The sequence below is a fragment of the Desmodus rotundus genome, chromosome 11 (assembly GCF_022682495.2).
Source record: "Desmodus rotundus isolate HL8 chromosome 11, HLdesRot8A.1, whole genome shotgun sequence".
Classification (NCBI taxonomy): Eukaryota; Metazoa; Chordata; class Mammalia; order Chiroptera; family Phyllostomidae; genus Desmodus; species Desmodus rotundus.
Window position 1 is genome coordinate 30,634,172 of NC_071397.1, and position 576,716 is coordinate 31,210,887.

Genomic DNA, 576,716 nt, shown 5'->3' on the forward strand with positions numbered 1-576,716 from the left:
ACAATAATATATCAAATGATACAAAACAGTTTTAAAACTACCTTTTCTCAGGTGAAGAACATTGCCTCAGGGTGGTTAAGTTCTACTACTTGCTTTGCTAAGTGATTTTGTAGCAAACATGTTTCCTCTCAGATAAACTGGACAGGGATTTTTAACTTTAATTTAAAAAATGATTTTTGAAATTTCACAAGTAGTTTTTCAATCAGGTGACCTTTCAAAAATAGCATCTTGAATGGTACTCATTATAAAGTCTTATTGATTTTCACAATCAGAGCCATATTAGACAATAAACATAACTGAAGATTAGCTTTACTCTGAAGTCCTCTACAAATAAGGGAAGGCAATTTAGCATCAACACTACTTCAAGACCTAGGAGATCTTCCTGTACTGAGATTTCTCCCCATGCCTAATTTATGGAAACCATCTTTTAAGTCTTTTTCTGTAGTTCTCAGAAAACTTCCCTTTGAGTCATTTCTTTCTGAGAACTCACTTTTCTTTATACAATACATGCATAACCTTTTCAGGAAGGAAGAAAAGTAGCTCCCTTTTCTAATGGCCATAATCAATCATTTCTTTCTTGTTTAAGTTTTTATTTTGGTAAAATATAGATACATAAATTGGTAAATTCAACCATTTTAAATATGCCATTCAGTGGTTTTTAAGTACATTCACAATGCTGTAAAAACTGTTGCTATTATCTATCTTGAAACATTTTTATCACCATGCGTTGAACTCTGTAACCATTAAGCAAAAATTTCCTTTGCTCCCAGCCCCTGGTAACCTCTGATCTACTTTCCATTTTAATGTATTTGCTTATTTTAAATATTTCATATAAGTGGAATCATACAATACATGCCCTATTGTTACTGGCTTATTTCACTTAGCAACATTTCAAGGTTTATCCATGTTGTAACATGTATCTAAACTTCATTCCTTGTTATAGTTAAATAATATCCCATTGTATATACACCAAAAGTTGTTTATCCACTTTTTCTGTTGATGGACACTGGGGTTATTTCTATCTTTTGACTATTGTGAATAACACTGCAATGAATATTGATGTCAAAGTATCTGTTTGAGTCCCTGTTCTTCACTCTTTGAGAGATGCACCCAGAAAAGGAATAGCTTGATCATTAGCTAGGTCTATGTTAAATTTTTGGAGGAACTGTCAAACTACTTTCTACAGTATCTGCACCATTTTACATTCCCATCAGTAAAGCCCAAGGATTCTAATTTCTTCACATCCTCACCAACACTTATTTCCCACTTTTTTTGGTTTTATTTATTTTTATTAAGGCCATCTTAGTAGGTGTGAAGTGGCGTCTCATGTTTTTATTTGCATTTCTCTAGTGACTAATGATATTGAACAGGTTTTCATGTGCCTGTTAGATAATCATATATCTTCTTTGGACAAATGTCTACTCAGGTCCTTTGCCAATTTTTTTAAAAAAATAGACTTTATTATTTAGAAGTGTTAGTTGCAGAGAAAAATGGAGAAGTGGGTACAAAAATTTCTCTTATACCCCCTACTCCCACCTATACACAGCCTCCCCCACTACTGAAATTTCACATCAGGGTGGTACATTTGCTACAATGATCCTACATTAATGCATCATTATAGCCCAGAGTTAATAGTTTACGTTAGGGTTCACACTTGGTGTTGTACATTCTATGGGTTTTGATAAAAGTATAATGACATTTATCCACCATTACAATATCATACACAATAGTTTCACTGCCTTAAAAGTCCTCTGTGTCCTGCCTACGCATCTCTCCCTTCTCCCTACCAACCACAGATATCTTCACTGTCTCTATAGTTTTGCCTTTTCCAGAATGTAATTTTTTAGTTGGAATCATATAGTATGAGCCTTTTCTGATTGGCTTCTTTCACTTAGTAATATGTATGTGAGATTCCTCCCTGTCTTTTTATGGGTTGGTGGCTCATTTTGTCTTAATGCTAGATATTTGATTGTTTGGATATACATGATGTAGTTATTCATTTGCCTACAGAAGGGCATTTTCCTTGCTTCCAAGAGTTAGCAATTATGAACAAAATTACTGTACAGATTTCTCCCACTCTCTGAAAGTAGAGAGTTCCTATGAAACTTTTTATAAGTCAAAATGGTGCAAAGCACAGAGTACCTCCCACTTTCCAAAGGTTTGCCAAAGACCTGCATTAGTATAGTAATGGCTTTTTTTGTAAAAGTGAAAATCCTCTTCAGATTTGGTCCGTGAAAACAGGTACTGAGGTAAGCCTTTGGTAAAAGCAAAGTGGGGTAGTGAGAACTTTCAGAAAGCGTGGGGAAAGGAGGGCACCTGTAAACATTAGTGCACTTGTTTTGTGAAAACATAAGTTTTCAACGCCTTTTGGTAGATACCAAGAAGCACTGTTACCGGATCATATGATAGGCATGTATTTAGTGTTCAAAACTGGCTGTACCATTTTGCATTCCCGCAAGTAGGGGATGAATTTTCCCCACACAGAGTTTATTCATATTTTGTTAGATTTCTACATGTGTTTCATTTTGGCGAGTACTAATGTAAATGGCATTGTGTCTTTAATGTCAAATTCCACTTGTTCATGGATAGTATACAAGAAAGCGATTGACTTCTGTGTATTAAGTTTGCATCCTGCAACTTTGGTGTGATTCCTTATCATATCAGTTCTACCTTTTAGTTCCAGGTTTTGCTATGATTGCTTATTAGTTCTAGAGGTTTTTTGTCAATTCTTTCAGACTTTCTACATAGGCAATCATGTCATCTGCAAACAAAGATAGTTTTATATCTTTTTTCACAATCCATATAACTTTTCCTCTCTCTTTTTACTGCACCAACTAGGACTAACAGTGTGATGTTGAAAGGGAGTGATGAGATGGGACGTTCTTGCTGTGTTCCTGATTCTCGTGGGAAAGCTTCTAGTTTCGCAGATCAAGTATCGTGCAAGCTGTAGGTTTTTTGTGGATGTTTTCATTAGATAGCTGAAATTATTTATCTCAATCTTTAAAAATAAAGCCAGTTTGTTTTTTGCATAGTAATTCTTATCCTGTGACTATTTTTGCCTGATCAGTAGTACTACAAGGGACTTTGAAGTGTGGTTTGCTATTAAAGAGCCAGATTCATCCCATCCCTGCCCATGCCTTCCTCTTCTCTCCTCACTGCCCCACAGAAGCATATCAGGGCTTCTCCTGCAACAAGTATCTCCTGACCTCCTAGTTCTTATAAATGACTCACCCCTACTTCCATAAGAATGAATTGTCACACTAATGCTTCATTAGAATATCCCACTTCTTAAATCTTACAAGCTCGCAGCAGGCTAACACAGTGATTCCTCATAGATAGGATCACCCCACGTAAACAGCAACACTTAGCCTGTATTAGTAGCGGCGTACTGATCGGAAAGTAAGCTGAGTGCAGATGTCAGACTTATTTGACATCTGTCAGGCCCAGTTCGGAATTTGAAGCAGTGCTGCACAATACCTGCTCACGTTCCCACGTGGCAATTTTGTGATAGTAGGTATGTTTTTAGCCAGCGTGACTGCATTCTGTGTATTGCTGGAACGTAAGAAATAAATGGCTAACATGCAAAGGAGGAAACAGCTGTAATGTAAGACATGGTCTTAGGGTCTTTCCACTTCTTTTCTGTTTTAAAAGTGTGATTTACATCTGCTCATTTTATACATATAGCTTGTAAAAAACAGAGATCATAATTGAGATTAGGAATTCAAATAAGAATGGAATGTGAGAATTATTTTAATACATTTAATTCCCTGATGATACAATTCATGCTAAATGGTTTGGCAGCAGAGCAATTCTGAGTTGGTGTCTTAAAACAACTAACCTCTCAACTAGCACGACGGGGTGTGTGTTTAGACATTTGACTCATGGGACTGGTTCTCCTGAGAATATTGCCTCTCCAGGCCTTCCCTAAGGAGTCCCCTCTCCCACCTCCACCTTCTCCTAAGCTGGTGATGGCTGGAGTCCCAGGGGCCTTCTGTTTTGCTTCCAAGGTTGTGTGACTCTCCCTGCCTCTGTGAGGAGACTCCCTGAGGAGCTCACACTTACCTTCAGCAGCACAGATCTTAGAACTGTGCTGTGCTGGAGTTGTGCCATCTCTTTAAGAACTAGGCCTCCCTCTTGCCTTGACATTTGGTTACTTTTGCTGTGACTATAAGATATAATGGAATAAATCAAGGTAAAGCATGCTAATAAACATGAACTTTAAAAAAAAACTGTAATAATATAATCGTTACTAAACTGTTGTTTAAATTATTCCCACTTTAAATACAAAAATGATGGCAGTTAACTCTAAGGCATAATAATTTCCACTTTCTTCTGAAAAGGAGCATATTCAAGCTGTCATTATATGCTAAGGACCATTTCCCTAAAAATGGAGGGAATGTTGTGCTATCTATCTGTAATTATGCTGCTTCCACAAAACATTTCTCCATAGATCCAAGAAGTAGTACACCATCTGGAAACCTAGTCACTGCAGATTCAGTGTATCTGCTAATTATTATGGTATAGGCCTTCCAGATATAATTTTAGGGATTCGAAAAGCACTTGCTAATGATTAACTGTGAACATTTCTGTTTATTATGTGTTACTGAATCATGCCATTTCTGTCTTTTAATTTTATAATTACTTGGAGAAATACATAACTTAAAAATACAGGTAGGTCTTAATTTAAGCAAACATAAAACTAAAGACATATATAAGAATAAATCAGAGTATGACCACTTATTTTACAGAAAAGAAATAAACAAAACCTTAGTTCAGATCAAGGGTTGATATACGATCACCTGTAGACTAAATGCAGCCCAACACCTGTTTTTGTAAATCGAGTTCTATTGGAACATAGCCATGTCCACTCATTAATATTTTGGCCAAGGCTGCTTTCCTGATACAAGGGAAGAGTTAAGTAGTCGCAGCAGAGACCATATGGCCTGCAAAGCCTAAAGTTTTTACTATGTTGGTCTTTACAGAAAACATTTGCTGACCTGTGGCTTAGATATTCCAATAGGAATGTCTTCAACAGTAGGCATTTCTGATAAATTAGCAGGTTTTCTTGATAAAACTTAAGCTTGCTCATGATTTTTTGAGAATGCATGTATTATTTATGAGGACACCCACATGCACAATAATTTTAAAAGGCTCTGTCATTTCCTTTCAGTGCAGGAGGTCACTGGTTAATGTTCTATTAAATGATGAGAGAAGGTGGATCATTCTTGTTTCCATCCTTGTATTTTTCCCTCTATACATTAAAGATAGCATTGTTTATCCATAACCAGAAATCTGTGTTTATATTTCATGCCAATGGATTGGCAAGGGTGAAGAGAGTGCGAAGAATAAATTGGCCTTTGGTTTTTAATGCTTGTCAATATCCACTACTTTCTTGTCCCTCACTGCTACAGGGTACAGACCCACTACACTGATGTAGAACACCTTGGCCTGGGGTCAGCCATCCTCTATCTTTTCTGCTCCTGTTCCCAGGCTGCTCTGTAGCATTGGAGCGCCAGACAACCATGACTTTCCTGTAACTTTGGCCAGGTTTTCCTAGAACCTTGTCCATATCTCTCCAGTCATTTTCATTTCTCATTTCCATAAGAGCTACTGTACAACTTCACAACTTTTCTCCTCTCAGGAATCACTTTTAAAGGATGATCCTCACCTCCTCTGTTTTCCAACAGGAACTTCCTCAGTGTTCACCTCCAACATGCACTAATCTCTAAAAGTAATCAGTATCTGCTTCTCCTCAATTCTGAGATGAAAAGATCACATTGTCAAATCGGACTCACATAAATCAGAGCTCCTATCCATTATGAAACTCACTATTATTTTTTTTAATTAATTAATTTATTTTTATTCAGTTACAATTGTAGGCATTTTCTCCCCTTCCCTCTACCACACCCCAACCAGTCCCACCTCCCTCCCCCACCTCTACCCTCCCCCTTGATTTTGTCCTTGTGTCCTTTATAGTAGCTCCTATAGACCCTCTCCCCACTATTCCCTCCCCACTCCCCTGTGGCTATTGTTACAATGTTCTTAATTTCAATGTCTCTGGGAAACTCACTATTATTTTTAAGTATACAAGTATTCAGCAGGCACAGATGAAGTAGAGAGAGGTCCAAGACCACCACCATAGATCCTCATACTCAGCACTTTATGCCTAAAACTTCTGCCCCTAGACATTGTCCTTGATTTCACCCTAACCTTCCTCAATAGCCACTTCCCTTTAGGTCAGATGATAACTCCTCATTTGCCAAAACTCAACTCAGATGCTTCTTTTGATAAACTTTCCCTGCATTCCTGTTTGGAAGGAGATGCTCAACTTACATGCTCCCATATGCCCAATGTTCTACTATGTCATGGCCACTTCTGGTTGTATTGTAACTGTTTTCCCATCTCTGTTCTGGATGGTAAGCATCTTATAAGTGGAGGCTTTTTCTCTTTCTGTATCTCTAGCCATTATCATGGTGCCTGCACCAGAATGGTGTTTAATAAATGTTTATTAAGGGATAAAAATACTAAGGATCTATGTCCTCTGATACATTATAGCCTTAAAGGGAAGAAGTCAACATAGGAAGAAGTGATGAAACTATAGTGTAATAAGAGTTATTATAGATGCAAAAAGTTGTAGGAACATCAGAGGGAATTACTTCCAGGGAGTCATAGAGAATCTCATAAAGGCAGAGGAGGAGTAAAGCTGCATTTTGAAGAGAGAACAGATTTTTGTCAGGCAAAGACGAAGGAGAAGGATATGTTGGACAGAGAAAATAGTAGATCTGAAGTCATCATTATCATTCTGCAATACTCAAAATAACTATGAAAATTAGGTAGCTCATGTGATAAATTATTCAAGTTTTATGCTTTTGTTTAGTTATAGAAAGCATCTGGCATTTCAGTATTTACAAAGGAAATGAATTTAGCCTAACATTTGTATTATTGGATGATGAAAGTATTTTTCAAACCAGTGCATAACTTGAAGACAGATTTTTTTGTGGATCATTATGCAATGATTAATATGGATATACTATGAATTATTGATTTAGCAAGCAATTGAGTTTTAAAACTACTAAAACTAAATTTATAAGCATTTTATTTTTTAATGATTCATGCATGTAAGTATACAAGCCAGTTATTTATATTTGAAAGAACAACAAATATTGTTATTAATCAAATGTTCAAGTAACAAAGGAAAGTTCATCAATTGCCCTAAAGTTCATGATGCTGTCTGAACCATATGGTAAAATTTTTACTATGAAAAAGGATCAGAAAGACAATTAATGTAAAAGGAGCCAATGACATGTGAAGTAATTTTCAGGGTAGTACTGCTATGACCTGAATGTGTGTGTCCCCCCCAAATTCATATGTTGAAATCCTAACTACAAGTTGATGATGGATTAGGGGGTGGGGCCTTTGGGGGGTGATTAGGTCACAAGGGTTTTCCCGTCATGAACGAGATTAGTGCTTGTATAAAAGGCTTGAGAGGGCTTCCTCGACCAGTCTACCATGTAGGACACAGCAAGAAGGCACCCTCTGTCCCCCTGTGCCTTGATCTTGGACTTGCCAGCCTCCAGAGCCATGAGAAACAAATTTCTGTTGTTTATAAGTTATCCAGTTTATGGTAATTTTTTATAGCAGCCCAAACCAACTACTGTATAGTACTTGTTATTCAAATGTACTGTACACAGCAGCTGATATATGTATCAAAAATTCACAGTTATATGTAGTGAATTATAATTTGCAACAAGAATCACACTACTTGCTGAATGTTGACATTATCAATATGATTTAATACTCATCACTGGCCAAGTGTGGCAAATAAATGGTCTGGGAGAAGGCACAGGAGACACTTAAGAGGTTATAAATGTTTCCTGTGCTCTCAGTATTTACCCATATGTTTGCAGGTTCCTAGGCTTCTGGAGTGACACAGAATGGGGTCCATAGGAACACTTAATACCACAGACCCTGGGACCTGCCCAGAGGATTCCACTTCCTACATCTATGCGGAAACTAAAGCAACAAAGACATACAAAGGAAATAGTGTAGAAGGGTCACAGAAGAAACGACACGAACAGTGGTTCTCAACCAGAGGTGATTTTGTCCCCTGTCCCCCTCCTGCCCCCAGGAATATTTGGCAATGTCTGGAGATATTTCTAACTGTCACAAGTGAAGGATGCTACTGGCATTTAGTGAGCAGAGTCCAGAGATGCTGCTAAACACCCCATAGTGCACAGGACAACCCCCCAAACAAAAAATTTTATCCAGCCCTAAATTTCAATAGTGCTGAGATCAAGAAACTCTGCGTTAGAACATTATTAACTGCAGATTTCTTTTGAATGTTAAAAAGCAAAAGTATGGGTAAGAAATGAATTGGTATTACCATGTATATTATGTATAAATACAAAACCTAATTTTAGAAGTTGTGCATTTTAGGAAATTTATTTGGCACATGCAAACCAGTATAAAGAAAACAATATAAAGAAAAAAATAAAATTATAAAAAAAAGAGAACAATAAAACTCACTTTTAGACCTAACATCCAGAGGTAACCACTATTAAAATTTTTAATTTAATTAAATTACTAGAAAGTAATTTTGAGGCAAATAGGTTCAGAAGGCATTATTAATCAGATGGACAATCTGCTGCATAGAAGTAGAGTAAGCTATCAGGATTAATTGGCAAAAAAACATGAGAGAAGTTAGCAAATTTAAAGCAGAAATGTACAGGTTAATGAGAACTTTTGAAGAGACTGATAGGAGCCCAAGATCATACTTTAAATGATGTGAGTAAAGTGTCTGTAGTGAGTAAAACATGCATGTCCCACTGCCTATGGTTCTAGCAATGGAGCTAGCATCATACAAAAGTGTTTAATGAGAAAATAAGAACAAAACAAAATATGCACGAATGCCATTTATTAATGGCAAAGGCAGGCAACATTGTGGCCGGCAGAGGAGAGTCTGTGCTCCAGTCGCAGGGTGAGATCTGCAGGGGAAGAGACTGCACTACATGGATGTTGGTTTAACTAGACCTGCGTGCAAGAGAACGTCTGAATATGGCGTGCGCTTGCTTCTCCCAGTGGTTTGCCTCAGCCAGTGCCAATAACCCTAGCAATTAAAAATGGACATATTCTCATCCATTCTAGTCACCGCCATTGCTTCGTAGGAGACTTTGTACTAGAAAATGGCAGGATGTTTTTTTCTTGGTAGCCTATGCCAGTTCATGGAGAATTAGGGTAATTTTAACAGTTTCTACAACATACTCTTTCTATCGTCCAGATCAGAGGCATCATGGGAGTAATCCAAGGAGTTAATAACACACACTGTGTGAGTAGTAAGTACACGTGTTATAATTGTCATTTAAACATTTGGGGTCATAAAGCGTAGAGATTTTGGTATCTTTTTTTAATGTGAAAATATGCCATGAGATTTTTCTTAGTAGTTTTGTAAACATGATTTTATAATCTTTGACCCACAGAATTCATCACATAGCTCTATCACAACTTAACTAATCCCTATTGTAGAACATACAGTTACTTATTATTCTTCTCTATCATAAAATACATCACACCAAGCATCACTATACAGTAGGGATTTTTTTTTTTGGTGAAATATATTTAGAAATAAATGTTGAGTAGAGCAGTAACATACTGGACCTTTCATGGTGTTAACATCTTTATTGCGGTGTAATTAATATAGTATAAGATTCACCCAGTGTAAATAAACAATTCAATGATTTTCAGTATATCTACACATCTGGGCAACCATCACCACAATCTAATTTAAGAACATTTCCATCACCCCAGAAAGAATTCCTGTGCCCATTCACAGTCATTCTGCATTCCTACCCCTAGCCTTAAGCAAACACTAATCTACCTTCTATCTCTAGAGATTTGGCTTTTTCTTGATGTTTCATATAAGTATAATCATATAGTATGTGTTCTTGTGTGCCTGGCTTCTTTTACTAAGCATATTGCTTCTGAGGTTCATCCATGTTGTTACTTCGTTTCACACTGGGCTTTTAAAGTTTTTAAATTCCACAATTGGACATTTATCTGTCAAGAATATGCACATGTTTTCACATAATTTTTCTGAGAAGCTTCTAATGTGTCTCATTATACAGCATGCATCGTTGATACTGCATTTTGGCTGAGTGCCCACATGCCTCTTATATTTCAGGATGTGTGGTCAGTGACCTTTATTTTAATACATAGATCCAGTTTAGTGCCGAAGAATTTCTCTGTTCTTCCCAGTTAGAATGCACACAGTTTCTTCCTGCATTTCTTTTTTCTACATGAGAATTTCAGTGATAATATGGCTGTGGTAGACCTAAAAATTGTTGATCAAAGGATAAAATGTATTTGTTTGACTTGTAATTTTAACCTAACTACAGGCACTTTGCTGGTGATTAGCCATGATTTTAATTTTCCAAGGTAATACATCAAGAGACATACATGCTTTTTAAAAAGAAGTCATCTTTAGAAGAGCCGTTAGTCAAAAGCACTTAAATACAAACTTATTGAAGTTCAGTTGACTAAAACCTCATAACCAAACAGTAGGAAGCCCAGGATGTGTCTAAGATGTTTGAGGGGGAAGGAATGGTTTTGTAAATATTAGCAAATGTCAAATAGAATGTTAAATGTTTCCAAAAACAATAATGGCCCCCTAAGGTGTGTAAATCTTGATACCCAGAATCTGTAAATATTATCTTTTTTTTAAACCTATCCGAATTGGTGAATTTTTTAAAAAGATCTTATTTATTTAGTTTCAGAGATGGGGAAGGGAAGGAGAAAGAGAGAGAGAAAGAAATGTCAATGTATGGTCACCTCTCACACACCACCTACTGGGGACCTGGCCCACAGCCCAGGAATGTGCCCTGACTGGGAATCGAACCAGCGATCCTTGGGTTTGCAGGCCAGTGCTCCACTAAGCCACACCAGCTGGGCTATGAATGTTATCTTTATGGCAGAAGGCATTTGGCAGATGTGATTGAATTAAGACTCTTCAGATGAGATTATTCTGGATTATCTGGGTAAACCTGATGCTATCACAAAGGTCCTTATAATGGAAAGAGTGAAGTGGGAGAGTGAGAGATGTGACAATAAAAGCAAATGTCAGAGTCATGTGGAACAATGGACCAAGGAATGCAGGGGGCCTCCAGAAGCTGAAGAAGTAAGGACATAATTCTCACCTAGTGCCTCCACTAGGAACACGGACTGCTGACAATGATTTTAACCAAGTGCAACCTCTTGGATTTCTGACCTCCAGCACTATAAGCCACAAAGATTTTGGGAATTTCTTACAACAGCAGTAAGGAACTAATATATAGAGACTTACCATAATGGGAGAGGGAAAGGAGTTTGGCCTACTGTCAAGCAGGGAAATGGGAGGAAAGGGCGACCCTGAGCTGAGCAGCTTCTGAAAGAAACCCTAGGAAAGTCCCCTGTGGATGAACCTGAGTCAGGGCCTGACTTGTCCTGGCACAGCTCTGAATCTTGAACATTCCACATCTCCCTGCTCTTTCTTTCCCCATCCCCAAAACAGTTAATTCCCCTTTACCTGCAAGACAGGGCATACCTAACATGAATTATGCACCCCCTTGGTCCTATAAGTATGTTTTTACTTTGCCTTCCATCGTGTGATTGAAATTGGTGCTTCCAGATGGAATGAGTTTTGCATGCTGTGTTGACTCTTTTGCAACTGTCATGGTAGGCATAGAACATAGCATATTTAAATTTTAGTGTCTTCATCTGAAAAATGAGGAAATGTTGCTGCCTACCTCGTGAAGTTGCTAAGCAGATCAATGAAGCATAATGTGTGGTTCTTAGCCTGTCGTCTAAAGAGTAGCCATTATTGTTGTCACTCCCACTGCCACCATCATCCTCATCGCCAAAAATTGCTTACTGCCTGGCCCACAGTAAATGCTGCTAAGTGTTTTTTATGTAAATAAACACAAATGAGAAATCAGGCAGGGCCTGGAAGTAGGCAACTCTGAAGACAAAATCCGTGGATGTCACAGGCTTGCTGATGGTTGGAGATGTGTGTGAAGATTAGCTGTGACAAATAAAACACATGGAGCACTGCGCCCTCCCTTTCTGTGCAACCACTGACTGTACCAGCTTTAAATAAAGTGTGATTATTCCAAATAGCACTTCTAGAGTTTATTTAACGGGATTAACAATAATTGGGTGCTTTTTCTCTTCCTGTATGATCAGATCATTGTAACTACAGAAACATTTTAAGAAATAGTTTATTATTTGCTCCATAAACAAACAAAAATCTATCTGTGAATAGCTTTTTTCTACTAAAATATCTCTGCATTTCCCCATGTCACTTATATTGTCTGTCTTACTATTACACATTGTCTTATAATATATTGCGCACTTAGACTTTATTTAACTCATTTGCTACAGTGGTGCCTGTCTTTAACATCAACTATTCAATAGCAAATAATCTCTGCTCAGGGCAATGGCAATGCACTTTCCAGAATAAACGTATTGGTATAATCATTTGCATCAACTTGCGTCCAAGTGGCTGGTTGATCTCCTCAGAAGATGGTGCTATATTAGGGTCTCAGCCCTTGTCTCTGTTTCTGGTAGCTTGGATATTTGGCAGCAAGAGAATGAGATCAGGGTTGTTGAGTGGGAACTAAACTACTGATGGGTTTAATGCATACTGGTGACCTAAACCCCATGATTACTCTGTTCATGAGCTTGTTATACCAGCCTTGGGATGATCAGTGACAGAGGGTGACAGACCTTAACAGGCTGTTTAGCACATTTTACCTGGTGGATGCTCTCTGGAGGGACATTAACATGTGATACAAACACCTTTATACCTTGTGCCCATTTCCATTGTCCCATCTACACACCTCTTATCCAGATTTCCTTGTCCCAAATTTTCCAATATTTCTCCTTTCAAACAAATTAACCAAAAAGTAAAGGCATTCACCTGCCCATGAGATTCTACGTATTCTTACCTTAGGCCAGCCTTCTTTCATGCAAAGTAATGGACCAATCGCACTGCCCAAATCTCTGCCTATAGAGAGGATTTCCCTACACTCCTGTCTCTCAGAGGCACCCTCGAGACCCATCCATGTGCAAGGATGACCTACGCATGAGCCATGTTAAGTCTTTTTTTCTCCTTAGTCAGGTGGACATAAGGACTTCTCATGCAGCCATGGTTGTGCTGATAGAGAATGTGGGATTTGGGCCATCTGTCCACACTGCACATTTATGCCCTCCGGCCCTGCTTATGCCTAATAACAGATAGAAAACATCTTAGCACCATTACTTCTGTACCTATAACCTATGACATAATAGAGCTGGCATAACTCAGATTGTGATGGGCAGTTTTGGCCTCATGGTCACTAGGTGTCCCACAGTCAGCGTGCTCCATCCCCACCAGGGCCCGATGTCATGCTAAGAGATGTTTTCTTCAGTGTCTAATTTCTTGCTCCAGATAGCATGGCCTTGACTGAGAACCACAGAGGTCAATATTGTGATTCTCCCATTGGAGGATGACACATGGTATCCTTTCCCTCTGCATATATCTGTATTTACCTTGTTTCTGATGGCTACACACCACCTGATCTTTATAATTTTGGGATTCTATTATACTCATTTCTGTCAGGAAGCCCATTCCTATAATAGCAACTCCTACTGTTAGCTCTGACCTAGAGAGGACAACCACCATTGAACTTTTAAGAGATGCTAGTGCTCTTTTCATCAGCTTGGCTGTTATTCCTTTGATAAATGAAGTGTCCTATAGGCTTTTGTTCAGCTATTTGGCTGTTGGTTTTTATAACTTTACATGATATATTCATGCCAACATGCTCCTTTTTCTGAATTTCTTGGTCTGTTCTTCCACTGTTCCCAGCAGTTCCGGTCTTTCTAATTCATTTATTGTGGTCTTTCACTTTCTCCATGTTTCCAAAAGCCATCACAGAAATACTGTCTCCCTAAATCTTATATTCATGTCAATACAATCCCTGTAATCTAACTTTGTTTCCAGGCCTGTTTGATCCAGCACAGTCAGGAGCCAGTCCATATGTGTATTATACTTCCTCAGCTCCTGCTGGTGCATGTTGCTAGTTCCTACAGACCCTTCAGGGTATAGACATTATCCTGTCTTAGCAGGCCCAGCATGATCTTGGCTGGGTTATACTGTGATCCTACTTACTATTAGTCCGGTGGCCAATAAGGGAAGCAAAGTATCTGATGGGAGATACCGCATCTCTCTTGAAGTGAGGGGAGGCCTCAGCATTTAACACAAAGGCGTGGACTACTTTGTCTGGCTCTGAGTTCAAAGTCCTCTGGGGATTCAGTCTTTTTCGAGTGCGTAGACCCAGATGTTCTCATCTCATGTCGTGGGCTTCACACCTTCCAGAGTCAGGCTCTGATCTTGGTATAGCAGGCTTGCAGAAATTGAGAATTCTGCCATCTATGAATTTCTACTACTCTTATAATTAACCTCTGATTCTGAATATCATTTTGTTCTGTCCTCCAGCTACAGGAGATGAGACTCTACCTATGCTCCCAAGGAGGACCTTTGACTGTTATACCTAGACTTTAATTGATGGTTAATTGCCCTCCGTCTTTTAATGCCTTTATCCAATGAATCAAGCACACCCAGTAGCAGCCCTCCAATTCCATAGTCTTTATGATTATACTTCTGCCATATCTCTGAAATGCCTGGGATATTGCAGTCATTAGAGTAATCCTGTCTATTGGTGTCCCATCCCAGCTCACTGCCAGTAAAACTTTTAACACTTGTATTATTTTTGAGTAATAAGACCTATACGTATTCTTTCTGCCATTGATAAGCTCTTTATTGCCAGCTGGCCAGCAAGTGATTCAGGTCCAAAATCCCATTTTTGAATCTACTTCTTTGGACCACTCTTGAGAGCAAATGTTGTGAATCAGGTTCCAAAGGAAATAGATTCAAAAACTTTATGATTAACATGCAAGAAGTTTACTGGGATATACTTTTGAGAACACCTGTGAGGGAGAAAGGAAGGGAGAAAATTTGAATCACCACACAGTTGCAACAGTGAATGCCACCAATTGCACAGAGATCTCTAAAGTGAAAATGCCCCCTCTCTTTTTACACCAAATCAACAGGTGAATTCTGTACTCTTCCAGCATTGGCTGGTCACTGAATGTTGGCTTCCTCCAGGATGGGAGTGTGTAAGGTGAAGCAGCTTTCTTAGTCTAAAGACACAGCCGTGATCTGTGGGCAGACAAACTCCTGGCATGAGGGGTAATATGTGCCTCATTTCTGAAGGGGGATCTCAGTGAAATTTGACAACATTTGGATTTCATTTTTTAATAACAGAGAAACCTGCATTCAAGATCTGTGAAGTAGAGTCAGTTGAAAAATATAAGATTAAGTCAGTTAATTGAAGAAAAATGTAGGAACTCAAGATGAAGGAAATGGGGGTAATGTTGTCATGGATGGCAGAATTTCTCAAGACTTAATGAGAACAGAGATTTCATGACTCAATGATTCCGTAATTTTATTATGTTCATCTCTGTTTTGAAATAGGGTCATTCTCTCTGGACTATACTCATTGCATATGCTGTAGTACTACACCAGAGAAGGGGTAAAATATGCAGCGTAAACAGTGTTTGGATAAAGTGTGTTTCAGTGCAGAATAAAAGGGTGTACTACTTTCAACACTAACTCCATAAAGTTTTGACTGCCTACTAAGAACCACATGACAACTCCTACATCAGACAATGTGGCCAAGGTAACGATATGCACTGTGGTGAGGAGAAGGGACATTTACCTGTTGGCTTAGGCGCCACGCCCCAATCTTGAAGCTGGGAACAACCCCCTAAGCCACAAGTTTATAAGGGTGGAATAGATGTAGATGAGAGAACCATTTGAGGTGAATAAAAACTAAGATAAATGTCATCACCAGCTTCCTTAGCTTTTATTTTGTGATATTTATAGTCACGGAAGATTGCAAAAAATAGTAGATACAGTCCCATGTACCATCACCCAGGTTCCCTCAATGGTGACATCTAATATAACTTTAATAAAAAAGCAAAACCAAGAAATTGACATTGGTACAGTATCGTTAACTAGGCCTTATTCCATTTTCACCTTTTTTGCACGTGTGTTCACATATGTGTGTGTGCACTTCATACCCGTTCTACTCCCGCGTCCCTTTTCTCTGCAAGCACTAATCTATTCACTAGCTCTATAAATTTGTAATTTCCAGAATGTCATAGAAATGGAACTATATCTCATGTGACCTTTGGGAATTACAGGCATACTTCGTTGCATTCTCAGAAATTGAGTTTTATTTATTTATTTTTTACAAACTGAAGGTCTGTGGCAACCCTGTGTGGAGCAAATTTATTGACGCCAGTTTTCCGAAAGGCTCAGATGATGGTTAGCATTTTTCCAATAAAATATTTTAGTTACGGCATGTACATTGTTTTTTATAGACATAATGCTATCGCACATTTAATAGACTACAGTTATAGTGTAAGAATAACTTTTATAAGCAATGGGAAACCAAAAAATTGTGTAACTCACTTTATTGTGATATCCACGTTATTGTGGTGGTCTGGAACCAAACCCAGAATATCCCCAAGGTCTGCCTGGTCTCTTTTCACTCGACAAAGTTCCCTCAAGACCCATCCAACTTGCTGTGTGTATCAATAGTTAACTCCTTATTATTGCACAGTAGAATTCCATAGGCATGAACCAGATTTCTTTAACATTCACCCAGAGGAGGACTTCGGGCTGTTTTAGATTTTTTACTGGTATTAATAAAGCTTCCATAAACATTTGTGTGTTGGTTTTTATGTGAACATACATTTTTATTTCTCTTGGAATAATGTTTAAGATTGTGATTGCTGGATTATTGGGTGAGTGAATGTGTAGTTTCATAAGAAACAGCTAAACTGTTTTCCAAAGTGGCTATAACATTTTACATTCCCAACAGCAATATGTGAGAGATCCATTTTCTCTGCATGTTTGCTAGGATATAGCATTATCACTAATTTTTAAATTAAATTTATCAGGGTGACATTGGTTGATAAAATTATATAAGTTTCAAGTGTACAGTCTGCAATACGTCATCTGTAGATTGCATTATGTGCTCATTACCCAGTCTAGCCTCCTTCTGTTACCTTGTACTTGACCCCTTTTACTTTCTTCATCCTCCACCCCTTTCTGGTAACCACCATGCCATTATCTCTGTCTATGAGTTTGTTTTGTTTGTTTGTTGCTTTCTGTTTTATATCCCACATGTGAGTGAAATCATATGGTTCTTGTTCATTTTTGTCTGAGTTGTTTTGCTTAGCATGATGCTCTCAATATCTATCCATGTTGTCACAGATGGCAGTAATTTGTCCATTCTTATGGCTGAGTAGTACTCCATTGTGTATATGTACCACATCTTTTTTTTACCCAATCATCCATCTGAGGACACTTAGGTTGTTTCCATGCCTTGGCTACCATATTATCACTATTTTTATTTTAGTACTGCTAATAAGTATATAGAGATATCTCATTGTGCTTTTAATTTGCATTTCTCTAATCATGTTGACAAGTTGACAGGTGTGATTCAAGTAAATTGGTTACATTAATACTTTTGATTTTATCACACACATCTTTTTATTAGAATAATACTCTTATCTCACATTCACGAAAAACTTTTTCAACTATTCATTAAATAATGCCTGTTATTAACATTTACTGCCTTTTTCTACTTTATAATGTTAGAGACAGTTAGACTCAACATCTGGTGGAATCTTTAATTTTGCATAGAAGAAAACTGATGTATAGAAATATTAAGTAATTTGTTCAGGACTGACGGCTTCCCAGAGCTGGAGCGAGACTCCAGGTGAGCAGTGTCTTGGTTGAGTGCCCTTTTTTGGCACAATTATATGTTGATGTTTGGTCTCCCCAACTAAACTGGACATATGTGTGTGTGTGCTTTCTTTACCTATTTCTGCATGAAGAGTATTCCCCTGAATATAACAAGTGCTCAAAGTATGTCTATTTGTTTATTAATAGACTGAGAGTTACAAACATCTCTCTTCCAACTTCATTTTTCAAACCTGCTTGTGGTCATACGCCTTTCTTTCAAATACCCAGATCTTGCTTCAATCAAGCAAGAACTTCCAGTTAAATTCTGCACTGCAAGGGTGTGTGTGTGTGCGTGTGTGTGTGGCTGATGAATGCTTTTAGGTTTATTACTTTCTCTAGTGCCCTAGTCTTGCTGTACCCTTAACCAGAGGACAATAAGACATTATGTATTAGGCTTTAGTCTCACAAAGTACTTCAAGGTCCACCTAGCCGGAAAAGTAAAAACTGTCCTGCCTATTCTGTCCTGTGATGCCTCTTAAATATAGTAAACCATGTTAATGAGGGTCTGTAATATCTGAGTTCTATTGGCTTTAAGGAAAGTGTGCAGTTGGCCATGGCAGAGAGAAGATAAAGATGCTCAGGGGAACAGGAAGCAGGCAGTTAAATTGAAATGCTCTACCTGCTTTTCTTCCCAAACATACTAGAGGGAGACAATCATGTGGGTGGGGGGAAAACTGACTCACATTACTTAGGAAAAAATTATGGAATATTAGCCAAATATGAATGTAATTGAAACTAATATTCAGCTGAAAATGGAGAAAAACAAGGTGCCAGTGATTACAGCTTTCCAAATTGTCAAAGACTTGTAGTAATTGTAATCAATGAGGAGAAGTTTGAATTTGTGATTTTTGGCAATGATATAGTTTGTGGGTACTCAAAGATTAAAGATTAATCATGAAAATGGATGCTGAATGCAGTGGATTTGAGACTGAAATATGGAGACATCAAGGTGTTGGATGGATCATTCACGGGATGCTGAAGATATTTTTCATGAGAATGGGTCTTAGGGTACAGAGGAAGAGTGTGGGCTAAAGTCTGAGGTAAATGAGAGTTAGTGATCAAGAGGTTGATAGAATAATTCTAAGTAAAAAAGAAAGTAGTGTAAATCAAAAAGTAGAAGAAATTTTACAGATTGTAGGGAGAATATTAATCTGGAATCTGCACTGAAGGACCAAGTAAAATACTGGTTTTACCTCTGCTCCTGAAGAATATAGAAAACGAGAAAGGCAATCAAATGATCTACACTGGTCAAGGTAAATAATATCAATGGATATTAGTAGTACCCACCCACTGCTGAAAGGACTAAACATGAGAACACATGTAGACACCCAGTGCAGTCCAGGCACACATGATATGCTCAGTAAGTATTATTGCTATTCTAAAAGTGTTGAGAATATTTAAAGGAGATATAATTATCTCCATTTTAAAGATAAGGAAATTCAAGCTCAGGAAGATTAAGTAACCCCCTTAATTCTGTAGGGATAATCAGTGCCAGCATAAGCATTCAAGTCCTTATATTCTTCTATCAGTTTTCCCACCTGCCTGTAGGTGTTGTGGCACTATGAATAGAAGCATGTGTCTTCTCCAGGGCTGGCCTGTGTAGGGCTGAATTGCTCATCTCAAACTTGGAAGTGGAAAATAGAAAACTAAGCAAGAACTTGTCAGAAAACAGGATCAGGGGTTGGGTTCAATCAGAGTATTATTTTAGGAAGGTGTGTTTGTTTAAATCTGATAGTTGAGGTCTCTCTTTCTTTTAATAAAATACTCTTTTGAACAGAATAAAAGTAATAAATGCTAAATTCAGTAAAGGTGTTTTCCAGCTTATTAAAAAATTTAGTGCTTATAAAATAATCTAGTCTCAGAATTATTATCCAAATTCATTTTTCACTTAGGATATTTTCTAGTTCTGTAGGTAGGTGAAAATTAACATTTCTTCTAAATCGATTCAATTTGTCATACTCTCTAAGGAATAAGATTGATCATTCACATAGCTGGGAAGATGGCATTAAGACATTGGTGTTTCAATCTAACCAATGTAAACTCTCAGAAGGCACTCTCAGAAGAATAAAGCTAATAAATAGTTAAGGCATCTCAGATGGACACTTTTCAGATTACCTAAAATGAAACATAAAGAATTCTCAAGAAATGACTCAATGCAAAGAAGGAAAATGGAAGAAGATACAAGTGGAGAAGTTATTTGCAAACATTGCCAATCATGCATTCTAAGTTTGACGAACATGGAAGACAAGCAGTCTTTGAAGAATGCAAAAAGAAAGAGGGCGTGAACTCTGATTTTGAATCAGGAGATAAGCACTGAAAGGAAATAATTCAAAAAAAAAAAAAAAAAGAATAGCTAAGATCATTACTTACTTGGAAGCAGTATGTCCGAGGCGGGTATGACCCACCTGAAAAGAATAGAATGGTGTCCCTTCTTCTAGGTCCAAGGGCAAGTACATTCCCACACATTGAATTCCTCAAGAAACAAATGACAATTGTGGAAACTTACCAAAAAAGAAGATTAAAATAGGTATTTGACTGAATTTGAGCCAAAATCTGATATCCAGTGTCCGCCAAATACTTTCAGTGAAATCTCTTGAGAGCCAAGTGTTCTTTGAAGCCAGAAAGACTATATTTTTGCAAATTACTGTAACGATGTATAAATAGGATGTCCATATAATTTATTATGCAAATTAGAATACTATTAAGTGAAAGGAGAGGCTGTTGATAATAATGCCAGTGTGATAGATCCAATCTCAGGTGGGCCTGGACAAACCCGATATATGGTGACCGTATGTATAAACCACTCTTGTGTGATAGAGTATGGAACACTCGTGAAAATGGCGGTGGAAAGTAATAGGTGGGTGTGGTGATAACAAGTCAAAGCTCTGGGACTGTAGTTCACTGGTTAGTCAACACTGCGGCTCAACAGGTGTTGAAGATATTCCTAACTGATTTCTTTCAAAATGTTCTAGAAATTCAAAACAAATAACACGACTTTAATATACAGAATCCTGAAATCATAAGTACTACTTGCTTGCTCCTTGGAGTAGAAATTAGCTAGTACTTTGTCTTTATTCTTTACCTGAATGTGCATGTGTATGTAAACTTTTATTGATCATGTATTTAGTGGGCTCTTCAATTTTCTTATTGTAAAAAGGGTAACAAAGGCCCCTTCAGCTCTCTGGCCAAACTGTGATAGAAGCAATGCTAAAAAAAAATCATCTTAAAAAACAAACTGTTGTTAGAAAAAGACATTTTGGTAAGAGAGATCAATTAGCAAATTAATTCAAATATATTTCTCTTTTTCTGAGTTTAAGTGATGATGATGATGATGACAATGATAATGAAAGGTTCTTGCCATTCCTCCCACACCACTGATTCCCTCTCCCACTACACACACACACACCCCTCTCAGTGTATGAAACCTCCACCCACTGCTCAGCCCCAAACAGGAATCTTAATTGATATCTTCTCTTCGCAAATCCCTCACAGCTCACCTCTCAGCAGGTCTCTAGGTTCTACTTGCCACACGCATCCCTCATGTGTCCACTTTCTCCATTCACACACCACCAGAGTCTGAACCAGGTTGATGCCCCCTAACCAAACATCCTGCTCCTACTCGTCTTTGTTGCCACCCATTTTCCTGCCACCACAGGCAGAGCGATCTTTTCAAAAATATATAAGGCCTACCATTCAACACCCTGCTTAAGCTGTTCAGTGGCTTCCCATTGCATAAGAACAAAATAGCACTTCCTGTTGTGGCTAACTTGGCCTACATCAGCTCATCTGCCGCCATTTTCTCCTCTCCTCACAAGGAGCCTGCCCCACTGGGCCAACCTTCTGTTCCTCCAGAGCTCTGCCCTTTCCTGACTCAGAAGCTTGTCTGTAGCACTTTCCTCAGCTTGTAAACACTCTGTGCCTGGCTCTTCTTGGGCTAGTTCCTTCTCATCCTTCAAATCTCTCCTCACAAGACCCCTTCTTAGGACTTCCATCACTACCTATCTTCCTACAGTTTACTGTCTATTATATTTGGCAAGTTATTTTCTAGAGCACTTATCATGATCCAACTGTTCTTATGTGTTCATTCATTTACACCTTTCTCCTCCGGCTGCATTGTAAGCATCTAAAGCAGAGCTCGATAAAATGGCAGATAGTAAATATTTTAGACTTTGTAGGACATAGGGTCTCAATTGCATGTAGTCTATGATTGTAACATGAACACAGCTACAGATAATACATAAATCAATGGGTGTGGCTGTGTTTCAGTATAAGTTTATTCATAAACACAGGCTTTTGGCTGCACTTGGCTCACAGTCCATAGATTGCCAGTTCCCTCTGGGACCATCACTCTATGTGCATTGTTCCCTTCCATATTCTCAGCGCTTAGCGCAGAGCAGGTGCTGCACATATTCACAAGGTTTTATCCTTACCCAAACCCTGGAAGGTGGATATTGTTATCTTCACTTATAGATGAGCAAAATAAAGCTCAGTGAGGTTTACTGAGCTACCCATACCCACAGAACTATTGTATTTGTCTGCTAGGGCTGTTGTAACAAAGTAGCACAAACTGCACCTACTGCTCAGAACAACAGAAACTGATTTTCTCAAAGTGTGGAAGACAGAAATCCAAAGTCAAGGTGTTATCAGGGCCATGCTTCTTCTGAAGTCTCTAGAGGCAAATCCTTCTTTCCCTCTTCCAGCTCCTGGTGGCTCCTGGGGTTCCTTGGTTCAGGGCAGCATAGCTCCAAAGTCTGCCTCTGACTTCACGTGGCCTTCTTCTCTACGTGTCCCTCTGTATCTTCAAATGGCATTTTCCCCTCAGGTCTGTGTATTCTTTCCTCTTACAGTATAATCTCATTTTAACTAATTTCATCTGTGAAGGCCCATTTCTAAATAAGGTCATCTCTGAGGTTCTGAGTGGACATGAATTTTGGGGGGAGACAGGATTAAGTCAACTACAACTTTCAGATGGTAGAGTATGCACTTGACTCCATTTTGATGATTTTCCACTCAAGTTATAATCTCAGCTATTAACAGTTAACAGTGGTGTCCAATTTTAGAGTTATTTTGAGACATGATGATTTGATAGTATTGGTAGAAAAGATAGTTAAGAAACTTGCCTTACAGGAGTTTGTTTAAGTCATTGTTTCTAACTAGTACTCTGAACAAAATGTTAGTGCTGAGCAAAAGGGCATCTGATGCATATCTTATGAACAGATTTAAGGAGTTTTTCTATAGATATCATTGGCTGAGCAAAGGGAATCACATTGAAAGTTTCATGGTCTCTCTAGTTAACATCTTTGAATACCAGCTTTTTAAGCCAGAACTTTTTCCAAAGCTTGTCTAAAGCATGTTTTCCCTTTTAGGGAAGAACAAAGTTCTACGATAGCCCAAACACATTTGGAAAATGCCAGGCCAAACCAGGTAAAACAGATTTCTTTACTGAAGAAAATAATTGCTTCTCAACACTTTTTATTTGGTAAGGTGCCTTGTGAATTCCTAGAAGGGAGGTATTGTATATATTTTTCTAGGTTCATAGACCTTTTTCTGTGGAGTCTAATATTTAGGAACTAATCATGCATGCTACACACTTTGGTGCACCAACTTTGGGTATTTGCTTGCTTATCTAAGTTCAGATAAATTCTGCTTTTCTGGAAGTCAGTTTGTATAAAGTTTGTATGTCTCTTGGATTTTAGAAATTGTTTTGAACCCCTCCATAATGAATGAGATTCCCAACCAGAGAGGAGAGACCCTGATGGGTTACACCATGGCAACAACTAATTTATTGGTCAATTCATTCACTCATTTTTTTCATTTCTTCACACATTTCATATACACTTATGGTGTCCAAGGAAGTAGCTATGAACATAAAAATAATCAATATCAGACTTCTTTTTATTAAGTCATCCAGATAATACACATGAATCACCATTTTCCAAAGTAATTTTAATAAATGGAAACCACTGGCTTGAATTGTGCCCCGTCCCCAATCCCTAGTATCCTAGAATGTGACTGTATTTGGAGGTAAGGCCTTTAAAGAGGTAATTAAAGTTAAACGAGGTGATATGAGTGGGGCCCTAGTCCAGTAGGAAAACTGTGTATAACTAGAAGCAGAGATGCGGGGGAGGGCATGCCCAGACAAAAGGCCATGTGGCAACATGGAAAAAAGGTGGCCGTCCACAAGCCAAGGAGAGAGGCCTCAGGGAAAATCAAACCTGCCAGCCTCTTGATCTTGGATTTCTAGTCTCTAGATCTATGAGAAAATTAATTTCTGTTGTTTAAGCCACTCAGTCTGTGGAATTTTGTTACAGCAGCCTGAGCAAATAAAAACACCATTGTTAATTACTCTTAGGCCTTTGCCTTTAAGAAATTTGTTCAGCTAGTTCTAATGCTCATTGAGGCTTTGTTCCCTTATTTGTATTTAGAGGAAACTTGATTGTAAACCTCTTGAAGACAAGGCCTTTGTCTGATGCATCGCTACACCGACTAGCAGACTCAGGCATCTGACAGAATCAGTGTATCATCTACTCCTCTGCTCCCTTCTGAGCGTGAATAACTGAGAGGCGGCCTAATACATTTCTTGGAAAGAGCAAGAAATGAGAAAAAGAGAACTTCAAAGTTTTACACACATAGGTAGATGCTTCAAATATGTCTCCTCATTAATATTTCTTTTCTATTTTGAGGTAAATATCTTTACCCCATTTTTCAGATGAGAAAACAAACATTCAGGAAGGACTAGTGATTTCATCAAAATTATAATATCACTGGTAGGGCTGGAATTCAAACAATTCTTCCCACCTCCCTGAATATATGCTGAAGGGAACAAGTACAATTTTTTAAAAATGAAGAAGAGGTGCTGATTAAAGTAATTTCATCAATTGCTTAATTAGAGGAAAGAAAAAAAATCTATGAGGCAGCAGCACTTATGAAAAAGAACCAGATATTTTAGTGGCTTTTGTGCTTATTTCAGTGATATCCTCATACCTGACACGGCGACTAAAAAATTAGGCCAACGTTAAGTTATGCAACTACAGATAATGATTATAAAGCACTAGTAAGGGCCCGCCACTGTCTGTGGTTCTTTTCCTGTGTTACTGACACCGCTGCGCTGGAAGGCTAGCAAAAACCCGCAAAGGCTAGTGACTACAGTGACCAGCTTTAAAGTCACCACAGAATGACTGGTGGGATAAACTGGGAAGGTCTTCTCTGGAGAAAATTGAAGGTGACATGATAGACAACTCAATTAGTTGAAAGATTTTCAGGTTGAAGAGAGATTTAGACAGAGGAATAGACTTAAGTGGTTAGAAGCCTTCCTGTCTTGAAAGTATTCAAACAGGTGGACACCATGTGAAGGCAATACCTGTATCAACGGGAGATCAAGTGGTTACAACCTTAAATTCCCTAAACTGGAAGATTTTAGGATTTTTTGGATTCATCAACATCATCATGTTATTTTTCTTCGTGAACAAAACTAGGATTGGAGGAGAAAATGTTAGTGCTAGATTCTTCCTAGAACTACAAAATAAATTCTCTAGGAGGGAAGCATATCAATTCTCTCATCGCCATTGATAAAATAAAATTGTCATTCAATTTGAACCCTTCTCTATATTGTTTCTTTCATGATCACGTTAACAAAATTTGGTCTCCAGGTCTCAAAGCTGATAACATTACCCCCCCCCTTTTTAAAAATTATTGTCTTTATTGTCAAGAGCAGCTCATTTTTTAATGCTTATCATTGGGCCAGGCATTGCGCAGAAGCTTCTTACAATGTGATAGATTGGGTGTTTTTTCTTATCTGGGATCAGTATTTCCTGAGGAGTACCCACTGAGACTAAGAAGTGAGTACTGGATGACAGTGAGGATCACTGGAAAAATTAGAGCACATAATTCATTTGCAAGCACAGGAGAAGTGTGCTACGTGATGAGATAGGGCTACCCACAGCCCGGAATGACAGATTAAAGAGTTGCGGTGTTGTGGGGCATCTTGAGGAGAAATTAGGATAAATTGCAGAACAGTCCTACCGAGGACGGGTCAAGAAAGATGCTGCATAGAATGCACCGAGAACACTCAGGCTGTTGAAGGTGTGTGTGTGTGTATGTGTATCCAAATTATTTGTAAAATTACCTTGTTGTGGCTAGAGGTTCTTGACTAGGAATGAGAAAGATATGGTCTCAGAGATGAAAAATGCATCCAAAGGTGTTCCATCCTGCTGTTTAGAACACCGTGGGTACTCAAATAATACCAATGCTCCACGATGAAGACGGTATCGGGGATGATGATGATTAACGCAACCCAGGGCAAAGCAGGGATGGGAGTATGATAGAGAGCAGGAACCAGGAAAGGAGGATGAGTCACGGGTGAGGGGGACCTGGGGACAGCGCGATGTGGGGTGCACGTTGGCGAGCGTGGGGGATCGGCCGGGACGCGCGTGGCTCGGGCCAGGGGAGTGGGCGGGTGGGTGCCCGTGGGCGGAGCGGCTCCGGGACTGAGCGGCTGGCAGCGGTGTCTGCGAGAGCAGCGGCATCACCCGGGAGCGAAGCCTCCGAGACTCCGCCTAACTGACACCCAAACTCTCCCTCTCCCTCCCGCAGCCCCAAACTGGAGGCAGCCCTGCCCGGGAGCAGCCTCGCCGGCAGCCGCGGCCCCGGCCCCGGCCCCGCCCCCGCCCCGCGCGCCCAGCCCGCGACGCCCGGATCGGCGGAGCCCCGCGCGAGCCCTCGCCCCCTCGCCGCGCCCGCCGCGCCGCTGCCTGCCCGCCCCCGCCGGCCGAGGCAGGGCTGCGGGAGGCGGCCGGGCAGCCCCGAGCCTCGCCGGGGCGACCAAAACAAAGGCAGCATCCGGGGCTGGGTGGATGCAAACAAGCATGAAAGACTGGGCTCGCCGTTTCCCCGGCGCCGCCGCGGCCGCCGCGGCCGGGAGGGCTCCGCTGTGAAGGGAGCTGGGGCGCAGCTGCTGCTGGGCGTGCATCCGAAAGGTGAGAGCCCGAGAGCCTGAGGAGGGGGCTGGCAGGCCATGAAAATGTCCTCGGCCGTGGGGCCCCGCGGTCCTCGCCCACCCACGGTGCCTCCCCCCATGCAAGAGCTGCCCGACCTGAGCCACCTGACCGAGGAGGAGAGGAACATTATCATGGCAGTGATGGACCGGCAGAAGGAAGAGGAGGAAAAAGAAGAAGCCATGCTCAAGTAAGCCACCCCGCGCCGCGCCATCCGAGCCTCCGTGCCTCCATCGGTCCATTCACCACTCACTCGCCCAATCCTCTCGGCCGTGTGGGGGAGGGGGCGGGCGAGGGTGCTGGGTGCGGGCGGAGGCGCCCGCCTTGGGGCCAGGGGTGCTGGGCTTGAGCAGGGAAGAGATTGGGGGGTTAGGGGGAAGGAGAGGATGCCACCGAGTGGAGACCCAGAGCCAGGAGAGGATGGCTTGAGGCTGGGGTGCAGAGAAGGGTTGGGTGGACAGAGACCACCCTGAGGCTGGGATGCGCAGAGGCTGAGAAGGGCTGATCCCACCCATGTGGACGGGACCTGGGCGGGGAGCAGGTTAGGGGGCAGGGGACCAGTGGAAGGAAGGGGAGGTGGGAAGAAAAGGTGCTGAGAATAGCTCCTCTTCTCTTCTTGGAGTTGTTTAGCAGGGTTACCCCAGAGAAGGCTGTCAGTATTTTCATAAGAAAAATGCTTATTTTTAGTGTTCATTTTGGTACTCATTCATCTCACAGATCAAGGTTGGGTCTTTTTTGGGGGGCAGTTGCCATCTTGGGTACCCTGCTTCCCGGCTTCTCTTTAACATTTTACTCACCATCTTTTACACAAAATACCCACGTGAAGACACATTTCCTTACCCATATGTAATGCCTTTGGCAATGCAAAGTTTTTAATAATGGGAGAAGCTGATGGGAACTCTAGTCAGAGTAAAATAGAGGTTCCTCTTTCCTGGTTTCCAAGAGACTTTTGGGGCCTGCTCAGTTCCTGGTGCAAGCGGGACAATAGGGGACTGGACATCTGCACATGTCTCCCCTTTTTAAAAGCCCGTCAACCCTTTAAGGGGTTCCAGTCCAGTGTCCCATTTTCCTGTGTCTGGGGAGGGGAAGGGGCCCTTGCTGGTGGTGCAGGAGTGTGTGACACTGTGCTGCTACAAGGTACTGGCATCCAGAGTTGCTCGTCCTTGCTCCTCAGCGTTGCACCTAGAGTGGAAGCGAAGGGGACTTCAACATCGCCTTCCCTTGGGAGGTCTTCCTGTGTTCAGGAAAGTTTTCACCTCAGGGGTGAGGGGATTTAGAGACCCTGAGGAACCAAAGGGAACCTGTTGCATCTTGTTTAGCTGATAGCAAAGAAGAGGTAGAGAGGGAACAGGGGTGACAACCAGGCACAGAGCACACCCAGCATGGCCTCTCCCCCGACCCCTAGGATTGCCTCCTGAAGAGAAGATGCTGCCACCGAAGGTTTCTTCCACTTCCCCTCAGTGCAGCAGTGCCTCCCAGGACAGAAGGGAGGGAGGCTGTATTCACAGACTGCTGGGTCCCCACCAGTGTAACTGCTGCACAGATGGGAGAGGGGACTATTGAGGTAGGGCTGAGGGTGTCGGGTCGCAGCAAAAGGGTAGAAAATGCAGTCATCACTGTCCTTTCCTTGTAGACTCAGAAAAGGACCATTAACTTGGAAGGCCAGAGCTGGCCTTGTTCTATAAAGAGCAGCAGGTTTCTGAATTCCCTGCTCCTTCTCATCCAAAAATGCGAATACTTTAAGCCTGCCGGCTTGAGGGAGGCAGAACCCTCATTAATCTGCTGCCTGTCCCTAGTGGAACAATGACGTCCCTGGTGCTGCAGGCTTCCCCTCTTCTGAGATTGGAAGTAATGGATGGTGTCTGATGGTGCTGCTGTCTGTCTGTCTGGTTGTCAGTCTGTCTGTCCTCAGGGGTTGCAGCCCTGGCCACTTGTCCTGGGGCACCTTTTCTGCTGTTCAGGATTTACAGGTTTGCTTCTGTTCGTTTTGGTGTTAGCTGCAAACAGCAGGTGGATGGAGGCCTCCAGCAGCCAGTGAAAAGCACAGGCTGCTGCTCGACAGGGTCCAAATAGGAAGGGGAAGGCACAGTGCAAGTAGTGGCCATCACGCCCCGTCATTGGCTGTTTCAGGGATGGAGGAGAGTGAGGGATTTTAAGTGGGAGAGGAGGGGGAGTTTTAAGACAGAATCTGAAACCTGCTAACTGCCTAAGGACAGCAATGATAAGATCGTATGAGCTTTTATAGACGAATAAAAATCAGGAGCACTGTCCAACTGCTCTCATCTTTCCCGCTGCCGTTCCTGTGACTGCTACCCACTGGCTTGCAAATATTGTTCCTTTATGGCAAGGATTCACAGAATATTGCAGTATGTGCTGCTGTTACACAACGGCCCTCCATAATCCCTAACCTCCACATTAACTTTATCAACCAGCCTCCACTGCTAATGTCCTGGCCTTTGGTACAGTGGCACATCAGTGAGTGTTTTGGAATACCAGTTTGCTGCCATGCAAGCATGTCAAATTGGCTGCAATTAGTGGAACAGCGCTGTGTTTTTTCTGGAGTGCACTTTATGTCTTAAAACAGGATCATAGGGGCTATTCGGATGACACGTACCTATATATGGAAACTTAATGACACAGACTCAAAGGTGTTGGCCTTTACTAAACTTTGCATAAAAATAGATTGGAAAACAGGATGCTTTTCCCCAGGGTCTTGAAATATTTGTTAAATCAGAGATAAGTTTTTGTGGTAATGCTTAGTTTCCCATATCACACATCTGAGAAATTCACAACATGTCATGCAAAGCTGAAGTTCTGGTAGCAGAGCAATTAGACCTAAAACTCACGTTTGTCATCGCTGCAGAGCATCGCCTTGCGCTCCCTACTGTGCATGCTCTCTCTCTTCACAACGCATAAAAATAGGAACTGATACAGAGAAGCTAGAACAGTCATGGGTAAATATGCCAAAGAAACATTACAAAATATCAATTAAAATATAGTCATATAGTTTCATCAGCCTCGATTGTAAATTACTACTTGGTCTTGATAATATCTTTAAATATGTATAAATGGAAGAGAATAATTAAGCTACTTTCACCTTGAGTTTTCAGAAACATTTTATTTGAATTGTAAGTACTTTGTTAGCAAAGGACACTGATTTTAAATACCATTGATATATTACAGGAAATAGTTGACTCCTGGAAATAATTTTTAATGGTTGATACAATTATTTAAAAAGAAGAGTTCTTTTCTTAGTCGAGTTTTAGGGTGTGTGTGTGTGTGTTCTAGAGACTTTTGAAACCTAAGCTCCTCAATGAATACTCCTTTAAGTAACTCTCACCAGACAGCATGAGCCACTATATTACATGAGTTGAAAACTGCATTATCTGGGACCTAAATCAGATAAGCTCTCATTAGATCTAAAATCTTATCCCTTTTTAATAAAAGCTTCATAGAGAAAGGAGCTATAGAACAGTCGAGAAGAGAAAAAAATAGAAATAGAATTAAAGGGATGGCTTGAGAATGGAGATTGAGAACCATATTGGAATATTTAATGAAACTGCTAACATTTATTGAGCATTTACCTCATGCTGGCCATTATTATAAATGGTTATTGACTTACATGCCAAATAGTTGAACTATGCTCAAGTTCAATATATGTATATTTGAATTCTCGTAGCAGCCTGTGCAGAAGGTAAGTCAGTTCACATGATCCTAAAATCCTACCCTCAGCTGACTCATGTAACATGGCCCAATCAGCATTCTAACCCAGACCTTCTGTTCTTTTTTTAAAAATAACTTTTAAAAAATGTTTCCGTTATAGTTGATGTACAATTTAGACCTTTTATTCTAAGTCCAAATATTTCCCCACACACTACACTACCTTTCCAGGAAGAAGCTTATAGTTCATTTACCTTTTCCTTAAATTAATTTCTTCTCTTTCCTTAGTATCAGAGAGTGGTTTGGCAAAAGGGTAGGCTGGTTAGAAGTTCAGCTGCTGATTCTCAGAGGGCCTGCAGCTTCACTCACACTCTGTTTAATAGAGTTTTCCTGTGGATTGAGGGCAGGGGAATTGTCTTCAGCTCCAAGACAATAAAAGGCATCATGTTGTGGTGGAAAAACCATTAAATTTAGATCCAAGCATTTTAAGGTTCTAGATCTAGTCCTGACACTTACTCTGTAGACTTGGGCAGGAATATTATGTTGGGATTCCATGAGGTTCTGTTTTTCTCATGAATCCTGCAATTCATGGTGTGAATTGATTTACAAAGAGTATTGACTTTTGACCTCTCTTCTTAACAGGGAGCTCATGCTAACTTTTCAAACATCCGTAATATCCACCTCCTTTGTGAGAGGAGAAAGAAAGTAGGAGGAGTAAAACTCTTATAATTTCAGCTTTTCTTCCTCCATTTTCTCCCTCCAATCAATTACAATACTGTGGCCTGAAGCGAATCCATAAGGCTCAATATGAGATACCCCAATTAGCATCTGGGAAGGCAAGGAAACGTAGACCATGGCAGCTGGGGAGGGGTAAGGACAGAGTTCCCACATACGAAGGAATCATGCTTTCTTTCATGGGGGTTTGCAAAGATTTTCATATTGTACACCCCCAAATATTCTATCATTGCGGAGGCAGGGTAGGTAAGAAGGAGAAGAAAAAGGCAACAGTGATGAGAGAAAGTGACCAAACAATGAGCAGGGGTCTGCTTGTTCCGAGGAGACGTCGTGTTAAGTAGAAAAACCTGGGGGTGAGAAAACTTACAACGTTTTACTCAGAGCTCAGTCTCCTTCACATCATTAATGGATAGGGTTACATTTAGGGAAGGTTAACTCTGAACTCTATTGGGGTTTTCCACTTTCAACAAAAACCTATCTTAGTAAGTGCTCATACTGACTATTGAGATCTCAAATACTCATGGAGAAAACATAGAAAAGGGCAGCCTAAAAAATGAAAAAAGTGAGGTATTAAGGGGAATGGAGGGTAGGAGACATAACCATTAGTTCACATTTTTGGCAACGTGCCTTGACTTTCTTTCAACTTGAATGTGTTCCTTCATAACCGGAACTGAGGGGGCATCACTGTTTAAGTAAATAGATTTCAAATTGGAGGTCGAGTATGGAAACCTGTGTGGGCTATTTGTGCTGCTGCTGATTTGAATAGAAACGCTACATCTTGGGAGAGTTATTTCCTCAACTTGTTCAATGGGGAGAACAATTTGTGTTCAGTGTGTATAGGACGCTTCCTGGAAAGATATCAAATATGGGAATTCCTGAAATAATATTGTTCTTCTCCCATATCTGTAATATGCAGATGGACAGGTTTTATTGTACCATGGATTATAAAGTCCATTGTGTTGCACTTCATTTTATCTTTATGGGCTATTTTATATCTTTAAGCAACTCTTTACATTTTGTCCTATGATATGAGTTGGATAATTTAGAGCTGGTCTCCAGAGTTGAAGTACATTTGTCCAGGGAACATGGCAAGTAGAGTAATAGAACCCAGAACCCACGTACATTGACTCTAGGCCTTAGTGTTCTTGTAAGTCTTTTTAAAAGTAGTCATTATGGTTGGTTTCCCTCTTCTGTTGGGGTGGAGGGTACCATATCCTAGTGCCTGTGTGTATCAGGCATTTGACTGGGCACGTTACATGTTTACTCTGGCTTGTGTTCACCCCCTTATGAGAAGCCCACCCTGTCCGTATTCTATTAGTTCTCTAATATTAGTGAAACTCTCAGAACTAGCTAGGTATCTTCCTGCTAGTTAATGACCCTTTGTTAATGACATTTGATTCTGGAGTCTGGAGAATAAAACTTAAAAGGAGCAAGAGAAGAATTTTACATGGCTAAGTGGCATTTTCTATCCTTTTCCACGTCCCCCTGCCTCCACTGTAGATCTGGCCACACGTGAGTCACTAACCCCATATACACCTGGGGTTTTGCTGATCTCCTTGCTTGTTTGCTCGTGGTATTCTCTAACTCCTTAGTGAGTTTCCACCGTCCTCCTCCACCATGAGGTTATCTCTTCTCCCTGCTATTGTTCTGAATTTTATTTCTTAGGTAGGATATTTCTAACAAAGTATCATATCATATTCAATTCAGCAATAAGACGTCATTTCAGCTATTAGAATTAGGTCAGGTGTTGGTGTCTTTTGGGTAGAATAGAGAGTCCTCTGTTGATAACCCGATGTTGGTTAAGTTCCTGCCATGTTTTAATTGGTAGGTTTTAAACAGTCATGGCCAGAAAGGGAGGTGAGCATTAGATAGCTGGATAGAGCAATGGACTAGATTCTGGCCTCAGTTTCTCTAGTGGAATTGATCATGCCTGCCCTTCTTACTTTAGGAGGCTTTAACATGATAGTGGAGGCACTTTCAAAATTCAGATTGCTGTATCAAGGAATGGTGCCATTATTATCTTTACTGTAAAACTATAGATGAATCCAAAGATCATCTTTTCCTGTGACTGTGGCCGCTACTGGCGGTCCTGTGGAGGCGAGTTCTTGGAGAGTGAGGCAGCCAGCGGGTCACGCCGGCAGTGCGGTGTGGTCAGGGCTGTGCACCATTGTGAGAGTCTGGCGAAGAGACAGGAGGTGAAATGAGTCCAGGATCTGATCTGAGGTTATATTTACCTCCTTTGCATTCTTCGTGCTTTGTCATAAACAGCTCATAAATGTCTTTAGCACAAAAATCAATATGGGAGAAATGATAAATTTGGAAATACCTAAAATGCAACAATCCTAATTCAAAAATGAGAAGAGAAAGCTTTGGGTAGTTTCCTCATCTCTTGGTAGAAAAAGAAATGTAGAGAAACAGACTGATGATTTTAATGTCACTGAATTTAATATATTTTTTTAAGAATTAGATGAGTGAAGGGCCATATACTTGTGGGGTTTCTCTTTACATAGTTTCTCTTTATGTCAGTCTACCATCGAGTGATGTAATGGATTGTATGTGTTTAAGATTTTTTAAAGATTTTGTTCCAGATCTTAGGTTTTCTGTATGTATATTCTCACACTCTTACATCAAGTTTATTAACACTTCGTTTGATCTAGGTCAGTTTTCTGTGGATGGCAAGAGGGGAATATACTGCAGAATTGACTGTAGATATTTCTACCTCTGATGCTATTTGTGAAAATTTCCTGTTCACATGAACCTTTATTTAAAGACAAAATAGAGGTGTTGAAAAGGCAGATGGTTTGCCCAGGACAGTGTCTGTTTATGCCTAGTTGGTGCTATGATCATGGATAGTACCTCTTTTCTCAATTTTGAGTTTCAATTTAGATGATAAATTATATTGTTCTCCTCTTTATAAATTTTGCTTTTCCTGACCCAAATTATTCATTTAAAACTTCAGAAGAGCAATTAACAGTGATAAAATATATCTTATCAATAAATAATGCAAGCAAGTTGTACACATAGAATCCTGAAACTCATTATTTGGTAAATGGAAAGGCTTTTGCTGAGAAGGAGGTGTTGTCTTGGATGGAGCCTCCGTGGAATACTACCTTTTAGTGCAAAGTAAAGTTTCAAAACATTTTCAAATAACAGTAGCTGTGGATTGCACCTGCATATGGGACTCTCTTCGTGAAAGTTCCCCTTTAGGCCTTGCGAAAAAGCCTGCGGTTTGGAGAAGACGTTTAAATATATTTTAGAATGCAGTATTTTGATAACTCTTCTGAAGTTTAGATAGGAAAATAAGGTAATGTTATAGAAAGTAATTTCGTGGAACTTGAAAGCAATTAATGTGCTTAATTAGATATTGGTTCCTTTAAAGAACTATAATGAACCAAACAGATGTCTTTATATGATGTAAAGCATACTACCTTGCTAATGACTTATATATGATTTAGTATATACATTTTTTTAATTTCCCCTTTATTGTACCAGGTAATTATTATCTGGGAGATGCCATTACATTACATAGAGAAGGTATGGGAATTAAAAGCCAGGTAAGGTGTCTGCACTGGCACATAAATGCCTCACACGTTTTAGCTGCTTTTTCTAATGGGCTCCCCTGCATGACATATATGTATTTACTAAAGGGAGCTAGTATAGTAGTTGTTATTGGTGAAGTTTTCTGGCTATATTTGCTAGACTTTATGTAGTCTGTTTAATTAGCTCCCAACTTTCTGTGCTCAATGCGTTCTTGATTGATATTTGAGAACCGTTCTTACTCTCAAGAATATCAAGTTATTTTTAAGTTGTAAGTGAGCAGCGCACAAGCATCATGGGCCCCATTGTTGTTTTGGCCATTTGAACATAGCTCTTCACAAGTACAATGAGAAGGCCCTTACGCAGGTGGCCCGGCTGTTCTGTTTTCAATCTGTGGGGTTTACATTTGAGAAAACGAGGCAGATGGTATCTGCAATACCTAAGGAATGTATAAATCAGTGGTATCAGGTTTCTTCAAATATAGGGTAGTAGACATATCCACATATAGGCATTCTATCCAGGTCAGAAAGATTAGTTAGTGTTTTAGTAGAAAGAGATGAAAACAAAAGTAAAGTAATTGAATGGCTTTTTCTTTTCTATTTCACACAGCTTAGCAACTTTATCTTCCTTTGCTATCTCTGTCTTGTAATATATTGCAGCTTAAGTCTTCTTACCTAACCCTTCTTTTCTGGGAAAAAATGGATATACTTTACATTCTTGTTTCTGAAATAAAGGGATATTGAAATGAGCTGGCTCATTTATTTTAGATACTGAAATTTTGGTAAGAGTAAAAATAGTACAGAGATTCTACTTTGATATTCTACATGACCATCATGAAAATTGTCATAAAAACATAATTTAAAAAAATATAGTAAAGTATTCTTGTAATTAACCTATATATTTCAATGTACAGAAGTCTTTGTACCCTAAGCCAAATCTAGCCACCTAGTATATAGCAATCTGAAGTAAAAACTTGATATTAGTCTGAAAAGTATACTGTCATCTGAGTATTGGGCCAGGCTCATTCACTGGAAAGGGGTAGCAAGGTATTTGGAACTTCAAAAGCCTTCGTTGTAATAGTCACTATTGAGTAGAACTATGATCGCTGACTACTCAGGCGGCTATCTAGTCCCTGCCTTCCATAAAGGCAGTACAGTTTTTGATTCTTGGAGAGCCACATACAATAAAACAAAACAAAACAAAGCAAAAACATAGTTCTAGGCCACAAGGACGTGCAAATCTCAAAACAAAACAAAACAAAACAAAAACCCGAGAGATATGTATTCTGGAAAAATTCTACATATTTGATAATTCAAAATATTGCAAAATGGTAAAGTGGTAGTTATAATAAGAGCTGGAGGACTTCATGGAGCTCTCTCTTGCTCTTCCTTCTATAATTCTATTTCCTTCTTATTTGCCTTCTAATTTCCTATATCCCTATTCAGTCCTCTCTTGATTCTCACATGTAGGTCTTCCCTTTGGTCTACTCTCGACATTCTACTCCTTCAATTTCATATGCAGTATCTGGTCAATGTTAAGCACACTGCTGGTTTTGGTCATACTAATGTGTTAATGATTCCCAAATCTCTATTATTACATTAGAATTCTTCCTAATTCTGGATTGATGTACCTAACCACCTGCTAACTATTGCCACTTGGATGTCTCATAGGTACTGCAAACTAATTGTGACCCATCAGAAATTCGTTGATTTTCTGCCTAAACATTTTCTATAATCCCTGTCATTAAGGGTAACATCACCATCACAACTCCTTCTTATCCTGCTGTTAAATCCTACAGATCTGCCTTAAGGCGGATTCTCGTCACTGCTCACCTGGGCGCCTGCAATAACCTCTAATTCATTTCGCCACCACCAGTCAGACCTCCTCCCATCTGATGTTCACATGAGGTCAGAGGAATCTCTCTGAAATTCATCTGATTATGTCCCTTCAGGAAGACCCCTTTGCTTTCAGAGTCAAGTGTAAACCGCAGTCCGCACGCTGCTTACTGTCTCCTTTTGCTGGACCACGCACTCTCTGGCCGCAGCCTTAGTGAACTCGTTCCCACAGTGTCATCATTGCCTCAGAAGTCGGTGGCTCCGTGTGCTTTACTCTCTGTTAGGAATTTCCTTCTTACTCGACTTAATTTTTATGTAACATTTCAAATTAGCTCAGGATGCCTCAGCTCAAACTTCCCAGATTAATTTTAATACCTGTCTTCTGTGCACATCTTTGTCACAGCCTTTTTCAGATGACAGTCTCACCTCAGTACAGCAGAAGCAGGGTCATTCTTATTTGTATCCCTCATATAAGCACAAGGCTGGCATGTAATAGTTGCCTGGATTTTTAAAACTGTGTGTATGAATGAATGAATGGATTTAGAGGATGTGGAGTGGAGGAGTCACCTCAGGCTGCTGGATGGATTAGTAAAGTGCGCGTAGGTGGAGGGAGTGGGAAGGTTATTCTAACTATGGGAATTCTAACAGCAAATTCTGAAAGCAGAGAATGAGCTGAGTGTTTCTGAGAGAACCAGATTGGCCAGAACGTATGAGGGAATCTACTAGATACTGGATATTACAAGGTTAGATTGAAATATAATTTTCAGATGCTCTGCTTTACTCTTAACTTATCATTATGTCTTTTTGAAGGGCAGTGTTCCTGTAGTGTTTGAATGTCATTGTGGGAAGATGTAAATAATATATTTTAAAAAGTAATCTTCTAGATAGACATGCTTCATGGAGACATTTCCTTTGAATTAAAACATTGCTAACTTCAGTCACAGTTTAAAGTATGACACATATTCTCTGATTTAATATTTAGAGTCAGATCAGATGCACAGGACCATAAAGTGTTGTCCTGATTATATTTTTAATTGGAAAAATGCCCCTCAGTTAGGTCATTTTCTCTAGACTTAAACTCCTTGAAAGCAGGAGTTTTCTCTGACACATCTTTGTATTTTTGTTGCAGCCCCCTGTGGTTGATGCATAGTAGGGCCTCAATAAGTGCTTGTTGAACTGAAATCACAGGCTCCATATGTCAGGACACAAAAGCACTGGCCTTTGACATAACACAGCTGGGAGCTGAGAGGTCGCCTCGTCCCGGGCTGGCAAATGGTGCGCAGGCGACTTCCAGTGCCTACAGCAGCATCGCTGGCAGGTGTTGGAGACCTTGCAAGGTTTCTGAGCATCCAGGCTATCAACTGATGAGAACTGGCAATCAAACAGGAACCTTTTAACCACTGAAGATTTATCCCAGCTTTACTTTTCAGAAGAGAAAACAGGCCCAGAGACCCTTTCAGGTTTTCGTTATTAATTAGTAAGACAGCTAGCTAGGTGTGAGACTTCGGGTCTTTTTCTCCCGGCCCATTGTTTTTCCCCACTGTCACACTCTCTCCACATGGTTTGTATTTACCATCGAATTTAAACAATTAGTTTATTTTTCAAATTTGGGTTGATTTACCTGCTCTATAAGATTATATATATACCATTATGGAAAACTCCACGGGAACCTCTAATTACTTTGTTGATTTTGAATGTGGTTATTGTGAGTTTTATTCCAAAAAGGTGGATGACTAAGAAATATTTTATTTAAGTATTGCCTTTGCAATGATGTTTGTTGTAATTATATTTATGCTATATCAATACTTCTTAATTATGATCACTTTATTTATAATTTGTAATACTTCTCTCAAAGATAGTGTTTTCAATATGCAGTAATTTATGATTTCAAATAGCTTTTCCTACTATGTTTTTGAATTATGTACATAGTAAAATGATGTTTTGTTTTCTCACTTAGAAAAGCCAGTTAGTTTCGTTCCCTGTGAGGAGCCCCCTCATGTGGAGCTTTGGCTTCAGCAGACTGTTGGCCAGTGACCCAGAAAGAATTGGGGTGGGAAGGGAACGCAAACTCATGTATACACCCAGGCATCTACATGTGTGAATTTTCACACCCACATACCTAAAAACTTAAAACATTCTTTCTATAAAGTATCTTTTAAGAAAGTTAATTGTATTTCATTTACAGAATTCACCTTTTGTAGGAGGAGGTATATTTTATTTCAAGTAAAATAAAAATTGAATGTAAAATTAAAGTCTATGATAAATATAGCACAGAATGAAATATAATATTTGATAAGATAATATAAACTAGGAATTTTGACTGAGATCAGGCTGGCCAGGGTGGTTCTCCACAGATGACAGTGAGGACTAAAAACTAAGATCTGAGAATGAGTAGGAGTTAATTAGGCAAATAAGGCATAAAAGACCTTGTGGGCAGGAAGAACAGTGGGTCTTGGTGGGAGGGGGGATGGTGATTCTGAAGAAGTGGAGAGAAGCCACTGCTGTGGAAGAGGAGAAAGTCCAGAAGAGGCCCAGAGGGCTATGGTTTGAGTGCTTGGCAGAGGTAGGCAGAAGCCTGACAGTAGAGGGGGTCTCTCAAGTCGTGCTATGAAGCTTTATCTTTATGTGAAGAATCAAAAGATTTTGAAGAAAGATATGATATAATCCTTCTGGTATTTTATTTATTTTTCTAAAGGTTTTATTTATTTATTTTTAGAGAGAGAGAGAAACATCAATGTGCGGTTGCCTTTTGTCTGCCCCCAAACACTGGGAACTTGGCCCACAACCCAGGCATGTGACCTAGACTGGGAGTCAAACCTGTGACCTTTTGGTTCACAGGCTGGCACTCAATCCACCGACCTACCCCAGCCAGAGCCCTCCTGGTGTTTTAAAAAGACCATTCTGGCTATAGTATCAAGATCCAATTGACGAAGGCCCAGGGCACATACTGTGTGTGAAACAGCTGAGCTGGGAGTCTACTGCAGGAGTCCAGGTGAAAGATGTTAGAAGCAAGGACTTTGGTGGGGATGGCAAAATGGTAAGATTTCAGACAGATTAGGGAAGCAAAAGCCACTTTTAAAAAAATGGATTAAATATGGGCAGACTTCTGACTTGTGCTACCAGGTTTGGGGAGTGTCTGGAGGAATGGAAGGGAGATCCTAAATTTAGTTTTGGTTGTTTGGCTTTATAGGCAGAGGACAGGATGGGCTGGAAATGTAAATTTATGAGTCATCTATATACAGGTGGCAATGAAGTGGCAGGTTAGGATGAATGACTACAGTCAGAGAAGGAAAAAGCCAAGAAGTGAGCCTTAAGGAAACTTCACTTTTAAAAGTTGAAAGAGGACAATGACCGTGCAAAGACAGTAAGGAAGAAAGGTAGGATAAAACCAAGAAACCCTTGTTACACCAAATGAAAGAAAAGCGAGTTTTTTTTATCTCACTAGGATGATTAAAATAAAAGACTGGCAACATCATATGTTGGTAAAGGTAATGAGCAACTAGAATTCTTGCACATTGTTTGTGGGAGCATAATATGGCACAACTATTTTAGAAAACTATTTAGTTCTTAAAAAGTTAAGCAAGTATCTATACTATGACCCAGGAACTCCATAAATAGATATTTATAAAAGAAAATTGAAAAGGAAAACATGTATTTCCAAAAACTCTTGTATGAGAATGGTCATAGCAGCCTTCTTCATAATAGCCCTAAACGGGAAATAACTATGTTATATTCATTTCATGCAAATCTATCCAGCAGTAAAGAGGAATACACTTCTGACACATGAACAATAGAGATGAAGCTCAGTATCATGATGCTGAATAAAAAAGTCAGACACAAATAGTGCAGACCTTATGATTTTATTTACATAAAGCTCCTGGCAAAGCTAATCCATAGTGTTATAAATCAGATTGGTGTTCTCTTTTATGGTAGCAGGGGTGAGGGGTTGATGGAAAAGGGCTAAGAGGCAATTTTCTGGAGGTATAGAAGTGGTTTATGTGTTGATAGGGATGTGTATTATATATGTTATGCATTTGTCCAGTTGATCAAATTGTACACTTAGGGTCTGTGCATTTCACTGTGTGTAAATTATATCTGAATTAATAAAAAAGGTATTCTGCTGAGGCATCAAATACAATGACAACTGATAAATAGCTATTGGGTTCTGCAACAAGCGGATCATTGGTGACTTCAGAAAAAGCTTTTTCTATGAAGTGTTGGGGCCAGAACTAGATTGGAATGGTTAGAGTTGAGAGGAAGGTGATTAAATATATATAGTTAATTATGGGCAAATCTGTCAAGAAGTTTGGGAAAAGAGATATGCGGGGATACCTGGAGGGAACTGAGGAGACTCTCTTAAGTAGCATTTAAATGTGTCCAAAGTAGGCCTCTTTTAAGTTGAATTTAAATAGAATAAATACGGGATGTTTAAAAGTTGATGGAAATGATACAGTGAACAAAATGATTTAAATAAAAGAGAAAGGGTGTATGGGCTTGTGGCTGGAAAGATGAGGGACCAAATATCTGATGGTTTCTGTTTTCTTCTGTGAAGTAGGAGTTGAGTCATCTTCAGAGAGTGATAGGAGTTAGGAATTGAGGATGAGGAAGAAAGGTTGAGGTAGTTGAGAAAGCAGGAATGTGGATTTTCCAGAGAAAGAGATGGTTGCTGACCTACAGAGGGAGGCATGTTGGGCCATGTGCAAGATGAGTCAACAGAGGAGGGGGAGAGGCTGACAAAGACATGCAGGGAAGAGAGGCCGTTTGGCCCCTGAGACATCAAGAGGAGAGTCTTTCATCTTGACCTCCCAGGCTGAGTCACTGTGAGCTGAACACTTTGCTCTGTAACTTTGATCTCAGCTAGTCTGAGTGGGTTTCTGTTATTTTTTTTTTCCGACCAAAAGAGAGCCCTGATTAGGACTTTGTAGTTGTTCTTTTTCCACACATTACCTAGGTATTATCAAGACTGCATCTTGAATTCTCATGTTCAAAAAAGGAGCAAATTTGAATGCAGTAATGGGCACATACATGCTTATGTTATATATGATGTGCGTGCATATGTGTGTATATGTGTATACACACTCACGAACGGAATCTCCATAAATGAGCACTCTGGTATCGAGGTACATTGTCCTTCTCTTTTTCTACATACATCTTTTCAGTTCGTGGTTTTGTCCTCTGTCCCAGGGTGCCCCTTTTTATTTTAACTTGAAAGCTTTTGGAGGTACAGAATAAAGGGTGACATGATTTGCTTCAGATCCTTTACCATGAGGGGCAGTTTGGGCACACAAGGTGATAGGAAAAGCTCTGACCATTCTAGATTGGCTTCTTTCCCATCCTCATGGCTGTACAGTAATTTGCATTTGTTGTAGGTCAGGTTTCCCAGAAGCAATCTCCGAGGTGGAGATTATTATACAAGAAGGTTTTAGAGAGTGTTTTCAGGATGAACAGCTGAGCGGGAAGGGAAGCGGAAAAGTTGGAAAGTGGGAGAAACTGGGCTGCAGTGTAGGCACAATAAGGCCTGAGTCAGCCTCTTGGGAGCCATGAAACGAGTTAATAGTGGCCTTGCGTTGAACAGTCATTGGTTCATGCCGCCTGGAGGATGGGACCTGGCCTTGGCGGAGGTGGCTGTCCTCAGCAGAGGGCCATGTCAAAGGGCGGAGGGCTAACAGCTAAGTGCAGCCCCAATATGTGGAGGAGGATGTACCTCAGTCTTGAAAGGGGAATCTGAGTAGTTTAGCACAGCATCCACTTAATAGTTTTAGCTGAAAATCAAAATAAGGAACTTGGAAAAGTTAAATATTTCTTAACTGCCTAAAAACTAAAGGAAGTTACAGGTTATATATGAGGCCAATAGGATGAGGATAAACTTAAGATTTATGAGCAAATTTGAACCTTTAAATCTGTTGTTAAGAGGGTCCAGATTGTAGGCCTCTTTTGGGGATTGGCAATAGCCCGAATCCTGAAGTATAAATCTTTCTACAGAACACTTGCTGATGCCTGTGAGGCAATGAATGAGATTTGTGGAGGGTAGTGACTTAACTTGGGAACTGATTTGTCTTTTTTCTATATGTAATTGAAATGATATTCTTTCTTGAAGCCTTTGGCTCTATAAGATGCCTTCCCACCAATTTTTTATAAATAAGACAGTCTAGTGGGAATTTCAAACAGGTCTGAAGATATGCAATAATGGGATTTTAATTCAGTGACATATGTTTGGAAAATTCCCTCCTTCCATTTAGGCCTCCCTACCTCTTCTCTTGGAGTATACCTTGAGTAAGGTCTAAACTCTGAGGACTCCTTGTTGGGTAGGAAAATAGTGCCATAAATTATAAAAGATCTCTTCAGTGTTCAGTCTAAATATCCCTGTTACATTAAAAATATATTTTATCAAAAAAATAAACATAATCAACTTTCAGATCTTTGTGGCTTACCATAATAAGATTTTATTTCCTACTTGAACAGTTCCATGTGGATTGGGTGGTCCTCTTCCATCTAGAAGTAGTGATCTTTAGAACTTGTGGCCACAGCCTGTAGAAAGAAAGATGGAGGATGTGGAATCAACATATATCACTATGGCTCATGGACCGTTGGCCAGGCCCAGGAAACTGCAGGAGAGGATAGGAAATGTAGGAAAGCACACGGGATATTTCGTAAGGTATTCCAACAATTTAGAATACTTTAAAATAAAAATTTATTAGTTAAGCTACTTGTTTCCAAAAAGGAGCTTAACTTGATATAGAGATAATAAAGGAGCTTTTCTTGATATAGAAATAATTAACTGGTTAATGATGGAAATCAGTATTTAGACTCATGGAATTTGAGTCAAAGGGGCTTCAGCATCCGCATCAGTGGTTTCCACACTGTGCGGTGGAGTTTTCCCAGAGGGGTGGAGGGTGATGTTAACTGGGCAAGGAGAAGGCCTAGGGTGCAGGGTCTTGGTATCTCAGTGCTAAACCCTGGTTCATTCCCAGCTCACTACATTCATCTGGTTTATATTTTGTGATTTGGGGATCTTACTGGGGAAAAAAAAGAGTTCTACAGCAAAAGGGAATATCTGAAAATGACCCATCTATTCCAACACCGTCCTTTTATAGTTGTAGATGCGTATTCATCCATTTAACCAGTATTTTGAGCCCTTGTTGTGCAGCAGGCCCTCCTGAAGCCTGCACTCTGGAGTGTCCCAGAGAGCTCCAGGGACTTCGCAGCGTCAGAATGAGGTCTAGAGCCCATCTCCCCAACTCTGAGTCCTGCTTGCAATGACAGGATTGTTCACGGAGCATTTGCTGAGTCCTGGTGAGGAAATGGCTGTCTAGGGAGTATCCACACTTCCCACGGAGGAGAATGGCTTCTATCTTGGGGAGAGGAGACGCATCTCCTTGAAGTTATTTTAAATCCCAAATGTGGGCAATGTTTGGATTTCCTTTCTTTCTTACTTCTAAGATTTAATTGGCCCACAAATTCTTCTCTCAGAGTACAGCATGTTTCCTTTATGACAAAATATTATCATCAACAACTAACATTTGCACCTAGAGCAAAAGTGCTCTTACGCACAGTCCTTGTTCATTCTCACTATGACTCTATGAAGTCAGTAAGACAATTATTACTGTCCCCACTCTACATAAAAGAAAATGGACCAAAAATTCCTTAGGTCAAGATTAGACAGCACAAGTATTAAGTATTCTAATAGAACTGGTAAGTATAGTAGCTACAATTACAACCAGATACTAAAGTGCAAGTAATAAACAAGTGTTCTCTAATGTACTCTCTTACCACTAGTAGTAGCAATAGTTGTTGTGGGATGCTGGGAAGGGAGTGCCCAGATGTGTGGATTTCAGAAACAAAGAAGCTGGGTTTGAATCTGGAGCTCACCTCTTACTTTGTGATGTCCATGAACTCATGCATCCCCCGGTTGTCTCATCTGTGCAACAGGAGCGGCAGGAGGCGGAGACGAAATGACAACGGTCATGCAATGCATTTGGCACAGCTCTTCACACATGGGCATCATTAACAACTTTGGCTGTAATTGTTGGGAACCGCCCTGCCTGGTTTCAGAGGCTGTAACCCCTCATGGTTAAGGCTGAGTCAGAGTTGGGACCATAAGCCACTAAGGAGACAGAGCTTATCTCCCTGGCAGGTGTGCCACCTCTGCCCACTTCACCCTGCTTGGCCCTGAGCTTGGCCAGTTAGCCAATGACGGGTAAGAATCCTCAAGGGAGGATCAACCTAAGACAGGCTCTGGTCACCAGGGATAAGCTCACAGGCAAGGACTTGGGGGGCTGTGGAAACAGGGGGTGATGGACCCTCGCCCCTTGGCTTTGAAATAGCCTGGGTCCTCATTCTGTCTGCAAGAAGTTTCCTAATCTCTTGGCTGCCTTACTTCCCTTGCCTGACTTAAGCCTGAAGCAATAACAGAGGGCAGTGCAGTCCTGTGCTGGGGGGGGCGGATTCCCTGGGGAATCAGGCCTAAGAAAAATACATACATTCCTGTGAAACCTACTTGATTTGTACCCTCAGCTTAAGAGATAAGGGTCCAGACCTGAGATGAGTCTGGCCCTAAAGTTTTATAGCCCTCCAACTAATTGGCTGTAACTCAGAATAAGCCCTCAAAGTTCTCTGTAAATCCTGTATTGTTTAACCCTTACTGGCTGACAATGATTGATGAGCTTTATCCATATTCCTGTGCCAATGAACCTAATAAAAGCCCATGGAGAGAAAGGCTCTGGGCCCTTCTCCTTTGAGAGATCAGCCACCTCTCCTCCCCAAGCAGATCATGTCTTGGCAGTCTTATTCTTCATCCATGGCGGACCGGGGGGCTGCGTTAAAGCCCCCCGACATGTAATAATTGGTATTTTGTAACAGTATAAACTTAAGAAGTACTATGCAGCCCTTATTCACATCTCTGAGTGTAGACACAGGTGCAACTGTGCTGTGTGAGCAGTTCCAGCTGGAAAGCACGGTACTTGCTGTGCCGACACTACGTAAGGAATTGTGAGTCTCAGTTGGAGCTTTAGTTCTGACGTTGCGCTAAGCTAGAACACTCTTATTCACGGTAGTGATTTTATCCCAATGCAGTTACCTGAGCTTCAGGAATGCACAGAAGTTGGCTGCTTTTTCCTGTCAAACCTGGATAATATCCCTTATTTGAGCAGTACTTTGGAATGGATTTACCTGGCATTAAGCTTACAGGTTTAATTCTTCACATTTGTTGTTTTACTAAGAAAACATTTTGACTAACCTATTTAATTTATAATCACAGATGAATGAATAGGGATTTACATGCATAATGCATGTGGTGTGTATTCAGTGGGAAAGAATACCCTCTCTCGAATTTTAGCATGGAGGACTACCTCTAACTGGGATTACTCTCTTTGTATAGGATGCCTAATTTAAAAATGAGCTGATTTGCACACGGAGTCTATAACATTCCTGAGTAAATACAATAAATGGTGTATAAATCTAAAAAAAAATCTTCAAAAATTTTGTTTAAATGTAAGGCTAGTGCAGACTTGTACTGGTGAACAGTTGACAGAGGCTGATGTTTTAATACAAAATTAAGGGTGATGCAGATAATTTTGCAGTATTTTGAAAAGACATATATATTATCGCTAGCACCTTTGCTGAGATTAAGATGTAGTGAAAATATCAGAAAATAAATGTATAATAAAACATCTAAGCATCACCACGAAGCTCTAGCTCATAGCAAGTACGCTCCCACAATACTATATGTAGGAAAATGCCCACTTTTAAATCATGACATCAGGCATATAAGAAAGGCCTGTGTTTTGTAGGTGAAACTGGTAATTTGTACTCCTTAAGATTTAATACAAATTTTCTAAAAGATAAAGTTTCTTCCACATTTGTCTCTTAATCTGGCTAGTGATTTACAGGAATCAGTGGAACTGAGAATTAGTCCTTAATTTTGTTTCCTTCAAATGTGGAGTTAAGAGGCCGATGTATTTGCCTTCGTCACAGCTGGCATTGCTGTGGGTTGGTAAGAGGGCCTGGGGATGTGAAAGGGGAGCAGTTCTCTTTCCTTTGAACCTTCTGGACTCTTGGTTCAAGTGGGATGGGTGCTCTTTCCCCCCACCCCCAAAGAGGACTTTTTGGCTTTTAGTTTCTGTTTTTATTTCTTTAGGGAAGAAATAATGGCAATTTGGGCAGAAATTTAGGCACTATATCTTCTTTCTTCCCTTTGCTCTTCTTACTCCTCCTCATTACAGGAGGCAGAAATATGAGAGCCTCAGTGGGGAATTTTCCCAGAAGTGAGAGATGAAGCATCCATTGCTCTATAATGCCAGTCATTTCCGGGGAGGAGTGATTCTTCTTGTTTGACTCTTGGGTAAACCTGCCTCTTTGAGCCATTTCCTCAGAGATGCTGGAAGGACGACCTTCTGGAGGAGAGGACCTGGGCAGAGAGTAGGGGGCACTGTTCTTAGGAGCTTCCTCTGTTCGGCCTCTCCTAGGAGAGACAGCCTCTCCAGATGAAGTCAGCATCTTTAAATACATGGGTGTCTGCACAGTGTATTCAATTTACTTGTAGGCTCTGAGGGGTTACAGACAAAACAGAAACTAGAACAGAGGCAGAAGAGTGCATTTAGAAAGGAAGAGGATGCTGCGTTGGCTGCACAGTCATTGGTAAAGTTTGAGCACCCCTATTATTTTCCCTTCAGCATGATGTTACAGTATGTTTTGTTCAAGCCAAAATGAACCTTTTCATGTGGTAATTAACATTTTACAGTGTTTTTCCTAACACCATATATTTTTGTTTAGAAAATTAAGACCCAGAGCCAAAGGCAATGAGTAAAATGTTTGTTTTTCAAGGAGTATATATTTAAACCCATAAGAGATGATTAGAGGGTAAAATGAGAAAGTTAGAAATCATTTAATCAAGGAGAGGGGTGTGTGGAGGAGGATGAATGGGGATAAATGCTGATAGACAGAGACCTGACTTGGGGCAGTGAACACACAATACAGTGGACAGGTGATGTGTTGTGGAACTGTGCACCTGAAACCTGCATAATTTTGTTAACCAGTGTCACCCCATAAATAAATTCAATAAAAATTAAAAACACCATTTAATCTGAATTTACTTGATTTTCCCTTATATTAATATTTTGATTCTACTGTCTTTATGGTTTATTGGATTATACTCTTAAGAATCCTGAATCACCAATTCGAAAGAACTCATACTTTTTGAAAATGTTTCTGGAATTGTCTTTTGCAAACATTCAGTAATCGACACAGTCACTGAGTGACTTTAGTGACGTACCTTTCATAACATGCATTTTGACACGCATGAAGAGTTTGGGAAACCAGTAGGGTACACTGACATCTCCATTACAAGTTAGCTGAGGGATTCCTGGATTCTAGTCTTGATTCTTCCTCCTCTAATCTAACCCTCTAGGGTTTCTGAGTTTTTCGAGAATGTTTCATTTATTGTAATTAATTAATCGCTTAATTAAAATAGTGTTTTGGCTCTGGCTTGCATCAGGAAATACAGAGGTGTACTGAAATTAACAACAATTATGTGATTCTGTAAGTTACTGTTGAATTTATTAAACTTTCAGGAAGCTCTGGTTTTTTTTTTTTACGTACATGTCAGAGCTAGTTTTTAATTTATCTGAAGTGGTTTGTAATTATTGGTAATGCTGGTAATAAAATTTATACAGTTTGGATCTGAAAAAAAATCAGTGTCGACTCATCCTGTGATTAAATGCAATTTGGATGCTAAAATGTCCTCGCTGGCACTCCCCATGTGGTAGATGTTACATGCTCTCCCCTCCTGCCGCAGAACACAAAAGCAGCCTGGGGAGGAGTCAACCCACCTCTTCCTAACACTGATTATTTGCTGAAACTGCATGATCAGGGGTTTCAGCCCCACCGTCCAGGTCTCTGTTTGGACATCTCAACTGCTGTGGAGGCAAGTTAGTTCACACCAGGAAAGAACTTTTTAGCAGGAAGGCTGTGAAAATCAGGCAGAGAGAGACATTTCTGTGCCGATATTTTTTCATCGATCAAGAGAAAATTAAAAATCACTGCCCTTTTGACAGACTATAGGATAAGATGGCAGTCTAAGGCTTAAGGGGAAATATGAACATTCCATATTTTTAAAATGCATAATTTAAGGAAGATTGAGAAAAAGTGAAACAAAGGTTTCGGTGTATTTGACTGGGGAAGCTTTGGACACAGTGAAGCATCGTGCGCTTTGGGAGTGGACATATTTCAGTCCGTATGCTGGCTGTGAGATCCCTGGGCTGACAGCAGGGTCTGGCACCGTCACTGGGGCCAGTTGGCACACAGTGTCCAGTCCATGGAGACACACTGGGCCACATTATGCTTACTGAACTCCTAAAATACTTATGATTTAAAATCGTTTGGGAAATACTTACAGGCATGAAGTCTCATATTCTATATTGATAATATGCAATTATCAATGTTATATAGTTCTCCTATGTATTTGGAGTTTTTATAAACATTTTTAAGACTGTAGAGTGAAGAATATGTATTTATTATGGCCAAGTTGGCTACATTCAACTAAATGCCTGTTTCTGCCACTCCGAATTATAACCAAAATTTTATGACTTGAACTCACTCTTCCCTGCTCACTTTCTTGGTCTTACCAAGGTACTTATCCCCCCCGCTCTGTTCTGTGTCCTTTGTGCTCCAGGTTTGCTTGTAGAGGCACTTCCTGTATCTGTTAGTGTGGCGCGTGCTACGCACAGTGCTGTTTGGGGATGTACATACTCTGGGCCTTCGGTACAGGACAGACAAAGGACACAAAAGAAGTTAGTTGGGATTATTTTTAACTGAATTTGGATATTCCAGGGAAGATGTGTAAAAGGTGTCCTCAGATAGCTTGAAATTTTGCCCCAGGCATAAGGTTAAATAACATTTTGCTATCCTTTGGTCTAGTAAACAGCAGAGAACTTGGGGAGAGCTAGTAGCTCCAAAGGATGCGCCCCGCCTGTCAGTCTGGCCCCAGGAGGATGCCTAGACTGGAAGAGAATGCAAGGAGACCAGGGTGAGAATTTTTCTCTAAATCTCTGCAAGGTTGAAGATGACAGTGCAATCCAATGTATTTGGATATTAGGCTCTAAAGGCAGTGCCGTAGGTAAAATTTGGGTACTGTTGAAGTTACTTCAAGAAGCTCTTTGGAAGGAGCCGCACTGAAGGCAAACGCATCGTCTCTGTTATACCCACCCAGGCAGTGGAGCTTCGGTGTTGGATGCCGCAGCTCCACTGAGCACCAGATTAAGTAGCTGGCTCGAGTTCTAAGGTCCATGTTGTCTTTATGTCATTGAATTCATTGGATACAACAGCCTTTTTTATATTTTATTTACTTATTTTTTATTGTTGTTCAAGTACAGTTATCTCTATTTTCATCCCACCATGCCCCACCACCTCACCCATCCCTGCCTTCCACCCCTGAACTTACCCCTCCTTGGCTTTGTCCACGTGTCCTTTATACATGTTCCTTGATGGCCCTTACCCTACTTTCCCCCATTATCCCTCTCCCCCCACCCCTCTGATTACTTTCAGATTGTTCTTAATTTCAATGTCTCTGGTTATATTTTGCTTGCCTATTTGTTTTGCTGATTAGGTTCCACTTATAGGTGAGATCATATGTATTTGTCCTTTATCTCCTGACCTATTTCACTTAGCAGGATACCACAGTGTTGCTCCTAGAAAAGCCTTCTGTGGAAGAGAGCCATGTAGGAATAGAGACTGCCCTTGGGCGGAAGAGTCTCATGCTTACTCAGTGTAAATGCTTATAAAGAGACTTGGAATGGTGAATGGATTTCTGCCTACGATTTAAAACAGTTTTCTTATTTATCTCTCTCATATGCATATGGTTCAATTCTTATAAGTAAAAGTCTATATGATGCAAACGCACTATTTTTGTGGTCAACTGGCAGTAGCAAAGGAAAGAAGCTTCCCTGGATTCTCATACTCTGTTTCTTGGGTGATTTAGCACTGGAAATAAAAATATCCACTGTTAAAGATTTCTCTCTTCTCGATATATTACTTCTACAAAAATAGGATAAACTTGTTCTGACAAAATCTCATTCACCATAGCTTTGAAACATGCAAAACTTGTGAAACCTTTGCTTCCTTGATACACATCAGTCTAAAAGTAGAGGATTGAAGGGCACTTAACTTGCTAAACATCTGTTGGTGCTTACAAATGGAAGGCACCATCCGGCCCTGGTGCGTCAGCATGTCGCGAGGAACACACGTTGCAATCCTTACAGAACTCCCATTTGGATTTGGCCTTCCTGTTTCTCTCACATTGGATATTTCTTAAATTTGACCTGGGTGCATGTCCACTGAAGACCTGTGGGAGTCAACTGCCACCAGTGGTGCTTCCACCGAATGGAGGAAATCTCTTCTCACCAGTGCTGTGACTCTAGTATTTAGTTTCTAAAAACAGGCCTTATGTTCTCAAATGTTTGTTGCTTTCCCTTAGATATAACATTTTTATTAAATCCTTAAGCTCACATCCTGAAACTAGTCATTTAAATCCAGAGGAGAATTTGGAGTTAAGTATAAAAAATCTGAAGATGAAGAAGTAGGCTTAGAAACTGGCACTCAGCCTTGCCTTTTCTATAGTCCATCAAGTTATGTGGAAAGAGACTGTAAGAATGCGTTTCAAAGAGGCAGAGACAGTTCTTCTGTTGTTTCAGGTGATATGTTTTTCACTTAATCCAGATATGTTTTATTATTGAAACATTTGGAAACAAAATCTCTGATACTCAAATTCCTTCTGTCTTCCCCTTCCTTCGCCAGGTTCTTTATTTCTTACACCATTGTGTCTCTAATAAAGCAAACATAAAACATTGATATGTAAAATATTGAAATAGAATTTGTTCTGCCTTTTTATTGCTGTTCATCATAATTTATATTAAATTATAAATATATTTGTTTACTGGTAGTGACTTTTATCCTTAATGACTCTTCTTTCATATGCTAATATATTTATTTAAAATGTCATAGCATTGTTCCCAGGGATGTTCCCATAATATTCTCCAAACAATGACTTGTTGAGGTGACAGGGAGTCTCTAATGGTAAAGAAGGCGCTCAGGAGGTCTGGGTAAAACATTTGGCAAATATTAGCCCTTAGAAATGAACACAAGCTTAAACATTCAATTTAATTGAACAAATATTTATTAAGTATTATGTGTCAGGTGCTGAATCATATTGCCCCAAAGAAAAATCTATTAGTAAAATAAATAGAATTTTAAAGGAGAAAAGTATTCGCTATTTTTTGGGAACCCAATGGCATGGGAAAGAAGGATTTGATGTTTCAGTATTATTTTGCAAACAAGAGACAAATATCTTTATTACACAATCCTAGGTAAAAACATATGTGAAAAGTGGACTTCATGTGAGCTTCTTGAATTTCACACTATCTTTGTTCTGAAAACAATTGGCTGCAGTCAGATATGGTTTGAACTTCTTAAAGGAAACAAACTCAGACTCACTGTGTTTTTATTTAACCAAAGGTTATTTTGATCTAATTATTAAATCTGTGTGCTAGTGCCTTAAGGTAGCCCTAATTTCTGAACTCTATATTGTCTATTCTGCGTTAGAAGACTTATACTTATTTGAGATATGTGAAATAGTTTGTTGATTAATAGATTAGTAATACAATTTTATAATGCAAAATATTTGTAAGCAAGTGTGTTATAATAAAATATCCCTGGGAGATAGTCCTGGCTCATCAATCAACAGGACAAATGGACAATTGGATGCTCCAGGGAGAGGCCGGAAGGCTGGAAGGAGAGGCTAGTTGCTAGACCATCAATTATACAGGATGGGCAAAAGGAGGTTTACACTTGTGAGTATGCTAACCACAGAATTTATTCTTATATTCTTATTTATTATTGTATTATTTTTCATATGAACAACCATAAACCTGCTTTTGCCTCACCCTGTATATTGACCAATACTAATTTTTTTATACTACAAGTTTATTTTGGGGAAATCAGTTTTTTAAAAATAAAGTAAATACCTTTTATAATCTTCTTAAATGTGCTTGAAGGATCTATTCCACCCTCCCCAGTCTGTTTCTATATATACTGGGATTTTCATAATGTAACACCCTTAAATAGAGAACAGTTGCATCTAATCCTATTTAAAATGGTTGCTAAGGGACTATTCATAGGAGCTTAGAAATGACTCAAGATCTCTTCTTAAGGAGTAAAGGAGAAAAAGTAAAGGAAATTTATAGAGAGAATTTTGACATATGGGTTTTGCCATATAATTTTTGGTGCTTTGAATGTAGGAATCGTTCCCAGCTCTGTGAAGCTCTGGGCCTTCCACTGAGCCCTGCGCTCCTGGGGACTCCCATGGGGCGGGCAGGTTCACACAACTGAGTTTGGGGTAAGATGGGTACTTCCTTTCTCTACAGCAAGGCTGTGGTAGAAAATGATAACTAGAGTTTTGATCCATATCTCTGCTAACCCAGTCCTTCAAAGTAGGAAGTAAGAGTAATTACTGGGAGTAGGAAAGGACATAAAGCCAGTGGACCCAGTGTGCCCAGTTCTTTATGGTCATTTTAGGAAATGTGGAGACCTATTTCTTGGTGCTCTGTTTCTGTTGTTTTAGGATGAATGTGTGATACATACTTTCCCCTTCATCTGTACGAGTGATTTTTATACTACTTTGGAACTAGGAAAACGTGAACTGCAGGGATTGCCAAAGATCAGGTGGAATATGCTTCTGCTATAAACATTGTCATTAATTTTTCCCCAGTTGCAAATATTCAGGAGCTTATAAGAGGGAACTTGGAATGCCCAACCAGACACGTCTTCTGACAAACAGAGAATAGCAATCTTTTGCCCACAAAATATTTAAGAGTGGGTACAAGGGCTTTTTAAATTCAAAAGCTGGCCAGAGATTTGAGAGCAAAGAACATAGCGGAATATTTCTAATCTTAAGTCAAAAGGTTAGGGCGAATTCATTCTCAAAAGTAAAGGTGCTCATAGACAGAGCAAACTGATCGTTGCCAGAGGGGAGGGGAGTGGGGTGATGGGTGAAAAAAGGTACAAGGGATTAAGAAGTACAAACTTCCAGTTATAAACTGAGTCAGTCACAGTAAAGGACAGGGAATACAGGCAGTGATATTATAACTTTGTTTGGTGACAGATAGCTACTAGGCTTATGGTGATCACTTCGTAAGGTGTATAAATAGCGAATTACAATTCTGTACACCTGAAACCAATATAATATTGTATATCAACTATACTTTAATAAAAAGAATAATCTCAATATTTATTCTCCAAAAACTTTATTGAGAAATTAATGGTGGAACTAAGGTAAGATTAAATATAAAACTTTAATAATAAAGGCATCCATTTATCCTTCGTTGTTTTTATTTAAAGAGCTAAATAGATATGTTCATATATCAATGCTAGCTAATATTTATTGGCTCTAAAATACAGACTTCTTGCTTTATAAAACCACCAAAATCCAGTGGGATATTGTTATAGTATCCTTATCACTTTATCAAATAGCTTTGAGGTCTATCCAAGGCACCATAATTCATTATTAGCTCTTTAGGGAGAAAACCTAACCCCTCAGGGAAAAATGGCCTTTATTTGTTCAGATTTGAGATGGCTAGCCTCTCATGTCTGAACAAATAAAATATTAGAAAACATAGCATATGCTACAAACTTAAGGCCTCTTTTGCTGGATTTAGGTAGTATGAGGGTCAGGGGCATCCCAAGTTGATACCCTTTGCTTCCTGCAGTACTCCGAGTACCTTGAATACAGTGGCCACTCAGCAAATAATTGTTGTCCCAGTGAACTGAGTGCATAGCCACTTGTGCTACTTTGATTCAATCCTGTTTGAGAAGCTAGTTTTTTATAATGATAGTACCGGTTGTGACCAGGCAAAAGTATTGCTGAATTATACACATAAACCCAAGGCTTCCTATTCTTGTATGTGGGGATTATTGGGTATTTTCCTATCATTCTGAACCCTTGTCCCTCTATGTATCACAACTGTTCTATTTATAAGGTGTTCTGACTGATGTCACATATGTACACATACTGGTTTTCCTTCCCGGGTCTTACTCTTTCATCTTTCCCCAGCTTGTCACATGGGCTTTTTCATCTTTGCCTCCCCTTTTCTCCAACTGTGGTCAGGTTGCTCCAGCACAGACCAGTCTTGTGACATAATGACATAATCTGCCTTTCTTTGAAAAAGCAACTGTGATTGTGAAAGGCCGGCATCGTGGAATAAGCATGCTCTGTATAGGTGGTCCTAGCCATTTTCTAGTCATTCACATTCCGTCTTTTCAAACACCTGTGTGTCTTTCTTGCTCGAGGGTATGCACTATCCTTTTTCCTCCAATGTTTCCTCTCCCTCACGTGTTAGAACGGGGTGTAGTGACTGAGAAGGTCAGAGCTCGGGCAAGTCACTTAACCTCACTGTGCCTCAGTTTCCTCTTCTCACAGGATCGTTTGGAAGATTAAGTGATTTCCTATTTATAAAGCACTTAAAACAGTGCCAAGCACACTATCAAATTATTTGATAAGTAAAATAAATGAAAATGGCTGTGGAAGATAATTTGTGGTGACTAAAACTGTGATGTTCGAGAAGCGGAGTAGGAACTCCTCGCTTCTAGTCCAAAGAGTGATGAAGTACTGTGGGTCAGTGCTGGAAGAAGCTGGGATGAGCACCAGGGAGAGCTGTTTAACCTGATCGGTCAAGTCGTTTCCAGTAAAAGGCAGCTAGAGTGACTAGCATTCAGAAAGTTTGCTTTGTGGATTAGCACGCGTGAGGGAGAGTTTATAAACTGTTTGCAAAGATACAGAGCATTTTTGAACAGATTCCTTTGTTGAACCCATTGTCCCACTGAACAATAATGAAATTTTACTTTTTCATATTCCATTTAAAAATTCACCATCTGCTCTTCTTCCAGTGGTTGACGAGTCACCTGAACCACTTGCTATTTATATTTTTAAACATTCATTCTATTTTTGAGTAATTCTAAACTGATCTTTAAATTGACCTTATAAAATTATTATTTAGATTTCTCATTATATTATTGCTTTGCTAACCTGGAAGTCATTCATTGCTAGCTGAATGAGAAACTAGGAATGCATTTTTTAAAAAAGTCTAAAGAATCTAAAAGGAATGCTACTCAGTTAGCACGTTGAATCTCAAGGACTTCATTCACAGGCAAACACTTTGGGGTTTCAAATGAACCTGTTTATTCTAACTTGTTTAGGTTGTGAATTAATTAATTCATTTAGATAATTTTTGTGTGTGTTACCAATTAGGAGGAAAAGGGGGAGAACCAGTGGTAGACACATGTATTTATTCATCCATTCAGTACTTATTTACTGAGTGTCTGCTGGTAGGGAATGTTACAACACAGTGATAGCCAGACAAAGTTCCTACCTTTTTGGAGCTTACATTCTAGTGGAGCAAATACATGACATGGTGGAGTTGGAGAGCATTTGTATTGTAAGGTTAAGTAAAGACTTACATTATTATTCTGATACTTACTGTGAAGCTGTGCCAAGTTTTTTAATCTCTTTATACTTCACCTTCCCTATATGTGAAGTAAGAATAATAAAATTACTTCCTAGGGTTGTTTTGAAGATTAAACGAGTCATATACATATTTTATGATATATAAAATATATCATATAAATCTATATCATATATATAAAATATAGCTCATGTTTAAGATATACATGTATATCTTAAAACAGTGCCTGGAACATAAGTGCAATGTAAATATTTGTTATCGTTAAGTAGTTAGATAACATTGTATCAAGTAAGAATAAAAATGGCATGGGGCAGAGCAGGATAAAGGAGACCACTGAGCAGTCTATTGCAGAAATTCAGGTAAGAGATTGCTATGGCTTGAACTAGAACAGTAGTAAGGAGGGTTGAGTAGAGATTGAGTACATGATATGTAGCAAACGTGGAGTTGAAAAGAGTTTCTTATAGATTTGATTGGGTGTGAAGAGGCAAGAATGATTCCAATTTTGTGCCTGAGTCCCCAAACAATGGAGATGCCATTTACTAAGAAGGTATGTGATTGGAGAAGGGGTCTGACTGAACCACGATGCAGCATGGGACATAACTTTGAGGTGCTGATTAGATATACAGCTGGGAGATACTGAGTAGGTAGCTGCATATTTCAAGTTTTGAGTACAGGGAAATGTTGGGGCCAGGGATATAAATTTGGAGTGATTAGGTTATAGATATTTTAGAAAGCCATTGAACTTGTATTTGATCACCAAGACCAAGGGTAGACAGTGAAGAGAGGAGATCTGAAGATTGAGCTGTGGGATTGCTCATTTTTAGATGTAGAGAAGAGCAGTTGGAGCCTGGGAAGGAGAGAGGAAAGAGGTAATCAATTAAGATAGGAAGACTAGAAAATTGAAATCATGGAAACCAAGTCAAGAGACAGTTTTAAGAAGAGGGAGTGAACAAAGCCTGCTGAATGCTCGTGAGGGACAGAGTGACAAAGAAGGCTGAGAGTTGCTCATTGGATAAGACAACCTGGAGGTCACTGGTATGCTTGTCAAAAGTAGGCACCTTGAAATAGTTAAGACCAAAATATAATTTGAGTAGATTCAAGAAAGAATGGGAAACTTGAGTGATAACTTCCTTGAAGAGATTTGACATAAAAGGGACAGAGATGTGAGATGTTATTTGGAAAGGATGTGGGGTTAAGTTTTTCTTTTCTAAAGGGAGACATATCAGAAGTCTTTGTGCGACTGAGAATGGGTCAGTTAAGAGTTTAAAAGAAAAATCTTAATGGTATAGAGGAGAGAGGGGACAATTATAGAATCAAAGACCTTAAACAGGCAAGAAGGATGCATATGAATACATGGGAGTAAAAGAGTGGCTGTAGGTATGAGCAAGGTCAGTTCATCCATTGTAACTGAGAAGAGGTGTATTAAATAGGCACAAACCCAGAAGGTGGTAGATGGGAAAGTTATGGGAAAATGTGGAAATTCTCTTTTGATTAAGAAATACTGTGATCACTGAGAACAATGAGAAGGTAAGGGGTGTTCAAGGAGAAAGGAGAAAATGCAAAACAGTAGCCTCAGAGAGTGAGTGAATAAATTCACCAGAAAAAATATACAATTGCCAGCAATACAGAGGAATTTTGAGGTTCTGGATCATACATTTAATTTGAACTTGGTTAGCATGGGTGTGTAATTTTTCCTTCAGCTGTGTTCAGCTGTTTGGTTGTAAGCAGGAGGTAAGTGGAGTGTTGGGTTTCCAGGGTTAGAGTTTCGCCAGGTGAGTATGAAAACTCAGTAAAAGGGCATCATATTCACTGAAACTGTATGTCACGCTATGATTAGAGTCCAAGTGGATAAGTGGGTAGAGTCAGTGAATTGTAGGTACTTCTGGGCTAAAGAACTGTGAAGAGGGGTTTCTAGAGTGAGTGAGCAGCACAAGAGAAAGTGATGTTGAGGGAGCAGAACATTTAAAGTTGATATTGGGTAGTGGCAAGTTCCAGCATGAGATTGTGGCAATGGGTAGCCGTGGCAGTGAACTAGATAGATCACTGGAAATAGGGATTGAGCACCTCAGAGTCCAGTGGTTGGATGAATCATCTACATGTGCCTTGAACTTACGGACTGACGTTCTAGTCAGATTGGACTGCTTTAACAAAATACCGTAGCCTGGTGGCTGATAAGCAACAGAAATTTATTTCTTACCATTCTGAAGGCTGGAAGCCTGAGATCCTTTGTGAGAGCCCTTTCCAGGACGCAGACTGCCATCTTTTCTTTGTATCCTCACGTGGCAGAAAGGACTTGAGCTCTCTTTTATAAGGGCACTAATAACTTCCCAAGGTGCCACCTCCTAATCCCATTACACTGGGGGTTAGGGTTTCAATATGAATTTGGGGAGGGGGAAGGGCACGGACATTCAGTTCACTGCAGCTGATATGGGAATAGTGGGGAAGAGAAAGATAGTGAGTCTCTGCAAACTCTTCAGTGACTGGGCGTGTGTTTCCAGCAAGCAACACAGGTCCTCGGTGGTTCTGTAGATTCATGGCCTGTGCTTTGACTTCCTTAGGAACTGTTCTAGGAGGAGAGAGTTTAGCACCTGTGATATTCAGAAACCTGGCAAGATCAAAAGGTACATCAGAGTCATCTTCAGGAGTTTAAAGTCCTTCTGTAAGGGGAGAGGAGAAATCTGCATGAGTAATGTAAAAGCAGGGTGTGATACAAGAAGCAATAGAGGTATAGCTAAAACACAAAGAGGAGTGTAGCAGAAGAATCTACTTCCAGATGTGGGATAGAGGGGAAGCTGTTTGTGAGAAGTGTCTTTTGAGTGTCACTGAAGGCTGGAAAAGATTTGAGCACAGAGAAAGGGAATAGGGAGCTTCACCTGCAGGGAAGAATGTAAGCAAAGATATGGAAATAAGGAATTCCAGGGAAGCAGTGAAGAGTTCCTTTTTGGCTTTCAGGATGCATGAAGAGGATGAAAAAGAGACCTGGAGAGTCTGACTGGGGCCAGATCAAAGGAATCTAATGCCCAATAAAGGGCTTTTATCCCATTGGAGGAAGGAGTGGAGCAAGATGTATAGACAGACCGAATGTTTTTGAGCAAAAGAATGATATGGTCAGATGCGGACTTTAGGAAGAGAAATTATGCATCTCAGTGTCCAATGGATAGTGGAGGAAGTGTCTAGGAAAAGCAGACAGGTTAATGGCACAGTCAGGAAGTAATTTATATTTGTTTTACAATTTATAAGCACCTACTGTGGTTGGCGCTAACAGTGGTGTTTGCATTGGAAAAGGATTGATGGGAACAAATAATGAAGTCTCGTAGAAATTCAGTCAATAAATATTGACAGCTGATTGGATGTAGTATTAGAAGAAGAGAGAGGAAAGTGAAGAAAATGACAAGGTTTTCACTTTGGCTTAAATAGAGGACAAAGGCAAAACACAAACCAAGAATGAGTGGGAAGATTATTGGTTCACTTTTGGGATAGTGAGTTTGAGATGCAAACGAGCCTCCAGATAAAGTTATCCCTCAGGCACTTTAAAATTTAAGACTAACACTTAGGAGTCAGCAGCGTACGGCTGATAGGCTGATGGTGGAAGTAGTGCCACCAGGAAAAAGTGCTAAGGAAAAGGTAGGTGTAAGAGAGAAACAAATAATATCCACAGTAGGTCCCTGTGGTATATTTTCATGGGGAGGAATAAGGGGAAATAGCCCGAGATTGATACAGATAAGGGGTAGTGAGGTCAGCCACAGAGCAAGCCTGTAAAATTGTAATGTCACTGAATGCAAGAGAAAATGGAGACAAGTGTACTTGAACAACAATAAAAAGAAAAGAATGAAAGAGCTATTTACTTTTATCAAAGGATTCAAAGAGGCTAAGAACCAGAATTGAAAATATGCCGTCAGATCTTTGTAACTAAGAAATCACAATTGATGGACATAGCAAAACGTCAATGACAGTAACTACCACACCAGCTTCAACTTTGACTAATACAGTGCCAGTATTTTACCATTAGAGGAGGAAACAGACATGAAAAAAACCAGTGTAAACATGAGAATATATTAAAATTTATAGCTGATGGAGCCAATTAATATAAGATTGAAAGAGTGCAATTCATTTCTGCCAATCCTGATGGAATAGTAAATTATGGTATAATAGAGTTGATGTTCATAATATTGAAACATGAGTCTTCAAGAAAGGCAATTCACTTAGAAATACTTGGTTTTAAAATCAGCGATGCTCAGTGCCATGTGGTATACTGAATTGGATCTAGGAACAGTAAGAGAATGTTAATGGAAAAATTAGTGAAATGCAAATAAAGTCTGTAGTTTATCGTCATGCACCATGTTGATCTCTGAGTATAATAATTCATGCACAAGGGGACATTAGGGGAGACTGGGTGAATGGTAATGGAACCTTTCCACTATATTTGTTGCTTTTTGTTAATCTAAAAATTGTTCCAAATTAAAAAGTTTATTTTAAAAAATTGACCCCAAACATCCAGTAGTACATGTAATATGAAAAGATTTTCAGCTCAATTAGTTAAGAGTAAGCTCTTGATACTTACACAGGTAAATTTTAGTTAATGAAAATTTTATTTAGAGGACTAATTCCACAGGTGTTTTTCATATCAATGAGGCATTATTGTTCTGAGACAATACTGAATAAATAGGAATACTGAATAAAATATCTTTCAAGTCAGTACTTTTTATAGATGACTTTTAGCTCTATAGCCTAAATAGCCAGCATCAAGGGACCCTATTTGCACAATGGAACGGACTGCATTTCTGTATTTGTATTTAGACTTTGTTCATAAAAAATAATTTGTATTTATATTTTTCCTTGCTAAGAATTTAAGAGCAGAAAGATACACGTGCCCATTGTTTACAAGCTAACAAAGTGCTCTAAAAAATGCTTATTTGCTTATTTGTTTTTGCTGGGATATATTTCAGCTTAGTGGGTGATGGTTTGCATGTATAATTCACACTAACAGAAAGCAAAGCCATCCCACCGGAAGTCCTGGATAAAAGGGCATCTGTGCAGCGGAGGCAGGAGTAACTCTCTGGTCTCATTTAAGCCAGGGAAGTTGTTAACCAAACTCTGGACTGGAATGCATTCCTTTCTTTTGTTTTTTTTTTTTTTTAAGTTATATAAAGTTTTATTTTTTTCAGGTGTTTTTTTATGTTATTTTATTTTTTTTCTTAAACCACTTTCCTGTCTAAAGGAAGTTCTAGTTCGAAACTCCCATTTTCCCGATCCAGTGTGTTAAAATTCCCAGGTAATTTCAACCACCTTTACACCCCTTGCTATGGTATGAGTTCTGCTGAGTGTAGTGATCCACAAATATGGACTGAGATTTGGGGCTTTTGTAGAATCATATTTATTGAATACATTTTGGCCATATAAGTAGTTTGCCTACTACATTACCGAGCATAGAAGCCAAAATTGCTTATAAAATTGAGATGACAAATTATTGAAGGCTTTTCCTCCATGCAGGTATTGAATCATTCAAAACCAAAATTTGCTTGCATATTACACTTTCTCTAGTGGGAACCACAAATATAAAATATACTCATTTTACACAAATAACAATAAAAAAGGAGCCTGTTTGTTTTTATTATGCAAATATAGGTGAGGAAACTGGCCATCACATCACATCACATAGTGTTTCCTTATAAGAATCCCTAGCGATCTAGTGATACTTTTCTGTTTTTTTTTTCTCTTTTTTTAATCAGCACTTATCCCAAGCAGTTGTTTGGTTTGTTATTTTACGGCTATTGTAAATTTTTGTTTTGGCTGTCATGAAAATAGAACAAAATTTGCATCTTACCTTTAATCACTATGTTGGATCTAATGACATACGTTATGTTTACTTACCCAGTTTTAACCTACTTTCCCCTTCTTATTTTTACTTAGTTCCAGTTTTCTCTCTCTCTCTCTCTCACACACACATACATACACACACTCACACACACTCTGTAGTATACCTTTCTGTGTCCTTCCTCAAATTTTTTTATTGTGGTAAAATATATGTAACAAAATGTATTGTTTTGACCATTTGTAAGTGTATGACTCAGTGGCGTTAAACACACCCACAATGCTGTGTAATCACCACCACCATCTATGCCCAAACCTACATCATCCCTAACAAAAATGTGCCCATCAGGCACCCTCCCCTTCTCCTTTGCTCCCCTTTCCCGGTAACCTTACTCTACTTTTGATCTTTATGAACTTGCCTATCGTAGGTACTTCACCTAAATAGAATCATGCAATATTTGTCCTTCTGTGTCTGGCTGATTTCACCAAGTATAATACTTTCAATGTCTATTCATGTTGCAGCATATATCAAAATTTCACTTCTTTTTATAGCCGAATAATACTTTCTCAAACCCTCTCTGAAAGAAGGCAGGGTTTAGAGAAGAAAGAGGAGGAGAAAGGTGGAGAGTTAAATGAAATAAAATATGAGAATATGCCTAAGATATAGTAAGTGCTCCACAAAAATAATAGTTTGAAAAAATATTGATGTTACTTTGCTGCCAGCCAAGAACTGCCCCTGGAATAAATCATGAGTTAAATAAAATTAATGTTGAAGACTTTTCTCCTTCCACTCTCAAGGCCTCTCTCCCGCCCTCAACAACTTTCACCCTTCCCTTCCAGATGGCGAGGCTGCCTGCCCTGGTCACAGGGTCTGTGAGCTCTGCTTCAGTGCTTTAGGGTCCCGTCCGAGTCATCCTGAACAGGCGACCATGTGACATATTTACACAGTGGTATTACTGCTACTACTACTAAATACAAAACTAATAAAAATGGATGCAATACTCTTATTGTTGTTTAATTGAAAGGAATTAGAATTCTCACCTTGAAATTTCTGAGCCCACGACTGTCCAACGTGGTGGTGGTTGTCCTCGGGGTACATGGTGGTAGGCAGGATGGGGGCACAGCGTTTCCAATCTCCAAGCCCTCTTGATAACAGTCATGGGGGGAGCTCCAGAATAGGACACGACGGGCACGAGGCTAGATGCTCTGCCTCTCTCTCTGTGACTTCTTAAAAGGGGGTTGGGAAATCATACTCCCTAGAAATGTTTTGATGTTTTTTTGCATAGAAAAGGAGGACTGACTCTAACTTCTGTTTGGTTGGGGTAATTACTCAGCTAATCATATGCATATTTTTTCCCAAACTACCTTTCCTTGCCATTGCATTCTTTCTTCCCTTACTTTCTGGGGAGTTGTTTGTTGGGTTGTAGGTTTGTCCTGTTAAGCACTTGTACGTGTCATACTTGAAGTGGTTTTATTTTACCGTTGGATAAATTCTATCACCTTAATCATTAGTAATTGAGAATGATGTTAGAGCCTGTAATTTGATGAGGAACACAGAGCACTTTTAATGCCCTGAGTTCTCTACACAACATTTGGTAGACAGCTCAAAGTACATTCATCATAAAGAAAGCCAAGTTCCTATCTTTGCCTCTAGGGAAAACAGAGCTTGCTGACCCAGTAATCAATTTGGTATTCATTTGGGATTTATTCTCACACTCGATGAAGAAGTCTAGGGACTTAAAAAATATAAAGGTTTGTTGTACCTGTCTCTGCATTTCCCTCTTTTTTTAGACACAAGAAAATATTGCTAGAAATCTCCTTGAGGGTACTGCCTTTGCCAATGTCACATTACCTCTTATTTTTAGGCGTTAAATTTCCCCTTTTCGGAGGGCATCCTATGACAGAGTTTCGGCTCCTCAGTTGCAGGGACTGCGCAGCCCTGCTTTGGCGTGGGAAGCTCCCGGAACCCACGAGGCACTTAAGGAACACTGGAGTGCGTGCATCGGTGCACGTGTAGAAAGTTGTCACAGCATTTTTGTAGAGCAAATGGGTTACTTGGGAATGATTTGGGCAGATTTCTAATTCCGTTTCTGAGGTTTCTCTGTCCTCTTCCATTTTGAGGTTATAATACCCTTCAACCACTGGATGTTTCAAGTTGGACAATTAAACGTCCCTCTGCTTGAGCTTTCCCACCCCTTGCCTGGCTTTCCTCGCCGCAGTGTAGTAAAATCTCACTATGGTGTCCCAGTCAGAGTTCAATTTATTATTTGTATGATGGAGGTAATAGGGCTTATATAGAGTCTTTATGAGAAAATAAATCAGAAGAGGGTCAGGCACCTTATAAATTAATTATAATTTCCACCCCTTTCTTTGAATTGGAAGTTGTGGGGAGAAGATAGATGGGTCACAAGGCTGCAAAGGAGGAAGTTAAGTATAAATACTATTGAGAAAACTTAATAGACATCTGGTGTTCACTACTTAATTAAAATATTTAACAACAGTTTTTTATCCATATTATACATTACAACATCCTACAACAGAATTTGTGAGTTGGTGCAAAGGCACAAACTAGTCCATCTATGAAAGATAATAACTACATTTTTACATAATCTAATTTGAAGGAATGGAGAACAATTTTGACATCAAAATAAAGTTATGACTTTGAGGAAACAGTCAAAACTAGGAATTAACATTACTTGGAGTGCTTATGACTTTGGTCAGCCATGTTGTTTTCTTACCTGCTATATTATTTTTACAGATTTTGTTTCCTTGGTTTTAAAGCTAATGTTTCTGGTGCTTCCTCGGAGAAACCATAGACTCTGTTATATGTTTAATCAGTTAGGTAGAGAATCGGTAAAGTGTTTAATTAATTCAGCCAGTTTAGACATGAACTTTTTATTGTTTGAATCAAAATATATTTCTCCTCTAAGAAACTTTTCTATATATACATACAAATATTTCATCTCATTTTCACAGTAAGGTAGATACAAATGTAAATATCAGTATAATCAAATATGAAAGAATGTAAATAACACCCAATAAAAACATAACCGTAAAGCCACACACATAAAGTTAATGCAGTCTTTAGATGTCCACATCAATCTCTCTTCAGCACTGAGCAAATAAATCTGAAGCATTTTCTCGCATCATCAGCAGAATCAAGCCAAGTATTACTAGCACTTCGAGGAGATAGTTGGTATCCCTCAACTAAGTTAATGAGTTAACTTCTATAGAATTCAAGCTATAACAGTAGCCCAAACACTCATGCTTGTTAACATCTGCCTGGCAACTTTTACATTCATGAGGATGTGAACTTTAACTACGTAGATACATTTCATGGTATCACTTTATAAAAGCAGTTTACTGTATTAATATTAATTAATTCCCAACTAGATCACCACAAGTCATAGACATTGTGATATCATAGATGGCTGTATGATACAATGATGTGATGAATAAGGTATTATTAAATTAATTTCACCTCTTTGAAAACTGAGTGAAGGTCATATACCCATAAGTGGCAAACCAAGATGTATTCCAGCCAGGTCTCCACTTTTGTTTTTTTTCCCCGTATTGCCACTCCACCAAGATACTCCCATTCTGAGGTGAACTTTATCTGAACTGATTAGAGATAGAGAAAGAAGGCAGAAGAAACTTAAAAAAGAATGAATGCAGTTAATAATTTGTGTTCATTTTTACTCTAACATGGGCTATGGGAGGAAGACAGAAATCCTTCAGTCACCTGTGTACTGCTCTACCCTTACCTTTCAAACTGACAGAGCAGGGCTACTTATATATAACCTGCGAGCGTTACTCTGTCGATATAGACATTTGAAGTATTTAGACCTGACTGACTCACAATTTTCTCACTTGTTATTGTGCAATACTGTGCAGTGGTTTGTAAAATTACTACAGCTAAGTGCATAGCATAATAAACTCAAACAATGTTGAATATGCATTAGTGTTTCCTGCAACGAGTAAAGAGTTGCAGTGAATTAGAATTGAAAGGATAGTTTTGGCTGAACAAAGGCAGATGTTATTTACTGATTAGACAGAATTCAGTGAAATTCTTAAGGACCTGCAATATGGAGTATATGACTGTGAACCTGGGTGTTTAAATATCTGGTAGGCTTCTTCTTTGATTACATGGTAGGAAAATATATTATTGAGTGGTATTGAAGGATATTGTTTAATTGCCAGAAAAGTCAGATTAAGTTGCCAGGTAAGTAGATTGGTGCTTGGCCAATTTTTTTTTTCTGAAACTGCACAGTCTTACGCGAAATTCTACAGTTGGCTTATGATTGGAGTCCAGGAAGAGTCTTTATATTTCTCATAAGCTGACAAGTTAGTATGCTCTGTAGAAATCATGAAAATCAGAACCTAAACATTTTCAAGTAAAAGAATGCATGATTATTCTTTTTTAAAAACGTGAGCATGTGTGAGTGGATAAATGAAAAGGGAAACTCTCCACTCGACCTTAACCATGTTCTGCAGAGTGTGATGGTTCTGGCATCATGTTTTGTATATAAAAATAAGTTTGCAGGCCTGTGTACATACAGCCTTACAGATACATCCAATTGCAACGGAGAACTTTTATTTGAATTGTTCTGCAGTCTGATTTTTTTATTTAACAGTATATCCTGGACATCTTTTTCATTAAAAGATTTTATTTAATTTTTAAAATTTATTTTTAGAGTGGGGAAGGGAGGGAGAAAGAGGAGGAGAGAAACATCAGCGTGAGAGAGAAACATCGATCGCCTCTTGAACACGCCCTGACTGGGGACTAACCCTGCAACCCAGGCATGTGCCCTGGCCGGGAATTCAACTGGCGACTTTTGCTTTGTGAGTTGACAAGCAGCCAACTGAGCCACACCAGTCAAGGCCACTTTTTCATTTAGAACATTTAGATTGACCTTATTTTTAATATTATGCCGTTGTAAGTGTGTAGCAATGTTTATTTAAACAAGTGATTTAATCCAACTTTGATCTCATTAAAATCTTTATGAATCACTAAATTGTGGAAAATTAGGAGAAGGACATGTCTAAACTACAAATTTACCCATGATTAACATTCATATTTACTTATTGTTTATTAACCAACTATATGTACGATAGGCCAACTAATATACTTTTTTCCTTTCTCAAGTCCTTGAATTTCTGGAAAGCACTTCATAGAAGCATGCTTGTTAATCTTCGCTGCACATCAGGTTTTAAGAATCTTTCGCAGGCCGCACCGATGAGATTAGAATCTCTAGTGTGGGACCTGGACTGTGCAAACCCTGCCGTGTGATTCCAGTGCAGCCAGTGGTGAGAACCACTGACTCAGAAAGAGTAGCTTGTTTTAAAGAAGAGAAACAGAGAGGAAGCAAGGAAAAAATTCCAATAAATCAGTCTGTCATCAAGAATTTAATATATGTGAAAAAGTTGTCCGTATAATGCTTTTTCCCCCCCTAAGACTGAAAGGCTCCATTTCCTGGCTTGCTTCGTGGAAGCGAGGGGAGAAATTGCAACGTCTTGCTGTGCACCGGACTGGTCCTACTACCAGTTGTAATTGCTCATGGCATTTCTCCCTCAATGCACTTGTCTGGGGTGTATTTGATATTTTCCGTTTTTTCCCTCACTCTTTATTCCTTTCTCTCCCCGGGTAAAGGGTACTCTTCTTGAGAGTAGGGCTTCCCGTTGTTTCGTTTCAGGGCCCCGTCCCTAGGTGCTGGCGCAGCGCTGGCACGGTTGGCATTAGGTCAACGGGTGGCTCCATGAATTAATGACAAGCACGTTGGTTCATCCAACGGGGGTAAAAGGTAGTCAGGGAATAGAACCAGCTGCCATGGGAGCAGATTGCTTTTGTTTTCACTGTTTTAATACTCTTGTATGTCAGATTGAGAACAAAGTGAATTTTATTTGGAGATATCAGAATGTATTTCACTTACAAATGAGTTTTCTATAACAAAAATGTTTTTGCAGGAAGGTGATTTTGTGCCATATACAAATGGGGGAATGTCTGAGGAAAGGACAATGAAGATTATTAGGAAGAAAAAGGATGTTTTATTTGACTTGGTAGTGAGTACATTCTTCAAGAAGGCAGAACGACTGTCATGTACTTTTGCAAAAAGCTTGTCCTGTATTTAAGCAAGAAGTACTTTGAAGGAAAGTTGGTTTCTATGAAAGTTCATTTTCACCAGAAGAGAGATTTGGCATGGAACGATGATGGCATCTAAAGGAAGCTGGAAGGGCCGGTTCAGCAGGTTTCGAAACTAAATTATAAGAGAATATTCTATAAATTCAATTTAGACAACAAAAAATATGAAAGTTACCATGTTTCATGACTAACTCTAAAATTAATGGGTCAGACATGGTCCTGGAAAGAATAGGGAAGATTCTAACTTGCTCCAGGATTCTGTAAAACCTTGCTATGAGATACCTAACTTAATCATTGGAGAAAAACCAGAGTATTCCAGACTACCTTTGCAAAATTTTATTTGTATATTTGAGGAGATTATGAATAATATTTTCATGGTCAAAGACATATAGATGATGATAAATATTGTCAAATTTAGACAGACTTCATTTCACTGCTGTGTAAATTCAGAAATAGGAAAGTTCCAGATGTATGAGAATAAAGGTGTGAGCACATAAAGATATGGATGTGTAAAAATGAATAGTATTTTTGGCATGTTTAAAACCATAATTATCTTCAACAAATCATTTATTCCCTGTATTTTTTATACTTTGGTATACATACTTTTAAAAGTTTCCAATTTTTTTATCAGAATGAATGTAATAGTGAAATGAGCTTATTTTTATAATTTTATCATGCCCTTTCCCCCCCAGAAAATCCAGATCACTTTCATGCAGTTGTTTTATTCTGTAGTTCAGTACGAACATCTTCCCTTGTCCTTCGTTTCATTTTTTGATCATTATTAATATTATATATAGGCCTTACTATGAATGTCTCTTCTTAAGACAAAGGGATCTAGCATTTGTGATTTCAAGAGGCCACTTTAAAACAGAATTGAAGGGCAATACTGGTTTGTTAAAAAATTATCTTAATTAAGGAAAATAAACTAGATGGTCTATTGCAATGTATATAGTTCATTATTTTCTAATATCTTCATTTCTAAGAATACTATTTCTTACTCTGTGCCTACTGAGAAAAGGACAGAGAAGTAGTATTTTAATAATGTTAAGGTGTGGCATTAAGAAAAATTCTAATTACTATTTAGAGACATATTCTAAGACTGGTTACACATGATATCTCTCTTAATTTATTTTAGAGTATTTTGCAAATTAAGATAGCAAACTTATGATTATTATAATAAAACCTAAAACCCAATAAAACTTATATCACGTTTGATACAATCATCTCCCAGATTTTAGGAGGTATGAGCATTTCATAGAATCTGAATTATATTCCCGGTGGAGAAATCCTAGAGATTAGTCAGTAATTACCCTGTTTTACCGATGAGGAACCAGGGCCCAGCAGGTAGGTACTGAGGTACCTGTGAGCCATGAGTAGCTCAGTTTCCTAAGCTCCCTGGATTCCTGATCTGCTGCTCTTTTGTGTTATGTTTTTACTGATTTTTAAGTGAATAAGGCTCAAGTATTTGTTCTCTACCATCCGCCTGGTAGCAAATTCAGGGTTCTTTTTTTCATTATGAAAATAAAAATTATCCTCTTTCTTCACCTTAAAGCTTGCCTAAAGATGTACAAATGGAAATGATGTTAGCACAGCCCAAACTGGAAGATGTCTAGTGTATTTAGATTATTTGAAAGTAAAGGTCAGGATTGGGAAAATCAGGGTGGATTAGAAGAAAAACCAGTGGAAGTACTAAGACCAGCCATCCACTAAAAATATAAAGCAAAGATTGGCCACGTATTGATCCATTTTTTATTATGAAGTCACTAATAATAAAAATAAATCTCTGTATAATTATTTTACTCACAGTTGACACAAACCTTCTTGACTTTTGGAATAGATTTTTGTAATTATAATTTTATAAATTCATGTATGAGTGCTATTCAAAACACCAAATTCAAATACATTGACCCTAAGGAATTTAATTCTCTGCAGTTCAAAAACAGGAGTCTCTGAATAATTTTATCAGAAGGTTACTATGCCTGCATTTAAAACAGTCATGTAAGACCTCAGGAGAAATACTTAATGTTGTATATTTAAATGCAGGGAATTTATATGAAAACTCTAATTTACATATGCTTATGAAATATAAAAGAAAGAGCAGAAAGAGAGCTTGACAGGAATATCTTAAAAATGGACCCAAAGAGACATAACCTTATTTTTCATTGAGTAGACTCTGCTGTGTATAAAGGATTTAAGGGTGACCACTCACAGACAAATTGGATAATCTGTCATCTTTGAATAAGGATGATGAATTTATCATTGCGATGATTAGTGGATGCCATTCTAGTATATATATCTTGACATGGAAATGTTCTACAACATGCCTTGGATTTTTAAAAATCATTGATAGATGGAAATATCCCTAGAATAAAATGTTACAGAGTGTGATTGACAAGTATGTTAATTTGGGGAAATAAACTTGATAGAAGTTACATATCTGAGTAAAATGATGAAAGAGATAGAAGAAGGAAAATAAAGACTGTTTGGTGGGTTCCTAATATTCCCTTTTTTCTTTTACAAATATTTATCAAGTATATGTACTTATGTGGCAGGCACTATTCTGTTCATTGGAGGATATATTAATGACCCAAATGGACAGCAATCCCTGCCCTCAAGAAACGCACATTCTAGTGATGTGTACTTCTTCCTGCAAAGGCATATCATCGGTGCTTTGAATACACACAAGGAATGGGAGAGTAGGGAGTAAGGTGGAGGATGGAGAGACACAGGCTAGAACGGGGAGTGGGGAAGGGCAGAAAACTTATGAAGAGGGTGGACTAAGTTCTGGGGCTTTCTCCACTGTGCAGCTTTTCCAGCTCGGCCTCTACTTGAAGTGTCCTCTCCTGTACCCTGGTAGGTCTGCGTTTCCTCTTCTGCAGTAATCATATCTCACTCTGTTTCCCCGTATGTTTTGTTGCCTTTTCTCTCCTCTTGACTCCGAGGTGCTCTAAGCCATTAATCTTTGTATCCCAGAGCCAGCCATAGAGCCTGGCACACAGGGGGTGCTCTGTAACATTTGTTTAGTGAACAGTAATAGCAGTTGCCTGGCAAAGTGTTTGGTGGTTGTGGAGACCTGCATCTCTGTATTTGACTTTCTGTATTACATTGGAAGCTGAAATGGACTTTTTTGACTGAAAAATGATGATTGAAAATATCTTTCCCTTTGAATTTTGTAAGACCAAATACCCGTGGCAGGAAGAAGAGTTACTTACTGTAAAGGAGTTTTAGCTGTCCCACTTCCTCCAAATAATGTCTATGAGCTCTTCCTCAATCACAAATAAGCACAATTGGATAAAAAAGCAATGTGAATTTAGCTTCAAAACAGTTCCATAGGCATATCGTCAAATCAGATTTCCATTTTTTACTTTATTTTATTTTTAATTGAATTTATTAGGGTGACATTGATTAATGAAACTATATAGGTTTCAGGTGTACAGTTCTCTAATACATCAACTGTGTATTATAGTGTGTGTTCACCACCCAAGTCCAGTCTCCTGTCATCACCATCTGCCCCCCTGCACCCTCTCCTACCTCCCCGCCCCCTTTCCTTCTGATAATCACCATGCCGTTGCCTGTGTCTATAAGGTTTTTGTTTTCCCTTAATCCATTTTAATATACTCATTCTAGACCTGTTGCCTTCAAGTTGCTAGCTATTGGAAACAATTTAAGATTTAAGGAACAATTTCATGTATTGTTTAACTATTTGATAATTTTATAAAAACACAATCTGTAAAACACAAACCCAATGCACACCTCTCACACTGTGGGCCTTACTAGATGCTAAGTGGAAATCCATCTCTTCGAGTGTGTAGCAAATGAGTGTGTACTTCAGTTAGTGCCTGGAGAACTCTCCCACCTCCTCAACTTTCCATGACAAGTACTGTTTTAAGTTCTCTCTCAACTCCGTGCAAAAAATCTGGGATGTGGGAGTAAAGGGTGAGCATCTGGGTGTGCTTAGTTCAGACAGTTAAAATTAAATTCCAAGAACTCCCTAGAAAGAACTTTGTATCAACCTGACCCAGCATTACTTGTGGTGTTTGCTTCGGCAAGTCATTTAAAACATGTAACTGTTGTCTTTGGTTTCAAGTTTATAGTCAGAGTGGTTTGAAGACTATTGGCACAGAACATAAGAGCCAGAGATGAAAATGGAACCTATTAGCACTGAATATAGGTTGTGATGAATCACAGTTTGTCAGCTTTCAAGTATTACAACTATCTATCTAAAAATACACTACTGTACTCAGTCACCGTCCCTAGCTGTTTACCCTGCTTTCCACTTTAAAAACTTCTGCTGTTAACATGTTTGTTTTTAGGTTGTACTGTTAGCATTCTTCAATAGTTTTTACTTACCAATTATCTTTTAATTGCCATCTATTTGTCTTTTGAGCTAAATATAGTACCTCACTAATCACACTAATTGTGGGAGGGCATCGGTAGCATTACTGGGATTTATAGATTAATCATTGTGGGGAGGAGGGGAAGTTGAGGTTAGTTGAATTATGTTAGTGCTACTAATCGAAGAAAGAAAAAAAATTAATACAGACTTTGGTCCTGGACTCTGAGTCTGAGGGTAGCTGTCAAATGGCACCAGATTCCTGCTGTTTAGTATGAAACGTCCCAGACATGGTGGTGTTTTACCTGCTGATTATTAGAACTCAGAAGCCCTCTGCCAATGTTATGCGTACTCAAAGTGGCCCTGAATTGTATCTGTAGTAAGACTACCTTTCCCTCCAGAACTGATGTGTGTGTGCGCGCACTTATTTTCCCCTAACAAAGGGGTACCGGAAACCTCTGTGAAATTAAGCTGTTGCTGACATTGAGACTGATGATAAAGTTAGCATACTGAATGAAAAGTGGGAGTAAAGGCAGTGCGGTTAGAGTGAGGATGGGGAGAAGAGAGAGGAAGGAACATGCAGAGAAAAAAGCAGGAGATAGCCCGGTGGGTTGGTTTCCTGGGAGAGTTTCCTGTTCTTCTGGGTGAGACAAGAGACTGACCTAAAGAATTAACCTTTTCCCTCAATTTTCAGATAAATACTTAATTTGATATATGATGAAAACTATTAAATTCAAACAGAGGTGAAGGATGAATATTTATCGTCAAAATGCATTTCTCCTCCATCTTATTTTCTCCACATCTTATTCTGTAAATCAGAAAAGATAATTTATGTACCAATTAAAAATGTGTCAGAACACAATCTTACCTGATTTAAATGCTGTAGATTATTTTCCTAATACCATATATTTTCAAACATGTGCTGTCATCATTTTGATAAGAAAAATATCAAGAAAAATGTATAATCACACCCCTGGAAAAATTTGGTTTACACAGCACAGGGTCATCTCCCCGAAATACACTTTGGTCTAGACACCACGTGGTAGGTGCGTGAGCTATAAGAGAAAAGAATGCTTGCTCTTGCTGGGAAGAGCAGCCAGTTGGCAGCCTACAAGTTGCCATTCTGGCCCATTTGTTTTTGCCTATCTCCCAACTTACTGCTACAGCCATCCTTTCTGCTTGAGACCCAGCTGATATGCCTGTAAAAATGTGAATAAGTACGAACTGTGACCCACAGCTGCAGGCACCTAGTGGACTTTCTCCTGTCAAAGCCATGATTCTCAAAGTTCAAGTTAGATTCTGTGAACGCGATGTTGAAACCTCCTTCTCGTGATTTCTGCCCTTCCCTCGTAACCATTGCAGACAGGAGCTTTCCTTGAAGTCATGCTTCCTTGTGAACATCAAGGAACCACAATGTAAAGTGTGAAATATTGAAAAATGAATGAGTTGTTTATGCTGGAGACCTAGTGGTTAACACCTCCAGTTCACATCCCAGAAAGAAAAGGCTGAGAAATCCCAGTGACAGTATTCTTTGGGTACCAGAGCAACACAATCCCAAACTTGAAGGAAAGGAAATTGTGAGGGATGGTTCCAAGAGGCTAATTATGAGTGGAGGAGTTCTGCATGTAAGAATTAACCAGCTGCCTACCTAGGCTACCTAACACAAAAATAATCAACAAGGAAGGCAATCAAATGCCCACACAGCAGGATGCTCAGTGCAGTTCTTCCCTTCGGAAATAGTAAACTGGAACAATGAGCAGAATTGTCTTGAGAAGAAAGCTCAGCTTCCTCTATGGAACTTGCCCTAGATTTTGTAGTTGGCATTGAATCATGAACAGCTGAATTTAGAGGATTTTCTGGTACATTAGAGAAGTTCTAGAATGGGGTCTTTGACTTTGGGGAATAAAATGTCTCCGGTGGCTGCTCTTCTATCCAGCACTACGTCCATTGCACAAGACCAACTCTGAGTAGGAAGCCCTCCAGAGCCCATCTTTGCTGAAGAGGACCTGTGATGTCCACAGCAGAATTAGAAGTTACTCCCTAACCCCTTTTCCAGTTCCCTTAACTCTCAACTGCCTGGGTCTCAGGCAGAAAGGATGGCTATAGCAATAAATAATAACACCTTTGGGTCTCCTGGCACTAGCCCCATCCCTGGTGCATTCCCAAAGTCATCTGTTAACATAACAAAAGATACCTTTATTGCTCTCAGCAAAGGCAATCCCAAGGGTTTTAGGACCTCTGTGCCCAGAAGTCAGCCCTTTGATTTTTTACCTCCACTGTATCTCTTGCGCCAATTTCAGGCTAGGCAAGGCTTCCAGATCTGGGAGAAGGGCCCCAGGTCCAGGAGGCAGTTCACACTAACTTCCCATCACCACTTACCTGAATGTGATTCCAGTTCTATAAGACCATCCTTTCTACCATCCTTAACACCTTGAATGGGTCCTTGGTAGATTTATGTGTGGACAATGGTTTGTCAAGCTTTTTAAAAAATTATTTTCCTTAGTTGGTTTCTGGGAGGATGCTTTAGAATGTTGAGAGGCAAGACTGTGCACCACCACGGGGCGAGGGAGGACTCGTTTGTTCTATCATGCAGGTCTTTGTGGCGTTCCTGCTCAGAGCTCTAATCATGGCACAGGACAGTGTCTTCTACTCGGTGGGTAAGGCCAGCACAGGTCACTCCACATTTGCTCAACACTGAGTCCCATAGGCAACTGAGTCAGTATTTATTCCTCTCTCATTAATAGGAGGATTGAAAATAAACTTGTAATCATTCCCTTGACTATACTCCACAAGCAGGTTGTAAAGGACACCTCAAATTGATTGCTCTAAACTTGATGGCGTATCATTTTTAATGATGTCACTGTCCTTAGTTTATGTACATTGTATATGTATTTTGGCAATTGGAATTTTTTTTGAATGTCAATATATTTAAACTTGTATAGTAAAATACGTTGTTATTTTTTGCAACATTTATGTATGTGTTACCTATTTTATATTTATAGTTTTATGCTACATTTAACTGTAATATTTATCAAACAACAGACATGTATAGGCAGCTTTTTTAGATCATGGAGGGATTTTTTTAATGCATTATTTTTGCTATATTATCAGAAATTACCTGGTATTTTGTAAGGAGACAGCAAAAGTGATAAAAATATACAACAGGATCAAAGATAGATATAGAATATTAAATATAAAAATTAGATGCTTATAAATTATAATTTTTCTGAATGTCTGTCTGAATATTAATAATTATCCATGGACAATTTATCTAAATGTACCTGTACTAATTTAGAATACTACCTTCAAAATGATAAATGTATGCAAATATTAAATATAAATTTATGTAAGTAATATAAATAACCACAGGAATTTAAAGACATGTATTGGAGAGGGGAAATGTGTACTAAAACGAAAATACATGTGTATTAAGATCAGAGGTGAGTTCAAATCTTCATTCAAAAAAATAGCTATAGTATTTCAAAGTGTCAAGGTAAAGTCTAGGTTACTTGTTCTCACGTACTGAACAGTTACACCTAAAGTAGTGTTGACATGTCTCTATTAAAACAAAACAAACAAAAACACCTTTACCTAACACTATTGTAAGTAATTCCTTTTCCTTTGTAGCTTGAGTTATTTAGATGTGAAATTTCACCCACAGATTTTAACTTTAAATTTTGAACTTGGCAATATTTCCTGGCTATGCTTAGCTACTTGAAACCTGTGGTACGTGTGACCGAGCAGAACAAGGTTCCTTTGAGAACAATATTGTTGATCTGTGTTCATTTTAAGGTTCTGTAGCAGGAAAACTCTGCATTTCCTGTTGGAGTATTGCATATACCTATAGATTTGCCCACAGACTCAGCACTCTTGGAAGAGTAAAAGTTCACAATTTCTGTGGAAAAAAAATGTTTCACAAGTGTTTGGAACCAGTTACTGTTTGAAAAGGATGAACTTTCCTCTTTAATTTGTTGAATTTTACCTTTGCTCATAACTAGCACTGCTCAAAACTAGTACTGCTTTAATAATCTGTGATTTTAATTGTCCAGGGATTCTATACATATTGAAAGTCTGCCTGTTAATGTGGAACAGCATAATGTAAGCTGGTTATTTAAGGAAGTTCAACTCTGTTCAGCATGTACCATATATGGTAAATAAGCAATTTTTTCTTCTCAAAAGCAGCAGTTAATTATCATAAATGCCAAGATTGCAGCTGTCATGGTTTTTTCCCCCTAAATTGTTTGGACATACCAACTTTCTGATGGAGTAGTTGACCACCAAAGTTGTGACCCATTCTGAGTTGCAACCCTCGAGTATAAAATTGCCAATCCAGATTCTTAAATGGTTAAGCCCAACTAAGTGATAGGAAGTTGCAAACTGATAGACTTAAAATATTTTATATTATTCAACAATGCAAATGGATTATTTTGTCACTAGTTTTAATTTAAAGTATAGGCGAGCAAATTCCTTTAAAATAATTTTAATTAACCATTTTTCCTTCATTTTCTTGGAACACATGTCTACATAAAATACAATGAATATAATACATATGCCTGTCAACGCTTAAACATTACTTACATTACTTGGTAAAATCTTATGATCAATATAAATTTGGAGAGGCATTAGGGTTTATTTTCATATTTGCAATGTGTCTTATTATAAAAATGTATCTAATAAGGCATTTCATATTTAAAGTAGGGCATATGCGTGTATGTGATTCTGTGTTAAGATTTCTAAGAGGATACTGTGTACATTATTTTCAAAAAGAAAAGGCTGCTAGAAAATAGATGTACAAGTAGAGAACTGTGCAGATAAGAAGAGGCACACCTTCCTCCTGTGGGCTCAGCTCTCACCTGGTTGCACAGTGTAGGTGTGGACAGCAAGCCAGGATTCACCTGCCATGTGTCGCATGGCCAGAACTTCAGACAGGGCACACCCAACCTGCCTGACTATACCGGGAAGTCCTGCTTTTGATGTAGGAAGGGTAGAGTTTGAAGAGGTTGTGGAAAATGTAGTTTTAGAAAACGTGGAGTTGGTGCGAGGTGGGTGTTGGAGGGGAGAGGATGAAGGGGGTTCACAACCCTGGTATGAGGCAGAGGAGTAAGAAGACCAGTGAGAAGGGCTTTGAATGGTGATAATAATATGAAATAAGGCTGGGGAGTTTCTCTGAAAAACAGGCTGAGGGTTTAGTTATAATAGCAGTCAAAATCATACCTAAACTTGAATGTGGACTTCATCTGTTTGTTCGACATACAAATCATGTGAGATATCTGGCCTAGAGACACTCAGATAAAATTTTATAAAGTCTGAACTGAAATTCAGGGCCTGAGACTCTAAATAAAGTTCTTTTCTACTGATTTCTAATGATTTATCGAGATGTGACTTGTCACTACCTGTAGGGGAAGGTCCTGGAGAAGATTTGATCACTTATGGAAAAAGCTAACACCTATGTTTTCTTTATATATCTGACTACAGTATGTGCAAATTGTCTAGACCTCTACCTAAGTTGTCTTCTTTAACAGTTGTTATGATAAAATGGGTAATTTGGAGAGAATTTAATAAAGAAACTCACTACAAAGATGTGGCTGTGTTTAGGACAGGCAACAAGGGATGGTGAAGTCAGAGCCACTAACAGCAGGGGCCGTGCCTCCCTAGGCCCTAAGGAATAAGGGAAAAGCCAGGGAGAGGGAGCTATGTGGAAATGGACAGGTGTTGGGGGCTGTGGCACTCACGGTAGGGACATAGGTGTGATATCTGACAGAGAGAATGCTGGGGAAATAACTACCTCATCCAAGTTCACTGTCTACTTTCCTGATCTCCTGCGAGTACCTTCCAGTGGCAAAGCCAACCCAGATGAGAGGGGAATGAATCCCATTGATGCAGCTGGAATAGCTCAGCTCTCACGCCATAAATGCAGGGTGGACAGGGGCATAAACACTGGATCTCGAGAGATAAATGAGATGTCCAGCACATAGCCATACCACCAGTTGCTCATTTACAAAACCCAGGTTTATTATTTTTTCTTCGTACATATTACCTAGAATTCTCTTACTCATTTGTCTATTTCACTATTTCATGCTTCTTTTTTTTTTCTGGAATAGCTTTTTTTTTTAGTTAAATCTTTATTATATTTTATCCGTTACCATTTAGTCCCCTTATATACACCCCCCAGCAATCACCACACTGTTGCCCATGTCCACGAGTCCTTTTTCCTTTTTGCTCAATCTCTCCACCCCTTTACTCCCCCATTAGCTGCCATCTCAGACTCGTAAATGGAGACCATACTTATTTTCTTTCTTTTTAAAAATTTAAAAAAAGATTTTATTTGTTTATTTTTAGAGAGAGGGGAAGGGAGAAAGAGAGGGAGAGAGACATCACTGTGTAGTTGCCCCTCACACACACCCCTACTGGGGATCTGGCCCGCAACCCAGGCATGTGCCCTGACTAGATGTCAAACCAGAGACTTTTTGGCACTCAATCCACTGAGCCACACCAGCCAGGGCAATTTTCTATATTCCCTCTCTCCATGAGAGCAAGGACCTCATCAGTCCTATTCTCCCTCCCACCTCTAGTTCTCAGGGCAGTGCATTGCGTATGGTGGAAGCTGTTATTTGTTGATAAATACAGAAATAATAATGTATTAAACAGTATACTCACATGTATATACATATATATTATAAAATTTGTTAATTATATATTGCATAGTATATATGTGTGTATGAATATTCCAAATTTTTTATTTGACAAGCATTATGTTTTATAATAGTTTTAGCCTAAGTAGCATATAACACACTAATCTCAATAAAGCAGCATCTCATTAAAAACTTGTTAAAGGATTATAAATGAATATATTCAAAATGGGTAAATAAATGTATTCATGATATCATAGTAAATAATGGGATTGATTTCATAAGATATCAATAGGAATCAGCATATGGTCACAACTTGTGGTTCTTTGTATACATCATAGGTTATAAATATCCATTTAATTCATTTATTCAGTGTTTGTCAAATAGGCTACAAATGTATTGCTAAGCCTGGAGGATGAAGTCATTACCAGTGTTCATTGCATATTTCCGGTTTTCCTCCTTCTAGGCACTTGCTAGGATTATACTTCCCACCCTCTGAGTTTAGGCGTGGTCATGCAGCTTGCTTTGGCCAATGAAATATGAAGATAATGACATTGAATACTTCTGAGTACAAGCACCCAAGGGCCAGTGTTCAGTTTTCCAGCTTTTCCTTCCTCTGCCCTGGGAGTTCGTGATGATACTGATGGAAGAACACTGTAGAGTAGGCCCCCACCTGCCTGGTACAAACTCGCCAAGTCAATGGGAGACATAAACCTTTATTATTTTAAACCACTAAGATTTAGGAGCTGTTTTTCTTGCAGTATATCTTTATTGATTTGGAATGTTACAGCAAGGTAAATGAGATTAAATTTTGGCTCTGAGGCATCTCATAATTTAATGAAGGAGATAGTCTGAAAAGTAAATTATTTTATAAAGCAACTTAGGAAATGCCAAGTATAGGTGTCAGAGTCTACAAGAATGTGAAAAAAAATGAAACTTCTGTATGAGTTAGGAAGGATACAAGAAGAGGTGATACTGCCCTGGCCAGGTGGCTCCGTTGGTGGAGCGTTGACCTGTACACCAAAAGGTCGTGGGTCCAATCTCCAGTTAGGGCACGTACCTGGGTTGTGGGTTCCATCCCTGGTTGGGGTACGTACAGGAGGCAACCAACGGATATTTCTCTGTTATGTTGATGTTTCTCGCTCTCTGTCCTTTCCTGTCTCTCTAAGATCATTAAAAAAGAAGAAGAAGAGGTGGTACTAAAATGTGGCCTATGGCCTAGAGGAAAAATGTAAAGGATTTAAATTTAAAAATTTAAAGGTAGAAAAGAGTTAGAGAAGCATTTCAAGATGAGGAGCAGCACGAGCCATGGCAAGTTCGCAGAATGACAGAAGCCCTGACTTTTCCTCATGGATGTGTGGCCACAAGGGACACTTGGATCGGACGTGGAGCTCTTCAGCACAGTACAGTGAAGTGGTGGAGACACAGTCTCTGGACTAAGAGCACTTGGATTTGAACCCCAGTTTGGTGTGTGTCATCTTAGGCATGCTATATAGCTTTCTAAAATTCACTTGTTCCCTATTAAGTTAGAGACAAGGATGCTATGAAGATTAAATGCAATGATATTTTTTATCAAGTTAACAAAATGCTCAACACATGAACAAGTGGGCACAATGTAAGTTGCATAGTTACTACTAGGAATATTCTTTGAGCCATGATAATGTCGTGGGTGGAGGTGAGAGGAGGTCGGGCAGTAGGTTCAGGCAGCGCTGACCTGAGGCAAAGAAAGGAAAGAGCACTGCAGGCTGCAGCGACCTGGGACCCCTCTGGGCTGTCAGGGCACGGCTCCTCTGGGGATGTGTAAAGGTGCTAAACCTCTGACCTTGCCGGATCATACACATTATACTTTTAGTCTTTATACATTAGAAAAAGCTAAGTTAACTCATCAAACCTATAAATAGAGTGCAGGCATAAGCTAAGTCAGGCCTGCAAAGCAGAGGTAAGGGACAACTTGCAGAGACACCCCTCATAGGGTGCCTGGTGACTTGTCCTGTCCTTGGTGATTAGGCAAGTGCATTTGAGTTGTGCTGAGGACATTTTTGTAGCATGAGAATTTGTCCTTCTAAGCTTTTGGGTGTATTTTTGTGCCTTTCAATGCAATATCTTAATGTGGATTCAGGGCATACAAGGGGTAGGAATGGAAGAATGGATAGGGCTTGCAACTTTGATTTCAGTCTCCTATGTTCGGATGTAAGCTTCCTTGAGAATGTCACCTCTCAGACCCCTGGGTCTACGCAGAAAAGGTTAACAATAAAGGCCTTTTCAGTCATATAGTATGCTTTCTTCTTTCTCTGGAGATCAGGAGAAAAGAAAAGAGTGAGAGGGAACCACTCTGCTTTTGCTTTCCAAGTATCATTAAATACATTTTTGTAAGCAACTGCCAGTTGCTTCCTACACACTGTAGTGGGCTTTAGACTCAGACTGCCTCAGATAACATTCCAAATGTGTCACTTGTTTTGTGGGAAAGTTAGCCTCTGTAAGCTTCAGTGTTCTTACCTAAAAAATGAGGATATTAACTATACTCTCCTCGTAGGAGGAATATAATGAGATAGGCAAACTCATGATCTCTATAGATGTTATACTAATTTAACTCAAATGGTTGTGATTCATCAGGTCTTCATATGGTAGTATATAAAATGTTAATGATAATTTTCCATTGAACAGTTAAGGAGTAAGTGGAAGTCTCCTAGCCTGCTGGCAGGAATAGAATGTAAAATGGTGTAATCACTTTGGAGAACAGTTTGGCAGTTTCTCCCAAAATCCACATATACTTGCTATATAGCTCAGCAGTTCCACTTCCAGTTATTTACTCAGTAGATATGAAGACATACTTCACAGAGACCTATCCTCAATATTCATGGCAGTTTTATTCATAGTAGACAAAAACTGGGCATGATAAAATGACCATCAACCGGGGGGTGAATGAACAAGCTGTGATACATCCACAGATGGAGTGTAAAAAGGACCCAATGACATACATGCAATTACACCAATGAATCTTAAAAATACGTTCAGTGAAAAAGTCAGGCAAAAAAGACATATTGGATAATTCCATTTATTTAACATCCTAAAAAGGACAAAAATATAGAGCTAAAAAAGACATTACTAGTTGTCGTGACGTGGGGTAGGAGAAGGGGAGAGGATATTGAGTACAGAGAAAGGACTTTTTTGGGTGGTAGAAATGTTCTATGTTTTGACTGGGGTGGTGGTACAAGATTGTATACTTTCATCAAAGCACATGTAAACTGTACACTTTAACTGAGTGGATTTTATTGTATGTAGATTATAGCTCAATTTTTTTAAAAAAGCTTAAGGGAGTAGTTATAATGGAAAGGTCTAGGTAGGGAAAACATCAGTTCTGGTCAAGAATTTGCAACCCAGAAAATCATCTAGAAAGGAGAAACCAGGAACTTGGATATTGAATATTTAGCCTCCCTAACAGTGGAGTCTTGTGCATTTGCGCTTATTAGAATTTGGTGATAATGAATTAAGTCAAATGTGAATGAAAAAAAAACCTTCGAAAATCTGAAGTCCCAATATTATTAGAATAATTGTAGAACTCTCTTTCCTAATTTGTGTATGAGCATTTGAGAGCTACGACTTGTTCAAGTTTCAAGACATTAAAAAAAGGTCCTGCTATTTAAGCTTTCCTCCAAACGCATTTTTTCCTACTAAGATAGCATCTACCTTTAAAGCCAGTTTTTAAGCACTATAGTCTGATACATTTTTTATCCGAAGTGATGAAATAACACAACTTCCTTTTAAAAGGAAGAAAACCTACAAGGAAGAATGCCTGAAGCATGGCTCCAGTAAATGCTTGTTTTTCATGCCTACGTATTTTATTGGACTGCTTTACAGAGAAAGCCAGAAGTCTAAGATAACATTTAAAATGCAGAATCATACTGAAAGTAGCTGTAAAACTTGGCATTTAAATTCTTCCTTAAATTTTTTTGAGGAGATTCTATACTGGAACTGCCTTTTGACCCAGCAATTGATGCTCTAAGAACCCCGAAACACCAATTCAAAAGAACTGATGCACCCCAATGTTCATAGTGGCTCTATTTACAATAGCCAAGGGCTGGAAACAGCCTAAGTGCCCATTAGTAAATGAGTGGATAAAAAAACTGTGGAACATTTATACAATGGAATACTATGCATCAGGAAGAACGAAAGAACTTCTGTGTTTTTTGACAACTTGGGTGGAACTGGAGACTATTATGTAACGTGAAATAAACCAGTCAGTGAAAGACAAACACCATATGATGTCACTTATAAGAGGAATCTAATGAACAAAATAAATTAATGAGCAAAATAAAACCAGGGACATGGAAACATGGAACAGACTGACAGCTGCCAGGGGGGAGAAGGGAGGGGGTAATGGTGGAGAGAAGGGGGAGGGACTAGTCAAAGAACATGTATGAATGACTCATGGACATGGACAACAGTGTGGGGACTGACTGTGGGAGCTTGGGGTGAGGGGCTGGGTGGAGGAGGGCAAAGAGGGAAAAATTGAGACAACTTTAAAGAATAACAATAATAAAAAAATTTAAAAATTCTTCCTTAAAATCAGCATGAAAAATCAAATATACTGTTGGCTCACTGACTGTGGTGAGATCGGAAGACATGAGGAGTGAAGTATACGGGAAGATTAGGTCGCTGTTTGTACATTTGTTCTGTATCCTGATCTGTGATAGATTTACATCAGTTTCCTTTAACAGATTGAAAATATGGTAAATGGAGACTTTTTTCCTCATTTTTATTTTTTAACCTAAGTCCTATTTCAGCTGTAGCTTGGTTAACTACTTACCGAAGGGTTTTTGTTTCTCTTGCTGTCAGAAGAGAAACAGACACTGTTGGCACTGGCCACAGAACCTTATGAATATGATGGTGTTTATTCAACTACATTTTACATAGAACAAACAACTTTGGAGTGCCTCTATTTCAAATGTAATATTTCAAATGGGCTAAAGGGATATTTTTTAAAATAATACTGTATAATTTGATAGTGCTCGAGTGTCTCTTCAATGCACTTTATACAGAACACTTCACTTGCTCTGCCAAGAACTCTCCCAGATGGGGTTCAGAAATATGTTACTCTCGCTATGTTCAATAATAATGAGGCAAAGAAAGTTGTTTACCTAACATTTTCTAGGGGTGAGTGGTAAGCCATGCCTAGAACGGAGTTCTCCTAACTCCTTGCCCTGCTGCTCTACGATACTGTCTTTCTAAGATAATATTCTTGCTCCCCAGTAAGGTGAAAATTGGGCAATTGTATTTGGGTGTGTACTTGTTACGTTTTCCACCCAGGTCTTGTGGGGTGAGATCAGATGGAGTGTTAAGGATGGGTCCAAATTGGTGGCCCTATGGCAGTTCCATTGGTGGCCCACAGGCAGTCCAGGCCTGACTGTGACATACGCTGAGTAATGACAACGTACAATGTTATTTACTGTTGTGTGGACTTGGTGGCAGGCCTCTGTGGGACAATTTGTGAAACTCCAGGCAAAGCCTTGTAACCCTACAGGTTTTTCCCCCATTGTCTCCCAAAATTCTCTAGTAATTCTGTTCTTTGAATGAATGTACTACTATAGCCATTATCTATATTAATTTTTAACACATTTATTCATTTATTCAACAAATATATATCTACCATCTCTCATGTACCTGACAATTTTCTTGGAGATACAGAAAGGAATAAAATGAGAGGGGTGGGGAGAAAATGCAGACAAGTGTAATTGAACAACAATAAAATAATAAAAAATAATAATAATAAAGAAATGAATAAAATGAGCAAAGTTTTGTTTCATGGAGATTTTGATCATTTTCATTTATATTATTATGAATTACCTTCAGCTAAAATCAGGAAATTTTGGGGACTTTGGAAAATCACACTGAATGAGTATAAGTAGCTGATGAGGGAAGGTAGGGCCCCATTCTCAGAGATTAGGATTTAGATAAGGTACCCACTGGGAAATACCTAGACATGTGGAACTTGGGTATCATGAGAACATGCTAGGCAGAGGCTGGACCTGCTATAGTAGGGAGAAAAGTCTATTTTTAAACTGTATACAAAGATATCTCCCATGGGGCCTAGCAGTCTTTCTAGAGAAGAAAGAGGAGAAATTAGCCATAAATCTCTCAGTGCTCAAGCATTGCCTCTCAAATGTCTGTGGGATGATTGGAATGTCCCAGCAAGAGTTAGCTGCGTATACTGATTCTTCTTAAGGTTGGCAGGGTGTCAGGATGAAGACTGGGCTTCAAAGGGGATTGGCTTCAAGCTGTAGGTTGGGCTAGATTGGCTCTGCATGTCTTGGGTTCGTTTCATGGTAGTGGAAGTTTAGTGGAAGTTCGTTTCATGGTAGTGGCAATCCTCAGTGTATGATTGCAATCACACATTTTTGCCCTCTCATCACATCTTGTCTATCAGCTGACATGCTATTGGCCAAAGCAAGTCACATGGCCAAACCCAAAATCCAGGAGCAGAAAGTATACTTTGGCTACCATGATGCTAAAGCAAGTGACAGAGCTAAACCCAATAAAAGGAGGTGGAAAAACGCTGTGGGAGTGAGAGAGTGAATGTTTTTGAACAATAATTTAACCAACCACAGGAAAAAATAGCTTTAAAGACAGAGAAGTGGATCCACTGATACAAAATGGTCTAGGAAAGCATGCTAACATTCGGCCTTATTTCTAACTATCTTTTTATTATTTCCTACTCTCCCATTACAACTGTTCTGTTCCCTTTCAGAATTAGTTTCTTTCCTTAAAATAAAAACAAACTTACCTGTTAGCATAGAGGTACATTGAAATAGCTTAATTCAGTCACGTGCAGCCAAGTCTCCAGGATTCTTGAGCCATCAGGCTGAATGTTCAGAGTGAGTAAGAAAGACAAAGCAAACGCACCTGCTCTTCTGTTGGAACCTGTGAGGTACAGCAGCTCTAATAAAAACCCAAGAATTACAGCTATGAGACTATTTTCAAGCTTCTCCTCAACCAAACAGACTGAAGGTAAAGGACTGTGCTTTTTACAGCATTGCCTTTAGAGCCCTAAACTACTTACGCCTTTAGAGGAGACAGATTAAAGTGATGTGGAATATAGTGATGGCCAACTTTCACATATTAATATTACTTTTCAAATAATAGGAATTGATGCAACTTGTCACTTTCTGCATTTTTCAGTATTTTTATAATAGAAATAATTTTGAAAACTTTTGTTATAAGCTCTTGCTCTTAGAAATTGCAACTAATGCTCAAAATTTCTTAGAAAATAAATGTCATTTAGCATGTATAAGGCATATGACATAAGACATTCCAGTTTTACATAAAATATAGCCCGAGTATTTCAGAATGCCAATTTTAGGACTTTTTCAGTATAAATACAAGTGCATTTCTTAAGTAATATTTTGTGAGAAAAACTGGAGGCACGTTTACCTTTTACATAATCTACACATAATTTATGACATGTAGTGTATTTAAACATGTAGTACCATGGCTTTTCCTTTTACTGAACTCTGTTTTCAACACACCTTTTTAAGTTCTTCATGTATATGTAATAATTCATCTTGATGAAAAATATTCCTACAAAAACAAATTTCTTAGCTTTAACAATATTTATGTATATCCTTCTGATTCTGACAAGTATAAAGGAATACATTTTTCATTTTGAAAAAGTCTATTATTAATTGTTTGAATTCCATAGTCATTTATTGGAATTATTGTTTTCCAAAGCACATTAAATTATATTCCACTTGCATAAAAGAAGACATACCCTTAAATTATAAGACTTTTGCCTTCTTTCTTTGAGCTAGCAGTTTTTTTCTTATTTATTTTTCACTTTTTTTGGATATAATTTATGAGGTCTGTCCAGAAAAAGTACAGCCATTGTTAATATAAGGAGAACAGTTTTTGTGACATCGTTGTAACCTGGCAGCCAAGGTGAGTGGACTGGAATGCGTGTGTGTGAACAATGACAACTTCGCTGTACTAGTCAGTGAGGGCAGTAGACGCCGTTGAGTGAGCATGTGTACTGTGTGGCCATTTCATTCAAAATGAGCAAGTAGAACAACAAATTTGCATCAAATTTTTCAAATAGCTTGAACATTCCTCCATGTTAACTATTCAGCTGATTCGGAAGGCTGCAGCTATGGGCAAACAGGGACTGGCAGCTTCCTCACGACAATGTGCTCTCTCATGTATCATGTCTCCTGCAGTGTTTTGGTGAAACATCTAATAACCTATGTGACCCACCCCCGCCCTACAGCCCAGATTTGGCACTCTGCAACTTCTGGCTTTTCCTCAAACTAAAATCACCTTTGAAAGGGAGGAGATTTCAGACTATTGATGAGATTAAGGAAAATACCATGGGGTAGCTGATGGTGATTGGGAGAATTGTGTGAGGTCCCAAGGTGCCTACTTTGAAGGGTACTGAAATGTCATTGTCCTATGTACAAATGTTTCTTGTATCTTCAATAAATGTTTCTATTTTTCATATTATATGGCTGGACAGCTTCTGGACAGACCTCATACATACATAACATTTACTGATTTGAACTGTTCAGTTTGATGAATGTCAACAATTGTATATAATTCACTGCATCTCAGCAATATACAAAATGTTCTCAATCCCCCCTCCATACACACAACTCAATTAGATGCAACTGTGTTCAGATTCTTTTTACCATTCATTATTCTTACCTGTCCTTGAATTTTTAAGAATCTGAATTATACAACAGGAACTTTTTTGTCTGGCTTCTTTGTTCAACAATTTTTTTTGAGATGTACTCATACTGCTGCACATATCAGGAATATATTCCATTGTATGTATGGATACACTGTAATTCTTTTAACCAAGTTTTCTATTGACGAACACTTGCATTGTTTCCAGTTCCAGCTATTATAAATAAGGCTACTATAAATATTTTATAGCAGTCATTTTATAGATGTATGAAATGTAGGCATTTCATTTCTCAAGGGTAAATACCTATAGAGATTTCTGAGTCATAGGATACATTGCTTTGTTATTGATTTATAAGAATTCTATGTATATTCTGGATATAAGCTTTGTGTGTGTACACATATATAATGTATATGTAAGATATATAGTGTAAATATTTTCTCTTAGCCTGAGAGTTGCATATTTATGATTTTAATACTGTCTTTGGAGGCAAAATTTTTAATTTTTATAAGTCAAATATTTAAATATTTATCATTGGTGAAGAATCAGTCATTTTTAACTACTTAGTGCTAAAACCCAAAATAATATTTCCAAAAAATTGCCATCATTTTGAATTACAGTGCAATAAAAGTATAGGTGATTTTTAAAATAATATTATAATATAAATTTTATTTGCATGCTTCTATTACTATGTCATATATTCTTTTTTAAAAATATATTTTATTGATAGTACTATTACAGTTGTCCCAATTTTTCCCCCTTTGCCCCTGCCTTCAGCCCATACACCCCATCCCTCCAGGAACACACTCTCCTTAGTTCACGTCCATCAGTCATGCATGTAAGTTCTTTGGCTTCTCCATTTCCTATACTATCCTTGACACGCCCCCATCTATTATGTACCTACCATTTATGCTTCTTACTCCCTGCACCTTTTTCCCCATTCTCCCCTTTCCCTCTCTCGGCTGATAACACTCCATATGATCTCCATATCTATGATTCTGTTCCTGTTCTGGTTGTTTGCTTAGTTTGTTATTTTTTAGATTCAGTGTTGATAGTTGTGAATCTGTTGCCCTTTTAATGTTCATAGTTTTGGCCTTCTTTTACGTACACAAGTCTCATTAACATTTCATGTAATAATGACTTGGTGATGATGAACTCCTTTAGCTCTACCTTGTCTGGGAAGCATTTTATCTGCCTTCCAATTCTAAATGATAGCTTTACTGGATAGATTAATCTTTGTCATAGGTCCTTGCTTTTCATCACTTGGAATACTTCTTGCCAGTCCCTTCTGGCCTGTAAGGTTTCTTTTGACAAATCAGCTGATAGTCTTATGGGAACTCTTTTGTAGGTAACTCTCTCCATTTTTCTTGCATCTTTTAAGATTCCCTCTTTATCTTTAACCTTGGCATTTTAATTATGATGTGTCTTGGTGTGGTCCTCTTTGGATCCAGCTTGTTTGGGACTCTCTGTGCTTCTTAGATTTGTATGTCTATTTCCTTCACCAAATCAGGGAAATTTTCTTTCATTATTTTTTCAAATAAGTTTTCAATTTCTTGCTCTTCCTCTTTTCCTTCTGGCACCCCTATGATTCAAATATTGGTACATTTAAAGTTGTCCCAGAGGTTCCTAAGTTTATCCTCATTTTTTTTGAATTATTATTATTATTTTTTTTACTGCTATTCTGATTGAATGGTTTTCCCTTTGGTGTGTTACAAATTGTTGGTTTGATTTTCGGCTTCCTCCTCTCCACTGTTGGTTCCCTATAGATTTTTCTTTATTTCACTTAGTGTAACCTTTATTTCTTCCTTTATGTTTCTGCCATACTCAATGAGTTCTTTGGGCGTCCTGATTACCAGTGTTTTGAACTCTTCATCTGATAGGTTGGCTCTCTCCATTTTGTTTAATTCTTTTTCTGGGGTTTTGTTCTGCTGTTTCATCTGGGCCATATTTATTTGTCTTCTCAATTCAGCAGCCTCCTTATGTTTGTTTCTGTGTATTAGGTAGAGCTGCTTTGACTTCCTGTAAAAGCATCCATCTGGATGGATGTGGCTTCTGTAAGTTCTTGGTGTTGAACTTCCATATAGCTCTATTTTCTGACAGTTTGGGTTATTATTTGTTTTGAGAAATAGTTGTAGTTCTCTCAGTGGTTACATGAGGAAATGAATTGTGTCTACCTTCACCTCCATCTTGACTGGAAGTTCCCAAATTACTGGTAATTTTAATAGATAAAGACAATCTTGCAATGTCAAATATTTTTCAGTCATTTAATACTTAATTTTATACATAAGAGAAAAAATAGAAAATATTTCAGTAAGGTAATCATGTGGTTTTAGAGAAAACATTTCATATTCCCTTGGATTTTCTATAGGGAAAATAAAATAACAATATTTGCCTGGAAAATAAATATATAAAATGCATTCATGAACAACAGCAATGTTAAGACTATAATATTTCCTCTCCAGTATTAGAGTAACAGATATAATCTGCCTACTGTAATGATTATATTTTTATTCCCCACGTGTCTAATTTAAGAATTGCAAAGAAGGGTTTTAGGGTTTCTGTGCCTGTTTAGTTATTTCTTTTAAAGTTTACATAAGTATATTGATTGCTTCCTGTGTAAAATCCAACCAACCAGCAAATAAAAACTACAGGCATCACACAACAAATTGTTAGTTTAGGTTCCAATGTGTCCAATTTGGTGAATTTAAATTGAATGCTTAATCATGAAAGTATTAACTAACTTCTGTCTGTCATTTCTCTGTGAAATTAATATATAAGAATGGAGAAAACAATTTATCTAAAACTATATTGTCTTACTTGGAAGATAAGATTTCTGAGTTTGGTGATATAGTCCTTCAGTGGACCAAAATTTGAGGCAGTTGCCCATATTCAAGTAAACATAGTAATGCTTTTAGACTAGGAGATGGCCAATTGAAAATATTCCCTACTAAAGTTAACTGCCATATTGGCTATTCTATGATATCACCTCAACTAACTTACCAAGCATTGATTATATCCTTTAGAGATTTCATATTTTTTTATGTTGCAGTTACTGTCTTACTTTATTGTTTCCCTAACTAAATGCTATATATTAGGCTTCTGTTTTAGAGGTACACAGTGACCACTAGCATTTTGAAGATTCTAAAAATTTTTCCAGTAAAAACCCTATTTAACCTATTTAACTTAATATTTCCCTTATTTGTTTGACTATGAATCATTTTCATTCCATGTTTTAACAATTACTTAGTTCCTATGGAATGTTTCCATGAAACAGTCTTTCTGAAATGCTAATTTCATATTACATTTCAAACTTAGTGAGATGTCATCATTATAATATTTATTATTTGCTATATGTATACTAGATGCCAGTGTATGCTCTATAAGATATATTACATTTTTCAAACTTAATGAAAATTGCATCTTTTAATTTTTTCTGTAAGATATTTTAACTTTTTCTTTATATGATTTTGGTTTGCTTTTCTCAAAAGGATTTCAACGTAAAACATTGGTAAAATAGAAATTTAAACTTATAACCAAGGAAGAATGAGATTATAAACATATTTACCATGTCAACAGAGTTGTTATGATAAGCTTTACATTTTCTCTGAACTCCCCTGGAACTCTTACCGAAAGTAATCATGATGGGTATTTGTAATAAACAAGGAATGACATTTTTCTCAGTGTTATATTAAAAAACTGTGAAACGAATGTGGAGTTTTATAAAAAGGACTCCAACTGATGTAATAGATAGTGACCTCACAATATTTTACAGTAAAGGCAGACACCCACTTCATACAGCTATTTCTTGTATCGACCTGTCATAAAAGCTGAGGGCAGTTAGACATTAAAATGCAGTCCAGGGAAAGCTATTTTATAAGGGACTGTGATAATGTGGTCAGTTATGGAGACTTCTTGTGGTTGAGCTTCCTCTAAGGAAAGGACTCAGACTGTCTAGCGGAGTGAATGAATGGCTCATTCTTCATCAGTGGTTCGCAAACACCTGCCTGGACGTATTAGAATCACCCAGAGAAGCTACTCATATGAAACTCCCTGGGTCCAAACTCCAGCTTTACAGTTCTGGGCTGAGACCCAAGGATTTGTCCCTTTAAAAACCTCTTTAGATAATTCTGATATATGACCAGGTTTGGAAGCCACTCGTAGATAACTTTCCCTGAATATCACTTCTGTTGGTTGGCCTTTGTATATGGCCTGCCATTAGAGAGGGTTATAAAATTTGAGTTTGTATTTTTCATGTGGACCTGGAGCAAAAATATTGTACAACAAAGGGAGTCAACTTTTAAAAGAGTTATTATTCCACAGAAGTACAGTTGGAGTGGGCAGGTCTCTGGAACACATGCCTAATGTGAGATAATTGAGGGACTGATGAGTAAGAGAAGTAAAGAGAGGATGAAAGGGACACAGGACCACTGAATACAATATACGGAGAGCTGGTCTTTTTAAAAGGCAGCAAACTTATTCCATACAGCTTTTCAAGGACTGATATAGGACCCATGTGTGGAAGTTACATAGAGACAGATTCAGTAAACATTTTAAAAAGAATATTCTAGTGATGGGCCCTGGCTGGTGTAGCTCAGTGAATTGAGCATGGGCTGTGAACCAAAGCATCGCTAGTTCGATTCCCAGTCAGGTCACATGCCTGGGTTGCAGGCCAGGTCCCCAGCGGGTGCCACGTGAGAGGCAACCACACATTGATGTTTCTCTCCTTCGCTTTCTCCCTCCCTTCCCCTCTTTCTAAAAATAAATAAATAAAATATTTAAAAAAATTTAAAAAAGGAATATTCCAGTCACTGGAAATCTTTAATAATAGAATGAGCTATGTCAAGGCTCGTGGAGTCTTTGTGGCTTTAGGTTTGCCTGCAGCAGAAGCATTTGTGCTCTAGAAGGAGACAGTGACTTGGATGGAAGGTGCGACACATTCCCATCATCAAGTTTGGAACTCCCTAAAGTTTTTCTACATCCATGGATTTGTAAATAAGAGCTATATACCAAGTAAATCCCAGGAATGACTGACCAACTGGAACTCTGGAAGCGACGCTGAAGAGCAAGGTGAACAGTAGTTATATATGATGATGTAATTTAAATTATTTATTACCTCTGAACTTGAGAACACTAAGTGACATGGTAGTATACATATACATTAAAATATAATAAACTAGATTTCTATTCTTCAAAATAAATGTACTTAATATTTAACATTTTGGGGGGTAGAAGGGGCAGCCATTATTGCATTATTTACATAGATTCCCACCTTTAATCTTATTGTTTTTATCTGTGTTTGAAGTTAATTATTTTTTATATTAAAAATAGTTTAAGCAATTTCAAGGACATAAATGTACACATAACAGGGCCCTGTAAATGCTCCATCAAATGGTTGTTTAACCAGCCTACCACACGGCGTTGTCGTGAGGATCAAATGAGTTAATGTACATAAAGAACTTTAAAAGCCCATGTGTAACAAATGCTCAGTAGATACAAGTTGTTATTATTATTGACTGACTTCTAGGTTGTGACCATGGCACTTGGCACAGTGCAGAGCGCAGGGCAAGTGTCCTGTAAGCATCTGTTCACTGGTCACACAGACATCCTAATCATCAGGGCTTCCCAGTCAGGGCTTTGGGACATGCTTCTATTTCATGTCCTACCTCCAAAGCAGACATTTCTTGAACTTCTTCCCAGTACCTCTTCCTTGAGCTGCAGCTATTAAACAAGTCTCTCATGCCGTTACAGGGCTAATATTTTACAAGATACTGGTGACTAATGAGAGTCCTTAACCTAGAAGGCTTCCTGGAGTTTAGTACATTCGAGTTGAATTTTGAAAGGACTAAAAATTAATGGAGAAGGAAAAAGAGGCAGATAATTTCAAATGAGAAAAATGGCATATGGAATGGAGATGAAAATGATATTGTAAAAATTTGAGAGATATTTGCCTGACTTGGAAAATGGACTATGTTAGGAATTAAGAGGGAAAGATTGGCAAACAAGGGAATTTTGTAGATGAGCTATCCTGGAACTAAATAGTTTGGAACTAATGCTTGTATTTGGTGTGGTGGAGAATGTGAAGCCCTTTTGTAGAAACTGTGAATCAGAGAAATTGGAGATTGAGGAAGAATACTTGCATAGTTCATTCAAGAGGGAAAATGAATTTGGAAGTGGTAGACATAAATATGAAAGAGCAATTTCAAGATCCTTCAAAGGAACAGCCAGAGGACTCAGTGACTTACTGGCCATTAAGGACTGTCAGAGATCTCAGTGGCATCACGATGGTGAATATCAGTAATAGGAAGATTTACTGACTACTATGCAGAATTTGGGAAGTGCTTAAGTTTGGATGGGGAGGAATATTGAGTTCAGTATTTTAGTCTGCTCAAGCTCCGTTGTTAAAAGGGTTCTAAGGTAGATAGAGATTTAAGACCTGATTGATAATGGGAAGTGAACTCTCGAAATGACAATTCAGGAACCAGCAGCCCATTTGAAGCCACAAGAAGGACGATTCTATCATGTCAAGATGTAGAGCAGAGGGCTTAGAAAATGTTTACCTTTGTCTATGAGGAGAACGAAGTCCTATTTACTGGCTCTCTTTCCCAATATCACACCTTTCATCAGCATATTTCTAATTATCTGTTTGGATGGAGGGGGTGAAAAAAGTTATTTACAAGATTTTTTTCTCTGTGTAAATACACAAAAATTAATACAAAAAAGTAATCATTCAGGTATTAAAGTTCCCACTGAAGTATCCAAATGATTTGGTTTCATTATTTTTGTCATGTTTTGGGTAAAGGAAGCATCATGACCTCTTGACAAATATTTTATTTCTAATAAAAATGAATAGTGCATATTTCTTTTATGCCACTTTATTATTTATGCACAAGTAATAATCCACATACAATATGTTTTCATATCTTATTGGCTGCAATTTTTCTCTAACTTTCTAGGCAGGTAAATCAATTGAGACAATAGTTACAATTAATTTAAAGCAATGCTTGAAATTTCATTAATGCTTTTTCACATTCCATTTTCCCATTTTATTTGATCTATTTAAAATCCACTTACATCCCACCAAGGAACTATTATGGATCTCTAGTAGATATTTATTTAGCTATCTGGCTCCCTGATGAGGAAGGAGAAAGAATGCTTGTGGAGAAAAGGCATATTTAGATACATAAAACTACCCTAAAATCATTATTCGAAGAGCTGTGGTTTTGTGTTACAAATAAAAAACAGAAAAATCGTTAGTTGTTAAAAAACTCTGCCAATATCCTTACAGACACCATTCATCCCTCTCTGCTACCAAATTGCCTTCTTCACCCTGGGTATTTAGACCGTGGACAACCATTCTCTAACAACCACCTGTTACTCTTCTACAACAGGGAAATGGGGCAAGGAGATGGGAGGTGTTTTAAAACTTGAAATAATTCATTTATAATTGTAATCTTCTTGCTAAAACTTGAATGAAAATGAAATAATTTAATTGGTAAGACCAGTCTTTCATAGATATCATGTGATTTTTGAAATGATAAATTGTGCTTCTAAGCTATTGTGGTGTTTCACAAATAAATTTAACTTAAGTAGCACCAAGTGCAATATATGACATACGACCAAATGACATGACTGGAGGCCTGTGGGGTTCTCAGTGCAGCTCCTGGCCCTCAGTGGGCACTAGAGATTTTAGCTGATACTATTCACTATTATTTTTCTGTTTTGTTGTTGGATCATTTTCATGTCTAAGTATGTTTATATTTCTTGAAATTCATCTTGTTTTGCTGAATTGTTCTTTTTTCCTTGTTACTGAATTTATTGGAGTAACATTGGTTAATAAAATTATATAGGTTTCAGGTGTACAATTCTGCAGTACATTATCTGTATATTGTACTGTGCGTTCATCTCCCCAAATCAGGTCTCCTTCCATCACCATTTATCCTCCTTTACCCTCTTCTACCTTCTCCACCCCCTTTCCCTCTGGTAACTGCCATACTGTTGTCCGTGTCTATGAATTTGTTTTTTTTCTTAATTCTGTCAACTTTTTCCTCCTCCCCTCCCTTCTCTTCTGTTTCTCCTACCCTGAACCTATGATGGGGAACCCCTAGAAACCAGAATTATCTTCTGGAGGGCAGGCCCCTTGTAGCACAGGCTTCCCCTGCTAGGTGAGTATTCTAGGAACACATCTGTATCCCTGTACTATCTGGTATTGTTGGGAGAGGCTGTTCAGCTTCGGTGAATTTTTTTGAAGACTCTTTCAATGCATTTGCCCATTTCATGATAGGTTATTTAGATGCTCGCACCTGCCCACACTGCACTGCGTGTTTAGAAGTTTTTGACCAAAAGTGGCAAGACTCTGTGCTCCACCCACCCTACTAACCCAATCTCATCCCAGTGACCTTGTTTTTGTTTGTTTCCTGAGATGAAAAAAACTCCTTAAAGTTTTGCCTGTGTGGAAGAGGTGAAACAAAAAATGTCAGAAGCACTAAAAAGCATCAAAACTGATGAGTTCAAAAATTGTTTTGAGCAGTGGGCAAAACGTCTTGATAGTTGTGCTGCATCAAATGGAGAGTGCTTTGAAGGTGACTGAGGTTTAACATGTAACAATAAATACACAATTGTTTATAAATAAATTCCATTTTGGGGGGTGTCCTCCCTTATATAACTTCTCCCTTTTGCAAGATTAATTTCCTCAAAATTGTGCCTGTAAGTATTAAAAAGACCATCTTCCGTACTTCACTCCTCTTTTCGCAGTTCAGCCTCTGTCTACATTGGCAGCGACTGTCTACATTCTCTATCCCTATTTTTCCCCTCACCCCTTTTCTGATCGACCCACTGCAATCCACCTGAGCCCCATCTCCTTTGCCCTTGGGTAGTTCAAGCTATGATTTCAGGCCTCATCTTATTCGATGCCTCTGCTGCATTGACCATGTCTATTGATTGCCTCCTCCCTCTGGAAATTCCTGACTTTTTCCTACATAGATGTCTCTTCCTCTGGGGCATGAACAGAAGTTCTCTCTTGCAGATTTAGTGGCAGGAAATTGCTGGTCTTGATTTTGCTAAAGCTATGTTGTGTTTTGCAGGTAGCCAGTGGGTTTTGGAGAATGTGTATAGGTTAATAAGTAGCAAAATGTAAAAGGCACAGTGTGTAGGGGGTGTAGTAGATATAAATCCATAAGCGTGTAAAATATTTCAAGAATTGGTGAATGGGGAAACTAATTGTTTTAATAGAAAGTAGTAGCTTAGATAAAAAGAGGTTAATTAGTCATATTACTGAAATATTGAAATCTATGTTAGGACCTTGTAGAACCAAGTCTTTGAGCATTCTGGAGACATAAAGGCAGAATAATTAACAGGGCAGAATTAAATAATCCAGAGACCAGGGACTTGACTTCTCACCTATTATTTTCTTTCTTATTAGTCTGAAAAATTTGTTTTTTCACAATTTAAAATCATCCATTAATCTCTGTAGTGATTCTTTATCTTGTTATCACCTTTATTTTGTCAGGTTTTGTGAATAATTTCCTGGCTTCTTTAGGGGAGGTTCAGCAGGCCTTATCATTCACTATGAAGAACGGCCAGCTGGCCTCCCTTTTTGTATAGTTAAGAACCTACTTCTCCTGTTCCCAACGTATTTTTAAATTAATAATTTTAGTCTTCTGTAGCTTCTGAGGGTTCCCAAATACACGTCACAGGTGTGGCAGTCCCTGATGAATGTCCCTTTTCTCCTTCTGGGGTAGAATTTTCACTGTCCCATCCTCATCTGGTGGGGGACAGTCATCACACTCATCTGTTCACTGTTAACTGACACAAATATGCAATTTTTCAACACTAATTTTTAATCAATATTTTCAGCTTTTTTATTTTAGTATTTGTAATGGAAATGAGGTCACTTCTGAAGACCTCCTTTGAAAAATATATTTGAGTAGATTTTTGTCAATTGTATTGTGGTATATTTGTCATGCAAATGAATTTTTAAAAATATTTTTAGCTTTCTTGGTACTTTTCTTAAATAAACTCTTTTTCTGTACCAGATGACCTGTCTTGCATGCTACATTTTGAGGTATTCCCATTGTTCTTAGGGTCACTCTACATTTCTAATTTCACTCAACTTGGCACCCTGATATCTCCATTGTTCTGATGTTACTTTTAGAGAATATTGACTTTTGATACTAGAATAATTTTTAAATATATACTCTAAATATTCAAATATTCAAATTATTTGAGTAATTTCAACAATGTACCTATATTATGAAATAAATGGTATTGAAAGATATCTGAGATATTGGACTTCATAACTTTGTGATTGATTTTTATTAGTTTCCATTCATGTTTCAAGTATGAATGGCGGGAGGGGTTTTTTGTAATGATGGAAAGACATTACTTGGATGCCAGATAGACCCTAGATACAAATCTTGGCTTCTTAAAATATCAACATTTGCCACTTATTCTTGGAAAAATAGTGTAATCTCTCAGATTCATAATTTCTTCATCTGTCAAGATGGATAATCATATATCATTGCACGATATTGTGAAAACTAAATGAGATGTATTTGGTACACAGTAGGAGTTTATATAAACAGAAGCTTTTATCTCCTACTCAGAAAAATCAGAAGAAAAACAGATTGATTTTCTGTCTTTACTATTAAGACATTGCTTTATGTACAATTATTTTAAAGTTTTATTTGGTAAAGTGTCAGTACAGTAGATGCTAAAATAATATCTCACTGATTTAAAGCAGTTACATACTTGGCATTAGTGTTTTCCACTAAATTAGTCATATGGTAACAAATACATTTTTTCTTGCTTAGAACCTTAGTTAAATCAAATAAAACAAATTAGGAGAGTTATTCAAATCATAAAACTTATTAGTCATAAATTAATTTATAGTTTATAAATATTTTATAGAAATATTCTGTAATCTTACAAAAAAAGGTATTACCTAGAATCTGTTCTAAATCACTGTTTTAGCATGTAAAATTAAATTATTCAAGCTTGAATGGCTTTTTAAAACTTATTCTTTCATTTAACAAAGATTTAGTGGATTTTATGTCAGGACTGTTCTAGGCCCTTGCAGTATGTCAATGAACCAGCGATCCTTCCTGTTGAGTGGTTCATATTTCACCAGTGGGAGGCTGTACATTTTAGTAAGTAGCAGAGCAAGGTCAAGGGTATTGGAAGTATGTGGCTGTGGTGGTGAAGGAGAAGCAGAGATGGGAGTAAGTAGGATAATCAGAGTAGAACCATCAAAAACTGACCTGTGAGTGAAGACTTGAAGGAGGTATCAGGCTTTGTCATGCCAAAATCAGGGAAGAGCCTTCCAGACAGAAGGAAGTGCCTCAAGGCAAGATTGCCCCTGGCGTGTCTGAAGAAGACCAGCATGGAGGCTGCTGTGTCTGGAGCAGATTGACTAGCAGGGGAGGGAGCCGTAGGAGATGAACTTGGAGAGTTATGGGAACCCAGATTATATGCTAAAAACTCTGGTATTGTAGATGCGTAAACTGGGCAGCTGTTGCAAGATTTTGAGCAAAGGAGTCATGGTCAGACTTTTCTTTCAAAAGAGTCAGTTTGGTTGTTGTGTTTAGAAAAAACTCTAGGAGAAGGACAAATGTAGCCTGGTAACCAGTTAAAAGTCCGTGGTGGGAGTCCAAGTAGAAGGTGGTATTGGCTGGGACAATCATGGAGGAGGTGAGAAATGGTCAGGTTTGGCACATAGTTTGAAAGTAGAACCAATCTGGTGGATTAGATGGGCACAAGGTATGAAAGGAAAGAGGAGTAAAGACTAAGTTTTTAGCCTGGACAGCTAGAGAAATGTGTTTGCAATTCAGCCAAGATGGAGATGCCTGTTGGAAGACTGAGGGGTGATGGGGGAAGGTGAAGAATTCCATTTTGGAAATGTTGATTTTGAGAAGTCCATTAGAAATTCAAAGGAAAATATTGAGGAAACAGTTGGATGTCTGGAGTTAATAGAGGATTGAGCTACAGATAGGAATTTTACATGTATTTTAAGTACTTTTGGCTAATGACATGTGGAAGAGGGGTTTGAATCCCTGAATGTGAGTTTTAGAAGAAAATGGCAGCTACAAAACCTGTGAGGTCTCTTCTTGTCTGTTTTTCCTGGTTTATGTATTTTTAATCAGTGATCAGCAAGTCAGAAGATTGTATATTTGAAAAATATTTCATTCTCTTAAATTTGTTGTTTTGACTTCCTCTAAGGACGCTTATGACAAATGTAGACTAGTACAATAACATTTGGCGAGTAAGCACAAGTACACTCCCCTGTTTGCGTGTAATTGTTGTCTCCACTGATGATAGAAGAAACCTAGTAAAATTCTAAAACCAAAAGATTGAGAACAAAATGTAAACATGTCACAATGTATTTGTCAGCTTTAGTACACAATAACTAGCTTCCAGGCGTTAGTCATGAAAGATAAAATGATTTTCATAAAGTTCAAAATGAGATAAGGTTTCATAAAATAGTATGGTTTTTGTTTTTTGGGTTTTTTTTTTTTTTTTTTTTTTTTGCAGATGGGGAGCCAGCAGAAGTGGGAGGGGCAGGCACTAGTGATTGCAGGCACCAAAATGGAAACTGAAAAGGGAGAAAGTAATTATGTAAATTGTAATTTTGGTGAGGCCTTGAGGATTTTTAATTTACATACTGTATTTGGAAGCACACTTAGTTCTTGTTTGGAGAGATGAAAGCCTTCGTAGCCTCATCAGCAGGCTTATGGCAATGCTAGTTTCTCCCGTGTGTAGTGCACGGAAGACTAGAAGTGGCTGAGTGGGCAGTTGGCAGCCATTCATTGCATTGATTACAGTCATTCATAAAACCCACCAGCACTGAGGGCGGAGACAGGAGCATTCCCTTGAGGTGGTTGCAGAATGTCTTATTTGCATAACTCTTCAGTGATGCCTGAGTAGTGAGCGAATGCTCACATGCAGTTTGAAGACTGTTAGGAGCCCTGTCTGATAAATCCCTAAGTAATTAAATACTTTGCAGAGAATAAGAGGTTAAAACCTTTGAACTCCTAGTCTCTCAGCCTGTAGTAAGTCTGCGAAGTCAGCATTTTGGCACCATTTGTGGCCTCCCTCTGTCTGGCTGAAGGGATAAATCATATGTGGAGAAATAGCCGCAACACGCTGAAATAGCATTGTTGTATTTCTTAGAGTATGAGGGGGTCTATCTTATTATAGTAACTTTAATGCACAGGAGATAATGGAAAATGCTGGGGCCACACATTTTCTATACATTGGAACTGTCAAAACTCTTACGTTTCATCCCCCCAAACTGTGATGCCAGACACAACAATTATAATTTTAGAGATATGTTAATCTACACAGGCTAACAAATGTCTTATAAACATATTACGTTTCTTTATTTGTCTATGTATCTAAGTGAAGGGCTTTCTTATATCTAGAAACAATTTTGACTAAAAAGAAGTCAAATTAGAAAAGGTAGGAATATATATTATAATATATATATTACCATGGTTTAGAACCCCCTTAAATTGGTTGAACAATTAGCAATCTCAAATAGATTTTCCCCCTAAACACTCAGATTCAGTAGCTAGCTATATCACTTTAGTCCTGTGTTCAGGGTATATGTTAGCATGAAAACTATAGTTTTCCTGCTTTCTAAAAATTAATTAAAGCATATTAATTGATTCAAGTAAATATATTTTAAATTAAGTATATATATGAGTTAATTTTAAATATATTGCTGTTGAGTATTTATGTGTTTTCATTATCTAATAGAATTTAAAAGTTCAGAAATTTAAATAAAGTTTTCATTTGAATGATTCTATAGTATGAACAGACAGACACAAGAAGTATGTCAACTATTATAATTTTAAACCAAAATTACTTGGTACTTGAGATTAGATGAGAGTTTTCTTTTTTAAAAAAATATATTTTATTGATTATGCTATTTCAGTTGTACCATTTTTTTCTCCCCTGTATCTCCCTCCACCACTTACCCCCTTACCCCCAACATCCTCCGTCCCATTAGTTCATGTCCGTGGGTTGTACATATAAGTTCTTTGGCTTCTTCATTTCCATACTATTCTTAACCTCCCCCTCTCTATTTTGTACCTACCAATTATGCTTCTTATTCCCTGTCTTTCACTCAAAAAAAAAGTTTTGCTTAGAAACCTACCCTAGTGCTGGCTGATATTCCACATTTATTAGAAAAGAATCAACTTAAAAGCATATTTAAGGAAAACTAATTAAGTAGCAGATTTATTTCAAAGCTTTGTTATTAAATATCGGAAACTTTAAGGAAAAAAGAAAATGAAGATAGAAGGTTGCATATAGTTTCTCACAGATATAGTTCAAAAAATTTTCCGAAGTTGGTGATATTTCCGATATTTTCACAAACCAGTCCATGTAGTTTAAAACATGCCATATGTGCTATTTTAAGTTGGGTGAGAATTGCTAAAGATTTTCCAGTGCTATGAAATTTAACTTCCTGGACATTGCACTCTATGTAAGTTAGATGAAACCCAGAGTTCATAAGTCCTAGGATGTTACTTCTCCCTAACGACTGCCTAATTGGATGTTCTCCTAAGTCTGCAGACTGAGTGGCTGTCTCCTCCATACAACTGCAACAAAACAGAAGGTCTTGTGGTTTTGGTAGATGTTCTGGACTCACATCTCTTGACCAACCCATTAAGAGTTTAGCATTATCTCCTGACAAGTCACTTTTTCTTCTTCACCCCAAGAGGGACGTGTGTTCAGGCCTTGCCATGGCACCGCTTTCTTAGCTCATCACGTCATGTACTGATTTTAAGTCTTACTTGACCTTGTTTGGTTGAGCAGCGTGTTTGTGTGCACATTTCTGTGCGTTGTGTCTGTGTCTCCCTGCACCATTTCTTTCAGAAGTGGAGAATTCAGCCCTCGCAGCTTTTAGCTCTAGGAAAGTTTATCTGCCACCGCCTCACCAATAATCCACTTCTGGAAAAAACATGACTGGCCTGAAATATAAGTAGTGTAGTCAACCCTCCAAGAAACCTCCATGGAAGCTTAAGAACCCAATTTATGTTTGAGAATCCTGGGTCCTCAGGGGGTGTTTCCATTTAGAAAAGTCTAACATGTGAGGGTCTCAGCTTTACAACCAAGGCATCCCCATTTAAAGCAATGCTTGTTTTAAGCTTTTGAGGTGAAGGAATATCTGAGCTGTGTGGGGGGGGTTGTGATTTCTGCCCATTCATCTCCCCGGTGCTCTGTAAGGCCTGTTGACGTGAGGGTGAGAGTGTGTCCTGCTGCCGCCCTTTGGAACTCCGTTATGTCCCCCGCCCTCTACAGTTATTTATCCTGTGGTCGAGGCCTTCACTCACAAAGACCTGTTCCTACTTTTTCACATTGTGGATGCATCTTCTCTATTTATTTTACACACGCATGTACACACATACTTTATAGGCAAATATTTTCTTCTAACTCTTCCTCTTTTTTTAGCTTAAAGGGGATTTTGAACATGAGGCTATCCTGAGGCCTCTCAGATCTCTTTTTGCATTAAGAGAAAGACCTATGTTGTGATGATGGCGTGAAACAGGAGTCCATATTTTTTTAGTAAAATAGCCAAGGCTACAGTAAATTTTCCTCTTTAGTAAAAGAGGAAAATTCTGTTCCTCTTTTAACATATCAGCACAACAGCTGTTCCTATTTTTAAAGCTTTCAGATGTCTTCATATGGTGAGGCCAAAGCTTTCAGTAGCATTTCTTCTATGGGGAGAGCTGCTGGCAATCATTTATGGGTGCTAAAAGGAAAGTCAAATGCAGAGGCTAGCCCAGATTGCATTTGGGTATAACTGAGCTCTTGGAACCCGGAGTCAATGATTTCTAGCCCTAAAGACTTTTCCAGGGCCTCCAGGTTAAAGTTTAAGGGGTTTGCAAAGATTTCCCCCAAGACTGTGTTTTTAGTACCGTGTTTAATTTCCAGGTTTGTTCTACCCTTTTTATAATTAATAGTGCGTTGTGCTGTCTATCATGCGCCCCAGGTGTGTTGTCAGGGACATGGCGAAGCCTGCTGCCTGCAAAACACCAAGAAATGCTGAAACCCAGCCCCACCAACCTTCACCGTGAGTATGGCATTGGTTTTATTGAATGAAAATGTCGTCTCTTACACAAATCACTGGTTACAAAATTTATTAATTGACATTGCATGTGGGCATAGAAACTCTGGCTACTCCGATGTATGTATGCGTAAGAAAAAGGCTACTATTGAATTAGATAAAATGACCTGGAAACATGAGCTCTATGTTAAGTATCCTTATTAAGTGATATTTCTAATACTGCGTTAGGAGCATAAAACTAATTAGAGGAAAGGGACATATCATGGGGGCTCTAGAGTGACAAATTCTATACCTTTTGCATTTGGAGTGCCTGTGTGCTGGAAACTAAGACTCTGGGAAAGTAGGGGGGCAAGGTACACAGAGAGGGGTGAGGCATGTCGATAAGGGAAAGGCATAGGCAATCCATCACCCCCCTTCATGCTAGTTATTTAAAGGTAGTAGACACTCTGAAATAGCGGATTGCCCACCTACTTTTATTTTTATTATTGTAACCTCATATATTGATTCTAGTGAAGAGTTAAATGACCGACCAAAGGGGAAAGCATGAAGTAGAGAAGAAACCAAATAAGTAAACTCTGGGTTGCAAATGTGGACTTTGATTAGATAAAATGTAAAGAGCTTTGAAATTCTGCAGAGTAACAAGATATAGTCAATCTTCTGAGAAGAATTATGCTTCTGGTAAGAAAAATGAAACAGTCCTTTGAAATGTCTCAGCAGCAGCAGTAGTCTCAGCATAACCACTACAGCCAAGGTGGTCCTACCGGGGAAGTACCTCCTTCCAAGATTTCTAGCAAAAGCTTTTGAAGAAATGTGTCCTAAGAGTGGTTTTTAAATAGAGTTCTTTAGCTATCTGAACATTCTTTGAAGCAAAACCAAAATAAAATGATAAAATTGTAAAAAGGCTCCAAGAAGAAAAGTAAATTTTTTAATACTTTTGCTGTGACAAGTAATGTTTATTAGCATTGGCAAAGACCCAAATTAAGTGATGTATTTAAATGCTTGTATTTTATATACTACATACAGTCATAAATAATTTGAAATTATTTATGCTTTAGGGTATAACATTTTGTTAAATAAATTTCAGGATGCTTAGAGATTTATTATAATAAATCTATAATGTCCTGAAAGAAAGTTATAGATTTTATAGGTGGTTGTAGATTTTATCTCAGTGAGTATACTTGAAAATCATTCTACCTTTAATCAGTACTTTTTAAGAAATAAAAATAAACTTGATTTAACCATAGTAAAGATGATTTATAAGTACATTGAAAATAAGTACAAAGCTTGAAGTACTGTTAATGATGTTGCCATTTTTTTAATACTGTAAAGCCATTTTCCTGATGATGGAAAAACTTATGATTCTCACTTTCAATCCTATGTTCTAGGTCATAAAAATATTTTAGTTATATTAGGATTCAAACAATTTCTTGGAAAGTTTTTTGAGGAGTTAACATTTATTTTAAAATATGTTCTACATGTTGAGGTTCCATTTAAATTGTCATCCCTCCCAATAAGACTTGAGATTTTCCCCCTTATTTATGTGTTTAGTTTTTACTTTCCATAGACTTATAGTTGTGGAAATCTGTTGCGATCCCTTTGCTTATTATATACTTTTCTAACTAAGTAGTAAACCTCTCTGTGGGTGACCTGAGGAATTTAAAATTTGCACTCATTCCTTATTTCTATTGATTCTCTTCTGACAGTGGTGCATGCCACCTATGTACCTTTCTAGGTTGCTGTGAAAAGGTAACTACAAATTGAAGGTAGAGGGTTATTAAGCTTGGGCTCTAGCTGGTAGGTCAGTGTTTTTCAATGTGCAAGTCCTAACCTGTTCGTGGGTCTGAAATCAATAGAGGCTGTTTTTTTGTTTGTTTTTAATTTTGAATGGAGTAAATTAGAAAATATAAGAATGCAACGATGGCTGGTATTGGTAGGATAAATTTAGATTTCTATATACAATAACTGGGTCAAACTATAAATAAATGCTAACTTAATTATAAGGTTGTGGGAATGGGTTTTAATTAGGAGAGTGGCTTAGTCAGATTTTTATTCTGCGTGTATGTGTATATGTACACACTTTGTATTACTTTACTTTGGCAGAGGTGGGGAAAATGGAGCAGGAATGTGATGTGAACAAAATCAGAGACAAGCAAATCGGTTAATAGACTATTGTAATAGTCCATAGAAATGTGATAAGGACTTGACCTATAACAGAAGCAGAGGGTGTGAGAAGGAAACATCTCAAGACCTGAGTAAGAAGTCAAATAGGATCGTCACTTTAATATGGTTTCTAAGGAAAACGTTTGGGGGGCTATCATATCATTGATTTGGGTGATTAAGAACCATTGCCTGAGAGACAGAATTAGAGTCCAACCAGGCCCAGGGGCAGCTGGGCCGTGAGTAGTGCAGATTTCCATATGATAATGTTGTGGTACCTGTGCCTTATCGAATGGTGTTAAGTCCAAGAAGTAGTTGGATATGTGAATCTGAAGCTTTCAGTTAAATGGGAATGTAGATGCCATCACCAAAGGATGTCTACTTCGGGAAAAAATACCAGAGAGAGACTTAGGTAAAAACAGTGCCTAAGGAATGGGTAAAAGAAAGAGAATCCCCAACTCAAATTAGAACTAATAGTTAAAGAAGTGGGAGAACCAGAAGCCTATGTCACAGAGGGATACAAGGAGAATGCCCAGCAGTATCAAATGCAGCAGAAAATCAGTAAATAACTTCAGAAATTGAGTGTGCTTTGGGTTTGGCTATATAGAGGTCAAGGGAGACATTTGCCATAGCAGTTTTGTATGTAAGTGTGTGGAAATACTGTATTTCTACCGCTGTGAGGAGGAAATGAGAAGTCAGGGAAAGGAGACTGATTGCACATGCCTTTTTCACAACTGACCGAGTGGGGAGGGGGGGAGCTAGAGTGCTATGCAGAGAAATAGGAAGTAGGGTGACTGTACTTGTGTTACTTGGTCACACAAGTAAGTCTAGATGGATGGATACATATGCCACTAGAATTTATATTTTTGATAACTGTGTATATGAAACATCCAAAGATTATTTTTTTAGTTATTAAAATGTCACTCAGTCACATTTTAAGCATGCTGCATAAGTTGTCATCACTAAAAATATTAAATATATAAAAATATTAGTGAAGTTCAACAAATTGAGTCTTATTCCTCAGGTATATGATACATTAGATAAATAAAATGTAATTCCTGTCTTAAAGAGTTCCCTCTCAAGTTGGGGACAGCAATTATACAATCAAATAAATTATAATACTATATGAGAAGTACAACACTAGAAGTGTGTTTAAAAAAGAGAGAGAAAATGGTTTACTCTGTTTGGGGTTCGTGTGGTCCGGGAAGTATTTCCTGACCCTCCAATAGTTACTCTGAAATTTGAAGGAGGAAGAGTTCAGGGGTAGGCAGGTGTGGGATACAGAGTTTCAGGAGGAGAGAACAGTTGCCTTGAAGCCCAACATAGCAGCTTGTGCTGCTGTAATATACAGTGTGAACTCAAGGCTGGAGCCTGTAACTGTGTTTGTGTGTGTGTAGTTGTGTGTAAGGGTGGGATTTCATGTGTGTTTGGGGGGTGACTGTGGGTATCAAGTGTGAAAGAGAGGAAGAAAGGAGACAGGCAGGGGAAGTCTCCTTCAGCATCAGCATCTCAGAGGAATAGGACACTTGTGGAACTGGAGAAAATTAGCAATACATGCTTCTACTCTTAATATTGTATTTTGAAATTTGACATAACATTATGGGTTTTTTCCTGTTTTTCAAAGTGACCAGGAATTTAAATGTCTTAGTTTGGTTTTACTTTTAAATACCACATATTAAACTTTGCAATAACATTATGGGGTTTTATGTGTTTCAAAAGTGTATTTTCCACTTGTGTGTTCATCAGTGTCAATCATGTATGTTAGTGGGAATAAGTAGGAGAGGTAGGAGGTAGGGCAGATTCGAGAATGTTTTGCAGGCAGTACAATTCTAATGATTCATTAGATGTGATAATAAAGCAAAGAAGAGAAGAAATAACTCACTTTAGCTCAAGAGATTAAGTGGGTGTGATGAAATTAAAAGGGAATTAAGTTAGGTACTAAACCAAGTTCAGGTTTCATGTTAGACTTTGTATTAGTGGCCAATTAAAATATCCAGAAGACAGTTGGCAATTCATATCCCGAACTCAGGAGAGACTTAGATGAGATAAACTAATTTGTGAGCAATTACTTTATAGTAAAGACCATAAAGATAAATGAAATAGCATAGGAAGGTGGAGAGTTAGAGGGAAAGAATGTAAAAGGCAGTAGAGAGGGTCTCCCCAGTAGTTAAACAAAGAGCAGTGGAATTAAGTAAATTATGCAAGATCATGCAAGAATAAACTGGTCCCAGTTTTCCTGGAATTTTCTATGTTTTAGTACTGAAAATCTTGTGTCCTGGGAACCCCCGCGTAGTCCTGGGAAAACTGGAATGGTTGATCACACCAGTGCTGGTAAACTTGGCATTTGAAAATAAAATCTAGAAAAAGAATTGATAGCCAAGCAAAAACTATGCTTAGCAAATGATGTTCACATGGCTGTGGAAGATGACAGGATTAGAAATAAATTGAATCCAGAGAGGTACGTAGATTACAGCTCAGTTCAGTCTTCTTTGTTTTGCCTTGTTTTTGTTGGTGATTGCCAGCTTTTTAAAATTAAGATATAATTCACATATCATGCATGCAACTCACCTTTTTAAAGGGTACGGTTTAGTGGTTTTCACAAGCTCGCGCAACCGTCACCACCATGGAACTTCACTAATGTCCATTTGCAGTCATCCCCTGTTCCCCCCAAACCCAGCTCTTAGCAACTACTGGTCTGCTTACTTTCTGTCTCTATGAATTTACCTATTCTGAACATTTAATATAAATGGAACCATACAACATATGATTATTGATGTCTGACTTATTATTTACAATATTCTCAAGATTCATTCATGGTATAGCTTATATCAGGGTCTCATTCCTTTTAGTGCCCAACAATATTCCATCGTATGAATATACTTCTTTTTTGTTTATCCGTTCATCAATTAATAGACATTTGGTTTGTTTTCAATTTTTATGCTACTACGCATAAAGCTGCTTTTAATGTTTACGTACAAGTGTTTGAGTGGACGTATGTTCTTGTTCTCTGGAGCACAAACCTAGGAATGGAATTACTGGGCCATGTGGTAAGTGTGTGTTTGTATCATTTAGGAACCGTCAAGCTGCTGCCCCATTTTACACTTCGTCCAGCCATGCAAGAGAATTCCAATTTCTCTGCATCCTTGACAGCACTTGTTACTGTTGGTCTTTTTTTGTTACAGCCATCATTGTGGGTGTGAAGTGGATGAATGGTTTTCCTACCATGGTTTGATTTGCATTTCCCTAATGAATAGTGATGTTGAACATCTTTTCATGTGCTCATTGGCTATTTGTATTGCATAATGAAGGGAGGATCTCTAATATGCTTAAATAGGTCTTCTGTTCATTGAATATATAATGTGTAGGTGCATATTGTCTCATAATGTCTTGGGCAACTTATGTACACACATGTATCTTCAGTGGCATATGTAAGTGAAAATTTTAGAAATCTCAACTGTATTACTTTAGGTAATTTATATCAAATTTTAAATATGGAAGAAAAAGTTATGAAAAATAAAATTTAGTAAAAACTGAAACATAATTAGATTTTGCCATTTTAAATAATCTTTGTGATTTTCACTCTGATACTCTGTTGAGATAGAAGATTTAATCATTTTGTAGGTGTATGTATACCCTACAGGAAGTACATAGTCAAAAATCAATACTAGACAAAAACATTGCTCCTTTTTGAAAGATATCTCATTTACTAAGTAAAATTCAACCAAGAAGAAAGTGAACATGCATTTATTTATACAGAAAGGCTCTTTAGCTATATGTTTTATTTTGGATGAAGATATTATTCAGAGACAAACAACCTCTTCTATGCTATTTTTAGGCATATTTTTATTTCAAAATTGTAATGAGGTTGTTTTTGTTAAGTTGAAAATTGCTTTTATCCAGCAGTAAGAGGTATGGCTCAATGCCACAGCCTGTAGTTTTATTGAGCAGGTATATTAGAAAAATAAAATTCCAAGTAAAAAAATACATGTTTTTGTCTTTTAGAATTAAGTAAGTACAGCCAGTAGCTTAAAAATAGGTAACACTAGGAATGCTGACATTTTCAATTTATGGTTATAATTAGGAAGTGACAGAATTTTTTAAAAAATATGTGACTTTTACAAGTCTTCATTTTTTCTATGTGATTTGATATTTTACACAAATCATCCTATGCCAGTTCACAAATCTTACAATGCCCCTATTTCTACTGTAACTATTTTAAGATGGTACTGTGTTTTTCTCTGTCTGACTCCCAGAAGAGAAGGCACCTGCTCTAACTTCTGGGTGTGGTTAGTTCTGTGAGAGTAGTGCTATACTTGCTTTATATGTACCGGCTATGTCTTGTGGACCTTAATTATTATTTGCTTTCACCACATGTACCTTGCTGGCTAACCTAGGTCCTCTGTTAGTGGTACTCTGAGCAGTTCTCTGTTGGTGACTCTGACATTGGAGAACCTTGTCCCTTGCATACTCTCTTGTGTCTTCTGTTCTTGTGAATAGAAGATGTGTTTGCCAAAAGCATTTTCTTTCTCCTCCTGTGCAGAGCTCTGACTTGAATCCTTTTGTTTTATTATTTTGTCGATTCTATCAGGAAGCCTAAAGGTCACTTTTCTCCTAAGCCTGGGACCAGCCCCAAGCAGCCAGCTCAATGGATTTCCATTCTTTCAGCTTCCTCGGGCCAATCTTAAGCCAAACAATATTTATCCACAGGAACAAAGTATTATTTTAAAAAATATATTCTGAAAACATTAAGGTTTTGCAAGCCCAAGAAGGTTTACAAGCCCATTAAGGTTTTACAAGACTTTTCATAGACATTTCGTGGTAGCTTTACACTGAGGCGTGCGATGGGGGCAAAACTGAGCTTTGATGATGGTTGTACTTGGCCTGCATGTGGCCACAAGATAGAAATGAACCTTCATAGTGACATGTCCTGTAGTCACTCAGGAGGAAGTGGGCATGCCTCAGCCTGGAATCCAGGTATCTGGGTTCATAGTACAGGATGGATTCAAAATATGTAGATAATCTACGCTGCTACCAAGAAGAATTTAGCAAATCTTCAGGTAGTAATGAGTGTACTTTAAGAGTTAAGGGTCACACCATGTGTTTTTAGTCCTTGCTATGGTACTCACTTTCTGGATGACATTGGCCCAGCTGTTTTACTTTCTTAAACCTTAGTTTTCTTATCTGGAAAATATGAACAATATTACTTCCAGTTATCTCATTGGAAACTCTTGAGGATGAAAGGAGAAGCACCTAAGAGAGTTGTGTACAGGTACTAATATTCACGCATGCTGTTAGAGTGCAGTGAATAACCTCTACGTTCTTCAGCACGTCACCCATCTAACAAACATTTACCAGCACTTACAGTGCGCTCATATTGGCACAATTTATAAAAAAAGAAAACATTTTTTGACCAATTCAGTCAAAACATATAGCTGCATCTTTTCTTATCTACTACTGTTTCTCATTGAAAGAAGTGGTGTGAAAAAGCACTGGGGCACTTTTAAAAATGATGCATGCTGCCTCACACTACCCGTCATACATCAAATGCTCCAAACTGTGCTTGAGTAGGGCAGCCAAGAAATGTCTATTTGGAAAATGTCCCCATGTTATCCTGACATTCTCTCCTACTTTAGAACCACTGGTATGTACCATTGGAGATGCTTAGGAAAAATAAAGATTAGTGGGGGTGAGTGATAATTTCATAAATGAAAATTAGTATCAGTATTACCGAAATGGACTTCTCTCCCAAAACTCATGTAGCATGGATACAAAGAGAGATAAATATTGGCAATGTTATTATTAGAAAGACACTGTGCCTTGAGGCCCAGCCTGGCTACTCTGTGAATCACTGCTCACTCTTCCGCTCCTCTACAGTCTTTTGTCCAGGATGAGAACGGTCTGTCTGTGCCAAGAAAAGAGATGGTTGTTGTGCAAAAACAGGAAGCTTATAGCCAAAGGAGAATCTGTACCCGCTGGCTACTTCTGCGCTGGTAGTAGAAGGAAGGTATTAAATTAAAAGAAAAGATCATGCACAGGACCTTGGACAAACTATGCAGCGAATTAATGTTTATTTAGTAAAAAATGATTTTTGTAGATAAGTGAGCACACTCATCTGTAATGTGTGTAGCAAATATTAGACTGAGAATGTGTCTCGGATGTCTTTAGTGATTTTAGATGGCATCACTAGTAACACGTGATTGAGGCCGCAGGTTAGACAATTTCAGAACATGGCTTACTAAAGCAGACCTTTTAAGTCCTAGTTAACTCTGAGCAACATTAAATAAGATTTCCATTGTTTTCAAATGACCCATGTGTATAGCATATAGTTTGACTTTCATTCATTCATTTTTACTCATTTATTCAACAAATGTTAGAGACTTAGAAAACATCTAAGAGGATGTGGCTGAGTTAAGCTGGAAGAGAGGCAAACGGGGAAGTGCAACAGCTGTGACGCTAAGGCTGTGAAAGGACTGAGAGACCTGACTCAAAGTGTATCAGGAAACCTTGCTAGAGCCGGTAATACTTGGAATGTTACCGTACTTATGTTAATACTGATACGTTACCTGATGTTTTTCTGTAATTCTTTAAAAAATGTTTACTGAGCATAAGCTATATTCCAAATACTGTACTAGATTAGAGGATAAGGGAAGGAAGACTTCTCCCCACCCCAACAGTATTAGGTATAGACTCTGCCCTCAAGTAGTTTATAATGTAATTGTGGGAGATGAGAGGTGGGTGTACGGGTGTATGGATGGGTGGGTGAGTGGACGAGTGTGTGAGGGGGTAGGTGGGTAGACTGCATGAGTTGGTGGTTATGCAGGTATAAAAGATACCTTACAACACAAGTAAATGTGAAAAGTAAAATGAATTTACTTAAAAATGTTCATGAAGTTTCCTCAAAGGTGGGTAATAGATATATAAATAATTGTTGCTGAGGTGCGCTGGAGTCAGGAAAAGCTACAGAGGGAAAAGAAGAATTTAGGTTTCCTTCAAGCATGAGTTGTAATTAGAAAGGACAGATTTGGGCATTTGTGACCAAGAAAATGACTTGGGTAAAAATGTTCAGCATGAGAATGAAGGAATCAGACAAAGGGGGCATTGAATGCATAATCTAGTTTGAGAAGCATATTTGGCAAAAGAGTTGGGACCAGTTTATAGTTATCCTTGAAACTGAGGCTCTGAAAACTAGTTTTATTCTGAAGGAAGACATGAAAAGTATATGAACATGGAGTTACCCCAGCTTAAAGGATTATTTTAGGACAATAAATTTTTCAGAAATTTGCATGATGGATGATAATAGGGCCTTCCAGCAGAGAAAGAGACCAATTATCAGGTGACTAAAATAGACCAGACACAGTTAGTAATAGTAAGAATGATTGTGGTTATGAAGAAATGGATGAGAGAGTCATCTGGAAGGAGAAAGCAACAGGCTTTTGTGACTGTAGCAAAGTGAATGTAGCAAAGAAAGGAATAAGGAAGAAGAGACTCAAAAAGAAAAAATGCCCAGGAATTTGAGCCTATGAGTTGCCTTAGGCAAGTTCATGAAAAAATAAGGAAGTGGAAAAGGCCTGTAGCTCTAAGGAATTATATTCCCTAAAGTATGCACTTCTTCTCTGATGCCTTAGGGAGATCCACAGGAAAGAAGACTGATAGAATGTAGAGAACTATTTCATGTTGGAGCATCAAAAAGGAAAAGAACACACATTTACATTTCCTAACCTCTCACCAACTTTCATTATGCTTAAAGCTGGGGCAGAAGAGTGTCTAGTTTTAGCTGTTCTTGGTTCTCTTATCAACTGTGGTATCTGCCTAATTATAGTTACATCCTATTTTGTTTTAGGCACTTCATATGCATTTAACCCTCACAAAAATTTTAAAAATACCACTGTTATCTTCATTTTGCAAATAAGGAAACTGAGGCACAGAGATGAAAATTACTTGCTTGTGCATATACACCCACTGGAGTGACGCCAGGACTTGAAGCCAGGCAGCCGGGCCCATGAGCCTACGTGCCATATTTCCTCAGAGGCGGTCACTCCTGGTAACTCATCTCAGTGACTCAAGTGAGGACCCATTGGCATTTAGCTTCTTGCTCAACCCTGGGCTGTGGCCTGGCAGGGTAAGAAGACAAGAATGCCTTAGGATTCTTATTCCAAAAATTCTCTCTACTTGTGAGTATTGTTGGCAAAATATGTAATCAGTGAGTAAGTCATGCTCTTTGTGGTATTCACGTTGGATATAAAATTTTATAGACCTAGAAGAATGTACAAGATTGCTATCAGTGACTTCTTACATCTAATTTCTTTTTTTATTGTTGTTCAGTTACAGTTGTCCCCATTTTTTGCCCATTACTTTCGCCTGCCCTACCCACCCCCACCTCCCACATCCAATCTTCCCCTCAAATTCCACAAATAAGCAGGCTCTTATTTGTTTTGCTTGCAGAGAAAGGGATTGGTATTTAACTTAAAGATGAACTTCTGCAACACTGTAAAAGAATATGAGTCATTTGTCAATAAATTGTGTGTTGCCCTTGGGGCGTGGTTTATTTGGTTGCTTTAGATGATTTTCAAAAAAAGAAAAAAACCTCATTAATTTAAACAAAATTTTTATATCTTTTTTCCCCACCTGCAGTGTTTACTTCTTGAAGGTAGAGACTGTATTTTATGAAAGGCATTCATCTACTAGTATATGTAATACTATGTTATACCACTGGAACTTGATATAAATTGCTTTCTTTTGGCTTGAATTATACTTTCATTTGATTTGCATAACGGGTACAATTGATAAATGGTTCCAAGATGGGTTCTGTTATGTCCTTTATTGTGAAGCCTAACTTGAGCTGATAAACATTAAGAAGTTGAGAATGTGGAGAATCAGGGGGAGAGTGAAAGCCTCCTTCATTTGTCCCTTTGATTTTTCTAACTCCACCTTTTCTTACAATGTCAGAGATCTATTTCCACCATCTGGTATACTTTGAAGCTTTAAAAGTGTTAAAACAGTTGGGCTGGTCCTTTCCAGTGTCACTTAATGTGAGCATCAGGTATAGTTTGGGGCCATAATTATGAAAAAAGTTCAGTCTTGGGAACAGTGTGCATTTGAGATATATACATATATATATATATAGATAGATAGATAGATAGATAGATAGATAGATAGATATAGGTATAGATAAGTTTTTTGTGTGTGTATGAATGAAAATAAAATTTAGGTGTTTTGCAATTATGATTAATGGGCATGTAATTTCTCACTTTTAACAAAAGAGGAATGTCATTTACCGCTGTACCGTCCACAGCAGTCACCACAGTATTTTCTATATACATAAGGGCACCCAAGTAGTATGTTGTTTGGTCCCAAATAAGACAGCAGTGAGCTCCGTGACTTCTTCTACAACACACCCCACCAAACACATGCACAGTCACACACACACTTCCTTCTCCACTTTCTCTTTTCTATTCATGACATTTCCGTTTTCCCAGTTATCCAGATGGGAACCCCGAGTCATTTTCAACCCCCCTTCCTTGTGCTCCCTCCATGTAATGTCATTGTGTCCTGCCAGCTCTAAATCTGAACCCTCTCTCACATCTCTGTTCCTTCTTTCCATTCTCATTGCCATGCTCTATGTCAGACCCTTTCCCTTTTCCTTAGAGTTGGAAACTTAATTGACCCTTTTGTCTCCTATCCATGCACCAGTGTAAACTATCCCATTCTGCTTTGGTTGGAGCAGCTGCCTTCTCAGGGGACTTCAGGCTTAATAGCCCTGAGTAAATTACTGTCCAGCGTCTGGCTGCCTAATCTCCCACAATGCCTTCTCACAGTCATGTGTTTTACAACCTTGCATTATTCCTTACTCACTGAAGATGCTCTGCACTCCTTTTTCCATCTTGAGGCTCCCTATTCCTCCACATTTCCACCCTCGCCCTCCTTTACACAAATACTTGTAGTCTACCAACGCAGACTTAAAGTTTATCAACACACAGTAGGGTGCTAAGAGATGGCCCATACTGGCTCCTGAAAGCCCACTGTTAAATTTTCAAATATTTATAAGCTATTTAAAACTAAAATATATAAACTTACTTTAGGTACATTTTATTAAAACAAACGTAGTAAATACTCATAATGACCATTTCCTAATTATTTTGTTACATGTGACTATTTATGCTCTTGAGTTATTCATAACCAGTGAATACAAAGTAGAAATACTATACGATGGAAATGTTGTGGTAGCACTTATTTTACCATTTCTTCATTAAAGTAACATCACATTTGTTATTGGATATCTTCCTTAGCGGGAGTATTTACACCATGGGAATTGGCAAACTCTAAAAATTGGCATTTTTATTTGTTTTGTAGAAACTATAGTGCATTTATCAGTACAGTGGTGCAAACACATTCTATTGCTTCTCTCGTTCCGGCCATGCTCTCTGCTCTGGAGTGTCCCTCACATTGTCTGACACACATGTGTGGCACACACACACAACACACACATTGTACACTCAATAAACTCCTCTTAATCACTTTAACTGGTGTCACTCCTTCCCAAAGACTTCCTAGGCCTACCAGAAAGAGTTATTCTTTCTGCTTTGTAGTAGTTCTGTAGTGTAAATGTCTTTATTTTAGCATATGTTATCATTTGTTAAATTTAGTGTTGCTAGATTTAGCAAATAAAAATTTGAATTTCAGATAAATCATATTTTTTTTAATGTGTGTCCCATGCAACAATACTTGGGGCACATTTTACTACAAAGGCACTTGTTATTCATCTGTTCAGGTTTAAGGAGGTGTCCTATATCAGTTAACCCTAGTTACTACAGTTTTTTATTTAATGTTTAATATTCCTAGTAGAGAGGTACCAGATTTTTATTCAGTGGTGTCCATAGCTAACTATGGTGTCAATAGCTAACACAGAGATTGTATCATAGCAAGAAAGGTTTTTTTTTTTATAATCAAATAATATCTGAACTGCTATCCTATCTCATTCCTTATCTGACATGTATTCCTACATGTTTCTGTTGGATGAAATCAGGAAACATTTTTGTGGAATTTGAAATGACATAATAAGGCTTGTGTTTTATAACCATAAGTTTAGATGCTAAGTAGGACATAGTTTAGAAAGTGGAGATGTTGGAATTAAGGAAGCCAGATAGGAAGCAAAGGCCCTAGGCCAGATAAATGAGGACAGTACATGAGCCACAGGACTGACAATGCTTTGCAATAGGGAGGGGAACAGGGCTAGAAGCAAGAATGGAGGGAGAACAGCTAGACATGATCATTGGGTATAGATGTTAAATGAGAAGAAAGTAGAAATGACTGAAGTTTTTGCTTGAGTGGTGGAGTTGATGGTGGCTCTTTTCTCGGAGAGAGAAATATAGGATGTGTAGCAGACTGGGAGAAGATTGAGAAATTCAGTTTGTGACATGCTAAGTTTGAAATGCTGTGACCAGACGTGGTATGAAAATAATTCTAGAATAGGCAGTGACAGTTAAAATGGGATACCAACCAACTGGAATGGACAAAGGCCATGAACCATTATACCCAGTGCTCCTGCTGGGTCAGACTGTTTTCAGCTCAATAAAGGTGTCCAATAGGGAATCATAAGTATGGGTCTGCAACTTAGAAGGGAATTTGGATCTGGAGGTTTTGGAGTCTTTGGCTCGAAAGTGATATTGATGGTCTGGGAATAGATGAGATTACCTACAAGATATTTGAAAAAGAGGGCAAAAGATGGATCTATAGACTATATTAATATTTACAGGGTGGGCAGAAGAAGTAAAAATAGTAAAAAGGAAAAAGATGGTGTGGTTAGATTTAGTGTATGGTAGAGATGATGGAACATCTTGCTTCCACTTCAAATTCCACCTTTCTTCTGGTAAGCTGTTTTACGTTAGAACTGAAGTTATATAAATCAAGGGCCCGTGTGCAATACCAAGCAGCACAGAGATACGGAGGCTTGGCCTTTTGTGCGATGGTAAGTCCACCCTGGGTTGGACCTATTGGTTGACAAGAGATGCAGAATGTCATTAGCACTCCAGGAGGATCTTCTAGGACTGAAAACCAGGGTGTTCAGACAGAGGACAGAGAGGGATGTGCTTATTAGTCAGGGGCTCAGAGCTGATTGCCCCAGCAGCCTCTCTGGCTTCAGTCTGTGACAAGAGGAGAAAGGGCTGGGAATAGGAAGTTGCCTGTGGTGTCTCATTGATTGTGTCCTTAGAGGGCTTTTGCTGTTGTTATATTTCTCAATCTTGATGAAAGGAGCAATTTGGAGTTGATGAGACAGCATTTGCATTTGAACAGTGGGCTGTTCTAGTTCTGTTACTCAAGGAGTTCCTGAGCAAACTGAGACTCCGGAGTCCATATGGTCTGGAATAGAACACCATGCTCAAGCTGGAATATGTGTGGGTCAGCAGACCACGGGATTTCTTCCTTCCAGTTCTGAAAGGTTGCTTAATCATTTGTCTTGTTATTGGAAATGTTACAATAATAATTATAAATGGTTCTTTGCTTCCTAGAGCAGCAAATCTAAATTCTTCCACTTGACATAAAGATCTAAACTAGCCTGCCTTTGGTAACCCTCCAAATCATCCCACCAGCTTAGCTGGGTCTGAGACCCTTATTGTAATATGAGCACATCGTGTTGCTTCCTGCCTTCATGCCTTTATCTTATTTCTATCCTCAAAATGTAATCCAATTCTTTATAAAACTTTAGAAATCTGTGTTTACCCATTAACCTAGTTATCCCACTTATGGGAATATTTCTGATTGAAAAATGGTGGTGATATATAGCAATATGTGTAAAAGGATATTTACTGCAACAAACTGGGATATTCACCAGTAGGAAATGAGTAAATTGTGGTATTGCTCTGCTGTGGAATCCTTTTAATCATTTGAAGCTGTTAAAAATAATCAAGTGTCTTCACCTTTTCAATGAATGAGCCTTGATAAATAACACTGTGACTGGCACACAACAAACTTGTAATAAAGATTAGCCATTACTACTATTATTATTATATTATTATATTTATTATTAGAAAGCATATAAATACACTTTGAATGAATAAAGTATTTTCTGTGTTACCATCTACATATGGGGTCCACTTGTTAATATAATATGTTAATAGGTGCCTAAACAGAACTGATTAAATTATTACAATTATTAAACAACTTATAAAGCATAGGTACAAGTCCAGCAAAAGGGATCCTGGCTCTGATCAGCTGATTTGCCAACAGGTCAGTATGAGCCCTGTACCTAAGGGTGTGTATAAACAATGGAAGAAATACTGAAGAATGCACTCATCAATGGTGGTTCATTCCGTGAGTGGGACTGGAGTGGAGGATGAAAAGACTATTTTGCCTGAGCATTGCTCTCATTCAAATTGTCATAACAAGCAGGTGTTACTTTTGTAATTACAAGCTGAAATTAAAAATAATGCTTCTCCAGAACAGTAACTAGTACATAACAGGTGCTCAATATTTGGTAACTGTTATTGTCGTCATTATAACTGCCTCAAGTTCAATAAACTCTAGAAACCTCCGAGACAACCTCTACCATATCCCTGGGACCAATGAAATACTGACATGTGCAGCTTACTTACAACACATTTAAATACATGTAGAAGGCTTCATTCACTATGGGCTTGCCTCCATGAAAATTTTGTTTTGTTCCAAAAGTACAGTGTTTTTAAAGATAGAGTCACATTTTATACTTAACTTGCTTGATCACATAGTAGCTGAAATTTATTACAAACAAAACAAATACAGTAATTACAATCAGTTTATTCCAAATGAATAATAATATGAGCCACAGATTCTTAATTACATTTGTTGGTGACCATTGAGTGATTGTTTCATTCACAGACACATGTTGAGCATCTGCTGACTACCAGCCACCTGTGCAAGGTGCCAGGAAGGCCCCCGTGCAGAGACAGATAAGGCTCCTGCTGTCATGTTTTTGTTTCTAGAGGGGGTGACACTCAAATAAACCTATGTTCATATGTATTTGTGTGTGTATGTATGTATAGATAAATTGATAAAATCATTAGAGAATGTGATGAGAGCTAGGAATTTAATGAACAGGGTGCTATGATAGAAAATAACAGAAGGGCCTACTTTAAATACAACGATCAGAGAGGGCCTCTACGAGAGACCGAGAAGCTGCTGATCGGGAAGGAGCTGTCTATGAACAGCTGGGACATGGGTGTCCCCAGTAGGAGGGGCAGCCAGCCGCCAAGTGGGAAGGAGCATGTTCTGTGGTCCAGGGTGACCAGAGAACTCTAAAGTACAGTTATGGAGGCCCAAGGTGAGGTTGGAAAAGCAGACCTAGGCCAAGTCTTGCAGGAAACAATGAGGACTGGGCTTATTTCAAGGTGATATTCTAAGATAATAGCATGTATTAACATTAGGCCATACTATTAAAAGGCTTCATGAAATGTCCTTTAACAGTTAAGATAATACAGACACTACTATATACAAGAATACTTTAAAATGTATTTCTGTATAAGATATTACATGTTAATCACAAATAGTACTTAAAGAGCTAAAATGAATACAGAAAAAAAATTACAATGGCTATTGTTACATTGTTCTTAATTCTGCATAGGCCAGGACTGACATAGGAGAAAATAAAAGTTTTGTTTGTTCGTTTAAAAAAAAATTATAATGGGTCTCTTCCAGGGTCAAAATTACCAGCCTCAACTAAATTCTGTTTCTTTTATCTAGGGCACATTTTCAAGGCCTTGCTGAAAGGAATATAGTAACTGCTTTATTTTTATAACTGACTTCCTTTAAATTGCAGACTTTATTTTTGAGATTGCCTCAAGACTATGTGAGTCACTTGTATTTTTACATTAAAAAAACTTTAAATTTATAACAGAATTTTCTGTCAGTTTACCCAGAACATCTTAATATGTTTTTTAAAATTGTCTAATGTTGTTCCATTTACTTTCCCATTTATTTGACCGTGTCTTTTTTTTAGTAGTACATCCTAAACCCCAGATCCTTTGCACTTTCTTTTAGGTCATACAAATGACCACGTCTATGATGAGAATCCCCAAAGTAGAGTGTAGTTTATTCAGCATTCATTTACTCATCAAAGATAAGTTCGTGATGTGTACCAAGAACCAGGCTAAATACTGTAAAGGAAACAGAGATGGTATCAGACCTGGTCCCTACATTCAGTTTAGTAGCAGAGTTTCAATCTCATACTCAAGTGAGAAGCAGAGCCTTTAATGTTTATATACCAAAAAAACCTCCAAAACATAAATGGGTCCGCCCAGAGGTCTGTTTAGTTATTTCTGTAAAATAAAAGATGTATTTTTCATTTTCTGAAAATGAAAATTAATAACTTTATTGATTTTGATATTTTGAATATGTCTGCTACCTTCCACGTGATAGAACATTGATTGTTCTCAATTACTATCACTATGTGATCTCTATCAACTTCAACTGGTCCACCTGACTGAGGAACATGGTCCAGCGAGAAGTCTCCAGCATGAAACTTTGCAAACCACTTTTCACACATTTGATCAGTCACAGCACCTTCTCCATACACTGCACAAATCTTTTTTGTGTTTCAGTTGTGTTTTTACCTTTCTTTAAATAATAAAGCATAATATGCCAAAAATGTTGCATATTTTCCTCCATCTTCAATATTAAAATTGCTATGCAAAAATTCACCAATTTTGATTAGTTTCTTAAATGCATGCTGATAGGATGACAGCTGTCACAATACAATCTAACAAAATTGTTTTGAATGAAGTTAAAGACAAGTAAGCACTACTAGAACCATCCTACGGAAAAACCAAGTGAACCTTTTGGCCAATCCAACTGTAGGAGTTTAGGGAAGTCATAGATCAAGTGGAATAAATTGTAATGGGAATTCACAGAATGAAGAAATTACTTCTAGCCACCAAAACACAGAGACAGGTATGTTAACCTGTTCATTATCCTTTAGTCCTAAAGTGACATTAAACGAGAGGTTTAAAGAATTACTCAATCCAGCCTCCTTGCTTAAGATGTGACATGGAGGTTCAGAGAGGTCAGATTAGAATGCCTGCCCCACATTAGCCGGGGAGATTGTGCTGGAACCTGGTGGTTTCCCTCACTGGCAGAGCTGCATGCTTTTCACCCTTGAGGGGCCATAGGTGTTGGTTTTCAACGGGAATGTTAAGTGTAAGAACCAAGGCTGATACAGAGAATGTGCTTTAGTCCCTTTTTATTTTTAAATAATTACAGCTCATTTTCAATGGACTGCTCATTGGAATTTGAGTGAGCAAGTACACTTTAATCGGATTCTTCTTATCTCAATACAAAGAAGATGGTTAAGGAAAGGTTAGATTTAATAAAATTAGTTGAGATGTTGATCGGTCACATGTAAAGCTGCTTCTTGATGTTCAGGTGGTCACAGCACCAGAATGCTCTGTGAACAGAGTTTTTTGAGTCTTAGTCCCCAACATTTTAAAGAAGAGAAAAGAAGACTATTTGACCTACAAGTCTCAGATACTAATTTCCCACAAGGTCTCTCAAGGCCTCTTTGTTCTGTGACTTAATTTACATTTTGTCCTTGTTTCAGTGCTAGGAGGAGAGGGGAAAAAGCTCCAGGTGGAATCTGTACTCTCGTCTGTTTGTTCTCAAGCCCAAAGTTCATGTCATGCAGAATAGAAACATAGACAGGAGCGTTGCTATTTGGGTGTGATTGGCATCTTGACTTCTGGTTGAATATTTTTCAGATGTGAAGGCTTTCTGTGTAGAAAGCAATCACTGTGTAAAAGGTCGCTGTTTCTTCTTCCTATTTTTGATTAAAAAAAGGACAAAACAACCACAAATTAGTCAGCTGGCCATGTCCACTTGGAGCTTATAAAGAGTGAAAACTTTGAATAAGTTGTAGATTGAACCTATATCAATATTATTTTCCTGGTTTACAATTATTTTCAAATTATAAAGATTATACAATTTGGTACATAGGACATTTTCTATCTATATTTGCATATTATGATGGGGTGGAGGATATTTCCTTACATTTAAAAAAATTGAATTTATTATGAAAATTATGGCTTAGATATGCACATTATATATTATTTAAGTTAAATGATCACAAATTAACTTTTCTTTACATTGTCATTGATTGTGTGAACACAAGAAATTTTCAATTGTTCAAATGTTCTATTTCTTGAACACAAGAAATTTTTATAGTCAACATTTCCATGATGATTTTAGAAAGTGTTTTATTTTCTAAAAATGGTTCTCCAAGTGGCCATAATTTAAGGGCATTAAATCCTAAATCAGGTGGAGAATGACTAGTGATGGTTAGAGACTGTTTTATCAGTACAGCTTCAGAAAGATTGCAGCTGGAATTGTCCCAACTACTTTTGTTTCTTTTTACCTCCCATGTCATTTCTAATATAGAGGATTTATATGGGGAATTCAACGTTATTCCTTTAAACTTGATCTTCAAAAAGAAATCCAAATCATTTGGGGGTTGGGAAAACATTTTATTAGAGAAAAAGAGAAAATGTTTCAGGAATACATGTTGTAGAAACCATCTTCGCTTCCTTACTCTGCCACTTGTTGACATGCCAAGTCAATCCACAGTTCAGATAAGGGCTAAACTGGATGGTAATGTGCTGATAGTAAGTGCCTGCCCCCGAGAAGCATGCAATATAAGATGCAGCATGCTTTTGATAGAAAACGTTCTAATGGCCTCTAGATAGGTCATTTGATAAAGTCATGGGGATATGTGACTATGGTCTAAATACAGATCTTTAAATACTTCTCAAGGATGGGCTTAGCAGATGCCCTCACTCACTCACGGAGTCTCCATTCCTGAGCTTTATCCAAATGTAGTTTTTTGGACTTAGCTGCTACCTACATTCTTCTCTGCCATGATAACCATCCACAAGACCTTGTCAATATCACCAACTAATCTTTGAACAACAGAAAGTAAAATGACTGGGAAACAGCAGTCCACGTTTGGCCAGTGAAATGAATGGAGATTATACTTCAAACATATTTACATGATTTATAATTTTTCCCTTAAATTTTGTTGCTTTGCATACTTCTGTCTCCAAAGCTTAACCATGTTACTTCCTGCCCAGGGAAAGAGGAAGGTGGGTATACTGCTGCTACAAAAGTTTCATTGTTCTGCTTTTGTGTCTCAAAGCTGACTCTTTTATTATCACCTTCAACAAAGTAATGCTTTTGAAATATAGGCTTTGTTAGAAAGAAGTAGATTTTCTGAATTATGTTAGATTCATTAAGATATCAAGAACTAGGTTAAGATCAGAGGATTCTCTTCATTGAATAGAATGAGTACTCTTTCTGTCAGGAAGGCTAAGCCATAGTTCCCTGCTCCTCTGGGAAGAAAGGACATGTGACAGGGAGGAAACCCACTGAGCTCTTCCCCCTGAATTATTGTTCATAAAGAGAGAAAGAGGATAAGGCAGAGCTCTGAAAGACTGAGTTTGAACCCAAAAGGCACTGTTGAAAATTAAGGGAAAATGATTTAATTTAGAAATGACCATTTCCGAATTTAAAATTTCCGAATTTAAAGTTAGTTCCTTAACCATTTTTGCCTCAGACTACACTTTCCCTGTAAGGACAAAAGTGTGCATTTATAAACTAACTCCCCTTATGGTGATGCGGTATGAACTTAGCAGACGGCTGTGTCTTGGCTTTTCAGTTTTCCCTTACATGATTGGGGGGGGAGGGTGTATGTGTACCAGAGCATCTCTTCTATATTAATTAGCTTATGCTGCCATAATAAAATACCATTGTCTGGGTGGCTCAAACAACAGAAATGTATGTATGTGTGTTTGTATTTATTTATTGATTCACTTATTCATTTATTTCCGTTATAATTGATATACAACATAAGTTTCAGTAATAATCTGGCCCTTGTATACACTGAGAAATGATCACCATACTATGTCTAGTGACCATTACCATAAAAAATTACAAATTTTTTTTCTTGTGATGAGCACTTTTAGAATCTACTGTCCCAGCAACCTTCAAACACACACTGCAATACCATTGACTGTCGTTACCATGTCGCACGCCACATCCCCATGGCCTATTCGTTTCACAATGGGAAGTAACAGCAGTTTACTTTCTCACAGTTCTGGAGGCTAGAAATTCTAGGCTAGGCTTCCGGCATGATCAGTTACTTGTAAAGGCTATTTTCCTGGCTTGTAAATGGCCACCTTCTTGCAGCATCCTCAGGAGCCTGTCTGTTGGTACACGTGCATGGAGAAGGAAAACTAGCTCTCTGCTGTCTCTTCTTGTAAGGACACCAATCCTATTGGATCAGGCCCCCAATCTCATCAATCACATCATTTAACTGTATATCCTTTCTTAGAGGCCTTATGTCCCCAAATAGCCACACTGCATTTGGGGTAACAGCTTCAACCTATGAATTTGAGGGGACACAAACATTCATTCCATAACACCTTCAAACCTACAGTATTGTTTTCATATACTATAACATGATGTTAATCTCACTTTAATTATACGAAGTGGGCTATAAATAGCATTCATGTCTACCTCCAAAACCATATTAGAAATGTTTAAAACCTCGTCTCCCAACTAATGCTAAGCACTTATGTTTTATAACTTTAGGTTCTATACTTTCATTATTATGTTTTTAAAATTTACAACTAGCAGAATCAAACTTAGACTTGTGTAAGAAAACAATGTAGCAGGGGGATTCAGGGATAGCTCAGGATATCCATCAGGACCTCCTTCATAATCTGTGCTTTCTTCTCTTTTATTGGTGTGTTTTCTCTGCCTCTATGTGTAAAGATGACAGAACATGACAAACTCATCTATGAGCCTGCATTACCTCCTAGCCATAGCGCTACTGACTGTCTGACTGATGTTTAGCTGGCATCCTTATACACGGGGACTCTGAAGGTGTGGAGCAGGGGCCCAGGCTGCACAAATCCCTGAAGGGACAGCGATGGAATAAAATGGTGCAGACTGATTTTGAAGGCCCACCCTGCTGTCGGAGGGGCAGGTCTCAGGAATAAAAACAAAACAAAACAGGAGTGTTGCTGCAAAGCTACTTCTAATCTGCCTAATAAAATTGTACTGGGTTGGATTAATTCTATGAAGTTCAAATTAATAATGAAGTCAGTTTATAGAAATAACAATTGATAAGCAGTACCAAATCAGAGGTAGTAACTGGTATATCATCATTAATAAAGTTAAAGTTTGCATATGGGATGACAGACCTACTTGCATCGATGCGGTTTCATGGGAATTTTAGAAATGTTTTGCTCAATCACATTTTCCTTAGAGCAATACCCAAATTGGTGTGAAACACTTCTCAATGATTGCTCTGTGCAGAAAGTGTAATACTGAAGTAAATTAATTACTTTTGGAAGGAGGCATAGTTCACTTACATATAATTTTAGAAAAGTGGTAAAATAAACTTCTTCATATTAATGACGAGTTCCATTACCCGCCACTAAAACGATTAAACCTTGACATACATTTTCAATTTTAGCTTTGTTTTAGAATAATAGAGAATAGAAATAATAATATATTTATAAGTCAGGAGATACTAATGTGCAGCAAGGTTTCTTTGCAGAGATATTTAAAATTTCTGGTTATAAAAAGCAAGTCAACTAAAATTCAAAAAGAATGCAAAAGCCATAAAATAAAATAGCCATTGAAAATATTTAATGAAGTGTGAACAAAGCTCTGGTGCTTTATATGGTAGTCCCTTTCATTAGTTTCTTCTCTAAAGCCTGAACAATTAGGCTGGGATGCTAAAATCATCGCAAAACTTCAGTAGCACTTTGGGGAATGAGGTATTTTGAAGAAGGAGTTATTGCGTAAGAAATACAAACATAAAAATAATTTTATCTCATCACAGACATCAGGGTGTGCTTTCTATGGGAGTTGGGTGAAAAGAGAACAGGGAAATTTTAAAATTATAGGCAGCAGAACCCTTGCAAATATGCAGAAGAGAAACTAGCTAGTGAGGCTACTATTTTAGAAACTGTTTTTCTTTTTCAATATTGTAACTTCGTTTTCATGTGTTATGCTTTCAAGGTAACAATCATCCCAAGTATCAGTAACATCACTGCCTCTTTTCTAATTTTTAGATTTTTTACTTTCTTATTGATATGCATTGGAAATGAGTGTCGGAACAATACTAATAATGGTGCTGATTTGTCCTGGTTTTGTTCCTGACTTGAATGGAAATGCTACTGCTATTACAGTATGCGTGGTCCTGGCTATTAGTTGGTGACATGGACAAATAGATATACAGAGGTTCAGACAGAAATATGGTTATGATATGTCTATCTTTTCTTTAAATTATGTGTTGTTAAGTTTTCCTAGTAAGAGTCTGTGGGTTCTGTAAATTGGCAAGAATCCCAATTCCTTTGGATGGTTCCATGAGTGTAGAAGCATTTTGACAGCTTGAAACAACTGGAGTCTGGCATTTTAAGTTAAGGAAATATAATACTTTGGTAACCTGTAAAATTTCTCCAGTGTTATGAATGTTTAAGTACTACACCTCATGTAGTGAATGCTAGTGACACCTTGCTGTTTAGTAGCGTGGCATCAAGTGGGCAGGGTGCCTGCATCTCCCGCCAGCCTGGCCAATGTTGTTCATCGGTGGAGGGATGAGATGTTTTCAGGGGGCATACTCCCCATCTTTTGTAGTTAGCCCGTACTTCTGACCGTCCTCTCCCATGTTGCTATTGTAACTTTTTTCATAATTTCTCCCACTTTTATGTCACTTTACTGCTTTTAAGAAGGATAGTTGAATGTCAACTTTCAGTATTGTACTATAATTTGGATTGAAATACTCTTTATCAGAGAGACATTTCTCAAAATTTGAGATATTAAGTTGATGTTCCCTAATTTTAGCATCAGGATTAGCTTTTCTGATTTATTGTTTTTCATTCATCTCAGTGAGTTTCCAGGAGTTGTGACACGCAAAGGGAAGGAAGCAGTGTGAGTGTGCCCTTGTGTCCTGTCTTTCTTTGATATCAGTACATGACGAGACTTCTTATAAGTCATGTGACAAAAATGCCCTGATTCATAGCTAAAGCCAAAAAAATACTTGGGAAGTAATTCGAAACAATTTAAACTTCCTCCTATAAATAATTTATTTTTTATTGATTGAGTTTGAGATACAGAAAGTTTCAAGTTACAAAAATGTATTCATAAAGTATATCTGGACTATATTAAATACACTATGTAAATATAGTTTGAAAAACTAATGGCTAAAAAGTTCATTGTCTCTAAGCCTTGGTATAATAGTTCCTTCTACATTTTTTTTCCAGTTTCTCATTATTACAGTTTTCTGTTATTCAGCCTATGGCCATACTTAAAGTTTATCCATCTGAAAACAAGCAAACAAACTTTACCCTAACGCATTCACCCCACTATACTGCTGCTCTACCTTCTCCTCCCTGTTTACCCATAAACCTCTTCAGTGGAAGGGACTACTTCTTTACCTCCCTTAGTTTGACGATTGCCCTGGCCACTGCACTGAAACCTGCCCCTCGACTACAGATGCATTTCTAGTTGCCTGATTCAATTGGTTTGTTCTCATTGTCATATTGCTTACTCCGCTTTAGACATTCGGCACTGTTGATAATTCTCTCCTTCACAAAGTTCTCTCCTTTCACTACTTTTGCAGATGCTAATCTACTCAGGTCCTCTAAATAATCCTTTCTGCAAGATTTCCTTCTATCAACCCTGTTCTACCCATTTATTAAATGATTTTCAGTTCCCTCTATGATGCACCCATAAACAGACACACACACACAGACAAATTATATTGTGCATTCTATCTACTGAATTTTGCTGTCTGTATATTTCTGTCCTTTTATATTTAAAACACCCAAACAAAACACAAATACTCTGCTTTTAGTCAATTTATTTCCCAATGTCAATTAAAGTAATCAATTCCACTCTTTCTCGGATGCCAGAAATCTCAGAGTCAGCCTAAAGCAGGAAACTTGATCTCCTTAGATTACCACATGAGACCCTCCATGGTCTGACCACATGCCACATTCCCAGACCCTACATCAGCCCAGTCTTACTCTGCGTCCCTATTGTGCTCTTCAGTCTTAAACAACATGCTTCTTTGCATGTCTGTATTTGAGGGGGGACCTCCCCAAAATGGAATTTTTTTATAAAAATGTGTTTATTCTTACATATTTAAACTTCAGTCACTGCCAAAGTACTCTCCATTGAATGCAATACACCTATCGAGACATTATTTTCACTGTTCAAAACAGTGGAAATGAGTTTATGAACTCATCAATTTTTATGACTTTTAGTGCTTCTGCTGTATTTTGTTTAGCCATATTAGTAAAACGTTTCCCTTTTGAGGCTTTTTTCATCCCGGGAAACAAAAAAAAAGTCACTCGGAGATTAGGTGAATAGGGAGGGTGGGGCACAGGGATCATGCTGTTTTTGATTAAAAACTGCTGAACACTCAGTGTGTTGTGGGCAGGTGTACTTGTAAATCACCCATCATGAAATGGAAAAACATGTTGAAAGGGTCTTCAAAAAAATTCACTGAAGCTGAACGCAGCCTCTCACAACACCAGCAGGCGCACTGATAAAGATTGGTCCCTAGGTACCAATTGGTACCTAGCAGGGTAAGCCTGTAGTACAAGGGGCCTGCCCTTCAGAAGATAATCCTGGGGTCTTTTAGGGGTCCTTCCATGTATTTTACTTTGCTTTTCTCCTGTTCTAAAATATCTTCTCTCATTGTACAAAATAAGCAATGAAATTTTGCTAAGTAAATAAGAGTCAACAAAGAAGGATAGGAAAAAAATATCAAGCATTTCATTTCATTTCCATGGATGAACACAGCCCAATACTTTGATTAATCTAGTGCTCAATTTTATCATTTATTTAAATACAGGCCCTAGCATAAATAGTTTCCTAGAGCTACATTACAATGAATCTGTAGTCTTTGAGATTTCATGACAGTAAGTAACCAGGACCACCGCTCTGGTATTCTGAGTAGCAGAAGGACCTTATTCTGCACGAAGTATGGTGTAGGAAATGTTCTTCATAAATGAATGGAAAGGAGGACATGGAATTCCACATCAGGGGTTGAAACACTCATTTTATCATCTTCACAGTCTTATCATGTAAGCCAGTCAAGTCATTTAAAAATCATTTAAAGTTAAACACAATACGGCAGAAATTTGTTGAAGTTCCCCATTGTGTCCTGGCTGGTATGGTTCAGTGGACTGAGTGCTGGCCTTTGAATCAACCGGTCTCCTGTTAGATGCCCAATCGGGGCACATGCCCGGGTCGCAGGCTAAGTCTCCAGTTGGGGGCATGTGAGAGGCAACCGATAGATGTATCCCCTCACACATCCATGTTTCTCTCCCTCTCTTTCTCCCTCCCTCCCCCTCTCTCTTTAACAGTAAATAAATAAAATCTTAAAAAAAGAAGTTCCGCAGCAAGAGACCCTAGGACCACAACTAACACCTCATCTTCTGACTCTTCCTGGTCCATTTTACGGCTACAGGCAGTCTCAGTTATAACTTTGTAAACTTTCCCACAAATCTTAGTAGGTTAAAAACACAGAGAAAAAAATCAAGAAATTTGGATTATCAGGACTTGTTTTAATTGAAGTAAAATCAGTATACACCATTCTGTAAGTCTCAGCTGTACAGCATTATAACCCATTATTGGCATGCACTGTAAAGTGATCCACAGCATCAGTCCAGTTACCAGGATTTGACATCTTAAAAAGTTGTCTGAGCTCTGCCCTGAAAACAGCTGCCACCGAGTCTCCAACAAGAGGAGGAAATAATGTTATTAGCCAAAAAATATTTTAAAATATATAGAATACAAAGGGTAATATAGTACCTCCAGCACCATTATAATCAGACTTAGCAACTGTACTCTCAAAATCTGGGAAGGAAAATTTTTAAAAAGTAGGTTGAAAATAGCATCCTAAAGATAAAATGTTTAAAAATACCTCAGTGGGCACTGGTGAGAACAAAAGACCAAAGTTACCAGGGAAGGAGTGTGCGGAAGCTCCTGCCGCACTCACATAATCACATCATCTCCGGCGGGGAAGCCCGAGTGGCAGCCTGCGGAGGTGGCAGTGGTAGAGTTGGACTGGACTGAGCAAAGGCAAAAAGCTTGTGCTCTCAGAAACAAGGTCACTAATAATGCCTCTGGACCCCTCAGAGCTGCGTGAACAGGTAACCAGGACAGAATCAGGCAGGGTGCAACAAAATAGGTTTGGGCAGGATAACAGTGGTTAGCAGATGAAGAAGTTGAAAGTCAAGAGTACAGATAAAAATAGAACTCCCCTAGGCTGCTGTTTACCCTTTCATCCAATGAAAGAGAAAAGCAAAATCCATATCGGAAATCCCGCAAAGGAATAAGGACTCAGTGGAGTAATTGTCCTTGGTCATAGCAGAACCTGTGTGCTTGAAACTCCTAGCCGCCTCGTCTCCTGTGTCTTTATCTCCTGCACAAACAGGGTCACAGATGTGATTTTTAGCCCCTAATGATACATCTGCTTTTAAGCTTTCTGCACAGTAGTTGGCCTACAAGGTGGGCAGATCACAAGAGAATTAGCACGACTCAGCAACCGAAGTAGCTAGAGATGAGGGAAGGCTCAAAAATAGCTCCTAAGGTGATTATGGGGGTGATGGTATTGTGGGTTGGATGTGGAGAGAATGATCTGTCAACTTCCCATGTGTTCAGTGATCTCATAGTCAGATCTTACAGCCCTTTGTCTTAGTTCTCTGTAGGGTATCGGCAACATTCAACCCCTCTGCCTAAACTTTTCCTTCTTGAAAAATACCTCCTTTCCTAGCTTCTATAGCATCAGATTGTAAGTTCCTTAAGGTCAGTCAGTGGTCATGGCTGTTTTCTTCTCCATGGCATTTCACAGAATGCCTGCCTGCTGGCCTGAGTAGATAAATAAAAGAATGAATGAAACCCATCAGCCATCTTCCTATTTCTATTTCTACTGACTCCTAATTTTGAGCTTGCTAAAATTATGAAACACACCACTTTGCTTGTGGGTATAAATGCATGTGTGTGCATCACAAGAATTCACTGGGCTCTCTACCTAAATGATCACTGCTATACTATATCCCAAATGCATGTCTCCAACAAAAGTGGTCAAATATTAATTAGATATTTCCACTTACTCTGTACAGCCTTCTATTTTTAATTAACTGTCCACAATGTTTATTCTCCTTTTTCAATTAAATTTTAAGCAATTTGAAGAATAGGGCCACAGCTCATCCTTCTTTTCTCTACTCCTGAGGAACTAATACTGAGCTGATTAGTCAGTTTTTGCTGATTAATCAATTGCTAGGAGACAGTTTATTGCTTTGAGCCTTTAAACAAATTATTTGTTATTTGAGAAACTTTTTTTTCTCTTAAATTCAGGCAAGTAAGTAGACAGAACAGCCATCAGGCAGGGAAGACAGAGGGTAATACCCTTTTATTAGTTGCCTCTGTTCCAAGTGTCTCTGAAATTCAGGGCCTGTTGTGCTGGAGCAAGGCTCTTTTAATCAACATTTACTTACTTATTCCTCCGAAAACATTTATTGAATATCTACTCTGAGTTTCAGAGTGGGGATAAAATAATGATCTAGACAGATAAATTTGGCCTCTGCTGGCATAGTACATGAGATGAGTGGGAGACAAAAAATATTAAGAGAAGAAGTCAATGAGAAAATTTTAAAAGTTCAGTTCTATGAAGGTAAAGAATACAGGACACATAAATGGGAAGACTAAGGTAGAATTGTCAAGTAGTACCTATTCGAGAATGTAACATTTATGTTGAATCTTGAAGGATGAATAACTAACCATTAAAAAACCAAAACAAACACACGCAAACAAAAAACAGAAGTGACGTCTTGTGGAAAAAGACACAATCTGGGTGTCCGTTCGAGGCTTGTGGGAGAGCTCTGAGTATACTGGGACCCAGGAGGAAGCTGGTCTATCGAATGTATACTGGTCAAGAGGAACAGCGTTGCTAGTCCAGGTTGGAGAGAGATGTGCAGCAAGATTAAAATAAAGCTCCTCGGGATTGGTAAAGAATCTGGATTGTTTGGAATGTGATATGAGGCCCTTTGGGACTTTTTAAGCTAGGGAGTCACATGATCCACATTATCTAAGGAAAGATTGCTCTGTTAAGTTTTAGCATTGTGGGATAAGGCAGTAAATTATTAAAAGTGTTTAGGTTAAATTGTGTATTGTTAGCATATATTTTATGAAAGCCCGCATACCAGAGTTATTAGACTTAGGGTAATTTTGGTAAAGGCAGCCCTGGATTGGGAATCAAAATACCTGTGTATCGATTGTATCTCTCTCTGCCTGTGTAGGTGATGCTGTACAAACCACTACTTTGGTTCTTAGTTTCTTAAACATTACTAAGGTCGATTTTATCCCATTGGCTCTTAAAGTCTGTTCAAGCACTGTAGCTATATAAATCTATTCATTTATTGGTGTAGCAATAACATATACATTGGGCCACGTAGATCTATTTAGAGGATGTCTAGAAAATAACCGCAGTGTTACTGATTCCTATATGGGGACAGCTAGAAAATCTTTGAACACCGGCCTTTGCCTGAGAAAAGCAGCAATGCAATTCGTAAACATTATCTCACACTAAGCACAGGATTTGTAACTACATTATTTAGAGTACTTTTACTTTAAGTCTGATTATTCTAACCTAGTTCTTTTTATTCACCAACTCTCTATTGAGTGTCTAAGGTACACATGAGCTGGAGTGGCTACATAGGTAGAACAAGGCAGAGTGTGTGACCGTCACAGGTACCTAGAGTAATAGGGAAGACAGACGTGGGAACATGTGACGACAATGTAATGGCATTGTTACATAAAAGTATGAACTGAGTACCCTAAGAATCCAGAAGAGAGGGAAGCGGTTTGCCTAGGGAGAGAGCAATAACATTTGTAGACCTAGGTTCAACACTTTTCTTTTTGCCTCAGTTCCTCAATTTCAAATGTTATATGCAATAAAGTAGTCTTGGTGCTATTTTTAAGAATAGTAGCATTATTGAGATATAATTTACATAGTATAAATTTAGCAAGGTAAAGTGTAAATTTCAGTGTTTTTTTATTATATTCACAGACTTGTGCAACTATGGTTAACCATGTAACTGCAGAATATTTTCATCCTCCCCCCCGCCAAGAAAAGCCCATACCTATTAGCAATCACTTCCCTGTATCCCCTGACATCCAACCCCTGGGAACCACTAATTTTCCGTCTCTGAAGGTTTGTTGAGTTTGAGCATTTAATGTAAATGGAATTATAAAATACGTGGTCTTTGCTGACCAGCTTATTTGATTTAGCATAATTTCCAAGGTTATCTCCAATGTTGAATCATGTAACATATACCAATACTCTATTCCTTTTTATTGTTGTGTAATATTTAATTGTGTAGGTATACCATTTTTGTTTAGTCATTCATCTGCTGAGGGAAACTTGGTCGTTTCCACTTTTTTAACTATTATGAATAATGTTGCTATGAATATTCGCATATAAGTGTTGGTATGAACACATATTTTCAATTCTCATGGCTATATAAATAGTAGCATAATAGCTGGTCATGTGATGACTCTGTGTTAAACACTTTGCACACTGGAAAACTGTTTTCCAAAGCATGTGAACCTACTATTATAATCAATCTCACATTTAATGACTGAGGTTTCTGATTTCTCCACATCTTTGCCTTGTCGTTGTCGATGTTTTTATATTATCTATCCCTGTGGGTATGAGGTATTATATCCCTGTGGTGTTGATGGACAAGTCTTAATGAATAATGAAATTGAGCATATTTTCATGTGTGCTTATTGGTCATTGTGTATCTTCTTTGGACAAATGTCTAATCAAATTCTCTGCTTGTAGATTGGGTTATTTCTCTTTTTATTGTTTGATCATGACTGTGAAGGTCATGGTCAAAAAAATTACAGCATAGGTCGCATGTGTCCAGGAGATACATTCATTGCTAGTATGTGCTGAAATGTGAAAAATAAATTTAAAAACACTGCAAATGTGCATTTATTATATTTATATAATAAAACATGTGACTTTTAAGTTTATGTTCAGTTATAACCTAGAATTATTAAACAAAGAAATATAAAAACATAAAAAATAAAACTTTTCAAATAACAGGAACATGGATATTGCTAAAAAAATACAACCAAAAAATGTCTTTACCATTAATTAATCAGAATCTGCAATTGTTGGCTTTGCAAAACATTTCTAACAGTCATTGCAGACAGTATTGCTATACTCAAAACATAAGTATTTTTCACAACACTTGTAAAAATATTTTGATAAGCAACTCATTTTGGATGCATAGCACCTAACACGTCTTTTTCTTTTTCTGCATATCAGGGGAACCATATCTGTGTTGCCGGTAGAATTTCCTTCAATTTGAAATTGATGAAGTTGCAGGTGTAAAGGCTTATGCACACCTGTAGAGATTTCTGAACACTTTTTTATTTGTTCTGACACTAACTGCATTATGAGGCTTCTAATAAATATTCTGTTCCTTATTTTCACATTGCTGTTCAGCATATGAATAGTCTGAGCATTTATTCCTGCAATATTCAGAATTGTGTAGGCTGTTAGGCTATCTTCTGATGTTCCTGGACACATTATATGCACCTATCATTTGGTCCACAGTGTCAACTGCTGACTGTGTTTGGTTGTAATATTCTATTATGTCAGGCTTTTGCAAATATAAATTTATGGCATCATCAAAATGCATACTTGAAACAAAGGCTACATTTCCCCCCCTTTGGGTATATGAGATACAAGTGTGCCATCTGCGCCAAAAGCAAATAAGTTGAATTTTTCAGGCCTGTTTTTAGAAGATACAAATTCAGGAGGTGTTTGGGGTTTATTCTTACACACAGTACCTGCGTGTGACAGTCACTTCTTTTTCAAGTCAGAGGTGAGATTTATACAGGGACCAGCAGGAATAATGCCTGCTTGAGTGTGGTTGGTAGGGTAATGATATGGATAAATGATAATTTATGGTTTTAATTTGAACATTTCACCTAAAATACCATATGGTGTGCTTGAGTGTGATATTATGTTACAGAATTACATGCTTAGGATTTTGTAATAAAAAATTTTGTAATAAAAGGGGGTGTTATTTGTGCTGGGCCCTGTGTATCTGCTGTAATATTATGTCCTGATGAGTAAATGGGTTCTGCAAGTCTTTTGAGTACGTGTGCTGGTTTATCACTAATCAAGTTAAGGACCTTCGGGCTGCTTACTGGCTTGTATTTCAAGATTTCCTGTGTAAAATACTTCTAAATTGATTATAGCAAACATTTTTATACCATATTTACTGGGCTCGGGTGGAATAATTGTCCAAACCCACATTTGCCTCTAAATCCAGGTAAAATTTCATCAACTGTTACATTTTGTCCCATAGAGTAACATAATTTACAATTTTCTACAAGTGTTGAGAAAATGTCTCTCACAGCCGCTAATTTATCCACTTTCAGGTGTTCTAAGCGGGTTTGTCATCAAACCTGATGCAATTATGAATACATCTAAATCTCCTTAAAGATATCATAAGTCTAGGAAGTTCCCCCCACTACCATCTGTAGCCCATAAATCCTGCAAATTTAACCGATTGCTGCAATGTAAACCAGCTAGATATTAGAAGCCTAAATATGCTTTCCATTCAGTTTTGTCTATTCATTTAGCACTTCTTTCTTGTGAAAACCGCTCAAAACAGGATCAATGTATTAATTTGTATATAATAAGGTTAGATCTAAAGTATCATTTGTGATAAAGCAGTTACAAGTTTCAAGTTCTGTCTTGGCATTTTCTGGTTTGCCTGAACTAACGGGAGTTGACACAAAATATTCTGTGAATGTTTTCTAATTTGTTGTCTTATTAGATTTCCCCTCAACTTTGTTCTTTATCCTTTCCAAAAAAATACTCTCCATTCACATCTAATTCATCTTCACTTTTTTCACTAGAAATATCTTGCTCAGTATCTGAATCTTCTGAACGAAATTCCACATAATCTTCATCTTCTAAATCACTTTCATTTTCACATTCGACTCTATCATTCTCTTCATTGGACTCGAGGAACATTCGCTGAAGTTCTTCAACATCTCTTGGATTATCAAATCAATATATCTTTCCAGCCATTTTCAATGGTTAATGAAAAAAAAAACCCCCACAAAACTGACTTTGAAGTTTGTGGGGGGAAAAAAAAACAACTACACCATCACTGACTTCAGAGTTTCATGGTATCTCTCAGATACAATTTATTGTCGACTATTACATACCCTGATGGAACGTGTTATAACAAAACTGATGACTTAAGCTTTATGGCTTAACATTAGTCATGTACAAATGCGCAGCTAGTCATGACCTTGACTTATGCAGCTGATGTATGCATCAATATTTAAGGAAAGAGTTTGTATCTCTCAGATCAGTTGTGACCTCTTCAGGGTTAATCTTTTGTTTGTTTGTTTTATTGATGAAGTATAGGAATCAATGGATTTTTGAATTCTGCACCCTTGCTGAGCTTGTTTGTTAGTGTTCCAAAAAATTTTTTATGGCTTCCTTAGAAGTTTTATTTTTTTTGTATAGATCATATCATCTACAAATGAGAATACTTTTACTTTTGCATATTTCTTTTCATTGTTTCCAGATGCCTTTTAAAATTTTTGTTGCATAATTGTCTGGAATAGATCCTCTAGTACAATTTTGAACAGATGTGATAAAAGCAGACATCCTCATCTTATTCACAGCTTGGGGCAAGAAGTCAGTCCTTCTCTGTTGTATGGTATTAGCTGTGGGTTTTTCATAGATAGCATTTTTCAGATTGAAAAAGTTCTGTTTTATTTCTAGTTACTGAGTGTTTTTTTTTTAATCATGAAGTTTTGGGGTTTTGTCAGTTGCTTTATCTGAATTATTTTTAGATGATCATGCGGGTTATGTCCTTTTTTAACTTAGTATATTGCATTAATTGATTTTCATATGTTAAACCAACCTTGCATTCCTACATTACATTTGGTCACGGTGTACAATCTTTTGTGTAAGTTGCTAGATTGAATTTGTTAGTAATTTGTTGATGACTTTTGCATATATATTCATAAGATATTTTGGTCTGAAGTTTCCTTTATGTAGATCATGCCTTTGTCTTGCTTTTGCTGTCAGGGAAATACTGTTATAATGCTCTCTACTTTTGCTCTTGTTTTCATTATTTCCTTTCTTCTCCTTGCTCTCAGTTTAGTTTACTCTTCTTTTTCTAAGTAAGAAACTAACCTCCCAGGCTTCTGGTTTTCACAGATACTTTGGATCCGAGGCAGCTGGTTTTGAAGGCTACTGTGACACTAGGGAAAGAGGAATGGGAATAGGGCATGTGAAAATACCATAAAGCATACTGTCATCCCAAGATTGAGACATTAATTCTTGAGTAATTTCTTCTTGGATTGTTGATTTTCAGAGTTCTGAAAAAAACTCATTTTTGACAAGTTTGCCAGTGTTCTCATTACTTGAATGGAAGATAGAATTTTTGAAAGCCTACCTCCCCCATTCTAGAACTGCTTCCCTCTGGGGTGTTACTTTAACTGAATTTAAAAGAAGGAACGTGATCTGCAAAATTTTGGCATTGATGGTACATTTATGTGAACAAAAGTTGATGATGTGATGTAGATGGAATTACAATCTTTTTTAAATGGCTCTTAATTGGGAAAAATAAAACATGCTTGATAGTCACGAAGTATGTGCCAGTGACGTGAGACCCTGACAATTTTCATACAGTGGGAATCCTGATTATTTTTGCTCTAATGAAGAAATGCTGATGTTTTCATGGACTTTACTAAAATATTTTATTTTATCAAATGAGTTGAGTCCATTAAGTCTTCAAAAGGATGCCTTTGGACAAAAGTTCCCATGGCAGCACACCCTTTGGGGGTCAGTCGTGGTGGCCTGTGTGACAGACATGGGCAGAGACAAATGCATGGCCGTACCTGCTGAAGGAGAGCAGACTGCCATCCACTTCTGTCAGTGTTCATCACCCTTTGCTAGCCCCGCTCTATGTTAATATTAAAATATTTTATTCAATCATTAACACAGTTTCACTCTAATGGGAGCACATTAAGGCTGAGATATATTTCCAGTCAGAACAGTGGTGGTTGTAATTGTTTCTTTTTGTGATTAAGTGATGCACAGTAGCCACTATGGTTGGCTGCTGAACATGAACTTTGCTTCTTAGATGGTATATAAAGTGCCTCTCTAGATGTGATTTTTTTTCACCATGATTCCAATTAGATGTGAAAAAATCCAAATTCTGTTATTTTATTATACAAAGCAGAAAACTGACATTAAACAGAGGAAGAGAAAAAAAATCAGCATGGTGGATTTTCATAGTGCAGTACACTAATCCAAGAACACTAGGGAAGCCTGTGTGTGTGCAGCAGAGTCAATGGCAAAGGTAGCAGGAAATGAGGCCTAAAAAGTCCACAGCCGCAGGTCCTTGCCATCCCCTGGAGGGATGTTGGATTTCGCCCTGTGTGAAGTGGTGAGACGCTGCAGAGTTTAGCCAGAGAAGTGACATGACTTGAGGAACATTTTACTTTGGTCACTCTGGCTGCTGTGCTGAGCATGGCCATAGAGATGCAAAGTGGAAGCCAGGACATCACTTGGGGGCCATTGCAGTAATGTTGGTGGTAGGCAATGACTTTGATAAGGGTAGTTACCAGGCTAGGTTTTAAAAATTTGTTGGAGTCTGGGTATATTTTGCAAGTGGAGCTCAAAGGATGTCTTTGAAGATAAAATATACAATGTGAGTCAAAGATCATTGTTTCGGGTGGAGGCTAAAAAATGTAAAAATGGAACATCCATTTACTAATTTACGAGCTAGGAAAGACTTTTAAAGGGACAGACTCTGCATATTTGATGTAGGAGGGGGAATGAGTGGGGAGGTTGGAATACCAGGACCTCAGTGTTAAACATGTTAAATGTGAGATGCCTGTTAGACATCACGGATGGAGATGTGGAGTAGGCACTTACAAACACAGATCTAGAGTTGAAGGAACATCTGACCTGGAGGTATATTTGAGAGTTATCAGTGTACAGATAGCATTTAAAGGAGAAAGCACTGGTAGAAAAGAGCAGGGATCCCTGGTGTGAGCCTTTGGGCGTTCTACCATTTAGAGGCAGGAAATAAGGGAAGGAATCCCAGAGTGTGTGGTATCCTGGAAGCCAAGTGCACAGTGTCTCAAGGAACAGAGTGAGCCGATAAGGACTGAAAACAGACAATTTGGTTTATCAATACAGAGATCATTGTTCAATTGGGCAGATAATCTGCCCCCATACGGAGAATTTATTACTTCCACAGGAAGTGTACTCTGTATTTCAGAATGCTAAATGTTTTCATGGGTGGTAGAAAGGATACTGAAGTGGAATTAACAAGAAGTCCTCTGCTGGCTCATTAGATGAGACGGTAGGAACCGAAGGGGACAGTGTAACTCATGCGCTGTGTGGATGCACCACAGAGTTCTGGTGCAACGTGTACAAATTCCATGGCTCTTACTCCAATTTCATGCTGAAAAAGCCATTTTGGATAAATTCATGTTAGAGGTATGAGAAAAATTTGAACCCATGGAGTGAAAATACGTATGTACATTTGGAGAAGAATCAGATTTGTGAGTTTTTGTGTAGCACACGTGTCCTCTCAGAAAATTATTCCTGGCCTTCAATTTAGAATTTGATTTACATATTAAACTAGTATTGTATCTGAGATCTCCTTTATAGGGCATAGCCAACACAAACCATGGTCAGCAAATGAAGTCACTAATATTTGTTGTGTTTACTTGACTTTTTTTAAAAAAAGTGTGGATCAGATAAGAAAATTAAAAGAGGAAAACATGTGAAATTATTTTGTCCTATATAAAGACCCATGCAAGTGTTAGGTTAATTAACTACAGAAAACCCTTTTACATTTTTTTTGAGGGAGTCTGGGATATAGGTAACGTGAAACGGGGAACAAAGTGTGAATTTTGGATTTTGTAGTGTAATTTGAATGGCTATACACCAAAAATTTTGGAAAATTACTTTACCTTGATTATCTGACTAAAGAAGCTAGAAAGCTAATTTAAATACTCAAATAAATTCCCGTCCTTGTTCTCCTCGGATTCTGTGTTCTTAGCTCTCTGGGAGAGAGAGAGTGTGAGTGCTATGTATCTGCAGGGGCACAAGTGGTAGAATTTTATCAGTTTACTTCGTGAAATCTGGTAGTTGTAGCTTTCTTTCCACAGACCGAATTTGCCTATGTTGTCCAGGGCTGTAGTCATGATTTGATGCTCCCCTTTGCCTTGTAGGGTCCCTGAGAGTAGGGTCATGACTTGCCAGAGTTTTCATCCGTGTGCTGAGCTGTACCGAATCCTCCAGTGAAACAAACTTCCTAAGGAGCTCAGGCTCTAAAGACCAAAAACTAGACTTTGAATCTTGGCCACTTTTATGACAAGTTTCTCAACCTTTCAGAGCCTGTTTTATTACTTGAAAATGACAATAATTATATGTATTTGAAATAATGTCTCAAAGTGAGGTCTGTACATAATTCTTACACTCATTAATATGACAATCAATTAATAATTAATAATTACTACTAATAATGTAATGATATTAGGTGATACAATTGGTGTCCTTGGCAGACCATTTCTCCTATCTTCTTTGGAGGCACTGGAAATAATGAAATGTCTGCATTGCAAACCCCTTTTCAAATAGTCTACCAGGGGTGTCCAACCTTTTGGCGTCTCTGGGTCACACTGGAAGAAGAAGAGTTGTCTTGAGCCACACATTAAATACATTGTGACACATAATCACAAAAAGAAAATCTCATAATATTTTAAGTAAATTTAGGATTTTGTGTTGGGTCACTTTCATAGCCATCCTGGGACACATGTGGGCTGCCAGCCATGGGTTGGATACCCTGGCACAGTGGCCAGAGTAAACCTTTATATTAGAATAACAAAACTAAGGGTTTTTTTGTTTTGTTTTTGTTTTCTGCTTAAAACCTATCACTGATTTCTTTGGGGGGAAAGCTCCTCAGTTTGGACAGCCCTCTAAGACACGCTATAAACTTTGGCCTTCACCCACTTAGCCTCTTCAGCTTTGTCTCCCAACACCTATGACCTTCCTTCTGCTGCCTTAATATGCCACCCTGCAGCGTTCCAAGGCTTGCTACTGCTAGGGACCCTCTCACTTTCCTTCCTGGCCTCCATCTCTGGGCAACTCCTGATCTTCCTTTACCTCTCAGCTTGAGAGGGAGCATGACATTTCAACAGGGTCTGATGTTACATGACTGGAGAAGTCATGGATGCTTGAGTCCTCTTCTCATGGAGTTCCCAAGAACAATAACACAGGACAAAGGACTTCTGTCCTGTTTAATGAACCAGCTCTTAGTACCCACAAAGAGGACTTTGGTGAATCAAGTTGGAGAACATGGGTGATATCGAAAAGCAGATGCTCCAAAAGGGGTTCCGAGTCAATTTTCCTTCCCTCCACAAACAGTGAGAGTCTCAGGGATGCTTGACCCCTTAGCGTCATCTCCACATTAAAAAAAATCCCTCACTCGTGGACCAAGGTGAGGATCAAATTTAAAAATTCTAGAAGCAATAAGGCATGAGAGACTCTGTGAATTGGACCCAATCAAAGCTGCAATAAGATCATTGATTTCAACTGTCCTTTCTTATAATCTAATGATAAAGAGGCAGAATTTTGCTTTTCTTTCCATCATTCAATTAGAAGATTCCCCTGCTCCCTTGTTTTGCCAAACAACAGAATCTGTCTGCTTCTGCCCTCGGTCTTCCTGGATGGGTCCTACTGGTGCTCAGGGGAGCCCTTGCCAGCACTGCTCATTGTGGTCTCAGGGAAGTAAGTCTCCTTGCAGGTTCCTGTTCTTCTTTTCCATTAGAGGTAGTGGACCAACCCCTAAAATCTGAGTGCATTCTGCCAACCACAGTGCAGAGGGTCGTGGTGTTTTCCAGGCTTCCCTTTTCCCTGAGCGGTGCCTGGGAGTGACAAGAATGCCCTCTTTCCTTTCTCACCAGGGAACCCAGTCTGATTCCTCTACATAAGAACTCCCAGAAGAACTGGCTTATCGAAACTGTGGCAGCCCAGTTCCTTCAGAGGCAGATGCCAAGATGGGATGAAGAAGTTTTATTAGGGAAAATGCCCAGCGTGAGAGAAAATAGAAAGTCAGAAAAGGCTAGGAGAGTCATTAGATGCAAATCTGATCCCTAGTGAAGGATGGAAGGAGAGGTAGGGAAGGAGAGGTTGGGTGAAAATGTCCTAAATTGCTGTTCTAGTCTAAGGAAGGCTTGACAAGGCCATGAGAGAGCTTTTAAGACAAAATGGGTGGTGAGCTGAGTGAGTACCTTGACTCCTAGAAAGAAGTTGGCCTTTGTATCCTTGCCTTGCTCAGCGATCGACTGGGGACAGCCCATTGGAGGTGCGGTCTCCACATTAGCAATGGCAGATTTTCAGAGCACGGATTTTCAGTTACACTTCCTGCTCCAGCGATTACCACGAAAGGCAACAAAATGCTATAGTAAAGAGAGGGACTCTGGATCTGTACTGCTGTGTTAGTTTTAACCCCAGCTCCGCCACTTAGGAACTGTGTGGAGTTGGGACGTTATTTACCTTCCCTATGACTCCATTTTCTCACCTGTAAAGTGAGGGCAACGACACTGTCTAGTAGTGTTGCTATGATGTTTAAGTGAGTTAATACATGTAAACCTTTAGAAGAGGGCCTAGCACATAGTACGTGCTCAGATACACACTACTAACAGAATGAGCTTACGCAAAGGTACTTAACCTCACCTTGTCATTTTCTTTGCCTCATGATGACAAGGCATATGCCATGTGGCTCTTGTCGAAATTAAATGAGATCGTTTTATGTAAAGCTCCTAGAATGGTGACTGACGTGGGGTAAGGATGGAATAAATCGTAGTGTGATACTGTTCTCAAGTACTAAAGCTATTTTTTCTTCATTTCAAGCTATTCTAGTTCCATCCCAATTAAAGTTGTAATGATTGTGATAGAGTAGATGATTTAGTTCCCTCTAATTTGGCTACACTTGTAAAAACATGTCCACAGATACATAAAGGTTAATGATCTTGGCCCGTCTCACATTACAAAGTGCTGACTCAGTTTGGATTGGAATTGTCTCTTAATTCTTCACCCAACAAGGCTTTAAATGAGACCCTCTTTAAAAAAAGAAAAACTTTAATAAATTTGCTTCCTTCTGTTGAAATTAACACACTCAAATACGTATATCTAAAGAAATTCTCACTTCAGGAAGATATAGTAGAGGCTCTCAGAGTGCTGTTGCAGGGGCTCAGTGTGGAAACTGACGGTTTTGATGGCCAGGACTGGCCAGTGACATACTCAACGCAGTAACAAGGCTTTTAAAACATTTACTAAGCCTATACTATGTTTCAGGTTCTCAGGGGATACAAAGGTGACATAGAGCCTACCCTTAAGGCATTTATCTGGACAAATAGATAATCACAATAGCATGCAGTGAACTCTATATCATGCTTAAGCCCAGACTATCTGGTGAGCAAAGAAAAGACACAGTGTCATTTGGGAGTAACAAAAACAAAATACCCCAAATAACAAGATCAAAGTTTATTTATCTTTCAAGCCCAAAATGGGTGCAGAAATCAATCTGGGAGGTGAATGGCCCTTCACATGTCAGGAGCTCAGACCTCTCTTATCCTGTTCCTCCTCTGTGTGCAGCTTCTTTCCCAAGGTCACTTGCCGTCCGAGGTAGATGCTGGTACATAGTTATTGTGTCTGCTTTGAGACAGCGGGAATAATAGGAGGAGAACGTAAGACATAACCTCAATCGTGAAGGGTAATTCGCAGAAGTTGTGTGTGTATGTGTGTGTCTGTTGACCAGAAAGTGGCTATATGGCCATGCCTATAAGCAAAGGAAATTTGGAAATATTTTTATTCCAAGCCATTATGTGCCAGGTAAAATGATAGGTATCTTAAAATGAAAGAGGAAAAAAATGGGTATCAGGAGACAACTAGCAATTCTGCTATAAAACACAACCCATCTAGGAGTGGGAGTAGAAGAAACTGTAAAGTATTAATAAAATAATATTATTGGTGTGTGACATTTTAACTTTTCAGTTATATTGACATTCAAAAATATTTACAGAACATTCAGTCTATTTAAAACCCATGTAACAAATTTGCAGTCAAAACATTTAAGTTGCTTGCTAGTAAAGACCAAAGGATTTGGAGCCTGCTACAGGTGTGTCTTAGCTGTTCTTCCCATAGAATGGAATTCTGTGTTTACCTGTTCAAACTTGTTGGGCATTATAATTATTACCTTCCCTAAATTTTTACACATAAATGCTTATATGAAAGTGGAAAAGCTTGTGAAGAAAGTAGGTGATCTATCTTTCTAACATATTCCAGTATATCGGAATATATTACTCCAATATATTCAATTGTACATTTTGGCACATATTTGTTGCAATGTAAAACAAAAACTTCATATTTGATGCTTTAGTGTATTATTGTTAACTTCAGGCAAAATACTTACTAATGAGTTCATTAAGCATTAAATGATTAAGTAATTAGTGTTCTGAATGCTCTGTATTATGTAAGAATCCTTGGTGAGTTGTTTTGTATATTCAAGAGGGTTTTAGTCATATTTGATGATATTGGAGATTTTGGAGAGATGAGAACGCTCTATTACTTTTTTCCCTTTAAATTATTGCAAGATAGGCTCACAGCATCTGAAAATTCATGGTCCAACATGTTTGCAGGAACATATTAGGTGCAGATAAAGAGGAATACCTCTAATTAATGAATCCTAACACTGGAGAACAGAGTAGAAAGGAGACTGACTAGAAAGGCAGAGACTTTCTTTTTAATTATATTCTAAATGTAACGTGAAATTCTGAAGGTTGTTTTTATAACTGATAGCAAACACACACACACATCCAGATACCTGTAAATAAATACGTTTTAGTTCCTTCAGTCACATTTGGCTGCTGTAGCCATGCACACGTACTCCCTCTATAGCAACAATTGAGAATTGCAGGCTATTTTTTAAAAGCACAGCTCTGAGTTTGGAATGATTTTGAATGATTTTGCTTTCTGTGGAGAGATTCAACAAAGAAAACAATCTTTGTTTTCTTTGTTCAGCCGTATCTAGGGAGATGTTCGGTGTTATTTAAGTTATCTAATTCTGTAAAAACTATTTTACATCCTAAAAGAGCAAGGACATATTATTAAATATTTGATGTTAATAGCTAACATAAATTTTAGGTTTAATTTGTAACATAGGACAATGTCATGCTTATAGGTTGTAAATAAATAACACAGTATGTTCCTAAGGTAATCAAAGTTTTTCAAACATTTTAAAGTTTTATATAATTCATATACAGTTTCAATAGCATTTTTCACAGTGTTTTGTAGTTGTGGAGTTTGTTTGGTTATTTCATATTGCTAGAATTGCCTCTCAAAAAATCTAGACTTAAAATATGTTCACTGTAGGAAAATATGACCTGATTTGATGCAATATCTTTCTAGTCACTGTTTAAAAAAAAAGAAGAAAAATAGAAACACATCCAGCGATTATGTTATTTGAAATATGTATTATGTTACTTGAACTATGTAGACATAGATAAAGCTTTCGAATCTTTCTTACTTTATAAGGCTTTTGAATTTCCAGGTTATTTGTATTTTAATGAGTCAAGAATTTCATTGATTGAATAAGATAGAATTGTTATATACTATACTATGCAGGTATCTAGTTTGTGTGAAATACTGAAATCAAAATTATGTCATGTTAAATTGTTATACATATATGTACACATATAAAACGTGTGTGTGAATATATAAAAACATACATTTTCTTTATAGATATGTTTAAATAAATGCACCTTATAGTATTTAATAAGAATCAAGTTTTAAGCTCACATTATTTCAGGTACTATGTTGAGAATTTTATGTAAGCTAACTTGTTAAAGGTTGAGTCCTTTAAATATCTTTATTTTATACATGAGAAGCATGTGTTTTAGTGAGACTAAGCTACTTGTCCAATAATGTATCATTAGAGTTTCAGTAAGTTACTTACCAAAAAATTGAGAACATAAAACAGGATTCTTACATATTAATCAGCTTTAAAGGAAATGTATTGGTAAGTTTCTGAAGGGAGTTTCCTAACTTGACTCTGAATCATTGCCCTTGGTACATCTCTCTTTCAGCCTACAAATTTCATTTTTATCTCTCTTCCTTCTTGACATCTTTTTCTTTATTGTAAATGATTTTCAGTCTTGATTTCCTCATTGTGAAGGAGAGATGCTAATCTTAACCTCATAGGGTTATTGTGAATATTAAATGAAATAATGAATATAAAATGCCAGGCATATTGAAGACACTCAAATGGTATTATTGTTTTAATAGTATTTTAATTCCATGACTTCAGCTTTGTCAGTATCTCCAGTTAGAAATGGATTTCTTTAAATTCAGTTTGTTCATTTACTGAATTAACAAGCAAACTAGAGACAGACCCATAGATAGAGGGCCGGCTGACAACACTGTTGGGCAGGGCCGGGTGGGGGGTAGAGGGGGGAGGGATGGAGCAAAAAAGAAAAAGAACTCACAGACATGGACAGTAGTGTGGTGATTTTGGGGAGGAGGGGAAAGGAAGAGGGCATAAGGGTGATAAATGGTAATGGAAAAAATACAAAACAAATTTACCTTTAAAAAAGAAATGGATTTCTTAAGTCTATTCAGTTTTCAACAGTCGGCAGAGCATCTTCACCTAAGGGTGGAGTACATCCATCAGCTTTCCACTTAATAAAACTAAAGTAACTTAAGTTAAATGACAGTCTTCCAAAGGCTACTTTATGCCAAGCAGTGTGTTGGGCACTGTTCCTTAGACTATCTTAAGTCCAATAATAATTATGAACTGGTGACCCTTTGGTTCACAGGCCAGCACTCAATCCACTGAGCCACACCGGCCAGGGCCTAATTATGAAAGAGTGGAATATTCAGTGTCACCTAAATAATAAGTGGTAGAGATGAAATTTCAATCCAGATTTTGTAAATATTGTGTCATTTTTACTATGTCCTCTTGACATTTATCTGAGGCTCTTAGGTACACTTGCTCCTTTGAATTTGGTTACACTCAAAGATACAGTATGATGGTAGCTGTATAACTCACTCCCAGTGTAAAGAAGTGAAGTGACTTGTGGGGAGCTTTGCCCACAGAGGCCCCCATCTGCCGTGGATGAGAATAAGTCTGCCAAGACATGATCTGCTTGGGGAGGAAAGGTGGCCAATCTCTCAAAGGAGAAGGACCAGGAACCTGTTCCTCAGTGGGCTGTTATTGGGTTTAATTTGCATAAGAATACAGGGTGTATACGTATAGCTCATCAATTATTGTCAGGCAGAAATAATCAAATAATAGATAACATTCAAAGAACTCTGAGGGCTTATTTTGAGTCAGGGTCAGATAGTTAAAGGGCCATAAAACTTTGGGGAACAAACTCATTTCATGCTTGGACCCTTATCATTTAAATTGAGGGTATTAGCAAAGCAGGTTTCACAGGGTTTTATGCATTCTTTCTTAGGCCTGATCGCCCTGGGGAATCCGCCCTTTCCAGCACAGGGCCTCACCCACCTCCGGCATTGTTTCAGGCTTAAACTAGGGAGGGGAAGTAAGGCAGCCAAGAGATTAGGAGACTCCTTGCAGACAGAATGAGGACTCAGGCTATGTCAAAGCCGAGGGGCAAGGATCCATCACCCCCTTTTTCTATACCCCCCAAGTCCTTCCCTGAGGGCCCCTTCGTGACCATACCTGTCTTAGGTCGTCCTTCCTGTGAGGAATCTTACCCATCATTGGCTAACTGGTCATCCACCCAGGGCCAAGCAGAGTGAAGTGAAAGGGGACAGAGGCAGCGCCCCTGCCAGGGAAGTTAAGCTTTGTCTCCAAAGTAGCTTATGGTCCCAAGGTCTTTTTACTCAGCCTTAGTCATGAGGGGTTACCGTTTCTGAAACCAGACAGGGCGGTTCCCAACAGTGACTTACCCAAAGAGGTGGCAGAGTTGAAATTCAAAAACAGCTTAACTTCTATATCCTATCTCTGCTGCTTCTGCTAATAATTTCTGACTATTGTTTTCTGTATCTTTAGATGATAGTTTAACTAAAATATGATATCAGTAATCTGTCCTATATCATTACTCTGTCAATAACGTACATAGAAACATAACTGCTCTCATTTTCTAAAATAATAGTTAGTAGAACTGCCAAGTTAGTTGCTGGCTAGGACCCCTTTGTATTAGTTATCTGTTCCTTCACTCACATAAAGTACCCAAAACATAGGGACTTGAAACAACTACAGTCATGTATTACCCCTTATGGCTTCTGTCGGTCAGGAATGTGAGGGCCGCGCGTGAGCAGGTCGTGTGTACAATAGAGAAGCAGCAGTGTGGGAGCAGCCCAGGTGTGGGTTCTCTCCTGAGGTTGAAGGTAGATGTTAGCTGGTGCTACATTCAACTAAAGCTTGATGAGGCCTTAAGATCCACTTCCAACATGGCTCACTTGCAGAGCTGGCAAGTTTATGCTAAAAAGTTGGCTCCTCTACAGAAGGATCTGTCCATGCGGCTGCTTGAGTGACCTCCCAGCATAGCAGCTAGCCTCCACCAGAGCAAGCCATCTGGGAGATCAGAGTGGAAGATACAATGCTTTTTGCAGACCTAGACTTCGAAATCACATATGATCACTTCCTTTGTGTTCTATTGGTCATGCAGGCCCGCTCTGACTCAGTGTGGAAAGGGACTGCACAGGGCCCACATCTCAGAGATGGGGATTATTGGTGACCACCTTGGAGGCTGACTACCATATTTTCCTAGAGGAACAGCAGTATTCTGTCATTTACCCGGGACAGAGAGACAGTGTGTTGTGTCTGGAAGCACAGATATGCTCAAATAGGGCCCCGGTTATAAAATATTCGTGGTTCTTCATTGAGAAATGAACAAAGTATAAACACCTCAGCTTGGCATTGCAAGCTCTGCAAAATTCTGTTTCTAACATACTTTTCCACTCTTCTTATTAACAGGAATAATCTACCCATTTGAGGCACTGTATAGGTTTCAGGAAGTCCTCAAAACTCAGGAATTATGTAAATAATGTCTATAGAAATATATATGAACTTCTGTTTTCTCGATGAGAAATTTACTAGATTTCTTTGTTGTTCCTCAGGAATAGTTTAAATGACAATTGCCACATGAAATCTCATTGTATCAACAGAAAGACCATTCCCACCCTCACAACCCCTCCCAAAACTATATAATGTATTGTTTGTATGTGCAATGCTATATTTTGTATACTCACTTTTATCACCATTTTATGAGTTAATGTCTCATCTCCCAAAAAGATCTCTAAGGCTTTTGTGGGTAGAAGTCATTTCTAAATTATTTTGATCTTCCCAAAACTTTTATTTTTCCAATTCCAGTAAAATGTGTTTATTTAGAAAATTTAGAATATGGGAAATGAAATAATAACTCCAATACATCTTCTGTAGTTTAAGCTCTAAATTTGATGGAAAATGGAAAACAATGCATTACTGCATTTTAATCATTTATACATGCAAGCATGAATGATTATAAATGTATTAACTTTATTAATTTTGACCAATCTATTTGGACAGGCAGATTGCTCTATTGTAAAAAGTAACCTCTTATTTTTATAAGCATTCTAAGACCAAATTGGTATTCTTCTGGTTTATTGGCTACCACACAAAATCTGCTTTGTATCAGAAGTGGATGAAACCAGAATCTGGGCCCAGGAGACTTTGTGGTTCATTAGCTTGGAAGATTTAAATTGCCACATAGGTCATATGGTCCTGTGACTGAAGCAAACAACCTCTGCCTCACTGAAGGGCAATCAGGAGGGTAAGCAACACAAAATGATAAATTGACCACATCTCTACCACAAAAACTTTCCAAGACTAATATAACACGTATCACAGGAAGCACTTCGTAGCCCTCAGAGGATGTAAATAATACAATTCAAACAGTTTTATTATTTCCTGGTAATAAGCTAATGTAAATATACTTTTATTTTCATGGATGCAGTCCTATCTCCCTACCAAATTCGTAGAAATGAACTAAAAATATCATTCTGTGCTTAAGCACTTACACTTGCCGACCTCTTCATGGATGAGAAATGTCCTTGGTCTCAAGGATCAGATAACCTCTTACCATCATTAAGTTACCCCCGAGACTATATCCTGTGCCCTAACTAATCCAATAACAACTCCTTTAATTTTTTGTGGGGTTTTTTTTTTTATGGAAGTAGAGAAGATACTAGAAACTCAAGGATTAGCACATTTACTTTGCACAGTTTGGATTATAATATACTCATTTCACATATGCTCAGGGTAGTATTAATAATGGTCTTGATTTGTATCTTTTGCTATGCTGTTGGGAGAGTAAGAGTACCTGAGGCAGCCATTTTCATTTCCATATGTGTTTGTTTTTGCTTAGTTAGAGCAGCATACAAAATTACTTCTCTTTAGAATTCAGATTAAAGAAAAGGTGTGATAATCAAACAGATACACCCCAAGTTGAATAGGCTATCAAATTTATCATAAAATGTAGGAAAACATATTCTGGATTCTTACTGGGTGTGTTAAGTACAGTAATTATTTAATACAGCTAAGTAGTCACCAATACTTGTTCTTACCTAGTCATGCAATGTCAATTTAGTAAACAGAAACTTGTAGCCCAGTGCGTCTTAATTTCTTGACCATAATATTTCTACAGTAATGTTTCTAAAAAGACATTTAACAAGAAGTAGATATTCAGATGTTTGACAAGCTATTAAGTATATTGACCTAAAAAATCTATTTAATTATTCGATTGCTATCCTTTGCACAGATTTCTTTGAAATGTCTTATTTTTAATGTACCTAAATAGAGTGATGATAATAAAATTTGTGATTTAGAATTTCATAGATAATTTGGGGATCTGTACGATCTGCTATCTAGACCAATGATGGATGCTGAGTGATGTTTGACAGCCTTGTCCAAAGTCAGTACCATTTTCAACATGATGGAAAATGAAATGCTTCCTTTCTGAGCTTCTGCATTATCACACTGGTGATGAGTCAACACAACTTATTGCCAAATCCCCTCCTAACAAGACAAATGAAAGCATGAATATCTTTCAGTAATATTACTTGAATCTGCATATATTAAAATAGGATATTCCTTAAAATTTATTAGAGATTACAAATATCAGAATTCATATTTTTTCACCAAACATCAAACATGTAGACTCCTTAGGGACATCTGGATTCTGAGAGAATAGCCTGTGTGAAATTGGAGATTCAATAAACATCCATGTATTTATTCTCATTCACATGGATGAGCCCATTCCTCTGTTAGAACCAGCTGAACCAAATCTAGACCAGCTTACTTATATTCAGAAACACACCATAGTGGTTTTGAAGAAATTGATGATGGAGTTTGATATTAAAATGATTTTACATGACCCCAAAAGACTTTGTAAAATTTAAAACTTGTAAGTGTGTTCCACTGAAATTATAATCAAAGTTTCTATAGTACTAGCATAATGGATATTTAAAACTAATGTATCAAAAAGACATGGAAAAAGTGTAAATTATACATGCTATGTAAATATTTTCAATTGTAATGACATTTTCCATATTCTTGCTGTAATTTTTAGATATTTTACCATCCTTTCTGTAATATGGTTTATTCATTTTTCTTAACATCTTAGATGATATAAGGAAGCCTTTGAATCCAAAATACATATGCTCTGTTTAAATGTGATTACATCATATAACTAGAAAAGCAAAAGTGAAGAGGTGTTACTTTCAATTGTTCACCTGTTTCCATGAACATTTTTACCAAGTAGATCACAGATCAAAGAAAGGAAATTTAGTTCAAAATCTCCTCTAGCTGTTCTGTTGCTGAGAAAGAGGCATACAAAGTAAAAAGCAGAAACAGTTTAAATATACTTTATGTTGATTTTCAACTTTGGTTCTATTATGTATCTATCTCATTCTAACTAGTCTTATATGAAAGCTTTGAGATCTTGTTGGAAAAAAAACAAACAAGTAAAATAATAACAATGCATGGCCTGATAATTTTAGGAACTTTGCATCTTGTGATCGTAGAACTTTCCCTTGCAAACCTTTAGGTTACTTGTGATCACTCTCATGTGAGCAGAGATTACACAGATGGCCATAAAGAGTAGTAAGAACAAACTAAGAAGACAGCTTGACGCTGCATTAAAAGAAGTGCTAAAAGGAGAGATGTCACTTCCAGTGTTCTGTCTGGTAGAAGTGCGGGAATTTTCGTTCTACCACTTCCTCCATATCTTTAGCAGCATGTATATGATTAAATGATACTCTCTCAGAGCCCATTCCCCATTCTTTATTCTCCAACTTATCCATCCAACAAATTATTTTCATTTATGGCTTAGAATAGCAGTTTATATACATGCAAAAGTATAATTTGCCAGCAAGTCTAAATAAGCAAGTGTTATTCTTGTAACTTGGATTAAAAATATAGAAGATGTTCCTCAATATAGAAAAGTAATTATAAAATTCTGATTCTATTGAATTGATGTAAACTAAAATCTAGGGGAAATAATTAGACAGGCAAAAGCTTCATGTGGGTAAATATTCGAGGAGCAATAAAAATAAATGTACAGCTTTTGTGGTCTGGCTTTTGAGGTATGTAGTGGTTATTGCTAGACAAAGGGGAGACCAGCTTTGAATGTCAATATGACGCATTTGTGGAAAAATCCTTAATCTTTAACATCTGTTCATTTCAATTCAGTCATTTATTACTCAAATGCTTATTACTTGAGCATTTTTTAGATATACAGCAATATAGTCCATTATTAAGGGAGAGAAAAAGCAGATAGAAGAAAAAGCCTTTGCCTTTGAAATTGTGACAGTAGAAATGGAAAGAAGTAAGCATGTGTACGATTAATTAGAATACACAAGCAAATGTTTGATAGTTAGCCTCAGTATTGGCTTTAAGAGAAAACAATGGTGGATATACTCAAGGAAGTCCCTTGTAAAGGGTCCTATTGGACCAATGATGCACTTGTATTGGAGAGGAATTGGGAAGAAAATCTGAAGTGTAGAGAACAACATAGAGAGCAAACAAAGGTGTACAGTTAAGAGAGAGGAGGAAGATGCCTGGTGCAGGGTGTATGCTTGCGTGGAGGTATGTGTGCATGGAGTATGTGTTAGGGTATTTCTGGCCTTAAAAACAACAGATCATTCTGAATTACACAGAAAGAATAGACTGTATGGGAGGACTAAAAGTAAAGCATAGGACTTATTCTTATCAGTGAGAAGCACTTTATAACTTATTCATGATTTCCTCAGTTGTTTCATATGTTGAATGTTCAGATTCCTCCCATAGTCTCTAGCTTCTTAGTGCTCTCTCTACAGTACTAGCGTCCAGGGTTTGGAGCCTGGCTCTCCTAGAGCACTGGACTCTCACGTTAGCTGGAAATGGAGTCTTACAAGAGAAGACAGGATACCCCTGGAACACCATGGCTTTGTAGTTATTCCTGAGGGTTTGTTTAAGAGAAGTTTTATTTGTATAAATTCTCTGTAGATAGAAATACATAATTGCATTTTTGTCAGATTTCTCCCCAACTTTTTAAGAAGAAACTTATAATTTTTAAAAATAAAATGTGTAAATAAGTTCATAACATGAAGCGCCAGAGAAGAGTAGAATCTGGATGAAGCACCTTGTGTATCAATGTGTATCTATGTCTGTGTCTCTGGTTATTCCTCTCCTCTATCTCACACGACCACTTACGTTCTCCTGCATTCATTCAGAGGGGGCTTGGAAATGGTTATGAGTGGCACCGTTCCTGTTCACAAACTAGCTTTGCTTCTTAGGGGAAAGCAGATACCTAGATTCCCAACTAGTAAGACACGAGCTACGCGGGAGCATTGTAGGGGATGTAAAAAGCATCATGGTGTTCCTGAAGAAGAAACAGCTGACCACTCTATAGGGATTTGTACAGATGGGGTGTCAAAAAGCAAGATTTTTTGAGAAGAGACACAGAATTTAGGTCCTAAGAGATAAGTAGACATTTTCCAGGAAGTGAAGAAGGAAAGAATATTCCAGGCTTGCCTGACTCTCCTGTTTATTTGGTAACTGGCTCATGCTTTTTCCAGGCTGTTTTTTTTTTCCTTTTGTTGCTTTTTTCTTGTCTACCTTAGATCCATAACTTTTTTAAAATTACTATTATTATTTTTTTGTCAGTGGAGCCTAGTTACCTTGCATTCACTAACCATCCACACTGAAGTTCTCCTGGAAGTTGTGGGTTTAGTGCTAACTTCAGTGGGCAGTACAGGGCTTTGCTGTATGCTGGGCTCTTATTTCACCACACGAGCTCCTGCCTATTGCTTACCTTACCCTGGGCAGGCAGTGTTTTGTGTAAATTGCCTAATTATATGATCTGGTTGCTAACTGTCCTTCAAGTCTATACTTAGGTGTTTTGGACCTTGTACCATATGTCTCTTTTCAATTAGAAATTCCATGGATTGTCTCTCACCTCCAAAATGGCCAGATTCTCTAGCTTTTGTTTTTCATGTATTCTTCCTCTTTACTAGTATTCTAATCATTAAAGAAAAACCCTTCAGGGATTAAAAAACAGCAACTTAGTGAGGTCTGATTTATAGAAAAAGATTTTTTAAAAGATTTTACTGCCTGTAGCATGTTTGCGTAGTAACCTGAAATGCAATTTAGTCTTTCTCTACATAAATGGTAATTTGGTATTGGGCAAGCACAAATGTCTGCGAAACACAAAAAATAAAATGATACCTTAGGCTAGCATTTCTCACGTACATTCAGTGATTCATTAGTTCTAATTATTTTCTTATGGTTTTGTGTTTTTAACTCAATTGAGTGATTCATTTACCAGTAGAATTCCCAGATGAAATAAAGGTACCCAGTTTAATTTAAATTTCAGATAAATGATAAGTAATTTGTTAGTATGTCCCTAGGTTTTATTACATGCCTAAAAATTTTAGGAAGTATATACTTATATTAAAACTCATGTCTCAATAAGACATACTAAAAAGTTATTCATGTCTATATGAAATTGCAATTTAACTGGGTTAAATCTGACAACCCTATTTATTAGTAATAAAGATTACTATTTGTTAAATCTGGCAACCCTATTTATTAGTAATAAGGGTTAAATTTCTCTTTTTCAGGATGATTCATAATTAAAGGACATTTTCCTACTACAGACTTGGGTTTTTTGAGTCAGTGTCAGACTGGGTGACTGTGGAAATAACTTTGTTGGTTCTCAGAGATGACTTTTTCCTTGAACAGGTTTCTAGGTGTCTGCTCCTTACTCAGGATGTTAAAATACTTTTAAACTCCCTCTGTAAAATTATTCTTTATTATCTGAGTCGTTATTACACAGAGCAAATACTAGGAGACTAGAGATTGGGAATTTGGAGCTCAAGGAATAGAAAAGACCCTTTAGTTCAAATAATTTTACTATAGTCAATGAACAGAGCCACAGCTTTGATGTTAATTGACTTATTAATAAGTTAACAAGTTAATAAGCTGAGAGTGATCCCCAGTCTTCCAGCTCTTGGTCCTATGCTATGAGATACATAAATATGAGGGTGTATGTTTAGTCTTCCACAAAGCAGTTAGATGAATAGTGTTAAGTAATTATAAGGAGGAAATTAATTGAATGCGATGTCTTTTTAAAATGCCATAGTTTGGGCATTATCAGCCATAACTAACAATTTCCAATAGCACTAATTGGTTACGATATTCTACCAGTCTTCCATTGCCAGTGTCTAAGAACCGAAATCTATACTGCTTAGTTTAAATCCTTGCCTCACCACCAATTAGCCCTGTTACTTTAGCCAAGAAACCTCTCTGTTCCTCAATGTCCTTATCTGTTAAAAGGAATTATGGTAATGATAGCTACATCAAAAATAATGGTACAAAATACATGAGAATACATGTAAAGAATTTCTGACAATATCTGACACTGGTAAAGGTTATTATTGTGTTGTTATCATTCCTGGTATTGTTTGTACATCAGATTGCCTACAAATGGTGAGGTTAATTTCCCAACATCTGTCAGAGTAAATGTCATTAAGACTGCGATAAAAAGCTCTAAGTTAGACATAGATCTTTAGTGATTTTATGATAGGTTAAGGTTATAACATATAGCATTTGCTAAGATATTGCTGTAATAATTTGAAAAAGGCAATGAATGGACCCCTTCCTCCAGTTTTACCAACTGAAGGCAAATATCCAAGTCCCTTTTCTATTGCCTTCAGTGATATATCTGAGATTCAACCCAAATTTTCTTTTCATTTTTCCAAGATTAAGTAGAAAAATGTGCCCACAATAGGAAATTAGTATTTGAATTTGTGAGATTATGCAATCACTTTAGAGATTCCATATATATATAAAATAAAGTATATTTTTTTATTGTTATTACAGTTGTCCTGATTTTTCCCCTTTTCCCCCCTCTACCTGGTACCACCCAATCCCTCCAGCAACCCCTCCCCTTAGTTCATGTCCATGGATTATGCATATAAGTTCTTTGGCTTCTCCATTTCCTATACTATTCTTAACATCTCCCTGTCTATTTTGTACCTACCAATTATGCTTCTTAATCCCTGTACCTTTTCTCCTCCTTTCCTATCTCCACTGATAACCCTCCAAATGATTTCCATATCTGTATTATGCTTCTGTTCTAGTTGTTTGGTTTGTTTTTGTGTTTTTTAGATTCAGTTGTTGATAGTTACGAGTTTGTTGCCATTTTAATGTTCATAGTTTTGATCTTTTTTTTCTTGAATAAGTCCCTTTAACATTTCATGTAATAAGGGCTTGGTGATGATGAACTCTTTTAGCTTTATCTTGTCTAGGAAGCACTTTATCTGCCCTTTCGTTCTAAATTATAGCTTTGCTGGATAGAGTAATCTTGGTGTTAAATCCTTGCTTTTCATCATTTTGAATACTTCTTTCCAGTCTCTTCTTGCCTGTAAGGTTTCTTTTCAGAATCAGCTGACAGTTTTGTGGAAACTCCTTTGTAGTTAACTCTCTACCTTTCTCTTGCTGCTGTTAAGATTCTCTCTTTGTCTTTAATCTTTGGCATTTTAATTATGATGTTGTCTTGGTGTGGTCCTCTTTGTGTCTATCTTGTTTGGGACTCTCTGTGCTTCCTTGACTTGTATGTCTATTTCCTTCACCAAATTAGGGAAGTTTTCTTTCATTATGTTTTCAAATAAGTTTTTAGTTTCTTACTCTTCCTTTTCTCTTTCTGGCATCCCTATGACTCAGATGTTGGCACTTTTGGAAATGTCCCACAGTAATCTTATTTGATCATCATTTTTTTTGAATTCTTGTTTCTTCATTATGTTCTAGTTGACTGTTTATTTCTTCCTTATGTTCCAAATCTTTGATTTGAACCCTGGCTTCCTTCCCTTCACTGTTGGTTCCCTGTGGACTTTCCTTTATTTCACTTAATGTAGCCTTCATTTCTTCCCTTATGCTTTTGTCATACTCAGTGTATTCTCTGAGCATCCTGATCACCAGTGTTTTGAACTCTGCATCTGATAGATTGGCTTCGTTTCATTTAGTTCTTTTTCTGGGGTTTTGTTCTGTTCTTTCATTTGAGCCATATTTCTTTGTCTCCTCAATTTGGCAGCCTCCCTGTGTTTGTGTCTGTGTGTTCAGTAGAATTGCTTTGACTTCCTGTCTTGGCAAACCTGTTACATTTTATGGGGAGGGGCTTTAGGTAATCTCCAGGGTGGGCAACCTGCTTCACTGCTTTGTGGCTCAGTATGTGGGGGAGTGATCATAAAGGGGACAGTGGCACTGTCTGGCTCCTGGAGGCTTGCTTGGCACTGGCCCCATTTCTAGTCATTTCACATACTTTCTGTATGCAACTAGCACCCCTCTCGCTGTTGCCCCAATGGTGGTTCCCAGAGTGGATGGGTTTGCATATGTTCTAGGGCCATGAGGGCTCTTTCAACAGACTCTCCTGAGAGACTGGCAGTTGGCTTCTGCCACCCCAACCCCCACTGGTTTCTATAGCCAGAAGTTAGCAGGCTTTATTTTCCCAGCGCTAGAGCCCTGGGCTATACGGTCTGACTGGGACTGGGATCACTTACTCCCCGGGTACTCCACCTGATTTTTATCTACCATATGTGAGTGTGGGAGCACCCATTCTGCCAGCTGCCGCTGCCGCCACCTTGCCAAGGCCACACTGTGTTCTCTCCACCCCAGCTCCTCATCTCTGCTCCTCCTGCCTGTCTGGATGAATATGGCTTCTTAAATCCTTGGTTGTAGGACTTCTCTACAGTTCGATTTTCTGGCAGTTCTGGGTGTTTTTTGTTTTGAGGTTAATTGTGATCCTTCTTATGGTTGTGCGAGGAGGCGAAGCATGTCTACCTATGCCTCTGTCTTGACTAGAAGCCTGTCCTTGTTTTTTTGGATTCTTTTTTTCTTCTTGTTATTGAACTTTTTTTTTTTTCTTCCTTATGTTCCAAATCATTGATTTGATTCTTGGCTTCATCCACTCCACTGTTGGTTCCCTGTAAATTTTTCTTCATTTCACTTAGTGTAAACTTCATTTCTGCCTGGGTCTCTTTTTATGCTTTTGAAATACCCAATGGGTTCCTTGAGCATTCTAATAAACTGTTTTTTGAACTGTGCATCTGATAGATTGTTTATCTCCATTTTGTTTAGTTCTTTTTCTAGGGCTTTGGTCTGTTCTTTCATTTGCATCTTATTTCTTTGTCTCCTCATTTTGGCAGCCTCCCTGTGTTTGTTTCTATGTATTAGGTAGAGCTGCTTTGACTCCCTGTCTTAGTAGCGTGCACTATTGTAGAAAAGTGCACCTGTAAGTTGGATAGGGTGGAGCCTTAGATAATCACCAAGGTGAGGCAACCTGTGTGAACCAGGTTGATGGAGTCTCAAGTATGGTCTCACCACTCTGTGGCTCTACATGGGGGACGGCTCAAAAAAGGGACAATGGCTGCTGCCTGGCCTGTGGAGTTTTCTCCAGGAGGAAGCTGTCCCTTGTCAATTGACCTGATGCCAGACACTTCAGTTTCTCCCAATATGCCACTGATGCCCTTCCAGCTGCTGCCCTGGTGCTGGAGCCCAGAGGGAGTGATTCTGTTTAAGTCCTAAGACTGTTGTGGGCCTTTTAAGAGGAGATACCTGGCAATCCAGCAGTTTCTTCCACTGCCTCAACCCCCACTGTTTTTTACAACCACAAGTTGTGGGGACTTACCTTCCTGGTACTGGAACCCTGGAATGGGTAGTCTGGTGTGGATTGGGATCCCTCATTCCTGAGATATCCCTCCTGGTTCTTATCTACCACACATGGGTGTGGGCCCAGCCTGTTCCACATCTCTGTATCTCTACATCTCCTATCTCTGCCCCTCCTACCTTGTATGAATGTAACTTCTTTGATTCCTTGGTTGTAAGACTTCCATACAGCTCAGGTTTGTTTGTTTGTTTTTTTTTCCTATTCTGTGTGATAGTTGTTTTGTAATTTATTTGTGATTTTTGCTATGGTTGTGCAAGGAGGCGATCCATGTTTACCTACACCTCCATCTTGACCAGAAGTTCATAATTACCTTTCTTTCTCAAAAATTGTTGCTAATGAGGAATCAAATGGAATAGTAGAGAAAGATAGAAGCTTCTTGGTGTGCAATGATGTCAAGCATGTCTTCTGTGGAAAATTCTACCAGTTCATTTTTTCACAGATCTGTTAATATGTTCATTTATGCATTTCTGAATGCATCCGTGCATCCATTCTTTGGACAAACATGAACTGAGGACTGTGGTCTATGCTAGATATCAGAAATATGAAGACAAGTATGTATGGTTATTGAATTGCTGTCCTCTGTTTGCAATTTGTATTAGAACCTACAAAATAATTAAGTCTAGTTCTAGTCTCAGTTCTGTAGGTCTGGCATGGAAAGAAATCCAGTAAAATATTGCAAAATGTTACCACCTGATAATTGGGCATCAGAGCAAATTATAATTTCCATTTTAGCAGGGACCACATCTTTAACACTCTATACCCACTGTGTCTAGCATAGTGCAAGGTATAGATGAGGTAAATAGTTGTTTATTTGTAGGTAAATAAATAGGCAAGTAGGTAAATGAGTGTGGTAATACCAAGATATAGTCTTTAGAAAGGACTGTGTCATTTAGGTTCAAACAGACTGAAACCATCTAATGCTGTCACTCATATACAAAGCTTTTTCTCAAGCTAGAAATTGAAATGTCCAACATGGGAATTTCTAATGGGTTAGGAGACTGGTATAACCTCTGTGTCTGCTTTTAGATCAATAAATACATCTTATCCTGAACTTTCTCCTAGGAACCAGTATCTCAGAAGAGATATCACATACTGACCAGAAACAACAGCTGTGATTCATGTAAAGTGGCATATTTAGGTGATGAAGTACTTTGCAGCTATCTGGCCCATAACTCTTTGCCATCATAAGCCCCTATGTGATCTGAGTTATGTATATTTGTTTCCTATTCCAGCGGCAGTTTGGAGGTTAGGAGGTGGGGGGAGGCAGGCAGCGTGGTTGAAGTGACAGGAGGATTTTAGCAGCTCGTGGGTGGGTGTTCAGGGAGCAGGTGGCAATGGGAGAAGGAAGTGACTGTCGGGATTCGGTGGCATTTGGGGGTGTGTATAGGCAGGCATAAAAAAAGAGTTGGGTATTCTAAAAACACTTTGGTATTCTCATAATGAGAAATGCAATCCAGGGCATTTGGTGTTCTAAGGCACAGCCTGTCGGTTTGTTATTCTGTGAAGAGTTTTAGGAAATGAACCCAAAGAGTTATAGGTAAATTAGAGCAGGAATCACTTTTTTTAGGCTATCAACAAACCTGCATGATCATTTGACTTTTGAGGCAATGCTTCGGCAGTTCAATAGTAGGCCTTCTTATTTTCTTAGAGAGGAAACCATTTCAACCTTGGCATTTCTGTGGTTGGTCGATTTGAGAGACCTCAGTTGCCTCAAATGAAATGAAACTGTTTCAGTATTTGACTGGAGCCGCATCACCAGCTGGGTACCTTTAGCGTGTGGCGTCACATGGCAGACAAGTCCGAACTGCACCAGAATTGCTCGTTTCAGGAAATCTGGGCACTCGGACCTGCGTAATAGAAGATCGTCTTCTGGTACTGACGTGACCAACATGACTCCAGCCTCTTCTGGGACGTGGAGAGAATAAGTTTTGAGTCAGTTCTCTGTTGAACAAACAAACAAATAAATATTAATTTCTGCCCTCCCAATTTCCAAAAAGACACTATGGAATTCTTCAGTGAGGAAGGTTAAACAACAGAGATATGAAAAACCTCAATGCATTAACCACAATGGCATGACAAAGATACTTCTAAAAATGAATAGTCTCTTTTTCAAATAGGCTTTTGATAAGCTGTGGTCATTTGTAAACATTGTCACCTCAGAACCATAAAAAAGACAGTACTCAAAACCTTGGGGAAAACAGTTCTTAAGAATTCAGTGTAATGTTTAAAGATAAGAAAGCATACCCTTCAAATGCCCAAGTCACTTTAAGGACATGATAAGGCTTAAACACCTTAAATTTATAAGTTGAAACATTCACTAGCTCACATTGAAACGGGAAAAATGGGGATTTAAAATAAGTGTGTACTTTGACATTTATTAATCAGAGTTATGAAAGGGGAAAGAATCAAGGTCAGGTGTGTGGTAAGTCAACAGTTGTGTGGAAAAGCAGCGGGGCTAAGAGGGGGCCTACTTGCATGTTCGTGCTCAGAGGAAGAGTGTTCGCGGCGGTGCAAGTGCGCTGGAAATAATGAGGGCCTCTCCTGCTGTTCTGGGTTTGGCAGGAATCTCCTGCAAAGGGGTGCAGAGTCCGCCATAGCTTGTGTTGGGAGGTCTTCGTTACCACAGTGAGGTTTTGTCCTGTTGCCTGGAGTTGCATGGGTTGTAAGAGAATTCGTATGCAATGATTGTTTTAAAGTGTCTTTTGCATAGGTGTCTCCTAGTATATTTATATGTTCTCATTTGAAATAATGGTTTCCTTTAATTAGAAATGATATTCAAAAAGAACTTGGAATAGCATTTCACTGGGTATTCAACATGCAAACAAACTTAATTTGACTCTTTCTAACAGTTCCAATGTGGTTTAGGAAGGCTCTTTCTTAAAAAAAAAAAAAAAAAAAAAAATTCTTCCCCAGCAATCACCATTCATGAAATGCTTTCCAGTAGGAAGAAAAACCAGTATTTTTTAGAAGTATCGGTGTGTGTTAGCAACATACCTACTTTGATTGTCTGTTGTAAACATCCTACTGTTAGCAGGATAAGTCGTATAGAAATTAACGATTCCTACATATTTTTCAGCAATGAAAAGCAAAAAATATGAAGCACATTTCTCTTACTTTTACAGATTCAGAGAGACAGTGTCGTTTTTTTTCTAAAGGGGATCTTCCTTACTACCTGACATTCATTTTGACAGCATGAAGAAACCGCAAATGGGCTGATCATGTACATTGTCAAGTATATTGACATTTTAGTGGGATTCAAACAATCTTAGTATTCAGGCAGAGCTGATGGCTTCATTTGCAAGTGAGCCGTATTGTTAAAATCTCGTAACACTTTCTGACCTCTTGGAAAAGATCCTTTCACTAAGTGCCCCCAAAGTGTCCCTGCCTCCCAGGCGTGAGGGCGCTGTGTGATCTAGCATCTAAAGGAGTTTAGAGCAGTGTAACTTTATAGCAGACACTCTGTCTGGTTGTGTGATTTGAGCAGTAATTAGTTTGCATTTTACCAGAGGAACATGATTAATTTTAAAAAGCCAAATAAAGTTTTAACCCAATGTACGAGCCTATTGTGTCAGATAGATGTGTTTAATATAAGTGTAGTGGTTCAAAGCATTTCCAGTTCTATGAAACACGGGTATTCTTCGGCTGGCAAGCTTAATGAACCCGCTAATAAAGAAGGGGAAAGAAATATTGTATTATAAAATTACCACCACACTTCCCCTAAAATTATCTTCACTCTTTTTTGCATAACCAAAGAATATAATCCAGAATTGTTAATTTTATACTCACAGAGACTGCAAATTATCATTGCTCACAGCACACAGCTTTTAATGCTAACACAAGGAATATTACACAATAGTGTTTTTGGATTCTCTACTAACAGGCTCTGTGGCATGGAACAGAAAGTGATTACTATCTGTAAATTTTAGTTTTTTCCTCTGCAAAATGAAAAGTAGAACTAGGTTGTCTCTACAGTTTTATAAACTGTATTCTTTTTTTTATGCCTCATTTTTTCGTTCACATGGTTATTCCGTTGCAAGACTGGAAAAGATAGACCCTGGTGTCCAGTCGCTGTTTCCGACCATCTGTTCCTTGGAGGTACATGAGAGCAATAACAAGACTTAATGAATAACAGTCACAGGCTTTTCTGGGCAACCTGACAATCGAGGGATGTCTAGAATGCTGGTTTAGATTGCGATCCCTACCATCTAAGCTGGTACTCGAATTTTGCAGGTTAGAAGTACTAAGCCCTGAGATCGACACCTGGAGTCCAGTTAGAGATTTTCTTCAACTACAATTTAGAGCTCTTGGCTAGTCTACGCATTTGGGGGAAATGGGTAACACTTTAAAAAATGAGGTTTGCACTCTTTCATGTATTATTATTATCATTATGTAAAGTTTATGGGTACTTTTGAGATGGAATGTTTCAGCAAAATGCAGAATCTACTATGTAAAGAACATCAGTGCCATGTACTGTGCCCAATCATTAAACAAATCCTAGGGAACTAAAATTAATTTAACATATATATGTCCTCTTTCCACTGACCCATTCTTTATGTTTTTTGTTGCTTTAGCCCACTTATTCCATTAAATAATAATTTTGATTCCATATATTTTTTAAAGTTAGGTAATTTGGTTTGTTCTTCATGGTTCTTATTTATAGCCTATTAACAATGTAGTTTGCCATATATCCAAATAATAGATGCAGTTTTGAAACCTAAAAATGTTGGCCCTTTCACAGCTCTGGGTGGGTGAATTGTTCGGCAAAAGAACATTTTATTATCTCACTTTACTTTGTATATTCATAATTTTGTCAACAAAATTATTAAGTTACCTTTAATTTTAGAAGTTCATTTTAGATGTTGAGAAGACATGATTAATTTTATTAATAATTTTTTAAACTCTTAATACCTCCACACCTTGAAAGCCTATTTGTTATCTGATGGTCATTTCAGGCATTTTTATTGTCCTGCTCACCGTATAGACACTGCAAACTGAGCTCTCACATACTGTCTCGGGAAAGGGGCCTGGGCCCTGCGGGGCTGTGCCCCGGGCTGGCCTGTAGTCCGTGGCTTCTGGACTTCATGCAGGACTTCACAACACGAGTCCAGATGATTTTGAGGGACAGTGAGAAAGGGAAGGCTGACGCTAGAAGAAGCAACATAAGCGGGGCTAGGTGGGGCTGCTTGGGCTCTCTAGAAATATTATAGGAAAGAAGTGAGCCCAGGCAGGGCTGCTGTCACCTCACTGGAGAGTGAGAGAAAAAAGCCTTGGGGACAGGTTCAGGGGTGTAGCCTGGGCGGAGCTACTGAAGCCCAGTAATCCCCTTGTTGCCAGTCTTGTGGGGACCCTGAGAGTTTAGGAGAAAGAAAATTCACTCTAAAAGGAGATTCGAGTGGTCATGTACCAAGGAGGGTGTACACTGGCTCCTTTGCCTTGAGGGGTTTTATCTGCTTTCCAAAGGTAGAGATTTTAGGGGAGGTCTAATGAGAGATCTCAATAGAATATTCATCAGCTTTTCCAAGTGTGTCCTTTCAGGGTCGTGGTCTCCACTGATTGGTCAGCATCAGGGAGTCTAAACTGCATGGCCAATGATATGCCAGGGGAGGAAAGGCCACCCTGGGGGGAGGCACCTGTGGCTTTCCACCCTGGTGACCTTCTGTATCTGCCTGGGAATTGCTCGGCCAGTTTGTTCAGCTGCCTCCATTTCCCCACTTCATTTGCCCAGGAGTTTTCCTAGCTTCTTACTAACCGGTCTCAGTACTTTCCCAGAGCGTACTGACTAACCTGTGCTCAGGCGTGTGTATGCCACCGTTCACACACACACTTTACATGCATGTGCATTTCTTTTTTTAAGCACTGGTGCCAACCAGTCTTTCTAGATTTTTATTCATTTTTGGGCAATTCAGAGAGATTTTGAAAATGCATCTGATTTAATGAGAAAGTATAATGTGAAATCCTATAAAGCTGTTTGGATATATATTCCAAATAATATCAAAAATAATAGTTTTTTTATTAACGACTTAAAATGGAAGAATGTTTATTTATTTAAAATCAGAGGAATAAGATCCAGCTCTTTTTTGTGAGATGATATATCAACTTTATGCTTCAGGCTTTACTGATATGTGTGTGGTGTCTGTTTTACTAATGCATTTTAAATCATGTCATTACTGTTATTAATTTTTCCTGTCTTACGTGACCCGGCTCCACTCCCTGCGAGCTTGGTCCCCTTCTACACATCGAAGCACACAGGGGCCAGGATTGACGAGAGCCTATGCATGAGTTTGCAGGGAGTGCGGACCCCTCGAATTCAGGCATTTCTATTACTGGCTGAGTATGCGCACTGAATTCTATGCAAGCACCAAGCACACATCTTCCTTGTTTGTCACCACGTAATCTAAAACCAGTCCTGTAGGGAAGACCCTTTTATCATTTTAAGTTAACAGATGAGGAAGCTGAGCTCATGCAAACAAATTGTGTAAATGGCAGAGCAAGGCTTCACAGCAAGACTTACCTACCCCCAAGTCCAACTCTAACTACTCTGTTATTCGACTTGCCCCACGATAAGAAAAAGTCTTTTATAGCACTTGTAGCTCAAATTCTCAGGTGTTGCTTTGCATTATATTTTGTTTTCCCTTAGTTACAATGTTTCTAGGTATCATAAAAACATCCTTTCTAAATGAGCATATGCTAAGACAATAGCACATACAATATTGTCATTACTTTTATCAAAAATTTACTAAACTCTTGCTCTGTCAGTCCAGATCAGATACAGTATAAAGCTGTAGTCTTCACCTGGTAGAAAGAGGCTAATGTTGGTTAGTCTTCCCTACACACAACCAGTAGCTTAGGTGAGAAATCCTGCTAGTCAGAAGCTGCCCTCTTATGGAGAAAGACTATGTGAATTTATTTTCACAGGAGTATCATTTAGTAGTTGTGCCTTAATATTCTGATGAGTTCCTACTAATGTTGTAGATGAAGAATTTTTTAAAACTCCAGATAAATAAGAGAAAAAAAATTTGTTACTCCTAAACTCATCATCCACATATAACTAAGTCTTAAAATGTATATACAGTATATTTTATGTCAATCAATATTCTTGTACCATATTATATTTAACATTTGGAAAGTATGTCACTGTATAGGTGTGTTATAATTCATTTCAATGTTTTTCATCATAAACACTTAAGTTGTCTCCAGTTTTCCCAAATGATCGACAATGCTACATGAAACACCTTTGTGTCTCCTCTATAGGTTGCGTATTTTAATTTCCTTAATTGAGGTTAACATGATAGGTTTAGGGATTACAAATAAATAACAATGTAATATAATCTATCCCAAAGAATGCTTCTAATAGAGCTGTCTCTTCCTTTCATACTATAAAGGTCCTTAGCAGGGGTCCCCAGCCCCCCTCTCCCTCCTTGGTGGACTCCCTCTGTGTTACCTCCTGAGCTCCACCTCCTGTGTCCCCACCCCCAACTAGGTCCATGGAAAAATTGTCTTCCTAGGTTTACAACACTATACTTAATGAGGAAGCTAACCCTATCTTACTTCAAAAGAGACATTAATTTCTACACTTCTTACTGCGCTACAATGAGTAACTGGAACACACAAGTGTAGAAAAACAGTAGAGCAAACTTGAACAGATACTGATGTGAAACTTGTTTGTTTCGATCATGATATGCTTCCCAATATTAATTCAAAGCCAACTGAATCATATGCTTATGTATAACTTCAGTTCTGATGGCATAAATGGAAATAGCAGTCCCCGAAGTGTAGGGCAGTAGCTAATGTTAGCTGTCTCCCAGAGCTTTCCGTGAAAACTGACTGCCAACACCTTCGTCTGCCTGTTAGCATTCTCGTGTGTAGAACTAACTAGAATCTTAACTTCCAGTCCTTTCGCAATCCTATACTCTACCGTTGAACTAAGCTTAAATAAAAGGCTTTACACGAACATTTTTTAAAAAAGAGAAAGAAAAGTTGTATTCCATGAAGCCGGTTCCTGGTGCCAAAATGGTTGGGGACTGCTGGTCCTTAGCATTCAGAACAGAGACATATACTTAAAATGGTTCACAGGATTTCTCAGGTTTCTCCAAGTGGGTCTCATGTAACAGCTAAAGAAGGAAAATAGTATATTTGAAATTATGTTTCATATCCAATTCAGGTGTCTGAAGCTTGTTTTCAGGTGATTTTTAATTGTTAAAACTATTTCTGTTTGAGTGTTTTGAATATGGCTTCTTCTACTCACTAATCTCACAGCATGCTCTTTCAATCAAGTTTTTGAGGTTATCATTTTATATTTTACTCCAATACCATTTGGAGAAATTCTATGAACCTGTATTTGAGTATTGTACTCTGTTCTGCATGTTAAGAACCTTTATAATGTGAAAAGGAAAGGCAACTCCATTAGAAATTATCTTTGAGGTAGGCTATATTAGACTGTTATTTATGTGTCAACTATAAACACCGCAGGTTAACCTCAATTGAGGGGGAAATGCAGCACACAGAGGAAGCGCAAGAGTGTTTTATATAGCATCGTTAATCATTTGGAAAGTCTGGAGGTAACTCACTGTTCTGACGATCAGAAATCACCCACAAGTGAAATGCAGACGACACCTGAATTTAATATGGAAATGAATTTCAACTTTTCTACTTTGCTTCTTTAGCTTTTACACTACACCCACTTGGTACTAATTATAATTTTTGCCATGTTTCAATTTATCTCAGAATCTGTGGCGTGTAATGCCACAGTCGGAGAACACACGCACACGCAAGATCATCTTGCATCACTGATACTGGGAATGCAGATAAGAAATTCCTGAAAAGGCAAATTCCGCTCTGCCAAAGCAATCCCCCTGATAAAAGAAGAGAGAGAAAAGGAAGTAATAAAAAATAGAAGTGTGAATAGTTGTCATTTTTATCTTTCTACCTTAGAATCTAGAAAAATTCAGTTAAAAGAAATTAAACTGTTGTCCCTTGATGTTCTGCGTGCGCTGTAAGACATTTGCAAACGGTTCCTGATGACCTGTGAGTGTGAATGAAATGTCAACATACAAATTAATCAAGGTTAAAATTGGGTGTAGTTGCACAGTGGAGGTTTATGTCTAAGTCATTCATTGTTTTTTATTATTTTTTTTAAGGATGTGTTCTGTTGAAAACGTTTGGCTTAACACTAAAATTCTGTCTGTTCCTTTAAAAACATTCAATTTAACAATGAACTTGTCAAATATAACCTGACATTGCTTTTAGAAAATGGAAGGATATCATTAACTAGAATTTTTTCCCTTTTCTATCTGATTTACTACACCTCAATGCTATTTACTGATGTGATTATTTCTGCTAATTAAGCTTAACTAAAGGTGTAAATTTCATAAATCATAAATCAAATTGCAGTGAAAAAATTTCAAAATTTATATTATAGTTTATATGTATATAGTTTATATGTATAGTTTATATTTTAAAAGGAAATATTAATTAAACATATGAAACAGAAGTAAAATAACCCTTAATATAATCAAAACCCAATAACCTGTGTGTATATTTTGGTACATCACTCCAGATATGTACATATACTTTGCTTTTCCAGTTTTTTTCCAGATAACAACATGTAATTAACATTTAAATGTATTAGTAAATAATCTTTTACAGAAGCATTTACCACAAAATGTAGACTCTATTTCTAAGACATAATAATGCTGAAAAATAAATAGGGTTTGCATTAAATAAGTCTAGAAAACTTTTCAACATTGCCAGAGTAATTCAGTGGTAAACAACAAATGGTTCTGAAACATTTGGATATTCATATGCAAATAAAAAATAACTTAGATCTTTACCTCACACCATATACCAAACTTAACTTAAAATACATCATATACCTAAGAATAAGAGATACAAGTAGGAAAAATTAGAGTAAAACATAGGAAGAAATATTTGTACTTTTTATTAGGCAAAGAATTCTTTGAAAGGACACAAAAGCATAAAACAGAAAAACTTGATAAATGGGATTTTATCAAAATTAACCTCTGTTCTTTGAAAGATGCTGTTAAGAAAATGAGTCCAAATCATAGACTTGGAGAGGAAAATGTAAAACACATTTCTAATAAAAGATGTGTACCGAGAATAACTAAATTAAGAACATGACAAACTTCCCATAATGTATAAAGTATTTGAACAGACACTTTACCAAAGAAGAGAAACAAAAGTCAAAATCACATGAAAAGATGTGCAACACCTTTAGTTAGTAGGGAAATGCAGATCAAAACCAAAATTATGTACTGTCCACACACACTAGAATGGCTAAAATTAAAAAGACAGAGAAATAACAAGTATGGACCAAGACTTGGTGCAACTGAAACTCCCCTGCATTGACGTTGGGGGTTTAACATGATAAGTCACTTTGGAAAGCAGTTTGGCAACTTCTCACCATGTGAAATACATATTTAATATATTACCTAGCAATCACATCCCTAGATATCTAACCTCGATGTCTAACCTGGCTATCTAAGAGAAATAAAAGCTCATGTCCTCCCAAAGGCCTGGATGCTTATGTTCACGACAGCATTATTCCCACTAGTCCAGGTTTGGAAACAACTCAGCTGTCCAGCTGGAGGGAATAAGCAAAACCTGGTGTATCTCCACAGTGGACTACTACTCAGCAATTTTAAAAAATGCCTAGCAATACCCACAAAACTATGGATGAATCTTTCAAACATCATGCTAAGTAAAAGAAGCTACTGTCAGGTGACTGTGTTCTACAGATTTCCATTTACATGAAATTCTACAAAAAAGGCAAAAATGCTAAGATCAGAGAGAGTAGTAGTTGCCAAGGACCAGGAGAGAGGGAGGGGGTGGATTAACTGCGAAGGGACCTGAGGGTATTTGTAGAGGTCTTGATAATGTTCTGTGTCTTGATTGTTAAATGCATCAAGCTGTACACTAAAAAATGATGAATTGTATTGTATTAAATCGAACTTCAATCAACTTGACTTATAGAAGAGAAAAAAAGACTGCAGAACTCTAGCTCCCTCTTGGAGATTTACAAAGCATATTCATATCTAAAAGCTCTAAAACAAAGAGAAATAATTTTTATTTAACTTTAACAGCCTGGCAAATCTAAAATATTTTATTTCTTGGATAAAATATGTTGTACCTTATTTAAAATGATTTCAGCATTTTTTGCAATTATAAAACAACTGAATATTATTTTATTAAAACAAAGTCAAATAAATTTGTAAAAGTTTAAATCTTTTGCTATATGTCGACATATCTCCAGAAAGGCTGCGACAACTTCATGTTTATGAGAATGACTATTCCAACAGCCTCGCAGGGTGTTTGTTGTATGTTGTTTAAATCTTTTTCAACTTTATAGGTAAAGAGTGTTATTTTTTTAGTTTGCATTTTTCGCTGCTAACAAATATGGGTATTTTCCAGAAGTTGATCGGTCATTTACAATATTTCTGTCTTTAATTTTCCATATACATTCTTTGTTCTACCCCTCTCCACACTTAGGTCCTTGCATTATTTATTAACATTTAAGAACTCTTTAAATTAAAAATCCTGTAATTTAATATATTGTTTTTCAATTTCAAATTTTATATTTTATGTTTTATGTTTGGATAATAGAAATTTTCCTTTATTGTGTATGTCCTTGGAATCATTTTAAAGATATTATTTTCTTTGTAAAAAAAAATACCGCTGCTAACGTGGATGCAAAATAAAGTATTTTGGTTCACATGAACTGGGTTAATAATTGGGCCAATAGTGTCTGCTAAGTGGTCATATGACTCTTAGGAATCCTCAAGAACCTGTTGATCCCAGAGACCAGCCTGGGTGGGTTATCACCCTGAGTTTCAGGTTCTGTATTTACCTGACCATCAGGGATGTTTGGCAAGTTCTGTCTGATGCTATTCTCATCATCTCTGAGTGTGTGAAACAGGGAATGGGTTGAAAAATGGGATAGGTTGGAGGTTTTATTGTTGGAGGAGGGTGTTGACATGGAAGAAAATTGACCCTGTTTAGACACTGTGGTCAATAGTTCTGGAACAGTTTGAAATTAAAGAGAAGGATGGCAGATGAACTAGAATTCCTGAGAATGATGCAGGGACCCCATCCACATGTATTGAGAGGTTAGGCCTGATTAGAAGGAAATAATTAATTACTGAGACTAGAAGAAAGGATGGGAACAGGGATAGAATATTTACAAACAAGATGAAATACTGTGCGGTGAATCCTACCCCAATGGGCACTATTATTTTGCTTTATTATTATTATTTATTATTTTTAGCAACATCATTTGCTATAAATTGGATTATGAAGACAGGTGGCAAGTGAATGCTTTTGAAAACTCATACTGAGAACTGAAATTTCAGATTTTATTTTTGCAAACATGGAATTCTGGGGGAACATATTTTACTTTTGTAGAATATTTACTTTGAATATTTATTTCAGGTTAATGAATCATACAAAATAGATATTTTGGATCATTTCAACAATTTCTGCTATGACATTTGTACTTCCTTGTTTTTGAATTTAAGCTCTACTTTTCCACTATCCTCCTTGAATCTTTGCATTGAATAGATATTTTTTTAAAACTAGTTCAGATAGAGGAAATAAATTTTAAAGTCATATGACTCAGGAAGTAAATACTGTTTATTACATAAATTACTCAAATAATGCTTATTATAGAAAGATTATGCTATGTAGTTACCAATAAAAGCTGTTTTTTGCATAGCCTTGACTGAAGTGCTTTGTAACATGAAGTGACCCGTGTAAAGAAGCAGCGGATATTTTCTGAAGCAGTCCCAGGTTTCCAGTTTTAGATGCCTATTGCTTTTTTGTGCCACCCTGCGCACTGCGGAGACTGATTTTCCGTTTGTGCTCCCCGTTGCCGTTTTGAGCCTCTTTGAATAAGCTCATCAGACATAACGACTTACTAGGGCTTTATTTCCGAGAAGCAGCATCGTGACACAACAATTCCAAATTAGATCTAAATGCAATCCATGGAATTTTCAGTTTTACAGTTTCTTTGAAGGCCTGGTAAATACTACAGAGGAGGGATTCTCTGATGGAGTAATTCTAGAAATGACGGCCACATAAGACATTTCTGGGGTACATTATTTTAATTTCTATGGACCAGGCTTAAATATTTTGTTAATTGCCTGAATTAAACACCTTGCAACCACAAATTTAAACAAGTGAACGTAACCTACGAAAGACAGGAAGCTAATGAAACCACAACAAGAGTTTTCAGAAAGTTTACCTGTCCGGTCTGTAAGCTTTGGGGGCTCGTCCACAGCTGCTCTGACCTCGCTGACGATGTAGAAAGGAGTCATCAGAGGAGATACAAACTCCATCCAAATTCTCTTTCTATAAAATTTATACTAGACCTCTAAAAGGAACAAGTTAGTATTTATTATATTGTTGCCACCTAATGAGGTGGCTTTTAACATCATCTTCCTAATATGAAACTGCTTGTTAATTCTGTGTACTTTATGTGGTCTGTGAATGAAAAATCCATTTGGGTACTGTTTGGAACTATGAGCCAAAGTCTTTGGGTTTATTGGGCATGTAATTTTGATTTTCTTCTTATTTCAATTAATCCAGGTATCAAGCAAGTAATGGTACATTCACACCCATTACTATGACTAGCACAACTTAATCATTCCACAATTCTTCTGGGGGTTTGGAGAAAGCAAAACTTCTTCCCATATAGAGCTTACATTGTATTGTGGAGAGAGAGAAAATACATAAGCAAATCATACATTATATTAGAAAATGATACATGGAGAGAAAATAAAAAAACAGTGGAATCAGAAGTCTCATGGGGGAGGACGTACCTGTATATTCAATGGATGGTGGGGGTAAGCGTTAATGAGGGTGACATTTGAGTAAGTACTTGAAAGAAATGTGAGAGTTAGCCAAACATATGTGTGTTTGTATGCAGGAGAAGGTTTGAGGCAGGTAGAAGAGCAGGTGAAAATTCCCAAGGCCAGGGTATTCCCAGTGAGTTCTAAGAACAGCAGGGGCCAACGTGGCTGGAGAGGAGGAAGTGAGGAGAGTGGAAATGAGGCAAGAATGCTAATGGACTTTGTAGCTATACTTCTAAACCACTGATGTGAAAGACTATAATGCAAACTCCGGAAGTGGTAATTGAATTGTGCATTAATATATTGTAATTTATTTGTCAAATTAGAGTTTTGCTTTCTTTCATGGGAAAGATGACCTGATTTTCAGCAGTAAAATTGGAATGTCGAAAGTATAAGCATATATTTTAACGAAGAAGAAGAGAGACATTACACTATAAAAATGTGAAATTGCTTAGAAAACATGGTTGTATCTCAATCTGAATTTTTACCATTTATATTTGTTACAGTGACTTTAACTTACTGTAGTTATACTCATCCTCGTCAGCTTGAGTTCTTTTAATCCCTTGCCCAGTACCTCAGAGTGAAATTCAGTTCTTGAAAGCAGAACTGACCCATATGTTTTAGTGCAAGGTAACCAGTAAGTGTACTGTGAAGATCCTAGAGTGGCAGCTGTATATAAAGGAAGGGCGGTTCTGACAGGCACAGTTTGATTCTTGGTTGTGGTTCCAAGTGTGCGTGTCTGTGTGTGTATTTTCAATATAGTTACCTGAAAGAGAACTATCAGAACTACTTCAGTTCTGCCTCCTTTTACAAAAGAATGATAGTCTTCATTATTAGTTACCCTGTATAATTTCACAGTGGGCCTCCTTTGACAGCCATGGTCCCCACTGAGATATTATTCATGGTACTTGGGGTCAATTCTTTTTTCTGTGTTCTGAGCTCTTAATTGTTTATGGCTTCTACTTGGCTGAAAGGGTCTTGAGAGAACGTGATGAAGCCACCTCAAATCTCAAAAATAGAAACTTAACTTTTCTGTTTTAGAATATTTTGTCTTCAAATACTATTTTTCAGAGTCAGTTTTGAGGCCCTAAAAAATCAGGAGTAAATGCAACAAGTCAAGCTGAGAACAGAAATGGATTTGTATTATGGTACCAATGGCAGGAATTCTAGAAACTAGGAAGATTGGGAGGAGAAATGGTATTTTAAGCTGTGGATTATAGTCCTCTTATTTAAAACATGTTTTTAAAAAATTAAGGCTATCTTCTGAAATCTTTTAATATTCTTTTACAATAAGGTAAAATTCAGAGTTAATCTTATAAAAAATAGTGAGCTTCAAGGAGAAAGTTATATAAATTCTATATGTCTGAAATATCACTATTATGTTACTTAAATGAAATTACAGTCATTTTTTGGGAGGATAGTGCTTGGATCAAAGGGATTCCCAAGAACAGAAGGACTTACCTCTGCTGGCCTTGAATGTAACCTGAATTCCCTCAGGCCTTGTCTTATGATCCTCTGTGGTTAGGGAAGGTGGGTCAGTAAGCTTTTGTCTCTCACCTTTTGGTTAAAATAGCACATTTGTCAAGACACCTGAAATCTGTGGTGATCTATCCACAGTAGTGAAATACATGCACGTGTACACGCACGTTCTTAGGTAAGGCAGTGCTTTTATGTAGCCAAGGTGGACATGGCACACAAAAAGCACCAACACTACCTGTACTTACCATATTACAGCAAGAGCTATTTTGGCTCACGGTCTAAGAGTCTAACCTTCCACCAGTGGTTCAGAGGTTCTTGCAATGAAACATTCAAAAATAACCAGCTCTGTTGGTGTCGGAGTGCTTTCTGTCCTCCCAGGACCCTGCCCGGGCTGGGGCTTAGCCAGCACAACCTGACTGTTTCTGCCCAAGGTCATAGCGTTCTCCTGAGCCCTGAGCTTGACAACATATTCTCCTTTAGTGCCCACAATGAAATATTTCATCAACAGCCTGCTGGGACATGGGATTAAATACATAAATGTTAACAAAAGGGGCCATTATCACATCAAGCTATTTTCTTACCTTGAAACTTTAATCATGAGAAATAGGTTGAAAATAGAGAGTAAATTCATTACTCAGGCCTTAGATTAAGCTACTAGAATTCTTAGTGGAATTAAAATACACGAGGGAGGAGCTGACAGCAGTCTGTATAAACCGATCCATGTGTTGGCTTTTACCCTGTGACCCACTGTCCCTGCCCTGCCCTAGTAGCAGACCTGATCCAGGGAAGGAAGGGAAGGAAGGCAGGGCTACAGACAAACATTGGGCAAAGAAGGGGCATAGGACCTTGGGGAGCAGGTGGAGCTCAGCTGCTGTAGAAGACGGAGGGTGTGGCTGGAAGTGGGGCTACCTTGGGATTGAGTTCAGAGTAGACCAGTGATGCACTAAGATTGAAGAGGAAGCAGCGCCAGAGAACACGATAGTGGTGAGGGTCGAGGGCAAGGGCAGGAGATGGAACGGCAAGATAAACCACAGAGGAAGAAAGGGATCAACCTCAGTCACCACTCCTGACAGTTTGGCAATGAAGACAGAGTATGAAAACTTTTTATTATAGAACAATCCACACAGGTTGTGATATCTAATCGTAGTGTTTACAATCTAGTTCGTCTAATTGTAGTTATAAAGCCAAGTTCACCAGCAGTAAGACAATGGACATTCTAATAATGTTTAATGGAGAATCAAGAAGTCAGAAAGTGGAGGGATGAGTGTCGCTGCACAACTTGAGCAACAAAATACAGTCCCCCAAATTGCTCAGATCTCTAATACTGAGATACTAGGAAAGGTCAGCAAGCAACAGAAGACCTTGGATATAATTTTTGCTCTGTAGACACATGGCCTTTGTTATTCTAATATTTTGATGTTTTTTCTAGAGAAAGTACTTATTTAATGTTATAAATATAAACTTAAACTCCTTACATAAATAATTATTACCATGTGACGATTACTTTGCTTATTTGAGCCGACGTACATATTTCAGTGTAAAATTGAAAACTCTATGCTGAAAGTGTGGTCAGAGCAATTAAAGAGAAGCCAAAGGCTGCAGTTCTCAAAACCCAGAGCATCACGAAGGGTGGAAAAAAATTAATTTGTTAAGAGGCCTGTGGGTTAAATAGTGATAAAGAGTTGATAAAATCCCCGTGGCCCTGCTGTGGGACAGATCCTGAGTGCAGTTTGGTGCGGTATGACTCAACTGTATCACAGATTGCAATTTCTGTATTTTTTTAAAAAACTATTTTGACTGAGAAGACGCAACTCATGAGAAGTAGCCATCAAATTATTTTTCTATTTTCAGTAAAAATTGCCTCCTTCAGGCTCAACAAGGTTCTCTCTTTCCTGCTGTGAGCCCATCTCTCTTAAGGCCATCTTGGTCCAGTTCTGTCACTTTTCAGACACTTTTTACTTAATAAGAATAAACAGGTGTTAGGAGTGAGGTAATCCACCCTCTGTAATATTTCAATCTCACACTGAACTACAAGTTTCTTCCTTCCACACCTCGCTCTCCCTGTCTCCTCGGTAACGGGCGTGCGTGGCCCGAACCTGCAGTGCGTGGTGTGGACCTTAGGGCCTAAGACACAGTCTTTTCTCACACACTTGACTCTTTTCTGCTCTTGCCTTGTGGGGCTGGGGTTTGGAGGTAAGCGAAGGAAAAGACAGTCCTCAAGTGGCATTTATGATTTGCCCGACCTCCCTCAGTACGTCCTCACCGTGTCTCTGACTAGCCTTGGTTTTCCTCTCTGGGATAGCTGTCTGAATACCAGACTTGTCACCGGTTTTTGTGGTGAGCTTTTAGGAGATTCTAAGGGAATCTGCATAGCGCCGTGTTCCAGTGTGGGACGTCTAAGAAGGCTCTATTTATCCTGCTTCTAGCTACCTATCCTCGCCAAACAGTGGGCATGCAGTGTGTCAGCACTTTCTACTGCCTCTTATTCTAGCCCCGATGACATCAGGTCCTCTTTTGAGGCAAGAGGCCATTGCTAGTCCCCAGCTTGCTGATCTTGTAGAAGGGGAATGTGAAGAGAGGGGAGGGTGAAAAGAAAGCCGCCACCTGTCAGTTCAATAATTCCTCCCAAAGTAGCCTCTTTTCTTGCTCCCAGGCCTCTTCACGACTTCACTCTGAGAAAGGCTAGATGCTGGTTTAACTTCTTTTATCTTTGAGAGTATGAAGAACAGGACCTGCTTTCAACTTGACCCTGGGGATTTTAGTTTCTTTTCTCAACCAGGCAGCATCTTTTCAGTAATCTCACTCCATTTTGTAAGGGGTGGGGAGAGAAGAAAGGACTTTGCACCATCCTTATAGTAATATTGAAAGTTTATTATGTGTTTGGGGGTACTATACCAACTCACTTGAAATGGAGGCCCAGAAAAGTTAAGTATCTTGTCCGAGATCATACAGCTAGCAAGAGGCAGAGCAGCATTTACACTTGGGCTGTCTGGCGACAGGGGCTGTGTTCCAACCACTGCCTCTACAGGCTTGTAAGATGTGATATCACGGTTTGTGGGTGGTGGAGGTAGGATCCTGGGCCAGCTGGCCATGGACCTTAGAAGGCAGGCTGGGACCCTCCTCTTACAGTGAGGAGTTCGAGTCACAGCTCTGTGAAGCTTCGCTAAAGCGTGGTGTTAGCTGCAGGACAGTGTCACTCACCCAGCCCAGAGATGGTAAGACCCAGTGCATTCAAATGTGCTTTTTGTCCAAATAAAAAACTTATTGAACAAATTATGGTTATTTTAGTGCACACTACTTTGATAGTCTAATTAACATTTTATTTTACAAGTATTGTATAATTCAGTGGCCATTTAACTTTATCTTTTCATCTAATGTACCCCAAGGTAATCAACAGTAGATTTATTAGATGACCAAAGAAGTTGTAAAAAATGTTGCTGAGAGATTAGTGGTAGATGCAAGCAAGAGGCAAACAGATGAATAATTTCGCACACTTCATGATGTATCATGCATTGCTAAAACTTCACAATCTATAGCCACTCTCCTAGAATTCTATACTATTTCTTGACAAGACAGTGGTGTACATAGCTGAGTTTCAAGAGGTTAAAACTGTGTTGAACTGCTCTCCAACTCAGCTGTGTTGTTTCAAATGAAATGTTGGTCTGTCTCACTGAGATGAGAGCGTGATTCTTACAGTATCCCAGCCCTCCAGAGCTGGTCCTTCCGGTGGGCTGCCAGTTAGAGGCCTGCTGCCTCAGTAGCACATGTGAGTAGCATGTTCTCCATTATAAGTCAGAGAGCCCAATCCGGGTTGTTTAAGACCTGCGGGAGTACCTTGCAGAGTTCCAGGGAGAAGGCTGAGGAATGACCAGAAGAAGAGAAATAGTGACTGGTCCCCGAGGGAAGGATGGAAACTTCCACTTCTAGCCTATTGTCTTTGTAGACCTACTTACTTTGCTGGCCAGTCATGGATTTCCTGCCTTCACCTCCTTTTCATTTGTTAAAATTAGAAAATATTTACGATTTAGATTATCTAGAGGGTAAGCATGGTGTACTATAAAGCTGAAATCTGACTGACCTAGATTTTATAGCTCAGTTTTGCCACTTGCTGGTTATACCATTTTGCATGAATCATTTAACCTCAGTTTCCTCATGTAATAAGCAATTTATTGGGTTTCAGGGAGAACTGAATAAGATTCTTTATATAGAGCATCTGTAGTTTTCAAACATGTGTTACCTTCATCATGGATCGAACGGTCCCTTGACTAATAATATAACAAGAACGCAGTTGTGCATGATGTTTTATTCACTCAGGTGCTTACAGATGTACATCCCGGCTACAAAAGGGAAACTGCAAGGTTGCGTGAACAGACTGGTGGGGAGCTTGCTGCTGTGAGCGTGCCACTGTGTTTATACCGGCTCTACGATGTTAGACCAGAGGATAAATCTGATTTGATCCATTTACAATGGTCCTCTGGCTAGAGAGGCAAGAAAAGCTGATCTGTGCTTTTCCCCAGGGGTAGCCAGCCTCCTACTTCCTGAAGAGAACACTCCGAGTGTAATTAAGTTTAGGAACCAGGGCTCTTTCTCCAAAAATTGCTTTTAGGATCTTGCCTGAAGCCTAACCAGCCTCAGCATAGGTCTGGCTCCTAATTGCCCCAGCCCCTTTGCTCCTCAGCATGGGCAGAGACTCTTTAAGCTCTGTTCACCCCCACCCCCACGGTCACACATACATATTTCTATCTCTGGTTCACATAGAAATCTTTACACTGTAGTCTCCTTTGATCTGATGTGCTAGCTATCATATCTATGTTGCTTATCTTTCTGTGTTTCTCAGGGAAAAAGAGGCTCTGTAGACCCTTGGCTTTTATGGTTAAATATTAGTTTCACTCTTTATGAGTCACCCAACTAGCTCAGTTCCTGTAGTAATTTGTCACTTTGTAGGCACAGAATTGGATCGAGTTGGAGTAGAGATTAAACTGCGTGAGGAAGCCTTACTTAGAGAGCCTTTTTAGCATCTCACTAAAAATTCATGACTTTTGCTCATAAGGCATATATGATTAGTTTCCTAAAGTGAGGTATGTTTCATTCCTTTGTGAAGAATAATGCCGGAAATCAAGCAAATTCTAATGTCTGGTGTTGGAAGAGAAAAATAACATGAAGAGGTGTAAGGAAATAATGCTTCTGAACCAAGAAATAAATTCGGGTTTATGAAAGTTTAGAGCAGGACATCAGATCTCACTGTGGCTAGTAATGTGACGTGAGTAAGTTACCATATTCTCTGAAGTCGATGAAGCAATGGTGATTTGTGAAAGTGTTTTAGCAAATATTATAACTAGTCCCCAAGTTTTATTTTCTGGACAATGTAATAAAGGGATATTTGAGAACTGGGGCGTTCACAGAGATCTTGGGATGCAGTATTAGTGATTGTGAAGGAGCTGGGTTTTTTCTTAAAATAAGAGTAATAGTTGCTATTTAATTATTATCTGCTACACGAAGGACACATTCCTGGGTGCTCCTTATGTATTATTATATTTCGTTCTCACAAGTATGTGAAGGAGAGTTGACCCCATTTTAAAGATGAAAAACTGGGAGTCAGGAAGGAGGTTATCTTCTCTGAAGTCACATGGTTTGCATTTACATGCATAGCCCAGTAATTTTCAGAAGTGCTGTAAAGGGGTGCATTATGCATTATTATGCAAAATTAAAACACTCGCTGTGATTTTTCTCCTCTAAACTTGCAAGGCAAATGACTTCCTTCTTTTCCTATTTTGACTTTAAGAAGCGAGTGAATCTGGTGCCTGTAAGATTAACCCCCCCAGGCCACCCGTGTGCCGTCTAACGTTTGTCCTCTGGTCACAAATACTGTAATTATTTCCAGAATGAGAGGAGGACTTAAAAGGTTTATTTTAATTTTTAATTGTAATATTTAGCATTCGAAAATTTACATGGGTGTTTAAATGGCTTGTAAGTTAAACATAACAGAAAATAAGAAAATACATAAAAAATAAATGAGTAAATAGATCACCTGAAACATGTAGAGTAGGCAGTAAGGTGTACACAAAAAAAGCCGATTTATACACCTGGTTGCTAAATTATTCTCAGTTTAATGGCAGTAAAATAAGGAAAATCCAATTCGTCATCTATATTCCTTTTTCTAATAACAGAAGCATACAAAATAATCTGTAGATATTTTCCTAAAGATATACATAAGAAGGAATTTTCATATATACAAATTTAGGCGCGGCCTCCCCAACTGGCAGATCTCTCTTGGTGCTGAGGTAGCAAGGTTTGAATTCACTGCTTTCTGTGCCTTTAGTCAGATAGCAAATACACAAGCTGATTTAGGGGAAGGGAAACTACCATGCCTTTTGTAGAATATATCACTTAATTAGAGAAGTCTTTAACGATGCTTGGACACCGTAAGTTCTGCAACGTAGCTGTTAATAGTAGTAGATAATCTCAGCTATTAATTAAAGTTCCTGTGTTTATATAATTTACTATGCAAACTGGGATACTTTTGAGAAAAAAAGGAGAACCAGTAATAATTATGCCAAGACAAGAAATGTCAGCAAGCTGTCCCAGCAAACTGGGAATATGATAAATTCCCATAAAAGCAGATACCAGGCTCCAGTGTGGTTATGGTGACTATTGAAGACCATACTGGAAATCTCACCCATGAAAAGGCTTATACAGTTGCATGGATGCCTATAAAAGAAATCAAGATATTTTTAACAAAATATTTCCAATAATCTCATGGACATTGAAAGTACTTATTTAATTCCCATGACGCTGGATATCAAGTTGTTACAGAAACCCACTGGTTCTCTTTTTACACAATGAAAAAAAGCAAACCCTGAACTTGTAAAATTTATAAAGAGAAAGTAATTTTCACAGCATGACTTTCTGACCCTGACCCTTATTCCTGGGTCATGACCTTCCCGGTAGGGATTTCTCCTTCATCACCACTGAAACCTTCAGCCTGGCCCCAGGAGGCTCTGTAAAGGCAGACTTTCTGCATGAGTTCTCTTTTTAGAGTCGACCCCCGTCTTTGTCATTTAAACAAAATTTTACAGAAGGCTCAGAGATTACAGATGAATAATACACACAAAGTGACAAGTGTCTTGATAACCTGGTTTACGGAACAGAATTTGCTCACCTCCAGTTGGAAGCCCTTCGGGGTTTGGGCTGCCTGTCAGACTCTTGGCACAGCTCCACCTGACCGAGCCCGTCTTGTTCCATCCAGGCTTTGCAGGAATTTTCTTTGATGAGTTTGCCCTACGAATAACCCAGGCAAAGGAGAGGGAGGTGCAGAGAGAAATGTGCTGCTTCTTTTTCCTGCTTCAGTCTTCTACCTAGGTTCTGGTTTCTCCCTTAAACCTTCTTTCCTGGTTTATTGACAGTAAGACAGGGGACCTATTCAGAGGTTCCTTTACCTTCTTGCCAAGGACATCCTTAATTTTATGAGCATACCTTATTAAAAAACTTAACATTAATGTAAGTGACACAGAGAGAGTTGCGGGAAGATCCTTTTGTTTCATGTAACACACAGAAGTAGTCCCCTTGGTCTGAAAACATTATTAAAACAGTATCGACTGACCTCTTTTTCTGTATAACAAGTATTGAAAACATTTGTATTATTAAAACTAGCTGAGGAAGAAAAACAGTCTCCTGACTGGATGATAAAGGATTAAAATAGAACTATTGATTTAATCAGTCATTTTAACATATTAATAATAATAGTAAATGGAATCTTTATTAGGGACTATGTACTTTCTAATATTTACTTCTCAACATACTGTTCCTAATTTTAACTTCACACTTATTTATTTAGGACAAATTTATGGTATCTTCAGTGATTTTGTGTAACTAGCAACATGGTATTATTAGGGTTTTTTTCAGGCAAATGGTAAATTTCATAATTTTATTTAACTGTGATATTTCCACCAGGTACTTTTGAGTTCTTTCTAAATGGGATAGCCTAGATTTGTTAGCTATTTATTAATTGATTAAACTGCCAGAAGGAAGAGTCAAACGTATAATAATTCCTGCCACTATCCAATCTGAGGCTTTCTTTATTCCTCCACGCAGCATCATTCTCACACCCTTGTTGCTGGGGGTCCTGTTGACAGCTGCCAGCGCATGGACTGAGTCCAGCTTTCAATCATCAATCAGTCAGTCAATAAAAAAAAATATTCTTTAAAATTATTTGACATTTGTGAATTAGAAAAGTTCCATCAAAATCTGTATTTCCCATTTTTCTGAAAGAACTAGAATATTTGGCAAAATTGGACCTGCCAAATTTCTTATGGGCTAGAATTGAGTGGTCCTTCTTAAGGCTCCTTTTTATAGTTTCTACATGGCCTTGATGTGCACTTGAGTTTGCAACCTCTGATCTAGACACTTACTATTCCAGTGCACCCTACACTCTACCTCCAGATTAAACTTCTGAGTGCATCACAGCTGATGTGCCACACCCCATTACCAACCCTCCACAGCTCCTTCCATTGACTCTGCCTCCTGGACTTCAAAGCCTTCCCATTCTGTCTTCATAGTCTTCCGTTTACCATGAGGTTGCGTTCTGGTTGAGAGGGGCCACTTATTACCAGATTGCAGCTGTGCTTTTACAGTTTTTCACTTTTCTGAGGTTTTTCTTCTCCCTCAAATTCCTTTTCATCCATATTCATGTATGAATACCAAAGTCATTTTTTTAGATCCAGTTAAGAGGTGGTATCTTGATGTCTTCCTTGAGCAGCCAAGATGGGTACTGATTCTTCTTTCCTCTACACCCATAACACTGATTTGTCTGACTCTGAGATTCTGGAATATATAAAACTCCATGTTGAAAGCATGTGTGATCAAGACATCTCAACTACTAGGTAGGATTTAAATCTTGTTCAATTTGAATCCCACATATACTTGATACAATTTCTTACACTTTCTTGACACTCAATAATTATTTGTTGAATGAGAAAGTTTTCCTCTTTGTTTTAATATTTTTTATGTAACATCCTCTGAGACACACATATTGATATTTATATTTTCATTTTCATAAGTAGATGCTGGATGTGTATATTTAAAATACTGATTTTTGTGAGGTATATGATTATTTACAGCTCTAGAGCCTATTATATAATAGAATATTTGACATTCCTGTTTAATCTTTTTTTTTTTCAGTAAGTACAGTGATTTAGCTTGGTTCTCTATAGTTCTTACCGACTAAAGTACTTCAGAAAGAATCATGGAATACCAATCATATATCTTTCTTGACATTGTGATAGTATCGTGTTGAAACAACATGAAAAACTGCTACTCCTAAACAATCATGTGGCATTAAGCTCTAAGTTAGCAGGGTGAAATGTGAAGCTTAATTGGCAATCTGTGGCTAATAGAAGCCTCTTAAAATATTGTAATAAGATTTTTTTAAATGTCCCGTTAGGTTACACAGTTTATTAGACTAGTCATTGCTCATTTTTACTAACTCAGGAGCGTGTGCTTACACTTTGAATGTGCCGCATGTGAAACATGCGTTGCCGATCTCTTTGATTGATTCCTCTGTTTTGTCTCCTGTGCTAAGCACTCACTTAGCACTCATACAATTTCCAGCTTTCAGACATCTGATCCTCTTCTCACTTTGTTTCTCTTGCTTCCCAAAGCCTGTGTTCTGGGCATCTGTCCATTCTCCTCCAGTTGCTTTAAGGAGAGCACAGATGTAGACAAGGGGGTGAGGGAGAGCGCGGAGGCTGCCCCTTTTCTCCCGGATCTTCCTCTAGATTTCCTGTGAGCCTGGCTCAGTGTCTCTGAGAGAATAGTTGCTGCCAATGAAACAAGCTGCCAGTGTCAGCCAATGTATACATTTATACGGTTCAAGTAAAAGTGTTGTTCTTTTAATATTTTAAATCTGTTACCCATGGTTCTAGAAAAGATTTATAACACCGCTTAAAAAAATTGTTTCCCCTGGGGGGAATCTTTAATTGTTTTTAAAGGCAGAAACAATTGCAGTCTCATAAATATATTTATGACAGTGTGCACAAATGTGATGATTCAGCACAACTGTGTCGAGCAAGAGCTATCAGGATAACTTGTGCTTGATCTTTAATCAGCATAGAGAAGTAAACATTTTATGTTGGCACTTTAAATCTCTCAGTGGACTGCTGCCATGGAGTAGTCTCAAATGAGTGGCTTTTGAACTTATGCAATATCTGATAAGGTACTTTGAAAATGTCCAGAAAATTTTTATTAAGGACTTATTTTTATGTATTCCTTAATACTTCTTAGTTTAGTGAAAGGAAATAAGGAGTAGTGAAGAGACTGAATACGACAGTTCTGTCCTGTGACAGACACGACCATGCACGAGCCTTTTCTAAACATTAGTCTGACTTCTTTAATCATTTCTCCATTTATCAATGTTTACATACAAAAATTGCAACCTCTTGCATTCTAATAGCCTATTATTGTTTCCTCCCTCCTTCCCCTCTTACTCCATTCCCACCTTTTTCTCTTCCTGTTCTTTTTCTTTCTGTTATTTCCACCTTTATCCATTTCACCCACCTCCCCTGCTTTCGTCTTTGGCAACAACCAATCTTTTCCGTGTGTTTATGAGTTTGGTTTTGTAGAGTCCCCATGAACATAAGTCAGATCATGCATTTGTCTTTGTCCGACTGATGACACTTAGCATAATGCCCTTAGAGTCTGTCCATCTTATCTCAAATGTCAGGATTTCCTTCTTTCCTGTGGCTGAATATTTCTGTCTGTGTGTATGTGTGTGTGATATTTTTATCATCCATTCTTCTGTTAATGGACACTTACGTTGTTCCTTCCTCTTCAAAGTTTTATTAAGCACCAACTATATGGAGAATATTTTGCTAGTTATCAGGAAAGTTAGAAACAGAAGAATGTATAGTAAATTTTCCAAAGGATCTCCCAATGTAATTGGGGAAATACCTCTTGTTAAGAAGATTCCGCAATTAAAATTCTATTACAAATAGTTAATTTGTATAAAGGAATGGGGAGTATTAAAATGAGAAAACAAGTATATTCATTTTCTAGGGCTGTCATCATAAAGTACCAAAGACCAGGTGGCTTAAAGCAGCGGAAACTCATGATCTTGTAGTTCTGGAGGCCAGAAGTTAGAAATCGAGGTGTTGGCAGGGCCCTGGTCCCACTAAAGGTGCTAAGGAAAGAACGGTTCCATGCCTTTCTCTTAACTTCTGGTGACCTCAGGTGTTCTTCAGCTTGTAGATGCATCAGTCTAATCCCCTGGCTTCATGTGGCATTTTCCCGGGACACAATTCAACCCATAACAAGTAAAAGAAGGAAGACAAAGGGTGAACCTAATTCCAGTAAACAAACACTGGCATCAAGTGTGAAAACGCAAGCCTGAGACAAACAGGACTATGTGTTTACAACACAGGCAGGAAGTAATCTCTCCCAACTTCAGGACTGCTCTGCAAGGAAGGAAAGCTGGCTTCCTGGTCAGAGAAAGCCCTCAGGCAAGGAAATGCAAGTACTGGAAGCTGGAAATTGTGGCCCATACCCAAGCAGTAAAGAGGAGGAATTATGGGAGTGACTCCAACAGCATCTGGGACAACACATGAAGCAAGCGGAAAATTGTGTGACTTAACTGTACTAAGGGAATACAAAGCAAGTTACAGAGTGGAGTCGCAAACGGTAACCAGAGCAAGATTTGGGGCATATCTTCAGTCCATGAAGGAACCAATGAATGTTTTCAGCCAGTGAGAAGCTGACCAAGGAAGCCACGAGACCCAAAGCGTCCATCGAATAGGAAGTGGCCTGTATGTGACAGATCAGAGGAGGGACCCCCATGTACCATGGTATCTCACGTTGGCAGGTGACCCGCTTTTCCTTTAGGAGCAAGTCCACATTACATAATGTGGTTTTTAATAATTTAGCCATTGCTCACTTCTCACATCTCACCTAGGGGTTAGTTTGTATTAGTTTTATCTACAAACATTAAAACCTGTTTTCAGTCTCCTAGGGCTTCCGTAACAAAGTTCTCCTAGGGCCTTTAACTGCAGAAATTTACTTTCTCACAGCTCTGGAGCCTAGAAGTCAAGGTATTGACAGGGTTGCTTCTTTCTGAGGACCAAGAGGAGAGAAGCTCTTCCAGTCCTCTTCCTTGGTTTGTAGACAGCTGCCTTGTTCTTTACATGTTCTTCCCTCCGGACATGTCTATATCCAAATTTTCTCTTTCTACAAGGACACCAGTCATATTGGATTAGAACTCAATCTTATAACTGCATTTTAACTTGATCACTCTGTAGAGACCCTATCTCTACACATGGTCACATTCAGAGGTAGTTGGGGTTAGGATATCAACATGAATTTAGGGGGCATATAATTGAGCCCATAAAAGTACTCTACCCTCTGCCCCCCCCAAAATTCATGTTCCTATCACATATAAAATACATTCACCTCTTCCCAAAAGCCCCCAAAGCAATTCCAGTGGCAATTCTAAATCCAAAATTTCCCCTAAAGTTAATCTAAGTCAGATATGAAGACCAGAAGTATGATTCATCCTGAGAAATTCCTGTCTAGTTGTCTGCTCTCTTGGACTCCAGTTTAGCTCTCCCGAATTTCTTTCTGTTTCCTGAGCTTTCTCACATCTTGGTCCTTGGATAGGCTATTTCCACTTCTCAGAATACTCTTCCCCGTTCTCTTCTCTTAGTTTTCTCTACGCATCCATCAAGCAGATGTCTGCATGGCGTTCCTTCTATGTCACTCCCCAACATTTCTTTCAGGGTCTCGCTTGCTTGCTTGCTCCTTCAGGAACCCTGTATTTCCCTGTGATGACACATGTGACACTATTTCCAGTAGCCTGCTACAATGTTTGCACCAGACTCTAGATAGGAAAATCTAAGAGAGCAAGGGCTCCCAAGACATTCGACGTGTCACCTCTATAGCCTCAGAATGGTGCTAAGAGAGGAGGAGGTTGGGAAATTATCTAGGAAAAAAAAAAGGAAGAGGAGAGAGAGATGGAGAAATAGGGAGGGGGGTGGTAAGCAAAGAAGGGAAAGTAAGGAAGAGAAAGAGAAGAAATAGTGAAAGAAAGGCAGAGAAAAAAGAAAGAAGGGTTATATAATGGGAGGGACATGAGCCCACTTGATAGAAAGCTTCGAATGCAGACTGACACTGTGGCCACCCTCTCAGCTGGCCTCCAGCGATTTAACCTCACCGGGCTTCATCTGCCAAATAAAAGAGCTAGAGTTTGATTTTCTTTATCTCTATGATGATGAGTTTGGAAAATTTTTTTCAGCTGCTAAGAGTGGGTTTCAGATGTGATTTGGGTGGGCTGGGCTCTGAAAGACCACCCGGGAGCCTCTTGTGTAAACACAGGTGGAGGTTCTATTTGAAAGAAAGTTAAAATGATTAATTTGGTTTGGGGCCATGGTTTGGAAATTCAACGCCTGCGTTACGTTCCTGTTTGTACCAGTATATGCCTTTCAGAGACGTGTGTGGTGTAACATAGGCATGGTGTATGTCATCTCATACCACAGTCACCTCTTAAAAAACACAGTTATTCACGTTCCATATATAGAGGAGAGCAAAGGTATGAAGCTATTTATTTGAAGTCTGTTTAAAATATCTGTTCATATTGTTAACCTGAATTATGCTGATCTCATCAGTTTTAATCATCTGTGATTAGAGAACACCCTCTGGGGAACAGGCCCAGGGGATTCTTCTGTGGGTGAACAAGGAGGAGAAAGAGCCACTTGGCGCTGAACATGTCTTACTTCAAACCCAAGCTCGACAGCTGTCCCATGGGGTCTAATGGGTACCACACTCTTGCCAAATCTCACATCTCTCGTCTGAACCCGGGGTTGCCAGTACACTGGCAGAAGAAACTCTGTAATGCCGAACCCTAATACCCCACTGAGGTCTCCTGAAGACGTGTGTGAAACAGTAAGGGTGCCTAGGATTACCAGTAGAAGTTGCAAAGAAGTTCTAAAAAGTGAATCCTTCTGAATGCTAAAATTCAGAAAATGACTATTGTTAGTAATCTTACCTTTTAGAAATGTTTATCTTTTTAACTCTTCTCCTTGAGAAAAGGGAATATGGAATTCTAGGCACATCTAAAAATAATAGTAAGAATAATAACAAATGGCACACCTTTTATTGATTCCTTACCCTATTCCGGCTACTTTATCAATGATTTTACCAATATCATCTGATTTAATTCTAATGATTAGCCCTATGAGGAAGATTTGATTATTATCTCTGTTTTTCAGGCGAGAGTTTCATAAGGCACAGGTAGGTTATATGGACATGTACCTAGTAGGAGGTAGAGCTGAGATTCAGATCCCAGGTTTATGGAAATTGTACTTTAAACCAAACGTGTCACAGTTTCATAGTTGCTAAAAAATCAGTTCCTGAAAAGGAATCAGAAATGATGTTGCGAGAGAAATAATACAATTAGAAGCTGATGAAAGTGAGTGTTGGATACTGATAATACAACTGAATTTATATGGATTTGGGAATACTCTAAAATTATGTACAGGAAGAAGTGAATTTTCTGTTCCATTCAACTCATTCTCGAGAGTGATTGTATAAATGCCAATAAATATCATATGGAAACTCAGATTACAGTATGGGTTTAGACAGCCTCCTTTCTTGAGCTATTTAGGTACAGTTTAGAGACACAAGTGTGATAAATGATTCATTATCTTCTTACATATTTATAGATTTTAATGTTCCCCTTAAATCTGTAGTTAGCCAAGATACAAAGATTTGGCTTTTTAAATTTTATTCATTGCTTTCCAGGTATATTATTGGCCGATTGAGCCTATTGTATATCTATGATGTAATGAAATACTCCTTGCATTTCACTGATTGTAAACCTGAAGTCTTTGGGGGAGGGGAATCGTTCTGTTCATAACTAATGCTATAGTTGGATCTCCGACCGCGACCCAGTTTATTTGAGCTTATGACGTTCCACGTTTTCCCATGAACTGTACTTAGATTGATCTCCTCAGCCAGCCCAGATGTGAGTTCAGGTGTTTGTGAACTATTCAGATCCTTTCGTTCTTTTGTTTTCGTCATAATCTGACTCTATGATCAGAAACAAATTATGAAGTTTCGCCAAGCCTGTTTTCTATAAAATGGAAATAATAGTTCCCATATCTTAGAACTATGTGAGCATTAAATGACTTTGTATATTTGTATCTCTAGCCTAAACCACTTTTCTGAGGTCTAGAAATTCATAAGTAACTGCTCATCAATATCTTCACTCGGCTATCTAGTGGGCTTCTCAAACTTTACATGATCTGTGCACTCCTCTTGAAGTTTCTTCCTTAAATAAGCTCCTTCCCTGACTTTCTAATTTCTGTAATTTTTCCAGTTCCACAGGTCTTAACTTAGGACTTACCCATGAATGTTCTCACTCATTCATGCCTTGCAGGCAACCCGTTAGCAAATTCTGGGAGCTGTACCTTAAAAGTAAGTCCCGAATCCGGCCCTTTCAATACCCTCCTTGCTATCGCCCTAGTCCCTCCACCCTTCTTCTTACCAGAGCAGCTGTAGTAACTTCTTAACCGGTCTCCTGACCCCCATTTTTGACCCTGCACAGCTTTCTTTTTCCCTCCCAACAGCAGCCTGAGTGATTTTATAAATCTTTAAATTACATTATGTCTCTCTCCTGCTCGAAATAATTTAGTCCTACGAAGAATAGAATCCATGGAGCTTACCATCAGTGACACGACCTTACAGCCTCTGGTTCAGGCCATATATTCACCTCCAGCTGCCTTGCTCAGGCTGCCTCTGCCTCCCTGGCCTCCTCGCTGTTGCTCAGTTACATCAAGCTTGTTCTGTTTGCTCCCTTGCCTTTGCACGTGCTGCTTCCTCTATTGAATATTCTCTTATCGATATTTGCATGATTTGCTTTCTCACCTTATTGACATCTCTGTTAAAATTCATTTCCTCTTGAAGGGATTAGGGCAAACCTTTTTAGGATGATTTATCTAAAATACACCTCCCACATCCCTGGTCCCTCTCTGACCTCACAGCACCCATTACTTATTGTGTGGTGTGTTTGTTTATGAGCTCTCCACCATCTAGAATGTATACTCCTTGAATTTAGGAACATGTTTTATTCAGCACTATGTCTCCAGTGCCCACAAGAGACCTGGCACATGGTAGATTTTCAATATAGATTTGTCAAAAAATGAATTAATGAAGAGAAAGCACATATAGCCTCAAGCATACTGAGTCCTCATAAATGTTAACAATTATTCCTCTACCCTTTTCTAATGATACACATTAAAAAGTGTCACGCCTGTTACATTCTTTATTAATATGCATCATGCACTTTCAATCACATTTGCTTATATATTTTTCATAGAATCTGTCAGGTCAATATTTCCATTTCACAGATGGGGTAAGCGAGGGTCAGAAAGTTGGATAACATGCCCAGAATGATGTCATCCTTTGAAGTTTACATTTGGCCCCAATTCTTGTCTCTATGTCCACTGGTCATGCAGTAGATGATTTAAATGAAATGTCACCACTCTTGAAAGCAGGATTTGATTGGGTAATATCACTGGTGGGCAAGTGCTCCTTCTTTTGCTGCATATGTTCTTGTCTGAAGGAAGATAACACATCCCAGAAGGCAGGGCATCGGTTTTTGACACATGGTATCTAACATACTAGAGCCAGACCTGCTCTAGCATCGGCATTACTCTCCTATGCTCCATCTGCCTTCCAAGTCATTGGCACACTTCAACTTCTATTTTTCCTTTTGATTTTTTGTGGGCTTTTAATTAGTTAACCAATTAATTTTGCATGAAGTTGCAGTCTATACGGTATGAGCAGTTGTTATACAAGCTGATTCAAAACAATCTTGCTCACAAAAGTTCACCATATTTAAGCACTAGAAGATAAAATCTTTTCTTTGTTCTTAACTGTGGCTCTGCTGGGGTTGTCCTCAAAAGCAGAAGACAGATGTGGGAGAGAAAGGAGATAGCTGGCGGGAATAAAGCCTGGGGGCAGAAAATGAGAAGAAAATACTTGGGAGGAATGAAAAGATTGAAAGGAGGTGGCCAGATCCTCAGCAGTGTCATCAGTGATGAACAAGAGGAGTCAGTGGCTGCGACACATCTATGAGGTGCCATGTGCTGATGGGAGTGCTGGAAGGAATGGGACTGAGGCAGGCAGAGGAAGAAGGAAGCTCCAGAAATAATTACAAAGAGGGAGAATAGTCCAGGCCACAATAGATGGTGGGATGTTTGGGATTCACGCAGTTAATGAAGTTTGGGTGAGGTTAACAATGGCCGGGACAGCTAAGAAAGTGAATGTGATACTGCCAGGCTGTGGAAGCAGAAATTTCATACTGTACTGAGTTGGGGGGCAAGTGGGAAGCTCCGTCTTATTTTTGCAGCTGTTGATTTTACTGCCCTAAGAGATGCTAGCGGCGTCTAGGCTGCAGTGGTGGGGCGTTGGGGGTGGCAGCAGTTTCGGCTGTGGCAGTGCCAAGGGGAAAGCGGCTCACAAACCAAAGCTCACTGGCCCTGAGTTCTCTAATCCAGGTCTCGGATGGTTTAGTGAACCTGTGAGGACAAACTAAAAGTGCCTGTGAAAAAAAACAAACACACACACACTGAAATTATGAGGAAGCAATAACTCTGCAGGTGAGTCCTGCAGCAAAGGTGGAATGAGAGAGAGATGTTCCAGGCTTTCCCACAAGGATGCGATTGTTTCTGTTACTTTCGAATATGCACACCAGGGGTTTATTTGCTCTTATGATATGCACCCTCTGGTTGCTTCTTGAAACCTTTGTTCTCCGAGACACTCCTGAGAGAAGAAGCTATCTCCCTTATTCTCACAGTGTCTTGAAGCATGGGCCAGCCCCATGGACATGATTTCCATCTCTCACTAACAGAAACGTGAAACATGAAATTAAAAAGTTTACCTGAGACCAGTAGAGCACCGAGGACTTGTCTTCTCCCTTCAAGCTTTATTGCTTTTATTTATTTTGTTGGTTCTTGATGGTTGGTTCCATTTGATTTCATCGGTGTGTGTCGGGACATGGTGATGGTGTGGCACGGACATGGTACTCAGAGTAACTATATGAATTACTACTACCTGGAAAACATGTACTGTACTTTAATCATGTTTTCAAAAATTTCGGTAAGTTTTAATTTGACATATTCATTTATCATACTTTCCCATTTTCTCCTTCAGCACCTTGCATATAATGCTCATATTAATTTAATTTTTCAGTTAATGTGAATAGCCATTATATGTTAGGCAAAGTTCTCAGTACTGATAATACAATGATAAGCAAAATAGTAAGACAGCATGTAAAAATTCACATACACAGACCATTCATGGATCATTTTCTAAAGTAGGTTATAATCTCCCATTTTGGCCTAGGTAATATGAAGAGGCATACTTACGATTTTTAAGACCTTTTCAGTCATTAACACAATTGATTTCTGATTATGAATGATACAGTGGCATCGGCCCTAAGGACCTTTAGTTCACTGGAGAAAAGTCATTGTAATAAATGGTTTTGACAAAATATAACTGTATTAAAATCTGCAAGGGCAGGTACTATACCTGTCTTGCTTAGTCTCAGTATTTCATTGTAAAAACAAAGTATTTTTAAAAAGAAAATTAAAAACTCTTATTAACAACAAATTTCAATTTTAGAAACTGCCGTACATAAAAAATATTCAGGAAGCCATTTCAAGATGCACATTTCTAAGCTGCTTTCCTGAGACACTGAACCAGATATGTGTGGAGAGTATACCCTCAGCTTTTGTGTTTCTAAATGGTCTTTGGTCAGGTTCACTGCTAAGTCCTCATGGAGAAGGAGGAGCGGGGTTTATCACCGCATCCCAAAGGGGCTTTCATTTGCGTGGCTTTCAGTAATGACTTAGACCAGGAGTCAGCAAGCCAGGTCCCTGGGCCAACCCCGCCCACCACCTGTTTTTGCATGGCGTGTGAGGCAAGAATGGCTTTGAATATTTTAAATAATTGAAGAAAATCAAAAGAAGAATAATACTTTGTAGCATATAACATTACATGAAATTTAGATTTTGGTGTGTATAAATGAATTTTTAGTAGATCATAGTTGCCCCCATTTGTTTTCTCTTGTCTGTGGCTGGTTTCCTCCTGAAAAGCAAGATTGGCCAGTCAAGGCGAAGAGCATGACCTGCAAAGCCCGAACATTTACCGTCTGGCCCTTTACAGAAAGTTTGCTCCCGCTGTGATGGGAGAAGAAGATTCTTACACATTTCACAAGACATGACTATGGGATGGATAGAAAGTTAGATGTGACACTTATAGCCCAAACTCTCTTGTCACTGTGGAGAGTTGGGACAAATCAAGCAAGATAAAATGCAGGAGGCAGGGTGGTAGGGTCCTACAAGTTGCCCCGACTGCAGCAACCACAAAATTTTGAGCTGTTTATCTTCTGAACATACAAAAATGACACGGGAGTTTGAGCTGGCAGTTAGTTCAAAGATGCCAATTGTGGATTATGGCATCTAAATGTCTAATGTGATATGGATCCAGCAATAAAAGCATGGTCTGTAAAACAAGACGTGGTAAGATTATTACGCCTAAACGATTGATTCCAGTTTGGAGTGTCCTACTTGCAAGGTGGAACAGGTGTCTGAAGTGCTTTTAGAAGGTGCTGTTAGGGTGGTGAAGGGATCCCAAACAGAATCGTGCCAAACGATAAATGATTTAGTCTGAGGGAAGAAAAATCTGAGAGGACATAACAGATAAAAGTCTTCAAATATTTAGATGAATGTCATGTGAAAAAGGATTAGATTTGTCTGCTTGAGCCAAAAGGGTAAAGCCAAAGCCTGTGTGGAGGTGGAGTCTGCAAGCATATTAGGCTCAATATAAATAAATACACAAATTACTGTTCAAATATGAAATATTATAAGCCTCCGAAGGTGATTCCTTTATCTCCCTGGAAAAACCCTGAGTCCAGATGTTGTTGATGAGGTCAAGGATCATAGTTGAATTTAGATTAAATTACACATGAGATTTCTGTCTGCATTGTCACAGAGAATAATCTGGGTGTGCTATGCATGCATTTTGATATTTCCTGTGCATTCATTGAGCATTGCCTATTTACAGAGCAGCCTGTTTATTGTGAAGCATACAAAGGAAATCCATGATGGGGCTTCGGGTGGAACAAAGGAAAATCCCAAACAAGGCAAAAACACATAAAACATCAGGATGAGTAGTATATAGAGTGATATTCTACAGTCGTTCAAAGAGGGTGGAGTCAGTGAAGACTTCAGGAAGGTGGAAGGCTCTGAACAGGGCTCAAAGATCATTTTTAACTTGGATAGGCGGTGGTAAAAACAGAGAGGCTCTGGGGGATGAGACAAGTGTGAGCAACTATCAGTGAAGCAGGGGTAAGGTAGAAGACATGTACAGTGGGGAGAAAAACAACTTTGGTGGAATGGTAGTCATCCATTATTCATCCAGTACTTAAGGAGCACCTACTATGGGAAAACACAATGCAACAGAAGGGGTGACAAAAATAAAGAAAGATTCCCGCCCTCCACTCCAGTCCAAGGAAAGAAAAATCAATGTCAACACCTCTGTACACCAGCATAATTCCTGGGTGATTCAACCAGATGGTGAGTCACTAGGAGTTTCCTGTACCAGTTTAAAAACCTCACCAACACTCATTCAACAAATATTTATTGAACTTCTGCATTGTTCTAGCTGTTAGAGGTATATTAGTGAACAAACCAGGCAGAGACCTCATGCCCATCAGAATGTAATCTTAAACACATCTTTTGTTATTCCCTGGTCCTCCCAGAAATGTAAAGCATTATTTATTGTTTGAAAAACTTTGAGAGGGCAAAGTTACTACTGAAATATCCTTTTGGACTGTCAGTGTCTCTTCAAACCTGTATTTTTTTCTTGGGCATTTGTATTTTTGTCATTCATTCCATTTTGGTTTTGGTTTTGTCTTTTAGCACCTGCAAAATTTAAACTGGAAATTTCATCCTTTGTGTTCCAGCTCTTGTCACTCTAAGCATCTCTTGTTGTACGAATCAGTATTGGCTCTTCATACAAATAAAATGCAAATCATATTCTTGCCAGAGCTAAATACTTATCTCAATGAAATCAGAACAAATACTTGAAGGTTAAAGCTGAGATTCATCGCTTAGCAGGATAAAGAGAAAAACACTGAATGCAACATGAATTTTCCACTGAGATGAATTCAAAATAAAAGCCAAAAATTCAGTAGAGATAAAAATACTTCCCATGCCAAATGATGGATTTTGATATCCAGAGCCAGATATCAGACTTATTTCTCAGCTCTTTTTTTTTTCACATGAAATTTAATATTGAGCATCTGATTGCTTCTCACTTTGAAAAATGCCATATTAAATTTCACAAAGGAAAGTGAGTTAACTCTGGCATCCAGGTCAAATGACTGCTAAAGGAACAGTTTCTCTGGTCACCAAACAGAACCCAGCCTTCTACCCAGTGGTGAGTGTGGACTGGCCTGGGCTTTGCTCAGTTCTGCCTTTCTCTGGGTGGTGATTGACTTCCTTGGCCCGCAGTTTCCTCCTATGGTAACTCTGTGAACCTATGGACATTACTCTTCAAGTAGTTGCTTTGATCTGTAAAATAAACATGAGTGTATTATATTATAAAAAGTATTATCCTTTGTGTGTCCAAGAATTTAAGGTGACCATACATATTACTACCTTATACATTTGTTTTTCAACAGTCTGATAACTTTTTAAACATAATTGCTTCTCTTATGTTTCTACATATTTTATGAAATATGCTTAAAAACATTCATCTGAAAAAGGATCACAGACTACATACCACAAAAGTGGTTCATAACCCTCAAGTCCTCTCCTGTACTGATGAAGGAGTGGCGCTTCCTCTGACCCACTCTTGCTTGGCTGCTTCTGGTGTCTGTACCCTTAAGAGAGAGGCAGGGCCCTAGTCAGATATACTAAAAAGATTCATGGAAAAATGTCCCCTACAAAGCAATGTTTATTCACGTAATGGATTGTATTACATAGCTGGTACTCATACTTATTTTTATTTTGTTGGTATATCTTTTGTTTGAAATCCAGGTGAACACAAAAAATGACATGTTAAAATTATCATTAGAATGAAGTATTTTTGCTGTTGGCGGGCCCACATGTTGAAGGAGTAAGTAGGGGAACGAAAGTATGTATATTGTTTTTGCAATTTCAGTAGCTACTGGCTGTAAACAGTGAACACTTTCCAAGGATATAAACTGAGTTCCGGATGTAAATAACATAAGCAGTCATTTGTTACCGAAATCTTAGACATAGGTCTGATGTTTAATGTGAGCTGTACAATTGTAGAATTATGATTACCCCTTTTACTATTCTCAAAAAGGAAAAGGATCGAGGGGGGAGAACCTTCTGAAGGGTGAAGTCAGCCCATTCAGAAATAACCTTGAGAGGTAACTCATACTATCCTTTGGAACAAGAGATACTACTTTATGTCATGTTCTCATGATGGTGAATTTAATTTTTCCTTCTATATAGACTTTGTTGGAAAGGAATTTTATCTTGGCATCTCTTGCTTAATGAGGTTAAAAAGTCATTATTCTATTTACCTAAGAATGGAAGAGTAAACACAGGATTTTCAGGACACCCAGGTCCATAGTTCTCATCAGGTCTCTCGGAGTCTTTCCTGGAGACATCTAAGTAGCACAGAAGTCCAAACAAATGAAATGTCTGTGTCTGTCTAATAACTCTGAATTTGTTTTTAATTTATAAGGACTGTTTTTATAGAATCTACAATGATAGCTATTCTTTTTAGACTACTCTTTAAAAATATCTATTCTTTATGAAAAATGAACAACCAATAATTTGAAAAACTAGACTTAATTTTGCATAGGCTCAAATGGGGTGATTTAACTCCAGATGAATTTTTACAATCACTCATATAAGTTTCTTGTGAATGTGTGACCTGTTTGCTCATGTGTTATTTTATGTGACCTATTTTTTTGTAATATTAAGCATTGACTGGCAAGTTTAAGAATTTTTAAAATTATTATTCCTAGGGATTGACCCTTATGTTAATCATTATTAATTACTTGAGAAAATTTAAATTGTATTAACCACTGTTGATATTTATTAAGTACTTAATATGTGCCAGACCCTGCACTAAGCATTACTTAGCTCATCTCTAGAACTCACCACAGCACTATGGAGTAGGCAATGTTATCACCCACATTTTACATTGAGGAAACTTAGTTTATTAGCCAGCCCAAGCTTCTGGAACAAAGTACCATAGCCTGGGTGGCTTAAGTAACAGGAATTTCTCTCTCACAGTTCTGGAACCCCGATGTCTAAGATCAAGGTGCTGCCCGATTCATTCCTCTGTGATGCTTCTTCCTGGCTCATAGAGGGCTGCTGCTCCCTGTGCCTTCACACCGCAGACATCTCAACCTCTGACCTCCCTTCCTCTCCTCGTGACAACACTAATTCCATGAGAACCCCACCCTCTTGACCTCATATAAAAGGACCCGCCCCCAAATACCATCGCATTGTGGGTAGGGCTTCAACATAGGAATCTGGGGAAGACACAAACTTTAGTCCCCAGCACAGAAGTTTAAGGAGGTTAAGTAACTTGCTTAGTATCACAGAGCTAGTAAGCGGTTAAATGTGGAGTGAGCCCCAGGAACTTGCTAACATGGTAGTTTACATTGGTGTGATGGCCTTAAAAGAATCTTCAACTTGACTTTTACAAAACTCTCAGTTTGACTCTTCCTTACCACTCTTACCGCGGGCGCCCTGTCAAAGAGCCAGGGAGTTAGCTAGCCTCTCTCCTCCACACTGCCTGCCCTCCTGGTAATAAACAGGGATCCTTTCGGTTCTCAGCCTCATCCTATCAGCTTGTCACTCAAAACCCTGCAGTGACCTCCCATCCAACTTAAAAGAAAACTGAAAGTCCCCTCAATGGTTCTGAAGGCCGTCTGACATCCTTGGACTGGGAACTGATCTTCAACCCCGCCCCCACTCTGCTCTCACTGCACAACCCCAAGCTCTTCCCTGCCGGACCTTTGCACCCCACCCCTCCATCCACCTGGAGTCTTCTCCCCCAAACTGTCAGGCGCGGCGCTCCACACCCTTCAGGACTCTGCTCCCCACCAGCCTCCCTGACTGTCCTATCCATGTACCCATGCTCCAGCCCTGCAGCGACTCTCTCTACTCTTTAGCCTCTTTCGTTAGTTGTCATAGCCTGTAGTGCGACCTGCGATGGCCCTGTTATATGTTCTTTTGTTAATGTGTTTTTAACACCTGCTTCACTTAATTGAGTGTAAGTTTCCCGTGAACAGCTAAGTTTGTGTTTACATCACCAGCACCTCAAACAGCACCCAGCATGTAGTGGGTGTTCAATCCTTATATGCTGAATTTATGAATTAATGCATGAGGACGCCGAAAGGTCAAAGTTTATGACTTCTATGAAAATAAAGAATCCTGGTCCTTAGAGGTGCTAAGGGCTATGTCAGCAGTCCCCACTTATGTGAGCGGTATGTGTGAGTATGTGAGCACTGAACCCTGGGGCTCAATTTAGTGGTCTTTCCATTGCACTCTCCTACCCTTTCCTGTGGGACCACAGAATAAGCAGCAGTCCACACTGTTGTGAAAAGCAAAGGCAGCGAAAGAGAACTGGGAACCAAACCTGTGTCAGGCGGTGCACTAGGTAATCTTCTCTGTAACCCTAAAAGGTAATGATCGTTATCCTCAGTCTACAGATGAGGAGGATAAAACTCAAACAGACTAAGTATCTTGCACCAGATCCCTCAGCACACTGCTGGCAGGGCCTTTGTTCAAACCCTGGCTTTTATCTGGCAGTAATGCCCTTACCCAGGAGATGCTGACCTGGGACCTTGGATGAAACCCTTCTTCGGCCTTTGTTGACTCTGAGGTGAAAGGGAGAGGATGGCTTCACTTTAGATAATAGCAAAGTTACCTAGAATTTATAAAAAACCTGTCTCATGCCCTGCACTTCTGTTTACTATGAGGGTATTCCAAGCTAAAACAAAACCCACAAGGAATCATTCAAAAGCTGCAACTCATGTGTCCTTAAAGCCAAGAATATTTATACATGAATCCTGCAATCTGATTACTTGGTGAAGCTGGAATGAAGTGTTTAAAGTAGCTCTTAAAATGCCTTTTTTACATAGCTTCTATAGAAAGGTGAGCAGCAGGATGCGCGCAGAGACAAATTAGCGCTGCTCCTAGCCAGGCTGTTTAAATTATTTTTAGGCAGGAGACATACTGTACACACCAGGTCTTAGATGTGAGTAATTAATATGAAATGTTACCTCCCTCTTTGCCTGTAGTCACACTGAGAATTCCTTATTTCTCTTTTTCTCCCCGGTCCCATTCCCTACTATCGCATGCACAGTCTCTCTAGCAGACTGCCCCTTTACTATGAAAACCTTTCTTGTTATGTTGGCAAGGATGCCCATCCTTACAAAACTGGTGGTAGCTGCAGCAGCCACGCCCAGAGCTCACTGCGAGGAGGCCCCTGTTGCTTCCCTCGAGCCACCATCTGGGGCCTTGCCTTCCCTTGTGAGATGGGCCAAAGACAGTTGTTTAGATTCACTAGGGCCTTTCTTGGGAGTAGAGACAGGTTACTATAAAGGGCCTTTCTTTGGTTCACTGTTTACTGAGAACCTCCATTAGCAAGGAGCCTTTTCCTAGACTACGGAGAATCAAAACAAAGCCAAAAATGATGTAAAACAAATTAAAAAAACAAGCTGTTATAGCATTATTCAAAGGAGCATTTCCTTTGCAGCTGAACCAATGTCTCATGCCTTCCTTCTATATCTGTATTTATAGCATTGCACAATGAGAACTCGTATTAAAATAAAGACCTCAAGGCTCTGCAATACCCCGTATTATCTAACAAAATTTAATATACACTGCAAACACACACACACACACTACTACCTAAAGCATTTCCTGTGTTTGAGGAAATTAACATTAAACGCTATAGTTTAGATGCTATAAATACCTAAGGGAAGGACAGATCTATTACAAAAGCAAACAGGAAAAATTTATTTTAAAAAGTGTTAAAAATTAAAGCTGTTTTTGTTCCCTCACAGAGCCCGCATTGTAATAATCATTTAATACAATCTACTATCGTCTGTGCCTTGGACACAAAGTTGTGACCACCGTGGCTTACCAATGGAGCAAGAAGAAATGAAAAATGGCTGAGGAAACACTATTAACATATGATTCCCTTACATGAGATCACCGCATATTTACATTTCCTGTACATTATTAATAGGACATATAAAATCAATGGCATTTCTGGTAATGTTAAAGTGATTTAATACATCAATCAGGTTTGCCTTGATGCTTCAGTAATTGCCAGGTTTCTGAAGTCTGGTAGGTGCTAGGTGGGAACTTCATTCATGATTCCTTGAGATGGATTTGAGTATTTTTAACTATGAGATAACGCTTCATTGTACTTCTGTGTCTCTTTCTGATTATGTGGTAACTCCTGCAGAGACAATTTTCTTTGCTGTCACTCAGCCCGAGAAGCCTGAACACTCATTTGGTGTGTAATTCGATGATAATTGTCTTAGATGGTGAGAAAAGATGTACAGCATGAAACAGAAACATGTAACCTGAAAATAAGTTTTAAAAAAAACGTGCTATGGTCATGAAAGTAAAAATGTGCCTACCTGCACACACTCTGGGAAGGTTTAAAGCAAGGTGAAAGGAAGAAGCAGCTGAGCGCCTCGCACCGCCGCTACCTCCTGAGCTGTGGTCCCTCATGTCTAACCTGGATTTCTGCAAGGCCTTCTGAGTGGCCTGTCTGCTTCCATCCCTGCCATCTCCTATTACAAACATGAGAGCCACAGGGAGCCTGTGCAGATTCAAGTCCAGTCATCTGATCCCTCCATTCAATCTTTCCCAGTGGCCACCCATTCACCCAGAGTCAAAGCCAAATACTTAACTTACCTCAGCCTATGAGACTTACATAACCTACTCCCCTTCCCTCCTCTGCCCTTGCTCAGTCCTCTCCAGCTACACAGCTGCCTGGCTCTGCCTCAGACTCACTGGCCTGGCTCCCACCTCGGGCCTTCACCCTTGCTCTTCCCTCTTTCAAGTCTGCTTCTCATGACTTGCTCACCTGTTTCAGGTCTTTCCTCGGATTTTATCATTTCCTTCAAGGCTTTTCTGACTTCCCCATTTATACTTTAAAAATCAGGGTCATCAGTGGTAACCACAACATTATTTAGCATTCAGAATCCTCAGAGGATGGTAAGATATTAATAAATAAGAAAGGGGAGGAGTAGATTCCTCTTTAGGTCTGACAGTGTCTTTCCTGGGCCACTCCACTGAATAGCCTCCAGTTTAATTGAACTAAATATTTACTGATCGCCTGTTCTACGGAGCTCGATGCAGGGTTATGGAGTTGGGTAAGAGAGGTGGGGACCCAGGTTTTGAGGTTATATTATAATCTGTGAAAGGAGATTAATCAGATTCTCAAGAGAAATACCCCCCCCACACACACACAAAAGGATAAAATAATGTGTTACAAGAGAATTATAGCAAAGTATTCTCTTTTTGACTGATTGGTACAATTATTGATCAGATTGTTGAGCTACAATTAAATCATTCTTACTGGTGGGATCATTACAGTGACAAAAACTGTTGTATTTTCTGTCCAGGGTTCCAGTATATTCTACTGAATTACATGCAGTTATAATATTGAGTGCCTTGTATTGTTCAAAGTAATTCATAGATGATGCAATATTATAAAATATAAAATGGACTGTTTCTAGCTCTGTGTGCACTATGATTAGTGGAAGTTACTTATGACATATTCTTAGTACCTGATATAAGATGTTAGGTTTTAAAAATAGACTTGATTATTCCTATTCAGTGGCTGGTGGAGGTGGAAGAGGCTGTCTGGAGCTGATTACGTAATGGTAGAGATTCTGGGTCACATGGGAGAGATATAGAGTACATATACATTTGTATAAATTAAATTCTTCTGACATCTTCTGGAATTTTAGCTTCTGCATTTGCAAAACCATTTCAATTATCTGCTTTATGATCTCCCTTTCATGGGTCTAAAAAAACTTAAGTTATTTATGACACCTGTTATATTATTTAGATGATAGTGAGGTCTTAAATGCATATTAACGATGTATTTTAATTAACAGATGAAAGCAGATGTCACCATTAGCAAATATAATGGGAAGGAAATTATATCTTGTCACTTGTCTTGAAATGCACTCCGGAATGGCTTAGAAAATTCCGTACCTAATGATGGCTGACTAATTCAGTACACTGTGCGCGTAAAATCCAGGAAGCTTGTATTTCTCCACTTTTTAAAAGTGAAAAAGAGAAAGCCTTTATGGAATAAATTTATTATTTGTCAGGTAGTTAATTTAGGCTTTCAAAGTAATATATTGCTGGTGCTGCTTTGCAAATTCTGAACTCAACCCAGACACTTTATTTCATAGTTCTAGATTTTACTTACATGTCGTACTCTATTATATAATGTTCAGTGTCACAAAACAAAAGCAGCTGCTTTATCTCATTTTGTTCAGTGTTTCCTCAGTACATTATAAAAATAGCTAATATTTTACAGAGTGCTTACTAATTGTTCAACGCTTCGCTATGTGAGATATATCTCTATATCTATATACACACACATATATACATATAGACACACATATATATGGATATATATGTGTGTGTATATAGATATACATATACATATATATGTATAGATATATTAGCTATTTTAATCCTCAAAACAACCCTGTAGTAGGCAGGCATTATCATCTGCATTTTACATATGAAGAATTGGGGTCCTAGAGTGTTAAATAACCTGCGACATAAAGTTAGTAAGAGGACGAGCCTAGGAAAGGTCGAACCCAGGAAGTTTGGCCTTAGAACCCCTGGGCTCTGCTGTCGTCTCAGGTATTGGTACACACGTAGATTGAATCCAACACCAAAGAAATATGGTGCACTCACTTCCTGAGGACGCAGAGCAGGCAATGTGATACCCTTCTTACCCAAAGTAGGATTCACATGTCTTCCTTACCCCCTCACTAGAGATACGTAGGTGGTACCGAAGCTCTGACCAGGTAAGACAAAAATGTTGCAGGAGGAGTAATTGCAAACAGGGTAACTGGAGCAGGTAAGTACCAGCCTTGACCAATAGTAGAATTTGTCCACAGAAACAAAGTGATTACATGTCCGGAAGTGAGGGGATATTGTACATGTCATCTGTTCCCCGTGGCTGTGTGATTTCTGAGAAACAAAGCAGTTCACAGGGCTTTATGGGACCATTGACATTCTAAATGAATTGTTTTGATCAAATATTACAAATGTAAGGTAACAATTCTTTGTCGAACTTACATTGAAAGCCACCTTAGCCACCACATCCCAGATAATATTTTATCCTTCAAAAGAACAAGTAGTAAAATGCAGTTAACTCACTAATAAGGATACATTCAGTGTGCACAAATTTATTAGACATTAAAAGTGAAAGAGAAAACGTTTTGACAGGTCAGAAGTCTTCTATGTATCATCCATTTATCCACTGTTTCAGAGCATTGGGAATCATTGTAACTTGGGCAATTTTATTTCTGTTTGAAATAACCTAAGGATAATATTCTTTTTCAAAATTCAGATTTTAGAATCTGTTTTCTTTTTTTTCTGTTTCTGTGAATTGGCAGTTGCCATAAAAAAGGCTGAAAGAATTTCCAGACGTGGGTGTCCTGTTCCAGTGGCTGTATCCTGGACTTCCCACAAAGCAAATTGTACTGGTGTGCTCACCTTTCTCTCTGGCTTTCGTCTTAGACGATGACCTTTTTTGCCCCTAATTAGCAGTATTGATAGGTGATCCAGGTCAGTCATACTGGTACCTATATGCCAGGAAGTCTTGCCAGTCATAGCTCTATCCTACGGTTATCAGCAAAGTGTACTCAGAAACTTAAAAGCAAAGTACTTTCTTTCCTCATGTATTATCTATGCCAGTGTTTAATAATAAAGCTCACATTTATTGAGCTCTTACCATGTGCTAGGCACTGTGCTAAGCACTTTCCGTTGATCATCTCAACAGCCCTCCCAGTGATCCTATGAGGCTGCCATTATCACCAGTTGGTAAATGAGGAAACTGAGGAATAGAGACTTTAAATAATTTCTCTATGGTCGTGACGCTAAAACATAAAGCCAGATTTGACTCTGAGCAGGCCAGCCTAAGACTTGTGCCTGACTTACTGTATTTAACCCCTTCCAAAAAAACATCCAGTTTTAGAGTGAGGTAGATTTTTTTTTCTCTTTATTCTCTAGTAATAAGACATAGCAAGTCTGGTGAAAATAGTCAAGAATACAGCAGAGGCAAGATTTAGAGTGCGTTGGGCATTCCGGAAAATGCAGACAGGAACCGATTACCGAACGCTGGCCTGATTGTCGGTGTAGACACTGCCCCCTTCTAAATTGCCAACACAAGGAGTTTGCCTTTTATGTATTAGGTCGATTAGCATGATCAAATGACATGTGTTAGAAAGGTTTACATGAAATCTAATTAGATCTATGGTATTTAATATTAAGGAATTACATATTTATCATGGGGATGGTAGGCACCCGTGTTACCTATTAGATTCTTTTCTTAAAAACAGACTTCACTCCTTTCTAAAGTTTTATTCCTACTTCATAGATTCCTTGTGGTTTCTCTCCCTGTCACTTGATTTTCTTCTCTTGCACTGTGCTGTAAATAGACAACCTGTTTGTCAAAGTACTAAAATGATTCCCTGTCATGCCAGATTTTCAGTTTTAGACCTCTGGTCTGTCTCAAATATTAGAAAGCACTGATACTGTTCCATAATGTAGGAACAATATTCTAGGCCCTAACACATAAAGCTCCCGTACATGCAGTGCCCCCCGCCCCAGTGTTCAGGAGCACGGAGAAGGTTTTCCTTGGGAGATGAGGTGAAGCAAAAATGTGAGTGTATGCTACTGGGCTCCGTGTCCTGAGATGTCTTCATTCAATGCTTATTCAGGAGTGGCCTCCTATGGTAAATGGAAAGCAGAATTGAAAATAAATGCTTGACTGAAGTCACAGGCTATAAAACACTAATAGCTAATCATCAGTTATGCTCTTATTTTTCCTAAGTGTCGTCTCTCAGTGCTTTCAGAACACTGTAGGATGCTGATTGGATGAACTGCATTTCTAGCAATGCTAAATGGAGGGCAAAAAAAGGAAGAAAAATATACAACAGAATCCCAAACATATAATTTTTATTAAATCATTTTTATTGTTATTCTGTTACACATGCCCCAGTTTTTCCCCTTTTGCTCTCCTCTGCCCACCCCACCCCCTGCTCCCACAGTCAGCCCCCACACTGTTGAACATGTCCATGGGTCATTCATACATGTGCTTTGATCCCCTCCCTTTCTTTCCTCCGCTACCCCTCTCCCCCCTCCCCTCTGCTCACTTTCAATCTGTTTCATGTTTCCATGCCTGTGGTTCTATTTTGTTTGTTAGTTTATTTTGCTTATTAGATTCCTCTTTTAGGTGAGATCATATGGTATTTGTCTTTCACCAACTGGCTTATTTCACTTAGCATAATATTCTCTAGATCCATCCATGCTCTTGCAAAAGGTAGGAGTTCCTTCTTTCTTCCTGCTGTGTAGTATTCCATTGTGTAAATGTACCATAGTTTTTTGATCCACTCATTTGCTGATGGGCACTTAGGTTGCTTCCAGCACTTGGCTATTGTAAATAGTGCTTCTATGAACATAAGGGTGCATAAGTTCTATTGGATTGGTGATTCGAGATTCTTAGGGTATATGCCTATGATACATCAGACAAGGGTTTGAGCTCAAAGGACAGAAAGAACTCATATGACTCAACACCAGGAAGACAAACAATAAAATTAAATGGACAAAGGATCTGAATAGACACTTCTCCAAGGATGTCAGATGGCCCATAGACATATGAAAAGATACTCAGCATCACTAGCCATCAGAGAGAGGCAAATTAAAACCACAGTGAGATATCATCTCACATCTGCCAAAGTGGCCATCATTAATAAACCAACAAGCAACAAGTGCTGGCGAGGTTGTGGAGAAAGGGAACCCTAGTGCACTGTTGGTGGGAATGCAGACTGGTGCAGCCACTGTGGAAAACAGTATGGAATTTCCTCTTGACCCAGCAATTCTCTGCTAACATACAATTTTTTAAAGGACGTTTAGAATGAGGGCCCTCCAAAAAAAGAGCAGAAATTTCAGCACTTTATAATTTTCTCTTTTGTTCTTTTTCCGCCACCTCTGAAAACACATTTTTTTTCTTAATAAGTTACACTCCCTGCTGATTGTACTAATTTTCTTTAACACATTGAAGAAAAATAGTTTAAGTACAAAGGAATTACATGTAAAAATAAAATTCTTTAGTGCCATCTACTGGGCATTTGCAGTAAGTAAAAAGTATACTTTTAAACTAAAGTCTAAATGTGGATTAGACACAAGCTGAAAAATATTTTTTAACTGTAGTGATTTTTTAAATTGCTCAGTACTATCTGTGATAAAGGGCCATATTACTGAAATGTTTAGAATATGTACATATTCTTATATCATATATTTTATAACCTTTTCTGGAGGTTGAACAGACTTTATTTTTTAGAACAGTTTTAGATGCGCAGCAAAACTGTGAGGAAGGTACAGTGATTTTCCACAACCCCCTGCTCCCACACCTGCATGACCTTCTCCATTCCCAACATCCCCCAAGAGTAGCGCATTTGTTACAACTGATTAACCCATGTGGATACATCATTGTTACCCAAAGTCCATAGTTTCTTTCAGGGTTCACTCTTGGGGTTGCAAACCCTAACCCTAGTCTATGGATTAGGACAAATGGGTAGTGACATGCATCCACCATTGCGGCATTGTGCAGAGTAGTGGGTTATCCTAAAGCCCCTGTGTGCTCCTCCTGTTCATCCCCCCTCCTCATACCCTTGCTATGATTATTTTTAGAACCCCCAAATACTCATATGTACATACATCTGTGATTCATAAAATTTTAAGTTTTAGCAATGATGGATATCAGATTAAAATATATAACAAACTTCTCAGCACATTTCATCTAGGCAATGCCACCCTTTTTTCATTTATGATTAAAATTTAGTTATGTGATAGACATTATTTTTATCAAGGGAAATCCTAGATTTACATATGACTCACCTTGGGTGTGGTGGAATTAAAAAAAATTCAGGAATTAAGAAATTCGGCATAAATCAGAGGATTGTAGCTAAAGTGGAAAACCGGGTCTCACGACATCTTGACAGAGTCTATGACAGCTAGAATCCCTGATGTGATTTAGGTTCCAGCAGAGACTTGACGTGAAACTGAGCTGCAAGGGAGGCCACGGCAGCACCTGGGCCTGCATTCTGCTGGTCTCTCTCGCGGGTTCAGTGTGGCTGCGGCTGGGCTTCTAGCTCAGGGCGCCTCCTTGGAGGTGGTGGGATTCTTGCTCCAGCCATTTGGAGACTGACTGGCTTTCTGCTCTGCAGCTTCTCAGCTGAGGAACTTGGGGTAGCTGCTCTTGTACTTTTGTCCGGATGTCGTTCCTAGAGATCTAGCCAAGACGGCTCCTGGCTTCTGTCCAACAGTCTTGCAGCACCGAATCTATTACTTAATCTTTTTACTCAAAAGGCTGCGATGTTAATTATTTTCAACTCAGTTCTGATACAAGGGGTTGTTATTTCTAATTATCATTAAAAATTTAGTCATCACTGAAATGTAGTGGAATTTCACTGCTTGTCTCTGTTACAGAGTAGAATTGAACAGACAGTTTCACAAAAAAAGATACAGTTGTGTTTTGGGCCCAGGAAAACATTTTCTAAGTTCATAATATGTGTTCACTTCACAGTCATTTACGTATGATTTCTGGGCTGTCATTCAGTAGAACATATAAACTGCATGCTTATTTGCTGATATTCATAGATTTTAAAAGGTAATTTCATTTCATCTATATTTCTGAGAAGTCTGGGAGCATTCACAATTACTATGATCTTAGCATGCTTCCTTATTTGTTTGCTTTAGTTAATCTATTAACACTAACATGTGCCATATTTTTATTATTTCAAAGAATAGTCCCAGTTCTAAATTATCTAGGAACGTGTTTTTGACCAACTAAGTGAAGGAAATCTGCCTCATCATTTTACCCAGAATTATTACTCTGCACGGACCAACTTGCTTCCATTCTCTGCCACTTGGGATACATTACCACCAGCTACTAACTTATCTTCACACACAGGGTCTGGCAGAAGTAACACCTGCTTGAGTGTGGTTGGTAGGGTAATAATGTGGGTATAATAATTTATAGTTTTAATTTAAACATTTCACCTAAAATGTTATATGGTGTGCTTCAGTGTGAAATTGTTGTGTTATAGAATTACATGCTTATGATTTTCTAATAAAAGATTTTATAATAAAAGAGGCATTATTTGTGCTGGACCCTGTATAACTTACTTCCTAAGTAGACTGTACATTCCTTGGAGTCAAGAACAGTGCTTTAGAGTGGAGGGTATTATGATTTTTTTGACAATAGAGTGTGAGGTCAAAATTTTTTAAAGTAAGCTTCCAATCGCTCAGGCTAGGCAAATGTTTAATTTCAGTTATCACCAGGGCTCTCCTGGACAAGCTCTAGGCCTCAGAAGAACTCTCCTGGCTTTAATCTCCATGTCTCCCACTGCACGGGCCCTTGCTGGTGCTCTGTGTTCTGTGCCCAGGCCGGGAAGGGAAACAGAGGCCATGCTTATTGTTTTCCGTACCCATGCCTTCCTGCCATTGTACTCACATCCCAGAGCAATTCTCCAATTTAGGGTGGTATATGCAGACTACTCTGATCTCTGCCCCTCTCTTTGTTTCTGGGAAAGCACTCCCGCTGGACCCACCACTGGAGCGCTTGAAACTCGGAAGCACGAGCTCCCATTCCCCCCTCCTCCTCCTGGAAGACCTAGCCTAGACTTCCCAAAGGGCAGCCAGGAAGCAAGGTGGAATTGTCTTTTTCTAGCTTCTGACCACTTTGGGGATGGAAGAAGGAAAAACACAAAGGAGAAATAAGTGAGGTGCTGTGCCAATTACAAAGACTTCTCTGTATTTCACTATTACCAGTCTCTTAGCATCATTCTGTGTGCCTTGTTTATAGTAAGTGATCAACGAATACTCACTTGGTAAGAATGCCATTAATAATTTCCTGTTTAAATTACTTTGTTGCATAATAAGATGATATCTAGGGTTTTTTAAGATGTTTAAAGAATGATATATAACTTATTAGGCATTCATCTTTATTTCCTTCAAATATATGCCCTTAATTACCCAACTTCCTTGAATTTGGATTCTTGGAGTTTCTTGAATTGAGTGCACAGATATTAAAATAATGCAATGATTTTACATAGCAAAACAGTAGAAACATCCAGGGAGAAAATCAAGGTTTCTACATCAACGATTTTCTTTTTGAAAGCACTGCATATTTTATAACACTCTCTATTTTCTATTTAGATAATTTAAATATGAGATTTGCGATCATATATTTTGTCAACCTAGCTAATCAATAATAATATATTGCTAATTCTAAAATTGAAACGTGCAAATAAATTTCACAAAAAGATTTTACATTTGCAGTCCTGCATTTTCTGTAATACCATATAATAAAATATGCATTTCCATTCATTATTCATAATAGAACCCTGTCACATATTTGATATAGATTAAAGCATTAAAACATCAGATAAGAGATAAATATGCTGTTTATGGTTTCACTCCGAGTGTCCTGATTCCAAAGGCATATTTCACGGTGAGGACACCACCTTACCTGTGGGAGATATGAGAGTAACTAAGGAGAATACAAACTGAAAAAGAGTGCACCGAGCCCGGATTTTCAGAGACAGTTCAGTGGAGCATTGCAGAAGGTTATAGAGCAGGTAGGTTTTCAGGAAGCGGAAGTGGTGAATGTGGCTCCTTTCTCCCTCCCCGCCCCTGCCCCACCTTCTCTTCCTTTCTTCTTTCTTTCATAATGTCTGCTGCTAAAAAGAACGAAAGGAACGCCCTGGGAAATGAGTTGGACAGGTTAACAGGGACTTGGACTGGACTACCATTGCATACCGTAATTTCTAATTGCCCTGCTTTGTGTACAATTTTTGTCTACTTTGGATTGATTTTACACTCATTCATGTGTTGCCCTTTACTTTTCGATTGTTTTTTGGTGGCTATCTAACTAAAATTTCATTTTCAGTCACCGACACAAAAGTTAAAGCCCTGTCTCGGTCACAGAGCCTCCGCACATGTCAATTTACTGCTTGGTAGAAGGGAGGTGTCATTTCTGAAATAGGAATAATATATGGTAAATTAAAAAAAGTAGTCTATGATTAACCACATGAAATGCTTTCAGATGGCAGTGAAGTTAGGTTTCACCTCCGTGATCGGCGCTCTGCACACACACACTGTAGAAAAGGTTTCCTGAAATAGAGGGCTTTTTGATTGGGCCCTACAGGATGGAGAAAAGTCTTACATTTGAATTTTACAATACAACGAGACTTTGAATTTCGAACTACTCTTAGTACAACATAAAGCATATACTATCAGGAATTGTCAAACCCCTTCAGTGGCTCACCATCCGTTTCGGTAATAAAGTTTTATTGGAACATTGTCACATTTATTATTGTGCGTATTATCTATTTACAGCAGTAGAGTTGAAACAGATTATGTGGCCTGCAAGTTCTAAAATATTTACAGTCTGGCCTCTTACCATAAAGTTTGCCGACAGCCATATTAAATCATGTTATGTATTACAAAATAAGTTTATATGGAAACTTTCCTGTTAGCCTAGCTTTCTCCTCCTCGTTTATACTTAAGTGGATTTGATCTGGCGGTTCTCACGATGCATGTTTATTCATGGGCTCCCTCTGTGCTTAGAGCTTGTTTCAGTTTCTTTGATTTGAGATATTTTCTTACTCCCACTCCTTAATAATTATTTTCTTTAATGGAAGTTCTAAGACTTTTAGGGCTATTTTGTATGACTACTTTTGAAATAGTAGATATTCATGGTTTTCTTTTACCAACTTGATCCAGATTGATAGTGTTTAAACTATAACAAATTGATGTATCAAATGCCTTCAATAAATTGATCAAATGTTCTTGCATTTATTAAACAACATATTACTATATCCTTCTAGGAACTGAAATTAGCTAGTCTTTCCATTGGAAAGGTTCCAGATTCTAAACTACTTTATGTGCTAGTGCAACTATATTTGCTTTAAGTGTGGAATTAAACAGGAAAAAAGTGTCAATGGGCAAAGCAAGAAAGGGATTTCAGAATTTTAAAAGCAATCAGTAAATTTCTGCTCAAAAGCCATTGATGGTAAAAGGAAAATGTAATGAAATCCCAGCCCTTCGATGGCGGACTTAACTCACTTGGTTTTGTTTCCAGGGAGTACCAGGTCCCCGCAGTTGCTTTACATGTGGCGCATGGAGCTAACTGCCTGAGTTACCAATAGCACGTGTGTGCTTTGTGTCCTAGGGAATACTCACATCCAGCAAACTGGCTCAGATGCATGGATACATTTGATTAGCCGCTTCCCAGGAGCTTCTCTGTTGATGTAAAAGACAGTGGGTGTTGGCTAGGCCTAGGAAGACTCTCTCAGTTCTCATTTATTAAACCAAGGCATCCTTTCACTGGGTATCCTAGTGTTCTACACAGAACAGCTAATGGTTTCTTGTTGTAGTGATTTAAGACTGAGGGATTTGGACTGATGGGGAGAAGAGGAAATTTGAATCACATTAAATGTGAATATTCTTTTTTAAAAAGATTTTATTTATTTATTTTTAGAAAGAGGTGAAGGGATGAAGAGAGGGAGAGAAACATCAGCCTGTGGTTGCCTCTCACAAGCCCCCTACTGGGGATCTGGCCCACAACCCAGGTACATTCCCTGACTGGGAATCAAACCGGCAACCTTTTGGTTAGCAGGCCACCACTCATTCCACTGGGCCACACCAGCCAGGGCATAAATGTGAATATTCTTATAGGAGATCATTTGCCTCAATGACTTTGATTGTCTCACCACCAGTAGTTACCACTAAAGACTAGTAGCAACCCCCATACATATAACTTCAGAGAGATCCCAGCAAAAGTGGGGTATATGAACATCTGAATATTCACAGGGTATGGTTTCGTGCTTTTAATGTGACTTGGAAGAACTAGCAAGATCAAATACAATGTTTAAGCTATCATATTATATATTGTATGAAATACTTGAGGGATGCAAAATAAATGGCCTTCAGGAATGTGGTGAAGGATTTTGTGGAAGACACATTGCCTAGCAACATAGTTTAAAACAGTCTTTTTCCAAGTATGGATCATGCATAAATAGTGGGTCATGGAATCAATTTACTGTGACAGAGTTTTTAAAAATAGTAATCAGTATTAAACTTAGAGTGAGATAGAAAGTACCAGAGTGCATCATATATATTTAGGCTAAGTATTTTGCATAACTTTTGCTTCAGTCATACACACACACACGAGTGGAAAGTGTTGAGACCCAGTTGAAATGCTGACTAAAAGCAAGAGAGGCATGGCGTGAACACGTGAATTCCACTGTTGGAAGCAAACAGTAATTGTATAGAGTCTGTGTACATCTCTCTGATTCGGAGCTAGTAAGCAAAACTGGGCCTGATAGAATCCATGCTGAGACATTTATTACCTTTGTAGGTAAGATTAGGAGGGGAAGTTGCTTTGTATGTTTTGCTTTAGTCCACATAGCTATGCTTCTATTCTGTTAGAAAAAAATGTTTTTGTCTTCTATTTTACTTAGTTTGTGACCATTCTCTCTTTTGCCAGGAGATTGCATCAGCAATTTGAAAGCTATAAGGAACAAGTGAGAAAAATAGGGGAAGAAGCGCGGCGTTACCAGGGCGAGCACAAAGACGATGCCCCGACCTGTGGAATCTGTCATAAAACAAAGTTTGCTGATGGGTGCGGCCATCTCTGCTCCTACTGCCGCACCAAATTCTGCGCCCGCTGCGGAGGCCGCGTGTCCCTGCGATCCAACAATGTGAGTGTTCTGGGGGCGTGAGAGACATTCCGAATGCGGAGACCCATTCGCACACCTCCGAAGAAGCAGCAGCACACGCGTGTTAGGGAGCAGACACAGGCATAAATGTGCACGTTAATATGCCCCTCTCCATTTTGTCCTTTGGCTTTTCATAAGGTTCCTAGCAGTGGAATAGTGATGAAAATAATTCATAAAGAAGGTAGCTTCTGTGTCTGCGTATCTTAATAAATGATTCCCATTCAAAACCAACCGATTTAGCTGTAGGAGGAAATTTATTTTCTGACGAATGTAGTAAATGTAGATATAGTATCATGAGTTGTAAATCTCTTGAAAGTTGTTATGGCAGTTCTTGTGAAAAACAAAATAAAACAAAATCCTACTTTAGTTTCTGCAACATTGGTTTCAGATTGAATGAAGGTAACATGCAAAGTAAACTTTGTAGCGTTAGATTTAACCCAAATTAATAATATATATAAAACTGTGACAGGATAGTAAGAAGCTAGGCAAATTCCTGGGCGAGTAGAATGGGAAAATTGAGACAAGAAAATTAAGCAAGGCCAAACAGTTTGAGCAATTTTACAGCCAGCTGGTGAATCACAAGAATTCTCTCCCCTAACCAAGGACACTTGAGAACAAATGGTTTATACCTCTCTTCCCTAATCAAAGAATACATAGCTTAAGTCTCTCTGGTCTGGGAAAATAGAGAAAAGAGACAGAATTAATGCCATTTGTACCAGCTAAACCCAAGGACAGATGAAATCAGGGGAACAAATAAAAAAATCCATTAAAGCCAAACAGACCCAAGATAAAAGTAAAAGTATAGCAACCAGATATTCCCAAACCTCCCTGGGTGCTCATTTTGCACCTCAGCATATTAAAAATGCACCTGGAAAAATGATGAATATTCTGCTAAAACCCTTCCTAAGATTATCACCCACAGAATAAAGAGAAAAAGCCCTCAGGACAAAGATTCAGGGCTGGAATCTCTAGATTCCAGCTCCCTCTAGAGCACACGCAAGCCCCTTCCCAGGCAGGAACATTTTTTACTTCCTCCTAAACTCTCAGGGTCCCCAGAAAACTTGCAGCCAGGGGAACAATGGGCAGGAGCAGCTTGACCTGGGCTTACCTCCTAAACCTGTACCCAAGACCCTTACCTCTGACTGCCCAGTGAGCTAACAGCAGCCCGGCCCTGGCTCACTCCTTTCCTGTAACTTTTCTAGGGAGCCAAAGCCGAGTACCACCTAGGTTCTGCTGTTAGTTCTTCCACCATAAGTCCTCCCTTTGTCTCGCTGTCCCCTGCCTCAATAAGTGTACTCTCAAAATCACCCGGACTCGTGTTGTGCAATCTTCCTACACAAAGTCAAGAACTCACACTACAGGCCGGCCTGAGGCAGACCTGCTCCAGGCTGGTCACCATCCAGGAACTAAATTATGATTAGCCTCCGTGAGAATAATTTCATATCATGTTAAGGAAATACCGTACTAAGTTTAACTCATGGAAATTATTCAGATTTTTGAAGAGTATGTTAAAATACATGTTTTAAATTGGAGTATTTTGACTTATTTCTTCTCTATGAGATGTAGGCCCACTCGATGTAGTTTCCTCAGTCACCTTAAATAACAGCTACTCTTCCATAAAGCCAGTGCTATAAATACATCTAAATTTTTGAGGCACTAGTATGCTAATAGAAAGGATTCAATATATCAGTTGTGAAATACTAGATTAGTTTCAATAAGTATTTAGTTTAGAATACATGTTACTGTTGTGCTGTGTTATATTCCCAGTGTTAGTACAGTGGGATCATTTATTTATAGGGATGTCCGTGTGAGTTTTCTTTGATACAGGTCTCCCATGTAATATAGAAGTTAAGATTATCATATACTTAAATAATTCCCATTGTTTGTTTAAAGAATTTCACATATTGTCTAATCATGTATAGAAATTAATTTAATTCAAAGTTATATTTAAAAATAACAGGAGTGCTTTAGGCACTCTTGATATCTTCCTAATTTGGAAAATCACAGTTAAAATTAAAATGAATGTCTCAATCAACGTTGTATTCTTTGTTAGTGTATTTGAGTTGTAGGTAGGTTATTCTAAAATGTTTTTCAGTGGAATTAAGACATTCAGTAAAACAGATATATTATTATACCTTAAGGTGAGCCAACTATTATCTTTGTGGCCTTGGGAAGATAATTATATTCTATAAACAACAGCTTCTTTACCTATGGAACTGGATAGTGATAATTACTGTGTTGTTATGAGAATTCAATTAAATAATTAAAATTAGTTCTTTGTGAAATGCATTTTTTAGGTTACATTCTCATGGCCACATAAGTTTTCTTTTTTTCCTTCTAACAGTTATTAATTAATCCTTGCATGTCCCTTTAAAGCCTGTCTAGATAACCTTTTGGTTTAGATATTTTCTGGCATATAAAAAGTTCACAAGAACTATTTGATAATTTTCCCTTATTTAGTATTCTTAAACATACCGTTGGGAATGAATTCTCACAAATGAGACCTGGGAATAGTATTCGAGGGTGCAAACTGGCCGAATGTTAGTGCTGGCTGAGTGCCCACAGCAGTTGAATGTGTTTAACTTCCCATGATAAGTTTGAGGCAAACTAATAGAAATATAGTTAATCATTGATTTATTAAAATTATTAGGGTCAGTCCTGACTCGTGTGGCTCAGTGGATTGAGTGCTGGCCTGAGAACCAAAGGGTGGCTGGTTCGATTCACAGTCAGGGCACACGCCTGGGTTACAGGCCAAATCAGGTCCCCAGTTGGGGTGTGCGAGAGGCAACCACACATTGATGTTTCTCTTTCTCTCTTTCTCCCTCCCTTCACCTCTCTCTAGAATTAAATAAATAAAATCTTTTAAAAATTTTTAAAATAAAATTATTAGGGTCAAACTCGAGTTTTTAAAAGGAGAGATGTTTAAAGGAAATTGAGCTAGGAGATAATGCTTTGGAGCAGACACCCTGTCCAAATGTAGTTCATCCATTTTAACGAAACCCAATCCAATTTTGGAAAAAACATTCAAAAGAACAAAGTACAAGAAAACACAACTTGAAATATTTAATCTTGAACATAAGACAAAACAATGTAAAAAGTTATCTGTGTATGACAGTTAAATGTTGAAATGTATATTACCAATAAATATTCCTTGTGAAATAATTTATGGTTAAAAAATTAAAGTATTTTTTCACTTTTACTTATTACAAACATTTCCCATTCGTAGATTTTTTTCAATATGTAACAATACATATTTTAATAGTAATTTGATAAAATTATTCATACAAATTATAGACATTTTAATGTATCTTTAAATAACAGGTAGACTGAATATGGCAGTGAATTAAGTTTTCTAAATGGAGAATGATTTAAATGAACATTTAATAATCCAAATTCTAAAACTTTTGAAAATAACAGTACCCAACTTTTCTATCAAACGTTTAGCAGAATTCATACATGTACCTTTGTAATGTGAGCTTGAACAATGATTATTTGGGGGAAGAGTAAAAATTTTCTTTTTAATATGCCTGTTTTAACACTGTAGAATGACATATAATTGTTTTTCTTAAAAATCTATTTATTAATATATGCCTTATTTTTGTTTTTCTCTTCCTTTTTTCCCTCTCTCTTTACTCTGCTTCCTTGGATGCTTTCCCAAAGGAGGACAAAGTGGTTAGAATCCATGATTTCTTTTCTATCATTTGTTATATAATGTTGTGAACTTTATTAAGTGAATGTTTCACCTAGTATTGTTAATCACTATATTTCAGAAAGAAAGTATATGCTAAGAGCTCACTCCCAGTTCTCACGGGAAGGAAAATACAAAATGAACATCTAGAAACATTGCAGAGTTTTATATTAATAGGTGAAGTCTAGGTAGTTTCTGCTCATGGGAATGGTGATAGTTTAATATAATTTAAATCACTATGAATTTATATGTTCTCTTAACTCTCTGAGCTGTGAGGATGATCCCATCTGCCATCAGGAACAATAAAGTCTGAGGGGCCCCACCCTTCTCAGCACTCAGGGTCCCAGGCAGGTCATTTAAAACTTTACTGCAGAAGGAGTGGAATGCACTGATTTCGTGGAGAGAATGGAAATAATTAAATCAAGAGCTCAAAAAAATGATTTTTCTATAGAACACAAGTAGCAGAGTTGTCATATTAAACCAGATTATATCCTTCTCCCTCAAGCATAGAAATCATACCCTCAGGGAGTGAAAGGTCACTCTGAACTCTTAGCAGCTACAGAAACCACAGCGACTGCCCTCAGGAAGGTCAGCCTGTCCTCCGTGTGCACATTTTACACTTAGCTTGGTGTAAATTTCAACTTCTCTGTAGCTCATTGATATCCCAGTATGAGACTGAGACAGTGAGTATTTGGGGTCCAATATATCAACTTAGCTGCCTTTGTTCAACTGTTTTAGGGTTTAAATGATGCCCTGCAGTGCGTAAGTACCATGCATGACATTCAATTAAACTTTAAGTGCGTTTTTAAACTTGATGCTAGTATATATTCATTTTTTTCTATGAAAAAGAAATCAGGTTTAGATTATACAGGGTCATTGATTTTCAGTAAATTGGTTTACCTTTACCATTAGTGGTATGTGAGGTCATTTGGGGGACTATTGTTTTAGTATAAAATATAGTGTATTAGAAAAATATAACTAGAATGTTACACCTTTGGTTTGATGAATGTTATACTTTGGATGAGTCTACTTTAAAAGTAGATAATTTTCAATTCCTTTACAGAGTAAGTTTAGGTAAATAATAACGCTGGTGTTAAGACTTCAGCTGCTCCCATTGGACAAACTAGACTATTGTCCCTTCCACAGCACTTCCCATAATGGTAGGTTGTTTATGCTGATTATGAGCAGGGCAATGAGAATCAGGTGGACTTTGTGGTTCTCAGGCTAAGAACAGGGTGGAAAGACCTCAAAATACAATCGCTTTCAATTATTTTCTTTTCTGGATTAGAATGTGTATATCGACCATGTATTTTTAAGTACTTTGTCATATGTCATGATTTCATTAAAAACATTTTAGCCTATTGGGGTTCAATGAATTGCCTTTCTCATCCAAGGAAACTGAAGCAAGTTTTTGTAAGAGAAATGATCATTTACAGGTGTGTGTGTATGTGCTGGTATGAGGGGAAAGGGAAGAGAATAAGGGTGAATGAAACTTTTCTAAAAGCAATCTCCTTTTTAATCAAAATGCTACTAATGCATTCTTAGTCTTAAATTGGTGAATAAATGTGACTAAAATACTAGTGTATATGATATGAAGATCTCAGCATGACATAAATATTCCTCTAAGTCCAAAAGAATGGTTGTTGATCACATATTTTGCATCCTGGCAATATTTTATTTTAAAACCAGCCTTTTCTTAATTCAGATCGTAGAATATCTTGAAAGATTGTGTACTTGCTCATAAAGAAAGTACTTGCTGTCATAAAGAGTCACTTTGCATTTGATGTATGTAATAGTTTATAATAGAAGATTATTTTATAACAAGATTATTTATTGTATATTATACAATCTTCTATTATATAATAGAAGATTATTTTATGGATACTCTCACAGGTAAATTGATGATTATTTACTTCACAGAAAGACCTCTCCTATGCCTAAATATATAGGGACACTGCAGAATTCTCCACAGCCAGTTTAAATTGCTCGTGTCTCTGTTTTACTCTCTATTTGGTGGCAGAGTGTTGAATTTAGATAACTCCTTTGATAACATTAACACTTTGCTGTTTGTAAACTAGCTGAATGGAATTTCCAAACTCAATCTTTACTGATTATCGTCAGTATTTTGGGGGTGATTGATTTGTGACTACAGCAACTAAAAATGAACTTGCTACATTTCTAGTTAATGTGTATTTTCACAAAAAAGTGCCAGGTTTTATAAGTTAAGATTACTTGTAATAAATGTCAACTGTATTCTGAACAATAGAGCCCTACCTAAATTTTTACACTTTCAAAAATGTGAAAGCTGCACATACCTGCCTTTAAATATGTGTAAAAATACACTTTTTTTTATATCAACGTAGTAACTAATAACTCATGATTTTTTCAAACTGGTTCCTCATGGATTTTAATTGGCATTTCTACTTAGAAATTATGCTTACCGACATGTTGATGAAGCCAGTATGTTTTTGTACAAAAAGCTCATAGAAGATAAAGGTTGGGTGAAATGAGACAGTGTTGAGTTTGTAACTGGCCTTATCATAAGGTGTTATTTATGGTATGATCGATTCCTAACAGCATAAAGAATTTCATTCTTACAGACTTTGCTCTTAAATACCAAAATAATGACTATTTTTATCTCTTGCTAGTGTTAGATAAAGACAAGCAAGTCAGTAGACTCATAACCATTTATAAAAATGATTTGCATGATTGCATTAAATATTTATTGTTACTATGAAAAGTCCTCTCAGAGTTACCCCTAGTTAGTCCAGGGCGTGATGAAGCACGCTATCATAATTTCCAACCTCTGTTCTTTTGAGAAAAGCAACTGTAAATGTTTGCCTGGACCCACTCTTGTGTTCTTTTAATTCTAGATGCTTTGACAATGGGTTTTTTCTCAAAAATGTTCTATTGAGAGTCTTCCCAGGAATACAATATAGACCTAAGTGGGAAAGTTCATAAATATAGATAAAAATATCAATAAGGAAATGTTAGGATGGGTCCAGAGGAGAACCTTCTGTAAGCTATTTAATAGTTTAGCTTCCTCAGGATGTCTGCTCGTTCTCTTGTGCTTATCACAGTGGGGAGTAAAATGTCAAGTTGTAAAAACTTTTATATTAGGTAATTCAGAAAGTTGTAAATTTTTATTCCAAATCTGTTTGAGGAATTTACTACACTGGTTTTTAACAACATGGGGTTTTAATCTCTTGCATTTAATATTACTGGAAGTGTTCCAGAAGTATTCTGGAAGTGTTTGCTAGTATTCAATAATTATTAGGAAGCGTATAGTCCTGCTTTTGCCTCCACCCCCAAATCATTGTTAATACACTTGAAAAATCTGTTTCTGGAAGTTACAATTTCACAAACCAATGTTAACTATGGATGCAGAGTAGCACTAAGGGAGTTGTGGCAGAGTGTAGAAAAAATAGCCTCTTCTGGTACAAGGAAGCCTTCACAATGCAGAAGATGAAACCATTGTCAAACTCTGTTTTTCTGTGAGTGCCTCTTCTTTATATACAAAGGAGTGGGTTTTAAGGATCATATAGTAACTCTATAGCTAACATTTTGACGAACTGTTGAAGTGTTTTCCCAAGCAGCTGCACAGCAAAGTTTGAGGGTTCTGATTTCTCCACGTTGTTGTCAGTGTCTCTGCATTTTCCCATAGCCATCAAGTTTCATGTGAAATAAAATGGCATCTCCCTGTGCTTTTCCCAGAGCTGATTTTAAGCCAAAGTATGATATTTCCAAGGATTCCCTGTGATTGTGTGGATTTAGGTTCTTCCATAAAAAATGCTTCTAAGTCAGCAACTTCTTGAGAATAGATCCTTCTTAAAAGGCAAGCATATTTAAAGTATTAGAAGTTCAGTTTCTTTCTTCTCTAGGAGTTCTTTATTTTCCTTATGTTAGAACTATGTAAGTACTTATTAATCTATCTAAATCAATCAGAACAGGAGCTCTGTTAAATTTAGTTTTACTTGGAATCTAATATCTGTCTGTCAAGACTGGCTATCCCTATGGTGTACACAAAATAAGAGATTTTTTTTATTGCCAATTGAAAAGACTATTTTTTATACATGCAGAGAGAACATGCAGCTTCGGTTTGCCACTCAGCCATACGTCCTAAATTAACACAGAAGCTCTAGCCCAGACTTTAAAAGGATGTTCTTGCAGTGTGCATGAGACGTTTTCTTGAGTGATGTGAGCTTTTAGTAGCATGCAAACAAGCACGCATAAAGACGAACAACCAGGCTTTCTGTCTTCTGCTACCCAACTTAAATATATCCCTGAAGTCTGTCATCCAACAGATTTCATTAATAGATCGATCTCCCATTATTGCTGCCATTAGTGAGGAATATATTGTTGGTCACGGGCAAAACTATGTTGTCTGATATTAGTATAGCCACCCCAGTTCTCTTATAGTTGTCTTTACATGGTATATCCTTTTCCATCCTTTTGATTTCATCCTATTTTTATCTTGAATCTAAAGTCTATCTCGTGTAGACACTTAGATCTTTTTAAAAAAATCCAGCCTGACATCTTTGCCTGTTGATTGGATTTTTAGTCCATTTATATTTGATGTTATTTTTGATATGATTGTATTTATGTCTCCTATTTTATATTTTGATTTTTATATCTCATTTTTTGTTCCTCTCTTCCTCCTCTACTGCTTCCTTTTACATTAACCAGTATTTTCTAGTCATATTTTAATTATTTCAGGGATTTTTTATCTGTCCTTTTGAGTATTTTTTCTTAGTGGCTCTAGGGTTTCCAGTACACATCTTAAATTATCAGAACCTACTTTACATTTATACTACCTTGATTCCAGTGAGACATATAAATGATAACTCTGTAGAGCTTTATTTACCCTTTCCTATCCTTGTGCTATTATTTTTATTTTTAGTATATTTTATTGATTATGCTATTACAGTTTTCCCATTTTTTCTCCCCTTTATCCTCCCCTGTACCCCCCTCCACTAATCCACTAACCTTAGTTCATGTCCATGGGTCATACATATAAGTTCATTGGCTTCTCCTATACTATTCATTTCCAATACTATTCTTAACATCCCCCTTATTTTGTACCTACCAATTATGCTTCTTATTCCCTGTACCTTTTCCCCCATTTTCCCCCCTCCCCCTCCCCACTGATAACCCTACATGTGATCTCCATTTCTGTGATTCTGTTCCTGTTCTAGTTCTTTACTTAGTTTGTTTTTGTTTTTAGATTCAGTTGTTGATAGTTATGAGTTTGTTGTCATTTTACTGTTGATAGTTTTGATCTTCTGTTTCTTAGATAAGTCCCTTTAACATTCCATTTAATAAGGGCTTGGTGATGATGAACTCCTTTAACTTGACCTTATCTGAGAAGCACTTTATCTGCCCTTCCATTCTAAATGATAGCTCTGCTGGATAGAGTCATCTTGGATGTAGGTCCTTGCCTTTCATGACTTTGAATACTGTAAGGTTTCTTTTGAGAAATCAGCTGATAGTCTTATGGAAACTCCTTTGTAGGTAACTGTCTTTTCCCATGCTGCTCTTATGATTCTCTCCTTATCTTTAATCTTGGGTAATGTAATTATGATGTGTCTTTGTGTGTTCCTCCTCTGGTCCAACTTCTTTGGGACTCTCTGAGCTTCCTGGAATTACATGTCTATTTCCTTTGCCAGATTGGGGAAGTTTTCCTTCATTATTTTTTGAAATGAGTTTTCAATTTCTTGTTCTTCCTCTTCTCCTTCTGGTACCCCTATGATTTGGATATTTGTTAAATGTTTTAAGTCTGTATATGCTACCAATCCACCAATGCATTGTTATGAATATTATTTTGTATAATTTTGTTTTTTAAAGAAAATGAGAAGAAATAGGAACGCATATATTTATAAGGTCTGTTATATTAATATTTTTATAAACAATTTTTGGTTTTCCTCATTTCTACCTATGGATTCAAGTTACCATATGATGTCATTTCCTTACTCCGATACAAATTGCCTCCACTCACCATTTTTATCCTGCTTTTTGGCAAATATATTTGTTTCTATGTGTTATAGGCCTAACAATACTATTGATTTTATTTTATACAGTTTTTACATCATTAAGACAATACAGGAGACGAAATATGAAATTACACTTTTATAATTACCTATATAATTACCTTTACCAAAGTTACTTGTTTTTTACATCTGAATTAATACTACTATCTAGTGTTACTTTCAGTCTTAAGGACTTCATTTGATATTTCTTTAAGATGAGTCTTCTGGAAATGAATTCTGTCAGCCTTTGTTTATTCTGGAATGTCATTATTCCACCCTCATTTTTGGAAGATAGTTTTGCTGTATATAAGATTCTTATTTGACAGGTTTTTCCCCCTTCTTTTAGCACTTTGAATATATTATCCCTCAACCTATGACATCCATTGTTTTCAATGTCAGCTATTAGTTTTATTAAGATTTTCTTGTATGTGATGAGTTTATTTTCTATTGCTGCTTTCAAGAGTTTCTACTTGCCTGTAGCTTTCAACATTTATTCTGATGCTGTATGTCTGTGTGTGGATCTCAATGTGTTCCTGTTAGATTCATCGAGTTTCTTGTGTATGCAATGTTTTTCATCTAATTTGGGAAGTTTTCAGCACTTATCGCTTAGAATATTTTTTTCATCTTTTTTTTCTTGCTCCTCGTTATGGCAACTCCTATTACACATATTTTAGTGGCCCACATTTCCCTTAGGCTGTGTTTATTTTCTTCATCACTTATTCTCTTTTCATGAGATTACATAGTCATTACTCATCTTTATGTTCACTGATTTTTATTTTTATTCTGCCAGCTCAAATGTACTGAACCCCTCTGAGGAATTTTTCATTTTGTTTTTTATACTTTTTACTCCAGAATTGTTTTTAAAGCAATTTATTCCTCTTTATCCTTTTTATTTGATGAGACCTTGTTGTCATAACTTTATTCTTTGAGCATGATAATTTCAAATTAGTGGTTAGTGCCATATAAATAAGTACTTTCTGCAGACACTTTTTGATCATTTTACTCTTTTCCCCAATACACATAAACAGGCACAAAATAATGTAATATGTAGTGTGGTTTTTAATAATGGGAATATTTAATGAAATATTACTATATCAGACATCAAATGAACATTTGAAGTAATTGCTTTCCAATGCATCTGAACATTATTTTGAAAAGAACATTGTTTGGATTATGTAAACTCATTACTGAACTGCAACTTTCTCATTGGCGAGGTGAGGTGTTGTGACAGAGAAAATGAGGTCTTTAGAATTTGACTTGGCATAATTTAGTAAGTATACCCCAAAATACTTCTATAGTTTACTTTTAATTATTTTAGCACTTTTTAAATGTTTTGCAAAGTAATTTCCAGTTGCATTATTTTATGGAATTATATCCACACTGTAAATTATTATATGTATTACAGGCAAAATTCTTTATTGGTGGAGATTAAAAGTATGGCCAGAGAAGTTTAGAGATTTTCTACATTAAAATGTTAACAGGATGTCATGGAAGATCCAGAGTACCTGCCTTAGAGATTGTTGCATTTAAAATAAGATCAGATGATTAATTATTTCCAAGATAAATTCTCAGATTATAAACAGTCTCTACTCTTTATAATAATTTTTAAAGAATGTTAAATCTCACATTTTATTTGTAGACATACTTTAGTTGCTTTGTTTTGCTCTAATTACTTGGATGGCAAGGACCATATTTTATTTCTCTTGCTGTTTTGTTCAGCATTTATCACAATGCTGCAAATCAAGTCAGCACTCTGTGGACTTTGAATGCATGAATGAAGGGCACCTCTCTGTACTTTTTCTTCCTGGATCAATTCTTTTTGAAGTTCCCGTGTTTGAGACTAGAGTGCAATTTTGCATTTTAGCATATCTCTTTTCTAAAACAAAACCATTAAAACTGTACTTAGTTTTTCTCTGGAGTTGTCCTTTGAACCAGTGACCTCTGGCTTTGTCTTTTCCACTCAGTTCAGATTACATGGTATGAGAGAGGTATTTGGTTCCTTTCTTACTCACACAAGACTCTGGAAGATACTTGAGTTAAGAAAAATCAAAGGAGGCTCCCCCAAAGCTATTCTGCTTAACAAGTCCAGATATGAACCAGCCTCAATAGTGAGTGGTGTGGTGCATTCATAAAGGATGGGAGCAGATAGATTTTAATGTTCTGGAGCATTCATTTAGGATTTGTAAGCAATGTAGTGTACATTTCATAAATGTATAATGTAAGATTAATACATTTCTTAGTTCTTTATTATTTACTGGAATGAATTACTTCAATTTGTCTTTTTGATAGGCACACAGTGTGGCTGAAAGTCAAATACTTACAGGCACTGAGTGTTTTTAGTCACACATAAAATAGATACCATGTTATTGACAAAGTATGGTATTATTAGAGACTGATTTCATTTGTTCTTTCAGTTCACTCTTTTATAATAAGGAGCTTATTTTTAGAAATATATGACCCAAATACATAATGCATTGTATTTTTGCCATCATATATAAGCCAATTAAAACAGAAAACAAGTTGGATTTACAGAGTGATTATATTTGTTACAAACATTTGAGATTGTCTTTATACAGACTTTTCAGTACTTTGTAAGTCTATCTTTCACCCCTTAAATTTTTGTTTAATGCATTAGAAAACATTTGAGTAAAAAATATAATATAGTCTAATGTAGTATTCTCTAAAAGTTACTGCATGTTTTGTGATTTTGAATGCTTTTTGCAAGGGTTATTTCTTTTTAATTTTATCTCAGAAAGCTAAAACTGTGTAGTTAATTCTTCTACTTAAATAGTTGACTATAGCAAATATATAACCTATTCCTTATTCAACTGTATGGTTTTGGTCATTTAATTTGTAATATACAAATGCAAATAAGTTTCTATCACTGCAGTTGGAAGATCATTCATATCTTCAATTGCATGTATTAAGATGCTTTCTTTTCTACCTGATTTTTTTGTTTGTATTCACAGAAAGCCTTAAAATTATATTATTTAACAAATATTTAATTTCCAATTGCGATACAAATATAAATGTCATGCTTAAACATATTTAAAACTAGAGAATGTGGCTAGCAGGAGTAATTCTTAATGACGATGTAAATAAATAATTACAGTATATTTTTGCCTAGGAACTTTACAAGTTTTTTTTCTATTCCTACTTAGTGTAATTTGCTGTGACATTGCTGAGAAGGCCACTGAGGCAAGCAGAAATGATGAGCAGAGTCTGGGTTTAGCCCCAAATCCAACCATCTCCTACGGTCTGGAAACTCACTCGGACTGTCTCTGCGTCGAGTCCTGCGCAGAGCAGATGGGCAGTACTCACGACCGAGCTCCTTACCGCTTAGCTTAGGCTGCGGGGATCCTCGCTGGGTTACTAGCAGTAGTCATTACGATCTGCCATTGCAGGTGTTGGGAGAGGAGTTGCACGTCAGAATCTGTAATTCTGATTGTAGGCTGAGGTATCGGAAAAGGCAGGTGAATGAGAACCATCTGACCAAGGGATTGTTGTCAGAACCCGAGATAACTGGAAGTGGACTGAAGACAGCTTCTCTAGGTCCTGTTCACACTGATGTGACATGACACAGAAAGCATTTCCAAGAATTCGTAACCGCATTATTTACTGTTTCAAAACCTCTCTATAGTTACATTTTAGATAACTACTTAATTTTCAGAATTTTCCCACTCAATAGAGGTTGGCAACTTTTTCTGTAAAGGCCCAGATAATAAGTATTTTAGGCTTTGTGGGCCTGTAGGCCTCTGTCACAACCACACAGACCTGTGTAAATGTGTGTATGGCTGTGGTGCAATATAACTTTACCTGTGGTTACTGAAACTGTACACAATATACAACAACATGTTGTTCTGTTGATTTTTCTGTCACCTTTAAAAATTGTTATTCTCAGCTCCTGGGCCATTCAAACAAAGGTGGCGGCAGGATTTGGCCCACAGGCTGTCGGCTGCTAACCAGTGCTCTGGTACGATCTTGTGATCAATACTACTGATCAGCCCTGAGTCAACAGGAATTAGTTTCATTGTATCTTAAATTTTATCCACTATATCTCTAAATGTGAGTATTTGTGTGTGGGAGATAATATATTTTTTCATTGGTTTATGAACATTCAATAAGATGATTACATATCAGTGATTTAGCAAAATATCTGACATAATAATCATTAATAAGCTACATATTATAGAAATATATAACAATATATAACATCAATGTATAATATAGTTTTCTAAGATACAATACATTATGCAAACTGCTGAAAGAACTTATATGTATGTATATATGTGCACGTGTAAGTATGTTTATTTTAATTAAATCATGGATTCTTGAGTATACAGTTCAACTGAAAGTCCTTTTTATTAATAGAAATTATCCTAAGAAGCTTGGTGTGTAAATTTTAAAACTAACCATATGGTTAACATTTAATAAATGAAAACCCTCAATATCTAATCATCGAAATATATAAACTTTATATTATAAGAAGTAAGATATCTATATTTTAACATCAAATTAAAAGGAAGCCTAATTTTTATAATATACTCACTATAATGCATATCTCTGGTTTTTACTCTAAAATTATTGATAAATTATGACATTGCAAGTTAAAAAGGATGAGAAAGAGCTCTCTGCATTTAGCATAGTCCTCTTACAGTTACAGAGCATTATAAAAACTACAAATGATAGATTCACTTTTTTTCTCCTTTACGTATGAGAGAGTTGCTTTTCAATAATTGAAAATATTAAAAGTATGTCTAATTACTTAGATTCCCTTATTTGATTTGAATACAAAGTTTTATGCATATATAGCATCTTACTAAAGTCAGCATTCTGCTATTTATTAAAAACATGATTCTGATTGCTTTTCTAACTTGCATAATTTTGAGACTGAAGATCCAAAATTCCTTTTGAGAGCTTCTTTGTATTTTTATCTTCTAACTTCTCTTCTATTGGACACAGACGAGAGGAAGCACTCGTCCTGGTGCGTTAGCACCTCACTGCCAGGAGCGCTTTTCCCGTGCTGTGGTGGGCAGCAAGGGGGTTATCGATGTTAACTCTTTATATTGGCCTCTCGTTAACAAAAAGAAAGAAAAGCATTGGGCCACTTTTAATGTACAAGCTACAATATCACCTCCCCGACTATGAGCTGCATTCTTTCGAGTTGCAGGCAGATACCCATACACACTGTGAAGATTTTCTTTCCCTTAAATTTGGGTCACGTGTAAATATTCTGCTGAACCGTGTTGTGTTTTTCACATTTAGCAGTATTAACTATGTGGTGAGTACATAAAAGCACTTGAATCATCTTAATTTACTTTCATTAACGCAGCCCTGTGAGATTTCATTTTGTGAGGTCAGCAGGAAATTTAGGCTGAGTAATCAGTGAGGTTTAATCCTCCTAACGCCTCCCTGACTCCCAGAGGTGTTCCTTATGTATACACTGCCAAAGTATTGTAAAGGCTTCTCCAGCTTTCAAGTCCACATCAGCAACCACAGAGGCTACGGGGTTGTTCCGTCCCACACTTGGAGCTTGGCAGTCTTTGATAAAGCAGACGTTCTGTGACTCTGGTCCAGTTTTTAGGGAAATAAAATAAAACAGTCTCCTCTCAACCCAGACACCTCTCCACAGAAGGTAGATGAGGGAGAAAACAGTTGTATTTTGGAGTAAACGTTAACCCAGAACGCGATGTGCATTATAGGCAATTCACTATGAGATCTTTAGGACAGAAAGAAATCTCCCCCTTTATATAGCCAGGCGGATAGAACCTGAGTCCTCAAGATAACTAATAACTAGTCCTCAAGTAGGAGGCCTTGATGGCACCATGTGCCACCCACAGTTCATCCTAATTTCATCTGGTAAATGGGGTGACCATCAGCGGTAGCTAATTGGCTTTATCCAAAGGTAAAACGAACTTCTCTTACTTTGTGACAGGAGGTAGTTTTGTCACTTGGAGGAAACACCTGAAGAGGTTAGCCTCCTCCCTTCCTGCAGAAACTGAGAGTAGGGTGCTGTTTTCCTGGATGTTTGCATTTCAAAGTGATGGCTGCATGTCCTTGGGAAAGGTATCTCTGGGTCTTAAAGCTGCAAGAGGCTAGCGAATCTTTTAAAAATATTTACGTACATTTCAAACAGACAAAGAACTTTTCCAAAGTAAATGCTCTAATAAAATGAGATGGAGGAGTGTCTTCCCATACTTTCAACAGGAAGAATTAAGCCTCTATTTATTTATTTATTTATTTAAAACTTATATTTGCCCTTACACAGCCTCCCTGCACCCATATGCAGCCCTCCCCTCAAAGGTTTTGCCACATTTCTGGGCTGTTCCCAGGCAGCCTTGCATGAGTGTCTGCTGTCCCCAGGATGCCAACCTCCAGTCTCTTCAAGACCAGGGAATCTTCCAGGATTCCTCTCCTACAATCTACAGCGTCCTTCTTTATCTTAAAAAAAATCTTCAGACAAGGAAATAGAAAATAGTTAGTTAGCCTGACTTGAATATGGCTATAGAATCTGGGGACAAAAATCACTTCAATAAATTATTTTTCCACCATACCCCTATCATTAATTTTATTCCTTAAATACTTTTGAAGTAAACCAACTGACCACATTATATTCATTATAAGATTTATATGTGTGTGTGTAAATATATTCCTTTCTTCTGTAGCCTTAGTACTATATATGTTATTGAAGTCTTATTTCCTTTGTGAGTATAATGTTCTCTCTTTGATATTCCCACATTGCATGTAATAATTCCTGATCATTTCATGACATTAAATTAACTCATTAGAGTCTATACCTTAGCACACATCACTCCCATTTCATTACTACCGTTGAAAAATTATACAGATGTTTCCTCTGTGTCTGAAATTTCTCCAAAATTGCTTTCATTATTTTCTGTTCACCTGTCCAGGCTCCAGGAAGCCTATGGATATTTGCCCTTGTTGCTCTAAAGTGACCTTTAAGTTAAACTTACCTGTGGCAAGTACATATGTGGCTAAAGAATGATTTATGTTGACCTGTCGTTATAAGATAATCACTGTGAAGTATTGCAGCATCCCATAACTGCCTCAGGAGCATGTGAGTCTGTGTTCAAAAGGGCCAACGAATTCCATGTGTAATAGAGCAGATACCTTTCATTGGGTGTAAGAAATGACCGTGTTCAGAGTGACGATCACAGTGACACACTGGGAGGTGGGTCGTCTTGGTCCTGGAAAAACGTCACAGCTTCTCTGGAATTAGTTTTCTACTTGAGAAATGGAAATAATATTATTACACATTACCAACTGCTCAGAGACATTGAATAAATAAAAATAGTAAGAAACTTCTGGTATTGGAAAACTATACACGTCTTTTTTAATTTTTATTTATTGTATTTTTAGAGAGAAAGAGAGGAAGTGAGGGAGAGAGAGGGGCAAACATCGATTTGTTGTTCCACTTATTTATGCATTCGTCGGTTGATTCTTGTGTGTGCCCTGACCTTGAATTGAACCTGTAACCTTGGTGTATCAGGACGATACTCTAACCAGCTGAGCTGCCCAGCCAGGGCCATAAGTCTTTTATTCGTGCTTTTTTTTTTCCTTTTTGCTTAAGACTCAGGTATTAAGTAGAATAGAAAGAACTAGGTGAGCATTCAAGTATGAATGCATTTGGACACTAATTTGACTTTTTCTCTTAAAATTGATGAGAGTATATATTTTTCACTCATTGCAAACTAGTAAAAATGGATAGTTCATCTGTGTTAGCTTCCAATATCTCAATATCTGTAGTAAAATGGTAACTGCATCCAACCATTACTTTATGGCTGCCTACCCGTGTGTAAGCATCCATGAACTGCAAGAAGCAAAATGGAGCCTGGACACTCACGCTACCAAACCAGATTGTTATTTGTGACCCTTGTTCGGATGTTATAATAGATGACTCTTCTGTCATTTCTCCTTGACACATATTCTCTTCTACCCCCATTATTTCAGGAAGAGATCATTCTGAGTCTTGCAAAAGCGTTAAAAGCTGTTTCAACCAGTTGATTATAATTATTAGAAAGTCCTCAGATCTTGAGTTATTCTAGAAAATAATTTTATTTTTTTCTTTCATCTTGCTGGGTGTTTTGAACAATTCTTTTTTCCCTTTCATATGCTGAGTATGTGTGTTATCCCAAACTCTCTGGCTTGATGATTAGTTCAGAAACTTTATGTAATATGCTTGAATGACATTTACTTTTATGTAGTGTATGCCATACCCAGTTACTTTTTTTCTAATATTATTATTTTGTACACCGGTTGTATTTTCCAGAGAAAAGCACATTTTACTTTATTTATATATTCATTCCTTTGCTGTTAGATTTGAATTTTTTCAGTCAATATGTTATCCATGCTACTGCAAAGGTAAGCATAAATTCTGTATATTCCATCCACATTCATTTTTTAAGTAAAATATCAGGGTAAAGCCTGATTATGGAAGTAGGCCATAATAATGGGTAGTCTTCTTAGAGACATGTGTTTTGGGATTTTGTGCAGTTTGATCCACTATATGCTTTTATAGCAGCACCAGCCTGATTCTGCTACTGCACATTTTTATCCTAGTGCTGTTACCATTTTGTTTATTATTTATTCTTTCACAAATAACACATTGTTTCAAACAAATTTTGGAACACATAGCTTATACCATGTATCTCATAATGGCAAAGTTCTGTACTGTAGACTATTTGGGAAGTTGTATAAAAGGACAAAGGATTGAAATTTTGATATTTCTTGAGGAAAATACTCCAAGGTACTGGAAAAGAATATTTACAAACCCATATTAATAGAGAAAAAGAAGACCAGATATTTCTTTTCAAAACACAAAAATTGAAAAAATGTTCAAAAATAACCTTGAGGAACTCCCCCAAATATGAAAATTTCCACATTGTTATTTTTTAAGAAATTTGATTGTTTAGAGGGCACACATTTATAAAGGAGAGGGTGTTCTAAGAATGAAATTTGGTTTCATAGGCATTGAGTAATTACCGATGGTGTTCTAAGGATATCTTTTTTACTCTGTTGCTTTCTTTCAGTGGAGAGAGACCTATCCCCAACATCTGTTGATAATACTTATTGCAAGTAGCAAGAAGTTCATCAATCTTCATGTTCTCAATAATCAAGGTAGTCAGAATCCTCCTGTGCTGAGCAGAGTGGAAAGCGGCCCCGTGTCTCTATGAAGATCAAATAGGAAAATGATGGCCTAAACGTGACCAAATTCTCATTAGTGATAGCAGTAATATCGGAATGAGAGCTGATATGTAAAATACATCATTTGAGAATATCAAGGATTGTGGAGGCAGTCAGTTCTGAAGCTAATGTTTGTCGAGCACTGATACTGTGGCAGACGGTGCTGTCTGATGTGCGCGTGTGTACTATGCATCTGGATATTTCATTTGACCATTTAGACCACTTCATTATTATCTCTGTGTGACAGGAGGAGAAACTGAGTCACGGCACAATTACTCAAGGTCATGTTTGACTTAATCCAAGCTTCACTTGAGAAGGCTTTTATGAAAAATCTGGGCAGTTCAAAATCTAAACCAATGCAAACAAGTCACGTGAGAGGCTGGTGTAAATGCTGATTTCTAGGCCCCGCCCCCAGAAATTTTAATATAGTGGGTTTGGGATGGAGCCTAGACATCTGCATTTCTAATAATATCTTGGTGATGCCTATCCACAGACCACACTTCAAGCAGGGTCCCTGTTCATACCATCATATTGTATCCTAAACACAGAGTGCAGTTTAGTAACACGGTAACATTCTGTTCATCCCCAATTCAACTATCAACTTCTGAAAAGCAGGCCAGAACCAGAAAGCAGGCAAAAGGATAGTGTGGAATTTCCTAAGTAATTTAACCATGTCCAAACAATTAAATCCATGCTATTAATTCGTAAGAGAGCTTAGCATACTCTTAGTTTATTCATAGCTCATAACTAGATTTCATTATTAGTCTTCAAGTTTGTAAAATTGAATTAGAAGAAAAATAAAGACCCTACTCCAGGTTAGCAGCTTCCCTAGTGAGAAGTATGTGGCATCTTCAGCAGACAATCAAAGCTAGCAAAACAGACAAAAGAATTGAAAACAGTAGCAGGCTGGATCTATGATGCGCATAGTCCAACTTGGCTGTGCTTCTCAATTGGACTTCCGTATTTACATTCTCATCGGTTGCAGCACAAACAAATACATCTGCTTCTTACAATGACAGCTCTAGGAGGGAACAAACATGGAATTGAAGTCAAACAGAATAATTTCGAGTCCAAGCTCTCTATTTACTGGCTTTACATGACATTCAGCTCCTGCAACTAAGTTTCTCATCTGTGAGGCAGTCATAGCAACCACCTGTTTAGATGGAGTAAATAAAACAGGTGGGCAAGTTCCCTAGCAGGAATCCTAGTGTAGTGGAGATCCACGTCTCTCTTCTGCTATCCTCCAAGGGCATGGGAGATAGTTAGAGGGGGCATGATACGGAGTCAGCGACAGCTTCAGGCAGGCTATCTGAACTCCCAGTGCCTCAGTTTTCCCATTTGCAAATTGGAGTTAGTCATATCTTTTTTTCAGGGTTAGTATAACAATTATCAGTGATATGCATATAGTGTTTTGTTGATGTCAGGCCTTCAAAAAATAGTAACTGTAGTGATTATACTTATCAATCTGCCAATATGGTAAATGTGTTACATATTTTGGAAAGATTTGTATCCTACACAGCAGGAACTTAATATGAAACTAACAAAAACCAAATAAATCCAGTAGTTCAATATATCAATAGTTTACTCATTATGGTTCTTGTTGTTTATAGTTGCACTTTATAGGTTAATTTTTAAGCCTCACCTTCACACAGAAGAACAAATATATACTTTATTATTTTATTCTTTTTAAGTAGATTTTATTGATTATGCTATTACAGTTGTCCCAATTTTTTTGTCCCCTTTCTCCTCCACCCCGTATGCCCCCACCCTCCAAGAGGAGAAATTTAGTTACCTATTTGAAAAAGGTCCTTAGTATAGGTGTCAGGACTTAAGAAGCAATCAGAGCCTGAAGCAACTTGGTATAGAAACTTGACAGGCATAAGAAAGGAGAAGAAGTAGCTGTCTCTGAGGGAAATTCACAAGAGTGTTCCACCACCTGAGAACAGTCAACGTTGTTTCGATAGTAAGAATTAAGAAATGGTGTGTGTGTGTGTGTGTGTGTGTGTGTGTGCGTGTGTGGTAGGGGTGGGTGGTTATTGTCGCTCTCCACATGTGTTATGTACTCAAGCAGTAGAAACAAAGCCAGCTAATCCATGCACTCACCCACTTACACTGAACGCACAGTAAACTGCCCTGTTTAGAAGATGGAGACCTTAGGAAATAGCCCATTGACCTGCAGAATGGCAGACGAAATTCTGTAGGTCGATGAGTGAATGAAGATGATTAAATGAGATTTGGTAAAACTCAAAGAGATTTCAATACATTAAATATAAATGCTTTGCTATGGAAAAGGCTATAAGTGGATAAGAATGAACAAGATATAAAACACGTTTGCAAAAATTGTTTTCAAAAGTTAATAGAACTGATGAAGAGAGCAGACAGAGCTGAGGACCAAATCAGGGATCTGTGAGATAAACAGACAATATTTCGCTGAATGAACAGAAGATAAATAGAAAGTATGTTAGAAGAGTTAGTCATAGATAATTAATCAAGAAAATCTAATTACAATTAATAGGAGCTCTAGAAGATGAGAGAAAAGAACCAGGAGAACATAAATATAGAAAATAATGACTAAATTCTTGGGAGACTTGGATCTTGAGGTTGAAAGGCTATAATATATCAGATAGTGTGCTAAATTATTGAAAAAGACTTACACAAAGACACCCTTTGATGAAATTTCATCATTCTAAATATAAATGTAAAAATTCTAAAAGGATTCAGGAAAAAAACAATTTGCATACACTGGGATGAATTGGAATGAAGTTTGCATACAATGGACTTCTCACCTGACTTATCATTGGCATAGTGTTAGTTAACTGAGCAGTATCTCCAATGTTTTGAAACAAAAAATTCTGAATATGGAAATTTATATTAACTAATTGTGAGTACAAAATTAACATATTTTCAGACAGAAAATATTCAGATAGCTTACCTTCTGTTACCAGGGAAAGACCCAAGTCAGGGCCCTCCCCCTGTCTCCCCAAGCTTGTTCCTCAGTTCTTTCCTTGCTCGCAAGAGACAAACACTTACAGTGGAAATGAGATAGTAAGTTAATTTATGAAATTATAGGCATTATGAAATTCTGACCCTGCTAGTCAGAATGCCCTACATAACTAGTTTTAATGCCCTATGTCTAGAGGAAATAAAGTTGTTAGTAAGTTTGTTTTATACACTTGAGCCAAGGCTATAAGTGGGCACTCAGCTAATCTGAGTGCACCAACTTTTGGGGCTCAGGGGCTATATACCTTAGTCAACTCCTAGGTTTCCCCTCCTTCTCCCCCTTCCAAACCTTGGGACTAATGTACAGGACAGAAGCTTTCTTTTTAAGCTAGTAAAAGGTCTTTGTCTTGTCAGTGAAATTGCTACAGAGGCTCCCTTTCCCAGCGCAGTCTCGCGGTCGCCCCTCCTCCTGTGCTGTCCCTGCTTGTGATTTCGGAACTGCCAGCAACCCTGTCAGACTGGGCTCAGGGCTGCTGAGTTAGTGGGTGAGACATGACCCCTCCTTCTCCCTGCCTCAGTCTGCTACCTGTCCTACCTAACACTTCTTCATACCCATTCTGAAATAATCACCCCAAGATTTCGTGAAATCCGATGATCAGGTAACACACACTATAGGAATGTAAAAGGGAAAAATAATATAATCGTATTAAAGCATTTGCTAAATTTGACAGCCATTTCTAATTAAACCCTAAGAAAGCTAAGCATATAATAAAGCCTCCTAAATGTATATGAATAGATGTAGTTACCAACAACTAACAATACGTATTATTCTTACAGATATAACACTAATACCATTTCACTAAACACCAGAACTTAGGATAAATAGTATTATTATATAATTTATTGATATATTTTAGTGAGTGTAATATGACAAGAAAATAAAATAACTTGTATAAAAGTGGGAAAAATGTAAATAGGTTTCCTTTGGCTAAGATGGTATATGAAAATGAAAATAAGAAATTTAGTTATGTGGTTAAATACAATATATGTGTAAAACTCAATATATGTACCATAATTTATTCAATATTCTTATTGTTTCAATTTTTATGCTAAAAACAACACTACATTGAATATTCATGTGCATATATTCTTACTTTCTAGTAATTTATATCTTAGGAAAGAATTTCAAAAAATAGTTTTCCAAACTGCTTTCCAAAATCATCTTAACTCAAAGATGTTTAGTTTTACATTTCCCTACATATTCACCAGTGATAAATGTTAATACTTTTTTTATTCCTGTCAACATGATGCATGTAGTTAACATTTTATTATTATTTAATTATTTGTATTTGACTTTTGTTATGCTTATGCACTCATTATTTTATATATTTTGGGCCATCAGGGTTTGATTTTCTGAGAATTCCTTGTTAATAACCTTTGCTTATTTTTCTATTGGTTTGTCTTGTAAGCACTTTGTTTTAAATATATTCACATTTTATCTGTTAAATACATTATAAATTTTTTTCATAATTTATGCTTTGTTTACTGATTGTGTTTTGCTTTCAAAGTTTTGTTGTTTTGTTCTGCGCTAAAATGAAGATTCACAATGTGTGCAAAAATTAAAGTATATGTGATCTAAGTCACACAAAATCATGTAAGTCTGTGTGTATATGTGTGTGTGTGTATAAAAAGTACAAAAAAGGTACATTGAGACTGTATCTACTAACTTATAGGGCTATCCATGATATGTTATTATTAAAAAACAAACTTCTGAATAACATTTATATTTCTTTTTTCTCTTTTTGTTTTTTTATTTTTGTATTTACATTTCTTTTTAGAAAATAATTTGAGATTAAATATACATATGAAACCCATCTCTTTCAAAGCGTAGTTTTTCCCCAGTGATTCTTGCTGACCTCACAGAGCGGTGCCACCATCGCATACTGTATTTTGCCGTGTATCATGCACACTTTCTTGCCCAAATTTTTGAGGGAATAATAAGGATGCACATTATGCATGGGTAGTACTAATTTCGTATCTATATAAATGGTTTTAATTTTTTTATTTATGCTTATGCATTAAAAGTGTAAGTCTAGAAAGTAATAGTGATATTCATATGCAAAATAATTTGCTGGAATACGATAATCAGTTTTGTTTCTAAATATAAATAAGTAAAAATTGAATTAAATCATTAAAATGAAACATTTTTTTCCTAAATATGTGGGTGCACATTATACTTGGGAGTGCACTATACATGGCAAAACACGACAGGTCAGTTTTAGAACACGTTCATCCCACCAATAAGATTCCTCATGTCTATTTCTATTAATCCCCATTCTCAACTCCATCTCCAAGCAACCGCTAATCTACTTTTTGTCTCTATAAGTTGCCTTTTCTGGACTTTTCACATAAATGAAAATCAAACAATTATATATATTTGAGAATAGGCTTGCATGTGTTTGTATAAAGAAGGACAAAGCTGAGAAAAGATACACATTTGGCTGTTGACACTGATTAAAATCAGAGGATTGGGATGAAATCATGGGAGTCAAAACAAAAGCAACCAAATAAGCACTCTTTAAAACAAAAGAAGTATAACCCACAAAAATTATATATAAACATGAACTTCACATAGGGCATGTTACAAAGAGCATAGAAGTACATTAGGGAAAATATAATGTGAATGAAACAGCATTTTCCACTGTCAGATTGACAAAAATTCAGAAGACAGATGACACCTAGTGTTGTTGGGGATTTTGAAAGTGGCCATCCTTGTACTATTGCTGGTGGGAAATGAGTACAGCCTGTATCGGAAGGCAATTCATTAGCATCTATCAACATTTAAAATGATTTTGCCATGGGCAATCCTATTTCCATATTTTTAAATCCTAGGGATATTGCAACATTGTATTTTATAATAACAAAAACTCTTATTCATACATATAGATAGATATACAAGTATGTATGTATGTATGTATGTAAACACATACTCTTTATATATGTATATACAAGGTCTGTCCGGAAAAAGTCCAGCCATTTTTGATATAATGAGAATGGTTTGTGTCATATCAATGTAAACTGGTGGCAAAGGAGAGTGGACTGGAATGCACACCTGTGAACAATGACAACTTCACTGTACTAGTCAGTGGGGGCAGTAGACGCAGCTGAGTGAGCATGTGTACTGTGTGGCCATTGCATTCAAAAAATGACTGAGCAAGTAGAGAGATGAATCTACATCAAATTTTGTGTTGAGCTCAAGCATTCTTCCATGGAAACAATTTGGATGATTCAGAAGGCCACAGCTGGGGGCAACTGGTGATTGGCCGCTTCATTACAATAATGCATCTGCTCATGCATCACATCTGGCACAGAGTTTTTTAGAAAAACATCAAATCACCCAGTCCCCCTACAGCTTAGATTTGGCACCCTGCAACTTCTGGCTTTTCCCAAACTAAAGTTACCCTTGTAAAGGAAGAGAAAGGGAAGACTGTTGATGAAATTCAGGAAAATATGACAGGGCAGCAGATGGCGATTGGGAGAACTGTGTGAGGTCCCAAGGTGCCTACTTTGAAGGGGACTGAGGTGTCATTGTCCTATGTACAATGTTTCTGGTATCTTGTATCTTCTTCAATAAGTGTTTCTATTGTTCATAGTGCACGGTGGGATACCTTCTGGACAGACCTCGGATACATATATTATCTATCTATCTATCTATAGTGTTGAAAGGATACATTTGAGGAGAGCCTGGCACGCTGGCCCCTTTGCTGTTCACAAACACCAAGCAAGGCCTTGGCACTTCAGTTTCCTATTCCTAGAAAGCTCTTCCTTCATATATCAGTCTGGGCTACAGCTTGTGCCTCTGTTCGGTTGGCAATTGGCAGTGCCCTCTAATTGGCATTAGAGGTGCCCTCCCTGAAAACTCCTTCTAAAGAGCACTACCACCTCCCACTCCTGCTCCTTCCTGGCCCTTTTTTTCCAAGTTAGGTTTCTTATAGCACTACCTAGCATGGTATATATTCTCAGGGTATCTTTTTATTTTTTGCTTCTTCCCACTAGGATATAAGCTTGTTGATAATGGGGACTTGTTTCCTGATTAATACCTGGCTCAATGGACACTGAATAATATTTGTTGAATGTTAAATGAGTGAACTATATTACAACAATTATCTGATATTTTCTGAAAAGAATATTTCAGATTGTAATTTTAATCTTTATCTTTATTTTTAATTATTTTACTGTTTTTTCTCCAAAAGTATGCATGCCCCTAATGTGTATATTGTTATTTTATTTAGTTATTTTAAAAAAATCACAGATCAATACAAATCAATCACTCACCTTTCCACATTAATACAAGAGCATGTTTTTAGTTACATTCTTCAAATTACCTAAACGGGTATAAACATAAACTAAATTGAAGACCTTTATTTTAGTTAAGGGGAGAAGTTTGAAGAATGACTTAAGGTGTTCCAACACTAGTGATGAAGGAAACACGTTAATCATTTTGTGTTTAACTTTGTGGCATAACTATAGCTTTGGCCCAAACAAACTAGAGATAACTTCTTTACACTACACTACAGGAAAAACGTTCCTCCTCCTCATGGACGTCTGATTTGTGACCAAATGGGTCTATATTGGTTTAGTACGTGGTTCTAATCACTGATCTACAATACACAGTAATGACTTCTTATTGTGACCTTTCTTCTGATTAAAATGAGTCACTTTCACTCTCAAACTTTATCCTTAAAATGTTTTCTTCACTTTACATCACTGTTTGTAATTTATAATTCCCAACTATTGTTCTAGTTTATATGTAGTCCTATCTGCCTAGTAGTAACAGAATAAAATCAGAAATAATGTGGATGACACACGTGAACAGAGACAGAGTGAAGATATGCAGATATCTGATCAGTTTCAGGTATTTCAGCACATTCAGAATTTTTAACGAATATTTTATGAGATGCCTGGAGGACGTTACAAAGTGTTAGAGGAAATATCCCTATTACATATATGATATAGAATGGTTTAATATTTCTGTCTGGTGTGATTATTATATTTACAATTTAATGCCTTAAGCTCCTTATAGTGGTTGTTTTTATTTTTTTGAGATCATGAAAAAAGGCCTCTAAAAATGGAACCAGAGACACGGAAACATGGAACAGACTGATAGCTGTAGGAGGGGAGGCGGGAAGGGGGGAATGGTGGAAGGAAGGGGAAGGGACTAGTCAAAGAACATGTATGAGTGACCCATGGGCATGGACAATGGAGGAGGGATTGACTGTGGGATAGGAGGGTGGGCTGGGTGGAGGGGTCAAAAGGGAAAAAACTGGGACAACTGGAATAGAATAAACACTAAAATATTTCAAAAAGGCCCCCTCATTTCCCCCACAGGAAAGCAGACCCCTGCTGTTTGTATCAGTGTTATTGGACCTCTCGCAGCCCAGAGATGTTCAGGCCAGGAGTTCAGGCACCTGGAGTTGCATTTCCTGTCTCCAGGTTATCAAAGATTAAGTGACCGGCTAAATTCACATTTGCATCTCTGTCCTTAAGAGACATCAACATTTACATAACACATAAAGTATACCTATTTCCTATTGTAATACATATGAAAAGATCTACCTTTCAGTTAAAGTGAATAGTCCTCCCAAGGGTTTGGGGAGTAAGAAAAGGAATTGGGAAATAAGGGGGCAGGAATCATTCCTTAGGCTGGTGATGTTCCCTCCTCTCCTTCAGAATGGCAGAGAAAAACTTGATAATTTACTAATTACTAATTGATACGCAGAAGGTTTTACATATCATATTCTGGGATGGATGTGAATTCCAGTATTGCTAACAGTATTTTGATAGACCATTCTGCACATTCTCCTTGAATAGGTCATTTCTCACTAATGTTTTCACTGTTAGAGAGTTTAACAAACTATTGAAATAATTTTAACGTTAACCATTGAACAGCACAGCTGTGGAGTTTGGATAGAGACTCACTGAGAAGTGATGTGGTATAAAAGGTCTCTTCCAGGAATGATATAAATAAAATGCTAACCGGTGACACAGTGCAGGTGAACTGTGCTTGGCAGCCACCAACATGCTGTTAATGGAGAATAGCTCCAAAGGGGCTGTGCTATTGACTTACTAGTTCCTTCTGCCCCCAAAAGTGTATTCTCCTTGACACAATTGTGAATGGGACTGTTTTAATTTCCCTTTCTAATAGTTCATTGTTGACATATAAAAGTGCAACTGATTTCTGGATATTAATTTTGTATCCTGCTACTTTACTGAATTCATTTACCAGTCCTAGTAGTTTCTTGGTGGAGTCTTTGGGTTCTCTATGTACAGTATCATGTCACCTGCAAATAATGACAGTTTTACATCTTCTTTTCCAATTTTGATGCCTTTTATTTCTTTTTCTTGTCTGATTGCTGTAGATAGGTCATCCAATACTAGGTTGAATAAGAGAGGTGAAAGCGGAAATCCCTGTCTTGTTCCCAATCTTAAGGGGAACACATGTAGTTTTCGCCCACTGAGTATGATGCTGGCAGTGGGTGTGTTATATATGGCCTTCATTATGTTTAGGTATGTTCCATCTATTCCCACTTTGCTGAGAGTTTTTATCATAAACGAGTGTTGGATTTTATCAAATGTTTTTTCCACATCTATTGATATGATCATTTGATTTTTATCCTTCATTTTGTTTATGTGGTGTGTCATGCTTATTGATTTGCAGATACTGTACCAACCTTGCATCCCCAGAATTAATCCCACCTGATCATATGTGATCTTTCAATGCATTGCTATATTCTGTTTGATAATATTTTGTTGAGGATTTTAGCATATATATTCACCAGAGATTTTGGCTTATGATTTTCTTTCTTTGTTGTGTCTTAATCTGGTTTTGGAATTGGGATAATGCTGGCCTCATAAAATGAGCTTGGGAGTTTTCTCTCCTCTTGAATTTTTTGGAGTTGTTTGAGAAATAGAAGTGTTAGTTCTTCTTGGAATATTTGGTAAAATAAACCTGTGAAGCCATCCAGCCCAGGGCTTTTGTTTGTTGGGAATTTTTTGATTACTGCTTCAGTTTTTCTAGTTGTAATCTGTTGGTATATTTACACAATGGAAGACTACTGGGCCATAAAAGAGAAGAAAATTTTACCTTTTCCAACAGCATAGATGGACATGGAGAACATTATGCTAAGTGAAATAAACCAGTCACAGAAAGACAAATACCATACGATTTCACTCATATGTGGAATCTAATGAACAAACTGAACTAACAAGCAAAGCAGAGACAGACACATAGATAGGATGACAGCTCAAAGGGGTTTGGGGGTGGAGAGATTGAGCAAAAAGGAAAAAAACTCATGCACATGGACAACTATGTGGTGATTGATGGGTGGGGGGAGGGAGGTGGGTGTAGGTAGAGAGTGTATAATGGGAATAACTGATAATGGGAAAATACAATAAAAATATACTATTAAAAAGTTTTAAACATACTGCCAAGCTATGAGTTTTTAAGTCATTCACTAGTAAGCCTTAGAAACCATTATTGTTACACTTAGTAAATTAGAGGCTATACAGTATTTTGAGGCAAAGATACGATTTAAAAAGTTTTATTTTCCTAGATAATGATAGTGTTGAATGGTGGCCAGTTTGGCTAGTATTCAAAGGAGTAACTATTTTCTTCAAATGAAGGGGAATGAAGATGGTCCTAGTTAATCTTTTTTGTCACCTGTTGACATTTTCTGAAATTACTTAAACTTTACCACACAATTTGAATAAGGCATGGAAGAGTAAGTACTGACATTCTAAAATTTTAACTAGGTGTTTAAAGATACTGAAAAAAGATTCCTTGGTTTTATATTTTACATATATGTTTTTCAGAATTTAATATGTTTAGTAGAATAATGCTGGCATAAAGGAGGTTGATGGTAAAAAAGATAAGGTTGTGGGTTCAATCCCAATCAGGGCACATGTAAGAATGAAGCAATGGACACATAAATAAGTGGAACAACAAATCTCAGTCTCTCTCTCTCTCTCTCTTTCTCTCTCCCTCTCTCCCCACACACACACTCCCTTTCCCTCTTCCTCTCCTCCCTCCTCCCTCTCTCCTTCCCTTCTCTCCTTCTTCTCTCTATAAAAATCAATAAATACAAAACATTTAAAAAAAGGATAAATCAGTAGACTTGGCTTAAAGTGATCTAACCTCCATTGAGCTGTCAATCAAATGCGTCACAGGGGACAAGTAATTTAAATGCAGTTTCCTTTCCTCCGAGGTGATGGGTATTGAATTAGGTGACCCATAAACTTCACTTCCTTCAAGTTCTAATGTTTTGGTAATAAAAATATTTATTATTTGCTTTCTTTTCATAAAATATTTTATATCATGCTTTCAAACCCATTATGAACTTCTGCATTTGCCTTATTTAGTGGATCTTAATAATTTTTTAATTTTTTATCTTAGAAGAATCACAGTTTTAAAATTTGTAAACTGAGTGGATGAGGGAAAATTAATTCGGCCTCCCTCTAAATATCAAGCATGTTCTTTACATGAATTATCTTCTTCATCCAAAAAAAAGCAGCAAGTTAAGTGTTATTGTCCTCCATTTACATAAGAGGAAACTCAAGCCTAGAGGGTAAATTGGCTGACTTGCTGTATTCCAGAAAGGAGTAAACCAGGTATGCCCAACTCTAAAGACTGGTTTTTTTTCTCACTGTACCACCTTAAATGAAACACGTTTGTCACTCCTTGAAACAAAATCTGAAACATCTTGTTATTTTAAAGTGACATTCTGACAGAAAGTAGTGGAACAATAAAAATAATCAGTGTGGTTTTTACCAGTTAGACAGTAAATTTCTCATCCATAATATGACATCTTTCCAGTTCCTGACAAAGTAGATTACCATTTGTATTTATTTCAAAAATCCATCAGAACTTATCTCTAAATAATATACAGTAATGAGGAAAAGATTGCTTTTTATGAGTGGTTGCAGGCTTTTCTCAGTGTGAAACCTGTGTCGAGTAACATTTTTCCATTATGTATACAGAAATGAGGTTAACTCCAGCTTAAAATTAAGCAGGAATCATCTTGCAATGACAGGTGTTTCTGCTATGTTATGATATCATTTCCAAGGTAACTAAACAGAGCATCAGAAAGGAAGGATTATGTTAGCAGGTGTGAAATAAACAGCAGGAGAACACTTTACAAAAACTTTATAAAACCTTGAAAATAGATGACATTTTTGGTAAACATTTCCACCAGCCATAATACATACGAAGTTAGGGAGGGGATCAGAAGTGAAGAACATGCTGAAAACTAGGACAATGTTAATTTATTAGAAATGGGATAATTTATGCTAAAAGCTTTCTCCATGGCACAGTTTATTAAGCAAGCTATTTTTTCATGTTCTTTGATTACTATGATTATGTATTCACAATAGAGTGTCAATGGTGATTGGTGTTTCTGTTTTCCTTTTTTTAAAAAAATAAAAGCTGTTCCAATTTCTTTGCAGCATGTACAGTCATAAATTGCTCCTGAATATAATGTTTATCTAAAAACTAGGAGAGAAAGATATATAATTTATTTTTAGGTGTCTAGTTGGCAATGGTTTCTTGGAGAAAGAAAGACATTTTAGAAAGCTGGGGTGTGGATTTAGTCCTGTTTCCCTTTCAATTAATAAGCAAGAATACTGTTTAAGTTCATAGTTTTGGGGGGAAGATGATCAGTTTTACTTGCCTCATGGGATTGGCATCAAAAAGGGATTCAAGGCAAAATACTGGGTTGACAATACGTCAACCACACGGCTCTGATGTTTGAGAAGAGTGGCCAGTTTGAGAGAGGAGGAAAGCTTGATGGAGTCAAGAGGCTGCCAACAATGGAATGTAGAAATGTATACAGATTTTCACAGCTTCTGTGGTCTCAGCTTATGATGCTGAGGGCAGGGAGAGAAAGGCATTAAGTTGAAACCTTCCTGATGAACACAGGCTACTGCCTACTTCCCATTATATGGCATATAATTGTACATCGAATATAATTGAATATAATATAATTGTATATAATTGAATATAATTGTACATTGTACCTTATTCAGCTGACACATATATATCATATAAATGTAACATATAGCTTACATATCTACGAATGTGATATATATGCACCACATTTCCGTTATCCATGCACCCATCAATAGACATTTAGTGTTTCTATGTCTTGGCTATTGTGAATAATGCTGCTGCGAACAAGGGAGTGTGTGCACCATATTTAGTTAGTGTTTTTTCTTCAAATAAATACCCAGAAATGAAATTTCTTAATCATATGGTAATTTTGGTTTTAATTTTTTTAGGAACTTCCTAACCATTTTCCAGAGTCGCTGCAACAATCTACATTCCCACTAACAATGCACAAGTGTTCCCTTTGATTTCATGTCCTTGCCAACACTTATTTCTTCTTTTTGACAACAGCTGTTGTAACAAGTGTGAGGTGACCACTCATTGTGGTTTTGATTGGGATTTCCCTGATGATTAGTGATGCTGAGTATCATTTTATGTACCTGTTTGCCGTTTGTATGTCTTCTTTGGAAAAATGTCTATTGAGATCTGTCCATTTTAAATCAGATTGTTTATTTTTGGGGTTGTATTAGTTTTTACATGCTTCAGATATTAACCCCTTATCAGATATATAATTTACAAATATTGTCTTCCATTCAGTAGGTTGCCTTTGACTTTGGTGTCAGATAAGAAAAAATCATCACTGATGGCAAGGAATTAAGTGCCTTTGTTTTCTTCCAGGGCTTTTACGGTTTCAGGTCTTACATTCACGTCATTAATCCATGTTGAGTTAATTTTTGTGTTTGGTTTAAGGTAGTGGTCCGGTTTTATTCTTTTGCACGTGGCTGTCCAGTTTTCCTTACATGCATTTACTGAAAAGACTGCCTTTTCCCCATCGCATATTCTTGGCTCCTTTGTTGTACATTAACGGACTCTATATATTTGGTTATTTCTGGGCTCTCCATACTATCCAGTTAGTCAATGTGTCTGTTTTTATGCCAGTGCCATACTATTTTGATTATACAGTTTGTTTGAAATCTGGGAGTGTGGTGCCTCTAATCTTTTTTTTTTTCCCTCAGTATCACTTAAGCTATTTGGGGTATCTTGTGGTTTCATACAAACTTTAGAATTGTGTGTTCTATTTCCTTGAAAATGTCATTAGAATACTGATAGGGATTGCATCTGAGATTGCTTTGAGTAGCATGGACATTTTGACAATATTAGTTTTTCCAATCCATGAACACAAAATATCTATTTTTATCTTTTTTTCAATTTCTTTCATTAATGTCTTATAGTTTTCATTGTACAGGTCATTCACCTCCTTGGTTAAATTTATCCCTAGGAATTTTATTCCTTTTGATGCAATTGTAAATGAAATTGTTTAATTTCTGTTTATTAGTTTGTGATTAGTGCATACAACAGATTTTTGTATATTGATTTTGTATTCTGCAACTTTACCAAATTTGTTTATTAGCTCTAACAACTTTTGGCAGAGTCTTTAGGGACTTCTGTGTATAATATCATGCCATTTGCAAATAGTGACATTTTTACTTGTTTTTCTTTCCAGTTTTGGATGCTTTTTCATTTATTTTTCTTTCCTAATTGCTCTGGCTAGAACGGCCAATACTATGTTGAGTAAAAGTGGCATCCTTTTCACCATTAAGTGTGATGTTAGCTGTGACTTTGTCATATATGGTCTTTATTATGTTGAGATATGTTTTTGTCCTAAAGAGATGTTGAATTCTGTGAAGTATTTTCCTGCATACATTGGGGTGATCATACGATTTTATCCATCACTTTGTTAATGTGTGTATCATGCTGACTGATTTGCAGATGTTGAATCATCATTGCATCCCTAGAATAAACCCACTTGGTCATGGTGTGTGGCCCTTTTAATGTATTATTGAATTCAATTTGTTAATATTTTGTTGAAGATTTTTATACCCATGTTCATCAGGAATATTGGCTGGTAATTTTATTTTCTTGCGGTGTCTTGACTGGTGTGGGTATGCAGGTAATGCTGGCCTCCTGAGTTTGGAAGTGTTTTTTCCTCTTCTACTCTTTTGAAGAGTTTGAGGATTCATATTAAATCTGCTTTGAATACTTGATATAATTTATCACTGAAGTTGTTTGGTCCTGGACTTTTGTTTGTTGGGTAGTTTTTGATTGTTGATTCAATCTCCTTACTAGTAATCAGTCAGTTCGGATTTTCAATTTCTTCATGATCCAGTCTTGGAAGGTTGTATGTTCCTAAGAATTTATCCATTTCTACTATGTTTTCTAATTTATTGACCTATAATTATTTGTAAGAGGGATAAAAGGTTTTATTTTACTATTTTCTTTACAGGGTTCCTTGTATCAAGAGTTTAGTATTAGGGGAATGATGACTTGATAAAATGAGTTAAGAAGTGGAAGTAGTTCTCTTTATTTTTTTTTAATAAAAAAGATGTTCATGTAAGGTTTGTATCATTTTCTCTTTAAGTTTGTTTAAAATAATTTTCCAGTGAATATCGCTGGGTCTAGAATTTTCATCGTAAGTTGTCTTTTGGTTATGAATTCAACTTCTTTTGTCTTTTAATGATTAATTCAACTTCTTTACTAGTTTAAGGCTATTAAGATTTTCTATTTCTTCTTGTGACAGTTGTGGCAATTTGAATTATTAAAGAAAATTCAAATACCTAAAGTGGCACAAAATGGTAGGCAGCATAACAATTTTTGAATAAAATGCTGTTTTAAACAAAAGTTTTAAAATTTGTATCTAAAACGTAGAATGAAATTTAAACACAGGTTATCCTTTGTTTTTTAAACCCTTCACATTTGGATTTATTCCTTATGTGTTAATACCAAATACCTCAGGTGGACTGTTACATGCAAGACATTGTTAGTGTAAGATGCCGTACCTCTTTGTCATAACTCAGCTCAGCAGTAAATATCATTGAGAGTAAATCCAAGGCACTCTTCTGCTGCTCTGTGCTCCGGGTTCTGTAAACATCTCGTGCAAAGGCAAGTGTAAAGTGTTTCTCCCTCTACATAATATATTTTTTCTTCCAAGCTTACAGTTTTACCCATAGAATTCATATCTGTTGTCTCTCTCCACCCTCCCCCCCCCCCCCCCCGCTCTCTATGCGGTAGGAGGTGTTGTAATTTCTATTTCTCTGGATGAACTATTTATGGGGAATTTATAAAACAATTTACTGTATTTCGTAAGTATTCATTAAGTGGGAAGATGGAATTTAAAATGATATTAAATCAAAAGGTCAAAGTAAAACTTTCAAGTGTTCTTCATATTTAGGATGTATGGCATGGACTTTCAGAAGCCTTGCTGCATCACACACAACACTACCTTTGAGTGTGTATTTGTTTGGCTGCTTAGTATCTGTAATTTATTAAGCTAAGTTATTCCACAGACCCGCTCTAGTTTAGACTAGGAGGGAACACAGCCCAGGGCACTTACCCAGGGCCTGACCTGCATAGTGCAGCCTCTAAAAGGTAGGGGTATGTGTGTGCAGCACTTGTTTCCTTGGTAGAAATAATTGTCTTCTGCTCTTTTTAAAAAATTACTTAAGAAAGGGTTATCTATATAGCCAGGCAAACATAATAATACTTAATACTATATTCGAAAAGAGAATCTTTAAACATACCTAACTGTATTGCTTCTTAGTAACGATTTGGCTCATTTTTATACATGTCTGTGATGTTTGATACAAACTATGTTGCAAGGTATGAAAAAAATATTCTGTTATATTTTCTTTACAACTAATGTAAGCAATTTATTTTTTGTTTATAAAAATGTGTGGCAAGAGTAATTATATAACTAATAATTGAGATTGGGTGGTAGCATTTTAATAAAAATGTTTTGACTTTTTTTATAGTTAATTTTGCTTTCAAATTAGAGGATAGGTTGACCACATTTATAATTGTGAAATATAAATCTAAAAATGTTGTGGTACACCAGAAAATAAGATACAGGAGAACACTTGTAATTAAACAATATATTCCTAGTTGTTAAAAATAGACAAAATTAGGTAAACCATCACAGATGTAAATGAGTAAATAGTAGTTTGAAAATATTAAAGTAGTTGCTTCTACTTACCCACTAACTGTAACTTTTTAAATATATTTAAAGTAACATTAAGTGGTTAAATTTAAATGTAACTAATAATAACTATATTTTCTTTACTTTTACCGATCCTGTAGCAATTCTGCACATATTCAAAATTTGGAACTTCCCCACATTGGCAATTATCTCTCACAGGCCCCATTTTGATAACACTTAAAAATGTGAAGCAGTCAAATAAGAATGTTTGAGAAAATATAAAGATGTGTAATGAAGTGAACAGTCTCCTTTGCTCTTCTTTTAATCAGTATTATTATGCTTCTTTCTGCCTCTTTTGACCTCCATTTTTGAACTTTTATATTAATTGTAAATTTTATTGTTTTTTCTGTATGGCTTTATAGGAAGTTTAAAAACTTAATACTAAGTATGCTTTAATATTTTTGTAGAAAAGAACTTAACTTAGATCCCAAATAATATTTTTCTTATACTTAGTGTAACAAATATAAATTTAACGTCTCCTTACTCAATGTGAAATAGTCAGTGTTTCATACCAATTTCCTTAAGTACTGCAGGTCCTGGAATGTTATTTATTCAGTGTCGTTTCTTCAGAACATTGTTGAGATATCATAGGAACTTAACTCTTCTTAATTTCAATTAGCCTATGAAATGTGGTTGTTACAGGTTGCATCACTTAAAGCTGCAGAACCTACTGACAACGTTAAGTAAGGACTAACTACACATGATATGCTTTCAGACCTGCCCATCATTCTCACGTCAGCTAAAAGGCAGCTAATGAGGAACCACATCACCTGTCCCCATCCAGGGTCTAGTCAGAGGAGAATCAATGTCACTGCGCATGGAAGTCATGGTGCTAGGTCACTGCCCCCTATGATGTAATCTTTAATATGTGCATGTACAGCCCATCAGGACTTCTGACAGATGCTATGTATGACATAACCAGGCTATGATCCCTTCAGCATAATTTAGTTGTATTTGGAGATTGAAGCTACATTACACAAATCCTTTATTTTGTTCATACTGTTTCTTAGTAAATCTTAGTAAACGAGAATTCTGTGATATCGATTGCAAGACAATAAGTAGATGTTATGCCTAACTACTTTTTGTGAACCCAGTTCATTCTATGATCTGAGGAAATGTAGAGGAATGAATTAAGTTTCAACAATACTACACATTTTTGCAAATATCTCTAAGTCTTAGTTTTCCTCCATACGGGGTGAGGCAAAAGTAGGTTTTTGGTTGTGAGTACATGAAACACAATTTATTCTTGTATTATTATTAATTATTGTATTATTTTCTATACAAACAACAGTAAACCTTTCTCCCCATCCTGCACTATGAATTCATTTCAGTTTCCTTGCTTAGAAAGCAGCAGTTCTTAACAGTTTATCTGCAATATTTTCTATGTTAAAATATATTACTTTTCTCCATCAAGTTTTTATTTTCATCAAATTTTATGGCTACAGTTATAATTTTCCTCCTATCCATCTGAATGTGTCAGTCATGCATTTTATTCTGTTTGCCAAATAAATAAAGCTGCTTCTTTTACTCACCGTTTCCCATGTAATGTATCCAGGATTTATTCACCCTTATGTGATATTTTTGAGGAACTGTTGACTGAATTCCTACTTGTGAAAATGAGGCCCCAGAGTTCGGTCATCAGCTTTTTCCTGGGGGGTTGTTGTGTCTGAAGTAGAAAGGAAACGAAAGTGCATTCAAAGGAAATCAGCTGAGGCAGCAAGAAGAACTGACCACAAAGCAGCTGAGGTACTGGGGACACTTGAAGTGAAGCTTGCGGGGCTGCAGGCACCTGTCTAGCTCTGTGTCTGCTGGGTGTCACTGCTGTTATTACGACGTCTGGTACGATCGTACTCATATCACATTTATTTTAAATGTCAAAAAGAGGAGAGCAGACACATAGATTTATTTGAAGTGGTCATACACCCTATAAGTTATTAGTGGATATGTTTCTACATGACCGTTCCAAAGTAGCTCTCCTAGTGGAAATTATATCACAGTTGTCACATATGAGTAAACCCAGACCCAGACTTATGGATTTAGTAAATATGTGCATGGAAAGTTATATTTAATAGCATAAAATATACTTGGTTAGTTTATTAATAATAAACTAGAGAAAATGTACAACCTGACCATTTTTTGTACCTATCTTTTATTGTTTGTTCAAAGAAATATATTTTAATATTGGCTTTAATAATCAATGATTATTTGAAAAAATAGATATCTTCTACATCCTTTGAGACACTGAAGTTTATGTACATAATTATGAATTCTATAGCTCCTTACAATATTTTCCTAATCAATCAACTACTTTTCTTAGAACACTTTAATAACATATTTTAAATGAAACTTCAGGGGTAGTCATACGAAATGTGATGATATATGGTAAAAGAAAACGCAGGATCATAGGATTAGAATGGCAAGAGAAGACTCTATCCTGGTTGCCCAGAAGCACTGTGACTTCATATACTTGACTGTGACTTGTGCAAGGATTTTTTTTACAAGAAATTTACAAAGATAACTATGAACATAATAACCATTTTTTCCTTAAAATGTTTGATGAGAGTAATTTATTTCCAAATGGCATAGAATATTTATATTGTTCTCTCTTCTTCGAATAGGTTATGTGGGTATGCAATTTATGTCGAAAGCAGCAAGAAATCTTAACCAAATCTGGGGCCTGGTTCTTTGGAAGTGGCCCTCAGCAGCCCAGTCAGGACGGAACCCTAAGTGACACAGCTACAGGTGCTGGCTCTGAGGTACCCAGAGAAAAGAAGGCGCGGCTCCAAGAGCGATCGCGGTCGCAGACTCCCCTGAGCACAGCAGCTGCCTCCTCGCAGGACATGGCTCCCCCGGGGGCACAGCCTGACAGGAGCAAAGGGGCTGAGCCCTCACAGCAAGCTCTGGGGCTGGAGCAGAAGCAGGCTGCATCCAGGTCTAGAAGTGAACCTCCAAGAGAGAGGTAATAGTTCATTAACCAAGTAAGCAAAAGGCAAGGTCTTGTATTGACAGCAAACCCGTTTTTAAGAATTTAAGTTACTAAGAAAAATGTGTGGAAGTGATGCTTCTCAGGCCCCACATACAAGGTAACAACATGAGGTGCTTTGTTCATCTGCAGAATGTGTCCTGTCTTTGGAGACCTTTGTTGAGATTTTCTGTCCTATTATGCACTGATGTCACCCAGTTAGGCTACTAACTCCCAACCTTGAACTCAGCAAAGCTTTTAGATCACATAAGCACCTATACAATTGGTCCTTTAATTCAAAGTGTGCTTTGAGAGAATATGATGGGGGGACTGGAGAGCATGTGGGTATATCAGTAAAGCCTTCTTTGAGGACATTTCTTTTATGCTGGACTCTTAACGGTGACTAGGAATTAACCAGGTGAAGAGTGGGAAGCGTGGTCCAGGTATATGCAGGGACATGCAGCCCGAAGGGACAAGGCTGGTGTGAAAACCTGAAGAATACCCACTGGCTAGAGTGTGAGTAGCAGAGTGAGGGGTGGAGGAGAGGGGTGGTGAGGGTATCAGAGCCCAGGTCACACTGGGCCTTTGGCCAGCTTAAATCTTATAGTTCTTATCCTAGGAATAATGGAAGGCCACTGAGAAGTTTAACTGGGTGAACATGATCAGATCATTTATTTCAACAAATTCATTCATTCATTCATTCATTGAAACAATGTATTTATGACCAGACAGGACGCTTTGCACTGGGAGATAATGTTAACAAGGGGCACCTAGGCCTTTTCTTCACGTGCTTGGTAGTATGGGGGTCTTGACTGTTGTTAAGAGCAGGCTTGTCTGCTTGTGGCTCCAAGGAAACAAAGCCCATTTCCAAACAAAGCCCATAAATAAAATAAAAAACTTCAAAGTTAAACAGGTCTGGCTTCCAGTCCCGGCTCTGTCACACTAGTAACAACCCACCTTACAGGGTTGTAGCAGGGATTAAATGAGAATTTGTGTTCAGAAGTGGACACATGGGAGCATTCAATTAATGTAGCTATTATTTAAGCCAATAGCCGTTATTTACTTCCTATAAGCAAACACTGTACCAGGAACCGGAGGGTGTAAAGATGATTAGGGCATGATCCCTTTCTCACAGATCCTAGGGAAGATACCACACAATATCCTGGGAAAGACAGATAACTGTCCCAGAAGACTGATCTGATCAAAGCTAGAAATACATGCAATACTTTGGAGCTGCAGGAAAGAGGAGGTGCGTTCTGAGTTAACCTTGTAGGACACCCAGGAATTGTAAGGTAAGCAGATAGAGTAGGAGAAGACATTACAGGAAATAAAAGTGAGTGCATAAACTGTGCAGAGAAGACAGGAGGGACACCAGAGATAACTCAGAATTAACAATTAATAACTTTGGTGACAAACTGACGTGTGTTAAGAAAACTATATCGAAGGTGCAGTTTGGGATTGGTCAGAAAATGCTATCTTTAAGTAAGGTGATTTGGTGCCATAAACTTTCTACATAGAAAATATGAATCCTGTTTATGGTACATGGTGAAAAACTAAAAACACTCCAAAATGAGGACTGAGAAGAGACTTTCTGTTCTGATGAAATTTGAAAAATCGATAGGGGCAAGTGCCCTTTGATTCTACAAATCGCTTGCTGATTATATACACACTTCAGAAAACAGCAAGGCCATTGTGAGCGTAGAAGAAAAAGGTAACAACTTCAGGGAGACAAGCAAGCCTGAAAGAATGGCAGTCTGTTCTAAATTATAGAAGTGTTCTGGACCTCACTCACACACTCATCGGGAGCCCGTGGAAATGGGGCAATTAAGGGCAGAGGTGAGAAACACAGTAAAGCAAAGCATCAGAGACTGGACAACTCCTCGCATTTGTGTAACACTATCCTTTCATAAAGCATTTTCACAGATGGGGTCTCCTTTATTCCTCACATGAACTGTGCGAGGTAGGCATTACTTATCAGCACTTGAGGAAAAGTAAAGTAACTCAATATAAACTTCTAACCAGACCAACAATGCCTTAATGAGCTACTAAACGTTTGCAGTACAGTCATCGTGCTTTTATGAAAACTGTATTTGATAATGATTTATTTGTATTGTTAGACCCCTTACAATGCCACCCTTGCAATTCCATCTTCGATGAAAATCCCTTTCACTTCAAGGGGCCAATGTAATCTAAAGCAGAATTTGCCATGTTTCCATTTGCTTTCTTACGCCATCTGGTACGCTTTCTTCTTTCTCTTCACCATCACTAGCCCCTCCTCAGACTGACCCATAACATATCTTAACCAATTACTTACTTTGGTAACCCACAATAGAAATTGCCCTACTTTTTCTCATCTTGTACTTTTTCTTGATGTTTATTACTTCTGCTTTTAGGCTTCTTGTCGAAAGCTGTTCCCTCTAGAAAGCCCTTTCTATGGACCTCAAGATTCCAAAAAGAGTCTTAGGTTGTCTCCATTTTAATTGCATAGTAGAACACATAGTGTCAGAATGCTTAACTGAGGCACCTCCTTTTTGTAACTTCTCTAGTTGCTGGAACTTTCCAAAATCAAGTTCACACCAGTGTAAAGGGAAGGGCTGAAAGGGGCAGTTGAATGATGTATCTGCAAGATTCAAAGATTGCCAAACCCCTTTCCTTCATTTTTATCTTGCCAGTGACTTCAACGAGAGAAAAGTAGCAAAAAAACCTGTTTTCTTCTTATGCACTGTGTTCTGAAATGAGGGAGAGAAAGAGGGAAGGAAAATGATTGTTAATTTAAAATTTTCAATATTTCTATTATTGTCCATGGAAGGTAAAATAAAGGTTAAAATTCAGCCGTTTCCCCCCCTAACTTCCTAAAAAGGTGTTTGGGTGCATATGATCTCATTAAAATCACTTTTGTTCTACTACTGAAGAAGTGCTATTAGACTTGACTTCTGAAATACACACACTTGTATTTACATTTCTTTAACAGTTTTACTTATAATAAAAGATTGTGAATATCTATTGTCCAAGTATATATCAAGTATATACTTAGTTTTGAATTGATGTGCGTTATCTTTATTATAATAACATTATATTATTATTACCTATATTAGTTTCATCTAAGACATATTTAGTCTATGATTCACAAGCAGTGGTTAACATAAAACTTGCTCATTTATTGAATTAATTTATTGATCTAGTTAATTTATAGAGAATTTTAACTGCTCAAACATTTTGTAAAGTCCCAGAACATATTGTAATGCAAAGGAGCCTTATTTAGAAAGCTAATCGGATATAGAGGTTTAGGTGGTTCCTTATCGTGTCGCTTTTAAGTTAGACATTGACTTGTAAGTAATTACTCGGAAGGATTTAAATGTGGAATACAAGGTCTGGTTTTCACTTGACGCTTTAGGCCCTGGTCCCTTTTTTGACGGTCCTTTGTGTGCCACAGGAAGAAGACGCCAGGGCTGTCGGAGCAGAACGGCAAAGGCTCGCAGAAGGGCGAGCGCAAACGCGGGCCGAAGGCCGCGGCGCCACCGGGGGAGGGGGCGGTGGAAGAGCGCGAGCGGAAAGACCGGCGGGAAAGCCGCAGGCTGGAGAAGGGGCGCTCCCAGGAGTACCCCGACGTGGCGGAGAAACGGGAGGACGGCAGAGCGGCGGGAGAGGAGAAGCCAAGGAGCGAGGAGGAGTACCAGACCCGGTACCGCAGCGACCCGAACCTGGCGCGGTACCCGGTGAAAGCGCCGCCGGAGGAGCAGCAGATGCGCATGCACGCGCGGGTGTCCCGCGCGAGGCACGAGCGGCGCCACAGCGACGTGGCGCTGCCCCGCACCGAGGCGGGCGCCCCGCCGCCCGAGGGCAAGGCCGGGAAGCGGGCGCCGGCCGCCGGCCGGGCTCCTCCGCCGGACGCGCAGCGGGCCCACCCGCCCGACAGGACTGCGGAAGCCCGGGCGCCGGGCGCCAAGCCGCCGACGAACCACAGCCCGCCGGCCCCCAGGCACGGGCCGGTCCCCGCCAAAGCCCTGGAGCCCAAGGCCCCGGAGCCCCTCAGGAAGCAGAGCCGCCTGGACCCCGGCTCGGCCGTCCTCCTGCGGAAGGCCAAGCGCGAGAAGGCGGAGGTCATGCTGCGGAACGACTCGCTGAGCTCCGACCAGTCCGAGTCGGTGCGGCCGTCTCCGCCCAAGCCGCACCGGCCCAAGCGGGGCGGCAAGAGGCGGCAGATGTCGGTGAGCAGCTCGGAGGAGGAGGGCGTGTCGACGCCGGAGTACACGAGCTGCGAGGACGTGGAGCTGGAGAGCGAGAGCGTGAGCGAGAAAGGTGAGGGAGGGGCGGCGCGGCCGCGCGCCGGGGTGCGCGCGTGTGCGCCGCGCGTGGAGGTATCAGTGCTGAGCTGGGCGCGTGCGTGTGCCAGGTGTCGAAGTGTGGCTGTCGTGTACAATGTGATGGCTGTAGTTGTCACTACTCCATAGTATTAGAAAGTTGCCCAAAGTTCCCATCACACAAAGTAAAGACTTTTTTTTTTAATCATTAGATGAGATGTATGTTAACTGAACTCATGGTAATAATCATTTCTCAATATAGGTATGCCAATTCATTATGCACTATACAGACTTAAACTTATACACAGCTGGATATCAATTATATCTCAATGATTTGTAGAAAAACTATCTCAGTAAAAGTGGAGGAGAAAAAGTATGACTTGGAAAGCTCACAGCTTTTATCCCAGTGAATAGAAGTTTTTAGTAGTTGTTGTTCGTTTTTTGTGGGATTTTGAAACAAGCACAAGCTCCAAATTTGGGTTACAAGAGTTCTTTAATGACTGGTTTCTCTCATCCTTGGAAATTCAGTTACATCTTGTGTTTCCCAGTTTTTATTTTGGGATGGATATATATGTCTGGGAAAAATAGCTTCTCTTGTAGAAAACCCAAACTGTGCTTGATAAAGGGAAGTGTACCTTTTTTAAAAAAACTTCAGTGGTGTGATAGTCCAGTCACAGAAGTAGCAGTTTTCAAGTTTCATATGTCTTTCTCATAATTTGTAAAGAAGTTTTTTCACAAAGATTATACCGTGAAGATGTTATATAACATGCTTTGGCTTTACAGGAACTTTGGAATATGAACTTCATTTTTCCTATTAGATTGCAAAAGACTTTGCAACATTGCATGATGCTCCTTCCTTTTTTTCCTATCGAAACCTGCACGCTACAATACTATAGCTCCATGTAGCTATTTAAATTTAAATTAATTAAAATTAAATAAACTTAAAAAAATTCAGTTTCCCCCTTGCACTTAGCCACTTTGCAAGTTCCAAGAGCGATCATCAGAGAAAGTTTCTTTAGATGGCACTGGCTTAGAAAGTACTTCAATTTATTGTTAAAATTATGAATATTGTTTTGAATATTCACTCAGATTTAAACTGGCCACAATCCTAAATTTCATGGTGAGGGTCATCATTGTTGTTGTAGTGTTGGGGTCCTTGTGTGTTTCTTGGTTAATTTATATTTTGGGGTGACTATATAGTTTCGGGCTTTATAATTGCTAAATTATGTGCTAAATATTATAAGTTTTATAAAACTATCACTTTGCTTTGTCATCTTTTCTATCTCTACACACAGGTGTTCTTTCTCTTTCTGTGTGTGTATGTATATATAAGCATATACATAGACATAATTAAATATGTGTGTGTTTGTATATATAAAAACACACATATATAAAAATGGAGGTTAAGGAACTTGTGCAGGGTGCTAGAAGTCATCATGGGTGGTTCATAAGATAGTCTGAAGTAATCAATGGTGGGGTTTAGTGTTAAAGGCATTAATAGATCTTACAGATGATGGAATTTCTAATTCAGTTTGGAATAGGAAATGTCTGTGCTACATTGATTTAAAAAAGTCATCCTTCTGACGACTTATGTTTGAATGGTAAGTCATTATGCCTGTGTTCATGCACATGGTATATTGGCTTTTAAGAAGTCAGATGCTGAGTAGACTCTTGCCTTTCATGCCTTAATATGCTCGTAAGCACATATTTTTTCTCCTCTGAAGTAGTAAAGTAATGGATGTGCTCAATTGATGTGCAGGTAACTCTTGACAGATACATACATATATATATAATTTTCCCACTCCTTAAGGAAATGACTGTATCAGCTCTTACTGAATATGTGTTATGAACCACAATGAACAAGGAATCAGAATTGAATCTCAAAATTACTTACAGTAACAACATTATGGAAGAAAACATGACTAATGGCATGGATATTAACTAGAGGGTTGGAGCTGGTGTCGTGCGAGGAACTAACTGCCCTGGCACACTGTCTCCCCTTCCTGGGAATTGTCATTCTGGGAACCTTGGTGGCCACTTGGGATATGTACACCTCTGAAGTTGGAGCCAAATCTCTTCATCTGGGAACACAGGGGCATCCCGTGTACCATTATCTGATACACATGCCCCATTTTCTCTTACCTCATAATTAATCTCCTTAATAAAGTCTTAAATTTACTCCAAAGTAGCTGTTCTATTCTAGTATTTTAACCAATTCCAATTCAACATTTACAAAACGAAGCATTAGCTCTAAAGAACATACCTTTTAATAATCTGTAATGTCTTCTAATGACTTTACTACCAAACCTCTCCATTGCCTCATATGATGATCTCTAGCACCCTTCACCCTGCCCAGGTTACTTAACCTCCATAAATCTCATAAAACTGTGAGTAGTTCGAATGAGGTGATGCACATAAAATGGGACACTCTAGCGTTCTTCCTCTATTGATGTCGCCTGTGGCTCCTGTACCATAGATCTAATACCACAATGAGTGTTAGATAATCATTCACACATATAATATTCAGAGAAATGATTAAAAACCATTTTTCATATCATATAGACTCCAGTGGTGTGAGAAGAGGAAGAATGATTTGGGAAGAGATTTCTTAAAAGAAAGTAGATACTATGCTTTGAGTTTCAGGGTCATGGAAAGAGTATTTCCATGGAGTAAAATTTAAAGAGCATTGGGACACAGAAATTAGAGTTACATTTTTACTGTATCCTGTGCATTTTCTTGTACAGTTTATCAGTTACACATATACATTAAACATTTAACACAATGCCTGGCTCTTTAGTCTGCTCAAATTGCTGTAACAAAAGGCCACAGAGTGGGGAGCTTATAAACAACAGAATTATTTTTCACCATTCCGCAGGCTGGGAAGTCCAAGATCAGGGTGCCAGGATGGCCCAGTTCCTAGTTCATGGGTGGCACCGTTGTGAGATTTCATCACATGGTGGAAGGGGCTAGGGAGTGTGTGGGGTCTCTTTTCTAGGAGCACTTATGAAGGCTTCACCCTCAAAATCCAAGCACCTACCAATATCCCCGCCTCTCATACCATCATCTTTAGGGGTTAGGATTTCAACCTATGAATTTTGGGGTGAGGGCACAAACATTCAGACCACAGCATTGTCATTAGATAACTATTTAATACATATGTACTATTTTTGTAATTCATATTATTATTTTGCTGAGATAGTTTGTGTATTTATTAGCAAATGTGTATTTAGCACTTTTGGTAGATAAACTGAGGTTTAATAAGAAAGAATATGCTCTGTGCTGCCCTGGAGCTGACATGGTATTGAGAGAAATAAGCAATAAAGAATAATTATACAATGAAATACAATTTAATATATGCCTCAAAGGGACATGTCTTCAAGATACTTTGATAGAATTTTGCTATGTGTCCAGCCGTTCAATAAAAGATAAGCTGATCAAATAAATGGCACCTGAAAGACAACCTGACATTTACATATATTGAATGTAATCTTTTGCGTATAGTGTAATTCAGTTCACACACAACACCCACACAAAGATTAAGGGTGAGCTCTATCTAGTGGGCTTATCTAAAAATTGAGGTTACCATGTTTTCAGTAGGAATGCTATTCATATTGCTTTTGCCCAGTGAAAAAAATTGGGCATCTCTTTTCTCTTAGTTTATAAATATTAACTAATATAACTCTTTCTATACAGAAGAAAAACTGAACTTTCTCACTCTTGCTTATAAGATAGTAGCTGAATTTTGAGTGACATGTGTAATACAATTCATTGGGAGAAAGTCTGGTGATTGGTGCCCCAAGCAGTTGAGGAATGAGGCCTAAGTATAAAACAAGAGACAGGATGGAGCCAGTGTTGGGGAGAGAAAGAAATGCTGCCAGTTCCGAGAAGAAACATGGAGGCAGTGCTGCTTGACAGGGGAGTGAGTCACTTAAAATACAAGGAATTTAAAGCATAAACCCTCGGACAAAACAAGTTGGAAGAAGAGTCTGGTGTTGGATAACAGGATATCCTTCGATTTCAATCCTCTCCTTCTTGTTGATTTTGTGTTAACTGAGAAAATACAGCACGAGTTACATGCCTGTGAACTCTGAAAGAACTCGGTGACTGGTTCTTAGCCCAACCTGTATAACGAGGGCTGACTGGTTTGTTACAACTGTTGCTGTTAGGCAGTGCCTAACAGTCCTTTTATGAGCGCGTGATCTGGATTACTGAAAGAGATGACACCTGCAAGAGTGTCGAGAAGTGAGTGGTTGAGAGGGAGGTGGAGGACCCTTAATAGCAAGTGTCAGTTCTGCCCCTAAAGACAGACAGTTTCATGGGACCAGGGTGTGGTTGTCAGCAAAGTGAACCATTGACTATTCAGTTTTCATATCTGACAACTTAAACATCAAAGAGTCAGAACAAGAGTCAGGGACCCTTGAAACAATCACATTGGGAGGGCAACTTGTTCCTGTAATGCTTTATATTATTTTTTAGTTATTAAAAGTATTAGGAGTATCCTTTTGAGGCTCCATAAATACAGTGCTTACTATTCACGCAGAACTTCTAATTCTGCCTGGAAGTTGTTGATTCGCTTCTGTTTCTTGAGAGCAAAGAATGTATATTAGATCCTTTTGATAGTCCTATTTCCTGTAACCTATTTCCTGCAGGTTTGAGATTTAAAAATTTGGCTGCCGTTTATTTATTTGTATGTTAATCTATACATGATATTATATAAATATTGCTTAATATACATGATATTAAACAACATACCTATAAGAATCTCCTAGATTCCAGGCACACTGTGCTAGACTCTAGAGGTGCGCTGATTAAATAAATAAACATACACATATACATAGATAGATATGGAGATATAGGTAGATAAAGATATGGTCATCATTCCTGCCCTGTGACAGTTTTGGTTTGCTATCCAGAGCACTCGTGTTGGGGACTTTATAGACAGGTTATACCCCAAGATAAAACTATGTCCTGCTGTAAGAATTTGGCTACAGACATTTAAAAATATATATAACCTTAAAACAATTACAACTTCAAATGGTTCTCTCTTCAAGTGGCTGCCTGAACATTTATTTTCTTACCCCATGAGACTCTGTACAAATGGAGAGAGAAGGAAGTGAACTGTGGGCTGATGGGATGTTTTTAGAAGACGGAAAGAGGAAAGTAGACTGCTTTTGGATATGAGAGCGTCCTGAATTAGCAGCAGTCTGGTGGTGGAGGAGAGGCTCCCCTGCCATGAAGCACCGTACAGCGGCCTCAGGCTCGGCCATCAGATTCTGTGGCTGGTGGTGAGGAGCGGAGCTTCGGATTGGCAGAGTCGTTCAAAGTTTGTTGATGTAACAACTGCAACACACTCTTCATCGCTCTTTTACCATCACCTCCTTCTCTTCAGCCCCTTACAGAAAAAACAGCAAACATAATTCCCTGGTAAAAATCAAGAAGAAATCCAATTAACTGCCTGAGAAAACGCAGTGGAGTAGGTGCTTCCCATTTTGGGGCCCCCACCCTTACCCGCTTAACCCTGAGCTGCACACTTACTCATCCTGAAGTGAAGGCTACCAGCTCGCAAGCTCTATTTATTCACAGATGTTGCAGAGAGTTTTAGTGTCCACTAGAGCAGCCAAGCTAAAAATACCGACATGAAAACTCTCCACAGCTCCACACCCAAATCCACCCAGTACTCCATCTTAACTGGATTGAACAACAAAAGCTACAAAATGTGAAGAACACCAGCAGAATAAACTAAAAAAGAGCTAGATAAACAAGTAGACACAGTAACCCTAGAAGTAAGAGAGAGTTCAAGGACAGAGGTGTGCTTTAAAAACAAACAGAACAAAATGCTAAGTCATGGTCAAGCTTGGGTCACCCCGAAATGCCTAACCCCATTCCCAGCGCACCTTCCCCACCCAAACACAGAGCTATTCTGTGTAAAATGTTTTTTTTTTGAATTATTAAGTTTAATAACCAAGCTTAAAGGGAAAGCTTTGGGTGTCAAAACCCATAGCACTGAAGTGCGCGGACGGAGATACTTGGACAAAATGCAAGACCATATGACTAGACTCAAGATCACAAACTTGCCTGCAGGTATGAGTTAACTTGCCTACCTGGGAAGTAAGATAACCTAATCTGAGACATGAAAGTAAAAGCTAATGTTAAGCTTGTAAACTCCTTTGGGTCCAGAAGGCCATCATGAAACTGATCTATAGGGAAGCCTATGTAATACTGGGGATGCCCAGAGGATGAGTCCAGAGATCAAAATTGTAAAACAGAGGAATTTCAACACCTTTAAAAGGTGTTAGGGAAAAGGCCAGGGAAAAAGGGAAGTTAAACTTTTGGAAGTTAAAAAATAAAGCAGGTCATATACAAAGCAGTGGGGGGCTAACTGCTTTCACATTTATCAACCATCGATTCCAGACTACTACTGATCAATGCCTTCAGAGTTCAGAGCAAGACCATTTTAAAACTATAATTCTATGCACATGTAACCATCAATCAATTGCAAGTTCTCAGAAAACCTACTTTGCAGTCTCCTTCTGACAATATTATTTAAAGATGTATGCACTCAGAAACTGAGGATAATAATGAAGAAAGGGGAACAAATGAGAAACAAGGAATAGTGGAGCTAACCCAGGAATCAATGCAAAGAGCTCCCTGAAGGACATTGTGTGCAGAAAGCAATCTGCCCAAATTAAAACTGAAGGTCATTTCTAGGAGGCTCCAAAAGAATATCTTTATCCTAAGAAAAATGCCATGGATTCCAAGAAATAGCTAATGACTAAGTTATATGACGCTATTGACCTGATAAAGAAAGGCTGTCTCTTTTTCACCACTAAAACTGAACAACCAGTGAGGGGGAGAAGAATACTGTCAAGGAAAATCATGGTTCAAATATGAGGCAAAGAAAATTGTGATTCTACTGTATTAACTGATACAGCCCAGTTGACTGGTAAGTTAGGTACTTTTTCTTCAGAGTGAATAGGAACCCAGACAGTTCATCTCTAGCAAAGGACATTTAACCTCTTCACATTATGGGTTTTTCTTTGGTTCTGGAGTATTTACATGTAGTAATATTGTAGATTCCATTTACTGGTTTTCAGTTTTCAGATAAACACCCCTAGATATTGAACACTAGTATTTGTTTACACAATTGAATACAAATATTTTGTCCGTGTCAGAATAAACTCAAACTGACTGTACGTGGAGGATGAAAGAATTGGGAGATGTGGAGGTAAACACATGATTGTTACTATTGAAAGTGTTTAAGAGTTCAACTTTCTTGTTCAAGTTTTAAGACAATAAATAGAGGATCAGGTGCATTTAAATGTATAAATGTAGACACCAGAGGTACACATTGTGCACAGAGGAGAGGCCATGTGAGGACACATCTGGAAGTTAATCGTTTGCAAGACAAGGAAAGAGGCCACAGAAGAAACCAAACTTGCCAACACCTTGATCTCAAACTTCTAGCCTCCAGAACTGTGCAAAATAAATTTATGTTGTTCAAAATAAATAAATAAATAACTGTAAAAAAAAAAAAAGAAAACAATTGGCTTTTGAAAGCAAAGGATGTAAATAAAGTGAGTTTAAATTTCTTATTTAATCAGTTTTAACCATAGATAATAGCTTAAAATTAGAAACCAATGGATAACATCCCAAATATTCCAGGATAAATGTAAATAAATTATCTAAAAATTAGAGTGCTCTTCATTAGAAGAACTAAGAAAATAAATATTTACAAATAAAGTTGGGAAGTGGAATTGATGGTGTGGGTAGAAGGGACGTGAAGGGAAATGAATTATTGGAGCTACATCTCAAGTCCTTATTTATATTAGTTTTCATCACATGCATGCATTAATTTGATATCTATTAAAATAGGAAAGCACAAAAAATACTATTAACAATCCCTATTTTTAAGTTGCAAGTAACCAGTTTTGATGTATTCTGGGGCCTTTCATAATTGTCATTTTAGCCAGCAGAACTTCAGAACAGTGATGGCTCTGTATGGAACCGTAAGAGCATTGGCTTCTCTTTACCTTTTATACACTAATGCTTCACTGCATTCCTGCTGTATGACAGGCGCCTACCCAGGCCTTGGGAATGTATTGATTTAAACACAGCCCCTGCCCTTCACAGCTCTGTCAGAAGAGCCCACCCAGTTTCTTTTGTCCTTTTCCCTTTTGTGCACTTCTGCCTTGGCTCATTTCACATAGAGGCTGATGAATAAACTTTTATGAACCTCTACCTTCAGTTTCTAACCTTTAACCAAACGATTTCTCTAGTTTCTTCTTTAACTTGCCCTCTTAATCTGTGAAGAGGAAAGAGATTTCTGGACTGGCAGTGGATAGGTTGACATTTAGCACCAATGACCAACAGCACTAACTGGCCTGATTTTCTTTGGTGATACAAAGGACAAAAATAAGAATAGGCATAAAAGAGAAGAGAGAGAGTTTTGTATTGCTGAGGGAAACATAAATTTAATTCTCCCTTTCAACCTACTTAAACAGGCATGATTTAGGGTGTTAGATGCTTCAGTTTAAATGCCTTAGAAAGAGTCTCAGAACTAACTTCTTACAGTGCCTATGGAATGGACATTAGCTGTTTCAATCATCTGTGCAATTTAAATCTTAGGAAGAGATTGAGAAGACACAAGTAACTGTGTGTGTGTGTATTGTTGAGAGCTAGACAATTATAAGCATTGCTAAGCAGAAAACCTCTTGAAGGTCACTAGAATGGATAAGGAAGAGAAACAAATCGTCATCTGAAATAAGCTTATCAACAGGAGACAGACAGATAGTTCCTCCTGAACCCAGAGCAAAACTCCTCCAGAGCTCAGAGCTATGCAGAGATAACAGCAACTCCTGCTTTTGTAACTTGCTTGCTTGCTTCTCACTGTATAAAAGAGCTAGCCTGTGAGCGTTTGGCGCGGCTCTCATCTGCAGCTCTTCTGAGCAAGTGTCTCCGGGACACAGCGAGAGTCCGCCCCTGCGCAGGTTAAAAGAGTTGGCCATTAAAGTAACATCTCTGTAAACGTCCTGAAAGTCTCCGAACATCTGTTTCTTGCGTCAGTGGGTGCAACATGTATGTGTGTGGTCTGAGCTAGCATGCTAATTACTAACTTCTAAGAATATGTGTTAAGAAAATTTTGGACATCATCATGGTGAGAACCTGGCTTTTTCTGAGTTACAATTTCTGCCTAATATATAAATGACTGAAAAATCTCTTTGATTCTAAAACAGGAGTTATGACTAAAAAGAAGTTCTATAAAAAGAAAAGAAATTAAGTCTGTAACTCTATCATGATTATACCCAATAATATTTCTCCCAAATTCATGCATAACTAGAATATTAGTCATTTAGTTATATATGAAAGAGATTCCTATTTTGGATCAGGAAAAACTAAATTAAAATCTGGGGTGCATTTCCAAAAATAATCATGTGATTTTACATGTAATAAATGCTTACAATTTTAATACAGAATGTTTTAAAAGATGTTTCATTACTAAAGGTCATTTTAAGGGGAAATAGTGCTTCAAAGTGCATTTAGAAAAATGTTTATTATTATTGAAGATTTCAGTGCCACCCATTTTATCTCAGTAGGTTGTTCTTCAGTATCCTTTTAAAATGCAGAATCATACTGCAGTGTTTTTGACCCATTTTATCCTGTGAATGAAAAGGTTGTTCTTACTTTTGGTTCAATTTAACAGCATGACAGAATCTTAGACCTTGGAGAGGCTTCAGAAGCAAATGAAAAGCTCTCCTTTTACACACCATTGAACAGAGAAGAGTGTTAATTTCTGCCTGATTTCCTGTCCCTGAAGCCATTTTCTCTTTGCAGCTGGAAGAGCGTGGGACTTCTGTCTCCTGCTGCAGCCAGACCTTCTAAGGCCTGCTATTTCCTCAGCCCTGGTACTTGTTCTCATTGCAGTCCAGGTCCAGGCCCAGCAATCTGGCTTCTCATACGCTCCTGAGACCAGGCCCCAGATTTATGCTTCCTTTTGGTTATTAGATCTGTGTGCCTGGGTCCTTGGGACTGAGTCCAATTCTGTTGCCCAAGTCCCTCTAGAACTAAACCTTTGCCTTGCCCTCCCGGGTCCCCAGTCAGGAATGAGAAGCTAGATCCCAACATAATGACTTCCCTGATGCTAATTGCCATATTGGAAATTCAGGGATTCCTTTCTGCATCATTCTTCTTCATATATTGTAGGGCATCTCAAGTCTTACTGCTATTCTGGATTTAATAGTTATTACCTGTAGCCATCTTCTTTGAGCGTCTTGTTCTACCTACTGAGCTGAACTTCTGCAGTTGGGTCTTGTTAAAAGCACCTGTTCCATACCAAAGAGCAGATCTAATTTTAATTCCAGCAAACTCTTCTGAGCCTGGTGTGTACAAGATAACAGTTGTAGCAGTTTCCTAGGTCTGACATAACTAGCTACAGACTGGGTGGTCCAAACAACAGAAAATGTTATTTTCTCATAGCTCGGGAGGCTGAAACTCCAACATCAAAATGTTGGCAGGGTTGGCTTTCTCTGAGCACTTAAGGAAAGATGTTCCAGGCCTTTCTCTTTGGCTTGTAAATGTCTGTCTTCTCCCTGAGTCTTCTATTGCCTTTTCTCTGTTTGTGTTCAGATTTCTCCTCTGATAAGGACCCCAGTCATTACTGGATTAGGGGCCATTCTAATGACCTCATTTTAATTTAACTATTTTAAAGACCCTCTCTCTAAATATGGTTATGTTCAGAGGTCCTTGGAGTGAGGACTTCAACATATGAATTTTGGAGGGGGACATAAGTCAGTTCACAACAGTGGTATTCAGAGGAAAGTGACCAAGACCTCTACATGTTTGTATACATACATGATAAATACTAATGCTTGGCATGTGTCTCTGTGGTTTTTCATCTGTGGAAACCATAAGATCATCAAGAATATCACTGAGTAGTTACTTTGTGAAGAGGATTGATATACAAGATCATGAAGACACAGGTAGTTTTAGTCTCAGCCAGAGACTGGACGCATTGGGCGTGTTTCTTAACCTCTGTGCACTTCATGTTCTACTGTTTTAGGAACTTGGAATAATCATTATACACAGCCCATGGATTAGTTGTGAGAAATAAGTAGATAATGTACTATGGCTCTGTGGCCTTGTACCTGATACATAGCAAGGGCTGAGCATACATGTTCATTTCTATGATACCAAATAGGATGTGCAGATAATACATGTTACAAGAACTAGGAGGAAAGCTGGACTGCCAAGATTTCATGTTGGAGCTAGGGTAGAATTTGGGCAGGAAGAATCAGTGTGGCATGATTCTAGTCAAAGAGATGGGCATGAACAATGAGACATGATGGAGGTAGATGTGTTCTAGGGACGTTAAGCTTATGGACCGGTGGAAGAAACAGAGCCCAGGAGTTGCTGATCAAAGAACAGTTTCATCCCAGTTCTTAGGAACTGGGTTACCTTGGACAACAGCATGACAGGGGTGGGTTATATCCGCAATCCTCATCCTTACCTGGACTTTAGAATTCCCTGGGGAGCTTTTAAACATTGCTTGTAGCACCAAAAGGGATTCTGACTTAGTGTGGCTCTCTCTCTTTTTTCTTTCAGGATTTCTTCTGGTAATCCTAGTGTATAGTTAAGGTATGGACTACAGGGCTTGATAGTAGTCTTCAAAGACTTTTCCAAATCCCAGCCCTTACCCTTTATAAATTATGAAATGCTGACTCTTCCATGCAAATTTTTATTTTGCATCATCCTCTGAGCTTCCCATAAAAAAAGGTTGCTTATTTATATGGGGGCACATTTGACTGGAGAAATCATCCAAAATGACTCAATTTATGATCCAAAATGACTCAATTTTGTTTTGGGGACAGAATAAAGAGTTATATATGTCCAGGTATATTTTAGAATTTTGTCCCAGGTACTTGAAGTAATTTTCTGACTGACTAGCAGGTGTGAATTCTGCACGAGGTGACTATAGTGTTTGGGGGGCCCCAAATAAGAGGGGAACTGAGGGCTTTGCAGATGCCTGGAGCAGAAACTGGAAACTAGGCCTACATTGAAACAATCGGCAGGAAAGTAGTTTTGAAAGTCTAGAGTATTATACAAATGTGAGCAATTATTATTGTCCTGACACTGGGTCATTCCAGTTGGGTTAGTGGTAAAATTCTTACAGATTGGGTCATTTCATAGAAAATGAAAGACAAAACTTCAGCCAAACTCTTCAGTCCTCAGAGTGTAGCTCCAAGACTCATCTTCTCTAACACTTTGTTCTTCTTTTATTTATTTATTTTTTTACACTTTGTTCTTCTTACCCTATTAGTGTTTATACCCTCCCTGCCCTTCCTGCATACCATACACTTCTCCACCTCAGTCACTTGACGTTTGCTGTTCTACCCTGTTAAGTGCCCTCCTCTCTCCAGCCGTAATTTAAAACTGAGACCAAATTTTACTTTTTCACCTGTTGTCTGTTTATGTCAGATTATGTCAATTTCCTGATTAAATAGACAAATGTTTCTGAATTTATATTCTATTTTATACTTAATAAAGTGAGAGTTCACAGTTACAAACCTAGAAATCTAGTTCCTGGATTATGTTGTACACTGTTGGAAATTTCTCTTTTTTTTAAATTTGTGGGACTAATATTACAAAAAGAAATAATAAATTTTATATTTGAGTAGGTAGAAAAGATTTATTTCAAAAGTACTGTTGAGGATAATTGAGTTTGAAAAAGGGTAATTTTCCTGTTTTCCATTTCTTGGTACATCAATCAATAGCTACCTCTTCATTGGATGATAGGAAATTAATTACTTTGTTTCTTGTGTGATTACAGTTTACTTCTCTGTTCCAGAATTCTGTTTCTTTGATTATTTTTAGTAATTTGAAATTTATTAATTCTTCGATCTATAAAAAGGAGACCACAATATTATGAAAACTACCACTAGATAGTAAATTAGTATGCATTTTAATGAAAGAAAAATTTCAATTACCCACAGAAGAAATTATAGTGTGAATTATAAAAAAAACCTGCCATTAGATTTAAGAAAGAAATAAACCAACATCAATACCATCAATAATAATAGTGAAAAACAAAAGTAATTTTGGGAGAAATGACTGAGAGATGAGTGATCAGAAAGGAAAGAGCTGAAAATTCAATTGGTATAATCCCCCAAACTCTAAATTAGGTGTCAGGAGCTTCAGAAAGAACAGTTTATTTGGGAAATCTTGTTTCGGTGAGAGATTAAGAACCTTTGGGAAACTGTGAGGTAAATACAGCATATCCTCGAAGACCTTGTGTTTTCGTTGAGTAGGGAAGTTGGGATAGTGATGGGAATTGCTCTAACCCAATCCACATGTTTGGAATTGAAACCACATGGAGATTGTTTGTAGCCATAAGATGAGTGAACTTCAGATTTATTAATAGCCAGAATCCTTACTTCTAACTTACTAATTTGTGTTTAATTTATGAAACATGATTGTATCTCAAAGTCTCTTGGTAAAATAAACACTTTATAATGGATATAGGTAAATATTTTTATTATAATAGAGGTTATGATATAGAAATTTGAAGCCAGCTCAAATTTTTTGTTACAAGGCATTAAAGGAATACCACATAGCCATAGAAATTCTGTATTTTTACATTTATGGCATAAAATTGTTTGTGGTAATTGAGAGACATCTCCAAGTGCCAAAAATGAAATGAGAAGACCGGATCCCTAACTATGGGAAGTGACATTTCAGTTAACACCTCTGGTTGGATGAAGACTTGTAATGTCTGGGGGCTTGGTTTGTTAAACAACACAGGGCCATGAAGGTCAGTTTTTTGCCCTCTTAGAAGCAGATGATTGGAACTGACGTCTGTGCATAAGGCCGGGACTCTCGTGGTATTTTCACATTTCCATGAACTTGTATTCTGAGGTCAAGACATGGCAGAGCTAGGCTATTCTCGTGAAAGGCCTTGGCCTGTGGTATCCTGTGCATTTTATTTGGTGTATATTCATTTGCCACAAATCACCAACCAGTAAGAACACTGTATTATACTTAATACAAGGTAAAACTTCCCAAATGAGGATGTTGGGATCTAATGCAAGATTAGATTTGACTTTTTGTCAATTTTTCATGCAAATTCTCATTCTGCCAATGACTAGATATGTCACCTATCGTATCTCAGCCTCAGTTTTCTCACGTGTAATATGGGGATAACAATAGCATTTAAACCTTCAAGGCAGAGACCTGATCTAGCTCTTTCTTCTTTTTACTTCAGTGCTTACTATATTGAATGTTCAGGATTTTTCCTACAAGAAGAAATTATGAATACATGCGTGCAGGGATCAGAAAAACTTACAAGGAATAGCAGAATAAAGTCCTCTGTATAACTTGTCTTTTAAGACATAAAGGGAACTGGAAAACACTGAAGAGATCTGCGTGGTTTGGGTTCAGTCAGTGAAAATGTCTCAGAAGAGGTACATTGAAGCTGAACTAACCTTTCACAAATACTGTGTTCTATTACTGGTTGTAGAGATTAAGAATCTTGATTGCACTAAGAGGATATAGGATATAAACATACATAGATTGTAAGGCAATGTGTGTGTGTGTGTGTGTGTGTGTGTGTGTATATATATATCTCCTCTTCTGTCCAGAGTTCTGAAACTCATTCTTAAGTGCCAATACATTAATACAGTACAGCGTGGCTCACAACCCAGATAAAGCCAGCCAATATAGCAGCAGTGTGTTACACTGGACAGTCTTCAGTCTTTAGCCCCATACAGAATCAGACGCTTTATTTACGTCCTTTCAAGAGTTTATAATCTAGACATTGTCATTACTTAAAATTACTCAGTATATTTGTCTATGTGGAAGTGTGCCTTGTTTTTTCATAATATTGTTGTGAGGAACAGAGGAAATTACATAGATGAGTCAGCTATAGATGAGTACAGATTTTTTCCTACTTTTGAAAGCACTTGGGGAGAGTTGGGAATATATACATGTGCTGTACAGCGTCTCAGTGCTCCTCCCTTTATGTGCTGCTAATTACTTGGAAATTAGAAATTCAATACAGTATTGACTGTTAGTTCACAGAGCACTTGTAAGAGATTTGTGGTTTGAAATCGGACCTTTTTTTTTGCATCCATCACTAGGACTATGAAGAAATAAAGCTAATTTCCAGGGTATTATATGTGATTAATATTTCAGCATTAATGGTGTGGACATTGGTTGTAATTAGTTTTATCTGTTCTTTCTGGCCATCGTAGTAGTACTGAAGTTTAATTTGAAAATAATAGTTTGATAAAGTGGAAGTCCTAGGTTGGTAATTTAGGAATTTAATTCCTAGGGCATGTCAGTCTTGGCCTATGCTCTATGACTCTTTCTACAAATGAGTGACTGTCTGGTAACGTTGCCCATCCTGGTCCGCTCTCCGATTTGTTCTGAAGCATATGAATATGTTTTAGGAAGTGTGGAATATATGCATATGCATTTTTTTACTATTTTATAATATTCTCTACATTAAAATCCAAAAAAGTTATAATTACTTGCAGAATAATATGCTTAAATTAAAATCACATGTACCTGTTTGTTTTCATGGAAAGACTAAGTATGGTAGAGGAAAAATATAATTCTTTTTTTTTCCATAAGGTTAGGGTATGCATCCCATCTGAAAATCTAAAAGGAAGATATAGCTCTTCATAGTCTGAAATGTTGTACCATGTCACGTATACTAGGAGGAAGTCCTAGAGCCTATATGTGTGTGTATGTGTGTGTGTACCATATATATACACATATATATAGTGTGTGTGTGTGTGTGTACTGAGGTACACACCTCTGCTAGGAAAATACAGCAATAAGAAGAGGGAATCTATCTTTAAATATTTATGTAGTAGAGAATAATATATAATATGCACAAAGATGGCCTAATTTCAAATATTTCCCCAGGAAAAACAAAACATTTTTTTCTTTAAAAATCAAAGCTATAATAATAAGAAACTCTCATTTAATTGATTTTAATAGTACTAAACAAAAACAGAGAGGTATGTTTTAAGAAATCATCTTATGGGCTAATGGCCATTCTGTTGTCATAAAAATCCTTTATTTAGCCCTCTCCACAAATAAGCTCACAGCAGGAGAAAGGACACTAGTTAGAGTAATCTGGGAGATACGTAAACAGAAGGAATGGCTAGGAGCATAGTGTCATCTGGCAGAGAGCTTATTTCCTGAACCCTGTGGATCTGGTTAAAACCCAACAGAGCTGCCAATATGCTTCTCCTCAGTCAATGCTACCAGTCTCCACGCCACCAGGCCCATCGAGGCTTGTGTAAGGTGTTTTGTCCAAGCAGTCCCTCGCATAGCTGCCCAGTGCCTGCAATGACCTGAGTCGGTCATGCAGAGTCCTTCTTATGCTTACACCAATATTTTCTTTCAGCTTTCATTTTCTGCTGCTCCTAATCCACGGGTTGTTACTGTTCTTGTGGAGGAGACAGCCCTTTGCAATCTTCTTAGTCAAGACCTTGAATTTGTTTGAAAACTAGGCTGAAAATCCCAGGCTGGATTTCTTTAGAAGGTTGCTGTCATGTGTGCACCTGGGACACCTGGCTCTCCAGGAGGGTGGGAAGAAGTGAGGTCTATTGATTCCGAAGAGGAAACAAGCCAGGCCCGACGAGCAGGTGCTGGTAAGCAACAGACGATGAGTTTGGGGCATGAGACTCCTACTTCATTCTTTTCGTCATGTGGACACAAATCTGTATGTAGCATTTCCTCTGTATCTATTTTCCCAATGCAAATATTCCCATTCTGTGTGTGTCAGGTGTGGAGTGATTTTGTCCCATTTTCTCAACAGAGCAAAGTTCCCAGCTACCAACTTTATCTGCAGTCTTTTGCTCTGAGAGATATTATTAGATTTACCATATAGCCCTAAAGAATGTAAAATGATTAATCATGTTTATGATTTTTTGTGTAATAGCCAATTCAGAAAAATATTTAAAGATTAGAATGTTTGTGTTCTGGGAAAATAAGGAAAAACAATAGAAAGTTGCTAAACTGTGCATGAGTTTTGTTTATAGTGAATGTATTACATGTTTTGCTTTCTCATGCTAATACAAAGAATGAGAAATAAATGACAAATTGGAATCACTGTTAGTGGAAAATCAGTCCCTAAAGAGGAAGTTTGTGTCACTTATTCAAAATAATGGATACTGCCCTGGCCTGGTGACTCAGTTGGTTGGAGTATCATCTTGTACACCAAAGGATCCAAGTTCGATTCCCAGTCAGGGCACACACCTAGGTTGCAGGTCAGTCCCCTGTTGGGGTGCATATGGGAGGCAACCGATCAAAGGCAACCGATAAAGAAAGATTCTTTACCTCTCTCTCTCCCCCTCTCTAAGATCCTTGGGTGAGGAATAATAATAATAATAATAATAATAATAATAATAATAATAATGGATCCTTGGTTCTTGTGAAAGAGCTGAAACCTTTTCACAAACAGGCCTTGACCTAGACCACAGTGCCTCAAGGTCAAATGGTGTACGTTCAAGCTCCGAATTGCAGTGGATGTTAGGTTTTACGTGTCTTCTCCCAAGGGAAATCACTCTGCTGGAAGAAGTGACTGTGAAATCACAGCTGAGGGGAGGCTGTGAAATATACAACCCCAAGGAGGGATACAAGTGGCTGAGAATGAACAGACTGCTAGGAATATTTTAAATAAGTAAATACTGTTAATATAAATTTCTGAATTAATAGATGAAAAAGAAGTACTTTTTTTCTACTTATATGTAGACAGTGACCTCAGAGAATGGCACTTACTTACTTACTATGCATGGGATCTCAGAGTATATGGTACCCAGAAATGAATGATAGGATATTCTATTTTTTTTTATTTTTTAAAAAGATTTTATTTATTTATTTTTACAGAGGGTAAAGGAGGGAGAAAGAGAGAGAGAAATATCAATGTGTGGTTGTATAAGTTTAATGTTAGGCCTTTCTGATACTGATTCTCTATTTTGATTCTGTAATTATAAAGTCTGTGTATACCATCTTAGAGACCTTATTTGATTATCAGTTATCTTCTGTTAGAAATACAATTTGCTACCCTTTGACAGATTTTCTCATATGGTGGCATTTTAGGGAACTCAAGATAATTATACCAAATTAATATAAATTTATGAGATGAAATGAGGGATATATATTAGGTTAATAGCATTCCAAATGATTTTATAATTTGAAATAAGCCATTCCAGGTGATAGATGAGAAAAAAAGAAACAGGGGAAAAGATATATGAAAAGGAGATATCTCCAAACACAGGCACAACTTTAGCCATATACAGCGTATTAAAGTGTTTTTATTTGGTTGTCTTAGCCTACATAGGCTTGCAAGATCCATAGATTCTTAAATTTCAATCAAATAAAATTACATGGTGCTAGTTTGGGGAAGTAAGTTGGTTGTCAAAAGTTTTGACTCTCCTTTCAACATTGCTCTTCAGTATACTTGCTGGGCAGTTCTGTCTCTCAGCCTTGACATTCGTAGGTCTTATAACTGAGCCATAGTAGAAGAAACTTACATTCAGCAGGCAAAGCATAAGACGTCAGCCCCATACAGTGGCCTGGAATATCCTCTCTGGCTCCAAATGTGCAAAATTGAGGTAGAAGATTGTAGGCCCTTCTGCATCATAGTTTTTAATACCAAGCCCCTAGCTCTTTAACAAACACTGGCACAACTTTCAGGTAATCTATCAAAATAATTGCAATAGCTGCTACTTGGTATAGTGAAAAGTGCATACAATGGGCTTTCAAGTCAAAGTCAAGTTCAAATCCCATCTCTACTACTTATAAGACATGTGACCTTGAATAAGTTAATTAGCTTTTCTCAGCCTCATCTGTAATATGGGACAAGTAATACTGATTTTGCCATAAGCTTGTGAGAAATAAATGAATTAAATAAAATTAACACAGCACAATATTTGGCACATAACAGTGATTCAATTAATGGTTATTTCCATTTCTAATCCCCAGCAAAAAACTGGCCAATTTTGACTCGAGACAGTTTAAAGAATACTTGAAAGTTTGGGGAAAATAAAAAAATTAAGATTTTTAAATAGAGAGTAAAATCATGTTAGTTTAAGAGGGGAAATTTATTCAATTTGCTTGAGGCTGATATTTTTCAGTGAATTTGGTTATGATGAGATGATCCATGTTTCATAATTCATCCTTATCAGATAATTATTTTTTACAAGTATATATGATTTAAGCAAACAGTGCATTCAGTTAAAGTAAATGCAAGGTGGTTCTTTATTCTCTCTCTATTATCATTTGATCATTTCATTTTCTAAAGCAAATAAAAAGCAGCTTGCCTCTAATTTTCAGTAATATTCTCTAGTGGGTTAGAGAAGTATATCATTGTTCGGTGTTGTTTTTGGAAACTGAATTCTGTATTGTGATAAAAATTAAATTAGTGGAGTAAAATAATTTAAAATTAACTAATTTTTTTGTTACTGTTGCTGTTGTTCTTTGAGATGAATGATATGAGGTGAATAAAGTAAATGTGATGACTTGAGAGGTTGATGATTCTATATCTCAGTGAAAAATGTATTAGACTATGAATTGTGACTCTGCAATTATCAAAGACTTGCATCTTTTAAAATATTGGAACTATGAGCCGCCCCCAGCTCCTGGGCAAAACCTACCTGGGGTTGTCCTTTTGCCCCCTGGAGATGAGCTACTAATAACACTAGGCTGGCTGTACCGGAACAGCCTGAAGAAGCACTTTTGTCCTTGTCCCCGGCACTCACTCCTGTGCTCCTGGTTTATGCTTCCTTGTGCCAGCTGCTGTCATTGGGCTAAGATCTCTCAGGGAACTGCAGAGGAAATGATCTGTTACACAGGGCTTTGGCAAGATCATTGCCAGTGGTTGGCAATGGGACCAAATCCTCTCAGGTGAGTTTTCTGTGGTACCCAAGTCAGCAGGGGGTCTGCTTGACTTTGTCCTCTTAGCCCACGGATGCCTCTGCATTGTCACTGGGGGCATAAAAAGAGGAGCTCTTCAAGCATCTGCCTGAGTCTTTCTCCTGTGCTGGCTCTAAGGGACCACAGCATTTCGTTTCTCTGCCTAAAGGAAGGTAGCGTCTTCTCTGCCTTGTTTCAGGAAATGGTTAATTATGGGCCTACCAGAGCTTTGGTGTTTGCTATGGGAGCCTCTTTAGCGTAGCACAGAGCACTATGGATGAATGCGGTAATCAATGAGAAGCTGCACACTGCAGAGATCTGTTTTGATGACAGCAGCACTATGGCCTTGTGTAGTGTCTCTGTTGTATAATGTTGGACACTGCAGGCTTTTTTTTTTTTTTGGTTTTGATTTAGAATGCAAGAACCAAAGGGAATTTTTAAGAGAAATTCTTTTGCGTTTTGGTGGATTTTTAATAGTGTTGTGGATTCGCTGCCATTGCTAGCTAGAATTCAGTGATTTGATGCCAGTAGCATTTACTTAATCACTCCAGTGCTGCTGTTATGTCTGCTAGGTGTCTGCAGTTTCTGCTACTTCATACGTTGCTCTCAGGAACAGGTAAACTAAGCCATAATGTTCATCTTATGCATGAATGTAAAATTAATGCAATATATTGTTTAATTATCCAAAGAGTAAGGTATTAAAATGCTTCAGTGATTCTATCAGTAGAGAATGAGGAGTATTTTACTTTGAACATGGAAATTACACAAATATATTAGCATTTTCAAATACAGTGGTGAACACCTAGTTGGATTATATGAAGTTATTTTCATGTGTTATGTTTAAATAAATATTTGAAGTGTACAGTAAATTGTCTACCATTTTGTATTTAACTCTTTTCTAGGTGTATATATATTACACAATTAATTCTGAAGTATACATTTCCCTTCTGTGATTGATCAAAGAAAGTTGTTTTTCCTGTTTACTGATTTCACTAAAATTAGAAGCTTTAAGAGTTTGATCTTAAAAAAATAAAGGTATCAGCTTTTATACAGATTGTTATTTTGAAGTATTTAGACAAAGGCTTCCAAGGCCTGGTTTCTCCTAGTCTACAATTATTTTAGAGCACATGAAAATGCCTGTGTTTTTGTGAAATGCTAAGCTTTGGATAAAGGGAAAACTTCAGTAAGCGGAGGACAGAAAGGACAGAAAGAAGGAAACGGAAATGCGGTCTTTTGGGTCAGAGTTGGCTGGGTATGTGACCTTGGGTGACAGAGTGACTAACCCCTTCTGGCCCTCGTTTCCATTCTGTCAGTTTGAGAAAAGACTCACTCTCTGTGGGAACGGTAGGGCATTTTTAGGTGCTCAAGATCATCTGATGACCATGTCTGTGTACAAAAGCACTACTATTCAATTTTTAAAGGTATGCGTTTTTCTTAATAAAGGAGAGAAAAAGAAGTCTTTTAGGTTTTTCTCCTTCCTTTCCTTTGAAGTGCAGTGCAGACCTCTTTTGGAAGGGAGATTACGCCTCTTTTAAATTAAACTAACAAATCTTTTAACTCTGTTTTAACTATTTTGCCAAATAGGCATGGAGCAATGCTGAGGTGTCTTGAGGACACCTGCTGTCAGACTGTCCTCCTTGGGAGGGGAAAGAGGCATCTTGAGTTATGCTGCAGCCAGATAAGGTGCTGGATGCGGGGCTGCTGGGGCTTTGAAGCCTGCCAGGGACAGGAGCACCTCTGACTGCGCCTTCGCCTTCGCTCCCTCTCAGGTGCAGCTCGCACTGCGGAGGGCAGCTGGGTTAAGCTCCTGCCTGCTCTTCTCAGCAAATTCCTTGCAAGAGGTCCACTTTCTGCCGAGGGCAACCTTAAAATCCAAAAGATCAGAGGCAACTAGAAAAGAAGCAGCCAGCACCCTCCCACTTGCAAAAGTTGGAATCAGATTGTTGCCTATCAAACGCTAGTTAGTATTCATGAGTCTAGACTAATTAAATATGTTACTTGAGAGAATAGAAGTATTTTATTGTACATTGAGCCATGTGCTTGCAGAGTGGCTAGTCATTGCTAGTTGATGCAGATTATGAAGCTTGCGTTCATGGTCATAGCTACTGGGTCTCTTCAGTGGTAGACACTCCTCATCATGGGAGCAAGGCTGACGCAGTGATGGTCCACGCTCCCACACAGATGCATATGAGAAGTGAAAGAAAACAATGGTCAATTCCTCTGTCTAGCTCTAGGGAACCAGTTTGTTCGATTAGTAGTTGCGACACGTGTAGGTCTGAGGGCAATAAGGTTATCAGTAAACTAATTCTCTGTCCTACAAAAGAGCATCTGCTCGAGTCTCTTCCAACTTTCTGTTTTTGTGTGGTGCTGTTAGTTATCAGCTCACGGTTAGAAAGATCTGCAGGAGAAGGAGATGTTTTCTTTTTGAAGCATTGTCTGTGACTGTTCCTGAGAAGAGTTCTGTCAGAGAAATGATGGAAGTTGTTAACCAATCTGGGTGAACAGCAAGTATATATGCTTCCCGATATTTCTCCAGGTAATTCAGAGGCACTCCTAATGAATGAAATAAATACTTTTAGTTTTTCTCCATTTTCTAAAGCCAGAGAGATTAGGAATAAGTATGTTAAACTATAAAGCAGAGAAATCAATGAATTAGTAATTATTTATAATAATATTAATAACCAAGAAGACTTTTATAATACTTATTTTCATATGAAAATTTTAGGTTAATGAAATGGGTTCAGATTTTTATATAGCCTGCTTCAAGTAGGCCAACTTTGTCTTTAAAAAGGTAATTGTCATAATCATATAATTAGTTGGTCAATCTTTTCAGAAATGCAACTAAAAAATTTGAATGTTTAGTTAATTTAAATCCGTTGTTTCAAAGAAGGTTTTCTATGAGTTACATGAGTTTTAAAGACGTGGGAGATAAATTCTTATTTTAGTAAACTGTAAACATTGAACAAATTTCAAAGCCGACTTCAGAAAAGGGGCCATATTGATTGCAATAGATGGATTCTGACATAGTTTTAATTGTATAACATCTGTCAGATACTTTAGATGAATTCATAGCTTTTGAAGATTTTTTTTGGTAACAAGAAGTTGGTAGCCTTGCAGTGCTTTTTTTTCTTCCCTCTAGAGGATGCTTAGCCCTTGAATCTTGGCAGATCAAAGTTGGAACAATTTTTTTATCCACTTTGAAGTTTTCTTTTTATTTCAAGACTATATTTTCTAATAATTTATTTAGAATACATGTTTATTATTATTTTCTATATTTTTCTTTTTAGTAAATGTCTTTGAAATCATTTAAGGCGCTCATCAGGGAAGAAATATTAACACATCTGTATATAGTAAGTTTTCTTGCCTGTTGATATTAAAGGCTTTTTAAAACTATTATTACTTAGAGTTTTGATAGTTCATGAGTAGTTTCTTGGTAGTTCTTGAGAGTTTCTGAGGTGAATTCCCTTGCCCTCTGTATGTAATCACCAAGCTCATTTTCTCTGAGCACGGTTTCTTGATTTCTTGAGTATCTAGCCTAAATAGGGGTTTCAGTGAAAGCCCACTGCTGAGGCTGAGGACGCACAAGAGAGGATGGTTCTGAGAGCTCTAGGTCAGGCACCACGGCAACATGGCCACGTCCCAGTCTGAATCACCGCTCCATCCAGACTCTTTAACCATTTGTTCTTACTTCTGGCAGGGATCATGAGACCTTCAGAGAAATAAGGGAAACAGTGGGCTCTCTACAGAAAAACACTTACGCACACAACATTCTTTATACAAGTTTAAAGAGTATACAGATCCCTTAAATCGATGGGCTATGTATCAGGGGTCATATGACTCAGGTTATAACCTCGCCTTAAAGATCATAAAAACAAATTACTTGACATTCAGTAGAAAAAGTCTTGCCTACATGAAGGTAAGTCATTTTTTTCCTGTGAATAATGAATGAACCAAAGACCTTCAAAATGCTCTTGCTTTAAAAAAACTTAATTACCATTTGATATTTTCATGGACTATGTTAATCCACATTATAGTGAAAATACTCACCCCAAGCTTAACTCTCCAAAACTATAAATAAATGATTAAGTATATAAGTAAGGGGGTTAGGGATGATTGAAAATTCCCACACAACATAGAGCGTTTTCATTTAGATGAAAAGGGGACTGTATTTTATATAAACCAACATTATTTTACTTGTACCTCAGGAGCTAGCTAGGGCTTCTGTTCAGAAGGCCTTGACAGGCTAGTTTTCTTTTGTCTGTGATAGTAGGCTTTTTTGTGATCCCCTTAATTCAGATACTAGTCTTGTTCTAGATCAGACATTTAGTTACAGAGGGCTTTCTATAGCATTTGTTTTAGTCTATGAGATTTTACTGTCATCAGAACTATTCAATGAAAACATAAAAGTCATGGACAAATTGAGCACAAAATAAGACCCCTCAAAATAACTGTTTAATCTGACAGACCCTATAGAATATCGGTGAGAAACCCATGGTTTATAATGAGGAGAAGGATCTGTTTTTGGAGTTTTTGCTTGAAGTTGTTCCTTTTGAGTTTGCTCTCCAGAATCTGTGAACGTGCTATCCTTAATCTCCAAGTTTGCTCCACCTGGTTTTACAAAGCTCAGCTGCCGTGGGTAGAGTTTTCATGCCTGTGACCCAACTGCACATCTGGATGTTTGGTCTAAAGTGTAACGCAGTAATAATTACATTGAACAAAGATTGTAGTAGACCTAGATGTGTGTGTGTGTGTGTGTGTGTGTAACTTTTGTCATCAGAATTATTAGTGTATCACTTTGGGAAACAAAATTATAAAAATTCTTGATAAGTGAAATTATAAAGGCTAGCAAGATGTCTCCTTTTGATGTTTTTATCCCTTTCAACAGTTAAAAAAATACCCAGGCTATAGTAATATAGTGTTTTTCACTTGAAAAATTAGTATTTAGCCATTAGAATACACTTGCAACAATTATTTTAATCCAGGTTCTTTAAAGATATATTTCAAACATGAATAATAAGCATTTTATACCAAAAAGTAAATGCTACTTATAGTTTTGCCAGATAGGAAGAAAACAAGATTGAATTTAGGATATGCTGTTGACTGATTTTTTCATTTTAATCAACAGTGGAATGAAAAAAAAACTAAGCAAACAACTAAAACAGGAAGAGAATCATAGAAATGGAGATCACATGGAGGGACAGGGAAGGGGGAGAATGGAGGAAAAGGTACAGGGAATAAGAAGCATAATTGGTAGGCACAAAATAAACAGGGGTATATTAAGAATAGTATAGGAATTGGGCAGGGGGGAGTGGTGAGGGGGAAATGGAGACAACTGTACTTGAACAACAATAAAAAAATTTTAAAAAGAAACTAACTAAGCAGCCAATTAAAAAAAGAATAGTGTAGGAAATGGAAAAGCCAAACAACTCATATGTACAACCCATGAGCATGAACTAAGGGGCAGGGGTGATTGCTGGAGGGAATGGAGGTGCCAGGCACAGGGGCAAAGGGGAAAAATGTGATAACTGTAATAGTATAATCAATAAAATACATTTAATTAAAAAATTTAATAAATTAAAAAATAAATAAAACTTATCAGGCAGGAAAAAAAATGGAGATAATCCTCTAATTTGATTTCAAGTAAAATATATATGTCTTTATATTTTGGGAAAGGTTAAGGTAAACTATGACTTTTTCTTAATATTGGAACCATTATAATCACTGTTTCAATTTGATATTTCTTGTGGGTCCATCCATTTCTCCAGATCATTCTTACTGTGGTCAGTAAGCCATTTTAGCTAAAATGTGGGTTGGTTTATGGAAATTGTGCACAGTGTATGATCATATATTGTTAAGGTTGTTGGAATTATTCTGTCAATGTTAAATTTATTGAGAGAAATTACTTAACAATATTTACTGTTTTTGTGGTATCACTCTACATCTTAATTAGAAAGGTTTGTTCAGGATTTATAAAACCTGCATTAAAGAACACAAGAAAATTATTATTTTAACTATTGAAATAACATTCAATTTAACATTTTTCACAAATTGTTCAAAGAATAATTTCAAATTTTAGTTTTAATATTACTGAAAATTTTAGATATCAATGCTAACAATATTCAGTTTCAATTTTTCACCAAATAGATGTTAATTTCACAATTTAATTCACTTACATAATCAGAAATGATTACATATAAATACATGTAATACTTAACCTAGAAATGATAGTTTTGTTCACTTTGCTTTGTTTACGCTTACATTAATTTTGGTTAAGTATTTTTTGGAAATGATTTAGCAGCTCTGTGTATAAGACAGTATGCAAAGAACAATTAACTCTCTATTTCCCATTTTTATTACCACATTCACGAACTATCAAGAAATAGAATATTCAAAGGGAAAAAATAAGAATTAATATTTATAGTGCATTGAATCCTTATTTTGAATACACCATAAATCCGAAGCAGTATTTGGTAAACACTTACTAGATGTTTCTGCTTTTTGTAGCATTGATGAGTAATGATTTAATTTTGAATTGTAAAAACTTAGCTTCCAGTCCCTCATTCTGGATAGCTGAGTTTTCAATATGCTAAACATTTGCCAGCCAGCTTGGCATTATTGATTTTATTTACATTATTTTAATTAAAACCTTTCTCATCAGAATTTTACATTATTCTTGTTTGTTTGTTTTTAATCAGGTAGTCTATAAAAGGGATTTCATCCTACTTTCATAAAAAGTTTATCTTTCGTAAAAGTTTATGTTGCCAAAGATGGTGGGGTTTTTTTTATTTTTTATTTTTTTTAATTTTTATTGCTATTCAATTACAGTTGTCTGCCTTTTCTCCCCATCCCTCCACCCCACCCCAGCCGAACCTGCCTCCACCCTCCCCCTTGATTTTGTCCATGTGTCCTTTATAGTAGTTCCTGTAATCCCCTTGTATTAACATCAGTTACATGTTGCCTGTTAGGAATCATTCTAAGCTACTCACAGCATCACAGCTGTTAAGGGCAGACAGACCCCTAACCAGTTTGTTTGACTTGTTCGTTTTGTTTTGCACTTGCCTGTGCCCTTCCTTGTGGGTCCTTGCTGCTGTCAGTGTGCGCACCTGTGCCAGCCCCTTTGCTGTTCAGTCATGTGCGACTTCACTGGTCCTGTGGGGCTGAATAAAAGACAGAGTTCTCCGATTGCTACTGTGAAATCATGAGTGGAAGCCCGCCGGGTTTTTGAAGGAATAAAGTATAGGAGCTCAGATTTGTGACGCTGGTTTTGCTGGCTAAGAACCCTTTTTCACGTGCTTTCCATCCTTTGGCAAGATTCACAAGTAGGCTCAGACAATTTGCTGTTTACTGAATTCTACCATTTGAGCTATGGATAGGCTAACACCTGTACATCAATTGCATTTTCAACTTGTTTCCCATTGTATCAAAGCTATTTCAAGATTGATGAATGGAAAAATCTATGTTTTAATGAAAGTGGTTATAATAATTATGTTTTGTGTATAAATATTTAATTTTATTTTAATTCTCACTTTAAAATCTACAAAGGGGCTTACGCTAACTATAAAATATAGAAATACAGCCATTTGAAAAAAAATGGGTTAAAAAATTTGGTGAGGAAGAATATGGGTAGAAAATTTGGTTGCAGATTTAAACCAAAAACATGCTAGCACCCAAGCTTTGAGAATAGTTTCATCAGTTACAAAATTTACAGCTTCCATAACAAAATAATAAACCAATTAAATACACACGGATTTTCCCTGATATGGACACCAGAAAGGAAGTTTCTTCTGTACAGTTTCGCAGAGAAGATAGTCAGCAGCTGCACGATCGCACAGCACCGTGAGTGATACATAGTACAGTGCTATGTTAAAGGGCAGTTTGAGGAAGGAACCGTGGGGGCCGTGCGGGGAAAGAGACTGTGCGGAAACAGTGCAAGTGCAGGTGCGCGGTTGTCTGATGGCCTGGATTAATTCAGGGTTAGATTTTGTAGTGTCCTAATTCATTTACTGCAGTCCCTCGCAAACACCTGTGTAGATACTATTGCTTTAAGTTAAATATTTCAAAAATATTGAGGTACATTGTATTCAAAAAGATACACTCTCTGAAGTGACTCGAAGAGTAGTTCACCACAGCTGGGTGATTGTGGAGTCATTGATTTAATCAGCCAGACACACTGGACATTAGGTTTGCCTTGCATTTCTGAGTAGAAGGCCAAACCATTCCTAAGAGAGCACCCATGGCCAAATCAAGAAAACATGTTGAGTATTTTAAAGTCTAGGCCAGTGAGACTTCCTGAGTTTTTAAAGTAATAGGTTTTGTTTTAAAAATTTAAGATGAAGATATTTTGAAATTATTATAATAGAATGACCATTTTAGACTGTGATTAATCCAAACCTTAAATATTGAAGAAGTCTAGAAGAGAAATCTTTTCTTGAGTCACTTGGTTAATCTTTGACCAACCTTAACTTAGTTTGCTTTATGATAAAAAGTTTATATGCTATCTATTTGCACTCGTGAATATTACTTCTCTCCCTCCATTGTCTTTTGTGCTTTCTCTTCTTTGAATAAGCTTCCATCATATGGAGCTGGAGCACATTTGAAGGGACACGCTTCTACACAGCTTGAGGTCTTCTGCACTGCGGCAGAGGTTTAGACCAGTGACCTTGCAGTATTTTGCAACCTAGTTTCCTGTGGTTCTATTTTTGAGGTTTACAAATATAGATACCTTAGCATTTTTCTGTAGAACAATGTTGAAGCATAAAATCTTCAAATTTCTATGCCTAGTGCTTTCCCACTGTCAGTCACGGAATTTCCAATTTAAAAGGTCCTTTAATATGTCTATAAATTACTTGTTTGCATTGCCAAAATTAAAACAAAGACAAACAGAGAACAGGACAAAAAAGGAAAGAAAAATAACAACATTTACAGTAACGTGCTTTGATGGAGCTCTGGTTTTAAAACATCTATTTATATTACCAAAAATGTTTGCTAGAATAAATTTGTTTTCTACTATTTTATAGCTTAATGACATATTTTAAAAGGATAAGCAGTATCAATCCTTTATAATTACTTCCATTTTGTTCTATCTAACCTTAAATTCATCTTCATCATCATTTTGACTCTTATTCTTATGATTTATATTTCCCAAACCATGATAATGTATTGATCTCCATATTTTTTATTTTTAAGATTTTGGATGTAGAGGGGGGTAGGAATTGATTTCACATTTAGAATTATTATTATGAATTAATTTTTTGCTAGCATTGCCTGGGTGTGAGATCTGGGTAAAAACTAACATTTTCCTTTATCAAAGATATTTACATCTAGAGTACTTTCTTATAATATGTGCTGTGAACTTGCCCAGCACTACAATTTTTTAAACCTGTGGTTAACATCCAGTCCCCAAACAATGAAAACAAATAAACCCCGATTTTTTCCACAGGGTTTCCTGGCTGGTTATTCCGAGGCTTTGCACGTGACAACCTGTTCTCCCACGTGAATGGAATACTCAGTGTCAATGTGGAAGCCTGGTCAGTTGGAAAGTTGCAGTAAAATTTTTCCCTCTTGTGTGCAGCACTTCCCAAATTCTTATTTCTGAAGAGTCACTGTGTTAGAAGAAAGAGAAAAGTTTCCCTAAGATTGTTAATTTTGCGATTTGCTATTCAGTGTACTTTACTATTTTGTATTTATACTCTAGGGAAGAAGTTTTTTAGTCATTAGGCCTCAAACCATATTTATACATGAAATTTATTCCTCTCTAAATTATTATTTGTGGAAATCTTTTTGCCCTGTCAGTCACCTTAGACTTTTTCTCAGATACACTTTATTATAATTTAATACAGATGATAAATATAGTCTGGTCTAGATTTTCTGAAGACCTTGAGTACCCGTGTTTGACTATGCTAAGGCACAGTGGTGTGTGTGTGTTCTGTGTGGATGTGGTTTGGGTTTTGTTGTTGTTTAAAACTTGCAGGAACTTTCATTTCTCGGCCTCTTGGGAGTCCTGTAGCGTCAGGTCACTGCAGAGGTGAAGAATAAAGGGGACATTGAGCAGCATGATGTTTTGGGGGTGCTTCTGAGCCCTAAAGCCTTACGTAGTCTCAAAAATCTGTATTATGAAATTTTCAGAGCCAGGAAAAATTAAACTGATGACTAATGGTTATCATGTCATATAGCTTTTCATTTTACAATGTGTTTTAGCCTTGTCACAAAGTGCTCTGTGCTTTCCCACAGCCCCGTCATCAAGGTTGACCCTATTACGTATTAAAACTTATAGTTATTATTTTTTAAGAGCATCAGTCTTGTTATTATTTAGATTACTTTGGTAGGAATACAAACTAAAAAAAAGGAAATCTGAGGAAGTTAGGATGTGTATAACCCATTAGGATATAGACATAAGTAATGTCTATACCAAATAACTTTTAAGGTATAAAACAAGCTGGTTTCAAGAAAAGATTTTCAGGGATATCCCGAGGCATCAGAAAAATATATAAAGGGATAAAACAGTCAACTTGTTTCATAATTTGGAGAAAGTCAGTCTGAAGAATTTAGTTTATAGACCACATGTATTTTGCTCTCCTACAAAAATATTATATAAAGAAGTGACAGCGTGCTTATATTTAGATTTGGGATATATTGTGCAAGCTTATCAAATGAATTACTTCACAGCTAGATGCTTTTGGTTAACAATTAATCCGATGTATAGATTGTTTTAGTGTAGATCCCTTGACTATAGTATTCTTAAGCCCTTAGGCTTCCACTGACGTAGTGGAAATCAACAGGAAGATTTGTATTACTGTTTCTATATATGTTACTTTTTCTCATGAACAAAATATCTTTAAGATTTTTCTAAGCCCATTTCAAAGCATACATATTTTTCAAAGATTATTGATTTCAACTAAGTTATGATAGCTACTCAACAGTAAATAGGATCTTTAACACCATGATTTTATATTTGTAATCTCAATTACGTATTAAGCAAGAAAATCAATTTCTAAAGATTTTTATAGTTACAAACCTGGCATATCTCACTTAATCCTCACAAAACTTTTGCGAGTAAGTAGCGCTGTCCCCATTTACACAGGAGGTTAGGGTTTATAGTAATGAAAGGCTGTTATCAAGATAGTGCGCCTAGTGTGGCAGAGTTAGGGTCAGAGTCCCAAGTCCCCAACTTCTAATGCAATGCTCTTTTTTACACAATGGCTGGTTTTTATGTTTTATAAAAAACAACATAAAAATATATATAAGATATAATAATGTTAATAGAGAAATTAAAATACAGTATGATTCTCTGATTATTCAAGGTTTCAAATAAGTAATCTGTGGGGCAGGAAAAAAGTATCATTGCTTACTTTTCTCCTGGCATTAGAATTGACAGAAATGCTTATCAGTATTATTATTAGAAATAGATTTTAATGTGTATTTTTATACTCAAATGACAGCTTGCATTTCTGTCGTGCTTTATACAGTTGAAAAAGCAATTTTATGACTGTTATCTCATCCTACCCTGGAAAGAACAATGGAATACTATAGAAGTTATTATCTCCAAAGTTGAAGCCTTATTTTAGTTCTTGATCCCAGAGCTCAGCCAGAAAGTTGATTCTGAGTTCCGTAGAACTGCTTTGTAGAATTCTGTGGCGGTAGGGGTGGCTTTCCAAAAACTAGTTTTCAACTTCACCAAACACTACACATAAACATAAAAGTACCACCTCTACTAAGTGGTAATGAAATTTGTTTTAGATACTTACTTAGCCATATTTATTGTGTCCCCAAATTATCAAACACAAAGGTAACATTCCGGGCCCTCCAGCAAATATTTAATCTCACTCTAGCAGTGAGAGGTTCAATTCTATCAGTTCTGTTGGGCATAAAAAATTTCTGAATACAACCATCTTTGACACCTCATTAACTTAGTAAATAATAGTTGCTGCAGAGAGAGAGAGCAGCACTATTGTTGGTTCTTTGGTAGAAGCAGAGCACATGTGAACAAAGGAGAATTTTGAAAGTGAAATTTCTAATGTGCATTTAGAGAACCACCTCTCTAATAAATCCCTAAAGACTGGAGATAATGTAATATTCTTCCAAGGAATGACACTGTGCATGTGTGTGTCCTGGGCCCAAACCAGAAATTGGACTTTTAGTTACTTAGAATTACTGAAGAGGTTCTTGCTGAAGACCAGTGGTTTCGAGATGCCTCTAGCCTTGCCCCAGGCTTTGCACGCAGGGGACACAAATCTGTTACTCATTTATGGAGCATTTACCATCAAATTATGGAGTTGACATTGTTGTGGATTTTGAATGAAGTCACCAAAAAGTATTTGAGGACCAATATTTTCACTATACTAGGAACTTAGACTGATGATAATTTATTGCATCAGTACACATAGTATTATTTATTTGAAGCCTTTACTGTTTCACAGATTATATGATTAATAATTAAATTTAACAAGTATGTCTTCCCATTTTGTTTTATTGCCTAGAAAGCAAGTCCTATTAAATAATATTGTTTCTTATCCCTGACTGCTACTTTAATTTAGATGAAATTAGGCCTCCTAGGACTTTGAAAAACCCATTCTTAGAATTGAGTTGGTTTTTGTATATGCACTGTATGAAACATTTAATAAATATGTATTTTGCTCAGTATTTTAATTTGTCTGTGTACTGTGCTATAATAAACTAGATTAGTATTTATTTAATTTTATTTAGTGTCAACACATTTTGCTGTAGAGCATAAACAAAAAGGAAAACATTTTAAGATATATAGGAAATCTCTGAGGATGATTCTTCTGATTTTTTTGTCTATGAATTTTATCAAATTTTTGAATGGCAACAATTTGTATTATATAGAAGAACAACTTATGTATTTTTTGAGATGACAAGTGGCACAATTTTGATATGTATCTGGAATTGTGGAGAGTTACCATGACTCAATCTTGTAGTCATTTTGAGTCCCATCTTTAATCACCATTCATTAGAACGATTTTTAAAAATGTTCTGTGTATTTGTACTGGGGATACAGAAGAATTCCAGATTGTTTAATTCGGTAGGGCTTCAATGTAGATAATCTTTTTTTCTACCTGAGCACTAGATGGACACTCTACTTGGTTAAATGTAACTGCTATGAAAATTGTTAAGTGCATAGGCAATGTATGAAATTAGAGTGTGGTTTTCTCCCTACAGATGTCATGTACTCATACACACCTAGCCATGTGTCTATGTTATTTAGACTGTTCTGTTCAGTTGCTTTTGCTTATTGGAATCCACTGTGCTTGACATTCACCATCATGAGACACGGAATTTGAAGTCACAGAGATGCATGTTTGTGCAGCTACACGCTCCGGTCATAGTGACCTGAGGTCCGGAATGGCTCGTGCTCCGTACAGAAGGCTCGTTGTCGCTGAGCCTGCTTTTATTTGGGAAATGAAAGTTGTATGCTTATATATTATTTAACCTATTTTTGCACAAGATATTGGATAAAAGTCTATTTTTAAAGTCCACAAAAAATAATGCTTAAAATTATAACACTTCATTGAACTTGCCTATTTATGAACTTGAGCCATTTCAGCAAACTCAAATATTCCCTGGATCTAAGTTCATAATTATAGTAAATTTACTCCTTTATAGTTATATTTAACATTAGAGTCAAAATGCTCTTGTATTGATTCTCTAAGCAGATACCCTGAATTTATCATTTTGTAGTCATGCTACTTGAAATCAATGTCTTTAATCAAGTATTAGAAAAATAATCAAAGAAAATGTTTTATATTAATGAAATACTAGAGTCGGAATATTTTAGGAGGACGTTTTATTGAGTGTTGCTTATTCCATTAATAATAGAGAGATGTGACTTATAAAGACAAATTGGAGTACTTAAAAAGTAAATAATATCTTTAAAATTTAGTAATTACATGAAAGAAGAAACAAATACAGTTTGAAACTAAAATTTGGATTTTAGAAGTTATTTATTTATTTATTTTTAAAAGATTTTATTTATTTTAGAGACAGGGGAAGGGAGGGAGAAAGAGAGGGAGAGAAACACGGGTCAGTTGCCTCTCACACGCCCCCAGCGAGGAGCTGGCCCACAGCCCAGGCATGTGCTCTGACTGGGAATCGAAACGCCGACCTTTTGGTTTGCAGGACAGCACTCAATTCACTGAGTCATGCCAGTCAGGGCTATTTTTTTTCTTTAAACAAAAATTTTATATTTTAATGGGTGATAATGAAAATTAATGATAGAAAACTTTTAGAATCTGTTCAGAATGTGAAGGAAGTGTAACTATATAATATGTATAAAATATTATTGTATGTTAAAATATTGAATGCATTTTTATATTGATTAGAAATTTTAATAGATATCTGCAATACTGTTTATGACCAAAAGTGGGGGGGGGATATTCTTAAGCTGTAAAATCTCAAGCATCTATATTACCAGGAAAAGGTAAGAATTATTGACGGCTGCATACGGAAGTCACCTGGAAAACTGTATCTGTCCTATCTCAAACCAATTAAATTAAACTATCCGTTTAAGATCATTATCTTGCAAAGTTTATAGATTATAGAACAATGTTGCTTGAAAGCAGTGTTCCGCCATAAAGTAGGCTCAGTATCATCACCAACATTCACCAGAAGCATCACTTTTTGGTTCTTTCCGGATAGGCAAACATTCACGAGATCTGTGTACCTAGGTTTCCGTAGGACAGCTGAGTGGCACGCAGGGCAGGCCACGGTGTGCGGGATCTGGCCGTAAGCCAGAGAAGGACCCCGCGGTGCACAGGCTTTAAGATCTAAGTCAGGTTGTTGATGCATAAAACAAACTGTTTGCTTGAAGTTTTTGAATAGGATGATTGTCATCATGTTTTTAAATCTCAAAGACTTAGAGCAGCTCTCAAATTAATTACTGATTTTAACTCAGTGGTTTTATTTTTATTACAGTATTTCAAAATGAAGCAGCACTTTAGAAGTCATCAGATCTTATTATTATGAAATTTTAGGGAGAAAGATTCATGAAATAAAATAATCTTTTCAGTGATATTTGTGGTCGATTTTAATTTTACTCTTATAAATATGTTTTCCTTTAAAAGTTTAGTATCATGATACTAAAGACACTGCAGCTTTAAAAATAAGCATATGAAGTTTAAAAACAATAAAAACAAAAGAGGAAAAAACCTTACTTTTACAAATTTTCTTATATTTTATTAATCAGGGTGGTAATAGTAGAAGATTAAAAATCTGTATTAACACCAAGTTGTGTATACATTTTAAATGGTATAATTTTGAGAAGGATATTGACTTCATGTAGAATAAATTATAACAATATAGTTTCTGCTAATGCATTTTTAAATACTCACTCCTTTATAGAATATGTTCCTTTTACCTACATGACACATTTGAAGAACATTTTTGTTCGTTGTAGTATGTATTACATTGTCCATCAGCCTTATAAAGATATTATGTAAAAAGGAAGGGGAGTGACCACTAAGAAATGGAAGTGTATGGATTTTTATGCCTAGATATTTGAAACATTTCTTTGTTACATTCCTTTTATAGTGCCTGTATCTGCCATGCTTGTCGCCTCACAAAACGTTTTCACTGAGGGCCTTCACAGATGTCAGCCAAATGTATTTCCCCAGGAGTCAGCTAGACAGCTCATTGTTGGCTGGCATGCTGTACTCACTCTTCTAATATTTTTCTCTCTCAAGATCTACAGGGAGAAAATTTTTAATTGACTTAATCTGGTATTTAAAATGTAAAAGGTCATTTTTCTCATATGGGTTACCCCCTCTGTCCTTTCTTTCTCTGTAAATACTGAAAGTGGTGATGCTTTCCATTATTTTTCTTTTTTTCTCAGGTGCTTTCTTTGGTGTTATGTTTTTAAGCCAAAAGATGAAAATTAAAGGTTCATAAGTCCATGTTTACAAAGTTAGCATTGTAGAAGTCTTTTTTATGGCTTTAGTAAAAATTGAATACTCCGTCATTTGTATGTACCCTTTTGCTAAAAGTTATTCATGATATTTAATTACTCAACACTGTGTCCTAAAAGTATTTGTCCTGTTTTCCAGGTAAGAAGGGAAGAGGCTAGAGGCCAGGGAATAATTTTGAAAGATATGATATCATTCAGAAGAGTAGAAGGGGAGACACTAAGCTTTAATACTCACCTCGGTTTAGGGAATAACACGTTAGCCAGGATCAGGAGCTGGCGGGCTGTGCCTTGGTACAGATAGTCACGCTTTCCACATGTGTTTCTAGCCTGACGATGACAGCAAGAGGGAGCTCTCCTGTAGTATGAAGTGCATGTGTAACATGCGTTCATTCCAAGAATTCAGATCGTAGCCTTGGCAGTGCAGGCGTGTGCCATTCCGGGATGTGCACACTCAAGATTATGAGTCATAATCCTTTATAGGTTGAAGAAGCCATACCTGCAGTGATTAAAGCATTCTCTACTGCAAAACATTAATTACACATTTGTTTTTTTTCCGTTGTGCAGGTGACTTGGATTATTACTGGTTGGATCCTGCCACGTGGCATAGCCGGGAAACATCACCAATTAGTTCGGTAAGCTTTCTGGGAAGTGAGAGTTTGGAATTTAGGGGTAACGTGTGTTATTTATTGTCCTTTCTCTGATACGTGTTAGACGGTAATTTTACTCTGCTCCATTATAATATTATGAGAGCAAATACTGATTTCATTTAAGGCAGAACAGTTTTGAATAAAAAAGTTAACTGAATAATTATAACAGATTTTAAATAAAAAGCAATTAGTAAATAATGGCTAAATAGAAATTAGATATTATTTAGTTAATAATATCAACATTAACAACAACTCAAAATACAGAATCAGTTTTCCTATATAAGCAGATATATTTTTAAATTTCAATTAATTATATTTCAGAACTACTTTTAGAGATGTACTTAGTTGCTGACTACTGTTAGAACTATTTAGCGTAAGTCTCTACTGCAAATAAAATAGAGCTGTAAATGAAAATTCTTATAATCTAAGGATAGAGCCCTTCCGAATCAAGAATTCCCTCCACAATGTCTTTTAACTGAGGAAATCACATCATGTGACAACCTATAATTATGTGCCCATAGGAAAGAAACAACTTTTCTTAAACTTTATTCATCTTTTAATAGCATCCTGTAACGTGGCAACCATCTAAAGAGGGGGACCGATTAATTGGACGCGTTATCCTTAACAAGAGAACAACCATGCCCAAAGAATCCGGTGCATTACTAGGTCTCAAAGTAAGTATGGTGTTTTAAATTGTTTCTGAAAGGGTGAATTACAGTACGGACTGGATTCAACAAAGTTTCTGACAATGATTTTTAAATATTTTCCACCTGTGGTAAATTTAATATTTTTATCTAGGTTAATGTTTTAAAAATACTTTATTTATATGACATAATATTATGTTAGGAAACTGCAATAAAACATAGGAAAACTAAAGAATATTTCTCTGAATATAAAGTTCAGGGATGATTTTTATATCAAAAAGGTTTTAATGAATGGTAGTAATGATAGATAATGTTGACTGCATTATTTTATTATATCTTAACAAGCAACATAAAACATCACTAAAGGTATTTTTTAAGTGCAATAGACTTTGTGTTAATACCCAAAGAGTAAAATGTACCTTTTAAAAATATTGACTTTAACAGATATAATGAAAAACTAATAAATTATAAAATATTATATTTTATTGCAGGAAAAATATATATTTTGCCTTATTGTGTGCACACATGTGTTAAATCACATGCTTTTATTTGCTTTTGAAGCTTAGAGAAACATTCAAAGATGTGGCTTTGAAATTATTTACCAAGAGATTGTATTACATTTGTGTGATAGTTTAACCCCTTCCAAATCATTGACTATAAATCTACTAAATTATTAAGTTAATGTACTTAATAGTATCACCTTATTTATTATTGCCATTAATTTCCCTTGCTATGTAGTAATTCTGACCACCTCCACTAATGGGCACGTCCCTAAGATTTGTCAATCAGTCTCGGCTTTTGAGCATATTCCTCTGACTCTATAATTATACATATGTAACCCCTGCTTTGGAAGAAGTTAAACTTAGACACTTTCAGATGTTTTTAATTCTAGTTACTGTGGAAAAGCCAGGTGAGAGTGTTCAATAGTAATATACCTCAGACTTTGAGAGTTAGATTGGAGCACATACGTGTTTCAGATGAGGAGCTCATTCAGATGGTTGGTGGCAGAGATGAACTTAGTCTGTTACTCTTTGACCACGGTACATTGCTTCCTCAGAGTGGCCTGTTGCTGGTTTGAATTCCTAGTCTTTATGCCTTAGACCCACATTCCACTAAAAACATACAAGAGATCAAGATCTGATGTGACAGTGGGGCATTATTTGCATTTAGAAATACAGATTCAAACAGTGGCCATGAATTGAGAGGATAAAGGAAAATGAACCCTAATGTCACTGGTGTCAAACATTTCCTGTTTGATAGTGAGTAAGGAAGATCCAGCATTTGTCTTCTAAGGCTATATACATTATTCATGACGTCCTGGTATTGTTAGGTCAGTATTAGTAAGCTTCCTTAGGGTACATGGGCATCTTAAATATCAGATGTCTTCTTTTCAAAACTGTCCTGCCTGCTCCTTTCATCAAAAATGTATTTCACTTCATGAATGTCCCCACACTCAGTTCTAAATGCATCTTAAAAGACTGTGATTAATTCCTTAAACCAGTGAACTCATGTTTCAGTGTTGGGCACTTACAAATTTATGATTATCCAGGTTGTTGGAGGAAAAATGACTGACTTAGGACGCCTTGGTGCCTTCATCACCAAAGTAAAGAAGGGTAGCCTTGCAGATGTAGTTGGACACTTAAGAGCAGGTAAAGTCCTTTTTTAACTTTTGAACGATGTGTACTCTGTGCATGAGTTGGTGGTTTTCGACTATGGGTAAGTTGTGTATAAGTCAATTAAGTAAGTAATTTTAATGCATGAAAAAAGTTTTTTTCTTGATGTTGATACTTATTATAATAGGTGATTATACATCATTAGAAGTTTGGAGAGAATAAGTATAGGAATCCTTTTTATTCATGTAAAAATAAGTAGATTAAAATGCTGAAGGATTACTAATTTTCATAGATGTCTTCATAACGTCACTACAAAAATATACATAAGTTAGTCTTATGAAAAAAATCACTATTTCTTTAGTTTATATTTAAGCTATGGTAATAATTATCACAGTTTTTCATAGTGGTCCCAAAACACTTATTTAGTAGCAGTGTTTTTTAACGAAATATAATCCTAATCGCATTTCTTTTACAGATTATGTGATAAAATACTTGTCAATTTAAATGTGCCATATATTATACTTATGAGCTATTTCTTGGTATTTGGAAACGTATGTTGCTCTGTAACATGACACAATAGAAAAACAAGTTTTATTATGGCAATAAATTTTCTTTTGATGGAAGAGCATAGGCAATTAAGCTATTTGTATCTGATTTGCATTTATTTTTAAAAATGAGAGAAGATAAGAAAAATAAACAGAATATATAGGGTGAAAAAAGTACCTTTTTTTTTAATTGAAGGGGATGAAGTTCTAGAATAGAATGGTTAACCCCAGATGGGAGCTACAAATGAATAAAAGAACATTTCTAGGCTATGTTTTTAGTTTTTATACCTTAAGATTGTAGTTGTTGCAACCTTCAGAAAAATATTCTATGACTGTTAAAGACATTGCTGTTGTAATTGATTACCAGGATGTCAGTTCAACATCATTAGGCTTTTTCTTTGATAGGAACATGCTGTGCAGATGTAGTATAGAAAGAAAGTTCAAATTGGGGTTATTTATTTTATCTGCTATATGTGTAGCTTTGAAGATGAGCAGAGGTACAGTACACTATTACTTCTTATCATGGACTACTTATCATTCAATAACTAACTCAATCAGGAGTGACTGTCAGTAAACCGAGTCTTTGCTTATTTGATGGCTCAAAAATAAGCCTTAAAAAGTATACGAATCTCTTGTTGACTACTCCAGTATAAGATCTGGAGTAGTCAACAAGACTACTTTACACAACAAGACTTTACACAAATCTGAATTTTCAGATCAGATAATAAACATAATAGCTTTTGATTTTGTCTTTGTGTTTTATTAGAAGATTACTTATGAAAGTCAGTAAGAGTTTTTGAAAAAATTTCATTTATTCAATACCCTTATGTGCCTAGAGCCTGAGAAACTAAATCTAAAATGTTAAAAGTTCAACTTTAATAACTATAAAACTTTCACTTTAAGTGATTGATGTATTTGAAAAATGTATTTTAATAAATTAGGTCATATGTTCTGTTGGATTTACACTATAATTTAAGGACTATTTTTCTTGTTTGTACATAAATATTAATTGTCTATAAAATGACAGTGCTGTGGTTTTTATTAGCATGACTTTTGTTCAGCATTTGCAATCTTGCTCTAATCTGGCCGTAGCCCTCTCCACTGCAGACGCCCCTCGTGAGTCCAAGCGCTGTGCTTGATAGAATCATCCAAACCCAGAATGGACACACACTGTTCTTGTTAAGACTCCTTGGCGTCTCCCACTCATGATCTGCTCAAGTCAAAGCTCTGTAGCTTTGCTCTCTACTAACAGTTCCAGCCCCTTCCATTACCGTTCACCTTACCCTCCAGCCCTGGCAGTCTGCCTGTAGTTCCCTGGAACTCTTTCTGCCTCGAAGACCTGGTCAGCGCCTCTAGTCTGTCTGTTTTCTTTTCTACCCTTGTGCTCTGCATGTTGAAATCCTTTCCATCCTTCAAAACTTATCCAAAGTTGCCTTAATTCTAAAGAGTTTCCTGATATCTCACCTGTAGCAGTAACTACTTACTACTTCCTTAGCACCACCTGGTTCTACCTCTGTCCCTCAGATGAACTCCCATCATTTTATTGGAAGTATTCATTTCTATATTAGTCCTCCACCAAATTTAAGGAAAGGTAAAGCCTCTTTTTTATCTTTGTATCATCATAGTCTACATCCCTCCCTAAGGAGAATATTCATATATAAATAAATATTGTTAAAGAGACCACTTTCTGATTTAGGATATAATGATTTATAAATGCAAGAATACATGTATTAAGTTAATTTGATATTAAAAGTTGCTTTCAGGTTGCTGTCTATAAAGAAGAGAATTTTAGGATGCAGTGCTTTTGCACAATGTTGATTGTAGTGCATGACTGGGTAGTTAAATTAATTTAGTGTTTACATTCATCATTTAAAAAAGTGAAATAAACAGAATAGAAAATATCAGGGTAAGTATCATTTCAGAAAACATTTTTCCATGCACATACACACATATGCATATATACATTCACATGATGTAAACTTTATTTCTGTTTTTGGCCATAAAAATTTAAAAGATGCCTAATATACTTTAAATTTGTAATTATTTTATTTCTTTTTATAATGAAGTGTATTTATTGCCCACTTGGTAGACATGGCTAGGGAACATCTTAGGTAAATCTATTTTCGAAGTGATTTACCTGTTGGTAATAACCATATTCTTGTACCAAACCAAAGCAGCAGCATGTGCTTTTTAAATATTTATTTTTAATTTTGAGTAAGCAAACATATGGGTGGAAAATTACTTTAAAATAGTCCTATCAAAACAAAATTTTCTACTTTAAAAAAGCTAGCCAAAAACTAAAAGATTCCATGTTTATGGTTATGATCAGATTGACTCATTAGTTCAAAAAATATTTGCTTAGCTCCTAAAATGTTATAGACACTGCGAACAACAAAATAAGTAGCCTCAAAGTATTGAGCCTGGGCTAGTTTGGCTGAGCCTGCCATTGTGTATTGAAAGGTACCAGACTCAGAACCACCTGGGGCCTAAAACAACGCTAAATATTTATGACAATCAGTAGTATTTCTCAAATGACCTGTGGTGAAAATTCTAGTTAAAAATAACAAGTTGTTAGCCCATGTATTGTAACATGATACCATGTACTCTCCTTAACTGATCTTAGAATATTTAACAAACTAATGAGTATCAATTTTTTATTATTTTAAAAATATTTTCTAACTTCTTAATGTTCACAGTATACATTATGTATAGAATGTGTGTGTTATGAACATCTGGAAGTGGGTTAACTGTCATGCAACAGTTTTGCATCTGCTTGCTTTGTAACTTTGCCATAGCTACCTGCGTTACCCTGTGGGTATGAATTCAAGTCCTTTCATGCATTTTTATTCTGTTGTGCATCTGGTGAAGACAATGAAGCATGACTTATAATTGGAAAATTCATGCTAATAAATGTTAATTGCAATTTCTACCAAAAATAAAGCAGGATTTATGCAGAGCTTAAAAAGAATCTTTCACATTTAGAGACACCTACATTTATTATATGGAGGGCATGCTGCTAATTATTATTTTTTAATGTTTCCAAATAAGCTGTGCTAATTCCATCCCATAGCATGAGATTATTTTTGTGTTATTTCTGGTATATTTCAAAAGAAAAGGTAGTTTTGGATTGTACTGTTTCCAGTGACAAGTAGGACTCATTGGAGGAAAGAGAAAGATGAAAGGAAAGAAAAGAAGTGTTTAGAAGAAGCATTTAGCTGACATGATATGACAATCAATATTCTTTTCAGAGCAGAACCTAGACAATTAAACTATTTGTATATGTTTTGCATTTCTTTGTAAAAAAGAAAAAAGATAAAAATACACAGAATATATAAGGTAAAAAAATACCCTTTTTTTTAAATTCAAGGGGATGAAGTTCTAGAATGGAATGGTAAACCCCTGCCGGGAGCTACAAATGAAGAAGTTTACAACATTATTTTAGAATCAAAATCAGAACCTCAAGTTGAAATTATTGTTTCAAGGCCTATTGGGTAAGGCTAAAAAAACTTACTTCTTAAGTTTAGTAAATTACATGTATTAGCAGGGTTTTAAAAAGAACTTTATACATGCATTCAGTACATGTGAACATAGAGAGTTTTCCTTCAATGATGGGCATAATCTTAGATTTTTTAAATTTCTTAATTTTAAAACCCGGATACTCAATTTTTCTCACTACATTTTTGAAGCTCCACAATTTAACAATTGTAATATCAAAAAGTATTGGTATGCATTTTTAGAAATAAAATATAAAGTAAAATTTTTTTAATGATAGAACTATTTATTTTTAGTAATTCTCATTTAATGAGTAATATTTCCTTAAAGGAAGTCACTAACAAACTCACCTTCTTGTGATATTTAAGATAGTAATGATTTCCTATGTCTGTGTGAACTTCCTATTCTAAGGATAGAATATTTTTTCTATATTTTACCCATATGTAGTTCCAACATTTATTTAAAAATCAAGCAAGTGTAAAAATTTTTAACATTTAAATTGGTCATAACAACTAATATTTTTTTAAATTTCTGTTTTGGGCATAATGTAATTATCTACAGCCAATAGGTTATTTTCTACATCTGTGTGTAGAATTCGCCATATTGTTAGCTTTTCCTGACAAACCCACAAAGTCCAGAATATTCATTTTGCCAGTCTAAATTTTTAGAAGGTATATTTATCTCATTATAATTAGCCTAATGTTTAAATATATTTTTGGACATTTTTTTCCTATTTTCTAAACTCTTACAGAACCATTAATTAAAGGTTTTTGTGTTGAACAAGTGCTAACCTTGAGTTCTTGCTGTCCTCTCGATTACGTCAATGCAAAACACACAAGGAAATACAACTACTCTAATTCTCAAAAGACTGAAAAGATTCAAAAACTAATATTAATATATAAAACTCTAAAATAAAGGCAAGCTTATAACCAATTTTAAGTGGTGATTATTAAGAGTAAACATTGCAAAGTATTGTGCATTTCCGTGCAGATTTTTAAAAAATAGCAGCACAATAATTTATGCTAGTTTTACATAATATGTGTTCTAGTGCTGAGGTAAATTTAAGGTTGGAAAAGAGGTAAGTAATTGGAAAATGAATCAAAAGTACAAAAAGTAAAAGTTTAAAGTCAAGCATTGTGCACATTGCCAAATACTTTCAAATATGTAGTGGTTTCAGAGTAATCAGCTAAAATATCATTGATCCGTAGTGACTTTCAAAAACTAACAGGCAATTAAAGTGGACTGGAATAACATTTTTATGATTTTTATTTTTGTATGGAAATAATTTAAAAAGTAATAATCTACATAGCCAAACCCTAAGATGTCATGGATTATGAAATTTAAAAGAATATGGGATACAAAGACCATATTTAAATGAAATTATATCTGGTATCAATTTCCCAGTTATTGGAGAAATTATTAGAACCCTGGAAGAATAGTTTTGGCTATATTTAATAACTATGTTTAATATAATTATATAATTTAAAGTAGAAAGGAAATATTTATCCACAGTTTTGTGGCATAGTGATTCCTAGAATTATTCCAAGTATAACTTACATGCACATTGATCGATATGGTAGATCCACTATGGAAAACAGTGTGGAGGTTCCTCAAAAAATTAAAAATACAACTGCCTTATGACCCAGCAGTTCTGCTTCAGAGCATTTCACTGAAGAAATCCAAAACGCTAGGTTGAAAAGATATATGCACCGCTGAGTTCACTGCAGCGTATTTACAATAGTCAAGATGTGGAGGCAGCCTGGGTGTGCTTCTAGGGACAAATCGATACCCAAGAGGTGGTATGTGTGTACAGTGGAATTCCACTCAGCCGTTAAAAAGAAAGGAATCTTTTCATTTGTGACAACATGGATGGACCTAGAGGGTATTATCCTAAGTAAAATAAGTCAGACAGAGAAAGACAAATACCGTATGATTTCACTTACATGTGGAATCTAAGGAACAAAATAAACAAAACAGAAATAAACTGATACAGAGAACAAATTAGTAGTCGCTAGGTGGAAGGGAGATTGGGGGGATGGGTGAAAAAGATGAAAGGAATTAAGAATACAGATTGCCATACATAAAAATATTCACAGGCATGTAAAGTAGGGAAGATAGTCAGTAATATTGGGATAACTATGTATGGTGTCATATGAGTACTAGACCTACCAGGGTGATCACTTCCAAAGGTATACAAGTGTTTAATCACTATGTTGTATACCTGAAACTAATATAATATTGCATGTCAAATGTAATTGAAAATAAAGTTTTAGAAAAGAGAGATGTAAAATGGTAATTAAACAAAGAAAACGAGCCCCAGCTGGTGTAGCTCAGTGGATTGAGCGTGGGCATGTGAACCAAAGGGTCGCCGGTTCAATTCCCAGTCAGGGTACATGCCTGGGTTACAGGCCAGGTCCCCAGTAGGGGGCCCAAGAGGCAACCACACATCGATGTTTCACTCCCTTTCCTCCTTCTTCCCTTCCCCACTCTTTAAAAATAAATAAATAAAATCTTTTAAAAAAAAGAAAACAAAAACCTATTCTGCTAAGAAAACAAGAACTATTCTGCTACCTCAGTTGTGTGTAGAACTAATTAAGAAGGTTTGTGTAAATGTCAAGTGGAAATTTAAGCCTAAAAATATTACTGAAGCAATTAACATTAAATAAATTTTGATTCAAAATTATATTTAAATTTTTTACAACTTTTTCACAGTTCTTTTTTTAATAAACACATAAAATCCAAAGGTTATACCTGGTTTAAGAGTTCTATATTCTAACTTTCATAACTGACTTTCAGGCTGATTTTCAAAGAAGTTATACTATTTAAAAAATTGTTTCTAGATTTTAATTGTTTACTTTTATTTGCCTAATACAGTTCAGAAGAAAATAGTAGAAGATAAATTGTTGGTTTTTTGCATCTTAGATATTGCTAATTAGTTTTTTAATTATCATGTAAAATATTTTATACAAATTTTAGTTATAAAGATGTATAATAAAATGTACTTATAAAATTCATAATGCAAGGCATATTGCCAGTTGTAAGAAGTATAAATTGTAGGCAATTATGAGAGTTAGTTTGCACACACAAAAAAAAGGGGAATGAGAGGCAAGAAAATAATCAAATGTAGAAAACTGTTTTTGTTTCTACCCCCCAAAAATGCAAAGAAAATCAAACTGATGTTAGATAAGGTAAGTGGTTAGAAATTCTCAAGTAATATTCTAATAAATCTGTTGGTATTAGCTTACTCCAGTCTGCTTTAATGTGTCCTGTCAGCACTTGCATATTGCTAATCAGGTCCTTATGAGGATACTGATATATCTTTGGAATACCAGAGGTAAAGTAGTTCTGTGTAGCACAGTTCCCAAACTGAGCTGGTCCAGGTTTCCTAAGGTCGCAGTGGATAATGCATTAAGCTGAGGTTATATTAAATATTTACTCAGAGTATTTTGTGAGTGTGACAGGAATGGGTGTTCTCACAAGTCACTTTCTAATCGTATCTAAATGGCCATCTATTTAGCTAACCTCAGTATAGAGATATGAATCTCTATATAGGGCTATATATGTGTATATGAATTATATATTCACATATATAAAGTATTTTGGCTTTTTGTTGCAAGCTTGTATCATTTATAATTTTCAAAGCAATTCATCCTTTTCATTTTATTAACTTTGCCCATGATATTCACCATATTATTTTATTAACAAGAGATGTTTTCATCCCTTTCATTCAGTAAACTCTTTCAGATGTGTTTGTAAAGCATATTACTGATTTGAAAATGTGTCATTTTGATTTTCTAGAATTAAAGTAAAATACTACCTTTAACATTTTTTATTTCCAAAACCTGCTGTTTTGGTAGTAAAAATATTGTGGTAAATTTAGCCACAATATTAGTTGAATTGTTGTCATGTTAAAATGTTTTGCTATTAAATATATAAAAAGTTATTTTTACTGCAGTTTTTATTTTTGTGTGGTGTTTGACATTCATGCACATTAGTAATTGCTGTAATAGTAACTCCTGTCCATTTCCACACCCGCAAAGACCCAAAAGGATTTTTCTCACCACTGAGGTGAAATGTGGCTTCGATTGCCTCAGACAGGGTTGTTTAGCTAATGGGATTTTCACCAGACACTGTTTCTTTCAGTGACATTCCACGGATTCCTGAGAGCTCCCATCCTCCCCTGGAGTCCAGTGAGTATAAGATTTCCTTGTTATAGTGACATGTATTGAATGGAATTGATAAGTATTTATTATTTTCTTTAGTTATTTGATACAGGTGAATTGGTATTACTATACTAAGGTTATCTGCAATGATAGCAGAAGTTATAGCAGCATAGTTACATGAGTAACTATGTCACTCATTGAAAACCCAAAGAAATTCTACTTTATTTTCTTTTTCTACTTGATTGTGTGTGTGTATCTACACAAAAATCGTTACTGGCAGTACCCTTCGGAATCATGAGTCAGGACCCTCACAGATCTCAGTTATTATACCAGTACTAGTTCCATCTGCTGTACGTAAAAATTTAGTGTGATATTGGGTTATTCAGTTTGACTGGTAATTAGTTCAGTCTCATGAGCAGTCTGGTGAAGGAAACAGGCACATTGACACATAGTTTTCTGCACCACAACCTGGTGTTGGGTATGACCATGGAAGTGAGTGGGTGGAGCAGAGGTAAATTCAGTGGGTATGAGTGGGTCAAGGGACGGTGAGTCCAGAGGTTGAAATATCTACATGGACATTAGAGACACTCCAGATGAGAGAAGATGGCAATATATGCAATAAATTATGGATAAGTAATGAAGTTTTCAATGCAAAAATGGAAGTGACCCAAATACTTACTTTGCCATGGAGTGGTATTAAATTAATAATACTTGTGTTTGATTACCAAGTGTTATTGTGTAGCCCAGCTTGTAGAAATTAGAAATACATGGTGGTTTAAGGGGAAAACGACTGGTGGTGGGTTATAAGGAGGCAGAAACGTATGGGTGGGGTAAACAAGGACCCAGCGATTAGCATATCAAATGCATACCATCCTGTTGTGAGGAGCCCACGTTTGGCTTTGAGCTTCTTGATATCCAGTATACAGATGCAAATGGAACCTATTACATAATTTACAGTGTTGGTACTATTTAAGAATTAACTGCTATCCTATTAAAAACAAACTGATTATTAAAAGCAACAGTTTTCTTGTACTCTTGTACTAAGACCCAAGAAAAAAAATATCTTATGGATACTTGATAAAAGAGACATAGTAACAAAGACTTTTATAGCACTGTTTCTTAGACTTAAAAGTCTTTGGAGGGCACAGAATGATGCTATATGGCTTAATTTAGACTTAATTTACATGTATAGAAAAATAATGTGTGGAGAGCATGTCCTCAGGCAGTGCTCTGTAATTAGTGTTTTACCAGGAAAGCTGAGTTCTGAAGGGCTGTGGGTTCAAGGGTCTACTTCTGGAGTGAGAGCATTAAAGAGACACGCTGTACTCATGGTTGTGTCGGGGTATACTCAAACAGTGACTTGGGAAGTGAGAATTTTGATATGAAAAAGGGGAAAGGGCCTCACTGAGAGGCTGAATGGCTGAATGGAGAGCCAGCCTCCTTCACAGGAAGGTGAAGCAAGCTACTTGTGGTAAATAGAGACAGCAGTCTCAGACTTTCAAGAGATTGATTCGTAAGAGCTCAATTGAGAGAGATGGTAAATCTTAGTTTAAAACAGTGATGAATTCCGGGCTTACATATACTCATAAGTTATATTATATATGCATTCATTTTAATTTCAGGATAATTCATAACAAATGAGCCTTTAGCCAAGATAATTGACATTAACTGGTACCATCTTTCTCATCCTTAAAATTGTGAAGCCTTTGATCTATATGTGATGTTATGCAAGAGCCCTAAACTGAACAATTGCCTCCAAAAATGAAGAAAACCAATACTTAAAAACTGAAGCAAATAAATAAAATATCTGATTATCTCATAAAATAGGCAATTAATCCAATAAGATATCATGATCCAATTGAAAGTAGATGCTGCTATTGTTGATATTTAATTATGGTTTTATACAAATAACATACATTTAACATTTTCTAAAAAAATCTTTATTCCCCACACATATTACATACATGTTACTGAAAATTACTTATTTTTTTCCCCTCATTTTAGGTTCAAGTTCTTTTGAATCTCAGAAGATGGAAAGGCCTTCCATCTCTGTTATTTCTCCAACAAGTCCTGGAGCTCTCAAAGATGCCCCGCAAGTCTTACCAGGACAGCTTTCTGTACGAATTTTTTGTACATGTTGAAGACCATTAGTATTTGCTCTCTGTTCTGAGTCTGTCTTAAAAAAATGTTTGGCTTTGTTTGAAGCTCATGAGATATTCATGGTCACTTAACACCATAATCTACGAGTACATCAATATTTCATGCATTATTAGATTATTCCTTTGTTCATATATTTATTTGGAAATATTTATTGAGTACTTACAATGTGTTAGATGTTCTGAACATTAAGTGATAAGTAAGTAAATAAAACATCCATTATATTTTGTCTGTTAAACAAAAGTTTCTGAAGTGTTTGGTTAGACATAATAAACTTAAAAAGTTGTGTTCCATTTACTTAACAACCTTATGAGCCTAGAGACTGAAGCATTTAAATTTAAAATATTCTGTTTAACTTCTTAAGATGTTTGGTGAAACTCTTCATGCTGCTATCACTCCGAGAAAGCGGTAGCGGTTGCTTTATCCATGATCTGGGAAAAGCTGGGATAAAGTAACTGTAGCTAATTTATGAAAACTGGTATCTTTGTAGATTATGGTGGAATTCTGAACATTTGTATAAATAACTAAAGCAAGGAAATCTTGCTTTAAATTCTACACATACTGGTTGATCTTTAGCTTCATTATTAAATGTGGATTTCTATAGTCTGTTTTGCTGCTCTTAGTTTTAATTAAAGAAGAAAACTTTAAGTTTGCTGTTATTTTTAAAACCTTTCTTGGTTTTAACTTCTATTTTTAGTATATTGAATGTCTTTGTAGAGTCTGCTGTGTTTATTTTAGCTACCTTGCCATCTTTTTATTTTTGTTGTGTGTATGAAGAGCTCATACACTCCTCATATTATTTAAGAGGGAAAAAATCCGTCTTGGTTTTATGAAAAACATATCTCTGGGATTAATTTGGAACAGAGATACGGATTCATGCAGATCCAGGTTTGAATCCTCAATCTTATCCTTACTCTGAAAAACCAGTCCCACGGTAAATTACGTATCTGTTTATCATCACTCTTAGATACGTTCCAGTATGTACCCATTAACCAACTTATGCTCATAGTTCTTCTTTAGTCATAAAACCAAAACCGACTTCTAAATTTTAAAAGCAAAATTAAAGTTAAATAGTTGCCAGTACAAATACTGCATTGGCTGCTGCAGCCCCGGTTCTTAGGAGCCTAACAGTAGACTCAGTGTGTCATTTGCCCATTTTTCTTTGTCCAGACTCTCATGAAATCTTAACAAAAATAGCATCATTTGGTCTTCGCTTAGTTTGAAGGCATCATTTGTGTATTGCATCTTCCTTTGTTCTTTTCCCTTTCTCTCATGATAAATAATCTGTAATAAGTTAATTATGAAAGTCAGAAAAAAGCCCTAGTAAACAGCAGTACCTGGTGTAAAATAGGCCCACCATTTTCTGGTCTTCTGCACCTCACCTGCATATATTGTTCCTAACCTCAAATCTCATTTTATTTCATCTGTCTACAGTACTGTAACATGCATTTAGGCACAGTGTAGTCATCAAGCACTTACAATCACCAAACTTTTGCATTTAGCACTTAAAAACAAGGATAAATTTCAATGCTCCCTCCTTCCCTTAGTGTTTTATAAAATTTTTATCTTTAATTTTCATAGCATGATATGGTATAAAAGAATATAACATTGCAGTTCTACCAGCTGTAATTTATATGGAATGCATAAAGATAGAAGTCAACTTCTAAGTAGTTATGCTTTCAAATCGGTATTCTTTTTCAGAAATAATGTCTATAATTAAATTTTATTTCAATTTAAAATTTCCTTAAAAATGATTTTAGTATTTTTTGTAAAATTATACCTTATGATTTTTACAGATAATTCTTGTCTTCATTGCTCCTAGGTGAAACTGTGGTATGATAAAGTGGGACACCAGCTGATTGTGAATGTCCTGCAAGCAACAGATCTACCTTCTAGAGTTGATGGGCGTCCCAGGAACCCCTATGTAAAAATGTATTTTCTTCCAGATAGAAGGTAGTGGATAATTTTAGAAAAACTATGCAAAAGTCTTTACTAATAGAAAAGGTAGACTTTTCTTTCTGGAATACAGTTTTGCTCATTTTGTAAAGATGTATTGAGGTAAAATTGTTATGCCAAAAAGTGCACATATTTATACATTTTGATGAGTGCGGATATATGTATACACTTGTGATAGTTTTAAAATTTAATGGGTAATTCTCTGAGAGAATAAACTACATTATCCCCTAAAAAATGCCCTCAAACCTTGTATTTGTATTTTTTAAATAATCTACCAAGTTTCAAGATTTTCATTGACTTAATTATATACCTATTAGTTTTTGATAGCTACACATCATTTAGAATATACCTTTGTGTATATTTACCTATAATCATAACTATTGCTTACATTATAGTTAAAACGAAAGTAGTATTAAACTCTTCGGTCTTTTTAGACTTTTATATTAAAAAATATGAATTAAAAGTAGTGATGGGGGGGGTAGAGGGATAACAAGGGAAAAAAGGGGAAGGGACAAGTCCAGGAACATGAATAGAGGACTCGTGGGCACGGACAGCGGGGTGGGGACTGACTGTGGGAGGGCGGGAAGGGGCAGGGGAGAGCAACGGGGGGGGAAAGGTGGGACAACTGTGACTATCAACAATAAAATAAATAAACAGTCAAAGTCCCAATAGCAGTATTACACGTAACTACAGTAGATGGCAGCATATACTGGTTTTTGCTCTTTCATTTACACAGCATACTTATTTTTCAGTGATAAAAGTAAAAGGAGGACCAAAACAGTAAAGAAAGTACTAGAACCAAAATGGAATCAAACTTTTGTCTATTCACATGTACATCGTAGAGACTTTAGAGAACGAATGCTAGAAATAACTGTGTGGGACCAACCAAGAGTACAAGAAGAAGAGAGTGAATTTCTTGGAGAGGTGATGTATATCGTAAAGATTCCAGTCTACTGCCTGTTGAAGACTTTGTGATATATATTAATTATGATCACCTTTTATATTATGTTTTGGTAAATGCACTTGATTTAATTTGAGAACTGCCCTTTCAGATTCTCATAGAATTGGAGACGGCACTTTTAGATGATGAACCACATTGGTATAAACTTCAGACACATGATGAGTCTTCACTACCTCTGCCTCAGCCATCACCTTTCATGCCAAGGCGACACATTCACGGAGAAAGCTCCAGCAAAAAACTACAAAGTAGGTTAAAGGTCTTTTTAGTTACCAGAATTAATTCTATTGTAATGATTTATTCAGAGATTAACTTTCAAAATATTGTTTTCAAATGTTTGTTAGAGATCAGAATATTGTAAAATTTATCTATATAAAGAGACCTGGCAAAAGTATTTTCTACATTTTCCCAAATGAAAGTAGTATATATAGCATAGTACAGTAATTCCAGAGCTGGAAGTTGAAAAACTATGAATTATAATTCTTCACCCAGTACTGATTCAGTTGTCAATTGGTTAACTGATGGAGTAATTTTTTCATTATTGTTAGATTGCTACATGTAAATAGCAACTTCTTAATAACTTTGTGGTTCTTGGTTATTTTAGTATTATTTTTCACAAAAAATTTAAAAACATATAAACTCTGTTTATTGTTATTCATCTAGTGGTTGGGACAAACTACTTTCTTGTCTTACCTATTAACGTTTGAGCTATGACTAAATCCTAATTCAGTAACTGAAATTTAGAAGCTTCATTTTGGTAACCTAGAACCAAGTTTTTTTGCCTCATATAATTAAATATTTCATGTTAGTGCTTCAATGATCAAGCATTTCCTCAGTATTAATGTTTAATGCATATAATGGCTAATTTTGAAGGCTAAACATACATATTTTATAAAGGGCCCTGATGTCCTTTCAATAATATGAGCTCAATAGAGCTCAAGCCAAGAAAGGTTTCTTTGAACCTCTCCACTCAGCTCCATCCTCCCTGAGGATGCAGAGGAGGAGGGCACTTATGTGAGTAGGAAACAGTGTACATACTTTGCCATAGGCTTTTAGCATAATGCTTGAATTAAAAAAGAAATAAAAAGTCAAAATCTTATTTTATGAAGTCCCTTTCCTTGTATACGTCTTCAGTGATTTTATGGAGGAGATACCTAGAAAATGTTATCCTTGGAGAACAAACATTCCTTTAAAAATGTGCTCATCGTTTACTCCATATGATTCTTATTCAAAAGTATTTAGTAGTAATTGTATTAGCTGGATTTTGTAAGAAGTGTGACCATGTCATTTACATTTCATAACCCAACGAGATACAGAGGTATCTGTTTGCCTTACTGTTGTACAGGATCTCAGCGAATCAGTGATAGTGACATCTCAGATTATGAGGTTGATGATGGTATTGGAGTAGTTCCTCCAGGTGCGTGGGTGAAGAGCATGGCCCTGCTTCACTGTGTCTCTATGCTTGTTTTCACTGTCAATTTCCAGGCTTCTTTGCGATACTGAACTGGAGATACAGCACAGATAAATCAGTATTATATTATTCCATGGTGACTTGTGTTCCAAATTACTACGGAAGTTTAAAGTTGACTAGCAACTATTCATTAACATCCCCACTTATTTAACTTGGGTTCTGCCATAGAAGCGTGGCTAGCTAGGTTAAAATCACTATTTCACAATGCTGTGAGCATAAGTGAAAACATGAATTTCATTGTGAAAGGATATGGTTAATTTTATTAAATTCCATTCTCTTATGTTTTATATTGTATATCTCTGATTATCCTTCCCCGGTTTCTGAAAATGATGTAGCCTTCCATGGAATATACTAAGAAAGGCGCATGGCAGGGTTTGAAACTGCATGTGGCATGGCTTCACTTCTAGTGCTTTTGTCATGTGTTTGCCACTGACTGAAATCAGAATGTGTGTTCATGAGGTCTGTCCAGAAGGTATCCAGCCATGTACTATGACAAATAGAGACATTTATTGAGGAAGATACAGGAAACAAGAAACACTGTACATAGGACAATGATGTCTCAGTCCCCTTCAGAGTAGGCACCTTGGGACCTCACACAGTTCTCCCAGTCACCATCAGCTGCCCCATAATATTTTCCTGAATCTCATCAACACTCTGAAATCTCTTCCCTTTCAAAGGTGATTTTAGTTTTGGGAAAAGCCAAATCTGGGCTGTAAGGGGGCTCAGTCACCTGGGTGATTTGATGTTTCATCAAAATACTCTGCACTCCATGCAATGTATGAGTGGGCGTGTTGTGATGAAGCTGCCAATCACTAGCTGCCCATAGCTGTGGCCTTATAAATCTTCTGAATAGTTTCCAAGGAGGAATGTTCAAGCTTAACTCAAAATTTGATGCAGATTTGTTTCTCTACTCACTCAGTTACTTTGGATGCAATGGGCACACAGTGCACATGCTCACTCAGCAGCATCTATCACCCCCACTGACAAGTACAGTGAAGTCATTGAAGTTGATGCACATCCCAGTCCACCCCCCTTGGCTTCCAGGTTACATAGATGTCGTACAAACTGTTCTCATTATATTATCAATGGCTGGACTTTTTCCAGACAGACCTCATATGTTTTAAAATAAAGAAATGCTTTAGAAAGATTCAAGATTCATTTTAAGTTAACATCTTTTTGTCATACTAGTTAGTAATATTTTTTGTGACATTGTGGAGTTCAAGTCTGTGTTTCTCATCTGCTCTTTCGTCAGAAAACAAGTAAAACCAAGCAGTACAGACTTATTTTCTTGGCACAACTCCTGTCCTACTTCCTTGATTGACTAATACAAAGTAAAAAAAATCAAAATAAGAAAGAATTAAACAAAATCTTGAGGCATATATATAAGATTTATTAAAGGCATTTCTTTAGGACAATGTTGACATATGTCTCCTTAATTTATGTAATTTCTCATATTGGATGCACTTGGTTTGAGGGCACTTGTTTTGGTAAAGTTAATAGATTTCACACTGGTGACGAAATTCACAATTAGAAGAGACATAAATTTATGAGTACATAAAACTCATTAAAACTAGGGGAACATTATAGAGAGTTCTGTAAAATTAGCTTTTATTTGTTTCTATAATTTAGAGAATATATTGTATAGTCACTTTATTAAAGTAGGAAGTATTTCTAAAAACAGTAAGCCCAGTGGTGTGCACCTCTGAGTACTTAGGTGTTACTCTGAGATAGCAGACCACCAGTGACAGTTGTAAATAATCTTGGACGGTAGCGGACAACATTTAATACTTTGTTTTCTTTTTCTGTGTTCATTGCAAAAATATAGTAATTAGGCACATCCTCCACAAAAATTTTAACACAGTATTTAATGGAATTTTTTTTAATGAAATTGAAAGGAGAAAAGTGATTGTATATTAAATCTGTGATGGATAGATTTCAGTAAGAACCAGATGATTCCTGGTAGGAAAGTCATGGAATGTAACAAAAATCTTGGCTGTTAGTCAGCTTTAATGTTGTTACCAACTCATCTAAATAGAATTTACGTCTATGGGTGATCCTTATATTTATTCATCTAAAATTTCATATATTTTATACTTAGGATGGTGAATGAATGAATGAATAAATGGCCAATTCAATAAATACTAAAATGGTACATTCCTTCTTCTTTTCCTGAAAGGCCCCATGGACAACCGCCAAAATGGGGGTTATGAGACCCACTACAGATGGAATTAGTGTTTGGATGCCAACAAAGAACACTGAATTCTATATATTTACTTTCCATGCTAAAATATGCCATGTAGTGTTTGCAAACTATATAACTTCTTTTACCATCTAGAAGCTATATCTAAATTATCATTTCAAATGTTCATTTTTATTTCACATTTAAAATGCAGCAAGGCAAACTTTTAATAGAATGTAACTAATAAATTACATAAACAATAATTAATATTTTATGCTCTGGATGTCTCTTTATAAATTGATAAGGAGATAATACAATTTACATTTTCAGCTGTACTCTGCATTGATCCAAAATGAGTATATGGTACCTTCTGAAGATATATATGTGTGGTGAATATAATACAACAAGCCACTCGGTGTTATACATACATTTTAAATAAAGAGGAAAGATGAGCATTGCTAAAATAAGGGCAAGAAGCTAAAATAAAGTGAGGGGATACATTAATGAACAAGTGTGTTGACACATTCTCATATACTTTTAGAGGTCAATTACAAATACATTTCCTAGCATCTAATATGAAGAGAAATCTGCTTAGTTGTAGATGCCATTCTACATATGTTTAATGTACTCAGGCAAGTTTCTGGTTGTATGTGTTCTTCAGAAGTTCCGAAGCTTCATTTAAATGTTCTATTGCAGCCACCCCTTACACTTTCTATTACCTTGGCTTTTCTTTGAATCATAGAGTTCCCTGCTCTTGTTTATGTATTCGCTTTCTCCACTGAGTGAATCTGAGGTTCTAAAAGCAATTGAAGCATACAGAACTACATCTTATTAACTTTATAGTTATCGTAGATTTATTGCTATTTAAAATAAGTAATTTTAGCTGCTTAAAAAGAGTAAAAATAACCACATACATAATACACTAATCTGAGGCAAAACATCTGACAACCTCAGCTTTTCAGTGCATTATGCAAATTCAGAAAATGGAAAAAAAAACCCTTTAACTTCTAACTTTGAGCCAATGAAAACACTGAAATATGCATACAATAGCAGTCCTCTCCCACCTTTTTCTGAAGTAGACTACATGTTGTCAACAATGAATTAAATATGAACAAAAACAAATTATTTTTAAAAAGCAGACAAAGAACTATGTATGCACATTAAGGTAGGATTTAAAAAGGCATTAATTTCAATGTAAATACAAAGAGCCCAAGACAAAAATTAATTATACCCTTTCAATAACAAAAAGATATCTAAAATTTCTGAGTTATTTCATAATAATTAATTATACCACGTTGGGAAGTTCTATTCATATACCTTGAATATTCATTGAGATTTTGAAATGGTGCTTTCAATTCAACATTGACCTTCCATAAGTATTGTATAACTGATACCACATGTTATCAAAAGGTAATTTAAAATGTTTAAGTAATTCAGACCTTAGATTAAATATCTTTAAAAACAGTCATCATTTTTTAAAATAAGCTGTAAATTTAATTGGTCTCTTTTCTAGACTTAATATTACAATTTATACATCTGAACAACAAAGAAACATTTATACATGAGACTCAAAATAATAGGTTAAGTGCTACTATTTTCATTATAAAATTCAAGTATATGAAATTACAACATTTATGGTTATATTACTTGGTCATTATATGGATATATTTAGAGAGTGACAAAATGGTTGAACTTCTTTGCTCTCAATATTGTCAAATTGCACTTTATGAAATGTTTAAAGACCTTGCTTAGTCAAGTTCAGCTTAGTCAAAAGGTCATACAATCATAAAAAATAAACTGATGAAAATTTTAGTTTTCATCAAAACTAAAAAATTAATTTTGATGAAAAATTGTAGTCTGCCTTTAATAATGGTGCTTCATGGCATATTTTAAAAATAATGTGGGAGTTAGCAATAAATGAATAAACAGTTCAAAGCTGCCCAATTAAATTTAGAGTTCTCATGGTTGATAGACATTTTATGTAGTTGCAAATATAATTATTTTTTCTTTTGCCCGGAGAACTTTTTAATTTTACTTTTAATAAAATACAATGACCTTGTTAAAAAATTTTAATTCAACTGTTACTATGGATTTGAAATTACTGGTTTATCTTCAAATCAAAGATAATATAAACAGAGAATGGCTTTTAGAGTTTATTTTTAATCGAGATTGTGTTAACTGTATTAACTTAATTATATTAATACTAACACATTTGTGGGATAACTTTCAGAAGTCTGGGGTAGATTTGGCAATTGTTTCATTGGGAGAGTTAATTCTCTTGAATTATTGTTATAGCCATCTCTCCCAATACACTATTTTCATTGGAAATTTGCAGTATTATCTGTGATTTGCAAAGTTCACAATCAGTATTTGTAATAGTGAAGACCTGCTATTCTTCTTTGTTAATTAAAATTGGAATTATAACATTTTCATTTCTTATTAGCAAAGCCATGTGAAATTCAACAAAATAATTTATCCTTTGGAAGAAAAATTCAAATAGCATTGAAAGAGACACCAAATATCTAAGCATTAACTTGTATATTAACTATAGGTCACTGTCAAGTGCTTGATTTATGTTGCTGTAAAATCATTAACTCGTTCATTTTTAAAATTAAAATAGTATCCTAACACATCATAATGTCTGAGACATCAACTGTCATACTTATTATATTCAGTATCTTCATGGTACCTTTGAGCCAAACTGTAACGTGTTATTATGCATGTATATGTTACACTCTGTGAACGTATACTTCATAGTTTCAAAGGTAAAGCGAATAATACTGATTGCATGTCATTTATCTTAGGTCACTGGCTGCGTTAGATATAATTTGGTGTCTCCACATTAGCGTTTACATTATAGGATACTGACTAGTTTTTTTGTGTGTACTCTTGCCAGTAGGTTATAGGTCTAGTGCTAGAGAAGGTAAATCTACACTAACTGTGCCAGAACAGCAAAGAACAACTCATCACCGTTCACGCTCGGTGTCTCCTCATCGCGGCGATGATCAGGGAAGGCCGCGATCACGTTTACCAAATGTGCCATTACAGAGGTAGGCTTTGAAGTGGACTTCGTGTTCCTGCCAGCGCCTTTTTATTGTAACACTGCAAACTATCGCAAGCTTCTAACCAAAATGAAATAATGATTAGGGCAATCAAGTTATTTTTTCAGAATCATTTGTAGGCGAAATATCTTTTTTTCATTACCCAACATTCTGTTCTTTAATCTCAACATGCTGTTCTATGCAACATGCTGTTCATTAATCTCAAGATATTTCCCAAGGAGTAGAAAAAGTTTATGTCCTGAGCACCATTTTGGATTCCGTTTGCTAGTTTTCTCTCCTGTTATAAGAAATTGTATGATAATGAATCAGACTTGTGGCGAGAAGTGGCAACAGAATGAGATTAAGTGGCAGAATGTGTTTTTAAGACATTTAGGATTGTAGCTTTGAAGCACTTTAAATGCTTAGAAAAGTGTGTAACGTGTAAGTAATGTAGTGTTCCATTTCCTCCTACCTTGAAATACACTTTCTGAAATTTTAATCAGATAAGCAGATAACAGCTGTGGTCCTTTTTTGATAGAGGTGCGAAAGAGGTTCGAACAATGCAGCACAGGCAGTGTGTTCATAGAGAAGAAATGCCTTTCAAAGTCAATGATGAAATAGTTATTTGGTTGTGATGCCAGCACTTTTCTGGCTGTGCCAGTTGCTTGCCAATTACTGTCAGTTCTTCCCTGTTTGTCTGCCTGATTGTTTTGGGAAGTTGATCCACTTTGATGCAGATGAATTTCTGTAATCATTTTAGGAGTTTAGATGAAATTCATCCAACAAGAAGGTCACGTTCTCCAACCAGACACCATGATGCCTCTAGAAGTCCAGTTGATCACAGATCCAGAGATGTGGATAGTCAGTATTTATCTGAACAAGACAGGTATTTGTTTACATTATGATCTTAACTTTATACAGTTTTTGCTCTGCTTTAATGCATGATAGATATTTTGGCATAGTATGTTTGAAAGTAAAAGTAACTCATCACTCAAAACTGAATTTTTCTCAAGGAACAACTTGGCTAATATTATATTGTCATAATATAAGCAATTTAAAAAAATCAAAATATATGTTTAAATAGTTTCAAATATACAGTGTATTGTTGACTTAGATACTGTCTTAAATTATGGAAGTGAGCCTACATAAGCAATTTTCAAATATTTGATATTTTGTGGATTGCAGGCTTTGGATTGTGATTTATATAATTACAAAATTGTGAATTTTGTTACTAAAAATTCTGGATACAGGTCACCTGAAAGGCAGACAATGTTGCAGAGTTTTTCTGAGAACATAATAATATTTTTATATACCTGATTTTTATAAAATATATTTCTATAAAGTGTCTATAAAGTAGAAAATATTAAGAGGGATTTCTTTTCTTATGAAAAAATACTTCCTGGACCCAACTACTACAGATCTACATTGTAACCCTTGTTCTGCATGCTCAGACTTTCTTTTCAGACTAACCACATGTCTACAGTAATATCCTGACCCCACCTCAGGATATGATTTAACTTCATGTAACACCTACCTTGTTGAATATTCTCTTCTGGCTTTTTAAAGTGGAGAAGCTCTCAGGGAGGAGTAGGGAAATGGGAGCTGTGCTAAATGATGGATTGTTTTCCCATGTAGTTAAGGACACAGAACTTAAGTAGAGCTTCTTACCTCCCTACCTGTCATCCTCCTGTGGGAAGTGGGGCCATGACCTTCAGAGAGAGAAGTTAGATTGGGTACAGAGACAGAAACTTCTCTGAGGAATAGGATTCCACACTGCTCAGCTTGAGTTGAGTTGAATGAGGACCATTTTATCAACATTCACTGGGGCCACCATGAATTTAGGTGAGGGGGGAGAAAAAGGACTTCTTGACCAGGACATTCATTAGAGTAGAACTAGTTTGAATGTGTAAAAAGTATCTATTTTAAAATAAAGCAGTCCTAACAAAGTATACTTTTGGTTTCCTAAGGAGAAACATAATACGTGATGCAGTGTTCTCAGTGGCTATAAAAGCCAAGAAAACTATCATGCTTTAAGTTGCTTAAAAGAAATTTAAAAACTTAGGGTTCCCAGTAATATCAGAAAGGCCAGGTTTATAGGCCTTTCAGAGGTTATTAAAGTAACCCAAGTGTTTAGAATCGTAAATAGATTTCTACATCTTATTTGGGGAAGGCTTGGTTTTGTTTTGTTTTAATAATCTGTAAAATTGCTTTGAAATACAATAGCAAATCAACAACAGCTAGGGCTTTGACCACAATGTTTGTACTTTATTGTTTAAATTTTTTAAAATATTGTCATGTTTTTGTTTAATCTCTCAAGCAAGAATGCTAGTGCAGACAATCTGGTTTCTTCCCTTTTCATGTTTTCATCGGCATACCATTGGCATATCCATGTCATTTAATGCCCATAACTTATCTGTTTCACTCACCACCCATCCTGTCTGTGCAGTGAGCTTCTTATGCTGCCCAGAGCAAAACGAGGACGAAGTGCAGAATGCCTACATACTACCAGGTAAATACAGGGATCTGGTAATGGTAACTGTGTGTGATGACTCTCTCTCCATTCTGCTACTCTTCCGTCTCTCCTGTAGTGTATAATCACAAAGACATAAAATTATTTTCCCAAGTACTCAGAATTTGTTCTGTTTTATATGGCGCTTGTGGAAAAGGTTCCAAATACATTTTCATTCTTGTCCAGGCGGACAACTTTTCTATTTGTATATTCATGCAGAGACTGATGAGCCTCTGTGGAACTGTTTTCCCATTCCTAAAACTGAGGAACCAATTTCTGCAACTAAAATTCTAGGTGCCCCGCCCCCAACACACGCCTGTCTAGTCACAAGACGTCTGATCTTCTGTGCATGGCAGAGTTATTGTTGCCATGATTATCAGCTTTGTTTATTGATTATTATTTGCTTTGTTTTAGCTTTTTTTTAATTTCCTTTTGGAACCTACTGTTGTTTATATTCTGTTTGCCTTTCATAAAATTATCACCAGTTCATTTTTAATTGCTGAGCTTCAATTCCTTCTTGGTAAACAGTGAGGAGGTCTGACCTGCTAACTTCTAAACCCTCCCTTCCTTCACCCCCACGCCAGTTCAGAAATGCTGCAGTATAAACTTGTTCACTGAGGCATGGAATGATAGGGCGCCTTTTTAGAGGTGAGAATGAAAAGGGATGTAATAGTTTCCTCTAAATTGGAGCTCAGAACCTGATACTTTATTTTAATCTTAATACATCTTGGATTTCATGTGCAAAATAAATCCTCTTAGAGATTATTCAGAGAGTTAAGTCTGTAAATATTTATTGTCCATTTGGAGAGCAGAAGATAAGGAAGTGAAATGACACAGAGACAAACTCTTCTAAAAGCTTTGGCCATTGAAACGTAGGTAGAATAGAGAAGGAAAGAACTGTAACTGGAATACCTGCAGTGCAAGGACAAATGTGGGCAAATTTACTGTCTACATAGAACATGTGGTTCTGCTTAATAAGCAAACATTATCATACTAGTAAGAATTAACTTTTCATATGTATAAAATAACCCTATTGATGACTATTGTCATTTTTGCTTGTAGTGCCACAGGAAAAAAATGAGGAAATATTACTTCTGTTTGTGGAGTGGGGAAAAATGTAAAATCATAAATATTGTAAAAATTAACTCATTCCTTATAATGCCCAATTGTCTGGGCTTACCATTAGTTTTCTTCCTGAAAAAATAGTTTATTAATAGGAATGATTTGTTTAGAAACTCAGAAAGTTTACTCACATTCCTTCATGCTCCTCTTGATCTCAGTAACTATAAAAAAAATTTAAAAAATTAAAAAACACAAAACTTTATATTTACTAGGTACTCGAGTGGGCTGTCTGTCACCCAGTGTATGGGTATTTCCAATATTTTCACACCAAATAGTCTAAGTAGAATAGCTAAATATAAGTTTTAAATTTATTTTTACTTCTAAAGGTAAAATACCAGATTTACACAATACAATATACCAGTAGTTTAATCATTTCATACAGTCTTATCTTCAAGATACATTATATCATATTCAATTAGGACTTTTCAGAATAAAATTTGAGAATTTACTCTTTTCCAGTTAACAAGGAAAATAACTTTCATTGAGTACCAAGCACAGTGTTAAGTATTTAATGTACTTTATCTCAATTTCCTGATAGTAATTATTATATTAATATTATTATTTGCATTTTACAGATAAAGAAAGATGATAATAAATTTTAATTTGATAAAGAACAGAGTAAAGAGTCAAATCAAGTCTATTGGACATTTTCCACTAAACCAGCTTTTCCCATAGTATCTTCTGAGGAGTTGATCTTGGTGGTGTCCCACCAATAAAAGTTTGTGACTCAAAACAGATTTTGGAAACTGCAAATTATAGCCCCTCCCTAGAGATTTAATATACAGAGCACTTTAAAGGTATGAACTCAGAAATCTCTCATATCGTTTAATCCATTCTTCCTTACATTACTTAACCATAAAACTCTTCTTTTTTTCATAAAATACATCCTAAGAAAGTAGTGCTGTACAGAAAATATATTGTGGCTGCCTGACTATGTCCCAGCTATGTCATACCTGTTATCTCATTTAATCCTCAGAGGATCCCACACAAAAAGCCTTGTTAACCACTTGGCCTGAATTACCCAGATTAACAACCAGTAAGTGGCAAAGCCATGGTGGGAATTTAGGTCTTCATGCTGTAAATCGTATGTTATTTTCCATTCATTTTCCCATTCTATGCTGAACCCTATACAGTGTTCCTGAAAAAAAAAAATCACTTTTGAACCAATTGCTTAGAAAAAGTATACAGCAAACTGTTGTTAAGGATAGCTGCTCAAGGTTAGGAGTTGAAGACACTTGTCTGTAAAGCAGAAAGAAACCTTAGTTTCAGGAAAATTTGTCTCCAATTTGTGCTCAAGTATAGTGCCCACATACATTCTTTACACCGAGGCTTTAAGAGTTTTCCTTGGATTTGATAATTAGTATAAACATGAGTAAACTAGTAGGGCATTTCATGTTTAGTATGCCCTCAGCAAATGTTATTTCCTTCTCTATCATAATTTCGTGTAAGGCAAAATGGACAGTAGACTTTTACAGTGAGCAATTTATAGAAACATTATTAAATTATCAAAAAATAATTAACTGGACCTAGTTTGTTCTTGATGGTATAGCTAGTTCAGAAACCCTCACTGATTTTAAAGAAATTTAAATGAAGTTTGGTCTTATTTTGCCCATTTTCTGCCACATCAGAATTCATACTCTGGTTTGCATATAATGCCAGTCTCACCCAATTTCCAGTCTCAGATTATACCTGTGGTATTTGGCTAGTACTTCGAGCCATGTTTACTTCTATGGAAGCAGGTATAATATTAAGTCAGGAATTACACAGGAAATTTAAATTTGGTAATTCATAAAGTAATTGTAATTTTGAGTTATCTTAACTATGAAGATGATATCTATGATTCCCTATTTTAATGATTCTAATCCTACCTTTAAATAATTATTGTGGTTATTTTGAGGAGAAAAATAGAAGATCTATCAATGTTTTAGCTTTATAGGCCCCCTAATTTTTTCATCTCCGAGTATAAATGTGCTTCATATATATTTTTACGTTTCCTGCGTGGCTGTGTGGCCATGTCCCAGACGTCTTGTTGGGCACTGTAAAACACGACCTCCCGAGGTGCCTGTGTTAGAGAGTGGTTCTCACTGGGATATTTACAGGTAGGAGTCCTAACAGTGAGTCCCAGTTACAAACTAATCCCTAATCCTTTGCCTCTTAAAGATAGCAAATTTACATGCTAATAAAGTATTAACATTTCCCTTGAAATTAATCATACACAGAGAAACATTAAATTAATGGTATCTAAAAACAGTTTTAATGATAAAACATGAATTGTAGAAGATCTCTCTAAATGAAATCTTACTCAGATGTCAGAATTCTGGTTGTGTTTTTTTTTTTTTTTTCATTTTACTCGTTGATTTTAGTTATAATTAATTTTATTATTTTATTTTCGGATGATTTTCATTTGCAAAGCTCACTTTTGCCTGCACGTACTCAAACCAAATCAGTGACTAGACAGGACTTTCCTCTTCATCATGAATGCTTTAACTCAAAAGTACTGAGATTTACTGGTAAAATACCAGTTAGGTAAGAACATGCGGAAGTCTTACCTTCCACTTCCTTTGTCTAGTGTCGTGAACCAAAACAGTGGAGTCGTAAAATTTTTCTCCTCTGATGTCCTTCATTTTGTTTTGGTGTGGCATCTGTTCTTGGTAATGAAGTTTTAGGCCTTTTGTTTTAGTGCTTTCTGTATTTAGTTTTTTTCATAAGCAGATGTGATTTTGGTGTCATTTTTCAATCTGAGACCCTTTTTAAAAAATTATGCAAAGCAATTCAAGCATAATCTTTGTTTAGTTTCACTTTCTAAACAAAATTTTGCACTGCCATCCTGTCAGCCCTTTCACACCCTTATGAACTGAATCACAGTGATTCTGCATTTATGTAAAGGGGACATTACTTTATGCTTTACTCTCTAACATGTCTTCCTTTCTCTGTTTCTTTGTCTTTCTCTTCTACCACTGGATGCAATGCACTGGCACTAGTGAACTGCAGCCCTCCCTTGACAGGGCTAGGAGTGCTAGTACCAACTGCTTGAGACCAGACACTAGTTTGCATTCACCAGAACGAGAAAGGTATAAAATAAAGACTTTCTTAATTTCCTATCATTTGTGCTAGTGATTTTTTTCAGTCACTCTGTTTTGTTCCATGTGTGTCTCACAGGTTTATTCATTCATGTTCACTTTGCTAATTGTCTACATTCTCCCCTCCCTTTTTATACATGTCTGTGGAGAGATATGTGTATGTGGATAAACCCAAGGGTCCACATACACATATTTCCATGAATGTTGTTGCAAATGGTGTGATACAATTTGTAGCTGCTTCTGGCTGCAGCTTTTCTCCTTCTGTTGCTGTTTAGTTGTTTTATTTACATACTACTCATGGAGCCTTCAGTATGCTGATAAGTTATACGGTCCAGTGAGTTATTTGAAGGGGAGGACCAATTTTCTCTTAGTTCCACTGATAAATGGTATTTAGATGTTTAACAATAATCTTCCATAAGATAAAAATAAGAATTCTATTTAGATAGAATACTTCCCCTATGCATCTGTATTCCCTTTTTAGCCAAACTACTCTTTGATATAGATCACGTTTTGCATTAATTTATATTTTGACAATAAAAATGGCATGTTTACCATAGATTTACTGATTCCTTAAAAGAATAAATACCAAAAAATAAATAAAAATATATGTATGCATGTGTACACATGCATAATTTTGCTTAAAACTTGTAATTGATTGATTAGTAAATAATTATAATTTTAAATTAAATGTATTCAGTGATTTTAACACTGGATCTAATTGTGAGCAGCTAATTTTTCCATTATGATGAAACTTTCTATTTCAGTAAACTTGGTTAAAATTAATAGTCTTGGTTATAATTGTTACCTCTTTTCAATTAGAAGTTATTCAGTGGGAATTTGCATAGAAACTCTACAAATCCTGAAGAAAAATATTTAGTCATGCTAATATAATCTACTTCTTCAGAGACCACGTAAGCTTTTCCGTAGTAAACTTTCTAGTCTGATTCATTTATTTACGAGATGTTTATTTATACAATAGAATAATAGGTACAGGTATACATACCTATTTTTTAGTGCTTTTGTAAGATTCTACTAAAAATCTCTTTATATTCTTCTATATTTGTAAGTTTTGTAATAGGAAAATGAAATCTAACTATTTTTGTATTCCTTTACATTTGTAATAGAATTTTAGTTGTAATGACTATAGACTCTTCTAAAATCACAATAGAAATGATTATGTTTTCTTTATCATAGGTTACCCCCCAAAATAAATACAAGAATAGTGAGAAAAATAATGTTCAGTTATGGTTATTTCCCTATATGTTTCCGGTCGGCACGAAAACCCGGGGACAATGACCCAGTCGGTGCCCCTGCCCCCGACCGTGTCACCACTGCAGCCCGTTGTGCTCCGTCAGTGGCAGTGCCACCTGATGGAGACGCAGTGCAAGCCATGCATGCAATTTAAGATTTTCTAGTTGCCATATCGAGGTTAATTAAAATTAAATTGACTTTAATACTTTATTTAACCCAGTATATCTGAAATACTGTCCCTTTAACACACAATCAATTTAAAACTTTTAGTGAGATATTTTGCATTCCTTTTTGTTCAGTAACCGCACGCGAGTTGTGGCTGCTGTATTGGATAATACAGATCCGTTCTCATGCTGAAGGCTGGCTAGCATGCGTTTCTCTGGGACTCTGAAGCCATTGGGTTCAAAATCTAGGTGCTATGCATTTACTCTCTCAGACAACACCCTTAACAGAGCTTAACCTGTAGAAAAACTCTGGCCCCCATTAACATACAGGTCAGGTCGTCGCGAAGTCCAAGTGAGTGTGCTTGCCTTTGAGGGGAGAAGAAAAACATAATTGAAAACCTATATATTGAATAAAAAGAAATTTTTCATTAAAAATGAAAGGGAGCAGGGACTGGTGTTATTGATGATTTAAAATTTATTGGAGTCACTTTGTTGCCGAGAAGAAAATAAAGTGAGTTTTCATCAAGGAAATTATAGAAGTTGTAGTGCTTACTGGGTGGAGGATAAGGACCTCAAAAAGTACCCTTTTGTGCACGCACCAATAAGCAACTTCTAAGCAGAGCGTGACAATTCCAACAGTGGGAACTTGTTTCTCTTTGGAAGAGGCACCAAAAGTCCCCAGACAGGGTGTGCAGAGTTGGAAGAGGGAGGCTTAGAGGGTTTCCCAGTTATTTAATTTCTCTGACTGAACAGAGAGCTTCTCATGTCAATGCCTAATATATACATAGTATCTGAAATGTTAGGTGAGATGTATTTAAAATATAATTTCATATTCTTAAAATAGTAACATTTTCCCACAGCTTTATGAACTATTAAGTTTAAACAATTTTCTGACTTTCAGACCATTTGATGACTATTTATATGCTGTTATACCAACTTACTACCCTTCATGAAGTACCCTCATTAATTTTTAAAACACAGTTTTGTATAAATATAAAGGATGGAATTCTCAAATCCGACTTAATCCCCAACAGGATACTTCACTAATGATTCAAAGTAAAAGAGACCCAGGCACGGGTGACATTCTTTTCCTAAAGGAGTTTGAGCCCTCAGACCCACCTTTTCTTCCCTGTTTGGATGGTTTGGCCCAGGTTAACAGATGAATTTTGAGTAGCGCAGGTAGAAGCAGTGTTTGCAAAGGAAGCCGTTTCAGTTTTTGAGGGGCTCCGTTTTATATTCTGTTGATTACGCAAATAGTAAAATTACTGTGGATTCCCCCACTCCCCCATCCGGTCATGACCTCTAAATCAAGAAGTGTTGGATTTATTTACAATAAAAGATCTAGAAAAACTAGTTTTAAGGTACTAAAGACTTATAATAAATAAGGACACTCCTTTATCCTTTCACTAGCAATTACCACGGTGTGTTTACAAGGAGCTCTGGTCCTGGTTCTTTCCCTTTATCTTTATCGAGGTCTGCCTGAGGTCGTTCATTCTCCCTAGTTTCCTGATTGGGAAGGTCTGCTATTAACCTTTCCTTTTCGAGGGTTTTTTTTTTTACTTTTTATTTTTTTAAATCAAATTATTGCTTAAATGTTCAGAGACATGGATTTTTAGAGCCACTTGGGAATAGTTACTTTTCTAAGAGATTTTCTTTTCTTTCTTTCTTTGTCATAAAAATCATAGCCTTACTTAAGGCTCATCAGAGGGAAGTCTCTACTTACTAACTCCATTTTTTCCCTCCCAGTAACCCTGCAGTCTGTCTGCCACTTCTCCCCACTCTGCCGCTAGGCTGGGATTCCTCTCTAAATCGTATTGGTTCCTCAGTTGTCCAGCAGCATCTGGCAACATTTTACATTAACCACCCTGTCATTGAACCTCTCCTGTCCCTAGTACCCTCTACAGATTTTTCTATGCCTCCTTACTATGAAGTGCTTTTGCAAGCACTTCTCCCTCTCCTGTCTCATAAAGTTATTTATTTTCTTAGCTCCACCCTGTTTTTCTCTTTCGCCCCAGTCATTCTGTTTCTGAAGTTACTATTTCTATCAGAAGTTCCCACTCCAGTACCTGTGAAGAAAACACTCCACTGTAATTGCCCAGGCCAGCCCTTCCCCCGACCGAGTGTTAGGCCTAAATTTATAAATGGTTGCGAGACCCTATGTACCGGAATGTCAGAGTTTAAATCAAATTCCTTGTCTCCCCTTACATCATTTTAAAGTGAAATGTGTCCTCTTAAGTCTTTCTCACATTCGTGGGCCTTGCCATCTAACCAGCCACAGAATCTGGAAATACTTCTCCTGCTCGTCCTTCACATTCAGCGGAGGGTCATTAAACTCTTCAGTTCCGTGAGAATCTCTGAAACAGGACCCTCGCTTCGATCTAATACAGCCCGTCTCCAGTTCCAGGGTCACTCTTGCCCCCATTTTTTCTCCTAAGCTCTATTAACAGTTTTTATTACTTGTTTTCTTTCCCTAATTTTCTTTCCATTAAAATCAAAATGCCCCATTTCCTTTGTTATCCACTTAAAAATTCTACTCATTCTTCAAAAATGCAAGTCAAACAACCATATCTTTTATAAAATCCTTTTTTAAGGCCGCCCCTCCCCCTCTGGACGAAACTGAATAATGGGAACAGGCAATAAAAACGCATGTTGTATATCAGTAATCTCATTGGTTCAGACTGGGTTTCTAATATCATAGTCGTTCACAGATATTTTTATTTGTGCTACTTATGGAATGACTGATTCACATTTCCATATAATTTCTCTTTTAGATTTTAGAAGCCATTTAGCCACGTTCTGCCAAGAAATGTGCACAATTGAAACGTGTACATATAGAGTGTGTATATTCATTACACACTTCAACACATACATGTTTTTTAAAGATATGTCATTGCTGGGAGGGGAAAGCCACAGCATAGGAACCTTGGCTACCGAGGCACTTCCTTTATATCTCATCAGTGGGTCCCCTCACTCCTGTTTATTTCTTAGTATAGGTTTGCATTATTTCTTGCCTCTATTATCACAAACCGTAAGGTCTGCTCTCCTTTTGTCTACTTAAATATTTACAAATACTTACTGATTACTTATTCTGTGCTGTGCATAATTGAGGTACCTTTCAAAACAAAACAGAAACACAATAGTTCCCTTTTGCAAGGAGCTCACAGCCTGTTAATTCAGTTGCATAGACATCGTCACAGTAACCTTTCTTTTTGTATTTGGAGCCCAGTGAAAAGGATGGGCTCCCAACAAATAGGTGTTCTTGAATTAATGAATTTAGAATACCTGATATTAAAGTACTAACAGTGAAACTTCCAGGCAAGCTGGTTTGGAAAGAGAGACTGAGAACTAACTGGTTTAGTTCAGCCTCATGCTTAATAACTACAACTTAGTCTACCATGTCAGCTTCTAAGACGAAAGTGGTGGTTGAAGCTGTGTGTACCGCTCAATTACAGGGAACAAAGATTCTGATTTTGATCCTTTTCTTTGATAAGAGGAAAGGGTAAGGAAGTTGCATACATTTTAAAAGCACATAAACTAAACATATAAAATAGTTTAGTTTATTTGCAGCTCATGAATGTATGATATTAAAATGTATGTAATATCTACTCTTTGAGAAAAATTGGATATAAATTGATCCAGCCCCCATCATATCAAGTATATGAGGGGAGAGGTAAGAAATTTCTCATACTGGTACTACCTATCAGCATATTTGGAAGGACTTTGATGTACAGATATACCTGTATTATGCTAAATATTTCTTCAAAATTACTTGTTAAAAGCTTGCATTCACAGTTGCTTATTTCTAAGTGTACATTTTTCTCCTTCACAGCTTTCACTGCATGTTTCATAATTATAGCTTTTTTTCCTTTACTTTTGTGTTTAAAAAACACAAGGACTGGAATTTTGCCTCAGGAAGCAAGTTTATTCATAATCCTGTTGAGTTAATATTACTTACTACTTTACAAAACACATAACTCTATCTTTGTGTTTTTAAATAATGCCATAGGGTTCAACACAACTGAATATAACAATGTAGGAAACACTTAGTTGTAATTATTTTCCCTTATTTGAGAAATATTTTTCTTTATTATATTTGGAGAACACAAGCCAGTAAAGTAAAAAGATACATTTTAAAGCATTCATATTGGATTGACCAACTATTTAAATAACTCTAAATAATTCTATAATTTATAATTAGTGCACAGTGTTTCTGATTTTACAAACGTGTAACCCATGTAAGAGTACATGCCACACAGTTTTCTTTTCTGTCCAAATTCTGCTGTTGAGGATTTTCATTCGCTTCATAGCTCCTCAGAGCCCCACTCAAATCGCATCGAGATCGTCTATCTGCCGCTGACCCGTCAGACACAGGCTTCCACGGACGGGGCTGTCAGGATTGAGTACCAGCTGACCTCAGATATCCTGGTCACATGTTGGAAGCCCTTTGCTGCTTTTGCCCAAATTATTGAATACATTCATAAACCAAGTTATAATGGCAGAAAAAAATACTGCCTTTCTTTTTGGAACATTAGGACTAGTCTAAAACCATTCCGGTAACTCATGCTGCTTAGGAGGAAGAAATTAGCCTGTTCAGAATGCTCATTTCTGATATACAAAATTTTCAAAATCTGGCCTATTTAGTCTCTTATTACGACTTTTAAGTATTTGACTAGTTGCTTCGAATTTGTGGTTATATGCAGACAGAATCTCAAGATAGTTTAACAAAGGAATGAACCAAGTCTCGAACAGTTACTTAACTGTGAATCACACACAAAAAAGTATTATTATAAGTACTGAAATAAGAAAACAACTGTTTAACCCATTGGGAACTACTTTGGCAAGTAAAGATTAGTACACTTTTTTTAAAGGTGAATTTAGCATGGCACTTATCTATAGTCCTTATTTTTATTCACTGGTGTTCTGTTACTCATAATTTTTAAATTTAAGTAAGTCCTGCAGTTTTCCCCAAGAAAACCTGTTAAGACTTCACTGCTATCATTCTCACAAAATATTTTCTCATGTCATTGTTTACACACTAAGGAACATTTTAATTTCTTCCACTTAAACTGTTCCTACTTTGTATTAAACCTACACACCTCATCTTTGCCACTTGATCCAACCGCAAGGCCTATTATAAAATGAACACTGGTGGCTTATTAAACCTATTTTATTCAAACATAAGGCAGATTCTTAAAGATGTATCTTTTTAGACTTAAAGTTCCACACATATTTATGCATGTTTAGACACGTATACAAACACAAATACATTTTAAAAGAACAAAACTACATTCGATATTCGAAACATCATTCCAAATTTGTATTCATTTAAAAGTATTTATATCTTATATTCTTACGATATTATATTACAATTTATCTTTCCAAGGGTTGTAAAAGTGAAGAATAAATTATGGAACAAAGATCTATACTTGGCCTTTTTGGGGTACTTTTCCAGTCCTGTTACACCATATATTATTTTATTTTAGGAGTTACTAAATGTCCTGTTTTTTCCTGTCTTGTTCATTGGGCAAACAGGGGTAGATGGTCCCCCTCCCTAGATAGGAGACGACCTCCTAGCCCCAGGATTCAAATCCAGCATGCATCTCCGGAGAATGACAGGTACTAGACAACTCCTGCTGACAGACACGTGGCTTCCAGAGGCTTGTAGGCCACCAAATGGAGGATAACCAAGAGAAATGATGGTCCTGACATGCCAGATGTGTTGTGATTCCATCAATAAGTGCATCCACCTTTAATAAAGCCCCTCAGAATTAGTGAAATGAGGGTAGTAGTTTAATGAATGGCAGCGTTTAAACATAAGTTGATTCCAGTGGAAGAGTTCTGTTTTAAGAATGAGCATTTATTTTAGTTTTTTTGATTTCTAAAAATAGATTTAACTATTATTTTGTTAGCATGTAAATAAATAAAAAATTCTTAGGTGATTTAAAATATGTTAAAATGTATCCAGAGCCTACTCTGTTCTTTGTTACATTGGTTGATGGTTTAATCTCGGTTGTCTTGTTTTGTTACTGCTTAAGCTTGTAAGTGAAGTTTAGGCTTTGGGGTATATTTAGAAATGTCTGATTTAGAGTAGAACACCTGGTTCTTATATATTCTATGAATATTGTGTTTTTAAACCAAATACTGTCAAGAGCTAGGATCAGTCCACATATTAGGTTTATAAAAACAGTGTCCATGCTCAGAATCCACTTCATTCTGACAGATCAGAAGTTCTACAATATTTACTTTTTTATTGCTTTGTTTTCCTTCTCCATTGTAGTTAACTCAGTCCTACTGTTTGATGGTGTTTGTTATCTTTTAATATAGTCTTTATCTTTAAATATCTTTTCCCAATTGATCACAAAGGGTTATTGGGTGTTTTCAATGCTTCTCTTTTGCTATAAGCAGAGATTCAGTCAACACATCGGTGATTTTTATTAAGGAGATAGTATATGTGGTATCTCAGAAATAGAACAACTAGTCATGCCAAGATACGGGTTCTTTTTTAAAAAAGCATGTGTGTATGGAGCAGAGTAGTTGTAACATTAGTGACGAGTAATATCATTTATTGCCTATATCCATAATAGAGATATTTTCAGGATTTCAGTTTGAAGGAAGCACTAAACACTGTCAGAAGAAATTAATACATCATTTTACATATGTTGGAAAATATCACAAACTGCTATTTTACGAAGGCCTTTGTGGTATTTTATAATGTTTTAGTCTTTAAGACATTTACTTCTTAATATCACTTATATTTATATATTTTGGATTTAAAAGTAATTTCTTCTGGTATCTGATTTCTTTTTTTTGTTGTTTATTTATTTGTAGAGAGAGAGGAAGGGAGGGAGGGAGCAAGAGAGGGAGAGAAACATCAATGTGTGAAAGAAACATCAATCAGTTGCCTCTCATTCGCCCCCAGCTGGGGACTGGGCCTGCAACCCGGGCACATGCCCTGACTGGGAATCGAACTAGTGACCTTTTCGTTTGCAGGCCAGCACTCAGTCCACTGAGCTGCACCAGCCAGGGCAGCTATCTGATTTCTAGGACAGAATTTCTGAGACCAGGAAAATTAGTAAAATCGTCAATGTAAAAATATTATAAATTTAAAGTCTTTTCAAATAAGAATGTAAAATAATTGTATAAAGCAAATAAAAATTTGCATCTTCATTGCTACTCATTCATTTAACAAATCCTCATTGTGCTCCTAATGTGTGCACTATTCTAATGGCTAAAGTCACAGCAGTGTTTACAGAAGCCAAGGTACGGATCATAAAGGAACTTACAATTTCATTTTATAAAAGGCGATTCTGGAAAACCTTTGAATTTATTCCAATACAAGTGAGTCACTGGATTTCGTCTTCCATAATCACTGGTTGAGTATAGGACAATTAAATATGATGGTTTTTGTAATGAATATAGATTTAAGATTATCTGGGCATTGTTTGAGCAAAATGGAAGTCTGAATAATAGTTTTTAGTTCTTACATACATAAGATGGCAATTAATTGAAAATTAGTGAAACACATAAGAATTAAGAATTATGTTATTTGATTTCATAGATTGCATGCATAACTTTAAGGATATTTAGGATTAGAAATATTCCTTTTAGATAATATTAGAAAGGAAATTCTTACTAATACATAATTCTGAATATATATTTACTTTTTTATTATTACTTATTTGTAAATAAATCCATGTTCAACCAAAAAATACATTTTAAATGCCTTGATACTATGATTTATTACTGTAGGGAACAGAAAATTATTTGCAATAAACTTTTAATGAAGTACAGAAATCATGTGGACATAAAAACAAGAGATTTTACATCAACAGATGCTAAATTCTTAGGTAACTGTGTCAACCACTTGGCAAAATTTAACACTTGCATTTTGCCTCATCACTTGTATGCACTCCTTTCAAAGTTTCTACCAATTTGCAAATGAAGTGAACATAGCATTATATTTGGGAATGGTAAATATATATAAGGTGACTTTCACCCTATGTACTGGAAGCTAGAAAAATATTCTAAAATCAGTGACAGTTTATATAATCAACCTTTGGATGTCCTGAATCAGAGCTCTTATTGATAATTTTGAAAATAACAAATAATACCAAAAAAGTAAACTTTTGCTTAAGGGAGTTCTCCAGTAAGTTGGAAAGGATTTAGCTGACTTTGTATTTCTCACAGCATATGTGCACACACACAATTTTTAATGTATCATTTCATCATAATTTAATTTCAACAGCACCCAATGTTGATGTCATCTGAAGTGATTCAGTAGATCTATTTTGAATTAACATAGAAGTATTTTATCTAAATAAAGGAATTTTTTAAGTTGTAGGTTATTCTAAACAATAATGAGAAAAACTATAAATTTATGACCCCAGGAACTGATTCCGACTTTAAAAATGTAGTGAAAATTTTCTTGCAGCTTACTAAAATGTTGAGACTTTTAAGAATCATCATTCCAATCACAAAGTATCTCTTTGTAAATGGCATTATTTTAATATATTAAAAGTAGCTTTTATCAACCATGTATATATAACTTTGTGAATTGTAATAAAATTTAGATCTACTTGTGACTTTAAAAAATACTGAAAATAGTTGATAAAATAACCCTTTTTTCAGGACTTTGAATTGTTGGAACAAGTTCCCACTGTGTTTCATGTTAACTCCTGGTATGTTCTGCTAAAGTATCTCTAAGTTCTTTTGCAAAGAACCATATTTGTATGTTTCCCACACTTTTTCTTTGTAGTACCCACTTGCCTGTCAGGATCTTTGACCAAAAGTATGAAGTGGTTTCTTTTGATTCAACATGAAGAAGTCTCTTCTCTCCATTCAAAGTACTTCTGGAGTAAAGAAATCACCCCCTTTTCACTTCCAGAATTAATGGCAGTTGCCACGTAGATGAAGAGAATATGTAGAAACACTTATAGATTCAGTGCAGTACTAATTATTTTTGAGTGCTTCATAATATCCTTTATTATTCATGCTTTCAAAAATGTATTTGCTGAATGAAATGTACCTATGTAGTATAAATAGTGAGTCAGAGTCTATTTAATGCCTATAGTCATATATGCAAATACCAATTATATACAGAAGAGTAAATGTACCTTCATTGCGTGCATCCATCTTCTCTATATATGAACATTTATTTAGGTAGAGTCTCTTCAGATTTAGTTCTTATTCCCAAACTTTTGAGTAAACAAGATGATAGAGATTTGTATTCCCTGTGAAGCCATCTAAGTAGTCAGCCAGGATTAAATTGATACAGTTGGGCTGGTGAGAGGAGATGAGATAATGCAGACGCCGTGACCCTGCCAGCACACAGCAAGTCCTTAGTGTGTGTTAGATGTTCGTTTAGATGTGTCGTCATCGTCATTGTTGCCGCCGGCACCATCAGCTCCTATGATTACCTATCCAGTATATGAACCATTAAGCTTTAAGAGATGAGAAGAGGAAGAGTTCGGAGTTTTACAGAAGTAAACTCGTACTTGAATATAGAAAGATTTGTAGAAATTACTAGGGGTAGGAGGGAAAGCAGACAAGTTCTAAAAGATACCTATAACCCCTTTGTTGTGCAAAGTTAGAAAGTTTGCACAAAGGCCTGCCAGATTCTTCTGTACATCCCTGGCTTCCCCCTCCCCATTCCCCCAACTCTTGTCACTTGACTCTTCTCGTTTAACATTTTCCTTTCTGGCCTCTTTACTGTTGCTTGAACATACCAGGCACTCAACTGATTTGGGGACTTTGCACTTCATATCTTTGCCCAGGACGTGTTTTCCCTGCATATATTCATGGCTAACCCCTCTGCCTATGTCTTTGTTAAGATGTCACCAACTCAGTGGGTCCTTTCCTGAGTGCCTTACCTAAAATTGTAATCTGCAGCTGCCCCAGCCACCCTCCACACACACATTTCTGATCCTTTTTGCCCTGGTTTACTTTTCATTGTTGTTAGCATTTATCATATTTTAACATACTATATAGTTTACTTGTTTGAAGGATTTTGTTGTTGTTGCCTATTTGCCTTCTACCAATAAAATGCCAATTTCTTGAAGGCAGAACTCTTCCATTTTGTTCACAGAAATATTCCAAGCACCTAGAACAGTGCCTGGCCTACATACATGCTCAACAAATAATTTGTTGAATGAATGAATTAGTGAAGACCTTTCATGACAGTGAGTTTTGTGAATTGGCCTACAACTCTGTGCTTTCGCTGGCTCTCCCAATTATGGAAGATGAGAAAAGGAACATCCGTTCTCCTGGTCCCTGAGTCCTCTTCCAACCAAGCACAAATTCCCATAATGATACTGACTGGGCCTGCAGACCTTTCTGTGCCTTTACCCTTCCCTTTGCTTCAGGAGCAAGCTTCCTTCCCAACAACCATCTCCCACTGATTTCAGGCATGCGCTATGTACTTCTCAACTCCTGTCTACCCTACAGTTCCCTTCCTAACCAAATGCTCAACAAAGTAAATGAGAACCATTCCCTATATCAGGGAGAGAGTTCTTTTCTTAGTGCTTTTACAGGCGTGGACCAAATTTTGTGGTTTCTTCTTTCCTGAGTAAGTGTGCACCACAGGGCATGCATCAGAATTTTCCCCTGCACCCTCTTGGCTGGACAGCACGTGACGGAAACAGCTGCGGAGCCACACAGGCTTCCCTTCTCATGCTGGATCCACTTGTTACTGACCGTGGGGCCCTGCCCTAAGCGTATTTCCTCATCCACTCAATGAAGATGACGCCTAAAGAATTGTCATGAGGGTTAAATAAGTGAGAGCCTCTCTCAGTGCCTGGCACTCAGTTGTCCCGCAATATATCCTCTTTTCCGGCTGGTTAAGGCCGGTAGTTAAGTGAGAGATGTCTCCCTTCTCTATTTTGTCAAGAGTATCGAAAGGCTGAAAAACCCAGATTCTAAACCAGATGCTGACTTTGAGGGGCAAAGTACTATTAACCTAGATTTTGGCAAGAAGAAAAGAAGGAGAGAGATGAGCAGGCCCAGAAGTCTGTACACCTTCTGAAGGCAGACTTTGTACTTCGATGTGTGTCCCTCGTTCCTGACAGGGCTTGACATGAGGTATATTGGACACTCAGGGTATCTCGCATTAATAAATAAACAGAGTAAAGACAAGAGAGTAGATCTTAAAAGTTCTCTTCACAGAAAAGGAATTGTAATTATGTCTGGTGATGGATGTTGATTAGACTTATTGTGGTGATCATTTTGCAATATACACAAATATTAAATCATTATGTTCCACACCTAAGCCAAATATAACGTTATATGTCAATTATAGCTTTAAAAAAGACAAACAGTTGTATCCTTACCATTGTTAGAAGAAAAGGATATTGGGAAAGAAAAGTAAGCATAAATTATAGACAATTAATGAGATAAAAATATACATTTGTTTTATGGTTTCTCTTTTTAAAAAAAAATGTGAGTTTCTTGACCACAATATTTTGTATTTATTTTAAATATATCATAGTCCAGACACATTTTAGGGTAAATAAGCACATGTAAGCTGCTTTAGGGATGTAATCTTTATCTATAAACATTGTTTCTATGGGAAAATGTATTTTAGGTCCCAAATGCTCAGTGCGCATATGTACTTTGGGACAGAGTAAATTGGGAACATTATCAGTTCTTTGGTTTGGGACGTGATTGACTTTTTAAAATGCTATATGATTACAAACACATCTTTATGATGATTTTAATAGTTAATTTAAAGTATTCTTACTTATGTAAAACATTTCACTATAGCATTTTTTTCTATTCTTAATTTTGTGGGAGGAAAAAAACAAAGGAAAAATCTTTGTAGCACCAAGTTTCAGCTTGTAAAAGTGCAGTGACTTCATCCCTTTGTGATCTTTTAGCACCCAAATCATTTCTGTCGTGACACTTGTCATCGCCACATTTCACTGTTGAATTTGTTTTCTCGTTAGGAGAGGCGCGGTTGCTCAGCAGGAGTCCCTATTAAATATCACTGCATTATGTTTAGCCTGATGGAATGTCAGCGTGTTGTCTCCTGTTGGTCAGTTCGTGTCCTCTAAAAAAACAGCAGCAGTTCTGATTTTCATTTTCTATTTTATTTAAAAATATACTGACTGACAAAACCATTTAGGTAAGATGGTCGTCATTTTCATGTCTGTTGCTTTTATCATTGTACGATACTACTGTAGCTTTATTCATCATATATTTTGTATTTCTTCAACATCTCATCCCACAGGCACTCCAGAAAGTCTGAAAGATCTAGCATCCAAAAACAGACTAGGAAAGGCATTGCCTCTGATGCAGAAAGGTAGGCGTGGTGTTGTGCGTGTGGCCATCTTCTGTTTTACTCCCACATTCAGGGCGCTTCACTCTGACTTCCATGATCAGTTCTTTTATACAAATTGTGATGTTGAAAACATTCATGTAAAGAGATCTCCTATATGGAATAGTGTCATTCAAAAAACAAGAGAAGGGTGATTTGAAGACAGCCCTTAAGTCTTGGGGCTAAAGAAAAATCTCATGCATTTATCTTAGTGATTATTCTGATTATTAAAGAGAATTAAAACCATACTTATTTTGTATACATATTGGGACATTCATATTTTGTTTCTGAGATTATTTACTTATTAACAATGAATATAGTGCCTAAAAAAGTGCAAGTAGTTCTTATTTAAGTGTCTATTATTTATTTAATTAATGCCATCTTTTAAAAAATTTATTTTCTACATACAGATAATCTGAGATTCTACTGGAATATTACAAACAAAGATATTTGCTGAGTTAATATAAAAAGTATAGGGATCACTGATCTTTTATTTGTAATTCATCTAATTCCACATTATTTTTATTATTTTGGGGGCAAGGTATTATTTTAACATTTTTACGTAGTTGCAAGAAACACCAGAAATCCAATTAACACATATTTATTAGTCCAGCAATTATTGAAAGCACGTAGGGTGACATAGATATAAATGAATGAGTATATTCATGTGCCACAGAAGTTGTAAAGACATGCATGAGATACAGCGAGAACAGGGAGAAGAGTGGAGCGCTTATGAGTTAGGAAATATTTCATAAACAGGTGTCACTTGAGCTACATCCAGGTATATACAAGTAGGTGTGAAGAGTAGAGATTTGAATGAGAAGGGAACAATATGAGAATACAGTGAGGCCTGAAATATTTTCTTGGGTATGGGGAAACCATACCCATTTGGGGAGGGAGAATAGGATTCAGGAGATGGGAGAGAGGGCTGAAAATAAAACTGAGTAAGTCCTTAGAGCATATGCTGTGAATGCCCTCATGGACATGCTGCAGATTTTCACTTTCTGATTTATTCCATGAAACATTAATGGATGGGCCTTCAACATGGAGGTACATGATTGGTTTGGAGTTTCAAAATTATAGGTCCCTTTGACAGCACTTTGGAAGGCAGTCGGGAAGTCCCACGGGTAGATGTAGTTTACCAGGAAAGCCGTCACAGTGGTTGTGGTCGAGGTAGAGTCTGTACAAGGCCGTGAATCATTCAGTTAACAACCATGTGCCAAACTATGTGCTAATTAAGTTCACGGAATGAAATAGGAACCCAAAAGGAAGGCTTCCCAGAGGATGTTACCTCTGAGTTGGGGTCTGAAAAATGAGTAGGTATTAGTCACATCAAGGGATGTGAGGAGGGGAGATGGAATTTATTCCTGGCTAATGGTCTTTCAGGGTAATAACTAGTTAGGAAACTTAACTTAGAATGGAAAAAGGAACTGGGAAACTCAAAAAAGTGTTGAATTTTAATTCAGTTTTACAAAGGAGCTGGACTTTGAGGAAGGAGGAAGGAAGTGAAGCACAGAGTTCTAGCATTTTAGATGGACCAGACAGGTTAGATGGATAGTAGAGAGATAGGTAGGTAGATAGATAGATAGATAGATAGATAGATAGATAGATAGAAAGAAAGAACAATACTGATTCTGTTTGTTTCTGTATCCCTTATTGTCAGCTCAGCTAACTGTAATCTCTTTACTAGCACTTAAACAACTGAAGTTTTTAAGTTTTTAATCTTCAACCATCACATAACCTTGCTATCTCATGCATGCACACATGATTTCAATTATTTTGACGTGATTGAAATTTTTCCACAATGTTGTATTCTTTTTATTCCATTATGCTTATTTAATTTTGTATTTATGGTGTATCAGTGAACAAGTTTTTTGACAATAAAGTACTGTTTTACAAAATGTTAGATGATTCTAGATCAACTGAAGGGGCTTAACTACAGAGGAGTGATATTTGGACATCTTTCTCTGCAACACTGTTAATCTATATAAATAAACACAAATCCTCCCTTCAGTAAGAATAGCAAGGATTTAACTGACTCCTAGTCTGAAATGTTTGCTGCTTAAGGACCCTATTCCTGTTAGTCTTGCCTTTACTTACTTTGCCTGTAGGTTTTAGTATAGAAAACTCAAACCTTTTAGGTATATATATTTGTTTGATTACAATTTGAGCTCTTTATTGATTTTTATTATAGTATACATTTCAAACCCAGTTTCTAAGTGAATTGTTGAACAGCTAGTTGCAAAAGAAGGATTGGTCTGGATTTTCTAAGTTTGCGTTAGTGCTTATTTCATTAGAAGATAGCTAGAGTCGATGTCTAACTACAGGGGAATAGAGGCCACAGTATGAATGCTGTGGATGCTGTTTTTAGCCTTTGGGAGCCAACAGCTTCCCTAAAGTCATACTTTAGGGAAGTCATACCACACAGTCACTCTTTGGCTTCTGGCAAAATTTGCTATAATATTTATAATATTTATAAATTTGTATACTATTTATAATTTTAAAGGTCCTTTGTTGGCCTAAACAAACTTGTCCTTATGAGCAACAGTCTAGTAAGAAAATATCTGGAGAGATATGGTGGTCATCTGTAGATAGAACGCAGGCAGAACTGACTTCTGACTTTTGTGCCTCGTTGTTTAAAGCAGTGCTTCAGATTCTTTGGGGAAACTCCAGAGGAAGAGTCTGACTTTTCACCTCCATGTGAATTCTGCCCTTTTCTGGCAGAACCACCAGCACCATTTCTGCATCTTGTGCTAATGACTTTTTCTTCTCGTGGAGCCTGCACTCTTAATCCTAACTGAGGGATGTCTTGTCAGGACACCTATTTAGAATTGTTTGAGTATGCATTTTAGGTTGCCCTAGTGCTCCTGGAAAGAGCATGTGCAGGCCTGTACCGGCCACTACGGGAGGAACCACTTTGAAGATCTAACCTTAAATCGCACATGCATGTTCACCTTTTTAAAGGTCATTAAAACACACAGCTATATTGTTAAGTTGCAATAGAAGCAATTTATTGCAAGTCCATTTACAGCAACAGACATGGCTGACTAACAACCTAAGGTTTCGACGATGTGTTTTACTTAAGTTCAAGTCCTAAACACTAGTCTTAGGTGAAGAGAGTGAGCGTTTGTCGAACTCAGTGGTTAGATACAGATTTGCAGATGGTGGGCTAGAGTCCAACATACTTAGATTAATTAGAATTTTTCTCTAGAAGACTCATTTTTGTTTTAAAAATATGAGTTATATGTAGACATATATAGCAGATTAAGTATTTGTTAAGTGCCATTTCCCATATGTTTTGTTCCTTCAAAATGTCAGAATGGGGAAGGACTGAGGGTGGGACATGGGGGGGAAATGGAGTGCAGTGGGGGAGAGTGGGGGGGGAAACAGAGGCAACTGTACTTGAATAACAATAAAAAATATTAAATGAAAATTTTAGAAAATGAAGAGAATAAAAAATGTCAGAACATAATACTATGAAATCTTGCTGAAAATTTTGATACTTGGACATATATTTATATTTTGTCTTACAATATTAACAATATATCCAGGGGAGTGAAACTACCATTTTATATCTCATGAAATAGAAATACATTCTGCCTCCATAGGCAGAAAAGGGAGCAAATTTTGAAGCTCCATAGACCTGTGTGGATCTTGCCGTTACCTCATGTTGGCTCCTTGTCTTTTTACAAGTCTCTCTATGATCCTCAGTTTTTCCATCTATAAAATGGGGATAATAACACTTCTCAGAACTATTTTGAGAATACGAAGAACATGCACGTGGGTGTGTATGTTCACATATACACATATAACACATGCATGGGTACAGACATGCATGCATATGTACATGCATATCCTCCGTGTCTGGCATGTAGAGATGGCTTCATTTTGGTGCTCAGTGAAGAAGAGTTGTCATTATCATTCTACTGACCTTCGTCCACTTCTGTCCCATTCTCTAACATAGTGGTTCTTAATCTCTTTCATTCTCACATTCTTAGCCCATACAGTTTCATTGGAGAGATCCAGGCTCCACAGCCTGGGTTCTCAACATTTAACTGCTGTACCTCGGAACTTCTTGATCGATATCCCCTTCTTCTTGTCTAAAACAAACTTGGGGCCATTATCTCGTCTCTAAAACCTTGCTCTTCTCTCTTCAAGTCCTGCATTCTCACTGTGCTCAGTTTCTCTGCCTCCCTGCTATACCCCTCCCCCTTCCTCAGCAAAGTGGTTTTCTGGGTCTGCCTTTCGGTCGGTGCTTTCATACTTGGTACAATGCGGCCGGTGGCAGGGACTGTTATGTTACTGAGGGACTTTTAGTTCATGTCAAAGAAAAAAAATAGGCGTGGTGTTAATGATTAACCTGAAACAGTACAAGCTGTTTTCAGACACCGCAGGCCTGTGGCGCTTGGGAGATGAGAACACTAAGTCACCTAGCCTTGTTCTGTGTAACCCCTAGAAAGCCATTTCTCTGACCTGAAATTGCTCTTTGTAACTTTGCTGTTTAGTTTGGTGCCACATTTCAAGTCACAGTTAAGAAGTGCTTTTGGTGCTTATGACTTGCATTAAGAAATGAAGCAAGATTTTAGGGAAATTGCAGGACCCATGAAATTTCTCACTTCTAGGGTGAGAACTGTAGTATTCAATTTTCAAACTACATTTAGAGAGTATATTTCAAACACAGAGTACTTGACGTTTATTCTCAGGATAATGGCTTTTAAAGCATGATAGATAAAAACTCATTCTTTATCATTGGAAAGGATTTGATCATGCAGCCCTTCCCATATAAATCATATAATTCTGTAGAGTTAAGTCAAAAGTCAGTTCAGAATGAATGAAGTTTAATATGCAGAATACTAACAGTTCCTTTTCTTTTAATTTGGAAGTCAAGGTGCAGACCAGGTTTTGGGATCTGCACTAGAGTCTGATAAAGCATTAATCCGGATCTCTAGAAGATGAAATGCACATTAAAAACCTAACATGTGTTTCTTTATTTTCTAAAACTTGACATTTTTCCATTTTATTGTTCTGAAATAAAGAAGATATTCTGAATCAAAATAATTGAGATTATTTGAAGTTGAATGAAAATATTTTTCATAAAAGAAAAATTGTCAGTCTGAATACAAGTTGAATAAAGCAGTCAATAATTAACACACTTCCTGTGGTCAATACGTATTCTTTTCCCTCACACACTTTAAATTACTTAATTTTACAGCATTGTTTTAAAAAGAATGAGATGCTATTCCATTGCTTCTGTCACTGAAAAATAATACATATCAGATATCTTAAATGTGCATTTTATTTACAATATATACTGAAAATTATGAAAAATACAAAAACATGTATGTGTTTTAAAGAAGCACATATATAGGGTGGAGGAAAAAGTAAGTTTACAGTTGTTCATATGAGAAACAGTTTATTCTTGTATTATTATTTATTGATTATTTTCTATATAAATAACTATAAACCTACTTTTGCCCCCCATAGAGTAGTCCTCCCTTATCCACTGGGAATACCTTCCAAGACCCCTAGTTTTTACCTATACATACCTATGATAAAGTTTAATTATAAATTAGGCACAGTAAGAAATTAACAACATAACTAATAAAATAGAACAGTAATAAGACTATACTGTAATAAAAATTACGTGAATGTGGCATCTCTCTCTGGTCACAGTGGACTGGGTAACTGACACTGTGGGTAAGGGGGTGCTGCAGACGTACACATCACATTTAATTCCTAATCCTTAGTTTACAAATTGGCCTTGTAATAATTTTGACTAACATTGAGACAACTGTCAGAATATGGAAAATATCTTTTATATATAGTTTCTATACTAAAGAACTGGTTGTTATCCCTATGTCAGCCTTTTGCATGTAGTCAGTTTAATAACGAAGCATTCTCCATCTTACTATGTCATTTCCGTTTGTTGACCTGTTTGGATTAACCTCAGAAGAGATCTTCTTTTTCCTGTCTATTTGATAGAGACTTCTTACTGCAGAGTACAGTTATGCCTGAACATCATAAAAATATACACAGTTCTACAGCGCGTTATTTCTTCTTGCAGGCAGGTGCTTGAACAATCCCTGAGTTCATTAATCTAACATACTCATTCATTTAATTAGGGTATCTTTGTGAGCTCTTACTATCTGTGCAGCTGTGCTGTAGGCACTAGAGATACAGCTCAGTAAAATAATAATAATGAAAATAATAATAGTAATAGAAAAACAGAATTCTCTGGCTTTATGGAAATTATAAGGTTTATTACATTGAAGGAATCTAGATTAGCCCTCGAAAACTACATGACATGCACATTTGCAATAAACCGTCAGTTTGAATTGAATTGCATTTCAGTAACTATGTGGTGGGTTTTCTTCTGGTTTTTAAAATCACTGTCTTGTAAGATTAACCAGGTCTTCCTTGGACAGATGTGTTGGTATCAAAGTTAATGAGAACCTGCTGCTGACTGAAGATCTTTTTTGACCCTAATGTTTTATTTAGGGCTCTCCCACCAAGTCTTTCTAGAAGGGGATACGCAGCCCCAAGAGCGACTGATCAGCCAGTCCTTAGGGGAAAACACCCCGCTCGCTCGAGGTCGAGTGAGCACTCTAGTGTCAGAACACTGTGTTCTGTCCACCACCTTGCCCCCGGAGGGTCGGCGCCACCTTCTCCGCTTCTGACCAGGTCGCTATTCAGTGTCCAGCCCAGCTTCCATGTCCTGCCTCCGGGTGTCGCTGTGGTGTTGTGCCTTCCTGAGCACTTGATGCTTTCACTCATTATGACACCATGATTTTTAAGCCTTTCTTTGTGACACAAACCTCTCTCACATCCTCTATTACTTGCATCTATCTCCACTGTGCTGGTGATATTCTATAGTTCCTGCCAACGAGCTCTCATTGAAAATTAACTTTGGCTGTGTCACGTCCTTCCATCTGTCTGTGGCATATTCATATATATATTAATTATATGAAATCATGTGGAATTAAATGTGTATTTGCTTTAAAAAGTGTAAGGAATTTAAAACAAACTTTGGTATGTGTTCCTTAAAATCTTAGTTTTAAAATTCTTTAGTTTAAAAAAATATGTTCAATGCCAGCAGATGGAGATCAGCTCACCCCTGGGCAGCAACACGTCTAAATTCTTACTCATACTTCCGGTCCTTGTACTAGTACGTTTTGTAGCATGTGCCCAAGATTATTTTTCAAATACCTTTCAAGGTTTTTTTCTATTTAAAAATAAAGTACAAGTAAATGGTAATTAATAAAAAGTCTTCAGCTATAACTCTTCTTATCACTTACAAGTGATTCTAGATATAAATATGGATCTAATAATAGCAATTTAGGTAACAGTCTTTCTTAACTAATTTATGCATACTGTGAAGATTCAGAGGCTGGAATTAGATATTTTTGATTCAGCACTACAAAAATTGATAACCTAGTAGAAAGCTACAACTTCCTGGAATGTTCATAAACAGAAGTGAGTCCAGTTCTGTGCAGTTCAGGAATCCACTGTGCATAGCTGCGTATGACGAACACTGCTCTCTCTCTTTGTAATTTTTTATACATATCATGAAAAGTATTTGATTTTTTCTTCCAAAGACCTAGTTAGGGGGGTTATATCTGTATTAATAATAGCAATAAGAAGGAAAAGATTTGTGTCAGGCCCTCTTGGGATTTCATCATTTCATCCACCACTTGTTTTCTGCCCACAGGACGCACCGACAAGGAAGCCCACCCCACTCGCCTCCCGCAGACCCGTCCTTCAGCAGTCGAAGGGGAAGGCAGCTCCCACAAGTGCCAGTGAGAAGCGGCAGTATAGAACAAGGTATCCGCTAAAGAGAGCTCATTGTCCAAAAATCTTGGATTTGGGAACCACCTGTTTTGATACTTCTTTTAGTAAACAAATAGTATGTTGATAACATGTAGTTTGCTGAATCTGAAGAATTTACATTTCTTAGAATTTTAGTCCCAGCCCTAAGTTATAATGGTTCATGGCATATACTGTGGTTTTGCTGAGTGAGTGAATTAACGAATTTTAGACGGTCTACTGAAAGAATAGATTGAGCCCTACAGGTACCTTTTTTTCAAAAGAAAATAAAAAATCGTAATCCTCAGTGCAATATGGTATATTGTGTTCAAAGAAGACTTATTTAACCTTGTTTATCAAATATTTTCTTGCTTAAATACTTGATCAATAGAGAAGACTTTACCAATGTTTTTTATTTTAAATTATCTGCAATGTCTTGTGTTTTTATATAAATTTGATAAAAAATTGACTTAGGGTACACATTTTAGTGTTCTGTTAACAGTTCATGTTACTTAAAATTTTTTAATTTTACGTATAGACACACTGTGTTTTATTTTCCTGGGGTGGAGGTGAGAGAGTTTTGATAATAGAAATTAAATTCTTTAATCCACCTGGGCTAAATGATTTAAATACTGGGTTAAAATAGTCACTGTTTCCTTCATGTGACCCAAGGTGCTATTCAGTTTTTCAGTAGGTGAAATGAGTTGTTCAGTATATATTCTTACATTAATCTTACCAGGGATTTGTAAAGCAGTTTACTGAAATAATTTTAACTTTGCGGTTGTGATATAAATGCATTGCATTTAAGACATGTACAAATCTTTATTTTTATGAAACTGAAAGGTTGACATTTTGAATAATTTTTCAGCAGTGTTGGTTGTTACTGATGTTACTTGTATTTCCTTTTATGTTGAGGGTGCTGGGTACACGCTTTACAACTTAATTCAAGTGCTCTCCTGAATGTACCATAGAAATGGTAAAGACCTGAGAAGATAAACACGCTGTTTCAAAGACTGATATGGCAGAGTTTTTAAGTAGGATACTTGGTTGTAGAAAAATTAGCGTAGATTTTAAGAAGTTATCAGCTTTCTGATAGAGGAATGCTGCTATAGTAAAGTCTGGATTTATATTATTTGTAAAAAATCATACATCCCATTAATAAATGCTTTACTATTCAGGCTTCTTATAAGGGTGTTCTTTTAGTTCACCAGGAAAATATGAGGCAATGTGAAAACCTGACTTTCTTTTCCAAAATACAAATTCACTGGAGTTCTCAATTTATGTGTTTAATAAACTTTCATTGTGGGGGGAACATTTTGAGAAGATAATTAATAAGTGATATTATTAAGACTGAAATTAGCAATAGCCTAGATGAAATTGTTTTAAAATTTACTTTTGGACAATAAAATTTGGTGTTTATTTAAAGTATCCATTCATGACTTCCTGTTGCACAACTAAACAAGCTACAAATTCTGGTGTTTGGCTACAATTCAGTGTTACTGGCCATATTTTGCTAAAGATTGAAATCTAAAAAGGGTCATGTGTTCCTAAAATTCTTTGCATTTCCTTTAGTTGCTGAAACACTTCAGGTTCAAATCATATAAGGTTACTGCATATAACTCTCATATAGTGATATTATAGTTGTATTATTTCTGTAGACATAATACGAATTGCATCTACAAAATCAGTCAAATTGTATGCTGGATTTTGGTTTTTTTAAAAGCTCATGTTCTATTGTTAATGTCAACATTACTGTTTATTATGTTCATATTCACAGTTGTCTTTCAGATAAATCATCAATTTGTAAGGATTGAATTGAGGTGGGAAGAAAGGAATGGCTGAGGATGAAATTGATGGAGTTATTTTGCTATTAATATCACAAATATTCTAGTAAATACTTGTTTGAAGTTCCTGAAATTTATGGTTGTATAGATGAAACCTTCTAAGAATATGACAACACATTATTATATCTCAGTGTTCTTCTGTAATTAAAATAGTTTTGGTTTACTTTATGATGTTAATATGCGCTTTGGGACTTTTGGTAAATGACACTATCCCCAGTTATCTCATTATAGATCGATTTCAGAGTGAACAGTTCACATGGCATCTTTGTGTATCCTAAAATAATATTTTTAAAAGTAAACTTCTAATGTGATACGTAGGCTAGGCAGAATTTAGCACACTCTATTTAACACTGATTGCATTTTTGTTCTTAAAACTATAGAATTGCCTTCTTTTTCTTTGGTTTTATTTGTTACACTTTATTTCTACCTTCGATGAAGATTAGTGGTCCTACTGCACTTGACTTCCTTCCAGGTTTTTCGTTCATTTATTTGTTTTATTTTTAACAGAAGGTAATTTTCCTTTTTAAAAAATAACTGAGTTGATAAGTAGTTGATTGGTAAGAGCAAATACTTCATATGGTATAGATTCCTGGGTAGTGGTGCAATATTTTGTTAAACTTGTGAAATAATTGTGTCCAAACACAGTTTCTGGATACAGTTATTCACACTATTATTTTTAGGATGCATGCTGAAATGATTAGATTGTTTGGGGTTTTTGTTTGTTTTTTTTCTGTAATTCAGTGTTGCTACTCTTCTTTGTACTGTAAAAGCAATATGTATTATTTTAAAGGGTACCCTCCTTTGAAAAGACATGTTTACTTAGTTTTTGAAGAAGTATTCCACAGTTTTTTTTTTTTTTAATTAGGAATGCTACATGGAATTTGATTATGTTAAAGGTTTTTTTTAGGGGAAAAGGAGATAGGTGATTACAACACAGATTTTGAGATACAATAGCTGAAAAAAAATAGCCTTGAAATTTAGGTAACTCAAGTGGTATTGTGATAATTGAGAACAAATGCTTACAGGAAATTTCTCTGGTTATATTTGAGTGTTGTATTCCAAGGTAGCCTTTACATAGTAGGGAGCTTGACAGTACCATATTGGTTGCATAAAAATGTTATATGGTTTTCTGAAATCAAATGATATTTTTTCATTCTCAACTGGATGCCTTTTAAAGAAGATGTATTTAAAGATTATTCATGAACTAACATAAGCTGTGCTACTTGGTCTTTTATGTGTTCTATTATATCTGCTACCTATAACTCTAATAATATTCCCCTTCAGAAATATCTAGATAGGCCAATATTTCTTAGTAAATGGTGCACCAACAAGAAGGTTGATATACAGCTTATGAAATATCTAAGAAATATAGTCTCCAAATAGCAATTTCACCATGACATATTTTAATATCATTGATTTAAGAAGGAAGAAAGGATTCCTTAAACTAGACTATGTTTTTCCATTTGGAAAATGTTGCAGAATATTTTTCATGATGAACAGAAAATACCTACTTCTAGTAAAAAAATGGAATTTATTTTTCATGGATTATATTAAATTTCAAATCTGAAATGCTGTCATTTTTAATTAAAAATGATAGTTATGAATATTAAATATGCTTTTACATTGTTTTACAATAAAAAGTCACAATGGATTAAAATTAATATGTTTTCATAAAATTGGTGCTGAAATATTTTTTAATTCTTAAAAAGCAAGAAAAATGCCACAAAATATGTTTCAAATGCCAAATGTATTAATTTCTCAATGTTTCTCATTTTATTTTAAATCTCTATTGTTGTACTCATTCTTTCTTTGCTTAATTTTAGTACCATTTTTGAGACTTCCTCATGCTTGTCATTGTAAGTTACCGTGTCACATCGTATGTTACGCATTGGTATCATTCATGCCACTATGTTGATCCATGTTTTCATGTCTAACTATAAATTTGCTGATTTCTTTCTTTTGTTTCCATCATTATGTGCATTTAATTCATTGAAGAACAAGAAAAATATAACTCTTCTACAAAAGGTAAATATGAATATAAATTTTAAGCCATTTATTATTGTTTATTTTATTTCATAATATATGAAAGTTATATAACTGTACTTATTGAAATAAGGAGCAAAATTTTTTAACAGTAGCTTTTTTCCCTGCAATGATTTTGTGTGGAATTTGGTATCAGTTATTTTATATTGTGAGTAGTTCACATCACAGAAGAAATTATTAAAATTAAGAATATTTTTGCTTCCAAATTTATTTATCCACACTGACAACTAGAAAAATGTTTACAGCTTTTTGTTTGTTTGTTTGGATTCCCCTTCTCTCACATATAAGGATTTAATTCTTACTGTCTGTTCAGGGTAATCACTGGGACAGGAGTAGAAAATCCCCAGGTTTCCCCTTCTAGAGAACAGGAACCTTATTGAATGTTTGGCCCCCCACTGCAGTCACACATCGGGGAAGTAGTTGCCAAAATATATCCGTCATGACCTCGGTAGTGTCATCATGCCCATCAGTCCTCTCTTCCCAAGGAACGTAAGAGGAAAACCATTCAGCCCGCTGTGCGGGCACATTGCTGAATCCTATCTCATCATCTTTTGGATCACATCTAAGTTTTGGTCGTGGACTTGAGTTTCAAGTAAAGGCACACCTCATTCCACTCTCATGCGCCACTCACACCATTTCCTGTTCAGTGTTATTTTTGTCCTGATAATTAAATACAGGAGCATGGCTTTTGCTTAATGAAATAATTTTAATACTACTTAAAATTTTATAGTGCTTTATAATTTAATAAAAGTATATTTACTCAAGACTTGTGTATCAATGATTGAATCAGTTTGTTGTCCATAGTAACCCTCTAGTCCTGAGAGTAGCATCATCCCTATTATGAATGGTAAACTCAGGTTCAGAGAGATTAAGAGACCTACCCATTCATCCCACTGGTGAGTAACTAGTAGACTACCAGCCTAGGCGTGTTACTTTTAACCTCCTCCCTCTATAGTTCAGTGGGTTCTGCTTTAAAAGACACAACTCACCAATGTGTTATCCCTGCCTCCTAGTACATGGAGGTGTGTATTATGTGTCTCAGTGTCACAGTGTGAAGATGCAAGATAACATTCAGTTACTTACTTTAGTTGGAATTTACAAAAATATGTGTATATTCTAGCACATACTATATATTCTGGCATAGTGTCTTACACACTAGTCAATACATACATATTAATAAAAAGTAAAATATTACTCAGTGTGATTAAGCTGTTTTGGTCCCTAGATTTTACATAGATTTCTGGCCATTATTCATTTTTAATTCAAATACCAGAAACACAGTTTTAGGTTGTGTAGTAAAGAAATGGCTAGTGCACTTATACCTAGATTCAGAAGAATTCATTTGTATTTGCAAGATAAATTTTAGTATAATAAAAACAATACATCTTTATATTGGAAATGAGTCATGACCTAATTCATTTAGACAAAAAATGAAAAATATAATAATTCTTCATTAGAGCTCTACCATACATATTATTACTAGTCAAAAGCTATACTGTGTGATCAGAACCAAACAAAATCCCTAAGTGGTCCAATCTAAAGTCTGTAGGAGGTGCATCCATGTAGAGGTTCACTACAGAGCATGTCAGATTGTTACATTTTTCCAAGGTGGATGTGTTCTGGCTGAGATGTGCTGTCACTGCCAAGTCTTCCTTGGACTGGGCGTGTGGGTCTGCCTCACAGAATGGACCACGTGGCTGAAAACCACCGAAGGGCGTGTCCCGAAGTGTGTCCAGGCCGGCCCCGGGTGCTGCCCTCTCCTCAGGGCCTTAGGGAGCACAGCTTAGCCATGAAAAGTTTGAAAGCTCCAAAAGGATAAAAACAAGTTCAAAAAAAATTTTTAAGCCACATTTTAGACTCACATACCCCATAAAAAAGTAAGAAAAAACAACTTATTTTTATGGAGACCCTGCTACCCTGCTGCTGTGAGCTCATCTTTACTAGGATCAATCCCATTGGAGAACTCACTCACCTCGGGTGCTCCCAGGATAGATGAGGACAGGGACATGCCATGCCTAGCTGACAGTGCAGGCTACGGAGCTCCCAGTGAGAGTAGCAGGGTTATCTAGATAACCTTGTAGGACAACCAGTGAATGGTGCCAGTCTGTGGAGGACAGAGAGATTTCCTGGGAAGCAAGAGTTTCAATGCTAAAACCATCATAGTTCTGGGCAAACTGGGACAGTTGGTCACCCTAACTGTAGGGGACCAGTATATAATTTTCCAGCATATATATTTGTAAAGCATGTCTTTACAAACATCTTTAAAGCACAGAAAGAGCAGTGTAAAATACTATTAACATTCTTAATGGTAACTAGAATTCATTGAGCACTCCGTATCAGTGGCTCTAAGAGTGTTATATATTTATTTCATAATATTTTTACAACCACCTGCGACACAACTATTACTGACCTCATTTTCTAAATGAGAAAGCTAAAGCTTAGGAAAATAAAAACTTGGCTCCTTATCAGTCATAAATTTGACAAGTGGTAGAATAGGGAACTAGCTTCCACGCTCACTCCAAGACTTTGTTCTCAAACCCTTTGCTCCAACAGCTTCTCCAACATTCCAGCAGCATTTACGGAGTATCTGCCGTGCCTACGGTACCATGAAATCATGGCAACAATGTGTGCACACCTGGAAGGAAGGCATCATTAGCTATTTTGTTAGAGAATTAAAGGGGTTATGTGGGATGCCCAAAGTACCGAAGCTGTTGTGAGGCAGAGCCGGATTTTGACTCCAAACCCCAGGTTCTGTCCACTGTCCCACGATGCTGAGACATCTATCACTTCCACACCAGGATCTTGGAGAGGCCCAACTAGGGGTCCTGCCTCCTCTGATGACCTGATTTTTCACCACTGAGCTGAATTTTCTAGTACCTGCCCTGCCCCTCAAGTTACCATGCCACTTGAGAAGATAAAGATATAGAATAAAGATAACACATTTCTTGGGGTTGAGCAGTTAACTGAAGAACTATCAATGTTCATATTACATTATTTACCTTTTACCTCCACTTTTATGTTAGAAGCTGAGATACCATATAATTGTAGGCTTCACAAACTGCTTTGTAGGCATATTTTAAATTATTCATTTTAAAGTAAGCCAACTTTTCCCTCTCTGCTACATTTCTTGGACAGTTTTAAAGAGCCCATGAATGTAGTTTGGGGGCATCGAAATAATGCTATAAGAAGATCAAACAGAACCAGAAATTAAATGACTTCAAGGTGAGAAAAAATGTTATTATCATAATAAATTTCTAATTTTTATGCCTTTGGATAGTATTTCTTAAGTGCATTAACTTTTGGCTTTTGGAAGCAATTTTGAATTCTAACAAAACACATTATAATATATTTTCTACAAATATGAATTTTCTTTATCATGGAAAATGTGTAATTTACACCCAGAATAAAAGGTAATTAGATTTCAAGTGATTAAATGATTTGAACGGGAACAAAAGTTAATAGCATTTGTTGCTTTTTGCTTTCCTGTTTCATTAATAACATTTATGATTATTGTAATGATGCAATTTGAGGATGGTCTCTAGTCAAGTCTACTTTAAAGTACAGGTTTTTATTTAAAATGGTCAAATAAATTACCTGTACTTCCCTTCTTTAAATATTGACAAGAACAGTTTTAAGCTAATTTTACAAAATATAATTGATGTGGAACCTTATTTAGGTGCAATCCATATAAAATTACTGTAATAATTTCCTGTTACATTAGTTATTGTGTAAATGATTTTTGCATACTTACTTTAATAGTGTGCCATGGCTGTGGAACACATTATAGGAACAAATACGGTACTCGACTTTTGCTAAAAATAAATAATTTGTGTTTTCTAAGGAATCAGCATTATTTTAACTGTCATTAAGTAGAAAGGACTTCGATTTTATTTATATCTTTATTGGATGCGTATTTAGTAGATATTAAGCCAGGTGATTCATATCCTGTTATGTGAAGATTGTGAAGATTCAAATTTGTTCATTTTCCAGGGAAATGCTTTTCCTGAACACATATGAATATTTATGAATGTTTATTCATAAATATTTAGAGTTCCATTAGTGAAAGTGTCTAACTTATCTTTTTTTCCTACAAACCCAAAAAGGTAGCTGCCATTCTGGCCCAGAGGGCAAAGCAGCCCGTAAAAAACGATTCAGAACTCCTGGTTTTCACCCTGTTTTCCCATCCTGCTGATTGCAATGTGGTTATTTCTAGTAGTATTACAGGCTTTTGAGACTTCAAGGTATTAACACTTGTATCAGCCAACCCTCAACCGGCAAGAAGCGCCCTGCTGAGCTGGCACATGTTACTCCTTTATTCCTAGGATTTGTAGAGGGAAGTGCTGAGGAAAATAGAAGACAGACAAATGGATAGGCTTTTTAATTTTTTTCCTTTATAGATACATATGTCTCCTAAATATTGTATTTTTTACGAATTTTAAAATGTGTGAACGCTTATTACAGAAAAAAAAGGAAGAGACTGTCAAAAAATTGATGTTGGATTTAGCATTTGTGCTACATCAAGCCTTTCAACAGAGACCCTTTTAACATCAGTGTAACTGGAATACTGAAAAGTTATGGCTAAATGTATCAGAGATCACTCGGGATAAACAACATGAGCTCTCAGGGAGTGATTTTGTTTCCCAGGGAAGCCTTCGCTGCAGGGGCTGCTCTTCAGAAAGATGGTATTTGAGGAGGTGTCTCTTAAGGAGACAGTGCTCCCTCTAAAAACCGAAATACATTTTGAGAAAACTAACCCTGTGTAGCACAAAATGACAGGTAAAATGACAGATTCTTTCATCAAGAGCCTGACTTTCTTACCTGTCAAATATCTGACTCGGGTTTTCAGCGTTACTCAGGGGCTTGGCAATTTTGACACAGGAAGTACCGTCGGCGGTTGGAAACCCTGACTGTTGTTTTAGACGGTCAGTGACTGTCAGTGTGCTAGAACAAGAGCCGGTCCTGTGGTTTGGGCTGCGCTGCGGTTTGAGTAGTTATACTTACAAGTGACCCATTTCACCCATGCCAGCGTTCCACTTCGGTTATCTACCAGAACGCAGGTTATTTTCCTTGGAAGCCTTTAAAGACAATGTGATGTGTGTAATTAATGTGCGTTGTTGTTGTGTTTCATGTTTCACATGCTCGATAGATGTCGGCTTTATTTTATTGTTAATATTATTATGGTATAATCCTTAGCAGCCAAAGGAATTATACGTGGGCACAAGAGAAACAATTTGGCATATTTCAACACTTGCAGATTGAAGTGCATTTTATTCTAGGATAATGGCCCAGAACTTGGGCATTTCTGTATGGTCAGAAAATTTTATACATTTAATCTCCATGTACACATACTGTGTATGTGGTTGGTGGGGTAGAGGGTATATAAATATTAAATCAAAATAGCTTACTGTACTTCTATGGCTAAAAATAAGTATAAACATTCAAGGAATATATATATATTTTAATTGGAAAATAAACAATAAAAATAATGTAAAATACAACTGGCCAATTTTTTTCAGCATATATAGTCTTGATTCATTGGCAAATTTTAAAATGTTGGAAATTAGGTAACAGAGCAAAGAGAAAGTCTTTTGAAAATGTGAAAAATAAAAAAAATACTTCACCAATACCAATACCAATACCCTACTGAACTGATATTAGAATCATAGACTAGAACAACAGGAGATTACTCTAAGTAATCTCTTCACTTTACACATAAAACTGCACAGTGGAGAGACACACCAGGAACTGATCGGTGCAGCACTGATGAATGGGAGTGGGTCTAGTGCTGAAACTGTGCTCAGTTATTCCCACTCTTGGGCTGTTACCATTTTGCCACATTGCTTCCAGGTGTATGAGGGGGGTACCCCCCAAAACCGGAACTATCTTCTGAAGGGTAGGCCCCATGTAGGTACAGGCTTCCCCGCTAGATGAGTGTTCTAGGAACTCATCTGCATTAGTGTACCAGTGGGCATTGTTGGGAGAGGCTGTGTTTGGCCTCAGTTAATTTTTTTGGAAGACAGTGTGTTTGCCCATTTTATAATGGGTACTTTTTGAGTGCACCTTCCCACACCAAGCTGAGTCTTCAGCAGTTTTTGACCAAAAACGGCATGACCCCTGTGTCCCACTCTCCGTATTCACCTGATCTCACCCCAAGCAAACTTTTTTTATTTCCCCGGATGAAAAAAGTCCTCAAAGGGAAACGTTTTGCTGATGTGGAAGAGGTCAAAGAATAAAATGGCAGAATCACTAAAAGGCATTAAAATTGACGAATTCAAAAACTGTTTTGAGCACTGGAAAAAATGTCTTGATAGGTGTATCACAGCAAATGGAGAGTACTTTGAAGGTGACTGGAATTTAAATATGTAAAAATAAATGCACAGTTTTTTATAATAAATTCTGGTTTTTGGGAGGTCCCCCTTATATGGAGAATGTTTGTCCATCTTAATTTATATTCCTCTGAAGTCTAAAAACTGTGAGTACAGACTAGTATTACATTTTGAATTTTCAAGTATCAAATTATTTTTCTATCCAGGCTTTATAATTTTTATACTGATTAAAGTTCAATAAGCTAATTTTTTCATCTTTTATTATGCTTTAATCACTATGTTTCATATCATATTGTTTCTTATATTTGAGTTCCCCTATAAGTGATTTTTTAAAATAAAGTGCTTCAGAGAGGGGATTTTTTTTCAATGCTGTCAATAACTAAGGCATTTTAGGTGTTTCATTCATATATTTCATTCTACCTGACAATTTCCACACAAGTGGTTATTATCATTGCTGTTTCGGAGTCATGCGTTGAGGAAAGATGGGGCTCCACTGTCGCCGAACTCTCGTCATATTGCTGTGCAGCAAGAGAGCAGAGGCATTAATTTTTCTATTCATACCATATGACAGCATATTATAGTTAACTAGACACGCTTAATTATTCTGTCCAGATTTTAGCATGTATTACTTTTGTCACATGTACTAGCTAACCTTGTTATAAAATACTGTTAAATCTTTTTACCTTAATATATTTAATAATTAGAATTTTTTATGTTTTCTTTTACAATCATATTTCACCTAAAATACTTAAAAATTGGAAAGTTTAACAATGTAATGAATGGATTATTTTTTACCGATTAAACACAAACATTTGAAATTTCAGTTTCATGTTAATTTAGATGCAGAGGAAGAATTGTGAAATACTTAAGAAATTTGAAGATCAGACCAACTTCCTCTTTATATAATTGCAAATTCATGAATAGTATTTCAGTATATTTATGAGAGTTTAAAGTTTATAGTGATCAGAAAGCATCTATACCTATAACATTGATAATATTTTAAAGCAAATTACAAATGACTGGTAAGTCAAAAGAGTTTCTTTCCCAGAAAACTACATTCTCCTTGGAGGAGGTGCTTCTATAGAAATTTTTCTGTGATGGTTAGAGAAGATTTATTGAAGACCCTTAAGCTTTTTTTTTAAGTCACAGGATTCTTTAATAATGTTATTAAGGAGTAGATAACAGACAAATCCCTTGCTCGTGGATTCATCAATATTCAACCATATCAATAGATTAGGAGTTTATATAGCAAAGCATGTGGCATAAAAAAAAGAATTATTTTAATCTGTCTTTATTTTTAATAATATCTAATGCTTTCCATTAGACAACTGTAAGAAATCACAGACTTTTAAACTTGTATTTACTTTTCTCACCTGCATGTTCCAATCGAAGTTCTTCTTGTGTGTAGTTTGAAGACAAAAATGACTTTAGCTAGGCTACCACTCCCTTCTCAGGATTTAGTTTTGTGTTTTGTAAAGTAAAGATTTAGTGCAGCTGTGTGTCCTAAACTAAGTAATCCTATTTAGAGAGACGGGCATTGTCCCAGCAAAGTCAACTGGCCAGAACATCCAGAAGCGTTTCAGACGAGTCAGGTCGGAAGCTCTCCTGGAAATAATCTCTTCGGTGTCACGTCACCACCCTCCCTAAGAATTACCTGGTGCTCAAAGTGAAGGTCACTTAGTTATGGGTGGATCGATGTCAAAAAGCTCTTCAAATAAAATTAATATCATTTGGCGAGAAAATTCAGCTAATATCATTTAAATCTGTTTGTATACCAAGTAGAGATTGCTTTGAATTGCTTTAGCTTTAATTATAAGTGCAACTGATTATCACAGTTCATTCGACTTCTTCAAAGCTCAAAGACTGAGCAAGTGCCCCGGAAGTACCCACACCATAGGCAGAAGGCAGAAAACAGATATTTGTATATATTGTAAGACATATTGCATATAGCTTTCTATAAATATAACACATTTTTCAATAACTTTGTCTCAACTTCTTATTACTCCCAATTAACATTTTTATTTATAATATTCATTCTGGCTCCTTATATGTTATAAAGTAATCAACAAATTTCTGAACTGCTTTTCTCAAGATCTCATTGACCCACCCTTTAGTCATTATTAGTTTGTATTTACTGTTTCTGAAGTCAGCATTTTCAAAGCAAGCATGTGTCATTGCTTAATTCACATAACTGATGTTAGGGATTGATAGTTATCTGTCTAATTTATTGAATTTAAACAAAGCTAAACTTCTAATATTTGGTGGTAAAAGTATAACTTGAACATTTAGTCTGTACTTGAACACACAATAAAAGCTACATATTTATTTAAGTTTTAAAACGGGTGTCAGTGTCCTTTATCAAGGATGATAGGCCATGTTTAATCATTGCAATGAAAAAATTTGTCAAGTATTTTTATAAACTTCATGCAAGAGATGGAATCAACAGTCAAGTTGGTCGGATACATCAACTTTCCATTATCCTTGAAATCATTAGGGCCTTTTTGTGGACGGCCCAGTGCATTAATCACAACAGAATTTTTTCGTGTGTATGTGTATATATACAATTTAGAAATAAATCTTAGCACTTGAAGAGGTTGAATCGTCGAGGAAACTGGCAAAGATAAACTGTCAAAACGTCAGCGTAGGGATCGTACAACACAAGCACATGTTCTAGGGCTGACCTGCTGTGCCCTTCGCTCTTTTCCTCCTCTGTTTGTAGCAATGTAAACGTTTCAGGCAGGGTCTGGAAACTTAGCCACTTCTGATGGATTCTGACTTAAAACAACAATTTCATTGAAGGCTATAGTTATTCCTATCCAAATAGTCTCACCTGCCGCTGAGAGACTAACCAAGGCTTAAATGGAATGTTTCTTCACAAAAATTACAGAGCCAACATTTTTATATCACATTTTTTAAACTTACTAATTTTATATATGTGGTCAGACACAACCATCAGAAATAGAAAACTAATCTTTTCTCTTAGTTCAATTTTAAGACTGGCACATGTTTAAGGAAAGCTACCAATAGAAATTAATTACTTAATAAGAACACCTCATAGAAGCAGATTCTTCTCAAGTAAAACAGTTTTTAGGTGACTCCCAGCATAGGAGGTTAAGTGGGTGTGTGCACACATGTAAGCATGTGCATACGTGTGTGATGTGTGCATATTTGTTTACATATGTACATGCACCAACCAGTCGATTACATGTAAAACATTTCCACAATTAAATTTTATTTCACGTGGTCATTTATGAATGGAATTGAAAATATTTCATATCAGATGAAGAAATAGGGTATTTTGTTACTAATATTTTTGTTCCCCATTCTGTGTGAGTTGAGTCATGTTCTTTTTTACATTAACATTGGCTAGCATTGCATATTCTGCATTTTGTTTAATGTACTAATCATGTGTTATTTCTAAACTCCATTTAATTAAAGTCATGTCAAAAGCGTTAAAATCTTAAACCATTCACTTTCTAAAAGGTGCTTCGAATGTGTTAATAGGCTTCCATTGTGTGTTTTTGCAGCAAGCTTAGTAGTGGAGGAGCGAACAAGACAGATGAAAATGAAAGTGCATCGATTTAAGCAGACAACAGGGTCTGGTTCTAGTCAAGAACTTGATCGCGAGCAATACTCCAAGGTAAAACTAGTTACTACCCAACCAATAGCCTCTTTTTTATAAATGTCAGTGTGTGTCCCAGGTAGGACTAGCAAACAGCGAGATACATAAGGGAAGTTACGCAAATGCTAGTCTCGCAACATTACCTCTCTCCTCTGGCTATTTTCACAAGATACAACTTTACTAACTTAGATGTAATGGCTTTTTCTAAAAAGGAGTTATAAATACTTAATATTAAAGTCGCAGACAACAGTATGGTGATTGCCAGAGGGAAAGGGAGGGCGGAGGCAGGTGGGAGAGGGTAAAGGGCGGATGAATGGTGACTGGAGGCGTTACTTGGAGTGGTGAAATGCGGTACAACGTACAGATGGTGTGCTATAGAACTGTACGCCTTACACCTATAATTGTATTAGTCATTGTCACCCAATAAATTCAATAAAAATGTAAAAAAAACAAAGCCACTTAATGATCAATTATCCATAATCAAATTCACATAAATAAGCAAGATAGATAAAGCCATTTGATTGCTTGAATACCATTTAATATTACATTTAAATATTAAGTTACAGATTTTTAGTATTAAGTGCCATTTTTGGTTGAAATTTACTATTGAGATTTGTTACTGAATGACTAAAACCATGTGATATGAGAGTTCTTATTGCTCTGTCTTTTGTAAGAGAAGATGCTGATTTCAAACTCTTAGAAACTGAAATCCACACAATTCCATGTGCCAATAAACATTTAACTTATACTTCAATATTATTTTGTAAGACTACACTAAGCAATTTATAATCTGCTAACCATCATCTAATAATTTTAATTTAATTTATGCATAGAACTTTATACTTCATGAAATTATATGTATATATTATCTGGCTTATTAAAAATTTTTTTAGAATACTACAAAAATGGCATCAGTCATTACAGGAAAACCTGTGTTATAATTTGATATCAAGAAGCCCTTTTGGAAGTAATGACCTTTTAGAAATTCAAAATTATACTAAATCAATGTTGTTAGCTTGAAATACGAACCTAGAAAAATCTATTTGTATTTATTAAAATATAGATAGCATACAATATTATAATACTTTCAGGCATGCAACATAGTTATTTAACATTTAAATATCTCACAAAGTGATCACCACAGTGCCTAGAAACCACCTGACATTGTACAAAGTTATTAGGATATATTTGACTATGTTCCCCCAAATATGTATGTACCCTTCTTATCATCACAGCACTATTTACAATGGCCCATATATGGAAGCACCCCAGGTGTCCCCTGATAGATGGACATACAGATAAACCATGTAGGACCGATGTGTGATGAAATATTTCTCAACCATATAGAAGAATGGAATCTTGCCATTTGTGACAACATGGATGGACTTAGAGGGTATTGTGATAACTGAAATAACTCAGACATAGAAGGACAAATACCATATGATTTCACTTATATATGAAAACAAAATAGATAATCAAGCAAAACAGAAACTAGTTTACAGATATATAGCATAAACCGTGGTTACCAGGGAGAAAAGGGGTGGGAGGAAGGATGAAAAAACCTACTTATATTTAAATTATGGAGATTGGCCATTATAGAGCCAGATGTTCAGAAAATTACACAAAAAATAGAGGTGGTTGCCAAATATGATTTATCACTGGGCTGCCATCGTCGGGTGTGTTAGAGGCAGTTTGTCGCTTTATATTTTAGGTTAGCTGCCACGGGATTTCCAACGGAGACAATGCTTATGGTCGCTGTGATCACTGACTCAGTTCCCTAGGACTCTGAAACAACATTTTACAAAGTGAAAGTAGTAAAGCAGAAAAAAAATTTAGTAAAGTTTCTTAATGTTTTATAGAGTTGCTGATTCCAGCTCCACATATATTCTTTGTGGGTTTTTTCTATGTGGTATCACCACTTAATCAGCTTGTCTGTCTTCTTTATGGATATCGTTATCATTTTTTGTTTTCTTTTACTACATATGAACTAAGAATTAGAAGGCAGAGTAATTTACAATTTCTTCACAATTGAATGCAGTTATTCGGAAATGTTCTTTAAACTGGGAAATCTTCATTAACCCGGAAATGCTTTATCAACTTCTTAGAATTATGTCAAAGGATGAGGTCAAATACAACAGCCAGGGAACTACATATAGGAAGCAAGGAAGGGATAAAGAAAGAATCAGGGTAAAGTGCCAAAAGCCTTTCTGCTTTATTGTGACCTAGGACTCAAATCATTAATCAGTTCATCAAAAAAACCTACAAAATGACGTGCCCTAGAAGCTAAATGATCACTAATCCTTATATTCATAATAAATCAAAAGGAGGCTTGTCTGGCCTGGGAGATGGCAAGTTCTCTGGCTTATAGTAATTTAGAACTTAAAATTACTTCAGGATAATTTTCTGTTCTAGCTCTTTTGTGTACCAAATGTGTGAAACTGAGGATCAGAAGAAAGTCGGCCTTAACCAAAATTAGTAAAGCCTTTCCGTAGGGTGATAAGCCTAGCACTCTTGGTAGGAACTTAGGTGCCACTTTGTTCTGCTTTTCCATCATTGCAATGTATACTGTACTCCAGTGTGCTTCATTCAGAGGCTCTCTACGGCTTTTAGTTTGTATACAATTTAATTATCATATTCTCACTTTTCTCCCTTTTTTACACAGGCATCTTTTTTTTTCCTCTTATCTGAATTGTTTTTAAATGTTACTTTTAAATATGTCACTGATGTTCTTACTGACTGCATAAATTCATGCTATTACATAAATAAAATGAGTAAATTTTATCAATATATATGAGATCAAAGACATATCTTTAAACTTATAGGAATATAGGATAGTAAAAATATATAAGATAAAATAACAAGTGATTAGCTTTTTATTTTATATATCAAATAAAGGATAAATACTCTTCACAATTCTAATATATTATGGCCTAATGCTTACAATAAAATTTCTAGTTTCCAATTATTACCTCAAGTCTCTCATATACTTGAGAAATTATATTTTTCATTTTTATCCCCTAATCTCTGCCATTTTATAATTTACAAAAATATATATTTATTCACATAAACAAGAACTAACATTGTAAATTTAATATACATTTAATTTTAAACCTTATTCCTTTATTCTTTTTTAGCATCTTAAACTATTTGACATTTTGGATAAAGCAGTACACCGTAGTTGAAATTCTGCCAACGTAGAAATTATGTCATTGTTTTCAAAATATTTATAACTAAACACCAATAGATCTAAATTTTCTTCAGGGCAAAGAATTACCAGACAGATGTTGCTAAGATGTTTCAAACGTGGCACAACCTTTAAAAGACTGACTGACCCTAACATTCGTCCTGAGTAAGGAATTAGCACTGACTCCACCTTTGAAAAAACCACAAAACTACTCTGGTATCTGAAACAGGTTTTTCTCACTGATGTTACACAGAGGTGCATGCCTTAATGATGGGGTGAAATTCATAATTAGAGGGTGAGTTGCATTTAGGAACTCACATTTTGAAAAGTGTTTATGTTTCTGTAAACCAGGAACAGCAACCAAGACTGATGTAATGCACATTGAAGGTAGCTGCTGAATGTTTATTATGTATAAAAATAGCAGCACTACAATTATAACCTCCCCCACACCAAGGACTTACTTCCCTGCTTAGTGATCGGTATACATTCCTCCTGAGGATATTATGTTTCTCAAAATATAATTAATGTATTTCCATTCAAGTATTTAATTTTAAATAGGAAATTTAACAAATTGTGCCTAATAAAATGCCAGTTATTTAAACTTCTAATAGATTTTTACTGCTAAATGTAGCAGTATGAAGTGAATATAAAAGTATATCATTTCTTCAAATAATCAAAGTAAACTGTAAAGTCATGTCAGAATAATAGATCATTCTTTACCCCGAAATAGAAAAATTTAGTATAACCTACAGTCTTTTAAAAATCTCTCATTTTATCTCTTTGCTGGAATATCAAAAGTTATATACAAAAGGTAAAGGAAGAGGTGGCTTATAGAAAGGAAAAGTGCTTTAGCTGGATAAATAGTTCCATGTGTGCTCCTTTATCCCATGCTATAGCCTCTGCCACTGCCACTGGCATTTGTCAGGTAAGGGGAACATGTGTTTGGGGTGTCACTGCAATGCCAGAAAATCCGCTGCCATGGGGTAAATTTGTATGGTATTCGAACCCAGTTCTCATACTCTGCCATGGACAAGCTGTTATTTCAGTATGATTGGAACACAATAATGATTGCATGGCATACTGCTTAGCAACAATATAGCTTCCAAAACAGATAATACGAGTTATATTTATACTCCAGGAACAGTCGGGTTCTACTGTGTAAGCATATTAAGGCTTTACCACATCTACTCTGTAAATTAAAGAAAAACACACTTCTGACTGAAGTAAATCATGTCAGTCAGAATCATGCTATTAGATATGACAGAATTTGGTGATAAACATTATCCCATTACTTCAAATACATTATCTTAAGTCATGTTACTGTCAGATCACGCCCGAAGTTACAGAAATAGCTCAGCTCTGGACAACACATACATGGATTTCCTTTTGGAGTATGCATGTGGCTATCAAAAAATCACACAGTTACAAGAAAATCTTAGGAAAGATAATTTTATAGGTACTTTATAACTTTGAAATTGTTTTCATGCCACTACATATACATGAGAGATGAAGAATTGAAACAGACATTTAAATACCTTAGGCCTGAACTACTCCCAACTGATGTTAAGTCACGTTAAATAAACATGACTCCCTTCTCTAGAATTTTCTTCAAATACTGTGTTATACTTCTTTTTGTATATATAGATCCAGGTTTTAACATCAGTTTATTTCATGTTCTTTAGAAGGACAAATTGTTTATACACATTTTTAGAAGTAGAGTATTTGGGTTACTTTAGATTTATTAAAAATCTAACTCATCTAATACAGAGCATCAAAGGATGGGTGAATTTTTCTACAGGCTTAACAGACATTTCCTATTTTCACACCTTAACACATAAATCTAAAATTCAGTCGCTTCATAAGAAACTTAAATACTCAATGTTTAATCATGTGTTTATTTTACCTATGTGTTCTTTTCTCTTACCTAAGAAGTTATCTCACCTTCTAGGACCTAAGATAAGAGAAGGACTTACACATTAGGTATTATAAAATTATATATAATTACCTAAACTTAGTTTTATAAATAAAACATATATTATAATAATATATAAAGCTTTCACTGTGTGATCAGTTACAATAAGACGGTAACATAGAAAGGAGGGCAGATTTACTGCTTTGACAGCTTTGCATGCTTTAATCTTTCTCCTAATGATTCTAAAATCTTAGGTAATGAATATCAAAGACAAATTTGAATACATTTAAATATAAGCTATAGTGTATATTGAAATTATAATAGGAATCCCATTTTTTAACACTGAGTTGATAGTTTAAACATGAAAATGTCTAATTAAACCATAATAGATAGTTTCAAGCCAAAGTCCACTCTTCGCTGCCATTGCTTTACTCTGTGCCACAGCCCCTCAGTTTTAATATTAACCATCTTTTGTAAAGAGAGATATTTTTGAAGAGATTTGACACAGGGCAATGTTACAGAATAGGGAGATGTGTAGGTAAATTGAATAGTTTTAGAAAGAATCAAGAAGCATAGACAGATGGAAGCAGTCCATACCATGGATGGAGTAGAAGGTGAATAAAATAAGCAATAATGAAAACAAAAGCAAGAAAAGAGAAACTGATGTACTAGAAAAAATAATACAGTTTTGAAGTTTTAAGTACATGCAAATAATTCAATGAATTCTCCACTCAGGCATTTAATTTTTGTGTTTAATTTATAATTCAGTCTCCAAAAACCATTCCTTACCATTCGAAAGATGTAAGAGTTTTACACTGGAAATCCTATGTTATGTTAGCATTTGGATTGTTTTAGAGTCCACACCTCCTTTTGTGAAGGTGCATTTGTATTTGGTGTTGGCTAAGTGGTCATTATCCTCACCATGTATGTCTCATTTGTCCACAGTCTGATGACGGAGCTCATGCTTTCTTGTTTTTAATCTTTAGTATAACATACATAAAGATCAGTACAGAAGCTGTGATAACGTCTCTGCCAAATCATCAGATAGTGATGTCAGTGATGTGTCCGCCATTTCCAGAACCAGCAGTGCCTCGCGCCTCAGCAGCACAAGCTTTATGTCAGAGCAATCTGAGCGCCCCAGGGGTAGAATCAGGTGAGTTGGCGATACTGTTCCTGTAAACTCGGTCTTTGTCCACGACACGCAGGTGAAGCCACCTTGCCGAATATCCTTGCAAAAACACCGTCTAGGTCGAGTAACAGAAAACAGAAACACTAGCATTTAATTAAAATAACTGGGACTGCAGGGAGTTGAACATTTACTAACTGTTGTGAAGTATCCCCAGTAGACAGTGTGGCGTTGTCTACTGTAACATATAGCTGAAAACTGCAGTCATAGTCTTGGAGGTCGCTCAGTCACGTTGCAGGAATTTCCTTCTGATATGATTAAATCCAGAGAGCATCCTTGAGTCCAGTGTCAGAAAGATTTTCCTGTAAAGAGATAGATGGTAAATATTTCAGGCTGTGCAGAACACGGTCACTTCTACTCAGCAGTGTCTCGCAGTGTGAACATTATCTAAACAAGCGAGTATGGCTATGTTCCAATACAATTCTATTTACAAAATAAAGCAGGAAACCTGCTGCATTTCCCCCTTGGGCTGTGCTTTGCAGTTGGCCGGCTTTCGGGGTAGGTATGAGTGGATGCGATAGGAAAGTTTATGCTACGTGAGCTCTGAGAAACCTACGTGTTGTTTAGATCACCAGTGGTGCCCTCGTGTTCTTACAAGGCACATACCTGCTGGAAGGAAAAGGCCACAGGACCCAGTGCCACCTCAATTCAGTAAAGCAGACTCAGTACGGACAGCCCACGTTGTATATTTGTTCCTGACTAGGTTATAGAAATAGACGATTCATTGATTGAATTTGGGGCTTCATGAAAAGGCCCAGAAATATAAATGTTCAGAATAAGAGCATTCCTAATACTCTGGAAGTCTAATGTTATCACACATTTTCATGATGTGCAATAAAATGTATTCTAAAGCATCCCTTCTTCCTGGGTTTCCCTGCACCTAGCTTGTCTGTCGAAGAAAATTGACAGTAATTATCTTATTGTTAATCAACAATGTCATACTCTAATAACCCACATGAGCAATTTCAACTGATAAAAATATTAATAGAATATATTTATCTTTATTTCTAATATTCTAAGCATCTGGTCCTAATAGAATATTAAGTTCTCTAGATTTTAAGAAAATTGGAAGAGCTGAAGAATGTAGCCTTATTGTGTTGCTTAGGATCAAGGGTGAAAATTATTCTAATAGATTCCTTTTTCTTGAAATACTTATAAGTTAGTATATTTCAAAACCTATTTAATTTAATAAGAATATCAATAAATGGGGCTTAAACAGGACTTCTTCACTTTTAATTACTATAAAAATCTTACTAAAATAACTGTAAAACAATACTTCTTGAAGTAATTTTTCTTTTCGTTCACAATAGAGCCACATACCTTAAATTAACTCCTGTGCTATAAAGTATTACTAGTGTATTGAAGTGATATTACTAACCAATTACAAGAATAATTTGCAGGTCCATTGTCTTTCTCTTAAAATTTCAAGAGAAGAGGATTCTTCAAATTTCTACTTTTGGGGAAAATTTGGCGATGTGATTTTTGAGGAAAAACGGTGACTTTATAGGGACGGGATCAGAAGAAACAGAGTGTTAGTGCTAGGAGCCCACGTCGCCTCTGGGGAGGATGCCCCTTCACAAACCAGCACTAGTTACAGCTGTCCCATGACAGCAAGCAAAAGATAGCGGGTTCTTTGCCCCTCGATGCATATGACTGTTCTTATTTAGGGAAGGTGGTGGAGAGAGGGGTATACCTAAAAATGGTACAAATAAGTTTCTTAATTAAAAATTCATTTTACTGGGGCATTCGAATGTTTCTAGCTTCCCCCCTTCTCCGTAGTTTAGAATGCATATGAACTAAAAATCACTCTTACTCCATACACATGGATTATATAAGTTAGGCACTAAAGCCAATGGCTAAAGATATTGTTGTTACATTAATAACTTTCTTGTTATTTTAGGTCAGTGATTTTCCACATTTGGCACATTTCGTTGCTTAGACTACTCAGGAGGAACAGAGAGGAAGTAATGAGATGTGGCAAGAGGCAGATCTTTTCCCTGATGCAGAACTGAGTTCTCTTTTCACATACACTCTTCTCCTTAAATAGCCTTACAGGCTTACATGTGTACACACATAGAGTGATTTTCCACCCATCATCAACCCTCTGGTTAAAACCCTGAGAGGAGGGTTTGGCATGAAAAGAAAAGGAAAAAAACAGAACAAAGTGACATCACCGTCAAACTGCTGTGACTCACTGAGGAGGAGCAGGACCACAGGCTGTTCAGCCTTCAATATTTCCTGTTCTTACAGCTAACACTGTGACGACTGATGGTCCTCAATATATTACTGCTTCTCCACACTTTCTTTTTGTCTTTCCAGTAACTCCAGTCTGCATTGGTTTTAAAATTCTTTTTATTCAAGGTTGTGGTTAAAAGATGAACAAGTCTGATCAATTATGATAGAATATATTTATATGTCATAGTAAGTAGCAGGAAACTTTTGAGTTCCTGTAATATGTAAGGACTTCATTATTTTCCAAGACTACATTAATGTATAATATATAGGCCACATAGCTAATGAGATTATAATATATTTAAGAGTTTAAGACATAGCCCTGGCTGATGTGGCTGAGTGGATTGAGCACTGGCCTGAAAACCAGAGAGTTTCCGGTTTGATTCCCAGTCCGGGCACATACCCGGGTTGCAGGCCAGGTCCCCAGTGGGAGATGCATGAGAGGCAACCACACATTGATGTTTCTCTCCCTCTCCCTTCCCTTCTCTCTAAAAATAAGTAAATAAAATCTTAAAAAACATTTTTATATTCCGGTTCCCTGTATGCCTTTGCTCAAATCATCCTATGATGCAAGCAGTGTTTTATTGTACATTGCCTTGGGTGAACTTTACTCCGCACATCAGGAAAAAGATTTAGAAGTTACTACAGAATTCACCAAAACAATGTTCAATACCCTAGAAGTAACCAGGCATCCTGTATTCTCATAAAGGACTATAGAAGGAAACCATGTAACATGATCTTACCTGTATTATATATATAAAGCCACACTATGTAGTTGCTTAAATATCATGTACTGTTTTGATTTCCTCTATCCAAGTTATTATGAACCAAGAAAATGTTGGGGCAAGCGCATCTGGAATGAGAAGTGCAGTCTTCTGTGTAACGTGTGCAATGTTTTCCGAACATTGCTCACTGCTCTTCCCTGTTAGGGATTCACAGTACACAGGGTTGTTCCTAAGGTTTATCTTTATTCCAGTATGTACCAAAGTTGTTTCATTCTGGGATGCCTTTTTCGTAGGGACATCTGTATAATATTCTTGAGTGCAGTTTCAGAAAATTTGTTTCATATAATCACCATCCTTCTTCCTAAAAGATATGAAACTATAAAGTTATATTCCAAAGGCCTGTTTGGGTACAAATAAAATTAAGCACTTATAAGGTGTGTATAGGTTGGAAAATATAAATATGTTTGAATAATCAATCTCTAAAAGATAATTTTTAAAGAATATTAGGGATTCTTGAGTCATATCCTAAATCTTTTGTATTTGAGGTGACTATGCAACAAGTATGTTGTCCATTTAGGGATTCCACTAACTAAGCACTGAGTTCCCGTGTGAAATGGAAAAGGGCATCCCTTCCTCCAGATGCATTTTGAGTTGCACAGTCCGTTCAAAATAGTGCAAAACATGTCTTATGTTTTCAAAGTTTATACATACAGGGGAATTATAGTAGAAAAAGTAGACCATAATTTTGTATTAAGGTAAATTAGTACCTTTTGTAGATAATGAATTTAAAGTTATTCTAAAAGTAGTCATGATTAAAAACTATTTAAAACCTAAGTAATTATTAGGATGATTCTTACAATATAAAATCAACACAATACTTCAAAATAATATCAATATAGATTTGAGGTTCTTCATTTTTCAGATTTGTCCCGAATGTGCCTTACAACTTTAATTTAGTGTTGGCTTAAATATTCGTCCAAAAATTTTTCCCATCCAATGATAAAATCTGCACAATGTATAAGGAGAGATGGTATAATTTACAATATAAAAATACACATATAATAGAATCCAGAGAGAATATGTTTAGTTCCTGAATTCTCTATGTTTATTTGAACATCTACAAGAGATGTTCATCATAAAAAGAAGCTGAATTTTCTTGGTATAGCTCTGAAATTTTTTTTTGTCTTTATCATATATCATTTTCTTTTAAATTGTACTTTTTTAAAAAATAGATTTCATTTTTATTTCCAGAGGGGAAGGGAGGGAGAGACGAGAAGAAACATCAGTGTGTGGTAGCCCCTCACGCACCCCCCACTGGGGACCTGGCCCACAACCCAGGCATGTGCCCTGACTGGGAATTGAACCGGGGACCCCTTGCTTCACAGGCCGGCACTCAAACCACTGAGCCACACCAGCCAGGGCCATATATCATTTTCTTCTGAGGCAGACAAATTTCAGATGTTTTATACAAAATCAAGCTTTCACAGAAGTTATCCAATGTTAAAAGCTTGCCAAAACCAACAATTTTCCAACAGCATTCATATTTGTAACATATGTTCCCCAGGACCTATAAGGTTAGCTTTCTGTAGCTAGGTGAATTTTAATAAACGGACATGAAGAGCAAATTTGATACAAATAGATTCTTGTCTTTTTATCATCCCCCTTTGAAAAGTATTTTCAAAAGTAATTATCTTTGTTTTCTACATTCTTAGTTTGAAAGATATGAAGCATTGCTAAGAGATGTGATCTTTTATATACATCTACTAATCTGGCAGTCATAAATTTACTAAAATTTGGCATTTAATGTCAGTAGGCATAATGAGTAAGCATATACTAAAGGATATATGTTTATATTTACTGGGGATTTAAAAACATTGTAAATAAAATTATTTAATAATTTAACTTGTTATGGAAAACAAATACATAAGTTACTATCTAAGGGAAAATTAATTTTTAAAATTAGTTTCTCAAATTATATTTGAGAAATATTACAGAAAATTTTAAATGCCACTTATTTCACAATAGTTTCTTCAATTAAGGAACACATGTTTTAATGAATAAATATGTTATTTTTTCAATCATTTTTTATTTTTCAGTTACAGTTGACATACATTATATTAGTTCCAGGTGTACACCCCAGTGACTAGACATTGTAAAATTTACTAAGTGATCATCCCGATAAATCTCATATCTATCTGATACCATACATAGTTATTAAACTATTGTTGACTCTATTCTCTATACTGTGCTTTACATCCCCATGACTATTCTGAAACTACCAACTAGTACTTCTAAATCCCTTCCCCTTTTTCACCCTTCCCCCCCAAACATTCTTTCATCTGACAGCCATCAAAATATTCTCCATATTTATGAGTCTATTCAGCTCTGATTGTTTATTTTGATTTTTACATTCAATTGGCGGTGGATATGTATTTATTGCCATTTTGTTGTTCATATTTTCATCTTTCTTCTTCTTCTTAAAAAGGACCCTTTAACATTTCATGTAATACTGGCTTGGTGGTAATGAACTCCTTTAGCTTTTTCTTGACTGGAAGCTCTTTATCTGTCCTTCAATTCTAAATGATAGCTTTGCTGGGTAGAGTAATCTTGGTTGTAGGTCCTTGCTTTTCATCACTTTGAATATTTCTTGGCAGTCCCTTCTGGTCTGCAAAGTTTCTGTTGAGAAATCATCTGACAGTCTTATAGGAGCTCCTTTATAGGTAACTCACTGCTTTTTTCTTGTTGCTTTTAAGATTCTTTGTCTTTAACCTTTGGCATTTTAATTATGATGTGTCTTGATGTGAGCCTGTTTGTGTCCATCTTCTTTGAAACTCTTTGTGCTTCCTGGACTTGTATGTCTATTTTCTTCACCAGGGAAAGGAAGTTTTCTATCATTATCTTTTTAAATAGGTTTTAAACTTCTTGTTTTCTATCTTCTCCTTCCAGTACCCCCATGATGAGAATGTTGGTATGCTTGAAGTTGTCCCAGAGTACCTTTACACTATCTTCATATTTTTGGATTCTTTTCTCTATTTGCTGTTCTGATTGAGTGTTTTTTGCTTGCTTATATTCTAAATCACTGATTTTAGTCTCAGCCTCATCTACTCTACTGTTGATTCCCTGTAAATAATTCTTATTTCAGTTAGTGTGTCCTTTATTCCTGACTGGTCCTTTTTATGCCATTAGGGTTCTCACCAAGTTCCTTGAGCATCCTTATAACCATCATTTTGAACTCTGTATGTAGTAGTTTGTTTGCCTCCATATCATTTGGTTACTTTCCTGGGAATTTCTCCTGTTCTTTCATTTGGGACCTGTTTCTTTGTCTCCACATTTTGGCTGCTTCCCTATATTTGTTTCTGTGTATTGAGTAGAGCTGCTACATCTCCTGGACTTGATAGAGTGGACTTGTATAGTAGTTATCCTGGAGGGCCTGGTGGTACAGCCTCCCCATTCACTTGAGCTTAGTGTTCCAGGTGCACCCCTGTGTGGGCTGTGTTCACTGTCCTGTTGTAGTTGAGCCATCATTGCTGTTGGCGTCACTGGAGGGGTTGGCCCCTAGGCCAATCATTTGTGAGGATGGGCTGTGACTACAGCAGAGTAGCTGCTGTCAGGAGTCAACCCTACAGAGCAGGACTTGCTTCAGTGGGCCTATGGTGCTCACTGAGTCTGCCCCTTGGGTGTGTTGCTCATAGAGGTGGAAGGGGTGTAATCAGGTGTGGCTGAGGCTGTCCACAGGGTGCTCTAGGACCTTCTGGGAGATGCAGAGTCAGTCACCACCTGCGCCCTGCCCGAGGCCACCCCAGCACAAGCTACAGAGTGACCTGCAGATGGCTGCTATTTGTGTTGATCTTGCAGGTGCTCAGGAGAGGACAAGCTGTGAACCAAGGCCGGCTGCCCAATAGTGTGGGGCCTGGTGCCACTTAGCATGATGTAGGACATCTGTAGAGGCCAAATAATGCTTGAGAGATTTTAGGAAAGTTCAAAACATGAAGCAAGACAGGTCATTTGTGTGGAAAAGCCACAGGAAAAGACCTGGATGGGCCTGCAAATTGGGTGGGGCGAGGTCTCAGGGAATCACCATGATGGGGCGAACAGTGTGAGCCAGGTTGATTGAGACTCAGATATGGCATCTGCCTGCTGAGGGGGTGAAGGGGCATAGGGAGGGCCCAGGAAAGGAACAATGGTCTCTGCCAGCACTTTTGTCTGGCAGAGAGTTGCCACCCTAGCTCTTGTTCTGATGCCTGTGTTTCTATTCCTCCTTCTATTTCCCTGTTTCCTTTCAAGCTGCTTCTCCAGCACTGCAGCTCAGAGCAATTGAATCTGCCTAAGCCCATGCATGGGTCCTTTAAGAAGAACCACCTGGGACTGTACAGGCCTTCCATCTCCCTCACCCTCAATCCCCACTGTTTTTTACAGCCAGAAGTAATGGAAACTTCTTTTCCTGACACTGGAACTCTGGGCTGGAAAGCCAGGTGTGGGGCTGGCACCTCTCGCTCTTCAAGGGAGACCTCTGCAGCTGAGATAAACTGCCATGCAGGGGGCTGGGACCAGCCCAGTGTCTCTGTCCCTCCTACCAGTCTTGATGTAGCTTCCTCTTTAACTTTCTAGTTGTAGGACTTCCGTTCAGCCAGATTTCAGGCAGTTCTGAAGGATGGTTCTTCTGTAGTTATATTTGGTGTGGTTGTGGTATGATTCGAATACCCCATTTTCCTTTGCTGCCATTTTGACCAGAAGTCCTCAACAGTCAGATGAAGAAACGTAGGGCAGTGTCCTGAGCAAAGGTCTGTCTTCGTGGAGTTTGAGGCCTGGCTCCATGGCACCTGGAAGTGCTCTAGTTCACCAACCAGAAACTCTCCTCAGCAAGGTATTTAAAATAATCTTTGGATTTTTTGTGATTTGGCATTTGAAAATTACTTAACTGCAAAATCATTTGATATATTAATAGCTCAGAATAACAAATGAAACTTTCATTTCATAGACTTATTAGTTTTATGCCTACTGACATTTAATATGATTGAGTGATAAGAGGGAATTTTTTCATATGCTTGCCTATTATACTATGGAAAAACAGCCTATTAAGATCTATAAACATGTTAAAAATAAAGAAAAATAACATCAAAATTTGAGGATAGGGAAGAGAATGAACCAGAGCCTAGTGAAAGATACTGGATATTGACTATCTGAGAAAGGAATTATATTTTAGTGATCCTCTAGTGGCTTTTTTTATAGCATCTTATTATTTTAGTAGTCCAAGATTAATGGTCATTGCCTCTGTTATTTCCTGTGACTAGATTAAAGCTATAAAGAGATGGAAAGAATGTACTATGTGCCCTTTATGGCAAAATTACTATACCATATTTACTAATATACCATGTGACTGAGCGTGCCATACATCTAAATCTTCAGACCATGCCATATTCATAACATACACTGAACAGTGCCTGACCGATGGCCATAAGTAACACAGCAGTACTGATCAGAGCTGGTTACAGAGCTCTTGGGACAAGTTAGTAGCTTTTCCTGGTGAGGTTTTTCCTTGCAAACCATTTAAAGTGCAGTTTGAAGCAGCCCTGGTCCTGTTTGAAGTAGTTCCAACCTGCTTGTTTCTACCTTCCTATTCTGCCAATTTATAATAGCTTTATTAAAATATGCTTAGTTAAATTCCAGGAAGATCAATACAATATTAGATAAATGTGTATTACATAATAGACAATTAAAATGGTCAGTTAAAATAAATAAAGTGTTCAAAGTTTACTTGAAACCCAGAATACCTTACAGAGATGGGTCATTTGTGCAAATGATCATTTGTAATTAGATCTTAGAGACAGCTTCTACCTGTGAGGGGAAAATAAATATAAACTGTTCATGGAGTTTTAAAAGTATATTTTAATATTTCATTATTTGTAGAAATCTATTTTCTGGAAGTTTTATATCTTCTGTTAGGATGCAACTAAATTATGTTTTATATGTAAAACACTTTAAAGACCATTTGAGTGGAATTCATTGACAGTGATAATTAGAAAATTTTCTTTAATTAGAAAAATAACTCTTTGTATCTATGGAAGAAGGTATAAACAATTTATTCAAGTGAAATAAAATTTTTGGAAGTTCAAAAACAAACTGTTAGTAACGTTCCTTGTAATACACATAGTCTACTTATGACATTGTTGAAATTATATTCTGATTATGTGTAAGTGGTTATAATTTTTCAATTTGATTTAATTATCCTAAAACAAATTACACATTTAATATTCTGTTGTTAAACAAAGTAAGAATTTAATTCTACCTACTTAATTATTATTTCCCCACAATATATAAGAAATTAAGTTATATACTGCTAGTGGCTATCTTCAGTGCAAGAGACTACTAAAGATATATAAAGTATATACACCTTTAAAGTGCCAGGAAGATAACATAGGTGAGGAATCCCAAGCTGAATTGGCAATACGAAAGCAACTTTCAAATGCAACCAATTTATTCCGTGGGAATTGTTTTCAAAGAGAGAAAATGTCTGTCCCCAAAGCTCAAATGTCTCTTCACTGTACAGGATATGTTTGTAGTTGTGATCTTTTCGAGACACAGAGGCAAGGAACAGTGTACTTACTCTGGGGTCATGACTGGGGTCCAGCAACCACCTTCTGGGTTCACGCCAGGCATGAGAGCGTGCCGCTTCCGTGAGAAATCAGGCCTAGAGATGAGAAGCCACTCGTGTTGCTGAGCTGTTGACTAACTTTGCTTCAATGCTGTATCATTCTTTAACTCTTTTTATTGTTTATGTGATTACAAATGCCCCATTTTCTGCTTTCACCCTCCTCCACCCAGCCCTCAGGCCATCACCACACTGCACTCTGTGTCATGTGTTACTACACACATGTTTTTACCTTTAATCCTTTCTCCTTCTTTCATCCAGTTCCCCAAACCCTCTGGCAGCTGTCAGTCTGTTCCATGTATCCATTGCCTCTGTTTCTGTTTTGTTCATCAGTTTATTTTATTCATTACATTCTGCATATAAGCAATATCATATGATATTTGTCTTTCATTGACTGGCTTATTTCACTTAGCATAATAATCTCCCAGTGCTATATAATTTTTACAGCACATGAGGACATCCTCAAGGGCCACTAATGTGACCCTGTTGTCTTTGAGTGTGGTAATTACTGCATAGACCAGCTACACTAAGGATGCCCAACTCTGTGTTAGCGATCAAATAGGAGGATGACTGTTTGAAGAGGGCCTCAAATAGTTACTAGATTTTTATGCCAAAAAATATATGTAATAGAAAATTTCTAACAGATTCTTAAGTTTCTATTTATGATACTGTGTTTATATGTTTGTATATTGGAGAACTGAATGCAGGTTATAAAATTAACAGTACAATAAACTCAGGTCCTCATCATTAAATACCATTTTTTGTGGCTATTATTCTATTATTTGTTTTGTAATTGTTGTTCAACTAAAGTTTTCTCCATTTACCCCCAACCATACCTCCCCACCCCACCCATCCCTGCCTCCCACCCTCAAATACTCCCTTTGGCTTTGTCCATATGTCCTTTATACACGTTCCTAGATGGACCTTCCCCTATTATCCCCTATTATCCTTCTCCCCCCTTCTCTTTGGTCACTGTCAGTTTGTTCTTTATTTCAATGTCTCTAGTTATGTTTTGCTTGCTTGTTTGTTGTGTTGATTAGGTTCCACTTATAGGTGAGATCATTTGGTATTTGTCTTTCACTGCCTGGCTTATTTCACTTAGCATAATGCTCTCCAGATCCATCCATGCTGTTGTAAAGGGTAGGAGCTCCTTCTTTCTCTCTGCTGTGTAGAATTCGATTGTGTAAATGTACCACAGTTTTTTGATCCACTCATTTACTGATGGGCACTTAGGCTGCTTCCAGCACTTGGCTATTGTAAATTGTGCTGCTATGAACATTGGGGTGCATAGGTTCTCTTGAATTGGTGTTTCAGGATTCTTAGGGTATAATCCCAGCACTGGAATTGCTGGGTCAAAAGGCAGTTCCATTTTTAGTTTTCTGAGGAAATTCCGTACCATTTTCCACAGTGGCCTCACCAGTGTGCATTCCCACCAACAGTGCACTAGGGTTCCCTTTTCTCCACAACCTTTCCAACACTTGTTTGTTGATTTGTTTATGATGGCCACTCTCACTGGTGCGATGTGGTATCTCATTGTGGTTTTAATTTGCATCTCTCTGATGGCTAGTGATGCTGCGCATCCTTTCATATATCTCTGGGCCCCCTGTATGTCCTCCTTGGAGAATTGTCTGTTCAGGTCCTTTGCCCATTTTTTAATTGGGTTGTTTGTCTTCCTGGAGTGGAGTCATGTGAGTTCTTTATATATTTTGGAGAGCAAGCCCTTGTCTGAGGTATCATTTGCAAATATGTTTTCCCGTACAATTGGTTCTGTTCTCATTTTATTGCTGTTTTCTTTAGCCATGCAGAAGCTTTATATTTTAATGAGGTCCCATTTGTTTGTTCTTTCCTTTATGTTCCTTGCTCTAGGGGACGTATTGGTGAAAATATTGCTGCGTGGGATATCTGAGATTTTCTTGCCGATGTTTTACACTAGGACTTTGTTGTATCACCACTTATGTTTAAGTCTTTTATCCACTTTGAATTTATTTTTGTGTGTGGTGTAAGTTGATGATCGTTTCATTTTTTTGCACATAGCTGTCCAGATATCCCAACACCATTTGTTAAAGAGGCTATTTTTACTCCATTTTATGCTTCTGCCCCCTTTGTTGAATATTAATTGACTGTAGAGACTTGGGTTTATTTCTGGGCTCTCTGTTCTGTTCCATTGGTCTATGTGTCTGTTTTTATGCCAGTACCAGGCTGTTCTGATTACAGTGGCCTTGTAATACAGTTTGGTATCAGGTATTGTGATCCCTCCTCCTTTGCTCTTCTTTCTCAAAATCGCTGTGGCTATTCAGGGTCGTTTAGGTTCCATATGAATTTCTGAAATGTTGGTTCTATATCTATGAAATATGTCATTGGTACTTTAATAGAGATTGCATTGATTCTATAAATTGCTTTAGGTAATATGGACATTTTGATGATGTTAATTCTTCCAGTCCATGAACACGGTATATGCTTCTGTTTATTTGTGTCTTCCTTAATTTCTTTCTTCAGTGTTGTGTAGTTTCCTGAGTACAGATCTTTCACCTCCTTGGTAAAGTTTATTCCGAGGTACTTTATTTTTCTTGTTGCTATAGCAAATGGGATTTTTTTTCCTGATTTCTGATTCTTATCTTTCATTGTTGGTATACAAAAATGCCTTTGGTTTCTGAATATTGTCTTTGAACCCTGCCATTTTGCCAGTTTCACTTATTAGGTCAAGTAGTTTTTTGGTGGAGTCTATAAGGTTTCCATGTACACTATCATATCATCTGCAAACAGTGACAGTTTTACTTCATCCTTTCCAGTTTGGATGCCTTTTATTTCTCTTTCTTGTCTGATCAGTGTGGCTAGGACTTCCAGTACTATATTAAATAGAAGTGGAGAAAGCACGTGTCCTTGCCTTGCTCCTGATCTTAGTGGGAAAGCTTTTAGATTTTGTCCGTTGAGTATGATGTTGGCTGTAGATCTCTCGTGTGTGGCCTTTGTCATGTTGGGGAATGTTCCCTCTACTCCCACTTTGCTTAATTATTCTATTATTTGAATGAATACAGTACCCTTTCACTTTGAACCATTGCTTCCCAAACTTCACCAGTTTCATGTGTCACTTTTATAATTTTGCCATAGTTATGTAACATGTATATTTTAATGTATTAAAAAATTCTGATTCAGTAAGTACCTTTTTTATGTACCAGGTATTCTGATAGATGGTTTACATGCAATATAAGCCCTGTAGTGTAATTGTTCCTAATCTCATTTTACAAATAAAGACAAAACAGAAGTAACCTATTGAATTCACATGGCCCATAAGCAAGCAGTACAGCTAGAATTGACAGCCTGGTAATTTAACCCTTTTATCATTATGTTGTGAGTCTCTTTATCTCTAATAATTTTTTTTCTTTAAAGTCTATTTTGTCTTATGTGAGAACATTGTTTTTTAATGTTCATCATTACTGTTCACACCTTTTACTTTCAACCTTTGTGTGGCCATATGTGTTGGTTATGTCACTTATGAACAGCACAGAGATGGGTTTAGTGGGTTTTGTTTCTTTTATCCTGGCAATCTTTATCATTTGATGGCTATCTGGTCAATTTACATTTTTTGATTTCTCACATATTTGAAATTACTTCTAGTGTTTTAAAGTATTTCTAATTTTTATTATTTTTCTTTTCTGATTAGTTTTTAATTGAATTGTTTTTATTTCATATCTCCCCTCAATTCTGGAAATTATAATATTTTATGCTATTTCTATTATTTTAGTGCCTAATATTTCAAATATATTGAGTTAAATAATAAATTTAAAGTTAATAATTACCTCTACTCTCTTCCAGGGAAAAAATGGCTGTAATACACTTTATCTTTCTTACCATCCCTCCATCTTTTTATTTTTCTAGGGGTTTAATTAAGTATTGCTTTCTGTCTCCCATTATTCAGTGTTATATTTTTAATGCTTTAGATTGATTCATATATTTTCTAGTTTCTTTGTGTGTCTTAGAACTTCAGTTTGGGAACATTCTCTGTCTCTCTGAAATATGTGAATTAGAAATGTCACTAGCAAGGGTCCATTAGGGCTCAGACTGAGACCCCCATTTTCCTTTGTTCTTAAGGGTCTTGGCCCATGCAGGGGTTTCAATTCTACCACTTTATTAGGCCTGCTCTAAATTTCTCATCTGCTAAAAAAGTGACCTTCTCATTGATTAAATTAATCTAATTAGACCCCCCAAATCTCTCCCCTCAATTAGTTAAAACTGACTCAACATGTTTTCATTGAACATGTGGTAATCCAGGTTATTTAGGAAACTGTGCACTACCCTGAGATCATATAAGAATGCTTGTATGCATTCTTGAATGCATGCTTGAATGCTTGCAAAATATTTTATTTTTGAGGAAAAATTGCATCATACTTACTCACAAAATTATTTTTAGCATAACTCTGAATTTGCCCCCCTCCAAATGGTAATCACTCACTCTACTGATTTCTCTTAATTTTTTCAGAATTTTTACTTGTCACCATTGCAGAATATTTCATTGCTTTGATTAAATATTGATACAAAATTGTTGAATCTTCCTATGCTATCTTGAATAAATTTTCATGATAGAAATATAGGAGACATTTTTCTATACTTCTAAACTTCTCTATAACCTAAAGAACATTGTACAAAGTTTCTTAGTAATATTGCCCTCTCACCTGTCTGAACTCTCCCCACACCAATTTCCCTTACTTAAACATTCATTATATGAGGGGGGACCCAAAAATGTAATTTATTTATTAAAAACTGTGTAGTTATTCTTACATGTTTAAACTTCAGTCACCCTCAGAGTACTCTCCATTTGATGAATACACACCTATCGAGACAGTTTTTCCACTGCTCACAACAGTTTTTGAACTTGTCCATTTTGATGCCTTTTAGTGCTTCTCCTATTTTTTGTTTCAAGTCTTCCACATTGGCAAAATGTTTCCCTTTGATTTTAATCCTGGGGAAACAAAAAAAGTCCCTTGAGGCAAGATTGGGTGAATAGGGAGGGTGGGGCATGGAGTCCTGCCATTTTCGGTCAAAAGCTGCTGAACACTCAGCAGTGTGGGCAGGTGCGCTCCTAGGTCACCCATCATGAAATGGGCTATCGCGTTGCAAGAGTTTTCAGAAAAATTCACTGAAGCCAAATGCAGCCTCTCACAACAATGCCAGCTTGTACACTGATATGGATGGGATCCTAGAACACTGACCTAGTGGGAGAAGCCTGTATCACAAGGGGCCCACACTCCAGGAGATAATTACAGGCTTTTTTGGGTCCCCCTTCATATATGTGACCACAAATATGTTGCGTGATCCCAAGATAAAATTTTATTTTATCTTTTCTAACCATATTAGGATTTATTTGCACTTCTGTATTAAATGGCATCACTGTTAAAATATGCTGTACATTATTAGATCATGTATTTTGCAGATCAGCTCAAGAAATAGAAAATTTACATGGTGGCAAGGGTCATGTAAGCCAATTTTTACAGTATTTTGAGGAAACAAAATTAAGAGGGTAAAAGCCTGTCTAGATGTATAATATGGCTGCATAGGCAACATTAATTTAAAAGGTTCAAAGAATCCTAACACCTTGGCTCCCCGCCTTCCTGCCCTCCCTCTCTCCCACTCACAGACATGCATTTACGTTGGCAAGTAGAGATGATTTTTGGTTGGTTGGTTGGTTGCTTGGTTTTGCCCATCAATCTTCCATGGTTCCTGAAATTTTCAAGCATAATTTATTCATTTGAGAAAAAAGTACGGTAACGTAATTCTGATAAATTAGTACAATCTGGGAACATAGACAATACGTTTTAATAGAAAAGAGCTAACAGAAAAATGAAACTATCAGCCTAAAGCAGGTGAATTTGAAGAGCTGAAACAGGAAAGCGAGATGAAGTTTGTGTGGAGGAGACAGAGCATCAGGGACAAAGAAGGGGGAGGGACATGGTGGTTTGGTTTGGTTTTGTTTGCTTCATTAGCAGTCTTTCCTAGACTCATTAAGTCATAGCAAAGATACGTCTATTTGTTGAAATCCCAAAGGAAAACTAGAATAGATAATGCTTTCATTTTTTAAAACTTTTCACGTGGCAAATTTAGAGTATCCATTTTTAATAAAAATGTTTCCTCAAGAATGTATAAAAACGTCTCATTTATTTAAATATTTTAGTTTTTCTGAAAGTAACATAGTAACTATTTACAAAATTGGTAACATTTACCTCCCATGGACAGCATTGGTTTCTTTTCTTTGTACTATCTTTGAGAAAGTTCATAGCTTCCTCTGTTATATCGTTATAAGCTACATCTAGTAAATATTTAGGGTTGGTGATGTGATCTTAAAATATGCATAGTTGTAGAACTACTTCTCAACTGGATTTCCCCCCTAAAAATCTGCCCGGATTATTTCAAAATAAATTAGATTTAGCATTTCAGTTATGCTAACCTGTAATTTATGGATGCATATATGTTTTTACTTTGTAAATATAGTTCATTTACCCCTAAAATGCAAGGCAGACGGATGGGGACTTCAGGAAGAGCCATCACGAAGAGCACCAGTGTGAGTGGAGAGATGTACACACTGGAGCATACTGATGGCAGTCAGTCGGACACGGCCGTGGGTACAGTGGGAGCAGGCGGAAAGAAACGGAGATCGAGCCTGAGTGCCAAAGTGGTCGCCATAGTGTCTCGAAGGAGTAGAAGCACATCCCAACTAAGCCACACAGGTGAGTGAAGTGAATTCAACTTAAACATCTCAAGTTCTTGCCAGAGAAACAAAAACGGACCTTCGGGTTTGTGATGGGATTGTGGAGTGTACTCATTCTTCTTTGCAAAGGAAGTTTATTATTTTTGTCTCTGGAAATCTCTTACATGTATGGGTTTATTATTTTTCTCTATACAGCTGTCTTATCAAGATATCATTGTCAATCAGTACTGTGGTCAGATATTTTCCTTTTAAGTTAAAAAAATTAAAGTCATGTTTACAAATATGCAAGGAAATGCAAAGAAGTATTAAAGATCCAAATTGGTTTCTGTGCAAGAAAAGCAACAGGATTCTTCTTTTCAAAATGTTCCACAATACAATTGCTTACAATGTTGGCTCTATCTATATTATTACAGAAAAGAAGGTCAGTTGTGCAACTTAAAATATAGTTTTTATGGTATTGTGTGAATATAATAACTGAACTGTCATTGTTAGATTTTCAATGCAAGTAAAAACCCCATGGTTATTTTTACTTTACAAAAATGGGTCAGTGGATTTTTACAAAGAATGTTTTAATACAAAATTGGGTTTCAAATATTTTTCTTCTGCTTATAAATCTTGAAAGCTTTATATCCTCAAGGTATTTAGGAAAAAAGCAAACAGAAAGGAGGGTTTTTTCTGTATTAAAAATATTTTAAAATGAATAAGATTATATAACATTTCGTCAGACATACTAGCAGTTCATTACTGTGCTCAGTACTACGGAAAGTGAAAGGTAAGAGAAATACTGAACTCATTTCACCCGTCAGCACTTGTTTTCCTGTTGTAACCATTGGCGCCGTTTTTGTTCTTTAACAGCAAAAGTTCTTGTTGCAAAATTTACTTATACCATGAAATTCTTTTTATAGTTGACTTGGCATCCCAGAAAGTACCTTTTTAAAATTATGCATGCTACTGGACAAATTGACAAGTAAATTAGAGGTAGGAAATTCTGAGCCATTCAAAAAATTGAACTAGTACATGCAGCTATTTATCTAAACAGAGGTTTGTCTTTCTGAAAATCAGAGGTTTAGAACAAAGCTAGGTCAGCTGACATCTGTGTGACAGATCTGCCTCCATGGCATCCCAACAGGATGAGATGTTCGTTGTGCTGGAGAATCGTTTGTCTTCATTAGGTCAGGTTTCTTCCTTAGAAGTCGGAGGCATTTTTTCATTGTTTTATTTGCTTTGCTTTATTTTTGATGGTGACGCTTCTCGGGTTTTGGTGTCAATGTAATGATGCTTTACAGTGTGGGGTGTGGATAGCCTTATGCCATCAGATTTCAAAATCCCTCATTATGTATATGAAGTGGAAATGTCCTTTGAGGTCATTTTAGAAAACCAGTGTTTCCTGTGTGAGAATCTGCAGGTTTAGGAGACGATATGCTTCTTCCTCCAACTTTCTACACAATTTTTTTATTTTTCTCCTCTAGTTACTCCCCCCTCTGTCAGTCACCAGTTGAGTAGAATTATGTTTTTGTAGAACAAAATACAACAATAACTTGATAGAAGCTGTACTTGTGGCACAGCTTTGTAAGTAAAAGTTCAAAGGATTGTCATTGAAATACCCAGCCCCGTTGCTTTATTTATTTAAATGTTATTCCAGTAACGTTCATTGTTGAATTTCAAATACCTACCTTCCCAAAGTTGTACTGTTAGTAACTTGCACGGAATACCCTCCTTTAGAGATTAGGTTGCAATGTATGGGAACCAAAGGGATGTTAGATTACAAAGGCAAGAAAACAAAACAGTTTTGTTCCACAGTGACTCAGTGAATGAACTTTGACTTTATTTTTCTAGAACCCTTTTCTTTTCTGCTATTATAGAAGTTTGCTCATGTAATGGGCGATGTTGGACTGACAGCCTCCAGTGAATGTTCCACGTATGAAATTTTATGTTTCTCTTTCTACATGGTCAGTTTACCTTTTATTTGATAACCTCTCCTCATTCTTCATGATCTTTCTAGAGTAAGTGACAAGCGATGTCAAACCTCAGTTGTCACTGTTCTTTGTTTCAGTGCAGTGGCCTGGTTTTTCTCCCTCTTCTGTCTTCTACAAGTGATTTTTTCCCCCTCTGCCAAGGATTATATTTCCTCTGACCTGTGAAGATTCACTAAATTCAGAATTTCTAACAAATGTTATTTTTCCATTGCTGCTGCTGCTTCAAATTACCATCAAATCTGCATTTTTAATTCCTCCTCACCCAAAAAATATTCCCTAATTTTAATGTCCCATAAAAAACAACTCTTGGATGTCCAACTTTAAGCAAGCTCAATATTTTCACATATCTGAATTTTTAGCCCTTCCTTCCAGTAATACCATAGTTTTAATGGCTACAAATCCTTACAATATTTTTTTAAATTTTTTACCTGCCCCAGCTGCTGTAGCTCAGTGGATTCAGCGCAGGCCTATGAACCAAAGGGTCACCAGTTCAATTCCCAGTCAGGGCACATGCCTGGGTTGAGGGCCAGGTCACCAGTGGGGGTCACTCGAGAGGAAGCCAAACATTGATGCTTCTCTCCCTCTCTTTCTCCCTCCCTTCCCCTCTCTAAAAATAAATAAATCTTTAATTTTTTTCCCTAAACTCTCTCTTCCCCAAGCCCGTCATCCGAGAAAAACTATCTAGTATTGATTCAATTTTAAGAAACACTAGAATGGTTGATTTAAATGTCCTTGTTATGAAATTAATATTTCTAAACTGAAGAGGCTTTGCAGGAGGCCCCTTTAAGAGCATAGATAATTAAGACATATTTTCTAATAATGTCAGTTGACCAAAGATTTGGAGGAGAATAACAGTATTACTTATATATTAATATGAGCTATGTATTCTATGGAATAGAATATGCATAAAATGTTTAATTTAAATGTTTAATGTAAAGAAAAACTTCAGTGGAGAGCTTCTCTTATAGTGAGCTACTTGGGGTCCACCTCCTTCACCCTGGGTGACAGATTCTCTCTCCTCTACCATACAGATGACAGTTACTGAGGAGAATATGAAACCCTTGGAAACAAAGTTTAACCAGCTCTTTTTAGAATGAGAGATTTCAAGCACATAGTTGTTCTCTTTCTGTTTTTATGGCTCAGGTTTGCTCAAAAAAGTATATTTGAATCTGTTCAAAGTCAAATAAAATTTTTTTAGCAAATTGAAGAGCATAGTAAATTTTATACATACACACATATATATTTACTATGAAGAACATGTAGTGTGCTTTTCAATTACATATATAATTTACACATATGTATTTACTAGGCTCTTTAATTATATATAATTATCGTTATAATATTTCAATTATAAACAATATGAATACTTTAAAGTCACCTTTGCCACACTATTTATTCATAATGAAAGTAGGAATAACTTTTTTACATATACATTTTTTTTTTAACTAGGAGAGCGACATCAACAGATAAGTTGCCAAACAATGGCTCAGTGCTACTACTGGTAAATGCCTTCAAGCAATCAAGCACATGCCTAAAACCTGTTCACTAATCAGTAGCTGAATTAGATTGAAAAGTGAAGTCGCGAAGGGAAGGGAATCTGAAGAAAAGGCTGCTGATCCAGGAATGTAAATATTTGAATTAATGAAGCGGTGGGTAAACTTAAGAGCTAGGCTTTATCACATGAAAGAGAATTTAGAGTATGTAGACTTAAAGGGCCAGATGACGTATTGGAGGATTTGGTCCCTCACTCACAGACTGACCCCATGATATTCCAGCAGTGATAATCTCCTCCTCACTTGTAAACGAGGGCATTATTGAGAAGGCTGCACTAATCTATGAAGAATCATCCATAAATACACCTTGTAATTACCTACAAGTGTAAGGTAATTACAATATCATAGAATTGCAAGTATTCATGTGTCTAGTTGAATGAAACTAATAATCAATTTGCATTTCAAGAGCTTTTCCCATGCACACTTAAGTTATATACGTACATTTGTGTGTGTGTGTGTGTGTGTGTGTATATAATTTCACTCCTTTAGTGGGCACAGCAAATTTATAAAGTACCATTCTTATTATTCCTATTTTGAAGTTGAAGAAACTAAGGCATAGAGGTCCCATTGCAAGTGATTGGTCCAGAATTTAAATCCAGGCTTCCTAGTGCCAGAGCCCATGCTCTTAACCAATGCACTAAAAGGAGGAATGTAAAGGAGTGTAAAGGTTCCACAAACATTTACTACACAGCTGCATCGTTAGCACATGATAGTCGCCAGACTGGGACTACTAAAACAGTCAAATTAGATATTGTCCCTGCCCTAAAAGGTATCACAGTTTGTTAAGGCAAATGACATAAATATTTCAGCTCAAAAACAACAGTTATCCAAGCATCAAAGTGGTACAGAAGGAACCAAATAAGAGTAGAATTCACTCTCACACAGTTTTGGGAGGCTTCCTTGAAGGAGATGAGCATTAAAAAATAAATCAGGGAAGGACTTTCTGGGACAGGGGGAACAACATGTTGATTAATGTTGAAAATCAGTGCTTATTCCCCTGGGCTATGGGAAAGAAGTCTGTATGCACCCTAAAATTATTACTTGAAAGATTTCTTTAAGTCTAATTGGACATCCTTTCTCAATACAAGAGACAGGTTGTCTCAGGATAGATTGTGTGACTACTGTGTATGCGAGACTATGATTTCTGATTAGAACTTTTAGCTTTTATGAAGAAAACATCTGTAAATGTAAAGTATTGGCTTTCTGACTATATTGCTTGGTTTACTTTATCTTACATTATTGAATAAAGCTGTATCTCCAGTACTTTACCAGGCAGAGTAAGTATTTCAAAATTAATAGTATCATGTCTGGTGGAAGGAAATTGTTCACACTAGAAATAAACAGGAGCCAAAGAACTAAACGAGAAAATATAAAGCAAAATGCCTGACATAAAATCCAGTGCCATTTAAGTCAGTTGCGGGGAGACAAATTGATCAAGGGTCTTAAGTCCCCAGCATGCGAGCACAGGCAGAACTGGTAGATATTCAGGGTCCACCGATTTAATAGAAGCATTATTTACTGTGTCATTAACAACTGAAGGTACTTTGTTAGATTAATGCCATTTTAAACATTATAACACTTGTTAAATGATGGGAAATATTACAGGACTACTTCATAGCTTTTAAACAATTAAGAGTAAATTATATACTAAGATTGTGCTAAGAAATCACTTCTATGTTTCTTTAATGATAGATATTCTGTACCTCTCCAGTGTTTTCTCAATATCCAGATTTCTTGATCCCCTCTCCAAATCCTTTCCTATAAGACCCTGTTTAAGACCCTCTCATTCTGCAAGTTGACATAACAAGTCCCCTGTTATGTAAATATTCACCGCTACCATTTTTTTTCTCTGAATTCCTGTAAATGAAGCTCTCTGGCTTCATTGTCCACTTGCTGCAAGCACGTAAAGTTTGGGCGACTCCCACGAGCAAAATAATAGGTATACATTTGTTAAGGGGAAACATTTGACTGGGTCAGAGATTTAAAAAAATAGTGACTTGAAAATGACGCACACTCTTGTCTGATTAGCGCAGGCTGGAGCCCACTGCACCGTCCACTTTGTCATTTATTCCAGCGCTCTCCCTCTAACCACCATCCACCTGCCCACACTGGTCACCAGTGGGTGGGGGCTCACGGGGTGGGCCTAGCGGGTCTGCAGTGGGATAGCATGCAGCTGTTCTCACTGCACTTCAGCCTCTTCAGATGGATGAGTCCCCTAGGGCTGGAAAAAATCGGTGAATAGAAGCAATTATTATGAATATTTCTTTAGAAAGCATTATAAAGGAAAGAGAACAAGTATGAATAGTATTTTTCATTCTTCCAACACTTTGCATCTTTCATGTACCTGACTAATTGAAGGAATACTAGGAGTAAATGTGTGTGTGTATGTGTGTGTGTGTGTGTGTGAGAGAGAGAGAGAGAGAGAATAAAGGGCATCTAAGCATTTTCCCAGGATGAGGTATGGAAAGAGCACCTCTTGATGAAGAGATGAAAAAATAGAACACAAAGAATTTTAATTAATGGAGCTAAGTCCCAAAGAACAGAAGGGATAATTCTTGGAGAGAGGAAAGATGGTTCTTCCCCTGAGTTTGATTTTTATAAAGAGGAAATGGTTAAAATCCAGAGGAATGTGGCAGTGGGAATATTGAAAGGTGAAGGAGCTTGAGTTGGAAGACGCTGACCTTCTTAGGGGCAAAAGCAAATAAAGAAAGTGCGGATACAGGGGAGGAATGTGGTAAGAAGTTCATTGGTACGGATAAAGGTACTGCTGGGCAGCTCTGGAGTGCCAGCAGAGTTTGAATAATGCTCAGTCTCTGAAAAGTAATTTGAACATTTACCAGGGATCAGTGTCCCTCTGCAGGCATCTGGTTCATTTTAGCTATTCTTCAACTTTCAAGACTGTCACCTGCCTTTGTGTATCTCTGGTGTCCTCACCAGGATTCCTGAGGTTGGCGTGGGATTCTCTGAGATCATATTGCCAGTCATTAAGATTCTGATGTAAAATGTGGTTAGCTCTGGATTCATGTACTCAGTTTGGGAGTTCACCTGTCTTGGGCTCCACTTACTACTTAGCGGGACCCTTTCTAGTGTGAATATGTCTGAGTGGAGAAAACTGAAGCTCTGCCCTCTCTCTCTTCCTGTCGATAATCACCTCTTCCCGTGGCAGTGAGCACATCTCGTTCTTACCCTCAGTCAGAGCACGGGTCTAAACCTTCGGTTTTGTTTTGACAGTGTATCTCGATGAAATTAAAACATTCTCTCATTATGAACAGGAATGAGACATTGCAGAAGGTCCATAATAGAGTTAAAACTACGTGGAGTTCATTATCCTACAAGATTATACTATGGGCAAAAATATAAGCATTCTAAGGAGTTTTGGAGAGATTTATGGATATTTGACTTCAAAATTTCTTATTAAGAGTTAACGAATTTTCAAAGCATATCACTAACTTCTCAAGATAAAATCATAGAGAGAGTAATAGACACTGATAAAACTGTAGCTTTAACCCACTAACACCTAAAAGGATAGTGCCTTAACCAGCTAATTTCCCTGTGAGCTCAAGGCATTATTTTAAACTTCACATTGTCCTTAGGCAATAATCATGCCAAGAAAATTTGCAAGACATTAAATTCTCTTTATTCTATTTTTTTCAAACTTCTTCCCAAAAGTCATACAGATAAAGCAAGTCATAAAATAAATCAAGTGAGTACCAGCTTGGGAAACGAATGGCTTACATTTGCTTTAGACGTTATTTTTTTCTCCTTATAAGCAATTCAGGTTACCAAACTATTCTCTGTATTTTAAGTTTAGTTTTGCTTTGTGAAGATACCCTGCCTTCCCTTTACTAAAGTAAGCTGTAGCCGCAGGGAAGGGAAGCTAGGGTGGTCTCTGAACATTCTAGGAAAAGTATTCTTCACTCTGCTGATTATAACGGAAGCAAACAATTCTTACGAAAGATGAGTGCCTCCCAGAAGCTTCAGAGACTGCAAGCTACTGTGAGTCAAAATCTTGCTGAAATCTAAATTCCTTGTCTGTGCCTCATTTATTTGATTCATTTCATAGCACAAGAGAAACACTCTGAGGAACGTAATGTTTTCTCCTCCTTTGTTTTCCTGAACACAAAACCATGGTGCCAGAAATGACTCTCAAGTCTGCAAAACCATCAAATGAATGTACGCGTGGGCCCCTTTATTTACTGTTGCTGTCTGGCTTAGGAATTCACTACTCTTAATAGAGATTCAGTTCGGCTATAGTAACTCATCTTCTGAAGAGATGCCCTAATAAGGATTTGTATTTCCAAACATGCACCAGCTGCTCTATTTTTGTCCTTTTTCTAGCTCTGAACTAAAAATTTTGAATTTGGCAAATATGTAGATATATTTTAGTTTGCTTTGGCAGGAAAAATATTTATTTGAGTGTATTTAATTTTTATAATTAATTTGTATTTCACTTTTTGGATGAGGAAAGGAAGCTAACATTTATTATATGCCTTCAAAGCACAATATAATTAGTACTTAAATGATTTCATGTGCTAATAATTATTGTTAACTGTACTAAGATCATTTTTAACATGAGATCAATTTTAGAATGGATGTTATAAAATATTTTGGGTCACTCATGTGAAACAAGAAACTTCTATAATTATTTTTACAGCAGATAACCAATTTCAGTGCATCCTCATTTCATGCAGAGTGGTTTTATGTAGAGATATTTTTGTTGATTTATTTCAGTGATTTTCAATCTTTTCCATCTCATGGCACATATAAACTAATTACCAAAATTCTGCAGCACACCAAAACAATGTATTTTTGCCAGTTTGACAAAAAATAGATATAATTTTGATTGATGTGCAAAAACATAATAATAACAGTAATTACCTACCCATTTTGCTCTAAGGTGACTTTTTAAAAAAATCGGGTGCCTATACTTATATATAAGGATTTCTGGTACCAAGAATTAACCAATCAGATGTGACCTTATTATGTGACATGACTGAGAAGATGCAACTATTATATGAACTATATGTTTATGGTTTAAGACAGGGCAAACACACCAGACAGCTATTGTTGTGTTGGATGTTGTCATTTTTTTAATTTGACAGTCTAAGAGAAAAGAGGTCAGTGCCCCTGACTAAATAGTCAGGTATTGCATGTTTTAAAAATTCTTGAGGCATACTGAAAATCACTGATTTATTTTACTAATGTTTTTCAGATTTTTAAACCCAGAAAAGCAAAAAATAAAATATATAAACTCCTGTGATACCATCACTAATTGAAAATTCACTGTAAAATTATTAATATATAATTAAATTGTTATATATTTGTTTTATAATATTGATACAATAATAAGCAATAATAGCATATAAGTGGCAACTGGAGCCAATGAATTTGCTTAGGAAGGAAGTACAGTATATAAGGAAAGAGGGTTTAGAAGACTCCTAAAGAAAATAAAAAGCTAAAGATATCAAGCCTCAGTTTCCCCAACTGTAAAATGGAAAAATAAATGGTACCTACCTCAGAAAACCATTGTAAAGATTAAATGAAAATTTATGTTAACATGTTAGCAGTGTACCTGGCATATAGAAAAAGCTCAGTAATAATCATAATTAACAATTTTAATAATTCTAAGGAAGCAGAACAAGGGTAGTAGGTAAAGAATAGATATCACTGACATCATGAATGGCCATGAGAGGCAGGTTGATTTAGCCAATATTTTTATCTGCTCATTGGATGTAAAGCAGTTAACAGAGTACAAATTCTTAAGATCTTACTCTTACGTTTTTCTAAGTCCGTAGTTCTCATGGGTCCTCCTGTGAAGTCGCACTTTGAGAATTTGGTGAAATCCATCAGGCCTGGCCTCAGGAAATTGTACTAGTTCACATACACCACACTGGGCACTTGAAGTGTGTTTATGGATTCTTTGAAGTATGTTCATGCAAAGTTAGGGATAATCTGCAAGAAAGTGATCGAGGTTTTCTTCCCCCCTCTGCAGTGTTACCAGCCTTTTCTATACCAAGTCAGGGGCCAGCAAACTCTGGCTCAGAGCATTTTTTGTGGTTTATGAGCTAAGAATAATTTCTATGATTCTTTCAAATGGCTGAAAAAAATCACAATAAGAATAATATTTTGTGACACATGAAGATTACATAAAATTCTGTTTTGGTATCCATAACTACAGTTTTATTGAAATACAGCCATGCTCATTAATTTACATGTTGTCCTGCTTTCGCACTACAAAGGCAGAGACCTTATGACCCACAAAGCCAAAAATATTCAATATATGGGGCTTTAAAGAGAAAGTTTCATGACTTTTTGGCCAAGCCAAATACTTAGTGGCTGCAGTGTGGAACGCAGATGGAGACATGAGTGAAGAGCGAGCATTTCTACAGTTCCCTAAACACGTTCTCTGCTTCTCCGCGTGGGGAGTTAAGCTGTGCCGCCACCGTGACTTTTCCTGTTCCGCTGCAGTGTTTACATTTACGCGTGCACCTGTTGACAGCACATCTCATAGACACAGTGATTCTCCAGAACGCAGGCTTATCCCCCAAAGACAAATACCTCGCAGACCTTCAGCCTTGCCCTAAAAATCGATCCCTGACTTAGCTGCTTACCTTAAGTAGTAAAAGCACTTCCCTTAAATCTAAGTTTCCCAACTGGGAGCTCAGGGACTATGTCTGTTATTTCAGTAATAATTACTTAGCACAACGCCTGTCCTAGGCACACAAAGATTTTCTTGGATGAAACTTTTTGAAAGGGTTTTCTTTATTTTGTCCCTTTCCTTACAAGCCACTCGCTCAGTCCTCCTCACACTTCAGTCTGAATTTTGCCCATCCATCCAGCTCCCCCAAACTGTTCCTGTTGAGGTCATAGAAAGTCCATAGGCATTAATTTAATTTGGATAGAATTTAACTTACGCTGTAGGTTACATGTATTGTGCGGATATGACACCAATAAGATGTGTACAACAGAAAAATACTGGTTAAAAATGTCTACTTTGTATTTGAGATGAGTAAATGATGCTTGTTTATTTCCCATCTTTCACATGAGTTACTTCATTTCTGACAATGCTCCAGCTGGACTAGCTTTCCTTGAGTTCACAAAACACACCTTAAAGCTTCCTTTTTTGTATTGTACCTTTACAGGTGCTAAACCTCCCACGTGGAAAGTTCTTAATCTGTCATCTTGCTTGTCAAAATCCTTCTCTGTTTAAGCCCTATCCAAATTCCAACTTCCTACCAGGGCTTACTAACGTGATTCTCTGAGCTCCTGTAAAGACTGTTTCTGGTTCTCATGCAGTGCTGTTCAAATGCTTCTCTGACCCATAAATACCTTGTCACAAGACAAACTTCAAAGTCACTCAAGAGTAGTAACCATACAGCAGGTATCTTGTGGTCCTGTACAGCATGGTGACTTAAATGAAGAACCGTAATAGAAGCACATGGGTGGGTGAGTGTGACCCATGCTCAATCAGAGTGTCATGCTCGGATTTTAATTAACTGATCATATTGTGGTGTTTCATTTAACATTGTGACATGCTGTTCTCAGTGGCTACATTTTAAAGGCAATTTTTCTTCTGTGTTAGTCTTAGGAAACCAATACATTTTTAATTTTTAATAAGGGCAAGTTTTTTTTATTAATTTCTACCTCCATTTCTCTCTTTTTCTCACATATCCCTTCAAAAGCACATAAACATTTATCTGGATATATTTTAGTGGATAATTCCACCGTTTTGCTTTTAAGTTTTAACCCTTCCATAGACAACCGATAATTATCATTTTACGATTTTTAGACAGTAAATGAATTGGTGTGATAGTAACTTCTTTACCATTACAGTAAAAATTAAATCAAGTAACATTTTATTGGAAAATTCTGAAAGATAAAAATGTGCACTGATACTGATTAAGACATTACAGTTTCTAGCGCCCACTTCATTTAATAAAGGTCTGCCTATAAACCTTTGTGGAAATACTTAGGTAAGAAATGCAAAAATAACCAGATCTTCTGGAAGTCTGTCTTTTGTTGGGGATGGAAACAGAGGATCCCTCTGTATAATGGATCTACCATAACTATTTTGTAAGTCAGCTAGTGAATTCTTACACTGAAAATAAAACTTTTGATGTCAGGCCAGTACATTGTGATACTTATTACACAATCATTTACATTTTAAGGATTCTTTTCTTATACCTAAAGAATGTGGCACACAGTGACTAGTCATGGTTTTACTGAGGCATTAACAGACTTTATGTTCGAGGACTACAGGAGAAATAACAGTCAGTATCCCAGATTCAAACTCAGCACCCTAGGGTGTTTTTGTAAATGGAAATACCACATGTCTTTAGCTATTGACTTCAAACTATAAAACTTCTGACAATTCGTCAAATAATAAATAATCATATACTTAGGGAAGTTTCAAATGAAAAGGGATTATAAATTATAGGTAATAACCAGATAAATTTATATTTTAATAAGCATATAGTTGCATTGGAACATTACTATTATCTAATGAAGTAGCAGTATAAGCAAATTAATTAACTAAATTAATATTTAGTTAATTAAATATTGATATTAATTAAAATATTCAATTAAAATTGATATTTTTATCACTTTGAGTTTGAAAGTGTAAGAAAGAATCTTTGATTTGTCTGTCTTCATTGTAGAAACTGAACATAGACTCAAAGCTTCTGATGAGAGAGTCTCTTGAGAGGAAAGTCTATTGATTAGAAATCCTCAGGAAAACAAATTCAGGAGATAGTTAACTGAATGTAGGTGACTTAAGCTGCTGCTAAAAATGCCAGTTCCTAAATACTTAAAACTTCTCCCTCAGGAAATACATCCAAAGAATGGTTCAATTGTTTTTTAAAAGGAAAAGAAACAGAAGATGTCATTTAAGAAAGATTACATGAAATTTCATGGAGATTATGTGATCTTTAGCAAACTACTGATAAAAAAATTCCAGTTGACATATATATCAGAGTCTTGGAAGACTGATGTGAATCGGAAGAAATTACCATCGAAGTGAGAATTTACTTTCGGTTTAGTCTTCGGCTGTCTGTAAGGCTTACTAGTATTTCTGTCTTCTCAAGGCTCATGGCTTATTGTCGCTTTTAAAGACTCAAAAACATTATATTTATTGGGGCACAATCATTCACCTTAATAAATTATATACCATTCATCTTAAAAAATTAATTTGCACAATATATTTATACTTTGTATACTGTAACATGAAGGACAAAGGCTAAATTCAAATGTTTTTGTGTTGTATTAAATGCCTTGACCAGGACGATAAAGCATTTTTCCCCAGAAAAGCTTGAATTTGGTCTAAGTTCAGTTGCAGCTATTCATTTTAACGTCCAGGGTGTACGATGCCTGACGTATGGCCCCTTGGGGAGAGGGCCTGAGTCACAGTGGCTCTGTACTAACTGAAGCCCGTGGACCCCTTCTGCCAGCAGTGCTGGAGGCAGAGGCCTGACTCCTCAAGACCCCTGCCAGTGCTTCCCATTCAGTCAGCCCGTCCTAGACAATCTGGCCAGACAGCACAATTAGACAATTTGGTGCACATCTTTTTACTCTGTAAATGGGTTAGTGACGTTATTCAAAGTAATGCCAGTGGCCTGTTCTTTTGTTCTGCTTTTATACTTTCATAGTTTTCACTATTGCACGCCCTTGAGGCATTTGAGAAAAGCCTGGGCCCTTTAGAACTCAGCACTGAGCATTCGTCATGGGACAGAGGAAATAGAAAGCATTCTCTGCGCCTTCCAGCCCTTTCCAGGTTCGCTTGCTAAGCAGTGTGTCGGTGGCCCACAGGCTGCCCTCCTGTGTGGGGCTTTACCGCTTACAAAGCCTCCCACACTTACCACCTCATAGGTGCAAAGTTACTGAAAGCTTTTAAAACAGCCTGATTATATTTGGAAAGATTAGAAATGCAGTAATTGAGGAAGGGTTCCTGAAGTGAGTTTTAAAGTTAAATATATACATGTATGTTCTTTATCATCAAAGTTTTTATAACATTTAATATGTTCTTACTAATTTTTTTCTATCTGGAAAGTAATTGTGAGAATCACATATAGTTAAAGGAGCATAAATATTTTGAACTTTATATCCATGTCACCTGAAATTTTAATTTTCAAAAGAATCTGCTTTTCATAACATATCATACTAACATTTATCTTGTTCATTCTTAGTTATGTCCTACTCACTTCTCTAAGGTAAAAAGGAGCCATTATTTTTGTTTTAAGCTTCACCTTTTCTCCCCACTTTAGGTGAGTAGTGCCTGAACCCAGCCATTGTTTGCCACTGAACTTAAATGGCTCTGGCTTCTGTTTCTACTCCCACTCTGCCCTGGCAGTGATATATACAGAATGCCAAATGTCATTCATCCCACAGATACCTGTCATGTGCCTGTCACTAATCAGGATGGCTAATACATGTTCAGCCTATATGTGTGACCGGTCCTCTGTAAAGCACTTATGTGCATTATCACATTTAATCCTCTCAACAATCCCTCAAGAGAGCTTATTACATAGTCTGGTGATCATCTCTGGATGTACAAGGGAAGAACAAAGGCTGAGAGAAGTTAAGTCATTTGCTCAAAGTCACACAGCTGGGAAGTAGCAGAGAGAATTTGAATCTTTGTCTGTGCTATGGACTGAATGTTTGTGTCACTCGGAAATTTGTTGTTGACACCTTATCATTATGATGGTATTGGGATGTGAGGCCTGTGGGAGGTGGTGAGCTCATGAGGGTGGAACCCTCGTGACTGAGATTAGTATCCTTCTAAAAGAGACCCCAGAGAGCTAGCTGCCCAGTTCCTCTTGTGGGGTTACTGTGAAAAGACAGCTGCCTACGAGGAGGGGCCTCCCAGACAAGAAATCTTCCAGCACTATGATCTCAGACTTTCTAGCCCCCAGAGCTGTGAGAAATAAATGCTCCCTGTTTATAAGGCACCTAGTTTATGGTATTTTTGTTATAGCAGCCTGGATAGACTAAGATCGTCATTAACTGCTATACAGCATGGTCTGGGTAGGCTTAAAGAGATGCTGTTAAAGTGTATAATTATCTCTAAATATCCAGAATATCCAGTGTCAGTGGTTAGCATTTTATCATTTTTATAGACCTTTATATAACTAGAAAAGTATTTAATTTGAATTCTGTTTCCCTTTATGGGGAGACAACTGTAACATGTATATCTGTGTAAGTGTACACACTAAGACTAGGCTACAGCACTATTTTTTCTCCTTCAGGGGCATGCTTTACTGCATTGCTAGTGCTGTTTTACTCATCGGGGGAGTGAAACAGAGAGAGCTTCAGTAACTTGCCCAAGGTCACACCAGTGAGGGCAGAGCTGGAATTTGAAGCCAGCAGTTGGGCTACACCCCAGCTGAGTGGAGTGTGTTGTCAAAGTGGGCCAGTGAAGGGCCCCCCAGCCCGCTGTCTGACTTCAGGGCCACGATACTGTCCTGACACCCCACAATTTGAGGAACTGCTTGAGCTGATGCTCTCTTAAAATGTGCTAAAGCTCAACCACAGTAACACTTCGCTACTTGGTCCATTAACACAAATGAGTTTGTTGGGCATCATGAGTTCAGTAAGTTCCAGGTGTTTCTGTGGGCAAGGGAAGACGTGAAGATGGGATCAGCAAATGATGCTGTCTTCTCTCAAGGCAGTAAGTCACATTCCGAGTGGTACAGGGTTTTCTCTGCCCCAGGTCACTGCTCTCTGAGCATGCAGGGAGGGGGTCATCAAAAGAAGAAAATGTTTCCCTGGGATAGCTGGGAAGGAGCTGGAAAGGGATGTGAAGGAAGAAGAGAGTTAAAGATTCTTGTTTCTTTTACATTTACATGCAAGAGCCTGATTCTGTTGTGCCTTTTTGTGCACGTGAAGATGACTGAAAACTCCATTATAATAAACAGTTAACTTTTCACAGTGATAAACAGCAGTTACGGTCTCAGATGGGCGACTGCCACATCGGCAGACACTGGGTATCCCCACCTCTCAGGCTGTGTGACGTTTTAATGAACATGTATGTCCACCATCTACGGTTTCCCCAGTCGATGGCCATGGTTAAGTGAATCATTGGGCGCTATGTCTACAGTGTTCTTATGTCTCCAATTCTGTACTTACTATTTATACCCATTTTTCCTGCCCCCTAAAAGATGAATCATAATGAGTATAGTCTCAAATTTGCTGATAAAACAGACTTGGGCATTCTTGTCATATACATAATGACTCCCGGTGTTGATTCTCAGAAAATTATGTCGATATATACTAGATAGGTACTTCTTTGGCATGGTCAAATCTCAGCACACATAAAGGAGAATGGATATTTTCATTGACGCATTCTCCTACATAAACTGGAAGTGGCCCCAGCCCAGTGTATTAAGGTCAATATTCTCTATCCAGTGACTTGACATACTGACCTCTAGCTGTGTCTGTTCCATGCTGTCTTCAGATCTTAGTGTTATTTTCAGAACATAGTGTTTCCTGTTCGGGGAATGCATGAACTGAGAACTACTTTAAATCCAAATCACTAAGCTCCAAGGGGATTTGAAATTCCATTATTTGCTTTCTGGAATTTGAAAATGTGCTGCTGGGATAGACAATGAAATGATCCATGTTTCTGAAACTCTCCCACTGAAATACCTCTAATGGCAAAGGAAAGTAGTGCATTTCTGCAGGACTAAGGGCATAGCCTGAAACAGCAGCCACGGGAGGAGGATCTTTGACATGTTGAGTTTCATCTTAAAAAGTCATCAAATCTTAGCCTGCCCCCTATATATGTTTATTTTACTATAAAATTCTTTAAAATCTTCCAGTAAATGCAGAAGAGCATTCATCTCTAAATTCCATGTTTATCCTTTATCTTCAAATGTCCTCTAAAACACTGCTTAATTCCGCCCCCCTCCCCGGCTGGACACATAAGCCAGAATCTTAAGGCCAGATGTCCCTTCCAGGGGCTTAACCAGTAGAGGTTTTCAGAGCGACCCGAGGGCATCCTGTGCAGCAGCCATCCCTCTACTCAGATGAGGAGCCAGTTTGCTGCCAAATGGATCGCGTGCTGGAGAACTGTGCCAGTCCCCTACCTGCAGTAGGAGCACTTTGTGGTAGAATATTTTCAAGTATGAACAATAGGTTTATAGGATTATTTGGTAAATGTGTTGTTCACTAGAATCAGAACATGTACTGTACTGTGGATCAGCAGGCCTGGGTTTGAGGGCCGCCTCTCCAGAGGCCGGCTGGGTGACCTTCCACAATCCATTCCACCATTTCAGCCTCAGTTTTCTCAGCAGCAAGACAGTAGGATTGCGTTACACAGAGTCTCTAATACTTCAGAGCTTTAGGGTCTATGGTTCTGTAAATTATTTTGCACAACGATGACTTTAATCCAAACCACATGCACGCACAAGTATGTATATATTCATATATGTGCATACATACAGGCACACGTGTATGTTCCCACGTGTGTGTTCATGTGTGTGCATGTGTGCATGTTCACACATGCATACATTCACATACATACTCATGTGTGCGCATATTCATGTGTGTGTGCATGCATGGTTTATACATAAATATTGGTTTATAAATATTGACTATACATACAAGCAATGTCCATTCAATATTTAGCATTTCAATTAACTTGGAACTAAATTCACTTAATAAACCTATCTCAGTTATAATCCCACTTTTCTGAAGTTGGTAAGTAGCAGTTATGGTCAAGGTATCACTTAACTTTTTAATTTTTTTCTAAATACAAAATTACATTATATATACACATTTTATATACATTATATATATATATATATATATGTGATGGGTGTGATTATTTAGAGAAATTGAGAAATCAAGAAAGCAAACCATCACCTTGCACACCTTTTGACGAAGGCTGGTGCCCATCTCTGTCGTTTCCCTTTTCGTTGTACCACGATCTCCCTGAACCGCAGCTCCTGCCTGTAGAACACATTTCCTTTCAGCAGTGTGGCCCCTTGACCGTAAGGCACAGTGAAATACCACACAGTAAAACACAATCATTGTATTGGTGTGATTAGATGAGTATGTTCTCTGTTGCCCATCATAGAAAAGAGGAAGAATAGGAAGAAAAATAGTGCCGATATGGATCATTAAAAAACAGGCGTTAAGAAACCCAGTTCAACAAGGATAACTAAAGACTGTGCCTGATGGGCTGGCGGAGTGATGAGCGGTGGTGAGATTGTGGTGGTGCTGGAGTGAGGATCGTGATCTCAGAAGGTTTCAGTGAGTCTTCTACTAATGCGAAGTAAAGCTGTAAGTTTGTATGAGAAACCGGAAGGAACGTTTAGAAGTGACAGCTGAGAATCCAGAATTTTTGATCAGCAAAGTCTGCTTTAATAAATTATGGTGTAATTCTCATTTGCAAAATATTAATTGGAGGTTATGTAAGGACAGATAAAGAAGATACTCATTTAAATATAGTTCTCTGAGATACGAACACGGAAGGGGGGGCCTTTAAGTTTGTCAGAGAGGAGGATGGGTTTTGAAATACTTATTTCCAATGGAAATAAGGTTCTAAGATAAATGGTTGGGAGAGCATGTAATTAACAGAGCCTGGTCCTTGAGAAAGCGGGAGGGAGAAGGCAGGGAAAGGATAGAAGTGGAGTTTGGGGGGTCTGTGATCTTCTGGCACATCAGGCCCCAGCCAACTACCTGTGTGCTGCCTGAACCCTTGGACAGATTTTCAGAAAACATGCTAACTGCCCTCGGGATGCATAACAGAGCCCAGCCATTACTGTCACATCAAATGATGCATCTTAAACCTAATGTGCCAACTAAATCATCTAAGAAGCCACATAAGGGTCCTTCATCTGTGTTCTCTGAGTTTAATCCCCCCTTCAAGTTACATGTTGGAAGGCAGTCAACCTTCTTTCCCAAGTAGCACAGAGCCAATCAGGCACACCTTCGATGGCCCTCCTCAATAGTGAGCATTTCGGGCAGTAGCGTAAATAACAAAGCTTCTTACATTCCACACGCATTCTTTAATTAATGGGTAAAACAGCAAAAGCTCCATGCCCAGTTGGCAAGGGTCATGTGAAATAAATAATGCTCATAAAACATAAATCACAAAGGCAAAGCACTTCTCAAAGTTGTGTTTCAAATATATTTTATTGTGTGTCAAAGTAACTTTTTTTCCAATGAGCATATATCTGAAAAATTATTGTTAAAAGTCATGAAAATGGCCCAACATATAAAACATTTGTTTTACTGAACTTTCTGGAAGTATCCTGTATCCTTCTATGTCAACCTTTATATAAGAGAAATTTTAACGTGTGGTATTTTTAATGGATTGTAATGCATGTTGTATAAAATGTATCATGTAGGTGTGTTTGCCTTCTTTGGAGCGACTGGGCTCGAGCAGAACAGTTTCCAAGTCGGAGCTTTGTTTCCCTCCTAATTCCAGTGTTACGGCCACCTGTCCCAAAGTCCCAGCAGAGGGCTTAGTTCCCGCTCACTCAGGGAGCTGCCTTCCCACCTCTCATCTCTCTCATCGCCATTAAAAAGCAACCTGAAAAGCAACAAGTAGCATCTAGCTTTCCTAATGTTTTCATTTTTGTCAAATAATAATGGGTTGTTAAACAACTTTTCAATAATCATTTTAATGCCAATTTGAGGTTTCCATTTATGTAAGGTTAATTTATGTTGTATTTTACAACCTAGCTTCTAACCAGAGCACTGAGTCTATCTTAGTTATAAAATAGTCTTATGAAACATACCTTATAAAATGGCCTTTATCTTACTTATAAACTAGTCTTACTTAGAAAGTAAACTATTAGCCCCTGCTTTCCAGCCTGCATGGGCATGATATTAGTCAGATTCCTTATCTGTGAGAAGATTGGGCATCTGCAGTACAGTGCTTGTTATTCAGCATGTAAATATAATACCAGTTGTCACCTGCTAATGTCATAGCTACCAGCCTGTTAGGCATCAGATCCTGCCTGGGTACGTCACATACACCATTTCTATTCCTACCAGAAAACTAAGCAGTGCCCACTTCACATGAAAGGAAACTTAAGATAAACAGTTTAACCAAAAATTATATTCAGTGGTAGTGTTCAGATTTAAATATAGATTTGTGGAGGAGAAAACATGTGTGTGTGTCCGTGTTTGTGTATAAAAGTATCTGAAAATTGGGGAAAAGACTATATATTACTTTTGTCTATAGTTCCTTTAGCTACTTTATAAATATTTGGCTAAATGAATTCTAACTACAAATGACTCCACTTCCATTAATAGTAGATTATATTTCTTGGCTTAGACATTCTCTTTATAAATGGTGTTTTTTTCCAAAATTACTTGGAAATCTTCTATAATTATTCTCAGAATTTGAATCACGAATCTTATGAATGAAAGAAAATTTTAGGGAGGTCCCTTTCGCAGAATAATGACTTCCTGAGTAATCTCCCAGGAGGGGCAGTGTATTTGTTTGCTGCTTTAACAAACCACCACACATTTAGCAGCTTAGAGCCACAGAAATGTATTATCTTACAGTTCTGGAGGCCAGAAGTTCGAAACCGGTCAGGCAGGTGGCATAGCCATGTTCCTTCCGGCCTCTCCAGGGAAGCACCCCTTTCCTTGCCTCCCCGGGGCCTAGGAGCCCGTGCTTGTTCCTCGGCCCCCAGCCCTCTTCCACCCTCGGAGCCAGCCATAGCTGTCTCTGTGCCGTCCCTCTCACCCTGGCTCTCCTGTTTCCCTCTTCCTCTCATAAGGAGCCTTGAGATTTTACTGTGCCCCACCCCCCAGATAATCTAGGATGACCTTCCTACTTTAAAATCAGGTGATTAGCGGACTTCATTCTATCTGCACTATAACCCGCCCTGGCCATGGAATATAGCATCATGTTCTAGACATGGGGGAGCGGGCAATTCTACTTACCACAGGCAGATTTGGATTCTGTAAGGTCTGAAGTGTGTGGAAAGCCCTCGGAGAAAAGGCATACAACTGTAATTGAATAACAATAAAAAAAAATTTTAATTAAAAAAAAGAATATGAACAAACAAAATTACAAATATAAAATTAGACACTAAAGCACATATGTATATATGAGAAAAATATGACACAAAATACAGACTTTTAAAAAGGCAAACTGCATAAATGTAGTCTACTTGACCCAACTTAATTGTATCCTTGATTGTCTAATATTCCTGTCTAGCCGACAGAACAGCTGTGTGATAAAAAATGCCTTATTCAAAACTTTCATTTGTTTCGGCTGAATTAAAAATAAACAGAATGCTTACCAAATTTATATCTTCAAAGTTTGGTTTTTAACCAACTCTTCATTCATTTTTATTTGTGTCATTTTTTTCCACTAGTTCAGTTTTCAGTTCCTTCTGTTCTGGAAGACACGACACAAGGAATATGGAATTTGGGGTCAGAGACCGTGGCCAAGCCCTCGCTTACTGATTAAGCAAGCATCTATTATGTGCCAGGCACTGTGCTGGACTCGGAGGATACAGTAATAAGCAGGGTGGAGATGGCCCTTGCCCTCATGGATCTCATGATGTAGCCAAAGACAGACATAGGAAGGCCCTCTGAAGCCCATTACATGTAATGAAGCGGTATAGGGCCCCATGAGTGTCCTACATGGGCCGGTGGCAGTGAGATTTACTCTAGGACCTGAGAGGTGAGGCAGCGACCCAGGCAGAGGGGAGCAGTGCAGGGGAAGGGAGAAGGTTTCAGGCAAAAGAAATGGCATGGACACAGACTTGCAGTGGGAAAGCGGCTACTGGTTTTGAGAGGGAGAAGAATACGGGAGCACACGGAGAAAGGGAGAGCAGTAAGCACTCTCGGAGTAAGTTGGGACCAGGTCCAGGGGGGCCTTAAGACTACGCCTAAGATTTTGGTTTCATCCTAACTGCAGTAGAATTCCACTGAAGAGTTTTTGAACAAATACGTGCAGAGATTTGTTTTGGAGTGTGAGGCTGGGAAGGAGGGAAAGGCAAGAGTAGATTCAAGAAAATTAGAATGAAGAAAAGTATTTGGAGTTGAAGTATAATGACGTGAGTTATTAACTACCTTTTCCTCTTCAGAAGGATTCTGGTATGTATGCCTTTTCACTGGCAATGACTCTTTAAAAAAGCTATTCATGAAGCACTATTTAGGACAACAAAGAAAGTATAAAGCAATGCCTGATTGGTTGCTTTTATGCCAAGAGATGCATTTATACTCAGTTTCTTTGACCAGGTGCTTACATTTTATTTCTAATTGCCTAATGAGCATAGTTTCCCTAAATATGGGCATTTCTGGCATCAATGAACTGGGTGGAGGGATAATTGGAGAGTTAGAAATTTCCTTCTGAAATCAAGCCAGGCCTTCTTTAGCTGAATTTAAGACTTATCTGATCTAGTCCTTGTGTTGGGATGGGGGAGGAGAGACAGCCTCCCTGCACCCAGCCTCGCCGCCCTGTGGGCTGAACTCATTCTAAGCCTTTTCCAGATGTGGAAGCACTGGTGCCTTCCTCACCAGCTCGCAAGGACTGGGCCTTATCTTTCGTCCAGTCTGCTGGCATAACCTTCGGCATTCCAGGCATTTCCTCCCACCTGCTCAAGCCTGGCCATGGGCCCAGCCCCCTCCCCTACTCCTACTGCTGTCGCTCTGTTTGGGATCCCCTGGTTTTCTGCTTTAAAATTGGCAGTGGCATACTTCCTGCTTCTGTATAGTTTCACCTTATCTTTAACTTTGTCACGCTCTAGTGCCCCTTCTAATACAATTTCTACTTCTGATTGCTACATTATGGCAGGAAACACATCAGTAGGATACCTTTTTCTGTTGATGGAGATATAATCATACCTTTAAAAATAGTGAAGCCGGATAGCCAGAGAGGAAGTTTCCCTCAGCAGAGAGTGCGTATCTAAAAGAGGCTCTCCTGTGTGTGCACTTCCCTCAGGCTGTCTGTGGGAAGCTTGTCCTTTAGAGTTTATGGTAATAAAACTTACATCATTCTAATTTTTATAAAATGCTACTCAACTGACTAAAATTTTGTCCACATTTCCCAAATATTGGCTAAGCCACATAGCTCTCCACCCTTGTAGAGTAAGCTTCTCTTCGGCAACTGTGTTGGCCGGCCTTCCCTGAAAGATGGAAGTGCCAGCGGTTTGTGGGAGGTGACCCCAGGGAAGCACCGGTGTTGCAGGATCGCAGGGAGAGGAGACGGGGAAGGGAGTTAGTATAAGGTGTGTCATTTAATAGCTCAGCACCCTGGGCAACTGAGACTCGATCCCATTGGGGCTCCATGGGAGATGGTATGGAAGTGTTTCCCCTGAAGGTGAAGATACTATAGCATTTACCCAACAACCCCCACGTGTCCTTGGCTCAGGACGGCTTCCAGGGTCCTCAGCTTCTTGGCACTGCATGCCTCTTTTCCTTGTGGGCCCAGCTGACAACAGCAATTGGAAAGAGCCCACAGCAGAGTTTGTTGCAAGTACCTACACTGAGACCCCATCCTGGCAAACAGAAACAGTGAGTGCCAAGGAGATCTGGGCAGGGTACCAACAGCATCTGCTACTATAGCTTCTTCCCAGGGCCTCCGCTCAGAGTTGTGTCCATTGGGTTTTACACAAAGGCGCCCCGCTAGTGGGGGTCTCTGCAGCACCACCACGGTAGAGACAGGCAGCTGTGAGGGCATTTCCACTTTCCTGCCTTGTCCACATGGGCAGCATTTCCTTGGAGAGACCATTTTTCTGCCTCCCTTCTCTCTGCCTTTTGTCTCCCATCAGGGCCCTCTGGCAGGACCACACTCCTGTTGATGTTCCATCTCAGTCCAGGGCATTCCACATGGATAGGGCTGCCCTCCTCTGTCAGTGCCCTCCACGAACACTCTGATGCAGAGAAAGTGTTTCATAACTTAGTGCCCATCTATTTCCAAACCCAGTTAATTCGTTTTCTCTGTACTCTTTTTTTTGTACTCTTAATTTTTATCTATCACATAGAACACATCTTACTAAGAGATTCTGAAATCTGATGTATTAAGTTGTTAACAAAGTTCAGATGACTTCATATTATTTTTTGAGGGCAATTGCATTTTATTCAAGGGATGGAGTTCTCATGGTGGGATTTCAGGTGTCAGAAGTGGGATATCACCCCGACACCCCTCGTAAGGACACCCAAAAGAATAAGAGTAGCAGCCTGAGAGACTGCATGCTGATGATGGAATACTGACTGGGCGCCATTTTATATTTGAAAGTTTTATTATCTTGTCCTTCTTCATTACTCTGGCCCTAAATTAATTGCTTCAACTGTGCCCAAAAAGGTGCCTCCATAATGCACAAATGTCTCCTGATGGAAGAAACCCAGATAAATACCTCAAGTTCCAGAGGCAGATACATGGTTTACCAAGTTACCACGAGGCAGAACTTTTGAGTTATACGGACTTTCATTCCTTACCGTTTCACTTTCAATAGCGGTCTGATTGGGACTCCGAAATATCACTTGTACTCTTCTAAGGCAGGTTTAGTTTAATGTAACTGGTATTTAACTTGCTTTACTCTCTCCCCCTCTCTCTCGCTGTCTCTCTCTCTCTCTCTCTCTCTCTCTATATATATATATATATACACATACACACACACAAAATATGTTATGTATGCATATATATACATATGTTACACATATGTAATATATAATGTATCATCCAAATTGGAAAGAGCCCTCAGCAGAGAGTTAGTTGCAAGTAACACTTTGTCATATCCAAACTGTCATATCTTTGAGAGCAAAAGGGGACACTCTTAGTAATGTACTCAAATAACAGACATCAACCAAGATTGTCCTGAGTTAAGCAGTATGATTACCCTGCTACCTCTTACCTCGTCACACTCTTGACCCAGCGCTGGAGGGAAGAGGAGAGAAAAGCAGGACACTGGACTCTCAGTCCTCGGCGCCAGTTTGGAAGTAAGGTGGAAGCACAGGAAAGTCACACTGTCGTAGTAAATGGTCCTGTTGCTGCCACTTTCCCTTCCACAAAGTAGTGTGTCATTCAAAGAGCTTAAGGAGTACATAGGTTTTAGAGGAGGACATAGGTCTTAGCTGCAATTTGCTTTTCTTTGGGGGGTGTTGTTTTGCTGTCGGTGACAGGTTTAGCACATACGAACTGCTACTTAACTCTTGAGCTCCAGTTCTTATGCTTGTAAACTGTAGCAACACCCATACCCATACATACGGTGAGGGTTAACGGAAATGTGTGTAAAGCACTGAGCATAGGGCTTGGCACGTAAAAAGTGCTCAATGAAAGCTAGACCCTTCTCCTGTGCTTTCCCATTTCTCTCACCCCGGTGCTGGTCTCCTGGCAGGAGGGTGGGGTGCGCAAGGTGCTGGGCAGGCAGCTGACCACATGAGTGCTGAAGCGGTGCAGCCTGCGGGGGTCGTGCTGGCAGCTCATGGGGTCACACGTGCATTACAAGTGCCAAGTGGCTAAGATGCAAAACCTCACTGTGGGACCCTACTCTTGCTCACGAGAAAGCCCTTTAATAGGACGTGATTTATTAGCCCTGAGCATTACTGCCCTGATATTTCTTACATAACTAGGGGAGCCACATAGAATTTAATAAAGTAAGCAACATCTTTTTATTTCATTTCACTTAAATGGCTTCATTATGTAGTTTATTTAAAACTGTGTTTACAAATTGTGGCTATTTAACAGTTTTCAAATTTATGAGATGATACATAGCAAATTACTGAGTACTTTTTCACTTTATAATTTTATAATACTCTAGCTACAAAAAAAAAAAAAACACTCTTGACAGAAGCAGTTTAATCATACTGTGTGTGTAAGAGAGAAGAGGGAGGGAGAGGGAGAAGGAGACAGAGAGGCTGTGTGGGGAGGGAGGGGGAGAGAGAGAGAGGACTTCGCAGAGAGCTCCCTCCAATACCCTGCCCAGAGACAGCACAGGTTACTTACACCAGCTCAGAGCTGCTTCAGCTCCCAGTCTTCTCCTGAGACCAACTTAATGCTGATTCTTCATTTTTTCAAGATAAACAAGGTAAGTCCATGTTACATGTCTGAATGTATTAAGTCCTAATAGGAGTCTATTAATTTAAAATTTTTCGTGAAATTAGAACCAAAAGCCAAATTTCTGTGTTTGAAGCTTTCGATGATGTCCTAACAGTTTTCAAACAAAGCTAGTGTTATGCTTGAGATTACTGATAACGTAATGAAAAATAAAAATGTAAAAAGTATTATGTGGTATAATAGAATAATGTTGCTACTGTATAAAATTTTATAATGTATAAAATGATGTCTAAATATGGTTAACTTCAAATGTATAGTTAAAGGATTTAAATGCTGAATCTGAAATTGAACAGTGCTTCAACTTATTAGTACCAAAACACACATCGCAAAGTTATATTTTTCTTTAAAGTAATTTCATTTATATTTAAAATTGTGTCAACTTGTTGCCTACCTATAGCCCTCGCACATGTAACTAAATGCAAATATTTTATATGGACATTAATTTTGAAAATGTAGCAGTATATTTATTTGTTCTGCATTTTGAAGTTATAAATCTTATTTTCTATTTGGGCTCCAAATATTTTCCTTTCATTTTATTATGTTCACCCATGGACTATAAAAGTGTAACATTTTTGTTTGAATAACTTATGATGACTCATATCAACTGTGTTATTTGAAATAAGTTATACTTTCTCCCTAAGACTACCTATTTAGGAAGATCTTTCCCAGCAGTATTTCAGAGAAAACAGTTAAAATTCTCAAGTGAGAACTATGTTTTAATTATCTTTAGATCAGGAAAAAACATATATGTTAAGAATGTAAACAAATTTCAAAAACAGACTTTTTATGCTTTTGGATAAATTATGAGAAGTATAATCTGGTAAGTGTTTTTCTTAATCTTTTTCTTACTCACTCATGCTGATGTCAACAAATAGTCTGGCTGCCATCGCAAGTATTGTCATTACTGAAGTGTGTGCCAGAGAGTGCTTTGGAAACGGACAGCCTTATGTATATTCCACACCAGTGCTGTTCTCCAGAGACTAAGCATGTAATTATGTGCTCAGATAAAACCGAGGCTCGTCAGCAACTTCCTGTCTTGCTTCCTTCAAAAAAAAACCTCAATCAGAATACATTATCAAAGAAAGCCTTCCACATATTGCTTCTGGGTTTTTAATATTATTTTTATATTATTTTATACTATTTTAATATATTTTTTAGTTTATATTCTGAGTATTACTTGCAGGGAATTAATCCCTAATTTTAGTTTCAATCAACACAAAGTTTATCTTAAGAAGCAGCGCTTACCCATGGAAAGAAAGCATAAATATACTTAGAATGGCTTTGATACATTTGTGATTTATATCTTTCCCTCCCCTAACTCCTAACTTAGTTTAAGTTATTTGTCTTAAAAAGAATCTTAACATCTGTTTGCTTTTATGCCATCATATGAACCAGCTGAGTGAAATGTCATCTTGTTTCTTACCTGTGCTTCTTATCAACGGTAAAAAAAGCTCATTTTTTTCTCCCTCCCACTTTAAAGTTGGTATAAGACCAACAGTGCAGAATCAGTGTGGTACGGAATGTGTCTCTTTTACCTGATTGACCAATTAATAGAAACTACTTTGGGCTTCTGTGAAGATGTATATAATTAATGCTGTAAGCTTCAATAACTGAGCCAATCAGCAACTCCCTCGATCAACATTTGCTTAGCCCAACTTTTTCACAAATACTCAGTGGAAGAGACACAAACACATAAATTCACATGAAAAGTTACATAAAAGTAAAAGATTTTACTGAAGGTCTGTCACATTAATCTAAGTGTTTTCACAGAGCAGTTCATAGTCAATTACCAGTTTGCTTATAGGGAAATAATCACGATAGGAGTTTAGAAAGCAGAATGACACAGTGAAGGCTGGTCAAACTGGGTTGTAAGTGGAGATGCTTTGAGGCGCCCTTAAAGGACTGGTAAGGAAAAGACAGGAAGCACATCTGAAGGAGGTGGGAGGTATGGGGAAAGCCTGGAGGCAGACAGTGTCAGCTCACGGAGAGAGAGCAGGATGTTACCAGCGTGGCTAGGGCAGAAGGCTGCTCTCAGGGAGCAGAGGGAAATATGGCAGAGTTGGTGGGAATGAAATATGGGTGCACTGTACGTGGTGTGTGCTGGGCTGTGGGAGAGCCAGTGAGAAAGGAGGAGGAGACCAACATCTTTATGGAAGTTAATCTGTTGCGGTTATACAAACCCAATTAGAATGACAAGAGTCTCACCAAGGGGAGACCAGTTGGAACAACAAGGAAGGAACTGGGAGGGGAGATAAGGCAGAGTATAACAGACCGTGTTTTATCATGGAAAGATGGAAGGTTTTTTTAACAGAAATGGGAAATTAGTAGAGAAGGCCGGTAGGTCTGTAAACCTCTACCAGTCAGGGTCCAACAAGAGAAGCAGAGTCTGTAAGAGATTCATTACAAGGAATTGGCTGAAGTGGCTGTGGGGGCTGGCTCGGCATGACTGAAGTGCACAGGGCAGGTGTGAGGAAGGGCTGGCTAGAACTCAGCCACTGGCTGAAGCTGCAGACCACGGGTAGAATTTCTTCATCAGGGAAACCTCCCTTTTGCTCTTAGAGCCTTTCAACTCACTGAACCAGGCCCATCCACATTGTCTGAAATAATCTCTCTTATTTAAAGTCAACTGGTTATGAACTCTAATCACACCTACAAAATGCCTTCATAGCTACACCTAAATTTGTGTTTGATTGAGTGACTGGAAACTGTAGCCTAGTCAAGTTAATATATCGTAAGGCCATCAGAAACCTCCAAAACCCTATAAACTCCAAGGTTCTGGTAGGATTTCTTAACTGAAAATGGCCAGAAGTCTATTAGAAATTCAGAATTTAAGCTCAGTAAAGTTATTAGCGTGTGCAATAACCACGCTGGGAGTTATCCACATGGAGGTAACATCATGCCAGTCAAGAGAGTTGATGGGGGATCTCAGAGAAGGCTGTAAACTTCTATGTCAGAAATGAATTCTGGGGAGAAACCGCTTTTAAGGGTCAGGTTAACAAAGAGTTAACTGCCTGACCAATGTGGCTCAGTTGGTTGGAATGTCATCCCACAGACCAAAAGGTCACCTTTTTGACTCCCAGTCAGGGCACATGCCTGGCTTGCAGGTTCAGTCCTGACCGGGGTGCATGTAGGAGGCAACTGACGTTTCTCTCACATCTATGTTTTTCTGTCTCCCCCTTCCTTTCTCTATCTCTCTGGAACAATACATATGTATTTTTAAAAAAAACAGAAGGAGAGTTAGCTAAAGGTAGAGAAGATTAAATAGTTAAGGGAACCCATGGCTGTTCCTTTCTTTGCAATACTTTCTCACTCATTTACCAAGGTTTCCAAGGCAGCAGGAACGTGGGTGTGGCTCCCCTCTTGCCTCCTGGATCCAGAGATCCCAAGAGAATTTGCGCTGTGAAAAAAACAGTGGTATTTATTGTGAACTTTTAAAGTACATTTTGAAGAAGATTGCAAGTATCTCAGACACAAAGAATGACAGACAGACACACACACACATCAGCTAGTAAGAAATTAGAGGCACAACTCTTCTGATTACTGAATGGAGAAGCCTTCTGGGGACCTTTGCCCCACAGTCTTGAATGCTCTTTCCCTTCCTCAACTGTGTAGCCAAGTTTTTGTTTAATCTTCCAGGTATGTCTCTAGTATCTTCTCCTCTGTGAGAAGTTCCTTTGCTCGCCTAACAGAGATGCTAACTTCATCCCATGTCCCATCACCCACCGAGGCATGTTACACTTCTCACTGTGCTCAAATAGAATTGCTTACATGTTCTCCTCCCCCACCAGGCCATGAGCATCTTTCAGTTTTAAATTCACTGGGGCCTGTAACAACACTATTTAAATGCTTAACATATATTTGGGAGATGAAGGGTGGGTATGTATGTCTGTATATTAGAAAAAATGTATAGAAGGCAGACCAATATATATGTTTATAAACAATTTGTGTATGCAGAAATTTTTTACGTTCTGAGGTTTTAAAAGTAGAATTTAAGAGAACAGGGTGGAAAAGAAAGGGGAGCTTACGGGAGGGATGCTGCAGAGGGGGAGGGAGACCCTTGTCCTAACACAGGAAGAGAGGAGAGGTTCTAGTGAGTAAGGATTCAAGCTGGGAGGGAGGGAGGATGGGAGACTCTGTCTTCCCAGGAGAATAAAAGACAAATTGATTTGAGGTCAACTAAAATGTGCCTTCTCCGAAGAAGAGATTTTCCTTGATGTGAAAAACCTGAAATTTTTTAACTGTATTTGTCAATTTAACTTTAATGTAAAGCATTTAAAGTGTGTGTTAATGAAAGTGCTTTTTCTCTCCTTTTTCTTCGTGTGTGCGTGCATGTGTGTGTATGTGTGTATGAGAGAGATAGAGAGAGACAGACAGACAGACAGTTGTGGGTCGTTCTTATGCTAATTTGTCAAATTGACAGTTCAACTCTGGGTCTCCACAGCCCTGTGCTAGCCTAGTGTTGGTTACAGATGCTGCTAAGTCAAAATAGGTCCTCTCATCAAGAAGTTGAAAATATTTGCAAGTAGTGGAATTTATGAAGATAATTATTCTACTGTGGGTTGCAAGAAAGCCAGAATATCATCAACATCATATTGCAATGCCCTTGAGAGGAAAATATAAAGGGTAAAGGAAGTATCTTGTTCTGTAATTAGTATTGCGGGTGTAGATTTCCGTGCTATTTAACTTCTACAGAATTAGACATTTCTCATCGGAATTGTTTAATGTGTTCCTGAGATAATTCATTTCACCTTCCAGAGTTCTTTTGAATTTTTAAATGTTTTTTGCCTTTAATTTAGCAAATTAGAGATAAAGATTTCAAATCCATAAAGATGTTTTCTTATTGATTTAGAATTTGAATGGTTATTATCTTTCAAAAATATAAACTTATTTTGTAGAGACATATAGCTGAAATGAACTTACCAAGAATCCAGGGTACCAGGGGCGTATAGTACTATTCTCCTATTGTACATTTTCAGCGAAATTTTCAAGAATTGCAAACGGAATTTTCCTGTCTCTAAGGAGAACACCAGCACTGAGTGATTTCTCTGAACTGTGTCGAATCTGCAGTGATTGGGTTCCCATTCATTCGAGGGCACTATGTATAGCTGCCCCCAGGTTCCTCCACTTATTACATGATGATTCATTGGAGCAAAGAGGCAGTGAAGTCCTGGTGACTGCACTTGGCCTTTTAAGATGTAAACACTTGGAGTGTGACAATGTGTGTTCTTTCTGAAACAATCTTAGGAACAAAGGACAGTCCACTCAGCGCTTCACTGCTTTCACAATGAGACGTTTTTTTTCTTTTTACAAAATCGAATTGACGTCTCATCCACGGTAAAGGGCAGACCAAGACTGGGAGCAGAATGGCCCAGGCTTCACCCTCCACCTCGGCTTTAAGGGGCCTGTGTGGCCACAAGCTAAGGATGTGACCTTGCTTCCCTAGGTTCTCTAAACAGAAAGTTAGGATGAGACCACTATATTTTTAAAGTTCTGGTGCTAAGTTTCAGGTGCATTCTATTCTAAAATAAATCAATTTAATCCACTTATCATATACATTTCAGGATTTCAGCCCAATGTTTACTTTTGGGTTATTTTAATCCTTACTTGATGTGGATTGAGAATAAATATGTATTGCCCATATAAGATTAGTTTACTGCTTTATTGCATAAGCTTCAACATACATGCAGTATTTAATACTCTTACAAATTTACTTCTGCTCTAAGGAAAAAAACTTCAGTTCACATAGCTTTGATCGTAGTGCTACCCTTCCAGAAGAGAATGCAAACCCTGCAGGCTTGGCCGTGCTCCCTCGTCCCCACTCGTCCAAGTGCAGCATCTTAGTCTTCTCAGGTTGCTGCCACAGAGGCACCGCAGACCAGTTGGTGTGGAAGCAACAAAAATGTATTTCGCACAGTTCTGGAGGCCGGAAGTCCAAGACCCAGGACCAGCGCGGCCCGGTTCTGGCGAGGGCCTGCCTCCCGGTCTAGAGAGGGCGGTCCTCTGGCTGCAGCCTCACAGTTGGAAGGAGCAGGTGAGCCCCTGGGGGTGTCTGTCAACAGGGCTTCGACCCCACTCAGGACGGCTTTGCGGACCTCGGGACGCAGTCACCTCCCCAAACCCACCTCCACGTGCTGTCATAGCGAGTGTTAGCTTTCCATATCTGAATGCAGGGGTGGGAGTCACAAACATTCAGTCTACAGCATGTAGCCAAGGCAGGATCGAACATTTTTTTGTGTGGGTAACACCACATGCTACTCTTGGCTTCTCAGACTCTCAGGACTATCATTGATCTATAATCAATTTAGTCAGGACAATGCGATGAGAGTAATAAGCAACATCTGAAAAACGAGAGGCAGATAGTAATTGACTTTGCTCACGATGTTAAATAATATCGCATGCACCATTTCTTCCTGCCTTTTTGTCGCCACACTCACCCCACTACAGCTCACACGTCTGCTTGGGCACACTCGTCACTTCCCCACAGAATCTTCAAACGCTGTGTTTGACGTCACGTTGTCAATCCCTCACGTTCCCCGAAATCTAGGTGACTCGGTTCTGTCCTTAGGTAAACCTTGGTCCTCAGGTTTTCCCTTCACCAGCATAGACTCTAGGATCTTATTGTATTACATGTTTTAAGTTCTTGCCTAATTGTTAAAGATACAAGGTAGCAGGGTAAAAACTAAAGACCTAAAATGTTTCATGTTCTGTTTGACCAGTTTTCACCAGCACACATTTTTTGTTTGTATGTTAGGGGTTCTTTTCTTTTGCTCTTTGGATGTGCAACTTGGTTTTGTTACTTGGCACGTACTCTAACCACAGCCAGTGAAGAAGGAACCCACCAGCAATTTCTCAAATCTCTCAAGCACTCAGACCCGACCAGGTGAACCCTTTTGTACATAAATGATACTTTTGCCAGTCACGGAGCCACTCTTTGCTTGCCACAGCCAGCCAGCCACCACGTTAGTCCCCAGACCTGTCCCCACGCCTCTCATAACCACTGTTCACATCCCTCCCCATTGTGCTGCTTGTTCTGCTCATGGCCAAGGTATGGTTTGATCTCAGTGCCAGCCTGAAATGCAGTCATCAGAGCATTTCGCTTCGTGATGACAGGCTGTTCAGCACCACTCCGTGCTGGGGGCCACCCTCACACCCGTGGTCTTTTTGTCACAGGAAAGTTGAGCTCTTTCTTTTTCTTCTGCTCCCCAGCCCCCACTTACTAATTCATTCTTCTCTCCTCTCAGAATCTGCCAGATTTCTGCTGAATTTAATAACTTAACTCCTTCTATGCCTACTAGCTAATCCCAGTGCCTTTTCCCTCCTTTAAACCCTAAATACCTTTCTGATCAGTCAGTAAATAGATGTAACTCTTTTTCATTCTCAGTTCCAGTCCTCTAGACTAGGCATGTCAGCTGAGTATTAGAAAGAAATGAAGCTGATGACCTAACATACCAACTGGATGTAGTTGGTAATCAGAAATCCAAATAAATCTGCAATTATGATAGAATGGACTGATGTGGGACATTTCCAGAAGGTAACGATTTGGGAGTGTACAGTACTTCTGACTTTCCCAGTTGGTCCTGCTTCCTCCGGAAGGACACGTGGAATCTCCTGTGTTGTCTGCAGGTCTCTAGGGGCCGTGGGGCAAGGCTGGGCAGGCTGGGCCGATGAGCACGGGCTGTTTGTAACTGAGATACCGCCTGCATGGGCTCTCGGCGGTATTTTCTTGCTGCTGACTCCCTGGAGTTCACTGGTGCACATGTTTGTAATCTTTGCCAGTGGAATTAGAGTATCCCATCTGCCAGTAAAATTCTGAATGCCCTTATTGATGCAATGGAAACTGGATTATTTATTTTACTACTACCAATAGTAAAGCTCTCTCTCTGACCACCAGCATTTCTTACCTCCTATTTTGTAAATGCAAGAGGAAAGAGAGAGCTGTTAGGGCCTCTGAATTTACTTTCTCATTTCCCTGAAAATTCTGGAGTCAAAATATGATTCCCAATTTTATAGTTTTAAAAAGGCTGATCTTGTACTGCAATTTTCTTTGGAGCCCTTGCTCAAATCAAATCTTAGGAAATAATGTTTTCACTTGGTATTAAAAATTCTTAGACAAATACCCAGTTATGTGATCATAACCCAGACAGTACAGTACGTGCTGGCGCGGCCTGTTTTACTCTGCGAAGTGCAAGGCTGCCACCCCGGGCCTCCTCCTCTGCCACCCCGGTGCTACCCTCCCTGGTTTTCTTTGAGAATATGCTTCCTGGGTGCACAGGCTCTGCGGCCCCATAGTGCCAACGTCCAGATCGTCACCCTGGGCGACAGAAGTGAGGATGAGTCTTCAGAGACACACACTCCCAGTAGATCTATACTTCTGTAGACCTTCCTTCTTCTTGGACCCCCAAGTTCCCTGAACTGATATCAGGGGGCGGCGGACTCTAGGACCGAGAATAGGAATTGCTGACCCACATAGGACTTCCTTGGGTTTTTAACGATCAAAATTTATCACAAGTCTTTTCAGAGCCTGACCAAAACTCCAAAACTCCAAAAATACCCAACTGTTTTCTTCTAGTGATAATTCTTCAAATGGGTGAAACTGAGGGATTCATTGTATTCCGAAGCGTGAGACAGTTTTACAAATGAGAGGTTCTAGGCTTTCCCAAATCCCCAATCAAGACATGGAAGCCCACATAGTATTTTTCATTTAAAACTTATAATCCAAGCTAACAAAACGCTAAATTGGTTTTTGGTTGTCTACTTTGACAAAATATCTTTGTAGTGACCAAGGTGTCGAAGTTTCAGTTTAGAATTCTGACTGCTCAGAGTTCTGTGCTTGAACTTGGCTTACCCATCTCGTACCGAGATGGGCTGCCCATCATCCCCTTCTGTTCCCACGTGTTGGCTCTGTCCTGCACCCCGAGGGGTCTTGCACACGTGTTAAGTATGCCCATACCCTCTTGGACTTTAGCGTATGCACATTGGTGTTGCTTTTGATCCTTGGAGGCTGGGTCCCAGACAGACACATGGGCTAGCCTTGCACGTGAACTTGGGGCCATTTGAGCAGGAAACTCTAGGATCTGGAGGCTTAGTTCAGAAAGACAGACATGGCTCCAGGTGGGCACGAGATCCGGGTGGGTACACCCTCCTGATCGTGGGGAAGGGAAGGCTACCTGCTATGTGAGGCGGTGAGGCCATACAGGGCCTTTAAGCCCTGAGCAGAGGGTTTGATGGTGGGACCGAGACGGTCTTTTCACAGCACCTTCTGTAGAACATGTTCTGATTAACTGTATTGATTAACACATTTGACAATTTGATATTTGTCAAATTTTATCTTATATACAGGCCCTTTAGACCCATGAAGCTTGTTAGGATATCACAGCCAATGCTGAGAGGGAAATAAAAATTCCTTGTAAGGTGAGGTCTGCCTTTAAAAGCTAGTCAAACCCATTGCATTCTGTCCCTGGGGCATCCGTCTTTCAGTAACTGTCTCAGAAGTTGTTCCAAGTCGATGCCCCGCTCCTTCCACACAGACACATGCACACACACGCACACACACACACACACACACGCCTCTGCCCCTCCACTGCGGCCGGGGAAGCCTAGGCCCAAATGCGACACATGAGTCCCTGCTTTGCTGCTGGTTAAAGCTACACTGAGTTCCCCAGATCAGAAGCTACCCAGTTGCCCCTCTGCACCCACTGTTCGAATGCCTAATGTGGCTTGGAATTTCAACGCGGGGCCAGCTGTCAGCAGTGACTAGTTACATATGACAGGTCTCTCCTAGATTAGTTGCACCTTTGTTTCCAAATCCCTGCCTGTCTCTTTAAGTTGCCCTGTTGAGTCTCCTCAAAGAATTTCTTATTGCCACATAGCTCATATTTCAAATCAGTTTTCAGTTTTGATTAGAATGCATCTAATCTGTTTCAAGGGATGTGGTGAGAGGCACAGAGAACCTGCTCTGTTTTACAGGGTACAGAAAGCGGTCGCACTCGTCTCCTCTGTGATCGCAGACTCGCATTCCCACCCAGCACAAGCAGTGCAGGTAATCACTGCTCCGTAATCAGAACGTCAGGTTTGCACGTTCGTTTCAGAACACTGGGCTGCCAGGAGAGGACCCATCTGTTCATCGTACCCTGCAAGACACCCTGTACAATGACGGCACTTAATGAACACTGCGTATTTCTGGTTCTCTCCTTCTAATCCTACATTCTCTGAGACTTCATAGGGAAGAAGAATTTCTATTAACTCTGTTGTTAGAAGAGCCTATGCTTTTAAGTATGAAACTACTATAGAGAACCAATTTAATAACCCAAATCTCAGATCTAAAGATAAGAATAGAGAGTACTCTTCACAAAGCTACTATTTTACTTTTTTAATTCATACCGGGTTTTATTTAGAACACTATGTACTATGCCATAGGATAGGCTGCTGCAGCAAGACACCCCTGGATATAGTGGCTTAGTCAAGCTTGTCACATAATAGTCCAGGTGGACAGTCCAGTCTGGAGCTGGGGCAGTGGCTCCATCCCGTCAGGGCCGCAGGCTCTGCCGGCATCAGGTGCTGCCGTCCTGAGGCCCAAAGCAGCCGCTGCAGCTCCACTGTCATGGCCCCGTGCCATCGGGAGGGGAGAAGGAAGGGGAAACGTGGCCAGGCCTATTGCCAGAAGAATGATGGAAGTTCTGTCTCCAACAAAGGGTAAGAATGGATGCGGGGTGTGGGGGGGGATGAGTAGTCTCGTGACACATTGCGACTTCGTTATGCTCCGTTCTGAATGGCATGTTGAGTTAAATATGAGGCACAGACAGATGTGCTTTGAGTAGAGCAAGGGGAGTTAGTGTCATTGAACTGAGAGACCTGGTCTATGCAAAATACTTTGAGATCTCATTGTGTAACAACAGGTAATTTAAGCAGGTGCCAGGCCCTGTGCTGAGGGCTTTACGTGGATTGCCTCATTTGCCACTCAAAATAATCCTAAAACCAAGGTGTTATCATCCCCTCCCCATTCCATAGGTGCAGAGAGCAAGGCACAGAGCGGCTAGGGAATCTGCCTGCAGGCACGGGACTGATAAGCAGTCCAGCGTAGAGCTGGCCCTCGAACCCAGACATCCTGGCTCCAGAGCCGCCCCCAAACCACTCCCGTCCATCCGCCATATGGAGTATTAGGCTGCCTTTTGAAATGGGATAGGAGGAAAGATTCCCTAAAGAGTAATAGCTTGAGTTTAAAGAAAAATTTTAAAAAGAAAACGTGAAACATACCATAAAACATTTGCTTCTTTCTAGGTTTCAGCCTGAAGTGTTGCTTTATTTTTACAGTCAGGATGGAAAATTATAAGGAGATATTCTAGGTTTATACTTAATAAATGAAATCCAGCTTTATTTAAAATGTTAATTTAAACCCAAAACAAGAGTAAATAAAAGACTTTATCTAAATGTGATATATTATTCCTAGCAAATAAATCTGAGGCCTTACACTTTTGAACATCAGGAGTTGTTCGTAAATTACTTAGCTATATTCATCCAACGCTTCCGACCACCTTTTAATAAAGGAGACCCGAAACACGTCCGTCCTAGTATTGGGGGCTCAGTTTCATCCTCAGACTGAATCATAGGTGATTTTTTATCTTTAGGTGCTTTAAATTATATGTACATCATCACTTTTATTAAATAAGATGACTTTAAAGTGTTCAAATAACAGTATCTTACCCCTTAGATGTATTACTTTGCTTGAGCTGACGTTAAAAAAAACAACAAACCCACAGACTGATGGGTGGACAACAGAAATTTATACTTGTCGGGGAGGGAGGTGGGTTCAGCTGGGGTGGGGTGGAGGGATGGAGAGAAAAGGCATACAACTGTAATTGAATAACAATAAAAATTTAAATTAAAAAAATAATAATAATACAGAAATTATTTGTAGAAAAATAAAATGCAGTAAACCTCAAAAAGAAAAAAGAAATTTATACTTGTGTCCTCACACTTTCAGAGGCGGGAAGTCCCTGATGGGGACGTGGGCGGGTGTGGCTCCCTCAGAGGCCTTGGCTTGCAGATGGCTGCCTTCTCGCTGCCTCTTCAGTGGTGGTCTCTCTGCGTGTCTTGATGTCCTCTTCCTGTAAGGGCTCCAGTTAGATAAGATTAGGGCCTCCCCAGCAGCTGTTGTTTAACTTAATCACCTCTTTAGAGGCTCTATCTCCAAATATTTATGTTCTGGGGTACTGGGGGGTTAGGACTTCAACCTATGAATTTGGTAGGACAAAATTCAGTCCATAAGACAGGCCTACTCGGACACATGGGGGCTGTAGCATCAAACAGTGCGCAACAGTGAGAGGTTCAGCACTGGAATGCCCCCCTTCCTTTTACTTTGGCCCAAACGGTGCAGCGCAGGTGGGATGTGTCAGTGACCGTAAACCTCTTTACTTAAATTGTTTGGTGGCCTTGTTAAGGTTAACATGCAAATTATTTAAAAGACCATCTTGAACTTGCTATTGCTAACATTTTCACCCACTGGGCAAGAGGCAATTTGATGTCATATTAGCACTGTTTTGCTGAAAAGATCAGCTGTGATTGAGTAAACCGGACAGGTATGATGATAGGCAGGTACTACAGTCACTCATAACAGTACCCCGCTTCTTACCAGAGAATAACTATTAGCCACAGATGGGCTGGAAAAACAAAGGTCAGTGTTCAGCACAGATGAATCTCTTTTCTAAACTTGCATCTGTAGAGGACATAAAGTTCATGGTGGCAAAGAAAACAGTTTGCCTCTTGGATTGTGGGAGAGGATCACTGCATCGCTGGAAAAGATTTGAAGTATTCTAAACATATCATCAAGGGAATTTATTCCGTCCACCTCCCAGAAATATTCTGAATGATACTATTTTTAGCTTCTTGACCACTATATTTCTTTTATTATAAATCTTTTTGGCAAATGGGAAGAGGAAAGGGCCATTGCAGACTCAGTGGCTTGTGGGGTTAACCTGGAAAATAAATGAGGGAAAACCATAAAAGTCAAAAAACATCATGCAGTCTTCTAAAAATAACCTTTAGACCTGTGACATTGTTACAAGTTGCACTCTTTTGGCTTGGCATGAAACCTGTGCGAAACCTTGCAAATGCAAAAGGAGCATTTTTGTCTGTTCATTTAAAAACACTGCAGCACCATGAGGACAGACTGCCCGATAACACTTCCGGCTATGTGGTCACTCCAGCACTAGAAGCATCTGACATCTCCACAGAACAGATGGGTGTTTTCCCTTAATGATTAGTGGAGATCTACAGTAATATTGCTGTATCATATTATATATACTACAAATTATACACAACTTTATCTGGCTAATGTTGACCAAGCAGACCAAGACCATGAGATCATTAAGAATAGATTAATAATCATACAAAAGCCACCCAAGTGCTATGTAAACCGCACACCTTGAGAGCATTGGACAAGACTCCTGTGTGGCCCCCACCTCGCTTGCTCTCTAGCTTTCAGGTCTCACTGTCTTTGTTCACCTTTCACTCAGCTCAGGTCACTCTGGACACGTTAGCTCAAGGGGCTGGGTGTTTGTCACCTCAGGACCGAAATACAAGTCCCCCTTCACCATCTGCACAGAGTTAAAATTCCCTCTGAAAATCCCTTGGATACCAATCCAGAGTTGCTCAGTAAGTTTAATACTATCGGTTTGATGAGATTGCTGCTGCTTTGTCTCAACACCAGGTAAAATAGTTGGTTTGGTTTTTAGGCAGCTTATTTTAGAAATCATCCTAAACACCTCATTTTTCTTTAGAAACTGAAACAGTAAAGGAAGAGAAGATTTGCATTTCTCACCTCCTGGTCTCACCAGGTTCATGCTCATTCAGTGGCATAGCAAGCGGCAGACTCACACACTGTGTAAGTCATCCTCCCTCTTCCCTTCCCCTCCTTGCTCCATGTTATTGAATTTACATATAATAAATACCTAAAGCTAAATACGTATAAAATAAGTCCTCTGTGTTGTGCTGCACTGAATCTGGTACAACTGAACTTGTACTTAGCTTCCCCTGCTAGGCCGTGACATGGTCAGCTCAGGGCCTCTTTCCTTCCCATGCTCACACGTACAGCACAGCGCCCAAAGCTCCCAGAGAGTTTACTGAATGGGTAACTAAGGAATGAATGAACAAAAAACATTTCATATTTACCACACTTTTCTTTGTAAAAATAACTGAATTTTATCACTGTACATATATAAAGAATTGTATCACTGATCTCAGTTGTTATTTTCAGAGTAACCAAAAGGTTGAACTTACTCTATAGTTTTTCTTTGTGAGTTAATAGGTCATTATTGCATTTCTCTTTTGGGCCCCAATTGTTTAATCAATTAGGTGATTTTTTTTACTCATTTTTTTTCAATCAACTGATGGAATTGACTTCATTTGGCATTAGAGACTGCTTTGATCGAAATATGATTTATTGTGGAAAACAATATGGAGTGTCCTCAAAAAATTAAAAGTGGAACTTCCTTTTGACCCAGCAATTCCACTTCTGAGAATATATCCATCCTAAGGATCCCAAATACAAAACACCAATTCAAAAAAATACATCACCCCCATGTTCATAGCAGCACTGTTTACAATAGCCAAGATCTGGAAACAGCCTAAGTGCCCATCAGTAGATGAGTGGATAAAAGGCTGTGGTACAGTTACACAATGGAATACCATGCAGCAGCAAAATAAGAAGAAACTCTTCTTTTTATGTAATGCTGTTACATTTTGCAACAGCATGGATGGGCCTGGAGAATATTATGCTAAGTGAAATAAACCAATCAGTAAAAAACAAACACTACAAGATCTTACTATACATGTGGAATCCAATGAACATAATAAACTATCAAGTAGCATAGAAACAGAAGAATAATACATAGAACAGACTGACAGTGTCCAGAGGGGCGAGGCGGGGACCCGATGAAAGATGGTGAAGGGATTAACCAAAGAACTTGTGTGCATGACCCACAGACACACAATGATATGGGGATTGACTGAGGGAAGGGAGTGAGTGGGGCTGGTTGGAAATGGGGAAGGGGAGAAAAAGCAGGAATGATGATAATTGGATAAACAATTATTTAAAAAGATAAAAAAGAAAGATGACTTATTGGACATTATATATGTCTCCAACCAATAATAGTAGACCTAAAAATGGGGAGTTTTTCCCTGTGCATGTACTCTTTTCTGTCTGCATGGAAACAAGCTCTAATATTTATCACATCTTTAAAAAATAAACAACATCCTCTAATTCTATGTGGCTTTCCAAATACTATCTCTTCGTCACAACAAACATTTTCAAAATAGTCACAGGAAGTGTTTCTACTTACTCATCTCTCGCTCTCTCTTACGAGTGGCAATTCCTCCTAGGCTCCCACTCCTGCTGCTATGCTGTCATCTCTCCTGTGTCTGTTCCTTACTCAAGTTCAAAGTAGAAGTCAACTTTTTTACTTCTTGAAACACTTGATTCTTTTGGTTTCTGCACCCTAACACTCGCCTACCCTTCAGCACACCTTTGTGGACTTCTCATCGGCCTTCCTTGTCTTCTGGTCCTCTGACTCTGGAGCTGTCCTAGGCTCCGTTCTGCTTACTCGTTTTATCTCTGTCTCTGCTTCCTCCCCATTACATTTAGTGCCACAGATTTTCATTCCATCTGCATGCCAATACCTCCGTCTGTCTGTCTGCCTACCTGTTTCTGGCGCTGACCTGTCCCTCATGGCTCTGAGTTATGTGTGGCTGTTGAGGAAGCACCTCTGATGTCCAGAAGAGCATTCGTAATGCCCACCACCACCAAGAAGTTCCCTTTTCAGAAACTGACACTTATCATTCAACCAGCTATCCTAACTAAAACCCTAAAAATCACCGATTCCTTCTGTTTTTTGGAACCACTTCTACATCTAAAAAAGCAAGTACTGTAAGCTCCTCTTCAACATTTAATCAACGCCCACCCTCCTCCCTTATCACACTGCTACTTCCCTGACCTAAGCCACTATTTATCTCTTCTTAGGTAGAAAGGTAACTTTCCAAATCTTCTCCCTGCCTTCACTCCTAGTTCCTAACATTCATCCTCCACCCAATAACTAGAGTATCCTTCAAAAATGTAGATCGGATAGTGACCCTTCCTTGTGGCTTCCCATCACACTCAGTGCAAAGTCCAGGCTGCTTACCAGCAGGTCTGTACCACCAGGCCCTTCACCCTCTTCCACTCCATCTTCTCCTTGTCCACCTTACGTCGCCCTTTCATAGCTTTCGCAGAAGGGCCAAGGAAGGACAGCCATTCCTGAGGGTCTTGCACTCGCTGCTTCTGCCTGGGACATCCATCCTTTTAGATTTTTGCATGGCTGGCTCCTTTTTTACATTCTCAGAAGTGGCCTTCCCTGCCCAGATGATCAAAAGCGACTCACTCTACTGAGACAAGTCTCTCCAGCTTTTTTTCCCATCATGATTACAAGTATCTAAAATTATCATGTTAACTTACTCGCTTTAGTTGTTTATCATATGTGCTATCCTCTCTTATTACTGCTGTAGCTGCAATACCTAGAATGATGGTACTAGATTATAGGTACTTGAGTACCTATAATAGGCACTCATTATACTCAGTATAGGCATAATGAGTATTTACAGAATGAGTTAATAAGTCAGCAGGGTGTTCCTAAATATAACACACATCTCTAAATATGAAAAGAGAGTACAAGTTCATATGTAAATATGACACCTTGGGATATTCTGTGAGAGAGTTCACCCACAAATATGAATTTTACTAAATTTTATGTGTTTATAAACAGAATATTAAAATTACTGATTTTCTAAACATTTTGTTACTTGTATAATACTTGGGACAGTGTTTTAAATCAAAGATTTCATTTCAAAATTTGATAGTAAAGGTCATGTTTCTATCAGGTTAATGATTCTTTCATGGATACAAAAAATTATTAAATAATGGTAATACTGTTGAGTATAATGGCATTTTCTAATAGCTAATGGTTGAATGTAATAATATAAAAAATAATACATGTATGTACCATTTATGCTCTATTACAATATATGCAGAGAGATAGTTGCAGTGATTATATACGTTTGTACTTGTAGAGAATATATGTGATTTTTAACAGGTTTCAAATGAATTTATAAGCCCATAGGAGATCTTATACATGAAAATATCTGTGGAGCTAAACCACTGTCACATCTGTGAAATAAATACGATCAGATTTTGTGTTTTCCTAAACTGTGATACAGTGGAATGGTCACAGGACCGAGAGTCAGAAAATCAGGGTCCTAGTGCAGCTCGTGCTCCTGACTGAGTGAGGGCGAGCAAGCCGCTGTACGCCCTGGAGTGGCAGCCCCACCTGGGCAGGGGCTTCTGTCCGTTGTGTCCATCACTGTGTCCACAGCCTGTGGGAAGGGCCAGCCCCTGCGAGTGCTGAAAACTATGTGGTGCATGAAGTATGCCAAGTTTCGCCTCCACGTCTACAAAACAGTGATCCTTCCAGCCCGTTCATGCTAAGTAATATTAGAGCCCTTATGAATTTAAATGAGACAGGTTCATAGCTGGAAGTACTTACTCAGCTTTTACCTGGGACTTTATAAAATGGTTTAGTTCTTCAAAGCTCATTGCGTTGAATATTAGCATGATAAGGTAAGAGGTAAATTGGTCCATGTTTGCCATCTTCAGAAGGACTAAAACAAAAACTGTAAAACTACAAATATGTAATTCAAATTCATAAAATGATATAAGTACAAACTGACAGTGACCAGAGGAGGGGGGGATAAGGGAGGAAAGAAGGGGAAGGGCCTCATTAAAGAGCAAGCATGAAGGACCCACGGGCACGGACAGCAGGGTGGGGACTGACTGTGGGAGTGGGGGTGAGCGGTGGGCGGGGCGGGGGAGAGCAGCTGGGGAAAATTGGCACAACTGTAGAACAACAATGTTTTTAAAAAAGTATAGAAGGAAGTTCAATAACCAACCTCTTAAATGATTTTTTGAAGTATGTAGCATTTATATTTTAGAAACTATTGAAGTTTAAAACTGCTCTAAAAATTTTGGGACACCATGGAGATACACCCTTCTTTAAGAAAACTTGATGTTATAATTTAAAAAAAACAAATTAATACATTATTCAGTTTTAAATTTTCTCTTTTCATTAATTGAACAAATATGTAATGGATGACAACCATGTGAAACCCGTGTTGGGAATGCAGAGAAATCAGGTCTCGACAGCCACCCTCCACTGACCCCGGGGCTGCCGGGTGGGCATGGCCTGAGGTCTCTGGGCCAGAGGCAGCACCGACACTGAACAGACTGCAAGAGACACCTGGAGTACTGAGTGCTGCCCACAAAGCACAGGCCCCGGTCCACCGTCGCAGCCTCCCCACTGCACTCACTGGGACTCGTTCCTCTGTGGGTGGAACTTCCCGTTCCCTGTGGCTTCCTGCTGCCTCCATCCCAGTGTTCGACGAGATCTTGACTCCTTCTCAATACCCCATTGCTGCTCTTACCCTGTCGCTCTCTAGCCCCCGTATCCTGCCTATTGTTTTCCATTGCAATTACTACTGGTCATATTATTTGTTTATCTGTTCATTGCGTTTCTTGTGTACACACACTAGAACTAGAACGTAAGCTCCAGGATAGCAAGAAGTGTGCCGTTTATCAGCATACCCCCGGCACGGAGCACAGTGTGTGACCCACATTAGGGTCTTAGTAAATGCTGGCTGGCTGGCTGGCAACTGAGTGAACGCACACTGACCTGAATCTCCTCACTGCTGGTCCTCTTAACCGTTTCTCTTCCAGTTTCCACCATCACCTCATCGTTTAGATTTAAAATTTGCCCATTTTTTTCTGGCCATGATCCTCAAAGAATTTGATGTTCCACCCAGGCTTTATTGTCACAATTCTTCTTGGCTCACATCGGTAATAAACGCTTGGGGCTTGCCCCTCCCCCTCAGGTGGGATCCAGCCAGCAGGTGTGCGTGAATGACGTGCTGCTCTGCCTCAGTGAGTTCATAAAGCGCCCACACCTCAGAAGGAGGCACCTCAGAAGGAGCAGATTCATATGTATGAGGTCTGTCCAGAGGTATCCAGCCACATAATATGAAAAATAGAGGCATTTATGGAAGAAGATACAAGAAACGTTGTACATAGGACAATGACACCTCAGTTCCCTTCAAAACAGGCACCTTGGGACCTCACACAGTTCTCCCAATTGCCATCAGCTGCTCCATTGTACTTTCCTGGATCTCACCGATAGTCTGAAATCTCTTCCTTTTCAAAGGTGACTTTAGTTTTGGGAGAAGCCAGAAGTCACTGGATGCCAAATCTGGGCTGTAGGGGGCTGAGTCACCTGAGTAATTTGATGTTTCACAAAAAAATCCTATATAAGATGTGATGCGTGAGCAGGCGTGTTGTCACGATGAAGCTGCCAATCACCAGTATCCCATAACTGTGGCCTTCTGAATCATCTGAATAATTTCTGCAGAGGAATTCTCAAGCTTAATGCAAAATTTGATGCAGATTCATTGCTCTACTCACTGTCATTTTGAATGTGACAGCCACACAGTGAAATGCTCACTCAACAGTGTCTACCTCCCCCACTGACTAGTACAGTGAAGTCGTCATTGTTCACATGTGTGCATTAGTCCACTCTCCTTGACTGTCAGGTTACATTGATGTCTCAAACCATTCTCATATTAACAACGGCTGGACTTTTCCCAGACAGACCTTGTATGTACCAAAAATTAATGGCACTCAGAATGGCCATAAGTGAAGCCCCTGCCTTTGTAAGTGTACACATTCCACATTTACAAGTCAAATGGGCAAGACAAGGACCAGAAAGAGAAAATGTAGAAAACTCCTGTTCCTTCCATTGGTAAACGGGTACGTCCATATGAATGTTGGTAGAAGGACGAATTGCTACAATGTCTCTAAGGAACAACTTAGAAAAAACTGTTAAGATTAAACAGATCTCCTACCCTTTCACTAGCATTTCAACTTCCAAAAATTTATAGAAACTCTTCTTTAACAACTGAAAACATCCCAGATGCTCATCAGTAAGGAGATGGTTTAACTATGATACCATATAACCATGCAATGGAGCAGTGCAATCATTAAAAAGAATAAACATGGGCATGTTTGCATTATAATTATATTAAATGGAATGGAGAAAATTGCACATTAGTGTTTGTGGTGTGACCCTGTTACTGAGTTTACACCGCTGTTCTATATACTAGGGGTAACAGTAAGCAATGTTCCTACGTCCCTGTCCTCCTAGAAATGAGTTCTAACTGGGGAAACAGACAACAAACAAACAGAGGCTTCATGGCAGGGGGAGCTATACTGTGAGGAAATGCAAATCGTGGCGAGAGGGTAAAGATTGATAAGGATTGGAAAAAGCCTCTCTATGGAGGTGGCATTGGAACGGAGACCTGGATTAAACTAGAGGGTGAGATCTGAGAGGTAGGGTGGGTCTCATACGGCATTTCACAGGCTGCCATAACAATTTCGGGTTTCCTTTTAGCTCTGATGATAACCCATCGCAAGAGTTTGAGCAAAGAAGTATCACATTCAGACGTGTTCTTAAGGAACCACCACGGCTCTTCTGTAGAGAGTATTCAGTGTGGAGTCCATATCGCATAACCAATTTAGACCTTTTATTAGACAATTTACAAAAAGGTTGTAATGAACTAAAAGCAGAAGAAAATGTAGTCTTTCATATCATTTATTTAACAGTGTATTAGGCACCTGCTTCACAGAGATTTTTATGAAAATTGAAAAGTCTGTGTATTTATATACTGCATATGTAGTTTATGTATATGAGGGGGGTACCGAAATACAGAATTTATAAAAAATTGTGTATTAATACATGTTTAAACTTCAGTCACTTCAAAGTACTCTCCATTTGATGCAATACACCTATTGAGACAGTTTTTCCACTGCTCAAAACAGTTTTTGAACTTGTCGATTTTGATGCCTTTTAAGCGTTTCTGCACATTGGCAAAACATTTCCTTTTGAGGACGTTTTTCATCCAGGCAAATAAGAAAAGTCGCTTGGAGTGAGGTAGGGTGAATTGGGAGGGCGGGGGATGGGGATCTTGTCATTTGGTCAAAAACTGCTGAAAAATCAGCACAGTGTTGGCAGATGTGCTCACAAATCACTCATCATGAAATGAGCCAATGAGTTGGAAGAGTCTTCAAAAAAAATTCACCAAAGCTGAACGCAGCCTCTCACAACAATGCCAGCTGGTACACTGATACAGATAGGATCCTAGAACACTCACCTGGGTGGGGAACCCTGTACTACAATGGGCCTGCCCTCCAGAAGGTGATTCTGGATTTTTTGAGGTCCCCTCTCATATAGTTATGTATAGAGAGCATTTTTCATATATTACAAATGGATATTAAGTAATACTTTATGAAAAATTGAAATAAAACCACAAATGCTGATAAGAACATATAGATAAAAAAGACATGGCAGATACTAAGTCTAATAGTTTTTCTAACCTTTTGATAGTGCTCTGATCAAATGCTTTGGAATTTTATTTCGTGCTGTGGATAGAATGCTGGTTAAGCATTTCAGTGGGGCTCAGGGAAGTTGCTCTGAACTTAGTTTATCAAGAAAATGACCAGCCAGTATAATCCACAGTGCATATAGAGTCAGAAGACCATGGGGTAAGTTTGAAGCTTTGGACTTAAGATAATACCTATTCTACCTACCTAGGTAACATACATGCCATTAAATGAGATTCTGTGTGTTAAAGGTTGTGAAAATCATTAAGTACTGAAGTTCCTCTTCATGAAGCTTGCTGCAATGTGGCAATACCAAGACTTATTTTTTTCATGCTTGGTTCCAAGTGCCTCTTCTCCTTTAAAGGAGAGGGCGCACACGTTGAGGTCTGCTCCCACACGTGTGGAGCATTCCCGATTAGGTTGCCCCGCGCTGTCCTTCCACGCAGCAGTTCAGTGCAAGATCCAGTTTCTCACTGAAGCTCCCAACCTCAGCAGCAACAAAGCAGCGAGTTCCTTTTGGCCCACGGAGATTCAGGCAGCCTCTGGAACGGGAGCAATGGTCTGCCGTTGCTGCCACCCCTCTTGGCCAAAGCACACTCTCGCAAATGATTTTATTAATCAGATTATTCTTTTAGACATTGTTTTTCTAAGTAAATGTTAAACTATGTGCATAATTAACTATTGTATTTGCAGAGTCAATATTCAGGAAACCGTCTCAACAGAACTTAGAGTTTCTGTCCCTCTCTCCTGCCAGAGTCCGGCCACAAGAAGTTAAAAAGTACCATCCAGAGGAGCACAGAAACAGGAATGGCGGCCGAAATGAGGAAGATGGTGAGGCAGCCAAGCCGAGAGTCCACAGACGGCAGCATCAACAGTTACAGCTCCGAGGGCAAGTAAGTGACGTGGCCCATCTGTATGGCTTTAGAGCCATGGATCTGTAGTCAGGGGTAAAATAACAGGGCCACCCAAGGTTAGTGTGCAGCCGCTTTGTTCAACTAGCCGGTCACAGACATCCTCCGCACCTACCCGGTCACTCAGAACATTCACGGGAATGACGAAATGTTGGTCAACATAAATAAACCGATTTCTGTCATCCAGAAGAGCTCAGAGAGTCCATTAATGCATGTGTATGTCACATTTAATGGATGCTTTCGTGTGGGCTGTTCATTATCTGGCCCGGTTACCAAAGTCTGAATTAAAATTTAGAAGTGAGGAGCTAATTTTCCATATTCCTACTTTTCTCCAAACTATTTTGGGCCCTAAGTTATAAGTCTAACACTCTCATAATGGTAACTTACATTTTCTTGTTTATAAAACATCACTAACTCATTTTCACCTTATGATAAAAGATCAGAATCTACCTTCCCCATTTTTTTGAGTAAAGAGTTTTACTTGATTCTTAAATTAATTAATTTAAAAATGTAACTAGAATTTTGTTTTGCTTATATGGTTTGGTTTTTACTATTTCATATAGATTTCCACACAAAACCTGAATTTTCCTATGCTTGAGAATTTTTCTGATAAAACAGAACTTTAACTGAGGTGATAATCTTACAAATTAGTAATTATTATTCTGCAGTGGGTTACTTGGGGATCGACCATGTACAAATCCTTTATAATTTTTCATTTATTACCATTTAAATATCTCATTTACCAATCATATTAGTGATTTATTTTACTATACTTTACTGGAATTTTTTCTATTTTGTTTACAAAGCGAAATAAAATTATGCCAGGTTAATATTTATGATACGTGTTCCCCATCGAAAACTAGTAACTTCATTTATTTGATCAAGTGATTTGGGATGCACGCTCCCAGCAAGATACAGCTAAGAATGAAAATCAGTAGGAGTGAAAGTTATGGAGATAAACTTGCTGAAAAAATACCAGTATTTGATGAAGTATTATAAAAACAATGTGCAAGTGCAAGACTGGAGATACCATTTTTTGATATAAAAATTAACAAGTCCAATATTATATACCTCCACCATGGATAAGCCCCTTAACCTCATGAAGATTCATTTTCATAGCCTTTGGAAGGGATGATAATATATGCCCTAAATCCCTTGATTGTGAGGAAATAAGAAGTGTGGAAGCATGTTGGAAACAGTAAATCCCTATGGACATCTGCTTATTCAGAAAATATTCATTGAAATCCAGCTACCTTACAAGCCTGGTCCTTGTTACCCAGGACACACCAATAAACAAGACGAGCATAATCGCTACTCAGGTGAAGCTTCTGGCCCAGCAAACCCAGGCAGTCATGATGGAGTAAGAAACAGACAAATTTTAATCAATTCATTTCCATTTGAACTAAATAAAAATCTCAGGTCATATGAAAATGTAAATAAAGTGAATAAATTAAAACATTTCATTAGTAAATAAGAATATGTACTATGCTATAATATTTAACATATTAGGCATTTTTAAGTTTATCATTGTTAATGTTTATGAGCAATTATCTATATAAATTTCATGATGTAAAAATTCACATCTTATATTTTATGTCAGTGGTCTATTTATGTAGGGATTTTTATTTGTAAGTGTCTGGAAAATGTAACATATTAAAAACTATAGCTGAGCTCTCCTGAATAGAACATAGCTTTTAATTGGAGAGTTGAAGTCTTCTCTCCATCGACGCTGAACCTCACTCATAGGCGTGCTTGGTTCAGAGGCAATGCAGTCAGTAAGTGAACCAATTGGCTAAATGGTATTTATGATTCATGGTCAGAGTCACTAGTCAAATGGAAACTAATGAAAAGAATTCTAGGCGCTCTAATGTTTTGATTTGTGTCCTTTTGCTAATAGCTTAATATTTCCTGGAGTGCGACTGGGAGCAGACAGTCAGTTCAGTGATTTTCTTGATGGACTGGGACCCGCCCAGCTTGTGGGCCGCCAAACCCTGGCCACCCCTGCGATGGGTAAGAATCATGTTTTCTACAGGAAAACTGATATTTCCTGGTTGACAAGGTCACTGAAAGTAGCATAATAGTAATGCAAGTGAAAAGTAACATTTCAGCTAGGGTGTTGTTAGTTTCAAATAACTATCCTAATTTCGAATGTATTTTTCTAACTTGAGACATTATGCAAAAGGAATAAAGTTAGTGCTACATCTCTGAATCATCAGAAACCCCATGTAAGATGGAGAGTCTGCGGTGGATCCAAATGTAGGATAAAGGGTAGTATTTCACAGCGTGCAAAAAAGAAAGGATTATTCAGTAAAGGAGGTTGGCATAAATGTTTAATTATGTAAAGTAATAAAATTGCCTTCCTACTTCAAAACTTTAAAAAATAATATTTTGACCAAAGTGTAAAGAAAAATAAGGGGTGGAGAAAGATATTGGAAAATACTGAAAAAACTTCAGGTAATGTTTCTATACTCTTGGTGGTGGAAGAATTTCCAAAGGATCAAACCAACGCCAGATAAATTGAAAATGTCTGTTAGCAACACACACTCTAAATGAAGGAAAAAGAAAGGCAACGAATGGAGAAAACGAGATGTAGCACGTGCACTAGGTGTTTCCCGAAGGACTTGAGGTCCCAGTTTGAAAGGCCCCACACAGGGCTCAGGAAAACCACGTGAAAATGGGTCGACACGGAGGCACGTCACCATGGAATTTCACAGCACCAGAAATTAACAGAAAATCCTGCAGGTTTCCTAAAAGGAGAATTCTACACGAAACTATCAAAATCAGATGCTCGTTGTACTCTTTAATTAACACTGGAAGCTAGAAGACTTCTGAGCATTACCTTCAAAATTCTAAATAACAGTTGAGTATAGGGTACAAGAGCCAGCCAAATTTTCAAGTTTAAGGCTAGAATAAATAAAAACTCAGGAAAGTCTCAAAACATTTCCCTTATACCTGGTATTGCTTAGAAAGCTATTGGAGGATATACTGCCACAAAATGAATAAGGCGAACTTTAAAAATTGCGAACCAAAGTGAGAAGAGATCCAGTAAATAAATGCCTCAACCCATGAGAACTGGTGGGTAGTGAAGGAAAACCTAGAGATAACAGCCGTAGCAAGCTTTCGAAGCAACTTGTCTAAATTGGAGCAGGTCAGATTTCGTAAGATAAAATCTGTAGAATGCCTAATATGTTTGATTTCATGGAAGAGGTAAGCAACCAGGACAGAGTAAGGGGTTGAATTCGGGATATGTACATAAAAATGTAAGCAAATGCTCTCTTAAAAGGCACTTACTAAGTGTAGGGAAAAGGATGAGCTGTTCAAGAAATTGGAAGTACTAGTCATGGTATTCCAGGTCACTTGCTAGAAATAGTGTTAGCTGATCATAATAACACAAATACTGATGCTGGGCGAGAAGGGTGACAGAAAGGGCCCAGTATGTGGTGGGGATGATAGAGAAGAGTCTATAGTAATATCTGAAGCAAAAATACAGGATAGTACAAGTATAGTTTTTAGAGATATAGGGGCAAATGCCAAAAAGTAAGAAATAAATCAGATAAAAATTTTGAAAATTACAAAAGCAGTGACCATTGGAAGGCAGGAAGTTGGCAGAGAGAATAGGAATCTTTTATACTAAAGGAGTCTTACAGAAAAGTTTGACTCATTAAATTATGTGTAAATGTGATTAAAATGGAAACAAAAAAGACCAAGAGACTTCCAAGAGCTGAGACCTAAAACAGAATTATAAAACTAATGAACAACCCGGAACCACGACATTGATCAGCTGACCTGACAAATGAAGGGAATTCACAACTAGAAATTAGAGACGGCTGCACTAAAAATAACATAGGCATAATTACATGTAACATGTTCAGAGACAAAGCATCGCATCCGTCAGAAAAAGAACATCTTATTAAACATGCGTAGAGGACATGACGGGCAAGACGGGAGAGAAAGAATACAAATTGGAAACACTTAGAAATATGGTCAGCCTTCCTAACAATCTAGGAATGCAAGTTACAACTTTTTAACCCTCAGGTTGGCAAAACTCAGACGTGTCGCTAATGCCACTGTTAGTGGGTTGTAATGTTTCTGGTGACAGTGAAAACTGGCACAGCCTTTCGGAAGGATCTTTGTGAATATGCACGGGCTTTTTGAATGCCCATTCAATTAGACCCAGTGATTAAAAATCTGGGAATTTATGCTCAAGAAGTAATTGACCAAGTGTGCAAAAATTCTTTACAAAGTTATTCATGATCGTGCTGTTTATAATAGCAACAATGTAGATAATTGCATTTCCATCAACAGGGATGTGGTTAAATAGGTAATTACATGCCTATTTAGTGGCCCGTACAGTCAATAAATTGAGGATGTGTGAGCATAATAGCTAGATAGATAGATAAGAAGGAAGGGAGGAAGGATGGGAAAGAGGAAAGTACTTATGACATTACTAGGATATTCACCAAAACACTAGTGGTGGTTTCTCTAGATAGTGGAAATATAGATAAGTTATGTTTTTTAATAAGAAGTATTATATACTAGATGACATAGGATAAGAAATCTTATTAGAGCATAGGAATCACTTAAGTATTTCAATTTGCTGTCATTAAGCAATTTATAAGATAATATGGGGCTCTCTCAAGATAGCTTAGTACAGAAAAATCAAGAGAAACATTTTAAAACCTGATTTGAAGGCAGGGAGAGAAGAGTGGGCTTGGAGGGCGCGAAATATTCGTTTTTGTCAGGGTTATAAAGATCATCATTTGGAGCCTGTTACAGGCCTCTATTTTTTAACTGCACGCAATTGCAAAGAAGCTGAAACCCTTTGCTTCCCGTCCGCTTGTAGGCGATATACAAATTGGAATGGAGGATAAAAAGGGCCAATTAGAAGTTGAAGTTATCAGAGCCCGAAGCCTCACGCAAAAGCCTGGTTCCAAGTCGACACCTGGTAAGGAGACAGGTTTGGACAAGAAAACCTGCACAGGCAAAAACTCAAAACATTTGCTGCACTGGAATTTTATATGCTCTGGTTTTTATCATCTGATTGATTAAAAAGGCAGTTTTTCTGTGTTCTTTGATTCTGTAAAAATGAATGTTTGCACAATTATCCTGTCAGAAAGTATTAGGAATAGTATTGTCATATTAAGAAATGTTTAGTTGTTATTGTTTCTTAGTTTGTATCCGTTTTTATACAGTTACAAATGCAAAAGTGAAAAAAATTTAGGTCTATTAATAAAAGGAAACAATGAGCTTTAAGATATAAACCTGAACGGTTATTCCAGCTATACCCCAAGTAAGTCAAAATCTTAAGATGACTTTGCCTACATTTATTTGAAAGGAGAAAAATGGCAGCAATAGTAACATGTGGGAGTTAAGGAGTAGAATTTATGAAGCGCTGGAAATTTCAAATGATTTCAATAGTCGATGGAAAACTTTCAATAAGCATCTCTAAGTCTCTAATAAGGCATCCTCTAATAAAATCAATTTTACGTAAAGGACTAATGTCTTATATGTTAATACTACCTTTTAGCTCCATACGTCAAAGTGTATCTTTTGGAAAACGGGGCCTGTATAGCTAAGAAGAAGACCAGAATTGCACGGAAAACCCTCGATCCTTTGTATCAGCAGTCCCTGGTTTTTGACGAAAGTCCGCAGGGTAAAGTTCTGCAGGTCAGTAATAGTTCTGCAACATTTGACACTGTGAATCCACATCGTCCACGTAAACACTGAAGAGGTGGTCAAACAGGAAGAGAGTGACGTCCAGTAGGGAGAAATGTGATATGGCATCCTTGAGTGGAAAGAATAACGAATTGTTGATGTACAACACAGTAATGTATTGTGTTAAAAATATACAGGGATTCATCCATTTCTGACAGTGGAGTATTAAAATTCCCTACTGTAATTTAATGGGATTTAATGGAAAACAAAATTTTTACTTTGTCCCTCCCTTCTTTTCTTCCTTTTCTCTATCCTGGCCTCTAGTTTTGCCCTATTTTACACCCCTTGCCCCTTCCTGATAGATGATGATGATGATGATAGATGATAGACAGATATCAAGGCAACTGATGCTAATAATAGTTTATTGAGCACTACTGTGTGCCAGACACGGGATGCAAAAAGGAAGAAAAGAAAGGAAAGCAGGAGTGCACAGGGACCAGCAAATACTCAGGACTGGCTGGGCAGGTGCCTTGTTAAGTGCATTACCTCTTTTAAACATCGTCGCCGCCACGTGCAGTAAGTACCACCATCTCCGTCTTAAAGGTGGTGTCTCTGGACCACAGAGATTACATGATTAGGCACAGTTACTCAGCAAATTGAAAAGGCAAGATTCCCCACCCCTGCCTGTATAAAGCAGGCGAACGAGTTCAGTTGAGGAGGGCTGGGGCATGGAGGCGGAGTCGGTGCGATGGATGCATGTCTGGCCCCAGCAGGTACTGACCCAGAGTGTGAGTGAGCTCACTGACGTATTAGTCATCTGATCAAATCAAAATTGTCAGGCAAGTTCTCACAAAACATAGCTTACAATTATGTTCAACCTGCCCCTTCACTAACAAGTCCATAATGTAAAGAAATCTAATGAATATTCTCATTCTTTATACATATTCCATCATGCATGCACTCCATTGTACACTGAGTTGGATTGTTTTGACCTAGCTTACACAAATTTTAATTTTTGTCCATCACCCTGCACATTGCTTACTAGATAGTGGTTACTAGGGAAGGTATTGAATGTATTGATAAATAAACTTCTCTATTAATTCTTTTTTTAAGATGTTTGTTTGTTTTTGGAGAGGGGAAGGGAGGGAGAAAGAGAGGGAGAGAAACATCAATGTGTGGTTGCCTCACACACACTCCCAACTGGGGACCTGGCCCGCAACCCAGGCGTGTGCCCTGACTGGAAATCAAACCAGCAACACTTTGGTTCACAGACAGGCACTCAATCCACTGAGCCTCACCAGCCAGTGCTCTATATTAATTCTTAAACATGATTTATGTATGTCATATCCCTCATTGACCAGAGAAACATTATTTGCATTCCATCACATCTAAAAATCATTGCGAAGTGTCTTTCTGAGCACATTGTTGGTGTCTTCTTATCTAGTCCTCCTCTGTGGTGTTGCTTATTTTCACTTCCTCTCCTTCACTGACTCGCCCACTTTTACAGAATAGTTGCTTTGAACTCTTCTAATGTAAAAGAGAGAGAAGTTCAAGTTTTATTGCAATTTTCTGTCTCTACAGGTGATTGTCTGGGGAGACTATGGCAGAATGGACCATAAATGCTTTATGGGAGTGGCTCAGATCTTGCTGGAAGAACTTGACCTGTCCAGTATGGTAATCGGATGGTACAAATTGTTCCCGCCGTCATCACTGGTGGATCCCACACTCACTCCCCTAACCCGCCGGGCTTCCCAATCATCTCTGGAAAGTTCAACTGGGCCTCCCTGCATTCGATCATAGTGAACTCATACCAGGGTCATTCCAATAAAACTGTACCTTTCAAGATACTAAGTTCAACCAGATATTTCATGATCAGAAGCATTGTTGGAGACAATCAACCTGTGTTTTGCCTGTAGTAGTTTCTCGGTAATGTGTCCCAGTAGTCGTTTCAGTCCCAGCCCCGTGCGACAGAACAAGGCAGTCTGTGAAATTGCAGGCGGAGCCAGCGTGCTGGTGGGAGTCGCTGATGCTGCTGCCAGACAGAGAGAGAGGAAACTTCACACGTGCACACACACACAGCAAACAGGACGGACTGGAAGCTCTCCCTCTGGGGAGGTTGTGTTTTTCGAGTTCCTACACAGGCCGCAAGCAGTGCTATTTCCCCATCGTGTAAGAAGTTTTGTCCTTCTGTGTTTCGTTCCTCTGCGTGCCATCTTTGCTTTGGGATTTGTTTTGTTTTGTTTTGGCCGCGTCTGTTATTTTCACTGGTTTTTGGCTGTGGCATGACAGGCCTCGTGATGCTGACAGAGACCCTTCCTTTCTTTTTCCAAAAGCACCAAAAAAAGGGCTGAAGCAGTCTCTGTAGCACCTGCCCAAAGTGCTCAGCAACTAGACAAGGTGAGGCCCGGGAAGGGCTTTCGTTTCACCATTCTTCAAAGTCCCGTGTGTCACACCCGGAAAACAAAGTTATTTTCCAAAACAAATAATCACAGACTCCCTTTCTTTAAGGAAGAGTGTATCTGTTTGCATTCTAAAACCTTCATTTGTGTTTCCCGTTGTTTTGCGTGGGAGACGTTTAAGGAAGTCGGTCTGCACTCATGCTGAGATCTAAAACCAGCTGCATCGTTGTGCTTGGGAAACACCCCTTGTATTGCCTTTAACTTCCTGATGTTAAAAAAAAGTCTATGCTCATGTGTGTGAACCACACTTTTGACTTCCCAAAACGGTGACTAGAAATGGATTTGAGCCTAAGACACTTCCAGCTATGCCCAGGCTTCTCAGCCATGTCTCCGTGTCGACACACCCATCTGCCCTGGAAAGAGCATGGTATGAGCTGTTCGATATTCCACTGGAAATTCCAGTTGAAATACTCTGCACTACACTAATGTTTTTATCCAATTTCAGTTTACATTTCTTTGAGATGGATGCAAGCACAAAGCTTGATTTTTTAATGCCAAGTATCTTACTTTTGGGGGGGTGGGAATAAAACAAAGTCAAATTTCAATTCGCATTTTCTTCATCTGAGTTTTTCTTGGCCTCGAATTCCCCTTGTGACATCCCGTATCCGTGTTACCTACTGCAGACGCTGCGGTGCATTGATATGTTCGCCCTCCTTTTATGAGTCGTTCACCTTTTGTGATTACACAGATAGAGCAGCATGACTTGGAACTGTTCAAAGCTGCATGCACATTTTGTAAAAAAAAGAATAATAAAAAACTGAAAAAGAAAAGAAACAAAAGGTTATTTAATAATGTATGTTAGTTCCACATAGGCTCGCTTGTATGTTGCATGTACTTGTACAGTTTGCTCGTTAATTACTATACTGAAATAACCAAGAAATCTAAGCCATCCATTTTTGTTATAGACATTTTGCAGGTTTTCACCAGGCTCAGTCTGTGAGCCTGGGGTGAAATGTCTATAGATGGACTTTATTTTTTACCCTCTGGAAAACGTGATGTAGTATGGACCAAATTCCTTCTAATACATATTTTGGTGTAGATTCCTACTGTGGGGCTGTAACACATGTAGACACTGTGTACACACTAGGTTTTAATCCATAGACATACTGCCTGCACCAAGTGAATTCTTTATCCTTATTTACACACGCCAGAATTACCTGCCCATCATTGCACAGGGCACAGACTGACCACTATTCACCGTGCTGAGCAGGAAGAACTGAAGCATTGGTGCACTTCTACTAGATTCCGTTCTGTCTTAGTGGCCAACAACCAACTAATTATAATTGGGTAGTATCTTTCTATTTTGACCACTTGTCTTAACACTTCCCTGTGCTTTTAAATGAACTTCCAACTCATGTATGTAAACATGTTTAATAAAATTTACTTTTCATGTCAGTCGGTAGCCATCTGTGTTCTGTGTCTGGCCCAGATATCCACTGTGGGTTCTATGGTGCAACATCGTGGGGAAGGGAGGCTGGGACTTGTCTGCCGCGGGCATTTGATGACTTGTCACTGCACTATCTGTGTCTTAATCTATGGCCCAAGGGTACTTTGCATCACGTGCAAGTTTTCACTTTGTCAGCCTGTCTAAGTGAGCACATGACTATACTTCTGAAAAGTGGCATTATTAAAAAACAATAAATCTCAGTAAGAATCAAATGGAAGGTTGTTTTTCTGCTGCTGTGTGAGTGTGCTAATAAAAGAGGCAATTCTGTTGCCCAGTTGCCAGATCTTGTCAAGTTATGTGACGTACAAAAATACTGATTGCCGCGTCTCTCGTCAGAGCGTCTGGGTCTTCTGCCCGTCTTTTCCCTCTGAACCCCTGGCTGATCTGTAAAACCTTGCCTTAGAGTAGTTGACTTAACAAACCAAGCAATACATGAAATCATCTTCAACAGAACCTCAGAAAATATATTGTCAAGTATGGTAGAGTCTCTAACAGTGACATGTAAAGAAAAAGTATTAGCTTTCTTAATTTAATGTCATGATATTTTTCTTCTCCAATAGTGGGTTCATAGATTTCATAACCATCGTTTTCACAAATGGGTAGTAAGCACTAATTTCATGTTGCTTGGTCAAAAAATAACCGTTGAGATCTACTTCACACCTTCTAAGAGCCCTTACACTTTTGTAGGCCACACGGGCTTTGCCTTTGTAAAGAAAGGTTAGTGCAGCTAACTCAATATCAAATTTGAGGCCATAAAGCAGTTTGGAACATGTCACTACATCAATTGCTTGAAGTTTGTTAAACAGTTGCCTGAATTTTCCTCTGAGCCCACCAGTTGTTTGGTCTACAAGACGAAAGTATCTGTTAGATACGCCTGGGTCAGCAGGAGATGAAAATAGTCGATGAGTCCAGTTTCCAACACTCCGTCGGAACAGAGCTAACACAGGCAGGTGGTAGGACAGTGCAGAACGGGACAAGGGCACTGAAATAGGAGACACTGAATGCAGCTGAAGAATGTTTTCCTAAGACAGAAAAGCAGAAATCTCACTTGGAGTCAGATAAATCTGCATTATGATTTCAGGACCTACAGTGATGAGAAGTAACTGGAGGAGAAGCGATTTTGCTGAGTCATCACGGTTTCTTGCTGACCCTGACAACCTACTTTCTGGAAATCCCAGCCTGAGATGTGATCTGATTATACTTAACCAAAATCATTAAGGGCTTTGTTGGGTACTAGATATTAAGTACTTGGGATATAAAAATGAAAAAAAAACCCAAAACCCTGTCTTAAAGGAGCACTCTACCTATTAAGAGAGATCATTGCATTTTTAAAATTGTAATAACATATTTGATTAGGGCTAGCTATGGGATTATGTTCAATTCTCATAATAGTCTTACGCATTAAGTACTCTTATGACCGCTATTTCTCATAAAGGGTCTGCAGCTTGGCGAAGCTCAGCAAGAGGCCAGTTAGTGATGGAGCTGGGATACAAACCAAGGTCTGGATGACTGACTCCAGAGCCTGCCCTGCAAAATGCTGTGCATCTTCCAATTAGTGCTGACAGATGAGCTAGATCCTCAAGGATGAAGAGTCCACCAGATGGGAAAGGCCTCTAGCCCAGACCATTCTGCACCTCAAGGCGGCCCCTGGCCAGCATGGTCTCTAGCGCCTGTGCTATTACTGAGGCAGTTGCAGCAATAGGGAAAGGGGGCAGGTAAACTCTTCACCCCCTGAAACCACTAAAGTTTTTCTGTGCTCCCCCTCCTCTGCGTCCTCCTCTGACTGCAGTCACCATTTGCACCACCAAACCTCTTGGCACGCATCGTCTGCAGCTCAGGAAGGGTATGAATAAAGGAGACAGAACAAAGCTGTCCGTAGCCAAGCCCAGACTTACCCTTCGTTCCCAAGGTAAAATCACCACGAGTACCCAGCCCCTACTCCGTGTCCCCAGTCCCAATGCAACAGTGCCCCTCAGTTCTGCGTCAGTCACTAATACCTGCATCCTGGGGTTGAGCTGACAGGCCTGATTCCCAGGCCCACGGAGTGTTTCAGACCTCCCAGAGGCAGTCCATCTGCCCTCACAGTTATTGCCTCCAAAATAGGTTCCATGCCTCAGCATCTGTGTGCAGAGCCCCTTCCCCTCGGAGGAGCTCAGAAGTCGTCAGCCCCTTCCACAGCTCTTCCAGCCAGCTAGTCCTTTCATCCTGAGCACGAGACGTTTGTCGTGCACCTTATCTCCAGCACTTAGAGCAGCGTGTGACACGGAGTAGGTACCTAGTGAACATTTGTTGGATGGACGATAAATGAACGGATGAGCAAATAAATGGTAGAGTGAGTGAACGCACACTCTGACCTGAATCTCCTCACTGCTGGTCCTCTTAACTCCTCCAGGTTCCACCATCACCTCATCGTTTAAAGTTTACCTGCATTTTTTCTAGCCATGATCCTCATTATTTTTGGTAAGAATTTGATGCTACCTCTGGCTTTACTGCCTTATCCCACCTTGTGAACATTTGTCACAATTCTTCTTGGCTCACATCGGTAATAAACGCTTGGGGCTTGCCCCTCCCCCTCAGGTGGGATCCAGCCAGCGTGTGTGTGTGAATGACGTGCTGCTCTGCCTCAGTGAGTTCATAAAGCACCCACACCTCAGAAGGAGGCACAGTAGCTAACTAAATATGTACGTCCCAAACTAAACAGCACTCAGAACGACCATACACGAAGTCCCTGCCTTCAGTAAAGGCACACGTGCCACACGACAAGCAAGTGGAGACGGCAAAGCCTGGAAGGGGGATGGAGAAAACCCCTGTGCCTTCGGTGGGGAAATGGGCACGTGCGTGTGAGTAAACACTGCCCTGCGTGTACACACGCACAGGAACGTAAGCCCCGTGAGAGCGGGAAGTGTGTCACGGTTTGCTGCTCTAGCACGTGTTTTGTTATCTCTTCATTCCTCTAGATTTTCCAAGTTGCACCCACCTGGGAGCTAAGCCACCAGGAAGAGCACGCCCGGTCCCGCTGACCCCTTCCCGCCGTCCTGTGCGCGCCACCATTCAGTCACCAAGTCTTTCGCTAACGTTTTGCCTTTGCTTTGTATTGTGTTACTTAAAAATTCTTCTTACATTGGCTATATATTTTGCCAGATATTTTTCAGCATATTACTCAATATCTTTGTTTTTTCCAATAGATGCACATGATGTTTTTATTTGTATGTTCAATGATGTATTATTTAAGGTCTGGAAAAGCTTTTTCTTCTAAAGACTTATGCTTCCTTCTACCACAGGGTTCTTAACCTTTTATACTTTGGACCCTTATGGTGCCTGGTAAAGCCTTTAGCCTCCTTCTCAGAATAATATTAAGCTCATTAGCTCATTTAAAAAAAAATACATAGGGTTAAAAGAATTATATTTAAAATTTTTTAAACATTTTAAAAACAAGTTTGTGAAGTACTAATACATATGACTTCTTCACTGAAGTATTTAGTAAAATAATGAAAGATCCAATAACCACTGCATTTTTGAAGTAGTGATGAGCAAAAATGATAGCTCCAGATATCTGCAGCAACCCCGATGTGGTACAAAAATACCTGTAATTTTGCTGACAGCAACGTGACAGGCACGGCTGTGCTCTTGTGGTTTGCCGCCTACAGTGACAATGAAAAGAAATGCCGAATTCTCACAGAGGTAAAAAAAAAAAAAAGTAAAAGCACATTTCTTTTTCTTCCTGTTGAAGTTCACGGGCCCCCTGAAGTTCTTCCTGGGACCACTGTGGAAATAGCATAGCCCATCACACGGCCCGAGCTCACCCCGGCTATTCAGAACTCAGCTCAACACTCTCGTACCCACTGCAGCAGAGCTCACGACTAATGTATTTTTTCTTTCTTTCTATGCCCTTTTCCAATAATGTTGTAATACAATAGCTTGATGAAACTCTTTGTAAATCTTTTCAAAACGATTCAAAGAAAAAAAAATGACGTGAACTGGTACTTTAGTGCCTGGCACATAGAATGTGCCCCCCAAACAAGGGGACAGAATGAATGAATGGCGGGAAGACTGAAACTCCACGTTCTCCCAGACCACCGCTTCTCAGTCTCCTGAAACTTGATCTCCTTTTGATAAACATAAAAATGTCACCTCCTACTCCCACCACGGCTATAGTTACAATGTTCAAGGGGTCCTTAGCTCTTCCTTCAACTGAGAGACCAAGTTAAGTTCTCTACTTTTCGGTTACTGTCGCCAAGACTATTCTTGCATGCGCTTCTCCAGCTTGTACTCCAAAGTCCATCCTACTTTGTTTTGCTTTGGTTTGCTTCTGTTTTTCCTTTATCTAAATGTACATCAAAAATGGCGTTTTGATTTCTCAACCTATGCATATCAAAATGGAGATTTCTGCACTGGAAATGGGCTCATTAAAATTCTGAGTGTAACTGATAGAGTGCTCTATGACACCAAGTTCCAAAAAAACCCTATTTAAATTTCTCACAGTTATTGCAACAGGATAATTTTACATTATAAATTGATTTGAACCTGTAAGTCCACCACCACTATTTCTACTGGTTGGCATATTGGAGCCTTTTCTATGGGGATTTCTTATTCTTCTGAAAGCAACTCCAGCCTGAAGTCAAAGACTCTTCCAATCTGTTCTTTTGTAAATGTTCAAACCCCCGATTCTATAAAGCAAAGTGTGCTTGTCCAGAGAAAGAGACAGGGGGAGGTGCTTTGAGAGCTAACGCAGTATTAGCTCTCACTGTTTGAGAGCTGGGAACAGCGAGAAGATGAACAACCACTTGTCTCCGATAATGGGAGTTCCTGCCTCGTTGCATGACGACCAATAGCTCAACATTGGTCAGATTATATCCCCAAATCAAAAAGCAATGGTCAGTCATTGTTCAACCTCCCTTTTGTACTCTGAAGTTAGAATTGAGTTTTTCAAAATACGTGACAGGTCACTAAGATTTAATATAAATTGTTTTGAAGAGGCTATTACTCCCTGTACTGTAAAAAAATGTCTCCTACTCTCCTCTGTCCTCCAGTTTAATCCTCTCCCAGCTGCCCCTACCCACCCACAGGCCCTCTGGCCTAAATGTCTTTCAAATCTTCTGCTCTGAAGAGGAGAATGCAGATCTTCCCCTCTGCCCTCCACCAGCCACCCAACTGCTGCTCACTCCTCTGAGCCCCAGCTACCTCGAAGGTAGCTAAGACCAGTGCATCTTAAACTTCAATGTTGCAACAAGTCACTTAGGATATTGTTAAAATTTAGATTCAATTTTAGAATTCTGGGGGTTGGGGGTGGTGGTGCTCAAATTATGTATTTCTAACGAACTCCCAGGCAGGACCTGCTAAGTAATTTGAAAGGCCCAGTGAAAAATAAAAATGCAGGAGGTGCCTTGTTAAAAAATTATTAATAATTTCAAGATGGCAACAATAGAACACTAAGCCAAGCTCCAGGCCCTTCTGAGCAGGAGGCCCCGTGCAAACGCTAAGTCTCAGGGCTGTGAACCAGGCCCTGCTTTCCGTGATGCACAGGTCAGGGCGTCTTACTTTGAGTAGAAAGGTGTGAGTTCCAAAGCTAGAAAGCAGGACGGTGTGGTTGGCCACCGTTTCCAGGGGCTGAACCTTCCCTCTTGCTCCAACCAGAGCTCTGAGCTTTAAGTAGCTTGGCAATGTTATCGGAGGTTGAGGAAGGCACAGGTCAGCCAGGAACGTCCCACCGTTGTGAAAAGTTAGACGGAGTCAAAGAAAGAGCAATTCTTTTGATCTAATAGCAGCCATACACCAAAAATGACTCTGAGCTAGGTAAATCCCATTTCCTAGGCAATTGGGCCATGAAAACCCCAGTTGTTGGAGAGTTAAACAAACAAGCAAGGATCTCCTGACAGAGTTCCGCCGGCAGAGGGGTAGGTGGCCTCTCAGTTCCAAGTGTAACAGGAAGCCCAGTAGCAGACCAGGCTTGAACCAGCACCTGAAATTCTAACCGTACCACCCTCCCACCCCGGGGGCCTGCCTGCTGGCTACCACTGCAGCCTAGGCTGGTGGGGGCGGGGCGTGGGGGCGGAATTACAGAAAGAACTGTAAATTCAAAGTAGTCTGTCTTCACCTGCAAGGAGGCTGTGCAGTGTTTGTGAATTTCCACTGCTTAATTAACAGGCAAACAGAAGTTGTATTATATGGTTCTTCTCAATAGTCTGCTTCAAACCTTACCTTACCATACCCGCTAAAAGCCAAAAACTCAAAATTGTGAACAAGGGTTTCGCTCTCCAGCCAGGGCCTCAATCCACGCCCTCTGTTGGTAAGAACAGGAGCCTCGTCAAACAGATGGGTGTAGTGGCAAATCCCCACCACAAGATGGCAGTAGAGCTTCATGCAGCCCCGGAGGCCACCTGAGGCCGACGGACATTCAGAGGGGGCCACGCAGCTGTGGAAGTCCGAAGTGAGCAAGACTTAGACCAGAACTGACTAAACCTCAACGTTAAGGACAAAACTTGTAGGCAAGAGCCTTTTTCAAGGTATAAATCTATCTAAGACTGCAAGTATTTTGTAATTACAAACACGCACAAAACTTTTCTGCCTTGAGCACCATCAGGAATGAGATCCTATTCTATTGAATGAATTCTGAGTTGAGACCTTCCTTGAGGGTACAGCAAGTTCATTTTCCGTCCACAAGTGTGTCTGGTCAGAGAATGTCTGTCATTTCCATTTATCTAATAGTAAATCGCCCTGTCCTCGGTGCTAATGCCACCACACTCACCCACAGTCCCTGCGGAGTTCGGCCAAGCCAAGGCCAATGACTGGGACCCTGGGCCGGAGCAGCTGCAGCCCTGAGAGAAACCTCTGAAGACTGGGCCATTTTTAACCACATAAGATCTGTAAGGAGGTGTGTGTTCACCTCCCAGGGCTGCCACAACAAATCACCACACACCCGATGGCTTACAATTGCAAAAAATATTGTTCTATAGTTCTAGAGGCCAGAAACCTGAAATCACACTGCCAGCAGGGCCACACTCCCTCCAAAGCCTTTATGGGAGAATCCTTCCTTGTGTCTTCCAGCTTCCGATGCCAGCTGGGGCTCCTTGGCTTGTAGCAGCATCGCTCCGTTCGCCACCTCCACCTTCGCGTGCCTTTCCTCCCTGCGTCTCCCTGTGTCTTCTCCTTTCCTGTCTCTTATAAGGACACTCCTTGGATGCAGGGCCCATCCTAAGTCAGTATTGATCTCATCTGCAGATCCTTACCTTACATCTATGAAGGCCCTTCTTCCAAATCAGGTCATATTCTTAGATTCCAGGTGGAATTTTATCTTGGGGTGGGGGACACCGTTCAAGCCACTACAGCTGGGAAAGCAGCTAGTAAATATTGAGCCGAAGGACCCTGGCTGCTGTGACTCAGTGGATTGAGTGCTATCTGGCAAGCTGAAGGGTTGCTGGTGTAATTCTCCGTCAGGGCACAAGCCTGCGTCGTAGGCCAGGTCCCCAGTAGGGGGCGTGCAGGAGGCAACCACACAGAGTTGATGTTTCTCCCCCTCTCTTCCTCCTTTCCCTTCTCTCTAAAAGAAAATAAATATAAAGTCTTAAAATAATTTTTTTAAAGTATCAGGCCAAAGCAGCTAAGTTCATTTGACTGGCTGTGGGAGTCTCAGGCGGGCATCACTGGTAAGCAAACTCCCTTCCCCAGAGATGTGTCTGCGGGCCCTGCTGTGATCTGCAAGGCAATTTCCTAGTAACCTAAGCCCGTTTGTGTTCAGAGCATTTCAATACTGTGCCTGTTTAATAACAGTCATAATAATATTTTTCTAATTCATATACAAATACTACAATAATGATAAAAACACTATAATAAATGACAAAATATTTAGATTAGCCTTTCGGTGAACAAGTACAGAAAAAAAATGGATCTGGAATCTCACTGGCTACGTGTCACTAGGCAGAAAAATCGGGATGATAATACTAGTTAGTATTATCCCGCTTGCCTAAGAGGAGCGTCTGTGAAAACGCTTTAAAATATTGAAAACCCTACGAGAACAGAAGGCGTGTTTCCCTGTCTCTCCCCTCTCGAGGAGGTGCAGGGCATGCATGCTCTCACGAATACAGACACAGAGCCCGAACTCTGCTGACTCAGCACCCAGTCCCCGGACCTCCGGTGTCGGCAACACCGGGAACTTGTCAGGAATGCAGAATCTCCAGCTCCATCCAGACCGATGGAATCAGAACCAAGCTGCTTAACATGCTCACCAGGTGATTGACGTAAACATGGATGTCAAACTCATTTTCACCAGGGGCCACGTCAGCCTGTGGTTGCCTTCAAAGGGCCGAATGTAATTTCAACTCCTTAACAGTTAAGGAGTAGTTACATTTATACAGTCCTAAAATTATTTCGGCCCTTTGAAGTCAACTTTGAGGCTGATATGGCCCCCGATGAAAATGAGTTTGACACCCCTGACGTAGACACTAGGGTTTCAGAAGCCGTGCCCCTAATGATCCCTGCTTGGTAAGCTTCATATACTGAAATGGGCACCCTTGAATTTTTCTCATTGTTAGTAGCTCCTTAGGAACGCCCCAGGTATGACCTGTGGTTGGCAGGAGGAGAGAAGTCACTGCAACACTGTGTGAACCCTCCTCACTGAGAATCCCCAGCCAAGCGATGGACCAGTCGCAACACCCCGTTCAGGCATCAGCGGGGCTCAGCTTTGGTTCCTGGGGAAGATGGATGGGGCTGCACTGATGGGGGAGCATACATAGTCTGTGATCCTCACCCCAGCATTTTCGTGTAGCATTTTCACAGATGACTGGAAAGTACCTATGTAGGAATGGCAAGGATATTGCTTTAAAATAAATTTAAAAATAAGGAGAACAAAGGAGTCCACTGAGGAACGCTTTGATTTTCACGTTCCTGGTTCCTTGCAGGAACAATGTGAATAACGACACCGTCTCAACACGGTGAGGTCCGTGCTGTGAAAGCATTCCTGCTTTGAGGTTCCTGGATAAAAGGTGCTCTACAAACACAAAGTAATGGCAGCTGGTCTGCATTTGTGCAGGAGAGAACCTCCTGGGGTGGTCTCTTACTTCTGAAAAGCAGGGACTGTGCTGACTGTGGCTTGGTGAGCTCTCTGGCTGGGTGCTGGTTGCCAAGGAAACTGCTGCAGGAAAGATTGGGGCAGCCAGGTTTGGGTTGGTCTGTGGACCTGAGAGCAGATTTTACATGAGAGACATGTACTGTGATTGGCCAGGGTAAGAACAAATGATGGCCAATGAAAGGGAGACTGCCCATCTTCTCCCAGCTGAGCTCATTCCGATGGAAACTCTGAACAGTGAGGGAAGTAGCCTTCTCAGGAGCAACAGACCGGAAGTAGAAACCTTAAGTCTGGATGTGGGTGCTCCATGGAGAATTGTTGTCTAACCGGGTGGGCACAGAAGTCTTAGTGCTCCTTTTTTGGGCCACCCTGGGCGGGAATGCAACGACAAGGGCAGCCTCAGATAACATGTTTGTCTCGTGCTGGAATGAAGCTCATTAAGGACCACAGAGAAAGGCTGCCTTGCCATCTTCTCTTGGAGGGGCACAGGATTTGGATCTGCAATGTATCTATGTAGCCCATGGCACATCTGTGAACACCCCGTGACTGCCCCCACATAGAACTAGCTCTTCCTCCGTGGTCCCGAGTACAACAGCCACGCCTTCATTAGCACATCGTACTGTTATTATTTGGGGTCTACTCCTTTGACCAGTCAAGTAATTTTTTTAAGATCAAGGATGGTGTTTATTTCTCTATTCCAAGTGCCTGGCACAGTGGCTGACATAGCAGGTCCTCAATAATTACTTGACTGAATGACCCTCCCTTATGAAGGCTGACAGAAAGTAAAGCAGACGCAGCCAAACAGTGATGAGTTTTCCAGAAAACCTCAGCGAAACAAAAACATCAACATCATTATATCAAACACTTACTAATTGCCGGCACTTTATAGAGTTAGTGCATTTAATGTTCATGTCCCCACTAATCCTACAGGGTAAGTGGGGTTCCCTGCACTTATAGAAAAGAAAACTGAACCCTACGAAGGTTAGGTCAGCAACTTAAACATATGTTACACTAGTCAGCTGCTGAGCCAGTGACGGTCCCCTGGTCCATCCGATGCACTGTTGTTAGCCATTTCGCCAGACTGTCAGGGCGCTGTCATCGATCACGTGGGGCCTCTCACGGGCATTCCCTGCAGGGCAGGGTACCGAGTCCCTGCGGTGGTGAGACCGTCCTTGGTGAGAGGGCCTGAGGTTTGGGCAGCAGTCAGCTGGGAACAGGAGACGTGTGCTCAATGATGCCAGCACAGCTACAGGCAGGGCACACGGGGGGTCGAATCCAAGCTGCAGTAGTAACTAGCTCTGCAGTCTTTTGCAGGCACCTTAAACACGCTGTGCTGCAGATTTCTCATCTCCAAACTGGGGCAAACAAGATTGTTTTCCTAAAAGGGTCACTGTGAGAGTTGTATTAGACCGTACCTGCGATTCCCAACACATAGTAAGTGCTCAGCGAGTTATTATTATCATCTTTATTATGAATACATCATACTGATTATTCATATTATTTTTATTATAAAAGTAATTTTTAAAATAAAAGGCTTAAAGAGCTACTCAAGTTTGAGCATCACTTGAGTATCACTGCAAAATCACCCCTCTATTTTAAGTTTAAAAAAGCCAGCTAGGTACCACCCAAGAGAGTAGAAGCGACTCTGTCGGGTCAGCTGGATTCTCGTCGTGACCTGCCAGCGAATCCCTGTGCGGTCTGTGTAAGGCGTGGGACGTCTTTGCCACGTCTGTGCGATTCAGGAGGTAGGAAAAGTGAAGAATGATTTGTCGTGGTGCTTTAAATACTACTTAGTACCACACAGAGGCTCTTATTCCCTGTTCCCCAACTAAAATTTGCAAAAACACTTTCATTTTCAAGTTGGAAAACCTTTAGGTCACTTCATCTTTCCACTGGCCCCAGTAGCTTGTGCGGAGCCAGGAGAGGAGAGAAATGTGTTTTCTTTCCATAAAGCTCATTAAATAACAGCTTTTAAAAAGAACGTGCTCTTTGCTTTATACTTTTGGGTGGCTTTTCTGTTTCTCTAAATTCCCTGTCACACACTCATTCATTACCCACCCTCACCACCACAGGTAAAAGATCTTGTGTCCTGGAGAACCCGGAAGCCAGCTACCAGTGATTGGATGACCTCCATACACACCTTGCTGGTTAGTCCACAGCCAGGAGCGGTCTGTCAGCAGCAAAGCCTGCCCGTGTGCACTTGCAGTGTCTGCTTATCCAGGCTCCATCTCCTCTTCAGGGGAGTTCCCTTGGTCCTTAGTACTTAACAAGGGTGTGTGCCTGATCCACAGTGCTCCATTGCTAGTACTCTTTGGATTGGCATAAGACATCAATGTTCCCTTTAATTGGGCAATTGTAACATCTACAGAATGCAACTCACTTCTCGGGTCCGGGGGCCGCCTCCTGAGCGCTCCCTGAAAGACAGGGCTCCAGAGCGGCTGACTCTAATCCTACAGGGTTTGTGCAACGGGTTTGCTTGGCTCCCACGTGTTTTGTTTCTGTTTTTGTTTTAACACGGCAGAAAGGTAATCGATGTACAGAAGAGTGACTGAAAGACAAGGTTTTCTTTACAAACAGATGTAAGAACAGGAATTCTCCACTTTTTAAAAACTCAACATTTAACCCTCCATTTATTATAATCCACTGAGTTGCCTGTCAAAGGCAGTCCCTCCGTTCCCTCAACCCCCATCTGATTCTCCAAATAAATTTCCATAATCTGTTCATTATCCGTGGCCCCGGATTTCCTGAAAAGTCTCTGGGCAAGTCATAAAAGGACAGGTTTTTGGCCTGCAATTAAAAATAAAACCACGAAAACTAGAGGTCCCTCCCCTGTGCGCTTCCGTCGTCACCCACAGCCGGTGTCCCGTGCAGCGCTGACCAGTGGGGGCGCTCGCTCCCAGATCCCGGTCCTTTGGCGAGCAGGGGCCCGAGGCACTGGAGACCGCGCTGGTGCTTGCGGTCACTGAGGAGCATCCGCACCGCCAGAGGGTATTATGGAAACTCATTGAGCCAGTCTTTCCAGGCCCACCCTGGTGTCTGCCTGAGATAATCTCTTCTAAATGTGCAGAGAAGACAGAAGAGGGCCCTTGGCTTCCTAAGTAGCCTGGCTCAGGGAAAGGAGATTTACATTTCCTGCTGTTCATTTGATAGGACTTGAAATAGACGGCCCAAATATTCATTCATTTCACTCACTTAACAACAAGCTTTGTCTCTGCAGTTTATCTAGTTATAAGAGCGTGTAGCTCTGCTTGAGATCCTTGCTGATTCTCCACAGACAATTCCAGGGAGACTGCAGTTAAATGCAGTACAGTTTGAACGTGTCTAATGGTCCCTGGTTGTCTTGCTTTGAAGCAACCAAGCTCACCTTGGCTTAGTAAAGGAAGCAAGAAATGGAGACAGAAATACAGTTAAAACATTATATTTAGTTTTGCATATGCTTAGGTCAAAATCAGCCTTACAAAACAGCAGTGCCAGAAATCCCATTTAACTCCCTGAATGTGATTGAATCTCAGGTTGTTAACAGTGGAAGGAAGTACTCACTTTAACGAGGAAGTCACTAGACCTGGAGTGAAGTGATCTTCTCAGATTCCTAGCTGGTGGCCAAGCAGAATTAGAACCAGTTGTCACTGAGCCAGGACTACCCCTAGTGTCTCACAGGATCTTCTTTTTGTTTTGTGCAATGCAGTTAAAAAGAAAATGCTTCACACTGTTCACAGACCTCATCACATTTGATTGACATGCACAGTGTATTGATTTCTATAAACAATCTATTAAGTGAAGATTGAAGCTTCCTGAACTGATTCTTAATTCTCCCTCCTCTGCTTCTTGACCTTCCTCCTCCACAGGAAAGGTCTGCATTGGATCCCTTCCGGATGGGAAAATGCCAGAAGTCACACAGGTCCCTGTGCACAGAGCTAGCTTTGCTCCCTGTTTTTCCTTGATACCAGCTTAGAAGTTTAGGGCGATCCGAGCGGGCTCAGGAGGAATTACTCAGTGACAGACACCAAAGGAAACAAAGGCACAAAAGAAAGCCCATGAGAGAGATTTGTTTTGGAAGAGTCTGTTGCTCATTCCCGGCTTTGCTGACATTCAGAGGAATTAAGGCAGAATAAAGGAAAAATGAGTAACACAGAGGCCTGCTCAGGGCAGAGGCCGCAGCCCCTGTGGTGTGGTGTGTGTGTTTGGGGGGTGATGAGAGGGGTCGGGAGGTTTGCCTGCCTGCCGGGCCGCACCACAAGCTTGGGCAAGTCATTCCTCCCTTTGAACCCCTCTCCTAGAACCTGTGAGAGTTGAACTGTGTCAATGCTTTTTGAACCTATTATTATTATTCTTACTATTATTATCATTATCACTATTTGCAGCAGCAGCAGCAGCAGTAGGCTCGCTTCGGAGGAAAGCAAAATCCTAATCTGTCGAAAAAGCTCTTTCTGATGGTGTGGCACTGGTGGTTGCTGAGTGAAAACACTCCTGCTGCCGGGCCTCCCCGCCCACTCCACCGGGCAGAGTCTGAAAGCAAAGGGCTGCTCTCGAAAGGTCTCTCGTTTCTCACTGCATTATTTGTGCTTCCGTGTAAATCTGCCCTCTGTGCCAAGTACCTTCTAACACATCTCCGGGAGGGCGGGGAAATTCAGGGGGCTCCCCGCATACTCTGATCCCAGGGGCAAAGAGAACAATGCCATACAGAAGCCACACCCCGCCCCACCCCACAGCTGACAGGTTTGTTCTTAGTCTCATGGTTGAAAGATATACTGTAAGATCTTTTTTATTATGTGTGCAATTCCTTGAAATTTCCAAAAAACCATTTGATAAAAGGCTTTTTCCCTTAGTGAATACAATGTAGGAGGTATATGCAAATTGACATGACAGACCCTTTTTAAATGAGAATGATGTCAAACAGGTGCATTTCTTGCTTTCCTCTCTTGTCATTAAGAGTACCTGGGCTTTGCTTGGTTCTGTGTTTCCTGTTTGGACAAGAATATCAGGAAGCACTGGGCACTGGTATCTTCCCCTCCAGTCCTTTTATTTTTGTCATCATTTTCTGTATCTAGTGTGAGAAAAGCAGGGTTTTATATTACGATCTAATGCAACAAAGATCTTCCTACATCATCATTGGCAGAGGTAATAGGTGAACTTCCCAGCTCCCACTGAGTCGTTCAGCTCCCAGCCTCTGCAGCCACTGCAGTCCAGTGACTTGCAGATGCAGACCAGGGGCTTTTTCCTGTGACGCGCCTGTGGTGTTTGTCATCCAACATTTGATTTTCACTCGTTCCTAAGAAGTTTTACAAAAGACCACCGAAGACATTTTATAATATATTTGCTTGTTTTCCTGTAATGTCACGAGTAACATTGTCTTACAATGATTGCAAATGCAAGAGGCAGGACTAAGTGTGAATTCCCTGTTGTCTGAGAATTTGGCTGAGCCTCTGAGGTTGTTAAGGAAGGATGTTTTCTGCATATTCAAACAGAGATGCTAGTGCATTTAGGCAAACTTGGCTACGTGGTAATCCAAACAGAGTTGGCCACCTTTAAGCCAACACTCCCAATCTAAAGTATGGGAGAGAGAAAGACAGGGAGAGAGAGATTGTGAGAAAATTAGGAGTGAAGATTTTTCTCTGGGGAGAGTTGCCAGAGTGCAGAGTTTTATTACCCTTTGCGGGCAAGAAAAGAGAGCTGGTTTTGTTCTACAGCAAACTACGTAAGGAGAGCTTCCAGAGAGCCCCTCATGAGGGGAGTGGGAAGGGGGGGAGGGGGGAGGGGTGGCAGGTGTGCGGGGAGGAGCTGTCCAAGACAGGGAGCCTGGTGGCCCATTTTCCGCGCATGCTTACAAACTGCAGAAATGTGCAGGTCCCATGCATGGCCTCTCAGTTCTTACAGTTACTGTCTTGCTTATCTGGAGTGTGTGGCCATCGAGACTCGAAGCTGACTGTTACCTGGGCACCTCTGAGGGATGAAGGCAGTCTGCAGACCCCTCAAGAGTGCTTCATAAGCAGCACTCCTGTTATGGGTCTCTCATGAGCCAGATGGATGCATAAAAGTAACTGGTCGTGAGTCATGTTGACAAAGACCCCTCCGTGGATGGCTTCCATCCGGGGGCTAGGCATCCTGGCAGGAAGAGAGGAGAGGCAAACAGTGAAAGGGGATAAGGTGGGTGTGGGGGTTGTGAGTGGCCACCCAGACACTGCATTGCTCACCTAGGAATGAGGGCTGCAGGAAGCAGACCGCCAGAAAGTCTGCAGGAATCCAGAAAAGCAAATGACCCGAACCTCAGCATTCGGGCACCTTCTGCACTCTGGAGGGGCCCACTGCTATGTCATAAGCTTTTCAGTCTCCTTCTTCTCTCCCCATCTCTCTTCTGAAGCAGCTGGAAGCAACACAGGGAGGAGAGCTGCGAAGTGGGGAAGCAGAGAAGTAACCAGTCACGCCGCACTCCGCACCGCAGACTGAAGCCTGACACCAGCTACACTGGCACCAAGTGAGAAGCTTGAATTGATAAGAGGTTGAAGTTTTGATATTGGACTGGACTATACTTTTTTCTAATTTTTTTGTTTTTATTGTTTTATTAGAGTTGTCCCAATTTCCCCCACTGCCTTCCCCTCTACCCCCAAGCCCGCTCCCACAGTCAATCCCCACCCTGCTGTCCATGCCCTGTTTATACCTGTTGCTTGACTAGACCCTTCCCCTTCTTTGCCTGCTTATCCCCCTCACTCCTCCCCTCTGGCCCCTGTCAGTCTGTTCCTTGTTCCCACGTCCCTGGTTCTATTTTGCTTGTTTGTTCGTTTTGTTCATTAGGACAGGAACCAAATGAACAGTACACTTTTTTTAATTATAGAAAATTTCAAATGTCGCAAAATAGGAAAGTAATATAATGAACTTCCACGTACTCATCACCTAGCACACATGACTGTCATCCATTTATACCCCATCCACACCTTCTGCGAATTAAGTTGGGGTAAAATTGCACTTGACTATTTTAGTAGTTAGTGCAAGGGCTCCCCTTTGAGGTCTGACCACTGGCAGCTCTCAGCTCCCCCCGCCCCCCACCCCTGTATGCCCCACTCAGCGGAAGGCAACACAGCCTGGGGGCACCCTCTCTGACCCAAAACACGCCAATCCATGACAGCACAGATTCCGCAGGTCTTCCAGGCGCTCTGGGTGTGAATAAATCATCTCAGTTTCAGTTTTCCGTGGTTGCCCCACCTAAGGAGGGGCCCGCCCGAGTTCAGTATTGGTACCGGTATGGAAACAGAAGTTGACCCACGCGCACCCAGAGGATTTGGAGAACTTTACTACCCACATGCTGAGACATTCCGAGGAGAGCATGCCAAGCAACCAAGCTGTTCTGGAATGGGCGAGTCACGTGAAGAACGAGTGCCTTGAGGTTTTGTTGTAGTGAGGGGGACGGGCCGGGGTGAGTTTCCTCAGCTCACAGAGCAACCCCAGCCCGGGCCTCACCTCAGGACACCCACGCTTTCTGGGCTCCAGGCCCTCCTGGCTGGCGGACCCGGAGGCAGTACGTGAGCGGAGAGACAGACGCTGCTGCAGAGAGCAGCTCCCTCCAGCAGAGCGGAGTGGTGCCACAGTGCAGAGGCCAGCGCTGGCGTGGCACTGCTCCTAGTAACAGCTCTCACTGGGCAGGACAAATGTCCAGCTTAAATCACAGCTCTCACAGATGAGTTTCTAGGAATAGTTTTTAAGTGTAGTTGGTGTACCATACTGTATCCATCTCAGGTAGGCAGTATAGTGATTCGGCGTTTATTAGAATGGGATCACTGCCCGAAGTCTAGTAATCGTCCGTCACCCTGCAAACTTACCACCACATCATTGACTGCATTTCCCTCCCCTGTGCCTACCGTCCCACCCCACCCCCTCTGGCAACTCGCAGTGTGATCTCTGTTTCTGTGAGTCTGTTTTCATTTTGTTATGTTTGTTGATTTGTTTTCTTTTTTTAGGCTCCACATATAAGTGAAGCCATATTTTTTATTTCCTATTTTCATTATTTGTTTCTCCCTACCAATATGCTAAAGGCCTTAATTGGCCCTTTGGAGAATTAACTGAGCAAATCACCCAGGAATAATGTCAAAGACCTATCCGTGGCTTCTGCAGCTGGCTAGCCTCCTTGTTTCCAGTTTCAGAACTTTGGGGTCAGCTATCACCTCAGATGAGATCCTCCCAAGTTTTGAATGGACCACCATAAAGTCTACTGGGGAAACTGCTGCTTCTCTCTACATCTGATTAGGAATAAGCCCAGTGTACCAAAGATACCACAGGTCCTAAATCTCTCACCTCTCAAAACAGTTTCCTTCTGGAACTGATCACTTCTTGTCTACTAAGTGACCATTTTGATGGAGTGTAAACAGTTGGAGCCAGATCACAAGCTTATATGGTGCCTATCTCTTCCCGACTCTGTTCTGTGATGCCACCTTGGTAGCTGGAAATCAGCCATGTGGGAGTATTTACACCACAGAAATTAGTGTAAATTATATCAGAGAGCCAGTCGTTAAACATTTTCTCATACTGCCAGTTAAAGTAGAGCTGGGGGAAGGCAAACCAAAACTTTAACGATTTTACCAAAATGTCACAAAAATGTATAACTTTTAAAGTGGAATGACTTGACTCTCATCTCTCTTTCCTTAGCTCTGTCTTGACTTATCTCCCTGCTTGGGCCACACAAGAGCACAAAGGTATGCATTGCAGCGTAGCCTCCTAATCCCAGGTCTGATGCGTTGTATCAGAGTTTTGGCTCTGAGGTCAGGATGCTGGCCCCGCCACTTTCTAATTATCTGACCATGGGGAATTTCACTAATCTGGAAAATCTCAGTTTCCTCATCAGAAAAAAATAGATAATAAGAGCTCTTACTTGATGAAGTGATGCAAAATAAATAAGATAATGCCTGCATACGGTAGGCACCCATTAGATATCTGTTAATCAAATGTTGCATGAATGCTTACAAAACATTTTGTCAGTGCATGGTATGGCATAAACCAAGTGCTTAGTAAATGCTAAATACTATAAAATTAACTTCAATAGCTTAGAACGATCCTCATTATTCAATCATTCATTTTCCTAATCCTTTCCCTACACTCGCCAGTCTCTCAGAATGTGATGTCAGGACTGTAGATGAAAATTTGATTAGTCACCCGCAGGTTGAACAATAGGCGCTCATTTCCCTGCAAGCAAACAAGTCCATTCACTGCTTCGGCAAGCTGGGGGGAAGGCAAGACGAGATGAAGGGTGCAAACGAGAGCTGCTGCACCCACACACGGCAGCTTGACGATTCTGGGCGCGCTCTAGCATCTTCTCAAGTAATATTTATCAATCATTCTGTGCCAACTGCTTTATATATTTTGACAACATGACCTTTTAACATGTTCTTGATAACATTTATTTTCATATTTAAATTTTAAAATTTATCTGAGCAAGTCACTAACAGCTTTATCCCTTATCATGTTCAAATATCTTTGAGATTAAAAAAAAAGAAAAGCTTGAACTCATGAATAACCCATTGCAGATAAAAAAATACTCCCATCTCTTTTGTAATAGACTTTATTTTTTGAGTTGTTTTAGGTTCACAGGAAAACTGAGCACAAAGTACAGAGCGTTCTCATATGTCACACCCACCCCTTTCCCAGTCTCATCTATTAGTAACACCTTGCCTGGGGTGTTTGTTACTATTAACAAGGCAATATTCATGCCTTATTGTTTGGTAAAGCCCATAGTTAACATTTGGGTTCACTTTTGTGGTCTACGGGTTTGGACAAATGTACGATGACATGTTCCCACCTCTACAGTATCGTGTAGAATAGGTTCACGGCCCCCAAAATGCTTTGTGTTCCATCTAGTCATCGACCCTGACCTTCTTACCTGTGAACCCCAGAAATCAGTGACTTTTTACTGTCTCTGTAGTTTTTCTCTTTGCAGAATATCATCAGTTGGAACCATACAGTATGCAGCCTTTTCAGACTGGCTCCGTTCCCTTGGCAACCTGCATATAGGAACCCCCTGTCTTTTTGTGGTTTCATTGCACTCTCTCTCTTTTTAAAATACCTGAATAATATTCTATTGCATAAATTTACCGGGTTATTTATCCATTACCTATTGAAGGACATCTCGGTTACTTTCAAAGTTTTGTGGCCCGCACCTTTTGAAACTGAAATGTTAGAGTAAATGGAAAGTCCTGACCTTTATTCACTTACCTTATGGAGCAGATCATTTATTATTTCTTAAATTAAGGTATAGAGGTGTGTAAATAGAGTCATGGGCGCTCAGATGAATTGAGACACAATCTTTTAAAAAGAAGACAACCAACCCAGCATAACGTTGTATGATTTTTCATTTAAATATCTGGTATTGGGGGTAGACTTATGTCTCTGTAAAATTTATTGAAAAGATGAATGGTGGCAACAACTGTTATAGGAAATAGAGATAATAACAACTATTTGCTTTGACCAGAAAACAGAAAAATAGGAATAAATTGCAAATGTAATGCACTGGTAGTACGCTGTCGGCAGAAGCTTTGCTTTTATATAGCAGTGAGTGTACAGCAGCTTATAAATCATACGATATTTGTGACAGAGACCTTTCAGAGGGAAAGCAGCCAGACCTGGTGGGTCTATACAGCTCTGCTCCCTGTCGATACTCCACCACTTCCGCCGCCACTACCAGCGCTCCACTTTGCTTCTTCTCCAATCCCGGACAATCGGTACACATTTAAGTGCCAGCAGATGAGTTGCATGAGTGGTGAACAGCTCATTCTGCAGCGCAATCTCATTTAGCTAATCCAGGTCATCTCCTTGTCATGCTCTTCCCTTCTCTTCAGCAGCCCTGTGGGGAACTGTAGCTCAAGTAATAAGTATGTGTGGGACACACGCTCAGGGCTTTCTTGGGCTGGAGACTGCCAAAGTGTGGAGCCCGGTGCTTGGCCCCTAAAGGTCACAACCTACGTAGGGAATAAAGATGTGCATACATAACACAGTACTGAGTGGCACTGCACTGTGTATGCTTAAGACATAGTTACACAGAGTTCACTGATTAGTGAGCTAATTCAGATGGGAGAGATTTCAAGGCCTTCACAGTTGAGACAGAGTTGAGATCGTGTTTGGAAATTCAGGCACACTGAAGACTGGGAGCTGGGGCAGAAATGGAGTGCCCCAGTGTGAACAAAGCCAGCAGGATTGGTGGAAGGCACCAAAAACAAGCTAAATGATCTAAATCTAGTCCTTAGGACAGATAATGTTCTAGAGAATAGTTTCATGTCTTTATGGGGTTAATACCTCATTTCCCCAGCAGCTGGCTGATTTCTTTCGCTTTATATTGGCACCTCAATGTTTTTATTTTTCTTGTAACTTCTATGCACTTAATAGAGTCTGGTTATATCAGATGTAAACCATTTTTACTTTTGCCAGGTGCAGGGAAAGTCAGATAGAAATCCATTCTAGCTAACTTGCTCTTTCAAAACGCACCCATATTGTTCTGTTTACTACCCAGATTATGTAAAAACAAGTAATGAGAAATCTTCTTTTGTTTTTTATATATCACAGTGGCAGTGAACATTACCATTGTTTCACTTTAATGTATTTCCTTTTAATCAATGCAACATTAGAAAAAATAATGTCAATGCATATAACCATCAGCCACTACTGAAATATTCTTAAAGGTGACAGCATGTTCTGCCAAAACCAAATTCACACTTGGTAGACATTAAAATGCTAAAGTACAGGAGTACATTCATACTGGACTCTTAAAAGCACTTTCCCTTTTCATCATCAAATCTAGCACATGATTTTCACAACCAGAGCGACTCGGGTTTCCATTTGCAGCATCACAGGGAGCATTAAAACGGTAGTTCCGGTGACCATAACAAGGTTGAGAATGTCGGTTTAAGTCACAACCAAAGGCTGCTTGGCCTGGGCAGAATACACAATAGCCAAAAAATAAAATAAGTTTTCACAGATGATTGAGCTTTTAAAACAGATTTAATACCAAAAGCTTTGGAAAAACTATTTGACTTCATTATCACTGTTCACTTAACAGATGGCAATTAAAGAAACAAGTAAAAACCTAAGGGCATAATAAAGTGGCAACATTTGAAAAGTTTTAAGGCTGTCCAAAATTTTAGTGCTTGTCAAATTTTCATTTTAATTAACCTCAGTTCAACATGCTTCCTTCCTTGGTTCCGCAGCCACACACACACTCGCTTCTGCTCGTCGCATCTGTTCCGTACCCTTGACCAGTCTCTCAGGGTTCTTCTTTTTTTAAACTTTTGTGTGTTGTTGTTCAAGGACAGGTGTCTCCATTTTCCCCCCACCACTCCCCTCTCACCCCAGCCACCCCCGCCTCCCACCTCAATTCCACTCCTCCTTGGTTGTGTCCATGTGTCCTTTATAGTTGTTCCTGAAAACCCTTCCCTCCTTCCCCCTGCCCCCCATTATACCCTCCCACCTCACCTCTGGTCACTGTCAGTTTGTTCTTTATTTTACTGTCTCTGGTTATATTTTGTTTGCTTGTTTGTTTTGTTGATTAGTTCCTCTTACAGTTGAGATCATATGGTCATTGTCTTTCACCACCTGGCTTATTTCACTTAGCATAATGCTCTCCAGTTCCATCCATGCTGTCACAAAGGGTAGGAGTTCCTTCTTTCATTCCGCTGTGTAGTATTCCATCATGTAAATGTACCATAGGTTTTGATCCATTCATTTAGTGCTGGGCACTTAGGTTGCTTCCAGCACTTGGCTATTGTAAATTGTGCTGCTATGAACATTGGGGTGCATAGGTTCTTTTGGATTGGTGTTTCAGGGCTCTTAGGGTATAATCCCTGCAGTGGAATTCCCAGGTGAAAAGGCAGTTCCATTTTTAGTTTTCTGAGGAAACTCCATACTGTTTCCACAGCTCTCACAGCTCTTAAACAGCAGAGGTCCGAGCCCAAACAGCTGTTCGCATTGTTTTGGGGAATCATTTATGGAATATTCAGGTCTTCTCTTTAGTCACCTCAGCGGTGGTACAAATGAGACAGTGACGACACAGGACCAGTAACAATATAGATCTCCTGTGTCTGGAGGCTCAGTTAGTGGGCTCAAGTGCCCAGAGACCTCCCTTTTTTATTCAGCATCACTAGTGTGTCTGTCTTATGTCCCTAAACTGTCACCCAGCCCTCCTCACACCCCCAGGTTCATGCTGCAGGCTCTTGCCTTCTTGCCATCTCCTCATTGACATAGACAAAGGGTTCCCCCATCTGTGTTTTAAATGCTATAGTTCCAAATCAAGGAAGCACTACTCTCAGTTGCTGCTCCTTCTAGTGCTATAACTCCTTCCTTCTATTTTACTTCAGTTTATGAGATCATGATATGCCTTTCTGTCGGGGAGTGTCTCACCCTGGAAACTGCCTGAGAGGCTTATGAGGTTGCCATAATTCTCCAACCTTTCTAAGGGTCTCTGATGTTTTGTCAGCCACCCTCCCACGATGGTGCCTCCAGAGACACACCGGCTTCTCGGCCAGATGTCTCAGCCATCAAGGAGCTTCCTGTCTGATAAGATATTAGGTGTGTAAACCAATACTTACCCTGCAGCAGTGAAAGCACTAACAGAGATAAATAGAGTGTGTATGGGAGTGGGGAAGAAGGCACTGACTGTACCCAGGGGGGTCAGAAGAGGTGAATGAGGGGATCCATCACAGGGGTGAGGAGGCACTTACTACGGAGCAGGGAGGGAGACAAGGGCAGGGCTAGTCAGCCTGCAGAATGCAGATGATCCCAGAATCACACATGGTGGGGCTGGAATTCCTTCTACATACAGGGAAGTATAAGACAGTAACATGAGGAAGGAAGAAGAACCTAGATTTTGGAGGTTCTTTCATGCTCAGCTACAAAATTCAAATTTTATATGCTAGTCAATGGAGTATCTCTGAAATAATTTAAGAAGAGAAATAAGACCAACTTTGTGTTTCAGAAATGGAATTCCAATGACAGTGTTAGAAACCTCGGGGAATAGTTTAAGGGTGCTTTGGTTTCAAGCACATGAACAGATGGGCCAAAATTAACAAAAAGGGAAATATATTGCAAAGTGTTGCATCATCTCACTTCATTGAAGAAATTATTAAACAATTAAGGCTAGAGATGGAACCAGGGGGTCCATAGGAGTCATAGGCGGTCTGCCTGGAAGGGCATCACTGATGTCTGTCAGTTCCCCTAACTCCCGGTCGCTCTGTCCCTCCATTCAAGAACAGATCATTCAGATTTCTAGAGGACGTGAATGCCACCATTCATGTTCAGGAGAGAGTTAACTAACAGGGATATGGTCAATAAAGTCCACCTCCTGGAGCTGCTGGTGACTTGCTGGGAACTGAGCAGCCATCTGTCAAAGAGGGTTAAAAAGCGATTGTTCTATACTCCGATGGGACAGTTGAGATTAAAAGGAAAAACTATAGAACGTATTCTACCTATATTTGTTCATCAGAAAAATACACATATTTGGTGTATAATCCAATCTGGGAAACAAAAAGATTAACCTAAAATGTCTCTTCTAGCTTGGAAGATGGAATAACTGCATTACTGGTCATCACAATGGAAAACAGAAGAGAAGATTCGAAGGGGGGGGTGACCTGTTCCATCCTGGACCTTTTAAATTGGGATGCCCGTGTGACACACCCACAAAGAGATACTCAGTGGAACTGAGTTCTTCCAAGGTTACGTGGCAGGAGCCGGGGAGAAAGTGATGACTGAGTATTAAAATCCTCAAAGCGTGTCTATCAGTGATGTGAAGAATTTCACATAATTACATTGTTTATGACCAGAGGGGGGTAGAGCTGCATAATATGATTCTAGAAATAATTCTTTGACTTTTTTTTAGGAAAATGTAGGAAAACAAGGATTTCAAAGTGGCAGTGGAGAATAATATATAAATGTCTTCAAAACGTGTCTAATTATTTAGGAGTGAGGCAAGTAAAATGCTGCTAAATTGAAATGGCCTATTAATGCATATAATACTTTCAAATATGCTAGTTTCTATAACTCAGATGTTTCATTTTTTAAGGTACATCCCACATGTCGAAAATAAAATAATGAGTAAATAAAACAAATTCTTAAATTCAAATACGAGGCTAATGGAAGGTTTACCATCTTGCAAGGAAACAGACCTACTTGGTGCTAAATCAGGCAGTCATCCTATTTGTCGACAGATAAAGCATCTGTCCATTTATCATTAACATTTTATGTTAGCAACAGCATGATATCCTTAAGACTCCGGAACCACCTCAAAACATTGCGTATTTCCAAATGATCGGTAGAAAGAGGTTGTTTAAAAAAAGAAGGTAATGAAGTGACTTCCAGAAACTATTCATAAGAGCAGGTGGCATTTTTACTTCTAGCCAGTCACCATGTCACTTGTGAGTCCTGTGAAGAACTTAGGAGATTCAGCAGGGACTGTGGGAAAGGCAGGCACACCAGGTGGTCAAGGGCCAGGACTGAGGGACGGCTCACAAAAAGGCTTTTCTGGAATAGCTTTCAGGTAGCGAACAATTAACTAAAGCTTATATTTATGGATGTTTATTTTTCATAATAAAATGTTCAGACTATTAGAGAACCTCTTGATACATTATCAACATTTCAACTCAGTTTTCAAAAAATTTTAAAAACAGAAGATAACACCAAAATGTTAGCAGAGATCACCTCTGAGTGGTAGGATTACAGACGCTCTTTCTCGAGCTCCCACATTCTCCACGACGTGCATCTATAGAGAGTTTCTGGAAGTCATTCCTTGACTTTTTTGCTTATTGACAACCTCTAATGCTGCATGTTCAGTATTTATTTTGTAATCAGAATAAAGCAATAAATGCTACTAAAATAGATAATAGAAATAAAAGATGAATTATATATAGAAAATTATTCCTGGATTGATAGTTAGAAAATTGGGAAAAATACAGAAAAGACAAAAATGTTAATATTTGGGTTTTTCTTCAAATCGTAAAAACAAAGTCTGTGAAAAAGAGCTCATGGTTTGGACTTCAGTCCTCCCCTGACTCATTACTCAAGGCCCCTCTCCTCACTTCTCTCTCCAGAACTAATTTGCCCTCATCTCCCAGCTACCTGAACTCCTGCAGCCCTGGATATGTTACCTAATCTAGCACTTAATAGTTATGTGATTTTAAAGGTAAAGTGTCAGCAAATCTACACCTGCCTTTAAAACATACCCACAGAGACGCACACGCAGTAACAAGGCCCTCTGTTCACGCTAACTGGTAAGCCAGCGTCTCTCACATCAGCACCAGGGGCTGCCTGCTGTCCTCAGAGCCCAGTCCAGTACAGGACTCAGTCTGAGTTGGAAGGGCCTGCAGTCTGGGTCCCTCCAAAGACTCGATGGAACACCGCCAGCACCCGCCTGGGAGCCAAGCAAGCACAGGGTTAACTCACCAAACAACTGGAAAGAGGATCCTTTTTGAGTGAAGCTGAAGACATAGCACTCTGTGTGCCTACATATTAGTGAGTGCTGTGAAGACATTCAGAGAGAGAGAACTATGTGGCTTTAACAATCAGCGCCAATGAGAACTTCTCAAGAGCTTGCTTGGAGAGTAGCCTGTTCATAGGATGGAATCAGTTTTCAATGGGATTTTCTAAAATGCTTTTCCCTGCCCTGGCCCATCAACATACTTACACTGTATAGACATACTTTTAACAATTTGATGTAAGAATAGTCCTTTTTTTTCCTTCAAGAAGAACAGAGTGCCTTGTTGTATGTGTGTGTTTTTTAAAGGCAAACTTTGGGTTTATTAAGCATTTGTCAGTAAAATCACTTTCAGAAGTAGCTTGTCCTTGTTGTTTGGCAGGTGCTTGGCATTTGTTTTCATTGACCTATGTAATTGATAGAAAATAGAATTGAAAAACACTTTGAAAGCCCAAAGTAGCCCAGATTATAAAGAAGAAGAGCATTTAATGGGCAGGTTAAGAGAACGCAGAAAGCCTAACGTGAACTGAGTTTGCAGACAGCATGGGGGGCAGAGAGGAGAAATTTCCCAGCAGCCTAATGAGATAACTGGAGAAAGATGGGGAAGGAGGCTTTGGACTTACTTTCTCTGTGATATGAACATAAACCCCTTCAACTCTCTGTTGAGCCAGTGCGGTAATCATTCTGGATTTCAGATCTGTGTTTCTTTGGCTGAAACAGCATGTTGAAACTGGCTTAAGAGCTGACTGGCTTTGTGCAGGTGATACCAAACCATCAACTGGGGAAGGTCTCCCATTAATGTGAAATACTAAACATAGTGAAGGTGTCATTTTACAGATAATGGTGATGGTGACACTTCTACTGAGAAGCACTTCAACGAGGAGTTCCACCAAGTTGGATTTCTGGGGCAGATGCTCTTGTGGAAATGTCCTAAGCAAATATAACAGATGACACAGAGGTGGAGGCATCCTACCAGAAGGAAACAGAGCAGATGCTTCTGCCCAGGCCATTGGCGACTGAGTGCTACACTGAAGCAGAACAACTATATCTGAAGGAGAAGACTGGGGGAGGGGAAGCGGGGGTGGGGGGATGCAGGCGTTCCGGGAAGTCACCAGGTTCTGTTCGGTACAGTGAGTTCTACCCCTTAACTGTGTTTGATTCATCTCGATTCTCTCCTGCTGTCCTGTTGGCATCTTTTCATACTAAGAGATAGTTAATTTCTACCGTTCATTTGGCTTTGTCCTTGTAAAAAGTAGTTAGCCACTTTCTCTCATCTGAACTAGCGAACCACTGAAGTCACAGCTGACATTGGGAAATGTCCATCCATGGCCCTGAGGCCAAAACTCCAAGCAGTGCAGTAACTTCCCAGGAAGTGACCCTTACAGCCCCTCACCCCTAACTCCTAACTCACCTGTCCTCTTGCTTATTTCCCCCACCACACATAAAGAAGTGGAATTTCCTCAAAAAACTAAAAATGGATCTGCCTTGTGATCAGGGATTATACCAAAACACCAATCCCCAAAACACCAATTCAGAAGAACCTATGCACCCCAATGTTCATAGCAGTATTATTTACAATAGCCAAGTGCTGGAAGCAACCTAAGTGCCCATCAGTAGATGAGTGGATAAAAAAACTGGTACATTTACACAACGGGAAACTATGTAAGAGAAAGAAAGAAGGAGCTCCTACTCTTTTTGTGACAGCATAGATGGAACTGGAGAGCATTATGCTAAATGAAGTCAGGCAGTGAAAGACAAACACCATATGATCTTACCCATAAGTGGAACCTAATCAACAAGACAAACAACTGAGCAAATGGAACCAGAGACATGGAAATTAGGAACAGACAGTGGCCAGAGGGGAGGGGCAAGGGTGATAACAGGGAAAAGATGGGGAAGTGTCAAGTCAAGGAACATGTGTAAAGGACCCATGGACAAAGCCAAAGGGGGAATTGATTGTGGGAGGTGGGGGTCGGTGGGGTGGAGGAGAGTAATAGGGGGACCTGGGACAACTGTAATTGAACAACAACAACAAAAACAAGAAATCTGAATTGTTCACCTAAAAATATTATTGGTGCCCTGACCCCAAACAAGGAGTGGATTCTTTTATTTCTCTGCATCCAAATAAGTGAAGTATAAAACCTTTTTAAAACATCACCAACAGAGTTACACTTCTGGTTTTTTCCAGAAGATACATTTTCTATAAGACTCCTAGTGAAATTATCAAAGGTCATTACTAGTGAGAATGACATTTGGGCAATAGACCCTTGCTCAAGGACCTCAGCACTTCCTGACAGAGTGAACATAAAAGAAATCTTTCTGAAGAAGGGAGAAAATCAAATGAGAGTCATCCCCACAGAGCACCATATGGCCCACAAGATGTGTGAGTGTGGAAGGCCCCTCTTCTGAGGGAGACACATACAGACTCTGGAAATCAGAAAGGAAGAACCCTCAAAGAGTAGGTCACCCTTCATAACCAGATTCCAAGACCAAATTTCTGTTGCATTAACATTTCATTCTTGTAATTTAGCTCACCTCTGTTGATATAAGTATGTCTTTTAAAAGTGAATTCAATTCTCACCTCAGCATGGTTCCTATTTGTGGGATAGCTAAATAGCTTCTTCTTAAGGTTGGTGTTGGGGAGTGTATGTTAATTATAACGTCTTCTGGTTCACACCAAAGAAGACATAGAGATGTCATCTGAACTGCCTTGTCACGGAAGTTGGGTGTGTGTTCAGAAGTAGTAAGGAACTTCCCTGGCTTTCTTCAGGACAAGGTTTCTCATCCTTGACATTATTGACAACTGGAGCTAGATAATTATTTTTTTTGAAAGAAAATAGACTTCATTTTTCAGAGCATTCTAGGTCACAGTAAACTGGAGTAGAAAGTCCAGGCAGTTCCCATATACTCCTTGCCCGCCACAGTTCTCTCTTGTCGGGAGCTGCTGCGAGCATCGTGAAAGGTTTAGCAGCATTCCCTGGCCTCCACAGCCTAGGTGCTAGTAGCATCCCCCGTTGGGGACAAACAAAAATGTCAGTTGACATTGTCAAATGTGTCTTAGTGGACAAATTCATCTTTGGTTGAAAACTACAGTTTCAGAGTTTGGCCTACAGAAAGAAAAAACAGAAGCAGCTCGATTCTGTCTGTGAGTTTCCTAAGAGGCATCATTTGAACTCTGCTTGACTAAAATGGAAGAACCAGGCTAGATGTCTTCTAAGTATTTGATCTCTCTGGATAAAACCACTACAAACTCATTGTAGGTATTTGGGAAAGATAAGGCAGTTGGGGTGGGGTAGAAGGGATTGCGGGGAGGGACCAGAGATGCTCCTTAAGAAAGACCTTGTGCTCAGTGGTAATCCAAGGTCTTGCTCCAGACTTAGATGATCAGTAGCCCAATATACTTTAAATTTTGAAGTATTGGTCAGACTCAGGGTTTCAAGTCACAGAAACAGAGTTCCTGAGATTATTAAACAGAGTAATCATGACTATCTGTTAACTAGCAGTGAGGGACGCCATTGGGAAAAGACCTGAAATCCCTATTAGCTGTATCTGCCCCCTGCCCAAGTAGGTTAGCTACATAGAGACTGTGGCAGCAGGATGCATAGTGAGCATGGGACTCAAAGCAAGAGAAACAAACTTGTGATCGCCAGTGTCAGGGGCATTGGGGTTCTCTTAGCCTGGTGTTCTCATTTCCATGTAGAGACCCTTCCCTCTGCCCCGGGCAGCTCTGGGGAGAGTCACGTCTGCGTTAGTGCTCTCACAGGTTAAGGGGCCAAAGAAACACCAGAAAACTCATTAAGTATTTGGGAAAGATAAGACAGTTGGGGTGAGGTAGAAGGGGTTGGGAGGAGGGACCAGGGATGTTCCTTAAGAAAGACCTTGCGCGCAGTGGTAATCCAAGGTCTTTCTCTTCAGACTGCGGCTTCGCTCACAGAGAGTCTGGTTTAGCAGGACAGAGATGGAGCCCGGTCACTGGCATTTTTACCAAGCATCTCAGGTACTTGTGAAACACTGGCCAACTTTGTACCTTCTTTTTGCCTCTGCTTCCATAAGATTCTGACTGATATAGGTCTGGTCAACAGCCCTTCTCTTGGCCCAATACCTCCACAGTTTGCGGTAATGCCTGCTGGCCTGGAGAACTCTGTCTTCGCAGGTGACACTGAATGTATGGTATTGATTTCCACTCAGTCCGAAGGTCAGCATATCTTCCTTATTTTCTCACTTGGAAGCACAAAACAGGGACACCACTGTTTCTACCCCACGTGACACCTACAAGTAATAAAAACAAAAAACAATGTTTTTTATAAAATATAGTTGAAGGTTATTAACTCGAGGAAACGATGTTCCTCTCTTTTAAGCAGAGGGAGACTTTTTTGTTGTTGGTTTTAGGTGATTGATTTTAGTGATATTACCAAACAGAAGAACAGAATCTTAATGAGTAACAGACATCCCCACTCCCTCCCAGTCTCTGCACACCCCCCTCCCAACTGCTAAACAGAAGGTCCTGTTCTTCACATTAAAAGCCCATCTGCCCATCATCCCAGAAACATTTATTGGAGGCTTACCATAGGGAAGCTGCAGTTTTCGGGTTTTGAGACATAGAATCTCTATGCTGAGGTGCAGCATTGTAGGACTGGGAGTTGGGAGGGAGCGGAGAAATGAGCAAGGAGGAAGAAGAAGCTAATAGAGTAAGACATGGTGGTGGAGGGGAGGAAGCAGGCAAGTGTCTCAGAGCAGGTCACGCCTGAGCTGAACAGAGAGGGCGAAGAGGAGCTCACCAAGTGAAGGAGTGGAATGGAATGTGCAAAGACAAAGTAGTGTGAGAGAGCCTGGTGTGGCTTGAGATCCTTCAGTTACTGGCTTGGCTGGAGTATAGGTGCATAAGGGATGTGGGATGTAATGGCAGGTAAGCAGGACTCACTCCATTAAGGCTCCTGCTGAGGAGTTTTGATTGTGTGGATTGATGTGGAGATGAATCCTCAGATGCTCCTAAGCAAGGAAAATAATACGAGCTGGTATATGTTTAAGAGAGATCTCCCTGTAACCAGAAAAAAGGTTTCCTGGAGAGAGACACTTGAGCAGAGGCTGAGAAGGTGGCATAAGGAAGGGGTGTTCGTGCACAAGAGGAACGCAGGGGATTGTTAAGCAGTGTTGAATGTGTTTCTGCCATTTAAAAAACTTTAATGATCTGAATAATTCATTTGCATCGGGGACTTTTTCTGTCAATGCTCAGAAGTTCAGTTGCATGGCAGAGAAAGATGCTGGTTGAATTAATGCACAGTTGTCATGTATAATTTTGTTTAGATCCAGGAGGTAAAGATTTGTAGGTTTGAACAAGAGATGTGGGAAAGGATACAGTCCCACCTGGATGCCATGGGCCCGGGATGTGGAGTCTCTCCTCCTAACAACGGTCTCATGCTGTGTGGAAGGGGGGTGAATCTTTTGGTTACCTCTGTACAGAAATGCAAACTAATACAAGGCAAATATACTTTTCGCATATACACATGATACAATGGAGGGTTATAATTCTGACCATTAACTTTAATTACATCTCTTTATGTACATAAGCTAAATGCCTTCTGTAACAAACTGTGAATGGTAATCGGTATTATGATACTTTCTAAAATATAGCTAACTTGGGGAAACAAGGTAACTGGTAACTAGCTGTCAATTTAATGTGATACAGTGACCTAACCTACTGTTATGGTAGATGTATTTTTTGGCTGTTACGGTAGATGTATTTTTTTGCTCCCCACACTACTAAAAGCTACTGCGAAAGCTTATCCACCCAAGGAAAGGAATCCTGGATACCAGGCCTAAATTCCATCACCCAAGCTTGTGCCGATTGCCTGGGGTAAACCTGAACAACCTGGGCCAATCAGGGACACAAAACCCCGTTAGTCTCTGCTGAGCTCTTAACCAGGAAATGATACAGAGATGGGCTGGGCAGGCTGTGTTGCCCATGTACCCCTGGAGACAAAAAGTCAACCAGCAAAAAGGAGAGAATAAAGGTAACTCAGACAGATGCGAAATCGTGTGGCCCCCAGAGGGAGATTCGCTGACAGCGGAGTCTGCATCCTGCTGGCCTTCCTGTTCGTACTGCCAGTCCCCCTGAGGTCTCCTTGGCTTCCTCGATCCCTATCATCAATTGCCCCTTCATTTTTTTTGTTTGTTTAATATGTGAATTTGCATAGGTTTCTGATATTTGCAAACTGCCTTAGGACAACTGTTTATCATTCATTCTTTCCGAATTTCTTCCTTCTGCAAATCATTGGATGGAGGAAGATCTTCCTTAGGCCCATAGAACTCGGATGCCTACAACTTCTTTAAATAAACCCAACTTAAGGTCCCTAAGTCTACTTTTTGAGTAATAAGTATGAGGGGTCTGCTTCTATGTTTTCCCCACACAGAGATCTCTTGCAAGAACAGGTGTGAGGCATAAAACAGCTAGTGACTTGTTTTTTAAAATACATTCTCGGCTGTCTTATGTTTTTTATCTCACATAGCACTAGAAGCCTCATCTGGTACCTTGTACTCCTTTTTTCTCCAAGACGTACTGAACATCAAAACGCATGAGCCTGTCTAGCCTGCCTGGGATTTTCATCCTGTGGCTCTTCACCACTTGTAGATACACAGTAAAAAGTTCTCAAAGCTTTTGCTTGAATGAAAGCCAAGCTCAAATTGCTGGTTTTGATTCTGAAACCGCAACACCAAACATCTTTCCTTCTTGGGCCCACATTTCCGAAGGAACACAATTATGTGAAGAGAAATAATTTTAATTAAGTCATTGTCTGGGCCCAAATCTCTTATGCAATTTTACAGTAGTGAGAATATTTTTCTTTAATCGACTTGCTTATCCAGATGAGAACTGTCCTGCTAAGTGGTTTCATGGGAAGCACACTTATTACTTACTCTAAAGATGCATCCAATGATCAAAAGGAATGCCAGGCTCATGACCTTCCAGTACAATCAGAGTCCCTCGGTGAAAATGTCCCCTGCGTTTCACTCAGCTGAGCTCGTTGGTCCTCTCCCACTCCAAATTTTCAGCAGGCTGTCCTGTGGCCCGAGGGACCCTGAGAAAGAGCTGTGAGCTGTGGGGCCAGGCTGAGGTCAGAACCTCCGAGAAGTCTGAGGAAAGGGTCCCCGTCAGGAGGTTGGTTGAGCTCTCTGCTGGTTCCTAGCTTGAAAGCAAGGTGTTAACACGTGAGTGTGGTGGGAAGGAGGCTCATCAGAAAAAGGTTTTAATCAGCATTATAAAGAGATAAGCTCACTTCATTCTAATCCTCCCCAGGTTTTCCCATTTCTCCTCATTTATAAAAATTATGAATGGTATTTAAATGTCTTTTGCACAAGAACTCCAGTTCATGTCAAAAATTACAGGAAATCAGAGGCTTCTGGATAAGGCAAGATTCAGAAAACTCAGTCTACTTTAGCCAATAGCTCATCCATTTTCATGATGGAACAAGAGCATGATTGTCCAGTGTGCTTACCCGAGGTGACTTGTTTTTAGTAGCAGGAAATACTCATCAGCCAAAGAGGAAGAGATTCTTATTTTCACAGTAGGAGTTTACATGAATCCATAAAACCTAGCCTGTTTCTATGGTTCCCATCTCATTTCCATCTCACTTCTCCCTCCGTCCCTTTCTCTGCTCTCTCTTCCCTCTGCCTGATCCTAAACCAATTTATGCAACTGTCTCCTTCTCATTCTTGAGTGATGCTCTCACACCTGCAGAGCTGCCGCAACAGTGGAAGGCACGTGCAAATCAAACTTGTGTGTCCTGATGAAGTCTTGAATGGGAGACTCATTTGCTCTCAACCTCATTCTATGTGACATTGATTCTGGATTTCTTTTACCTCCGAAAAGGGTGATCTTCCCAGATCTCCGTATGTTTGTACTCTGCACGATGACCTGTTTGAATAATTTTAGATCTTATACCAAATCGTACTGACCACTTAAATGTGGTGGTTACATGCTTAATATTTATTGTTTTCTTATACACATGTTTTTTAAAAATCCTGATAATTTTCAATTGTGCAGTATTAGAGGATTTGGAGGTATGCATCAGGAGAGATTTGGATTCAGAATTTACTCTCCCAACGTTCTATGCTAAAGGGGAAATTCTTTTTCACAATCCTATTACTCTTGTTACCTCTTCTATTAACTATTATTTTGGGGGTTTTTTGTTTATTTTTTCTATCGTTTTGTTTTTTAACTTCTCTAAATCTCAGTTGCTTAAATTTGGGAAATCAAGGATATTTCACTCTGTAGTTCATAATGGCCTTTTTAATTCCCAGATTTCTGTAACTTTGTTAATAAATCAGTTTTTCCTTGTTACAAGGATCTTTATTTTTTAACTTTACTTAGAAGGTTTACTATTGGTAGTGATGTTGGTTTGGTAATGCTTTTTCAAAATTAAATTTATGGGGGTAACTTTGGTTGAGAAAATGATGTAGGTTTCATGCACAGGGTTCTATTCTCAGAGGCTATTTCTAGAATTTGTTACAAACACCTTTAGAACTGCCCCGCCCCCAGAGAACTAATCAATCATAAGCGCTGAGGCTGTGATTCATTATCAACTAGTTTCTCTGAGCACCAGTTTTTACAAAGCCGGAAGGAGACTTTTATGACCCTTTAAGACCTGTGATGCGGCCACACATGTCAGAGCCTTGCTGCCATCTCCATTTGGGAATTTTTTTTTTTTTTTGCTACATTTCTGTGATGTTTCCTATTGTCAGAAACCCCAAACTCCAGAACCTTCATGCATTTCCTGGCTGTAAGAGAGTTTGGAGCTAAATTCATTGTCCAAATATTATAATATGCCAAATGCTGTAGCTAGGAAAGCATTTATTGCATTTCAAATGGATTTTGTTCTCTACTGTCCTCAAATGCCTTGCTTGGAGAGTTTTAATGTGTAGGTGTGAGCAAAATGCAAGACTCAATTCAATTCACAGTACAATCTCCAATTCCATGCTGATACATTTTCAGGTTCTTGGTTACAAATTAATCCACTCACTGCTGCTGGCAGAAGCCATAAGTAAAGATTTATTCTCCCCTGCAGGCATCCCTGTTGGAGAATGAAGTAACTGTTCTGAAGGATTAGAGTGGGAGAAAGTGGTGCCACAGAGGTATCCATAGGAGGTGGAAGTGGACAAGCTGTGCAGAGACTGGGGCAGACTGTGCAGGCATCTCCTGCTCACCTGTGGGACTGCTTTGCATATGCAGATCCTGTAAGTTCCCAAAGCCTGCGTTTTCCAATCTCCTACATCCTGGGGACGTGGCCAGAGCAGCATAAGTACCTACGTTCCCTCGCTGAGAACTCTAACTCCTGGGTCCCTTTCTAACTCAAAGCCTTGCTGGGCCCAGGACTGTGGTTTTTCTCAAGTCAAACATACAAGGTTAGTAGTGCCCTGAAGTTGTGCAGTGCACAACCTTTACAACTAGAAGCAGCTGCCTTACGGAGTGCTTCTCGTCGTCTGGGTTAGAGCCGTTGGCGGTTCCCACCTATAGCTACGATGAGTCCGGCAATACTCACAGTCTAATAAATATTCAGAAATCTGTTTCTCCGGAAACTCCTGATGTCTTTTAAAACTACACAATAGATACTATCACTGAAGAGTGGCCATTTTTTGAACTACCACTTTCCTGTATCCAGTATCAACTCAGCAGATAAGGAGGACAAAAAAACAGGGATGGGGATTTCTGAGAAATAATTAAGAAAAAAGAGATGAGTCAGCTTAAATAAACTCAAGCATGTATTCGGTTATTGATACTATTTCTAAAATAGTTGTTGAAACAAGTGTTATTTCAACAATGTGGTAGTTGCCAGGGGCTGGGGAATGGGTGGAGGTGGACAAGGGTATAGAGGGGATAAATGGTGATGGAAAAAATACAATAAGATTTAAAAAAGTAAAAAAGAAAATAAGTCCTTTATTTGGTGCTAAAGAAGGAGAAATGGGTTTTAATGTCACCTGGTGGAATTTAGCTTAGATTTTCAGTGAACTGTGAAAACATCTGCAAGGAAGATGTAGAGATATCAGTCTGACTTCCTTGAAAAGCAAATGAGATCTAAACAGTCTTTAAACTTTCATGTGCACTACCTCCAGATAATACACAAATGGCCAAACTCTTGGGCTAGAAACAATCTTTGCTCAGTCAGATCTCAAAAACTCTATCTAATCTATACCTCTATTTATCATCTATCTATCTATCCATCCATCCATCCATCCATCCATCCATCCATCGTTATTCACTACACTCCAGTTTTAGGAGAAAGGGGCGCAATGTCAAAGAGATCACATTGACAACTTTCAGAGGAGGATTAGGGGCTGATACACACTCAGTTTATTTGCATATCACATCAAAAGATAGAGATGATTAAATGTGGTTGAAAACAATGACATTGTCCCAATTGAGGTCTCATACATCCGCATACCATTCAATTGTCTCCATTTAACCAATGATGATTTTTCAAGCACGAATAAGAAAAGTGAATGATGTAGAACAAATCTCAATAATAAGAGGAAAAAAAGGTGTAGCTGAATCCTGAGTTATAACTTCCAACTTATTTTCCTTAGAAAATGAAAATCTCATCATGTATGTGAGTATAGAAATGAGACACACAATCCCCGATTTGGTACTAGTTTATAGAAAGCCTGAATTGGAAAAGGCAGATTAACTACTAAATTATGTTAAAGACAAAATGTTAGGCCATTGCTAGAAGAAAGAGAGAGAGAGAGAGAGAGAGAGAGAGAGAGAGAGAGAGAGAGAACAACAAAGAAAAGAAAGGAAAGGAAAAGCAAAGAGAAAAAAGGAAAAGAAAAGAGAAGAAAAGAAAAAGGCCAGTCTTGGGGCATGGAATCCAAGCCACCCTCAACATTGCTAGGTAGGAAAGACAGCATGTCCATCATTCCAGAGTTCTGCAAGCGTTTTTCTACATTGAGTATGGAGAGAAAGGTGTAAGCCATTCTGAAAGGACTTGCATTACCATAGAAAAGCGGGATGGGGAAGGTGAAGTGGGGCTAGTGCTGGGATGGGCGCAGTAGAGTCCACAAGGAACAAACGTCTGCTCCTGTGGATGAGCTGTGGGCAGCAGATTGAAGAGTGCCTGTGTAAATAAGACCAGAGGCTCCTGGGATTCTATGGTGTCTGGCTATTCTCTCTTTTGGATAATTGTGGAAACAGCCACTTGGAAATTAATTCTAAATTCCAACAGATAAACAAGAATGTGAGCAGTCTTTTGTCATAGCTGGTCCAAAGCTATTACCAGGCTATTTTGTCTCTCTTACTCCCTAGTCTCTATAATTTTAATGTAGGACATCTCAGAATTTTTTCTTGTCAATTATTTCTTGAGGTTTGTCTAAGAATCTCACAGAAATTTCCCCTACACAGATCTGGTAGCTTTTGCACACCTGCAGAATACCCAGTCTTCTATACTCCTAGAGACACTCCCAGCTTGAGAAATACATTCACCCCAGAAGCCGGCAAACTGAAAGACCAGCATATAGCATCCTACCCCACCTGCGTCTGCATCCTCACTCTCTGCCCCACGACCCTGCTCTACCTGTCTTCATAGCACTTCTCATTGCCTGACATGATTTTAACTCTTTGTTTAGGACCCATCTGCCAAATCAGAATGCAAATTCTAGGAGAGAGTAGATTTTTGACTGTTTTGTCCATTGCTATAATGTGAGTGCGCTTGGCATAATACATATAAGTTACCCAATAAGTACTTTTTGAATAAACAACTAAATAAATTTTGGCAAATTCCACTAGTGATTTGTCCCTTATTTGCCTTTATTACATGCCTTGGAAGAGTCAGAATGCTAGCTGAAAGGGCTCAGATGCTTATGGCACTCTAAGTTATTAAGGAAATGCCAGTGAACACTTAAAAGTTATTTTTATTATGGAAACTATCTTATGTTTTCTTAAGTGTTTGATAGTTCTTTGCTTATGGTTGATTTCTTCCTAATTATGTGTTGGCACTAATTGAGAGATCTAAATACTTAATACCAAGATATAAGATCATCAAAATCAAATATTTTATTCCTCTTGGGAGTTTAACAGAAGTAGACAATCCATCAGCAAAAAGGAGACATTTAGCAAAGCTATACTGTGAGTGTTCAATAAAAACTTTTCCCACAGGACACTAAAAAACATTTTTTGTGTGTAAAATGCAAAGTTCTATTAAAATTAGCCAGATAGAAAATCTGGTTCTCATTTTGACAAGTATAAACAAAACCCTTCCTTAATTGGTATTTATTTGGGATAAAGTTTAATTTTATTTAACTTTATTTACCAGTCATTGCATTTTAAAAATGATTTTATATGTGTAAAGATTAATACACAGAAACCCCTTTTAAATTGGACTTCAGAGGGCCTGTAGCGGGAGCTCTCCAGCCCTACCACTTGTCGTTTTACTTTTTTTTGTTTTTAATTGATTTGAGATCAATATGATATTCCAGATGTGTACCTGTAGAGAACTCTGTGCATTACATATAAACTCTTTCTCTCCAGGTTGACTTCCAATTGTGTGTTTTAATAAAGTTGTAAGGAAGGAAGAAAAATTTACCTCTACCCTTCCAGATTCTTGGCTGAGACAATAAAGCAAACAAATTTAATAACATGTATACCTCCTGTTTACATAGAGGATACCTTGGAAAACTGAGTAACTCCTCCAAATGGCCCAAGCCAACACCATAAATAGTATCTCCAGCTAAAGACGAAAGGACATGTTGGGGTGGGGAAGCCGGTTATGGGAGGTTACCAGGTAAAGCACAGCAAACAAGGGTCAGGTTGTTATCCAGATTTAAGTCTTTGTCTTCTCCATTGATAAGCATTTCTAGAGATTTAGAGTCATTCTTCTTTCTGGTACACAGGAGAGAGACACCCCTACCAATGGAAATTTCCCTTATAAATGAAAATGTCTTTTTACAAAATGGCACCTTTGACTCAGTTTTCAGAGCTTCTCCTGAGCCTGCAGTTTCTTGAAAATAACCAGCCCAGGCCAGGATGGCGAGATGGCAGCGCGAACAGCTCTCAGGCCCTTGTGCCGGCATCGCTGGCAGGGTCCGAGAGAGCTTCATGGAAACAGTTCTAAAAGAAGTACATCCAAAATGGTGGCTTTCTTCTCAGTACTGATGGGGAACTCAAGCGTTAAAGATTTTTATTTATGTACCCCTATATTCACAGAAGCACTAGCTATTTATAATAGCCAACATTTGGAAACAGTCTAAGTGCCCATCAGTAGATGAGTGGGTAAAAAACTTTGGTGCATATACACAGTAGAATACTACACACCAGGAAAAAAGTAGGAATTCCTGCTTTTTGCGACAGCATCGATAGAACTGGAAACTATTATGCTAAGTGAAATAAGTCTGTCAGTGAAAAACAAGTGAAAAACAAATAACACAAGATCTCACTTATAAGAAGAATCTAAGGAACAGAATAAACTAATGAGCAAAACAGAACCAGAGGCACGGAATCATGGGACAGATTGACAGCTGTAAGAGGGGACAGGGGAGAGCTGGGGACTGATTGAAAGAAGGCGAAGGTATTAGTCAAAGAACATACATGAAGGACACAATAGTGTGAGGATTGACTATGGAAGTGGGGTGTGGGCTGGCTGGAGGGGGGTGAAGGGGGAAAAATGGGACAACTGTAATAGCATAGACAATAAAACATTAAAAAAAGGTTTTTAGCTGCAGTCATAGTTGATAGGCTTAAATGATTAATGAATGTGGAAAGCTGTTGTTCCAGGAACTGGAATGCATGACCACAGGACTCCAGGAGGTCGACAAGCAATTCAATCTTTGTGCCCCAGGGAGTCTGCAAGCCCTGGAGATGGTATCTGAGCCACTGTGTTCCAAGGAGGGCACATCCAGAGATGCAGCTGAAGAATTGTTGATCAGGAGAGAAAGCAATGCTGGACTGCAAATCTTATCTGATTAACCTTTCTTTAAACCCCTTACCTACCTTTTTTTTCCTTATAAAAACATTGTCTTGAGATGAGACTTTAAGGTGGTTTTTGAGGGTACATAACCTGCCATTTTTTTCAGACCACCAGCATCTGCATAATGTGTCCATAAAGATTCAATCCTTGTCTCTACCTATTGGTTCTGGTAGTGACAGGCAGCACAAACCTGACTTTTCTGGGTTCAGTACCAGTGTGAAGTGGGTAGATTTTTGAAACCTACATGTTGATGTTCCCAAGAATTTGACCAAGCCTGCAATAACCAGTTACTGATGAACCAGACACCTTATTTAAGTGGCTGTCAGTTTTAGTAAAAGGCCTGATAAGGCTGTGTTGGACAGTTATGAATATTTTGTCGTGCTTGCTGCTAAAGAACTTTGTGTTTCTATTAAACTATATGAACGTCCAAGGCAAATGGAATGATTACTCTTCTCAAGTGAGTGCTTATTTTCAAGAAGCAGAGGGTTTACCATAACATGAGAACACTTTACAGATGTGAGAGTTAAAACATCTAACTGGAAGTACAGCAGATGTCTACTTGAAATACATTCAGCAAAACTTACCTGAAGGAGTTGCCATGGAAATTATGACAGAATTAGAACAGCTACCAGAACACATCAAGGAGCCAATCTGAGAAACAGTACCAGAGGAAAAAGAAGACAGCAAGTCACAAAGTTTCAGGGAGACTAGTTGTGTGGACTCCTGAAATGAGCATGGGCCAGCCACGCAGGCTGACATGGGAGTGCTTCTAGTTGAGAGGATTCGAGTCCCTGTAACTGCTCTGTTGAGTCCACAAGTCCTGATCAGTTGGCAGCAGGGGATGGAACATTAAGGATACAATGGACTATAATGAAAGAACTGGTTTATTCTTTTATGCATATTATCATTTCAGTTCTGAATTTAACAAGTGTGAGTAAACCACTTTGACTACAAAAAAATAAATGAATAAATAACCAGCCTAAAATAATGCTTATGCCAAAGAGGCATATTTGGGGGTGACAAATTCCATTCCCATTCCAGGTTAAACTTATCTATCCTTCCAGGGAGAGTATTTTTTGTATCTTATTGTGGACAAAAAAGGGGGCCATGTACTAAACATGACAAACTCAGGGGAAGCTCTCGTGGTAGCCTTACAAACTCAGAGACCTAAAGTAACTGCATAAGGATGATCTGAAATTAAAACTTCATAACTAAAAGTGAGTCATGTCCTCCGTCAATACCTTCCTTGACGAAGGTCAGTCTTTACCTTAACTGAGTCTGTCTATTGTCTTATAACGTATCTTTAAAATGTCAGAGTTACCCCCTTTTCTCCAGACTCCTCAGGGCACAATCTCCCCCCATAGCACAAGTCCAGGAACCCCTCATTTTTATCTCGTTGCTCAAAAACCATATACATATGCTGTAAATGCTAATTGTTAGCTATCCCATACCCACCAGCGTAAAAGGAGTATTGTCTCTTCATTTTTTCATCCAGTCTCAGAGATTTCCCTGCTTTCCTTTCTCCTGCCTCTCTAATCTGCCACTGTTGAATTTTATGTAGCCCTCCTTACACCTCCCCCTTTGGCTGTAGTGTGTAACATGAACTGCAAACCGCCATTCTCCTGGGCATTTTCTCAGTCTGTTGGAATTTTGCTTCCCAGAAATTGTCGTCAGTTGGCTAAAATAAATTCTTATAAGACTTTTTCCTAGGCTGCATGTTCTTCTGTCGGCAGGTATTTAAGAAATTACCCTTTAATGTCATGAAGATGTTGTCCTACGTTGCTTTGTGAAAGCTTTATTGTTTAGATTTTCTCATTTATGTTCATGACGTATCTATAATTTATTTTCATGCATGATGTGAGGTTCCAATAATCCCCCATATAAACCCAATGGTTCCAATACTATTGAAAATGCTTTCATTTCCAACTGTTCTTACGTGCTACTTAAAAAAAAAATATTTTGTTTATTTACTTTTAGAGAGAGGAAGGGAGGGAGCAAATGAGGGAGAGAAACATCAGTGTGTGGTTGCCTCTTGCATGCCCCCCACTGGGGGCCTGGCCTGAAACCCAGGCATGTGCTCTGACTGGGAATCGAACCAATGACCCTTTGGTTCGTAGGCCATCATTCAATCCACACCAGCCAGGATTCATGCCACTTTTATCATAAATCAGGTGACCACATATTTAAAGTTTCTAAGCTCTCTTTATATTGTATTGCTCTTTTATTTTTCCTTATGCCAATTCCACACTTTCTTGTTATAATATAATTACTTATCATACCACTTAAAAGTTATTTCTCTATATTTTTCTGGCTAAAGATTCATTGATTGCCTTTTCATAGAAGGATGATTTTTGTAATACCATTTTCTAACAAAAGTGAAAAATATTCAGTCTTTCCTCTAGCACAGCTAATCAAAATTTACATCTCATTTTTTGTGAGTTCAGGAAAGTTTTGTTCAGCTTTTCAACTCATTGTTTAAAAATAAATATTTTACAATTTTTGTCAAATTTAGAAAAAACAACCATTTTGATGGTTGAAATTTTGTCAAAAATTTTTGTATCTCAGTTATAGATATACTCTACTTGTATACTGCTAAAAGTTTGTGCCCTACAACTAGAAAAATTTGATAACTTCTGCTTTGCCTGGTTTCCATAAAAAAGGTATGTTGAACTTACGATTGCATCCCCTGCACTGCCAAGTATATGCCTGAGGGGAATCACAGTCTGCCACCCTAAAATTATGCCTTTTGGGATATTGATTTTTTTAAGTTGGTTATTTTTAAGAAATAAAAGACTTAGAAATATATCTGCCACTCAAGGAGAGAAGCCTTGAAAGAAACCAGTCCTGCTGACACCTTAATTTTGGACTTCCAGCCCTCAGAACTATGAGAAAAGACATGTCTAACATTTCAGCACTCCTCTTGCAAAAAAAGACTCAAAAATAGCCTTTGACCCTCCCTTCTACCCGCTGAAAGGAATTCAGGTAGAAAAACCTGCTTAAAGGAAGGAAGCTGTCCCCGTAGTGTCCTAACACAGAGTGAATGCAGCACAGACTGAAAGCAGGCTAAGTCCATTGGCTGCACGCCCCTCTGTGCCCCAGTGCTCTGGGCGGGCCAGCAAGAATTTGTTAACCAGATGTTCGTTCTTTCTCATTTCCCTGTGAATTTTCTACCTGCCCTTTGAAGTCCCAGACCCCTGCCTCCCTCTCCTTAGTCCAAAATGGCATATAAGCCTCAACTGCCCATTGCATTCTAGGGTCTCAAATTCTTAGGGAACCCCTGTAAGGCTGTACGTGATAAATTTGGTTATTTTCTCCTGTTAATCTGTCTCATGTTAATTTGATTACTAGTCCAGCCAGAAGAATTTAGAAAGGTAAAAGGGAAATTATTTTTCTTCCCCTACATGCCTGAAATAAGAACACTTCCATTCTGATTTAAGCATCAATGAGAAATGAATTCTCCATTTAATATTTTATAGGTCTGTTGATTAGAAAACTTTTCCACAGGGTAGCTTCTGGCATCATTTTTCACATCTGTTTTCTCCCCGGCCACCCATACGTTTCTGGCTCCAGGTTTCCCGAGACAAAGCCATGTATTGTTGTAGCCTCTGGCCTCACATCCTCAGGTCACAAGACTGGAAGAGTGAACACCTGGGACTCAGGCATATTCCTGCAAGCCATTCTTACAACTGAAGGCTAGTAATAAGCTCACTGAATATGGAAGTGACTTAGATCCACATAAATATGTCACAATAATCTAATATTAAATATGTCCCCAATTCACATCTCCTCATTTAAACCCCACAAATGTCCACAGCCATTCCAAAGCTAGCAAACAGACATAGATATATGAATTCAGAAAAGAAAGACATAGCAGTCTTAATTGGCTATGATTAAACTATCTTGTTCAACACATTTTACTGCAACATATAATCATGTGAACACAGTGTTAGGACATCTCCAAGGGTCCTGAAAAGAGACAGTGCAAGCTCCACAGTAAAGCTGCCTCTGACTATACATTTCATTTTCTAATATTTATGGCTGGTATAGATATATGCAATGATTGATATATAGTTAGTAACTCTGCTAAATTCTCTTAAAACTGAAATTTTACCTGTAGATTCATCTGAATTTTTTCTTTCAAAATTATATAACTTATAAAAATGCCATTTCCTTATCGATTCTCTCAGCTGTATTATTTTTCTTGCCTTATCGCCATCGTCAAGACCCTGGGCACCCAGATGAATGAAAGTGGTGATAGGGGCATCCTTCATTTCCGGTTGCAGTATCCCAGCAAGCACGGCATTTCCTGTAGTTGTTTTCCAGATACTCTTTCCAAATTGAGAGACCATTCTCTTGATATATTTTTTAAGTTTTTAATCACGAAGAGATATTTAATTCTTTCAACTGCTTTTCCTGCAGCTATTGAAATGATAGTATAATTTCCTCCTCTAATATCTTAATATGGAAAATTATATTGATTGATTTTTGAATGTCAAAACAATCTTGAGTTTCTGGGATTAACTCAAGTTAGTATACATATTACTCCTTTTACAAATTGTTATATTTGTTTATTAATTTTTGAAAGATTCTTATATCCATGTTTGGTGGGATTGGCTTATATAATTTTGCTCCCCTGGTTTTATATCAAAGTTATGTCATCCTTATGAAGTGACTCTGGGAGTCCACCCTGCTGTTCTTCCCCTTGGATGAGTTTTGATAATATAAGAGTCATTTGAGCTTGGAGTTTTCCTTATGGTAAAATCTTTCATTCCTATTTCTTTAATAGTTGTAGATGAATTATTTCAGGGGTTTTTGGCATCTGAGTCAGTTTTGGTAAGTTATATCAATTTAATTATCTTTTAACAGGACCAACTTTTGGATCTTTTGATCCTCCCTATTGTATGATTTGTTTCTGTTTCAAGAAGTTCTGCTCTTACCTTTATTTTTTCTTCTTTTTGCTTTCATTGGCTTAATTTCCTCTTCTTTTTATAATTTTTTGAGATGGTTGCTCACTTCACCTATTAGCAACCTTTCTTCTTTTCTGATAAGTGTGTTTTAAGTAAAAATAATCTCTAAGTAATGATTTAGCAGCATTCACAAATTATGAAATCTTATATTTTAGTTATCATCAATGTGAAATACTATCTAATCAATTATGATTTTTTCTTTGAACTATATGTGATTCCCATAATTATTTTTTTTAATTTCCAAACATATGGACTTTCCTAGTTTTGTGGTTGTTTGCCATTTCTAACATAATTGCCTTAGATCAGAAAACAAAGTTTGTAATATTTCAATTCTTTAAATGGGTTGAGCCATGCCTTATGGCTAATACATGGTCAATTTTTCTAAATATTAGTCTGTGCTTTAAAAGATTATGAATTCTGCAGTTAGTAATGTGAAGTTTTAAAAGAAAGAAAGAAAGAAGAAATGTATTCTGATGCCATGTAATACTATCAAAGCAAAAAAAAAAACCAGTTACCTGAACAGGATTAGAAATCTCTCTTGTTCTTCCTATGCTCTATGTGTTCCAAGAGGGTTTTTTTTCCTTTATTTTTTCAAGCAGTTATTTGTGAGATAGAAAAGAAAGGGCCAGCTGTGTCTACATATGGGTTTTTCAACTTTGCTCAGCTGAGCAGCCCATAGCAGTGCGGTTATGTTCAATTTTTGTTTTATATTTTTCCCATAAGCCAAGAGACAATGTATTTTTAGAATTTCAAATGTCAGTAAATAAATAATGCATCTGGGAAAGAAAAGTTTGCTGTTAGTAACACACACCCTCTAATCTGTAATGAATAACTATAAATTGAATGTTGTGACTTAGAAAGGAATTTCAAAGGCTCATATTCAATTTCACTATTTTTTTTAAACCTGGGCACTCATTTTGAGGTTAACATTGTTGCAATTAGAATCAGTTTTATTTTCTACCTGTTCCACTGGACATTCTAAAGAATCTTTTGTAGGAAAAGTAATTTCATTTGTATTGATAATCTACCTAGAACACAGTGGTGTCAAAGCCGTGGGGGTGCCAGACCAAAGAAAAGCCAAGAAAATGAGACAGTAGGCACCCAAACACTGACCTCATGTAACTGGAAATGCATCAGACCAGCTCACATAACACTGACTGATGTCCAGATAGCACAGAGCACAGTGATAGAACGAGCCTTTTTCTGAATCTTGTTTTAAGTTGTCCAAGTTCAGGTAGGAGTCCCTGAAGGCTTGCCTCTATTTTTTATTGCTTTCTTTTATTTTTGAATGAAAGAGCTTGAACAGTAACCACTGAGAATGGTGGTAATATTCAAGAGGTGAAAACAAAGAAGCAGAATAGAAAGGACTATTCCTACCCTGCCCCTTGGTGGCCCTGTGACCTTGAACAAGGAACTTAACCTTTATAGCCTCAGTTTTCTCCTCTGTGAAATTAGAAAAACTGTACAAACATTGCAAGGTCGCTGTTGAGAGTTCCACGGGAGTAGTCCTATGTGTGACTACCCAATATGCCCACCTGTTTTGCGTCCACAACGCTTTGAAGATTTGATTATTTCTATGATTATTAGATTAGTATTAGCATCTGGAGAAAGCAGAACTTGTGACATGGGGATTTACTGGTATCAGGAGGCAAATGGATCGACGCTTTTACGCAGTCAAGTCTCTCCTTATGGCTGTTTCCCAAAAGCAACAATTTCCATTTAAATCTTTGGCAATACAACAAGATGAAGAGCTTTTCAGATGGCAAGGTCCACTCCAAGGCCCAAGTGGCTTTTACGTAGAAAATAACTAGATAATAAAAACAATATCCAAAGCCTCCTGTCAGACACTATCTGTTCCCATTGCGACTCACTGTGCTCCGGGCACAGGCTTCTCGGTGTCATGGTGTGGTCTGGCTCTTCTTAGATGTCCTTTCGGGTAGAAAGGAAAATAATGTTTCAGCTTTTCTCAAACAGGAAAAGCAAAATGTAACTAATGTATTTATGATTCCTTTTTGTTCAGCTCAGTAAGTGTATTTTTTTAGCATTTTTCCAGAAAAATAAAAATATGGTTCTTTTTACCAGAAGGATTGAGAAGGAAGTACTTGCTGAATGTCATCAAATAATTCACTGTGTTACCTCAGATAAGCCACCAACCTGCCTCTCTCTGACATTTCACCATGGAGAAAATGAGTAGGAATAATCTGTGTCTTCTTTAGGCAGAAAAAGAGAAAAAGAAAATACAGATACTGACAATAGTAGCTGATACTTATTCATCACTACCTATAAGCCAAGTACTAGTTCAAGAACTTCACATATAGTTAATACTGGTTTTTATTATTTTCGTCAAATAGTCTGTAATTGAATATTTTCCTTTGTAGTTCCTGACTGACTAGCTGGGCATTCCGCACCACTGCTGTCGTCCATGACACCAGAGGGTGGCGGCAATGACATTGCAGTCCACGGGCTGGGCGGCCCCCAGGATCTCTTGAACGGTTCCAGAGAGTTCTCTAGCAAAACAGTGGTGCCACTTCTTTCAGGCAATGCTCACAGTCTCATCAAAAATGATCTTTAATGTTTTTGTTGTTGTTGTTTTGCTTCTTTCTATCTCACGGCTGTCCTTTGGGGGCTTTGACCATCAGGGCAGAGGCGGAAGGCACTACCTCAGCCTGGGCCTGTCTGTCCTGTAATCCTCGGACCCTTCCAATCACCAGTTGCTTCGGCAATGTCATCACCAAAAGTTTTGGAGACAGGCTCAGGGAGCCGTGAGGGTGAGGGCAGATGTGGCCCAACTGCCCCACCAGTGCACCTCAGGGGCACCTAAGGGCCAGCTGCGAAGCCACCATGGGTCTTCCGGCCCTCCTTCCCCATTTACACGTGGGGAAACTGAGGCCCAGAAAGCACAAGCGACTCGGCCAGGTCTTCACAGGGCCCTGACGTGGCACCCTGTAATTAATAACGTTTAATTTTAATTATTATAGCCCTATATTGAAGCTTCTAGTTATAACCTGATTTTCAGATGAGAAAACGGAGGCCCAGAGAGTTAAACAATTTGCCTAAAGTCACAGAATCATGCTGCTTTCCCAGTGAAATGACAGGTATACAAGTTCCCATCCCCCATACCACACATTTAGTGCATCAGCAGAGATGCAAAACTTCCAGTGCGGGAATTACTCTACTAAAGTGCGTCTGTTTTAAATAAGGCATGTTCCTCATGTCTCAGCTAAAGCCAGGTGTATGACCACTTTTCCGACCAGAAAACTCATTTGTTTGTAAACATCAGGACGTACAGAGGTTATACTTCTTACAGTTATTCAACAATTATATCAGTATGTGGCCCATTCTCTGAATTCTAAGGCTTTATTTCTTACATTTTCTTGTAAATTTTTTTCCCGGAAGTTTTACTTCAGGCTGACTTGCCCGCGTCTCAGCATTCCCACCCACACATTTCAAAGCTCCACAAGACTGGGCGCTGCCATGCTTTACAGCATTCTTGCAGCGACTGCCCTGCCCCCGCGATCCCACCCGGGTGAGTCTTCCTCAGGTCGTTTGACCTCAGCTGAGCCACCGTCCAAACAAACCTGCCAAGGAGGGGAAGAATTGAAATTGATGCTACTCGCTTGAGTTGCTCTTGCTGTTCTCTCTCACATTCTGCTGTCAGAGTGATCTCTCTCCAGCATCAGGCAGCTTTATTGATTTGCATTTTTCTACCACAGAAAAGGATGGTGTCGCTGTCCTTCCGGGGCCCCTGTCTGTGCTGCGTTCTGACATTCAAACTTGCCCTCACGTCCATAGTCAGGAGAGAAGCTCCGAACAGTTTCAGGCCCTTTTTCAGATGTTTAGCCTTACATGGTTACTTTTATTTTTGCATTCTTTTTGTTCACATTTTAAGTTACAGTTGACATACAATATTGTATTCGTTTCAGATGTACAACAATGATGAGACATTTATGTAACTTCGGAAATGATCACCCCAATAAGCCCAGGGCCCACCATACATAGTTAATCACAGTATTATTGACGCTGCTCCCTACGCTGTACTTTACATCCCCGTGACCATTTTTTATAACTGGAAATTTGTACACCTTAATCCCTTTGTTCGTTTTTTTTCAATAAATATTTCTTGAGCACCTACTAGGTACCAGATATAGAGCAAGGCACTTGTCGGAAATGACTTCCCCTCAGTGTATTTCATTCTTCCCATTAACACTGCTTGGACTTTTTCAGAACTCATTATTCTTTTTAAATTTAATTCTGTGTCCTCGGTTAGATAAAAGGTATCTTCTCATAGGCTTCAGACCTCTGCATTCTTCCAAAGAGCTCAACATCATGCTGAGCAGATGTTAAGGAAGCAAAAACTACTCGCTAATAGAAAAAATTCATTGAAACTCTTAGCCTTACTAGAACTTCAATTCAACGAAGGTCTCCTTTGCTTGGAAAGGGATGATGAATTGTTAGGAAGCTGATGAGTTATTGTTGCCATCTGTGCAGATGTAAATGAGTAATATGAAGTCACTTTTGCTCTTTCAAAACGTATGGTGTTGATATGTGTTTGAGGACGGCGGGGGCGGGATGCAAGGACAAGGAAGGCATGTACTTCCATCAAATACAACCTGGTCCAAATCTCTTAGTTTTTCTACTTTAGTATCTTTTGACCAGGACAAAACTTTTTTTTTTAATATCATGGTTTCCATGTCTCTGCAGTTGCTAACACAATTTGCACAATTTTGAGTGTTCTTTTTGTTTGAGCTAGGAATTAGTCCAGCTCTCTGACCCTTGCCTTTTACTATAAGACCATACTTTCTAAAATTCTTATTTTATGCTAGCTTAATCCTAGCGCTGTACACATAGTGTTCTCTTCACTTACTCCGCAATATCTCTCGCCATGCCCAACACATTACCGTATTGTAAGTAGCTTGGCTGACTCATTCAGTCAAAAGCCCACTTTGTTTTTACTTTGTAATTCAGTTCAGTTTGCAGCACAATTGTTATAAATTTTCAATTTATCTTTATATCTATTTTTATAGCTGCCACTTTTATAATGTGGCAAGCTTTCTTCCTTAACTTTAAAAACATCATTTCTTAAAGAAGCTGTTCTGAAATCTGGCTTTTTCCAGCAAACTGAACATCCACATGGTGAAGATAGAATGACAGAAGTTAGAGGTGAAAAAGACGCATAAGGTCACCTTGCCTGTTTTGTGTGTGTGTGTGTGTGGTAAATACAAGGATGTTTACTCAGTAATGACTGAGCCTACGTAACTCAGCAGTTTAAGCTTAGAAAATATTGACCCCCCCATTATATACTTTTTTAACTATGGGTTTTGCTAGAACCATCTAGTCTTTGCTATTAGTTCACATTTTTCTTGAAATCAATTCGTACTTTGTGGTAAAACATAAGTCTGATTCCAAATGCATTTTCCTTTTAAAGAATAATAATAATTTTATTTTAGCCACCCCCACCCCATTTTTAAGGGTACCATTCCTATCTATGGAAACAAACCACCACAATAAACCTTAATAATTGAACATAATGGCAATATCTGTTTTTATTTGACAGGGAAACAGGTCTCAGCTAGGCATCCCGTTCAGAGCCCCTTAAACAGCTGCAGTCGGTTGGTCATGGCAGCTGGAGTCATAAGAAGGCTTTCTCTCATACGCAGCCATTGGCTGGGACCTCAGCTGGGGCTTCCAGCCAGAACACCTCTAAGTGCCTGGGCTTTCGTCACAGCACGGTGGCTTGATGCCAAGGCAAGTAGCCCAACGTAGGTGAAAAGCTGTGCTGACCAAATGACCTGGTCTCTGAAGTTACACCTAACTTCACCTCACAGTCCCAAAGGAGCACCCCGGTGTAAGGTGAGGGGGGAAAGGGGAATTGAGAGTGAGGAATAAAGCAGGGGGGGAAATAGACTCATCTCTGGGTCAGGAGAGTGGCAAGAACATGTAGAATGAGTAATGCTACTGCCATCTTTGGAAAATAGGATCTTCCACAAGTAGCTACAACATCAACTACCAATTTTTTTCAAATGGATAGGGAATTAAGGATTTCAGTTTAGATACTAGTTTCCATTCTGTTCACACTGAACCATACAGAGGTGCCCCTAATAGATGCAGCAAAGTGCACAGCTCTTCACTTTACTTAGTTTGTCTGAATCTCTCCTGACCACTTCCTTTAAGTTAGATGAAATCACTGAGAACGAAGAGGAAAAGGTTTTGCTAGTTAAACTGTATACCTTATCTCTGCATGATTGGCTCCAATAATGTCTTCAATGTGCCTGAGCTGTTTCTCTACTTGCTGTGTGACCTCAGTTGCTAACTGACTTCCCTCACGAAATTTCCACAAGTTCTCTTTGAACTTTAATGCTCTAGAATTCTAACTCTTACATGTGCAGGTCTGAAACTCTATTTTCATCTGCTAAATAAACATCTTTAACAGTATCACCAGGTAATTATCCTAATGAATGTGCATGTTTATTTTTTCTATTTTGAACGCTGTGCAAAACCATAAAATCAACTCCTATTATATGCACCCTCTTCACAAATAAATAAAAGAATTATGTTTCCACATGGAGTAGAATTTATCTAAATTACCCATATTACTTTTCCTCTTCCTTTTATTCTAGAATAGTCTTTCAAGCTTCAGAAGTTTTCCCATGAAAATAATAATACTGTTCAGACAACATGTCCTTACTTGGCTTGTTGATAACATCTTTCTCTATCCAAACATGAATCTGTAGTAACATGATGAAATGAGAAATCTGGATTCTGTCAGAAGCATGGGACTCACTTGGGAAACTAGCCTGTGGGACTTTCACAATACAGCAATAACACTGCAGATTTACAAACAAGCACAGAACTCAAATCTCCAAAACAGCCACTAAAAGTACCTAAACCAATGCCCAAAGCAGTGGTTAACAGTGGTCCCTATTGTCACTTATCAGTAGCCTTTTATTGTTTGGTATAGTCACTCTGAATAAAATATTTGGGTAAGTATAGAGAAGATCTTCTCTTTCCCTATCAATTACAAATCTCAGAGTTTAATTGTCACTTTTCTGTATCTCCAAAGAGCATTTCTCTGTTTTCCCAACCAAGTGAATTACTCTATCTCTCTGTTAACAAGGTGATTTTTTTCCTCTCCTACAATTTTCTCTCTCCCAATTTGACCTTAAAAATCAATATTTCCTCTTCTCATCTTTATACAGTAAACTAGTCCCTCTAACACATTTTTCTGTTTACTCCTGTCTAAATCCAAGTTACAATTGTAGATCAAGCCCTCTGTGAATGCCTCAGCTTATATGCACGGCTCCGCTTACAAGCTCATGTGCTAACACATGACTAGGCAGCAGGGAACACTTGCTTGTCTCCCCTCTCTTTATCCACTGCTTTTTGCTAGTTCTAGCATCAGTCCTAACTGTGCCTTCGAACTGGCTTGTGGGAGCCAAGCCAAGAGTGGCTGAGGAGCTCTTCAGTGTTGGTCTCTGGAAGCTGCTGGTCAAGGCCAAGAGCACGGCAAGGGTGGGGCAAGAAGACAATGAGTGTGCAGACTCTGAAGTCTTTCCTCCTCCAAACCACCATGGCTCGTGCTTCTGAGGGAGACAGACAAGGGATTTACTGGCATTTGTCTCCATGCTCATGTGTCAGCACTCCATGGAAGCACAACCTTTCTGAAGGCAGCTTGCGACCAACCTAGGGGACAAAAGTGGTCCACACTGAAAATGCCACTGTGCTCATCACAGCCTGCCATCCAAATTAGCATCTGGAAAGTGGTGGGGCCCAGCACCAAATCAGTTAGTTCTGTGTACTTAATGATCTCACACAGATATCTGGCCACAGGAAGGAGGAATGTGAGCGCTCTGACACTAGCCGTGTGCCCTGCGCTGTTTAGGGAGGCAACCCCCCAGCAGGCCAACCTGCAGAGTCCCACGGAATGTAACATAGACACCAGACCCGCCAGGCGGCCCTGAGGCTGTGTTTGCCTTTGCTGGAAGAAAATACTTATTAAGCAGCCCTTTAGGGAAAATACAGTTTCCTCTCTTCTTAACTGTACCTTAAAGCAAAAATGCTATTTTTAACATATAGGAAAAAAGCTTGAAAATTCATAAAAATCGCATAGTTCTTACGTTTCATTTCTGCCATTTCTCAAAACTAGTCTTTTCTTTTAATGGCCAATGAGAATACACCAATGTAACTGGATTACAAATGTATTCTTAAAATGTGAGGAGAATACTTATGGTATTCTGTCCAAAGGAAAAAATATATACATGATTTCCTAAAGAAGCGTGGTTAAAAACAAAGAAAGAAAATTTGAGGAAAAACATATACACTGATTCTAATTAAAATTAAAATCAAAGCATGTTGGAATAGACTGATAGGTCTAGCTGAGAGATTTCTTTTTCCTATGATTAGATGCCAAGTAGCAGGGAAATGGAAATAAAAGGTATTTAGGAGCCTTGGGAATGAGCTATATTTCATCATTGTTCCTTCTCATAGAAAATAAAACCCTGCATTACCAACTTATTTTTCTGAGGGTGTGTGTGTGGGTGTAAATATGTGTATACACACATATGCATACACACATGCATGTGTGTACAGTATACATATGTGTGCATGCATGTATGCATATACATGTGTGTCCAGAAAAGGTCTGGCCATTCAGCCATTGTTAATACAATGAGAACAGTTTGCCTGACATCAGTGTAACCTGGCCTCCAAGGAGAGTGGACTGGAATGCACATGCATGAACAATGATGACTTCACTGTACTAGTCCGTGGGGGTGGTAGACACTGTCGAGTAAGCATGTACACTGTGTGGCTATCACATTCTAAATGACTGAGAGAGTAGAGAAACAAATCTGCATAAAATTTTGCATTAAGCTTGAACATTCCTGTCGGGAAACTATTCAGATGATTCAGAAGGTCACAGCTATGGGCAGCTAGTGGTTGGCAGCTTCATCGCAACAACGTGCCTGTTCATGCATCACGTCTCATGCAGAGTTTTTTGGCGAAACATCAAATCACTCAAGTGACTCAGCCACCGTACAGCCCAGATTTGGCACCCTGCAACTTCTGGCTTTTCCCAAAACTAAAATCACCTTTGAAAGGGAAGAGATTTCAGACCATCAATGAGATTCAGGAAAATACGATGGGGCAACTGATGACGATTGGGAGAACTGTGTGAGGTCCCAAGGTGCCTACTTTGAGGGGGACTGAGACATCATTGTCCTGTGTACAATGTTTCTTACATCTTGTATCTTCTTCAATAAATGTCTCTATTTATCACATTACGTGGCTGGATACTTTCTGGACAGGCTATATAGATATATATATAATTTTAAAATAATTTATTAAAATTCTAATGTATCTAATGTGACCAAAATATAAAAAAACAAATATGGTGTTGATATGGTGTTGAGGTGGGGAAGTAGGATTTTGCCATAACCTCTTGGGCAACTCCGGGGTGTTTCAGTGGTGGAACAGCATGCTACGCTGCTGCCACCCCCCAGTCTAAGCTATGCTGTGAACTGAGGGAGTGCTTTGTTCCTCAGAACTGCGGGTCTGGCCTGGAGTTAGCAGGGAGAGGTGGCTGCGCTCATGGCCGAGCCCACACCAGCCATTTGTGCTTGTGGTGGGTATGAGGGCAGAGTAGTAATCCACGAATCATGAGTAGTCACTACAGCTCCTCCCCTTCTAGTATGAAGAACACTTTGTGTGAACTTTAATATTAAGTGATTAAATTGGGTATAAAATTTACTTTTAAAATGTCAAAATTGACAAAGTTTGTGCTCATGAATGGGTCTGCATATTTCTATTTGGCTAACGAATACTGGCTAATAGATATCTCAACAGTCTATATTAGGGTAGTGGTTGGAGAACTTCCTAAAAGAAGTAATAACACCAGAATGACAATTCTGATCACTCCAAAGTTAAATCAAAATTGACAGAATTTTATTACGTAAAATTTATTAAATAACTATATTCTAGACTATGTCTCCAAAATGATGACACATCCATTTTTACACTCCGAAACTTTTCTCTTATGATTGTACAATGTCAGCTTCTTCAGAGGGTCCAATATTCATTGTCAGAACCTCCAAAAGGAGGCGGGGCACAAAATCAAAACTAATCTGTCAGCTGCAGCCCATGTTCAGGTCCATCTCGTTCTTTCTTTAAATTAAACTTTATTTTCAGTTACAGTTTACATTAAATATTATTTTTATTAGTTTTAGGTATACAGTGTAGTTCCTAGAAAATCATACATTTTACAAAGTGTGCCCCCCACTTTGTTCTTTATCTCCAGCTCCCACTTTTGGCCATGAATCTCCATGGAAACTCAGTCACATTGTTCACTGGGCCCATTGTAAGAACACTGTCATAAACATCAGTTTGAAAGTTGTGTCTCCAAAGTGTCCGGAGAAGCCAGTCTTTGCTGTCAGAGCAATCTGGGCTCTGAGAAGAACATGGACAGAGACGTGCTCTCTTACTGTCATCATTCCCATCAGCTCAAAAACAGATTCTCGCAGACGCCATTTTTTTTCCCTCTAAAGAAAGTGTTTTTCTTTACGAAGCCACAAAATCACTGAAACTCTCCAATTCAGCTGTAGGCTTTCCCTTACCTGTGCCTAAACAAAACAATGCAACACAACCCCTTTCACAATGAAAAATGTTTAATTATAATATTTTATCTAAAATAAAATGTCAAACGAGAGCTTTCCAGTTGTCTAGCTCTTACAGATAGAAATAGCTGGAAGTTTTGAAATGACAGGGTTTGGGGATTGCTGATACATTTTTTTGTTTGTTTTTTCATTTTGTACCCACCTTCCCCAACCCCCAACAAGATTCTTTGTTTAATTAAAGCTACTTACAAAGTACCATGTATTTCTCAGCAGTCTCTAATAACACCTGGTCTTAAACGGAGACCTAAATTCTGCAATGATGACAGTGGATCCTCAAGTGATGAATCCTTCCAAAAGCCTACTCCAGAAATCATAGCCCTTATGTATGCAAAGCATCATACCAGATGCTTTGGAACATTCAAAGTACCTATTCTCCATGGACTAACAACCTGAAAGAAAGGGAAGATAGATGATAGAGATGGAGATAGAGATTAGAGATAGAGATAGAGATGATAGAGAATTCAGTCTCAAGCTAATATGTAAATAACCAGGTTATCTAAGAGAAGAAGAGCCTATCTTTCAGTTTTTAAAAGAATTCTTAGAAAAGTTTAGTTTGACTTAGGCATTGAAATATGAATAGAGCATTAACAGGCAGCTATGAAGGGTTAGGGCTTTGCAGGTAACTATGCAGACAAAGGCATGAATATGATGGTCAGGAAGAAATAATGTGAAAATTAAAGGTGGTTAACTGGGATGATTAAATTATTGAAACACTTGAGGAATTGGCTAGGATGTTTGAATTTTATACTCACCTAAGTGATTGCATGGGAAATTTTGAAGGAGAAGAATAATATGATCAGATTTGTGTTTTAAGAAAAATATAAAACCTATGAGCTTAAATAATAATTGTAAACTTAAGTAGAGACAATGGAGCAAGAGAAATTCATAACCATTTATTCCACTATTTAAAGCAAGTGATACATAGTAAAGACACACAGTCTATTGGGATTGCCACATGACACCCAACAATGACTAATAAATAGGAAATGTACTGGTTCCTGGTCCCTGCTTAGCTCAAGATCAAATATCAATTTCTTTGCTTCTTAGAAAGAAAGCAAAGATGAATGTTGTGTTGAACTACATAAGGTTAAATGAACCCCATCCAGAAATGAACTGCTTTGTTTTGAGGAGTCTGTTTTCCCCAAATGGTCTCATTTTTTATATAATACTGATAATCATAAATTGTGTTTGCTTGATTTAGTATGGACTTGTCTTTTTATACTACTATCTTGAAGCATATTGTGGCAGTCTGGAAATATTTTCAAAATGGTTATACGTTGGAATACTAGACACATGACTGTTGGCCATGAACTATGAGACCACCTGAAAAAAATGCAAGTGAAATGCATGTTAATATTTGTAGGAACACTTAGACTGGTCATACTGTAATCAAGCTATCAGTCTTGTGCTGAGCTACTTGCTGTCTCTGATGGCTTCACAATACAGCTGAGTCAGAAGGAAGATATCGTCACTAGAATGGAGACTCCGTTCACCTAAAATCAAAACCACTTAGAGTGGGGGTGCAGGAAGGTAGAGCAGCTCATTTGCATGGAGGGGAAAGTTTCACTGCCTTAAGAAATTATCAGGGCTCTACATAACTTCAGAAAGTTTATTTCTAAAATCTCTTCACCATAATAATCACTGGTTATAGTTGGTAAATGTTGCCTAATGATTAATGCAAGCAAGGTACACTAGGCATTCACGTGGCTCAAGAAGTTGAAAGTATTAACTGTGGTCTCTTGATATTTTGTTATTAGTCCTCAGAGTTTTATTGGTTTTCTTACAGTTTTTTCACAGGAATATTCTCTGTACCTTCCGCCTCCCTCCCGCTCCCACTAGCCTGTTGATAACCCTTCAAGTGATCTCCATTTCTGTGATTCTGTTCCTGTTCTAGTTGTTTGCTTAGTTTGCTTTTGTTTTTGTTTTAGGTGTGGTTGTTAATAACTGGGAGTTTGCTGTCATTTTTACTGTTCCTATTTTTGATCTTCTTTTTCTTAGGTAAGTCCCTTTAACATTTCATATAATAAGGGCTTGGTGATGATGAACTCCTTTAACTTGACCTTATCTGAGAAGCACTTTATCTGCCCTTCCATTCTAAATGATAGCTTTGCTGGATACAGTAATCTTGAATGTAGGTCCTTGCCTTTCTTGACTTTAAATACTTCTTTCCAGCTCCTTCTTGCCTGTAAGGTCTCTTTGGAGAAATCAGTTGACAGTCTTATGAGAACTCCTTTGTAGGTAACTATGTCCTTTTCTCTTGCTGCTTCTAAGATTCGCTCCTTCTGTTGAATCTGGGTAATATAATTATGATGTGCCTTGGTGTGTTCCTCCTTGGGTCCAGCTTCTTTGGGACTCTCTGAGCTTCCTGGACTTCCTGGAAGTCTATTTCCTTTGCCAGATGAGGGAAGTTCTCCTTCATTATTTGTTCAAATAAGTTTTCAATTTCTTGTTCTTTCTCTTCTCCTTCTGGCACCCCTATAATTCGGATGTTGGAACGTTTCAAGATGTCCTAGAGGTTCCTAAGCCTCTCCTCATTTTTCCGAATTCTTGTTTTTTCATTCTTTTCTGGTTGGTTGTTTCTTTCTTCCTTCTGGTCCACACCATTGATTTGAGTCCCAGTTTCCTTCGCATCACTATTGGTTCCCTGTGCATTTTCCTTTTTTTCTCTTAGCATAGCCTTCATTTTTTCAGCTAATTTGTGACCAAATTTAATCAATTCTGTGAGCATCCTGATTACCAGTGTTTTGAACTGTGTGTCTGATAGGTTGGCTATCTCTTCGCTGCTTAGTTGAATTTTTTCTGGAGCTTTGATCTGTTCTTTCATTTGGGCCTTTTTTTTTTTTTTTTTTGGTCTTGGAGCGCTTGTTGTGTAAAGGGCTGGAGCATTAGGTGTTCACCAGGCCGGGGTAACGCTGGTTGCTGTGTTGTGACACTGTACGGTGTGGAGGGGCCAAGAGGGAGCAGTGGTGCTCACTCCACTCTGCCGTATTTCAGTCACTCCCTCCACTACCACAATCAAACTGGGCCCCTCTGGTGCTGATTCCCGGATGGGTGGGTTTGTGCACGCTCTAGGTCCCTGTGGGTCTCTCCAACAACCTCTCCTGTGAGGCTGGGAGTTTCTCCTGCTGCCCCCTCAACCCCCACGGGTGTTTTCAATCAGAGGTTTGAGGCTTTATTTCCCCGCGCTGGAGCCCTGGGTTGTGTGGTCTGCCTCGCTCCCCCACCATTCCTCCCAGTTTATCTATGCGCGAATGTGGGTCTGTGGGGTCCATTAGCTGTCGCACTGCCTGCCCTGTTCGTTCCACAACCTGGCAAGTCTCTGGGTCCAGCCGCGTAGCCGCGAGTCCTCTCCGCCCAGCTGCCCATCTCCGCCCCTCCTACCGGTCTGGATGAATGTTTCTTCTTTATCTCCTTGGTTGTCAGACTTCCATGTGGTTCGATTTTCTGCCAGTTCTGGTTGTTTTTTGTTTTTAAATTGTTGTTGTCCTTATTTTGGTTGTGTGAGAAGGCGCAGTGTGTCTACCTATGCCTCCATCTTGGCCAGAAGCCTAGATGTACTTTTTAATCTTTTCACCTTTTTCACTCATCTCCCCAACTCCCCTCCCACCTGGAAACCATCAATTTGTTCTCTGTATCCATGAGTCTATTTCTAGTCTGTTCATTTACTTTGTTTTTTAGATTTTACATATAAGTGATATCACACATGACTGCAATGTTGTGTCACTAATGTCTTTCTATACCATAAGCTTTCTCTAATTGAAAAAAAAAAACTTTATTTATAGCAGAGGTCAGCAAACTATAGCGCATGGACCAAATTTGGTCTATGGCTCGTTTATGTAAGACCCACAAGCTAAGAACAGAATTTATGTTTTTTAAATGGTTGGTAAAAAAATCAAAAGAAGAATAATATTTCATGGCATGTAAAAATAATACAAAATTCAAATTTCAGTGCCCATAAATGAAGTATTATTTGAACATAATCGTGCCCATTCATTTACGTGACTACTTTTAAGCTACCACAGCAGAGTCGAATAGTTGAAATACAAACCCTATGACCCGCAAAGACACAAATATTTACTATGTGTCCTTTCACAGAAAACATTAGCTGAGCTCTGGTTTACAGCCTTCGCAGAACAAGAAGTCAAGAGTCCTTTTTTAAATTTTTATTTTTATTTTATTTACTTATTTTTAGAGAAATGGAAAGGGAAGGAGATAGAGAGAAAAACATCAGTGTGTGGTTGCCTCTCGTGCACCCTCAATTGGGGACAAGAGTCATTTTTTTTTAAGCCAAGGGATTATTTAAAGACAACATTGGGGGAGGCTGGTTGTGTAGGATTGAGCATGGGAGGTGGGAGTGGGTGGGGCGGGGGAGACTGGTAGAAGGAAAATGGGGACAACTGTAGTTGAACAACAATAAAAAAGTAAACAAGTAATTTAAAAAATCATAGCTATCTAACAGGGCAGCAAAAGTTTTCTCCACAAGGGTTGGGTTTGTGTGACAGCAAGGCCAGCGTTCTTACCCGGGTAGTTCAAAGTGTGTGATTTTAAACTGTAAGGGAAAATATGGGCGAGCCAGTAAAATAACACATGAAAGGACACACTGTAGGCCTGAGATCCCTGCTTGGCTTGAAAAAGCAGAGTGAGTTGCAGAACGTGGGGCTGTTTGCATTTCTTTCTGGCAGGCACATAAAACTGAACTATTTATAGTGAGTCCAGCAAGGGCTAAATGCACGTTAGCTACAGCACTACCTTAGAAAATAAGGAGAGCCCTTGTTTGGGGAAGAGGAAGAGGAGGAAAAGCTACCTTAAATGAACCAGAATAGAAAAAAGTCAAAGAAAAAGAAGAATGGCGTACATTTTTGAAAACGTGAGAGCGCCTGGATAACACTCTGACTTGAAAAGTTTACTTTTAACACGATGCTCAGGAGCTCACTGTCCCTCTCGAGTTCAGCTGGCACATCCACGGAACATCTCCAGGTCCAGTCCTCTGATCTGGCACTTCGCATCCATTTCAGCACATCGCCCTAGTGTTTCCAGTGCCCTGTTCAAGGCATTCGTCGGACAGACCAGATCACTCCGTTCGGACAACGGCCGCTTCACCACGCTAGCTCCATTTACAGCCTCCGCCAACATAAGACAGGGGAGGAGAAAGAAACAACCTTCTGAGGTGTCTGTTTTTATTCTCGACTCCCTGCAGGTCAAGAAAGCCTAACCAGTTTAAATGATTTCAGGCTTCCACCGTAGCGTGTGTATTTACGGGCATCACAGCACAAAGCAAATGAGCAAACCGAACTGCTGCCGTTGTGAGAAGAGACACAGAGCTCAGAGGAGCCGCGTGCTGTCCCCTCCCACGCCGCAGTCTCGCTGGGTTTCGAGAGCCCTGTGCGTTTACCACTTTGAGCACATTTTAACATGCCTGCTAAGATTCATCTTTTCCTTTTAAGCCAAGGGCCAGCGCTGTGCATCAGGACTCAGGGCCCCAGATGTCCAAACAAAGCCTCGGTGCAACAGAGCTGGCGTTGGCGAACCAGAACACCCCGCTTTCAGGGACAGCTGTTGCTGTGGGGCCAGCATCACATCATCGCTTCCTTGGCCTGGCTACGGGCTGTGTGGCCAGGCCAAGGCTTTGTGGCTTTGTGGCTTTATCTGGTTTTGATTTGGTTGCCCCAATTTCCTTCTTCAGTTCGTTGAATTTGAGCAGCTGCTCCCAAGATTCACTCAGCCTTTTCCTCCTATCATGCACCCTCTCACACAGCTCCCAAGCGTTGCAAGAAGAAGCATTTTCATTTTGCTAAAACAAGTAAATGGTTCCTAACTAATTGGGCGGGTTTAATCTGATAGAGCTGCTTTTTACACCCACACTTTCCCTGGGTTGATTCTACCATTGTTCTGAGGCCTGGCTCTAGTTCTTGTGGCTGTTTCCAATAATTGAACAAGCAACAGACTATCATTTAGCAATTGGCTTTTAGCTGCAGGTTAATTTTTCTCCAAGTGTAATCCCTCAAAGTCTTCATTTCTCACTCATATGCTAAGTTAGGGTCTTCACTTAAAGTCATATTTTATTGTGTGAACCAGTAATAGTTCTAGCAATGTTAGAAAATTGGCATCACTGCCTGAAATGCAACAAAGATGAGGAAGAAAGCAATAATGGGAGATGAAGTAAGTGCTACAGGTGGGCAATCAATGGAAAGTACTGAGATCACCATTGTAACTAACAGTTTTGGAAGTGTGAGTCCTAAGAACAGAGAGGAAGATTCTGTGCCTATCAGGAGCATCACATCACATGTAAAATTATAGAGTGTTTGAAAGTGTATCAACTTTATTTTAGAAACACATGTAGGGATTTTAAAAATTATCCCTTATTCTATCGCACTGCAAACTCCCAAATTATCTAGAATCTATCATTTTAGAAAAATGTTCAATACTGTGTTGGTGGCTAAGAATTAAATCACCTCTTTGTGGATATAGGAAATACACGGCATTCAGAGAGTCATTACCAAATCACTTCAACCAATCAATTGGAAGTGGCAGACGGTGCGAGGTGGGTGGCTGTTCCAACAAATACAGATAGAACATGTGATGCATGTTAAGCAGTTTTAAAATTGTGACAGCTGACACACAAGCAAGAGCAAAATTTCACTTACATGTGGAATCTAAAGCACAAAATGAGTAAACAAACAAAATTGAAACAGACACATAGACACAGAGAGCGGGGTGGTGATGGCCAGAGGGGAGGGATGTTGGGAGAGTGGGCGAAAGAGGTGAAGGGATTAAGAAGTAAACACCGGTAGTTACAAAATAGTTACAGGGATATAAGTAAAGCACAGGGAATATAGTCAATTGCATTGTGATAACTATGTATGATGCGAGTTGGGGTTCTGGAAATATCGAGGGGAACACTTTATGATTGTCTAGTCAATAAGCTGTATACCTGAAACCAATACAAAATAAAATTGAAAGAAAAAAACCCACAAACACATACTGGATTTGGGATAAAAGGGCCTATATGATTTTGCACAAGTCACTTAAATTTCCCCAATCTTAGTTTTGTTGGCTTTAAAAGCAGGGTAAGAAATACTGGCACCTCCACAGAGTTTGAGGAAATGAGATAAATATGTGTGGTATATTTACAGAAGCTTAATTTGTACATAGGGGAGCAACTACATGTAAGTAATTTTGGCTTGACAGACTTCTCTGATGCCAGCATGACTGATAGTGGTAATGATTTTAATTTCTTGAGCATCTGCTAAATAATATAAATAATAGGCCCTCTGCTAAGAGCTCGTAGGACACTTTCTCTAATCTTTGCAACAACCCTGAGAAGTTTGGTATTGCTATTATTACTCTGGCTGTGGGACACATTTCCTAGGAACTCAGTTTCTATTTGCTATTCATGCACAGTTTCTTTATCTGCTGTGTTGTAGATAAAGGCCTCAATGCTGAACTATTCTCATCCTTTAAAAACTGGCTTCAGTCTCACTTGTACCTGCATGCTAGGCCTAGGGCCCTCTTTGCTTCTTTGGTGACAGTTCTTACCTTCTGTAGGAGTTTAAACAATGTCACAAGTAGATACAGAAGGATTTGGGGAGGGTGGGAGAAAGAGGAAATTTTCTGATTTTACATATGTGACATAAACACAGTGGTTTGGGAGAGAGGGATCAAAGACAACGTGAAAATTGAGGGTCTGGGACTGAAAGATGTTAATGATGTGCCATTAGAAGGAAACACACAGTCCCTGCAAAAATCTCTCTTCCATTGCATTTTTTATTTGGTTTAGAATTGTGAGAGCAAGTGCTTTCCTAGATGCTTTGCAGAGTCAGTGCTGTAATTCCCTAGGGGACGGAGACAGCTGCATGAGGGGCAGTGGCGTGCAGCACAAGATGAACCAGGGGCCGTGAAAAGCTCCTACCGTGTCACCAGGGCAGAGTTGAGGCTGCAGGCTCTCCGATTTGACCCCGGTTCAGGGGGCGCCCACCTGAGTCCCCACCTCGTGCTGCCAACTTTGTTATGGAACCCACAAGAGCATATTGTGCTTTAGATTAAAACCCTCGTGGGGTTTTCCCCCAGAAGAACAAGAAATTGCCACTCTTTAAAGAGACAAGATGAAATATATGGGGAAAACAGCAAGTTGGTGAATGAGAAAATGAATCCCAAAACAAGCACTCTTATTCTCACACTGAGAAATTACAAAAAAAATTTTTGGCACAGTTCTGCTAACCCTAAATATTGTTACAACAAGCACCGAGCCATTACTTAAGTAAGCAAGGCTCGTTATGATATTTATGGCCCATAGCTACTTTTTCTCTGAGGGTCCCTCCCCCAACAAAATATGTGTATGGATTATATTTTGTTAACTCTGTCATTATAAAGATGAATATATTAGTATTATAAAACATTTTATTTGACCTAAAAGTTCATTTTGCTTCTGATTTAAAAATGAAAACATTTTTATGGACTCTTAAAAGTATGTTGAACCCTAGGTACTGTGCCTGTCCTTCATGATGGGTAAGTCTGTCCCGATATAACTTATTTTTTATATGATGAATTTCTATAACTGTAGGGTAAATGGTTGCAGTCTGGCTTCCTCACCCAGGTGTCTGGGTAACTAAGGGAAGCAGTGTTCCTATAGCCTTGAGACTGGGTCTGATAAATGGTTCCCGTAACACGAAGTGGGCTCGCATGCATAGAATTATGTTATGTTAACTTTTTGGCTTGATCCCGGCTTTGTTTGTCTCTAGTACTTAAATAGGTAGGGGCTTCTCACTGGAGAGACACACAGCTTGCAGCGTGCCTGGCTCGTCCACCTGTGCATAAAAGCATGTCAAGCATCCCTGCGGCTCCGTGCATTTTCTTCCATCTGCTCGAATCCAGAGTGGACCTGCCAGGCCTTGATCGGCTGCAACACAGTAACTATGCTCGTAAATGAGAATGGTCTCTTTTTAAACTTAAGTTGTTTTGAAGTCACATTGCTTGTGTAATAGTTAAGCTTGAAAAATTTTTTTATCTTCATTTCATCATGCTAACAATGCAACTCGTACATTCTGCTTTGAAATTTACGAAGCTTTCTCTCTGGACTAAGAATTTTTAAAGTTCTGAAGATCAAGAAAATAATGTGTTCTCTATATGATATAAATTTAATATGTATATTTTTTGAGAGAGAGAAAGAAAGAAACCTGTGTGAGAGAGAAATGCTGATTGGTTGCCTCTTGTATGTTCCCTGACGGGAGGTCAATCCTACACCGTAGGCATGCTCCCTGACCAGGGAGCAAACTGCAAGCGTTCGGTTTACCAGAGGACACTCCAACCACCTGAGCCGCACCAGCCAGGGCGAGTTCAGTATAGATCTTTTAAATCTGCTTCATTAACAGTGCTGTTCACATGCTATATATCTTCAGTGCTTGTCTTTTGCCACATTAATTCATCAAATATTAAGGGAAATGTGTTAAAAATCTCTCCAGTTCTATATTTTTAAAGTATTTCCTTTTATTATTTTTTTTCCTTATGTATCTCAGTGGGATGTATTCAGTTCATTATTCTTCATTAAAATTTCATCTACACAATGATTTGAACTCTTTGTCAAGATAACATAATCACTTTAGTCCCACAGCTCACAGTTTTTATTTTGCATTTTTGTCTGATGTTAACCCTGTTGCTTTCTTGCTTTTTCTCTATGCACTGACTATCCTTATATTCCATATTTTGACATCACATTTGTATATTTCACATGCATAACCTATGAGTGGATATTGTGTTTGACTCACTATGAGTGGGCCTTTTTTTCCTTTGTTTCCATCTTAGAAATATTTAACCCATCTACATTTTTCTTAAAACAAATACTAAAACTTCATTCTATTACTTCATTCTAAACTATCTGGGTTGGGTTTTTGTATTTTATTTTGTTTTGTTTTTGCTTTGTTTCCAGAAATGTCTTTATCTTTATTCTTTTGATATATGGACTGCTCTTTTTTGTTCCTTTGTTTTGATCAATCCTAAAATTTTGAAGCAACATACTGTATTTTTTATTTTGAGGATATTTCACCTTGCATTTTGTAAAAGTAGCTTTAACCCCCTTTATCTATTATTAGACATAAAAATAAAATATCTTTGAATACCTGAAACATGTTTAAAACATTTTTATTTCTTCTTCCTATATCTTGAATTTTTAGTCCTCATTAATGCAATTATTTCAAATATAGAATATTATTATTTTTATTACTACTATTTTACATTAATAACTTCTCTTTAACATGTACCTGTAGTTTTTTCATTTTTATTTTTAAATTACAGTTCACATAGATTATTATAATAGTTTCTAGTGTACAACTCAGTGATTAGACATTGTATAACTTACTAAATAATCATCCTGATAAATCTTGCATTCATCTGACAACGTACACAGTTATTAAAATATTACTGACTATATTCCCTATGCTGTACTTTACACTCTGATGACAGTTCTGTAACAACTATTTTGTGCTTCTCAATCCCTTCATCTTTTTCAGCCATCTCCCCAGTGCCCCCTCCCATCTGGTAACCAGCAAAATATTCTCTGTATCTATGAGTCTGTTTCTGTTCTGTTTGTTCATTTATTTTGTTTTTTAGATTCAATTGTTGATAGATATGGATTTATTGTCATTTTATTGTTCAAGTTTTTTCTTTTTTTTCTTCTTCTTTTTAATGGAGACCCTTTAACATTTTATATAATACTGGTTTGGTGGTGATGAGCTCCTTTAGCTTTTTCTTGGCTGGGAAATTCTTTATGTGTCTTTCAATTCTAAATGATAGCTTTGCTGGTTAGAGTAATATTGGTTGTAGGTCCTCGCTTTTCATCATTTTGAATATTTGAAAATTTTTTGCCAATCTCTTCTGGCCTGCAGTTTCTGTTGAGAAATCATCTGACAGTCTTATGGGAGCTCCCTTGTAGGTAACTAACTGCTTTTCTCTTGGTACTTTTAAGATTTTCTCTTTGTCTTTAACTTTTAGCATTTTAATTATGCTGTGTCTTGGTTTGGACCTCTGAGTTCATCTTGTTTGACACTGCACTTCCTGGACTTGTAGGTCTATTTTCTTTACCAGGGAAGGGAAGTTTTCTGTCGTTATTTTTTCAAATAGGTTTTCAGTTTCTTGCTCTTCCTCTTCTTCTAGCACCTCAGTGGTGTGAATTTTGGTGCCCTTGATGTTGTCCCAGAGGCTCCTAATATTATCTTTTTTTTCCTGGATCCTTTTTTCTTTTTGCTGTTACAATTAGGGTTTTTTTTTTGCTGTTGTTTTTGTTTTCTGTTTTTGCTTCCTTATATTCCATGTAGCTGATTTGATTCTTGGCTTCATCCACTCTACTGCTGATTCCCTGTAAATTATTCTTCATTTCAGTTAGTGTATCCTTCATTTCTGACTGGTCCTTTTTTATGTTCTCACTGAGTTCACTGAGCATCCCTATAACCACTGTTTCAAACTATGCATGTAGCAGATTGCTTGTCTCCATTTTATTTAGTTCTTATTCTGGGGTTTTGTTCTGCTCTTTCATTTAAGACCTGTTTCTTTGTCTCTTCATTTTGGCAGCCTCCCTGTATTTTTTCTATGAATTAGGTACTGCTGTCGCATCTCCCAGGTTTGGTAGAATGGCCTAATGTAGCAGGTGTTCTGTGAGATTCAGTGGCACAGCCTTTTTGATTTCCCAAGCTGGACACTTGAGATGTGCTTCCCATGTGGGCTGAGAACATCCACCTGTTGTAGTTGACCCTTGACTGTTGTGGGCACAGCAATGGGAGGGATTTACCCCAGCCCGATTATCTGTAAGGACTGGCTATGCCCACCAACCTCCAAACACCATGGAGGATCAGCTATGCAGCAGCCCACGCCACAGAGTAGGACTTGCTTCAATGGGATACTGACACCTGCTGAATCTTCCCCTTCAGTGTGTCAGTTGTGGAAGTGGTTGATTGGTGATGCTTTGATGTGGTCTGAAGCTATCCATTGGGTGTGCTACATCTGGGGCCTCCCAGAGACTGCAGACCAAGGTCAGCCACCTCTGTGTTCCTCCTGGGGTCACCTGGCACGAGCTACGAAGCAATCTACAGATGCCTGCTACTTGTGCTTGGCATGGAGGTGCCCAAACAAGGCCAAGTTGTGAACCAAGGCTAGCTGCTGCTAGCGCCAGGCCTGGGGCCACTTAGGGACAGGTATGGGGCACACTGAGCACAGGTGTTGCTTGTCTGAGAGATTTTAGAAAAACTTGAAGCATGAACTGTGACAAGCCATTTGTATGGAAGAGCCACTGGAAACAGCTTGGGTGGGCCTGAAAGTTGGCTGGGGCAGGGCCTCAGGGAATCACCAGAGTGGAGCAAACAGTGTGAGCCAGTTTGATGGAGTCTCAGAAAAGTTGCCCACCTGTCAGCTCTGTGGGGGGAGGGTTCATCAAAGGAACAATGGTTTCTGCCAGCACTTTTATCTGGGAGAAAGCTGCCCCCTGCCAGTCCTTGTCCTGATGCCAGACAATTCAGTTCTTCCCATTTGTTTCTGGTGCCTTTGAAGCTGCTGCAGCAGCAATGGAGCTCAGAGGGAATGAGTCCAATAAGTGTGTGTGTGTGCCAGCTTTTTAAAAAGAACTGCCTGGGACCAGTGGCCCTCTATCTCCCTCAGCCTCAATCCCCACTGTTTTTTACAGACAGAAATTATGGGGATTTCTCTTCCTGGTACCAGAACCCTGAGCTAGGGGGCCTGGTGTGGAGCTGTGTCCCCTTGTTTCCAGGGGGGACCTCTGCAGCCGAGATATACTTCCCGATTTTTAACAGCTAAACATGGGTATAGAATCAGCCTGTTCTGCATCTCTGTCCCTCCTACAAGTCTCAACTAGTAATCAATATCCATCCATTCATTCAGTAATTTATTTAACAGTTTTTTATTGTGTGAGCACAATATGCTTTGCCATAGCAATAAGAAATACAGAGGCATGATGCTTTTTTCAAGATGATCACAGACACTGCCATAAACAAAGAAGCAGGTGATGACAGCAGAGAAGACTGGAAGGTCTGTCGTGGGGCAACGCAGCAGATAAAGGGCCCAGAGGAGCTCAGATTATCAATTCTTTCTCTCTTCACACAGCCATGCTAGTAAGGACCTCTTTATCTCTTACTGGGATCTTCTAATAGCCTGGTAGGATGACTCCACCTCAGCCTTTTCCCTCTAAATTCATTCTCTATTGTCACCAAAGTGACAATTTTTCTTTCCAAACCTTAATATGATTGATTCATCATGGCTCAGCCAAAAGCTTTGATTCCCCATTGCCAATTAACCTATCTTCATTTCAAATGTCAATTATTTTATTTACCATAGATTTTTACATTCATTTTAAGTTTTTAAAAACAGTGCATGAAATGTTACTTACCTTGATTAGTGGATATTTTGCTGCCCCCTCAGTTTACTTTGCACCTCCCTAACTATGGGCCCAGATAAGCTCTCTGGCATAAGTTACTCAGACTATCAGAGCTTGTGCAAATTTACCTTCTTGTACTCCCTTTCATGACTCTTCCTTAAACTTTGAAAATTCCATTGACACTAAAATGTTATTTTTTTAATCTTTTTATTGAGATATAATTAACATGCTGTAACATTAATCCTTTAAAAATATAAAATCAGACCTTTAATATAGTCCCAAAGTTGTGCAACTGTCACTACTATTAATTCCAGAACATTTTCCACACCCCAAAAAGAAACACTGCATCCATCATTCGCAGTCACTTCCCTTGGTAGTCACTAATCTATTTTCAGTCTCTATGGATTTGCCCATTAAACAGTTTTTCTTAAAGCAAGATAAGTTCATCATCACCTTCTGTCTTCACCTGGAATATTTTCCCCCATCTTGTCAATCTTCCTTTTGGGACAAAATCATATTCATCTTTTAAGACCCATATTAGATCTTACTAACATTTCCTCTATTCCTGAAAAAATGAGTGGCCACTTCGTCCTTTCATGCAAGGCACTTTTCATGCGTTACTACCACGACACCTATAACATTGTGTCACCACCATCTGTTTGTCTTTACTCGGTTGTGAGTTCTTTGAATGTCGACTTAAAATGTAGGACCACTGGTTCATTTTGTGTCTTCACACTCCCAGAATCCACTCTCACATTAAACTATGCTCTCCTTCAGTTCCTTTAGAAAACTACTTTTCCCACTTAATTAATTTACCCCAGCAGGGCTGGTCTTCTTGGTTTACTTTCTGCCAATCATGTTGGATAAGCATAAATCATCATACTTGTTCTCTTGGCTTCAAATTTTGGCTGTGTGACCTGATCAGAGCCAATCAGAAGACTTTGCTGAGATTTTTATATATGAGCCTGGTGAGAAAGAAGTTTTTCCTTTCCTCTTGGGTCAGATATTATAAGCATGTGACTTAGATTATCCCTGTATATAGAAAATGCTGAGATAACAAGGTGAGTTTACCAAGAGAAGCTGAGATAAGAGATGGAGTGAAAAAAATGAAAGCATCCTGAAAGTATCATCTAAGTCCCCAGAGAAAAAGATTAATGCCTAAAGTCAGCTCTCCCTCTTCTCTAATACTACAAGATCTATTAATGTTTTAGTTAATAGAGTATTACGATAATTATATACACTATTTTCTTATTTATTTTTTATTATAAGTACTGAGTGTGGTGCCTGGCTTGCACTACAGGTACTCAGTAGGTGTTTTTAATATAATAGATACAGTTAATTTTACAATTCCTTCTGTAGTTGAGTGTATCTTTCCTATCTCAAAACTCTATCACCCAACAATTGATCCATTTCATTAATTTTCCAAATGTTTGGAGTCCTGACTCAATTTGTGGCCCATGATGGTATTGATAGTTATTCTATCTAATTCACTATCATACTAGTATACTGGGATTAAAGTAGGGGACAAAAATCATATATCTGGGCCCAGTTCAAGATTTGCCATCTACTTGATATTTGTTATCTATCCTATTCTTCTTTTCATCCATCCTTTGCTCATAATTTGAAAAGATAAGGAATGATCTGGTGTACAGAGAAACCTCTAGAAAGACTTTTCACATCCTGTGCTGCCATAGGCCTCAAAGGCCATTGGAAGATGTGGAGGCTGAGTGTCAGCTTCCAAGTAAAATCTGGACTTGTCTTCAGCTAGTTTACTGTGCAACTTGCAGAGGTCCTTTTGTTTTGGGGGGATTTCAACTTCCTCACTGGAAAATCAAGGTTTTGAACAGATGATTTCTAAGATTTCTCCCATTACTGACATGCTATGATTTCATAAATCTTTGCAATCAAAGATGATTCATCAAAATGAATTTCGTTGTGTGACAATTAATTATAAGACTACAACATTCCTTGTATGTGGAGATATGGTCTGGCATTGATATTTGATCTTAAAACATATAGCATACACTCTGTCAATTTGTACCTCTGAGGATTTGTCATTTGTGTATCTTAAATGTTATAATTAAGATACATTTCCAGATATAAAGATTTATATCTTTATAAATCTCAATATGTAAGTCAAATACTCTCTTGTGTTCTAACTTTCATTTTTGGGAGTGAGATTAAAAACACTGTTTGAATGGATAAAAGAAAAATAGTATTAATTAGAAAAGAAATCTTTTCCTATAGGCCTCCACTTTAATATAAAGAATTTGGCCGCAGGGAAAATATCACTTGGTAAATTGACAAGAATACTTTCAGCAAATAAGAGGTTAAAACGGCCACACATCAAGCTAGAAATCATAAGATTGTGAATATTTTTAGTGTTCTGTAGATTCCAGGTTGCTCTCTCTATTGTTAATATTACAACCGTGTGCTGAGAATTTCTCTTATCTCTGCAACCAGAATGTAATTTTTTCCCATCTTTTGACTGTGATTGAAGAGTGAATTATGAAGAGATATATAAAAAGAAGAAAATATCTGTTTATGTGTAATGTTGTAGGCATTGTCTTACTAATTATCTCATGGAATTTTCACATAATCTTTGTATACATATTATTGTATAATGAAATGAATCTCAGAGAAGATAACAGGCTATTAAATGGTAGAACAACAATTAAACTCTAGGTGTATATGATTTTATTGCATGTAATATATAATAAGATCTTAGAAGGGAATGTTAAAGGTCCTTTTCTTATAATTGGGAAAGAGTAAACAGTTTGTTACATGCTTTATAGAATATTTAAGAACCAATATTAGCTTCAAAATTGATTTAAAAAATCAGCTTTTAAAATCATAGTAATAAAGAGCTGCCAAACATTGAGTGAGAGCCAAGTATCATACAAAATACTATGTGTATAACCTCATTTAATCCTTACACAAACCCTATGCAATAAGAACTATAATTATCGCCACTTCATAGATTCTCATTTTAAGATTTTGAGAGGGTAAGTAGTTTAATTCACCCAAGGTGGACAGCTAGTAAGTAGACGAGGTGGAATCTGAACCAGGTCTCCCTGACTCAAAGGCCGGGCTTGATACGTAATGCCAGGCCCTAGATTAGAAGGAGAGTTGGGTTCTATGCTGGCCTTCTGCTAACTCACTGAGTAACTTTTAGACCTAATTTAACTTCTCTTGGCCTCAGTGATCTCCTTTGAAAAATTAGGAGGTGGAATGAGAACATGTTAAGGATTTCTTCCTTTTTTCAATATGAGTTTCCATGGCCTGAGGCAGGGGGTGTCCAAACTTTTAGTGTCTCTGGGCCACACTGGAAGAAGAGTTGTCTTAGGCCACACATTAAGTACACAAACACTAATGAAAACTGATGAGCAAATGAAAGGTTTTAAGTGAATTTACAATTTTATGTTGGGCTCTATTCATAGTCAACCTGAGCCATAAGCTGTCTGTGTGCCACAGGTTGGCCACCCCTGCAAAGAAATTCTCAAATGTATAAGAATCAAGCTCTCCAGACTTCTTCCACCTGATTTTATTTTTAACTTGGGGGCGGGAAAAAAAAGACTTGGCCTGCAATCTATGAACTTGAGCCCTATGTCAAATTTTGATTTAGGAAGTACCTTCGGTTTTACATTGCCTGTGAAATAAATACTGATAGAATTTCTGACTCATTCTGTACAAGTTGTTCTCATGGGCACATTTAGAAATTACTATAAAAAGTATCATGATTTCTAAAAGGTGGACTTTTTAAAACTATTATTTCTTAAAAAGCAGAGTAAAAACAGCAGAACCTACATCAAACCTGCAGAATTTTCCTCATGTATAAAAATTTGGATAAGGAGCAATATCTCCATCTATGTTAATCATCAGGGTTGTTGGCTGGCAGCAGAAATCATGAAACTGTGGTTTTGCATATTTCCTCCTGTATGTTCTTTTGTACAGCCCAGAAGTTGCAGGGCACTAAATCTGGGCTGTAGGAGGGCTGAGTTACCTTGGTAATTTGATGTTTCACAAAAAAATTCTGCATGAGACATGATGCAGGAGAGCGTTTGTTGTTGTGAAGAAGCTGCCAATCACCAGTTGCCCATAGCTGCGACCTCCTGAATTATCTGAAGAGTTTCCATGGAGGAATGTTCAAGCTTAACGCAAAATTTGATGCTCTACACGCTCAGTCATTTTGAATGTAACAGCCACAGAGTAGACATGCTCACTTGACAGCGTCTACTGCCCCCCACTGACTAGTACATTGAAGTTTCATTGTTCATGCTGCACATTCCCGTCCACTGTCCTTGGCTGCCAGGTTGCATCGATGTTATGCTAACTGTTCTAACAAGATATTAAAAATGGCTGGACTTGGCCTGGCTGGTGTAGATCAGTGGATTGAGTGCAGTGAACCAAAGGGTCGCTGATTCAATTCCCAGTCAGGGCACATGCCTGGGATGTGGGCCAGGTCCCCAAGAGGGAATGTGCAAGAGGCAACCACACATTGATATTTCTCTCCCTCTCTTTCTCCTTCCCTTCCCCTCTTTCTAAAAATAAATAAATAAAATTTTCTAAAAAATAAAATAAAAATGGCTGGACTTTTTCCAGACAGACCTCTTACGTACATAGGGGTATTATACGTGTAAGTGCAATATGTACACATCATCCATATTAAGAACGGGAATAGTAGGAGCACCTTAGAATTCCCACGTGCATCTCCCAGGTTACATTCCCCAGCCATCCTCCTGAGGCATCCTCTAACCTGATTTTTGTGTGGATCATCTGTTGCTTTTTAAAATAATTTTGCCAATTGTACATATATCAACAATGCAATGTTTAATTTTGCCTGATTTTGAACTTTGTATTAATAGAATAATCATTCTGTATACATATACATTCTTCTATGACCTGCTGTTTTCATTCCCCATTATTTTTTTTTAAGATTCATCTCTGTAGACTATGCTGCTGTTGGTTTTTCCTTCGTCACTGATTAAGAGTATTTGATGGTGTTAAATATACCGCAGTTTATTTATCCATTCTGCAGGTAATGGATCTGTAGGGGCTTTTTCTGCTTTTTGTTTTGTTTTGGTTTTGTATCACAAACTATGAACATCCATTTATCTCTTTGCTGGTACATACATGCAACAGTTTCTTTACCATTTATACGTGGGAAGGGTACTGTTGCATGTCAGGGTATGCACATTTCAGCTCTAATAAGCTGGTATGGTATAATGGATAGTTTTAAAAAATTAATGAATCTATTAAAAATATTTAACATTTTGGAGCATGAAAGAAGTCATAATCCTATTGAATTATGAAATCTGCCTACCTGGCTGCACATGAAAACATAATAAAAGAATACTGTGCCTAGTTATTCTTAAATGGCTTTAAGCAAATGTTGGGAAAGCCTACTAAAACAGCAAACAGTATTCCCTTCAGTTGAGCTTCTGAAATAAGGAGAAATTGTCAGTTTGTAAAAACTATAAGAATATCAGCATAGGTATGGATAAATGAGGAATGAAGGAAACCATTCTGTTCCTAGAAAAATAATTTAGAAAAATGGGGAGGTGCTTCTTCTTTTCTATTAATAATTAGACATTTATGTTACTTCAGTCCTCTGAAGCTAACCAGCTTCCTGTGAGTTCTATGTCAATGAATGTAAGCTTATACCCCGGAAACACCAGTCTTTCTCACCCACACCTCATCATTCCTCTCCTCCTCTCTACTCTCATCATTGCCATCCATTCTGTTCAGTCATTATCAATCCTAGAGTAACTCTTCTCATGCTCTCGATGAAACTCCATGGCAGTAACAGTGCAGTGGGAAACTATCTCAGAATTCTCTAGGTGATAGGCATTTTAAGGAATATGTTCTTAGAAATATAAAAGATAATACAGAGGTTGTTGGGAACCGCCCTGCCTGGTTTCAGAAGCTGTAACCCCCCATGGTTAAGGCTGAGTCAGAGTTGGGACCATAAGCCACTAAGGAGACAAAGCTTGTCTCCCTGGCAGGTGTACCACCTCTGCCCACTTCACCCTGTTTGGCCCTGAGCTTGACCAGTTAGCCAATGATGGGTAAGAATCCTCAAGGGAGGATCAACCTAAGATAGGCTCTGGTCACCAGGAATAAACTCGCAGGGAAGGACGCGGGGGCTGTGGGAAAAGGGGGTGATGGACCCTCGCCCCTCGGCTTTGAAATAGCCTGAGTCCTCATTCTGTCTGCAAGAAGTCTCCTAATCTCTTGGCTGCCTTACTTCCCTTGCCTGACTTAAGCCTGAAGCAATAACAGAGGGCAGTGCAGTCCCGTGCTGGGAGGGGCAGATTCCCTGGGGAATCAGGCCTAAGAAAAATACATACATTCCTGTGAAACCTACTTGATTTGTACCCTCAGCTTAAAAGATAAGGGTCCAGACCTGAGATGAGTCTGGAGCCTAAAGTTTTATAGCCCTCTAACTAATTGGCTGTAACTCAGAATAAGCCCTCAGGTTCTCTGTAAATCATGTATTGTTTAACCCTTACTGGCTGACAATGATTGATGAGCTTTATCCATATTCCTGTGCGAATGAACCTAATAAAAGCCCCTGGAGAGAGAGACTCTGGGCCCTTCTCCTTTGAGAGAAACGGCCACCTTTCCTCCCCAAGCAGATCATGTCTTGGTAGACTTATTCTTCATCCATGGCGGACTGGGGGTGGGGGGCTGCGTTAAAGCCCCCCAACAAGAGGTCATCTTTGTTTTGAGTTTATACTTTTTTCCATTATGAGATCTCTTGGAAGTCATTCTAAGCAGCTCTCAGAAATAATTTCTTGAGCCCTGGCCAGGTGGCTCAGTTGGTTGGAGCATTGTCCCATATATGAGAGGGTTATACGTTAGATTCCTGGTCAGGGCACGTACCTAAGTTGTGGGTTCGATCTGCAGTCAGGGCGCGTATGGGAAACAGCTGCTCAATGTCTGTCTGTATCTCTCTCTCTCTCTCTCTCTCTCTCTCCCCCTCCCCCTTCTTAAGTCAATGAACATATCCTTAGATGAGGATAAAAAAATAGAATTGCCTGAGCATTCCTCTTCAGAGCTAATAGTTAATTTCCACCCTATGCGCCATGGATTTCAGTGGGCACTGGGAGCCATTTCAAAGGAAAAGTGACTCCATGTGTACAAATGTTGTCATTGAGCTAAACAAATATTATTTGTTTAACATTTCACAAAGTTTTGTGAGATAGTTTTGCATCTCACAAAACTATGGGCAGTAGCTACTCAAATGTCTGTAGATAATGTTGTAATGAGTAAAGGACAAATATATGTAACATCATAGGTTAATCTTATGTAGTATTTTTATCCTCTTAATCAATGATATATCGATTTCAGCTATTGTATAGAAATGAAAAGAAATTTTTGATATTAAAAATGTTTTTGGTATCTAGAAGTTTGGGAACTGGTGTATAATAAACAATTATACCTCTAATGTTATATATATATATGTATACATACGTACATACACACATATATACATACACACACAGACACATATGTATCTCAAGATCCATTTTATAAAAATCCATACCACCAGAAGGATGGGAGGATATTAAGAAAAATTTTCTGTAGAGATGTACCTTTTAGCTCTCTGAGACAGCATTTTAAATTATTAAACACAATGCATAGCATTTGTACTTGAAAATCTTATTTGTAAACAGATAAATTAGACAACAGTATAATTCAACAAGATTTCTCACACTATGAAAAGAACACAGAGTCCCTTTTAGTTGTATCTTTGTAAACAATACTTATCAATCACTGAATATTTAATAGGGAGAGAATCAAAAAGCAAGTAGATTAAATAGGAATCAGAAAATAAGTGAAGCAAAAATTAAATAGTAGTAAGTATCTTGTTTGTTATCCAGGTTCTGAAAAGTTAATGTTCGTTTTGTTTTCATTTTGCCAATTCAATTTTGTCTCAAAAGCACACAATTTCTTCCAGACAAGCGCATAATTATTAGCAGCCTAGAATATATATGTGGGTGCATGTATTTTCTCTTCACTTGAGAAAAATTTCTTTGACTGGAAGAGACTGATCTGTTTAAAATATCACAAAATGACACTCCCCCTTTACAACTCAGTTTTATCATTGAGCTCTCCAAAGACAATAAAAATAAGAAGAACGATTCCTCGCACGGCTAATACTTAGCATAAGGATTTCTGTTGCTGTCGCCCCTCAGAGAGCTGCTATGGAAAATCACTAAACTGGCTCTTGACAGTGTTTTCATACATAAAACAAAACATAAATGACAGTATTTTCATTATTGCTAATAATGAAAATATTGATGTCTAAATATTTACACTCTGGGAAAAATATGAGATGAGAGCTTGACTGAATAAAACATGTGTTGATCACTAAAACAGATTTTTTTGAAGTTTATAAAGTGATCAGCATTAATGTCCTGTGTGGAGTTTACATCTTCTCCCCTGGTAATGCTTAAGAAAGCACTACCCCTGGGGTTTACATCTTACCCCTGGTAAGAAAGAGAGTTAAAGTGAAAATCAAAGTGAAGGAAATATACTAAGGAAAATGATAAACTTGATAAAAACTCTAATCAGATGATCCTTGAAGTCCCTACTCTCATTTGTTATTTTTTCCCACCATGTGTTATTCAATAAATAACATGCTTGAAAAAGTTCGTGTAAACAGTGCCTTGGCACCAGGGAAAGGTGGATTAGCAGTGACTCCCGCAGCAGGTCCTGGCAGCCTCGCTGAACCGCACAGTTCTTTGGTGTGAGTTGATGCACGAGAGATTCTGTGCAAGACAGTTTGTCCTTTGCATGGGCTGTGTTTACAGATGTGAAAATACAGATACTGTAGCGGACATGCAGATGAACGGCCATTTGAGAACATTTAGATCTGTCAGTCTTTTAACACTATTAAGATCCTTGCTTTTGCCTTTCAGTAGAAACTTTTCTCCTCCCATATGGAAACAAAATGTCATGCAAAGACCTGGCTAATAAGAGTTAGTGTTTGTAGCTGCCTGTTTGGAGCATGAGGGTGTCCATTGTGGAAGTGTTTGGAGGTTCTGGCCCGCTTTATCTGCCAATAAAGAGGGGACAACTACGAGGTCAGACTCCTTGTAAAAGGCTGCACCTAAATCTTAGTAGTAACCACTCCACAGGAATGCATCTATTCAGAAAGATACAATACACAATTCCTTTAAATCAGGCAGTTCCCGAATAGTAATTATTTCTTATTTTGAGAGGACAATGAAACTCAACTTTCCCTCCTAACACTTCCGCATTGCTGCAAGGAGATCCCCTTAGCTACCAGATATGTACCTAGTAGTAACTTCACAGTCTTTCATCTGCTAGATTAAATTCATTTTCTCCCCAAGCAAGAGTGTGCATCTTTTTACATGTTTAAATTTTGCTTAAATTTTTTTGCTAAAAAAATATATCATTAACTTGCTCAAATTAAATTACTTAACCTCTCAATATCTTAAAATGTAAATCTATGACATGGCAAAATTATAGCTCTCATTGCACAGGGTTTGTATAAGGATTAAATGAGCTTATACACATACAGTATTTTTTAAATCGTTACCTGAGGATAAGTTTTTATTGATTTTAGAGAGAGAGGAAAAAGAGAAAAAAAGAGACAGAGAGAAACATCAATTGGTTGCCTCTCATACATACCCTACAGGGGACTGAAACCACAGTCCTTTGGTGTACGAGACAATGCTCCAACCAACTGAGCTGCCCGGCCAGCACACATACAAGCGTTCTGTACAATGCCTCCATCTCAGTGTCCCAAGTGAAAGTTTTGTTATGTCTCATTGGCTCTGATTGAGTTGCATGCCCATTACTCAATAAATTATTGTGACCAGGAGAATATAAGAAAAAATGCACGGTTAGACTAGGGCTTTGCTCACATGTTCCACTCCTACAGCTGAGGACGGAGGTCCCTCTGGACTACAGGTAAGAGTATGAGGAAGAGAACCTTAAACAAAAACTGGAGACTTTTGCCTGAAAGAGGATGACTTCTGGGGACACAAACTAGAAAGTTCATGGCTTCATCCGCCTGGAAGCCTTTGCCATCAGCTCATCAGACACAATCTGATCTAGTACTGCTCTTTTTGTGTATGTGTCTAGGTTGTTTAAAAAGTCATAAATAGGGGTGTAATTGTATAGACCTAATAACATGTATTCTCTAATATAATATTTAAATTTTAATAAAATTATTAAGTATATTGAGTTCAGTATTAGCTATTCCTTAAGTGGATTCTTTACATTAATATGCACAAATACTTGTAATTTTAACCCAGAATGCAAATTTTATTTTAGTCTATTTGAGGCAAGGGTTAATAACTTACAACTGCATAGATGTAAACAACAAAATCAATAAATTCTTCCCTCCGTCACAGGGCAGCATTATATGATATTGAATTAAATTGATTTTATTAACCTCCCCCAAAAAACTAGGAAGAGCAAGGATTTACTACAACTACATGAACTACAAACATTTGAAATAGAGCATAAAGATACTATCATATTTAATATCACATTAAGCACTCATGGGGGGAGCTGTAAAGGACCATAGAGCTCATTGAATCCTAAAACTTATTAATACAAACATTTTCTTGGTAAGCTATTTGTCATTATTTTCTTCATAAGATAAGATGAGGAAGGGAACATTCACTTCAGCATATTACTGTGAACTTGATCCAGTTGGGGCTGGTTCCAGAAAGAACTCTGCTAGTCCAGGCAGACACAACTGCATCCCAACTCAGCTGCTTCCTTCCCAGACCTTCATTCATTCCAAATGTCTGGAGCCTCTCCGTGTTCCTAGCTCTGTGCTAAGTGCTGGGGTACAGTGATGAGTAGGATGAACGTGGTCCCTGAGTACATGGTGCTTCCATTCTAGTGAGGGCAACAATCAGTCATCGTAGCACACAAATACACTCATCAGTGCAGAGTGTAATTAGTTTTATAAAGGCAAATTTCAGTATCCTGTTATGTGGTCTCAGAGCTCATCTAGTCCAGCCTGGAGTCTTAGGGAAGTTGCCTTTGAGCCAAGAATCAGAGGTAAATGGAAGTCTGGGCCGCGCCTCACACTGAAGGGGCTCACCTGTCTGGAAAACAGACAACCAGGTGAGGAAGTTACCTTGGGGCCAGATCACACAGGAACTTGTTGACTGCAAGGATTTTATCTTTATTTTAAAGCTTTAAGCAAAGGGTAACATCATCAGATTCACATTTGAAAAAATTACTCTGGCTGATGTGTAGACAACAAATGTGGAGGCTGGTTTAAAAATGATGTAAGAACAGCACGGTAGCTAAGAGAAGGGTAGTCCAGGTGAGAAGGGACGATGCGCTGTTGGCTTGCCCTAGAGTGGCACTACTGGAGAGGAACAATTTGACAGCTTTGAGAGACATTTTGAATATAAAACAAAAGAGGCATATTTGTTCTCACCAGCTTATGAATCATTGAGTGCCACCAAGTTGCGTTTTTCAGTGTATTCTCTGAGAGGTCCAATAACCAGCCTCAAGTTTCCCAATGAGATTCAGTAAAGACTCTCATTCCAGGAGCCCCATTCCACCAGCCTGTCATGACATATAAATACTTCTAGGGACAATGATGCCCACACCCCATAGCTTTCTGGTCAGTGCAAAAGCCTTTTGACAGTCGCCTGAATTTCCCACCTCTTCAATTCAAGCCTCCTTGGTCCTGGCTGAACGAACTCATAGACACCTTGGAAATGTTAAAACGTGCTACTAAAGGGTGCCTGTGTGTCTGGAAATTTTCTGAGTCATCTCATAGTTTATAGATATCCGTTTCTTATGTCCTTATAAAACACGATCTGGAGACCTTTACAAGTTGGTAAAGATTAGAGAACCTGACATAACACACTAGATGGATATTTTTCCTTAAACAAATGTTATGTCCTGAAATTAAAAATTCACATTTAGAACAAAATGATGCTGGCATGGTTACATGTTTTGTAAACCTTTCATTGCCTCTATTTTCCCTCCCCACCTCCTACAGTAATTGGTGTACCCCAGAATCTCAGTGTAGGTCGTTTTTCTCTTACTCCACACCAAAGACTCCCAAATCTCGGATACTACTCCCAAGGTTTCAACCTTCGTGTGCCACTGCACATACACTTATTCGGTTTACAGAGTTATGAGAGCATATTCTGTCTCAGCCCCCATTAAGTGTCTCCATGGGGTCGTCCTGCAGCGACTCTCATCCATATCTGAAATTAAATTAATCACAGAGTCTCTGGCCAGGCCACCCTGAACGTGCCGATCTAGTCTAAATTAATCACGAACCTCCTTTTACTTATTATATTCTCTGTTTCAGTGAAGGCTAACGTAGCCCACCTGATTAGCTTTACTCAATGCTTACCCCACCTCCCCGCCATTACAATCCATGCCTCTTCCTCTTAGACCTCTTCCACATTCACCCCTTTCTGCATTTCATCACTTTTAGGGCCTTGTTTTGTACTCTTGTCAGCTCTAGTGCAATAAGCTTACACTGAGTTTTCCTTCATCCAGTTGGGGGCCCCTTGGCAATCATTCCGATCCAGGCCGAGCCAACTATTGCAAAGACTGACATAATCACGTCATTTGTGTGCCTGCAAATCTCATGCTTCCCCATTGCCTTTAGGACAAGACACTAGCGTCTCAGTAGTAGAGTCAACAGAACCTTTAGAAACGTGCTCTTTCATCCTTCAGCTGTATCCTAACCACCCCCACCCCTCCACGCAGCAGACTCGTCTCAGGAGATTTCTTGGTCTGTAGTTTCACCTGTCTTCACATCTATGTATTTGCTCTTTTCCTGCCTTCCTCTACCATTACTCTTCACCCTCAAGATTCAGTTCTAGTAATACTTCTCCGCACAGGATTTTCAGCGCCAGGCCCACATGTGCCCCTGGCATTCTCCTTTGTCCATCTGCTGCTGGGGACAGACAGACCACAGCTTTCTCTAATCCCTGTTCATGTCTCACTCTCTCCCACTCAACCCAACCTTCTGGAGCACAGGTAACCCTTCAGGTTAAGATCTACCACAGCACATGAAATGTAAAAAGTGACCCACAAACATTTGCTGAACTAGTACTGATAATTTTAATAATAATTAAAAATGATTAAGTGCTTAATATGTGCTAAGTGTTTTAGCAAGTTTGGGAGAAATGAACCCCACGCACAGAAACACATTAAGGAAACAAAATTAAAGTTTGAGTGAGAGAATGAGTCAATGCAAAACCTCATTACGGAACTCCTCAAACAGAATGACTTTCTAGTATTTTCTTTACCCAACCAACAGTAAAAATGCATTTTATTTCACAAATCTTCCACCACTCCAAAATATATAATAAAACAAATAAAAATTTTACAAAAACAATATTTACCTTTACTACATGTGATTTCTTTCTTTAACTATTTTATTTTTTAAATTGTCACCTGTAAGCCACTACATTTTTTATGACTTATTTGGGAAAATACTGCTTGTTATTTTTACCATATTTGGTTTATTTAGGTTTTCATTTGCACAATTTCTGTAAATAATTAAGGCTGTACATAAAATGTAAATAAGCAATTTTTCTCATTTTTGGAGTTATTCAAAAGTCCTCAATTTCTTAAATGTGGGATCCTCACTGCCTATGTTGCCACTATTTTTTAAAGACAGCAAATATCTTATGAGAATTTCTTTTACCCATTTCATTTCACGCACACTGAAAGCATTGGAAGCAAGCTGAGTGACCTGAAGCAGGATTTACAATCACTGGATTGGCCATTTCCCATTCTCAACCTTCTGTTGTATGTTGAATCTCAACATCAGATCCACATTTCCTACTATGACAGAGGGAAAGGGCTCTGATGGTGCTCCATTTCTATTAGGTGTTCTTTCTTTCTGCTTCTTCCTTCCTCCCTTCCTCCCTTCCCCCCTTCCTCTCTTTCTCTCTCTTTCTTTCTTTCTTCTCTCTCTCTCTCTCTTCTTTCTGTCTTCCTTTTTTTCTTCTGTCTTTATAAAATATTTTAGTGTAAAATACAATTATGGGATAGTTTTCTGAAAATAAAGCTAGAGATAGGAATCAATTCAACATATATATAAAGAATCCCTCCAGAATATTATTCCTAACCTCTTTTCTTTCCTATTTCTAGACAATTCTATTACCGTGAATACATCACATATCAGTTCTCCTATCACCACAGTGTTTGGCAAGGAAATTTGCAATGTTTTTTCTTCAGTCTTAAGGAGAACATATCTGCCAATTTTTATGTTGCCTTGTAAAAAGTAAAAAATATTACACTTAATATATCAGCTTTTCAGTGCCCAATAAAGGAGTGTTCATTGTTTTTCTAAATGAAAGAGAAAAAATTCAGAAAGATAAAGAGATTTTGCCAGTATTTCACTATAGAAATATTCTTCTCTCAAGAAAAATCTGTTACAGAAACTATACCAGAAATGGGGTTATTTATTATACAATTTACATGCCTGCATGATTAAAGTTGAGAATATCTTAAATTGAGACTTTGAAAAGCACATATATAAATGTGTTCTGTTTTTAAATAATTTGTATTTCAAAACAATATTTAAGCAGTGTTGTGAAATTTGTCAAAATCAAATTTCTATCCCCACCTTCCTCTTGAGTAGAGGAGCACAGCTGCCATGAATACAAAATTGGGATACACGACTTTTAAAAGTGGGACACGGAATGCCATTCCTCAGATATAATTTGGGGTCCTGTAGATATGTTTCAAGGTCATGTTTTCTGTACTACACTTGGTGGTGATACTAACACCGAAGGCTTCAGAGTGGCATATAGAGGAGGGAGGCCATGAGATATCCATATTAGTATATGTACTTTTCTAAATGTGTTTGATGAGTTGAAGGATTGTTTACACCAGAAAACGTTAAGCCTATTTATTGAAAATGTTCCATATTTTTTGGTAGACTGAAAAAAAAACAGGTGATGATGCATTTTTGCATAGGAAGACAGCCTTACACAGGGTGTGGGGGAACAAGCAGGTGAGCAGGGCGACCACAGAGTGGGGAAGAGGAGGCAGGAGTCTGCAGAGGCAGCTGTCCAATGCAGGTGTCAGGGCCTGAGCGGGGTGAGGAGCTCATCTGAAATGACGGTGACATGCTGTGCTGCGGCTACAGTGGGATACGTACGGGATTGTTCACAGGAGTAGTGACAACAGCCTGGCAAGTAGTGTCAGAGCCCGACCAGAGTAGGGAGGGTGTCAGAGCACTGGGACACGACGTAGCGCCGGCAACTAGTGATTGGTTGCATGGAGGGTGTCTGATCAAAGGAGAAAATATATAGTATTAAGGAAGATGGGGTCAGGTTTCTCATGGTCAGTGAAGGGAGTACAAATTATGGAAACAGAAAACTAGGATGAATGGTGTGGTATCGCATCAAAATTAGAGATACCAGTATGCTAATGTTTTTCACAGTATTTGGATAACATAAAATTAGATGTAGATGTGTGTGTGTGTGTGTGTTAGATGTCTTCAGAGAAATAAAACCACTAGGATGTGCATGTGTGTGTGTGTGTGATTTATAAGGAATTGGCTCACATGATTATGGAGACTGACAGGTCTCAAGATCTGCACTTGACGGTCAAACAAGTTCTAGTCCAAAGGCCAGCATGCTCAAGAGAGAGCCAATGTTCATGTTTAAGTCCAAAGGCAGGAAAAAGTTAATGTCCCAGTTCAAAGGCAGGAGGCGTTTTCTCTGTGAGAAAATGAGTCCTGTTATCTTAGTCAGGCCTCCCATTGATTGGATGAGGCTCACCAACGTTAAGGTAACCCTTTATTCAGTTCTCCTCAGCCTACTGTTCCAGATGGTGATCCTGTCCAGGAACACCCAAACCCTCACAGACGCATATGGAATAAGGTTTGACGAAATGTCCAGGCACCCCAATCACGCTGACACAGAAAATTAGCCATCATAACATATGAGTTTGTGTGCCTGTGTTTTTAATACCTAGTACCCAGCACTCTATTACTAAATACTATTCTCCCTTGAAACGGCTCCTTTTAAGAAATGGCTAAATCCAAGTCTGGGCAGGAAAAGTATGAGATGATCCTAGAGCATCTTGCTGTGCCATGATGGAGTGCTCAAAGAATGGTGAGGACATGTCACATGGGAACGAGCACACGGGAACCAGCTTGAGAAGCTCCCACTGGCCAAAGCCAGGAAACTCAGCCTCAAAATCAGTAATGACAGCCACAGTTCATGACAGCAAATGAAATAAACATCCATGCACTTGTACTCATATTAATACATTGCAAGTTTGATGAGACAATCTCTCCTATTTACATAGTGCCGAAGTACATACACATTGAATACATTATTAATTACTAAAGCCAAAATAGTGACTTTTCATTGCAGAATCTTGGCAGATACCACTTTATGCAAATGATTGACATTAACATTAACAAGAATTCAACAAATGAAATCAAAACTGATGTGATGCAGTGAGACAAATGCAACATCACTTTTGTGGTATTCCTGCAAGAAATAAAATGTGTCTTCTGAATCTAATTATGAAGAAACAAAGACAAACCCGAATTGAGGGACTTTCTATGAAGTAGCTGACCTTTATCTTCAAAAGTGACAGGGTCAGGAAGCTGGGGGAAGACCTCGAGGATCTGTCCCACAGTGGAGAAAAAGGGATGTGGCAGCTAAATGCAGTGTGCGATTTGGAACTGGGTCCTTCTGCTATGGAAAGCATGATTTTAATAACTAAATAAAATGGAAGTGGGGTCTGAGATTATATAGGAGTGACATATTTATATTAATTTCCTCATGTTCATGGTTTGTAGCAAGGTAAGGTAATGCCTTTATAAGAAATATTCGTTGAAGTTCTTGGGGTGATGGGGCATCACATCATCAACTTACTCTCAAATTAAGGAGAAAAGCTTTTTGTCCCATTCTTGCAACTTTTCTCTGCGTTTGAATTTATTGTGTTGGCAATCTGAAATACTGCTTGTTTTCTCAAGAATACAGCTTTTGCTATATTCCCTTAACTCAGATGTCAGTATTTGGGTGTGAAAAGGCAGTCATCACCATACCCTTCATCTTATAAATTACTAATTACAATTTTTTAAATCTTAAACAAATTCTAGGATTTGGATTTTTATTATGTGAAGCCTTATGAAGTAGTGATACTTGGATACCTCTCATCATAGGTAGGACATTCTCCTATTTCCTCCTTGCATCTCTCTCTCTCTCTCTTTTGTAGAGACTTCCGCAGTGTAGTAAGCCCTCTTGCCACTTCAATAAAACTGTTTTAACAGCTGTTATCATCTATCTTTTTTTCATTATTAAACTCTGAGGAACTTACCCATCCTTTCTTTCTGTCTCTGACACATGATACGCTTGGCCTTTCTCTTCTTGAAACCCTCAAGTCACGTGACTCTTGGTCTCCTCACACTCCTCCTGCCTCCCCAGGAATTCCTTCACAAAGGTATTCCTAGACTCTTTTCCTTCTCCTAGTCCCTCAAAGACTGATGCACCTCCAGGTTCTGTCCCTACATCTCATCTCCTCCCTTAACTCACACTTCTCCAGAGTCATTTCTTCAAAGTCTTGATTGCCACCCTGTGCTTGCTGATGGGCCCAAATCTCTATTGCAGCCAGATATTACTCCTAATCATAGACCTGAGTAGTCCACTATCTACTAAAAACATCCACATTTCTATCCCTGGAGTATCTGAAAGTCAGTAAGTACAAACTGAATTTATCATCATATCCTATTCTGCTTTAAATCTCCTCCACCAGGCTTCGTGACTTTTTTTAATATTCCTCCCTTAGTGAATCACATCACCATCTACCTAGTGGCCAAACAACCAATAAAATAGCACTTAACATCCTTATTATTTATCAAATTCATCCATTTCTTTCTCTCCCCTTCCATTGTCTTGGTCAGGCCACAGTTCTATCTTCTGTGGATTTTGGCCTCGGACCTGGTATCTGGATGGAAGTTTTGCCCCTCTCCTATTTGTTTTCATTATGACACCAGGACATGCATGCTAGAGCACAAATCTGGCCAAAAAAACCCTCTGATGGAAATTCTGTGTTACCTTCCCTTTGCCTTTGGACACAAATGCAAACTCTTTAGCAAGATGTGCGTGGTCATTTCCAGTCTGGTCACCACTCACCTCTCCAGCTTCAGCTTATTCATATCATGCTCCTTACAGTTCTGTTACATAGTCATACTTCATCCAACTTCCAAACTGTAACATGCTTTGCACCCCATTTCTTTTCTCTTTCTTTGTCTGGGCATAATAAAGAGACACTGTATCTTCCAAGAAGACTACCCCGATCGCTCCTCAGCAACTGGTTTTTCCCTCTGAATCCTGTGATTATCTCCAATTCCTATCACAGCACTTATACTGTATTACTATTTTCTTCCTTCACTCATAGCCACAATTAAGCTTAAAACCCTTCAATAGCTTTTCTTATCTCTGCCACTTTATAATATCCAAGTTCTCTGCATAGCACTCATCCCTGCTGAATATTTTTCTAAATTATTAATTTGTTTATTTCTTATCCGTGTATCCCCAACCAAAAGGTAAACTCCATGAAAACACGGACCTTGTCTGCTTTTTTTTTTTTTTACCTAATTCTAATACCCAGAAAAACACCTCAATAAATAGTTAAATAAATGACTTCCCTGTAAGACTACAGGCTTCTTGAGAACAGATTTTATCTTAATAATCTCTATGTGACATTATCCTTGGTATATTAAAGACAGTAATCTGCCTAATTCATTCAACAGATACTTGTTATTTCTACATATAGTCCAAGGCACTGGGTAATGCATCCAACTGGGAAAAACAGTCCAGTGGCAAAAGCTCAAAGTCCTCTAAGAAAGACCTCAAGTATGCAAATGAAATCCAATTTTTCCGAGTTCTCCAAACAACCAGCATCATCCTTTACTTTAAGCACATAATATAAAATAACTCAAAAATCCATCTAAGTGAAATCTAACACCTTTGTTGATATTGCTAAGAATTCATCAGGGAATGGAGTTTGATAAGTTTCAGAAGCTATTGGTTACCTCTTGCTCCAAATCCATTCCCCAAGCTCCATTCTTGATGACTTCATGCTGTCTTAATTCCTATGGCTGTTGCCCATTACCCCCCACAAAAGAATGTCCCTCCTTTATTCCACCAAACACAAACCTGTTGTATGTAACTGACCTATAATGAAGATTTGAGATTATAAGGGGAAATTATAATTCAAAACAGAAAACAATTACTACTATTAAATGGCAGTTCCAAATGCTCACAGATTTTTCCCAAACAAGAAAGTTCTCACTAGCCTTCTTTCTCCTTAGTTTCCAGGCTGCCATCACATTATTAGACCCTACCTCCACCCACAGAGGGCTTTCCCCAGAAAATTCCCATTACTTTATTACCCAGAAATTTTAGCTTCTCTTGTGTCACACCTTCTCTCCTCAATTAGTCCACATATCACGTTCACAAAGAGACCGTTAATAGATTTTCTTAAACAAAAGTGCTATTCACTCCCCTCGATGGATGAGTGACTCTATTTGAACAGAGCAAGACAAAGTACAGATTTTTTTCCCTGTTAAATTTCATCTTGTTATATTTGGCCCGTCATTTCAACCTGTCAAGATCTTTTAGCATCTTGGTTCTGGTATGCAATGTATTCACTATCCCTGCCAACTTCATGTCAAATATAACTTTCTTGTGTCTCTATCTTCACATAAGCCACCAAAAGAATGGCTAATAGGTATGTGCTGTTTTATTATAGGATTCCAAGAACTAAAGGGCAATAAAAATCACCAAATGAGACATCTAAAGACAAATACCTTTAAACAGGGAGCGAAGGACTCATGCTCAGACACGTGTGTCCCATTTCTTCTGATAATCCCTTCACTACTTATTTTGAGGTATGGGTTGCTCTGGTGAGGGAATGAGGTCTATAATGGGCAGAGGCTTTAAAAAAATATTTTAATGTGTCAGGGCCAGGGCTAGTCTAAGGCAAATGAGAGGCCAAAGACAGAACATGTAAGAAGGCCCTCTCTCTCAGGGTCTTGCAAGGGCAGGGTAGCAGCTGCACAACTTTGGGAGTGAGTGCCTCCTTAAATTTGGCACCTAGGCTTCCTATTTGTCACTGAACTCAAGGTCCCCTAGTAACCTTATACAAGGTGTCTCAGTCTGAATTTAGTCCTTCAGCCTGAGCATGAGCTGTCACTATTGCTAGCTGAAACACCACACTTAATAATCCCAGCCATCCTTAAGCCATGCTTGAATTTGTCTTTAGCTCATTTTTTAGAGACCCAAAGACCAGCATTACTGAGTGGTAGTTCCAGTTATCAGAAGTAATAAAGAAATAGGCTTAAACAGCCTTTTTATTAAGAATATAGACCAGGACTTCCGGCCAAGATGGAGGCATAGGTAGACACACTATGCTTCCTCACACAACCAAAAGAAGGACAACAACAAATTTAAAAACAAAAACTAACCAGAACTGCCAGAAAATCAAACTGTATGGAAGTCTGACAACCAAGGAGTTAAAGAAGAAACATTCATACAGACCAGTAGGAGGGGCAGAGATGGGTAACCAGTGTGGAGAGGACTCTCAGCACGGCTGCCACTGGTGGAGTGAGCAGTCCCACATTTGCGTGCAGATAAACCGGGAGGAACAACCAGGGAGCAACACAGACCACACAACCCAGGGTTCCAGTACAGGGAAATAAAGCCTCAAAACCTCTGACTGAAAAAAAACTGTGGGGGTTGAGGTGGCAGAATAAACTCCCAGCTTCACAGGAGAGCTCATTGGAGGGACCCACAGGGTTCTAGAAAGTACACAAAACCCACATACCTGGGAATCAGCACAGAAGGGCCCAGTTTGCTTGTGGGTAGCAGAGGAAGTGACTGAAAGCCAGCTAAGAGCTGAGCAAGTGGCACTGCTCCCTCTTGGACCCCTACCCCCACATACAGCATCACAACACAGTGATGTGGGTTGCCCCACCCTGGTGAATACCTAAGGCTCTGCCCCTTACTACATAACAGGTGTGCCAAGACAAAAACATATGGCCCAAATGAAAGAACAGATCAAAACTCCAGAAAAAATACAACTAAGCAATGAAGACATAGCCAACCTATCAGATGCAGAGTTCAAAACACTGGTAATCAGGATGTTCACAGAATGGGTTGAGAATGGCTGCAAAATAGAGGAAAAAGTAAAGGCTATGAAAAGTGAAATAAAGGAAAATGTACAGGGAACCAACAGTCACAGGCAGGAAACTGGAACTCAAATCAATGGTTTGGAGCAGAAGGAAGAAATAAATATTCAACCAGAACAGAATGAAGAAACAAGAATTCAAAAAAATGAGGAGAGGCTTAGGAACCTCCAGGACATCTTTAAACATTCCAACATCTGCATCATAGGGGTGACAGAAGGAGAAGAAGAAGAGTAAGAAATTGAAAACTTATTTGAAAAAATAATGAAGGAGAAGATCCCTAATCTGGCAAAGGAAATAGACTTCCAGGAAGTCCAGGAAGCTCAGAGAGTCCCAAAAAGTTTGGACCCAAGGAAGCACACACCAAAGCACATCATAATTACATTACCCAAGATAAAAGATAAGGAATCTTAAAAGTATCAAGAGGAGACAGTTACCTACAAAGAAGTGCCCATAAAACTATTAGCTGATTTCTCAAAAAGAAACCTTGCAGGCAAGAAGGGGATGGAAAGAAGAATTCAAAGTCATGAAAGGCAAGGACCTACATCCAAGATTACTCTATCCAGAAAAGCAATCATTTAGAATGGAACAGCAGATAAATTGCTTCCTAGATAAGGTCAAGTTAAAGACGTTCATCATCACCAAGCCCTTATATAAAGTGTTAAAGGGTCTTATCTAAGAAAATGAAGATAAAAAATACGAACAGTAAAATGACAAGAAAGTCACAACTATCAACAACCGAACCTAAAAAAAACAAAAACAAAAATGAACTAAGCAAACAACTAGAACAGGAATAGATTCACAGAAACAGAGATCACATGGAGGGTTATTAGTGGGGATGTGGGGGAGAGAATATGGGAAAAGGTACAGGGGATAAGAAGCATAAATGGTAGGTAGAAAATAGACAGGGGGAGGTTAAGAATAGAATGGGAAATGGAGAAGCCAAAGAACTTATATGTATGACCCATGGACATGTACTAAAGTGGGGAAATGCTGGTGGGAGGGTGAGTACAGGGTGGAGGGGAATAAAGAGGAGAAAAAAATGGACAATTGTAACAGTGTAAGGAATAAAATATATTTTTTAAAAAAAGAATATAGACCAAAAAGGCCTGTTTTGTTATATAATACAGTTTGCAACCTTCTATGCCAGCCACTGAATTATTTTCCTTTCCCCTCTTTTTTGCCATTTGGTCCACCAATACCATCACGTTCAAAATTAATTCTGACTTATTTAAAAGGTGTATTGTGATCCACTTGGCAACCCTGTATTGGTTCATGCAACTAACTTGCTCTGTCCAGACCTGCCACTTTTTCTGGAGGTCTGTATTGCTCCTCTGTGTCCAAATCCTGGTCCCCTGAACTGATGCTTAAGTCATTGTGTAGCTACAAGCCATAATACTTGTCCTTTCCTCTTTCCTCATGCCCATCACTGGTACACCAGCACCGCTGAGCACCTGTGGATGTTGTATTCTCTGCCTGTGATGTATCTGTATTTGTGTCTATGTCTGTGACATAGACATAGATATAGGTGCTCAGGCTTGTGTCAATATCTATATCTATATCTATATCCATATATCTATATCTATCTATAATCTGTTAACCTGGTTGAATACAGAAAAATCCTTACTCTTTTGCTTTTTAAATAGTAATTATTTCATAGTTATTTGATGAGCAGATGAATAAACTAATGAGAATGTGCAGGAGGAAGTAGGTGTCCAACACTGAAGAAGAGTTGTTAACCTACCTTTCAGTGTGTGAATACTTGGAAGCCAGGCGGACGACAGCTGTGATAGCTGAGCGACTTCAGTACAGCTACTCCACACCAACTATAAGCATTGCTTTACTTAAGCACTCGAGTTGGAAAGTTATAATTGACAATTTCAAAGCCTAGTGAGTAAAGAGGATTCTGAGAAAAATAATACTAATGAACGAAAATAACAATCATGAGTATGCACACATGCACATACACACATAGATATGAACTCTGCATGGCAGCCAGTCCCGGAACCAGCCCAATTCTTTGCCATGCTTGCTTGTTCCACCATCACCCTTTCCATTATTCAAAAACAGGTAGCTAAAGTAGAGATTCTCAATGAACATAAGATAATTTATTATGCTAACTTCGTGTAAGACAGATTGTATCCCTCCCTAACATTTTAAAATGTGATCCAACTGGATTAAAATTTAATGGTTTTATTTTTGTATTTGAACATTTTCTTATGATGTTACAAGTCCTATTTGCCCTTTCAGCAACTATATTTCAAGGCATCAGACATTACAAGAAGCACTAGGAGCACAGCAGTGAAAACATTCATAGTTCTTATTTTCATGAGTTTATTAACTAGAGAAAGAGGCAGAATTAACCTGTCCTTAAGGGAACATTGGTTAAAAATTCATTTGCCTTGTCTCCAACCAAGCACCTCCATGAAAATTTTAAGAACTCACTAATTTGTAAAAAGGAGAAGACAAACAGATAAGAGGTTTTAGAAAATTTATGGAATACATACAAGAGATAGAGAAGTGGTACTTGGTAAACTAGGTCAGAAGAGATCTCCAATCAAGAATACACAGAGAGGCTTGCAGTTTGATCTCATCTTAATGGAGAATCTAGGCAACACTTGGGCCTGAAAAATGCTACTTCAATCGAGGGCAAAGTCGGGCTAATAGCAGGAGCAATAATACAATGTGTGTATGTGGAGCAGGTGACTACCCCACACAAATATATTCAATATCTTCCTAACCACCGAGTAAAGCACTCTCAAAAGCAGGCTCCTATTTTCCAGGCAACAAGGTATTTCTCTAAAGAAGTGGAGTAGTCCTAGAAAATAATGGGAAAATAATTTATTTAAAGTGTGACCAGCACAGGAAACTTAAACGTCGGGTTCCCTCAGCAGGAGCCTCACCCCGGCCCCACCACCATTACTCTAAAGAGTGCTTGCCTGTCCATTAACACTGTCCACGTATATAGAGCTACCAGTCAGCACTTTTTTTAAACCAGTTTATACGTTGAAAAAATAATAATAACCAAGATGTACCAGAAGCCTGGAGAAACTTTTCAATATGAGTGACCAAAATAAACTAGCACAAAAACCGAATTAAAAAATAAGAAAACAATAACAACATACTTATAATTGTTGTCTTCAGAGACTTGAATTTGGTAGAAATTGCATCTACCAAACAAGAATAAGAAGCTATAAAAGAAACAAATAGAGAATCAAAAAGAGCACCTGCATATGATATATATTGTTGCCAAAGTGTCATAGGTGGATAGAAGATAGAGATGAGGAATTTTCCTTAAATATATAGTAAGAAAAAATTTTCAAAAAACCAAAAAAAAAAAAAGGAAGACTGAAGATTTGAGAAAATGGAAGCATGGAGAAATATTTCAGAAGCTTCAAATGTCTGATTAATAAAATAGAATCTCTAGAGATAAAGAACAGATAAAAATGAGAGAGAAGTAATCAAATAAACAGTTGAAGATAAATCTCCAGAGTTGAAAGATTTGAAGTCTCCAGATTAAAAGAGGCCACAGAATAACTGAAACAATGAATTCTAGTAGACCACAACTGGACTCCTCAATTCTGAAATTTTGGAGCACCAAATATGTAGGCAATGGTTTCAACCCCTTCACAGAGAAGTCAGGGCATGTAAAGATAATCATAAGCATGAATATTTTTGTTTATTTGGTTCTTTGCTTTATCAGCCGCAGTGAATACTGGGAGATAATAAAGCAATGTCATGGGAGTTCTAGGAGAGAATTATTTTCAGCCTACAGCCATTATCAAATGAAGCAACAGAATTTTTAAAGAATGTTTTGGACATGTGAGGAATCAGAAAAGTTACCTTCCCAACCTGGCAGGTGAAGGGAAGTCCTGAGATACCGACTGTGATCAGGTTTAGAAAAGAACAAGTTCCGATAGGGGAAGGAGAGGGGACAAACATGTAGCTATGAGCGAAGATAATGACAGTATCCAACTACATGGAGCAGGTAAATAATCATGGTCCATTCATAGAGCCGGGTCAATAAATGTCACACAGGCTATCTGTTACTTGTTCACTGTATGTTAGGTAGTATAAACAGATCACTAGACAACAGTCAGCTAATAATATATACATACATATACCATATATATATGAAAAAGCAAATTATATATGTACGTATGTATACACACAGGAGGAGTGGACAAAAGTAGGTTTATAGTTGTTTGGGAAATAACACAACAATTAACAAATAATATAAGAATAAACTCTGTTTGGTGTATTCACAACTGTGGACCTACTTTTGCCCACCCTGTATGAGTATATGAGAGAAATAATTTTTAATTTATTCTAAAATAATTTTAAGACAATTTAAGTTTACGAAACAATTGAGCTGAAAATACAGAGGTCCCATACAATTTTATTCCCTCTCCTCTCAGTTGTCCTTATTATCAACATCTTGCATTAACACGCTACACTTGCTGCAGCTGGTGAGCCAATATTACCAGTATTGTTAACAAAAGTCCATAGTTTACAAGAGCATTCATTCTTAGTGTTGTTATAGTCTCTGAGTTTGAGAAATGATTTTTAATAGTGTTTTTCTCTGGAGGTACAGGTGCTTTTCTTAACATCTGAATTTCATCTCCCCAAAATGAGTATATATCAATTTTATGATAAAACTATAAAGAAGCATTTGTTCTTTGGTGGGGTTTTTTTTTCTGTTCTTTTCTTTATACACTCACCCGAGGACATTTTTTCATTGCATTAGGAGAGAGAGGAAGGAAGACAGATAAACATCCATATTTAACTCTCCTCTTCTTTAAATTCATACTTCCTTTGACTTTCTTAACTTCACACACTCCTGGTTTCCTTCCCACCACTCAGTACCCTTCCCTGTCTCTTTTCTGGGGCTTCCCCTTCAATGCCAGCCCTCTGCCTTTGGTTTTTGGTTGTTCTCTCCATTCTTTGCCTGGACAACCTCATATATTCCCACAAGTTCAACTACTGTCTTCCATACTGTTGACTCTGCCCACCTGTTTCTAGTTCAGATTTCTCTTGGGGTTTCAAAACCCTTATGTCAGCTGCCAACCAAATATGTCCACTTGGATGTGTAAAACTGGGCTTATTATCTTCCTTCTTCACTCCATGCAAACCTGATTCTTCTGTATTTTCTATCTCAGTTTTTACATATCATTCTCACAAATCAGAAATCACCATCTCGATTTCTCCCTCTGATTCATTCTATTGCACATGAGGTCAGTCCAGGACTCAATCCTCTTGGCTTGGCTCCTCCTCACCATTTCTGCTACCATTGTTCTTGTGCAGAGCCTCTCATCACTGAAATCTCCCCTAGAGTGGTACAGTAACTTCTAAGTGATCTCTCAGCCCCTAGTCCTATCCAGCATCTTCTACACAACCCCACCCACAACACGCACTCTGCTGCTAGAGTGATCTTCCTAAAACACAAAACTTCCCTTCCATTCTTCTGCTCATTATTAAACATTTCCCAATTACTGTCAGTAAAAATCTTATCATATAAAAACTTTTTTTTTGGTTTGATCCTTTTTCTCCAGTAAAGACTCACATTTCCCATTGCCTCCTAGATTCTAGAGCTCCCTATGAACACTTCTCCTCTCTCAGAAAAGACCTTCCTTCCCACACACCTTCTTCATCTGGGTCCTCTTATTCATCTTTCTGGGATGAGCCTGAGCACTTCCTCAAGGATGTCTCTCAGAATGCCCCCAACTTATAATTTTTGTTTGTAAGGGTTTCTTCTATTACATTGCGAAGTGTTAATAAAAAGGAACTGCATTCTTTGCTTTTAGTACATTTAAAAGGATAACAGTGTTGTTTTTAGGTCATATACCCCCAGGTCATATATTATCAACTTCATGTAATTTAACTTGATATATCCCAGAACTTACCACAATACCTAGCACTTAATGAATGTTAGATAACGTTTTATTGAAAGAATGAATGGATTTTACAGATACTGGGTGGGGAAAAATTATTCTTGACATCTGGGTTTGAGATTTATCTGCACAGTTTAGGAATAAAACAAGAAGGCTTTCATTTTTATAGGATAAGATCAAATATTTAGTATCTAAAAATTAGAAACTAAACTGTCATCATTTAATCATCTAAGCATGTTAAATTAGTGATTACGGCCATTCTATTGTTTTAAAATCTATCCCAAAACCTCTCTAATCTAAGAAAGGAATTATTAATTGGTAGAGGAAACAAAATAAAAAGCAAACAAAAATGTATTTATGCTCTTAATATATAAATTACAGAGTTTTTCAAACATGATCTGCATGAAGAGACTTTTTTCATATGGAAGATAGAAATAGATTGCTTATTGACTATTCTGCCTTCTGCTTGCTTCCATGTTGTTAATTTTCAGTTAACAGTGTGTGGTAAAATCAAACACTTTCAAAATCATTCTTGGCTTACATGGATTTTTTTAAAAAGGCTATCTGCTGAATTGGAAATGAAAATAGTATTGATTGAACACAATGAAATCAGTTTGACCTTTTTGTGTTTTATATCTGTTTTACTTCCTACTAACTTTCAAATGGGCTGACTGATTTTGATCACATTTGCTCCACTTCAGTTTCACGCATCAAGATCAAGGGCAATCTTAGAAGACATCTTCCAGTGCACAAAGTTTGTCTTCAGGAAACTCCTCACCTTCAGGTAAGGCTAAAACATTTCTTGAGCAAAATCACGAAGCAGATCCAGTATGTCCCAGAGAGTCTCACATCTGTGCCTTTTACATTTTCTCTCTATATCATGTCTCCTTTCCTTCCTCACGGGACCAGACACATTTTTAATCAGAAATTGCAAGGTCTTTCTCTGACATAAGATGTGTAGGCTTCAATGACAAAAGCAAGAGATAATAGAGACAGGCTTTCCCACGACCCTTGAAAGCATTTTAGGTTCCATCTTGCTCTGTGAAATATGGCATATTATTTGTAAAAACATGGCAAATTAGCTTAGCCTCTCTGAGCTTCTCTTTTGTCATCTGACAAATGAACTAAAATACTACCTACCTCAAAAACTTGAGGATTATACAAGAAACTGCAAATACAGATCACAACAGAGTAGCTGACACATAGTGAGTGCTCCATAACTGTCACCTATGGACGTTACCCTTCCCAAGCAGATGGCATCTAGTTGATCACCGCACATCAGAAGCAGAGATTCTATATCGTGACTTCGGGGGGGTTGCGTATCCATCGACCAAGTGCCCTCATTGGTAATATCCTGCATAAATATTATATAATCATATAATCAGAAAACCGATATTGGTACAATCCACAGTTTATTCAGGTTTTAATGAATGTGTGTGTGCATTTGTGTGTGTGCATGTGTGTGTTTGTGTATGTAGTCTATGGCATTTTATTCAGTGTGTAGATTTGTATAATCGAAGCAATCAAGATACAGCCTGTTTCACCACACACTCCTTGGAATTCCCTCTCTAACCTCATCTGCTTTATTCACCTGTCATGTCTGCCTTCTGACTCACAAATAATCTGCCCTTTTATCTCCATTCTTTTATTATTTCAAGGATATTGTATAAATGGAATCACATAGTATGTAACCTTTTAAGACTGGCTTTTGATATTCAGCGTAATGCTCTCGAGCTCCACCCAAGTCATTGTGTTTAGCTATAGTTTGCTCCCTTTTATTGCTGGATAGTATTCCAGGATACGGAGGTGACTCAGTTATTTTAATATTTGTAAAGAAATATGAGTTGTTTTAAGTTTTTAGCTATTAGAAATAAAGCTGCTGTAAACATTTGTTTCCAAGTTTTTGTGTGAACATAAGTTTTTTAAATGCTCAAGTTAAAGTTTAAATGCCTTCTGGACCAGGAAGAAGGAAGCCAGGGTCTGGTTCCTTCAGCGAGGAAGTAGGGAATGCACAGGTCGATGAGGAAGAGCAAACGTGTGGTCAACACATTCTCGCTGGGATGCCCAGAACAATGACACAGAAGGGGTCTCACAGAGAGGGCTGGCTAGCTATCGCCCTGTGTGCCACACTTAACTCGTGTATGCTAAGGTGAAGAGCGGAAATGAATAGCTTGTTCCCTTTCTTTAAGCAGGTTTTTCTATCTGAATTCCTTTAGGCAGTTAAGGTGGAGTGTCAAAGGTCCTGCATCTTTTGTCTCTTAATAACCAACTTAAAATCAATATCCAAAATGGTACATTTGGGGGTGGCAAACTTGTTCCCCTCACAGCGAAAAACACAGTCCATGTTGGAACCCAGGCAGGTAACAAATTACCTTTGTCTTTGGCTAGACTGTTGCACACAATTTTCTGAGTGAACTTAATCAAAGACTTTATTTTGCGGTGAAACTCTGGATGTGAAGAAGTTGTCCTGGCAATTGGCTTTTATCTTCCCAGGAACTGGTTAACAAAAGTATTTTGTAAGGGTTCACTTATGCTGAGAACTGAACGAGGTGCTACATAATTAGAGAGATGTGACTATGATTCATAGCAGCCAGAAAAGCATTCTTCTTAGAAGAATCTAGAGTTCCCACATACTTTGCCTTGCACTTTCTTTAGCTATTGAAAAAGTTATAAAGTCAATTATGAAGAGGAAGCTATTAGCAACCAGGATATTTGAGAGAAGAACATTCTGAAATATGACTTCTCAGAAGAAATTGATTGCTAATAGCCTTTAAGTTCAGTACATTTCAGATAAGATTCCTACAACCAAAGCTTCTCTTCCACTTTATTTATATATATAAATATATATACATGAAATCTTATGATCACTTCATTCCCCTAAGTAGTTATATTGTACAACAACTAGAAAAACTTCAGACTCAAAATATATCCCTCTTGGACGGGAGCCTTGAAAGACTGTGCAGAGAAAGCTTCATCTCCTGGCTTGAGTGCTTTTCAGCTCCTGGAGTGGTCTCCTATTATTTCATTTTGTGCCTCACTGAGTACTTCTCACTTGTTCAGTTCTGTTAATTCCCAAAATACATTTTATTTATTCCTCCTTTTTGGTGTTTCTTCCCTTGTCAGAAAGAAACATCACCCTCACTGTCATTTTTTTCCTTTTCTGCGAGAGTAGACTGTTCTAAAATCGTTTCATTGTGTCAGGTGGTGAGGTCTTTTCACCCCTTAATGAGTGCTGTTGACAGAACTTTACCATTGTCACCAAACATGTAGTTTACAGACTCTTAACTTGTAAACTTCAGTTTATTCTTATGATGCACCTTTCAAAACTGTTCCAATTTGACTGTAGCTCCCAAGGGGCAAATTGAGTTTGGACAGTAGGGGGAGAGCTCGGCACTCTGGCACAGAAAACTGCAGGAGTTTTTCAAATGTTGAAGTGTAAGTATATAGAAAAACATGAGTGTGCATTGCAAATGTCCAGGGAAGTTTGTTTACACAGAAGGAAGATCTAGGTCACTAACTACGTTAGATTAAAATGAGGAGATACTGATATGAACAAATTACGTGAAATGGATGTTTACATCTTCTCCTTAAATGAAGTTTAGCAATTATTTTTTCAGATTCTCCCTTGAGGAATCAGACAGAAAACTAGGATGGAAGGGCTTAAATGGCCCACAGATATAACCTCATTCCTGAAAAGTTAACTTTGGGCCTATTCCTAATCACCACTAGCAACAGAAATCACCATTTCCAAAGACTGCTTTTTCCTTGGATTCCTGGCTTTGCTGGAATTACTCAGTGCCTTTAAGTTTAAGTATTGTACATCAAATAAATACTGCTCCCACCCCAGGAAGCTGCTTCCTCATCATCGATATTCATTCTTCATAGTGAGCCAAGATTTTTATCCCTAAAACCTGGAGCCATTGGTTTTAGCTCTGCCATCTTATACCACACAGAAGAAATTTAATTCACCTTCTGTGCAAAAACACTACTCAAAGACCACACATCATGAGCCCTCCCTCAAGTCTTCATTCCTGTAAAGTAAACATCCCATTCTACAACCATGGGTTATGGTTTCTAGACCACTAACTATTCTGAACACTTCCCTCGAGGTACCGTTCAGGAATCTCTTCAACTGTCCTGGAACAGATGATTCCGGTGATGTCTCATCCACACACAGTCCATCACGACCACTTAGACTCCTCCCCTAACCCTCGCCTACATCACAGGAGCTTTCTCAGGGGACGCACCTGCTCCTTATTCTTTGAGTTGACAGTTGGCTACACCAAATATCCTCTATTCTAGAACTGTGCGATTTGCCTTCTAAACCCAAACATATAACTTTGCGTTTAGACTTCTCACATGTCTTCATTATATTTACCTAAACATTATAGCCTTTAACGTTATATTTGACTCCTGCTTTTTAGGCAACATATTAATATTCTTTCTAATTTTTTGATTTCTGAATTTTATTAATATACCATTGATATATTTTTTTCTGAGTTCATTCATTTAAGCTGTTGAATAAAACAGGAGAAAACAGAGTCTTTTGTTATATTCCCAACAGAAATACACCAAGATTGACATTAATCTAATAACCTTTCTTATTCTCTTTTGGGAATAACCACTCTGGTCCAACTATTCCAGCCTGACCTTCAGAAATAATCACCTCTCTCTACTGTTTCCTTTAAACATTGGGAGAAATAGGAAAGTTTATTAATACCACCAAGTTTTTACAGGCTATACACAATCACTTCTCCCCTGTATACACAGCTAAACAATGTGGTGAGTACAACTGAGATTTTATTAATTATGAGCAGCAGGATGGATACATATGGGGATTCTATTTTGTTCCAGGGTGCTTTGCATAGCATATCTGGTGCATATATTGTCCCAGCTGTGCTATACTCTACAAAAAAAATGCTAGTGTTTGACCTTAAAACAAACTCTGTGTGGTAACAAAGGGCAACATTAGAAATCAGTGACCCTAAGTTTTAGGAAGAAAGATAATGGCTCACTATGAGTAATGACTGTGGATAGGGTGGAGGCAAGTTCCTGGGTGGAGGCAGTAGTTATCTGACGTGTTCATACTCAAAGGAACTGAGTTATTCCAGGGAAAGGAGACAAGGGTTAGTGTCATCGCATTACCTCTCTATAGTGTATCATTCCCAGTGTCTATCCCATGTCCAGGAAAATGAGCCACCACCCTTCATCCTACACACCACCCTTCTGCATCTGTGTCTAGCTTGAACCCACCAACACCAGGAACTCTCTCATAGCCCAGGGCTTTCTCTACTGTACCCACATCCAACTGAGATCATACATCCTGTGTTGGAAGTTCTCTTGAAGGATGAGTATATTACTAAGTCAATCTTATATATACATTGGAGTCAAGGTGTTAATACTACAATATTTAAAATATCAACACATCGATTAATATTTGCATTTTAATAAAAGCTGACGATGCCCTGACGCAGAGAAGTACGTACTATCTATATAGTGGGTGTTCACATCTGTGTCAGGAAGTAACTGCCCTCCTCCACTGGCAGGCCAGCCAGCCCTGAGACCACCACTGCCCTCTGTGCAGGCACGCCTCCACATAGAATTGATTACTATTTTTATTTTCACTTGATGTATTGATGACCAGCCCTGTTCATCTTCCCTAGTTAAAACCTGCCTGGTGAGTAGAGAGCTTTTGCTCCAAAGTTGAGTTTTCTATATATTTAAAACATCCTAAATGAGAACAAAATGTCAGAAATATTTCAGAAGGCAATTATCCACAAAAACAATGGTAATAAAACCAATTATCGCCAAGCCATCGCAACTACCCACTCTGGAATGTCAGCTTTCATTATAAAAGATCTCAAACACCACCACCGAATCTGCTTCCCATCCTCACATTAAAATGTAATCAAAATTTTAAAACTGTCATAACAACATCTGCTCTCAAAAAACAATCTACCCGATCTGGAGCGTTTTATGATACTTTTCACTCAATTTAATTGAAATTAAACTAGTTCATATGCATGGAAACATATCCACATTTTTAGATTGTTGAAAAGAAATTTCAGTCAAAACTTTATTACTCTCTTATCTCTGGCGATCCTAGCAAGCTTACTAATAAAAGAATTTGTTTTCAAAAGTTTGCATCAAGTGATTTGTTAAAAAATATAAATATCATTAATATGTACAAATCACATTTTCAAAGGATTTAGAAGCGATTTTGAAAAGTCATCTTAAACTTTTAACTCCACAGGATTAAGCCAGAGCTAACCTTGGAAAAGTGAGGAGCATGTATTTTTTATGGAGACTTACAGAAAAGATTCACAACCAAGCACACCCACAGTGTGTCATCATTCCTATTAAAGTCACAACCTGGTCACTGGCTGAGATCACAACAGCCTTTCCTCTCTGAAACGTTTCTCCTAGTGTGGGGAAGAACAACTCCCTCTATCCCGATGCGTAGGACACATGAACTGTGCATAATGTAACTCTTCTTGGGTTATTGTGAACTGACTTTTTCTCAAACTCAAATTCAGTAGGGATCCCAGAGTAAGAGAACACAGATTTACAATTTTTATCTCCCCAAAATTGTGTTTGTGGAGGCCCAGTGTGTCTCAAATGAACCACTGAATGCATTTCACAGTGGCAGAGATGACTTTGCTTTCCCAGCCACTGCAAGTCTGTTACTACCCCTGCTTTGTGGGAGGATGGCAGGTAATAGCAAGGATTATGGAGTCAGATGTGTGGGTTCATATTATTAATTGTTTACAATACTGGTTAATCTCACAAGTTACATAAACTTTTTTAGTTTCTGTTTCCTCATTCATAAAATGAGGATGATAGTAAGGTTGATTTGAGGAATTACTACCAAGATGTAGATGACCTAGTCCTGAGCATGTGTCAGCATTTCAGAAAGTTTGGTTTATACATCATCATCATCATTATTATCCTCATGGCTTAATGAAATAATTTATTCTGGGTCATAGAGTAAAAGTTTAAGCTAGACCATATGACTCTAAATCCCAGGCTTTCCTCACACCATGCTGTCTCCTTTACATATAACCTTGAACTACATAAGCAAAAGACAGAAGATAAAATAAATCAAAAATCACCAGGAACCAGAAAGCAAAAAGCACACTTATCAAGAAACAGCCTGCTCTAGTTAAGTGGTTCTAGTATAACTGTTGCCAAGTTCTCACTCACCAACCACACAGGAGAACCTTAAATCTCCACTAACGTGACTTCATATCTCAGCTTCACAATAACCTGTGCTTCAGGCTGGGCTGGTACCACTATTTCTGAGCACAGGTTCAGGGAAGATCAGTGTTTACTCAGATCACTGAGCTACTAAACTTAAACCTGGGACCCAAAGTCAGGTCTCAGGTTTCTAAGCTTGCAACTTCTACAAATGCTTATCACCCTTATTTCTTACCATAACTTATTTGATTGAAGCCTCACTTCACTTTTATTGTTGTGCACATAGTGGGTTGACCCTGCTCAGTAAGATGGGTCCATCACATTTCTCACGGGAAGCCAGTATACATGTAGACCATCATTGATCGAGAATCACTTCCCCACTCCAAATGAGAGACACTTTTAATTTTTATGCTACACATGAGGTTTTGGGGTTTTTTTTTTAGCAGGTTCTAAACTGACTCTGCTAACAATGGCCTTACTGTTGATCACAATGGATTTGGCTCTTTATTAACCAGATACGCAGCCCCAGCATCGTTTTAGGCAGCATCCCATACTAGCAGTCTTGGCCCTGACTGAGACTTTCCTAAGTGGTAACACTGGCTATAAATCTCTCAATGTAGTTGGTTGAATCTAAACCACACCGATCAATCTTTTTGCTTCTCTTTAGCAATCTGTGTTCACAGTACTATGCCTCACGAGAAATTTTTGTTTACAAATGATTTGCCTATATAAAGATTTTGTGAGTCTAGTGAAGATGGGTTTTAGTACAAAGCCACATTATCTTAAAGACATATGTAAGGACATTCACAAGTGCACCTATTAATATCTGATGCACTTAAAAAACCAGAGTACAGGGGAATGCACCTGTGCTGAGATGAACATACGTAGCGAGTTTCTTTGCTCTTGCTTGAGACGGTTGGTCTGACAATATGCATGCTGGGTAATTCCTCAGCTTGCAAGTGTTCAATCTGAGGGATCAGCTAGGAGAAGTACAGTAAAACAGAAAGTTCGTACCATGAATAGAAACTATTAGAATGTATAGAAAAAGATGTTCTCAATTCAGTTTACACTTCCCCTTGTTCAACCATGAAAGAAATCATGGCTAGAAATTGTTTCAGGCAGTACTTAAGAGTTTGCAACAAGGCCAAGAAAGAAGGGCAATGCTCTCGTTGGAAACGTTTCCTGTGGGAAACGCTTCCATACACTGTGATCATGTCTGCAAAGAAGCGGAAAAACCGTTAAGTGCATTAGAAGCAGAATAAACAAGATATGGAAGCAAATTAAAGAGACATTTAGGCTTTTGGGTGGAAGACAAGTAGACGTCTGTTTGCTTAACTCCAACATTACTTACCAGAGTGCTGATATTATAGCTGGCAGGAGAAACATGCCTCCTTTGAAAGTCTGAATTTGGACTACAAAGCTACCCAAGAGTTTTTTCTTCAAATACAAACATAAACATACACCAGCAACAACTTCATCTCCTCAAAGCATTACTATATAAAGTTTCACTTTATGCCTAGATATTTTTAGGGAAAATGGCATCCTTTGCCAACACTGTATAGAGTGATTATTTAGTTGCTTTTAAGCTTTATGTATTCACCCAAAATGTTGCTCTTGTTCGAATGTATTGTAATTATTCTAATAGAATGTGTGGCTACATTTCAAGATGCTCTATTAAACCAATTACTCATTGAGACCTCTATTGGCTCTTCCCTCTTCACAAGTAGGAGGCGGTTGGAAGAGCATCACCACCAGATGGAGTGGGAAACACACGCTCAGGCTGGGTAATGCTGGCCTCAGGGAAACTCTCTGAAAGTGGAGAAAAGTGCTCACTCTACTTGTCTTGTCTTTTGGATGGGGATATTATAGAGGACGACGCAGGTAAGCAACATTGCCCAGGGCGCTGCCCCTGAACAAGGGGGCAGCCATGTGCAGCAGCAGCACACATCACAGCCACACCATCCCCCTCTCACGTGTAGAGTCCCATAGCGGCCCACGACGGTACCCTCCCTTGCCATGATCATAATCTAGGAAGCCTCCCACATCTGCTCCCAGGGTTCTTCGCTCTCCAGCAGCACTGCTTCTGATTCTCACAGTGGCCAAGGTGGGTGGTGCTGGGGAGCCACCTTAATCCCCCAATCCAGAGCTCTGCCATCCCGCTGTGGCTCCCCCATCTCCACAGGTCACACTGCTGACACTTGGCTACGTAGCTGCCAAGCTGTTTTCCTCAGGTAACCATCAGCTTGTTTGTGTCCCACCCAGGGCTGCTGCCCAGGGGTAGAGCATGAGCTTTGCCCTGAGGCTGCCTCACTGAGGTGCCTCTTCTCCTTGAGATTGCTCCCAAGTGAATGTAGACCCTTCAGAGGGTCACATGGTGTTCCTGCCTCCACAGTTTAGGGGTTATGCCTCCTTTCTATGCACAGGAGCTAGGAGGAGCCCTCCTTCAACATTACCCTTAAAATTGGAAGTGGCTGGTTCTCCTTTTGCTTTTCCCTGGAAAATAATCTTTCATTATCTTATTATTTCTTTAGGCAGCTATCACTATCATAATTCCAATTGTTCTTTATGTTTTGCTTATGTATTTATTTCTTTCACTTAAGCCTAAATTAGCAAATAAGTAGAAAGAAGTGATAAATGAGGAGGAATGGTACAGTGGTGCTTTCTTTAGGGTTCACAACTAAGACTCCGCAGCTAAGCACGGAAGTGCTGGCTCACATGTGTTTGGTCCCCAGGCCCCATGTCTGTCTTCCCTCTACTCCAATGTTCTACTGCATGACTCAAATGTCCTCCAGAAGCTGTATTACAGAACAGCCTCCTCTGCATTTGAACTGGGAAGCAACTATTTCTTTTCACCTTGCAGAAGTCTTCAATTGGCATCCTGTGAGTGACTCAGTGTTGCTTTATGATCTGAATTTTAATGCCAATAGACAGAAGGTTTTGTCAAGTTTAATGTCTTCACTATTCCCTCTTGCAATACACTTTGCTGACTTCACTTATTTGCATGATCTGAGCTTTAGACCCCTATGGGCAATGTCCCCTGACAATCGCAATTGCCTTTGTCCTTGCAGAATCACCAGCATGCTAGCATAGTGCCTGGCACGTAAGAGGCACTCAGTAAGTACTGAATGAACAAGTGAGTAAATACAAACTTTTATTTGAAGTAAATGTATGTGAGGGTAAAGAAAGATATAAAAATACAATGAAATATACTTGGATAAAGAACTATATTAAGATCTGTTTCCATAGTAAAGTACACCTCAAATTGCCATGCCTCCCCCAACACCAGTACATTCCTGAGTCACGCTTCAGTCCTGCAGTTTGGTCAGTCCCTGAATAGCATGCTGTTCCCCCATCCTGGCTCAGCTCCATGTCTCCCATTTGTGTTCCCTCAGTACCCTGTTCTTAAGGCTTACAGTACAGGTATTTACCGTATTTGCCTGTTACCCTACCTAAACCCTTCACTAGAGTGTACCCTACATGAGGGCATCCCTGCCTGTGCCCTCTTCATAGCTGTATCTGTAGCACCCAGCAAAATGCCTAACTCCCTAACACCTACCAGGCTCTCAATATTTGTTGAGTGACTACATGGATGCTTGATTGACTCAAAGTCTTTCTGGGTTTTAGCCCCCATTCTATTTTCTTGACCTTTATTTGAAGAAAGATCTGTCAAAATTACATCCAAACAGAAACATTTGAAAAAAAAAGGTCCACCTTTTTAGTAGTTTGAAGTTCTTTATATCCACTCTATAACAATGAGAGGTGAAGTTAAGTACGTGTGCTTGTGTGTGGAGAGGGAAGAGAGAGTGAAAGAGAACTAGCTTGAGCAGCGGACTTGATTTGTGCTTCTCTGACCAAGATAGGTTGTCTCTCAGGGGCAGCAGCTCAGCTTCTGATCTGTGAGAGGTGAGGTTCTGTCACATGAGCAAAGGAACCCTTCCTTTAAGGACAGCCTGCACCGTCCACCAGGAAGCTCCTCCTCAGGCCCAGACCCTGGTAGGATGGCTCCCTTACTCTGAATAGTCTTGTACAGCTTTTAGCTATGTGTTCTGCCAGTGACAACTGTGTACTCCTTAGTGAACTTAACAAAGCAATTTTCAATAGAAATGTTTTTTTTCCAACTTCAGTAGATTTTTTCTACTATTTTATCAACTTTTTATTTTCCCCATTTGGGTAGAATCCCCAGATGTCCCTTTGAGCTTAAAGACCATTATTAGGAAAAGGTTGACATTCATTCCCATGCCTACAGCCCAAAAACGCCTGCTTTTCACCACTCAGCCAAACCCTCAGCCAAACCCTAGTCTGAAGTGTCTCCCGAGAGAGCTGTAAGGGCAGACACAAAGATTGCTCAGGAAATCAGCTCAAATAATGTTGCCATCTTCTGTTTAGGTCCGTTGAGGGACTCAGTGAGAAAATATGGGCATTCAGTGGCAGAGTTTTCAGTAAAGTCATGTTATAGGATAAGGAAGAAAATGGATTGACAAGAAGATAGAATAAAAGAAATTCTTTTCACTTATATTTTATTCTATTATAAAAATTGGTATTGATTTGACAACTTGTGCCATTAAATTTGGTATGACTTTCTCACAAGCAAACCCTCTTTAAAACTCTGAGATTTGCCACTATTGAGGAGGGAAAAGAATGTTCCCAATTATTGTCCCAAAATATTTTACGCAATGGCAACTCACTACAGTAAGTGCAGACTCCTCACAGCCTGTGTACCGCTGACAGAGTTCTGACTGTGCAGTTCTGAGTATGGCTAGTTTTTTAAAAGTCTAATTTAATTTTGTACTTTTTACATGTTCAAATATTTGTTATACAAATATATAAGGTTATCTATGTTTTTGTATACATTCTATTTAATGCTAACAAATTCAGTGTTGTTTTAAAGCTGCAATTCAGAAGTATGTTTTTTTTAAATAAAATTACAAACTGTGCTTGAATCTAACATATATAATGATTGTTGAAATAAAAATTTAATTGGTATGATCTCAAAAATCTATAATCTTAGAATATTTTTCATGGTGGTAATCTTAGGGAGATTCGGCAATATACTGAGTGAGGCGTGATGGAAACAGAAGCTGAAGCTGTGAAAAGGGAGAGACATTGAGGAGACATCTGGATGTGGGACTAAATTGTTTTCGCAAACCACTCACCAAATTCAGGTCTTCGTAATGTCTCCGGTACCAGCTTATGAACCTGAAGATCCACCTCAGGTTAATCTCAGAGCAATGTTTTAATAAAAAAATCAAAACAACCAGCAAAAATTTCTTTAATTTTAAACTTTGACTCAGAGTGTTTACTTGCATTTTTCAAAAGCCATGAAGAGAACCCAGATATATAGAGTTAAAATAGCATATTTAGACCCCACAAACCTCCTGCCCCTCTCCCTCACACCTTGCTGCCCTGCTCCAGTATCTCTCTCCCAATTCCCCCCAAACCCCTTTCCTTCTCCTCTTTTCCCCCAGCCCTGGCCTACTGTTTGATCTTTGTAACCCTCCACTTTTCTTATCTCTCTGGTTCTTTCTTGCTCTTCTTGTTATCTTTTTTAAATCACATGATTCCAAAAAGCTAGTTGGGCATTTTCAGATCATTTCTCAGGAATGGAGGAAGGAAGATCACTGATGGGCAAAGCCAAAATTTCCTTTTGTAGGCAGACTGAGAAAGCAAAGAGGGATTCAAAACTTTTGTCTTAACAAGACAACCAATCTTCCTGCCTTAAGTCTTTTCAAGGTTAGATAGTGCAGAACGGCAAAAGGTGGGGGAGAGAGAGGCACATACTGAGGATTAATCAAATGGTTAATGTAACTGAGGGAATGATGCTAATAAATGACCTAGGTGTGGCTCATAGCTGTCCACTTTCCACCTGGGAGTATAAGGAAGGATCCTGATTCTTTGGCTCTTGATCCCCGGACTAAGAACTTTTGGAACCCGTCATAGTACCTCTGACTTTGAAAGTATAAGCTGGCATACTTTCTTTAGTATCCACTATATTTCTCTCACTGTGGCTACATAGAGAGATTTTCTTGGTATGGTTTTCAACACCATCATGGAAACTACTTATAGACACCCTGAATCTGGCATTGGACTTTTCACTGTTTAGGTTGTTGGTTAGAGTGCAAGCAAGTGCATGATCTTGGTATTTTTCTCCCTATTTTTTCCCTGTCTTGAGTCCGCATGATGATACAATTAATTGTGTGTTGTGCGTGTGTTTCAAGAGCTTGAGCAGCATAAAAGAGTTGTAAATGTTTGCCTTGAGAGTTTTCGGTCACCCAAGAAAACTTTTGAGTTGAACCTCTCTCCTCTGAAACCAATACATCTGAACTTTAATAACTATAACTAGGCTTGTATTGCTCCTCGGTATAGAAGATTTGAAGTTTTTTGACAGCTCTTTGCTATTTCTGATCTCAAATAAAGTCTGTGCTTGTACCTATAGAACACATTCTCTCCACTCCCAAAAATTTCATTAGGTTTTCCCTAATGTTGCACAAAATGTCTTCATATCATCACAGTCTATCACTATAGTCCCAGCATATTTGTTAATAGGTCGCCAAAATTCACATTTACACATGATTTATGTGACCTTATTTGGAAATGAGGTTTTCAGCTTTGAAAATACTTAAGGTGAGGTCACACAGCATTGGCCTCTGAGTCCCATGACTAGTGTCTTCATGAGCAGACCGGGCACACGGAGACGCAGAGAGGAGCACGCTGTGTGCAGGAAAACAGAGAGGGTGGATGAGTCAACAGGCCGAGGAATACCAGGGATTGCCAGCAACCGTGAAAAGATGAAAGAGACAGAGAGGATTCTTCCAAAAGCTTTCAGAAGGAAGATGCCCATGCTTGCCCTTTAATTTCAAACTTCTGGCTTCCAGACTGTGAGAGAATACAGTTCTTTCGTTTCCAGCTGCCAAGTTCTTGGTGCTTTGCTGCAGAAGCTCTAGGAAACTAATACGGGAGCACTGAGATCTGAAAGAGGTCGCAATGGCCAAAGCTGGAGGAATTTAAATAACAAAACAAAGTAGTATTGGATTATAACCCAAAACACAAAATAAATATCTATAAATTTATGCAGATATAAATGACTGAATAAAAATAAATATGTGGAGAAAGAGACAAATATCCCATGCAGAAAAATTCCAAATAATGTACTCTACTTTCAAAGAGCTGGAGCATAATTTACAATCCTTAAATGAAAAATATGCATAGTAATTTTATTTCAAAGAGGACAGTGTAGCAAAGGGGGAAATTAGATAAATACTATTTTAGTTAAGAAATCAAGCTCAACATCAACAGTTATGGGTCATGTTGGTAGTACGTACTCTTAACATCATATGATGAGGATGGTATTTTACCTCTGTGGTCTTCCTTCCAATAACACAAAATCGAGTCTACTCATGAGAAAAAAAACCCAGACAAATCTCAACTGGGGGACATTCTACAAAATGTCTGATCAGTATTCCTCAAAACTTTCAAAGTCATCCAAAACAAGGAAAGTCTGAGAAACTGTCACAGCCAAAATGAGCCTAAGATGACGTAACGACTACATAACATGTTATCATGAATGGGATCCTGGAATAAACGGTCATTAGACAAAAACTACGGAATCTGAACAAAGTACACTTCAAAAAAATCTGTTAACCAAAGGTATTCCCAGACAATTTATAATTTCCAGGCAATTTATATTTACAGAACACTCCACTTAAAAACAACACATACAAATTTATTTTAAGTAGCCACAGAACAGATATCAAGATAAACCACATTCTTGGCCATAAAACAAACCCAATAAATTTAGAAGAATTGAAATCTTAAAAAGTGTGGTTTACAACCACAGTGGAATGAAATTAGAAATCAATAACAGGAAGATAACAGGAAAATTCATGCTTGCATACTTCATAACAGACTTCTAAAATTATCTGTATTCCTTCTAAAAAAAGGAAATTTCAAAGAAAGTAAGAAACACATTTAATTGAATGAAAACAAAAATAAAACATATGAACTTGCAGCTAAAGCAATGCTGAGAGAAAAATTAGTAGCACTAAAATATATACTTAAAAAAAGAGAAAAAAGTCTTAAGTCAATAATGTAAGTTGTGGATGTACATCAAAGGAATGGCAGTGTGAGAGATTTCCTTGGTCTATTCCTTTGAAGTTTCAACAATTTGAACAGCTATAATTCAACAAAGGATCCGTGCTCAACACACAAATACGTCTGAGGGATCTACACATTGAAACATCTGAAGGAGGGCCCGTGGGAGCAAACCAGGGAGGTGGGAAGAGAGAAGAGCTGAGATGGAGCTCAGCCTAGAGATCACTTCAGGTTCCACGGAGATGGGAGGAATCCGGGTGTTGCAAGAGGAGCAAAGAGATACAATGAGCATCCCTATGGCAGTGGTAAGGGGCCACAGGGGCTAAACCCAGAGCCTGGGCAGGGATGAAGCACAGACGTGTAGCCACAGGTGTCTGGCAATTGCCATTGCAGACAGGAAAATATTCTATGCTCCCACATCAAGAACCTAGAAACAGAGGAGCAAAATAAATGTAAAGAAAACAGAATAAAATAATAATAGAATATAATAAATAATAATAGAATAATAATAGAATAAAATAATAAAGACAAATTAATAAAATTGAAATAAAAATAGATAAAATCAATTAAATAGAAATTTAATTATTTGAAAAGATCAAATTCCAGATTTCTAAAAGGAGCCCTTTACATCTGGTCCCTATGCTTTTTTGATATGTCCCCATCATTTTTTGATACTTTCTTACTTTTTGCTGAAATTAAATATTCCAAAATCATCTAGTATTTTCCCTGTCCCAGTCCTAAAAACAGCCCTTTCTCCAAGAAGCACTGATTCCTTTTGGAAAGAATGGTATTTATAAACCAAAGGCAGGACACTAATTGTACTTATTTCTGCTAGTGTGTCATTGTTTCTAAGGCTTCTCAACAACAGAGCTTGAAAACGTGTGTGTGTGTGTGTGTGTGTGTAGAATGAATTTGCTGCAATTACTCAATTCAGTGCCACTGAGTTTCTCACAGAATGTTTTCTTTATTTATAAATCTCTTCTCTAATAGTGATAAACTTGGATCCCATTATTCTAAAATATTTACTCATTTACACAAGCAGAGAATACAAAGAAAGTAGTTTCAGGATTGTTGACCTAGAATTAAGCTATTAATAAAACTCTTATCTTAAAATGCACTCATTTGCCTTCATTTTTTAAAAGATATTTTTGTTGGATAGAGAAGTGCAGGTTGGCCTGTTTTGTTTTGGTTTGGGTTTTTTACAGGTATTTAAGAAACGTCTCATTTCTTTTGAACCGACTTGTTTCTGAGAGGTCTATTGGCATACAAACACTGTGTTCCACTGCGCGATGTTATGTTGGTTGCTTTGCAGATTTTCTTTTTATCTTTGGTTTTCAGTCATTTTACAGTGATATGCATAGGTGTCATTTTCTTTTATTAATGATGCCTAGAATATACTGAAATTTTAAATCTGAAAATTTATGTTGTCAACAAGTACAGGACATTTTTAGCCCTAATTTTCTCTTAAAATATATTTTCAGCTTTATTATCTCCTTCTTCTTTGGGACTCTAATTGTACAGGCATTAAGACTACATGGTGTTGTTGCATAGGTCCTTTTCTCCCTATATTTCCTTTCCATTCATTGTATTACCATTTCTATTGCTCTAACATCAAGTTTGTTAACCCTCTGCCCTCTCCAATTTGTTAAGGAAAATTTTTTTTCAGATATTGGCCTTTTAAGTTAAATTTCCATTTCATCTTTTTTTCCACTTCCCTGTAGAGATTTCCTATCTCTTCATCCATTACAATTATTAACCTTTTAGTTCTTGACTATGCTTATGTTTTTTTTAAAGCCCTCATCTACTAACATCTACATTGTACTAGAGTCTGTTTCTATTGACTCATTTCCCTCTTGAATATAAGCACATTTTCCTATTTCTTTACATATTTAGTAATTTTGTTTGTTTGTTTATGAAAACTGTCCAGGGCTTGTGCTTCAATCTAATTAAAAACATTAATTATTTTTTAATTCTCACCTGAGAACTTTTTTTTATTGCTTCTTTTTTTTAATAGAGGAAGGAAGAGAAAAAAAAACACTGATATGAGAGACAAACATCGATTGGTTGTCTCCTGTATGTGCCAGACTTGAGAGAGATCCCACAACCTAGGTATGTTCCCAGACCGGGAAATGATCTCGCAACCTTCCAAATGAGACAATGTCCCAACCAACTGGGCCACATCAGCCAGAGTATATTTAGTAATTTTTAAATTTTATACTGAGCTTTGCAGACAACACATTGTATTAGCTTTTGAAAACTTGATTTTTGTTTAAGGAAGTAGTTCATTCAGCTGGACACATGCAACCACCTTTGTTTCCCTTGCATTTGGAAGCAGCTAAAATTGCATCTTAGTTCCCTCATCTTTCTAGCTCAAGCTTTTTAGTTTTCTTGTAATCTCTATCATGCTTGCATAATTCAGGGTCACCCAAGGATATGGATATAATTTTTTAATAGACTTTTAGGGCTTCCACTCTTTAAATCCCTTTTTTTTCCTGTATTCTTTCTCTAACTTTATATTCATTGTGGGGGGAACCAACTTCATCAACTGGCTCCTTTAGTCAGTAAGACAGGAGTTGTCTGCTTCACTGTAGACTGGAAAAAGTTCATATAAAGGGTAATCTCTCTCAGGTCTGTTTTGTCAAAGATGATCCCCCTCAAGTTTCTGCCTGCTTTTATTCTCCTCATGTACCTTGAAATATTGCTTATTTATGTAGTAATGTGTATGGGGCTTATAATTGCAATCTGCAGTAGGATCAGCTCAAATCAAGATTATCCATCATTACCAGAATCAGCACCTCTGTCTGTTCATTTCTGAAGATCTCTTAAGGACCCTTTTCTCTTTTATTTTATTAAACATATTAAACAAACTCACTTTATATTTAGCATTTAATAATTCTAATTTTTGAATATTTTACAAGTCCATTATATCTTCTTTTTCTTATGCTGACTTTGAGTCTTTATCTCTTTGTGATTTTTTCCAAATCATGGGTTTATATTTTTTGGCACTTATTCACATTTTGAGGTATGCATTTAATGTTCTTATTTTTTGGAAAGTATCATTGTTTTTGTTTCACTTTCAGTTTTCGGTTTATGTTTGTTAGCCATGGAAATGGCACCTCCATTTCAGGATCACTTCTAACTAAATTCTTTTTGGGGAAAGAACTAGGTAGTGAGAATTCTGGCTGCAAACCCACATGGGAGTACTCTCCCCTCATCCATCTAGAGCAAAATCTGTGGGAAGCAAGTTTATTTATTTATTGTTCACTCTTTAAGCATGGGTGTTGCACTTCAAGGGTTTTGGCTTTGTGATAGGATCTCTAATCAAAATTTTTAATATGGGCACTAAATATTATTTCCTCACTTCAATTCTTTCCCATCATCAGTACCATATGTGGGATATATTTCTAGGTAACTGAGTATTAAAAGATACTCAGAGCCTCCACAACTACAGTCATTATTTGTTTTACTAGATTTTTTTGCTTTACTATGGTTTCTTAAAATTAAAGTACAGTGAACTTCCATTCAAGATGGTGGCATACATAAACATGGTTTGCCTCCTTGCACAACCACATTAAAATTACAACTAAACTACAGAACAACCCTTGTTCAGAATGCCAGAAATAGAGCCAATATGAAGTCCTACAACTACAGAATTAAAGACTGGTAGAAGGGACAGACTCATGGAATGGGCTGGTCTCATACCCACATGTGGTGGATAAAAATTGGGAAGGATATTTCAGGAACAAGGGTTTCCAGCCCCACACCAGGCCACCCCAGCCCAGGGTTCCAGTGCCAGGAAGGTAATTTCCCACAACTTCCAGTAGTAAAAACTAGTGAGGATTGATGCTATGGCAGACAGAAACTGCAGGGTCTCCAGGCGGTTCCTCTTAAAGGGCCCACACACAGACTTACTTGGACTCACTCTCTCTGAGCTCCAGCATAGGAACACCAGCTTGAAAAGCACCAGAGGCATATAGGGAGGAACTGAGGTGTCTGGCATCAGGACAAGAGTTGGGGAGTATCTTTTTTTAGATAGTAGTGCTGGCAGAGACCATTATTCCTAACCCACACCAAGACACATCATAATTAAAATGCCAAAGGTTAAGGACAAAGAGAGAATCTTAAAAGCAGCAGGAGGAAAGCAGTTAGTTACCTGCAGGAAGCTCCCATAATACTGTCAGGTGATTTCTCAAAAGAAACTTTGCAGGCTAGAAGGGATTGCCAAGAAATATTCAAAGTGATGAAAAGCAAGGATCTACAACCAAGATTACTCAGCAAAGCTCTCATTTAGAATTAAAGGACAGGTAAAGCTCTTCCCAGACAAGAAAAAGCTAAAAGAGTTCATTATCACCACACCAGTATTATATGAAATATTAAAGGGTCTTCTTTAAGAAGAAGAAAATAAAAATATGAATAATAAAATGGTGATAAATACATGTTTAGCAACAATTGAATCTAAAAAACAAACTAAGCAAATAAGAAGAATAGAAACAGAATTATAGATACAGAGAATATTCTGATGGTTGCCAAATAAGAGGGAGGTTGGGGAGCTGGGTGCAAAAGGTGAAGGGATTAAGAAGTATAAATTGGTTTTCACAAAATAGTCATGGAGATGTAAAGTACAGCATAGGGAGTATAGTAGCCAAAGAATATATATGCATGACCCATGGACATGGACAATGGTGTGGGGATTGCCTGAAGGAGTGGATGAGGCCTGGGTGGAGGGGGGCAAAGAGGGAAAAATCGGGACAACTGTAATAGCATAAACAATAAACTATAATTTTTTATATTTTGTTTTTTGGGGATTTAAAAATTTTTTTAATTAATTTATTTTTTAACTTTTTTTATTGTTGTTCAAGTTGTCTCCATTTTCCCCACCACTCCCACCCACCCCAGCCATCCCCATTTCCCACTCTTGATTTAAAAAATAAAATTAAGTTGAAGTACAGTGGAGTACAATATTATATGTTTTAAGATATATAATTATTCAACATTTATATATTTTACAAAGTTATCATCCTGATAAATCAATCTAGTAATCGTCTATCATCACAGAGTAATTACAACATTATTAACTGTACTCCTAGGCTGTACATTACATTCCTATGATTTACTGTATTTTATAACTGGAAGTTTTTACCATTTATTCCCCTTCACCCTTTTCACCCACCCCTTGGTAGCTGGATATGTTCTTGATAAGACATATCCAAAAAATATTATTTAAGCTGATGTCAAAAAGTTGACGACCTATGTTTTCTTCTAGGGGTTTTATGGTTTGTGTTCTTAACATGTAAATCTTAAACCCATTTTGAGTTTATTTTTGTAAATGCTATAAGAAAATGATCCATTTTTTTCTATGTGTCTGTCAAATTTTCCCAACGGCATTTATTCAAGGGATTGTCCTTTCCCCATATTGTTGCCTCCTTTATCATGGATTAATAGACTGTGTAAGTGTGAATTTATTTCTGGGCTCTTTTTCCGGTTCCATTGATCTATGTTTTTGTTTTTGTGTCAGTATTATACTGTTGTGATGACTATAGCTTTGTAGCGTAATTTGACATCACTGAGTGTGATACTTCACACTTTGTTCTTTTTTTCAAGACAGCTTAGGCCATTTGGGGTCTTTTGTGGTTCCATGTAAGTTTTAGGATTGTTTGATCTAGTTCTGTGGAAAACATCATTGGTGTTTTGATAGAGGTGACATTGTGCGTGTAGATTGCTTTGGGTAATATTAACATTTTAACAGTAATAATCTTTCAATGCGTGAGCACAGTACAGCCTTTCACTCATTTGTGTCTTGTTCATTTCCTTTCATCAATGTCCCAGTTTTCAGAGAACAGGTCTTTCACCTCATCAATTAAATTTATTCCTGGGTATATGTTTTATGCAATTGCAAATGAAATTGTTTTCTTGATCTCTTTCTCATAGTTCATTATTAGTGTTTAGAAACACAACTACTTTTTGTATATTAATTTTATATTCTGCAACTTTTTCTTGATTAAACAGAGTTCTGAAGTTGATTCTGGCAGTTTTTGCCAAGTTTCCTATTGTTTCTGAACCCTAAAAATACCACATTAATTTTGCTTTTTAACACACCTTAAGAATGTCAAATTAAATCCAAGGTGTACACATTACATTTTCATTGTGCTGAAACATTTTAGTTGATGTTTTTAAATGTGGCCCTTCTGGATGTTTTTCTGCTACAGGCATTCCTTAGATGTATTACAAATTCAGCTCCAGACCACTTCATTAAGACAAATATTACAATAACACAAGTCACACAATTTTTTTTGTTTCCCAATGCACATAAATGTTATGCTTATACTGTACTATATTAAGTATGCAATAGCATTTTGTCTAAAAAATAATGTACATATCTTAGTTAAAAATACTTTATTGCTAAAAAATGCTTACCATCATCTGAGCTTCAACAAGCAATCATCTTTTTGCTGGGGGAGGGTCTTGCCCCCATATTTATAGCCACTGACTGATCAGGGTGGTGGTTGCTGAAGGCTGGGGTGGCTGTGGCAATTTCTTAAAATAAGACACCAGTGAAGTTTGCTGAATCAATTAATTCTCCCTTTCACAAACAATTTTTCTATAGTATGTGATGCTGTTTAATAACATTTCACCCACAGTAGAACTTCTTTGAAACTTGGAGCCAATCCTCTCAAACCCTGATCCTGCTTTATCAACTAAATTTATGTAATAATATAAATTCTGTACTGTCATTTCAACAAACTGTAGAATATCTCCACCAGGAGTAGATTCTGTCTCAAGAAAGCACTTTCTTGGCTCATCCATAAGAAGCAACTCCTCATCCATTAAAGTTTAATCATAATATTGCAAGCATTTAGTCACGTCTTCATGGTCCACTTCTAATTCTATTTCTCTTGCTATTTCCACCACATTTTCAGTTAAGTCCTCCAGTAAAGTCTTGAACCCCTCAAAATCACCATGAGAGGTGAAATCAGCTTCTTCCAAACTCATACTAATGTTTATATTTTGAAAATTTCCCCATGAATTATAAATGTTTTTATGGCATTTAGGATGGCTAATGCTTTTCAGAAGGTTTTCAATTGTCTTTGCCCAGATCCATTGGAAGAATCACTATCTGTGTCAGTTATAACCTTATGGAATGTATCTCTTTAAATATTAGGCTTGAAAGTCAACATTACTCTCAGTCCATGGGCTGTGGAACAGATGCTGTGTTAGCAGGCCTGAACACATCACTCGCACTGTACATCTCCATCAGAGCTCTTGGGTGGCCAGGGGCATTGTCAATGGGCAGTGATATTTTGAAAGGAATCTTTTTTTTTCTGAGCAGTAGGTCTCAACACTGAGCTTAAAATACCCAGTCAACCAAGTTGTAAACAGATGTGCTGTCATCCAGGCTTTGTTTTTACCCTTATGGAGCACAGGCAGAGAAGAGTTGATATCATTCATAATAGCCCTAGGATTTTGGGAAATGTCAGTGAGTATTGGCTTCACCTTAAAGTCACCAGGTTCATTAACCCATAAAAAGAGTCAGTTTGTCCCTAAAAGCTTTAAAGCCAGGCACTGACTTCTCCTCTCTAGCTATGAGAATATAAATGGCATCTTCTAACATAAGGCTCTTTCATTAACATTGAGAATCTGTTGGTCAGTGTAGCCACCCTCATTCGCATCTTTTCCACATCTTCTGGATGACTTGCTGCAGCTCCTACATCAGCACTTGCTGCTTCACCTTGCACTTTTGTGTTATGGAGACGGCTTCTTTCCTTAAACCTCGTGAACCACCCTCTCCTACCCGGACCACTAAAACTTTCTTCATATCAAGAAGAAGGTTATTTCACTTTATTATCATTCATTTGTTCACAGCATAGCACTTTGAATTTCCTTCAGAACTTTTTCTTTGCATTCACAACTTGGCTAACTGGTACAAGAGGCATAGCTTTCAGCCTATCTTGGCTTTTGACAGGCCTTCCTCACTTAATCATTTGTAGCTTTTAATTTAAACTGAGAAACATGGAACTCCTCTTTTCACTTAGAGGCCATTATAGGGTTATTAGTTGGCCTAATTTCAATATTGCTGTGTTTCAGGCAACAGGGAGGCCTGAGGGGAGGGAGAGAGATGTGGAAACAGCTGGTTGGTGGAGCATTCAGAACACACAGCGCACCTACTGAATTCATCATCTCGGGCACGGTTGTTGGCACCCCATCGCGATTACACTGGTGACATCAGAGCTCACTACCACAGATCATCATAACAAATCTCATAATGAAAACATTTGAAATATTGTAGTAATTACCAAAATGTGACAAGGAGACATAAAGTGAGCAAATGCTGTTGGAAAAATAGCACTGATAAAATTGCTCGACACTGGGCTGCCCCAAAACTTCAATTTGTAAAATATATAATATCTGTGAAGCACAATAAAACAAAGTACAATAAAATGAGGGATGCCTGTAAATATTAAACAGTGTTGGAGTCTCAGAAGTTGAATCTCTTCCTCACATGTCTATACTGCTTTTCAGTCACCTAAGTGTGATAAAGTTTTAACTGGAAATCACAGGTGATAAGACTGGCAAAGAAGCAGGCTGAAGCCAGCCAGATACCCACACTTGTGATATTGCAAACAAGATACTTTAACCGAGGAGAAACGGTCAGTGGTTACACGTGAATGCCATTTTTAGGGTGGAATATCTTTCAGGCCTATTTTGAAGACCTCGGATTAAGTGACAATTGAACTACTCAGGATTGTTAATGAAGACACATTTACAAAGAGGTTACAAATTTGCAAAAGGAATTTTCCAATGGACTCTGAAATTACAAATGGATATGTTTTCATTAAGCGTATTTTGTTTGTTTTGTGTTTGTTCTAAAGCTTTGGAAAAAAACAAGGAATTCTTAAGGCATTGTTCCCCTGTGCTCAGCTCTCCGCCCACATCCGTGGCGTCACTCTGCCAGACAGTTCATGTGTATCCAGCTTCATTTGCTATGGAGAAACACAGGGAATCTGGCCAGTGAGGGAGATTTAAAGAATGTTAGCAAACATTCTAACAACAAAATCCGAATGCCATAAATGCAGGGCCAGGTTATAGAGCTTATAAATAAATGATCGCACCAGGTCATATCATAATCATCTGTTTGACAGAGAAGGAACATCAGCTGATTAGAAATCACTTTCACCTATGTGTAGAACATACAAACTTAAAAAGATTTTTTTTTTTAAAAAAAAACTACATTTGGATGCTTTAGTGCGGGTAGAAGTGATTTTGAGGAAGAGAAAGTGAGACAGAGAAAGGGGTGTAAAAGCTAAGCTGAGTTCATAGCTCTGAAATAACACATTGCAGAGTTTACATGAGAAATAAGAGATTGCAAGAGATTACATGACTTAGCAGCATTGTTCACCAAGTTCGGTGTGGTGAGGAAATTGCAATGATACCTAGAACAAGTATGAGAGAGTGAATTTAGTGGGATCAACTCCAAATAAACTGAACAAAACTTTTAAGGAATGATCATCAGATGCTGTGAAAGGATGACCAAGGTTACTTGATCTTCCCTCCTGGTCACTGGGAACCAGGAATAAGTTGTATCTCTTTTGAGCAAAGGAGTATGTATCCAGATTTTGCAAACAATGTTAGGTGGCACAAACAGACACTGTAACTAAATACCATGGCAGAAATTAAAAAAAAAACATGGAAGTCCTGTCATGTAGCCATCTTTTCTGTTATATTAGCATTGGAAATAATTGACCAAAAAAAACTTAGAGCTGAACAAAACCTTAGTGACGTTTTGGATCATCACATTCTATGTTGCCGATAAGGAAATCGAGGCAGACTGGCTTGTGAACCAAATTTGTGTGTGTGTGTGCTCATGTGCACGAACACACACACCTTTCCACTTATGTGACTCACCCTCTACCAATGTAGCTTTCTTCACTTAGGTAATTAATCCCAATGCAAAAGATCTTCCATAAGCATCATTGGTTTCTTGTCTAGCATTACCAAACACAGCAAGCTAAGCTTGTTAGCATATATGTAATACAGCAAAGAGTTAAATCTCTGTGAGAAAATGCATTGAAAATGATCTAAAAGGACACACACAAAACCAACAACAGTACGTATCCCAAAGGAGGGGGTAAACGAAGAAGAATTAAGGTGATGGTCGAAGGCAATCTTAGCCACATTATAATGTTTTAATTTTGGGCAAAGAGAATGCCTTCATATGCTATTTATGTAAATAAAAAATCAATCTCAAAAATAATGTTTTAGTAGATACATGAGTTAATTGTAACATTTTTACATACTCTTTTGCTTTCTCAAATTCATATTTTTAAAAATGCTTAAGACAGAGAATACATACTATTGTCTCCCAATTCTAGTTGCATTTTCTCAAATAACTATTTCTGAATAAGCATGTCAAGGGTCCGTTCTTTCCCCTTAAATTTTTTCTATAACCTTTTGTGTACTTTTTCTATTTAATTGATAGACTATTGCATCACAAACCACACAAAAGACAGATTTTCTGTCTATGGTACTTACTACCAAATCAGGTACCATATAATAGAAGTTACTACCAATTAAAATTTGGTCTGAAAATTTTACAAATTACCAGGTAGCCAAAATATTTATAGAGAATAAAAAGAATAGAACTTCAGACATACAAATATTTCATAAGAACGTGCTGGGACTAGACAAACCTAAGATATTAAACCAGCGCTCCATCTAATGTAAACAGGTCTGCTGCCATTTGATGGGGACCGGCCTTGCCTGTGGAGGCCGGCTTCTGCTGCTGCCACGCTGACGAAATATAGGGCTAGTGTGCACATTTAGATTTTGATCATGTTGATATTTTGGGCATATTGTTAACATCACATTCTAATATAAGGTGCATAGTAGGCATGTAATAGCAGTAGTGTTTCAGACCTGGTAAGAACCACCAAAATCTTCTAATTCAGCTTCTTCAGGTGAGAAATTGAGAACCAAAAGGTGAAAATATTGACTTAAAATCACTCAATAAGTTAGTAATAGCTTCAGTTGGGACAAACGTGCTGATCAACACATATAAATGTGGTTTTTCTGTGCAGTAAAATTAGAAAAGTAAAATGGGTGTGAGAAAGAAAGCCATCACAGGAGTTTATTCAGTATTCCAAGGTATGCCTAAGCAAAAGCTTGCCTCTAACAAGAATTTTAAAATATATTATTCTTCTATTTAACAAACTGTGCTTCCTCTCAGTTAATATCCCTCATTGCCCAGTGCTTCCTAATTACAATTAAATTCCTAACACTGTTCCTCACAGAGAGAGCAGCATTAGAACAAGTTGACTCTTGCCGTTTCCCCACTCATTTTGTAAACTCTATTTTTGGCTCTCTTCTTGTGACTAAATCAAACCTATAAAGTCCTGCTGTGTAATTGCCCCTTGCCTTGTATTGAAAAGTGCTCTTCCTCCTGCAATCTGATGTACAATTGAAATTTTCAAACAGTGTGCGTTCCTGGGTCAGAAAGCAGACCACCTGTGTGCCAAACACCTGGGCATAAAGATTGAAGCTTCTCGTTATTGGTTCAAAACACGAATATAAATTGGAAAACTCTGGAATGTTACCAGGCAATATACCAGAAGGTGCTAATAAACTAAAAACTTAACACTTTGCCCTGTAGGTGTTGCTTCAACTTCTCTTTCAGCTTTTCTTCTTTTTGTCCCTTTATATTATAGAGGCCTGCCAGATTTAGCAAATAGAAGTACAATATGTCCAGTCAAATTTGAATTTCAGATAAACAACAAATGGAGTTTTAATATTAAAAAAAGTATGGTACATTTACATGATAGAATACTACACAGCAGAGAGAAAGGAGGAGCTCCTACTTTTTGTGACAGCATGGATGGATCTGGAGAGCATTATGTTAAGTGAAATAAGCCAAGAGGTGAAAGACAAATTCTATATGATCTCACCTATAAGTGGAACCTAATCAACAAAACAAACAAGCAAGGAAAATATAACCAGAGACATTAGTTGTAAAGAACAAACTGACAGTAGCCAGAGGGGAGAGCGGGATGGGGTAACAGAGGAAAGAAGGGGAAGAGTCATCAAGGAACATGTATAAAGGACCCATGGACAAAGACAATGGGGGTAGGATTGAGGGTGGGAGTGGGTGGAGTGGGGGAAAGTGGTGGTGGGAAAATGGAGTCATCTGCACTTGAACAACAATAAAAAAAAGAAATAAAATATTTGGAACATACTGATACCAAAAAATTTGTAGTTCATCTGAAATTGAAATTTAACTGTGTTTTGTGTATCTAGCAATCCTATTTGTATGCAAATATCTTTGAGCTATCTCTAAAGATAATCTGGCTTTCCCTATGAATTAATATGTGATTTTCACAAATTTGGAGGAAAGAACTATTCAGTGGTTGAATATCTTATAAAATTTGCCTCAAGTGCTAACCAGGGAAATTTGCTAAACTTGGTGTATTGGATAGTTCACAAGTGGGCAAACATTTCCTTTAAAAGTCAGATAGTAAATATTTTAGGTTTTGCAGGCCATACAATCTCTGTTGCAACTCCTCCTTTGTAGTGTGAAAACAATCACAGATGTTACATAAGCAAATGAGTGTGAGTGTATTCCATTAAAATTATATTTATAAAAATAGGCGTCAGGTCAGATTTGACCCACAGGCTGTAGTTTTCCAACTCATGTTACAATTGAACTAGCACTTAGCCAGTAATCCAGCGACATTAAAATCAGTCCAATTGAATATAGTTGGAGTCTCAAAAATTGTAAAAATTGGATACAGCTGTGCTCCAAACTCATAAAAATAGCAAGATTTTAAGGGAAACAGAAATCAAGCTTTTGCACATATACTCTGAAAATTTGCATCATATCCTTCTGCTACTGAAGGGAGATGAGAATGATCATATGATCACTTGGGTTTGAAACACTAATTAAAACTAATTAAACTGAGCACATTATACTATTACTTAGTTCATAACATAGAAAGACACTGTCATTTAGCCAAATTACTACTTTAAAAAAGATTAATAGGAGTATTTAAAATTAAAAATGAGGATAGGACTGGCAATCCAAGAAGGTAAAGAATTTAAATGAGAAATGACAATGAAGAAGGCAAGTGAAAAAGCATCTTGTTACACAAGGGCAGCTGAAAGGCAGACAAATAACAGGATACGGCTGGTGGGGTAAATCGAGAGAAAGTCTTGAGTAGTTTCCAGGATTCATTCCTGAGCCACAGTAACCAGAGAAGTGCAGACTGATGCAAAATGGATATGGGAAAGTGAATGTGGCATGCACGAAGAGGGACAAAAAGACTCAGGGACAAAGAGAGGATGAAATGTGGTGATGTCTTAGAGAGATACCCTTCCTGGCGAGACATGTGGAAAACAGAGACACATAAATTAGTTTTATTTTTTATCTCTTGCCAGCTACTACTTGTTTACAGTACCAGGATTAAGTCAAAGATGACGGGCGTACCAGACGATGACAGGAAAGCCTTTTTACAGTGTGTTTTGCTGTCCTAGAGGTTTAGTCTGGGAGGAAGGATTCAAGCATACGTTTAAAATCAATCATGCATGTGACAGCCCACAATGTATTTCAAAAGACCTCTTAGAACAAATGTTCCCCTTGCTAAATCTGAGGCACAGATAAAGAGATGCAAAAGCAAATTAAGTGGAAAAAAAATCACTTTATTAAATAAGTTTCTTTCTTTTCCTTTCCATCAACATCAAAGCCAGAATCAACCTCATACAACAGTAACTGTGGAAATGACTAAAATGAAGTAAAAAACATTGTTATTAAATAGCTATCCCCATGGCAATAGAAATAGATCATGTGCAATAAAGGGTGGAAAAATGAATGAATAATGAATAAACACAATACGTATTCTGTGAGAGCTCAGAATTAAGCTGACAATTGAGAGTATACCAGAAAAACACAATTTGTCAGATATCAGAAATGATCGACATTCTAACTTTGTTAGAATTTGCTAATTTGTGAGATAAAATTTGCCCCAAGTTAGAATTCGAACTTAGAGGAAATGGCTCAGGTACCCTTTAGCCAAGCATAGTTATTATAAAAAAAATTAAATGAGTTAATCTTAAGAGAATTTATGTACCCTAATTAAATTAACTTTTCAAAAAAATTCTTCCTCCTCTGTAAATATTTTGCATTTGTCACATTAAAATATATAAGAAAATCTTTATTCTGATGATGCCACTAGATAACATCAAAGGCAAAATTTATTTTGCTGGAAGCATAGTAACTAATCTTTACTGAGCACTTTTAAAGTATCTGGCATGGTGGTAAATCCTTCTACATGTCTTATAACAACCCTGGGAAGAAGGTGTTCTAAATATCTCTATATATGGAAAAAATGAGGCCCAGAAAGGTTAAGTAACTTTCTGAAAAAATACAACTAGGGGACAGTGCATGTCTACAGCAGACTGTCCCACCCAAAAGCCTGGGTCTCGATCACTACTCTATACTACAGGGTTTTCTTCACGCCCAGACAAACGGTCACTCGCCACTGCAGGCTGCGGCCAGGGTGGGCCTCTTTAATTAGCGTTGTTTGCACCTGGGTTCTATGGAGAGACACGATTCACCATTCTGGGTCACAACCACGGCTCATTTCTTTACTCATGGTAGTGATTCCTGCCTAGGAAGCTGATCCAACCGTGTCCTGTGTCACCACGCCGACTTCCAGGGTTGATTCTGCTGACCTGACTGGCCAGGCACGTGTGCCCTCCCCGCCCCTCCTGTCTGCCCTCCAGAGGCCTATTCTTGGGTTGTGGATATTCATAGAGGCCTTTCCAAATTCCTGATGGAATTGATCATTGTGCAGTGACTGTTGAGGGCAGTTTCTGTCAAAGTATCGTCCTTCAAATAGCAGAACAGAAGCACCTGGGAGCTTGCCAGAAAGACAGATTCTCAGGCCCTACTCCAGACAGGCTTCATTAGTGTCTTTGGAATCCGCATCTTATTAAGATCCCCAGGTGAGTTGCAAGCACATTAAAGTTGGAGAAACATCAACTTTGGGGGCTTTCTGCAGCCATCACGTTTCCTCATATTTAGAATATCCATGGCTGTGTATCAGGGGAGCCTTTCAGGACCCCAGGACCCAAAGCGGCCACTCTCAGCTGCCTAGAGATTTCCTGGGTGGAGATGGTAGATGACACTTGTAGCTACATTTGACGATGTCTTTTGCTCATCGATTGTAAATTGTATGTTTTTCTTGGAGCCCTATTTCTCAGGTTCCCATGGAATTCAGTGACACAAAAGCTTCATCCTGGAGAGAGACCTGTCACATCTCTGTTACCTCTTGGCTTTGGTGTGCCTCACGACATAAAGCTCTCAGAGGTGAGACGGAAACACACACAGACTTCAGTTCAGTGTAAGACTGTGGAAATCATGGCAGCTGACACAGGAAGTTCAGTGACAGATCCATGATCAAGAAACACCACTCCTGCCCCCATTCCTTCCCTTTATTCCTGGCTGACTCAGCAGTCACCTCTCCCTGAATGTTTATTTAATATTCAAGAGATTAATTCTGAGTAAGTGTCTAGTGCTAGAGTCTTATAGTAGACTTCCAGACAAAGGTTTATAGTCTACTTGAAGGGATGCTATGGGTGTATAAACTATAAAAGGATAATACAAACACAACAAGAAGTGGCAAACAAAATGCCCAATTATTTATATTGCAGGCTGGATGGAAGCTCTATTGAAATAGAACCTGGTTGCCTTATTTATGAGCAAGCCCCAGCAAACAATTCATGATAAAATAAGAAAACTAAACTTGCATTTCAATCATCCAGACCCTGGGGGTCTTCAGTGAAGATTGCAAACAAAACAAGCAGTTAAAAATCTCAGTTTTTCAGAAGTGGTTTGTGTAGATTTCCCTTAAGTTTAAAATTAATTTTCCTCCTATTTTTTGTCTTATACTAAAATTCATTCCCACCTCTCTGCACATCTCACGTCCTCCTTCTCTATCTCTGTATCTGTTACCCTATTCTTGAAGTTTTAGTATCTCTCTCCTTATGATCAGACAACTTATTCTGGATCCAGGCAGAGTTTCTTCAGAAGTTTCAATCTGGACTCTGAACCCAGACTTTAAATTCATTCTGCATCCTGGACAAAGCAGGAGTGACAGACTTGTAGAGAGAGAAATGACGAGAAGGCAGATGCCAAAGAAGAGAGGGTGAAGAAAAGACATGTCAAGGAGGGCAAAATTCAGGTAGAAGAGAGATGTCTCAATAAACACATAAGCAACTAGGTAGACAATCAAGGAGAATAAAGACCCTGTGAAAAGGACCACAGCATTTCAAGATCTAGACGAAAGACCCTTGCCTGGGTATCCATCTGGGTATCTGAAATTTAGTACTTATATGTACAGCCAACATAACCATTATATAAATTAAATAGCACAATTACACTTCAATTGTGAAAGCACTTGACTATTCCTGCAGGTGGAATAATGAAAGTCATTGTTATATCAAAGTCTGAGTTAAACATGTTTGTTTTCTAATGTTCTATTAACATCAGCAAAATGATTGCATGTACTGTATGTAGCCTTTAAAAACACAAGAGTAAAGAAGTGGTTTGGCGAGTGAGCAGCATTGCAGACATAGTCTATAATGCAGTTTTCAAAAGCATCTCCCAGTCTGAGAGGGGATCCGAACAGCTGCAGATCGCCCAGGGTGCAGCCAGTTGGTTGGCTGATAACACCTTGCCGTGCAAATCTCTCCCTCGGTCCTTATGGGTATCTAAACATTTAGATGTAAATATGTTGTTTAGGGGTACTTATATATGTGATAATATCTTTCAAGGAAAGGAATGTTAAATGTAAAATTCAGGATAGAAGTTACCTCCCAGAAGGAAGGTAGTAAAATGCAGTAAGGAAAAGCACAATGGTTTGGTGGTGATTTCTTTCTTTTTTTCCTAGTTCTCAAATTGAGGGATGAATGTTCATTTTATTACTAGCCATCATACCTTATTTGTTACATGTATTTATATGCATAAAATATTTTCTGATAAGAATTTAAATGTCACCTAAAATTGTATTATGCCGCCAAAGCCACAGAATGCAAATTCAGAAAGAAAACCAGAGTTATGAAAATAAATGTTTGAAGGCTGATTGTGGGGGGATTAAAGGAGGCTTGCACCTAGAAATGTTTTCTGGTGGAGCAGAGAGCGGAGAGGACACCACTCTGCCAGGGAAGCCGGGCAAAGCAAACCCGGACCTCCTGCCGCACGGTTGTTCAGGAATGTAAGGATGACGAGTTTGTTTTTCTCCAAGACTAATTACAACTGATGTTTCCCAGGGAAACTCAAGGTTTTGCTGATAGACCGGGATGAGTTTTAAAATGGAATGTTTTTCTTAAATGCTAGAATAAGATGTGTTTTAGTTTAAATAAATGTCTGTAAATGCCACAAGAGGGTTGAAGGATCTACTATAATTTTTAAAAGTCTTTTGATTTTTAAAAGTTAAATTCATAAGGACAATTGGAATATAATAAAGACTTGTTGAAAAGAAGACTTGCCAGTACACTGAAGTACCTTAGGATATGGATATAAATGGAGATTGGGCACAGTGAGGTCAATTTACAACTTGCTGAATCACCGCGCCCGAAAAGTGCTGACTCATTGGGGCAGTGGGGCTCTTCTTAGCCTCAGGCTTCGAAGCAGCAGTAACCTTTATCTGTATAGCAGATCACAGGAGAATGAGAAAATTAGTTAATAAAGTGTAGGCTTTCCCAATGTCCTTCACAAGCTAGAATAGTGGATCAAATCCAACAAAATATATTTAATAGGAGTATATGTAAAGTCTGACACTTAGTTTTTAAAAATATAGTAAGAAAGTATATGTGAAAAGAATAGTTATTACAAGTGAATTTGGTCTCTGTCTGCATCAATAGAAGTAGATTGTACAGAAGTCAGGTGATCATACTCTACCCCGAACTGGCCAATGTCCACTCAGGAAGTTTTGCATTCATTCCTGAGCACCCCATCTTAAAAGAAATGTTGAAGGAAATGACCATGAAAATGAGTTGCCTTAAAACAACACCATATATGCAACGGTGGGTCTCTAAACCCAAGAAGAGAAACACATAGCAAGGAAAGAAATGTTAAAGTTCAACACTATGTGCAATTACTGCAGGAACACTCTTGTGAGTAATTATATTTGCACATTTTTGTTTTTGAGGGTAAGGACATGGCCAAGGAGAGGAGGAATGTCTAACACATCTTCCCCGAGCATAATTAGACTGAAGCAGAGTGCTATAAAAGACTCAAATATTTGACACAGGGTAATGTTAGGCTATTTTTAAGATTAATTCCAAATCTAAAGTGTGTGTATGTAATTTTAATTATATGTACTTTTCTGAATTAATAGTTTAAAAATTTTTTTAAAAAATTGATTAGCTCAATAAAATTTTGACTTAAACCATAGCATGAAGGCAGAGAGCTGATGTTAAGAAAAAGATTATTCCTGGCTGGTGTGGCTCAGATGGTTGGAGCCTCGTCCTCCCATACACCAAAAGTCTGGGCCTTTAATTCCCAGTCAGGGCATGTACCCAGGTTGCAGGTTCCATCCCTAATTAGGGCGTGTATGAGAGGCAACCAACTGATGTTTCTCTCTCACAGTGTCTCTCTGTCTCTCCATCTCCCTCTCTCAAATCAACAAACATAAAATTAAGAAAAAAATTAAACCAAAGAAAATCCAAATATGGTAACTAAGCCTTAAATTCCCCTCGATTGGACTGAACTTCACACAGGCTTCTTCCTGGTTCCAACCCCTGGCCTCTCTTTTCTTACAGCACTTACTTTAGAAAATTTGTGAACTCTTCCTCTGCCCCTTTCAGATGCACTTTTTCCCAGCCTCTTTGCCAGTATAACAACTCAGGAAGGTTTTTTTGAGGATCTGGGAGCCACCCCTTTGAAATAAAATCAAGGAAGCCAGGGCCTCTGTCACTCAGTCTCTGTGGAACCTAACTCAATGGGCACCAATTAGCAAACACAGGCCTGTAATCACAGAGAAGAATATTCGCAAACTCAGAAATAACTCGAAGTTACAACACACCCCATTGTTCAACCATTCCCTTAACTTCCTCTACTTGGGAGACTCTGCTACTTTCTGGTAAGTCACTCCAGTGCTTGAAGACCCTCCCGCCTTTTGTTTCAGCAGGATTTAGTTCAGACTGTGGTCTGTCTCCCACATTGAATTAGCCTTAAATAAAAGCTCCCTTGCCTGTTTAACTTTCTCCACTTCAACTTTTTGTTTTGACAATGGCAACCAAGGATTACTGTCCACGGATAGAAAGCCAGACAAGAAAGCAGGCATTATGCAGGCACCACCATCCAATAAACATTTTCCAGTGCCAATCAGCTCTCTGTAATAGGAAGGAATAGAGTATTTGTAGATTGCTAGCCCAATGAGGCAGGGTCATAAATGATTTTAGGGCAGAATTGAAAATGAACAGTGGCTCGAGGGAGCCTATAAATTTCTACGAAAGAGTCAGATTTCTATGGTTGGTGTTAAAGAAGAAAGGCCCAAGATACAAGTGTAGAAGTCTAACAACAAAATAAAGCAAAAAAATCTTGACAAGACTATGACAAAAGCACAGTAGAGTGGTTGAGTGGGCAACGTGAAGTGTAAGCGTCAGAAAGAACTGCAAAGCCCGCCTCTCATCTCTCATCTCCTAATGTCATCGAGGGAGTGGTGGAGAGACTCTCTCTCTCTCTCCCCCTGCCCCCCCCCCCCCACAACAGCACCCACCAATAATAAATAGTGCCATGCCACGTGTTTGATATAACTTGTGTCATTTAACCCTTCTTCCAGCAAGGAAGAGAGTATTATTATTCCTTCTTCTTTGATAAAGAAACAGGCTCAGAGAAGCCGTGCAGCCAGCAGACAGCGAGACTGACATTTAAACTAACGCTGCTTCTGGAACCCATGTTCTTATCTAATTCATCCAGTATCTGCAGTTCTAGCTACACACTAGAATTACCTGGAGCACTATTTTAAAATATCAGTATCTGGGTCCCATCCCCAGAGATTCAGATTCAGTTGGTTTGGGGTGAGGCCCAGACATTAGTATAAAAAATTAAAACAAACGAATTCTTCTCAAGGTGACTGTAAGTGTGTGAACAATGGCACTATGCTATTCTGTTTCTTCTTCTACCATTTCTGTGGTAGAAATAATAGCATAAATCAATGCCAGTGGAAAGCTGGCTTTCCACCACTTCGTCACCTCTGAGTCACCTCAGAAAGTAGCAGTCTGGCTTCCACGCTCACCGTCCTCTCGGTCTACACATGCTAATGCTACCAATTCACTTCTACTGACAAATCCACAGTCCTTTCAATACTCCATCTTCCTGCATCATTTGACACTACATTTAAAGCATCATTCTTGAAACTATGCCTTTTCTCCATTTTGTAAAATCTGCTCTCTATCTTAGTGTCCTGCAGTCCCCAGTGGGCCTTCTGCTGCGGCTCATCCCTGTAAGTTTTCTATTTCCTAGCGTTCCACCTTCACTCTCTACCTTTTTCATTGAGCATATTTGCATTCCTGCAGTTACATCACCCACCCCAACATTATTAACTACCTGCTAAGAAAGCCAAGCTATCTCTGCCCAGTCCCAGTTCCACACATTCAGCTGCATATTCTGAATGACTCCACCCGCTTCATTGCAGACCAAGGGTGTTGGGCCTTGGGAGAATTACAGCCCAGGAGCCTGGAGTCTCTCGTTTTATGCAGGGCCTGTTGTTGTACTCATTGTGCTGGGGCAGGGGGATCACTGACTCCTCAGCTCCTGAGGGTGAGGTAACCCACCATGCCTTCCAAGCCCATGTCTTTAGCCGCAGAGGACATTGTACTCAGGATGGCAAGGAAAAGCTTACTAAGAACATTATTTTAATATAATGGTAAGAAAACAGAAATGAGAAGTATATTCCATGTTCCTGTGCCTAGTGCCAGGCTGTCCGATATCCACCTATACTGCCTGCACTCAAACCAAAGGAGAAACTGCGCACGCTCATAGTTAATTTGCTGTTTCTCAATTTTTTTTATTCTGACTCTTTGTATCACTCTTTTTATAACTAGAACTAAAATATTGATATTTTCATCCTCTTTTTTCACTTCAAATATTTAAGTAAAAAAATATAATTTATTTTAGTTATTTAATTATATATAGTTGATGTATTTTTTTCTGACTTTTTCTCACTTCTGAGATCACATTTTGTAAAACTTACTGCCCTCAATAAACATGAATTGTTATTTATATGTCTGTTTTTTCAAGTATTTTTATTAATTATGCTATTACAGTTTTCCCAATTTTTTTCCCTTTATCCCCCCTCTACCCTGCCCCCTCAACCCTCCAGCATTCTCCCCTTCTTAGTTCATGTCCATGGGTTGTACATATAAGTTCTTTCAGTCCTCTGTTTCCTATACCATTTTTATCTCTCCCCGTCTATCTTATGCCTACCAGTTATGCTGCTTCTTCCCTGTACATTTCCCCCCCTTCCTCCCTTCCCTCTCTCCACTGAACTCCCTCTGTGTCATATCCATTTATCAGATTCTGTTCCTGCTCTGGTTGTTTGCTTAGCTTTTGTTTTCATTGTTTTTCTTTTCTTTTAGGTTCATTTGTTAATAGTTGTGAGTTTGTTGTCATTTTACTGTTCATATTTTTGATCTTCTTTTTCTTAGATAAGTCCCTTTAACGTTTCACTTAATAAGGGCTTGGTGATGATGAACTCCTTGAACTTGACCTTATCTGGAAAGCACTTTATCTGCCCTTCCATTGTAAATGAAAGCTTTGCTGGATAGAGCAATCTTGGATGTAGGTCCTTACCTTTCATGACTTGGAATACTTCTTTCCAGCCCCTTCTTGCCTGCAAAGTTCCTTTTGAGAAATCATATGATAGCCTTATGGGAACTCCTTTGTAGGTAACTGTCTCCTTTTATCTTGCTGATTTTAAGATCTTCTCTATGTCTTTAATTTTAGGTAACTTAATGATGATGTGCCTTGGTAAGTTCCTCTTTGGGTCCAACATCTTTGGGACTCTCTGAGCTTCCTGGACTTCCTGGAAGTCTATTTCCTTCACCAAATTGGGGAAGTTCTCCTTCATTATTTGTTCAAATAAGTTTTCAATTACTTGCTGCTGTTTTTCTCCTTCTGGCACCCCTATAATTCAGATAGTGGAAGGTTTCAGGTTGTCCCAGAGAATCCTCAGCCTCTCTTCATGTTTTTGGATTCTTGTTTCTTCGTTCTGATCCAGTTGGATGTTTATTTTTTCCTTTTGTTCCAAATCGTTGCTTTGAGTCCTGGTTTCCTTCTTGTCACTGTTGGTTCCCTGAATATTTTGCTTTATTTCATTCTGGGTATCTTTCCTTTGTTCTTTCATTTTTCGACCAAGCTCAATCAGTTCTGTGAGCATTTTGATTACCAGGGCTTTAAATTCTCCATCAGATAGGGTGGCAATCTCCTCAATGCTTAGTTCCAAGGTTTTGCTGTGTTCTTTCATTTGGGCCCTATTTCTTTGTCTTGGGAAATTGTAAGGGGTGGGGCCTTAGGTATTTTCACCCAGGCAGGGGAACCCTCTCTGCTGCGCTGCCTTTGGGGGAGGGCCAGAGAGGGAACAGTGCAGCTCGCCTGCTCCTCTCCAGCGCACTTGTGTCCAACAGACTCTGGTGTCAGACTGGAAGTGTCTCCCACCGTGGCAACCCAGCCTTAGCCCACAGTCAGCTGGGAGTCTCAATTTCCCGCTTAAGTCAGGCCCTCCCACACAGCTCTGCGGAGTTTGACAGTCAGCCCCAGCCCTCAGCCGCCTCCCTGCCATTTTTTCTGGATTGGCTGGAGCTCTCTGCCTCCTTACCAGTCTGGTTGTTCTGCTTGATTTTTTCTTTAATTCCTTCATTGTCAGAGTTCCAGTGTGATTTTCTGGCGCTTTTGGTTGTGTATTGATTTTAGATTGGTTGTCATCCTCCTTTTGGTTGTGCGAGGAAGCAAAGGGTTTCTACCTACACCTCCATCTTGGCCAGAACTCCTATATATCTCAGTTTTTGATAAAGTAATGTTCATTAATTTTACCTTGTAAGATAATAATACTCTAAAAATTACTTTATTATTATTTTAAAATTTTATAGTATTATTTTGAACCAGTCATGATATTGGCAATATTAGTGACAGTAACTGAGTTATTATCCTAATAACTAATACCTTTATAACTAAAGGTAGGTTATATTTTAATAAATATTTTTATAATTTATGCCTATTGTTAGATTATCCATCTTAAGTTTTTATCTCTAATATATCAGAACAGAAAAATATAGCAGTCCATTCTTTATCTTACTAGAATTACAAATGAGTAATAACTTAAAGATATGAAAGCAGTTATTTCAACAGCTGAAGTCCAAATTTATATGAATTGCAAGCTCAGAGGTGTCTGCTCAATATTAAATGATAATTATCTGGGTGGATGTGCCACTTCATTTATAATAAGGTACAAGTGCTTTGTGATTTATATAAAAACAGAAATGTAATTAAGAGGTTTTCAAACATAGTAATTCCATTACTGAATATATTAACTTTGTCATATTAAAATAATCTTCTCAGTGTTAAGTTTTTAAATAATCTCTGTAATAATTTGGCTCACAAGTTAACTACCTTGCCTACTGTACATAGTGGATACAAATGCATGCAAGGAATTCTCCTTTTTTACTTCATGAGCTTAATAACATATTTTTAAAAACATCATTTTCACTGTGCTCCAAGTAAGACTTGCTGAAACTTGCCTATGAACACAAAACTTCTCTAAGATATTTTAATTTTCAGTTCCCACTTCAAGCATATCTCCAAACTGAAAACTTTAGATAAGATTGTTTATAGTCTAATTTGTAATAGAAAAATTTGAATCAAGAGCTGGAATATACTGCCTTTTTCAATACAAAATTTTAATAGATAATTAATACAGAGAAAAACTCAAGCACTTTTCATGGGTAACTCACCATCAGAAATGTTCGTGATGTATTCAATTAGATATGAATAGGTGAATTAAGGTTGGACTTCACTTGTCCTTACAACATGGAAGCACTATCTTATCTGTAAAACAAAAAGGTGATTGGAAATGTGACTGATTGATGTATTTCTGAGTACTGCCTCTAGGAAGAATTGCCTATTATAGACTTAGCTTTGGTCAATCTCAGAAGTCAGGCATTTGACCAACATCCACTTGGCCTTCTCTGACCCACACACATTTACATCAGCTACTAGGGAGTCTGCCAGACACTTTCTCCCTCCGCCTGTGGGCCACAGCATTGCAAACTGAGACAGGAATGCTGCCAGCACAACTTCTGTCTTTGGGTATCTATCTAGGAATCCTCAGCCAAAATTAAGTCTTTCATCTCCATCTCCCATCTCCCATTTCCCCAGCAGCGTAATCTGAATTTATTAACAGTGAGAATTCCTAGTTTGATATAGAGTCTTAGCATTAAAAACAGAAAAATAAAATAACTAAGTCAAAGAAATTTTAAGGGTAAGATTTTACAGTCATGTGCCAAGGAGGTAGAATGTCAACAGACTAACCTCTAGCTCTACCCATAAGATATAAAGAGTGATATGCTCCTGAGTTATAAACCCAACTATTGGGATTGCTAAAGTCATCTATCAATTTGTAAAACATGACATGGTGAGTGCTCTGAACTCAGTCTCTGCAGATTCCTTCCAGAATGTGTCCCCACCCTGTGTGCTTCCTTCTAGAAGTTAGGGACCAGGTGTTTCCGGGACTCCTGATACTCTTTTCAGCACACCTCTTGCCCAGTGGAGATAGTGCAATGTGGTGGCTAAGAACATAGATGACCTTTGGAATTAGTGTGGATTTGAATCCCTGTTAAACCACCCCACCTACTAGCCAAGTGACTTGCAGAAGTCTATTAAACCTTTACTAACCTTTGTACTTTTCCAGCTATAAAGTGGAAATAATAACTAACTGTGAGAGTTATTGACAGAATCAACTGGGATATCTGTGCAATGAAGTGAGCACTATGTCTTGCCTGTAACAAGTACCCAAGTGAGTGCTAGAGTGCAAGCATCTGTATATTCTCTGATGTTTATACTCATGAGCAAATGAACAAGTCTAGAAAGAAGAAATGCAGCCTTCTTCCTTAGTGCCCTAAGTTATAGCTCCATTTTATCCAGTGCTGACCATTTCTTGATTTTCTAATAACCATATTAGAGGTAATTTTTAATAATCAATTGTACAATATTATATGTTCAAAATTTGAGTGAGCATACTTCTTTAATTTCTCTCTATTCCCCTCAGACATGGTTTCTGTGGAATAAACTCAGTGGTCAAGGGAAACTATAATCTCACCTCATCTGTAAAAGATTTTCTAATCCATTCCAGAGTCACTAGCTTCCTCCCCTGTGTTCCCACAAAAAGCATAGTATTTACTTGAGCATTTTTGGTAGTTTTCTATGTATCTCTGTCCCTCAAAAGCATGTAAGCTCCTTGAAGGCAGAGAAGACCATGGCTCACTTGTCCTTGTTGAACTTAGTGGTGTGAAAACAGCTTTAACACACATACTTAGGAAAAACAAGCGCTGAGAATCGTTTTGGCCAGCAGTGTCATTTGGCATTTAGAGAGCCACCAGGGATGAGAAAGTACAGCCAGACAGTCTGTTCAATTTTCTATAATAAATGCCACAGTGGAAAGTGACGAGGCATCGAGAGCCCCCTGGAGTGTCGCATTTTGAAGCAGAAGCTTTCGAGTGCTGTTTCAGGACCCATATTGGCGCCTGATGTTTCAGTCCAAAGGCAATGCACAGCAGAGTATGAAATATCAGTAAACGCTCTTTGAATTATGTGTATTTTTCTTTTTTCTCCTAAAAATAAGAGGTAGATGTTTAGTTTTTAAAGGTTATTAACTACTCAAGACTTCAACAATAATGATAATGTGGTTTTGTTCCACTTCTAAAATTCTCAAGATACAGCTATAATTCAAAATTCAGCTTATGTTCCTAAAATATAGGAAAGATGAAAACTGAATAATTCATGGTAATCATAGTCTTGTAAGGTCAATGCCATTAGTGATATCAATTTGAGTATCAATTCATACTTGCTGAGTATATAAAAATATCACAAACTTTATCTTTTGTAAAATTGGTTATTTAAAAATTATTGGTGATCTTGCCACTTAATCAAAGAACAATTTGTTTACATAAATGGGATTTTTTGGAGGAATGTTGAGAAAGTAAAGCTCATTAAAACACATCAAATAACTATCACAAAGAAAGTACATCTCCTTTCTTCAGATTTAGAAGGAAAAGATCACTCTACTCTCAAATGCAGTTTCTTATTGATACACAAACAAAACAATCAAATAACAGAACAGGTTAACAGTTGAAAAAGTAGAAGTTAGGGGACCAATTCCTTAGAAAACACAGTCTTCTAAAACACACTAGAAGAAATAAATAATCTGAATATAACTATACATGTTAATGAAATTAAATCAATAATAACCTTCCTAAAAAGAAAGCAACAGACCCAGATGGAATGACTTCCACTGGTAAATTCTATCAAACATTTCAGTAAGAAATTACACCAATTTTCTACAATCTTCTTCAGAAGAGATAAGTAGAGAGAATATTTCTTAACTCATTCCATAAAACCACCAGCACCCTAATACCAAAACCAGAAAAGGCGTGACAGAGAAAAATACAGACCAATGTCTCTCAAGACCACAAGTAAAAATCTTCAACAAAATATTAGAAAATCAAATCCAACAATACGTAAAAAGGATTATTCACCACAACCAAGTGGGGTTTGTTGCACGTATGCAAGTCTCATTTAACATTTGAAAATCAATTAATGTAACATATCATCAACAGGCTAAAGAAGAAATATTGCATATTAAAAGATGCAGAAAAAATGACAAAATCCAACACCCACCCATGATAAAAAAAACAAAAAA

At 38.1% G+C, this 576,716-nt stretch overlaps 1 protein-coding gene, 1 long non-coding RNA gene and 1 pseudogene across 37 annotated transcripts; 2 read left to right on the forward strand and 1 right to left on the reverse strand.

Moving 5' to 3' along the window:
* Window positions 1–26,622: 26,622 nt before the first annotated feature.
* Window positions 26,623–439,203, forward strand: RIMS1 (regulating synaptic membrane exocytosis 1). 36 transcript variants are annotated; one of them, XM_053913699.1, is made up of 34 exons: window positions 26,623–27,070; window positions 103,727–103,807; window positions 214,555–214,768; window positions 218,447–218,458; window positions 253,395–253,735; window positions 257,172–258,037; window positions 294,440–294,507; window positions 295,086–295,196; window positions 296,716–296,815; window positions 300,692–300,815; window positions 304,960–305,006; window positions 306,984–307,096; window positions 308,959–309,089; window positions 309,845–310,016; window positions 310,145–310,298; window positions 311,396–311,467; window positions 316,597–316,750; window positions 317,502–317,627; window positions 319,188–319,250; window positions 322,394–322,471; window positions 322,785–322,898; window positions 323,354–323,443; window positions 330,400–330,483; window positions 337,091–337,162; window positions 343,676–343,858; window positions 344,886–344,998; window positions 358,721–358,833; window positions 364,898–365,064; window positions 381,187–381,422; window positions 429,216–429,354; window positions 431,270–431,382; window positions 434,216–434,317; window positions 434,900–435,039; window positions 436,609–439,136. In XM_053913699.1, exons 1-34 carry the CDS (start codon window positions 26,901–26,903, stop codon window positions 436,825–436,827), a joined length of 5,082 nt encoding a protein of 1,693 aa, XP_053769674.1. In that variant the 5' UTR covers window positions 26,623–26,900; the 3' UTR covers window positions 436,828–439,136. The 36 variants fall into 36 exon arrangements, 35 of the variants coding, with proteins under 35 accessions (XP_053769674.1, XP_053769663.1, XP_053769659.1 ...); XM_053913688.1 differs by lacking the exons at window positions 218,447–218,458; window positions 322,394–322,471; window positions 322,785–322,898; window positions 343,676–343,858 and adding an exon at window positions 348,820–348,849 and having other exon boundaries at window positions 103,698–103,807; XM_053913684.1 differs by lacking the exons at window positions 218,447–218,458; window positions 322,394–322,471; window positions 322,785–322,898; window positions 343,676–343,858 and adding an exon at window positions 348,820–348,849.
* LOC123478297 (uncharacterized) lies at window positions 319,087–326,074 on the reverse strand. Its single transcript, XR_006653463.2, has 3 exons — window positions 325,987–326,074; window positions 320,504–320,533; window positions 319,087–319,323 (listed from the first exon to the last, which is right to left on the reverse strand). It is a non-coding gene; the product is annotated as an uncharacterized lncRNA (long non-coding RNA).
* Window positions 439,204–477,443: 38,240 nt separating the features above from the next.
* On the forward strand, window positions 477,444–479,102 carry LOC112319265 (small ribosomal subunit protein uS10m pseudogene; annotated as a pseudogene).
* The last annotated feature ends 97,614 nt before the right edge of the window (window positions 479,103–576,716 follow it).

Excerpts from the sequence above, each read along its gene's own strand:
- RIMS1 (XM_053913699.1), top strand. The coding sequence starts at position 26,901 with ATGAAAATGTCCTCGGCCGTGGGGCCCCGCGGTCCTCGCCCACCCACG. Across the intron at positions 294,508-295,085 it reads AAACATCACCAATTAGTTCG|CATCCTGTAACGTGGCAACC; the intron begins GTAAGCTTTCTG and ends ATCTTTTAATAG. Across the intron at positions 322,472-322,784 it reads TCTCACTGGGATATTTACAG|CTCACTTTTGCCTGCACGTA; the intron begins GTAGGAGTCCTA and ends TCATTTGCAAAG.